Here is a 576,716-nt window from a genome sequence, read left to right as displayed (position 1 = left end):
GTGTGTATGAGTGCAGTGTGTGTGCATGAGTGCAGTGTGTGTGTATGAGTGCAGTGTGTGTATATGAGTGCAGTGTGTATGAGTGCAGTGTGTATGAGTGCAGTGTGTATGAGTGCAGTGTGTGTATGAGTGCAGTGTGTGTGTATGAGTGCAGTGTGTGTGAGTGCAGTGTGTGTGTGTGAGTGCAGTGTGTGCAGTGTGTGTGAGTGCAGTGTGTGTGTGTGTGTGCAGTGTGTTGCAGAGCCTTGGTGGGGGGTGGGCATTTTTATTATTTTTTTTAATTATTATAATGGTAATATTTTTTTGTTAGATTCATTTTTTTTATTATTTTTATTTATTTTATTATTATTTATTATAATTTATTATTATTATTTTTAAAATATAATTTTTTATTTTATTATTATAATATTTTTTTTCGTCCCCCCTCCCTGCTTGATACATGACAGGGAGGGGGGCTCTCCTTCCCTGGTGGTCCAGTGTCATTGGTAGTTCAGTGGGGGGGAGAGGGGGCTGTCAGAGCTGTAACTTACCTTCACAGCAGCTCCTGTCAGCTCCCTTCTCCTCCGCTCCGTCCATTCAGCTCTTCTGTCAGCTCACAGTGTAAGTCTCTCGCGAGACTTACACTGGGAGCTGACCGAGGTGCTGAACGGACGGCGCGGAGGAGGAGAGAGCTGACAGGAGCTGCTGTGAAGGTAAGTTACAGCTCTGACAGCCCCCCTCTCCCCCAGTCTGTATTATGGCAATGCAAATTGCCATAATACAGACATTGACTCGAGTATAAGCCGAGTTGGGGTTTTTCAGCACAAAAAATGTGCTGAAAAACTCAGCTTATACTCGAGTATATACGGTATATATTATTAAGTGTTCTTGCATAGCAAGACCACTTACTGTTATCTCACATATATATTATTAAGTGTTCTTGCATAGCAAGACCACTTACTGTTATCTCACATATATATTATTATTATTATTAAGTGTTCTTGCATAGCAAGACCACTTACTGTTATCTCACATATATATTATTATTATTATTATTATTATTATTATAGCCAAATTTGCCACCCTAACTCCTCCCACAGTTTTTACACTACATAGAAAAAAATATACCAAAACGTGCAGATTGTTCCCGATCGGATTGCTATTACTTTGTGGAACGTTTCGCCAAATGGTTCACGGAATATCGTCGTTCTTGTGGTGAAATTTGTCCCATAGGAATGAATGCCAAAGTTAGAGTGGGAGCTGGCAAAAGCTGAAAAATCAGGACATGATTTCTAAACTGCCACCATTCCCTCATTTTCACGCCCACCTACACAAATCTTATATCAAAACGTTCAGCTATCCCTGCTGACACTAAACATGTCCACAGCAAAGCCATAGTGCTGATAATTTTCACAATATGACCATTTGTTTGCAACTCACGCCGTCCATAGACATTCATTGAAACTAAACCGCGACTGTGCCTTAATTTTTAATATTTCAAAAAAATACATTGCATCAAAATGTAGGTCTGGGTCTTGTGATTCTCACAATATAAAGCTCTTCACTGTAGGATTTATAGTTTTTAAAATACGACCATTTGAAGATGGCAACCGCAAAAATACTCTGACCTGTACAAGGCTGCAGCAGCAAGTGATGTCATAGACAGGGCCTTTTGCACCTGCTAATGTTTTTATAACTGTATGTTTTAATGTAGCTGTGAAGCACTTTGGGCAACAACGTTGCAATTAAATGTGCTATTTAAATAATAACAGTTACTCCGCCCACTCCGGTTGTAGACTACTGGTGGAGGCAAGAACACTTCACACAATTTCCCCAGAAATTGTAGCTTTTCTCGTTTTATGTATCTTTCTGTTATTCATTATTTGTTTGTAAGAGCCTCTTTCATGACAGATAGGTTCTATAACATGGTCTCCATATTGTAATGAATAACCCTGTGAATATTCAAATTCACTCTAAACAACCAAGTTGTGACTAGTTACTCTGCCCACATTTTGTCATCAGACTTTAATTTGCTACAAATCAAAATTTAATGATTAAAACTGTTCATGAAGATTTTTTTTTCCTTTTCTATAAATGTTTTTTTTTCTTCATTATAAATAAATAAAGTAAATTAAAAGAAAATATTTTTTTGTTGATCATGTTCTTTCAATGTAAAACAACTCCATGGCCCATATACTACATAATTCAAACACCAAAGCAACTACAACATGGTTATTGTACCCAGGGCCGGATTAGCATAGGGGCTGATGGAGCTGCAGCTCCAGGCCCATGCCTATGGAATTTTCTTTGGCTACTCTTCACATGCTCTTGCTTAAGTATGGAAACTTAAGAGGGATGTAGGTGAACACAACTGTTGTGGAGTGGCTGACAATGAAGTTAGTTGAGTTAAAGCTGAGTTTGCGCACTACTTGCTCCCAGACTGCACAACAAGAGCTTCTATCTGCTAGTAAGAAGGAATGGACCAGCAAGTGCTAGGGGACAGTCCTTAGAAAGCGTAGAGCTAGCGCATCATTAGACGCATTTTTGCCAAGTTAAGTATGCTGTCTGCACAGTATGCCCTTGGTTGGTCATCTTGCATGATTGGCAGTGAGCCTAACATGCATTCACACCAGGCTGTCCATCTAATTCCTCGTGCAGACACGCTTCTTTTGGGGCATGTTTGTCCCTTTGTGCGGTTCTCCTTACATGATTCACATCATGGTGGCACACCCTTTTACCCCGCCCACCAAAATCCTACTTCACTGGACACTGCTGCTAAGGGGTATGGATTTACTTGAAAGATGAAAGTGAGAGATTAGCATAGGGTTTGTGTTTTCTGATAGCTATATCCTGTGAGTTTCCCTCCAGCACCACCTCCACTAGATACATGACGTATGGGAGGTATAACTGTTTTAGTGTTTTCTGCTGATAATATTCTGTAATTCGGCCCATCATAATTGACAACACCAGGCCCAATGAGCTCTTAATCTGGCCCTGGCTAAGGGTGTTTGTTTGCCTGTATTTGACAGTGTGTGTTTTTGTGTGTTTGACAGAATACACCGGATTGTGTGTGACAAAGTCTATGCGTCTGACGGTGTGACTCTTTGTGTGGGACTTTTTGCATCTGACTGCGTAACGGTGTGTATGTGACTGTGTACATCTGAATGTGTGGCTGTGTATCTGTGTGCTTTTGACTGCATATGTGACTGAGCATGTTATTACATCTGACATGGTGCATGCGTGACTATGTATGTGACTTTTTGCGTGTGTAACTGTGTGTGACTGACAGTAAGAGGTTTGAGCAATGCATAAGAAGCAATGTTCTAAAAGAGACACAAACAAGGGTGAAAAGAGTTAAGAAACAAAGAAGTTTGAAAGGGGTGAGTAATTAGTTTCCAGTGGCCTACTCACACAGGGCTGAAGAGTGAGACACAAAAGGCCAAAATGGGTGTTTGCCAACATTCATAACAGCCCCAGGTGCCAAGGAACTTAGGTACTCCTGTGGATATATATGGTAATTTTTCAGTTGCATTGAAAACTTGCTCATAGGATCTAAAATAACAAAAGGATCCCGAAGTAGGTATACAGCAAAAACGATGACTAATAAAACTAAACTACGTTAACTTACAAATACTCTTATTGAAAATATATAGTGTGACAGAGCTCCTGTACTCCAACCGAGTACCTCTGCCAAGTCTGCTTCCTAGCCGCTTTTAGGGACCGGGAATGCTTCAGCCCCAGTCTTCTTCCACCCTGGGCCATGCTGCAGCTCTCTCCTTCCAGACAGCTATTGTCCCCTCTGCCTTTGCATCTTCAGCTCCTCTCCCAGGCAGGTATCAACACCTCTGCCTACACTATGTCCAGCTACTGCCTTTAGGAAGGCACCTGTGGCTCTCAAGCCCAGCTCATTTTAACTTGTCCCGGGATCCAGGGGACCAAGCACACAGTCAACAGGTCCGAGGACTCTGTTACTGGAAATCCCTGAATAAACAATTAATAACCAACACAAAATATCTCCCCTGCCTTTAGAAATTATAATATGCAAATCTACCTCAATATGCAAAAGAATGGGCCTTGCTTTATATATATATATATATATATATATATATATATATATATATATATATATAGTGCATATAGCTGTTAAGAGCACCAGTAGGACAGGAGAACACACAAAACATTCAACAGCTACATCATACACACCCTGCACCTATAATGGACCCTGAGTGACTAAAACATAAGAATAAATCAGGGACTTACTAAAGTGTCCATATTCCGCTCCCAGTGATGGTGACTACAGTCAAATATATATTGTCATTAGTTATATTCCGTAACTTGATTAGAATAATCTGATCTCCTATAAACAAAAACAAACAAACAAGCAATAAAATGTACTTTTATTCCGTCACTGAGACAGCTTCCTCACTGAGGCCCAATCTTCTTATAGTGAAGTCATCAATCATGGTCAATCACCAATCATGTTGACTTTTATGAACTTAGATGCATTTCATGGAGAGGAATTTCAGTGGTTGTATGTATATTTCAGAGCTGACTTTTGCATGTGCCATTAAGTTATGGGCCCATTTATAAGAAATTATAGGTTACTGCTACATGGAACAATTCGAATCAGTGATATATTAATTTAAAATGTATAGCATATTTAATTATAATGGAATCTAGTCACTTTTGGAAATCAGTTTCATTAGAATATAGAATTTTGACATTGTTGAAAACATACATTAAAACCTTAAAACCTTGAATCCTCTATGTAAATCAATGTCTATAGAACTCTTGTTTGTCAAAGTTAGAACTTTATAGTACATTGTCCTCTGACCTGTCTTGTTCAAAGGAGTACCTAAGCTGGAGCTGGTCGAGTTCTGCTCGCGGAACTCCTATTGCTAACGCTAGGGTTTTGGAAATGTTATTTTTGTAATACGATACTGTTCTGTATTCCTCCAAGCAACAGCGTTTACACCGATTTCTAATTGACCATTATACAACAGAAACAATGCAGTTATGTATAAATAATTGTTCGACTACCAACAATAAGCATGATTTGTTTGGTCATATTGCTACCAGTATGTCTGTGCAATATGTATAAATATACTGAAATGGGCTTTTTTCATCAGAAGGACACTGGGCACATTTGTAACTTTTTATTCTGAAATTATGCATAAAAATAGAAGTAAAAGATTTTAGATCACTTTAATAAACTAAAGCTCTCCACTGCCCTCTATTTGGCATTATCTATGCTGTAAGATAAAGCAAATGTGAGAAAGAATAGATGTTCTAAAGTAAATTAAACATTTATCTCAAATGTTCTTTCTTTTCAGGCTATCATTTTAGCATAATGTATATATGAGTGTTTGATAATGTTATATAGTGCAAGTGCATTCATGGTCTTATTAACTCTTTTCAGTGAAATGGTTGCTAAAGACAACTCCAGTATGCTATTTAACACGGTGGAATTTTGAGCTGTTGGCACTGAGCCAAGTAGACATTGAAAAAAAAAAAGGAAACGTATCTTCACTCTGAAACCTCACGGAACGACACGTAAAAAAAGGAAAATCCATTTCTAAAATCCTTCTTTAGGTGAAAGGAAAACTTGAGCCTAAGCATGTATAAAGATTTGGGTGGCCGAAAGCAGAACTTAAAACTGGTAAAATGTTATAGAACTTACTGATCTATAACAGCTTGGGGTTCACCCAGAGATATTATTGTCTAAGTGATTTAAAGAAGCACTCCAGGCACTATAACCACTACAGTTCGTCATAATGGCTAGAGTACCAGACTGCAGCTGTGTACATACCACTGTCGCAGGGGTCGCAGCTGCGACCGGGCCCGTCACTCCAGGGGGCCCGGACGCCCTGCGGACCCCTGCGACCGGGTACCAGCTACCACCATCTTTTGTGGCCCCGGCCCGCGCGGCAAACCGCCAGGGCTGCATGTTAAGGGGTCCATCAGGTGGCCCATGCTGTCAGGGCCACCCTATGGAGACGGATTTCAAGGGGTCCGGACAGCTCTGGGCGCTTTAACAGCGCGCCTAGTGCTGACCGGTCCCCCTGTGATGATGTCAGACAGAGGTGGGAGGAAGTGACTGCTTGTCACTCCTCCCAGCTATCTTACAGAGTTGCGCGGGAGGAAGGAGGAGGGAGCCTGACTCCCATCAGGCTGAGCCCACACTGGACCACGGGGAAGTCACCCTCCTGCAAAAGGTAGGAAACAGGAGGGTGACTTAAACATTTTGTATGTGTATTTCTGTATGTATGTGTCTGTGTGTCTGTCTGTTTGTGTCTGTATGTGTATGTGTGTGTATGTATGTGTCTGTGTGTATGTGTATGTGTCTGTGTGTATGTCTGTCAGGGGTGTGTGTGTATGTGTGTGTCTGTCTGTATGTGTATGTATGTATGTGTCTGTCGGCAGGGCCGGATTAACATAGGGGCTGATGGAGCTGCAGCTCCAGGCCCAAGCCCATGGAATAGGCCCATTAATTAAAAAAAAAAAAAACCTCAGGTAAGTGTGGGATGGGGGGAAAGACTGCAGGGAGACATGGGGACACAGGCACTAGGGGACACTGAGACACATGGGAACACAGTGAGACATGGGGACAGTGAGACACTAGGGGGCACCGGGAGACCTGGGGACACAGACACTAGGGGAAACTGTGAGAGACATAGGGTAACTTGGTGACACTGAGACACTAGGGGGCACTTGGAGACCTGAGGACACTGTGGTACTAGGGGAAACATTAAGACATTAGGACACTAAGAGACATGGGGACACCTCATGTATCTGTGTCCCCAGGTCTCCCAGTGTTCCCTAGTATCTCAGTGTCCCCATGTATCCCAGTGTCCCAATGTCTCTCAATGTCCTCTAGTGGCATGGGGACACTGGGAGACATGGGGACACAGACACTAGGGGACTGGGAGGCATGGGGACACAGACATGCCCCCATTTTGGGTATGTTTGCCGCTTTCGGCAGTTCTGGTTATGTGATTTGCATCAGTAGCCCACCCATTTACCTCGTCCATAGACGTCCTGCTTTACTGGACACTGCTGTTAGGGGGTATTGATTTACTTAATAGATGAGAGCATGCGATTAGCATGTATTTTCGAATAGCTACATCCAGCACCATCTCCATCAGATACATGACGCTTGGGAGGTAGGACTGTTTTAGTGTGTTCGGTCGTTAAGATTTTGTAATTAGGCCCATCGTAATTGTCAACAACAGGCCCACTGGGCTCTTAATCTGGCCCTGACTATAGATGATTATGTTTGGTTTATGTTTGTATAGTTAAAGCTATTTGTCTTTGAATACGTAAAGCAGTGTTCCTCTGCCAAACCATTTCAAACAATTAGAGTAATTTTGATTAAATTGTCACTGAAAAATAAAAGTAAAATCATATAATTTAAACATTTAAAAAAACAATATTGTACAGACTTATTTTTATATACAATTTATAGTCATAGACAACTATTAATGATAAATTATTATTATTATTATTATTGCCATTTATATAGCACCAACAGATTCTGTAGCGCTTTACAATATTTTGAGAGGGGGGATGTAACAATAAATAGGACAATTACAAGAAAACTGCTCAAACGAGCTTACAGACTATAGGAGGTGGGGTATTAGAAACATTAGGAGAGAGCAGGAGACAGGTATGTAAGGTAGAGATTACTCTGGGAGGCCATAAGCTTTCCTGAAGAGATGGGTTTTAAGGCCCTTCTTAAATGATTGAAGACTAGAGGAGAGTCTCATGGCAGTAGGCAAGCTATTCCATAGGAGAGGAGCCACCCGCGAGAAGTCCTGCAAGCGCGAGTTGGCCGTACGGGTGCGAGCAGCGGTCAGGAGGTGGTCACGGGCAGAGCGGAGGGTACGAGGAGGGGCATACCTATGATTCAGTGAAGAGATGTAAGAGGGGCTAGAATTGTTCAGTGCTCTAAATGTATGGGTTAGCACTTTGAATTGACTCATAGCATACAGGGAGCCAATGTAAGGACTGGCAGAGGGGTGAGGTGTGAGAGGACTGACTAGAGAGGAAAATCAATCTAGCTGCAGCATGTATTACAGACTGTAGCAGGGCAATACGGCTTTTGGGGAGACCAATCAGGAGAGGGTTACAGTAATCCATAAATAAGCCTAAGACATTTGATGTGCCTATTTACTTTATAAGGATACCACTAGGCAGTGATGTCATCATGCATCATAATAATCTGAGAGTATCTAACAAGAGTTTGAACAATCTGAAGCCAGTCAGTGTGGAGCTGGGACTACAGGGTAAACAGGAACTCGTCAGAACAAACCAAAACCTTCTGGATAATCTGCTGCATGGACCTAAACAGGATCTGAAGAGGATGGCAATGTATGGGGTGAATAATTCATATGAAATACACTGAATACAGATCCAGGGACAGACCTGTAACCGATCGCCTTAATATGGGGTCAGGAAGGAATTTTTTACTTGGATATTTTACCCATTGTATGTCCAAGTTTTTTCGCCTTCCTCTGGATTACTAATTCGATAAATATTGAATTGTAGCAAATGTATCTGACCAGTTTATTCACTAAACACCAATATAGTGTCATGTCCCTATAGTAGGGATAATAATAATAATAAGTCCATTCTGACCACATCTCATCACATTTTAAACCACAGTTTTGCACTATATATTTTTTTATGATAAAACATGGCAGCATTTACTCATGAGTTAGCTCCTCCCCTCACAGCAGAAAGGGCAGGAAATAGAACTCTGACATTGGTATAAATAGATCAATCCCCTCCCCAACAGGCAGAATTTTTTTCCTGTCCTTCACAGCAGTTTGGAAGGAGTCTGCTTAAGCAGGCCTAGATTTTTCTCACCAGGCCAGTATTTTTGTGTCCCTGCCAGGGTTTAGCCTCTAAGCCCTGAAGACCCAGCAACAGCACATCTCTATGAGTTGCTAACCTGGGTACCTCCTTTCGTGACCGGGGGTCAGACCCAATTCCCTCCTTCAGAGGAGGAAAGTGATCCATACATGAAGCCATGCCAGGGTTCAGCCTCTTATCCCTGAAGACCCAGCAACAGCATATCTCTATGAGTCGCTAGCCTGGGTAACCCCTTTAGTGACTGGGGGTCTGACCTAACTCTCTCCCTCAGGGCATGAATGTGGTCCACGGTATACCGGAGGCCCAGCCAGGGTTCAGCCTCTTATCCCTGAAGACCGATCTCTGAGTCGCCAGCCTGGGTACCCACTTTCATGACCGGCGGTCAGATCCAATCGCTCCATCAGGGGATTAAAGCAGTTCATTGCATACATGCCAGGGTTCAGCCTCTTATCCCTGAATACCCATCTCTCTGAGCTGCCAGCCTGTGTACCCCCTTTAGTGAACGGGGCTCTGACCCAACTCTCTCTCTCACGGGATGACAGTGTTCCGCTGCAAACATGAGGTCATATCAGGGTTCAGCCTCTTATCCCTGATGACCCAATAAACAGCACTTCTATAAGGTGACTACCTGGGTATGCCGTAGGTTTTGTTTAAAACCTTCCTACACTGTTGATGACAAATAGCATGTTATTTCTAACAAATAGGTGATATTTAGGAGGTTTCTGTGGTGAGCATTTAGGAAAGTTTATACATGCAAAGATGCAATTTACAAAAGAGCACTGATAATGCAACAATGCATTTACAAAAAGAGTGCTGATAATGCAATGACGCATTTTACAAAAGAGTGCTAATAATGCAATTTACAAAAGAGCACTGATAATGCAATGACGCATTTTACAAAAGAGTGCTAATAATGCAATTTACAAAAGAGCACTGATAATGCAATGATGCATTTTGCTAAAAAGTGCTAATAATGCAATAATGCAATTTACAAAAGAGTGCTGATAATGCAATGATGCATTTTACAAAAGAGTGCTAATAATGCAATTTACAAAAGAGCACTGATAATGCAATGATGCATTTTGCTAAAAAGTGCTAATAATGCAATGATGCATTTTACAAAAGAGTGCTAATAATGCAATTTACAAAAGAGTGCTGATAATGCAATGATGCATTTTACAAAAGAGTGCCTATAATGCAATTTACAAAAGAGTGCTGATAATGGATATCCTGGCTGGCAGAGAAGAGGCCAATCAAATACTTGGGTATGATGTTAGACCCCAATCTATCTTTTGGCCTGCACATAGAAAAGCTTGCATCTAAACTTTATCCAAAACTAGGTGCCCTGTACAGAAACAAATCCTGCCTAAGCCCTTCAGTAAAGGAAAAGATTGTACAGCAAATGCTGATGCCAATCATTGATTATGGGGATGGAGTATATGCATCTGCATCGCAATCCCACATTAATAAACTCAACTCATTGTATAACTCGTTCTGCCGATTTGTGCTACAATGTAATTACAGGACCCACCATTGTGACATGCTAAAAGAAATAAACTGGCTGTCGCTGGAATCCAGACGCACCCTTCATCTTTCCAGCCTTGTGTTTAAGAGCTTTTCTGGGAAACTCCAACCCTACCTGAACGCAATGCTTTCCCCGGCTGTTCCCACTTCCTATAACCTCCGATCCAGTAGCAACACTTTACTTAGTCTACCTCAATACAAAAAGAAAGCAGCCCGATCCTCCTTCTCCTACAGAGCACCGCATTTGTGGAATGACCTCCCGCACAAATTAAAATCTTCCCTAAGCTTAAAGTCCTTTAAGAGATCCCTCTCTACATACCTCAAAACAGAATGCACCTGTCATGGTTGATTATATATTTCCTACCTGTTCTATGTTAAATTTTGTATATATTGTATATTAATAATGTTTTTGTATTTTATTGTACACTAACTGTAACAATGAAATGATTTGAGGACCCAGGACATACTTGAAAACGAGAAAAATCTCAATGTATCTGTCCTGGTAAAATATTTTATAAATAAATAATGCCCTCGGTAATAGAAAGCTTCCCTGGGTGACTGAGCCAATTGGACCTGTGCATATCAAGGGTGAGTGATTGAGTAGTGATAATATATACTTACCAGCAAGCGCTCCACTCATTTACTGATGTTGGAGTCGATATCAGGTCACACATTATAAGATTTTTTTTACAGTTCTGGTGTGGTGTAAGGAACGGACCAATCCAAGTGTTGTAGCAGCTTATTAAGTGTTCTTGCATAGCAAGACCACTTAATGTTATCTCACATATATATTATTAAGTGTTCTTGCATAACAAGACCACTTAATGTTATATCACATATATATTATTATTCTTATTCTTATTATAGCCAATTTTCCACCCTAACTCCTCCCACAGTTTTTACACCACATATACAGAAATATACCGAAACGTGCGGATTGTCCCGATTGGATTGCTATTACTTTGTGGAACGTTTTGCCCCGAATGGTTCACGGAATATCGTCTTTCTTGTGGCGGAATTGGTCTACGGGTCTACGGCTAAGCCATAGTCCTGATAGTTTTCACAATATGACCATTTGTTTGCAACTCACGCCGTCCATTGACATTCATTGAAACTCCACACTAGCCAGCTCAAATTTGAAGAGCAATTTCTAAACTGCGACTGTGCATTCATTTGTAATATTTCAGAGACATACTATGCATCTATGCATAGGTCTGGGTCTTGTGATTCTCGCAATATAAAGCTCTTCGCTGTAGGATTTATAGTTTGTAAAATACAATCGTTTGAAGATGGCAAACGCCAACATACTCTGACCTGTGCCAAGCTGGAGCAGCAAGTGATGTCATAGACAGGGCCTTTTGTACACCTGCTAATGTTTTTATAAATGTATGTTTTAATGTAACTGTGAAGCACTTTGGGCAACAACGTTGCAATTAAATATGCTATATAAATAAATAATAACAGTTACTCCGCCCACTCCAGTTGTAGACTACTGGTGGAGGCAAGAACACTTCACACAATTTTCCCAGAAATTGTAGCTTTTCTAGTTATTAAGTGTTCTTGCATAGCAAGACCACTTAATGTTATCTCACATATATATTTAAGTGTTCTTGCATAGCAAGACCACTTACTGTTACCTCACATATATATTATTATTATTAAGTGTTCTTGCATAGCAAGACCACTTAATGTTATCTCACATACCGTATATACTCGAGTATAAGCCGACCCGAATATAAGCCGAGGCCCCTAATTTTACCCCAAAAAACTGGGAAAACTTATTGACTCGAGTATAAGACTAGGGTGGGAAATGCAGCAGCTACTGGTAAATTTCTAAATAAAATTAGATCCTAAAAAAATTATATTAATTGAATATTTATTTACAGTGTGTGTATATAATGAATGCAGTGTGTGTGTGTGAGTGCAGTGTGTATGAGTGCAGTGTGTGTGTATGAATGCAGTGTGTGTGTATGAGTGCAGTGTATGAGTGCAGTGTGTGTGTGTGAGTGCAGGGTGTATGAGTGCAGTGTGTATGAGTGCAGTGTGTGTGAGTCCGTGCAGTGTGTGTGTGTGTGTGAGTGCAGTGTGTGTGTGTGAGTGCAGTGTATGAATGCAGTGAGTGTGTGTGAGTGCAGTGTGTGTGTATGAGTGCAGTGTGTGTGAGTGCAGTGTGTGTATGAATGCAGTGTGTGTGTGTATGAGTGCAGTGTGTGTGCATGAGTGCAGTGTGTGTGTATGAGTGCAGTGTGTGTATATGAGTGCAGTGTGTATGAGTGCAGTGTGTATGAGTGCAGTGTGTATGAGTGCAGTGTGTGTATGAGTGCAGTGTGTGTGTATGAGTGCAGTGTGTGTGAGTGCAGTGTGTGTGTGTGAGTGCAGTGTGTGCAGTGTGTGTGAGTGCAGTGTGTGTGTGTGTGTGCAGTGTGTTGCAGAGCCTTGGTGGGGGGTGGGCATTTTTATTATTTTTTTTAATTATTATAATGGTAATATTTTTTTGTTAGATTCATTTTTTTTATTATTTTTATTTATTTTATTATTATTTATTATAATTTATTATTATTATTTTTAAAATATAATTTTTTATTTTATTATTATAATATTTTTTTTCGTCCCCCCTCCCTGCTTGATACATGACAGGGAGGGGGGCTCTCCTTCCCTGGTGGTCCAGTGTCATTGGTAGTTCAGTGGGGGGGAGAGGGGGCTGTCAGAGCTGTAACTTACCTTCACAGCAGCTCCTGTCAGCTCCCTTCTCCTCCGCTCCGTCCATTCAGCTCTTCTGTCAGCTCACAGTGTAAGTCTCTCGCGAGACTTACACTGGGAGCTGACCGAGGTGCTGAACGGACGGCGCGGAGGAGGAGAGAGCTGACAGGAGCTGCTGTGAAGGTAAGTTACAGCTCTGACAGCCCCCCTCTCCCCCAGTCTGTATTATGGCAATGCAAATTGCCATAATACAGACATTGACTCGAGTATAAGCCGAGTTGGGGTTTTTCAGCACAAAAAATGTGCTGAAAAACTCAGCTTATACTCGAGTATATACGGTATATATTATTAAGTGTTCTTGCATAGCAAGACCACTTACTGTTATCTCACATATATATTATTAAGTGTTCTTGCATAGCAAGACCACTTACTGTTATCTCACATATATATTATTATTATTATTAAGTGTTCTTGCATAGCAAGACCACTTACTGTTATCTCACATATATATTATTATTATTATTATTATTATTATTATAGCCAAATTTGCCACCCTAACTCCTCCCACAGTTTTTACACTACATAGAAAAAAATATACCAAAACGTGCAGATTGTTCCCGATCGGATTGCTATTACTTTGTGGAACGTTTCGCCAAATGGTTCACGGAATATCGTCGTTCTTGTGGTGTAATTTGTCCCATAGGAATGAATGCCAAAGTTAGAGTGGGAGCTGGCAAAAGCTGAAAAATCAGGACATGATTTCTAAACTGCCACCATTCCCTCATTTTCACGCCCACCTACACAAATCTTATATCAAAACGTTCAGCTATCCCTGCTGACACTAAACATGTCCACAGCAAAGCCATAGTGCTGATAATTTTCACAATATGACCATTTGTTTGCAACTCACGCCGTCCATAGACATTCATTGAAACTAAACCGCGACTGTGCCTTAATTTTTAATATTTCAAAAAATGTAGGTCTGGGTCTTGTGATTCTCACAATATAAAGCTCTTCACTGTAGGATTTATAGTTTTTAAAATACGACCATTTGAAGATGGCAACCGCAAAAATACTCTGACCTGTACAAGGCTGCAGCAGCAAGTGATGTCATAGACAGGGCCTTTTGCACCTGCTAATGTTTTTATAACTGTATGTTTTAATGTAGCTGTGAAGCACTTTGGGCAACAACGTTGCAATTAAATGTGCTATTTAAATAATAACAGTTACTCCGCCCACTCCGGTTGTAGACTACTGGTGGAGGCAAGAACACTTCACACAATTTCCCCAGAAATTGTAGCTTTTCTCGTTTTATGTATCTTTCTGTTATTCATTATTTGTTTGTAAGAGCCTCTTTCATGACAGATAGGTTCTATAACATGGTCTCCATATTGTAATGAATAACCCTGTGAATATTCAAATTCACTCTAAACAACCAAGTTGTGACTAGTTACTCTGCCCACATTTTGTCATCAGACTTTAATTTGCTACAAATCAAAATTTAATGATTAAAACTGTTCATGAAGATTTTTTTTTCCTTTTCTATAAATGTTTTTTTTTCTTCATTATAAATAAATAAAGTAAATTAAAAGAAAATATTTTTTTGTTGATCATGTTCTTTCAATGTAAAACAACTCCATGGCCCATATACTACATAATTCAAACACCAAAGCAACTACAACATGGTTATTGTACCCAGGGCCGGATTAGCATAGGGGCTGATGGAGCTGCAGCTCCAGGCCCATGCCTATGGAATTTTCTTTGGCTACTCTTCACATGCTCTTGCTTAAGTATGGAAACTTAAGAGGGATGTAGGTGAACACAACTGTTGTGGAGTGGCTGACAATGAAGTTAGTTGAGTTAAAGCTGAGTTTGCGCACTACTTGCTCCCAGACTGCACAACAAGAGCTTCTATCTGCTAGTAAGAAGGAATGGACCAGCAAGTGCTAGGGGACAGTCCTTAGAAAGCGTAGAGCTAGCGCATCATTAGACGCATTTTTGCCAAGTTAAGTATGCTGTCTGCACAGTATGCCCTTGGTTGGTCATCTTGCATGATTGGCAGTGAGCCTAACATGCATTCACGCCAGGCTGTCCATCTAATTCCTCGTGCAGACACGCTTCTTTTGGGGCATGTTTGTCCCTTTGTGCGGTTCTCCTTACATGATTCACATCATGGTGGCACACCCTTTTACCCCGCCCATCAAAATCCTACTTCACTGGACACTGCTGCTAAGGGGTATGGATTTACTTGAAAGATGAAAGTGAGAGATTAGCATAGGGTTTGTGTTTTCTGATAGCTATATCCTGTGAGTTTCCCTCCAGCACCACCTCCACTAGATACATGACGTATGGGAGGTATAACTGTTTTAGTGTTTTCTGCTGATAATATTCTGTAATTCGGCCCATCATAATTGACAACACCAGGCCCAATGAGCTCTTAATCTGGCCCTGGCTAAGGGTGTTTGTTTGCCTGTATTTGACATTGTGTGTTTTTGTGTGTTTGACAGAATACACCGGATTGTGTGTGACAAAGTCTATGCGTCTGACGGTGTGACTCTTTGTGTGGGACTTTTTGCATCTGACTGCGTAACGGTGTGTATGTGACTGTGTACATCTGAATGTGTGGCTGTGTATCTGTGTGCTTTTGACTGCATATGTGACTGAGCATGTTATTACATCTGACATGGTGCATGCGTGACTATGTATGTGACTTTTTGCGTGTGTAACTGTGTGTGACTGACAGTAAGAGGTTTGAGCAATGCATAAGAAGCAATGTTCTAAAAGAGACACAAACAAGGGTGAAAAGAGTTAAGAAACAAAGAAGTTTGAAAGGGGTGAGTAATTAGTTTCCAGTGGCCTACTCACACAGGGCTGAAGAGTGAGACACAAAAGGCCAAAATGGGTGTTTGCCAACATTCATAACAGCCCCAGGTGCCAAGGAACTTAGGTACTCCTGTGGATATATATGGTAATTTTTCAGTTGCATTGAAAACTTGCTCATAGGATCTAAAATAACAAAAGGATCCCGAAGTAGGTATACAGCAAAAACGATGACTAATAAAACTAAACTACGTTAACTTACAAATACTCTTATTGAAAATATATAGTGTGACAGAGCTCCTGTACTCCAACCGAGTACCTCTGCCAAGTCTGCTTCCTAGCCGCTTTTAGGGACCGGGAATGCTTCAGCCCCAGTCTTCTTCCACCCTGGGCCATGCTGCAGCTCTCTCCTTCCAGACAGCTATTGTCCCCTCTGCCTTTGCATCTTCAGCTCCTCTCCCAGGCAGGTATCAACACCTCTGCCTACACTATGTCCAGCTACTGCCTTTAGGAAGGCACCTGTGGCTCTCAAGCCCAGCTCATTTTAACTTGTCCCGGGATCCAGGGGACCAAGCACACAGTCAACAGGTCCGAGGACTCTGTTACTGGAAATCCCTGAATAAACAATTAATAACCAACACAAAATATCTCCCCTGCCTTTAGAAATTATAATATGCAAATCTACCTCAATATGCAAAAGAATGGGCCTTGCTTTATATATATATATATATATATATATATATATATATATATATATATATATATATATATATTGTAGCCCCATGTAGCCAAAGCGCAGCTTAAGCGGAACAGGGCCTTGACAGGGGTTAGGAGGCGGGCCCAGGAGGAACAGACAGGACAGGTGGGTTATGGGATATGTGGGTTTGGCTATTTAAGGGAGGAGCCATTTTGTAAGGTTCACTTCTAATTTCCTACCCGGTTCAGTTTGTGTGCATCCCGGTGCTCTCTATACTTTCTGGGTAGGGTTTCTCTTTTGTCTCCTCTGCAGGGCCATGGATATCGTGGAGAAGCTTCTGGAGGGGATCAGGACAGCGGCGCGGCAACAAGGAGCGGATTGGGTGCAGGCCCAGCTGGGCCCGGTCCTTGCTGCGGCGGCAGGACAGGAGGCCGGAGACTCACGCCCGGCGAGGGCCAGGAGGCCCCCGAGGCGTTTGAGCCCGGGAGGAGAACCGGAGGTCGGTGGCACGGGAGTGCAGGAGACAGCCAGTGGAAGTCGTAGCAGGCCCAGGAGCTGCCTGGTTGAGGCTCTGCCTCCCAGTGTGCGGCCGGGGCTTCGGCGTGGTGAGTCGAGACGGGCGGCTGCCCTGGACATCGATGCACCAACCCCTAACACGGATGGGGCCGTGCGCGGAGCAGGATCCAAGATGGCGGCTGGACGGCCTAGTGCGGGGCCTGGCGGGGCGGGGTCTCGGCCCAGGAGGGCACCCCCATCGGTCTTGGCGGTGGACTGCAGCACGCGGACTGGGACGGTCCACGACGGGCCCAACGTACAGCAGGCAAGTGCAGGGGCCCCTTCCGGGGGTCCCCTTGGCGTGGTGGGCAGGCGGGGAGTGAGGCCCGATTCCAGGGAGCGGGCGGACGGGGGGGCGGGTAGGCGAGCGGCCCAAGGGGAGCAGGGGTCGGGCGGAAGGCCCCTGGGGGGGGTGCGGGATGCTGCGAAGGGGTCCCGCGGAGTGCAGACTGGGCGGGCTTCCGTGGGAGAGGATGGGGGGTCCCTCGGTAGTTCTCTTGCGGGGCGGAAGGTAGTGCCTGCGGGTTCGATGGATGTTAGGAGGGTGGTAGAGGGTAAGGGGAAAGGAAAGGCTCCGAGGTCCGGTCGGTCGGGGATAACTGTCTCGGGGAGCGGGGTGTCACCATCCGCGTCCGTGGAGGGCCCCGGGGGAGGTGCCCCTGGTCCGGGTTCCGTAGGTGTAGTGGTAGGTAGGGCTGCAGCGGGGTTGGGGCGCGGGGCGGGAAGCGGGGAGGGTGGGCCTAGTTCGGAGTCGGGTAGTGCTAGCCCCTCGCCGGTTAGGGCCCCCAGGACACGCAGACGGAGGCCCCGGCGCAGGCGCGCAATGTCAGGGAGTTCGGCAGGGTCCGGGTCCCCCAGGTTGCCTCAACGGGGGTTGGCAGCCAAAGGCGATGGTAGGAGTCGTAGTCCACGTGGCAGGGCTCTCAGGGCCTTTGGGGCGCGACGGCGGGAGGATACCCGGCGGGAGGCTTTGGCGGTTAGCAGGCGCTCCCCGGTTCGGGACGGGAAGGTGGTGGGGGAACAGTACGCCTTGCCCAGGACTTCTTCTCCTCTTTCCAGGTCCCGGAGTCGCTCCTCATCTGAATTTTCCAGGCACCGGGTGGGATCCCTGGTTGGCGGGACATCGGCGGATGGCGTTCATCCTGGACGAGCAGTGACGGACTGCGCAGCCCCGGGTGTCATCGGCCCCAGGGGCTTGGCCGGTGAGTCTATTGAATCGCTACAGTCCAGTGCACTAGTACAAACACTGCAGTCACTACTCCACTCACTGGGGGCGGGGGGTGGCACACAAGGTAGCGTAGGGCAGGTGTGGACGCAAGGGGGAGGGGAGGCGGGGTCCGGTCTAGGGACCCCGGCGGCAGTTGCGGGCGGGGAAGCTGTGTCGGCTTCCAGCGTGGGTGAGGCGGGAAGCGAACGGGCGGAGTTGACGGGGGGGGTGACGGAAGCAGCGAGGCAACATGCGTATGTGTCCTTCGCGGGCCCGCTGGGGGTGCACCTCAAGCAGGAGGTGAAAGATAAAATCTGGAAGGGGGAATTTTGCGAGATCTTCTCGCTTCTTCCCTTGGAGGACTTTCTTGACCTCAAGAAGGAGGACAAAAAGGACGAAAAGAAAGAGGAGGAGGAGAAACGGCGGAGGTATCGCAAGATACCGAAGTCTTTTGGTAACTGGCTAAGGGCATTCTGTATCCTAGCCAGCGTGATCGGGGAAAAATCGCCGGGCTCCTGCTCGTCCCTGTTTTGCTACTTGGACGGCATATGGGAGGCATACCGCACCTATGGCGGATTGGCATGGTGGCGGTATGATGAGCAGTTCCGGCAGCGGCTGGCGGCGAATCCGGGCATGCGGTGGGACCAGATGGACCTGCCTCTCTGGATGAAGCTCATGATGGCGCAGAAGGCGCAGCCCTTTCAGCACGCGGCTGGCGCTAAGGGTCAGTCCTCCTCGTCGGCCGCCTCGCAGAAGGGCTTATGCTGGCTCTTTAATGAGGGCCAGTGCAAGTGGGGCGCAGCCTGCCGCTTCAAGCACGAGTGCTCGGGCTGCGGTGGGGCTCATGGGCTCCAACGTTGTTTCAAGAAAGGGAAGTCCGGGGGGACGGGAGCCTCTGCCGCGGTTGGCGGCGGAGGGTCTCCCACTACCTCGGGGGCTAACCCCAGTGAAATTAGACGCGATGGAGCCCTGGCTAAACCGCTACGGTAACAGGGCAGACGCGGAGCTGCTTAGAGCGGGGTTTGGGCAAGGGTTTGTCATTCCGTTTCGGGAGAGGGGTGGCACCGCTTGCCCTCATAATCTCAAGTCCGTGGTGGAGTTCCCAGAGGTGGTTCGGGAGAAGTTGGACAAGGAGGTGCGGTTGGGTAGGATGGCGGGGCCTTTTGTGGCCCCGCCACTGGAGGGCCTTCGGGTCTCTCCCCTCGGGGTGGTCCCCAAGAAAGAAACAGGGAAGTTTCGGCTCATTCACCATCTTTCCTATCCTAAAGGGGAGTCGGTGAACGACGACATTGACAGGGACCTATGCTCGGTCTCTTACGCATCATTTGACCAGGCGGTCGAGCTGGTGAAGAGAGCCGGGCGTGGTGCGTTGATGGCCAAGGTGGACATCGAGGCTGCTTTTAGGTTGCTTCCGGTGCACCCGGCGTGTCACCACCTGTTAGGATGCTTCTTTGAGGGGGGCTACTTTGTGGATTTGTGCCTTCCCATGGGGTGCTCCATTTCGTGCTCTTACTTTGAGAAGTTTAGTTCATTTCTCGAGTGGGTGGTGCGGACGGAAGCGGGAGATAAAGCGGTGGTGCACTATCTGGATGATTTCCTGTGTGTGGGGCCGGCCGGATCTCCCGCGTGCCAGCACTTGTTAGGTACCATTCAATGGGTGGCGGGCTGCTTTGGGGTGCCGCTGGCGGCGGATAAAACTGAGGGCCCGACTGAGTGCCTTAGTTTCCTGGGTCTGGAGATAGATTCAGTGCGGGGGGAATGTCGGCTGCCGCTGGCAAAGCTGGAAGGTTTGCGCGGCGTGGTGGCAGAGGTGCGTCGGGCACGGAAAGTGACCCTGCGCCGACTGCAGTCATTGGTCGGAATGCTCAATTTCGCCTGTAGGGTGATACCCATGGGTAGGGTGTTTAGCCGCAGCTTATCGTCGGCTACCGCGGGGATTAGGTCCCCTCACCATTTCATCCGGGTATCTTCGTCCATGCGGGCGGACTTGGGGGTGTGGGATACCTTCCTCAGGGACTTTAACGGGACGGTGTTCTTTCGGCAAGGGGGCGTGTCGACAGCTGAGCTGGAGCTGTACACCGACGCGTCGGGTAGCGTGGGTTTTGGGGCCTACTTCAGCGGGAGCTGGTGTGCAGAAAAATGGCCGGAGGCATGGGGGCAGAGCCCCCTCATGCGTAACCTGGCGTTTCTGGAGCTGTTCCCACTGGTGGTGGCGCTGGCACTGTGGGGGGACCGGTTGAGGGACAGGAAAGTGGTTTTCTTCTCGGACAACATGTCCGTGGTGCACGCGGTTAATAATCAGTCTGCAGTATCGAGGCCGGTGGTAACTCTGCTGCGGCGCTTTGTTTTGTTGTGCATGTCCCTGAATGTGGTTTTTCGTGCGCGCCATGTGCCTGGGTACTTGAACGAGGTGGCTGACGCTCTGTCTCGTTTTCAGTGGTCCCGGTTTCGAACGATGGCCCCGGGGGCCCAGGACAGGGGTCAGCCGTGCCCGATCGAGATGTGGCAGCTAGGAGCGTCCTGCTTGGCGGACTCGTGAAGGCTTCGCTGGCACCGGCCACATGGGCCGCATACAGTAAGGTCTGGAGTTCATGGGAACGTTCCTGGGGCGGGCTGGGCCGAGGGGTACGAGGGGAGCCGCCCCTGGATGCCTTCTTGTGGTTTACCTTTCAATTACTGGCGGGGGGCGCCTCCCCGGCGGTGATTGACAGGAACATGGCTGCAATGGCGTTCTGGTTCAAGCTCCATGGTGGAGCGGATTTTACCAAGGCGTTTATTGTCCGGCAAGCACTCAAAGGGTATCGGAGGGCTCGGAGGGCCCCCGACGCTAGGCGCCCGGTGTCGGTGCATGTGCTGGAAGGGCTTGTTCAGGCGCTGCCCTCCATTTGTTTCAATGCATTTGAGGTGTCGCTATTCCGTGTGGCATTTCTTTTGGCCTTCTTTGGGGCGTTCCGCGTCGGGGAGTTGGTGAGCAACACCCGGGCGGCCACGGGGGGCCTACAGGTGTCTGGGGTACGTATACTGGATGGGAAGCTGGTGGTACACTTGGCTAGGTCCAAGACGGATGTGGAAGGTAAGGGCCGAGACGTTACGCTGGGGGCCCTGCCGGGCTCGGCATTGTGCCCAGTAGCTGCGGTGTCGGAGTATTTGGGTCAGAGGCCCGCGGTTGGCGGGTCCCTGTTGGTCCATGCGGATGGCTCGTCGCTCTCTCGCTTCCAATTTCAGAAAGTTTTCAGTCTAGGTCTGGGTCGGATGGGACTGGATGCCGGCACATACGGCACCCACTCCTTTCGTATCGGGGCGGCCACAGAGGCCACACGTCTAGGTTTGGGGGATGAGGTAGTCAAGCGGATTGGGAGATGGGAATCTGTTAGGTTCCGCTCATATGTACGCTTGGGTTTGTTGGAACACTAAGGGACATTGGGGCGGCCTGGGGGGTACGGGTGGTTTTATCCTGTGTTTTTTCTTTCTTCCCCAGGCCGGGTCGCTTGGATCGTGGGTCATTCCTTCATTTTCTGGGCCGGACGGAGGGCTGCAGCTCGAGCTCAAGGCCAGCAGCTGGGCTTTCCGGAGGACCAGCTCGTAGTGCGCTGGTGGGGGTATCGGGGCTTCTGCTGGGGGGACGTCTGCAGGGCAATATTTGGTATGGTCGCAGGCGGGGCGCGGCCGGATATGCTAGTTTTACATGCAGGCGGTAATGACCTGGGCCTCACCCCGCAGCGGAGGCTGGTAAAATGGATGAAGCAGGATCTTAACCGGTTGGTTGATCTGCTTCCCGGGGTGATGCTGGTATGGTCGGAGATTGTTCCGAGGCAGCGGTGGCGTTACGCCCGGGACCCGGTAGCCATTGATAGATGCAGGGGTAAGGTGAACAGCCTGATGGCAAGTTTTGTCAGGAAACTGGGGGGAGTGGTGGTAAGGCACCAGGAACTGGAGGAGGGGTTGGATGGGTATTACCGCTCGGACGGTGTACACCTTTCGGCAGTGGGTTACGACCTGCTGAACTTGGGTCTGCAGGAAGGGATGCGGAGGGCGTTCCTTCTTCGGGGTGGCGGAGCTCAGACAGCTTAAGGGGTCAAGGTCTGAGCTTGTGGCGGGATAGGGAGCTGAGAGAGAGGACATAGGCTCCCTATGAGGAACGTGAGGAACATGGAAAAAAGTGGAATTATGGTCAATGGTGGTTTCGAGTCCTGGAGGTGGCTCAGAACCTGGTGGGGCAGGGGTATCCGGGTATACCCCTGCCATGGTTACTTATGGTTGGCACTTGTTCGGTTCAAGTTGGCGAGGTTGAAAAATGTCGTTACATATTTGGATTTGTTATGTTGGGGGTCATTGCCCTCTATTAAAAAGAAGGATACGGATGAGAGGGGCGGAAGGTGGGGGCAATGACCCATGTTTATATGTTAACTTATTTAAAGCAATATTATCGTTATATATATTATAAATTATTTAATAAAGCTGTGGACAAATTTTCCCATATACCAGGTGTCAGTGTGTTATTGGGTTAGGTATGTGGGGGGTTTTTTGTCCAAGGTTCCGCCAGCCCATATGGCAACTATACACCGGTCATGTAGCCCCATGTAGCCAAAGCGCAGCTTAAGCGGAACAGGGCCTTGACAGGGGTTAGGAGGCGGGCCCAGGAGGAACAGACAGGACAGGTGGGTTATGGGATATGTGGGTTTGGCTATTTAAGGGAGGAGCCATTTTGTAAGGTTCACTTCTAATTTCCTACCCGGTTCAGTTTGTCCCGCCCACCCTCCCTATATATTTATGTTTAGATATGGGTTTCCCGTTTTTTCACAGCGGCGGGATAGGGAGCTGAGAGAGAGGACATAGGCTCCCTATGAGGAACGTGAGGAACATGGAAAAAAGTGGAATTATGGTCAATGGTGGTTTCGAGTCCTGGAGGTGGCTCAGAACCTGGTGGGGCAGGGGTATCCGGGTATACCCCTGCCATGGTTACTTATGGTTGGCACTTGTTCGGTTCAAGTTGGCGAGGTTGAAAAATGTCGTTACATATTTGGATTTGTTATGTTGGGGGTCATTGCCCTCTATTAAAAAGAAGGATACGGATGAGAGGGGCGGAAGGTGGGGGCAATGACCCATGTTTATATGTTAACTTATTTAAAGCAATATTATCGTTATATATATTATAAATTATTTAATAAAGCTGTGGACAAATTTTCCCATATACCAGGTGTCAGTGTGTTATTGGGTTAGGTATGTGGGGGGTTTTTTGTCCAAGGTTCCGCCAGCCCATATGGCAACTATACACCGGTCAATATATATAGTGCATATAGCTGTTAAGAGCACCAGTAGGACAGGAGAACACACAAAACATTCAACAGCTACATCATACACACCCTGCACCTATAATGGACCCTGAGTGACTAAAACATAAGAATAAATCAGGGACTTACTAAAGTGTCCATATTCCGCTCCCAGTGATGGTGACTACAGTCAAATATATATTGTCATTAGTTATATTCCGTAACTTGATTAGAATAATCTGATCTCCTATAAACAAAAACAAACAAACAAGCAATAAAATGTACTTTTATTCCGTCACTGAGACAGCTTCCTCACTGAGGCCCAATCTTCTTATAGTGAAGTCATCAATCATGGTCAATCACCAATCATGTTGACTTTTATGAACTTAGATGCATTTCATGGAGAGGAATTTCAGTGGTTGTATGTATATTTCAGAGCTGACTTTTGCATGTGCCATTAAGTTATGGGCCCATTTATAAGAAATTATAGGTTACTGCTACATGGAACAATTCGAATCAGTGATATATTAATTTAAAATGTATAGCATATTTAATTATAATGGAATCTAGTCACTTTTGGAAATCAGTTTCATTAGAATATAGAATTTTGACATTGTTGAAAACATACATTAAAACCTTAAAACCTTGAATCCTCTATGTAAATCAATGTCTATAGAACTCTTGTTTGTCAAAGTTAGAACTTTATAGTACATTGTCCTCTGACCTGTCTTGTTACATCTGACCTCTGGCTTCATTCCGACTGGCCATTTGTCTCACATGACCCCAGTGAGGACAGACAAGCCCTTCCTCGGGCTGTTATGCTCACATGCTCCAGGTCCTTGGCTAGCTGTTGCTTACCTAGCTTTTTCACACAGTAAAGGAAGTCCAGAAGCAGAATGTCTAAAGTCCAGACATAATACAACATTCATCTATTTAACTTAGTCACATCTCTCCACATTTCTAACACACAGATATAAGATGATACACAAATGCTAGATTTGCCCTCTCACACACTCTGTGCACATTGGTGTTTTTCTAAAAAACTTAAATGGCAGGATTTGGCGACTGGACATGAGGGGTGAGAGAGAGATTGTAGTCAAATAGAACTACCAGGCAGCAAGCCATTAGTACTGGTAGTGCCATTGACTTGAAGCCAGACAGAGTGGAAACACTTGAGGGAGGAAAGACAAGAAGTTCCGTTTTGGACAGTTTAAGTTTAAGGAAGTAAGCAGCCATGCAGTTAGAAATAGCAGAGAAGTAGCCAGAGGCACGAGCCAAGATGGATGGTGAAAGATCAGGAGAGGACAGATGAGGGGCAGAGGAAGAAAAGGATACAGAGTGTGGATTTGATATGAGGGAATGAGATTTAGGGAACAGGTGGAGCAAAGCAGGAACTTCTTCTGGCATAGAGGATGCTAGTGAGCATAGAACAGCGTCATATTACACCGGAAATGTCCCCCTCTTAAAAGGGTATAGCAACACTTTAAACTTTGAGTACACAACTAAACTCCTTAAGTACAGGTGGTTGTACAAACATCATTTGACCTTGGTGCATTCTATTCTATTTACTTGTGTAAAAGATTGTCATTATATTTTTCCAGGTGAATAAAATGCCATATGTGGCTCCATTGCGCAAGCATAGTCCTTACTCATAAACTTCAGTTATTAGGGTTTATTAACTATGTGCTGTACATTTCAGGCTAGACTTTTCACTACTGTTTTAGAAATGAAAGACAATGGAGCAGATGAGTGGAGCAAGAGTTTTTTTGTTTAGTTTTTGCATAAAACATGCATTTGGCTTTGTAAAAAAAATGGCATAAATCCATGTGAGGGGTATGAGAGAGATACCTTCATTAAAATGGTTTGATAACTTCTCAAATCTGGAATACGTGGTCGTGGAAGAAATTATGTTTCCTTCAAATACATTGAATTATTTGGTACCTATGCAAAAGCATAGCACAATAACATAATTTCAGGAGATCCTTACTTAAAGTAACACTATAGTCACCAAAACAACTTTAGCTGAATGAAGCAGTTGTTGTGTATGGATCATTTACCTGAAGTCTCACTGCTCAATGTGCTGCCACGTTGGAGTTAAATCACTTTTGTTTCTATGTATGCAGCCTTAGCCACACCTCCCCTGACTGTGACTCACACAGCCTACAGGAAAACAAAATGGTTTCATTTTCAATCAGATGTTACTTACTCTAAAGGTTTTTATCTCGTGCTCTCTGAATTGAACTTTAATCACAAAAGAAGGCTCCTGCAGAGCCTAGTAAGCAAATAACAGAGCAGGAGATATGACATTCTAAATAAAACATAATTTGCAATAATGGATTTTAAACATTAGATGTCTATTTACAGGAATTGTTTAGTAACGTAATAAGTCACATGCACGGGGTGTGGCTAGGGTTGCATAAACCGACATATGTCCAAAATTCAGTCTGATTTTTTAAAATTATCTAATCATCTTAGTATATAATATGCAATGATATAATCAAGAAACAAAGTTTTGAATAGTAAACAAACATTGAGCAGAAGTCCCTCAACTAGCAATTATTATTTTCTGTTAAATGCATGTAGACCAAAGAGAATGGTGTCCAGAGAGAGAAGAATGGACAACTCAAATGGGATTTTTTATTCTTGGCATTTGTTCAAGGGACACTACAGACCCCTAAAGCACTTCAGTTTGCTAAAGTGCTTTGGTGTGAAGAGTATCTTCTCTTTTCATTTTATCAAAAAGTGCAGATTTCAAAAGAAATTGGCACTTTTAATAATTAATCTTGTTGCACACCCTTTGTTGTCAATCACACAAGCATGCATGTTTTCACTGGGGGTACATCTACAAAACAGTGATTTTTATTTACTTAATTAACCCCTTAAGACCGCAGGACGTACTATGCCGTCCTTATTTGGGCGGCTCTAAACGCCGCAGGATGGCATAGTACGTCCTGGGCGGTCTTACCCCCCACGTGGCCGGCGGCACATGGCCGCTGCAGATCGCGGTCGGGGGGCATGCCTGGACCCCCAGGCAGCCCCCCTGTGCCTGGGGACCGCGGTCTGCAGCTTCCGATTGCAGTGACAGGCTGTCACTGCGATCGGTATTTACCATGTGTCAGCCGATTTTAAAATCGGCTGACACATGGAGCCGCGGCATTTTTAATCTGCAGATCGCGGTCGGGGGACAGCCTGGCCCCCCAGGCAGTCCCGCTGCGGTCGGTGACCGCGATCTGCAGAGTATGATCGCAGTGAGAGGCTGTCTCTGTGATCTGAATGCAGAGACAGCCTCTCCCTGCGATCTGATCGCAGTGACAGCCTGTCACTGCGATCAGAGTTACTATGTGTCAGCCTATTGGCTGACCCATAGTAACTCCAGGCAGGATCCCTCTGCAGATCACGGTGGGGGGCATGCCTGGCCACCCAGGCACTCCCCCTGTGGCCAATTACCGTGATCTGCAGGAGGTGATCACAGTGACAGCCTGTCACTGTGATCACTGATCCTGTGTGTCAGCCAGTGATGTAAAATCACTGGCTGACACTGTCTCTGCCCCTCTCCTGTAATAAAAATAAAATATTAGTTAAAAAAATAAATAAATTACGGTTACACATCAAATATACTTAGATCATTTATATATATGTAACCCTGTGAAGTTACACAGACTGCATTATCTGAAATGCCCAGTAGATGGCACATGGCCCCAGTATGTTGTTAATAAAACATTGAGCATTGATCACATGACTTGCTGAAATCAGTGGGAGGAGTGTGGCATCATCAGTTCCTGGGAGGTTTTCCTGCACAGCTCTGGGGAAGGAGGGCCAAAAAGGATTCTAGAAGGATGACATGCTGAGCTGAAATGGAGGACATGTGAGAGACTGTAAAAAGAGATGCAACCTGGCAGAGAGAACTTGTTTCACCCAAGATCACACCAGATGAGAGAGGGACCTGCTGGCAAAGACAAGCATTGAGCCCAGACGTTTGGTGAATCCAGTGAGAGGAGACTGCTACTGACTACCTGGTTAATTGTGTTGTGAGGGTAAGCCAAACCTCTCCCTGTATCACCACAGGGCACCTGTCTTCTCACTCACAGTAAAGACTCTGAGGTCCCGTACAGACATTACACATCTGAGGCTGTGTCAGTGACTCTGTGGAGCAGGACTTATTAGGGCCCCAACTCTCCTATGTGCACCAACGGCCGCTAGGGCGAAGATCAGGGGGTGGGACACAGGTGTGCTGGTGGGTGAGTGGGGAAAATCCACATTTGCATTGTTATCTGTTACGCCATTGTATTTTCCTATGTGTGTCGGTTCAATTGCTATTTACCATATAAAGTTAGTTCCAGTTAGGCTGTGTCAGTCTTATTGCACCAAGTATGTTCCCAGTGGGACCCCACATCCCTACCCCGGATGTTCCACTGGGTGGAGGCGCTGCCGCAGACATGTACCCCAGCTCCCAGATAGCGGAGGCTCAGGATCCGCCTGTCAGGCATAGTGAATTAACTAGGTTTAAGGACCCCAAAGACACTAGGGGGCATCCCCAAAACCCCGTTACATATGGAGGCGCTGCTGAGATGAATTGGGGTACAACCAGTGAGAATAGGCTAAGTCCTCAGGCCACTCCCTCCTTTGCAAAAGAGTGGGCCCAGAAAAGAAATGTACCATTACAGCAAGCTGTGATGTTATGCAAAGTCCCATCCTGCTGTGAGATGAATCACGTCATCTTGTGTATAGAAATTCGACTGGGAATAGAAATGGCAACCGTCAGGGATATCCTGCAGGATTCTGAAGGCCAAACTTACATGTTAATATATTGTCATACGGACTTGGGAGACCACGAGATGCCTACCAACATTCATTTATATGGAGCCCCGGATGAAGGATGCTCCTTAGTGTACGCTCTCCTTGATAAGAAAGAAAGGGCCTCACTGCAACAACCCTTTAAATTAGAACGGAAAGATTATGTCACAGAAAATTATTCTAAGCTCCTGACCCCCATCTCCGGAAAGGCCGGAGCCATTCCTAAACAAGCTGCCCATCCTCCTAGAGGACAGGGGATGATTACTCCTAAAGTAGAATCTCATCCACCTACAGCATTACTGAAACCAGACAACCCTGAAGTACACACCCTGCCTACAGGAGGTAGTGATGTATCGGACATACTACAGAAACTCTCAGAAGCCATAGTGACGGCAAACCACACCCATAGTTACCGCAAACTAAAGGTGTTTTCTGGGAATCAGCCTGTTCCTGCAGGAGAAGAACCTTTTGAGGTCTGGAAGGATAATGCTATGCAGTTGTTGGAGGAATGGTCTTGTACGAATACCATAAAGAAACAGCGGTTGGTGGAGAGTCTTCGTTTTCCCGCTACAGACATGATAAGACTGTACAAGGGAGTAAATGGGCAAGCTACTGTGCACGACTATCTACAAGTTTTACAGGATGCTTATGGGAAATCAGAAGATTTGGATGATCTGTTGGTTAAGTTCCTAGCCACTAAGCAGAAGGAGCATGAAAAGGCCACTGACTATATCAACCGGTTACAACTATCGCTTGGAAAGTTATTCCATAAAGGAGCAGTCACTGCCCCTGAGTTGGATGCTCGGCTATCTAAGCAAATTCAGAGAGGTGGTTTGACCAATAATCCAGTTATGATTCTGCTGAGAGCCAAATTGGATGATAAAGTTCTGCCTTATTCCACATTAATAAATACAGCTAGGAGAATGGAAGACCAGACGTGTCCACCCCTACAGAAGGAGAAAGAGGATACAGAACTGTCAGCTCTTAGGAAGAAGGTGGCTGAATTGGAGCTCTTATGCAAATCACCACCAAAGAGAGCAGTTTTTCCCCCTGGAAGTGGGGGGCAACACAGGAAGACTCAGAAAAAGCTGTTTCCTGAGGATTCACCCCGCCGAGGGGACTGCTTTAAATGTGGAAAGTCAGGGCATTTTCAGCGGGAGTGCCCTGCGAATTCCATGGAGGTGGATGTGGAGGTGCTGGCAACCGAGCTCGAGGAGACTCAAATGACCAGGTCTTACAAGCGAAGGAAGACCCGGCCTACACATAGTCTATCTGTAGGGGCCAAGATTGGGCCTAAATCTTTGATACACGTACAAGTGGAAGGAATTCATGCTTCAGCATTGCTAGATACAGGTTCTCAAGTCACCATTATCTACAGAGACTTCTATGAACGTCATTTGAAACACATTCCTATGGAACCTGCAGGAGAGTTTCAGCTATGGGGCGTTGGGTCGCAAGCTCAACCTGTGGAGGGATGCATAAAAGTGACCATAACTATTCCCCAGTTAAATACCGGGATGATATGTCCTATGGAGCTGGAAGCTTTGATATGCCCTGCAGCCAAGAAAGTGTGTGCCCCAATAATATTGGGTACTAATGCAAAGATGGTACAAGATGTATTCAGGGCCTATCTGACAGAAGTGGGAGATGTCTCCCTAGACCGACTGATGGAGGTCAGCCCTGTCCTAGGAAAAGAGTGTCGACGACTAGCCCTTGAAACAAAACCAGGGTTGTGCCACTATTCAGGAACAGAACCTGCATTTGTGAAGCCTGGTGAGACTAAAACCTTACGAGCCATAGCCTCAATGCACCATGAAATGTTGGGGGGAACTGGACAATACCTTATTGAGTCTCTGCCTGAAGAGGATCAGAAGAAGGGGTGGACTCTCATACCTGAGATAAAAGATTGGCGAAAAAGGTGGTGTCGGAGCTTTCCTGTGATGGTACAGAATTTAACCCCCACGGAAATCCGGATTGATCGTCATCAAACGATTGGTGCAATACACCTTTTAGATCAAGTTTCGTCCATCATGTCTGTGAGTGCAGAACAGAAGGATTATGTGAAAGCACCTTTAGATTTTGATCTAGAAGATTCTCCCCTACCACAGCAGTGGAAAGACAGCCTTCGTTCAAAACTGGCCACCCGAGAGGGAGTGTTCTCCAGAGCAGAGATGGACGTGGGGTGTTCTAAAAGTGCCACCCATGCTATAAGACTTGCTGATCCTACTCCCTTCAGAGAAAGGTCAAGAAGAATACCCCCTCGAGATGTGGAAGATGTCCGGGACATACTCCAACAGATGGAAGGAGCAGGCATCATCACAGAGTCCCGGAGCCCCTATGCCTCACCTATTGTGGTAGTGAGGAAAAAGAATGGTTCAGTTCGGCTATGTGTGGACTACCGTACTCTGAACAAGAGAACTGTGCCAGATCAGTACACTTTGCCCCGAATAGAGGATCTTCTGAACGCCCTATCTGGCAGCCAGTGGTTCAGTGTGCTTGACTTGAGGTCTGGATATTATCAGGTACCTATGAAGAAGGAGGATCAGGAAAAGACAGCTTTCATCTGCCCCTTGGGGTTCTTCCAGTTTACCAGAATGCCACAGGGAATCACAGGAGCTCCTGCTACTTTTCAGAGGCTGATGGAGAAAACTGTGGGGGATATGAATCCCAAAGAGTGTTTAGTGTATCTAGATGACCTAATTGTTTTCGGGAAGACACCAGAGGAGCATGAACAAAGATTGCTAAAGGTGTTGGATCGACTGCAAGCTGAAGGCCTGAAGCTATCAGTGGACAAATGCCGATTTGCCCAGAACTCTGTCACTTATGTGGGGCACATAGTCTCCGCTGAAGGAGTAGCCACAGATCCTGCTAAAATTGAAGCAGTGTTGAATTGGCCAAGACCAAATAACATCAGTGAGTTGCGGTCCTTTCTCGGATTCTGTGGTTACTACCGAAGGTTCGTGAAAGACTACTCAAAGATTGCTCGAGAGTTACATGACCTGCTGAAGATTACCTCTGACGTAAAGGGTGTTAAGGCACCATATCCTAAAGACCCCTTTGGAGAGAAATGGACTTCAGGATGTGAAGATGCCTTTCTGACACTGAAGAATAGACTTACAGAAGCTCCTGTCTTAGCCTATGCAGACCCTGAGAAACCATATATCCTCCATGTGGATGCCAGCATGGAAGGCCTAGGGGGTGTACTGCACCAAAGTTATCCAGAAGGATTGAGGCCGGTGGCTTACATAAGTAGAAGTCTTACAGGTGCTGAGAAAAACTATCCAGTCCATAAATTGGAATTTCTGGCACTCAAGTGGGCCATCGTGGATAAGCTGCATGACTATTTGTATGGAGCAACATTCGAAGTAAGGACTGACAACAATCCACTTACCTACATCCAGACTACAGCTAAGCTGGATGCCACAGGACATAGGTGGTTGGCTGCCTTGTCAAGCTACAGTTTCCGCCTGAAGTACAAGCCTGGGCCCAAGAATATCAGCGCAGATGCCCTGTCCCGCAGACCTAGACTCCCTCCTCACCAAGAAGAAGAGGAGTGGGAAGAGATCCCTGGGCCGGGGGTAGGAGCCTTTTGTCAGATGTATGTGGTGGCCGAGAGTCAAGAAGAATTTGCCGAGCTAAGGGGGATAGACTCCATTAGCCACTCTCCAGAAGCTGTGCCTGAGGTGTTCCATGCTCCAGTCATGCTTCAACAGTGGCCCAGTATAACCACAGAAGACAAGAGGAAGGCTCAAGCGCAGGACTGGTATATTGGGATAGTTATCAGAGCAATAAAGACTGAGAATCCTAAATTGCTGACTTCTCTACCTGTGAGTCAAAGAGAATTATACCGAAGAGAATGGAGCCGACTACATCTCGAAGATGGAGTACTCTATAGGGTCGTGAAGTATCATGATCACCCCGATAGAAAACAATTGGTACTACCGCACAGATACCGTGGCATGGTCCTGAGAGCTCTCCACGATCAACATGGGCATCTCGGGGTGGACAAGACCTATGGCCTAGTACAAGATCGGTTCTATTGGCCTCGCATGAGGGAACATGTCGAGCAACACGTAAAGACATGCAGGAGGTGTATCCAGAGGAAGACCCTGCCTGTGAGAGCTGCCCCTATGGGTCATCTGAAAAGTGCGGGACCCATGGATCTTGTGTGCATGGACTATCTCTGCATTGAGAACGATACAGCGGGAATTGGAAATGTGCTGGTGGTAACGGACCATTTCACCAGATATGCTCAAGCCTTCCCCACTAAAGATCAAAAGGCTGTGACTGTAGCCAAAGTCCTTTGGCAGAAGTATTTTATTCACTATGGATTACCCAATCGGATACACTCTGATCAAGGTAGAGACTTTGAGAGTAAGTTGATCAAGGAGCTGTTGGGCATGTTGCAGGTGCAGAAGTCCAGAACCACACCTTATCATCCGGAGGGTGATGCACAGCCAGAACGGTTCAATAGGACCCTCCTAGATATGCTAGGGACTCTCAAGCAAGTCGAGAAGCGGTCTTGGAGTAAACATGTGGAAGCCATGGTCCACGCATACAACTGTACAAGGCATGAATCTACAGGGTTCTCACCCTATTTCCTAATGTTCGGAAGAGAAGCTCGATTGCCGATAGATGTCCGTTTGGGAGTGTCTCCTGATGGAACAGATTCAACTTCACACTTTCAATATGTGAGGAACCTCAAACAAAACCTTCATCGGGCCTATGAGTTGGCCACCCAAGCAGCAGCAAAAATGGAAGAACGGAACAAAAGAAGATATGATGCTAAGGTGAGATATCGGGAGATTCAAGCAGGGGATAAAGTTCTTCTCCGGAATCTAGGTGTGCCTGGAAAACACAAACTGGCTGACAGATGGAAGGATACCCTGTTTGAGGTTGTGTCCAAACTGGACGGACTACCAGTGTACAACATTAGGGGCCCGGAGGGCCGAATAAAGGCTTGGCATAGAAACCATCTGCTTCCAGTTGTGTATGCTGATGAAGAGGAAGAGAGTAGTGAAGAACTGGAGGAAAACCCAACAGAGAGTCCTAGAAATGGGGCAGAGGAGACCTCGGGGACTCCCAGTGCAGAGGATCAGTGGTGGTCATCACCGGCTGAAGAAACACAGCAATTGCCTCCTTTAACTCCTGTGGTTTCACAAAGTCCCGGAACCTCTCCTGGGTCACTAAGTTCTCCAAGGTTGAATCCAGAAAGTCCATGTTTTGTGCCTGGAACTTCCCTTAGAGACTCTACTTCGAGGGCAGGAGTCGAAGTTCCACAGTTGATGTCCCAAGATCCTCTCCCCCAGCGAGAACTGAGACACAGCACCAGAGTGCGGCAACCCCCTAGGACCCTAGTTTATGACAATATAGGAGAGCCCAGTTATGCCCCGCTGACACAAGCCGCATCTAAAATGGCCATTTTCCTACATGCACTAGCTGAAGTGGTAAATGTTAGTGACTCTTTACCCTAAATAACTAGCTAGCTAGGATGTTACTGCGCTAACTGTACTGTAGGTATGCTAAACCTTTCTCTGTTGAATTTTTGTTAAGCTCCCTGGCTAGGACTTGCCAGTGGAAGGCAAGTATTTTCAAGGGGGAGCATGTAACCCTGTGAAGTTACACAGACTGCATTATCTGAAATGCCCAGTAGATGGCACATGGCCCCAGTATGTTGTTAATAAAACATTGAGCATTGATCACATGACTTGCTGAAATCAGTGGGAGGAGTGTGGCATCATCAGTTCCTGGGAGGTTTTCCTGCACAGCTCTGGGGAAGGAGGGCCAAAAAGGATTCTAGAAGGATGACATGCTGAGCTGAAATGGAGGACATGTGAGAGACTGTAAAAAGAGATGCAACCTGGCAGAGAGAACTTGTTTCACCCAAGATCACACCAGATGAGAGAGGGACCTGCTGGCAAAGACAAGCATTGAGCCCAGACGTTTGGTGAATCCAGTGAGAGGAGACTGCTACTGACTACCTGGTTAATTGTGTTGTGAGGGTAAGCCAAACCTCTCCCTGTATCACCACAGGGCACCTGTCTTCTCACTCACAGTAAAGACTCTGAGGTCCCGTACAGACATTACACATCTGAGGCTGTGTCAGTGACTCTGTGGAGCAGGACTTATTAGGGCCCCAACTCTCCTATGTGCACCAACGGCCGCTAGGGCGAAGATCAGGGGGTGGGACACAGGTGTGCTGGTGGGTGAGTGGGGAAAATCCACATTTGCATTGTTATCTGTTACGCCATTGTATTTTCCTATGTGTGTCGGTTCAATTGCTATTTACCATATAAAGTTAGTTCCAGTTAGGCTGTGTCAGTCTTATTGCACCAAGTATGTTCCCAGTGGGACCCCACATCCCTACCCCGGATGTTCCACTGGGTGGAGGCGCTGCCGCAGACATGTACCCCAGCTCCCAGATAGCGGAGGCTCAGGATCCGCCTGTCAGGCATAGTGAATTAACTAGGTTTAAGGACCCCAAAGACACTAGGGGGCATCCCCAAAACCCCGTTACATATATATTATATATATGATCTAAGTATATATATATATATATATATATTAAATCACTTTTGTTTCTATGTATGCAGCCTTAGCCACACCTCCCCTGACTGTGACTCACACAGCCTACAGGAAAACAAAATGGTTTCATTTTCAATCAGATGTTACTTACTCTAAAGGTTTTTATCTCGTGCTCTCTGAATTGAACTTTAATCACAAAAGAAGGCTCCTGCAGAGCCTAGTAAGCAAATAACAGAGCAGGAGATATGACATTCTGACTTTGTTTATATATATATATATATATACACACACACTAAGTATTTTAATATTTATATATATATAATTATATATATATATTAATATCAAAATAAATTACGGTTACACATCAAATATACTTAGATCATTTATATATATATTATATATATGATCTAAGTATATATATATATATATATATATATATATATATATATACACACACACACTAAGTATTTTAATATTTATATATATATAATTATATATATATTAATATCAAAATACACGTAGAAGGATATTGATTAAATATATACATAATTATAATTATATATATATATTTTATAATAAAAAAAATATAAATACGTTAAAAAAAATAAATAAAAAAATAAAAAAAAAATAATTAAAAATATATATATGTGTGTAATTTCGTTCTAACTGTATTTTGAAATTAATATATATATATTGATATCAAAATACACGTAGAACAAAATAATATATATATGTATATACCTAAGTATATACGTATACATCACTATATGAATACCTATATATAAATAAAAATAATTGTAAAAAAATTATATACATATATATATATATATATACATATATATATCCACACACGTGGATATATAATAATTTTACATATATATTTATGTAATAATTTTACATAATTAGGTATCCTAATTAATTACAATTAGCGGGACCTGCCTAACAACCCAGGCCGAAAGTATAGGGAATTTAATTTGCTAGCACTATATTTAACCCTATAACTTTCCAAGACACTATAAAACCTGTACATGGGGGGTACTGTTTTACTCGGGAGACATCGCTGAACACAAATATTTGTGTTTCAAACCCGTAAAATGTATTACAACAATGATATCGTCAGGGAAAGCAAAATTTATTGCATTTTTCGCACACAAACGGCACTTACACTGACGATATTTTTGCTGTAATACTTTTTACTGTTTTGAAACACAAATATTTGTGTTCAGCAAAGTCTCCTGAGTATAACATTACCCCTCATGTACAGGTTTTAGGGTGTTTTCAAAAGTTACACATAAGGCTTGCGTTTCAGTTTTTTCACAATGAAATTCGCCAGATTGGTTACGTTGGCTTTGAGACCGTTTAGTAGCCCAGAAATAAGAATTACCTCCATAATGGCATGCCATTTGCAAAAGTAGACAACCCAAGGTATTGGAAATGGGGTATGTTCAGTCTTTTTTAGTAGCCACTTAGTCACAAACACTGGCCAAAATTGGCTTTCAAATTCGTTTTTTGCATTTTTCACACACAAACAAATATTAACGTTAACTTTGGCTAGTGTTTGTGACCAAGTGGCTACTAAAAAAGACTGGACATACCCCATTTGCAATACCTTGGGTTGTCTACTTTTGCAAATGGTATGCCATCATGGGGGTAATTCTCATTCCTGGGCTACCATACAGTCTCAAAGGCAACGTAACCAAACTGGCAAATTTCAATGTGAAAAAACTGAAAAGTGTAACATGCTTTATTTGACCCTGTAACTTCCCAAAACACCATAAAACCTGTACATAGGGGGTACTGTTTTACACGTGAGACATCGCTGAATACAAATATGTGTATTTTATTGCAGTAAAAGCAAACAGTATTATGACATTCACAGTTAGAATGTCACATAGAACTAAGAAAATGTAAAAAAAATCTTATTTTCTTTCATTTTTTTATATTGTATTCATATTAAGTTATGTTCCATACCTAAATATTTGATGTTAAATGAAAGCCCTGTTTCCCCTGAATAAAATGATATATAATAAGTGTGGGTGCATTTAATATGAAAGAGGTGAATTACGGTTGGACAGACATATAGCGCAAATGCCAGGTTTTGCTTACGTTTTTTTGGATCACAACTTGTACATTTGGCTGCGGTCTTAAGGGGTTAAAAACATGCATGTTTTCATTGTGGGTATACAGCTAAGCAGTGATATTTATGTATTTACTGTATTTGGGCAGGGGAGCGTCCCTTCCAAAACCAATTGTTCCAACATATATATTGATTACTAGCTATTATCGTATATCCATGTATAAGACACCCCCATGTATAAGACACCCCCTATTTTCTGAGTCCAAAATTAAGAAATACATATTTTAAACATCTATAGCACTGAAGTCCCCACCGGTCCCTGGCCCCTTCACATTTCGGTAGGTCGCTCCCAGAGGTCCAGACACTGGTTCCTTGGATAGCCGTTCTGCTTCTGGCGGCAACGATGCCTTCTGCCCGCAGTACCCTGTGGGGGATGTCTGGGCTAGGCCTCACCCTGTCGCATCTATCTGTAGAAGAGGGTTGTGAGGTCTTGGAGTGTTCCAGAGTGATACGAGGAAGCACGCGGTTGCGCAAAGTCTACTAGACCTACGCACACAATCGATCAAATTCACGGAGAAGCACCTCCTCTGCTTCAAGTATGTCAGTAGGTCGCAGTGGTGTACTGTACAACACAAGCTATGCCTGAAGGAACCTGGCAGTAGCGATCTCAACAGTCAGCTGAGTGTTCTGTCAGCGAGTAGCCAAGTTTTATGCCTAAACTGCTCTGAGTAAGTACCATAAGTATTTGGCTTATTAATTCGATTTTTGAAGCGACCTGCTTGGATGGCTGTCAGGCCCTGTGCACACAGTGCTTGTTTTTTTTTGTTTTTTTACTTCTGCAGTGACATTCCGTATATGAGACGACCCCCAATTTGACACTAACATTTTTTAGAAAAAAAAACAAAAGACAGTCTTATACATGTAAAAATACGGTATATAAAATTATGAAAATGTACTGCTTACTTATTTCAGCCATGTCCAACTCTTTTTTATTTTTTTTATCTCCAAGTGCTTCCCAAATACCTTCCTTCAATCTATTCTCCTCTAACACCTACAGAACATTAATCATGCTGTGCATATTATGTGGGTCAGACATTGCTCTAGAGTGCAAATTATTTTACCTTGCCCTTTCATTATTTTCAGCCCTCGTCAACCATTTTCATATAATGTGCTATTTGCAATGCAAAAGGTTACTTTTTCATGATTAATAGAGTGCTATTAAATCAGAAACTCTATCCGTCCTTTCCCTCCAGTGTGAAAGCCATTTTTAGTGCATAAGCTAGAATCTGACTGGGTGTCATTGTAGGCCTCAAGATAGGAGCCAATATTGTAAGTTCCTCACAAAGTTGTGCTCCATCCAGATCAGCATCTTCTGATTTATCATAAGTCAAAAGATTCTGCAAGTCGATACAGTACTCCATAACTGCTTCCCTTGGTACATCTTTACGTTTTTGTATATTATAAAGAAACTGGAAGTGCTTGCTGTGGTGCTTAATTTGCTCAAATCTCTCATCAAGAGAATAATTCACATTTCCAAAATGCTGTAAAAGCACTCAATTTAAAATTTGTTTGCAGGATCACAAAATTGGATCATCCGATGCTTCATAACAAAACATCCTCTGTTTTTAAATTTGTCGCACAAAAGGAGGAAACACAGGATCTATTTCCATTTCTTTCTTTTTTTTTTTTATAGTTTTTTATTGAAAATTTTTCTTTTTGTAGTACAAGAAAATTCAAAATGCATACATACAACATACATAGTACAGTCGATTGGTACAGATAAAACATCTTCGTAGATAGAATAACTTCATATATATATCACAGTCGAGTGTATATAAAAAAATAAAAATAATAAAAAAAATTATTAAGAGCCGGAAAGTCCTAGTAATATCACAAACATAGGTCTGTAGCAAAAAAAGAAAATAGAAAAGGATGTATCAGTAGAAGTAGACACAAATTTAATTACATACTGTCCCTGAGTTATTTTCGACTATCCAGAGAGAATTATAAATTCTATGCTTCCAGTTAATCTACTTAATTAAATTTATAGATTACCATATAGTAGAGAACAATTTTGAAGCCAAGTTGAGTACCAGTCTTTTTTTTTTTTTTGAGACCACTAAACAATTTTTGGTAATATCTTTTTCCATTGTCAATTGGAATTTAATTTGGTTAATCAAGGAGGTTTTCTGAAAGGGGTTAGAAGATTTCCACTGTCTAGCGATGATAATTTTAACTGCAACAAAACAGTGAATAGCTAAACAGATGTGTTTACGTGATTTAAAGGGCCAATTCAGATGTAGGAGGGCAGAGGCTGGATTTTTATTTATTTCATTAAAAGATGCCTCGTTGGGGGGCGGGGCTTGGACGCCATCCTGGATGGTTGCAGGAAGACTGAGCTCCAGCCAAAAATCTACAAAAAACGACTTAAAAGCGTCTTAAGGGGGGCGGAGCTTAACCAGCGACCAGAGAAGACGTACACTCCACGAGCTCCGGCAGAACAGGCACTAAAACGACGATCAAAAAGAGCAAAAATGCCACTAACCTCCTGCAAGGGGGCCCATCGGTCTGAGAAGACCGTCCCGAATCGACTGATACCGAACCCGACCCCCGGGACCACCGGACACAGCAAAGGCAGCGTGGGGCCTACCGCGGGAGGCGGCAGAGAAAGGAGGCCACCCTCCAGTAAGTTACACACAGTCGCCTGCGAGCATGGCACACTCCCCCCCCCCATGGACCGGCGGGGGACATCCCGGTCCCTGCCAACAGCGGAGCCCTACGCCCAGCACCCTCCGACCATACCCGCGTCCAATCCAAGCAAGGCGGGCGGTGAGGCCTCCAAAATGGCGGTAGCATATGGCGCAGCACCACCAGACACTTGCAAGCCTGCTGGGCAAACGACCCCAGTTGCCCAACCAGCGGAGGCACGAGCCTGCAGGGGCTCACCCACGACGACCGCTCAGCAGGAACCACAGAGAGGGAACACTGGCACCCATCTCCAATCACACTCCCTGGCAGCCCTTGACCTGCTCTGCTCGAGCTTCCACACGGCACTGTGTGACAGGGGAATGTCCTACCTCCAAGCGGCCCAAACGGTGGCATCATGGCTCCGGCCGGTGACCCGCCGACGCCTTTACGGATCCCCACTGCAGACCTTCAGGGCGGTAATCCGGCAACGCACGAACAGAAAACCGCAAAAGCGGGAAACCTCGGGAGCCGGCACCCACGCTTCCGCACACCAAAGCGGGACCCGCCAACGGGTACAATCTGCTCCACACACGACAGCATCCGACCAACAAAGCGTACCTAGGCAGAGGAGAAATGGGGGTGCCTGCCGCGATGACCACCGAGTTGCAGCTCAGATGGCTGCCAACGAGCAAAAAATCAGAAGCCAGCACAACACGTCTCCACCCTCTACGGCCAAGGCAGCAACAAGTGCCACAACAAGGAGGTCTACCCTGTTGCTCAGTGCTGGAGCTACATCCCAGTCACGGTACGCCATGGCAGGGGAGCGACACAAAGCACGGACGGAGAGCTGGAGGGTGAGCCTGGAGAAGCCTGGGCCCAACGACTGGGAGGCCAGGACCCGTGAGAAAACCCCCATCGGAGTAAGCAGGGGTAACAGGAACTGCCCCTCTATGGGCATCGGCTGATAGACTTATGAACTTTACTTGCTGTACCACAGAGCCCACAGAGCAAGTAGCTTAAAGTGCCATCCACTTTATTTCCATGGTTCCTAAATTGTTGTTCCTACATTGTTGCCCCACTGTTCTTTTGCACACACTGTAGCTCTGCCTAGATTGCCTACCCACAGTAATCACAGACTCTACCTTCTCTTTCATACTTTTGTTGAAGCCAATACTGATAGCCTGTTGAATATACACCTGTATGTATGTCTAATGTAACTACACATTATGCTTAACACCCATCCTATCCCCATATCAAAATGTGCTGGATTTGATAGGCTGACAGATTCCACTGAAGCTGTAAAGCCTGATGTTTTAACGCTCGCACTCTAAAACTGTGCTGTTACACCTGTCTCACTTTCATAGCTTAATGTGTAGCTAACATTTACTGTTCACTAAGGTTACTGATAGGCCTAAACAGACAGAGATAATTTTGATAAAGGAACCATGGTAGTTTACTGTACCTCCAACTCATTTCTAACCATGTTCTGCTCTCCCCATGGCATGAACCATGAGGGGCACAGATTAACCCTGATGAGAGCGATCTAAAGCTCAAAGTATGTAACTTAATGTGGATAGAGAAGTAGCCTGCCTGCCTGTGCCTCCTCGTTTGTACTCAAGCCTAGTGGATGTTGACTCCTCTTAATAGTTTGCTAACACAGTATAATTGTTGACCTTATTCTTTTTATCTTTATTTTTTTTTACCTGCTATTCGCCACGTCTAGTTTAAACGCTTTACTTTCGTTCCTGTGTACAACCATAAGACGTGTATGTATTACTCGACTAACTATATACAAAAAATGTGCTAAACCTAAATGTCATAACTGTTAAATGCTGTAATAATACCAACCTTGCATATGCTATTGTGGTATTGTGAGATGCTTATGTTCAATCAAGCACTCAAAAATAAAGAAAAAAAAAAGCGTCTTAAAAGGGGGAAAAACACCCTAATCTTCACACGACAAACCCTCTCCAGCACCACCGGAGAAACCTAGCAGTGGACTAAACACCCACCACGCTTGTCAACCGGCAGCGGCAGCCTACATGCAAAAGAGGCCTGGTGTTGCCCTGGCGGGAGAAACGGACGATCTCCGTGCCGGGGGTGACGCGGGCTTTAATCTCCGTGAATAGTCTGAGCCTCGTACTCCCCCCCTCTGGGCCAGCAGGGGTCATCCCGGCCTCCAACAAGCGAGAACGAACCACTAGGCGAGAACTAACCCCAAGAAAATTCCTGGGCGACACTAGTGCAGGCAGCCTACACGTGGTCCCCCAAAATGGCCGCTGGCAATAGTACACAAACCTGGGAAACTGAATTCCAACAGAGATTCAACGCTATATGCCAGCGGCACTGGAGCGCCTGGGAGAATCGACAAAAGCCACCAGAAATGCCTGCACCCGCGGCTCAACCTCCGGAGAGAGCTCCGGCGCGATGCCTCACTCCTGAGCAGAAGGCCCAGAAGGCCCAAGGCAACACCCACAACCCACGCTCCAGAAAGCGCCGTCGCCACCCGAGATCCCGCAACCGTCTACCAAAATCAGTGAAAGCAGCTCATAGATATGAGAACCTGGGACCGGGCAAAATCCGAGGCCGTAATGATGCGGCACGACACGGCAATGAACAAGATCTCCCAACATGGCAGCGGTTCCGGCACCGTCAGGACACCCTCTCACAAAGCCGCCCCAGCGCTTCCCCCAGTGGGATCTCTGCCTGAAACGTAGACCATCCGGGGCCCCAGGACCTGCCGGGGGGCTGTGTGCCGACCAGAACAGGAGTGGGCTGACCGGGACTCTCAGCACAGGCATGCTCCCATAATATGTGAGAAACTGCCACTGACTATGAACTCATATCCCATTAAAGCCACAACTCTGCAGCCCCAGTATTTTTGACATGGCATTCGTTTTTGCATCTGTTATATTGCCTGTTACCATTTTTGCCCTAACTACTAAATCGATTAATGGAGGCACCTTATTGTTGGTCTCTCTAGCAATATCAACCTACCTAGCCTACCTAAGCTAATCTCTGCTGGACTCTCCTAGCCTGTGAAACCCAGATACTGGCATGTGAAGCTTATACTGCCAATACCAGAGGCATCCAGTGGCAATAGTACTACTAAGCCTACTAGCATTGCCTAACATGTTTATTCTAATGATCCTCAAATGATTGCCTAAGCCTGAACCTAGCTAGCTACACTGTACAACAGGCAGGGTAGGCCAGTTTAAATGTCTATGCCTAATCTAGATGAATACATACATGTCAATGTGCATGGCTGTGACATAATTGTAGATTATGCTAGCTTTAGTGTACCTATAATCTTAATTTTATTAATGACAGGAGGCGAGTATTTGCTTAAGTCTCTCTTTACTAGAACTCCACAGCAGCACAGAAAACAACCAATCAGAAAAAAGTTAGGTACTATAAAACTCCCCTCCCCATGCATCATTTCCTCTTTCAAGCTGCGACAAAAACAAAATGAAAGGCAGAGAACATCATGGGGAAGAAACGAAGTCCTAGATACGATGAATATAACGATGTCCACCATCCAAATGTAACCGTCAAACTAGATAGTGTAGATGGACTGTAAACTGAAACGAGAGAAAAACAGAATCGAACAGGTTGATTATCCAATGAAATGTACTCTGAATAAACATGTAGGTACCCAATGTAGCAACCAAATTAACCTAATATGTAAATATCCCAACCCTACTTATGGAAAAAAACACAGACATAAGGAACAAGCGACAGGTAGCAGAGACAACGAACAGAGTTGCATACTTACCTGATAATCTAAACTATAACCTTAAACAAGGGAGGGACAAGAATGGGTGGGAAATACTCGCCTCCTGTCATTAATAAAATTAAGATTATAGGTACACTAAAGCTAGCATAATCTACAATTTTATAACATGACAGGAGGCTTCGTATTTGCTGTTTCAACGCTCAGTTCACCAATCCAACGCTGTTTGTGTCGCTGGTAATTATTCCAGGAAATATCAGAGTAATCCTAATTGGACATACCAAGTATGATAAATGACAGCAGATGGATCAAAGAAGATGTCAGTCGACGAAGCATCTCAAATACGGAACAAAGCACCATCCGCTGTTAAATCCATTGTACGTGATGTTGCAACCTGTTTCCTAGCAGACGATCCATGAGCTGGCAAGCTGACCCATCATCCAGTCGCCTGTAGTTGTAAAATACCGAAGGTCAATATCGGACTTAGTGACCGGTTCTCTCTGTGAGAAAAGGCCCTCCCAACCTGTCCTCTGTATCCAGCCCAGTATCTGGTTGAGGACGAGTGAGGGCTGAGCCCCCTAACGACAAATCAGTATCCGGTTCTGTATGAGAGGGTTCGTTCTCCGTTCCTGAAAAACGATATACTCAGATCGAGGTGATGGAGGGCCGCACCCTCCTGTGGTGCCAACTAGAGTCCCTAGAGATTAGTGGGGGGGACCAAAATGTAGGGCGCACCAATATAATGTCAGCGTAAGGCTGAGGGCACAACTTCTGGAACAACGATGGAAAACTATCAACCGACTATCCGGATCCCGTGCGCGCGCGCGGGGTCCAGGTAGACCGTTGGTAGTCTGAGGAAAGCTGGAGACGTTCTCCGCAATCCACGAGTGCCCGGGAGGGCGGAGGAGGTCAAGTCTGGCCTCACGACAACCCGAGCGAAAAGGAAAAGGAAGTCATGAAAAAACTAAAAAAGCAACAATTAATGTAGAAAAGAGAAAAATACCAATTCTACCTCGGATAGAAGGCAAACAGCAGGCCGGAAGGTAAGAAAAGTAAGTCCCACTGGGCAGGGCCAGGAGCCAAACTAACGCAGGAAAAACTACCGGACCTATAAGGATTCCGGGAGGCAGCTACGGAGTAGCTGGTAAGGGCAAGGAAAAACACAGCTTTCTCCCGTAGGTGTACCGGTCCTTGCCTGTGCGAAGTTCTCCTCGGAGATGTGCCATCACCGGTTGGAGGAAAAACGTGGATGTGTCCGGGGTCTTCATAAGAAACTTAAACCTCCAGGCCTGAGGTTTAGGGCCTTCACCCTTCCCACCATATTCAGATGGCCGTATACTTGTGTCCTCTTGAACACTATGGCAACGGTGTTTGTCTGGACACCTGCCTATCTCCATGTCACTGGTGGGCTTAGGGTTATCCTCCGTGATATTACCCCAGGCCGGTGGCCAAAAGGGGATCGGTACCAATAGTGTAGGCCCGTCAGTAGGGCACAGGCCCAGCAGACCAAACGAATGGACACAGAAAGGTAGCCAAGCAAAAGTCACCTACATAGCAGGCCATTGAAGTAGGCATGGACATAGCAGGCTATTCGATGGGGCACAGGCATAGCAGGCCATTTAATGGACACTGACATAACAGGCCCTTCTTATGGGCATAGACATAGCAGGCCATTCTTATGGCACAGACATAGCAGGCCATTCTTATGGGCACAGACATAGCAGGCCATTCTTATGGGCACAGACATAGCAGGCCATTCTTATGGGCAAAGACATAGCAGGCCATTCTTATGGGCACAGACATAGCAGGCCATTCTTATGGGCACAGACATAGCAGGCCATTCTTATGGGCACAGACATAGCAGGCCATTCTTATGAGCACCGACATAGCAGGCCATTCTTATGGGCACAGACATAGCAGGCCATTCTTATGGGCACAGACATAGCAGGCCATTCTTATGGACACAGACCTAGCAGGCCATTCTCATGGACACAGACATAGCAGGCCATTCTCATGGACACAGACATAGCAGGCCATTCTCATGGGCACAGACATAGCAGGTCAATCTTATGGGCACAGACAAAGCAGGCCAATCTTATGGGCACAGACAAATCCGGCCAATCTTATGGGCACAGACAAAGCAGGCCAATCTAATGGGCACAGACATAGCAGGCCAATCTTATGGGCACAGACATAGCAGGCCAATCTTATGGGCACAGACATAGCAGGCCAATCTTATGGGCACAGACATAGCAGGCCAATCTTATGGGCACAGACATAGCAGGCCAATCTTATGGGCACAGACATAGCAGGCCAATCTTATGGGCACAGACATAGCAGGCCAATCTTATGGGCACAGACATAGCAGGCCAATCAATGGGTTGTGTGATACCATAATATTATTAATAACATGTATTTATATAGCGCCTTCCAATTCCGTAGCGCTTTACAGTGGGTATCGAATGAGTAACGAGGACCTCTGAGTTCGGGTAGAGGTCCCTAAAATTGTAGAACCACAGGGCATCTTGTGATATAGGATCCTTAGACAATCGACCCCTTTTTGACAGCGTAATGCTGCGTGAGTAACTTGAACCGGGACTGGCAGTCCCTAAATGCCCAGCAGGCAAATAGTGGTATTCCATCTGTATTGGGTACAAGGGGGAGTTGTTCCAGTGACTATCACGTCCATGAATGTAAGATACTCTGAGCGATACTGTCCTTGAACTGTGAATAGGTATGCACATGTTCACACAGATCTGTTAGAACTTTCGCAGCGTTATATAGATACCATCATCATATCGCCTGAAGGGTTTTGGAACCACGGACTCTTCCAGGAGTAGGGTTAAACCATAGCCCTCAATGAATTCCCCCAATGACCCGATAAAATTGCACGGTATCAGCGCAGACTGGTCTCTCATACCAGTTATAGTCAGAGCCAGGTCTGTAGCTTATATATACGCCATGGACAGATAATGCCTCCCAGGTGAGTCCCATAGCAGGAGCAGAAAAAATATATATACTGAGAAGGATGTGAAGCCTAGAGATAACTGACACAGTATACACCCTGTACAGAGCCTATATAACTGAGATCATATAAACCTGTAACCCACAGAAATCTGTGGTATACCCTGATAGAGAAAGCACAGTAGACAGCAATATGCACTGTCCGTAAAACTCTCAGCAAAACTCACGTCAGTAAATCTCACAGCAGTCTGTGGTATACACTGTCAGGGAAACTAAATCTCGAAGCACACTGGCAGTAAAACCAAAGCTGTGATAAACACTGTCAGAAGAGCACACAGCAAAACTGTAAACTAAATCTGATGTACACTGACAGAAAAAACAGCAATCTGTGATACACCCACAGTACACCCACAGTAATCTGTGATACACCCTAGTCAGCAAGACACACTGCAGTCTAGATGAAGTCTGCCATCTAAAAGGCAAAGGGATGAGCTATATATATTGACCACACAAAGCATATAGAATATGTGGACTATTAGAAACTAAAAGATAAGAATACAAGTCATAATGTGGAATGGCAGTCACAGTAAACGTCTCCCATCATAACTAAGAATGCCTCGTGTGGTTAGCAGACTCTGTCAGATAGGGGGAGACTATGTAAGCTGATCTGAGTTCAAATCAGCATTGACACGGGCAGATGTTGCATGGGATAGTCAGTGCAACCTGTATGCTTACTGTGCCAAACCACAGTCCACTCAATACATAGAAATAAAAAACCATATTCATATTAGAGCAAGCGAAGGCAAACCTGATAGCAATCCGCCGGCCAGCAGGGCGACAGACCCGAGAACCGACCACCATGGAACGGAGGAGGGGCCGCGGTAGGTGCACTCTCCTTCACCCGGTCGGCTTCCCGCGGCTCTGAGAAGGAGCTGAGTGCGGCGGCGGCCACGTGGGAGAGCGGAGCGGTCGCCGGGTACTCGCGTCCGACCGCGAGTACCTCGGCTGCCGGAAGGTAGAAAGGGGTTCGGGGAAAATCAGGAGACAGCCAGAGGCTTAGGCTAGTCTCCTGAAACACCGACACAGTGCAAGCAGCCCGCGGGTAGTAAAGGCGGGAAAAAGATAGTGGGGTAGCGAGGGGAGAGGGTGGAAGGACATAGGAAGGAATCCCCAAGAAAACCCCTCAAACCCCCTAAAGAAAAGGGAAAGGACTCCCCAAAGAGACAGGGGGAGCAACAATTCAAAGGAAGGATTGTAAACATCATCGAAATATCTAAGTACAATACACATAAACTACATTAGCATGAAGAAGGAAGTATATATCACAAATATATGACTAAACACAAAAAATATATAACCTGAATATATAGAAGAAGAAAACACATGAAGCCAAATATTAACTAAGAACAACTAAGTAAGTATATAAAGATACAAAAAATAAATCCCAATAAATCAAGATAAAACCCAAAGCCACCAACATAAGCAGGAGGCAGTGGTACTCTGACCTGTACTGATGCGGAGCAGCAAAGAAAGAGGAAATGATGCATGGGGAGGGGAGTTTTATAGTACCTAACTTTTTTCTGATTGGTTGTTTTCTGTGCTGCTGTGGAGTTCTAGTAAAGAGAGACTTAAGCAAATACGAAGCCTCCTGTCATGTTATAAAATTGTTACTCATGTTAATCTCACTCACCCCGCTGTCGGTTTGACCAGCCTATATATGTTCAAGCTCCATGTTACCGACACAATAGTCTGCGCTTTCCTACACTACTGTGCCCATATTTTGAGCCACTACTATTGTTTTACTCAAATACTGACATCTACTATAATGTTACAGTTCCTCGCCTGTGATTCTAAACGTGCTCACACTATACTGACTTTAGCATAGATTAACTAGCAAGGTTACGCGTCTAACATCTTTATTTTATCCTACTCTTACAAACTAACCGTTTAGTTAAGCATGCAAAATATAAAAATGTTTGAATCATCATGCCACTGTTTATCTTTTATTACGCTTGTAATACGCTGTTGTGGCGTCCGTGGAAATCTTGTAACCATTTGCACAATCAAAAAATAAAGAATTAAAAAAAAAAAGATGCCTCGTTAAGAGATACTTCAGAAAAAATATTAAATGCCCATGGCCAGAGTGACTTAACTGCTGGGCAAGCCCACCATATATGGATATATGTACCAGAATAGGTACCACACCTCCAGCAAGTGGATCTTGAGTATTATATATTTTGGCTAAACTTGTCGGAGTGTTGGATCTATTTCCATTTCTAATGATAGGTCTTTCGCCTCTTCCTGTAAATCTCCAAACTCTTTATCAGAATGATAATTTTTCAAAAAAGTGGTTGTGGATTCCAGAATAACTATTACATCTGGAAGTTACATACTTCTACTTTGGAGAAGTTTGCTAACAAAGTTTATTCTATTTAGGATGTTGTACCACAACACAATTAGACACAGAAATGTAAAGTTATTCAGTTCTTTTGAAAGAGATTCAGCATCAGACTGTGCCATTGCCGTGTGAGAGTTATCTCTTGAAATTTCAGAGAGAGCATCCAAAATGTTTCCAACCTGGAACCTAAAGAAGCGAATAGCATCTATTCTTGAAGACCATCTGGTGTCAGACAAAGGTTTTACCGTAGGTCTACCAATGTGCTTCTTCAATACATTCCATCAAACTGTGGATCCTGACAAAAACACATACCGTATATATAAATTATTTATTTGACAGTGCCTTGACCCCTCGAGGCACTCAGTACAGGCAGAGCATCGGAAGCCTGCCTGATGGCTTCCGATGCTCTGCCTCACTGCCGAGCTCCACGTGGAGCAACCCAGAAGTAATCGCTCTGGGGGGAGCAATCATCCGGTGTTCTCCAGCGGCCCGGCAGTGAGGGGAGTATTGCAGCGATGCCTCGACATGGAGGAATCGCTGCAATACCATTAGATCTGCTGGAAGCGATCATGATCGCTTCCAGTGCTCTAATTCCCTGCGGACGTATCAGGTCTTAAGGACCGTTTTTTGGCGGATGTACCTGATATGTCCTTGGTCGCGATGGGGTTAAAACCACCTGCCTAATATCATGTACGTCCCCCTCGTGCTGCAAAAATAGCTTTGATGAATTGAGGCATGGACTCTACAAGACCTCTGAACATGTCCTGTGGTATCTGGCACCAAGACATTAGCAGCAGATCCTTTAAGTCCTGGAAGTTGTGAGCTTTGGCCTCCATGGATCAGATTTGTTGTTCTAGCACATCCCACAGTTGCTCAATTGGATTGAGATCTGGCAAAAAAAAGGAACCAAATATAGTGTTACAATTTTTGCAAATAGAGTGTATTAAAAAGTTTAATTGATTCACTCACATGGAGCAGAACCTTTCGGAGAAAGGTAGATGTGTGCTAAGGTGACCCTCTTTTGTCCTCCAGTCAGATAAACCCAAGGAGGAATCAAAATATAAAAGCAGAGGCTTCTAGAGTAATAAGATAATATGGATGTGAAATAAACAAGCACATGACTGCTCATCTTAAAAAGGAGCTGATTTAACCTGGCTCTAGGTAATATAATCTGTGTGCCAGCACAGGTGGGGGGCCCACAAATACTTATTTAGAGCTGGAAAAGATGATGTTTGGTATTTACAGGACAAATTGGTAAGGTGTAAATTGCTCAAAGTGTGACACTTCACACTCTCTCTACATTTCTCCCCCTGCTTGTTCATTCCCAGGCAGTAAGTCCCTTCTTCCCTCCTCACTCTCCCAAATCCTACCTTAATCCTTTTGATGCAGTTAGTAGTGAAAAAGATGTACATGTAGCCCAGCCTCCACACAGGCTCCAGAATGTGTCAGGCCTCTTGAGATTTCCCGCCCTTTCACTCAGATTCCTGCTGCCCCAAGGAAGGCTGCCTTTCTGCGAAGAGCTATATACATATATATATATATATATATATATATATATATATATATATATTGTCTGCTGAGGAAATACTGCTATCTCCTCAAGTGCAAAGTGTTACAGGGCCTTTCTGTGCTCAGGACTCAGTGGGGTGCTGCCTGTATGTCCTGAAGACCACCCTGAATAGTCCAGACATGGGGGCTTGTGGGATGGACAGTGATCTTTAAATTGAGGCACTACCTGATGGCCTTACTAGCAACTGTCGAGTGGTGGTATGGACGAGTTATAAGACCTCTCTTGTACTAATGCGAGGGTTATATAGACCCACACAGGCTTTTTGTCAATGAATTATTATTTTTTTTGTCAGTTATTTTTTTTTATTGGTTATTATAGTGGAAAATAAAAACAGCATATTACATTTATTAGATTTGAAAATTGTGCTAGAAATAACCAAATATGTTCACCCTGTGCAAGTTAATTTTGCTGCACAAGTGAACTCTACACTGGCAGGTCTTTTTGGGGGGGAAAGGGGTATTCCATGTGGTGGTGTTTGTGCTGATGGTCACCACTTATTCATCCACCTCATTAAAAAAAAATCGAAAATACAATTAATTTTTTTCATTGTGGTTCTGCCCATCTTGACTGAATTTTGAAGTGCCTGTTACCTCTGCCAACACGCTTGGTATACGCTGATAATGCACTGTTGTTTTTGTTTTTTTACACTGAAGGACAGTACTTGACTTTGCTGACTGGATGTGTGGGAAGTTTTGTTCTTGTCTGGGTAGAAGTGGGTAGTGGGTGGTCAAGTGCCAATTGACTTATTACTTTCATTTTTGTAAAAATCTCCTTTATTCAACCAAAAATTACTAATGCTCATCATTTTTCATTAATAAAAGACATCAAAAGGAACAAGTTATTTCACCTTTTTTAATCCAGATATATAATAATCTTATTTTACCAACTCAGAATTAGCATTGCAAAATGTCTGACATTGCGCAGCCATTAGGTCAGGCAATTCTGTAGCCATTTTTGCACGCCGCCAACTCATAGTCACTATTTTCCTGCTGATCTAAATCTGGCTGTCCTAAAAAAAAAATTCTTTGGGTGTTTTTTGTTCTGCCAAAGTGGCTTTCACTTCCATGTTTTAATTGTTTTCACTTCTATTCTAAAACTGCTTTCATTTCTCTTCTATAACTACTTTCATTTCCATTCTAAACCTGCTTTCCCTTCGATATTTTTACTGCTTCCACTTCCATTCTAAACCTGCTTTCCCTTCGATATTTTTACTGCATTCACTTCCATTCTAAACCTGCTTTCCCTTCGATATTATTACTGCTTTCACTTCCATTCTAAACCTGCTTTCCCTTCGATATTTTTACTGCTTTCACTTCCATTCTAAACCTGCTTTCCCTTCGATATTTTTACTGCTTCCACTTCCATTCTAAACCTGCTTTCCCTTCGATATTTTTACTGCTTTCACTTCCATTCTAAACCTGCTTTCCCTTCGATATTTTTACTGCTTTCACTTCCATTCTAAACCTGCTTTCCCTTCGATATTTTTACTGCTTTCACTTCCATTCTCAACCTGCTTTCCCTTCGATATTATTACTGCTTTCACTTCCATTTTGTAAATGTTTTCACTTACAGGCCATAGCCTTCGCATCTACTTTGTTGCTGCTTTTGCTTCCATTCTTACCTTTGTTTATTTGCTCTGTAATTGAACTATTTTCTCATCCACCTTGTAAGAACTTTAACTATTGTATTGTAAAAATCTTTTATCCATAGTGATAAAGAAATGTATAGATCACACTAAGATAAAGAAATATCATTATAGGTTGGGATCCTTTTTCACTGTCCACTGTCCAGCAATAGATAAAAAAACAATGTTAGTCATTTCCTGAAAGCTGCATTTTGCAGAATACAAGGAAGTGTCATAAATCCACTCAATATTTCCAGAAATCAGAGGTAGAACTTAATTTCTATTAAGGAGCTTTGCCTCCATTTTTATTTAAAAAAAAAGAAGTCATGTACTATATTTTTCCAAGGTTGTTGTACACAAAAAGAAATTAGCAAAGCTTTTCAAAATCCGAGATGAATACTGTATACTGTATAAAATAGTTTTAGATTCACTAAATAGTGAAAACAGCTAATATTCATAAGATGAGTAATAAAACAGTCTGCTCTTTTTACCCGGTGATCCATCTGTAGATTTAGGTAGAACAGAGGGAGAATGTCCAGAGTGTTGTTACAGGGTAAGCCAGAAATAGAAAATACCTTGTCCGAGAGGGAGAATGCAAAAAACGTAGTCCTATTAAAGAATCTGATTTGTTTCCAGGAAATCAGTCAGGTCCGAGCGAGGTACAGTGGGGGCAGTGCTAGAGACACAATCCATGATTAAATCCAGGCCCTCAAATAAGCCAAAGGGTGATTTTCAGGTGAGGATGTTATTGTGAGGTCAATGGGAAGGAAACAGAGCAGATTAAGAACGTGGTTTGAGCAGGGACGGATTTACCCTCCTTGCTTCCCCAACACCAATCCTCCATGCACCCCCATATAGAGATATATTAGACATACATATCTGCAAAACTTTGGGTACACGTTTGGATGCGTTAATGCAAGGTTTGTGTAATGCAAGGAAGGGAAACCTCGATAGGCTCCTTAGGAGAAGAGAGTGTTTTTGGATTTACCGCCTGAGCACTCTATCACCGAGGGGGCTAAACGAAGGGTTTTCCTACTCCCCATTTATCAGTGATCTCTGACTTTTAATACCATCTATACAATACATACGATCTTTATTGAGAATTTCTCTACAAACTCTATTAATGACTTCTTTGAATTCCCTATATGTTCACGACTTCACCTCAATATTTAATTTAATTTAATCTATTCATATACCTCTTGCATTTCCAAGATGGACTGATACCCTCATTTCTGTATTTTAGACCATTTTTGTCACCCCCTCTCTGATACCTGATAGTTGAGAAACTTTGTTGCTGTGAGTGTGTCTCTTGGATACTAGAATGAATTTAAAGACTTCATAATTAATTGTAACATACGAGACATACCCACAGCTTTATCTCACCAATTCAGATATAAGCATGATATGCCCCAACTTCCCACACTCATAATATGTATCACCAAGGCAATTGTTCCCGAGTGATAACTTGATGAATTATAGATCCCTAAAACCATAGAAATATTAGGGACATCTATACTATTTTATCCCCTTACCGGGATCCACAATTTGCTATACTTTCTTTGAGTAAGATGACTATAAAGGGTCAGTAGTTGGGGACCTTTGTTAATATCTATAAGTTTTACTTTAAATCATTCACTATATAATGCTGCCCTTATTTTTGGAAAGGCAGCCTTTTAGTGCTAATTTTACCCTGGGATCTTTTCAAACATTTAGTTTGTACCTACCCAGTTCACACTATATACCATTTAGGCATTAACCCCTCCAAATGATTTAAATGACACCATTATTCTTTATGACCGAGAACTGACTAACTATACAAGCAGTCAGTTCTCGATGAGCCGTTCTGAGCTGTCACTCACGGCTTAATCTCCGCCCAGTATATGCCCCTCTGCATTCCGAGTGGACGGAGGACCAGAGGGGAGGAGCCTTTCTCCGCTCTCTCGGTGTTCCTCCTCCCCACCTCCGGATTCGCCCTCACACACACACGTGGGGCTGGATTTTTGCAGAGCCGTCATGGATGCAGAGCGATGATTGGGGGGAAAGCTATTCGGCTTCCTCCGACCATGCCAGGTCCCCTACACTCACCTGTCGATAGATCAGGTAATTTCGGGGCAAATGCTTATTTTGGCGGCAAATAGAGGGTATAAAAAGACGTCCTCCTGGACGAGGTATTGTTAGCCCCTGACGAAGGTGCATTAGAACGCACCGAAACGCGCGTCGGGTCCTTTTATTTTATTTATTATTTTGTTCACGCAGCACTATGGGAACACTAGGTGTTTAATTTATTTGTTTTGAGTCACCTAAGTTTTTTGCCTAGACAGCACTACTTAGATTAAGAATTGGAATGCCATAGCATTTGGAGTAGCTATGTCCCTGTTTTTCTTGGAGCTCCTAGGATCAGCATAGAACACCCTTGAAGGTGTTTCCTTAGGAGTTATAGGGATATATATTACTGCTCCTTTGCACTTTCCCTTCTCTGTTATAGCTGGCACTGTTTGATGCTAACTAGAGGTTTTGATCACCTAAGATAACTGGATTAGTACGATCTCTCCTTCTTTTCACTTTCAGGGAAAGTATAGAACACCCTTGAAGGTGTTTTCTAGGAGTTGCAGGGACAATTGCATCTTTGATTACTTTTAGTTGGTCTCTACCTCTAGGATTTCTCAGATCTTATATTGATTAGCCTCATATATTTTGGAGGCGCTTTATCCAAGATACCTATGATTATGCTTTCATTTGCATCAATTGCAGTATACCAATTTTATCTTGGGGGATTCTCTATTCCAATCACTGTTTAGAGAATCCACCACTATCTCTATAGCCTGTGCATTCCAGTTCTTATTATATCGTATCTCTCCTTGTTGGCACTCCTCAGAGGCATTATGTGTTCTTATGGATTTCTGTTCTGTCAAAGAACACTATAAAGTATTTTTATTAGAACCTATGCCCTATATTTGGAGCCACACATCAGGATAATATAGATACTATACAGTGCGTCTGGTTGAGTCATTTGTATATATGTTAAGTCATTAAGTATTTATTGTTAAAAAACCAGCTCATGAGCCTCACTTCGGTGAGTCTCTACATTGTTTATTTACCTTCTGTTGTGGAGATGCTCTCTGAGGTTTTTTGTGTGTGGTGTGGCTGCTTTTTGTGTTGCATTTGTGAGAGTATGCTGCTTTTTTCTGGGGATTCTGCTTGTGGGGGTTTTTGTATGTGAGGGGATGCTGCCTGTGGGGTTGTGTATGTAGGGGAAGCTGCTTGTAGGGTTGTGTGCGTGGGGAAGATGCTGCTTGTGTGGTTGCGGTTTGTGTGTGGATGGGGATATTTGCAGTGTAGCATATATATATGGGCATGGAAATAGGGGCATGTTTGTGGGTAGGGGCTGTAGTGTGTATATTTGGGAGGATATAGCCTTTTAATTTTTTTTTGGATAGTGGCTGTATATGGGCTAAAGTGTGTGTTTTAGGGAGAAAATGGGTCCGTAGAGTGTGTGTGGGGGAAAATTAAGGCTGTTGTGTGTGCGCGCGGGATTGTAGAGAATGCATGGGGGATCAGGTCAGTAGTGTATGTGTGCAGGGAATAGGGGCTGTAGTGTGCATTTAGGGTGATAAGGACTAAACAATAGGGTGTGTGTTTGGGGAGACAGTGGCTGTTATGCATATTTTGAGAGGGGAATGGAAAAAGTGATATAGGTGCTGTAGTGTGGAGATAGTGGCTGTAGTGGAGGAAAGGGATAGTGATGGGATGACAAGGGCTATGGTGGGTGGAACAGGGGCTGTGGTGGTGAGATAGTGGATGTGGTGGGACAACAGGGGGCGTTGTGGTCTGCACGCCAGTGGGTCCAGCCCTGCCAGCTTGGCTCCATGACAGGAGAATTGGCCGGCCAGCGAAGGAGATCTCCCCCACCGGCCGTGCCACCCCTCACTTGCCTGCCACCCCGAGGTTGTGGCCTCTGTGACCTTATGGCTAGATCCAGTGGTGAAACTAATGGAGAGCAAATTGAGCAAATAGTAAAGACTCAATATTCGGGAAAGAATCAATAATCGAGCCATGAATAATAACAATGAACCTGTTTATGTAGGAAATGACGCATTGACTGTTAAAGTGACAGTATATGTACTTTCAATAAAGACATCGATTACAATAATATAACAATAACATATACACAGCAATATGACACATACTAATAGAAACATGACAAGGTGGGTTTCACCTGGTGTTTATGCTATTTATATGCTTTCCTTGTTCTTAAGTTTGAACAAACAGCAGCTTAACCTCTTCACTGTGTCAGTATACATTATATATTGACTTCCAGCAACATGAATAAGTGTAAGAAGTATAATACACCAGTTCAGCCGGCGGATGGAGTCAAACTAATGAGAAATCAGTACATTTATGAAAGCTGAAGGGCAATTCTCTAGAGCTAGGGTAGCCAAGGTTGATTTCCAGTGTTTACGAAACTGAGACTCACAAAATACTCAGCCACTCAAAGGCTATGTACGGAAGTTCTACAAAATCTAAAGGTCTGTTTATTGACTGTTATAGTTCTAACTGATTAAATCATATGTCACTTGGAGTTATTCACAAAACTCTGAATTTATTTATTTATTGCAAAGTTAGTGAAAAATGATCTGAGAAATTTACAGAAGTTACATTTTCAAAATTACAGAATAAAGATATTTACCTAATTTATTTTTCACTGAATCTGAAAAACTTGCTTCTGAATTATTCTCTATGAGGTCAAAACAGGGCCAGATTAAAAGCCCATTGGGCCTGGTACTGACAATTATGATGGGCCTAATTACAGAATATTATCGGCAGAAAACACTAAAACAGTTATACCTCCCAAACGTCATGTATCTGGTGGAGGTGGTGCTGGAGGGAAACTCACAGGATATAGCTATTAGAAAACGCAAACCCTATGCTAATCTCTCACTTTCATCTTTCAAGTAAATCCATAACCCCTAACAGCAGTGTCCAGTGAAGTAGGATTTTGGTGGGCGGGGTAAAAGGGTGTGCCACTGATGTGAATCATGTAAGGAGAACCGCACAAAGGGACAAACATGCCCCAAAAGAAGCGTGTCGGCACGAGGAATTAGATGGACAGCCTGGTGTGAATGCACGACAGGCTCCCTGCCAATCATGCAAGATGACCAACCAAGAGCATACCTCGCAGACAGAATACTTAGCTTGGCATAAATGTATCTAATGATGCGCTAGCTCTACGCTTTCTAAGGACTGTCCACTAGCACTTGCTGGTCCATTCCTCTACTAAGCTTCTTACTAGCAGGCAGAAGCTCTTGTTGTGCAGTCTGGGAGCAAGTAGTGCGCAAACTCAGCTTTAACTCAACTAACTTCATTGTCAGCCACTCCACACCAGTTGTGTTCACCTACATCCCTCTTAAGTTTCCCTACTTAAGCAAGAGCATGTGAAGAGAAGCCAAAGAAAATTCCATAGGCATGGGCCTTGAGCTGCAGCTCCATCAACCCCTATGCTAATCTGGCCCTGGGTACAAAGACCATGCTGTAGTGGCTCTGGTGTTTGAATTATGTAGTATATGGGCCATGAAGTTGTTTTACATTGAAAGAACATGATCGACAAAAAAATATTTTCTGTTAATTTAATTTATTTATATAGAAAAGGAAAAATATCTTCATGAACAGTTTTAATCATTCAATTTTGATTTGTAGCAAATTAAAGTCTGATGGCAAAATGTGGGCAGAGTAACTAGTCACAACTTGGCTGTTTTGAGTGAATTTGAATATTCACAGGGTTATTCATTACAGTATGGAGACCATGTTATAGAACCTATATGTGATAAAAGAGGCTCTTACAAACAAATAATGAATAATAGAAAGATACATAGAATAAGCTGCTACAACACTTGGATTGGTTCGTTCCTTACACCACACCAGAACTGTACAAAAAAGATCTTATACTGTGTGACCTGATAACGACTCCAACATCAGTAAATGAGTGGAGCGCTTGCTGGTAAGTATATATTATCACTACGCAATCACTCACCCTTGATGTGCACTTGGTGTACAGGTACGATTGACTCAGTCACCTAGGGACGTTTTCTATTAGCGAGGGTATTGGCCTCTTCTCTGCCAACCAGGATATCCATTATCAGCAGTCTTTTGTAAATTGCATTATTAGCACTCTTTTGTAAAATGCAACATTGCATTATTAGCACTCTTTAGTAAAATGCATCATTGCATTATCAGTGCTCTTTTGTAAATTGCATTATTAGCACTCTTTTGTAAAATGCGTCACTGCATTATCAGTGCTCTTTTGTAAATTGCATTATTGGCATTCTTTTGTAAAATGCATCATTGCATTATCAGCACTCTTTTTGTAAATGCATTGTTGCATTATCAGCGCTCTTTTGTAAATTGCATCTTTGCATGTATAAACTTTCCTAAATGCTCAACACAGAAACCTCCTAAATATCACCTATTTGTTAGAAATAACATGCTATTCGTCACCACCAGTGGGGGAAGGTTTTAAACAAACCTACGGCATACCCAGGTAGTTACCTTAAAGAAGTGCTGTTTATTGGGTCGTCAGGGATAAAAGGCTGAACCCTGATTTGACCTCATGTTTGCAGTGGACCACTGTCATCCCGTGAGAGAGAGAGAGTTGGGTCAGAGCCCTGTTCACTAAAGGGGGTACACAGGCTGGCGACTCAGAGAGATGGGTCTTCAGAGATAAGAGGCTGAACCCTGGCATGTATGCAATGAACTGCTTTAATCCCCTGAGGGAGCTATTGGATCTGACCCCTGGTCACAAAAGTCGGTACCTAGGCTGGCAACTCATAAAGATTGGTCTTCAGGGACAAGAGGCTGAACCCTGGCTGGGCCTCAGGTATACCGTGGACCACATTCATCCCCTGAGGGAGAGAGTCAGATCAGACCGTCAGTCACTAAAGGGGTTACCCAGGCTAGCGACTCAGAGATATGCTGTTGCTGGGTCTTCAGGGATAAGAGGCTGAACCCTGGCGTGGCTTCATGTATGGATCGCTTTCCTCCTCTGAAGGAGGGAATTGGGTCTGACCCCCCGGTCACGAAAGGAGGTACCCAGGTTATCAATTCATAGAGATGTGCTGTTGCTGGGTCTTCAGGGACAAGAGGCTGAACCCTGGCATGTATAGAGTTGACCGCTTTCATCCCCTGAGGAAGAGAGTGGGTCTGACCCCTGGTCAGTAAAGGAGGTACCCAGGTTGGTATAGAGATGTGCTGTTGCTGGGTCTTCAGGGCTTAGAGGCTAAACCCTGGCAGGGACACAAAAATACTGGCCTGGTGAGCATAGAAGAAAAATCTAGGCCTGTTTGAGCAGACTCCTTCCAAACTGATGTGAAGGACAGGAAAAAAAGACTGCCTGTTAGTGTCAGGGTACCTGAAGCCTCTACCTCTAAGAGAGGTAGAGACTTAGAAGTTTATCCGTCCGGACGGCATGTCCCCTCGGTTCCTCGCGGTTCACCCGGTCTTGCAAACGCCGGCCGCGAGGGAGCTACTTCCTTTTATAGCAGGAAGCCCACAGGCCGACGTCATGACGCCAACCCGGAACGCCCTGTCACTCAAATCTGTGGAGACCAATCAGGACTCGCCGGAGGCGTGTCTTCTCTCCCTAACCAGCATACTTAACAGTGGCTATCTCATTTACTCATTGCCCTGTCGTGGTTCCAGTCTGCCTAGTCATACAGTGCTCTGATATTATCTTGCCTTTTGGTTCTGACCCGGTTTTGGTATTTACTCTCCTGTCCTTCTGTTATCCTTGACCCGGCTTGTCTCTCGCTTACCTGTCTTCTCGTTCCCTCGACCTCGGCTTGTCTCTGACCATTCTATTGTAGTTTTACGTTAAGTCCGGCCATTCTAAGGACCGGTATACGTATCTGCTACTCTTTGTACTCTGCGTGTTGGATCCCTGACCCGATCCTGACATTACGACAGGGCCATGGATCCTGCAGGTACAAATTGTCAGCTTGGTTCTCCTGATCCTAGGTTTGACGCCATGGATCATAGGATGGATCAGATGGCTCTAGCACTACAGGCGCTACTATCACGTCCTATTAATCCACCTGAGGAGATGCGTAATACGTCTGCTTCTTCTGTGGGTTCAGGACTAGAGGTAACTAATGTAGGTGCTTCTTCCCGAGTTACTCCACCTGTACGTTATGCTGGTTCTCCTGAGAGGTGTCGGGGGTTTTTGAACCAGATCAGTATCCATTTCGAGCTACAGCCCCGCTCCTACCCTACTGATAGGGCAAAAGTGGGATTTATTATTACCTTACTCATTGAGAAAGCTCTGAGATGGGCTAATCCGTTGTGGGAGAATGATAATCCATTAGTCTATAACTATAATGCCTTTCTAGCTGCTTTTAAAAGAACTTTTGATCCCCCTGGCAGGAGGGTCAATGCAGCCAGATTACTGTTGCGCCTTAGACAAGACAACCAAACACTTGTGGATTACGCACTAGAGTTCAGGTCTTTGGCGGCAGAGGTAAAATGGAATGAACAGGCTTATATAGACGTATTTTTAAATGGATTATCCGATGTAATACTTGATGAGGTAGCGACAAGAGAGCTTCCCGAGAACCTGGAAGACTTAATTTCCTTTATCTCTCGTATTGACGAACGTCTAAGGGAGAGGCAGAATACTCGAGATAGAACCGGTAAATCTTCCTTTAGACTAGCACCATCATGTCAAATTTCTGAAACCCAGACTTCACAGGTTTCAGAACCTATGCAGTTAGGCCTTACTCGTCTGTCAGAGGAGGAGAGACAGTACAGGAGAAGGGAGGGACTATGTATGTATTGTGGAGTCAGAGGTCATGTACGTTTGAGCTGTCCCAGTCGTCCGGGAAACGCTCGCACCTAAGTTTCTCTAGAGGACAGACCTTGGGTGTTTCGATTTTGTCCTCTACTCATAACTACAAAGAACATAGACTCCTATTACCGGTCTCTTTAACTTGGGAGAAGGGAACCTTAGAGACTATGGCATTGATAGATTCCGGCGCTGCTGAGAATTTTATCGACCAAAAGTTTCTCACCAAACACGCTATCCCATCCCAGTTAAGGAAGACACCCTTGGCTGTTGAGGCCATTGATGGTAGACCTTTAGTTGAGCCTGTGATCTTCCGGGAGACCACACCTCTTAACTTAACTACTGGTATTCTACACAAGGAGGAAATATCACTACTACTCATTTCATCTCCTTCTGTTCCCATAGTCCTGGGATACTCCTGGCTTAAGAGACATAACCCCTTCATAGATTGGAGATCAGGGGAAATAGTTTCGTGGGGTCAGGATTGTCAAGAGAATTGTTTAAAGAAAGTGTCACCTCTCTGTAGTGTCAACGCACTTAATAATGCTACCGACTCTACCAAAGTACAGATACCGTCCTTGTATCAAGATTTAAAGGCAGTATTTGACAAAGGAAAGGCTGATACCTTACCGCCACATAGGCCTTTTGATTGCAAAATTAATTTACTTTCTGGTACTATGCCCCCCAGGGGTCATGTATACCCTTTGTCTACGAATGAGAACTTAGTTCTAGAGGAGTATATTCGTGAAAACCTAGACAAGGGCTTCATTAGAAGATCCTCCTCTCCTGCTGGGGCTGGATTTTTTTTTGTTAAAAAGAAGGATAGTTCTTTAAGACCTTGCATTGACTACCGAGGGCTTAACAAGATAACCATTAGAAACGTATATCCCATTCCCTTGATCACCGAGCTTTTTGATCGATTGAAAAATTCTAAGATTTTCACTAAGTTAGACCTTAGAGGTGCTTATAATTTGGTGAGAATTCACGACGGAGACGAGTGGAAAACTGCATTCAATACTCGATATGGGCACTATGAGTATACTGTAATGCCTTTTGGTCTCTGCAATGCCCCGGCGGTATTTCAGGACCTTATTAATGAGGTTCTTAGGGAGTTTCAAGATGACTGTGTGATTGTATACCTTGATGATATACTTATACATTCCAGGGATATTGAAACTCACCACGGACAAGTCAGAAGGGTTTTACACAAACTTCTTCAGCATGGCTTGTACTGCAAATTAGAGAAATGCAGCTTTGACCAATCCCAAACTACCTTTCTTGGTTACGTGATTTCTGGAGAGGGGTTTGAAATGGATCCGGAGAAGCTCCAATCCATATTAGATTGGCCTTTACCCAAGGGTCTCAAGGCTATCCAGAGATTTATTGGTTTCTCCAATTACTACAGACGTTTTATTAAGGGATACTCCTCTATCATTGCTCCCATCACCAATATGACCAAACAAGGGGCTGATACTAAGAATTGGTCTACTGAAGCACTTCTGGCTTTTAAGACGCTCAAGGAGCTGTTTGCTTCCGCACCAATTTTAGTTCACCCTGATACTACACTACCTTTCCTACTCGAAGTTGACGCTTCTGAGACAGGTATAGGTGCCGTCCTGTCCCAACGGTTGGGTGTAGATAAACCATTACACCCTTGTGGATACTTTTCCAAAAAATTGTCGGGTACTGAAAGCAGATATGACATTGGTGACAGGGAACTACTAGCGGTTATAATGGCCTTAAAGGAGTGGAGACATTTATTGGAGGGTGCTTTGCATCCTGTTACTATTTTGACAGATCATAAAAACTTATCCTATATTGGAGAGGCTAAACGACTATCATCTAGACAGGCGCGTTGGTCCATATTCCTCACTCACTTCAACTACGTACTCACATATAGGCCAGGTTCTAAGAATTCTAAAGCCGATGCCTTGTCCCGCCAATATGAACCTGCTGCCGTGTCTGAGCCGGTTTTGTCCTCTATAGTACCTAAGTGTAACATTATTGCTAACACTACTCTCAAAGTCCATTCTCCGCTACTTGATCAGATAAGGAGCTTGCAGCATCTGGCACCTAGACTGACTCCGGCTTCCAAACATTTCGTTCCTCCTGAACTCCAATTGGAGCTCTTACAGTGTCTTCACGAGAGTAAGGTGGCTGGTCATCCGGGGGTTCGCAAGACGTATTCTTTGATCTCCAAGGATTTCTGGTGGCCTTCGTTACGGAAGGATATTAAGGATTTTATCGGAGTTTGTGAGGTCTGTACTAGAACTAAACTACCGCATTCACTTCCTTGTGGTCTTCTACAACCTCTGGAAATTCCTGACAAACCTTGGTCCTGTGTGGCAATGGACTTTATTGTGGATTTGCCTGTTTCTAAAAGGCACACTGTTATCCTCACCGTAGTCGATAGGTTTACCAAGATGGCACATTTCGTACCTTTGCCTAAACTCCCGACTTCTCCTGAATTGGCGGAGATCTTTGCTAAGGAGATTTTTCGTTTGCATGGGATTCCTTCGGAGATCACTTCTGATAGAGGCTCCCAATTTGTTTCACGTTTTTGGAGATCATTCTGTTCTCAATTAGGCATCAAATTGAATTTTTCGTCCGCCTATCATCCTCAGTCTAACGGAGCTGCCGAGCGTACCAACCAGAAGATTGAGCAATACCTACGTTGTTTTGTTTCCGAACACCAGGACGATTGGGTCGGTTTGATTCCTTGGGCGGAGTTTGCGCACAACAATCTCGTTTGTGACTCTACGCATTCAAGCCCCTTCTTCATGAACTATGGCTTTCATCCATCTATTCTTCCCTCGGTTTCTCCTTCCCAAGGAGTGCCGTCGGTTGATGTCCATGTGGCCAATTTGAGGAAGTTGTGGGATCAGACTCGACAGATTCTTCTACACAATTCTATGCTGGTTAAGAAACATGCTGACAAACGTAGAAGGGCGGCTCCGAATTTTGTTCCAGGCGATAGAGTTTGGTTGAGTACTAGGAATATTCGCCTTAAAGTTCCTTCCATGAAATTCGCTCCTCGTTATATTGGTCCCTACAGGATCTTGACTCGAATTAATCCAGTGGCGTATCGTCTAGCTCTCCCAGCCGCTTTACGCATCCCGAACTCCTTTCACGTGTCATTGCTGAAACCTCTAATCTGTAACAAATTCTCCTCCACAATCGCCCCTCCGCGCCCTGTTCAGGTGGAGGGTCAGGAGGAGTATGAGGTTAACTCCATTATTGATTCTCGTGTCTCCCGGGGGAGAGTACAATATTTGGTTAACTGGAAGGGTTATGGTCCTGAGGAGAGGAGTTGGGTACCACAAGAGGATGTTCATGCTCCTCGCCTTCGCAGGGCATTTCACTCCCGCTTTCCATCTCGCCCTGGCTCCTTCCGCCCGGTGGGCGTATCTGAGAGGGGGGGTACTGTCAGGGTACCTGAAGCCTCTACCTCTAAGAGAGGTAGAGACTTAGAAGTTTATCCGTCCGGACGGCATGTCCCCTCGGTTCCTCGCGGTTCACCCGGTCTTGCAAACGCCGGCCGCGAGGGAGCTACTTCCTTTTATAGCAGGAAGCCCACAGGCCGACGTCATGACGCCAACCCGGAACGCCCTGTCACTCAAATCTGTGGAGACGAATCAGGACTCGCCGGAGGCGTGTCTTCTCTCCCTAACCAGCATACTTAACAGTGGCTATCTCATTTACTCATTGCCCTGTCGTGGTTCTAGTCTGCCTAGTCATACAGTGCTCTGATATTCTCTTGCCTTTTGGTTCTGACCCGGTTTTGGTATTTACTCTCCTGTCCTTCTGTTATCCTTGACCCGGCTTGTCTCTCGCTTACCTGTCTTCTCGTTCCCTCGACCTCGGCTTGTCTCTGACCATTCTATTGTAGTTTTACGTTAAGTCCGGCCATTCTAAGGACCGGTATACGTATCTGCTACTCTTTGTACTCTGCGTGTTGGATCCCTGACCCGATCCTGACAGTTAGGGAGGGGATTGATCTATTTATACTAATGTCAGAGTTCTATTTCCTGCCCTTTCTGCTGTGAGGGGAGGAGCTAACTCATGAGTAAATGCTGCCATGTTTGATCATAAAAAAATATATAGTGCAAAACTGTGGTTTAAAATGTGATGAGATGTGGTCAGAATGGACTTATTATTATTATTAGAAATCATAATATGCTTTTTCCCTACTATTGGGGCATGACACTATATTTGTGACTGCATATTTACATAAGCATGAGGATAGTATTTCTCAGAAGTATTTCTCAGGTATTTGAGGCTACTATTTGATAGATGAAAGCATGCGATTAGCATAGGGTATGTATTTTCGAATAGCTACATCCAGCACCATCTCCATCAGATACATGACGCTTGGGAGGTAGGACACAGACACTTGAGGTGTCCCCATGTCTCTTAGTGTCCTAATGTCTCAATGTTTCCCCTAGTACCTCAGTGTCCTCAGGTCTACAAGTGCCCCCTTGTGTCTCAGTGTCACCAAGTTTCCCTATGTCTCTCCCAGTTTCCCCTAGTGTCTGTGTCCCCAGGTCTCCCAGTGCCCCCTAGTGTCTCAGTGTTCCCATGTCTCACTGTGTCCCCATGTGTCTCAGTGTCCCCTAGTGTCTCCAAGTGTCCCCTAGTGCCTGTGTCCCCATGTCTCCCTGCAGCCTCCCCCCCATCCCACACTTACCTGAGTTGTTCACTGTCTCTGCAGGCTCAGAGCTGCTGTCTGGACTCTCTGTGCAGAGCTGCTCCCCGCGGATCAGTGAGTAGAGCAGGGAGGGAGATGCTGTAACTTCTTATCCCTTCCTCTCTCCGCACACACAGCTACCCCTACTGGCTGATGCTGGTATTGCAGAATAATCTCTGTTTATACTGAGACTGACAATTGTATTACCGGTATTACTGAAATACCGGCACCGGCTAGGCAGCCTCAAATACCTGAGAAATACTTCTGAGAAATACTTGGCAACCCTAAGAAACACCTGAGAAATACCTGGCAACCCTAAAAGTAGTGTGTAAAAAAAAAGTTTGGGGGCCTATTCCATGGGCTTGGGCCTGGAGGTGCAGCTCCATCAGCCCCTATGTTAATCCGGCCCTGGGTCAAAATCGACAACAACTCACATTAGTTAGAAATTATCCTCCGTGCCTCTGAAATCTCCCCTGAATGTGGCTGACAATCTCAGAGATTGCTTTGAATGACCCAACAAATTTACAAGAAAAACCCAAGACATTTATTCCCACCTGATCACTCCCCGTGGCCATACTAAGAATGGGTCTTGTGATTGTAGTCACCATCATCTGGACCTTCAGACAGACTATTTATGTAGGTTACTGGACTTTTCTTATGTTTTAGTCACCCTGTACTTGTTATAGGTGCAGGATGTGTGTAATGTAATTATTTATAATGTGAGTGTTTATACTGTTAAATGTTTTGCCTGCTCTCCTGTACTGCTGAGGATTGCTACCAACTAGGTGGATTTGGCTACGGAGCCTGTGTAGTGCCCTCGGTTGGTAGCAACATCAATATGCACTACCTGAATAGCAAGGCTGGTTAATTTGCATATTCAGTTAATTTGCATATTGCTAATTCTGCAGGCAGGAGGGATATTTTCTGTTAATTATCGTCTTCCTTACCCTTTCTAAATATGTCATTTTGTTATAATAGGTTGCTGTATGTTGTCTGCTATGATTTGACTGTTTGTATTTTTATTGAGTTGTGACAGCAATCTTTATGTAATTATCATATGGGCTAGTCCCAAGAAAAATAAAGTTTTGGATGTCAGTTCCTTTTGGAACTTGTGTCCTGTGTAGATTTGTAGGGATTCTAGTGACAGAGACTTTGGACCTGTTTGCTTATTGCAGGATCCCTGTAGCCCTGGGATAAAGCAAGAGAGCTAGGCCTGAGAGCCACAGGTGTCTTGTTAAAGACAATAGCTATATCATTACAGGTGGATGTGGATACCTGCTTGGAAGAAGGGCTGTAGCGGAAGAGGCAGAGGGGAATATACCTGCCTAGAAGCAGGGTTGCAGTGTATGAGGCAGAGGGGACGATACCTTCCTGGAAGGAGAGCTGTAGCCTGGTGGGGTGGAAAAGCTCCAGAAGGACCTCAGTCAAGCTTTGGCGACTGGGGTGAACTGTTCCAGGGTAACTAGGAAGCGGACTTGGCGGAGGTACTCGGTCAGAGTACAGGAGCTCCGTCACAGGTCTTTTTAACAGAATGTAGGAACCCAATCAACCAGAGGTAAGGGACTGCTCAATCCCCTCACCCAAAATGCGGTGGGTGAGATGCCAAGTAATTAGTCTCTGCATTAACTCTCATTACAAGGAAAGTGACTTGGGTCTGACTAAAGACCAACAAATAATGGGCTAGCTGATTTAGTAATTTTCCATCTCTACATTATTATTTTTATTTCAATTTATATAGTGCCAACAGATTCAGTAGCGCTTTACAATAATTGCAGAAGTAAAACTCCCATTATTTCTTGGGATAAGGAAACTAACTTACTCTGACGCATCCGCATCAATCCAATCACAGGGATCTTTGGTGCATCCACTTGAATTCAAAGTCCTTTTCCACAGTCCAATTTTCATGCTCCCGAGTCAGCTCTACCAGGGTGCCAGGGTCCTGGCTGCGATTTAGATGCAGTCACTTGAATTCAGAAAGCATGGTTGTATTGGTTTGAACACAGCATCATTGCCATTATGTCACACCATTCTCTACAAACTAAAATAAATCATGTGAGCCTCAACTTTCGTGTCTTTTTATATTTGTCTTCATTATCGGCATCCTGTTTGATGTACTGCGCATGCATTATTGTCACCAAACTGACTCAAGGGCCTATTTAACTCATGTAATCTATGGTCCAGTGTCCTGTCATGGTTTCTATATCCCTTAAACGAGTTTGGTACAATTCCTGAATTCTGTTACGAATATTAATTTAGATTTGTTCTAGTTCTGTTTCCCATATTCCTGACCCAACTGCGTATTAACCATGAGTATTGATGTCCTGTCTTTGTGTTCCAAACCTGGTTACATCATTGACCACAAGTTTTTTCCTGTATCCAGTTACCAGACCCAGAGCTATCTTAGAACTTGAATTTGCTTATTGATTTCTATTATGTTGTATTTTATGTACTTCTCCTGGTCTGATGTTGAACAGGTTAAGCGCTAATACTTCCTATTTTTGTCTAGTGTTAAGTCTGGCTCTAAGTTCCGGTAATATACATGTCTATCCTATCTCTCTGTGACTTTTAGTAGGATTGCTAACTTTTATCTTGCTGAGGATCCTCTCGTATCCTGACATTTGGTTAACTTAAACTCTGTCAAAACATCATGGAAAATGTTATCCTATTTTATACCCTCCCCAATTCAGCAGAGAATAGAAGCCCAATCCTTCTCCATAAAAATCACGATGGAGTGAAGTTCTTGTTGGACTGTTGTATGTAAACGTGTGTAGAGAGGATGAGTGTGTCTTTGTAGGAGGTTGATAGCTGAATGTACGGAGGTCTGAGTGTTGTGTGAATCACCTGCTTACTTTCCCTGGTTGTCAGGTGGTGACTATTCTTTGAATGGTAGTACAATAAGTAAGGAGATAAAGGTTGCGCCAAAAAAATGTCTACTATTATATACGTGCTAAGACACAAAATGTATAAAAAGAGCCAGTAAAATGACCAAAAGGCTTATGGGTGACAATAGATAGCAATGGGTGATGGTCAACAATAAAAAATCTGCAAAAAGAGTCCCTGTGCAAACTTGCTAGAGGAACAACCAACAATCTGTAAGAAGGAGTATTCTATGAGGGAGCTGGGTCGGAGGATGGTATTCTATAGTTCTTGGAATACGTATGTGGAGACAAAGAAAAGATGATGGTGCAATAAATCCTACTAAAAGATGATATCCATAAATAAAAGAGTCTGATGTAGTCCTACTCACGTGTAATAGAGCTTAAAACCAGCTCTAGTATGAATGGCGTACAGCGGTACAATCCCCCCTTATAGGATACGTGAAGAGGTGTGAATGTCACAGCAATGTAAAGACCATAAAAAATTTAATAAGAAACAAATAATAGTGCTCACTGTATAAAATATGGTAGGTGTATAAATAGAAAGGTGTTTACATTTGATTGAACAGGAGAACTACTCAATGGTTCAGGAGTAAGTGGTATAATCCCCACTATAGATTTCTTTGGAATAATACTCGACTGGAACAATAAAATTGGGGTACCAGGCAGTACTAGAGATAAAAGAAATAAAATAGTAGCAAAAAAGCAATAAAAAAGTAAAATGGCGCAATCACTGAATAAAAGTATCCAAAATGATTTATTAATTTATACACAATATTAAAATATCCACAATGCGTTTCACCTTATGAGGCTCAAGTGGAGATTAAAAAAAATGTACCGCTTCTTCTGGAGAACGTTTGAATCAACACCCGAACTGCGATCTATAATCACTCAGCCTCTAGCAGTTCGGGAGGAAACAAACGAACGGGTATCTGAAATACCAGCGTTCGTTACACACTCCTTTAGGGGGTATAATACCAGGTAACAAATCTATAGAGCAATCATATACAGGGCCGTCTGTAATATCGATTGTACCCTGGGCAAGCATTTGCTTGGGCCCCCTGCACCCTGCTCCCCCCCCCCCAACCCCCAGCTCTGTGGCATGCAATCACGGCCTCCACCCCAGGCTACTGATGGAACTAATGTAGAGAGGGCTGTGGTACAAGAATGTTTTTAGGGTCTCCCCTATAGCACAAAAGTGGAGAAGAGATGGATACCCATCTGTCGTACAAATCTTACGATGCTATGCCAGCTGGGGATCTACCATTTGGCCATTCTTGTAGGGATGTATTTGTGAGCACTGTTTGTGAATTTGAATGTAATCATGTTTTTGTATAGAGTATATGCGTGTGCATGTAGAAGTGTATTTGTATGTACTGTTACCATTGGAATGCAGCGGTGTACTTGTGTGTAGTGTTTGCGTTTGAATGCAGGAGTGTGTGTTTGTACGTAGTGTTGGCTTTTAAATGCAATTGTGCTTTTGTGTATTGAGTTGGTGTTTGTATATAATTTTAGAGTTTTAATAAAGGGGTGTGTTTGTATGCAACATTTGTAATTGCATGCAGGGGTGTGCTTGGATGTAGTGTCTTTTAAATGTATAGTATCGGTGTGAGTGAAGGGTGTGTTTGTATACAATTTTGGAGTTTGTATTCAGGGGTGTGTCTGTATGTAATGATTGTGTTTGCAGCGGTGTGTTTGATTGCCTGGATGTATGCACATACATAATAACACAGATATACATACATATTGACACAGAGATACACACTAGCACATGCACACACTCAGATACACACATTTTGATACATACTCTGGTACAGACACAGATACACACACTGTCACATCCACACACAGAGATACACACTGTCACAGATATGTGTACACACTCCAATACACACACACACAGGTTTACATGCAGGGTTGTATTTGTGTGCAGAGTTAGTGTTGGAATGCTGGTATGTATGCATTGTCACAAACACTGAGATACACACAGGAACACATACAACCATGCAGTGGTGTATTTGTGTGCAATGTTGTTGGAATGCAGGGGTGTATTTGTGTGCAGTGTTAGCGTATGTGTGTGCAGTGTTGGCATTGGGATGAATGCATTGCTACACGCATAGATACACACACACATACATATACATACACACATGCTCAGAAACACACACATGCATGTACGCATACACTTTGACACACAAGTACACATACACAGGTATACATTCATACAGATACACAGACACATATAGCCAGATACACACACTGACACAAGCACATACAGAAACACACCACAGCCAGATACACACAGACAGATATACACACACATAGCCAGATACATACACACATACAGCCAAATACACACACTGACATACACACAGTCAGATACACATATACACAGCCAGATACACACACACACACACACACACACACACACACACACACACAGTCAGATAAACACAGAAATCCAGATGCACTGACTCAGACCCAGGAACACACATATCAATTTACATCATATTTTAGCCACCCTCTTGTTTCCTTACCTTTTGGGTACAGAAGGGGGGCTTCCCTGGGGTCTGGTGGGAGCTGGATGGCCAAGGCTGATGGAAGTCTGACTTCCTCAGTCCATTTCCATCTCCAGTATATGCCTCCTCCACCTCCCCAGCGGCACTCTTATTTGGGAGGAAGTGATCTCACCTCACTTCCTCCCAGCAGGCAACATGAAAGGGGCCCAGGCAGGGCTGAGGGCCCCTGATTACATCAGGTGCTGCAGCCCACAGGGTTTGGATGCTGACAGGGGTCCCACAGGGCAGCTACTTTGGGCCCCCCAGGAGTAACTGGGCCCGGGGCAGCTGCCCCTTTTCCCCCCCTTTAAAGACGGCCCTGATCATATAGATATGTGAGGAGGTAAAGTATCAGTATGAACCTGTCACGGGTGGCGGTACGGAGACCGGGACCCCTGAGTGCCTGATGTTGTTGGGAGTCTCAGCGTGGAAGTGGACTATCAGGGCCTGGTGCAGGGCAACCACACGCCCGCTGGTGTTGAGCACCAGCATTTGTGCGGCCACATACCAGAACCCTGATGCAGCTTCAGCGGATCCCAGGAACTAGGAGCTAGAAGTAAGCAGACCTCCCAGGAGATGAATAGGGAGGCTCTGCAGCAGGGATGTATCCAGTACTAGAAACAAGACAAGACTAGAACAGGCACCAAACATGAAAACAAGACAGAACTAGTAGAACCCTGAACCAGAGAAGGATAGGAAGCTAAACCCAGAACATATACACAATACATAAGGGAACATTAACTAAACAGGGGCAAGACAGGACAGGACCGTACATGGACTGGGATTACAAAATACAACAAGACAAGATATAAGGCAAAACAAGAGGAGACATAACTAAGCACTATATATGAAAAGTATGGGGATTTAGTTACATTATATGATCATACATTGCTTAAGCCTGCCACAACGCCAATGTAACCCATATTCGGCAGGTCCTACTCTGCCTAATGTATACTAAAAGAACCATAAGAAACACATATACAGCACTTACCTGCAAGAAAGGGCAGAGACTTGAAACACTGCTGCAGGTCCAGAATTAAACAAAAGGAAAATGGAAAACAAACGGGTGTGGCAACACAAAACAAACATTTAAAGCAAACCTGGACACTGGGAATTCCAGGGATGGATTATAGGAATGAACCCAGAAAAACCCAGCATAAAGAAAACCAGACATAGAATAGAAAACCAGAAAAACTAAAAAAGAAATATAAAAAGAGTACTGGATACCAGAAGCCAAAGCCAGACATCTCCGCAGAACATGGCATGATGTGACAGAACCTTATTAAATACTTCTTTAACCTCCATATAATGTACAGGAATCTCAGTAGAAAGAGGAGTAGTAGTAGGCAGATTAACGGTATCCAATCTCCTTGTTACGGGTACCATACACTTTTCTCTACATTCCTTACCCCATACCAGTATTGCCCCTTTGACCCAATCAAGATGAGGATTGTGCTTCATAAGCCATGGGAAACCAAGGATAGTAGGACAAGAAGGGGAAGAAATTATCTGGAAGGTGATGCATTCTTTGTGCAAAGCCCCTATCATAACACTGAAGAAAATGTATCATGAGTAATAAAAGGTTGATAAAGTGGTCTACCATCTATGACCTCAATGGCCAAAGGTGTGGATTTCTCTTTGAGAAGTAAGAGGTGTTTGCTAGCGAACTGTACATCGTTAAAGTTTTCTGCAGCACCTGAACCAATCAAGGCATCACAAGTAAAACTTATTTTATTATACTGAGCAGTAAGACAAAGGAGAAATCTACTTTGAGGCATACCAGGGGACATGTACATCACACTTAAAGCTGGTCCCCGGACGGTTCTTAGGTGTGCAAGTTTTCCGGACCTATTGGACAAGTTTTCCTTAGGTGTCCCTTCTAACCACAGTATAAGCAGAGGCCCTCATTTCTCCTAAATTGTTTCTCTGCCTCAGATAATTTCATAACCCCTAATTGCATTGGTTCAGGTTCAGAAGGCAAAGAAGGGCTAGGCAAAACAGGAGATGAGAAGCGAGGTGCAAGTGACATGTTAAAATGCCTGGTTCCGGACCTATTAAACAAGTTTTCCGTAGGTGTCCCTTCTAACCACAGTATAAGCAGAGGCCCTCATTTCTCCTAAATTGTTTCTCTGCCTCAGATAATTTCATAACCCCTAATTGCATAGGTTCAGGTTCAGAAGGCAAAGAAGGGGTAGGCAAAACAGGAGTTGAGAAGCGAGGTGCAAGTGACATGTTAAAATGCCTGGTTCTGTTTCTAGTTCTCTCCCTGTTAATATGCATCATACAAGTGATTTAATCATTTAACTGTTCAGGTAATTCTTTATCTGCAGTTTCATCAAGAATAGCATTGGATAACCCTTCCGAAAATGCAGTGATTAACCCACTATTAGTCCAGTCTACCTCAGAAGCCAGAGTATGGAATTCAATAGGGTAATCTCTTGATTATATATTTCCTACCTGTTCTGTTAAATTTTGTATATATTGTGTATTAATATTTTTTTTGTATTGCACCCTAATGTATCAATGCAATATTTTGTGGACCCAGGACATACTTGAGAGAAATCTCAATGTATCTTTCTTGGTAAAATATTTAATAAATAAATAAATAATAACAACAGAGCGGTTACCTTGCTTAATATGCATTAGGGCTTTGGCAGCATTCTTTTCTTTCCCTAATGGTTCAAATGTTAATTTAAATTTAGTAAGGAATTCCCTGTAATCATAGGAAATAGATTTGTTACTCTCCCATAATGGATTGGTCCAAGTTAAGGCTTTACCCGTTAACTGATTCATCAAGTAACCACTTTTAGCTCTATCAGAGGGGAAAGACCCAGGTGAGGCCTCAAAATGATATTCCATTTGATTAAGAAATCCCCTACATTCTTGTGCATCACCTCCAAAATGAGGAGGTGGTGATAGGGAGATAGAAGGCGCCTTATATACAATAGGTATAGTCGCCATAGGAGGGGGAGGCCCTGATGGTGGATCTTCAGGCTGAAGATGAGCTGTACGGACTAGGAGCATTTGGAAAGCCTGGGTAAGTTGATCCATGTGGTGATCATTGTCCTCTAGCCTCCTCTCGCAGACCAACATGTGTTAACATAATTCTGCAGGGTCCATGACCCTGTCGTAATGTCACAATTACTATATGACCCAACACGCAGAACTATGTAAAACACAATGAACAAGGATAACGTATACCGGGCCTTAGAATGGCCGGACTTAACGTAAATAAGGAATGGTCAAAATACTAGCCAAGGTCAGGGACACAGAAAGAGACACAACGAGGAAACAAGCCAAACGTCAAGGATACCAGAAATACGGGAAAGTCAAAATACAAGTCAAAGTATTTTTTATTTGAGTGGAATAAAGTTGTTATATCTTTATTCTTGGCCGTCCATCTAATCTATTAAGGAAGTTATTCCTGGGTGCACTGACATACAGTGAATAACCGCAAATAGCCAGAGCAGTCTCTTTACCTGCTCTTTTTTTTGTGAGTGATAATCTACCTCTTTTTAACTATATATAATTGTGTTTGCAATATTATACTATTTTGCTTTTATGTATTTTTTTCATATGGAAAAATCTACTCTCTACGAACAAAATTTGTGAGTGAAATAGCAAATTCATCTTGCACATTGGTTTTAAGTATTGACTTACACAAAGTTTATAATGCACTTTTAATATTTATGAATTTAAAAAAAAAATGTATTTAATATTTTTGCAGTGCATAAGGTGAGTAAATACAGGCCTGAGGTACCCCAACGGCAATCCTCTGGCTTCTTAGCTCACGTAACAATCCGGGTATTAGATTTAACATGCACTATTTTATATTATAAGTATCACGCTTGAAGTTGTATAGTGTTAAAAACTTAACATGAGTAGGTCAGGTAAGGTAGCTAAAACATGGATGAACTGCTTGAATATTAATTAGATGCTGAGTTACATGCTAGATAAGACACGCTTGCAATTGCTTGTGTAGTTACTGCTCGACTGCCTGTTAAGCATATCACAGTGGGCATAGTTTAATTACCAGCTGTGTGGTTGCATGCTAGATAAACCAGCTTATTGTGTAAACCACTGGGGTAGAGCCCGCCGATACACAACTAATTCAAATGCATAGCTAAGCCAAATAGGAGGCATTTAAAACAAAATAAGTGGGCAACAAGCCTAAAAAAAAGCTTAACTGGTGGCATATCGGGTATTGTGGGGAAGTTGCCATCTAGGCCGGTTGCAGGATGTCAGGGTACCTGAAGCCTCTACCTCCGAAAGAGGTAGAGACTTAGTAGTTTACTCCTCCAGCAGGTCGGCTTCCTCCATCCCTCGCGGCTCTCCTAGAGACTCTCACGCCGGCCGCGAGGGATCCGTCTCATTTTATGACGTCACGCACGCTGCCCGACGTCATGACGTCAGTCCGGACCGATCTGTCACTCAAGTGACTGGAAGCCACTCAGGACTCGTCGGAGGCGGGTATACTCACTGTAACCAGGGTATTTAAACCTGTTTCTCCCATTCACTCATTGCCCTGTCGTGGTTCTAGCCTGTCTAGTCACACAGTGCTCTGGCGATTTCAGTTATTCCTTTGGTTCCGACCCGGCTAGTTTGACTTACTCTGTTTCCCTCTGGTATCCTTGACCCGGCTTGTTCCTCGCTCACCTGTCCTCTCGTTCCCTCGACCTCGGCTTGTTTCTGACCATTCTCTTTACTCTCCGTACATTAGTCCGGCCATTCTAAGGTCCGGTATACGTACCCTGTCCTGTTTGTACTTTGCGTGTTGGATCCCTGTCCCGATCCTGACATTACGACAGGGCCAATGGATCCTGCAGGTACAAACAGTCAGGTTGGTCCCTCTGATTCCAGGTTTGACGCCATGGAACACAGAATGGACCAGATGGCACTAGCACTACAGGCGCTATTATCTCGTGCCAATAACCCACCTGAGGAGATCCGTACTACTTCCATCTCTCCTGTAAGTTCTGGTCTAGAGGTAGCCACTGTAGGTGCCTCTTCCCGTATTACCCCACCTGTACGTTATGGTGGTTCACCGGAGAAGTGTCGTGGTTTTTTGAACCAGATTAGTATCCACTTCGAACTACAACCTCGCTCCTATCCCACAGATAGGGCGAAAGTTGGATTTATTATCACCCTACTCATTGAGAAAGCTCTGAGATGGGCCAACCCACTATGGGAGAATGATAACCCATTGGTATATAATTATAATGCCTTTGTAGCTGCATTTAGAAGAACTTTTGACCCTCCTGGTAGGAAGGTTAATGCAGCCAGATTACTGTTGCGCCTGAGACAGGAGAACCGAACACTTGTGGATTATGCACTAGAGTTCAGGTCTCTGGCGGCAGAAGTCAAGTGGAATGAGCAGGCTTATATAGATGTATTTTTGAATGGGCTATCAGATATTATCCTTGATGAGGTTGCTACTAGGGAGCTTCCTGAGAATTTAGAGGACTTAATTTCGTTCATTTCTCGTATTGATGAGCGTTTAAGAGAGAGACAGAATACTAGAGAGAGGAACTTCAGACCTGCCTTTAAATTAGCCCCTACATTTCAAAGTCCTGAGTCCAATACCTCACTGTATCCTGAACCTATGCAGATAGGCAATACTCGCCTCTCTGAAGAGGAGAGGCAGTACAGGAGAAGGGAGGGTTTATGTATGTATTGTGGAGCCAGAGGTCATTTGCGTCTGAATTGTCCTACTCGCTCGGGAAACGCCCGCACCTAAGTTTCTCTAGAGGACAGGCCTTGGGTGTTTCTATTTTGTCCTCTACGCATAATTATAATTATAAAGATCACAGGCTTCTGCTACCAATTTCTTTAACGTGGGAGAAGGGAATGCTAAAGACCATGGCCTTGATAGATTCCGGAGCTGCTGAGAATTTTATCGACCAAGTCTTTGCTACTAAACACACTATCCCATCCCAGTTAAGGGATACACCCTTGGCCGTTGAGGCCATAGATGGTAGACCTTTACTTGAGCCTGTTATCTCTCGTGAGACTATACCCATTAACTTAACTATTGGTATCTTACACGAGGAGAACTTATCACTTATGCTCATTTCATCTCCTTCTGTTCCCATAGTCCTGGGCTACCCATGGTTAAAGAGACATAACCCTATTATCGATTGGGAATTAGGGGAGATAATCTCATGGGGCCAGGGTTGTCAGGAGAGGTGTTTACGCAGGGTGTCTCCATTGGCTATGATTAACACACCAGATAGTTCTACCCAGTCTACAGGGAGACAGATACCTCCTCTGTACATAGACTTGAAAGCAGTGTTCGATAAGAAGAACGCTGATACACTACCCCCACACAGGACCTTTGATTGTAAAATTAATATTTTGCCCGGCACCATGCCCCCCAGGGGTAATGTATATCCACTATCCATTAAAGAGAATTCTGTTTTAGAGGAATATATTCAGGAGAATTTAGACAAGGGATCCATTAGGAGATCCTCTTCTCCCGCCGGGGGTGGATTTTTTTTTGTTAAAAAGAAGGATGGCTCACTCAGACCATGTATTGATTACCGAGGTTTGAATAAAATAACCATTAGGAATGCCTATCCGATCCCCTTGATTACCGAGCTCTTTGATCGGCTAAAAGGTTCTAAGATTTTCACCAAGTTGGACCTCAGAGGGGCATATAACTTGGTGAGAATTCAACAAGGTCACGAGTGGAAGACGGCGTTTAATACCCGCTACGGGCATTATGAGTACACGGTCATGCCTTTTGGCCTTTGTAACGCACCGGCAGTATTCCAGGATCTAATTAACGAAGTTCTTAGGGAATTTCAACAGGATTGTGTTATTGAATACCTGGATGACATTCTCATACACTCTAGAGAGATTGAGACCCACCATAGACAAGTCAGAAAGGTATTACACAAACTTCTACAACACGGCTTATACTGCAAATTGGAGAAATGCAGCTTTGACCAGACCCAGATAGATTTTCTTGGATACGTGATTTCTGGGGAAGGCTTTAAGATGGATCCTGACAAACTCCAGTCTATTCTAGATTGGCCATTTCCTAAGGGACTCAAGGCTATCCAGAGGTTTATTGGGTTCTCCAATTATTATAGGCGCTTCATTAAGGGTTACTCTTCTATTATTGCACCTATTACCAATATGACCAAACAAGGGGCTGATACTAAGACTTGGTCTACTGAAGCTCTCGTTGCTTTCAAAAATCTCAAAGAACTTTTTGCTTCTGCTCCAATATTAGTCCATCCTGATACATCCTTGCCGTTCCTACTTGAGGTCGATGCCTCTGAGACAGGAGTAGGTGCCGTTCTCTCACAAAGGTTGGGGGTGGATAAACCGTTACATCCTTGTGGTTTTTTTTCCAAGAAACTTTCTGGGCCTGAGAGCAGGTATGACATCGGAGACAGGGAATTGTTAGCAGTCATTAAAGCCTTGAAAGAGTGGAGACATCTATTGGAGGGCACCTTACATCCGGTTACTATTTTGACGGACCACAAGAACTTGTCCTATATTGGGGAGGCTAAGCGTTTGTCCTCTAGGCAAGCTCGTTGGTCCTTATTCCTGACTCATTTCAATTATGTACTTACTTACAGACCTGGCTCTAAGAACTCTAAGGTCGATGCTTTGTCTCGACAATATGAACCTTTCACTGTATCTGAACCGATTCTTTCTTCTATAGTTCCTAAATGCAAGATTGTTGCTAATACGAATCTCAGGATTCATTCCCCGTTACTGGCCGAGATCATTAAGCTGCAACATCTAGCACCTAAACAGACTCCTGAGGGTCGACATTTCGTTCCTCCTACTCTTCAACTGGAGCTGTTGCAATGTTTCCATAACAGCAAGATGGCGGGACATCCTGGTATCCGCAAGACGTATGCTTTGATTTCTAAAGACTTCTGGTGGCCTGCTTTACGTAAAGATACTAAAGATTTCATCGCTGCGTGTGAAGTGTGTACTAAGACCAAACAACCTCATACGCTCCCAAGTGGATTCCTGCATCCCTTAGAGGTACCAGAGAAACCATGGTCTTGTTTGGCCATGGACTTTATTGTCGATCTACCTATCTCTAAAAAACAGACTGTTATCCTCACCGTGGTTGACAGATTCACCAAGATGGCCCACTTCATTCCCTTGCCTAAACTTCCATCCTCCCAAGAGTTGGCAGAGATATTCGCGAGGGAGATTTTTCGCTTACATGGGATACCTTCCCAAATCGTATCTGACAGAGGGTCCCAATTTGTTTCCCGTTTTTGGAGATCCTTTTGTTCTCAACTAGGTATTAAATTAAATTTCTCTTCTGCCTATCATCCCCAGTCTAACGGAGCTGCTGAACGTACTAACCAAAAGATTGAGCAATATCTACGTTGTTTTGTTTCCGAACACCAGGACGATTGGGTCGGTTTGATTCCTTGGGCGGAGTTTGTGCACAACAATCTCGTTTGTGACTCTACTCATTCAAGCCCCTTCTTCATGAACTATGGCTTTCATCCATCTATTCTTCCCTCGGTTTCTCCTTCCCAAGGTGTACCGTCGGTTGATGTACATGTTGCCAATTTGAGGAAGTTGTGGTATCAGACTCGACAAATTCTTCTACACAATTCTATGCTGGTTAAGAGACACGCCGATAAACGTAGAAGGGCGGCTCTGATTTTCGTTCCAGGCGATAGAGTATGGTTAAGCACTAGGAATATTCGGCTTAAAGTTCCTTCCATGAAATTCGCTCCTCGATATATTGGCCCTTACAGGATCTTGACTCGAATTAACCCAGTGGCGTATCGTCTAGCTCTCCCAGCTGCCTTACGCATCCCTAACTCCTTTCACGTTTCATTGTTGAAACCCCTAGTTTGTAACAGATTCTCCTCCACGATCGCCCCTCCTCGCTCTGTTCAGGTGGAGGGTCAGGAGGAGTATGAGGTTAACTCCATCATTGATTCTCGTATCTCTCGGGGGAGAGTACAATATTTGGTCGACTGGAAGGGATATGGTCATGAGGAGAGAAGTTGGGTACCACAAGAGAATGTTCATGCTCCTCGCCTTCGCAGGGCGTTTCACTCACGCTTTCCGTCTCGTCCCGGTTCCTTCCGCCCGGTGGGCGTATCTGAGAGGGGGGTACTGTCAGGGTACCTGAAGCCTCTACCTCCGAAAGAGGTAGAGACTTAGTAGTTTACTCCTCCAGCAGGTCGGCTTCCTCCATCCCTCGCGGCTCTCCTAGAGACTCTCACGCCGGCCGCGAGGGATCCGTCTCATTTTATGACGTCACGCACGCTGCCCGACGTCATGACGTCAGTCCGGACCGATCTGTCACTCAAGTGACTGGAAGCCACTCAGGACTCGTCGGAGGCGGGTATACTCACTGTAACCAGGGTATTTAAACCTGTTTCTCCCATTCACTCATTGCCCTGTCGTGGTTCTAGCCTGTCTAGTCACACAGTGCTCTGGCGATTTCAGTTATTCCTTTGGTTCCGACCCGGCTAGTTTGACTTACTCTGTTTCCCTCTGGTATCCTTGACCCGGCTTGTTCCTCGCTCACCTGTCCTCTCGTTCCCTCGACCTCGGCTTGTTTCTGACCATTCTCTTTACTCTCCGTACGTTAGTCCGGCCATTCTAAGGTCCGGTATACGTACCCTGTCCTGTTTGTACTTTGCGTGTTGGATCCCTGTCCCGATCCTGACACAGGATGGTCGTGTGCTTGGCCTATGTGGAGCAGTCCGTCTCCTTGGCAAGATTTTCATCCGATTCCTCAGCTGGTCATTGCTTGTAGAGTGTAATTGAGTCCATCAAAGGTGGTCCGGCAACGAGCCTCATGCGGGGTGCGCCCTCGGTCTGGGCCCTGTGTGCGGCCAGCTGCGCTTGTTACAGGACAGGATACAGAGGTGGTGGTTCATCAAGGGCAAGGTGAGTCCTCCCTCCAGCCCCAGGCCGGTATGAAGGCCGACATCCTTAAACCACGGACCCGGTCTCCTCTATGGACCGAGTCCTTCCCATGGCGGGAGTAATGGGGGGACATGATGGTCTGCCGCCATCTGTGGTGGTTGTATCTCCGTCCGTGCGGATGATGTCTTCGAGTCAAGCCCTTGGTGGCCCTCGGCCCAGGTGGGATAGTGATATGAGGTGCAAGCTTGTCTGGTTGCGTTAGGCCCGAGGGGGTCCTCTGTTCCCTCCGTTTCTCGCTGCTTTGTTTTCTTAATCGTGGTTGGAGCAGTTTTAATGATTGGTGGTTCTCCACGGCTACCCAGAACTGTTGGAAGTGCTCATTCAGCCGCTGTAGTATGCGGTCCACAGAGCAAAGGGCTGGTGCACGCTGCTTGTGTGCCGTATCTTCAGGCCATGTCTCAGACGCCATCTTGAGTCGGCTCTCCTTGCTTGGTTAGCCCCGTTCTGGGTCTGTATGCCGGTGCCGTGTCGCTTGATTTGGGCAGTCGAGTAGGGACCGGGATGACGCCCGCTGGTCCAGGGGGGTTAGGGGGTGGGTAGGAGAGTGCGTGGTCTCGGGAGTTACCGGTAAGCGGGAAGATCGGCCGCCTCTCTCCAGCTCCAATGTAGTAGGCCGCAACGGTGTCTCTCCGGTCTCCAGTGACCAATCGGATTGGCAAGGTCTTGGGATTTGTCGCTGGGTCCCCTCTGGGCTCTGTACCGCCCGTCATTTGCCTTTTCAGCAGGAGCTCGGGACACACACGTCTGCGCCTTTTGACGGCTAGGCTCCGCCCCCATATTTATACATTATAATGTGGAATGGTGCAATAATATTTGCACATATATCTTGCAGCGTGTTTGCACAGAAATATTGCAAAAAATACTGTTTTCCTGCACGAGGAACTATAATTTTATTGTGAGCACAAGCACTCTGTTGCATTGAATTGTTTTTCTTGATGGGGTTGATTGCAATACACAATATGTTTTTGTGAGCACAATCTTTAAAGGCACAGCTTACTTTATATTTGTTTGTTTTTTTAGAATTGAGTGTTGGAGAGCTAATACACTAATAGGGTGCTGCTAATACTAAAGGTTTTTATAATAAGGTGAAAAAATGTATTTATTTAGCGACATCTATAGTTTGCTTCATTGTTTTTTTTAATTCTAGATATCAGACTAAGGAACATTTGAAAATATCACCCTGTGGGCTTGAAGGCTAGTATGGTACTGCCACATATAAGGTGGGTGTTACATTATATGTTTAAAATACATTTTTCCCTTTTATTAATCAATGTTTTAAAAAACTAACTTTAAATATTTATATTAGTTTGTGTGTAGATTATCATTAGTTTAGTCACCCAAATAGAAATGTGATTGTTACATTGGAATAAAAAAATAATGTTTCCCCCTTTTGCAATGCATTTTTAAAAAACTTAAAGGAATAGTCATGTATATATGTTTTAACTAGCTGTGCAGGTTTTATTTTGTGCTGTTTAATACTGTAGTATCTTACATCCTTTACCAAGATTCTGTAAAACAATAGGAATGCGTAAAAAGGAAAAGTCTCCATCTTTTGAATTTACTGTGGTTAATGAAATACCCAGAATCAAGTGACATATTCCATGTCTAAATTCAACATGATATATTTGATTTTCACATTTAACATATGTTAATATCTCATTTTATTCTAATGATCAACAAGTTTATGACATCACAATGCGCTCATGACATAACACAAGTACTATATACACAAAGATTCCATACACTGCTCAGAGAATTTTAACTCTTGGTACGTGCTAGTGTGTATTTCACAAACTCTGTACGTATCATGTTTCCAAAAGCTGTTGTGGTTATAGCCTTTGGGCTAGCATTTGCCGGATGGCAATATTTGAAAAAACGTAGAAAGGAAAGAGAGGATGAGGAAAAGAAAGAATCCACTCCAGATGTTAAGGAGATGGAAAAAATAAGTATTCTGGATAGAAAGATTAAAAGAGGATATAAAGAAGTCGATCAGAGCCTGAAATTGAGCAAGAAAGAGAAAAATGAGACAAAAAGACCAAAAAAAGAAAGGTCGCCGAAGAAAAAAGCCAAGGCTCGAAGAAAAGATAAACAAAGACAAAAAAATAGAGGAAAATGGGAAGAGGAAAGGATAGGCGGTAAGGAGATAGAAAATTTATTAAAACGGCCTATTACTATTTGTCTGTCACCAACTTTATCTTTCTACTCCTCTCACTTAGCATTTACTGGTCAATGACTATGAGGCATATAGAAATGAATATGGACATGTAAATGTGGGTGTTAATAATATTTGTCTTTATCTCATAGGTGGAATCCATGAGAAGTTATCTGGCAGAGAGTTGTCTCTGACACCATTGGACTTTAGTTTCCCTCATGAACTAGGGAGTAGTAGTCTGTCCCTGAAAGTGTCCGACTTCGAGTTCCACCGTGAGCTGGGAAGAGGAGGCTTTGGAAAGGTGAGACATGTGTCTTCTTCTGATGGAAACACCTCTTTATATTATTTGGGATTAGAAAACCTGATACAATACGTGATGTATAAGAAAGTCCATTGGCTTCATAGCCCAATTTATATCTCACAGATTTTTTGTTATTTGTTTTTTTAATGTGAAAACATGCACAATGAACTTTTACCTATGTATGGCTTCTTGATTGCTTTAAAATCCATTGCAGGAGATTTAACTGATTTGTGGCTTTCGCTGATGCCATATATTCTTTGCACTTTAATTAATTAGGGTTATTCCATACACCTGAAATTCAGACTAAGATAGCTCAGCTAGAAAATCTCTCTGTTTTAGCTATTTGGCTAATTTGTTCTGAAAGTTTGAATTTTCTGGTGAATGCTTGACAATTGCCAGTTAAGTAAATAACTTTCTAAGAATATAATGAAATTCAGTATCAGTTTATCAGAAAGACAGATACGCATATTTTTGTTTCCTACACGTTATTTGACATGTTATTCTACAAAACACTGAAAAGGTGGTGATCTGGAGAAAACCTTTAAAAAACATGACTCCCTCTTTGACAAATGGTAAATAGAGTCACCATCTAGTCATATGGCTGCATTCACTGATATAAATTGTACTAAATAGAAATGATAGACCTCGAATCATAGTGTGGTCCATTTGGCATTCATGTAGTAGACACTTTAACGATATCTCCCTCCCTGTCTCTCTCAGGTCATGCTAGCCTCATGCAAAAGAACGCAACATCTTGTGGCCATGAAGGTTATGAATAAAAGTCCTGCATTGACCACCTGCATTCTCACAGAGCGGCGCACGCTTGAACTTGCCGGAGGTTGCCCGTTCCTCTGTGAGGGCCTTGCTGCCTTTCAGACCCAGGTACAGAATGGTTTGTCTTTATTTCTACAACCTTATCAAATCTTCAAGCATGCCTACCGCCTGTATTGTAAGCCATGTTTACTTGTCATATCTTTTTGCAGTTCTAACTGTATTAGTATATTAGTATTTTTAATACTTTGTTCTGGTGTTTTTTCCAAACAGATGCATGTGTTCTTTGTCATGGAATACATGCGTGGTGGCAGTCTGTATTACTATTTGGAGAAGAGATCATGTCTGGAAACGTACGAGGCTGTGTGAGTAAAGGGGGGAAAGAAAGATTAGAGCCAGGGCCGGCCTTAGGCATTTAGACGCCCTGTGCGAAAAATCTTCACAGCGCCCCCCCCCCGTCATCCATGTATGCTGTAATGTTTGTGTTGTCTGTGTATGTGATAGTAGGTGTGATGACTGTGTGTGATATGTATGCTATGTGTGATATTTGTAATGGGTGTATTAACAGTGTGTGATATGCGTGTATTGGTTGTATGTGACACACACACACACACACACAGAGGCAGACGGCCATACACACACACAGGAAGACATCCACATACACACAGACACACAAAGGCAGACAGTCTCTCACACACACACACACACACAGACACACACAGGCAGACAGTCAGTCATACACACAGACACAGACAGTAATACACACACACAGAGGCAGACAGTCATACACACACACACACACGCAGACAGTCATACACACAGACACACACAGGCAGACAGCCATACACACAGAGGCAGACAGCCATACACACAGAGGCAGTCATACACACAGAAGCAGTCATACACACAATCACACACACAGAGGCAGACAGTAATACACACAGAGGCAGACAGTAATACACACAGACACACACATGCAGATAGTCATACACACAGACACACAGAGGCAGACAGTCATACACACAGAGGCAGACAGTCATACACACAGACACACACACAGAGGCAGACAGTAATACACACACAGACACACAGTGGCAGACAGTCATACACACACACAGACACACACAGGCAGACAGTCAGTCATACACACAGACACAGACAGTAATACACACAGACACACACAGAGGCAGACAGTAATACACACAGACACACACAGTCATACACACAAACACACACACAGGCAGACAGTCATACACACAGACACACAGAGGCAGACAGTCATACACACACAGACAGTAATACACACAGGCAGAGAGTCACACTCACCTGACAATCCCACAGTTACCTGTGGAGGCAGTGCAGCTCCTGGTGACTGTTTGGTGGGGAAGCAGGGACTACTTCCTGCTTCCCCTGCAGCAGTTTTCCGGCGCTTTTAGCTCCGCCCCTGCCGCACGGTAAGCTCCGCCCCCGCTGCAAATTTGAAAAAAAAAAAATATATATATATATTTTTTTTTAAATCCCGGCCGGCTGTGCGGCCGCACGGCGCCCCCTGCTACATGGCGCCCTGTGCGGCCACACAGCTCACACACCCCTAAGGCCGGCCCTGATTAGAGCTGGGAGAAATAGCAGGGAAAATATGATCGGTGTAAGAGGCACTCCTACAGCCTATTAATTCCAGCGCCCTAGTGGATTTATTTTATAAAGGAACTGTGGAAAATTGACAAGGCAATTACACATTTTAGGATAAAATAGCCAAATTGAAAAACAAATTATACGTTCGCAAAAAAGTTAGAATTCCCTTTGAATTTGATAGTTTGTTAAATAAACTTTATTGGTCCTCATGTGATTTTATTAATTAAGATAGATTTATTTAGGCTCTTTTTTTTCCAATTTTATCAGGTTTTATTCAGCAGAAATTGTCTGTGGCCTTCAGTTCCTGCATAGCCGTGGAATTGTTCATCGGTGAGTCCATGAGAGATTCCTTTTCTGTTCTTTCTGATATTGATCCACTCTATCATTCTTTCTGTGCTATGAGTCACTCACTGTAGTGCTTCTCTCTGTATCTGTGTATATTAGCTGTATTCCCACAACTCTCTGCTCTGCCTTCTTCCTCTCTGTGTACACCATGACTGCTGACTAGGTGGAATGTCCCCAACCCGTTGCCCCAATAACACACATAAGACCTCGTTAAGTTGGGTAAGGGCAGCGTCCACAGCTTTATTAATTATACATGCCAGCAAGTCTGTACTGTCAGCTGTTGGGATGATTCACCCAACAGACAGGTCTATCCCATCAAACCATGAGTCCAGTGCAGCCTGCCTCCGCCATCAGCTCCCAGCAGGCTGCGACTCCCCAAGCCTCCTCGGCACCTTCTTCCACTTGTGCCTGTGCTGGCCAGGACTCCCACATGCTGTGTCAAAACAAGAAACAGAAACCAACAACAAGCACCAAAAACAGACCAACAATTCCATATTTACCAGAAACGTCTTACGGAGAGAGGGAGGGAAAGTCAGGATCCCTGCACTTTCTCAACGCTGACTGGTAAGTCCCCTCCCCTCACTGTCCTTATAACCTGCAGTCCATTTTGCAACTTTGTATCCCTTTATTGCCGACTAGAGATGTCACGAACATAAAATTTTCCGTTCGCGAACGGCGAACGCGAACCTCCGCAAATGTTCGCGAACGGGCGAACCGGGCGAACCGCCATAGACTTCAATAGGCAGGCAAATTTTAAAACCCACAGGGACTCTTTCTGGCCACAATAGTGATGGAAAAGTTGTTTCAAGGGGACTAACACCTGGACTGTGGCAAAACTCCCATGGAAAATTACATAGTCGATGCAGAGTCTGGTTTTAATCCATAAAGGGCATAAATCACCGAACATTCCTAAATTGTTTGGAATAACGTGCTTTAAAACATCAGGTATGTGTAAGGGTTACGCCCGCTTCACAGTGACAGACCAAACTCCCCGTTTAACGCACCGCAAACAACCGCAAACAGTCCATTTGCACAACCGCAAACTCCCCATTTGCACAAGGTTGGATACCAAGCTAGCCATGTCCCGTTCCTTGTCCTCACTGATGTCATTGAAGGTCTATTTCTCCACCCAGCCACGTACAACACCTAGGGTCCCCGAAAGGTGACAACAAGCCCCCTGTATTTTTTTTTAATGTACACTACTGTTACACCAGGTATGAGTTGCACTGGTGTGACACTGTGCCCTGGCAGGCCCTGAAACGCACACGTGTGAAGGAAACTGACTGCTATTATATTACAGTCAAAATGTTTTTATTTTTTTTAAATGCAAGCTATTGTGACACCAGATATGAGTGGTGGCACTGGGCAAGTGGGCACAGTATACGCTGTGAGCCTGACACACACGCTGGCAGGCAGGCAACTGCAATTAGATTACACAGAAAAAAAAAAAAGCAGACTGATGTTCTAGCCATAAAAAGGGCTTTTTAGGGTGCTGTCCTTACAGCAGAGATCAGATGAGTCCTTCAGGACTGTAGTGGACACTGAATACACTAGCCTAGCTATCGATTTCCCTATTAAATCAGCAGCAGCTACACTGTCCCTCCTCTCACTAAGAATGCAGCTTCCGGGGGGCGGGGCCTAGCTGTCATGGAGGAAAGACGCACTTCGTGTGAGCTCCCTCAATATCCACTTTAAGCAGCTATTAACATGTGAATTTTGCCCCAGAAGGGGATGACCCAGCAATGTTGCTCCTACCTGACCGACCCGACATGCTTAATAGCGGTCAGCAACTCGACAGAGTCTTACTTACCTCCGCGTGGCAAGTGTGGCCTGGTGCTCACCGGGCGGGAGAGACGGCCGATCTCCCGATCCTGGGAGGCCCAGGAGCAGCTACTTGTGGCAAACCTAGCCACTGTGGAACTATAATCTGGGAAGGTTGTCTGGAGGCTGTATTATGTGCCATGTATATTTGCTGTGTATGTGTTATGTTAGGGCGATTCGCATGCTGGCAGCCGTAAGCTACCAGCATACAAAGACTTCGTTCGACGAACAGCGGTGACTTAAGCCGTTCGCCGAACGAATAAGGGCTCCCCTGATAGACCACACACTTAGGGTCGTGTGGCAATTGTTAACCGATTGCAACAATGTTGCAATCGGTAATTATAGACTATTCTGGGTGGCCGTCGTTCGACTACCGACCATGCGGCGGTCGGCCATCTTGGATTCGTCTATTTGGCAGCGGTGCTTGGTCGTCGAGTGCCTGGAACCAAAAACGGCTACTCGATGATGCGAGCACCGCTGCACTTCCAAGCCATTCGGGAGCCCGGTTTTTCGGTAGAATCGTTCCCCTGGATATGTTCGACAGATTGAGGGGAACTTCTATGTAAAGTTATATTTGTGCGGCGTTCGGTCAATTCCGCCGGGATCTGAGCGGTATTCTCACGAAAGGTGCGCTCAGACCCCAGCTACCTGCCGAACGTTCGGTCATTTAAATCTACCGAATAAAATGTGAAAACCGTATTTTAATATAGATTGTCAGTTCTGCTGCACGAGGGGATAATCCACTTAATCGTCCATTTTAGTGGGTGTATCCTTCTCGTGCAGCACAGCCTGTTGGGAAAGTTACAATGTATGATGGGAGAAATCCCCTGGATTTACTGTCTGGAAACCCCTTGCATGGGGAACTGTATAAATATGCCAGCTGTGAATAAAACGAGTTAGTTGACTCCCAGACTGTGTTTCGTCCAGTTATTGGGAGGATTTGGGGATTTGTCTTACCCTTCAGCGCTGACTGTGGATGTACTCGTGGAACCAGCGGAGATTGTGGTCTTTAATACCTGCCCTCCGCTACAATTGGTGGCAAGCGACGGGATCCGACCTTACAGCCGAAAGAGCGCAATTCGTGCAAATCGTAACTGCTGAAGGAGGAAAAGGGAATGGCAAGCAGAACCCAACGAAAGAACCGACTACCGAAGTGAATGGAGACGGATTATTCTAAATTAAAGAAACAGACACTAAAAGATCTACTGGAAGCCAGGGGTAAAGTAGCCAGCAGCAAACCTAAGGCTGTACTAATTGCCGAGCTAATGGAGGGAGACCAAGCCCGCAGCGCTACACCCCCAGTAGTCATGGAAGAAACGCTCTATGAGAGAGAAATGAGGACCAGGCTGGCATTTTTACCACAGCCTATATCAGCGGACATGATGAACCTAGTAATGGCGAATGTGCAGGAGTACGTGATGGCACACAGCCCACAGTATGCAACCCCTCGGACCGGGACCACGACCGAGTCATCACACAGCCAGGTACCACCCAAAGTTCCTTATCAAGCATTTAAAGTATTTTGCGAGGAGAAGGAGGAAATCGATGGGTTTTTACAAGATTTTGAGAGGCTGTGTGATTTACATGACTTGGCACGACCCACATGGGTCCCCCTGCTGGCAAGCAGACTAGCAGGGCGGGCAGCCGATGCATACCGCGCTGTACCCAGCGAGGACAGCAAGGACTATGAGAAAGTAAAACGAGCGATACTAGACCGGTACGCCATCACCCCAGAAGCCTACCGGCGAAAATTTAGAGACCTAAAGAAACCAGAGAAAGACTCACATGCCGAGTGGGCACACAAGTTAGACCAAGCATCCAAAGGGTGGATACAAGCGAGCCAAGCCACGACCATGGAAGGATTGCGGCAGTTACTACTGCTGGAGCAATTTTTTGATGGACTAGCTCCAATGACCCAAGAATGGGTAAGAGACAGGAAACCTCTCACCCTAACCGAGGCGGCACAATTGGCCGACCAGCATTTTGACGCAAGGAGACATCAGGTAACCCTCTCCAAGGGCTACCCACGACCCACGGGGTCACCCAGCACTCCCATTACCCCAAGTCCCACTACAACCCCTTTTCGCACGGCCCCAGGGAATGTACCACCGGCTTCCCGGTACAACGGCCGTGCCAATATCCAGTGCCACTCTTGCAAACAGTGGGGGCATATAGCCCGGGAATGCACCCAAAACCGGGGCAGACCCACCTGGAACCAAGCCCGACCAAACCCAGCCCCAAGGGCTGCAGCCCACTATTATCAGCGGGAACCAGCGGCCCAAGAACTGTGGAGTGTACAACCGGAGGAACCACTAGGAGTATTACATGAGGTGATGTCGGTCAGAGCTACTGACAACAGACAACATCATCGGCAGCTGGTAACGCTGGAGGGGAAAGAGTTACAGGGGCTTCGCGATTCCGGAGCCACCCTCACTTTGATTGCACCCCACCTAGTTTCCGGGACCGCTCACACTGGGGGATCAGTGGCCGTGAGGGTAGCAGGGGGAGCAGTGTACCGTTTGCCCACTGCTAAAGTACATTTGAATTGGGGTGTGGGGGAGGGAGTTGTAGAAGTAGGTCTCATGCAAAACCTACCTGCGGATGTGGTACTGGGGAATGACCTAGGACAGATGACCTCTGCTTTTGTTCCCCAAGCTCCCTACCAAGAGGCACAACCAGTCACCACCCGGCAACAAGCCCGCACCACGGCTCCACCTACACACTCTGAGGCTCAGGTAAGAGACCAAGACCCTCACCCGATACGTATGTCCTGGGATACCCCAGCTAAGTTTGAAGCCGAGGTAAAAGCAGATCCCACATTACAGGTGTATAGGGACAGGGTACGCAATGACCAAGCGGGGACAGAGGGGGAGCGGTATACGTGGGAAAAAGGGCTACTATATCGCATTGCAGAACGAGGAGTGGGGGGGTCCGCCACAGTGTCTACCAAACAGTTAGTGGTTCCCCAAAAGTACCGGCCCGAGCTACTTAAGATTGCGCACGATATACCCTTATCCGGACATCTAGGGGTGACTCGCACCCGATATAGATTGACACATGCATTTTTCTGGCCAGGGATTTCTAAAGATGTGAGACACTACTGCACGTCCTGTGATATATGTCAGCGAGTAGGCAAAAGAGGTGACCGCCACAAAGCGAAATTATGTCCCCTCCCGATCATTTCCGAACCGTTCAGTAGAGTGGCCGTAGACATAGTGGGGCCACTATCCAAACCCAGTCCCTCCGGTAAAAAGTATATCTTGACGGTAGTGGACTATGCCACCCGATACCCCGAGGCCGTAGCTATCTCAAATATCCATGCCGAGACAGTAGCCGAGGCATTGATGAAAATATTCTCCCGGGTAGGGTTTCCCCAAGAAATAATATCTGATAGGGGCACCCAATTCACCGCCGAGGTCACTCAGCAACTATGGAAAATATGTGGCATTAAGCCCATAATAAATTCCGCATACCATCCCCAGTCCAATGGTTTATGCGAAAGATTTAATGGTACGTTAAAGCAAATGCTCCGTACGTTTGGGGAGGCACACCGAGACTGGGAACGTTTTCTACCCCATTTACTTTTCGCCTATAGAGAGGTACCCCAAGAGTCCACCGGATTTTCCCCGTTTGAATTGTTATTCGGGAGGAGGGTGCGGGGACCATTAGATCTCATTAGAGAGCATTGGGAGGGAGAGAGTAGCCCAGATGGAACCCCTATCGTATCCTACGTGCTGGAGTTCAGGGACCGTCTGGAGGCGCTGACTCAGGAGGTGCGCACCAACCTTCAGGCGGCCCAGCAACGCCAGCGCCGTTGGTACGATAAGGGAGCCAGGGACCGCAGCTTTCAGGTGGGACAGAAGGTTTTGATTTTAAAACCTGTCCGCACAGACAAGCTGCAGGCCATCTGGCAAGGCCCATACCAGGTGGTGGAACAGAAGTGTGACACCACCTACGTGATTGGCCCCTGCTCAGGGGTAGGGAAGAGACGCATGCTCCATGTGAACATGCTCAAACCCTACCATGAGAGGATAGAGGACGTGGCGGCGATATGCGCCTCAGCCTCGGAGGATCAGGAGAATTTACCCCTACCCGACCTATTGGAACCGGAGGAGCAGACCGAGCCCTCCAAGGGGGTTCAGCTGGGGGAGCGGCTAAGCCCACAGGAGCGTGCCCAGGTACAAGAGTTGATCGTAGCGAAAGGAGCTACCTTCTCCAATTTACCAGGGTACACTCAGCTGGCCACCCACCGAGTTGAAACCCCAGGACAGCTACCCATGCGGCAGACTCCGTACCGCGTTCCTGAAGCCGTCAGGGCTCACATGGAAAAGGAAATAGCGGAAATGTTACAGCTAGGGGTGATCGAGCATTCAGATAGCCCCTGGGCATCGCCGGTAGTGTTGGTACCCAAAAAGGACGGCACGACACGTTTCTGTGTCGACTACCGGAGGCTAAATGACAAAACGGTGTCTGATGCCTACCCGATGCCCCGGATAGACGAGCTGCTGGATAAGATGGCACGGGGTCAGTATCTCACTACCATAGATCTATGCAAAGGATACTGGCAGATTCCACTAGCCGAGGATGCCATCCCTAAGTCGGCGTTTGTCACCCCGTTTGGCTTGTATCAATTTAGGGTCATGCCATTCGGGATGAAAAACGCTCCGGCAACCTTCCAGCGGATGGTAGATCGGCTACTGGATGGATTCCAGGAATACGCCTGTGCCTATTTAGACGATATAGCTATATTCAGTCAGACCTGGGCCGAACATCTACAACACATAGGGGCCATACTCGATCGCATTGGAGAGGCAGGATTGACGCTGAAACCCAGTAAATGCCATATAGGGATGGCAGAGGTGCAGTACTTGGGCCACAGGGTGGGAAGCGGGCGACAGAAACCCGAACCTGCTAAAGTAGAAGCGGTAGCTAAATGGCCAACCCCTAGAACGAAAACCCAGGTGTTAGCATTTCTAGGTACCGCCGGGTACTATAGGAAGTTTGTACCCAATTATAGCGCCCTGGCCAAACCCCTGACTGACTTGACCCGTAAAAATCTTCCTCGACAGGTTATCTGGGCCCCAGAGTGTGACCAGGCCTTCCAACAACTAAAAACGGCACTAATCAATGCTCCAGTACTGAATGCTCCTGATCCAACTAAACGATTTCTTGTCCACACAGACGCTTCAATGTTTGGATTGGGGGCAGTGCTGAGCCAAGTTGGACCTGATGGCGGAGAACACCCCGTAGCATACTTGAGCCGAAAGCTATTACCACGCGAAGTAAGCTACGCCGCCATTGAGAAGGAGTGCCTGGCCGTGGTGTGGGCCCTTAAGAAATTACAGCCCTATTTGTACGGACAACCTTTCTCCCTACTCACAGATCACAACCCGTTGGTGTGGCTTAACCGTGTAGCAGGAGACAACGGCCGGCTGCTGCGCTGGAGTTTGGCGCTGCAGCCCTTTGACTTTACGATACACTATCGCCCAGGGAAGCAAAACGGTAACGCCGACGGGTTATCTAGACAAACTGAACTTGAAAAGTGATCTGTGAGTATTTTCCCGGACCTCCCCAAGCCGATCCGTTGGGATCAGACTGTGTATGCCGGCTTGATTTTGGGGGAGCATTGTGGCAAACCTAGCCACTGTGGAACTATAATCTGGGAAGGTTGTCTGGAGGCTGTATTATGTGCCATGTATATTTGCTGTGTATGTGTTATGTTAGGGCGATTCGCATGCTGGCAGCCGTAAGCTACCAGCATACAAAGACTTCGTTCGACGAACAGCGGTGACTTAAGCCGTTCGCCGAACGAATAAGGGCTCCCCTGATAGACCACACACTTAGGGTCGTGTGGCAATTGTTAACCGATTGCAACAATGTTGCAATCGGTAATTATAGACTATTCTGGGTGGCCGTCGTTCGACTACCGACCATGCGGCGGTCGGCCATCTTGGATTCGTCTATTTGGCAGCGGTGCTTGGTCGTCGAGTGCCTGGAACCAAAAACGGCTACTCGATGATGCGAGCACCGCTGCACTTCCAAGCCATTCGGGAGCCCGGTTTTTCGGTAGAATCGTTCCCCTGGATATGTTCGACAGATTGAGGGGAACTTCTATGTAAAGTTATATTTGTGCGGCGTTCGGTCAATTCCGCCGGGATCTGAGCGGTATTCTCACGAAAGGTGCGCTCAGACCCCAGCTACCTGCCGAACGTTCGGTCATTTAAATCTACCGAATAAAATGTGAAAACCGTATTTTAATATAGATTGTCAGTTCTGCTGCACGAGGGGATAATCCACTTAATCGTCCATTTTAGTGGGTGTATCCTTCTCGTGCAGCACAGCCTGTTGGGAAAGTTACAATGTATGATGGGAGAAATCCCCTGGATTTACTGTCTGGAAACCCCTTGCATGGGGAACTGTATAAATATGCCAGCTGTGAATAAAACGAGTTAGTTGACTCCCAGACTGTGTTTCGTCCGGTTATTGGGAGGATTTGGGGATTTGTCTTACCCTTCAGCGCTGACTGTGGATGTACTCGTGGAACCAGCGGAGATTGTGGTCTTTAATACCTGCCCTCCGCTACACTACTTCCCGGCAGGAGCTCTGTTACTCCCCCCCTCGGACCGGTGGGGGTTATCCCGGTCCACCCCTGAGAGGCTGTCTGGAGCTAATGGACGCACAGAGCACAGCCGCCCAGGCTGACATACTCATCTGCGACTCTCCCAATATGGCGGCAGCCGCGTGTCCTCCTGGTACCAGCAAAGCATGGCAGGATATTGAGCCTAAGCTGGACAGACTCTTTAATCAATTTTGGAAGCAAATAACAAGCAGGAAGCCCCAACAAGCTCCACCACAGCCCCAATAAGCTCCACCACAGCTAAGCGAAGCAGTCCCCATTAAAATCCACCAACGCAAAAGGCGTCGAAGACGGGACCGGAGGCACAAACAGAAATTTCGCCTCCACCTTAAGCCACCACAATCCTGCACCGGACGTGAAGCACCACCGGCACAGATCCGACCACCCAACAAAACAAGCTTCCACCACCTCAAGTCGCGAACCCGGCACTCAGCCAGAGACTTGCCTTTGTTGTTCCAGGTATCAGGGACTCCCAGGGTCTGCACCTGGCGCCCAGAAGGGATCGGATGAGCACAAGCAGTAAACAGCAGCCTGCCAAGCATGTCCCACTATAGCCGATCCTCCACACCATGCCTTTGATCACATGAACTGCTCTCTGCACATTAACTAATCGTAAAGTAGCAAGTGTTTAAACATGTCATTATTTCACCTCCTAAAGAGTTTATTGTCGTAGTTCCTTACATGCCTTTACCTTAACCGTTCATGTATTATGTTATTCACTAGTCTCATCTCATAGGGCGACTCACACTTGATTTATAACTAGTGGTGGAGTTGCTGATATAAATACACAGTTGATAACGTGCAAGCTACACCCTAAACATGACAGCCATCTTTCACAACAATGTACTGCTATATGCTCATACCCTCAGTGCAACTAGCCATGATATACGCATGTTCAGCCTAGCATGCTCAAATATAACACACTTCTGTCTAAAAAAAATAATAAATAATACAAAAGAAAAAAATAATAAAAAAAAAAGAAAAAAGAATGCAGCTTCCGAATGAATCTAAAATGGATGCTGTCCAGGAGGTGGGAGGGTCTGGGAGGGAGGGTCTGCTGCTGATTGGCTGGAATGTGTCTGCTGACTGTGAGGTACAGGGTCAAAGTTTACTCAATGATGACGAATAGAGGGTGGACCGAACATCGCATATGTTTGCCATCCGAGGCGAACGCGAACAAGCTATGTTCGCCTGTAACTATTTGCCAGCGAACCGTTCGGGACATCTCTATTGCCGACCCCTCAGCTTAGCATCAGTCATGACCTCTTAGCTTCGCATCAGTCATATCCCCTTCCTTGTCAGTCCAGGGAGGGTCTTTCTCTTTGTCTCTGGCTTTTGTTGCCCTTCTCACTTTTTAACTCAATCTCTTCCCTCTACCTATCACTCTGTGTGGTGTTCAACCCTGGGAGTTTTCCACCCGTTTTGCCACACTATAAACGTTCAATTCACAAACAATTTTCTTTACTTTAGTGATCTGAAGCCAGATAACATATTACTAGATGGAGATGGTCACGCAAGGATAGCAGATTTTGGCTTGGTGGAAGAAAACATGTACAAGGGCAAAAAAGCCATTGGCAAGGCCGGGACCACTATTTACATGGCCCCTGAGGTAGGTTAATCACCGATATGTTTATTTCCTTTATTTTACTGTGATTTGTAAAGCTTGAGATCTGCTGTAAAGAATGTCTGATATTCTGAACTAGCTCCTCTGTATTGTCCGATGTTTTGTATTTATTATAGTTTGCTAAATGGACATTCCAGGGCAGATTTTAGTACAACGTTTTGGTTAAAATTAGCTGAGATGGAAAGATAGCTGACTTGAAGATTTCTCCAATTCAATTGTTTTGAATTTAAAATGAGCAATTTCTGATATCTTACATATTAGTAAATAAACCTGTCTACTGTTAATTTCTTAATGTTAATTTCTAACGGGCATCCGTACACTGAATCAAAAGGGAACAGATTTCCCAACCAGAAGCAAGCCAAAAAAAAAAGGCTTCCATAAACTTGCAAAATTGCTGTCCATGCATTTCTTTCCAGTGCATGTGTGGCATTGTGTTGTGTATGTGTCATGATCTTGTGCAGGTCAGGTAAAAGACTTATGACAGGGTTAACATTTGACTGTTTATTGGAGTCTTTAGACATATTTACAAACAATAAGTATAGGATAGGATCCTGACAATATGTTATAAGCATCTTTCCTTACAATGAAATGTTGTATACCTACATTAAATAGGCAAACTACAATAAAAGTGACACTGTGTCTGATATTAATACATGTTCCTTTTACAGTTACTAGCAGATAAAGAATTTGATGCTGCAGTGGATTGGTGGTCACTCGGCATAATTATCTGCGAGATGCTGGTCGGTGAACACCCTTATGACAGATTACTGTCGTCAAACCAATTCCGGTATTCTGTCATCATGCGGAAGCCTCAATACCCAGACTGGGTCACCACCAATACAAAAGGCATTGTGTCTAAGGTGAGTATCTACATCTCCTATCAGGTTTAAAGATCCACAGAAAGAGGACAGGTGAACTTAGTGCATAGTGAAAAACATCAGGGAATGACACTCAAGGATGTTGAGTCGGGGAGTAAGTGTACATGGATGCAGTTATGGGTCAGGGTGCTCAGGACTTGATGACAGAAATGAATTCCTCTCCAACAAAAACATATACGCTATTAAAACTGTTAAAGTGAACAGAATGTGCAATAACATTTTGAGATGTTATTATTCATGGTTAGTTGTCCAAATGCTAATCTTATTTAATGCATTTGTATTTCCAGCTCCTCATGAAAAACCCCAAATTCCGCCTTGGGGTATATGGAGACATTAGGCGCCACCCATTTTATGGAGACTTATGCTGGGAGGAATTGGAGGATAAGAAGATTTCACCTCCATATAAGCCATCGGTGGTAAGTATTCGTATGAATGTTAGCCCACATATAACCAATACATTTTATGTAACAACCTATAGTTGATTCTCTTAAAAGGCCAAAATGAATTTTATGTGTTCATTAAAAAGGAATTTAGGGTAGATAAAGAAACCAGATATAGTAAAAAAAATAACATATGCTCAATGTTTAAAAATAAACAAACAGCTAACTACTACCTGTCCGTGAATATTCTTCTGAAAAAAAAAACGAAATATATTTAAGAGTTCTAGAGAAAAAAAATTGTGACTGCTCATTCTTACCAGTGCTTTTTCACCGTGATCGGAAGAAACTGTATGTGCACTGCATTCATTTGGTGACTAATGGTTCACTTCTAAAGTTAGAGACTATTGATTTCTAACATACACAGAATTTACACAGCAATAGCAACAGCCTGTGTACTGACATTGTTTATATCAGATACTTATAAAGCTGCCATTAACAATGGTCGGCATTTACAAATAGCAATTCTGGTACATAGTTCTAAATATGGAGGAAACATCATGGAAACCAACAGATTGTTACTTTTGGGTACTCCACTTATTGAGCTTTGTCTTAAAAGATTATACATAGCACATTATGGCATGTATTCTTCTGAAAGGTCAGAATTAGAGTAATTATAATCATGGTAATTATTTGTGGGAATGGGAAACTAAAATCAGTAACTTTTTAAAGTAAGTACTACGTTTTATCATTTTTATTTCAAAAGTGAATTAAATTCATGCATCACGCTATGTCATTTTTGTAATATGAGATCTTTTGTTCTTCCAACAGCAGCCAACTTTGGATTTCCGAAAACAACCACAGAAGAAGCCTCTCTCATTTCTGGAGGCCCTGATGAATAACACCTCTTCAGGATACAGACGAGACCTGGTTGGCCTGTCTTTCAGCAGCCCCGGATGGAGGGTCTAGAATTTAACCAAATCTTCTCTGTTAGGAACCTAGTTGGATGTCAGCCACCAGTCCAACTTAACACCTTCTCCTGCTTCATACACCAGTGAAGCATCACCCTGTGCTACCACCAAATAGCACAGCATGTTCTCTAGCTTTCAATCAGCCAACCCAACATCTTCTGAAGCAGCATTCCATCAAACAGACCATCATATCCTGCTTCATTCCATCAAATAATTATGCACTCGATAAAAAATCAAAATCTAGATATTTATTTGAAAATAAAACTTGTAAATATATATAAAGACTAAAAACCTGCTCTCTTAGTATTCCTTACATTTCTATCTTAGTTCCTCTCTATGTTAGAAAACGTATATTTTGTCTGGCAGTCTAGAGTGGCCATTAGGTTAACTGGGAAAATGCTCAATGAACAGTGATGAACAGCATTAGTGTTATAAGTGTAGCATGCCTGAGTACGCTGTACCAGAGGTATACTTAGGTTACTTGGCACCAGGGCCGTCTATAATATGAATAGGACCCTGGGCAAAGAATTTTGTTGGACCCCCTCGGCCCTGCGACCCTCTCAATCCACCAACCCCCCAATTACGCCCAACCCCCAATCACACTGACATATTGACACATACACACACAGACAGACATATTAAAACATTCACAGATACATACTGACACACACATACACTGACACACAAATATATACTGGCAGACATATTGACACACATTCAGACATACTGACACACACACAGACGCACATACATACACACACAGACACATACACTGACAGATATAATGACACACATACAGACACATACACTGACAGACGTATTGACACACACACAGACATGCTGACACACAAAGGCATACTGAAAGGTTAAAGGATCTTAACATGTATAGCATGGAGGAAAGACGAGACAGGGGGGATATGATAGAAACATTCAAATACATAAAGGGAATCAACACAGTAAAGGAGGAGACTATATTTAAAAGAAGAAAAACTACCACAACAAGAGGGCATAGTCTTAAATTAGAGGGACAAAGGTTTAAAAATAATATCAGGAAGTATTACTTTACTGAGAGGGTAGTGGATGCATGGAATAGCCTTCCAGCTGAAGTGGTAGAGGTTAACACAGTAAAGGAGTTTAAGCATGCGTGGGATAGGCATAAGGCTATCCTAACTATAAGATAAGGCCAGGGACTAATGAAAGTATTTAGAAAACTGGGCAGACTAGATGGGCCGAATGGTTCTTATCTGCCGTCACATTCTATGTTTCTATGTTTCTATACACACAGACATACTGACACACAGACATACACACACACAGACACATACACTGACAGATGTACTGACACACACACAGACACATACACTGACAAAAATACTGACACACACACACTGACAGAAGTATTGACACACACACAGACATGCTGACACACACAGGCATACTGATATACACACAGACACACGGAAACACAGACAGACGTACTGACACACACACAGACAGACGTACTGACACACACACAGACAGACATACTGACACACACAGAAATACTGACACACACACTGACAGAAGTATTGACACACACAGAAATACTGACACACACAGAAATACTGACACACACACACTGACAGAAGTATTGACACACACACACAGACATGCTGACACACACAGGCATACTGATATACACACACAGACACACTGAAACACAGACAGACATACTGACACACACACAGACAGAAATACTGACACACACACACAGACATAAACACACAAACATACTAACATACATTTAGCCACCCTCCAACCACCCTTACCTTTTCTGGAGGGTGGTTTCCCTGGAGTCCAGTGGCAGGCTGAGGCAGTTGGGAGTTCCACTCTGAAACTCCCCTCCTCCCTGCCTTTCTCCTCCTGTGCGGCTCTAATCTCCGGTGGGAGGAAGTGACGCGCGGCACTTCCTCCCAGCCGGCTGCCGAACAGGAAGGGACCCGGTCGCGCTGTTTAAGCGTAACAGCGCCCGACTGGGCCCCTGCTGGCACATGCCCACCGGGTGGCCCTTTGTGCATGGGCCACCCGGGGGCCCTCTTTAGCATGCGGGATTGTGCGGCTCTGTGCAGCCGCACTGCCGGGTCCAAGGGGGGCTGCGCAAATCGCGGGGCCCACGGAGCAGCTGCTCTGGGGCCCCCCAGGAGCAACTGGGCCCGGGGCAGCTGCCCCGTTTGCCCCGCGCTAAAGACGGCCCTGCTTGACACCTGCGTCAAAACTGTATGTTGGCACAACCAATCCTTGGAATCCTTTTGTGTGTTGACTCTTGAAACTTCTGTGTGTTGCTCAGCAGCACTCTTCATCAGTGTGTACCTCGATCTGTTCGATGTAAAAAAAACTGTCAGCGCTGTACAATAGTCCCCAAAGAGTATATACAGAGGGGGAGTACTTAGTAATAGAATTATTCTTATTGTGCAGAGTTTGCTTTCCACCTCCACAGCATCAGATACAGGAGATCAGGGGTGGTCTTTTTGTTTGCTGTGTTGTATCTCAATATGGATTGTAATTTGTATCCAATACCAATAATTACGTTCATGTTCCTTAAAAGGATACAGAGAAACAAATATAGTGTAACACAGTTTATTAACATAGAATAAAACCCCAATTTGTAATGCCCGTATTGTGTCTTTTATGCCCCATCCTTTTGCCACCTTATCTATCTTATGCCCTCTTGTGTCTCTTTTTGTACTCTTATCCCCTTTTTTGCGTCCTAATCCCCTATTTGTGACTTATGTCTCCTTGTGTCTTTTATGCATCTCTTTTGTCTCATACTCCCCCTGCATCTATTACACTATCTTTTGTCTCATACCCTCCTTTTGTACCTCCTACAGCACTCACTTTTGTATCTTTCGTTCTCTCTACCGATTCTCCTAACTTTCTGTATTGTGGCCTTGGTGCCCTGGTGTTATTTCCGGTGTGTCACTATGCCTATCATACATTAATATTACCACCATATTTATGCACATTCACAAAATGCCCCTAAGTGTCTTCCCATCTAAGTTCTGGAGGAGGAGATACTTACATGCAGATCTGCTGTTTTTTTCTGTAAATCCAGAGCATACATAGAAACATAGAATGTGACGGCAGATAAGAACCATTCAGCCCATCTAGTCTGTGACACAAAAAACAGAAGAAGGGCTGCGCCAAGAGTTAGGTATTAATAATAAAAGTAGTAATAATAGTATATACAATAGTCCTAAGACAATATAATAAGTATAGTCTCACTAACTCAGTGGGACTAAAGTTCTTAAAGTTCTAATAAAATCACCAAAAAGATTAAATAAAAGCCAAAAACACATCAGGGAGGTATTGGATCTGTACTTCAGTACAAACCAGGTACCGGGAACAAAGCTAGACCCCCTCTGGCTGGCCCACAAAGCCTACATTAGAGGGGTTTTAATTAAACACGCTAGCTATGCTAAGGTCCAACGGCTTAAAACGTATTTGACCCTTACCAAAATATTGACGGAAATAACCGCGTTAAACAAAGCTGACCCATCCCCCCAACAAGCGAAGGAGCTTAAACATGTACAACGCCAACTAGAAGAAATAGAATTGGCTAAAACAAACTTCATACTCGGCAGATTTAAACAGCGCTTCTTTGAGCAGGGAAATAGAGCAGGAGCCCTTCTAGCTTCACAACTGAAGAAAAAGGCACTATCTACTAAGATTGCATATATACACACAGCGAAAGGAGACAAAATATTAAACCCAGACGCGATCGTACAAGAATTCGCCAAATATTACAGCTCACTGTATAATCTAGGAGATGACCCCTCGACCCATGCTCCAACCCAAGCTGAGATAAATATGTTCCTAGACAAGTCCCACCTGTCCAGACTACAAGAAGCAGATACGCAGACACTCCTCATGCCTATTACGCTCGAGGAACTACAGACCCACATAAGAGCCCTACCCACGGCAAAGAGCCCAGGACCAGATGGCCTTCCGGCCACCTACTACAAGACGTTCCTTAACCAATTAGGTCCTCCTCTACTGGCCCTGCTAAATGACAGTTTCCAAAACGGCTCCCTTCATAGGGAAATGCTCCTAGCCCATATTTACTCTACCAAAGCCGGGCAAAAAAACGACTGCATGTCCGAATTTCAGGCCAATTTCACTCCTCAACATAGATACAAAACTATATGCCAAAATCATAGCAAGTAGAATTAGCTCAATCCTGCCTAAACTCATACACTACAACCAATCAGGCTTCATCAAAGGGAAACAGGGGTCGGACAACTCCAGACATCTCCTGAATGTGTACATCACATTGGGGAGACATCTAGCGAGGGCCTTCTCTTAGCGCTGGACGCGGAGAAGGCCTTCGATAGACTTAACTGGCTGTACATGAAGGAGGTGATGGGGCGGTTCGGACTCCCTCCTCCGCTTATCACTGCCATAATGGCATTATATACAAGCCCCACAGCGAGTGTTTCCAATGCGGGCTTCATCTCCCCCCTTTTACCATCACCAATAGGACTAGACAAGGGTTCCTCCTGTCCCCCCTGTCCCCCCTTCTGTTTATTTTATGTCTGGAGCCTCTAGCTCAAATCATTATGGAATCACAAAACATTACAGGCGTCTTAATCGGGGACCAAGCACACAATCTTTCGCTCTTTGCGGATGACATCATCCTCACACTTTCTCGTCCAGAAAGATCCCTTCCCCAACTAATAGAATTATTAAACAGCTTTGGACAAGTGTCCTACTACAAACTTAATGTGGGCAAAACACAGGCGCTGCCTATCAATATACCAAAAAATAAACAGGAGACCCTCGCTACTCTCTTCCAATTTGACTGGAGAGATGATTATGTAACCTACCTAGGAGTGAAATTAACCAAATCAATAACGACTTTGATGCAATACAACCATATCCCAATGTTGGCAACCCTACGACAAGAGCTGGAGGGGTGGAGAGATGTCAGAATCTCGTGGCTGGGCCGCATAAATGCACTTAAAATTATGTCTCTGCCTAAGCTACTGTACATTTTTAGGATGCTCCCCATACAGATTCCAAAAAGGTACTGTACGAAGGTACAAAAACTGTTTATGGATTTTATTTGGTTCAGAGGCAGGGCCCGAGTAGCAAAGGAAGTGTTACAGAGATCATTCCGGGAGGGGGGAATGGGGGTACCTCAGGTATGGGATTATAGCAGAGCGGCTTTATTAGCCCAAGCAATCAACCTCCACGCACCACACGGACTACTAAGCTGGGTAGACATGGAACGAAAGCAAATGCCTGGAGACTCTTTGTTAGCACATATGTGGACCCCCCCCCCCCTCTGAGACACCCACACCCTCGCTTATACCCAACCACAAGAGCAGCGCTGGATGCATGGTCTACCTTTCACACAATACACTCACACTCTAAATTTCACAGAATGGCACATTTGGCAGCCCTAAAAGTTATATCTCCATGGCTCTCAAGGAGAGGATAGACTGTTGAGAATTATCGTACTTTGAACGTTGGTATAAATAACACAATGGTCATGTATCATGTACGACAAATGATTGTGCTGTGACATATTGTGGACGTATACATTGAAATGAAATCAATAAACTTCAATTAAAAAAAAAAAAAGCCAAAAACAAAGTCTCACACAGAGGTAAATGCCTTTATGGAGTGCTGGTTTTTGGGTGTAGTCCTCAATTGCTTAAGTTGTTCAGCCTCCTTGTTCGTATGTAAAACAAGAATGGAAAAAGTGCAACATGTACTGACAAGTGAAGATAAAATAAAGGGATAAGTAAGCTCAACTCACATTTAAAAGAGTTATATCCAGCTCGGGTGTGATGAGCATACAGCGGTATAATCCCTGCTTAAAGGATGTGTGATAGGAGTCCTCCAGAGCGGTGATGTCCAACACTCCAACACTCAGGAGAGGAAAAAAATAAAAGACAGTTAATACTGCTCTCAGTAAAAGAAAAATACAATAAACATAAGTAAAATTGTACTCACAAGTAAAGTGCAGGCAAACTGTACTATGGTATCAGCGTGGGTGGTATGATCCCCACCTCAGGATATACTTACAGTCACACTAAGATAAAAGCAGATAAAAGCAGGCCAGGCAAAAAATTCCAAATATAAAATTGTGTAATTCAAAAGATGATTGGCAGGGGCGGGGCCTGACCTGCAAACGGAGCGGTCGCATGGCAGAGGAGCTCCCGCTACACAAGCTACCTCTAAGGAGAAAACTTACAGCTACTAAGCCTGACATGATGCCGGGGCATGCTACCCAAGCTGGGGGCAACCTTGCGAACCTACCGACACCAGACCCAAGTTCCTCCCGCGATCCTGCACCAAGAGAGGCGGGCTGCGGCCTACGGCGGACGGAGTTTAGGAGAGACGGCCGTTCTCTGCTGGGGGTACCGAGCTACTGCCTACCCGCTCCCCCCCCTCCGGACCGATGGGGGTGATCTTGGTCCATTTCCCTCAAGCAACAGGACTACTCCAAACACAGACAGCGGAACCCCACAAGATGCCCGCTACAGCATAGACCCATAAAATAGCGGACGCCACGTGTGAACAAAACAGCCACACAGTAAGGCACCACACTCTGGCTAAACCTGAGGCCATAATCAACGCCTTTTGGGCGAGCTTGGTTAATAGACAGCGGCAGACCAACGATCTGGCAACCCCACCTGACAGCAAACTAAAGGGCCTCTGCCACAGCCGCGCTAACAAGCACCCGACAACATCTCAAAGATGGTGCCGCAGACGGAGGCCTCTCCAGCATGCACACAGCACACGGCTGTGAACCACGACGCAACCTCCAGCCAGCGGGCCAGCCTCACAGCACCGAGCACAAAAAGTGCCCCAGTGACCCAGACAAAGAGACCACCCACCGTCAACATCGGCACAGATATTTATGGCGACAGGCGACTGAGAACACCAACGGCATCCACACTGTTCCACCTTGCTCGATCCCAGCAGGACTCTCAAGCGCCCGCAAAGTCCTCTCCCAAGCGGGGTATAAGCTGACAGGGCACCCATACTCCTGTAAGGTGCAGAAGCACCTGAATAGAGCCTCTGCTGCTCAGGACGCTACCCAGACCCTACAACAGCCTCCACAACCGAGCTGGACTTGACACTTGAGTAACCCTCACTGCCTGAATATGTTTTATATCCTATGCTTCTCCCTTCAATGCTTTACTTTTGTTTTTACACTAATAATCTCCTTATTGTACCATATTATGTTCACCACACGAGGCCATGTCCCCATGAGGCCTGTTGCCTGCCACTCATATATTGCTAAACCTTTTGCCAGACACTTTCTTAAGTTCCTCTACCATTCTTATTCTCTTGTCTCATACTAACTACTCATAGCATACTAACTAACTCATTGAAGATGTGTACAGAAACTTATTTTTTCGTTAATAAAAAAAATGTGCTGACGCAGCAAAATGAAACAAAGTATTAATCCTAGCAGACCCATGCCTTACGTAACCTGTTTCATTGTAATGTTTGCATGTTCTTGCACTCGTTGTTGTGACGATGCAGGAGAATTTGTTCACTGACGCACAATAAAAATAAAGAATTAAAAAAAAAAAAGATGATTGGCACAATCTTGTAACCAAAAAAACTTTTATTAAGAAAATTACACAATTAAAATAACCATAACGCGTTTCGCCACTAGGGCTTTTTCAAATGGGATAAAATTTCAAACCTGGCTATTCTGAGTATATATAGGGATCTAATTGCTTAAAATTGGTGCCAAAAATTAAACCACAGAGTTCTGCAGCCAATAGGATACAAGAATATACATACATAGTTAAAACATGAAAGAAAGGCATACTGAAGGGATTCTGAGTGATTTCAACACTAATGAAAATTTAAAAAAACAAAGCTTCTATGTCTAGTAATGATTAAGTTATTTATTTATTTTTTTATTTAAAACACAGAAATACACAAACAATTTGCATTGCATCTTGGGAAATGTAGTCCTGCTATTGACGTTTTTTTTAACATAAAGAACACAAATCATTTTCTTTGCATCATGGGTGCTGTAGTCCTGCTATTAAAACATTTTTGAACACATAAATCAAAAGAACACCTACCTGGATATAACTGATGTAGGGGGAGGACAAATAGAAATATGGGGACATTTTGCAAATGACACATCAATATTAAGGAGGATGATAGGTATCAATAACAAAAAAATCTAAGAAGTACATCCAGGTGGTATGTAGAAATTAGTGGTGTGTTAAGTCAAATGAATGACACACAGTTACACATAAATAAAATACTGAGAAACAAAATGAATAATCTTCAGAGAATAAAAAATTTAAATAATTAAAACCAATGACATAGAACCCATAAAAATATAAAAAGGACAGTAAAAAAGGGGAAAAATCACAAGAAATTATGTACCGTATATACTCGAGTATAAGCCGACCCGAATATAAGCCGAGGCCCCTAATTTTATCCCAAAAAACTGGGAAAACTTATTGACTCGAGTATAAGACTAGGGTGGGAAATGCAGCAGCTACTGGTAAATTTCTAAATAAAATTAGATCCTAAAAAAAATATATTAATTGAATATTTATTTACAGTGTGTGTATAATGAATGCAGTGTGTGCGTATGTGTGTGTGTATGAGTGCAGCGTGTGTGTATGAGTGCAGCGTGTGTGTATGAGTGCAGTGTGTGTGTGCATGAATGCAGTGTGTGTGTGCATGAATGCAGTGTGTGTGTGCATGAATGCAGTGTGTGTGTGTATGAATGCAGTGTGTGAATGCAGTGTGTGCAGGGCCGGTGCAAGGATATTTGCCGCCGTAGGCAAAAAAAAATTTGCCGCCCCCTCCCCCCCCCATATGTCCTGACTTCCCCTCCTCCTCCCTCAGTGGTCCTTACCTCCCCACCCCCGTGTTCCTTCACCCCCCCCCCCAGTGGTCCTGACTCACCCCTCCCCTAGTGGTCCTTACCCTTCCCTCCCCTAGTGGTCCTTACTTCCCCCTCCCCTCCCATAGTGGTCCTTATCCCACCCCCTCCCTCTCATAGTGGTCCTTATCCCCCTTCTCCCTCCCATAGTGTTCCTTATCCCCCCCATCCCTCCCAATGTGGTCCTTATACCCCCATCCCTCCCATAGTGGTCCTTATCCCACCCCCTCCCATAGTGGTCCTTATACCCCCCCTCCCTCCCATAGTGGTCCTTATACCCCCCTCCCTCCAATAGTGGTCCTTATCCCCCCCCTCCCTCCCATAGTGGTCCTTATCCCCCCCCCTCCCATAGTGGTCCTTATACCCCCCTCCCTCCAATAGTGGTCCTTATCCCCCCCCTCCCTCCCATAGTGGTCCTTATCCCCCCCCCCCTCCCATAGTGGTCCTTATACCCCCCTCCCTCCAATAGTGGTCCTTATCCCCCCCCTCCCTCCCATAGTGGTCCTTATCCCCCCCTCCCTCCCATAGTGGTCCTTATACCCCCCTCCCTCCAATAGTGGTCCTCATCCCCCCCTCCCTCCCATAGTGGTCCTTATACCCCCCTCCCTCCCAAAGTCGTCCTTATACCCCCCTCCCTCCCATAGTGGTCCTTATACCCCCCCCTCCCCTCCCATAGTGGTCCTTATACCCCTTTTTTTTTGTTATTAATTTTTTTTTATTATTTATTATTTTTTTATTATTATTTCTTTTCTTTTATTTTTTTTTTTTCGTCCCCCCTCCCTGCTTGATATATGGCAGGGAGGGGGGCTCTCCTTCCCTGGTGGTCCAGTGGCAGTTCAGTGGGGGGGAGAGGGGGGCTGGCAGAGCTGTAACTTACCTTTCCTGCAGCTCCTGTCAGCTCTCTCCTCCTCTGCGCCGTCCGGTCAGCTCTTCTGTCAGCTCACACTGTAAGTCTCGCGAGAGCCGCGGCTCTCGCGAGATTTACACTGGGAGCTGACCGAGGTGCTGACCGGACGGCGCAGAGGAGGAGAGAGCTGACAGGAGCTGCAGGAAAGGTAAGTTACAGCTCTGCCAGCCCCCCTCTCCCCCGGTCTGTATTATGGCAATGCAAATTGCCATAATACAGACTATGACTCGAGTATAAGCCGAGTTGGGGTTTTTCAGCCCCAAAAATGGGCTGAAAAACTCGGCTTATACTCGAGTATATACGGTAAGTCAAAATCAACATTTAGGCCGTGGTCTGTAAATTAAAAACTCACTCAATTTCCAGTTTACCTAAAATGTTCTTAAAGGGACACTATAGTCACCAGTGCAACTACATGTATTCCTGACCCTATAGTGTTAACACCACCATCTAGCCACCCTGGGCCCCTCATGCCTCCATAAATACAGTAAAAATCTTACTGTATTCAAGCCTGAAGCTGTAACTCTGCATGCTGTTAGACTCAGAAAAACAAGCAGTCTGCTGACATGTGGTAGCCTGATCCAATCACAATGCTTCCCCATAGGATTGGCTGACACTGACAAGGAAGCAGATCAGGGGCAGAGCCAGCATGATTCAAACACAGCCCTGGCCAATCAGCATCTCCTCATAGAGATGCATTGAATCAATGAATCTCTATGAGGAAAGTTCAGTGTCTACATGCAGAGGGAGGAGATACTGAATCACATGATGCTGTGCACAGTGCCGCCCTGTGCTCTGCTGGCAGCAGATCTGAGTGGATGGAGGCATATTATGCCTCCATCAACTTGGAAGTCCCTCTGGTTCACTCTGAGTGACTGCAACTGGAGGTGTTCCTAGCTTTCAATGTAAACACTGTATTTTCTCAGAAAATACAGTGTTTACATGAGAAAGGCTGCAGGGAGCTATAGTTCTCACCTGAACACCCTCTTTAAGCTGAAGTTGTTCAGGTGACTATAGTGTCCCTTTAATATTTCTGCCTCTCCACGGTATCTTACATTTGTTTGTTCCTATGCTTTTAAGGAGTTTGGGATCTTTATTATGATTAATAAAGTGCTTGGATACAGAGTGGATCAGAAATCCATTTTTGATATTTCTACAATGTTCTCTTAGTCTCGTTTTGAGGCATTTCGTGGTCATACCTACATACTGGAGGCCGCATTGGCACTCCAGTAAGTAAATCACATTGTTGGTATAGCACCCAATAAAATATTTAATATTATAACTTTTGTTGGTTCTATTTGATTTAAAATGGGTGACTTTGGACTGGGTAGAAGGATCAGTGATTTACATACAATGCATCTTTTGCATTTATAAAATCATTTTATTCCCTCTAAGAACGTACGGTGAGTGATGGTTTTTTTTCTTTAGTATAATTATTAGTTAGAATAGTTTTAAATTTGGTGCACCTCTAAAAACAATATTAGCTTTCTAAGGTAAGATTCCTTTAAGGAGATCATCTTGCATTAAAAGATGCCAGTGTTTTTTGACTACTCTTTTTAGAAAACCACTTTTGTTATTATAATTGAAGATAATAGGGAGGGAGGGGAGATCTGATGATTTTTTTTTTCTTTGTAGGTTAAAAGATTATCCCTTTGTTGATTTTTAATATCCTCTATAGTGTTATTTAGTTTAGTAGGAGAGTATTTTTTTTCAATAAATCGATTCTTTAAAATGAGAGCTTGATCATTAAAATCATCTTTCAAGCCACGGTTTGTAGTAACAGCTTGTTTGATCAATGGCTGTGTTTGTGCATACTTGCTTAAAAAATGTTTTTGTTTGAATTGTCCCATTTTTTTATAAAAATACATAAATCTAAAAGGTTGATAGACTCCTTGCTGTGCTTACAGGATAAAATGATACCTCTATTATTGGTATTTACATGTGTAATAAAAGAGTTGAGGGAGTCCTCAGAGCCTTTCCATACAATAAACAAATCATCAATGTATCTAAAATAGGAGACCAGGTTTGTCTCCCAGGAATGCCCGCCCCAAACAGCACGGGACTCCCGGTCTGCCACAAAGAGGTTGGCATAGCGGGGGGCAAACCTGGTTCCCATAGCAATACACCTCTTTTGAAGATGAAAAGAGTTAAAAAAAAGAAAAGTTATTTTTTTTTAAATCATATTAATTCCTTCCAAAATAAAATCTATTTGGGTGTCAGGAATTCTTTTCTCATGAGTTAAAATAATAGTCTTAATAGCTTGGCAACTTGTATTGTGAGGGATAATAGTGTATAGAGAGGTGACATCACATGTCACTAGAATAAAATCTGGTTGCCACTTGCCAGTTAAAATTGTTTAAAAATCTCAATAGTGACATGGAGTCTTTTAAGTAGGATCTCATTAACTTTACCAATGGTTGGAGTAAAATGTCGATCTATTGGGATAACATAGAGGGGAATTTATTCCTGACACGATTGGTCTACCTGGAGGAGATTTTATGTTCTTGTGCATCTTAGGTAAAAAATAAATAATGGGGATTTTTGGATCTTTAATATTTAAAAAGTTAAATTCATGTTTATTTAACATTTGTAATTCTAACCCTTTTTTGAGAAGAGAGGATAATTTTTCTTGTATTTTGGGAGTGGGGTCTGCTGTTATTTTTTCATAGACTTCAGAATCATTCAGTTGTCTATTGGCTTCCTCTATGTACATGATACCAGATTGTATCACCAGACCCCCTCCTTTATCAGCTGGTTTGATGACAATATCTTTGTCATTTTGTAGCTGTTTTACTGCAATTTTTGGGGAATTAGTCAGATTATTAAAATTGTATTTATTATAGCTACTTTTGTTGACAGACTAAGTGGTTTTAGCAAGGAGGCTGAACAACTTTATTGAGGACACTACACCCAAAAACCAGCACTCCATAAAGACATTTACCTCTGTGTGCGACTTTGTTTTTGGCTTTTATTTTATTTTTTGGTTATCTCATCTTTTGGTGATTTTATTAGAACGTTTGTGCCACTGAGTTAGTGAGACTATAACTATTATATTGTCTTAGGACTATTATATATACTAATATTACTACTTTTATTATTAATACCTACCTCTTGGCGCAGCCCTTCTTCTGTTTTTTGTGTCACATGTTTTATCTTCAGAGGGTTTGAGGGTTACCCTTTGTTGGGCCGCTGCTTACATTCTATTTATATTAGCGCTGACCCTTCTCCCACTCTTTTTATTATGGCCCATCTAGTCTGCCCAATTTTCTAAATACTTCCATAAGTCCCTGGCCTTATTTTATAGTTAGGATAGCCTTATGTCTATACCATGCATGCTTAAACTCCTTTACTGTTTTAACATCTACGACTTCAGCTGGAAGGCTATTCCATGCATCCACTACCCTCTCAGTAAAGTAATACTTCCTAAAATGTTTATACCTTTGCCCCTCTAATTTAAGACTATGTCCTCTTGTTGTGGTAGTTTTTCTTCTTTTAAAGGATCACTATAGTGTCAAACAAAGCGGTTTTCCTGACACTATAGTGCCCTAAGGGTGCCCCCACCCTCAGGGCCCCCCTCCCGTAGCACTGAATGGGTTAAAACCCCTTCAGCAGCTTACCTTTATCCAGTGCTGGGCTCCCTTGGTGCTGGTAACCTCTCCGCCCCCTCCTTCGTCAGCTCCCGAGTGGAGCGGAATGCGCATGCGCGGCAAGTGCAGCACGCGCATTCAAACTTTCTATAGGAAAGCATTTCTCAATGCTTTCCCATGGACGTTCTGCACGCTAAATGCAAATTTTGCATCCAGTGTTGCCGATGCGCCTCTAGTGGCTGTCAGGAAGACAGCCACTAGAGGCTGGATTCAACCTGCTATGTAAACATAGCAGTTTCTCTGAAAACCGCTCTCCTAAAACCTGAGGGACCTGGCACCCAGACCACTTAATTGAGCTGAAGTGGTCTGGGTGACTATAGTGTCCCTTTAAATATAATCTCCTCCTTTACTGTGTTGATTCCCTTTATGTATTTAAATGTTTCTATCATATCCCCCCGGTCTTGCCTTCTCCAAGCTATACATGTTACGTTCCTTTAACCTTTCCTTGTAAGTTTTATACATTGTGCATTTGTGCTTACTAGACTTGGGAATGTGTTTCAATATGAACTGCAATTTAGACAAATTTGGGCCTATTGGTTGATCGGGCAAAATTCTGATTTCCGAGCTGCCATGTGCCACAATCTTAAGCAAGCCCGAACATCGGTTCAGTTCTTGATTCGTAGTGCGGATCCTGGCACCAGAGAAGAAGGGATGGAGTGATGAAATGTCTGTTTTCTTTCTTTTCTTATGGGGTAAATAAGCAGCTTAGTTTGCCTTTATGGGCTAAAAGGTCTACCCAATCATGTGGGATGGATCTCCTGTCCAATCAAGAGAAAAGATGACATATGGTTAAGAAACAGTCACTAAATAAGGATTTTATTCACAGATCAAAAGACAACTGACCAACAAAGAGACAAAAAGTTCAAACTTGTATGAGACCTGAGTGGGGACTAACCAAAGGGAGTGCTACCTGCTTTACTGACAGTTTTCAAAACTCTGTTTTAGCTTGTGCTCAAAGAAAACATTTCATTTAAAAGAGCTGCAAGTAATCTGTGTATGATGGTGTTTGACTGTGCTTTTGTCAAAATGTTCACACAGGGATTATTAACAGTTTGTACTTCAAACTAAGGACAATGTAAATAATCATGTCATTTATGCAAACTGACCCCTTTAATGGCAAGAAACTCAATCCTTTTTTTTTTTTTTTTTTTTTATTCCAGACAAACTTCTTCAAATGTATGGTGTTGGTGCAGGACACCCATTCCATAAATTCCATTCTGGAATCAACATGCAGAATGATTTTATTGGAATAACTGAAAATACCAAAATGCCAAAAGATATTGTTGTTCTTCAACACTCTTTGGTCAAGACCAACATACAGCTGTCTCCACTTTTAAGATCAGTTACTTCCTATCAGCTGGTACTATAGAAGCTACATAAATTACTGACGTTTACACAGACCCGCTCTTGTGTAGACAAAACATCAATCATTTCAACAATCAATGCTCTTATGTTCATGAGACTTTCCAAAGATTATCTAGTAATCTTGAAAGACTAAACCCAAATATTCTCATGGATTGTAAAACACCAAATGGAAAAATCATGATAGGTACCGAAATTTCTGTTTACGTGTCTGTGCCAGCGATCATCCAAGAGGTGTCTTGCAAGAGCTATATCATGAGTGCCCCCTTGCCCTATTATTTTCCTGTATGTTATATGTTTCTATACAGTATATGTATATAGATATGTATTTATTTTAATGCATTTTTAATTACAATTTGATTTGAGAATGTCAATTTAAAAATGTGATAGGGTTAATTAAGATGGTTTCATGACCTTCTCCTGTCCGCCGCTCACAACCGTACTACCAACTCATGTTTGCAGGACTTCTCGCCGGCGGCTCCCTTCCTATGGAATAGCCTGCCTACCACCATCAGACTCTCCCCTAGTCTTCAATCGTTTAAAAAGTGCCTTAAAACCCATCACTTCAGGAAAGCGTATGGACTCCCAAAGTAACCTCTACCTCATATACTCTTGCTCTCTCCTAAAGGGCAGCATTCTACTCTCTCACCCAGCTCTGCCTCACTCCCACCTTGTTTGATTGCTACCGCCTGTCCTGTTGGGTTTTACGCCCCACCTCCTATAGACTGTAAGCTTGTTTGAGCAGGATCCTCTTTATCCTATTGTTCCTGTAAGTTTTTGTAATTGTCTTATTTATTGTTAAATCTCCCCCTCTAATAATATTGTAAACGCTACAGAATTTGTCGGCGCTATATAAATGCAAATAATAATAATAATAATAATAATAATAATAATAATAATGCTATTTCTTTGCAGTAGTGTATTTTTGTGGTAAGGTATTATCCTTTAAAATGAAGATATCCGTATGCCTGTGGTTTGTGACTACCCTTAAAGTCACAGCGTACAAGATACTAGAGCTGGTAAACTAGCCCTGTTAGATGTGAGTTGCCAGCGAGATCATTATTATTTACTTTCTGCAAATTTAAATATTTAATATTTGAAAGAATCTGCATTATTATTCTGTATTTATATGCTCTCTTTTTTGTACAGTTCTATGGTCTTGAAGAGTTCTCCCAGTGATTTCTAAGAATATTCATAAGTATTTATTACCAATGTGGTGGTGTGAGCACTGATGAGAAATTGTGTTTAAATGAAAAGGGCTCCACTTTTTATCTTGTTTGTTTACATTTAACCCTAAACTTAACCCTAAAATGTATAGCTCCCGGTACTGTAATGCACCACCTAAACCCTAAATCTCCCTATAACCCTTAAGTTACTTACCTTAAAAGACCTGATCAAGCAGCGTCCTCAACCAGCATGTACTAAGGTTGGTGAGGAATCAGGTAGGCATAAAGCTCTGTTAGCTTTGGTACCCAGACTTGGGCACTATATGTACATATACATGCAACAAAATCCTCCTGTTTTGCCTCTAAAAGTGTTTTTTTGTTGTTGTTTTGTTTTTAAGACTGCAGGCTTGTAAACCTTGTAAAATAATTATGTGTTTCATATATTTTTCAACTATGACCAATACAATAATATCATAGTCACATATAAAACTCTATAGAATATAGATAAGTATATTAACTGGAATATATATATATATTAAATCAAATGTTGCACACTGTAATAAATAGTTATATTTAAAGGGATTATAGAAAAGCTCCTTTGGTTTGACTTTAAACGCTGAATCTAATGTGTTATGGGCTTTATTCAAGAACTGTTCTACAACTACATTAAACATTATATTAGAGGATGCTTAAAGGATATCAATAAATGTTCACGGCTTAGCTACAAGAAAAAGAATATGATTTTCAGTTATTGCCATTTTCTGTATTAAGGTAGAAAATGATATAGTCTTGAATGTTTGTGTAATGGGAGCAGTTAATTCACTTGGGGTATAAATGGGATAATTCCTGTTGCTTTCAAACGGTTCTGGATAATGAGTGGCTCAGTGTAACTATCTATCACCATGAAGTACAATCAAGCTGGAAGACTGGGATAACGAGTAATTGCTTTTTCTTTTATGTTTCATCGAACACCCTGTTGTGTTTGGATAGCAAGCGTGTGTATTAAACGTGCAAGCGGTAGAATTTTACTATAGGAATCTAAAAATTGAATCTGACGACTCCCATTGCTAGAAATTTAAAGGAAAATTGTAACTGCTATTTATTATTATTTAAAATAAAAATGACATGTAATCTAGCCTCTGTGTGTATTATTTTGTAATTAATCAGTCTAAGTAAATACCTCTTTTCGCTGCATCTCCTTGCTCTATGGGGCAGCCATTCCATAGTTGAATGTACTGCTTACGCGCCAAAAGCCCACATTACAGTCTCTTGTTTCAGTCTGTGCTTGGAAAAATGGGGAGGGCTTGCAAAGGCTGCAGACAGCAGATCTGAAGCTTTAACTTTCCTTTTTTGTCAACCGTGGTAAATCTACTAAATTGTTAAAATATTTTTGTTCCAGTGGTATGTTCCTTAAATGAGAAAAATGTGCCTTCAAGGAATTTTTGTCTTACCAGATGAAGGATACAGACAGACAGGTCACTTGACCATGGTAGGAGGTGATAGGGTTTGACCTGATATATTTCATATGCAATTTGACATTGCAGTGTGTGTGTCTCTGTAAGCTACCTCTAAATTGACATTTCAGGTATTGTACACATGTGTAACTGTTGTGTTCTCCATGTTGCTATATAATATTGTAATTATACTGCTTATTTGTCCTTCAATCTGTGTGGTTGATTAATGAGGAATCGTTAACACTGCTTGCACAAGTCACCTTAAGCCATAAGACATATTTGTGTTGGTTGTTCTGCTTATGCATTATGTGTTTATGGAGTGGTTTGTTAGATTAGCCTTTTTTTTTTTAATTCACAGATATGGTAATAGGCGGTAAATGACATAGGTATGCACATAACAGAGAGGAACAAAACATATATTTCTATACAGATAAATCATCAGAGAAAATAGGCTATGGACTGAGTTTTATGATATTGTAGATAACCAAGAACCCCCCACCAAATATGTCAAGTTGAACCGGATGAGTTATGACTGTTATGCAAACATAAAAGGTGGGGCATTTCATGAAAATAAGAGTGCAAGTGTGAAATGGTTGGGTAAAGCTGATTTAACTACATCCCTTCAGATAGACGAGGAACATGAAATAAATACAACAATTACCAATGAGCTAAGGGTGGGGGGAGGTATACTTGTTTTGCATGCTTGTTAATTGTCGACATCGATAACATTTTCCCTTGTTTCTTTCTTCTTTTTTTTTGCCTGTTTTTCCTTATTTAAAAACAGGTGCAAAAGGTAATCGAAGAAAACGCCCCAAAAAACAACAAAGCAAAACACATCTTCTAGTAGTACAAGATATACTTACATCCATGATGGAGCGCTAAAGTGAAAAATTAAAGGGGAAATTACTCCACATATATGTTGGTATGTACAGAAGTATATATCCAGTACATAAAAAACAGCAGAGGACAGACTATAGTGCAGATAGTAATTGTATATAAGCAATATATATTTTTGAGGTCAGGTCACTAACATGTAATGGAGCCTATATATATTGGCTCCAAATATATGGCATGTATGCTCTTAGGCCAGCATCACACCACTCCTTCATTAAGATGTTCCCTCCATTATAATTAAAAGAGAGAAAGTGTGGACAGTATTTTATGCTTTTAATTTAAATGTTATTATTTTTTTGTTAATACATTTACTAGTATTTAAAGAGTCCTCTGAAGCTTTTTGGAATCTTTATTCGGGAAGTACCATCCCTTCTATAGAAGCACTATAGCTGTATACCTAAGAACTGGGAATTTAGGCTCTGTAAAAGGTGAGCCCAATATCTATGTTATACTGTTATTGGTTTTATATTGGATATCCTACACATTGGAGGCTTTTCTTTCTTTTATTTCTACCGGAAGGAACATCTTAATGAAGGAGTGGTTGTGATGCTGGCCTAAGAGCATGACAGCCATATATAAGTAGCCAATATATATAGGCTCCATTACATGTGAGTTACCTGACCTCAAAAATATATATTGCTTATATATATAAGTACCATCTGCACTACAGTGTGTTCTTTTTTGTGCTAGATATAAACTTCTGTACATAGCAACATATACATAGGCTAAGTTACCCCTTTAAACTTGTACCACTAGAAGCTGTGTGTTTATGGTGGTGTGGAGAAAAGGGTATCCCACAGAAGTGTGTAGAGCTGCTATATAGATTATTTCACACTTTAAGCACTTTTGGAGTAACACACTTCCTCCTCAAAGGAGGTTGTTTTTTTGGTTTTATTACTGTAAAACAATACTTGTTAGTTCCAGAACTAATTTTAAAGGAATTTGAACTGCCCTGACTGCTCCCTCATGCTGTGGGAATAGGTAAATACATCGGCCAACATTACATAACAAAGTAAAGGAAAAATAAAACATACAGTGGCCAGGGAAAAAGATAGGAGAAAGCAACAAGCGATGCATATTTGTAGCCGAGCTCCCCAGGCTATTAAAGTAGTGAGGTTTAAATCACAACTATATAATGCTCCTCAGCCCATAGGGAGGCAGGAGACGTGAATATTGGACAGCATATGCAAGAGACACAGTAAAAAATTATGACAAACATAAAAGGTTTAAATATATATAAAAAAATAACGACTATGTAATAAGCAGGTCTGTCACTGCCGGCTGAGATTAAAGGGTCAAGTAGTGACAGCAGCATTATGCATTCAATGTGGGCCCTTGGGGAAGAAAATCACAGTAGCCGGATTCCAACATTGTGGAGCACCAGCTGTCAGGGTACCTGTTGTCTCTACCTCAGAGGAGGTGAGACACTTAGAATTCCGCCCTCTCAGAGGGGCTGACTCGCTCATTCCTCGCAGTCCTCTCGGCCGTTTACACGCCGGACGCCTCTGATCCGCCTCCTTTTATGACGCGGCTCTAGTAGCCGACGTCATGACGACTATCCGTTCCAACCTGTCAATCAAGTCCTGAGCACGAATCAGGACTCGTCGGGGGCGTGATCATCTATTTAGAACCAGGGTATAAAATAAGGTTTTGTGTATTGGTTCATTGCCCTGTCGTGGTTCTAGCTAGTCTAGTCACTCAGCGCTCTTATTTCTATTTGTCTCTTTGGTTCTGACCCGGCTCGTATTATTTCTACCCTGCTTACCTCTATTACCTTTTTGACCCGGCTTGTCTCTCGTTTACCTGCTCTCTCGTTCCCTCGACCTCGGCTTGTCTCTAGACCATTCTTTGCTTACTCCTTACGTTAGTCCGGCCATTCTAAGGTCCGGTTTACGTAACTTCTCCTGTTTGTACTCTGCGTGTTGGATCCCTGTCCCGATCCTGACATTACGACAGGGCCAATGGATCCTGCAGGTACAAACACTCAGGTCGGTTCTCCTGACTCTAGATTTGAGGCCATGGATCATAGAATGGACCAGATGGCTCTAGCATTGCAAGCCTTACTATCTCGTTCTAGTAACCAATCAGAAGAGATGCGTACTGCATCCATCTCTCCTGTAAGTTCAGGCCTAGAGGTAGCCACAGTAGGTGCTTCATCCCGTATAACTCCCCCTGTACGTTATGGTGGCTCTCCGGATACGTGTCGAGGTTTTTTAAACCAGATAGGTATTCATTTCGAATTACAACCCCGCTCCTACCCTACAGATAGGGCGAAGGTTGGATTCATAATCACACTACTCATTGATAAAGCTTTGATATGGGCTAATCCTTTGTGGGAGAATGATAATCCGTTAGTCTATAATTATAATGCCTTTGTCACTGCTTTTAGAAGGACTTTTGATCCTCCAGGTAGAAAGGTTAATGCTGCTAGACTACTGTTACGTCTTAGACAACATAACCGAACCCTTGTTGATTATGCCTTAGAGTTCAGATCCTTGGCAGCAGAAGTCAAGTGGAATGAACAGGCTTATATGGACGTATTTCTAAACGGACTATCAGACGAAATTCTAGATGAGGTTGCCACAAGAGAGCTTCCTGAAAGTTTGGAGGATTTAATTTCTTTTATTTCTCGAATTGATGAACGTTTGAGACAGAGACAGAACACTCGAGATAGAACCCGTAGACCTTCCTTTAGACTAGCTCCCTCATTCCAAAGTCCTGAATCTACAACTTTAGCGCTTCCAGAACCTATGCAGATAGGCAATACTCATCTTTCAGAAGAGGAGAGACAGTACAGGAGAAGGGAGGGGTTGTGCATGTATTGTGGAGCAAGAGGTCACCTACGCCTAAACTGTCCTAACCGCCCGGGAAACGCTCGCACCTAAGTTCCTCTAGAGGACAGGCCTTGGGTGTTTCTATCTTGTCCTCTATACATGACTATAAAGATCATAGGCTTCTACTACCTGTTTCTTTAGCTTGGGAGAAGGGAGTATTAAATACTATGGCGTTGATAGATTCCGGAGCTACTGAAAGCTTTATTGACCAAGTCTTCATCACTAAACACTCTATCCCATCCCAGCTAAGGGATACACCCTTGGCCGCAGGGCTGCCATCAGAAATTGTGGGGCCCCTAACACAGCTCAAGGTCTGGGCCCCCGTGTGCCCGCCTCCAAGCCCCGCCTCCAAATCGCGCCCACAGGAATACACACACACAGACACAAAAGGACACAGACACAGAAAGATAAACACATACTAACAGACACACACACATATTGATACATACACAGATACACACACACACACACACACACACACTGATATACAGACACACACTGACGTACATACATACTCACATACTGACACACACACATACATACATACTGACAAACAGACATACATACAAACTGACATACAGACATACACATAAATACATAACGGCATACATACACATACATACACACACACACACACACAGATAGATATATACATACACAGATACATACATACACACACATACACAGATAGATATATACATACACAGATAGATACATACATACACACACACACAGACATACACACTAACATACACACACACTGACACACAGACAGACATACACACACAGACATAAACACACACACTGACATACAGACATACACACACACACACACAGACATACACACACACACAGACATACACACACACAGACATACACACACACTGACATACACACACACTGACATACACACAGAGAGACATACACACAGACATACACACTGACATACACCCAGACAGACATACACCCAGACAGACACAAACAGACAGACACACACAGACATACACACACACTGACATACACACACACAGACATACACACTGACACACACTCATACACACTAACATACAGACATACACACTGACATACACACACACACACACACACACACACAGACATACAGACTGACATACACACAGACATACACACACACACACACACACTGACATACAGACATAAACACAGACAGACATACACACAGACATACATACACCTCATTTATCAGCCACCCTCCTCTTACCTTTAAGTTGCAGGAGGGTGGCTGGGGGTGATGGGAGTGAGCAGATGCCTCTCCTTTTTCCTCTCCTCTGCTCTCCCTCCGCTCTCCTCCCGCGCGCAGTAAGCTGGGAGGAAGTGACCGGACGTCACTTCCTCCCAGCAGCCCTTGCGGTGCTGCCGCAATTTTTTAATTTTATTTTTAAAGGGGCCTGGTCGCGCAATTACCCGGTCGCAGCGCTGACCGGGCCCTGAAGATATAGGGCCCATCGGGTGGCCCTAAATGCTTGGGCCACCTGATGGGCCGTGGTGCAGATGCACCTGCGGCAGTTTTGCCGCTCCACGTGGGGCCCGGGCGGCCGGGCCCCCCAGGGCCGCCGGGCCCGTGACAACCATCATGGTTGTCACCCCCTGATGGCGGCCCTGCTTGGCCGTTGAGGCCATAGATGGTAGACCATTATCTGAACCTGTTATTTTTCATGAGACCATACCTGTTAACTTAACTGTTGGTATCTTACACGAGGAAGGTATATCTTTTATGCTTATTTCATCTCCTTCTGTTCCAATAGTCTTGGGGTATCCTTGGCTTAAGAAACATAACCCCATTATCGATTGGGAATTGGGTGAAATAGTCTCTTGGGGTCAAGGTTGCCAAAGCAGGTGCTTACAGAAGGTCTCACTGGTTTGCGTAGCTGACACACTGGTTAATTCTACCCAATCTACAAACTTACAAATACCACCCCTATACCTGGATTTAAAGGCAGTCTTTGACAAGAAGAATGCTGACACTCTACCTTCACACAGGTCCTTTGACTGCAAGATCAGACTCTTGCCCGGTACCATGCCTCCGAGGGGCACGGTATATCCTTTATCTACTAAGGAGAACCTAGTCTTAGAGGAGTATATTCGTGAGAACCTGGACAAGGGATTCATTAGGAGATCCTCCTCCCCTGCCGGGGCCGGGTTCTTTTTTGTGAATAAGAAGGATGGTACATTAAGGCCTTGTATTGATTATCGGGGATTGAATAAAATAACTATTAGAAATGCCTACCCGATTCCTTTGATTACTGAGCTCTTTGATCGTTTAAAAGGCTCCAAAATTTTCACCAAGTTAGATCTCAGAGGGGCGTATAACTTGGTGAGAATTCAACAGGGAGACGAATGGAAAACAGCTTTCAATACCCGTTACGGGCACTATGAGTACACGGTAATGCCTTTTGGTCTCTGTAATGCACCAGCAGTATTTCAGGACCTGATTAATGAAGTTCTTAGGGAATTTCAACATGATTGCGTTATTGTATATCTGGATGATATACTTATACACTCTAGTGAGATTGAGACTCACCACAGACAAGTCAGAAGGGTATTGCGCAAACTTCTACAACATGGATTGTACTGCAAATTGGAGAAATGTAGTTTTGACCAGTCTCAGATAAACTTTCTTGGGTACGTTATTTCTGGGGACGGGTTTAAGATGGATCCGGTTAAACTCCAATCTATTTTAGATTGGCCATTGCCCAGGGGACTCAAGGCCATTCAGAGGTTTATTGGATTCTCCAATTATTATAGGCGCTTCATTAAAGGATACTCGTCTATTATTGCGCCTATTACCAATATGACTAGACAGGGGGCTGACACTAAGACTTGGTCTACTGAAGCTCTCGTTGCTTTCAAAACACTCAAGGATCTTTTTGCTTCAGCACCAATTTTAGTTCATCCTGATACGTCTTTGCCTTTTCTACTCGAGGTAGACGCCTCGGAGACAGGTATAGGTGCTATCTTGTCTCAAAGATTAGGTGTGGATAAACCGTTACATCCATGTGGTTTTTTTTCCAAGAAATTGTCTGGGCCTGAAAGCAGATATGACATTGGTGACAGGGAACTATTAGCGGTTATTATGGCTTTAACCCCTTAAGGACCAAACTTCTGGAATAAAAGGGACTCATGACATGTCACACATGTCATGTGTCCTTAAGGGGTTAAAGGAGTGGAGACATTTATTGGAAGGGACCTTGCACCCTGTCACTATTTTGACAGATCACAAGAACTTGTCCTATATTGGGGAGGCCAAGCGCTTGTCCGCCAGGCAAGCTCGTTGGTCCTTATTCCTCACTCATTTCAATTATGTGCTCACTTATAGACCTGGTTCTAAGAACTCTAAGGCCGATGCTTTGTCTCGCCAACATGAACCCTCTACTATATCTGATGCGGTTTTGTCCTCTGTAGTTCCCAAGTGCAATATTATCGCCAACACGAATCTCAGGATACACTCCCCGTTGCTTGCCGAGATCATGAAGGTACAGCATCTGGCTCCCAGACAGGCTCCCGGGGCACGGCACTTCGTTCCTCCTGAACTCCAAATGGAACTGTTGCAGTGCTTTCACAACAGCAAGGTGGCTGGGCATCCTGGCATACGCAAGACGTGTTCCTTGATTTCTAAAGATTTCTGGTGGCCTTCATTACGTAAGGATATTAAGGATTTCGTCGGGGCATGTGAGGTCTGTATGAAGACTAAGCAACCTCATACGCTTCCTTGTGGGCTCTTGCACCCCTTGGAAATTCCCGAGAGACCATGGTCCTGTTTGGCTATGGATTTCATTGTCGATTTGCCTATTTCTAAAAGACAGACTGTTATTCTCACGGTGGTTGACAGGTTTACTAAGATGGCTCATTTTGTGCCCTTACCTAAACTTCCGTCTTCCCCCGAATTGGCTGAGATATTCGCGAGAGAGATTTTTCGTTTACATGGTATACCCTCCGAAATTGTCTCTGATAGAGGTCCCCAATTTGTTTCCCGTTTTTGGAAATCCTTTTGTTCTCAATTGGGTATCAAATTGAATTTCTCTTCTGCATATCATCCCCAGTCTAACGGAGCTGCTGAACGCACCAACCAAAAGATTGAACAATATTTGCGTTGTTTTGTTTCCGAACACCAGGACGATTGGGTCGGTCTGATTCCTTGGGCGGAGTTTGCACACAACAATCTCGTTTGCGATTCGACTCATTCTAGCCCCTTTTTCATGAATTATGGCTTTCATCCTCCTATTCTTCCCTCGGTTTCCCATTCCCAAGGGGTACTGTCGGTTGATATCCATGTTGTCAATTTGAGGAAGTTGTGGGATCAGACTCGATAAATTCTCCTTCATAATTCCACGTTGTTCAAACAACACGCAGACAAGCGTAGAAGGGCGGCTCCGGTTTTTGTTCCAGGGGATAGGGTATGGTTGAGTACCAGAAACATTCGCTTGAAGGTTCCCTCTATGAAATTTGCGCCTCGTTACATTGGTCCTTACAAGGTTCTGACTCGGATTAATCCTGTTGCGTATCGCCTTGCTCTTCCACCTGGCTTGCGCATTCCTAACTCCTTTCATGTTTCCTTGTTGAAGCCTCTAGTTTGTAACAGGTTTTCCTCCGCTGCACTCTCCCCTCGCTCTGTTCAGGTTGAGGGCCAGGAAGAGTATGAGATCAACTCCATCCTTGATTCTCGAATTTCTCGGGGGAGGTTACAATATCTTGTGGACTGGAAAGGATATGGTCCTGAGGAGAGGTCTTGGGTGGTCCAGGAGGAGGTGCATGCTCCTCGCCTCCGCAGGGCTTTTCATTCCCGGTTTCCGTCTCGTCCCGGTTCCTTCCGCCCGGTGGGCGTTTCTGAGAGGGGGGTACTGTCAGGGTACCTGTTGTCTCTACCTCAGAGGAGGTGAGACACTTAGAATTCCGCCCTCTCAGAGGGGCTGACTCGCTCGTTCCTCGCAGTCCTCTCGGCCGTTTACACGCCGGACGCCTCTGATCCGCCTCCTTTTATGACGCGGCTCTAGTAGCCGACGTCATGACGACTATCCGTTCCGACCTGTCAATCAAGTCCTGAGCACGAATCAGGACTCGTCGGGGGCGTGATCATCTATTTAGAACCAGGGTATAAAATAAGGTTTTCTGTATTGGTTCATTGCCCTGTCGTGGTTCTAGCTAGTCTAGTCACTCAGCGCTCTTATTTCTATTTGTCTCTTTGGTTCTGACCCGGCTCGTATTATTTCTACCCTGCTTACCTCTATTACCTTTTTGACCCGGCTTGTCTCTCGTTTACCTGCTCTCTCGTTCCCTCGACCTCGGCTTGTCTCTAGACCATTCTTTGCTTACTCCTTACGTTAGTCCGGCCATTCTAAGGTCCGGTATACGTAACTTCTCCTGTTTGTACTCTGCGTGTTGGATCCCTGTCCCGATCCTGACACCAGCAGTGCATGGGACATCCTCCACCGGTAATTGATGTTATGCAAGCTGAGGAGGGACACGATGAGATCGTCACCATGCCAAGGTATTCCTTGATAGAGAGACTCGGCATTGCAGAAAAGGTCATTTGTTAATTTTTTTTTTCAGTTTTACATGTGGGGAGACCTAATTGATAAGGGGCATCAGGGCTGTAGCGATAGGAGTACAGATATATATTCCTAATGCTACAGTGTTACTTTAACTTTGAACTTTGCTACAATGGAATTTTCTATGATTAGCTTGTTACCATATCAGCTAATAATACCATACAATGTTGCATTTTATTTCAAAATACGAAATACAACTGTTATCAGTGTTGAATAATTTACGTATGCATTAAGTATACTTAGATGGGATTTCTAAGAAACTTGCCTTAGTTGCGCCCCCTATTGGGATAAGATGTTCACTAATTCACTTTACCTGTGGGTATACTTTCTGACACCTGGGTCACTTTAAAGATTGCTGTTCTCCTAGTGTACATCCATCTTCCCATTGAAATGTAGATGAGCCAAAAAAAAAAAATCTAATTTATTTCAAATAAAAATTATCTACATGATCTACATTTTTAAAATATCACAGAAGTAGCTCCAGAAAGGCCATTTTTAGAAAAGGCTTCTCTATGGTCTGGGAAATGTAAATTGTGAACAATATCACTTTTCCTTCTAAACAAATCTGTCATAAAGCAGACATCCCTTAGTTTATGGTTTGCATTCCCCAAGCAGGGGAAATTAGCATTAACGGAAAAGGGTTCAGATTCCTAAATCGTAAGGTATGACAAAAGCAGGACTGGCTGTCATGTTTCTTCACACTAGGGCCAAAAGGCCTACACTAATGGGACATGTAAAGTAAATCGGTTACAAGTGATTAAGAACAGACAAAAGAAGAACCGCACAGATGGCTGGCCTTGTTGAAAGCCAAATATGCTCTTTCTTGAAAAAGTTTCAGAAAACCATAAGCTTGCTGTCTGTGAAAACAAGAAATGCTGCTAAGGTCAACCTTAAGGAACTTTCATTCTGTGTGAAATCACCAGCATTGGTTTTGTTATGTTATGGTTATGTTGCAACATAATTTTCCGATATAACAGAGAGCCAGTATCTATTTGTCCCCTGTATAGGACAAGTTTAGTTCCATTTAGTTCAATTTATGAGACCACCAGAAACATTTTTCTCAGAAGAACAAAATAATCGAATTTCTACAGTTGGATAGATCACAGGACTCATTTTCTGACACACAAAATTTATGAGAATACCAGAACCCCATTCTCCTGGTTTATGAGAATACCAGAACCCAATTTCCCCAGTTTAGAAGAGTATGAGGATACATTTTCTAAAGTTTTAAATTATAACAGAACCCCTCCTTCTCTTCCCTTCACCATTTAGGAGAACACGACCCCACCCTTATTTTACTTCAATTTAATTATGTGCCACCTTTCATCTATCAAATAATACCAAATGGAACATGGAACATGGATTCCAGTCAACCTTTAATCAGTTTCCAGCACATATCTGTTTCACCAACACATTTAACAGACTCAAAATGGCTTCCACAGAAACTCGGACCATCCAGGGGGCGTGTCCAGCTGTTATTATAGCTGCAGTACAGTCTATGTATTTTGTGTGTGTAATATGTAATATAAAAAGCTACAATATTCTCAGCATTAAGTACATCATTTGTATAACTTGTATCTAATAACATAAACCACAAATAGTTCTTGCTAACAGTAAGAATGCTCAGAATGTACTTAAGAAAATCCCAAAAGACATATAGATAAAATCACTCATAATGGGCAGACAAGATGGCTCTACAGCAAGCATGTCAAACTCAAAGTCTGGCACGGGCCACATAAACAAGGTTTAAGTTTATGTGGGCTGCAAAAAAAATAAAAATTACATTTTAATAGAAATGTAGGTTTATTTTAAAAAGTACAGTTTAAAAAAAAAAACCAGCATCCCCCTCTACTAATCCACAGCAACCCGCTCTACCACGCTGTTCCAAATCTGATCCTCCCGCTGTTACACACACACACTGACACACACACACACACACACACATACTCACTGACAGATAGACACACATACTCACTGGCAGACACACATACACACACACACACACACACACATACTCACTGCCAGACACACACAAACAGACACACACATACACACTGACAGACAGACACACACATACACACATACTCACTGCCAGTCACACACAAACAGACACACACATACACACTGACAGACATACACACACATACACACACACACTGACAGACACACACACATACTCACTGACACACACACACACACACACACACACACACTCACAGACAGACACACACATACTCACAGACACACTGACAGACACACACACTGACAGACACAGACACACACACACACTTACACATTCTTGCACACACATACTTTATTTTATTGCTCCATACCTTTTGGTTTAGTGATGCCGGGTGCCGGAATATGACGTCATATTCCAGCGCCTGGCTTCACTACAGTCGGCATGTGCGAGGGAGCAGTGAGGAGCAGGAACACTGAGCTCCCTCGCTGGCCTTCCTCCTCGGCTGGGTAAGTTTTAGCAGAGTAGGCACCTGCAATGTGGGGAAAGCAGGTGCCTACTCTGCTATAACACCAGCATGTACTTGCGGCTCGCCGGGCCACAAAGATGGTCCTTGTGGGCTGCATGCGGCCCGCAGGCAGCAAGTTTGACATGCTTGCGCTACAGCTTTTATTTCCTGTAACATTCTATGTTGATATGTAAATGCTATGTAAATATGGCACTTAGTATAGAATGTAGAGCTTTCAGTGTATGGAAATGAGAAATGCAAGAAGTTACATGGTCATTGAGAGATGTATGGAAAGAGAATGTATGGGCATTGAGAGAAGTATGTGAAGTGGTTATATGGTCATTGAGTGACACATGGGAAGAGAATATATGGGCATTGAGAGATGTATGGAAAGAGTCTATACGGGCAGTGAGAGAAGTATGGAAAGAGGTTATATGGGCATTCAGATGTGTATGTGAAGAGGTTATATGGGCCTTGGGAGAAATATGGAAATAAGTTATATAGGAAATGAGGGAAATAAGGAAAAAAAATGCTGGGCAGAGGGAAACATGTAAGGAGGTTATATGGGCAACAGCCTCAGCCAGCTGACTGGACCCCAGGGAAGCCACCTCCTTCTTTCAAAAGGTAGGAAACAAAGTGGCTTAAAAGTGTATATTTTTCATGTGTGTCTATACGTGTGTCAGTGTATTAGTCTGTGTATCTATCAGTGTGTCTATCTATGTATCTGTGGGTGTATCTGTTTTTCTGTATGTGTATCTGTCTGTGTGTTTATATGTGTATCTGTTTACCTATCTGCTTGTATGTGTATCTGTGTATCTATCTGTTTGTCTGTATGTGTATCTCTGTGTATCTCTCTATTTGTATGTGTGTCAGTGTTTGTATCTGTATGAGTGTCATTTTGTGTATCTGCATGTGTGTTGCATCTATCATCACTTCCAGACCTGTCAGACGGGCAGTCAGAATTCCACATTTTTAACTGCCTGATAACAATTTGGTCCAAATTGTACATGCTACACACGCAACTTCAATTGATCTGTCTCTCTTCTACACCCAGCGGTGGAGTCCCTTCTTTGTAAGGGATGGCTCTGCCCAAAGCTGCACGCGGATTCTCAGAGTTGTGCAGTTTTAAGTTCTTGGAAGGTAAAGTTATTTATTTTATTTTAATATGGCTTCATTTCATTTATTTAGTTGTCATTTTAATTCTAGACTTGTGAAAAATGGAAATAATATTTTGGTGGACCACCTTATTTAAAAATATAATTCTAGACGGCCGAAATAGCTCAGTGGGCTAATGCATCAGCAGAATCTGTTCTAACCCTTGGGTTGCAGGTTCAAATCCTGGCAGGGTTGACTCAGCTCTTCATCCTTCCGAGGTAGATAAAATGAGTACCATTAAATTGGGTTATAGTGACAACCCCTGGATGTTGGGCACCAGAGTAATCTTTCCTATTTAAATATTTTGTTATTATTAATTCTGTGCATGTGGGGGTTCAACGCATCAGCATTTTGTTGCCTGAAAAAGAATGAGGAAAAAGTATCAGTTGAAGGAAGTGTGTATTGCAAAATATGTACACAATATAAATATAATTATAGGAAGAGCTCAACTGAAACTGGGTAGTAAGTAGTGTGGTATTTCCTTTCTCCTGCTCTTGGTCAGTATACCTTTTTAATGGGTGCTTGCATTTAGCACTTTATTATTACTGTGGTTTTGGTACTATAAATTGATTATGCACTATACTGTGCACTTTCTGTCAAGATATTATGATGTACTCTTTATGCATATGAATAAATGCTTTTCTTATGTGCAAAACCTTGGTGTGCCTTTGCAGTACACTCGGTTCATCTAATGCTTTTGTTTTGGTGGACACAATTCTGATGAGTTGAACCACCATATGCACAAAATACTGAGAGAAAGAGTAACCAACGGGAAAATGTTACTGCTCCTTTGGCTACTTCAAACTTGATCTGTGAGCAACATTTAGTGGCTGTCCCCTAGCCATTAATACTGTTTTTTTGTTCTGTCAATCATCCATTTTTTTTGGTGTGAATTGCGTAACTGAATCACAAATCAAATCAACCTTCTAAAACATTGCGCAAGTCATTTGTTTTTCGTGATTAGTCTATATGGCATTTGGAATTTGGCAGTTTGAACAGTCACCTCACTGTTCAAAATCTGTTTGTAACAAAATGAATCATCAAGCTTTTTAAAATGTATTTTTTTTATTTAATAGTCAGACAGAGAATTGTTTGACTAGTATTGATTCAATCATCACCTCATGGAGACAGCCTTGTGTAATAAAGAACTACCCAAGTGTCAATCAATCGTTTCAGTGCTAGAAGTTTGCCACTGGTTTGTAACATGCTGGCACGTAAAAAGGTTAAACAGCACTAGCTAGTTATTAAGTGGACATGAAGTCTTTACATACACTTACACAATATACCACGACCAGTTTCAATTAGTGTGGCATCTCCTTTACAGATTCATGTTATACATGTCTTACATATATACAAATATCCTGGGATGGTTTACCCATTAGACAGATTATAGGCGTCTGTCTAAAAGTACATGCCTTGTGGGGGAGCTGCAGGTACTTACCTACCTGTTAAAAGCCTCCTGCACTGCTTCCACAGTGTTTGCTAAAAGAATTGAGCAGTGAGACTGTAGGTGCATGACTTATTCAATAAAAACAGCATTAATGAAGCTAAAGTTGTTTTGCTGCTATGAATATCTCCATTATCTAAGAAATTTTTCAAAAGCACTATAGTAATTAGAAAGAGAAAGTAAATTCTTTAAATACATTGTATAGATCAATAGTTCGTACAGGAGAACTGCCACTTTCATGGACGTTGCAGTAAATAGCAGAAAATTAGAAGCACAAACCATATTTAACTTTGTCGGAGCCAAAAGCAACTAGGTACCTATAGGTTGAGCAAAACCCGCAGTAGTGTCATGTTCCCCACGCGTTTTCCTTGGATCTCTAATGGCTAAGACAAATACATCAAACTTTATTTCTCAGTCCCCATGTAATCCAAAACAAAATGCACTGGTTAAATCAACTGCTATTGTGAGACAAAGGAGACCTAACTGACAATGGAAAATGAAGGTGTTTTGTTAAATTGTTTTTGTTATATACAGTTAAACAGTCGGTTACTGAGGTAATTGTAAAATGGAAGAATGGGTTATACAGCTAATACCATGTAAGTCTATTGGATCCCTGTTATAAAAACAAGCAAACACACGTTTACACAGAAATTAGATAAGAACAATAAAGACACTCTTTGATCATTCATCGGCAACAGTGTAAGCTTCAAAGGAACACTATATAGTCACCTAGACAACTTTAGCTTAATGAATCAGTTGTTGTGTGTAGATCATGCTTCTAAGGTTTCACTGCTCAATTCACTGCCATTTAGGAGTTAAATCACTTTTTTTTCTGTTTATGCAGCCCTTGTCACACCTGATCAGATGTAATTTACCTTAAACAAAGTATCTCTTTCTCTATAAATTGAACTTTATTAACATACAGGAAGCTCTTGCAGGGTCTACCAAGCTATTAACATAGCAGGTGATAAGAAAATCTAAATTAAACAGAACTTGCAATAAAGGAAGCATAAACTGTAGATGACTCTTTACAGGAAGTGTTTATGGAAGGCTGTGCAAGTCACATGCAGGGAGGTGTGACTAGGGTTCATAAACAAAGGGATTTAACTGCTAAATTGCAGAGGATTGAGTAGTGAGACTGCAGGAGCATGATCTATACCAAAACTGCTTCATTAAGCTCAAGTTGTTTTGGTGACTATAGTGTCCCTTTAAATGTTCTTGTGTACTCAGATTGAATAGATGTAAAAACCTAAATTATGGATTAGTGGATTAGTCCACAATATATATATATTGTGTATCTGTAACAATTTACACCAACATTTAATGTGTTAAACTGGTATATTCATACTACGCCCATATTTTTGCCATCTCTGAACACAGAGCAGCCCTATTGAATGAGTATGTTTAAAGTCATTGACACGTGTGCACAGTTTGATGGAAATGTTCTTTCAACAGGTATATCTGGGTATTGGATCTTCTGGAATTAAAACCTTCTTTGCATAAAATATCCATATTGTAAGTTCATTGGTCAGAGCCCTCTTCACCTATTGTTTATGTTACACGTGTTTTATCACAATGAATTGCTTGTCTTGGTTTATCTATTGTACAGTGCTGCGAAATATGTTGGTGATATGTAAATAATTGTAATTGTACTCCAATTTTCTCCTGCTCCTCTACAGTTAAAAACGTGTCACATTTTGACTCTGTACACTTTGTACAGAGTCAACGTACATTAAGAGATGGCTGAACATCTTTACACCATGGAAGCATCTAAAAGGGGGGATGTCATACATTATCATTAATTGAAGAGATATTTCCCGTGGTATCAACAATCTCCAAAAGAGTAAATTTTCACTTTAAGATTCTACCTTGTAAATTGTTCGTATTCTAAGATGTCATGATTCAGGTCTCACCAGAAACAAATTTGCATTTATAAATGATGCGTTTTTCAGGTTTAAGTAAGCGTTCAAGAATTGTGTACACATGATGTTCCAAAACAATTTAAGAAACAAGTTGAGTTGTTTATTTAAATGCACATTATTGATTATTCCAATTCAGCAAAACACAGCATCATTACATGGAGTTAATCTTTCCCCGTTGTATACAATTCTTTTTTTCTCTACTCTTGTACCACGCAGTGTATACACCAATACACGACAGGGCTTTCAGCATTGTCCAGCGTTTAGATTCTAATTTTAAATATGGCCTGACAGTATACCACAATTATTTCTATATACAGCATGTTCCTTTTAAGTCGAAATTGATCAGCTCACGCTGGGCACATTGTCTGACATCAATGTCAACTGCAAACCACACGTGAATGCTTTGTATTGAGTCCAAAAGACAAATCTTAAATGTGACGCTTGTCCATCAGTCTAAGGATAAATATAATGCCAAACTGGCCAAATTATAGCATGTGGAATAGCTAAAACTATGCAATGTTTTTTTTTTTTTAATTGTACTGAAGCTAAAATAAGAAGAAATATAAAGACTTGTATCATGGCTCCAGACCTCCTTGTGGCAAATTGTTATATTTGTGGTCATTTTGCAATAATTATTCTACAACATCATTGCTGGCAAAGTTTGAAATATTTCTAGCCAAGCAGAAGCTTAAAAAAGAAATTCACTGACTGTTGTAGTATTTGAAGCACACACAGCTGCTGGGAGGTCTTAAGCGAACCTTTGCATGTAATTCTTAAAATATATTTTCCTCTAAAGTATTGCATTCAAATATAAAGGGCCAGTTTCTAGACCCAATCTATTCAAAAATGTAATGTGCTGGATATTACTCGAGACTACAATATCTTAACCCCTTAAGGACACATGACATGTGTGACATGTCATCATTCCCTTTTATTCCAGAGGTTTGGTCCTTAAGGGGTTAAATAACCTTTTATGTCCGAAGTGTGGGTTACGGAAAACTATCCCTCCCGACAGCAAAGACACACACAGAAGGAGACCCTGATTAAAATTGACAATTTCCATTTCAGAGACAGGTTTTAATATTTAAAATTGCCAGTAAGGGATCCGAATACTAAATTTATAAAATAGGGCGTATGAAATGCAGGGTTCTCAAGATTCAAAACAAGGAAAATTAAGATAACCCTGCTACTTGACATTAAAACGCTTACAGGTATCACTCTCATGAAGAAAGCAGGTTGAAAAATCTGAAGACGATAACATGATATTTTGTTCCAAAACACAGATGTCTTTCTTTACACAAAACAGGATGTGGAGTTAAATAAATGAGGCGTTCTGATTGGTCGACGTCTGACTGCTGTTGTCAACTAATAAGCATGTCTATAAAATGAGACATTTGTTGTTATTGTAAGACACAACTAAATCACATCAAGATTCAAATTTTATCCATATACAATAATTACATTAAATGCAAAGGCATCTGCAAAGGCAACTGATCGACATCTCCTGCTCCAAACTGTACATGAAGCTTAATTCTTTTGGATTAAGCCATCTATAATGGTTTCTCATAATCTTTAAATTGTCATGGTACAGTTAACCTAGTAGGTTAAAATCTAAGAATCTACTACCGCCATTTTTCTACATTCCCAATGTAATCAGCAGTTGAATTATCTATTTCTGCTTTGTGGTTTGCATGTTTAGCTCGGAGAATTTTGCGTTGCTCCTGACGCTTCCGTCTTGCTTCCTGGTGTTCTTTTTGTCTCATAAATTGATATCTTTGTAAGAAAAGGTCTTTTGCATATTCATACAATTCCATGTCTAAAAAATTCAGTGTTTCAATGTGCTTCTGCGTCTGGTCATCAATCTCTACACTGGATGCCCTTGTGCTGTTGAACTGAGTAAATGGTGAGATAAAGTTCATGTTGAAAGTCTTCTCAAAGAGATACTGCGTCTTCCTTTGGAATTCTGTAAGCCCAAAGAAAGCCATACGTTTAAGGTTTTCTTTAGCACTGTCTAGGAGAACCTTGTTCCTCTGATCCTCTGGCATCACTGATAAATTATAACAACCAACCAGGCTGAGGTCAGACAGCATACGGACTTGTCTGTTGTTGGCCAAGTTATAAGGACAATCCATGAATTCCTTCAGGGAGCAGCCAGACCAGTCATCTCCAGTATAACAACTAGGAAGCTCATCAGAGGTTGGAGATCTTCCATCACAAACATGTAGAGAGGCTTTCCAGGTCGCACCTCTTTGGACATGTCTCCACTCACTCAAGTATCGAGATACAGGATCACGGAGGATGGTGATATAGTAAAAATTCCTGAAAAATATAACAAAAACAAGTTTTAGTTTCTATGCTTCTGATGGAAATTATTTTTTTTACTTAATGATAATTAAAATATCATCCGCAGAATATATATTTTAAATACACTTCCTAACAGTTCATGAAAATTACATTGCACCTAAGAAAGCTATGCATTGCATGTGTACTTGTACATCACTTATCCATAAAGTGATGTACAAGTACACATACAGTGTAATTAAAAACTGTCATTATGTATCTACGAGCACTTAATCCATACTAATAAAAATTTAGTTTTCAATGTTCCACTCTGAGAAGCCTCTCCTAGAGACATTAACAAAACTCGATATCTTATTATTATGACTTCTAAAAGTAACTTCTATTTTACAAATATGTCTCTTGCTCTCTCCTAAAGGTCCATACTCCACTCTCACTTCCAGTCCTGATACTTTCCCACCTTACTTGGTTGTTGTCCCCCTTAATGCCCTTTCTATTGTATTTTTATACCCCACCTCCTCTAAACTGTAAGCTTGTTTGAGCAGGGTTCTTATCAACCTATTGTTCCTGTAACATTTTGTAGTTCTCATTTATTGTAAAATCTTCACCTTTTTCAATATTGTTAAGGGTTATGGAATACGTTGGTGCTATATAAATACCAATATTAATAATGCAAACAGTGCTAAGACTTAGTTTTCATAATTAACATTTATTGTTTATTGTAGGACACAATGCTTGTCGTTACATCCTATAAGCAATTATTCAAAATCATTTCTTATGCATCGCCATAATATTAATTAGGCAATTTATAGTTAATGTGTACTGAGCCAACAATGCAACATACAGCACATCACAAGGATAAAACTAGTAATAATTAATAAATACTGACAGTACAAATGGATAACGTTGTGTCGCAAAGCCCACATCTCGTTTTCTAAACAATCTTATACAGATCATTAAAGCTCCCATCAAGGAATGAACAATTCTTAGGCTAACACATCATTTCTAATTCTGTTAAAAATAGACTTTAACTACACCAAATATACTTAATGTGTAGGTGATAAACCCAACCCAAAAAATCAAATGACACTTACCCCTTTTATACACCTGGGTATCATACATATATGTAAAACAAAAAGCAAAGCAGAGAACAGTGCAGTATTGAATGGAATAGCTATGTGAATATGTAATGCAATGATGGTGAGTTATGAACATTCACATTTGGGGGGAGCTTTTAATGGAGATAGGCTATAAACAAAAGGACCTTTGCCTGTGCTTTTAAAGCGTCATCCCAACCTTCCTGAACAGCTGTTTGAAATATATACCTCCAGCGATACGTGAGACAAGAGATACAAAAATGGAGAGCAGACCTTGTGCAATATTATAGACCCAATATGTTATATATCAGGGGCGTCCAAAAGGTAGTTCCCCAGATGTTTTAAAACTACAATTTTCATGATGCCTTGCCATTCTAAAAGCATGCAAAGCATCATGGGAGTAGTAGTTCTACAACATCTGGGGATCGACCTTTTAGGTACCCCTGTTATATATAATATGCCGAAAGTGTGTGCTCACCTTTAATAGGAGCCCATAAATTACAGGTATATTTCAATATCAGTGTCTGCAGTGCTAAATGCATCCAATGAGAATTAGTTTTTTTCAAAGTTGTTAATTGCAAAATGGATTATGATGTGCTAAAAACATCCTCTGTTTGCAGGAGTATTCACATTTCACTATGCATACATCTGCTAATGGCAGTATTATTTAAGGGTGACTGCAGTCAGCTAACTTAACTCACATAGGTATCTGACTTTTGACCACTAGATGTCAACATTGAGCTTTGATTATGTATTAAATTTACATTCCATTCATCTACGCAGCACATATTGAGTGGTTCTTTGTGCACCATAAGCACATTCAGTTTTTATTAGAAATGCTAGATAGGTTTAGTGAGATATAACTGGAACACCACAGTGTGCAATGTCTAAATGCATTAGGAAGGTTCCGTGCATCATTAATCTTTAACCATGCGGCCCAGCCCAATGTCATCCAAGGTATACCCTGTGTATGAACGCATTATATATTGCAATGGCTGACCACAAATAAAAAATCATATATCAAAGCTGCCGGTAAAACACAAAGGCAGCAGTAGGAAATGAGGTGCATTTATGGAATTACAAGAAGGATTATGGGAGTTGTTATTTAAAAAGAACCTCTGGTCTAACTGACCTATATTAAAAAAACAAAACGATTTTGGGCTCCTGTCCTGATTCAGTTCCACGATGTCCCAGCATCTGGAGACACCAGGGGATCATCATCAGACAGAACAGTGCGAGCAGTGCTCCTTACATGGTCCTGGCCAAACAGCTTTTTAGCGGGCAGGCCCACCCCTTTAGACATCGCTATTGCCATGGGGATCGTCATTGGTGATGTCATTCCACCCACCCTTTTCTGATTATCCTGGCACAATTGTTGGAAGGCGTACAGTAGGCTCGAGGTGCACTATGCACCATTATGCACACAATAATGCCCCCTCCCAGTCCTCCATGTGTCTCATTCCACCCCCTCCAGCCTTACATTCCCACCCCTCCATGTTTCTCAATTCGTCCCCGCAGTCCTCAATGTGTGTCAATCCATTCCCCCAGCCCTCCATGTGTCTCATTACACCCTCCTTTCCCTTTATGTGTCCCTATTGTGATGGTGCTTATTTTGACACTTTAGTTCACTGCAGACTTGAAAAATGCTACAGTGGTCTGCGATTTAGATTGGTTAGAAAAATAACACTGCATGTTTGGGACTTCTACAATTTAAAATCAGGTAAGGTATACCTTAACTTAAAGGGTTACTGCAACTTCCGTGACCATCTCTGCTTTTAGAAGGGGTCATGGTGGTATGAATCTGGATGTGCAGCAAGGGGAGCTTAGCTTATGCTTATTTTACAGGCTTATATGGGAAAGGAGAGGGGTGGGACGACTTATTACCAACGCCCTATTTAAAAAAAAAATTATGTAAAAAGGGTAGTATAGCAAGATTTCCTAGTTAATTGCTGATTTGATTAACCCCTTAAGGACCAAACGTCTGGAATAAAAGGGAATCATGACATGTCACACGTCATGTGTCCTTAAGGGGTTAAAATCTGTGCGCTTGCTCTAAAGTGCTTGTATTTCCCTTGTTACATTCAAATCACACATCTCTTGACTCAAAATATTCCTATCACAATGTTCTGTAGTAAAACTACAAATGACTGATTAGCTGTTATAATATGTGGGAAAAATATTAACACTGTAATGGTTGTCTTTAATTCCAATCCTAAAAATATTTGCTGCAGCTCTAAGACTGCCTCTGAAAGCTGTCAATCAGGCCTTAGATCTGGCTTCCTATTATCAATTTTGTCCAATTGTTCATTCGGCAAAACTTGCGATGCGCTCTTTCTCTGCTCATTAGAAAGAGAGTCAAGCTGCTGAATGTAGCTCGGCTGCTCAGTGCACACAGGCCAGCTCACTAAACTGTGAATTGGACAATGTGTAAACTAAGAGAACCTGTGCTACACCTGCTGTCAGTTTGTAGAACAGCTATGAGTAGAATTCATCATTAGGACAACTCTTTAGGACCACCTCGTCCTGATGAAGGTAGAGGGTATAGCTGTAGGAAAATAAGTATATCTGCAGGGAACTATAAAGGTAAGTATTAATTTAAACAGTTTTTATTTATTTCATGTTCACATTATATGGTATGCATCATTTCCCCCTTATAGTTTCCCTTTAGAAGAACGTATTAAAAAGAACAAACGTGATTGATAAAATGATGTGGTCTTAAAACCATGATGCATTCAGCTTCACTTACTGTCAACAATATTATAAAATTGCCTGCATCAAATTTAAGTATTGTTTTGTCAATCACTATGAAAATTAAGAATTCTCAATCCACTGTCTATAAAACCCTAGATAAGTGCAATAATGCCATAATAATGATTTGTTTGTGCTGCAACGTGATCTGTCTTTATAAAATCTCCAGTAGATGCCATTGCTCTGCTGGAAATCCTGCACACATAGTTCATTATATTAATATTTTCTTGCAGTATGGCGTGTGTTTGTGCGGTTTCCCAGTACTGAATCGCAGCGTGCAATATCCATTAACCTATGGCACAATGGCATAATTGTGTATACATTACTCAACAGCTGAAAGAAGAATTTCTCGTCATTCACTTACTCAGCTGGTACGGCTTGTTCCTAATAACCAGGGAGAAATCACTCTTGGCCTGTGTGTCATGATCATGTCATTGCATAATTACAGAAACAAAGTAATCTTTGTTTTTATAGTTTGTGTGTGGAGTTTTGTACAAATTGTTGTCTTTGGGATATTTAACCATTAGAGGGACAGAGAAATATGCAAATCTTTGCAGCACAACGTTTAGGTCAACATTCTGGAATGCCGAGAATCACTGGAATGTCGTCACTCAGTGGCGAAAGGCAGCCGACTGGTATTTGGGGGTCCAAATTTGACAGTTTACTATGCGAAACCTATTCAGCTATTCACAGAAGCTAGATCTCTTTATTTGCACTTTCTATCAGTTGCCATTCAGTTAGCTGATAAAACCAGACAATTTGTAAAGGTTTGCTAATTAGGTTATTCTCAAACAGCCAGGCTGTAACTGAATTTCTGGCATCAAGAAGGTATTGTTTTCCTAGTTGGTTGCAAAATTGGAAGTTCTTCAAACTGGGTTTTGTTTTGCTTAATTTTGGATCAACAGCAAAAAACAAATGTGAGAAAGGCTGAGCTTGATGGACACATGTCTATGTAGCTTAAGTAACTATGATACAGAGCTGCCCTATTGCCCCCTATTGGGTACCAGTTTGCATCTCCAGCCTTCAATAAAGGGGAGAATGAAAACAGGAGATATAATCATGACAGATACATGGTTTTTCAACACCACCTTATCAGTAGTTTATACAATGCCAATAGATTTCATATATTATTTTTTTTTTGCCACAAAAACTGGGGGGAGAGATCGTCGCACCACCTACTCTTAAAGACCAGTCTGATTATAGCCCAAGTCTAAAACATCCCTTACCCTACCTTTTGGTTGTTCACTCAGACCGGTGCTAGGATTTGTAGCTACACAGGCGAAGATGCATTTTGGTGCCCCCTACACCCCTTAAAAAAAAATAATGCATCTTCACCTGTGTGTCTTGTTGTAATTCCCCCCCACCCCCTTTTGAATTTCTTTATCCTTTTTTTGCTCTAGTGTATTTTATTCCCCCTTTAGTGTGTCTTACCCCAGCCCCTTTATGTGTCTACTACCCCAATCCCTTTTTGTGTCTCATTCTTACCCCAGCCCCTTTCTGTTTCTTATTCTTACCCCAGCCTCTTTCTTTGTCTGTACAGAGGGACTGTGGTGGAGAAGGAGACAAAGAAAGGGGTTGGGGTAAGAAAGAGACACAGAAAGGCGCTAGGGGTAAGCCCCTAGCCCATTTCTATGTCTCTTTCTTACCGCAACCCCTTTCTTTGTCTCCTTCTCCACCACAGTCCCTCTATGTGTCCCTTAGTCCATTTTGTGTTTCCCTACCCTCCAGATCCCTTTGTATGTCTTTCCTCCCAAGCCACAGGGACACGGGCATACAGAGACACAGAAACATATATACAAGACATACAGGCATACAGACACATAAATACATACAGCGACATACATACATACATGCATACAGAGACATACATACATGAATACAGAGACACACATACAAACATACAGAGACATACATACATGCACACAGAGACATACATGCTTACAGAGACATACATACATGGTACAGAGACATACATACATACATAAAGAGACATACATACATACAGATACATACAGAGACATACATACATAAACACAGAGACATACATACATACAGAGACATACACATACATGCATACAGAGACATACATAAATACATACAAAGACATTCACAATTACATATTTACATCTGTTCAATCTGGTCCCTGGGGTACATGCTGTCCGGCTCTGTGGAGTCCCTTCCTGCAGCCCAGCCTCATCACTGTGCGCCAGCTGCACTGTGTGGTACACAGGGAGCAGGGATAAGATGTCATTCATATCCCCGCCCCTCCACACAGCCTGCGGCAGACACCAGGGTAGGAGGCTGGGCTCCCTGGGCGGAAAGCTCTAGGCTGCGCTCGGCCACGCTTCAAGTAGTAACCGGCTGGAGGGGAGTGCAGTGCGCTTTCGTCCAGCCGGACAACCTGACGTTGCACCCTCAGGGCTGGTGCGCCCTAAGGAGGCCGCCTGATGGTAGCGCTGACCCTGTGTTTACTTACAACTGTGTCGGTATTTGGTTGTAATTCAACTAAATAATTTTCAAATGACTTTACTGTAGAGCAATGAGACTTATTTGGAAATAGTAAAGGGACCTATTTGGTTAATTGCTGCACTAGTTTGATGTAGTTAATATATGGTTAACCTCAGAGGAATTGTATCAGCTGAATTCATGACGAGTGAACTGAATTTTTCTGTATTTAGTGAATAAACTAAACTCTGGCGGCCCAGGACTTGCCAGAATTGTGGTGTAGCCATGTGGAGTGAATATGCTTAAGACAAGCACTCCTACCTCCTGTTTCTAGAGATTAATGCCCCGCCTCTGAGGTCCATAATAAACTGACATACCGCCCCTTTAACTACCTACATTTAGCTGTATTGCAAAAGAGCTAAAGATTTCATAGAATCATTTTCTCTTTCAATACAGTAGCTTCAGTTTTCAGAAACCATCTATCTTTTCTATGATACAAAATGGCTACTGTTTATCACTGAGAAACATACTATGAATGGCTCTGAAAGACATCGTATGCGTTTGTAAGGTTCACAGATCAAAATGGCTGTTGGAAGTTGTCACTATGGCCATTTTAATACTTCCCCACAGTGTACATTTTACGTAAATGTCCTTGTTATAAGCGAGATTTGTCTACCCTACTTTACTGATACTTGAAATGTTTGCCATTATGAGATATATGGCAGGCATGAACTATTTTACAGGAGTTCTGAGCCACTTGCTGAGTACAAGTTAGAAGTATAACAGTGATTTAAACATCTACTATATCTTTTCAGCACAAGGAAAACTTAAGACTTCAAAGAAATTTACTGAGATGGAGTGTAAATTCCTTAACAGTTAGATTTTCATGGTAGATGATTTTGGCAGAAAACTACGCAGCATTTTGTGCACACTGGTGCAAAGTTGTAATTGACAGTAAATTGAAGATTATTCCAGCTTTAGTGTGCTAATAATCTTAATTTTAGTAATGACAGGAGGTGAGTATTTTCCCTCCCTGCTTCGTTAGCTCATCCTTTCTGTTCATATTCTTTTAAGGCGTCACTAGTCTAAGGTAGGTTGGGCTCTTATTGTTTTTTGTTTACATTGATGATTTTATTTCCATTGGAAAGGAATTGTCATTGGAGTTACATAACAGTTATTAAGTTATCCTAATAACTAAGAGGTCCCTAACAGCCTGCGATAGTCCGCCGATCTGCCAAAACCCCCAGAAAGAGCACAGGCCACCAGGGTCAGCCGACCCTCCAGGAATAGAAGATGTGCGTTCCCTTCGAGTCCGTGAGAATAGTAGGATCTGAATGTAGGAGGAGGAGATCCTCGCCAGTCAGTCCCGTAAGGTCTGGGAAACAAGGTTGACTCTGTCACAGTCGGACGGCCAAGGAGATGTTATCCAAACAACGAGATGATGGAGAATTTTCGCAATCATTGCAAAGGAGGGAAAAGCATACGTCCCACGGGGAGGCCCAGTTGGCTGGATTGCGAACACCATTGTGCCCCATCGTGGCAATTGAAGAACACCGCATTCTGGCGGTTCCTCTGATATGTGTCTCCCCCGGGAGATAGGCCGACCTTGGGGTTCTGCAAGGAAGGCAGGAATCGAAGATGCCTTTTTATGATGTCTGATAGAAGATGGGAGTTAGTTCAGTCCAGGTGATTGATATATATGACTGTCGACGCTCTGTCCATCTGTAGTAGGGTGCAATAGATGGAGTACTCCTTTATCAGTCTGCGGATAGTGAAGTACTGCATGAAGAATTCTAGGTCCGCAATGTGAAGAAGAATTCCTGAGTTGTGTACCCGTTTTCGTGGGTGTGCTCTCGCAGGTTGTCCTCACAGCCCCACAAGCTGGTATGCGACTCCTGAACAAAGTCCGGTTGATTGTAGGAGTCTGTCTGAGTGAACCTTACCAGGCCTCACTGCATGTTCTGTTAATGTAGCGAGTCTGGGAAGATAGCCCTGATGGAGGAGGGCAGTATCCCATGATCCCACAGTGTTGCAGTAGAGGACCGTGTGAATAATTCTTGAGGATAGAGGAGACCTATGAAGGGGAAAGCTTCCGTATGCAAGGCGCGGAGTCGCTTACGAATCCTAAGAAGCGGATCATCCACTACGAAACATGACGATTCCAGCTGGACTATGGAGAATCTAGAGTGTAGACACAGTCTTGAGTTCCCTGAATCGACCCACAGGAGATTGTCCAGGAAGATAATGACACATCATCCACATACGTAATTGATCTCTTGTTTCGATAGTTTCATGAAGCCCCCCAATCCGAGCTGAGGGGTCAGGTGAAGAGCCGAGGTTGATTGTGTCACAGGAGACCTAGATAACATCGTTAAGAGGGAAGGAAAAAGATCACCATGACGTGTCTTTATATCCAGTTTTGCCAGGCCAGTCGTCCAATGCGAAAAAGTTCCTTATTAAGTTTGAATGCCTTATGCATAGATACGATGGAAACTCCTGTGGCCGTAGTAGAAAATACAGTCAATGGTACCCTAGAGGCGCTAACCTGAGGAAAACAGTATCTAGCGCATCTGCGCATTCTGTGTTCTCTGTCCGATCATCTGGAGCACCAGAAGGTTGTATCTCACCCTCTTTGGGTAAAGAGTTTGTGATAGCGAGGTAGAGGGGTCAGATGGCCCAAAGTGGTTGGCGACATGGCCCCGCTGTCAACCAGCCTTGTAGAACACCCCCTAGGGAGGTTACTACATAACACCTTCCTTATGGAGGTTTGGGTCTTGATAAGGGAAGCGAGACCATAATAAGTGTGTAATAAGATCCCTCAGGAAAAAGCGTGCCTTATGCCCCAATGTTTTGGCGCCCTAATCCGCTAACTATCCGTCAATACTGAGGAGTGCTGCTATGCGCTTCTGATAGAAGAGACAAACATTGGTGTTTCTAACGAAACAGGAACATCTCTGAGCCCATTCATGAATATCGTGAGCCCACTTCCGGATAGTGCTGGCACTATCATGGTATTTTACCCTTGAGAGAGGGTTAATAGAGTCCAGCAATTTGTCTTGGGTGTCTCTGAAACCTCCCCTGACTCCCTTGCGGGGTCGTAGCCACCCAGAGCCACAAAGATTATCATCCGCTGATCAAACACAGGCATCTGTGCCACTCTGCATGGTAGGGAAGGGCATGGGCAGTCCGACTGCAAGCGGTTATAGACATCTTTACCTAGAGGCTCGCAAAGCCACAGGTGCATAAAGTTGGCCAGGTGTTTGAGAGGGGACCTGTCTCTCGAATGTAGGTAATGGATGTTGAAGGTTACACAGCCATTGACCAGTAGGATCCAGGATTGCTTTCATGTCTTCTTGGTCAGTAGCTTGTGAGGCATCGTCACTCTCAGCTACATGGGGCTCTCCTAGAAAAACCTGTACACGAATGCGGGGCCATAACCCCAGTCGTCAGACCCCACTGTCTACACGTGCCTTTGTTCCATGATGGACAGATAATGTTGCAGTCCTCAGTTGCAGAGAAATCTAACCGTGGGGTCAGGGCAGGTGCCAGAGTTGGCATACTGCATTTGGCGGGGGCTTTGTCCTTAGATCGTAGAGGTCTAGTGTCTTCGCCATTCCAGAGGGGCTTGCTATGATGGGGAGACCCCTAAGCGGAGACATCCCAGGCATCAGAGTCCACCTCATAGTGGCCGATACCAGTGAGGGGACCAGCCCTCCAGTCAGTACATTTGAGTGTTTTCTCCACGAATGCAGCCACAGTTGTGTGTATCACCCAAAAAAGTAGACAGGTAGATTTATCATGATATGGGATACCCCTGTAAAAGGCACAAATTAGTAGGCAATTTCAGGATTCAAGGCAAACAGATCAGACTACCATAGTAGTAGGCAATGCTCAAAGAAACCCCTGCAGGGTTGTAATCTTAACAGTGGCTAAATAAAATAGACTGGGGCTCACCCAATAAAAAGAGGCTGCAACAGCATGCCTCCACTCAGCAGCACAGTGCAGTACACATATGGTAGGGGCCTCACCCCAGGTGCATAGGGGACAAACCATTAAGTGCTGGCCATGGCACTGACAGAGAGCACTAATCTCTGCTCAAATGGTTAATTCAAGGTTATGGGAGATATTCCTTTAAGCAGTATGTCCTGGAAATCCTGTACAGCAGTTAACAAAGGCTTTAGCAGCATGTCTCTACACAGCAGCACAGTGTAATATAAATATATAGAAGGGGGGTTCACCCCAGGTGCACAGGGTATGCCCTAGAGAGCATTAATCTGTGCTCAAACAGTTAATTCATGGTTATGGGAGAATGGGAGATAGTCCTTAAGCAGTATGTCCTGGAAATCCTGTCCAGCAGTTAGCAGAGGCTGTAACAGCATGTCTCCACTCAGTAGCACGGTGCAGTAAAAATATAGTAGGGGACTCACCTCTTGAGTGCAGGCCACAGTCCTGACATAGAGCACTAATCCATGCTCTAATAGTTAATACAAGGTTATGGGTGAAATCCCTTTAAACAGCTTATATAAATGGCCTAATTCAACATTAACATCCAACCCCACTAAGACCCAAAAGCCCCTGAAGCTCCAGAGAAGTGAGAGCAAGGAGGGGAGAGGGCAGAAACCAAGAATAAGGTAGAAAGACAATAAATAACATAGAAAAAACACAGCTGCACATAGGACAGAAGCACAGCAAGAACAAACAGCAAAGTATATCAGAAAATAATACAGACACAACCTCAAAAAGGCAATAGAAATATAAATTAATGGAGAAGATGAATACTCTGATCTGTCTGTTTGATGGAGCAGCAAAGAAAGAGGAAGTCATTAGGTCACTGATACCTCATGTACATCCTACTCTCTTGTGATTCTTTTTTTCTATGTGTTTCTTTGCTGCTGTCTGGAGTTATTAAAGACAGATTATGCAAAATATGAAGCCTCCTGTCATGTTGTAAAATTATATAAATCTCCAAATTTTTAAATGGCCAAATAATTACAGTTGTTTAACAGCAAGGTAAGACTAAGTACATTGCCAACTATTTTTGTAGCTAGGTAAGTCAGTTCCAATAAAACAGAACATTTTATTTGCATAAAATTACTAGTTATAACTTTTTGGCCTACACTGCAATCTGGCATAAGATAGCAATCGATAATTCATTTTTTTTTGCTTTTAGCCGGTATTGCACATCAATTATCAAATCTATCACAATCTTGATTTCACAAATGATTCTGCGCCACTAAAATGGCCAAAGTCATAAAATGTCATTGTTTTTAAGCAGAAAGGAAAAAGTCTCAGGCACTCACTGTGATATGTTCAAGGCAGTTTTATTGGATCTGATAAAGACCTGGGTACAGGTCGAAACGTTGCAGATCCAATAAAACTGCCTTGAACATATCACAGTGAGTGCCTGAGACTTTTTCCTTTATGTAGATTTTATGGGGTATGCTGACCCATGCTCAGTGCACCCTGTGTTGATTTTTGTGATTGAGTGTGACCCTCCTTTTTTTGCTCTTAATTGTTTTTAAACAGGGCCTAGACTGTGATGTCATTGTTAATCGTGCAATATCAAGCTCGGATATCGCAAGGTAACTCACAAAACACATTATCACAGAATATAGGTTCTAGAAAGGTTACACAAAGTGTATTAATGATGCTAATTGGAAACAGGTGTGACATTAACCTGTTATGTTCCATATCAACATTGTTGTGAGGTTTTTTTTTTACGGCACCTCTTAACTGATTTTTCAGGAATTATGCACATGTATATTTGTTACGTTATGTTATATTTTATGTGCAGTGCTTATATGCCTTTAATTGGTATAATCGCTCAAGAAATTGAGGAATGAAGAATCATTAGTGAGTGTTGCTTGCTCAGACCATTAAGTAAGGCCAGGTGTTCGTTCTGATCACAAGTAAACACTAACAGGGGTTTTCACTTAAGTAAGAATTCAAAGAGAATTTCAAATATAGGGTAAACATATCCGAATAGGAAATATTCTCTAAGTCAGCTACTTGGATCTTCAAGAAAAACTGTCATCTCAACGGTATCTTTCTCACTTTTAATATATTGATCCTTTCATCAAGTATTCAAAGGTAATAGATTATTTGTTCAATGAAGTTTACGTATAAAATATTGAAAAAAAACCCTAATTCATACCTTTAGTAAATGACAGGATCCTTCAGCCATACACATAGACCTTGGGTCAGACAGTGTTTTAAACCAACAGTTAGTCAGTTTGATGGTATCACTACACCTTGAGCATCTGCCCTTTACATTTTAAATTCACTTTGAATTTACTTTGATTTTTCATTTTAGTTAATAACTGCGTAAATATTTAGGTGCTACTTAACGGTTAGGGCAGTCTCCTTTTATGCGTTGAATTTGCGAAGTTGATAAAACTTCTTCAGCTGGTTGATGATTGTCAACACTTGAGTGTTTAACGTCAGCATAAAGCCCATTTTCATCAATACCATAATGGCGAAATTGGTGACAGAAAGTATCAGAATGGTTGGATTGTGATCATTTCAACATTGAATCATTATCAGATGTTAGTGGGTCAATAGATAATGAATATTGGATTGTGATTTCTCTATCTGTAGTTGTCTGAGATAATAACAAAAAAACTGTATCATCTGTGTACCTCAAGGGCTGGGTTGTCTAAACACTCATCACATTGGGTTTTATCAGTATGGATCCATCCAACAACACTCCCACACAAACCTTGAATAATAGTGAGTTGAAAGCCGGCCTTAGGCATTTGGGCACCCTGTGTGAAAAAATCTTCACAGCGCCCCCCCTTCCCGTCCCCCCTCCCCCACTTCTTCCCCCTTCCCACACACCCTGTCACACACACACACACACAGGCAGACAGCCATACACACACACACACAAACACACTCAGGCAGTCATACACAGACAGCCACACACAAACACACACACACACACACAGACATAGAATGTGACGGCAGATAAGAACCATTCGGCCCATCTAGTCTGCCCAGACAGTCACACATAGGCAGTCACACACACAAACACACACACACACAGGCAGACAGCCACAGACACAGGCTGGCAGTCACACACAGACAGCCACACACAAACACACAGGCAGACAGCCAAACACACAGAGGCAAACAGCCACACACACACACACACACACACAGTCACACACACACACAGACAGTCACACACACAGACAAACAGTCAAACACACACTGGCAGACAGCCACACACACACACACAGGCAGACAGCCACACACAGACAGTCACACACACACAGACAGACAGACACACACACACACACTGGCAGTCAGTCACACACACACACACACACACACACACTGGCAGACAGTCACACACACACACACACACACACACAGACAGTCACACACACACACACACACACACATAGGCAAACAGTCACACACACACAGGCAGACAGCCACACACACACAGTCAGACACACACACACTCGCTAACAGACACACACACTAACAGACACACACTAACAGACACAGACACACACTAACAGACACACACTAACAGACACACACACATTCACCCACATTAACAGACACACACACACTAACAGACACAGACACACACTAACAGACACACACACACTCACCCACATTAACAAATTTTTTAAAATTTATTTAAACACCCCTCCCCCCTCGCCTCCTTACCTTTGGGAATGCTGGAGGGGGGGTGTCTCTTCCTCCCTGGTGGTCCAGTGGCTGCTGGGTGAGCGGCACTGGCTGGCGGGCGGGCGGCTGGCGAGGGAGCACTTCCTCTGAGCTGTCTGCTCAGCTCCCTCGCGCGCCTCAGACTGATATGACGTCATATTCCGGCTCCCAGCCCCACTCTGCGGCGTGCGAGGGAGCTGAGCAGACAGCTCAGAGGAAGTGCTCCCTCGCCAGCCGCCCAGCAGCGCCGCCCGACCGCCCAGCAGCCCAGCATGTCTGTTAGCCGCAAGGCTAACAAGACATTTGCCTTGGGCATTTGGGGGCGGCTTTTTTTGCCGCCCAAGGCAAATGTCTTGTTTGCCTCGCGGCTAATACGCCCCTGCCGTGTGAGCTATGCGGCCGCAGGGCGCCCCCTGCTCCATGGCGCCCTGTGCGGCCGCACAGCTCGCACACCCCTAAGGCCGGCCCTGGTGAGTTGTATTCATATGGAGCTCTGTTACACACTGTTATAATGTGTTGCTGTGGAGGTTGGTTTTAAACTTAAAGATATTGCTTATAACTAAGTTTTTAGCTTCTATTAAAGCAGAGCTTTGTGATTCTGTAACACAAACACAAACTTCTCCAGGAAAAGGACACCAGAGTAGGAAAGAGAGTAGGAAAGTGGTTGTAGCAACAAACAGCAACTGACTGCACTTCGAAATGAAAGACATGTGGCTTATATTCACTTCTCTACATCCACGTGGAATTAAAATGACACATATATGCTTTTTAAAGTACCGTATTCAAAGCAATCTGTATAACAGATTACAGAAGCACCCAAAAGTGGAACTAAAATAAATTACGATACAATACAAATGGATTATTTAATTGCATTCAGATAATACAAACGTGGGTTGTGTTTCAAGAATCAATACAGGGTGTTGCCTTGCACATAGAAGCATCACTTACTGTACACATATAAATAACAATTCAAACATGCAATTTACCAAGACCACTCACAAAACGATTTGCAGCTCTTCTAGATTTACATATAAAAACACAGATTTAATCCTTTAAGGACGAGTGGTGTGCCCAACGCAGCATATTACTGACACTCAGTCTCAGAGGGTGAATCAGAGCTGCTCTGGTGCCAAATGGCAATTATTTATTCAGTGTGTTCCGACACAGTTCTAGAACAGAATACAAAGGCTATCAAATGAGGTCTCTGTGTCAAGAGGTCACTGCTTGTCTTGACCAAAATGTACCTGTTATGTCTGGTGATACTTGTTAAACCTTAAATCAGGGGGTCTTAATAAACCGCCATTAAATAAAATCCTAGTAATGACATAAATAATTTAAGAAAACAAGCAAAAAAGTACCAAATTATGTTTTCTTGCGTTAAATATAAACATCAGACAGGGTTATTAATTAAACTCCAAAAAATGACAATGAATGAACATCAAAATGGAAAATATGAGCATACTGTATTCCAATCAACATGTCTTCAACCAAACAACTTCACAGCACTGAAACTGTAAAAAAAGTAAATTATTTTTTTTTTGCACACATTCTTAGCAGTTCCCATTGATTACCATTTGTGCAGTGTGTGGTGGAAAAAAAAAGACCTCTTTCTTATCTGCTTCAATTCTGTACCACTCAAAAATAAAGTTCTTATAGGCAACCAAATCCATAAAATAATTAAGGAACAGAGTAACCAACATACATCTAGTCTGAAGTCTAGCACCAACAATAGACATCTAAACTGTCTCTGCACAGATGGAGTGATAAAAATATTAAGTAAATCATTCAAACATCAACTTATCAACCTGCCGTAAGAGACCATGTATATCAGCATTTTATTCAAATAGTGTATACTAGAAGCAGCACAAGAGATTTATGAATATCTGGTTATGGAAGGCATCTGATCAGACTAAAGTTGACTGGGTTTTGTCCATTACTCTTCAAGCTTGTCCATTATCTGATGTCAACCAGAAGACTCCACTTTAAGAGAAATTTATGACAATCTCAATTCGAATAATTTTACTGTCAGATAGAAATGGTTTGCAAGCCATAAGCAGATAGACCGCAGCTTTCAAATTGACTTGGAGGAAGATGTGTTATAATGAGACAAGAATTTATTTTACATGTAGACTTTATCAGAATGGTACTAAAATAAATTCACAGGAATGTGTATTCGTAAATGACTACCTGTCACCTAAACTGTTTATAGACTGTCAGTTACACACCGGAACACTCAGGAAACCAAAGGACACGAGACAAATTTACAAACACTTATTGGGTACGTTCACCAAATAATTACTGGACTTCAGGCAATGCAATGTAAACAAACACATTTAAAAAATTTTTTATCTGTATTTATTATTAAGAGTGTTCTATATGGCATTAGTAAATTGAAACTCATACCCTTTATGACTTTAATTTTTTCTATACCTGTTTAAGCCTAGTTTAGTGCTGGTTGGGTACAGAGAGGATAATACGCAATTCTTGTCCCACTGCGTATATTAGAATGGGACTCTTCACCCATGCAATCAATGTCAAAAATAAATTTGGAAGAATGGCCAACATGTACACAAACAATGTCAGAATTAATTTGGCCAATTGGTGTGACATTTTAACAAATGTGTCATATTGTTCATCAATTTTCCCACTGAATATGCATATACATGAATGAGCAATGTTTCAAATAAATGTTTTACTGTTATTTGTAAGTAATTGTAATGGGGATACATTAATCAGTAGTGCACAGAAAACTGTCTGTTAATTGTGTTATCGTGCCTAAAATTGTTGTGTTAATGTTAATGCTTGGCATTATTCTGTGGGTATATTGAATACTCAGTTTAACCACCACATATTTCTTGATTTGTGTACCAGTTATTAAATACGTAGCAGGCATTCCGTGAGATAAATATCGATCACGTAAGGAAGACACAAGTTTATGAGGACACAGGTTCTATCCATGACACAACAGATGCTTTTACAACTCCATTAAAAATGTTCTAATTAAGACAGGACATGTATACACCTAGTAATGGTTGTTTATCGTATTTTCAAAAGATAGACTTGTGCATTTGGTTTAAAATAAAATGCAATTCCTCCAAATTTTGAGCGATTTGTCCCCATTCTGTAACTCTGAAGTTTCACAGAATCATGAAACAGATGAAATGGACAATGGATGAATAGTTTTGTTTGATTCATGATTTGGTATTCTGCCTGTGGTGGCAAAAAAAGATGCTTAATGAGATAAAAGATGATTGATGGTTAGGGGACAGCCACTAAATGCCAGTTTTATTTACAGCTTAAGTGAGAAGTGACAAACACAGGGAAAAAAACAGGAGAAGTGAATTTTTTTTAAATATATATTTATGGTATATTTAATCAATATATAAATATAGATTTTTGTTTATGGTTCCTACTTTCCCCCCCTCTATTAGTTACGTCTTACCTGATCTGTGAATTAAATAGGAAGAAAATGTGCCTATCAGTGTTATATTATCTATATATACTGCACTACACTAATTAGCACATTTTTATGCCCTTTTGGTTTGTCCAAACTGTTTTCCAAAAATGATTCAATGGGCAAATTTGAGCCAAAACATGGAAGATTCTCAATCCACGTGAACAAAAAACATTCTCAGACAATTTTGTTATGGCTATTTTGGCCTTAAAGGAACACTATAGGGTCAGGAGTACAAATGTATGTGCCTGACCCTATAGTGTTTAGAACAATATTTAAGTTCCCAGCCCTCCTTATCCCCCTTAAATAAGTTGGAATCTTACCGACTGGTCCTGCCCCCAATCCACTTCCTTTGCTGACATCATCAGAATTTATGATCTCAGTCAATCCAAATGGACAACCCAACATCTGAATGTAACTATATGTTCATTTTATAAGCTTTCTTAACCATCACTTGCAGATATTAGTAGTCAAAATCAAATTAAGGGCTTATGAAGAAAGTTGAGTGGAGCAGCTGAGGGTTAAACAACGCATCAGCTGATGTCAGAGTGGAAGGTGTTGGACTGAATGGATACTAATTTCTCCATAAGAATTTAAACGAGCTTAAAAGATACACTATAGGCACCAAAACAACTTAACAAAATAGCTTGATGAGGCAGTTGTGGTGTGAGGATCATGCCCCTGCAGTCTCACTGCTAAATTCTCGGTCATTTAGCACTTAAATCACTTTGTTTATGCAGCCCTAGTCACACCTTCATGCATGTAACTAGCACAGCCTTCCTAAACACTTCCTGTAAAGAGAGATCTGATGTTTACACTCCCTTTATTGCAAAGTTTAATTTAGAATTTCTAAACTCCTGTTAATATCCTGTTAGAGCCTGAAGGAGCCTCCTGTGTGTGATTAACATTCAATTAACAGAGCAGGAGATAAAAACCTCTAAAGCAAGTTAACATCTAAATGAATATGATTTTTTTTTTCATGCAGGCTGTGTGAGTCAAGGCCAGGGGAGGTGTGACTAGGGCTGCATGGACAGAAACAAAAGTGATTTGACTCCTAAATGGCAGAAAATTGAGCAGTGAGACTGCAGGGCATGATCTATACTGAATCTATACTCATTAAGCTGAAGTTATTTTGATGTCTATGGTATCATTAAGTTTCTTTGGGGGTTGGAGTGTACCTTTAACTTGTTTGGAAATAAATAACATGTGCTGCCCCCAAGAAAAACCCTTATTCTCTGACAAACTATGCCCCTACTCTTATACCAAAAACACATTCCAGTAATAGTGAAGGGTTAATGTTAAATTCCCTTTATAAATAAAATAAAAAGTGTATTTTTGACATATTTCCAGCAGTTCATTAAATGCCATTGAAAGGCCACCTTTGATGGACGAATGCCAAAACTCAGCTACATGGTCAAGGCCAGCGAATCCTTACAATCTAAGGTCAAAACACCAATCAATACAGAGTTAATGTAAGAAGGGAAACAAATGCCTTTGCCAAAATCAATAGTGCATATATTTTATCACAGCTTGCTGGAGTATTTAAAGAGTTATCACAGCCCATGAATGAGGAAAGTCAGATAAAAAGAGTCCAGTGCAGTTTTGCTCAATGAAAATCTTGATCATTAGAGGGGCTAAGAAGACACGGGGGGATCTATTCACTAAATAACAAAATTGGTAAGCTGACTACTGTATTGATGAAAATCTATGACTATGCTAGTTTTGGCTTGATTTTTCCTTTATTCACTAACCAGAAATTCAGAAATGAGGAGGGAACTGCAAATTTTAGATCATAACAGGCAAGCAGTAAAATACGATTTTTTTTACAGCTTTGCTATTCGGTTTTAAAATTTTCAGCCCCCTTCTCAGTTTTCCAGAATTCACCATTTAGTGAACAAAATAGTAGGCAAAGCTCACTTTATAGTGAATAAACCACATGCTTAGTGTTTGGGTAGTTTTGGAAAAGGGCTTGACATCAGCTGTGCTTTCTTGCATTTTATCTACACCAGCACACTTGTCAAGGCTGCTGTACTTGATAGATAACTTCCATGTCTTTCAATACATTGAATGGACAAATAGAAACATGGGACAGTATTTTCATAGATATTTTTTTGGGAGTATTTGTAAATGATCTAATGACTAATTCCAGGGCACATTTAGCTGTTGTTGATTAAAGACAGATAGACAGACAGACTACTCCATATGATGTCAATACTGTATAAAGCTGGTTCCGTTATAAAAGAACACTATGCGCAACCAACACAACTTATGCTCATCCTGTGTATATTCTTCTTCTTCTATTCTCTTCTTAGCGACGGCACGTCATGTAAAAGGACATGTAGAATCATGTTAACATTTTAGATAAATGCTGTGTGTCATGGTAGACATGATAAAAAAAATTATTTTTCTAATTCTTTAATTTTGTAGTGCATGTGATAACAAACAAGTTTGCGATACCACCAGGGCCGGTGCAAGGATTTTTGGCTACACAGTCAAAGATGCATTTTGCCACCCCATTCCCTTCTCCCCCAAAAATACATCTTTACCGGTGTCTCGTAAACACCTTTTTAAATTTCCCCTTTAGTGTATTGTATCCCTCGTTATGGGGGACAGGGGCAGTACAATGGAGGAAGGGGCTGTAGAGGGGGTAGAGGGGCTGCATAATGGAGGCAGGGGCTGCTTTAAAAAAAATGGCAAAAAACAAAAACGTTCTGATTATTAAAAAAACAACAACAATCTAAAAGGTATCCCCACCTCTTTGAGGCTTACCTTGGGCCAGAGAGGGGGGGGGGGGGTCTTACTCCTAATGGTCAGGTGGGACGGGCCAGACAGGAGCTGGAGGCAGGGGATCCACTGAAGACCGTTGGGGAGTCTGGGAGCAGTGGAAGTCCCGCCCCCTCCTCTGACATTATCAGAGGAGGCCGGCTGACTTCACTACCAGGCTCCTGTGTGCTGGCTGCAGGGAGAGCGAGGTGAGTTGAAAATTCCAAGTAGGGGATTTTTGCGCCCCCCTGCTCTGGCACCCTAAGGTGGCCGCCTGTGCCGCCTTATGGACGTGCCGGCCCTGGATACCACAATAGTAGTAGCAAGGGATTCAAAAACAGATGTAAGAAAACATTGGTATGGTATCAGAAATATTGGCACATTTTTGTGTGGATACCTGAACACATTAGGAATAGTGGTTAATGTCATGAAAGAAAAAAACATGATAAAACAATAGCATGGCATCAGTTAGTGTACATTTTCAGTAAAGAGACCATCAAAGGACATTTTCTTAGCCTGCGCTGGTGGTAGTAGTGAGGTGACCAGTCGTCTTGTATAGTGTGGGAGGTCTTCCATAGCTATGGGTTCGGGTATGCACCTTATCTTTAAGTTGTTGCATCTAGTCCGGTCGTCTAACCCTGCTAGTTGCTTGGTAAATGCAAGGTGGGCATTTTGGATAGCTTGATAGCTTTAGATTAATAATATTCTTATTCTTAAAGTTCCTGCCAAGAATATCTTCAGATCTATTAACCGTAGAACAATTTCTGATGTGTGATGTAGAGATCCAACAATGGTGAAAGGTGGGCGATAAAAATCAACATTATTTGTAAACCACCTCCTCACGAGTAGACTCTAGAAGTAACTAGCACTGGAGTCTGTTTTACAACAGAAAAGATATGAACACAATGACATTCTAGAGTCTAAAAATCCAAGATCCTGATCATAGCACATCCTATTCAATTCTAAAATAAGGGGGGTGTGGCACCCCAATACACTGTAGTGCTTATTCCTTCAACACCAAATTGTAGTTGATATACAACTGAATTAAAAAATCTAGAGCAGCATAAAGACCCTATTGCCAAAAATTCACATACCCTAAGGGTAGGCAACCTTTGGCACTCCAGAAGTTGTAGACTACATCTCCCCTGATGCATTATGGATGTAAGAATTATGGGCGATATTTATCTCACAACATCTGGAGTGCCAAAGTTTGTGTACCCTTGACTTACGCTCTAAAAGTAAAACAATCAATTAACGCCAAGATCCAATGTTTACTGAATAGCCTACTGTGGTTGCCAACTCCAGAGAATCATGCACAGTCCCTGGGATCACTCCATCTAAAAGCTTTGTTGATTTCAATATAATGTACTATAGGAGCTGTCCTTGGTTCTAAGTACTTCCAGCCTTTACACTGTTGAACAAGTCCTAACAGCAAAACTACTAAAAAAAAATTGTGTTGTTATCTTCTTCAATAAAAAAAACAAAACACTCTTTTGGGATATTCTATATAGTTGGTATTTAACTCCTGGCAAGTGAGAATGCAAACATACTGCAGCAAAAAATAAAAAGCGAGAATTTTGCTTTAAGGGGAAGATTTTTCATTGAAGGCAATATTTTTGATTAAAAATAAAGAAAGACACATTAGAAACTGAAGTTCCCACTGGTTTCAGCTGGCAATTTATGCATTATATAAAAATAATGATTTTTATAGTGACAGCATAATATAAGGTCAATGACAAACAAAATATTGTCAACATAGACACAAGGCAAAGAGGACTCTGTTCAAATAATCTTACAGACTGAGATTATTATTATTTATATTGCACCAACAAATTCCGTAGCGCTGTACAATGGGTGGACTAACAAACATGTAATTGTAACCAGACAAGTTGGACGCACAGGAACAGAGGGGTTAAGGGCCCTGCTCAATGAGCTTACATGTTAGAGGGAGTAGGGTAAAGTGACACAAAAGGTGTGGGAAGTATTAGGGAAGTAGATCGGTAGAATAGTATTCACTGAAGACTTAGCGTGTTTTTTTAATGACATTTGCAGGAGAGGAATCAGTTAGGAGCTAATAACACACAGATAAGCATAAGATTATAAGTTTCTGTGCTATTATACCCCTGATAATATTATATATTCAAAAAAATCTTTCTATGCTCTGTATATTGAAATTGGTACTCTACAAACTATTCCCTCCCATTTCATTATTTAGCAAACACATTTCTGGTGTTTTGCGAGAGCCTTATAAGACATCTTTAAATGTTTGTATGATAGAGAGTCTTGGCAATGACTGCTTGGCAGTATTAGCAGAAGACAGCACAAACATGTCCGTATGAAGCCAATGGACCTATTTAGAAGGACAGCTGTTTCATTAAAGACCAGATTAATTATTTTTGTGTTTTTTTTACTCACTGGCTTGTGTTCCTGAAAAAAAAACTATTTCACCTTTTCATCTCAATCAAACGTATGATCCGTGATTGAAGCTATGGGATTTCAATGTGCCGTACGTAGTTAAAAAAAAGTGATGATGTGTTGTGATGGCGTGAAAACTAGACCACCATCTGGCTTAGTCTTAAAATGGGCAAACTTGGCTCGATATTCTCTTGTAAATGAACAGTGTAAATAGGGAACACATTGTGTGGCCATCAAGCCTTGGTTGTGAAGACTACGGTGATGTCACCCCTGTAGATTGACAAATCTTAAAGATAAAACCAAGATTCTATAAAAATATGTGCCCTGTAAAACTGCAAGGACTTTAAGAAACAAATTGTATATCAAAAGCCATTCTAAGACAAATGTATAATGGCTTTTCATGAAACATTATTTTAACATTTAAAAAATAAAAAAACAAGGCTACGATTTTTTTCATCATGCATGAGCTTGTCATGAGAGTAGTGTGCGGTGAATGGATTTAAGTATTGCAGGCACTTGTTCACGTTAATAGAAGAGATGTCTGATAGGTATTCTAGGGTTGGTGCCAGAGATTATATAGTACAATTAGCACCGTGCAGCCCAATGAAAATCATGTACATGATTCCTAAATATAGTTTGATTTATGTATTTATGGAAAATATTATATATATTCTCTAAGATGGGCAAATTCATGCAATGGGTTAAAATATTAAATATAAACAAATATTTAAAAAAAGAAAATTCAGCTCAGCCGAACAATACTTACCAAAAATAGAATCATTTTAGGGACATCTGCATTTTAATAAAAATGATTTGGGAACAGAATCAGATGATCCAAAAGAGCTAAAAAGTGGGCCAATCAGTATACTACAAAATATATACATATATAATATTATGTATTGTGATAAGGCCACTGCAGGAACAGCCACTCCAATGCTTCAGTGGTTCACAAATAAAGTAAGAAAAAGTAACCAAGACAGGGATAAAGAGGAGGAACAATAAAAAAATATATATATTTAGATTTGATGTATTTATTAAATATAAAAATATAGTTCTTTTAATGCTCTGCCTTTTTCCCTATATTGCTCATTTGTCACTTGATCTGTTAATAAAATCTGTATTTTTGGCTGATGAATTAAACAGTTCACCCAGTATGCCCAAATTCAGATGAATTGCAGTTCGAAAGGAAAACAAATCTGTAAGTCCAATATATACCGGCAGTATTACTTACTAAAGTGAGAGTTCGTAGTGAATTCAAAGTAAATTTTAAAGGCTCTCCTTGCAACCAAACCAACTCAATATCCTACCCATTCCACACCTTTGTGTAATGTTTAAGATTAAAAGCCACCAGGCCAAGCACAAAAGATTTGAACATTAACCCATACAATACCGAGAAGAAAAAGCTAAGACACAATTCCTGCCTGTCTTTTCTCTCTCAGGTTTCAACATACAACTCCTGTATGTTTGTGGTCAGGAGGGCTTTTGCCCCCTTGCCACCCTTGCCACCCTTGCCAGCCCTCCCCTGTATATACACATATATATTTGTCCCAGCTGCGTGTGCTGCAATCTATTTTATATACAGATAATAAAATGCAGATAATGCTGATATTCAAATTAGAGAAATAATGCCTAACATTACATGGGAGTATACATTCCCACTTATTTTTGTACATTTTATTATTTAATACAGTACAAGTCCTAGGGGAAATCAGCTGGTAGAATTTGCAGATTTTATATGAATAATTATTAGTAATAAAATTGCACAGCCTACGGAAAAAAAGGTAGAGTTTTATATTTATAATAATGGGGGCGAGGTTTCAGCAGACAGTAAGATATTATCTACTTGGCGTCTTTGTACCCTGTGGCATCATCACATTGTGCTTTACTAATGCTGAAATATATATAAATGAAGCCACGTGAGATTGTCATAAGATAAGCAGGTTCTTTAAACAATGGCTATATATATATAGTGGAATCTCAGAACTTGAACTAAATGCATTCCAGAAGGCTGTTCGCGTTCCGATTTGTTCGAGAATTGAATCAACATTTCCCATAGGAATTAATGTAAATTTGTTTAATTCGTTCCAGATCCCCAAAATTACATGGATTGGGATAGGTAACTGTTCTGGCATTACATACAAAAGCATATAAAATGGCTCTATCAGGTTCAAAATATCTAATACCCCTCTTTCCTCTGCTTGTATCCTTATGTCCATAGTAACTCTTCCCTTACTCGTGTACCTTTGTCCTCTGGTATCCTTCTCCTCATATTTTCCTCTTTCTCCTTGCATAATAATTCTGTCCATACCCCTTTACCCTTTACTTGTGTCCCTCTACCTTCTGGTTTTCATCTCCGTATATTCCCTCTATCCTTTTATGTAGTCCATCTGCCTATATTTCCTCATCTCACACTTGTATCCCATGCTTCCCCACACTTGTGTCCCTCTAAAGTATGCTGCGTGATTAAGTATGTGTTCGGGTACCGAGGATCGTTCGTGTACCGAGAATTTTTTTACGAAAAATTTTAGTTCGACTTCGGAATTGTTCGAGAACAGGAAGATTTGAGTTCCGAGGTTCCACTGTATATATATATATATATGGATTTAAGTATTGCAGGCACTTGTTCACGTTAATAGAAGAGATGTCTGATAGGTATTCTAGGGTTGGTGCCAGAGATTATATAGTACAATTAGCACCATGCAGCCCAATGAAAATCATGTACATGATTCCTAAATATAGTTTGATTTATGTATTTATGGAAAATATTATATATATTCTCTAAGATGGGCAAATTCATGCAATGGGTTAAAATATTAAATATAAACAAATATTTAAAAAAAGAAAATTCAGCTCAGCCGAACAATACTTACCAAAAATAGAATCATTTTAGGGACATCTGCATTTTAATAAAAATGATTTGGGAACAGAATCAGATGATCCAAAAGAGCTAAAAAGTGGGCCAATCAGTATACTACAAAATATATACATATATAATATTATGTATTGTGATAAGGCCACTGCAGGAACAGCCACTCCAATGCTTCAGTGGTTCACAAATAAAGTAAGAAAAAGTAACCAAGACAGGGATAAAGAGGAGGAACAATAAAAAAATATATATATTTAGATTTGATGTATTTATTAAATATAAAAATATAGTTCTTTTAATGCTCTGCCTTTTTCCCTATATTGCTCATTTGTCACTTGATCTGTTAATAAAATCTGTATTTTTGGCTGATGAATTCAACAGTTCACCCAGTATGCCCAAATTCAGATGAATTGCAGTTCGAAAGGAAAACAAATCTGTAAATCCAATATATACCGGCAGTATTACTTACTAAAGTGAGAGTTCGTAGTGAATTCAAAGTAAATTTTAAAGGCTCTCCTTGCAACCAAACCAACTCAATATCCTACCCATTCCACACCTTTGTGTAATGTTTAAGATTAAAAGCCACCAGGCCAAGCACAAAAGATTTGAACATTAACCCATACAATACCGAGAAGAAAAAGCTAAGACACAATTCCTGCCTGTCTTTTCTCTCTATATATATATATGATAAAAAGAAAAATACCTCTTGCACTCACGCTTTAAAGTCCCTTAATGACCGGGTGCTAGCATACCATGGCTAGTAGTATCCATCCATGAAAGCAGGTATCAGCACTCTTGGATATTTAAAAGTCCAAAATGTATTAATTCAAGGTTTAAAAACGATCAACGTTTCAGTCCTACATAGAGGACTTTCATCAGGATCAAAATACCAAAAGTCCTCTATGTAGGACTGAAACGTTGATCATTTTTAAACCTTGAATTAATACATTTTGGAATTTTAAATATCCGAGAGTGCTGATACCTGCTTTCATGGATATATATATATATATATATATATATATATATATATATATATATATAAACATGTTTAGTGAGTGAGTACACTAGATTTTGAGTACACTAGATTATATATAACATACAAAATCCAGTGCATTTACTCACTAAACATATATATATATATATATTGCCATTGTTTAAATTAACTGCTTATTACAGTTTGTGTGACTGAACTTTATATAGTGTGAAATACAAACAACATTTGTCGGTAGACCTATTGTCACAGGTGATGACAATGTGGTTTCATATAAAAATATAATATGCAATACTAATATGGTGTACCTATACGGATAATGAGCTTCTGCTATGCAACCAGAAATAGTGACGTGCATTTGCAAAAAGTACCTGTAATTATATTCATAATGCAAAAAGATGACTTTGCATTTTTAAAAAGATAGATATAGAATGCATTCCCTAATAAAACAGAGCATCTTCAGGGCATGATTTCTCTGTTAAACTGTGTGGCTTCTTATTTTTCTATCTACATGCTAGCTTTAACATCTACTATATTGGACCTTTCATTCACTCACCTCTTTCCAGTGCCAATGTCCATTGACTGGGTAGCGCTCCTCCTTCAGAGATGTCAGTCTATGGTGGGACCTAATGCACATACACCGCGAGCCCCACTCACGCATTAAACCTTCCCCTTAGGAAAGCATTGAATTACTATCGGGTTTTGCTTTAAGCTGGATGACCTCATACAAAGCGCAGGGATGTCCAGAGAAACTACAGGAAGCACCTCTAGTGGCTGTCTGGTTCACAGCCACTAGAGGCAGTATTAACACTGCAATGTAAGCATTACAGTTTTTACATTAAGGGCAAAGGAGGACAGGGACATTGCAGCCAAATCACTTGATGGAGATAACGTGGTCCGGGTGCCTACAGTCAGTGGCGTAGCATGGGTTGTCAGCACCCGGGGCATGGCAAGTAATTGGCGCCCCCTAACCCGTGGATTTTTAGACACACACACACACTAACAGACAAACACACACACACACTAACAGACACACACACTAACAGACACACACACACTAACAGACACACACACACACTAACAGACACACACTAACACACACACACACACACACACACACTAACAGACACACACACACACACTAACAGACAGACAGACAGTGTGTGTGTGTGTGTGTGTGTGTCTGTTGGTGTGTGTGTGTGTGTGTCTGTTGGTGTGTGTGTGTGTCTGTTGGTGTGTGTGTGTGTGTCTGTTGGTGTGTGTGTGTGTCTGTTGGTGTGTGTGTGTGTGTGTTGGTGTGTGTGTGTCTGTTGGTGTGTGTGTGTGTGTGTGTGTCTGTTGGTGTGTGTATGTGTGTCTGTTGATGTGTGTGTGTCTGTTGGTGTGTGTGTGTCTGTTGGTGTGTGTGTGTGTGTGTGTGTCTGTTAGTGTGTGTGTGTGTGTGTGTGTCTGTCTAACACTCACATTTTTAACACATATTTTTTTTTATATTTAACCCCCCCAGCATCCTTACCTTTGGAAATGCTGGGGGGGGAGGGGGGAGGGGGGCGGGCGGCAGGCTGGCGAGGGAGCACTTCCTCTGAGCTGTCTGCTCAGCTCCCTCGCGCGTCGCAGAGTGAGGCTGGGAGCCGGAAGATGACGTCATATTCCGGCTCCCAGCCTCACTCTGCGGCGCGCGAGGGAGCTGAGCAGACAGCTCAGAGGAAGTGCTCCCTCGCCGGCCGTCCACCAATGCCGCCCGCCCAGCCTAGCAGCCCGCCGGCATGTCTGTTAGCCGCAAGGCTAACAAGACATTTGCCTTGGGCATTTGGGGGCAGCTTTTTTTGCCGCCCCCTGGAAAATGCCGCCCAAGGCAAATGCCTTGTTTGCCTCGCGGCTAATACGCCCCTTGCGCCCCCCCAGATGTTGCGCCCGGGGGGCCGGCCCCCCCTGCACCCCCCACGCTACGCCTCTGCCTACAGTGTCCCTTTAATAACCAGCCTGGTTTTATGTAACAGGCAAAGCAAGTAAATTAAAGGGTTGCTATAGTTTCCTACTAAATCTTGTCTACAGTGATCCTCAATGCCGCTGGTGGGATTACCATTTGATGACACAACGTAGAATCACCATTTAGAAGGAAAGGCAAGCAATATGTGGAAAAGTGTCTGTTCATTCAAACTAGCTCATAGATCTGGGATATGTAGGTAGGGAAGTGAACGTGTTCAACTTGCCATTTTGAGAGGGGGTGTCACATTATAACTACAACATTCTAAATGAATTTACTAAACCTTTCTTGGGCTTTCAGTCCGTAGACAATGCAGTATAATGCCTGGCTTTTCCTTTTCTTACTAACTGCTCACATCACAGCTGCATACACTCACGCAATGAGCTAAGAAACTGCAGCCATTATTTGCAAAAGAACCATTTTAACGTTGCATTAATTTCAGCTTAGCAAAATGACTCTGTCCAGCCTAAACTGCTTGGAGCTTAATGCGAATCTGTGGAGAATACACTGAAGAAGAAACAAATCCAGAAACATCAGCTAAGACCGTTCTCCGCTGAGCTTCAGTATCTCATAATAATTAATATGCTCCTGCCTAATAACACCATTTGTTAATATACCCAGAGGAAAATTTCAGTGTCAAGATGAACTTGATCACTTTACTGCTGCTCTGCAAGGTCAAGCAGCCATATTCTGATGGAACGGAGAAAAAATTACACACAATAGTATTACATGAAGAATCTCATATACATAATTTCAGTAAATCTCCGATTAGCTGGGGAAAGCTTATGGAAAATGTATACTGCGAGGCTAGTGGCCTGATTCATGCACTCATCATAACCTCGCATAATTAAAGGTCCCCACACATATCTTTGACCTTTTCTTTATTCTAATTGATGGATGTGTTCTGTTTTCAATTAGGCTTATTAGAAAACACTAGGGGAGAAAAAAAAACTACAGACTGCATACGCATAGTACTCTAGATTCAAAAATCTGACTTAAAGGGACTTTTTTTTTAAGTCAATGAAAATTACTGTTTAGTAGACCTACCCACAATGAAAACATGCATGCATCCAATAATGCATTTTTTCAATGGGGGTATACTTAAAACCAGCTTGCAAAACCTGCAGATATCTTGTCTGAAGCCTTTTCAAGCCCTCCCCTTCTAACCCCGCCCAGACTTTCTGTGGCTGTCCAATCACAGATTTCCCAACACAGCTCAGTGAGATGTCTGAGCTGAGCAACTCTCTGTCTTTAGAGTGTAACTGAGCTAAACATCCAGGAAGTAACAGTACCTGTTGTCTGATTGATAGCCAGAGAGGTGTAATAAGGTTAATTTATAAAAGTGACAATTTCTATGGAAATCTGCACGTTTTGTAAAATTAAAAAAAGAGGACACACTCTTCACACAAAGCTTTTCAGCGAGCTAAAGTACTTTAGGAGGCCGGGGTGTCAATTTTAAGAAACACTTCAAGCCCCACAACTACTACAGCATGCCCCCACAATTAAAGTAGTCAAACCATTTGATAACTGTTGGCGTCCAGTGGATCTGCCCAACACCTCTCTGGAAGCTCTCTGCCTGAGATCAGGTCATTGGTGCAGGTCTGATGCCCTGAGTCAATGAGATAGCCCTGCACAGCAGGGATTTGTGCAAGGGAGCCAATGGAAGCTCAGAAACAGGAGCTTCTAGCTTTTCTTCTGTTAAATGGGAGGTATAGAGCCCCACAAACCCAAGGTAAGAAGTCAGATCACTACTAAACTAATTAACTTGGGGGTGCCAGGGCACTCCTGGGACCATAACCACTACAGCACACCTTTAATGTTGTTTGCAAGTAAGGTAGAAAAGCTTTTCCAGGACAAGTGCATCTAAAATCAAGCTAATCTCAAAACTCTTGATAATGCCTTGTAAAATTCAAGCTAAAAATAACCAATTTGTGACTGTTAATACATATTTGATTATCACAGGAGATACAGTCAAACACATCTGCAGGCGCAAGTTAGTGACAGAGAAATGCAGTCCACAAACCATACCCTCCAAAAATAGGAGGTATTCAATCGGGGGGGGGGGGGGGGGGGAGAAGGGAGGGACCTAACAAGGGTGTCAATCACAGCCAAAAAGGGGAAAAAAACAAAATCTGTATTTAGATGTCACTGGGTTATCTTTCCTGGGTTATAACCCTTTCAATGCCAGAGCGAGCACCATGATCCTCATTCCTCATGCCCATCTTACAGAAATAGTTAAAAGAAAGTATAATGTGCTGCAATGGGCTTCTAAAGCTATTCACATAAAGTACACAAAATCCTGTAAAGTGCACTGTCAGTAATCAGCCAAATGGGTTTATGAAGCTGCAGGCTGGGCAGATTTCTTGGCACTGGAAGAAAGTTGGTACATATTCCAGCTGCCTGATAAACAGAAAACATTGGCTTGTGTACCAAAACAGCTCAGAAAACTGCCGAAGATAATTTATTTAAGAAATGCTCTTCCATGAACTATTTAGCATTTAATATATTGCTTGGCAATCGTGACACAGGTCATTTAGTAAATGACGAAGAAGGCTTGTTTCTAGGTCCTTGGAATACATTTAAAAAAAAAAAGTTTCATAAAAATAACAATTTTTTAATTTGCCATTTCAAAGAAACTTTTTTTGTCTTAACGGCTTACTCCAAGCACCATTGCCACTTTATTGATTTGAAGTGGTCATGGTGTCTGGAGTCTGTATGTGCATCGTTTTGCTTTGAAACTGGAGGGGTAACATTATAGGGGTAACAACCTGAGGGGTGCATCATTGAGTGACATTAGTTCCAGGATGGCGATGGTCAATTCTTTGAATTTTTGGCTCCAGCCTGCTATACTGTGAACCAAATACACCACCCTTCTTTGTGCCACCTATGTGTTCCCCTCAGCTCACCCATCCTGATATAATTCCCATCCAAGCGAGGTTGTGGGATGTCAGTGGAGAAGAGGTGGGTTGCCAGGAGAATGTGGCCTCTGCACTGGAACAAAGGTAAGTTTTAGCTATATTCTTTGTTTTTTTGGGTAGGTGGGGGTACCAGTATAGAAAGGATTACTCTGACCAAATAAAGTTGTTTCTTAAAACACAGTTTTTTTTAGTTGAAGTAGCTCTTTAACCTTGGCGTGGTCCACAGACTGAATACAGAAAGCCGAGATCTCAAACCCAAATTGGCAAAAACATTGGAGACATTGATTACAGCACGAAGGATTCAACTAATTAATGCAAGCACAGTCTGTGCATTCTTTATCTTTGTCAGATTCACTAATTCTCTAAATAACTTTATCCTAAAGACTACTACATGGACAGGCAGCCTGTGCTTCTCCGACTGCTACACTGTAACTCCTATGATGCTGGGCCATTTAGCAAGTATTCTATCAATGATTTTTCACTTCTTTTCAGCATACCATAAACAGACAATCTGTGATATATATATATATCTCAAGTTGTCCTCAAATATCTTGTCAGCCTGTAACTTTTGTCTTCCAGTTCTGCCGCCCGGTGCTGACCATGAGGGGGTGGAGCCTTAACAGAGGGGCAGGATCTAATGTAAGGGGTGGAGCCTAGTGCTGCACACCCTGCTAAACGCGCCTCTCTCTACAGAGTGCCTGGGCGCTCTGCACCCACCCAGGATTGGCTCTGCATGAAGAGTACTGTTATACTTGTGACACATCACTGAACACAAATATGCGTGTTTTATTGCAGTAAAAGCTAACAGTATTATGACATTCACAGCTAAAATGCCATGCAGAACTTTCTTAATTTCTCAAATCTTTTTAAGGTTTTATTCATATTAAGTTATGTTTTATATATAAATGTCTGATGTAAAATGAAAGCCCTATTTCTCCTGAACAAAATTACATATAATAAGCATGGGTGCACTTAATATGGAAGAGGTAAATAATGGTTCAATAGACATATAGTCAAATTCCAGGTTTTGTTTTGGTTCAGAATTTGTATCTCGTTACAATTAAAGCAAATAACAAGCATATCTACAAGGAACAAATATTTCTGTAATGTTTAGATTTTGCTAATATTTTAGCTGTGTGCATAAGCACTGCAATTCCCAGTTTGAGAGAAATCAAATAGAATTTGAAATGTTATATGCACCTGTTGGAGAACTGCAACACCCATTAAGCTTTGGCAGCCCCAAGTAGGGGTCATAATTTTAGGAGTTCAAGTTATACAACATTGGAGGTAAAAGGGGAGTCTACATTTTTATCCACCTTTATTTACCCCCTCCACATGCACACACATGTTATAATCCTGTCTGCTATCTCTATTTATGCTTTTAGAATTCTTTGCAATGCAATAAAATATCTGCAATTTTCTTTTCCAGGAATGATTTTGACTTGCTATTAATGAAGACAGTGAACAGCAGTGCTTTGGTCTGTGACTGATTTACTGCAATATTTATGTCACTGCATCGTGGTTTAACAGTACGTGGCGCCTTTATGTCACATGCACGCATAGATTTGAGGGACCGAGCTCCATAACCGAGGGTCTACGGAGGTGGAACCATGGCAGTTTTTCATTTTCTAAAATCCACTCACCCTGTTCCAGGAATCTCAATGCCTCATTGACTTATAATACAGTACATGAGATTTTTATTTTTCTGCACACAGTGATATATTAAGGAGACAATGCATTTTGTCAGAAAAAATGTTTGACTAACAAAAAAAGAAAAGAAAAATAATAAACATATATAGCAGTTTCAGCCCCACTTCTTAACGTGGAAAGTGCACAGTTTTCAGTAAGTTAGGTTTCTATCAGTGTAATTTAAGTTATTAGAATGTCATACTTAAAGAAACCCCCACAATGACACAATAACACAAATGCACAGACACATAACAATGAAAGATACAAATTAACAGATGTATCAACAGACAACTGCACACGGTAAGTCATACACATTCACAATGACACAGCCATGCACACTGACAGATACACAGGCTGACAGAGTGGCACTAACACACAATGCATACTCAGTGATAAAGACACATGTTCAATAAAAAAAGCCATGCAGTTAAAGATTGACATACACATATACATTAACAAAGTCACACAAAGATAGTAACTTGCCATGCACACTATTAAATACACAGACCGGCATCTACACCCACCAGAATGAAGCATAAACCCATACACATATACATTAACAAAGTCACACAAAGATAGTAACTTGCCATGCACACTATTAAATACACAGACCGGCATCTACACCCACCAGAATGAAGCATAAACCCACACGTTAAGCAGCATGTAAAACATTTGCTCCATTAGTGCCCACAGAATCAAAGATTGAGAAATTATAGTATCATCTGTATCATGTTGCATAGTCAGGCTCTGCTAGACTTTGTGCTACCCAGTTACTTGACAATGGTCCACACCTTTTGCTACAATGCCATTTTAGGATTGTTTAGGTGTGTAGAATCTGTAGATGGCATGCACACATCAGTGTGCAAACCGACATTTACAACCTCACTGCTTAGTAAATATACTACCAGAGGGAAAAAATGTATGTATTTTTTTTTCTATATGTGTTCTTTGAGGGTACAGGAATCTGCAGCCTTTGCAAACCCTTGCTTTTATCCTCGTCACAAACTTTCAGTGTAAACTGGAAGATTGACCAATCAGGGGCCTCTCATTGAGATATCTCTGTGCTGGAGCTGGTAGCACATGCAAACACATGCGTCCGCATGATCATGACTTCCCAATGCTTCTCAATGAGCTGTAAAACAGATCACTGAGAAGTTGTGAAGGGAGGCCCGCTCTTGGGAAGCGACCACTTCCATTAGCTCTGTGGACTACTTCCTTATAATTGTGGAACAGATGTATGATGTATATTAATGGTCGCTCTGTAAAGATGCATACTGTAGATGGTGATACAGTAAGCATGTGATCACAAAAAACTGTGTGTGTGCTGCAACAAGCAAATAGTAAGGTTAGAATGTATCATAAACCAAAATAATTCAACCTGCTTTGTGTTTACTGTACATGCTACTGGTGGTGTAAATGTGTAGGCAGACTTTCAGGTAGAGATGCTATTGAACCTGAGTGAGAAAACAAAGTCCAAGTTCTTCTCTGGGTATGACTTCAGGCAGACAGGACACATAATGACACAAGTATGACAAGGAAGCAGAGACCTCAAAGTAGTCAACTACCTTCTTAAAGTAGTCAACTTGGAATTAGTGACAGAAAACAAACACAGCAAGTTAGGGCAGAAGACAAGGGAATGACCAATGGACAGCTAGGTTGGGGAATGATTGAATGCAAGTGCTACACAACACACCATGATTGAGCATCCAGTAAAATGGCTAATATCCCTATTGAGGGGAACTGACATCAAACCATTGCCCGGATACAATCACGCAAAAACATGCAAGGAACACAACTTCTAGTAAAGGAGAATAATGTATTCAAAGCAAGTTGCTGCAAAATGGAAGACCAGACCAGAGCTGGGAACACCCAAGACACACCCAAAAGCAGATAAGCAACATGGTAAAAGTGACATCAACATAAAAAAATTAGATTAACAAGAAGAACACATGGCCCAATCTGCACATGTATTAATGTTCAACGAATACAGTTACAAGAGAGAGTCTTCATGTATGTGCTCGACACAAGGATGCAAGATATTGTTATGTTCTTCCCCTGGTTTGTCACCAACAATTGCTAATAAAATTTAAAAGAAAGTGGTGGTATACTGACTCCTTTCTGCTGGATATTTCTGTTGAATATGGTAAGATGTTTTTGCAGTAATGCAATGAACATTGTAAAGTTTCATAATATACTTTATATAACATAAAATGACCTCTTTAGTTTAATTATTCGTAGAGTATCCCACCTCATTTTGGCTATAATTGTATTCTTCTTATTTATATAATTTACAATGTGCATTGGGATTGTACATACTATACACTGTCCACATGGCCAAATATGGCTGCCAATGAAAACATGAGAAGACTACGAAGGAGATAAGATTAAAGGACTTCTGTACAGTGACAGAATGACCTGGAGCACGCAATATGTAAAATGAAATGACCCATTATAATTTTATTAGTTAGCCTTTAATAATTTGATAGTGAACGGATCCACGAAAAGCAGCTTTTATGCCATGGCTCAAAGATTACAATTTCCACAAGATATATTCTGTTAGAATCTTGACTAAATCCTATTGATCTTTTCCTTCAGGTCTCCGTTCCATTCTATAATTACTAACATTAGTCACATATGTTCAAAGTGGAATTAGTCTATAACAAGGCTGCACATTATAGCACAAGCTGCACACAGGCAAACGCATGTTAATGGCTTAGATAATAATTTATCTAGAATATCCACTTATTTCTAAACTAGCAGTTAGTCAATTACATTTAAATAATAAATGAAAGGGGACACTTTAGTTCCACTTAAAAAGAAAAACTGCGTGCCTGCTGTCTTTTTTCAAAATTGGTCTGTGTCGAACGCTTCTGAACAAACATCAAAGACAAAAAAAATTATGAAAAAAATAAACTTCTTCACATTCTGAATTTTAATAACATTTTCTAACAAGTGCATATTTTTAACACATGTTCAAAATATGCGTTTTTCTATACAAAGACAACACAGAGCATTATACCAAAACTCCTTCTTACCCCACTGAGGTCATTTTTTTGCTTTTGATAGACAAATCATTTACATGCCAAACTAAAAGTCACGTAACAATTAATTAAAGTCTATTTTTTTTACATACAAAACTACGTATTGATATTAGTTCTTTGCGATTTGAATAGCTATTGTTATTTATTAGATAGTTAAAAGCAAGAAGATTACTGTTGTGAAATCTAAATTATTGGGGTCGTTTCTGATGACTTTTTATGCAAATTAACTTTCTGTCTTACAACTGCTCTGGCTTGAAAGGAAGTTATTTTGCATGAAAAGTCTTCTTACACATATTCCATGTCTAGTAACTTAAATGCAGTTATATGTTCAGATTTATTTTTTAACACAGCCTATAACATTTTTGTAAATATCTACAGCGTGCTGTCAAAAGAGGGCAACCATTGTAGGGAAGGGAAAAGTTGCCAGCAACCTTGAACCCTACTGAAAGAAGGTCTCCTGGTACTCAAAGTGTTCAAGCCGTAGGCAGATTTATAGGTTAAAAAAACGTGATAGAGCAGCAACGTTTCGACCTGCTACAAGGTCTTTGTCAGGCAGGTTGAAGCAGGTTGAAACATTGCTGCTTTATCACATTTTTTGAGCCAATAAATCTGCCTACGGCTTGAACACCTTGAGTGCCTGGAGACCTTCTTTCTGTTTGCCTGATCATTGTGGGACTGCTGGTCTTGCTCTATGGCACCTGGTGTTTACTGGAATTAAGTGTGGCTCCTCTCTTCACTTTTGTAGCAACCTTCAGCCCTGTCTTATCTCACCCATGCGGACAGTGCACACCATACATACTCATAATAATTTGGCAGCCTGGTTGTCCCTCCATTGTCCCAGGAAATATCACAGTAGACCATTGCTGGCCAGAAGAGCATGAGTCAATGGCCCAAGCCCAATTTCACGCAGTGCTGGGCTATAAAAAGCTCTACACATTTGACTATTGCTGGCATACAGGGTGATTTACAAAAACTGTATGCTAGTGGCCTTGTGGGGATCTCTCCTGCCACCATTGCTAGCCCTGCCCAGTTGTGATAACACTGTAAGTGTGTTATCCCTCCAGTGGAAATCCGTTCAAGATATTTTATCTATAACGAGGTACTTCCTCACATCAGCCATCATCATTATTACATACCTCAAAAAAATTAAATCATAGGTGTTTGCTGTAGATATTCTTTTTATTTAAAGTGCTTTCTTCCTCAACTTCGATGCACTTTCTACAAATGCTGATCGAAATATAGATACGATAGAAGGAATGGATGGTCCTAAAGTTTTTGTAGGTGAAGATTTACCTAGCGATAGTGTTAATAGAATCAGATTACAATCTCTTGCTTTGGCATTTGAGGATTAGGAAAATAAGAAACAAAGTCCAAGGTCAGATGGTAAGTGAGATCACAGTTTTTTTGTATCTAAAAATAGCCTGTAACGTCTCAGCTGCACCTAATAAAATCTGCTGTAGAACTGATTTTCCCTTCCATGGTGGATCTGATTAAAGCCAACATTTTCCGTTATCCCAATTATTAAACATTAGCACATAATTTATTTATTTTTTGACCTCTTGTGTGGCAAGAGAGTAAAATAATAGGTGTTCCAGACTTCTAGAAAACTAGAAAAAATTTCTGACGAAAGTAGAAATGTCAGGTAAAAAATACCATAAAATACACTTTAATCATTAAGGCAAAGGAAATTGTCTGCGTGATACAATTTAAAACAAAGCAGTTGTTAAAGATGAGCTGGCTTTTGGGCATTAACCCCTTAAGGACCAAACTTCTGGAATAAAAGGGAATCATGTGTCCTTAAGGGGTTAAAGAGAATTAAAATAATGTCTAGAAAAACAAATACTTAACATTAGTCTTAAATATTTCTTGTTTTACCCTATATGGTAACCGTATTAACTTCTTTGGATTCCAATATCACTTGTATGCTGACCACATTCTTATCAACCTCTCCTCCTCAGATCCTTCTCAAACCAGCTTGGAATGTGCCATCAAATGCAGTTCTAAATGGATGTCTTCTCCTTTTATAAAAGTTAATATTTCTAAAGTTGAACTTCTTATTTTTCCTCCTTTAACCCCTTAAGGACACATGACATGTGTGACATGTCATGATTCCCTTTTATTCCAGAAGTTTGGTCCTTAAGGGGTTAAATACCTTTCCTCCTTAGTCCACCTATTACCCCAACCCCCAAGCGCGCTGTCTTGGTGTCACTTTCAACTCTGGCCACACCTCTATCCTCTCATACCCAATCTGTATCCAAATCATGTAACTTCTATTTTAAAAACATTCATTAAGCCTTCAATTCTTTAAAAAAAAAATTTAAATGCACGTCTTTAGGAACACTTACCATCTTCCAGGGTATTCTTGTAAAGTCCTTCCATCCCCCACTCATAACTTACGCTTTCACTGTCCACTCAACTCTTTCTCTCCTTCCACTCCACAATACCCCCACTCACTACTTTCACACGTTTAACTAAACACAGATCTCATATCCATCATCCTCGTGTCCGCTCTGACACATTATTTGTATCCTCTAGTGTTCGTCTTTCACTTCTTCTTAGATCGTTCGTAAGCTCATTCGAGCAGGGCCCTTTTCCCCTCTTGCCTCTGTCTTCACTACTTTGTTTGGAAATGTTTGTTTTACATCCCTAAAATATTAACGTAAAATGCTCTATACCACGCTAGCACTATATAAATGCAAATAATAATGATAGATTTGTAGAGTTGTTTTTGTTTTCATTGGCACAGCAGATGCAAAATATTTAAATTAGCTTCCTGCTACCTTACAACCTTTTCCTATTCTCTTCCTTGTTTAGAAAGAAATAAAACCATGACCACACACAAACGATGTATGCACAGATACTGGATGATTTCCTTTTAGCCTTCTACAATGTTCTGTCAATAGGGGTGCGGGTATACTTATTTGAATCACTGCAGCTATAGATTTATTGCATTTTCTACTCTGTGCATCCTCTTATTTGTGGAAAAGCAACCATCCAATAAAAAGGTACAATACATATTCATGTATTTTGCTTTTTTTTGTTAAAGAAGGACCACCTAGAGGCTAATCTAAAAAAACGCTGCTGGGAGCATATGAGGAGCCACTCAGAACCTCTTTTCTTTTTTTCGGTTGAAATGATTAGCTTCTAACATTTCACAAAGCTGGGGCAATGATTGTTCCAAAAAACTTCTATAGGATACTGAATGCTCTCCATGCACAAAGGGAAGATGGAGATATTTTATACAACTTAAATTAAAATAAACCTATTGCATAGACTAAACATATAATCACAGGACATAGATGCCTTTTTACAGTACAGTGCTCGATTGTGATGTAAAAAACATTTCAATTGACAGAATCACCTTAAGAGGCTTTTCAAGCACTAAAAGAGAAATTAATTTCATATTTATAAGTCTGTATCACAGAACATACAAGTTGCTGTTTAGGCAGGGTCACAGGAGACTCTCCGTATATTTGGTAGGGCCAGTAAATCAAAGGTGAAAACATCATTCAAATCAAGAGCTGTTGCTTTAAGCACAAGGTGAACTAAAGACTACTCAAGGTCATCACATTTTGATTACCTCAGTGCTCATAGTTCTTTAATTTATTGCTTTTTATTTCACTTGGAAAAATCAATGAATATATATCGGAAAATACACAGTTTACTGCTGGTGGCATTAATCTCCTTAAAGGGGTAATACACACCATTTTCTAGGGCTCAATGAAGTAAATCGTACACACTTAATGCCTTTCACACCTACACCACACACAAACTTCCTCACACATAGACATAACCCCACGCTCTGGCACGTAAAGGGGCCTTTGAAATTTGGTAGGTAAACCCTGAGGTAGTAGTCTCACTTAGTAGCAGGGATATTAAAATATTAAGTTTTAACTCTCAAATAAATCAGTTTCATTAAAAGTAGCAAAAAAAAAACAAAACAATACAGTAAATCCATTTCCCACCTTTTTTCATTAAAAATAGCCAACATTTCTTTATTATTATAATGCAAATAGTGTTTTAAATTAATTAAATTTCAACTATCTGATAAAGAACTCTTCAGACTGCGACAAAACACAAATGAGATATGAATCGCATTATCTGAGGATTGTTAAAATCTGAATTACAAAATTGAGTGATTTTACTCTATAAAATTAATTATATAAAAAGCAATAATAATAATAATATTAACATTAAGAACACAGTTTAGATATATATATTTTTAGATCTATTTAATTAACAAAAAATGCCACTTGCATACACAATACTTCATATTTTTTAAAAAAAAATGTTTGTATTTTTAAATCCACAGTCTCATTAGACAGGGTTTGTTCATCTGATCTGTACAAAGAATAGTAAATTCTACTTTGTATTATACCTTTAAAAACTTAATATTTAATAATTAGTGGAATTTCTGTCTGAACAACAACAATTATATTAAGGCACTTGAAACCTTTATCCTTAGTATAACATTGAGTATTACAAGAATAAAATCACTGCTAATAACTAAAGTTTGCCATTAAACAATGAACCTACAACAGCTCCCTTGTGTTCATCTAAATTACTTAGTTCCATAAAAGGCTAGATCATTAAGTCAATTATTGTTCTCTTATAGTGATTCCTCATGGCCAATCCTCGAGCCATTCTCAATAGAACGGACATGACCCTTTCAGGCCATTTAAAATCTTGGCCTAAATGTATGAATTTAGTGATAAATGTTCGAATTCCCAAGTATAATTATGTCAACATAGTTACATATCAGTGATATATGGACAGGAGAATCTATACAAAGTGAATCTGTCATCCACAGATCTTATGGATGACAAATTCACATTCCAATAGAGAGCATATTTGTGTTGGTGATTAAAAGGGACACCCTAAGCATCGTACTTATTACAGTACATTGTAATGGTTGTAGCTCCATCCTACAGTAATTTGTCAAACCCTCTGTCTTTCACATTTACTTTACTTTTCGGGTTCTGTCTGGCCTTCCTGTCTAAGTTGATAAAGTGAAAGTTCTAAACTTTGTCAGAACAATTCAGTCCAGAACAATTGCCTCTTGGCCCCTTGCAGTCTTTAAAGGAACACTATAGGGTCAGGAACACAAACATGTATTCCTGACCCTATAGTGTTAACACCACCATCTAGACCCCCTGGGCCCCTCATGCCTCCATAAATCTAGTAAAAATCTTACTGTATTCAAGCCAGAAGCTGTAACTCTGCATGCAGTTTGCCTAAAAAACAAAAAACAGTCTGCTGACATCATCAGAAGTTGTAGACTGATCCAATCACAATGCTTCCCCATAGGATTGGCTGAGACTAACAAAGAGGCAGATCAGGGGCAGAGCCAGAATGATTCAAACACAGCCCTGGCCAATCAGCATCTCCTCATAGAGATGAATTGAATCAATGAATCTCTATGAGGAAAGTTCAGTGTCTGCATGCAGAGGGAGGAGACACAGTGCTGCCCTGTGCTCTGCTGACAGCAGATCTGAGTGGATTGAGGAGTTTTATGCCTCAATCAACTCAGAAGTCCCTCTTCTGAGTGACTGCAACTGGAGGTGTTCCTAGCTTTCAATGTAAACCCTGTATTTTCTGAGAAAATACAGGGTTTACATGAGAAAGGCTATAGTTCTCACCTGAACAACCTCATTAAGCTGAAGTTTTTCAGGTGACTATAGTGTCCCTTTAAGGCTCCATTGATGACACAACAATATAGCTCAAGAAGGTCAAAATTATTGTGTATATTTAAAACTTTTTATACTCTTTAAATGGTGTCACTCTATGGTGTCACTCATGGTGTCACTCTATGGTGTTAAACTATTTTCGAATTGTAAAATTTAAATGCACATCACATGTGTAATAAATATGGCATATTATTTCATCTCATGACACAAAGAAGAATAATTTTAGCTCCTGTATTTAATTTAGTGGGATAACATAATCACAGAGTGAGTCTCCAAAGATCACTGCATGACAAGCCTTGCTCACTAATCTAAACTAAATAATGAACAGGGGATTCTAATTTACGTGAACTAGATATACAACATACATTAGCTATGGAAAGTTAATCAGGACAATAGCATTGAAACGGAGCATGGTGACATATCAAATTAATTTAGACACATGCTAATACTTTGGAGACTTATTTAGGAAGTTGTGTTGAAATAGAAGATGGCTTGTAAAACCGACAACCACAAAAACGGTAAAGTAAATTGCAAAATGATGGTCACAGTAGATTAACTGGAATTTTTTATTACCTCAATATTGCAATTGTCTACTCACCAAAACTCACTAGTGACTGCATCACTAAGAGCTTTAGAGGAAATCAATCCAAAGGGGAATAATAGTATGTCTACAAACATAGGTTATACAGCAATAGGTATAAAAGGTTAAAAAGAAGTAAAATGCTGCAATCACCTAGTGTAGGTCACCCAAACCACACAAAATACAGTGAATAAAATAAAAAATAAAAAATTGGTGAGAGCTAAAATTGGTTATATACACTAAACATGTATATAAAATTACACACACATGCAATTTTACCATAAATAGGATGAAAACTAAACAAAACAGAGATTAATAGACCATAGCTGTATATGCATATTTAAAACAGATTAAAACAAATTCGTCTCACTTACATATTGCTGAGCCTATTATAGTGAGCTCAGACTTTCAGCGTCTTGGAATAAATATGGTCCTGAGATCAAGTACTGGAACTAGATATATGTATTTTTTTTTTTGAATTCTTTATTTTTGTTGTGCAGATAATTACAATGTATTAACGGTCGCCACAACAGCGTATTTCAGGATACAAAACAGTTTGACAGTGGCTTGAGAATTCGCACAGTTTTATGTTTTTTAGGTATGCTTAAAGGACCACTCTAGGCACCCAGACCACTTCAGCTTAATGAAGTGGTCTGGGTGCAAGGTCCAGCTAGGGTTAACCCAATTTTTTTATAAACATAGCAGTTTCAGAGAAACTGTTATGTTTATAAATGGGTTAATCCAGCCTCCAAATCCTCTAGTGGCTGTCTCACTGACAGCCGCTAGAGGCGCTTGCGTGATTCTCACTGTGAAAATCACAGTGAGAGCACGCAAGCGTCCATAGGGAAGCATTGATAATGCTTTCCTGTGAGACCGGCTGAATGCGCACGCAGCTCTTGCCGCGCGTGCGCATTCAGCCGAATGGGAGGAGAGGAGGAGGATCGGAGGAGGAGAGCTCCCCGCCCGGCGCTGGAATAAAGTTAAGTTTTAACCCTTTACTCTCCATCCAGCCCGGCGGGAGGGGGTCCCTGAGGGTGGGGGCACCCTCAGGGCACTATAGTGCTAGGAAAACGAGTATGTTTTCCTGGCACTATAGTGGTCCTTTAACTAGACAGATTGGTAAAATAAAATTATATAACATTCAATGAGATAAACTGACGTTTAGTTATCAGTTCTAATTTTGCTATGTTATCGTAGTCATAATGCATAAGCATGGTTTGCAGTGTAGCAGTAGCTAAGTGAAATAATACATATAAAAGGTAAACTATGTGTATACAAGCCGGGAGACGTCATATAGCAGTTAAACATTGCTAAAGTTAGCCTACGTTGTGTATTCACATTTCTTTATATTTTTTTTTTGGAACATAAGCTAGGCAGATATGTCTAAACGTTACCAATCTGTTCGAGAACAAACATGCTTGCCGCATCACAACATCGTTGGCGCACAGAATATAGACATGTGGAATAAACAGCGGCATGGTATAAACATTTGCACCGTTCGGCAATGCCGTAACGTGATAACTAATGTGGTTGACATTAGGACGGGGTTGATATGCGAGATTTTGCTTAGAAGGTAATCAGAAAAAAACTTTTATTAAACTATAAAAAATATATAGATAAAATGAACACACTAACACATTCACTAACAGATACACACATACTAACACATTCACTAACAGAAACACACACACAGTAACACACTCACTAACAGACACACACACACTAAGACTCACTAACAAACACACACAGTCACTAACAGACACACAGTCACTAACAGACACACACATTCACTAACAGACACGCATACACTCTCACTAACAGACACGCATACACACTCACTAACAGACATTCCTAACACTCACTAACAGACATTCCTACACACTAACAGGCACACACACTAACACATTCTCTAACAGACACACAAACACTAACACACTCTCTAACACGTGCGCACCCACACACACACACACACACTAACACACTCACTAACAGACACACAGATACTAACACATTCACTAACAGATACACACACACACTCACTAACAGACACACGCACACACACATACACACACACACACTAACAGACACATACATAGTAACACACTCCCTAACAGACACATACACTAACAGACACACACACACACACACTCACTAACAGACACACAAACACAAATACACTCACATTTAAAAATAATTTTATTTTTAATTCAGTCCCCCCAGCCTCCCTACCTTTGGGAATGCTGGGGTGGATTATCACTTTCCCTCGGGGTCCAGTGGGGCTGGAGTGACGTCATATTCCAGCTCCGGCATCACTGCGGTGCGCGTGAGGAAGCTGAACAGGAAGATCAGTGCTCCCTCACCGCCCGCCCGGAAAGTGCCACCACTGCCAGCCTTGGGAGCCCTGTGAGGTCACTACCTCACAGCATTCACTGAGCGCCACGCGGGAGGAGAAGAAGGAGAGGAGGGATTGAGAGCTCCCACTCATCAGCCTGAGGCAGCCACTGGACCCCAGGGGAGTCACCCTCCTGCACCTAAAAGGTAAGATGCAGAAGGGTGACTACAACATTTACATTTTGCATGTTTGTATATGTATCTGTTTTTCTGTGTCTGTGTATCTTTTTGCATGTGTGTCTGTATGTGTATCTGCATGTGTATCTGTGTGTCTGTGTTTGTGTGTCCATTTGTGTATCTGTATGTCTTTCTGTGTGTCCGTATGTGGATCTGTGTATCTGTATGCCTGTGTGTCTGCATGTCTGTATGTGTATCTGTGTCTGTATGTGAATCTGTGTTTCTGTATGCATATGTGTATCTGTATCTGTTTGTATGTGTGTAATTGTCTGTCTGTTTGCGTATCTGTTTGTCTGTTTGTTTATCTGTGTGTGTATTTGTCTGTATTTGTATCTGTGTGTTTGCATGTGTATCTGTGCATGTAAATGTGTTTCTGTATGTGTGTCAGTGTGTGTATCTAAATGTGTATCATTCTGTGTGTCTGTGTATCTGCATGTGTTAGTGTGTGTCCGTGTATCTGTATGTGTGTTAGTGTGTGTCAGTGTGTGTATCTGTGCATCTGTATATGTGTTATTGTGTGTCTGTGTATTTGCATGTGGGTCCGTGTATGTATCTGTATGTATCTGTGTTATTTGTGCTAGTGTGTCTGTTTACCTGCGTGTCTGTCAGTGAGTGCATCTGTGAATTTGTGTGCATGTGTATCTGTGTGTGCACATGTGTGTATGTGTATCTGCCTTTATAAATCTGTACCTGTGTATGTGTGTATATCTATGTATGTCAGTGTCTGCATCTGTATGTGTTAGTGTGTGTATTTTGTCTCAGTAAAAATGAGTGTGGCTAGGTGTGTGTTTATTTGTTTGGTATTTTTGTGGGGATTTGTTTTGTGTGGGGGTGGAGTGCGTGATTGCATGCTAGGCCAAGGGGACCCAAGCAAATGCCTGCCCAGGGTCCAATCAGTATTAAAGATGGCCCTGCATCCAGAGACATATGGAATGTGTCCCCAGACAGCACAGAGTGCGCAAACCAAAAGATACAATCGTTCCATGAAATAGACACTACGACCATGCAGAAACCCCTTCAGCAGCGCTCTCTGCATGGGTTTATGTGTTGGGGGCCGGCCAGAGCGGCTGTTGTCAGCATGTCGTGATTTACGCCAGACTAACACACCCCTTCAGTGGGAGGACCCACCCTCTTTCTGGGTGACACAATTTGCCCCACTGACAATTCCCCCTTCATTGCCCTTCTACTTTTCCCCATTCCATACCAATATTGGGAGGTACAATGTTGTGTTTTGTTTAATTTTTGATTCAATTGTGAATGCAGTTAGGGTCCCTGATAAAGTCCTGATACAGTGTATATTAATGGTTTTACCTCACTTCTAGCAGTTTTATAGTAGGACCTATGATGCTGCAGATTTAACCAAACCCACAGTACTAGTAGTCGCACCCTACTACGAGCTATAAGCTATTGTGAGCAAGCCACCATATTAGTTGTATTAGCTACCATATTAATTAGCAGAATATATTGCTAGTTTATAATTAAACTTTTCAGAAAGTGTAATATTATCACATACAGGACAAAAATAAAATCGAATTTTAATTGATTTTTAATTGATTTTGATCTTTTTTAATAGTCTACAACAATGATGGCTAACCTTTTTGAGACCGAGTGCCCAAAACGCAATACATGCCAACTTTTTTCCTCAAAGTGCCAGCACGGCATTTAACCTGAATACTGAGGTTTAAGTTTAGAAAAAAAAACTCATGCAGTTTTCCGAACAAATTCTCCTCTTCTCTCCCCCAGCATCTTCCTTTCTCTACCCACAGCATTTCCCCCTCTCCCCCCAGCATCTGCTCCTCCTCTGCCCTTCTCCCCCAGCTTTGCCTCATCCTCCTCTCCCCTTCTCCCCCTAGCATCTCCTCCTCTCCCCTTCTCCCTACAGCATCTCCTCCTCCTCTCCCCCAGATTTTCCTCCTCCTCTTCCGCAGATTCTCCTCTTCTCTCCCCCAGATTCTCCTCTTCTCTCCCTCCAGCATCTCTCTTTCTCTCCCCAGCATCTCCTCCTTCTCCTCTCTCTGTCACATCCTGTTCTGTTCTGCGGAGATGTCTGGCCTTGGCTTCTGGTATCTAGTACTCTTTTTACAATTCTTGTTTAGTTTTTCTTGGTTTTGCTGGTTTTCTATTCTGTGTCTGGTTTCTTTATGCTGGGTTTTCTGGGTTCATTCCTTTATTCTGTTCCTGGAATTCACAGTCTCCTGGATTCCTTTATATGTTTGTTTTATGTTGCTACACCCTTTCCTTTTCCATTAATCCTTTTGTTTCAGTTAGTTCCTGCAGGCAGTGGCTTCATGTCCTCTGCCCCTTTCTTTGCAGGTAAGTACTGTGTGTGATTTATTGTTTATTTAGTCATGTATATCTAGGCAGTTAGGACCCACCGTGCTTTGAATACTTTGGCACAGTGGTGGGCTGCATAAATCATGGCCATTTATGTATGTCTAAATCTCCAATGTTTTACATATATAGTACTTAGTTATGTCTCCTCTTGTTTTGCTTTGCATCTCTGGTCTTGTTTTATTTTGTCTTGTATTCCCAGTTCATGTACAGCCCTGTCCTGCCCTGTTCATGTTTCCCTCATGTCTTGTGTACATGTTCTGGGTTCTGCTTTCTGTCCTGCTCCAGATCTGTGTTCTTCTAGTCTTGTCTTGTTTTCTTGTTAAGTGCCTGTTCTAGTCTTGCCTTGTTTCTAGTACTGGATACAGGTCTGCTGCAGAGCCCCCCTATCCAGTTCCTGGGAGGTCTGCATAGCATCAAGCTCCTAGCTCTTGGGATCTGCAGAAGCTGCAACAGGGTCCTGGTATGTGACCGCACAGACGCTGGTGCTCAACACCAGAGGGCGTGTGGTTACCCTGCACCAGGCCCTGATAGTCCATTTCCACGCTGAAACTCCCTTCATCGTCATCAGGCACTCAGGGGTCCCGGTCTCCGTACCGCCACCCATGACACTCCCCAGCATCTCCTCTTCCTTGCCCCTTCTCTCCCCAGCATCTCCTCCTCCTCTCCTCCCAGCATCTCCTCCTCCACTCTCCCAGATGTTCCTCTTCTCTCTCCCAGCATCTCCTCTTCTCTCCCCCTGAATCACCAGGAAATAATCCAGACCAAGAATAAATTCTCTGCAAGTTTAAACAGAGCTATAACAACATTTAATAATACTTAAATAAATCTGTATTTTACATGATTTATGTGTAAATAGGTAGTGGATAACACAATCTATGACATTGTGCATTACATTTTCAGGTCATTATTTATTAAACTGTTGCCCCTGCACTTTGTGTTACAGCATAGAACTACTTGTCAGGATAAAATGGAACTCAGTGTCAAGTACCAGTTTTTCTCGACATTTTAATTTTTTTTTTTTGTAATTCTTTATTGAGATAAAGATATCAATTGGGTACAACTGGTAGTGATACAATTACAGTTATAGATTCAAATTTACCATGAGCAGACATACAATGTTTCTGAACCATAAATGCGTGGATAACCACAGTTACAGTTTAATTTTCAACTTGTGCGCTTGTTTTTTTTTTTTTTTTTCCTTTCACCTCGTGTTTTCTCATTTATACATACATGAAGAAGAATTTGTGGGTGATTGTATCACAATGAATGGCATTGCCAAATGTTTAGAGGTAAGGGTGTAGCACATGGTCGGCAGTGAATATTAAACTGATCGTACCTGCTAGTGCAATTAAGAATAATTCCATAATGCAAATGTAGGACATAGCATAGGGGGGGGGGGGGGGGGGGTCCACTAGGTGTTCTATAGTCAACAATTGGAGTGGACCAGGTATCTGAGACAATTAGCCAGGTATTACTCACTAGGTTCGAGCTATAGTAATTGAGTTCATGAGACTGGCCTTATCCTGGGTCTCGCATATCTCAGCCAAACCGCCCTTCATAGGAGCAGCAGTTATCGTTACCCCTAGCCTAACGGAGGGAAGCGGGAATATCCCTTCTGTCTTAAGTCAGTGACCGGGTCTGGTCCGCTTGTTTGTGCCCTCACCAGAAGTGTTTCTGTCTTGGGTCTGTCGGTGCTCGAATATGGAGGGTCGTGGGTTGTGGATGCAATCAGTCGTATTGTGAGATATAAATTCGTCGGAGTATCAGTCCACTGTGCCCTAGTCCCCCTAGCCTGAGGTCCTGTATGGAATAATGGGGTATAGAATGTGTTAATGAAGTGAACAATACCTTCCCATCTACTGCTTAATTGTGTCATGAGTAATATGAAGGTCGTGATGGAGAAAGCCATGTAAAGTTCGCCATGGTGCAGGTAGTTCAAGAGTATAAGCTGTAGTGCATGCGCTTGGGTCATTTAGTGGGGAAGGGGGGGGGAGGGGAGGGGGGGGGGGAGGGGAGGGGGGGGGGAAGGGGGGGAAGGGGAGGGGGTGGGCGGGGTTAAAGGGGTGTAGGGGCCGTGGCCAGACAAGGTAGTACTATAAGTCACTGTATGTAGTGTAGCGGTCAGTGTGCATCTTAAGTTTTTAGAGATGAGGTGTTGGAGGTGATTAACAGTGGCCCAAGGCCTCGTGCGCTGTGAGGTAGGGATTGGTAGTGTATAACGTCGTGCAGGTGTTCCACCACCGTCCCTTCTGCTCCTGTCCACCCCAAGTCTGGCACCTCGCAGGTGAGTCATGCGAAGTAGGGGTTGGAAGAAGGGTAAAACGAGAAGGCAGGATAGGAGGGGGGGGGGGGGGTATGGTTGGTCACGGTCCATTATGTGGGACCCATCTCCGTAGACATGCCCTCCGATGCCCCGGCACCACCAGTGTCTCGGCGGCAACGCGATATATATTGGAACCACGGGAACCACATCTCTGCGTGTTTAGTACCACGGTCCATCAGGGAGGCGTGTGCCGCTTCAGCTGTCTGTATGTCCTCAACTCGTTGTATCCAGTCCTCCTTAGTGGGTATTCTGGTTGTTTTCCAGTGAACCGGTATGGAAGCTTTAGCTGCGTTCAGGAGGTGCCTGAGTATCGACTTCCTATATGCCGGGATTGGCTGCGTCGAGATATGGAGTAGCGCTAGGCCTGCGTTCCAGTCTGTGATGTCTCCCAGGATAGATGTTATCTCCTCTTTTATCATTACCCAATATGTGGAGATGTCTCCGCACGACCACCAAATGTGGGCCATAGTGCCCCTGTCCGAATTGCATCGCCAGCAATTAGGAGAGATGGATGGGAAGATCTGGTGTAGTCTTACCGGTGTTCTGTACCATGATGAGATCAACTTATAATTTACCTCTTGGTAATGTGAGCTCATGGAGCTCTTCTGTTGCCAGATGAGTGCCTTATCCCATTGAGAGGTTGAGAAGGTCATTCCCAGTTGTTCTTCCCATTGTCGTTGGAATGTTCCGGTGGCAGGTATGTCGGCTGTTATGAGATTCTGGTAAAGTACCGAGATAGCATGATCCAGGGGTTCACCTCCGTAGCAAAGATTCTCGAACCAAGATAGATTCCGGTGTATGCGATCTTTGTGAGGCATGGTGTTATAGTAGTGTGTCAGTTGTATATATCTCAAGACGGCGATGGGGGTCTTAGGCGCACCTTCCAGCAGAGAGTCCAGAGTGCGAAGCTTCCCGGCCTCTAGTGCTCTGTATATCGGGATATATGTCCCATAGGTTGTGATAGGCCATGCGCTGGGAGGGAGCCCACCACCCACCGATTTGTTATACGTCAAGGGGGTCATCGGGCTAGGAGCGGGAGAGATGTGAGTTTGGCCTCTCATGGTCCTCCATCCCTGGATCGTCTGCAGGACTGTCCCTTCTTCTCGGAGTTGTGAGACCGTGTGCCCATCGCCTCCCCAGATCTTAGCCTCAATCGTAGGGCCTATAAGGCCTCTGTCCAGCTCCACCCATTGTTTCCAAGTAGCCGTCACGTGCCAGTCCTGGATACGTTGTAGCACTGTGGCTTGGTAGTACTTCTTGAAGTCCGGCAGTGCTAGGCCTCCCCGCTGTCTGGGGCGAGTTAGTATATCATATCGCAGCCTGGATCTTTCGCCTCGCCACACATATCTGATAACTGCCGATTTCAGGGGGGAGAAGAAGGTTGTTGGTAGAGCAACTGGGATGGTCTGCATTAGGTAGAGGAGTCTCGGGAGTATGTTCATTTTCAGAACTGCAATACGACCATGCCAGGAGATGTGTGGATGTGACCATTTGGTGAGGTCAGCGACTATCTTTTGTGACATGGGTTGAAAGTTGAACCTGTATATGTCCGACGGGTCTGTGGGTATCCAGATGCCGAGGTACTTCATTTTGTCATGACACCATCGGAACGCGAAGTGAGGTTTCAGCGAGTTGTAGTCTGAGGGGGGTAATGTGAGATTCAAGGCTTCGCATTTCGCAAGATTGAGCTTGAACCCTGATAGTTTCCCATATTTTTCAATTTCAGAGAGGAGACACGGTATGGTGGTTCTGGGGTTGCGTATAAAGAAAAGCAGGTCATCTGCGTACGCCGCTACTTTATGACATTTCTCCTTCCAGTCGTATCCCTGGATGTCGGGGTTCAAGCGGATCGACTGAAGTAGCGGTTCCAGCGTTATTGCGAACAGCAGGGGTGACAACGGGCATCCCTGACGGGTGCCGTTATTGATTGCGAAGTCGGTTGTCGTGGCTCCGTTAACTCTGATCGTGGCCCTGGGTTTGCTATACAGTGCTGCTATCCAGGTGAGTAACCGTTGCCCGTATCCCATCTGTTGGAGCGTTGCTAACATATAGTTCCAATTAACGCGATCAAACGCTTTTTCAGCGTCCGTAGATAACAGCATTAGGGGGGTTTTTGTCCGCCTGACGTGGTGCTGAATGGAGAAGAGTCGAAGAGTGCTATCTCTAGCCTCCCTGCCCGGGATGAAACCGGTTTGGTCAACGTGTATCAATTCTGGAAGGAGTTGTTTCAATCTAGTAGCCAGAACTTTGGTAAACAGTTTAGCGTCCACATTGAGCAGGGAGATCGGGCGGTAACTGGCACAGGCCAGCGGGTCTTTCCCTGGTTTTAATAGTACCGTGATGGTGGCCGCCAGAGATTCCAGTCCGAAGTTTCCCCCTTCCCCAACCTCGTTAATTGCCTTTGTCAGCCAGGGAATCAGGGTATTGGAGAACTTTTTGTAATACCCGACCGAAAAGCCATCCGGTCCCGGGGCCTTGCCGGGTTTGGAGGATTTAAGAGCTGCCGTGAGTTCTTCAGTGCTAATCGGGGAGTCCAGTATCAGGGCCTCGTCCCGGGTAATTGTGTTCGCGATGGTGTCACGTAGGTATTTCTGGATCCGCATAGATTGTCGCGTCGGAGACTCTCTGTCTACTGGTGAGGGCAGGTTGTACAGGTTTTGGTAATATATCCTAAACTCCTCCGCGATTTTTTGCGGAATGGGCGACACTTCTCCTGTCGCGAGCCGTATTTTGTGTATCTGTCTGTGGGGCGAGGGGCCCTTGAGAATTCTCGCCAGGTATTTGCCCCCTTTATTCGCGTGGGCGTAGTAGAAGCTTTTCGAGCGCCGCACCGTCCTGAGGTGTCTTTTCAGAATGAGGTCTCTAAGGTTCCTTCTTTTTTCCATCAATTCGCTGTATACTGCGTTAAGATGTGTTCTTTTATGCTGGCGTTCTAGGTGCGCTATAGATTGGTAGAGGTCGGTCATTTCCCGCATCGCTTCTCGTCTCTTGATCGTGGCAGTGCGTATGAGTACACCTCGGATGACACTTTTATGGGCCTCCCAGATTGTGATGGGGGACATCCCGGGAGTGTCATTGTCCCTGAAGAATTGTTCCAGCTCTTGAGTGATTAGTGTTCTGGTTCCCGGGTCCGATAGGAGAGTTTCGTTAAGTCGCCATGTCCACCTAGACGGTCGGAATAGAGGGGATTCTAATTCCATTATAACTGAGCTATGGTCTGACCATGCAGCAGGCTCAATGTCGGCCCTACGTAACCTAGATAAGCCTTCCTGTGTAATGAAGAGGAAATCAATGCGGGAGTGTCGGTCGTGTAAGGCAGAGTAATACGTATAGTCCTTAGCCGTGGGGTTTAGGGTTCTCCAACAGTCGACTAGTCTCATAGAGCTCAGAGAGTCTCGGATGCTTTTGATGTGGCGTTGTGACAGGCAGCTATGCCCCGATGAGGAGTCTAGTGTTGGATCTAAAGGAGCGTTGAAATCGCCTCCCACCAGAAGGATCCCGTCCGTAAAATCCTCCAGTTTGTGTAAGACATTACGTAAAAAGGGAGCCTGTTTCTTATTGGGGGCGTATATCGTAGCCAACGTGTAAATTTTGTTGGTTATAACGCCCTTTAAAAAAAGGTATCGCCCTTGTGGGTCAGTTTCTCGTTCTAGTTCCCTAAACGACAACTCGGCCGCCACGATAATAGCCACTCCTGCCCTGTGGGCCGATGGGTGGTTGCAGAAGTAGGTGTCAGGGTAATGCCTATTGTGCAGTCTGGGCGCTGAGCCTTCCTTGAAGTGGGTTTCCTGGAGCATGGCAATCGAAACCTGTTGTTTCTGTAGTGTTCTGAGTAAATGCGACCTGCGTTCCGGGGCATTTAAGCCCCTGCAGTTTTGTGTGAGTACCCTCAGTGGTGTGCAGCGGTACGCCATGGCCAAATCGCGATCTATGCAGTGTGAGCGTCAATCCGGACCAGGGCCCACTAGACAGATCCGTGACAGGAAATGGAAGAATGGGAAGGGAAATAGGGGAGAGATGGGTTAGCTTGCGAGGCACCAGAGGGGGGGGGGGGGGGGCACCTCAGGAGTTCGAGCCGGCTGGGAAAGAGTCAGTCACTATGTGCAACGTTCTCGACATTTTAATGTGTAAATCTAGACATTCATGGGCAGCAGAGGTAGAAGGACACTCACTCAGATACTCAGACTTACCTGCTGTTCCAGCACTGCTCCCTCCGCTAATGCCGCTGGGAGACAGGAAATGACATCATTCAGATGGCACCGACGGCATCAGCAGAGGGCGCGGAGGGTGCAGTGCTGGAATAGCACGTAAGTCAGTGCTTCCTCGCAGCCCTCCATCCCACTCACCCACCAACGATACAAAGCAGAGTAGGCGCCTGCCATTTTGGGTAGGCAGGTGCCTACTCTGCATTGCTGCCTGGGGGGGGGGCTAAGGCTGCTGACCAGTGCCAGCAGTGCCCCCATAAGGTGTGCTGGCCCTGAGTAGCGATCCAGCGAATGCCCACAGAGAGGGCTCGGCGTGCCATAGCTTCGCCATCGCTGGTCTACAAAAACCCTCTATACTTTACTTGTTAAAGAGACACCTCCTCCGATTTCATACATGGGACACTAACGAGCGAGTATTATATTGCTCCTTTAAGTGACCTTTATAAGTGACCTTGTATGTCATTCACTGAGTACCTCGATATGTAAACCGTATCATAGCCTTCGTCTGTTCTCCAAACCATTGCATTTACTGATGTATTCTTACAAACAAATAATTTCAGCTGCAAGGCATGTGGCATTAAAGGAAACTGCATAATATTCTCATGTCTGATTATCTTTATAATGTAAACAACTCTGATCCAATCTTACTAGTAAGGATTATTCCGGTTAAAAATGTGCGTGACATTTTAATTATCACATTGAAGTCTTGCTGCAAGCAGTGAGACAGATGGTGTCCTGAATTTTATAGCCTTGCTAGCATTTCCGAGGCAAAATTTACTGTTTACTCATCAGTAAGCTTTCAGGTCTCATTGCGCACTTATTTTGCTTTTTTTCAATCCTTAATTTATTTATTTTAGGTGACTGAATTGTAGCAGTAGACACATATAATCAACACCAATAATAACACCCATCTATTAAAGCCTGTTACCTATGTTCTAGAGTCAAATCTTTTGATTTAGAAGGAAATCCATGATTCATATTTCTTAATTTGCTAAACAACTCATATTAAAGGAAGATTTAGCATTATAAAGGATCTAATGAAGTGACCAATTGCCACGATCCCTGTCATTCAATCATGGATTGTGGATTAGAAGACGTGATCATAACTATTTCTCTATACATGCAAGGGACTCAATGATGGGCTGCTTAATTCAATGACCAATATCGGCTTTTCCCAGTCTGCCATTCTAGACATTTCTGAGTTATAGTTCCCATAATGACCAGTCACCTTTAGGGTAGTTGAGCATTATGGGAAATTCATAGTTTCCAAACATCTGGGGTGCCTTGGTTAGTGCTCGATGTACAGGACCAGCTGTAAGGCTGTCAACAGAATGACAAATTTGTTTATTCACTAAACACCAAAGTCTAATAAAATAAAAACTGAATTGTAAAAAAACAGCTGAGCTGTGACAGTAGCAGTTGGAGAGTTTTTCCAGACCAGCTATTTTGTTTAACCCCTTAAGGACCAAACTTCTGGAATAAAAGGGAATCATGACATGTCACACATGTCACGTGTCCTCAAGGGGTTAAAGGACCACTATAGGCACCCAGACCACTTCAGCTCAATGAAGTGGTCTGGGTGCCAGGTCCCCCAGGTTTTAACCCTGCAGCTGTAAACATAGCAGTTTCAGATAAACTCACATTGAGCACGCAAAACGTCCATAGGAAAGCATTCAGTAATGCATACCTATGGGCAGTTTGAATGCGCGCGTGGCTCTTGCCGCGCATGCGCACTCGGCTCCACTCGGAAGCCCGGCGCTGGATTAAGGTAAGTGGCTGAAGCGGTTTTAACCCCTTCAGCCCAGCGGGAGGGGGGCGCTGAGGATGGGGGGGTGGTCCATAGGACTATATAGTGCCAGGAAAACGAGTTTGTTATCCTGGCACTATAGTGGTCCTTTAAGGAACACTATACTGTCAGGAACACAAAAGTGAATTCCTAACTATAGTGCTGGAGGTGCTGTTAGGGTCCCTGGCCCCCCTCAGATCACATTTAAAAGGTGATTTTACTTAGCTTTTCTCCCTCCCTGTGTCAGTCTTGCCCTGCCTTCATGGCTGAGATCATCAATCCTGATGATCTTAGCCAATCCAATACTTTCCTAATGTACATGTGCAAAAAAACGCCAGGCTACACCATTCAACATCTCCATGTAGAACACTGAATGTATGCAACAAGTAATGCCTTCATGGTCCTTACAAATACCTATAAGTAAGGTATTGACCGTTTTTATTTACCAATTTTTGTCACATCTACTGTATGTGAAAAAAATTTAATTTTCGATTTTATCCTAACATTTCATACCCTGCGAGAAACATTGCAAGATAAAGGACACCCTATACTGTCTAAAGATGTTAATGTCCCAAATATTTACAAAACTGAAATAAGTAAACGAAAAATAAAAATTGTGCAAGTTTGCATAATTTTAAGTTTGAAGATTGTCTGCAAAACTATCTATATGCAAAACTTCTGTGATATGATATGATTCCATGCTAGCTATGCGTCCCTTGCTTCATCTAAGTGTCAGGCTAATCATTTTTAATCAAAATGTGCACGGTAGTGAAGGGGTTAATACTTTGCTTATGCCAATACTGACCACCATATTTTAGCTATAGCCTAATTCAATATATCATTTTTGAACACACCCGGCTGGCACAATGGCAATTGCCTGGGATATTGACATGATAGTAGAATAGAAATCAGTTTTAGCAGCTAACAGTCATAGTGAATTCAATTTAAACCTACAGTTACAGTCCAGTTACTACCGCAAGACACTGAAAAATGACACTTCAAAATCCACGCTTGAATTGACAATTACAAAGTGCAATAAGGTGTTTATAACTGTGTGTTCTTTATACAATGCAGCAGGGGGAACTGCAAAGTCACTGCAATGGTATGAATCCGCTAATAAAAAAATAATAGTCGGGAAAAACTAAATTACAGAACTTAGCAGGAAAGCTTGAGTTCAGTTAACGCTCTTCCCCACATCTGCGCCACGCAAAGCAATTATATGCCTAAAACACAATGTAAATTGTCTCTGCAAAATGTATATATATGCAAATTTCCCATAACTGGGACAATTAAACCTGGGGTTTGCGCATTAGATAAAACTTAATCTGGTGTTGTGTCATATTTCTAAACACACTCCTCGCGAATACTTTACATTCTGCAGACGACAGAAACTTGTTTTTATCCCAGGAATGTCTGTAAAATCATTTAGGTGAGTGAATAAATGGGTCATGAAAGAAGCTTTTATCTAATTATGTAGATCCAAGTGTTACAGGGATGTCATTGATGCGGCTGCGTGATACAGAGCACTGTGTATCAAGGGAAAAATGTATACAGATGGTTGAAGTTTTACATACTGCGTGATGTAAAACATGAGAGTTTCAGTGGATCAGAACTACAAAAAAGTGCATCCTTCAATCACATCAAAGCATCTTGCTTAGGTACAAACCTTTCTGTATAATAAAAACATGTTTTATTTAAAGGAATACAATCAATCTGTATGGACACATTGAGGATAATCAACATTTTCCACACCTACCAAGTGTCCCTATTTAGGAGGGACAGTTCCTTTTTTGGGTAAAAATCTGTCTGTCACTCTTTTTCACCAGAATGTCCCTCTTTTCTAGGAGATCCATATTGCTGGTGTGTATAACAGAGCTCCACAGCAATAATACTCACAGTAATGTGTCTTTAAACTGCAATAAATGCATTTTGAAATAAGTCTGTGTAAGTAAGATACATTGTTCTTGTTCTAAATTACATTTAAGTTGCATTAATGATTAGAAAGTCACCTAAAATTTCTCAGTACAGCCTGGCTATGGCCACACTCCAACTCCAACACCTCTAAAATGAAAGTGTCCATCTTTGTCCATTTTAATTTTTTTTTTTTTTGGTGGGGGGTGGGGGGGTAAGGGAGGGGGATTTTCTTATTGGAACTATAGATTGATCAGGCCCTTCAGAAATTGTACAATTTAGCTCTCCATTGGCTACATGGATGGGGTATGCTTGTGGTAAATTTTCAGTTTTAAGCAAAGGTGAGTTAAAGGGACACTATAGTCACCCTTAACAACTTTAGCTTAATGAAGCAGTTTTGGTGTATAGAACATGCCCCTGCAGCCTCACTGCTCAATCCTCTGCCATTTAGGAGATAAGTCCCCCCCTCACTCTATGGGGGTCAATATGACCCCCATAATAGCACAAGGGTAAAAAAAAAAAAAGGTAATAAGTGGGGGGGGGGGGGGGGGGAGGGGGAGCCAATGTCCTACCCCCCCGCCCCCACCCCTGCGCGGTGGGTGGGGGCCCTAATAAAACAATAAGGGGGGGGGACCTACTGTCCTCCCCCCCCTGGCCCCCACCCCTGAGCGGTGGGTGGGGGCCCTAATAAAACAATAAGGGGGGGACCAATTGTCCTCCCCCTGGCCCCCACCCCTGCGCGGTGGGTGGGGGCCCTAATAAAACAATAAGGGGGGGGACCTACTGTCCTCCCCCCCTGGCCCCCACCCCTGAGCGGTGGGTGGGGGCCCTAATAAAACAATAAGGGGGGGAACTATTGTCCTCCCCCCCTGGCCCCCACCCCTGCGCGGTGGGTGAGGGCCCTAATAAAACAATAAGGGGGGGGGACTTTCATGGCTGAAAGACCGCGGCAGCCGCGGCAATGAATAGGATCGGAGTTTCATTCATTAGAATGAAATTCCGATACAAACAAAGTACCGAATTGCATCCTAACACCAATGGAGAAACTCTTCTCATTCTGTTAGGATGCAATTCGGCAGTTTTGCCGGCGTTCTGTCTAAGTGACAGGACGTTCGGCAATACTGACAGGAAGCATTGTGGGAACAGGGAGGAAAGCTAGGGATCATGGGAAAATTGCTCTGACCAGCGGAAATGAAGCACACTTTGCTCCTCCGCTGGTCTGAGCTGGTCAAGCGGAGGAATCCCATAAGACAAAGAGTCCCTACTTTGTCTTATGATTTTAAAGAAAACTAAAGAAGACAGGAAGAAAAGAATAACAGATCCTGAGAGAGGGGGAGAAGAGGAAGAGATTGAGGAAAGGTAAGTTCGGCATGACAGTGCCGCTTTAATGCTTCATAAACGCTGCTGTACATATTATCATAAGTTTGGTTTCTAGAAATTGTAGTTTAGCTGTTTGCTCTAGTAGAAAGCAGACACATAAACTACAACTCCCAGAAACCCTTGTTGAGCTTGAGAAACTTTCCAATTCAGCTATTCTGGATACATTGAGGCCTGTTCATCAAGTGTTACATTGCATTCAGTTGTTCAAATGCTGTTTCAACAGAAAGTTTGTTGTGAAGCAAATTTAGTTACGTGGTCCTATTTTGCACTTCTATATTTGTCTACCATTTAGTTCAATGTTAAAATCAGCCAAATCTCTATAGGCATGTGTTAATTTAGCTATTAACAAATCTTCACTCACAGTATCATTGTCTGGCATCGTGATACACATAATATAAAACTTCCCAGGTTCTGGCACATATATGCTTAATTTTCAGGAGATGCTGTTTGCAGTGAAAATTAACAGCCCTTTAATATTCCCTAATTATATCCCAAATTGACTACTGTAACCTTCTCACTGGTAAGCCTCTAACCAACAAGAAAATGCCTGTCTTAGTCACACTACCAAGGTGCCAAAGTCATAACCTAGTTTGTTGGCAGCTGATCCATCTGTGCATCATGTAAACAATAGCCAACTAAAACGCCATGCAGTTTGTTTTATTGTAGTTAATCTACAACACATACCTGTATAATTAAGAACATGTTACACATTCTTACTTCACAGCAGTAACTGGGAATCTACGCCTCACTAATTGCTTTGACAATGGCGGAAAGGTGTCTGTTTTTTTCATATGTTATTTTTTCATATTTTTTTTTTTTCATATTTTTTTTTCATAATTTTTTTTCCCTTTAATTGCAAATCAAATACCCAAAATATATATATATATTTTTTTTGTGTGGGGATAAAACTTTATAATTTAAAGCATTTGCAATTATGCAATCTGTTTTGTTCATCTTTGTTTTATAATGCTACATGTTTTATGAGATCTAAAATTATTATGGGAGTGACTGGGGACCTTTAAAAACAAATAAAAAAATACTTGTATTTGCTTTTCGTGGACATATGTAAATTTCATGCTGTAATAAATACGTGTATTCTCATGATAAACGTTAAAATATGTGGTAAGAGTACTCTATCAAATCCTTCTCGTTGAATTGAATCCATTGCATCTCTGTTTGGAGCTTTGATGAAATCCAGAATCATTATGTCATTTCAAAGGTCTTAAAGGACCACTATAGTCACCTGAGCAACACCAGCTTACTGTAGTTTTTCTTGTGTGTATAGTATGCCCCTTTTAGGCTTTTTAATGGAAACACTGCCATATCAGAGAAAAGGCAGTGTTTACATTACTGCCTAGTAACACCTTTAGTAGCTGTCATTCAGACGGCCACTAGAGGTACTTCTTGGGGCAGTGCTACACAATGTGCAGCAGTGACATTCAGCATCTACACTCTCGGCATGGAGGCACTAAACATTCTTCATAGAGATGCATTGATTCAATGCTTCTCTATGAGGAGATGCAGCGCATGCACAACAACCTCCCAATGTTTTTCTAAAAGGGTTTTAGTCTATGCACCAAAACCACTTCATCTTTATAAAATGGTTTTGGTACATAGAGTATCCCTTTAATTCACAGCCTATTCTGATAACAGACATCGATCCTGAGTCAATGTGCATGCATGAGCACCACTGCTTGTTGTCAATGTGTTTCTCATTATGCTAAGAGGGTTAACAGGTTTTCATGGACACTAGTTTATCCTCTAAATTTAGTTAATTTATGCTTTAAATTCACATACCTACATACCTGTTAGATTTCCTGCTTATCTATCAGTCTGGTAAAGAGGAGTGTGAATGAGAATATTTCAAAGAATGCATTCCTGGTACTTTCTATTCCCAGGGTTCCGTTGCCAGATTTTGGGTTATGAAGCTAAACTCTAACTCTTGGAAAGCCTTGCTGTGCTTCTTGATGACATATAGAAATGTGTTACTGGACACTGCAGGTTATGAGGGAGGGACAGAAAGAGATATATGCTATACTTGTGCTTTCGGTTTCAAGTTAATGCAGCAAGTCATCTTAATTCTATAACTCCCAATCACCATACACCTGAATCACAAAACAAACAAAAGGAGGGATGAACAAGTAGTTTTGTTTGTTTCATGATTCAGAGTCCAAAAAAATTAAAATGATTGAAAAAAAAAAAAAGAATCATGGTTAGGGGACTGCCACTAAATTTGATTTTATTCACAGATCAAGTGAGAGGTAACCAGATAAGAGGGGAAAAAATGAGGAGTAAAAAAAGTAAATTGTGACACTAGCTTCCTTTTGACAGCGGAGAAGCCAGAAAGGAAGTGGAAAGTGAATTCAGTAGGAGTCCCAGTTGTGATGTGAGCACTCGGGGCTGTGACTCCCAAGTTGCGAGAGTAGCTTCAACAGATTCCAGGTGGGAAATCTGAGATCGCTGTCCAGATGAGTGGAGTTCTAGGAACAGCTAAGAACAGTACCCTCAGACACGAGAGTGAGAAATACACAAACACATTTTTAAAAATTAAAAACTACAATGATAACATATATTATATATTTTGTACTGTTCCTCCCTCTCTATTGATTTTGTCTTCTCACCTGATCTGTGAATAAACGCAAAATATTTGCCTATCAGTGTACTGCAAAATATATGCATAATATTACAGTTTCAAGTAACTTTGGTTTACCTGAATTGTTGTCCCTGAATCAGATGAAATGTGTAGAAACCAAAACTCCATGTGGATGAAACCCGAATTGCCCAAAATGAACAAATCAATTTGCATAAACCATATTTTTTGCCATACACAAGTCTTAACTGTATAAATCCTACAGTAAGGAATAATCTTAGAAAGTAGGTAATAGGAGTAGGTGATGTGTAGAGTCCCACAAGGGGAAACCAACATCAGGAGAGCTCCACTGTATAAAAAATGAGGAAGGGAGGCCCTACCTTTAATCAATCTAAGGATAAAAAGGGATATGCAAACAACAAGTATAACTTGAAAAAAAGGCTCCTGACGACGGCCTTTTGAACACGCCGAAACGTGCGTCGAGCGTTTTCTTTTTCTTTAATCTCTGCACTTGGTAGCACTTTTTTATTTTTGTTACCACTATGGTTATTGATTTTTAGGTGTTTATTTATTTATTTATAACTTTAGTAGGGAGAGCTGGTTCAGGTAGACAGTCACTAGTGGTTAGACCACGGTGTCGAGGTAATTTTTAGGGTGAATTGAGAGATTTATTTATTTATTTTAATTTTATTTTATTTTTCATTTTTTGTGTGAGGCTTTTCATCTGTGTTTAGACCTGATTACCCGGTCCCTTGTTCTCTAGGGACCCTGTGCCTCTTCTCTCTCCCTAACCTCATTTACACTACCTTCCTGTCAGTCGGACACTAGGGGAACTGGAACTTAGATGCTAGCTAGTACTCCATACAATTGATCCCCTGGGCACCGTTTAGTAGATCTCCCTTTTTTCAAGTTATACTTTTTGTTTGCATATCCCTTTTTATCCTTAGATTGATTAAAGGTAGGGCCTCCCTTCCTCATTTTGTATACAGTGGAGCTCTCCTGATGTTGGTTTCCCCTTGTGGGACTCTACACATCACCTACTCCTATTACCTACATATTTTGGAGGGTTACCCCCTCAATGGAGCTCCCTATTAGGTGGTTACAGTGGTGCAGATCATGAGTCCTTGACTTGTATCCGGACTCCTGACCTGCACTCTGTTTACTTTATTTCTCCATTTAGAATCTTAGAATGTAGCAGGTGGAACAGAAGAGGTAGGAGTAAGATGCGGAATACTACAAAGCATTATATAAAAAGAAGTAGGCAAATATAACTTGCAAAAAAACATCGAATTATTTAGGCCAAAAGCAATAAAAAAAGGTTGTTTCAGTGTCTGGAGTGGATTCATAAATTCTTTAAAAATAACACTAGTCTTTAATTAAGGACACCTTTAAGAACACAAGCTATTTGAGAATTCAAACATCGTTTAATATGTTGTCGTATTTTACAATATTGTGTGCAAATAATATTGTACAGTAATGTTCTAGTTGTTTTCTAGATAAGAATGTGACCTGCATCTTCTTCTTCTTCTGAGCAAATCAGCTTGACCCCAACAAGCTAACATGCAATCACATGAAAAAGGACTAATGGTCACGAGGATAAACCATGTTTTTCTGCTGATCTATATTACAGATTAGGCATAGCTTCCCATTGTTTACAGACTTTCAGTTAGATAAAAATGTAATAGTCTTTCTAAGCAGGGCGAATAAGATAAAAAGACAAACAGTAGCAATTTGTAAAAGATAACAACAATTAACAAGTTAAAATGTTATCCAAACTGGAAAGTCTGTTTATCTAAAACTATTTTACTGCATTCAAGGCTATGTTTAGAGCTGAACATGATAATAGCACAATTGTGATGATCTGCTGGGATTCACAATTCAAATTTCAATCAAAATGCCTGTCAGGCACTCAAGATTGTTAAGGAATTCAACCAATTCTGCTTTCTGGGTTTCTACAAACACAGCTCGGAGACAGGTCATGCTCTCTATCAGCATTGTGCAACCACACAGTAATACTGCCACATGTCCTATTACGGTGGTGTCTTCGGAGATTGGCTCTGTAGCCCGAGCTGTATGCACCTAATAGAATTACATAATGGCTGGTATGTCATCTAAATCTGAAACAAATTGGATTCACTTGTCAAGTGACATAGAGTCAAAACGATGCAGAATATCAAATATGTTATCAATAGCAAACTAAAAATGGCATGTTTAGCATTTACGGTTGCCTTTCAAAGGCAGATAAACACGTTATTGTACATATTGAACTGCCAAGCCGTCAGGATGTATATACGGCACTTATAATATCAACGAAACGCAAAATCCCTAAGCTGCAGATGCAATCTGTATTGTTCTGAAAGTAAGTCAATAATGCACTCATGAATTAAAGACTTTATCCAACAAGCAGAGCAGTAAAATGTACTTTGAAACCTACTTTTTGACATACTGGAGAATTATTATTTTTTTTCTGTTCCTAAAAGTTCATATTGAAGAATGTCACTCAAGCTCGCCATCTTTCAGTTTGCTTTCACAAATTAAATTGTTTTATTATCTTTCAACTCTAAGCCTGTACGCCAAACCATAAACAACACAACTTCAAATACCTTATGAAGGACTGCGAGGAGGCCTATGTTGTGGTCAGATTTGGGGCAAGAAAGGAAATGTGATGATTTTATGATGATCGATAAAACAGTTTTTAACGAAGAACTGCCTATATGCCGTTTTGTGCCCAAAGCATGAAGGGTGCGTGTTCGGTTCCACTGTAAAAATGGGGTAAAGATAAAGAGTTAAATGAAGATGAAGGGGTTGAGAGGTCGTTCAGAAACAGTAAACATGGTGCATGATTGAATATTTGCTTGCTGACCTCTAGTCATGCTGTAGGTAAAGTGATATATAATGAGGTTCTTCTAAATACATTGATGGATCATGTATAATGACCTAAGGGAAGCTGAAGGATTATAGTGAAGAGTTCATAATTCAACCCACTGTACAAATAGAGCTGTCAGAAAAGGATGAAAGATAAGGGTGCAGATAGGGACCATTTTTTATTTCTTTATTAGGATTTCACCCTTCACCACCTCCTACACCTTTAATTCAGTCACAATGCTGATTTGCTCAGTCCATTCATCAATTTGCTGATAAGTCTGTATAGGTACACACTGACCTATGGTTAGCTCTTGGTATGTCACAAATGTGAGAGATGTTTATTTAAGAAAGGGATCCTACAGCTCACTCTACAAGCGAGCACTCAACAGACGTAACATACAGAGCATGCAGGCGATACGGAACTGCATGACTAAAAGTACTTTTTTTCTTTGGAAAAGTCCTCATAGAATCATAGTGAATACATTTCTGCATGATTAAGTTTTGTTAGCGCAGGAAATTTTATTTTTTTTCCCCTGAAGTTACTCCTGTTCTCATATTGCGACTTTTCTTGCATTAGATTAAAAGGTGTTAATTTAAAATGTAAATTTAAACGGTGAACATTATCTGCTGGATCAAGTATTACAGAAACTTTTTACGTGCATTAAATGTCTTTTTATTTATATACGTTATGGTTTTTATGATTTATGTATTTTATTTATATATGTTATGGTTTTTATGATTTATGTATTTTATTTATATATGTTATGTTTTTTATGATTTATGCATTTTTCAGACACTTTTTCCCAACAAAATGAACCGAAATAGTCTGGCACAACGTAAAATGCTTGTATTGATGAGAACGTTCAATGAGAACTCTTCTAGTATCACCAAAGGTAGACAACAGAGACGTCCACAGATGATGGGGCAAAGGGCTTATATCAGGACTGTTCAACTACTTTCTTTAAGAACAGAGGCAGTTAAAGGGAAGTTGCATTTTAACTACATCTGGTAAGCCAAGGTTTGTTACTCTTAATGAAGAAGAGCTTTATACAGAGCTTTTTCCCACCAGCAGCAGATGTTACTGTGTTTCACACCTATATGGAAACCTGTACTTAAAAACTATTTTCATCTGGATCCTTCCATGGACACCCACTGCCCAATATTCACTTTGTATTTGCAACAGGCAATAAAATATCACTTTTTAATATCACAAATCACGGACACCCTTAGTCGTAGCACTGTGACATAGGGCAATTTTCATCCTAAGGTAAACGCGTAGGACAAAACATCTGCTTGGTAACACTACAAAACAGCTTGGAAAATCGATAAACTGTCACAAGCCTTTGATAAGGTCAATATATTGTGTACAACATGCACCATATTAAGTACAATATTGAAAAGATACACCCACCTCCCATTCTCTCTTCCTACAGAAGGCCAATAAGCAACTTGCTAGAGTATACAGCCACAATGTATCCCTCGACAAAACAATAAGCCAGAATAAAGAAAAAAAAAGAAAAAAATCACTTTTATAGAAAAGTGGGACCAGAGCACAAGTTCTCTGGCATTTGTTTTGAAACCTTTTGTCTTCATCCATCTGCCCCTTTCAATTACGGTGACAGCTGACTTTTTCTGAGCAGTGACAATGCCAGCTGACCTTTAAAAGCCTTGGAGAGATATCATCAGTATTTTTATTGTTTTGATTAGCATAGGAAGGCCACACTTTCAAAAGAGACTTTCTATGGCTGCACAATAGCATTGTAAGTAATTTAATGCTTTCCTTTGCAAATCGAGGCCAGGGACATATTTATTTACAGTCTTATTTGGATTTCACTGCTGGCTGTGATCATTTTCACTTGACCATACAACGAACAGACACAGAAAATAAACACATTCTTACAAACACAACGGTAATTCCAGAATTGTTATTTTTTACTTTTCAATGCATTTGTTTCTGCCATGAATCAGGACATCCAGCTAAACAACAACCGGTTCGAATTTGACAAGAGTAAAAGTACGACTTATTTAGTTAAACTTTAAATAAAATATCTAATATTTAAAGTTTATCGACTTAAGTGAGCTGTTTTGCAAAATGTAAGTTGACTCAAACTAAAAGGAGGAAATAAAAACTACAACTTTGCCAATTAAGGGATTTATCCTGAAACTAGGACCTACATTCTCAAGCTCCACTCAACTCCACTCACTATATAGTAAAACTCCAATGTTCCTATACTGACAGACAGATCTAAAGAAAGTCTAAGCTCATGGGCACTTTGTTGGCGCTGTTGCAAGACATGGGACTGAAGCCTACATGCTGGATACTTAGTATCAGTATTTCTGATTATACATCCCTCTGTCTGTGAACACACCGATCTCTTTTATTCAATTTGTAAAGAGCTCTGGGTAAGAGTGATAAATGAGAACTGTACAATAGATAAATAAATCAATAAAATGAAAAAAAAAAAAAGAATTAAAGGGACGATAGAGTCACCAGAACAACTACAGCTTAATGTAGTGATTTTGGTGTCTATCGTCTGTTCCGGCAGGCTTTTCAGTGTAAACACTGCCTTTTCAGAGATCTGTGAGAAGCGTTTTATGAAACCATGGAAAACGTCATTGTGACGAACAACTGGGCGGCTCAGGCAGCGTATCTCAGTGCTGGAAGGGAGGTAATTTTTAAGTCAGTGTGGGGGATCCTTGAATCTAAAAGAGAAGAACACATGGACACCTGAAACACAGTTTTTATTAAGTTGAATATTGTGTTCCTTTAATACCAAACATTGTTAAAGGGAAACTCCAGTGCCAGGAAAACGATCACTCCTCCCGCCCACCGTTTAGTATGCTGGGCCGGAATGACATCATATTCCGGCTCACGGCATCACAGAGGGCCCACCTTCTCCTTCCCCCCTCTCCTCCAGTCACCGGGATTTTATGGCAGAGCAGGCACCTGTCATCAAGGTAAGAAGGTGCCTGCTCTGCCATACTGTGACAGGGCTCTTCTGGGCGCCCCCACCTTCGAGTGCCTGGAGGAGCGGCCCGGTGCTGAGGGGGGGGCGGCTCTAGAGCTGCAAGCCCAACGCTGCGGCCCAAGACGGGGTGAGCCCACCAGGAAATTCCCGGTGGGCGTCCCCCAGCAGGCCGGCGCCCTAGGCGAATGCCTAGTTCACCTAACGGTGGTGCCAGCCCTGTCTGTGTGTGTGTGTGCCGGCTAGTGAGTGAGCTTGTCTGTGTGTGCGTCTGTTAGTGAGAGAGCTTGTGTGTGTGTGTGAGCCTGCTAGTGAGAGAGCTTGTGTGTGTGTGTGTCTGCTAGTGAGTGAGCTTGTCTGTGTGTATATGCCTGCTAGTAAGAGAGCTTGTGTGTGTGTGTGTGCCTGCTAGTGAGTGAGCTTGTCTGTGTGTGTGTCTGCTAGTGAGAGAGCTTGTGTGTGTGTGTGTGCCTGCTAGTGAGAGAGCTTATGTGTGTGTGTGCCTGCTAGTGAGTGAGCTTGTCTGTGTGTATATGCCTGCTAGTGAGAGAGCTTGTGTGTGTGCCTGCTAGTGAGTGAGCTTGTGTGTGTGTGTGCATTCCAGTGAGTGAGCTTGTGTGTGTGTGTGTGAGAGCTTGTCTTTAGTAAGCTTGTGCGTGTCAGAGCTTGTCTGTAGTAATCTTGTGCGTGTCAGAATTTGTCTGTACTACATTTGTGTGTGTGTATGCCAATAAGCTTGTCTGTGCAGGTCAGTGAGATTGTCTGTCAGTGAGCCTATTTGTGTGCATATGTAAACTTGTGTATTTACGTCAATGAGCTTATATATATATATCAGTGAGTTTGTTTGTCTATTACGCTGTGTATCAATGAGCTTGCATATGTCAGTGAGATTGTCTGTGTCATGTGAGTATGCTTATAATTAAATGTTTGACTCTGAAAGGAATGTTTTATATTACAAAAAACAAATATATATATTGACCAATAATATGTAAGGGGCTATGTCTTGCCACCCCAGATGATTGTGTCATATATAAATACATATTATTGGTAAATATATATATATTTGGTTTTTCTAATATAAAATATTCCTTTCAGAGTCAAACATTTAATTATAGAGTAAGCATACTCACATGCAGACACCGACAATTGTCACGGACATACGCAAGCTCATTGATACACAGCGTCATAGACAAACAATCTCACTGATATATATACGTTCATTGACATAAATACACAAGTTTACAGATGCACACAAATAGGCTCACTGACAGACAATCTCACTGACATGCACAGACACGCTTATTGGCATACACACACACACAAATGTAGTACAGACAAACTCTGACACGCACAAGCTTACTACAGACAAGCTCACACACACACACACAAGCTCACTCACTAGAATGCACACACGCACACACACACATATAATTATGTATTTATATATGACTCAATCATCTAGGGTGGCAAGACATAGCCGTACGTATTACATGTGACAATACGTGGCGCAATGACTTATTTTTTCCAGGGCTTCTTTGTATCCCCAGTCCGGCCCTGCTATAGTGTTCCTTTAAGTTTTCGCATTGCTAAAAACAAGATTCCATAAAATGCCGGGGCTCTGCAGTTAGTTATTTCACAAGGTTCTTTTTAGGCATGTGTTAAACTTTTCTTTCCCAGGCTTCAGAAAATTGTAGACCCATTAAATTAGGTTTACAGCATGCAGAATTAGTGTGTGGATACTGGGAGATTTGAAATGTTGCAATCAAGTCATAATGACTCGGATTTGATTTGTTACACTGAAGAAGATAATATGCTTCCCAGATCAGACCCAAATCTATTGACATTTCCGCTTTACGTAGTTATTTTAACGAATTGTGGTTTGCTCGGCTCAGTGGGACAAATATTCTTAGGCAAAAGAAAACCTTTCCCTGAGATATTGCCCTGGGATTGCTTTTCATATCTTGTGCTATGAGTCTGGCTTCCTAAAGACAGCAGGCAATCATCAATCCTACATTTTCACACACATAATGCAGAATGTATAAGTCATTCCTGACCGTGTTGGGTTTGTGTGCAGAATACAAAAAGCAATGATGTGAAGCACACCCATGCCCACTACATCACCTCAAGTATCCCATAAATTAGGGCTGGTAAAACTGCAGATCTCCAGCAGTAGTTAAACTAAAACATCTGCTGGTAAGAGAGAGGAGGTATGAAAAAAAAGAACGATTAAAAAATATTAGGCCACAATAGATGTGCTGGAAAAAATAGAGTTGTAAAAATATAAATTTTGCCTAAATTAGGGTTCCCTTTTCTATTCTTCACTTTTTAAAGTGAACCTGTCATCCATTTCTGTAGGGATGTATTCAATCTATGCATTAACCGGACAATATCACCAGCAAGAGTATTGCTATCAGATACACTTATTTAATGTTTGGTCCCTCCACACACAGCATGGCCTCCTGGAGTATACATAGTGGCGGTAATAAGCATTCGGCAGTTCCTTGACTGCAGGTGGTGATCAGCATCCCACAATTCTTTGAATGCAAGTGCGAGCTAGGAGGTATGGTAGCAGGGTGGGGCGGAATGGTTGAACGTCCAGCCAGTCTGGATCCCCAAGTGCATGGTCTATACTGTTATGTCTACAGCACAGCAGAATATTTCAAGAAGGTCAGATTAATGTACAGTTTCATCCAGAAGTCCTAAAAAATACATTTGCCAACTTGCAAAGATTACCTGCCCCACTGCAACCCCTCAACCAAATTACTAACATGGGTGTTCTATCAGTACATAAGTATCCCTCCTGATATTTGCCAAGCATGGAGTCTCAATACAGCCAAGCAGTGTGCGCACAGTACAGGCAGGGTTAGGCTAAGTATTTCTGGTGTATTAGACAAACTACCACTTCAACTGCTGATAGATTACAGAGGTACTTCAAGAATTCCAGCCACATTAGATACAAACAGGGTCATTTATTATTGTGAGAATTCAAAGTTCATTTTACGTCTAAGACCCTAAATAGCCAAACGCGAAAAATTCTTGAACTCAGTTATGTTTCCAATTTGACAATGTTGGACTTAAAGGGACACTATAGGCACCCAGCCCATTTCAGCCCATTGAAGATGCCCAGCGTCACCCTAAACCCCATAAAAATCTTTGTATAATGCTTTCCAATGGGGAAAGTTGTAATGTCAACTTGGCCATAGCCGCATATGCGCATTAGGTCTCCATCGCTGGCTGACGTCGGTTGGGGAGGAACGGAGGTGGAGCCCAAGCCAGTGCTGAGGAACATCAGTGCTTGACTCAGGTAAGTTACAGAAAGGGTTTTTAACCTTTTCTGCACCACGGGAAGGGCATAGGGCATTATAGGGAGCTATAGTGCCAGGAAAACAAATTTCTTTGCCTGGCGCTATAGTTTCCCTTTACATTTGAAATCTACTTTGAATTCTCACTTCAGTGAATAACCTTGTTAATATTTTAATGATTGTAGGATGGGGAGTGTAATCAAAGTATAATGACATTTAGTGCCCTCAGGGTCAAACCAACAGAAGCCAGACATTTGGCTGTAAAATGAAGATGGCTTTGCCTCTTTTTACTCAAACTAAAGCCATTTACAGCGGTTATAAAGAGCTAGGCATAGCAATAATAGCATCAACTTTACACGCATGTCTATATGTAATTTATTTTCTGACACTTAAGCCTAAATTTATTGACATGCCTTTTTTAACCAGCCGACGTTCTTACAATAACCCCTTTTATTATATAATAAACCGTAATGTATGTGTGGGCAAAAGAATTATTTTCAATCAACTCTGCTATAACACAGAACCTTGATTTCTTATGAAAAGACTATTTTGGGTCTGGAAGCCTCTTGATTTGTGTCAATTACATGACAGAGTAAGCGTTTGATTAATTAACTGCAATTACTGCCATGCCTTGCAATTGTTAATTTATCAACTGACAGTAATTGAGCAGAAAACTATGATATATCCTGCCCAGCATGCATACATATTTGTAGTCTTTAGAGCACATTAAGGTAAAAAAATAAAATAAAGTATTTTTCCCAGACAATGCAAGAGAACTTTTCTGCTTTGAATTGTAATATGAAAAGATGCCTCCGAGCTGCATTTTGCACAATTCACTTAATTGATAATAACTCATTCTATATTTCAATGAGAACTCTATGAAGCATTTCTTTGAAGGAACATTCTTGCTTAAGAATATAAATACGTCTTTTTAAAGAAAAACAACCTCTTTTTAACAAACAGTTTTTTTAAATGTAGCATTTTTGAAGACCATCTGCCAATGCTCCAAAATTCACTGTTTAGTGAATAGTTCTCACATTTCAAACAGTGCACGGATGTCACGGTCACTAATACTGACATTAAGATAACCTGTACAAACAGCTTCAAAGCGACACGCCACTGCCCACATAAATAAGTGACTGTTTGGTAGACATACCCCCAACGAATCATGCATGCATTTTATTATAGATAGAATATGTATTGGGGGCATATCTAGAAACAGTTTGCAAAAGCTGCAGATTAGATCTCTTGTCTGCAGCATTTACCAGCCCTCCCCTTCTAAACCTGCCCAGACTTTGTGGCTGCCTATCAAGAACTCCGCACCCCATTAGGGTGTCTCTCACGAGCCGCTAGAACTTGCCTCTTCTTATATGCTTCTGAATTGCTGATTCGCATAATTTCTGACATGGGATTTTTGACGTCATTTTCAGTCTCAAACACAGCCTATATAAATTTGTGTGCTGTTAGTTTGTAGTCCTTGTCTGGTTGTCAGTGCTTGTGATTCTTTGGTGCTCCTGTTCTAAGTGTCTGTGTTTGACCCGGCTTGTTCATATCTCTCCCTGTTTTCTGCACACCCTTCACCTTTGCTGGTCTGGTAATGTGCTTTCTGGTTCCCTGATTTTGTCTAATTTTCTAATTTCTTCTGCTCTTACACCTTATGGTGTTGCTTTGAAGTTAAGCCAAGCCACTCTAAGGCCTGGTAATACTTCTTCCTATCACTGTTCTACTCCGTGATAAGGGTCCCTATCTTCTAATATCCTTTCTCTGTCCAATCACAGACTTCCCAAAGCAGCTCAATGAGAAGTCATTGCAAGGCAGGTGCTCTGAGCAATTGCTGCCTCTTGGATTTAGCTCAATTGAGCTAACCAAGCCAGGAAGTAAAAGGATTGCTTGATTGATAGCCAGGGGGGTGTAACACATTTCATTTCTAAAAGTGCTCTATTAAAATCTGCACTTTTTGTAAACTAAAAAAGTGACACTCTTCACACATAAAGCTCTTCAACAAGCTGACATGTCCTATGTGTGTGGAGTGGTCCTTTAAATTTGCTCTGCCAGTTTCTCAAGTGGATGCCGCTAGTACCACCTTACTAGGGGCATCCACTTAAAGTCAATTCAAAGTAATTTAATATTTAAGACCAGAGCAGTTGAACTGAAAGCGTAGATGACCTAATGTTTCTGTTTTGGATATTTTGACCTTAAATTTGAAATTCACTTTAGTAAATAAATCCATATGTTAAACCCTACAACACTTCAGCAAGATGATGTACTTTAGGGGTGTGTTTCTTTAATTATGACTCTATTTGCGCCCTAGCTGGAGTGCTAATTTTGACAGATATTCACCCTACAGTGTTAAAAACACTATCTAGCCCCCACCTGACCCATCTTGCCTCCTTAAAAATAGAGTAAAATCTTACCTTTATTAAATGGGATATATCTAAAATCGTCTTGCAAAAGTTGCAGTACTCTTGTCTGCAGCCTTTGCACGTCCTTCCCTTCTAACTCCAGACAGACTTTCTGTGGCTGTCCAATCACAGACTTCCCAATGCAGCTGAATGAGAAGTATTTTCAAGGCAGGAACCCTAGGTAACTGTCTGCCGCTTGAGCTTAGCTCCACTGAGCTAAACAGTCAGCAAGTAGCAGGACTGGTTGTCTGTTTGACTGCTAAGGGGGTGTAACAAGGTTAATTTATACAAGTTACAATTTCTATTGAAATCTGACATTTTTCCTAAAATGCTCTTCACACATAATGCATTTTGGCAAGCTGAAGTGCTTTAGGGGTGTGGAGTGTTCATGTAACATTTGACCCTTGTAATTTATACACTAATTACAGAATTTAAATTTGGTTCACAACTTTGAGGGTGAGTTTGGTAGGGGAGAAGAAGTAGGTGATGCACACAATGTCTAAAAAGTGAGATATAAAGCTGACTATCAACAAAACTGTGACACTGTTTGAAAATTATCAAAATTTTAAAAAAAATAAGACAAAAATCTCAAGGTGGCAGATCGAATTAATGTTGCAAAGGGCTAAACACCAAATGGTTTTCCTCTGTTAGATTATATATTTTCTTTTTTTTTTATAATTACATTCATGTGTTATTGATGAAATAGCAATATAATATGTTGTAATAAATAAAACAGACTGTATATCTGAAAGAGGTTGCCATCTACAAAGCCTGTGGATGACAGGTATTTGATCGATAAACCGGATTGGTGAACAGACACAATGTATAGTTTAAAAGATATACTTATAATGACTGTCAGCAAAAATAATCTGTGCTCCATCGTAGAACAGCTAAAAGCTGTCAATACCTTGTGTTCATTTAAAAAAAAAAAATATTTTCGACATTTTTTTTTTTAATATATAAAAATTCCAGCATAACCATACAGTGAGGGTAAACAGTATTTGATCCCCTGCTGATTTTGAACGTTTTCCCACTGACAGTCTGTTATTTTAATGGTAGGTGTATTTTAACAGTGAGATACAAAATAACAAAACAAAAAAAATCCAGAAAAACGCATGTCAAAAAAGTTATACATTTATTTGCATGTCAATGAGTGAAATAAGTATTTAACCCCTTTGACTTGGTGGCAAAACCCTTGTTGGCTATCACAGAAGTCAGATGTTTCTTGTAGTTGGCCACCCGGTTTGCACACATCTCAGGAGGGATTTTGTCCCACTCCTCTTTGCAGATCCTCTCCAAGTCATGAAGGTTTCGAGGCTGACAGCTGGCAACTCGAATCTTCAGCTCCCTCCACAGATTTGGGCCACTCCAGGACCTTAATGTGCTTCTTCTTGAGCCACTCCCTTGTTGCCTTGGCCCTGTGTTTTGAGTCAATGTCATGCTGACGTACCAATCCTCAACCCATTTTCAATGACCTGGCTGAGGAAAGGAGGTTCTCACCCAAGATTTGATGGTACATGGCCCCGTCCATTGTCCCTATGATGCGGTGCACCTGTCCAGTCCCCTTAGCCAAAAAACACCCCCAAAACATAATGTTTTCACCTCCATGTTTGACGATGGGGATGGTGTTCTTGGGGTCATAGGCAACATTCCTTATCCTCCAAACATGGCGAGTTGAGTAGATGCAAAAGAGCTTGATTTTGGTCTCATCTGACCAGAACATTTTCACCCAGTTCATCATTCAGATGTTCATTGGCAAACTTCAGACGTTTCTGTACATGTGCTTTCTTGAGCAGGGGGACCTTGCGGGCGCTTCAAGATTTCAGTCCATTACGGCGTAGTGTGTTACCAATTGTTTTCTTGGTGACTATGGCCCCAGCTGCCTTGAGATCCTTAACAAGATCCTCCCATGTAGTTCTGGGCTGATTTGTCACACTACTTATAATCATTGAAACTCCACGAGATGAGATCTTGCATGGAGCAACAGACCGAGGGAGACTGACAGTTAATTTGTGTTTCTTCCATTTGCGAATAATTGCACCAACTGTTGTCACCTTTTCACCAAGCTGCTTGGTGATGGTCTTGTAGCCCATTCCAACATTGTGTAGGTCTACAATCCTGTCCCTGACTTCCTTGGACAGCTCTTTGGTCTTGGCCCTGGTGGAGAGTTTGGAATCTGATTGATTGATTGATTGCTTCTGTGGACAGGTGTCTTTATACAGGTAACAAACTAGGATTAGGAGCACCCCCTTTAAGAGAGTGCTCCTAATCTCAGCTCGTTACCTGTATAAAAGACACCTGGGAGCAAGAAATCTTGCTGATTGATAAGGGATCAAATACTTATTTCACTCATTGACATGCAAATCAATTTATAACTTTTTTTGACATGCATTTTTTGGGAAAATGTTTTGTTATTCTGTCTCTCACTGTTAAAATACACCTATCATTAATTAATAAATTAATTATAGACTTATCATTTCTTTCTCAGTGGGCAAACGTTCAAAATCAACAGGGGATCAAATACTTTTTCTCCTCACTGTAAGCATTTTAGGGCAAAGCATCATAGGAGAGTTCAATTATATATTTCCTGTTTCTCAGATTTTCAAAAAAGGGACAACCATAACATGGTCTGTGGTGTACCTCGTAAGGAGAGGACATTGTTGGATTCTATTCTACAATATCTTCCAAGAAAAAAAACAAACTGTAAATTTCCAGGTATTTACGCTACCATATAACAACAAACATGATAATAATATCTAAATATAAAACTATATTAGGAAGGACAAGAAAACAAAGGAAAAAGATTAGAGTACCTTACATTACGGGATTGATGGGACTAGTCATTTTTTTCCCCCAAGGAATTCATATTTTAAGAGTGTGATAATGTTTGGTGAATTGTTATATCCCTGCCCGGTGATTCATTTTATTGACTTGTCTACATGCAATCTGGGGACATCCCAAAGGTCCCATAACTGGATAATGCTGCTGATTGCCATCTTGCCATTAACTCACACTATTTTTTGTCTTCTACCAGCCATAAGAGTTCTTTCAAATTATCCAACCTTTGGATTTCCAATGTAGGGATAATCATGGTGGCCACTATATTGATGGGGTAGCAAAGTTATTTACCATTTATTGGATAGATCTTAAAATGAGCAAGCTGAAGTTCTAGCTCTGAAACACGTTATAAACACTTCACAAGAAAGCACTGCCACCATTTAACTTATGCACCATGGTGCCCATTCCATCATAACCCATACAGGAGGCCAAGCAGTAGCTCTGAACGGTGACTGCCAGCATAAATAGAACTAAATTCCATATAACTTTTATATGTTCATTACGCCCTTTCAAGCTAGTAGGGAATATCTGGGTTCATGCCCCTTTGCCCTGCCCTTGTTTATATTTAAATATACTTCTTTTCCCACCTTTTCTTAAGTAGGGAGTACCACATTGATAACATGAGGGGCTATAAACACAGTATTTCTTACATGATGTGAGGATCAGTAGTCTCCTAACCATTCCTATAGTTAGCAAATAATAATCTAATAATTGAAATGTTTTTGAAATGCTTACATTTCTTCAAATAACTGATGCATGTGTGGACACAGTCTTAAAGGGAAGCTTTCACTGGACCTAATAAAGTAGAAATATATGTGTTTTTTTATTGCAAACGTAATTCAGTGTCAACATTTCAGTCTCATACACAGGCTTTTTTCAAGACAATTGTCTTCATGCAATAAAGAGCACATATAGTTCTTCTTAATTAAAGGGACACTACAGACTCTCAAACAACGTTAGCTTAATAAAACAGTTTGAGTGTATAGATCATGTCCCTGCAGTCTCACCATTCACTTTTCTGGCATTTACAAGTTAAATCACCCTTGTTTCTGTCCATGCAGCCCTGGCCACACCTCCCTTGACTGTGACTCACACTGTGACTGCATAAAAAAAGATGGTTTGATTTTCAATCAGATCTTAACTTGCTTTAGAAGTTTTTATCTCATGATCTGTAAATTGAACTTTAATCACACTCAGGAGGCTCGTGCAGGGTCTAGAAGGCTATTAACAGAGCAGGAGATTAGAAATTCTAAATTAAATTGAATGCACAATAAAGGAAGTTTAAACATTAGATATCTCTTTACAGCAAGTGTTGTGCATGACTAGGGCTGTATAAACAAAATGATTTAACTCCTAAATGGCAGAAAAGTGAGAAGTGAGACTGCAGGGGCATGATCTATCAAAACTGCTTCATTCAGCTAAAGTTGTTTTGGTGCCTATAGTGTCCCTTTAAGGTCAATGAGTGCTTCCCTGTAGGATTGAAGTATTCGAGTGCAGGACATCTCGGATGATTTATATATAGTGAAAGTTGGTATAAAGCAATGTCCCCAGAGAAGCTGCTCAGAAAACAGACTTTGGTGACACAGCCTCCCACATTTGCCCAAATTCTCACTGATAAAACTATAGACAAGATAGCTGCATGCATTTTTTGTATTAATAACTTTCAAAGTTTTGAAAATTTTGATGTTATTGCAAGATAGCCGTCTGCCCATAAAACTAATAAAAAAAAGAGAAAAAAAAATTAATAACAATCAATAATGTATTATTGATGCCTGTGTAAGCAATATGACTCGGTGTCATTGTAAAGGGAATAAAATAGAATTTTTCTGTAATAGTGGGCTCTATTTCTTATAAATGCTATAAAAATAACAATGTGTTAATTTCCAATACATTACATAGTACCTCAGCTAGTTTCCATCTGAGCTACAGTTCTTATCTTGTAATGCTAGAAGAGAGAATATCAGCGCTCAGTAGAAAGAGCTGTGAGTGACAGAGCAGTCACCTAAAGTACGAGACATAAAACCCGCATCTCCATTAGGCAATGGGTTTGTGACATGCTGGGCAATGGTATCCTTCATGGCATCCGGTTTAATGTAACTGGGAATTTAGAATTCTGGCAATTTTATTACTGTGAAACGTGCAGCCAATTCTCTCCCGAAGCTGCCTTCAATTCAGTTTCAAGGTCATGTTAAAAGCATCTGTAAAGGTGGGTATGTGATCAGTTAGGAGTAGGAGAGCTCTCTGGGGATGGATTCAAATTGGTGAGCTATTAACAACCTTTCAACTCAAATAAATTCCTCTACAGGGCCTGTAAACATGAGAATATAAGGACAAGGGGACTGAGAATAGCAATCGAGCTCCAGTGGGCTAGGAAGGCATTTGGAAATTGCTTTCATTTGAACTTATTCCAGTGCTGACAGCACACTGGAGAGGCTGAACATCATGTGGATCGGAATTCTATCAAACAGAACAGGAGATCTGTAACAAATTGCAAATTAATCTGCTCGCTTTCCGGTTTTTAGCTGCAAAATATCACTAGAAGGACATAGGAGTCTATTACATGTGCTTATTGCTGTGCTGGTGTTGACTTTCTAAAGATTAAAAAAGGCTCGAAATCAGATTATGTGCATAACATTGATAAGGTTACAATTCTCAATTCTTCATCGTGAAGGAGGAAGAGTCACCATTTTGTTTATGACAGATCTTTTACTAGCCCCCGTAAACGCTCTTAAAAGGGATTAACGAGTATATGCACAGGTAAGTCAATAAAAAAAAAAAAACTAGCCCCATTTCAAGTTGTAGGTGACTAGCACCACTGTTTTCCCAACATGCTCTATATACACATGAGCTAAACATTATTTCACTCTGATTCCCCTGCACACGTATATGTTCATGTGTAACACACCAGGAACCACGGAACATTTTACATATTCCAAAGAACTCTTTTAGATTCCTGTGGTGGCAGAGCTGTCTTTACTGCTGGAAAAATAGGGAATCATCTGCTCTCTGCTAAAAATTCTGTCTGGGTCCTGAGCAACTGCCTTTTGGGCTTGCTACACAGCAGCTATATTGTGCTCTTTTACTTATTATTACTAAGTACTGTAATCCTTCTTAGACTCTCTGACCACCGACTTGAGTAGTGGGCCCAGCAAACATTACTGTTGGGTCCCTTTTGTAACTTTGCTGACAAAACTTTGTGCTGCTACATATACAAAGTCACTTACTTTTATCCCTGCACATGAAAACATTGCTGTTCTGCTCTAACAGACATATTTATAATGTAGGGTAAACCTGCCTCTAGTGGCTAGCAGTATGACAACCGCTAAAGGAACTCAGGAGACCATCTGAATAGCCCAGCGCCTTGTTTTAACGTGCAGGCGCGCTAGCCTCCCAATGCATCCATTGATAATCTCAGCCAAAGAGGCAGAGCTACAACGAGTAGACCGGTGAGGCAAGGGAAAAAAGTAAAAGAAATGTAATCCTGACAGCACTGACTCGGTCAACCTAAATGGTAACTAGGGCACTATTGCATTAGGAATCCATATTTGTATTCCTTAAACTATGGTGTTCCTTTAAAACGCTACATGTACCCTGGATTTTTTTTTTTCACAGACAAGATGGTAAAGATGTAAGCTAACAAAAGATACAATGCAAGCAATATCATTAATTGCAATAGTAATACATTGTAGATAAGTGTTGCTCAAATAAAATTAAATATTGAAGAAGTGATAAAACAAAAATGTATAACAAAAACAACATGAAACACTTAACCCTGTCACAAAAAAAAGAAGTAAAACTTTTTTTTCTAAATAGACTTTGGTCTCTGTTTTGGACAAGCTGTTATCTACAGAAAGTGTAATGTAATGTAAACAGCCTTTAGATCTTGAAATTCCACCAATTGCTTCACGTTCAATAGCAAGAAGACAGACACACTATTAACAGTGAAAGCAATTTTGTTTAGTAAACAATACATCATTTCCATCATGTTATTATTTTAACAAGAAACGGGCAAAAGAAGTGTTCCTTCATCTAAAACATTACACTTAGATTGCATATAATTGTTAATTTTTTTGAGACTTATGACATTTTTATGTGAAAACCATATTATTGAGCTTAACCCGACCTATCAATACACACACAGACACACACACACACACACAAATGAAACAAAAAATACTCTGTGAATTAAATATACATTTTCTGGAGATCAGCAATATTTAGACTGAAAGCATTAACTACAAATCTCTTTCCCATGTTCATTGCCAAACTAGCAATACTGAAAATATTTTTAGATGATTAAAATGGTAAAAAAAAAAAAAAAAAACATTTTCAACAGCCTAATTTCACAAGGATTAAGTGTCTCTATTTCTCTGCATCAGACAGGTCAGTCGATCAGGAAATAATGTAGACATTTATCTTTCATAGGTTTCCTTGTCCTGTGGATTTGGCAATTACTGCAAATAACGCAGGATGGAGCTCAGTAGCAGGTGAGTGAAAAATTAGATCTGACAGCACTAATTGAGCCCAAAGTCCCATTTACTGAAAATGATCTGGTGTAATTAAAAATTCACAACTGGGGACTAGTTGTGGTGAACACTATACATTAAGGGATCCCTGAAATACTCCGGCAAGAGACTTTCTGAATTCTACGTTCACAGACAAAACACTTTGCTCTTGAATGACAGACTGACTCCTCTTTGAGTGTCACTTCACAGCGAGTATTGACTTTAAATGTTTCAATAACTAAATGCATCTATTCTATTTTAAAACAAGCATCAGGACAACGCAACCTGCTGCCCTTGAAAAATACTTGACGCTAGCCTGTGATTAACTGGCCAGTTGCATTTCCCAACGATAATTTACTCATTCTGTATTACGGTATACTATGGTACACAAGGATGAACTGGGTAAACATGATTTGGAATAAAATAAGATTAATGCAGTCCTAAGAGAATCGTCAGGCCTTGCCATACAGGTGATTGATCTGTAGAGGGCGCTGTATTCATAACAGCCTTGCCATGTGCAAGTGACTCTTAAAATAAAGACACCAGTAATGTTTCATGGACATTAGACAAAGAAGCTCATTCAGAGAGAAATCTAAATTTATATATTTTAATACCTTGTCATTATGATACTAAGTGGCAGCTCGCTAATTATGGTAACTGACTGGGTATAATATTGGTAACTGGGTAAGTTGTGATCATGTTTTCTACAAAACGCAGAGATAAAAAACATTTTTTATTTATTTTTTAACAATAAACCCTCATACCTTCTAACTTTGGGAAGTTAGAAAGACAGACGGGATTGGCACGGTACTGTGCTAACATCAACAGCAGACATTGCAAACAAAGGACATTTCAGACGCATGCACGCTGCACAGACATTCAGCCTTGCCGGCTGCCCAACCAGATCTGCGCATGTGCAAAGTACTGCAGAAATGGTCTTGTATGAGAATAAATGATCAACATGCTTGTGAAATGTGAAGCATCTTCCTTTGCATCTACCACAAACACATTTAATGATCTGCACATACTGTGCTTTCTGGGGCCTTTCTGGGTTGTCCCCAGGATAGCACAGATAAAACCTTAGATGGCAGTACACCACCTCCGAATTAAGACTGCACTGCCAGATCAACGTCTGCTAATGGGTTATTAATATGTGCCCACACAGTCCTGGTGTTAAAGGACACTGTAACAAGTTACGTTCATAGCATCAGTTGTGGTGTACAGAGTTGCCCTCACAATACCGTTTCAAAATGCAGCAATTCACAATAAAAAGTACATAAGGTTACTTCCTGGCTGTAGTACCTCTGGAAGGAAAGAAAATGATTGCTGCTACAGTGTGTATTCAGTAGAAATTAATTCACTAGTCAAGGTCTCACGGCAATCAATGCAAAGCAAAGCTGCATTCCTCCCAACATTCCTTATTTTGGCAAGACAGTCCTGATTTTTGGTCCATTCGATGCACTTGCACTATGCTAAGTGTACTAGGACCCTGCAGGGACTGCTTCAACAATGCTCCCTGCATGGTCTGCCCTCAGTTGGACAGTCTGGATGATTGGCTGGCAGCCTGGCGTGCATTCACACAAACCTGACTTGTCGCTAATTTGGGTGGACCCCTCCATAACAACATCACTGACTAGCCCCTTTTACCTCCCTCTTACCAGTGTCCCACTTCTCTGGTTGACGATGTTGGGGGCATGCAGCTGTATTAAATGCAGTTGTGACAGAGTTCTATTTTATTATGCTAATACATTTTTTCTACATTGTGCTAGCCAAAGGTCTGGCAAATGTATAGCTATCCAGACACGTTGAAAACAAAATTACTGTAGCACCCAGTTTTCTGTATACTCTTTCCAAAATACAGTGCATACTATGTCAGATTGCAGAGGATGCTGGACGTTGGAACAAGAAAGTTAGTAATACTTTCATTTTTATTTTATCTTAAATAATATACATATTGTAATATAGGAAATACACCTGCCTTCCTCCAATACTCCAGTACAATTCCTGAAAGAAAAAAAATCCTATAAGATTAAAAACAGAAGTCAACTTATTTCCACACTTAGCTCCTTAAGTACTCATGGGTGAATACTGTCAGGCTCCAGGATTTCTGGTCTCCAGTCTCTGGTCAGTATACTTCAGGCAACATACTCGGTTTATGATTTTGCTTGTATATATGTGTCTATGCTATAGCCTTTTTTTCAACATATATAGTGATATTTGTATACTTGCACTTTATTTGTGCAACTTTTTGTTATGTGATGTATAAATAAAATCCTCTTTTGCATTACAATTATGGCGTGATATGGGTTTCTTTTTCTTGTATATTGGTTTTCCTAGTTAGGTAACAGGATTTTACAGTTGTGAATAGTTCGTTCACAACAATAGCTTAGTAGTAGAGCACAACATAGAATATTTTCATTGCACAGTAATCAAACACTATTGTTCCTCTCTTTGTCATTGGTCTGTATTTAAATTGCCACTCAGATTCAGATAATACTATATATTGAATGAAATTTTAATATCTATATATATTTAATCTCTTGTGTATCGCACTCAAGTGCTCCCAGTCTTGTCCATGCCTCGGTGCAACCTCCGGCTAATTATATAAAAATACCTTGGTAGAGAGCACTCGTAGGACTTGTCGTGGTAAAAAAGATGCTTTTATTCAGCAATCAAAAATCACAGTATGTCAGTGTCGAAGTTTCAGTCCATCCGGTCTTGATAAAAGTCCGGATGTACTGAAACGTCGACACTGACATACTGTGATTTTTGATTGCTGAATAAAAGCATCTTTTTTACCACGACAAGTCCTACGAGTGCTCTCTACCAAGGTATTTTTATATATATATATATATATATATATATAAACTAAATTTGCATTCAATGTGTAGTATAATGTGAATCGGATTGGCAATTTAAATAGAGACATATATATATAAATATCAGAAGAGTAAAGAGCAAAATTAAAATTCATAATTATTTTATTTTTTTCACTGAAGGACTCCACAAATGGTATGTGAAATGATACAATGGTGACAAAAAAAAAACTCTGTAACTTCATCTGGTGCTGAAATTCAATTCTCAAGATCCTCTTTCAGCCTAGGGAGATCCTTTTTGTGGTAAGAATTGAGATTAGTTCCCTAAACACCGAAGAGTTTATTCACCAATAGTGAAAGTACAAAGCATAAGCGAAACTACCTGATTTGAATAAATTCACTTCAGCTATAGTCACAGGCTCATCATTTTGCACAAATTCAGTTTTCAATTCACTGAAAATTTGCCAATCCAGCAATGGCATAATGTGTGTCAAGTTAAATGGACACTATAAGCACCACAGCCACTGCAGCTTCATGTAGTGGCTCTGGTGCTTAGAGCCTCTCCCTGCAGGGTAACAATTTTAAACTCTGTCTTCTATGATAAAAGGCAGTGTTTACAATTATGCCCAAGGCCACCTCTTGTAGCTGTCACCCGACCACATCATAGTCACATAGTTAGAGTAGAAAAAACAACAGTGGGTATGTTTTTGTACTTGTCTATGTATCTAAGGGACCACTCATGACCAGGGCCGGACTGGCCCACTGGGATACCGTGAAATATCCTGGTGTGCCGCGGCACATGGGGCTGGCAGGCAGTTCAAATGTGCTCTGCAGGGCCGGACTTACAGTTGTGCAAGTAGAGTGTTGGCAGCACAAGGCGCCGGGGGCAGCCGACACAGCTCGCAGATCCTCAGTGCAAAGTGGGGCCTTGGCTGTAATGTATGAGCAGAGCCTCTGTCAGGTGATAGAACGCAGTCACATGGACATGCATGCAGGCTGCCTGATGTACTGCTCAGGACAGTTCCGTGCGTCTCATTCCGGGGGAAGTAACATCATGAGTCAAAGTGCAGCACGAGCCGCACGGAGCTGCCATAATAAGCAGTACAGGCAGCACACTGATTTCATGAGGCTCCCAATCAGGTACAGAGGAAGTCCTCATTATCACTGGCTGGGATTGGGCTGGAGTGGGGGAAATTAGGAGAATATGTACCTCTCTAAAGGAGAGAGTTTAGAGGAGATTGGGGTACTATCTATGGGGGAGGGATTGGGGCACTATATATGAGGAGGGGGATTGGGGCACTATATAAGGGGAGGGGGATTGGGGTACTATTAATGAGGAGATAAATTGGGGTACTATTTATGGGGAGGGGGATTGAGGTACAATCTATGGGGAGGGGGATTGGGGTACTATTCATGAGGAGAGGGATTGGGGTACTATCTATGGGAAGGAGGCATGGGTAATCTTTATGGGGGATTGGGTTACAATTTATGAGGAGGGGGATTGGGGTACTTTCTATGGGGAGTGGGATTGGGGTACCCTCTATGAGGAGGGGGATTTGGGGTACTATCTATAGGGAGTGGGATTGGGGTACTATCTATGTGGAGGGAGATATGGGTACTATCTATGGTAGAAGGATTGGGGTAGTCTCTATGGAGAAGTATTCTGGTACTCTCTATGGGGGAGGGGTTGGGGTACTCTATATGGGGGAATAGGACTTGGGTACTATCTAAGGGGGAGAGGAATAGGATTGTGGTACTATCTATGGGGAGGTGGACTAGGGTGCTATCTATGGGGCAATGGGGTACTATCTATGGGGGGAGAATGGGGTGAGGAGGAAAATTGAGTACTAGGAAGATAATTTAGTACTATATATGGGGGGGAGTAGCAGGGGATAGGTAACTTTTAGGGGGGGTACTATCTATGGGGGTAGAAGAGGGGAATGGACTACTAACTACAGAGTGCAGAGAATATGCAATCCATTCTACTCCCCTATTCCACCTATGGGGAATAGGGGAGTAGAATGAACTGCAAGCTAGGGGGCAGCAATGGGCTACTAGCTATTGGAGTTCGGAATGGGCTATAGACAGTGAGGGCTAGAAATTCACCACTTTATTCATACAGACAGTGCCCACCATACACAAAGACCCCTGCATTCACAAACACACATTGACCCACTACACATGTAAGCCCCTTTACGCACATTACCCTCCACACACATCTCTGCATTCACATACACACACATATGTCACTACATTCAAACACACTACATTGACCTGCCCCAAATATATGCACCTGTATTCACACAAACTACATACAAATATGGCCCTGTATTTACACACACATAAAACTATCAACATAAAAATGCTTCTGCATACACACAAACTGAAGTTGTGTACATATTTCACTAAATAAAATAAAAAAAAAATAAAAAAAGCAAACACTGTGCACAAGCATTTGAGGTGGTTCGTAAAGTTTCACACGTGGCTGGTAACTCAAGGCGCAAATTTTTAAACCCCTTACTCAACATCCCAACATTCCCCTGCACTCTACTATCCTGCTCCACTTACTAATTTGCCATATTAGTCCAGTAGACAAGATGCCAAAATACTATTGTAGTATGTAAAAATACCTTTTTCATTGGACTAAAATTTTCTTTAAAGACAAGCTTTTGAGAGTTTACCTCTCTTCCGCAGGTCTAAAACAATATTGACCAATATGATAAAAGGTTGACACTTAAAGGGACATTGTAGGCACCTAGATCACTTCAGCTCATAGAAGTTGTCTGAGTGCAATGTTCTATATCCCTAAACCCTACAGTGGTAATTATTGCAGTTTCAGAGAAACTGCAATAATTACTTTGCAGAGTTAACTCCTCCTCTAGTGGCTGTCTCCCTGACAGCCACTAGAGGGACTTTCGGAATGGAAACAGACCTTTGGTCCGTTGTCTGACACTGAATGTCCTCACGTTCTGCATGAGGACCTCCAGTGCCAGATTATTCCCCATAGGAAAGCATTGAATAATTAGGTCTCCTCGCCGGCTGACGGAGACACACACACTTACTACATGGCACAATTACTTATGGGGCTGGTATACAATTTTTCCAGGACTGCTTTGTATCACCAGTCCAGCCCTGCTCATGACGCATAATGACTTCATATTAACAAAGTTGTTATGGGGTCTGAAGGTCTTTGGCATCTCCTCTAGGCCCCTCTGACTTCTCCACCTCAGCAGATTTTCCCTTGGTTGACAGTGTTAAATTTAGTGATTATGGAGTCTGAAGTGGTTCTTTAACAAATTTGTTCTGTTGGTTTGATATGAGAATAACGTTTACTGGTACTATGTGGCCTAGTGCAATGTGATGTGTATATGAAGTAAAGTGACCTATCTGGAGTAACATCTAGTTACAGATTCCAATATGAATGCAATGTCTATTACCAGGAACTAAAGTGAATGAGCACAATCATATTGCATAGCATATCACATCATTATGGTGTTATTGTAATCTTGGTTAGGTAAGTGGATGATCTGCTGAGCTCTGTTTACGCAGCACCAACAAAGAAACTATTCAATCACCTCTGACTCACAAAGTAATTGAAAATGTCATTGCAGAGACATTCCGTCTCATTGTTGTAAGTCTAGATTGCAAGCTTACTTCCAGTGATGTGAATACAACTGGACACATTTCAGGTAACCAGTGATAGACAGCTGTGAAGGACAGAGAAACATAGATTTTGACAGCAGATAGAGATCGCTTGACTAGGCCTGACTGCCCAATTTCCTAAATGGTATATTTTCTGAAATATTTTAGTTTGCCCTTGGCTAGGTTTTTCCAGGATAGTCAAGTGTTTAGGACGACTGTGCAAGTTACATGCACGGGGGTGTGACTAAGGCTGCATAAACAATAGTAATTTAACTCCTAAATGACAGTGAATTGAACAGCGAGACTGCAGGGGCGTAATCTATACACCAAAACTGATTCATTAAGCTTAAGTTGTTTTGGTCTATAGTGTCCCTTTAAGCTTCTCGGCTTGTATAGACTATACATAGCTTAGTGGTAAGTATTCCAGCTACTATGATAATAATAATAATAATAATAATAATAATAATAATAATAATTGCATTATTATAATTGTAACATGTACTGTACTAAAAATATACTTGAAATCTTGGAAAACTGCTTGTTCTGGTTAAATAATGTGATTATTATATATATATGCCTGGGAAGAGATGCTGTTTCATTAGGGGTAGGTGGTACTAGTAAAAAAAATTACAGATGTGATGGCTTAGAAACTGCAGTATTACTGGAGCTTACTCTCTTCGTAAAAATATAATACTGTATATTATTTGTACAAAATTATATATTAATAATGTATTAATATGGCATGGGGGGCATCTAAAGTGTTCTACAATAAGTCATATAACATTGACATTATCTGAATAAGTTCATGCTGAGTGCAGTTGTCGGTAAGACACAGAACTCTAAAGTGGGTGCACTAACCTACTGATCTCTCCTGCCGGCTCCTCAATCACTGAGATAACTTCCCAGCCCTACAATCACATTAGATGCAGTAACTAATTGACTTATATGTGTTACACATTCACAGGTACATGAATACTTTTCTTAGGATGAGCTCTGGTGTCCCAGCTATCTAAGCCATAAGCCGTTCTAAAACCCATGGTATGATGTCTGTTGCAACAAAACAAGGGCCTTTCTATATTAAATAATTCCAGTACATGAATGTAGCCCTGGCTTCTAACCAGATCCATGTTTTGGGTTTTTTTGGCAGAAAATGCTCTTTGACGTTCAATTTCCCCTGCAAATAGAAAATCTCACTACCCTCGTAGAAGGGTTTGTTAATGGTACATAAAGGGTTAAGAATTTGAGGCAAATGAGAGTGATTTCCTTTTGATCTTTCCAGGGGAGCTTGTGTGCTGTTTCTATATTATAAAGATTTGCCTTTTGCATAGTGGCAGATTTACTGGGCAGAGTTGTTCTCATGCGTGTCGAAGTTGTATTTCTCATCCAAAGGGTGATGCTTTGCTGTACAGCCGTGCCGAGTTAGCATTCTGTCGATTTAATGCTCCATCGATATTGAGTTGGTCTGCCATGTTCCACTTCACACAGAACACAGGCTGGAAAGTAGTGGATAAGAATTTGCACTACCTCTACGTCACATCCACGGGGAACATTTATTTTACGTGTTTAGAAACCAAAGCATATTGGCTTGTATATTGAGGCATGTCCAAATTGCAATATTGGAATGAACTTATCTAAAAACCCAATATAATTTTGAAACAATGGCATGCCCTTAGAATGTAAGCTTCTCTGGACAGAGTCCTCAGTAGTTTTTGTCCTCATACGTCTGACTTGTCTTGTTACAAAAACATGTTTGCCAGTCCACTTATTGTACAGCGCTGCATTATATGTTGGTGCTTTACAAAACAAAAAAACATAAAAACAATACAAATAATAAAAAGGATAAACCAGAGATGGCTAACTTTCCCAACTACAATATGGCTTCCAGGGTATCACAGGAAATGTAGTCAACATCAACAGCAGAGCCAAGCACTGACTTGAACAGTAAAGGCTCAAAACAACTAAACGGTAGTCTCCTCAGAGGCAAACCGAAAATATGGCTGAGAATGACTAGTATTAATGTCAACTTCTAGAGAAATTCCACTTGTGGTGATGGGTCAAAAAAATTGGCACCACCTCCCTAGTGGAAAAGCACCTTGGTGGACAATCCAGGAGTGTCCTGGGGCTTAACCCCTTTATGTCAAAAGAAAAAAATGATGATAATACTCAAAAAGCTGGAGTGATCCAGACTGGCTGAGTATAGTCCTGGAGAAAAAATCGATGGATCGATAGATAAATAAATAGATAGACAAAAGGATAAATAAATAAATAAATTAATCAATAAATTGATAGCTGTATAATGTGGATACCGTGTAGAGTAGGATAAGTGAATTAAGCCAAAATACAGTGATAACAAGCCCTAATGGCTTACCTCCATATATTACCAGAGATACCTAATAGCCTATTCACTCAGAAAATCACACCTGGATACTGACTTTAATCGGCAATTGGCATGGTCAAGTCCAGTGGATTAGAGTGTAAAACATAGGTAAATGTCAGATAGCTGACCCAGGTATCCGAGAAAGGTCACTAAAGAGTCTGTCATATAGGTGAATGCCGAAAGGCTATTTATTGTCACCAGTACATATAGAGCCCATATTGTACGGCTGTGGATAGCTGGTTAGAACAAAAAATTGCCTAAACTCGGCATAGGGGATAGCATGCAACTACACCTATAGCTAATTGCTATTGCACTATAGTGCTAACCTATATATGGTTACCATAGCTAGACAGGAGATGAGTTCAGCATGTTTGCAAGGGGTTACCCCATAACACCCAGAGGGATTCCCTCTATAGACTCCAATGTAAAATAGTGACCCAACAGCAAAAGGAGGTATAAGAAAAATTAATTAAAGTGCCTCCATGTGCAGAACCATACTTAGAATGTTGGTTGCCTGCACATGGTGATAGATAGCTTAAAGAGAGAAAAAAATGTGTGAGAAAAAGAGCCCAAAGAGCCCGACGCGCGTTTCGGTGCTTACTTAGATGCACCTTCGTCAGGGGCTGACTGAAGCTAGTCCATAGTCTCCTTTTATATGTAGTCAGTTACTTGAGCCTCTAAGTTGTGTCCAATCAAAAGGCCGGTAGTCCGTTCATTCCGGCGCCAAAACCCCACGTGGTGGTATGCAAATGAGCTGCCTATCGTCATCCAATCCTGTATCAGTATTAGTCTATCTCGGTTCTAGCCAGCATTAACCCCATCAGTGCCGGGTAAGGTCCCAGACACACCGGTCTTTATGAGAGGGGCGGTGCTGTTTTAGCTGTCAAACATAGCTACAGTGAATATTGAAACTCACACATCCTATTGCTGGGATAAAAAACGGCTCCGTTGTTTCAGTATATGTCGTGATGAAACACATATGTATCATTTATATTGTTGCTGAAAGTATCAGCCGACGGTAACATTGATATTTGCCGATTTTATATGAATAGGACATAGAGATTCGTCGTATAGCCTCAGTGACGAACGGAGGAAATAATGGGTTATAAAGGATATAAAATAACCCAGCAAGTCCCATTACATGCTTATGATGATGGTGATTCACCTCCCTTCGGGTATCTGTTAGCAAGATACTATTAATTGCTCAATCGGGATAGGGGTTATTGTGAGCCTTACTAAGTTTGTAGAACCATCTGGGTGCCGAGTGGGTTCCCAGGTCTCCAGAGGTATACGAGGGGTCAAAGAGGCTTCAGTCATTCTCAGAGTTCCAGAGCACATCTCTATTTGCTACGAGATGTGATGTGAGTTGTGACATGGCCTAATTGACCAATGATCAACCGGGATGAGAATAAAGGTCGTTAGGGATAGTGGTATTATTGTATCAATGGTGCACTTCCTTTGAAGTGTCAGAGATAGGCATCATAATGAGTTCATGCATACAGAGGTCTGAGTAGCTCGGCGATTACAGCTGCTACCACTGTGGCAATATGCTCATCAACCTTTTAGTCATGTTTATACTAGCCCTCGTATTTACAATGCCATTTTAAAGCATATGTGGGGATTGGGTGGTGTGAAGGATAGACGTTAATGCAGAGGAGGGGTTTGTTGTAATTCTATTTCTATGGACACGCCAATAGTGGGTCTTAGAGGTACAGTGGTTATGGTAGAACGTATTTACATATTTACAAAATTTACACTATATACAGATTGTGTCTACTATTAGTCTATAATGTTGAGGCTTGCTCACAAGGATAGACATAGGCGATAGATTAGAGATTACATGGTTTTCACAGATCAAATAAAAGGGGTATAAGAGAAGCCTTCGTTGAGGCCATTGGGAGAGAGGGTTTTGAGTGTAAAAATCCAAAAGCTCTCACGTTGTAATAGTTTTACATCTATATCTCCCTTTCTAGGTCCCAGTTTGATTCTTTCAATGCCATTGAAACGTAGGCCCTGTGCTGAGCCATCGTGTCTTAGTTTGAGGTGTCGAGAGATGACCGTATCGACTTGTCTAGAGGGGTTTACAGAGTTTACATGTTCCAGAATTCTTTTCTTAAAAGGTCTAAAGGTCTTGCCCACATATTTTAGATTGCAACTGCAGGTTAGGAGATAGATCAATCCTGTTGTTTGACAATTAAAGAAGGTATTGTCAACTTCAACAGCTGTCGTGCCAAGCCGTAGACATTGCAAACCCATATCTACAACATGTAAAAATGTAACAAAAATAAATCATAATGTAGTCACTGAATCTCAAGAAAGTTAAAAAAAATCCTGATTCCGGAAAACAATATGTAATCAGCAAACTGCTGGGCCTACTGAACTTGCAGTCAAAACAAAGCCGTGTATAAAGTCCTTTGTGTGTCTATTAGAGAGCCTGACCTGACCTTTATTAACTCAGCAATTTGCTGATTGCACATCACAAACAGACCAATTTCAAGGCCAATGCACTGGACATTGTGAACATGTCTAACATGAAAATTCACATTAGGAGAGAAAAATAGGTAGCAAGAGAGGTGAGAATGGGCAACAGCTCAAACTACCTGCCCTTCGGTGGGTCCCCGCTCAGATCTCAAGCTGGTTTTAGCTCAAGGGTAATCCAGACGTGGACCCCTTGCTCACGGTGCCTAGAGAGATATCAGCTACGCCTCACTGATGATGCCTAACAAGGCTGAAACGATCGTCTGGGGTTGCTGTGTCTCTCGTGCAGAGGGAACTTGCTGGCATTTCGGATCTGGACTGCCCGTATGGGTGGGACCGGTCTGGGACCCACCGAAGGGCAGGCTATTTCAGCTACTGTCCGTTCTCAGTATACTCTTGCGCCCTGTTTTTTTTGAAAATTCACATTACCTTTGTAACCCCTTCGTAATCAGCAAAAAAATTAGTTAGCTCACTCAATATCCCCAGGAAGATTGTACCTGGCCATTATATGGGCTACATGTGTTATTTACAAAAATGAGAATTATAGGGCAATTAAATTGAATTTAAAGTGAATTTCAAATTTAAGGTAAAAATAGCTGAATTGGAAAAAATATCCAAGTCAATGCTTCCAGGTCTTCTATTTTGGCCTAAAATGTGAAATTCACTTTGAATTCTCAACAATTCCCACTTTAGTAAATTACACTGTAAATGGGCATGTTTCTACTTTTTAAATAAATGTTGATATAACTTTTAACCCCTTAAGGACCGAGGACGATTCAGGACCGTCATCGGCATTTTTGCATTGCCGACCGGTGACGGTCCTGAACCGTCCTAACGGTCTTAGTTACTTACCCGATTGCCGTCGTTCCCCCGGCGGCGATCGGCGGTGCTCCCGGTGTGGGGAGACTGTCTGCAGCCCAGACAGTCTCCCCATGGCGGATTTGGACCCCTGGGGCCATGTGATCGCTCAACAGAGCGACCACATGGTCACAATAGCGACCACATGGTCCTGTGCTGACAGGCAGTCTCACTGCTGGTGTAAAATCATTAACAAAAATAAAGGTACATGTTAATTAAAAATAAATAATAATTATATATGTGTGTGTATATATATATATATATATATATATATATATATATATATATATATATATAGATAGGTAATGAAGGGAGCACACTAGGTCTTGAAAATCGTGCAAAAGTATTTATTGCATTCAAAAAGAATACAACGCTGTGGTACAACAAATCAACGTTTCGACCCTGCTGGGTCTTTATCAAGATCACAGTGCAAATTGAAAATTACTGACAATTTATACATAAACATGTGTTAAGCTTACCATTAGGATGATCGGACAGCCTGTGGACTGAAATCCCGGAAGTGGAGACCACCACGTGATAGCGTGCGTGTGACGTATTGCGTATTGCGTGAATAGCGTAGTTACTAAGTAACTACGTCAAAGGAGTGAAAACATATTATATGTTACGTAGATAGCGTAGTCGCTAAGTAACTACGTCCGAGAAATAAAAACAAATGCCCGAAAAGGGCAAACTGAAAACACAGAGGCTATATCAGCCTACCAGCTTGTATACATAAAGCCCTTAAGCCCATATCCTACAGGTCCACATGTGTGCATCTATGTGTGTGATAGAGTTGAGTGCCGTGAATAAGTGACAAAAAATCAAAGTGCAAAACTTACAGTGTGCGGACAGTGTACATATACTCACACATGAGGTTAGGGATAGGGCTGGATCATATATCAAAGATAAGTTACTAAGTCATGTTATAGTATCTACCAATGCAAGATATATGAGCATTCTAATATATATCCCACAAGAGGTGTATGGATTGGTCTTAGTTACTGTACCAAACTGTAGGCATTGAGCTGGAGGCATGATATCTAGATAGACATTAGTCTTACCATATACATAAAGGAATATCTAGTTCTATCCCCCTATAGATCTATTCTGTGACGATCTAAACCCGCCCCCTAAGTTAGGGGCTCTTTTGCCAATTCACATTTAAATCTATTCATATATATAACCGATGAGGATCGAATTACAGTAACTAGTATGCTTATAGCAGAATAGATTGTGTGGGATATTTTCTTTGTAGACTAGTAAATAATTCTATCATGTAAAGAGTGGGAATTACAGCTTATTTATCAAGTATAATAAGCAATGTGCTATGGGGCTGCAGCAATGGATTTTTAACGTACTAGATGATGCGTTATATAAACATACTTAAATTTATGACTATAGAAATCCTATTTTAAAGAAACATGGACAATACAAGATGTTCATTAAGTCCATTCGGAGTCACTGTGTTGAGATGATGAATCCAGTAGGCCTCACGTTGTAGAAGTAGCTTGGATCTGTCACCTCCTCTCGGTTGTACCGGGACATGGTCAATTGCAATGAACCGTAGTAAAGGTAAATGATGGTTGTTGGCCAAGAAATGTTTCGCAACGGGTTTTTCGGTCCGTTTATCTCTGAACGCCGTCATTATTCCGGACCGGTGTCCCCTAATCCGTACGAGAGTCCACAGGGGCACGTGATCATGTATATGACATGTGTGGTCATACACGTAATGTAGTGTTTAATTGCCATTCTTTTGCCACTGTGGGGATGAGCGAATGTTGATCCTGTAAGCATATGGCTGCAGGTAACACATCCGCTACATTTAAAGCAGCCTTTTTTGTGAATAAGAGGTGGTTTAGCATAGCAGTGCCGAGGGTCGTTCCGAACCAATAGGTCCCTCAGATTACGGCCCCGTCTGTAGCTGATCATAGGACTCTGTTTAAATTTTTTAGGGAGGTTTGGATCCGCTTGGAATATACTCCAGTTTTTATATATGGATTTTTTAAGTGACAGAGTTGCCGTGTTGTATGTCAGAGGAAGGAAAAGTTTGTCCTTTGTATTGGACTTAGTAGTTTTGACTTGTTCAAATTTACTCCGAGCTTTATCCTGTGCGATGTCTAATGTCCTGGGATGAAATCCCCTTGCTAGGAAGCGGTCGCGGACTTCCTGTAGTTGCTCTTCGCATTTACTTAAGTTACTGTTGAATCTTAGCACTCTTAAAAACTGTGATATAGGTAAGGAGTCCTTGATATGTTGAGGATGGAAGCTGGTAGCTGATAATAGAGTATTGCGGTCGGTCACCTTTCTGTATAGGGTGAACCCCAGCCGACTCTCTTCCTTGAAAATAGAAACATCTAAGAATTCAATGTTAGTATTATGCCAACTCAGTGTAAGCGTTACTGGTATTGGTAAACTGTTGATATTTTCCACCATCTCCTCAAGTGTGGTGGTGGTCCCTTTCCAGATTATGAAGATATCGTCCACATATCTCAGGTATTTAATTATCTGGTGTTGGTATTTAGGGAGAATGTACGTGTTTTCGAACCAGTACATAAATCCATTGGCATATGCCGGTGCCATGGCCGCCCCCATGGCGGTACCGGAGGTCTGCAGATAGAAGTGCTCCTCGAATTTAAAGTAGTTGCAAGTTAGAGCAATGTCAAGCCATTCCATTAAATATGGAATCGGAGGACCTTGGTATGCTTCGTCTTGTTGTAAGATTTCACTGATGGCTTCCATACCTTCCTTCTTTGGTATTATAGTATAAAGACTCTTAACGTCCATAGTAGCTAAAATGATTTCTGTATTAGTTAGCTTTATATTTTCTATCTGACTGATGAAGTGCTGAGTGTCAAGTAAACACGTTGGTAATTTCCTTATACTGCTGTTGATATAGAAGTCGATGAATTGAGCAATAGGCTCTATTAACCCTTCTTTTGCCGACACAATCGGCCGTCCCGGTGGATGGTCAGCATCCTTATGTATTTTTGGTAGGGTGTACATCACCGGATGTTTAGGATGTTTCACATATAGAAACTCAGCAGTGTGTTCATCCAGATAGCGATGTGCCAATCCTTCCTCAATCAGTAATGTAATCCTCTTCTGGAATTTCGAAACTGGATCAAATGTGAGTTTTTGATATGTTGACTCCTCTTGTAATTGTTGTAGAATTTCGTTTCTGTAGTCCTCATAAGCTTGAATTACCACGGCACCGCCCTTGTCCGCAGGTCTAATTATTATTTTGGGATCTTGCATTAGGTCTTTAAGTGCTGTATGTTCTTCTGGTGACAGATTATCCCGATGGACAGATGGTATGGTGCATGGCATTGTAGTTTCATGACGTATCGTTTGCATGAAAGTTTTAATTGAAAGATTAGGTGTATATATGTCTTTTTTGTTTCGTGTAGGGAACCCGTATGTTTTGATTGTAGGCTTCTCTTTCATAATCTCATTGCTATAGAGAGTTCTTTGAAGTTTATACAAATCAATTGCCGTCTCGAATGGTTTCGGATGAGTAACTGGTATAAATGTGAGTCCTTTCTGTAGAACCGAGAGGTGGTTATGGTCCAATGTTTTCTGGGATAGATTAAATATCGGTATTACCTCCGTTGTCTGGGAGGTTTTCCCGTGTTGCCTGTATTTCTTGTGACCCTTTTGTCCACGTCTGGGGTGTCTCTTGCGTCTCTTCCTTCCCGTCTGTTGGTATTGTATACCCGTGGTGGATCGTTTGAGTGTTCTCCCGTTTTTAAAAAAGTAACCTGTTTCACAGATTGTTGATCGGTACGAGTGTCACCATCAGAGGCAGATTCCCCTGAGCTGACATCTACCGTTTGTAATGAAGGCTTTCTTATGCGTGTGCGAAATCGTGGAGGCGGATTGCGCATATTTGAGTCTGAACCGCTAAGCCAGCGGTAGACCTGGTGGAACTTATAATCATGATTTACCTTTTCTAGTTTTACCTTCTTAAAGCGGATCAACTCATCCTGGTATCTTTGTATATCGTCCTGGAGTTTTAGTACAAAATCTGTAGACGGTATGGATTGTAAGGCGCTTACATGTGTAAGTTCAAAGTCCTGTATCGATTTTTTGACTTGCACAAGTTCTGTACCAACTTCTTCAATAACAATCACTAGCCAATCTAAGGAACATTTATTAGAGATGTTCATCCACTTTTTGCAGAATTCAGGGTTTTGTCTCCCTATAGTGGGAGCATTTTTGATGCGAAAGCCCCTAGGGATCCGTTTGGATCTGTAATAGTCCGACAGGAACACACCATGCAGGTCAAGGTCCACCTCTCGTTTTTTAAGTCTAGATAGGTCGTTGTAGAGGTCTTTAGCTGTATGTCTGTGTGGTAAATCCTGTGAGCTGCGTGGCCATAGTACAGATTGAGCCTTTTTGTCTGTAATGGATAATGTTTCCGCTACCTCTGTTAAAGCCCCAGCTCTTTGTAGAAAATCCTCCATGTTGAAAATACAGTTAGAATAAAATTTCATATATATATATATATATATATATATATATATGATATTTAGACATATATTATACCTATATAATATATGTCTATATATATATATATATATATATGATGTTTAGACATATATTATACCTATATAATATACGTCATATATATAATGTCATGCTAAGTGTATTTTTATATTAATATGTACATATATTAATATAAAAATACACTTATAATTAAATTACACACGTATATTTATCATATATATAATATTGTGTATATATATATATATATTATAAAATACAAATAATAAGTAATTTAAATAAAATTAAAAAATGTAAAAATAATAATAAAAATGTAAAATATATATATATATATATATATATATGAAATTTTATTCTAACTGTATTTTGATATTAATATATATATATATATATATTTGTATCAAAATACACTTAGAATGAAATTGTATATATATCTATGTATATATAAATAAATAAAAAGAATACAAAATATATATATATGTCCATATACAAAATTACATAAATAATTATATAAATATACATGTAGACTTCAAATATATAAATATGCATATATATTTAAATTCTACGTGTGTATTTATGTAATATTTTTACATAATTTAGTAGTTTTATTGATTGCAATTTGAGGGACCTGCCTGCAAACCCAGGTCGTTCTACGACACCCTAAAACCTGTTCATGGGGGGTACTGTTTTACTCGGGAGACTTTGCTGAATACAAATATTAGTGATTCAAAACAGTAAAACATATCACAGCGATGATATTGTCAGTGAAAGTGACTTTTTTTTGCATTTTTCACACACAAACAGCACTTTTACTGATGATATAATTGTTGTGATACATTTTCCAGTTTTTAAACACTAATATTTGTGTTCAGCAAAGTCTCCTGAGTATAACAGTACCCCTCATGTACAGGTTTTATAGCGTTTTTGAAAGTTACAGGGTCAAATAGATGGGTCAAATATTTTTACATTGAAAATGGCCAGGTTGGTTATGTTGCCTTTGAGAGCGTATGGTAGCCCAGGAATGAAAATTACCCCCATGATGGCATACCATTTGCAAAAGATGACAACACAAGGTATTGCAAATGGGGTAAGTCCAGTCTTTTTTAGTAACCACTTAGTCACAAACACTGGCCAAAATTAGCGTTCAATTTAGTTTTTTACTTTTTTCACACACAAACAAATATGAACGCTAACTTTGGCCAGTGTTTGCGACTAAGTGGCTACTAAAAAAGTCTGGACATACCCCATATTGAATACCCTGGGTTGTCTACTTTAAAAAAAAATATGTACATGTGGGGTGTTATTCAGAGATTTATGACAGATAATAATGTTACAATGTCACTATTGATACATTTTAAAAATGTATGTTTTGAAACCGCAATATCCTACTTGTACTTATAGCCCATGCAAAAAAATAGCAAAAAGCATTTTTTTTTAAATAAATTACATGAGATTATATAAATAATGGTATGTAAAGAAAGCCCCTTTTGTCCTGAAAAAAAAATATATAATTTGAATGGGAACAGTAAATGAGAGAGCGGAAAATTACAGCTAAACACAAACACCACAAAAGTGTAAAAAGATGCCTGGTCGCAAATGTACAACATCGCAAAAACAGTCCGGTCCTTAAGGGGTTAATATTGCTACATGGTAGTTGTATTTCCTTTTATTTGCTAAAGATAAGAGTAAGAGATCTACTTCCTGAATTCTTTCATGTGCCATACAAATCCTCTTAAGTAGGGTTTACAACATCCAGCTTCCGCAATGCTCCAAAAGCCACACGTCAATCTTGCTGCTCATTCATTGGCTGAAAGCATCACCTGTCCACTCTCAGCCAATGAATGAGCGTCTCTGCTTTTAAATTTGCACAGAATTGACATTAGCCAGTTCGGAATGCTTGTTTCTGACTTGCTGATGATGCCCCATGATGCCTCTGGAGGTGGAGTTACACCTCCAGAAGCAAAGAGGTTAAACTTTGTACGTAAAGCGATTAACTGTGAAATGCGGCAAATACAGACTCCAGGTACCATGACCACTTTAAATCACTGAAGTAATCATGGTGCCTGGAATAACCCTTTAATTGTAAAGTATTTAATTGTGTAATAAAGTGTATAGTTTAGTATTCCCCCCTGTTTCTTCTATTTGGTGTTAATAAACTGCAAATATCAGGACTGGAGGTCCAGGTCCAAGTTTCCTTTCTAAAAGAACTTTAAGCTCGTTTGAGCAGGGTCCTCTTCTATCGTTCCTGTAAGTTTTCTTGTAATTCTCCTATTTATAGTTAAATCCCCGCCCATAATATTATAAAGCGCTACGTTATCATTTGCGTTTGGATTTTTAGGCCTCAACACAATTGTTAAGAAGATGTAATGGTAAAATCATGTTTCCATTTTGTGTACATCGTCATCTATTTATTTGCTTGTTTCCTATTTTAGTTTGTAAGTTATTTGATGTGTTTTAAGATGACAACAGATAAAAGTGACAGAAAGCCGTTTTATCAAATCCTGTTAAGTGCAACTGAAATAGGTTAATTAAAATGTTAATTTATTTGAATCTGCAGGATCATTGCCAGCGGAAGGTGATGTCTAATCTAAGAATTTATCACCGTAATGCAAATTGAAAGGGGACCGGGACATGATTCTGTGTTCTTAGATGCAATGTTGTTGGGATAATACCAAAAACAGAAAGAATTCTTCCCTAGAAAAAGTGCGATGAGCAGAAATGAAACATTTCCTATTCTGCAGAACTGTACAAAAGCCACACAGTTCCACTAGCAGTGAAAAGGTTACATCCAATTTCATTTAACAAGATACCATTAATTGGAATATAATGCCTCGTTTCCACTTAGTGGTATGGTTCGGGTTAGTACAGTTCGGAAGGGTTAGAATGGTCCAGCCTATTCAGGCGAGCGTTTCCACTGCAAGTTGGACTGTCAGGGGGTATGCGGGGTTCAGACCCAATGCCTTTGTCGTGAGCATTGGCATGTCCGCCAATCAATGGATTGTATAGTGTGACACCAGTACCTCTGCCCTAACCGTACCGTACCATTTCCTATAGACCTACATCTGAAGGGGGCCAGGAATGGTGCAGTTTGGTTCGGTTGTATGGGCCACTTTCATAATGGAAACACTCAAAATAACGTACCAGACCGTACTGACCCGAACCGTACCGCTCAGTGGAAACGAGCATTAATGTGTACATTTGCAAAAAATAGCCATTCCAGTTATCAGATAAGAAAAGTAATTCTCCCTCTCTAGCATGAGAACAGCTTCCAAATTGATCAAGTACTTTATAATTCTAGAGCTGGCCATCTTCCAATATTTGCCTAGACTTTTTTTGTATGTTAATTAACGACTTATCAGAGACACAGTTTAAAAAAAAAAAAAAAAGCTTTACGGATAACAACACCAGGGATAATAACTAATGAGTTCTAAAGATGAAATATGAATTTAAAAAAGTTCAGCCTACCTCTTAACCAACAGAAATTCCCAACGCACCTCTTTTTATTTCCAGACATTGCAGAGTGAAAAAAGATTAATATGTTTCAGATAAGTGAACTCATGTAAAGGCTCGCATTGGATTTCATGTTAACCCATTCACTACAAGCGGTTTACAGAAAAACCACCCCCAGAATCCGAGTAATTTGGGTGTCCCGGAAAGTAATGTTTGAATGGATTTTTTTTTCAGTATGCCTAGATAGCATATTATTTAATGGGGCAAAAAGCGACAATTTTGTCTGGATAGGAAAACTTAAACAAAAAATTAATTTGCCAATTAACGAGGCTACATAATGGAAAACAGAGTTGTAACTAAACATTCCTTTATGTGTTTTAGACTTTAATCCTCTCACCTATATATTGTCCAATGTGCACTCAGTTCTCAATTGTGTGTGTATAGATACATATATATACACACACACACACACACACAAAATTTGACGCCCTGCGACTTCTGGCTTTTCCCAAAACTAAAATCACCTTTAGAAAGAGAGAAATGTCAGATCATACATACATACACACACACACACACACACACACACAGACACACCCACGTTATTCAACAAAGAAGGAAGTGCACTCATGAGATTTGCTGTAGTAAATCTTCACTGCTTTATTTCATGAAAAGCAGGCTATAGCATACCTTTTCCTTCTTTTCATGAAATAAAGCAGTGAACATTTTCTACAACAATCCCGTGAGTGCACTTCCTTCTTTGTTGAGTGTGTTAGCCGGCTGGAAGTTGCACCAGGGTAAGAAACATCATTTATTAACAAGTGTGTTCGGTTTCTCTGCATTTTATATATATATGACCTTACCCATACCGTATCATCCTCACATTGCAGCCATGTAGGCACTTTAGACACGCACACAAATACACGCGCACACGTACACACACACACCGATACACACATGCATATATACACTTTGATACACGCATACACATACACCCTGTAATACATGCACATACACCCACAAACAAACTGATGGAGAGAGATACACAATAACACACAGATACAAACACATAAATTGACAGATAAATTCACACAATAACAGTGTGTGTCTGACCTGTGTATTGTGCCTGAGAGTGTGTGTCTGGCGCTGAGTATCCTTGTGCACCTGTGAATGCATATCTGTGTGTATGTGTATCCATGACAGTTCCTTCAATGCATATTGCTGTCTGTGTATCTCTGTGTCTGTGAGCATATGTGTGGAGGGAGCTGCTTGCAGTGTGTTGTGTGTATGGAGGGGGCTGCTTTTGGTCTTGCTGTGTGCATTGTGTTTGTTGTGCTTTTGTTGTATGTGTGAGTTATGATTATGTGAGTATGAGGGGTGGTGTCTGTGTGTTTATTAGGGTGACTGCGGCAGGGTGTTTGTGACAGACTGACTACAACAGAGTGAGTGTGACGTGACATGGTGACTGTGTGTGTAGGAGGTTTTGATGTGACAGGGTTTCTGTATGTGTGTGTGTGTGTGAGGGGTGATGTGAGAGGCTGAATTTGTGAGGGATTTGCAGGTATGTGGGCAGTGAGGGGGATTCAAATCCTTATTTCCTGGTGGCACGGTGGATCCGGTTTTCCTGGAGGTCCGGTGAGCTGCCAGCTAAATCTGCCAGCTAGCTGAGAGCAGACCCCTCCAAAGGCTCTCTTCCAGTTAGTAACTGGAAGGGAGCAATCGCCGAGCACTGCTTTCAGGCAGAGGGCAGCTTTCACAGTGATCAGCGAATCTCTATATCTCCCTGCTGACCCGTGCTGTGCAAGGGGGTTGTGGGGGAGCTTAGCAAAGTCACCTCTTGAAAGGTAGGGCCGGCTATGCTATCAACAAAATCATTTCAAATTACATTTGTTTGCAATGAACAAATTTAATTTGCAGTGATTCTATTCATGTATACACGATTCTATTTCGTCTATACATGAATGCTGATGTGAAGTAGTTAACAGTTTTAACATAATTTACTACAGAAATCTTAAGAGTCTTTTCACCCCTTTACTATCAACAAACTGGAAAGGGACATAAAATATACTGCCATAAATCAACCTAGATAATGATTCACATTGATCCAATAACGGTCCTCACCCAGCTTCAAAACAAATTTCTAAGAGCAATTTAAGTAAGTTCCTCTGCACAGAGGAAGTGTTTTTATATAATTCTCTCGCTACTCTAAAGGTAATGTTACAGATTAGTATGTGTTGTCCCTAAATCGCATTCAGAGGGGTAACAGAGATTTTCAGCACATATTAGGAGATTTTCAGCACACATTAGGGCTTTGTGCAGGCTGTGTGAGTAGCCTGTAATGCCTTTTGAAATAACGTTTTCTGATATTAGCCAGGCAACGGTATTTACTGTTTGTAGGTATAATATCCACTACAGTAATGTTTACATTTTGTATAGAATTTTGAGAATTTGCATTCCCAAAAATGCTAGCAAATTCCTTACAAACACCCATATCACCCACATGAAAGGTCTTTGACTATGTTTATACATGTAGTGTACATTTATTGAATGTTACAAATATGGTATTTGCCTCCTTATGCCTAGTTTATATTCTTTTTTACATATAATACATGTTACAAACTGATATTTGCCATTCTATGGCTATTTTCAGGATTAGAATCAACTACATAATATTGAAAGACAAGAAAATATATGTCCCATAATACAATATACTCAGCTATTACCCTACTACTACATTTTTATTAGCTTTGTTTATTCAAACATTTTTTTTTTATTAACCAGCATTTAATTTGAACTTTGCTTCATTAATAAAGAGTCCTATATACACAGTTGCAGCACAGGTATATTTTTAAATGACAGACAATTTGATTTAATTACGCATCTTACATAAAATATCACATTATGTATTATCTGCGCCTGGGCAATATAATTAAGAAGCATAATTATGATGGCTACAATTTTTCTACTTACAGCGTTTGATCAAGGAAGATGGCCACTTTTTTTTTCTTCTTTTTTTTTTTTTACATTCCCAGAATACAGATTTTTTTTTGTCATTTATTTAAGATAGGTTGCAATTCTTGCTTGACCTTTCTCCTCTCATTTACATTGAAGGTTCCTGTCATCTCAGTACAAGCACCGAATACTTATTATTCCTAATCTAATTTATTGCAATTAAGTGTTTAGCTATCTGGGACAATCTCCGCAACGGTAGATTGGGTTCTGTAAAAGAGCTAAAAGCAGGAAACTTAAAGTAACATGAAATCAGACAACAGCAAAATCCTCCCTCTGGCTGTTTTCTGATCCATTTACTGTACACTCGGCAAGTTAAAATCTTAACACTTTTAAATGCCTCTTGTAGAACATATTGAATTCAGTTTCAAGCAGTTATTATAAGATGTAGCTCTGGACTGTTCTAAGTAAAATTAGAATTGGAACAATGTCATCTGCAACTTTAAATCTGGCTATGCATGGCAATGTGTTTTTAGATCACATATTAATTGTTCTATTATGTAAACGCACACATCTCCATGCTCACAGATAGGCCAGATAAAAACACACTATAGGGTCAGGAACACAAACATTTGTTCCTGACTATATAGTGTTAAAAACCATGTTAGCCCCACTGGCCCCACCTCGCCCCCCCTTGAATATGATAAAAACATTTATTTTTTCAAGCACCATGTGGGTTCACCCCCGATCAACCTCCTTGGCTGACATAAATAGAATTGATCATCTCAGCCAGCCAACAGGGAAGCACTGGATTGGCTGAGATGCTCATTTCTGATGACCTCAGCCATAGGATGCATCTCTGTGGGGAAAGCTCAGCGTTTCCAAGCAGAGAGTGGAGACGCTGAACGTCAGTGCTGCACATTGTGCATTACTAACCAAGGAAGGACCTCTAGTAGCAATCTGAGTGAATGCCACTTGAGGTGTCCCTAGGCAGTAATGTAAACACTGCCTTTTCTCTGAAAGGCTAATGGTACATCAGTGAACAATAGGACAGGTAAAAAAGGTAGTGGAGTCTCATTAAAACAAGGCAGGGATTGGAAAGAGGAAAACATCTTTCTCCTGTAGGGCAAAACCGGTGTGTAGTAAATGGTGCTAATAATAACTAAAATTGCAGCTAAAATACATTGTGGGATTAATCACGTCAAACCCACCAATAATCAAGAACAAACAATACAGGATAGTGTACAGCGCATAAATCAGTATGGAGTATATTATAAGTCCATACCCTTAACCATATAGTGCAACACAGTGGCTCAAATGTGTATATAAAAAGATGTTTATACAAATATTCTGTAGTAGGTATCACTGCATGGATAAAACACGTCTTTATGTAAGCTAGGTTCAAGTTCTAGTACATAAATGTGAATTCTAGAGTCTATGAGACTGGCCTGTAGCACTCCCAGGATGAGTACAGATTGCAGAATAGAGCATGCTAGTGCTGTACATAATTGCAGATTCACGCAAATCTTAACATTTAAAGCTTAATTTGACCCTAAGTAACCAGGATACATCACCCTAATTGACTTTCACTCTTAATCCCTTGGCTGCAGAAAGCTTGCCTGACAGTCCCGTCCCATTTCGCCTTATAGTGACTTCTGTGCTTCAGTACTTTTTGACAATATTTATTTTTATTTTTTTTCAGCCATTATCACAAGGTTACAGAATAAAAGGAAGAACAAGTAATAATATTGTACAGACCAACGTTACCCAGTAGTGATGTCCCGAACAGTTCGCCGGGAACCGTTCGCTGGCGAACATAGCTTGTTCGTGGCGAACGCGGCAGGCAAACATATGAAATGGTCGGTCCGCCCCCTATTCGTCATCATTGAGTAAACTTTGACCCTGTACCTCACAGTCAGCAGACACATTCCAGCCAATCAGCAGCAGACCCTCCCTCCCAGACCCTCCCACCTCCATGACGAATAGGAGGCAGACCGACCATCGCATATGTTCGTCCGCCGTGTTCGCCACGAACAAGCTATGTTCGCCGGCGAACGGTTCCTGGCGAACTGTTCAGGATATCACTATTACCCAGTAATCACTACAAAATGTCCACAATCAGGGATTTAAAAGCACCATTATGTCTTAATTCCAAAGTTCTCGTACTGACGGCTAACTATTAATGTGCAAAAACAAGTGTACACAAAAACACTGCATGACTAGGCCTTATATCGCAATTGGTTCTCCCCAGCTGTTTAGATCTCCTATAACCTCCGATCCAGTACCAGTAATATATATATTCTTACCAGTTCTGTGTTAAATTTATATATGCCTATTTTAATATTATTTTGTAATTTTAATATTTTATTGTACCCTGTTGTAACAATGGAATGTTTCAGGGCCCAGGACTTGAAAACGAGACATATATTAATGTATCGTTCCTGGTAAAATATTTTATAAATTCTGAGTGATAACACAACGTCCCTTTCGTATATCTCTACTAGGTGTGAAAAGAAAAAAAGATAATTTAGGAGGGATAAGGAAAAAGAGCGAAAGAAAGAGGATAAAAAAAGAGGGTAGCGAAAAAAAATATATATTTGAAAGGATACCACATATATATTTGAAAGGTCCACCAAAAAAGTGCAAATTGTCTTCAGTGTGGCTCAGTAGGAGTTAAAAGTCCACAATTTTGGACCTTCTGTAAAGCAAATGCCCAGATTTCAATAAGAAAACCGAGAAATCTGTGTATCGTGTTATCACAGCTCTGCACCCCTGACATAATGAAGGATTTTTACATCCTGGGCCGTACAGATAGCGCTTCTTCTTCCTTTAATCATTAATATTTTGATGATCTTTATCTCGGGGATTCTATGTCTTTTTATCTATAATGTCAAACCTTTTTCTTCAAAACCAACATTTTTTAATAGTGCAACATTGTACATTCATATGTCTCTTCCTGATAAAAATCCAATTAATAATTAGCATAATTAATAGTCATGCTTTCTCTACCACCACAATTACACAAGCAAAATTACAAGAACCAGTTGTCTGAATACATTTGTTGTTGTGTATATACACACATGTAATGACATTGGTTCTAGTAAATGGGGTTTAATCAGTAAAGGCAGAATTGTAGTAAAATAAAAGCCGAATTACAAAATGTAGAAAAAAAAATGCTTATTTGGAAAAATTATCCAATTCCACTATAGTCACAGTTTGGCTATTTTAGCCAAAATGTATATATATATATATAAAATCCGTTGGTACCCTGCACACTCACTTTCAAATATTACTATAATGCCGGGTGCATCAAAGCCATAGCCAAAAAATGATAGAATATGCAGAAGGAAGGCTTGCACTCACGGTCTGTATGTTGATAAAATTTCTTCTTTATTCCAAAATTCTTAAAACATGATACATCACATCAACGTTTCAGCCATCCATTGTGGCTTTCATCAGGATCAGTGTGCTAAACTGATCCTGATGAAAGCCACAATGGATGGCTGAAACGTTGATGTGATGTATCATGTTTTAAGAATTTTGGAATAAAGAAGACATTTTATCAACATACAGACCGTGAGTGCAAGCCTTCCTTCTGCATATTCTATATATATATATATATAGATGATGAAGTTATGGTAAGGGTTACCCAGCTTATAAATACACAGGCCACCCCTTCCTCTGCGTCGATACTGCCTGGTTTAGCCCACCGACTGCTCTCTTTATCAAGCCATTCAATATTTTACCCGAACGTTGGTTTCAGAACACCACAACCGACTTACACCACCACTGCTATAACTTGGCCGCAAATATAAAAATCTATTTATCTATTTATCTGTCTATCTGTCTGTCTATCTATATACAGGTAGGAGCTGTAGGAGCACAATTAAATTGTAAAAATTTTAGAGAACAATATCCTACTCAAAATATGCATGTAAATTAAAGGGTAATCAGGAAGCCTGTGTCTGACCATTTTTATGGCTCTTCTCCCTCTCCGTTAAATCACAGTGTAGAAGAACATGTTTGTCCTTTTAACAAAGGTTTTCTTCAAGTGTAGAATATAAACCTACTTTTTCAGTTTGTAATTACACTTTGCAAGACGGGCTAATCAAGCACTACTATCAACTCTGGTGGAAAATAACTCAAATTAAAAATACCAGTGAGTGGGTGTTTGCAACTTTTTTTTTTTTTTTTTTTTACAAAATTGTTAAAAGATTTGAGACATATTATATTATAGTAAATATAAAACGTTACTGTCACGCTTTAACAAAGGGTTAAAAGGAGCTCGTAAAAAGAGAGAAGTCATTTTGCATGATCAGACGTTGATTAGGTAAGCAGTAATAATACATAGTTATATGTGTATATTATAATGAGAGTTATATATGGAACTGAAACAAAGCTTGTTTCATTTGTTGATTGATTTGTTCACTAAATGCTTAATTTTAGTGACTAGAAAACCACACGGCACAATTTAGGCTGTGATAGCTAAGCATTTACTAGGTGAGTTCTAAAACCAGTCTGGCCTGCTGGTGGGGCAATGGGAAAACTTGATTTGCACACTGTTTTTTTTTAATGAAAAACACATGAGCATTTTTCCAGATATTAACCTACCAATCAGCCTGCTATACATAAGCAGCCGTGTGTGACTTCTGTACTCGCTATTGTTTACCTTTATATTTAAGTGACTGATTGTGCTGTGTGTCTATGTATGGGACTTTTTGTGTCTTTTAATGTATCTGCTTCCAGTTTGACTGTTCTGTCATCCACATTGAAATCCACTATGAATTCCTGACAATTCTCACTTTTGTAAATAACCTGGTATGTTCAGGGGTCAAGTCCTGGGGAATAAAGTGTGGGAACTCACTCGAGTTCCACCCCCACCCCACCACCAAAAAAACCCAAAAAACTTGTATGCATGTATAAACACGTACACACACACTCAGGTGCCCACATACACTTACAGACACACACGTACACTCACAGACACACAAACACACACACAAACACACACAAATTCACAGAGACACACACACTCCCAGACACATACACACACACACATACATACACTCACAGACACACACACACACACACAAATACACATAGATACACTCACAGACACACACACAAATACACATAGATACACTCACAGACACACACACTCACTCCCAGACACATACACACACACTCCCAGACACATACACACACACTCCCAGACACACACACACTCCCAGACACATACACATACACACACCAACACACACATACACTCCCAGACACACTCACTCACAGACACACAACACACACACATATACACAAAAATTATTTTATATATATATATTTTTTTTTTTTAATTAAAAATGTCCACCCATGTTCCAGCTGTATGTTCTTAGCTTCCAAATAATTTCCAAAAATGGAAACATTACAGATAATTGTCATTAAGCAAAGTTAACAGAATTTGCATTTCTAGAATTCATGGTGAACACCAAGATTTTCATGTAAAATTCTTGATCATTTTCCAGAAAAGTTTAATGAGTGCTTAGTATATGCAAACTCTTTCTTACTTTCTAAGAAAAAACCTGACGTGTGCAGTTCGCTCACCAGGGTTACGTCTCTTATCAAAGTATTCAAATGGATCTCTAACAGTTATTGAATGCTAAATTATTATTATTATTCAGGTTTTATGTCACTGTTGTATTTATGAAGGGTAAGCATGCAAGTCAATGTTGTTAAACTAATGTTGTTAATATTTTTAAGTGTTAAACAGCTCCTGAGGAGTTTGTGCAATAAAAGTGAAAATAATGAAGAAAAAAAAAAATGTCCACCCAGCCTCCCTACCTGGAGAGCTGGTGTGGACCTGTCCCTGGGGTCCAGTGGGGCTTCAGTGCGGCCGGCTCTTGTCTCTCTCTGTCAGACGCGGCGAGGGAGCTGTGTTCTCCCTGGTCCCTCTCACCGCGCGGGCTGTCTGCTGATGCCGGGAGCCGGAAATGACGTCATATTCCGGCTCCCAGCATCAGCAAACGGCGCGCGGCGAGAGGGAGCAGGGAGAACACAGCTCACTCGCCGCGTCTGACAGAGAGAGACAAGAGCCGGCCGGGGAGGTCCATCAGGTGGCCATTAGGCCACCTCTTGGGCCCCCCATGACAGGGGGAACACAGGGGCATTTGGGGGCGGCATTTTTTGCCGCCCCCTGAGTGCCTGCAGGACCACGCGTTCCTGCAGGACTCGAGCCCTGGGTATGTTTGTATGTGACTGTGTATGTTGGTATATGCATATGTATGTGACAGTGTGTGTCTGTGTATGTATGTGAATGTGGCAATGTCTATGTATGTATGAGATATGATCTGTGGATTTATATGTATGTGTATTATTGTGTATACTGGGTGCATACATCACTGTACATATACAGCAAACAAAATAAGGAAAACTATTTTACAGAAGAAGCTATGCATTAAAAATAATTTTTACAAATTAGTTCATAGAGATAATTGTTTAAGAGGGCGTCACCAAGTCTAGAGCGGCTGCTGCACAAAGGGGAAGTAGGAAGGAATACCTGCCTCCCCAACACTAGACACTAGGGACCCTGGCCTCCTCTCCTCCTCCCAGTGCTCATGAGAGCAAGGGCTGTGTATATGTGTCACTAAGAAACTGTTGTTACTTTTATTGTGTAAGTATGTGACTGGCTGTGTGTGTTTGTGAATGTGACCAATACAGTGTCCATATGATAGTGTGAATGTGTGTGTGGATTGTATTGTGTGTGACTGTCTAGGTATGCATGGGGCAGTGTGTGTGTGCAATTGTGTGATTATGTATGTTGTGATTTAGAGCTGGACTTCTTTGTTTTGTGTACAACGTATATCTGGAGATGTCGTCGGTTCCTTGGAAAACCACATTTTGTGTTGTTTTTGTTTTGCCTTTTATATCATTAAAAAAAAAACAACGGAATTCTGTGACTGGAGTACAATCCCTTTTATTCAATATTAATGAGTTTATTTTGTGATTTTAGTTATGTCCATATGTATATCTAATGGCATGTCTAAGCATCTATGCATTTATGTGGGGTGCAAAAAAGGGTTTAAAAGGAATTAAGAAACACACAAGAAGTAACAGTGGGTTAAGAAACAAGACTGTAAAAGGAAATAAGAGACACACAAGGTGGGAGTAAGGGGTTAGGAGAGACGTTAATGAAGAATCAGTAAAAATGTACAGGGGTTTAGGATGTATGAAGTAACATACAAACGTTTATTCTAATCTATTGGCATTGTAAGGACTGAAGTATTCCAAAACAGCTGAAATGGAAAAAAATATCCAATTCATTTCTTTTCAGATCGGCTATTTTGTCCAAGATATACTGTTTTGGCTTAGATGTTAAAATACCTTTAGTTAGGGCAAGGAAAAGGGCCAGGCAAGGGTGCTGTGTGAGGATTTTTCGCACAGGGCGCCTAATGGCCTAAGGCCGGCTCTGTCTGTCAGTGTGTGTGTGTCTACCAGTGAACATTTTTAAATCAATGAGAGTGTGTGTCTGTCATTGAGAGTGTCTGTCAGTGTGTGTGCGTATCTGTAAGCATTTATGTCTGTCAGTGAGTGTTTCAAATCAGTGAGATTGTGTATCTGTCATTGAGAGTGTGTGTCTGAGTATGTTTCTGTCAGTGTGTGTCAAATCAGTGAGTGTGAGAGTGTGTGACTGCCAGTGATTGTGTGTCGTTGCAAAGAGGAGGAGTTAGTGAAGATGACTATGCCCACCTGTGGGGCGCCAAAAAAATGTCTGCACCCAGGCGTCTGTGACCCTAGGATCGGCCTGGGTGCAACGTTTCCAGCCAAACAACGAACTTACAGATTTCTACAACCGTGACCTCTTCTAAAAGCAGAAGCGATCATGGAGTTTGTAGTAACCCTTTAATTTTAAGTAAGAATTAAAAGAAAATAATAATAATATTTTAACATGTGATATTAGAACCATGTAAATACAGATGCTATTTTATGACTTGTCTTAAGGGGGTATGTCATCCACACTTACTACTAAATGACAAAGACACTTTAATATTTATTTCTACTGCAGTCCTCTAATCCACACAACAGGGTAATGATTACATTTCCTACGTAGTGGAAAATATTACCTCAGAATTAACGAGCCAGTTAGAACACTGCACTGAAACAGGATTCTGTGTAAATCTATATAAATAAAAAAAATATATATATATACATATATATATATTTTTTTTTTACTGTATTTTTCTTTTAACTGTACTTTTTTGAACCAAACAAAAGAATTATCTCTTTAAACAAGCAATCATCACGGAAGATGATCTATTTCCAACCAAAATGAAAAATGATCTATTTCTACCGAGTAATCACTAAAATCTCCCAGCAGCAGCTCTTTCTAACGTTCACAATTAAATTAACAACTAAGCACGTTTGAGTAATAATAAATTATTTTATTCCCGCCAGTCAGGTTATTAATCCATGAAAAGCCAATGAGAATTTGATTATTAATAAGTAATTAAAATCTGAACTTATGACCAACTCACTAACTTAATTTGCTAATGTGTTCAACATAATTTCTTTTTTTCTCTCCCCAGAATGCTTACTAGATCATAAAGACTTTTTTGCCTTCAGCAAATCAATACCAACAGTGTTATTAAACAGCATGTGTAGCAAAAATTGCTCACTACCACTCAGGTAAACGTTAAGTCACACCAAAGGGCACATAATTGAATCTTGCACCTAATTACTTTTCAATCTATAGAGCTACATCTGGAGTCATGACTCGCTTATAAGAACGCAGAGATAATGCAGCACTCAGACAAGGAACACATTTTGAGCCTGCTGGTTATTTTTTTAAGCAGTAGCGTTAAGTAATCCATTTTCACACAAGCACAACAATTTCACAAGTTTCTGAAAAAAATAAATAAATTATATGCTCAGAACAGTAAGAATGGTAATATACAGCTGAAATAAAGGAACTAGAAATGGGGTGTGTTGTTCAGAGTAATAATAAGAATATATATTTTACTAATTCATAATAACAGTAACTAGTGGCATAGAACTGAATGTGAGACTCTGCGAATCACAGCCGTACAATCTCACACAAATGATAACTGGATATACTCACATGCGATGATAAAAAGTGCCTCGCCTCCAAGAGCTTACAATCTAGAAGACATTTTACTTGCTTGCGTGCTATAATAGATGTACGAGTGACAAACAGCAGTTCCTAATTGCTGGCTGACTGCTTACCATAAGTATATCATAACAGTAGGTTTTCTCCATAGTGGATGGACTAGCAAGGCTTTATGGGTGAGGAGGCAGGACCACAGGGTGTAGTGGAGGCTGGTCCACCTTCCAGTTTTTGTTGAAACAAAAAAAAAAGAATCAAATCTATTAATAACCAATAATAAGTGTGTTGCAGAACAGATCATGTTGAAGGGGACCATGCAATTTTTTTTTTTAAATGCCACGCTGGACATTTTACTTAGTTGGAGCCATTGAGTATCTTAAAATACCGTCCAAGTTTCATAGTCCCTGTTTGATACCCCACTGTTTTCCTTAACTAGGAGATCGGAATGTTCAGTGTATAAGAGAAAATCACAAAACTCCACAGCAACAAAACAGAGCAATCTGCCATTAACTAGCACTAAATGCCTGTAGAAAGTAGTTTGTAAAATGGAGATACATTGGTCTAAATTACGTTTTCCAGTTACATGAAAAGGTTAATAGTTATATCTTATATCTTTGTGGTTTCAATCACATTGGACAGCAGTTGCATTCATATTGTTCGAGGAACCCCTGAATGCTGGTCTACACATCCCAGATGCCCTGCAAAAGCTGCAAAACCCGAGGATCTGAAGGAAAACACAACAATGTGTCTCTTTTCCTTTTTTTACATTTTTGAACAGGTATTTTTTCAATGTATATTTCGGGGTGTTTAGTGCGGTAAAGCACTCTGAGACTTGTGGTTCTACAAAATTTGACGGTCTATTTTTTGTCCTGACGCAAACTAAGGGTTTTCCAAAACACCTAAGATCGTTATACATCTGTTCTAAAAATAAAAGGATTAACCAAACAAAACTGACACGAAATAATAAAATAAACATTCAAATGCCACCTGTTTTCCTATCATTTTCCATGTAATGGGTTCTAGGTTTTTTTTCTTTCTATCTCTCGATTACAGGCTCACACTAATGCCTACCTACTCTGTAATTTCCCTGTACTTAACATGCATTAAAATGTACTTTGAAAGTACAAGGACTGTATAACATGCTAAGAATTATTCCTGTGTTCAGCAAATCAAAGGCAATGCACAATGTTAGGCCATAGCCTGTAGCCAGAGTTTCTTTCTATCTGCCACGCTTAGTTCTGATGAATCAGTACTGCATGATAATGAACTCGCGTATACAGGCTCCCTGGTAAAGGATTGCATTACATTAGGGTGCTAACATGGGCTGTTTTGTAGGAATCATTTATTTAAAGCTCTCGGTGATGGCTATCAGAGAAAGATTTATAATCCTGCTGCCTCTTTGCATGCTTGGCTGGCACAGAAGGGCCGAATCAGCAAAAATGGATGTCCTGTGCGATAGGTGAGTTCTCTGACTTATCTTTGGGTAGATCATACACAGCAGGGATAACAGCTGGAAAATCTTGAGTGCAAATAATCCAACAAAGAAACCCAAAATTGCTTTGTTTCACTACTATAAACTTAGCTCAGTTTATTTGCGTATTAACTAACCCTTAACATATTAACATACTTGCCGAAAGTCTCAAATTAAGTCAAACAGTCCAAATTTTCAGACCCTCAAAGGAAATGTCCAATCAAGTGCAGTGTGAGAACGTGTTTAAATGTCCCGGCTGATTTGCTAAGGCATTATTGCTTTGGTTGATTGCCTTGATGAGCTTACCATCTTGACATCTAGCACATTAATTTGACACACACGCTCTGTTGTCTGAGCATATTCCCAGTGATGCATATTGTGTCAGTACCAAGCCCTATCCCATCCCAGTATTGGCAAGCATCCTTATCCCCACTCTATAATTGTAATTGAATATGATAGCACTATATAAATTATAATAATAATACACAGATATACAAGAATGATATAACTGTGGTGACTGTAAGTACTGTATACTGTTTGCAAAAGTAGCAATTATATTGACTTCATGTGGTACTAGTGCATTTAATAAGGTTCCCCACTATTATCTGATTACTTTTCTTGGGTGTCTCCAAAAGGAGCACAACAAAGCTGTGACAGACCACCCGGTCACCTTCTCCCAAAAGGACTTATTCCTCCTTCAACTCAGCGCTCCTATCAAGCGGCCCAGAGGACCTCGGAGGCCGGAGGGGAACGCGCAGAGGCTTGGCGCGTCTGAATATGAGCAACCCACAATCTTCCTGAAACTTCAGATGGGAATGTTACATCGCTCTCGGTCCCAGAACCACTAAACAGAGTGCTTTTTGTAGGGATGTTAGAGGGGGCGGTGAGGCATCGAATAACACCAAGGACTTAAGGGAGCTCCATGTACCAACTTAGAGCGCAGTCATCGAAAGTGACTGGGACTTTCCACCCAGTGCTATGGAACTCTGCACCAGATAGGACGAAGCTCACTGCCCAGTCAAAATTCCTCATCCGGAACTATTCAGGCTAGGCACCTCCAATCCGATCGCTTTTTGAATTGAACATCTCTCTAGGGGATCGCTATCTGGGGGTGGCACCAACTTAGGGATGTGGGTATGAGAACTTATGTTTTTGAGGTGTATTACTGTTCGATGCCGAAGTGTCTGGCTGTTAATATAGTTAACTCGTCAGGTTCAGACACCAAGGTGCCAGGCATTGTGAAATCCTATTGTTCTCCTGATGACCCCGTTGGGGGACCAAGGTATAAAAAAGCAACAGTCACTCCAATAAAGTGTACTTGGTTTACCCTTACATTAAGCCTCGCATAAACTAGGGATTGGCTATAATTACTCAGGAGCTATTCACCAAAGAGTCCTTGATGGCGGCACTCTGGTCACATAGGACTGGTTCGTCATAACAGCAAACTCTCAAATTGGAAGGACAAGGGTGTAAAATCAGGACTGTTCATCAGATCTGTGACAGTTGGGATGTATGCCTCCCTAATTCATCTTATAAAATTGTTTTGATCCTATAAAATAGTTTCATAGTATTAGTAACAAACAGAAATATTTCAATCACTTTTTTTTAGCCGAAACGTATATAAGTCTAAATGTATATAACACATGTTCCTGCTCACAATGAGCCATCAATTTTATATACAAAGCAGTAGAAAGCGATATGGCTTTATAAATGTTTCTTAGCAATGAAGAATCGTAATTGCCAACAATTGCTCACAGAGTAAAGTATTAAAGTGAATGCAGTTACTGTTGCTGTCAGTTTTAGATCTGTGTCTGCAATAAGGGATTAGATCATACCTTAAATTTATTTTATTAATCATTTTAATTCTTCAGCAGTGCTGCATCAGTCACACAGAGTTATAAATGTGTTAAAAATGAAGTTTTACTCCATTCTTTACTGTTCATGATCTTTCTTTTTGTTGCCTTCGTAAAACCTGATTTATTGAATGTTCAACAACATTAAACAAACTTAGAAACCAAATGTCTCTAGGGAGCAAATCAGTCTTGCTTCAGATCGATGCAATTTTTCACTGGCAGGTAAGAAAAACAGGTTTCTAATGACTATTATACATCTATGAGATGTTTTTATTTTTTTCTGATGTGTGAAAATAATAATGTATACAAACCTTTACATGCATCTCCACTCATATTCTGCATTCGATTTTTTTTTCTGGGAGACCTCAGTGACATATTCTTCATAAGGCAGGCAGTAGATCACTAGTTGCAGCTGCCCAACTGTGTTTAAAAGGCTATACACTGACAAGTTGACCCAGTGTTGTTCTGCAAACAGAGAATAAAACCTGCAGAACATAGGTGCTAAGGTCAAAGTATTGGTATTTAGCTTTTTTTTTTATCCTGGGTTTGACAGAACAGTCCCAAGTTCGATGATATGACCCCGTCCCAGTTTTGCTATTTGCCTACACCATATTAAAGTCACAGTTAGAATTGTGCACAGATGAACCATTTTGTCTAAAAAATAAATTTTGTTTGGGACATCCAACACTTGTTCAATCAACGGTTTGGCTCGTCAGAATATGGTCCACCAATAAAAATCAGGGTTGACCAAAAAGGGTACAAAAGTGGGCCAATCAGTGTACAAAAAAAATGGATATATAATATAAATATGTTGTGTATATTTTGCATTATACTGACAGGTGCATTTTCTTGTCATTTGGTATATAGATCAAGGGAGAAAAAGTAACCCATAGAGTAAAATAAATAAGGAGCAGTGAAAACAAAAATCTATATTTATTTCCTACATATATTTATAAAATGTCTAATATATAAATATAGATAAAAAAAAAAAAATTACTGCTGCTTCTTTTCTCCCCCTCTATTGATCACTTCTCACGTGATCTGCAAAGAAAAACTTTTTTTTTATGGCTGTCCACTAGCACTCAACCATCACTTTTTCTTGCCATGGTCGGAACTCCGATTACTGGATCACATGTTCAGCCATCACTCTTCGTTGCTCGGTTATACATGGAGATTTCGAATTACGTTATTTGGCAGAACAGCCAATCAGCTAAATTCAGACAAATTTAAATTGGCCAAAACTGAATGCACGAGGTTAGTCCACATGAAGCACAGTGCAAATGTGTAGCCATGTTCACAAGGGCATTCAGCCCATGTGCAGAGCGCGTTGGCAGCACATATACCTAAGTGGGGTTAATTAGCGAGACGTGTGGTACCTCATAGGCCTAGCATACAGCTTAAACAACCAATATATAATGGTGGCTTGCGCATGGTGCATGGACATGCTAAAAAATAAGGAAAGAAACAAGGTTGCTCACCAATATCCTAAATGGTGATTGGATGCTTTCCATGGCAGTCACAGTCAGGTAAGTACCTGTATAGATATTATACTGTGCCCTCATGTGGTTCTGTGCCCCTAAGATAGTCAGGCACTCCAATGGAATTAACTGAAAAGAGCTACACATGCGAAATGCGTTGACCAAAAGGACACATTGTGTGCATGCACCTTTTCATATTTGTGCATGTGTAGCTAGTATCTGATTTTTTTTAACTGAATGAATCAAGCATACATGTGAATGGAAGGGCATTATGAAATTATAGTTCATCTTACATCGAACCAGCAAGATAACTCAATACCATTTATTTAATAAGGACAATAAAAGCCATTACTCACACAATAATTAAAATATATCATTAATCTTGATAACTTACTAATTCCAATGCAGTGTTTTAGCATTGTCATGGTATTGTGACCCATTTTTGATTTAGGGTTCTATTCTCATGATTTGCCACTGAAAAAAAATCCTCTTTAATAAAAATTGTATTCCCTCTCTGTAAATCCAACCTTTTAAAGATGCCAACTGCATCTTGTCCCATCGCTGTGCCACGCCATGATGAAGATGTACAATCCTCCCCATTTTGTTATTTCTTGCTTGTGTTAATTAATTATAAAGCAAGTGCTTAAATTACAAGATAATGAATGTTTGTGATACAGCTTCTTCTGGATGTCAAATGACTTTTCGACAGACATCAAACAAGCATATTGTCTGGGATTCCCATGACATCAGGGTAGAAATACAACATGAGCTGAATTGCTCAAGCTTGAAATTATTATTTTAATGGGTTGCGAGTGTGCACAAGTTCATGTACAAACAAGCGTGTTAAAAAGGATTTGAAGGCAATCACCTTGCTCTGTGTTCACAGGAAGTCCTTGAAAGATAACCCACAATTATCTTTAGACAAACAATTGTTTTTTCTTACAATTTTTGTACTGTTGACTTAATGAGTATGGTGTTAATTAAAATCCAATTGAAGGGAATTTATAGCATAAAACAGGTTTGTGATGCTCCAAAGAAGTCATTAAGAAATGCTATTTAGGATATATATATATATATATATATATATGTATATATATATATATATATATATATATATATATATATATATATATATATATATATATATATATATATATATATATATAAAGAAATGATGAACCAGAGCACTCCAAAGGACTTGGTGAAAAAAATATTTATCTGTGTACAGGAGGATCGACGTTTCGACCCGCAGGTCTTTATCAAGACCTGCGGGTCGAAACGTCGATCCTCCTGTACACAGATAAATAATTTTTTCACCAAATCCTTTGGAGTGCTCTGGTTCATCATTTCTTTGTATATCCACGCTCTGCAGCACCGAGGCATTTTTTGAGGAATTAACCGTCAAGGTAGAGTGCCAGATTTCGAATTTGTTTATATATATATATATATATATATATATATATATATATATATATATATATTTTAATAATTACAAGAATTACTATGTTATATATGTTAAATATGATATTAGACCAAAGAACAAGAATGTTAAATTAAGCACTATTGCTGCAAAACAGAATCCCTTGTTCATGTTTCTATCGAACAGAAACCATCCAATGTCAGTTCTCCTTCAGGTCAGTGCTGTTATCATCAACTTACCCTGCAGCATCCCAGGCTCGGTACGCTTTTGACTTTGATTGCTCTTTTTTCACATGCAGCCAATCTCCAAATCCTGCTGCATTCTGCTTAAAAAACAGAGCTCAAGTGCATCCCTCTCTAACACAAACAAGATGGGGACAGACTCAGAGCACTAACTTGGGAGCAGAACGGCTAGATTTTGGGGCAGCATACTGGATTGAAAAATGTTGTATAGAACTGTAGTTGTTTTGGAGCTCTGTCATACACACTATACATTATTGTAAGTCATTGCTCTGAAGCTCTGTGATACACTCATATAAATTGCACATTACTAGAATTTTTTTCTTGTAGTGGAACTCTGTGATTCACTCAAACACATTGTACATTATTCTGCGTTTTACTGCTGTGGAGCTCTGCTGCAGTCATATCCATTGTACATTCCATTTATCTTCTCCACACCCTTCATCATTCCATGGTTCTACATCCCCACAGTTTACTCCTTACCTATATTTCACTCCATCTACACCACTCATTCTATGCCCCCAGATCCCATCTCCATTTCTCATGTATGCTCACTCCTACTGCTCCATTCCATCTACCTTTAAACTTTTCTTTTTATCAATCCCTCCTCTCATTACACATTCCGTGTTCCGCTTCTATTCAGAGAGTTCCTGAGTCAGGAGATCTGAAATATTTATATTTATTTCAATCTAGCTTCCTTGTGGTTACATAGTTACATAGGCTGAAAACAGACACGTGTCCATCAAGCTCAGCCTTACTCACATCTGTTTTTTTTTTTGCTGGTTTGGCCAAACGCATACCTGATCTAAAGAATTGATGACTGACCTTTATAGTTGTAGTACTCAAACCGATATAATGCCAATGTTAGCCATCATTGATTAAGAGATTCTTATTTAGGGCTATTTAAATGTCAATATCTGTTGATCATCTCTGCAGAGAAGTGAAAAAGGTTCTCTTGAGTGCAAGAAAACTAAACCATGTTGTCCCAACAAATGAGACATCCTAAAGCGTTAAATTAATATTTAACGGAACACTCCCACACCCAAAACAGTTTAAGCATAAGTTAAATAGCTTGTTATAGGGGTAGGGTGCCCTGTGTAACCTTCAGGGGTTATACCATTTGGTAATTGTTATACCATTTTGGTGGGGCTCTAGCACACCTGTCTGCCATCATCGAGGTCCTCTGTGGTCTGCAATACTAGGAAGGCATAGTTGGGCTGCCGCTTATTTATCAATAATCTTATTTTTCCAATAATCTCCTCCAGGACAGCTATTTATGGGATAATATCTTTCCCTTACGGATTATAATCAGTTGCTCCTGATTGGAGTATCTCATATTGGTGTGCGAGAGCGGCTAAGTTGCTGGTCCATGCCACTGTCTTCTGTCGCCTTGACCACTGCAATCCACTTCTCAGTGGTCCTACGTGTTCCCAAGTGAAATAATAGATACAACCTAAATGAATGTAAGCTAATGGGTTAAGGTGTTGCCACTTTGGGATACAGTGTATTAACGCACTGTAAACATATTACCAAGTCTTGCTTCGAAATCAGTACATTGGGATTATATCTATTTATAAAGGTGACTTCCCTTTTCCCATAATATAAATCATGTGAAGATGGGAATAAAGAATGAAAAAAAACACCTGCGGGAAAATGAAAAGAAACAAACTGATTGGCGGCAGGGATGGAAATTCCCCAGAACACACCGGAGAAAATCAGGAACACACCACATTTAAGGAAAGGGTTTAAGGAATAAGTAGATTTGATTTATTGTTACTGAGATTATTTTACTATTGTAACTGTATGGAGAGTGGTTCCTGAGGAAGTTTCTACGGAAACAAAACGCGTAGGACCGGTGAGCTACCACTATATGTAATAAATCTATTTTTGTACCTACCTATCCGATTCCTGATTTTTGATCTGGAGAGCAGCATGCCATCGGAGAATCCATACCTCCCTTGAAAGGGAAGGCGCTTTTATCATTTGGAGTCTGTGAGTTCTACTATTAGTGGGGGGTACTGCTAGCAATAAGCAATATTATATAGTGTTGCACTATTATTTGTTATCTTTCATTTTAGGACAGCCTATGTGCAGAGCTCTGCTGAAACAGACATCTATAGACAAAAATGCAAAGCCTGGCACATAGATTTATGGAGCAAGAAACTCATACCACCCAACTGGGCCGGTCTAAAGGAGGAATGCCAATGACACAATTGATGTCACTGATAATGCCCAAAATAGATAATCCAGTACAGAAACGGTACTGTTTAAGAGCTTTTGAAGCTTTCTCTGAATGTTTTTTTGCCCTCAGCACCTCACATTTCTGTCTAATGATGCACTTATGTTGTGCTGGTCGGGGAAGCTTGCAGGTTGCCAAGGAACAAAAAACTGCCTTTCTCCAACCTAAATCAGGACTGTCAGGGAGTTTAGTAACCAAGAACAGCACAACCCATAAACAGGACTATCTCGCCAGATTCAGGGCAAGCAGAAAGTATGGTTGAGAGGTATGTGTTGCTGTTCCTATGAAAGATCTGGTCATGCTACTTCCACATATTCCTATTTTGAAACACTGAACCAGCACTAAAGACTTTTTTTTTAATATAATTATGCTTCCCTAACATGTACTCATGAATGATAACGGAATTCTAGCATTTTGGAAATTATATTGGTCAGGTTTAGTCGTGGAATTGTTTTGTAATAAATGCTTGACAACACAGATCTAAAAGCAAACGAAAAATTGAAAGAAAAACAGGTTATATTCATTTGAAACATCTGTCGCGCTTAGTGGTTCATCATAGCAGTGCTCAATAGCTGTGTACCAATTATTGTGCTTCCTGCCTTGAGAAATCAGTTACTTACATGATTTGTGCAAAAGGTTATTGACAAGCTGGCCCATCTACTTATTATAATTGGAAAATCAGACCAATACCAGCTAATAGATTATAGCTCTGAAGCCTGCACGATGTCTTTGGCTTTTGTAAACTAATAAGGTTAAGAAAAGAATAGTATTTTTGGCAATACTTTGAGTGTCATGCTGAGATGAAACAGTAGCTCATGAGTCTCATTACGATCCAACTGCAGTAGTGACCTTCAGCTTGCTGTAAAGGAAACTCAGGATTTACAGCTCACGTCAACAGCGTAATGAAAGAACTCAGGGGAAGGCCAAGCTTTTCGTTAACTTTTTCCCAGTTTACTAGTTAACATACCTAGAGCAGTCAGTATACACCAATCTGGCACTATAGAGGCTACCTACTAAACTCAACAACTAAAAAGAAAAAGATATATCAAAACCATAATGTATGTCTGGAGAGATTTTGCAAAAGTGAGCATTCTAAAAGCGGAACAGTCACCGTAGAATGCTCCCGCTTATTTATCAACTACTAAATACTTCCCACAATCCAAAGTGAATTTTAATTTTCAGGCCTATATATTCTCCAAATCAGCAATATTTTCATATGACCTATTTTGCCCTAAAATTTTAAATTCATCTTGACGCTTTTATTGCCTCCTAAAGTAACTATCTCACCTTTGTTTTTTTTAAAGGTAACATACATTTACCATTGCCGTGTTTGTCTTTTGCACAATTTGCAAATGTTACACCTGAAAAATTCTGAATTTGTATTTTGTACGAAAAAAATACAACCGCAAATACCATGTACAAATAAAATAATTGCAAAAGGCCTGCAATTGCAATGGGTTGTGGATATTTGTCTAATTGACTTTTTAAAACTATTAATATTGGAAAATATGAAAAATACATTTGATATAAATTTAGATAAGATAAAATAAGATTTGTAATTAATTTTTTTGTAGTGTCTTATTTTTGTTTACGACACGGCTCACTATTTTTGCAGAAGACACTAGACAGAAAACCAGTTATGGAAAATTATAAAGATTATTTTAAAATCGAGAAAAGTAGTGGAGTCACAGGTAATTGCAATACCAAAAGGATTGAAAATATGAACAGTTTCTCCTGAGCTGCAGCTCCTCCCACTGTAGTTCCAGTAATGTAAACCAAATAAACATAGAAAAAATGAGGTCTGCGCTTCCAGAGTAGTGTGTACCAATGTGCTACCAAGTATTTATTTAAAGGACATAAAAGACAGGCAAACGTTTCGGGCCTTTTTCCATGCAAATGGACATTTTTTGAATTTACTCATCCCTTAATGTGGCGGAACCCGCCTCACCACTGGGCATTGGAGAGGCCTGGCTGCCCACCTCCTTCCTGCTGACTATGGCCCCTGGTAAAGTTGTACTTTTTAATGCAATATTTGGGAATATTGTATTTTATTGTGCGGCTACTGGCCCTTTAAGCACAGTAAATGGACTTTTATTGTACTGTGCTGGCCTTTTATAAACAGTGTATGGACATACTAAAACTTTTTGGACACTTCCTTTTCCCCTCCCCCGTGTCCATTGTTCTCCAGCAGGGTGTTGTCCCAGGGACACTGCCAGACCAGTGGGAACTGGCCTGGGCAGGAAAAGCCATGCTTGCAAGTGAAAACAAAGGACTTCGACCTAACCGTTAAACCCCTGAACTTATTCAAGTGAATTTTGGATATGTTTGTCCCCAAGTTATACTGGTTAAAATAATATAAGCTTTATGTATGAACGATGTTAACTCACAAAGTTATAAAAATTTATAAAAAGTGTAACTTTTCAGCTTGGAGATAATTGAGTAGATACAGTAATTGACTCAATTATCTCCTAAGCAGAGGGGAGGAATATGCTGGGTGTGTTTCTATTGTCCCATTGTGTCTGATTGGCTGCTGTACTTGCATTGTATGTGTTGTAATGTGTTTATTGGTTGTTCTGCAAAACCCTGTGGGCCGTACTATGTTTTGTGGATTGTGAATAAAAGAGGCTGTATGTGCCAGTACAGTCAGTTCCTGCTTAAGCTTCAAAGTGAAGTGTCGTCTCATTATTGGGGGAGGATTTATTGTATGCTGTTCCAGTTTGACTGCTAGGAGTATAAACCTATTCGCATGGTTTGTCCTATTCGGCTGTATACAGCATTCATATGCTTGAGAGAATTTATATGTTTCTCCGGTTCGGTGGTTGTGGTGTCCGCTGTAGTGCTTGGAGTCCTCAGGAAGCGCTAGGAGCATCCTTCAACGGAGGTACCCATCGATCCGTTACACTTAATAATGTGTCCGCCACCTAAATTAAAGTATACTTACAGGGACACTGCATGAATTATAAGTGCTGTAGCTTATTGTGGGGATTTTGAGAACAATGGGCTGCTTCACAGCTCAGAGAGCTAAGCATCTAGCCTTGGAGATAACTACTGTATATCTTAAGCACACTGGTGAATAGTATATCTTATCAGCTCTAATTCTCTATTAAAAAATGAAGACATAATTAACCATTATTATATTGCTATAACTTAGTTCAAATGAGATTGAAATATATATCCACATAGCATTACAATAATAATAACAACCTACACATTCAGATAGTAACTACAGAACATAAATACGAACGGGTAAATTACTCTTCGCATTATTACCTGAAAAAAAAAAATAATAATTATTCATGCAGAATAAAACTCCTTTAAGAAAAATCCCTTTATACTGATGTTTATTTTTACTTTAACCCCTTAAGGACACATGACATGTGTGACATGTCATGATTCCCTTTTATTCCAGAAGTTTAGTCATTAAGGGGTTAAGGTTTATCTTTTTTTTTTTTTTTAAAGGTATTATTTCTTTATTTTCTAACTTTATTTTCATAATTTTTCTTTTCATTTTGGAAGATGTATCTTGCATTCCTAAATTTTGTTAAATGCTTGCCTTACACTTTCAAGCATTACATCTATTTAAACTAATTTATGCTACACATGTTTCTTTCTTAAATCTGCAGGTCTTGTACAAGACAATAACGTATCAAAATTCAAAAATATAATTAATCTTTTGCATAGTATAACAAAGGTGTTAGACATTCAAATCCAATGAGCTCAGAAATAATCCTCATATTGAAACAACACTTCCAAACAAAGATAAACTGGATGGATGATAGATAGATAGATGGACATTATTATTATTATTATGCCCATGGTATGCCAAGAATACAAGGGCCATGCAGAAAGTACTTCCCCAACAGCACAATTTGCCGGGACAAGGGTCTGGCCAGGACAGTCATTCTAGTTCTACTTTCCTCATTGTTTATCCTGGCATGTGTTCATGCTAGGATAACTGAATACTTTCTTGGGGTGGTCTCACTCTTCTTTCAAGGTGTGACCACCTTTTTTGGACATCACCAGTGATACAAGTGACATCACTGGCTTTCCCCTTTAAGCCCTCCCATCCCCTGTCCTGATTTCATACCTCTCAAAGTTGGGAGTTATATTTAATCATATCTTGACCTGAAAGTTCTATTCAATTATTTCCTCTTTTTGTCTTTTCCTGCCTAGATTTAAGTAGCAAGTCCCCTTTGGTATTTTCAAAAGCTATTTAATAGGTTTTATGTATCATTAATAATCAGGATGAAACAAATACAAATGTCAAATCTTCTGGTTCTTTCAAAATCAAAGCATCAGAGGAAATGATTCTTCTACATTCTACATTATGCTGTCTCATTGGTATATTTCTATTAAATGCGGAGTACGCAACTAATCGCCATCTTAAAGTATTCCAGGAATGTGGTTTTTTTACATATTAAAGTCGTTATTTTACTTTCTTCAGGCCCTACTGCCACTTTTGGAGTACAATCCAAAGAATAAACATTACTGTTTCGTAACTAAATAATAATATTGTACCTGTTGTCTCAATTGTCATTTTATCATGAGAACATCTATAAAACTTTTGTACAATATTGTTTGATAATCTTATATTCATCCCTAAATATGTGGGACTCCAAGGTCCTACATAATATACTATTTATCATACTAGATTAGATATAGTTGCAACGGGATGTTCATTATTCAAATGTTGTCTCTGTCTCTATCTGGAGTTCTTAGTTTTAATAAGGAAGCCTTGAACTGATGATGTCAACTAATGCTCTCCAACTGGCTTGCCATTGAAAAAACGGTGTTGGAAAACTATGTACCTTTCTCTTGCATTTTTCTCAATTAGAAGTTAAGGATAGACTAAGAGTATCAGCAGACTCCATCACGAGTGCCCTGTAGGAGGCTTCCTCATTAAAAACAAGGACTTCCCCAGAAGAAGAGAGGCCAACCTGATGGAAGTCATCTATCCAACTATGGAGTTCAACCATTCATAAGTGGTTTAACCCCTTAAGGTAAGATGGCGCCCAGGACTTTCAGGCACCATAACAACTGATTGACACAAAGTTGTCATGGTACCCAGAGTGTCCCTTAATAAATAAGTATTAGCGTGGTGTGAAAGACAATATTATTTAAATTATTAGATTAATAATTAAATACACACTTCTTGATCCGGCAGCTGGGCACCTCCCTCTTAGCTCCCTATCAATAATTAATATAAGCTCCATCCTTAGCACTTGGCAATCATCAATGAGAAAGCATACGGATAAAAAGAGAACTGAAAAAATGTTGCCATGTCTCCTGCTTATTTGCTAATTATTTAATATGAATTTGAAAGAAAACTGAGCATCATATAAAAAAAACCCACAAGTTATAGGTGATTTTCAATGTTTTATTCCATTGACTGTTCCCTTTTTAAATTCTAAAAGCTTGACAGGGGACAATTTATTGATTTTGTAGATTCTTTCACGCACTAGTTAAAATATATCTAATATAACCTCATGCCTCCACAGTTTGCAAACTGACACAGCAGCCAGAAGGGCTGTATTAATTTTAGAACAGAAAAAGGGAAAATGCTTTCTGATTTTCTTTTCTACTCAAAAAGTCACAAAATAAACAGCAATCTGTTAATGAACAGATGGCTCTCACCCAGAGGCAAAAAACTGTCCAATACGGTCAAATAAAATACACAGCAGAATTATTATGTTTTTAACAGTATTTACTTTAACCTAATTGATCTGCAGCTATAGTGATATAATAAAGGTTCAATATACCGGTAAGTTTGTCTAATCATTATGAGCAGCTACAATAGAGATTGGTAAAATACATCTATTACATAACTGAATCCCAAGGTAAGCAGCTTTAGTGAGAGCCAGGTGTACTTTATTTGTGTAATTGTTTATTTTATTTTATCTGAGCAAATAAAAACAAATTTCAAAATCTTCTCTTGGGTCTGTATTACACTGATCTTAATTATGATGGGGAGGCAATGTGTACAATTAAGAAATTAAGTAGATTCTTATTTGTATATCACATTTGCATGATCTTAAAAAAACTTAAAACGTAAACTGCTGATAACATGGCAATCTAAATACAATTTAATTAAATTTAAAGGTCTAGATAAAAAATCTACCCAGGCACCATAACTACCATAGGCCCCTGTAGCGGTTATGGTCCCATGGGCAGCCTGGTGCTATCTTAAAGTAACCAAATCATTTAAGAATGGTATAATAACTTACCTGTGTACTGCTGGCCCAAAGTCGCATCCTTGCTTACAGATTCTCCTGCAAGGAGAATTCGGTTAGCTCCACTAAACAGGTCTTTGCTGGATATCTTTCAAAGGCCGAGAGAGTCTAAGACAATGAGCACAGTCCTGTGTTAGACTATGCTTAGCTCATTTCAAATATCCAGCTTCTCTTGCAGGAGAAGCCATATACAGGGCAGGTGCTCAAGGGATCTACATAATCCGGCTAAACATTCTTAAACGGTTTGACTACTTACTCTGAGAGACTGCCAGGACACTTCTGGCCCCATAACCACTACAGCAGGCTGTTGTGTGGTGCCTGGAGTGTCTCTTTGAACACTAAGAATCGATTGATAGTTTATGCAGTAAGTGCAGGACTTTAACGCTTGTTGATGGCATAAACCATCATGGGTTAAAAGAGCCTACAGGGTAAAATCCCTGCTGGTACTAAGGAGCCCCAGGTATCATTGTATCCCTGACCATGCCCTCTGTTAGCATGCCTATACATTGCATGAAAGGCTATCAGGAGCTCATGCCATCAATAGCCTTGCTCCCTGCCACCGTACTCGGCCTAAAATCATGATTTACTAAAGTTTGAATGAAAGGAATTTCAAAGTTAATTGAAACTGAGTTTTATTGTGGCCAAACTAGAAGCATAGGTGACTTGAAGAATTTTTCTGGTTCGGCTATTTTGGCGTTAAATTTGAAACTCACTTTGAATTCCTGACAATTTTCACTTTAGTAAATAACTTTGATAGCGTTCTTCTTTGGCCATTTGCAATATTGAAAGATGTGGCATCTACCATGATCTTCTCATTGAGTCTTTACTACACTTCCGGTTCTTGTGGGTATTGGACAGGAGCCATCTTGACTTCATAAAATGAAGCTGACGGACACAGATTAAAACGAAAAATCACAGACCAACTATGGAATTAACAAAAAACAAAAAAACTGAAGCAAAAACAGTTCATTGCTTTAGACGTTCTTCTATGTTCACGTCTGATCCACAAAAACTAAAAGAAGCTGCCAACATTGTCTCATACATTACATTGCAAGCCACAAATATTTTTGTTTCCTCAAAACAATGTTTGTTCCTTCTTAATTACTCTGGCTAAAAGAGAGGAGGGGGAGAGAAGAAAGGATTGCCTAAAAATGCACCTCTTGTTTCTTACCATTGCCAGCCTACGGAAAACGAAAAAAAAAAAAAAAGTGTTAAATAAAGAACTAGCTTATTTACCGTGAAGGGGGAATGCGGCAATAGAGCTTATCAAACAGAAACAGTTTGATGTAAACCCAGAAATTAATTTTGCAGCCAAAACTGTTTAAGGAGAGCAATGCATTTTCTTTTGTATGGTGCTTTCCAGACGAGCTTGCCTACAGCATTAAAACAAAAATATATGAAGTCGTCTTTTACTGTAAGAGAATTTTCCTGTGAGTGCCATTTTACAATCCTTCTCTAGAATAACTTAAACAGAACATTACATCACTGACTAGCACAATTTATAGTTTGCACTCAACTTGTAATAAATGTGAACAATTGGAAGTGTTGCGATGCCTTTTTTAATATTCGCATAAAATCCGTAAATTAGGTTTATGCTGCTTCTAGCTTCTAGCTGTAAAAATGAGATTTTTGTGTTCGTTAATACTTTAAAATTATCTTATTCTGCGGCTCTATATTTCTTTAAAAAAAAAAAATGAATAAATGGAGTAGCGCTGATTCCCAAGGAATTTTAATGTTTAAAAATAAAATGTTATTCATTTTTGTATGGAATGAAATATCTCAAACTTTAGGGCGAGGTTTAGCTTTTAGTAAACAATTAAATTCATTACCCTTTTTAAAAATAATTATTCAAATAATGCATTGAATGGTAGAGATTTAAAATTGCTGCAAAAGTCTAGGCTCGGCAGCTTCTGCAATAAAATATTTACAGGGTTATTCGCAAAGTGAGAATTCAAAGTGAATTCAAGAAGCTGAGAAAAATCTCTAATTCAGGTATGTATTTAGTTGGGCTGCTCTGGCCTTATATCTGAAATTCACTTTGAGTTCACTTTAAATTCTTACTTTAGTGAACAGTCCTGATAGTTCCATTGTCTGCTGCAGATATGCAACTTTGATTTTGGCTAAGAAGAGGCTAAGAACTCTCGAAGGTTTCTTCAATGGTATGGGTGTTGAGCAAATCTCATAGATCACTATTGTGCAGAGGTTTATGGGATATAAAATCTCGGTCTCGATTAAAAGGACTGACTCATTTGAGAGTAGTTTCCTTAATAAAAAATAAAGCTATTTGTAAGTTAATAAGAATATTTTCAATGCAGCTTGATTTTGTTGTCTACACTCTATTGGTACACAAACACTTTACAACAATTTAAAAATCACAACATGAACATATCCAGGTCACCAAAAGCAAACAGTAAACAGTAAAGGGAATCAACACAGTAAAGGAGGAGACTATATTTAAAAGAAATAAAACTACCACAACAAGAGGACATAGTCTTAAATTAGAGGGGCAAAGGTTTAAAAATAATATCAGGAAGTATTAGTTTACTGAGAGGGTAGTGAATGCATGGAATAGCCTTCCAGCTGAAGTGGTAGAGGTTAACACAGTAAAGGAGTTTAAGCATGCGTGGGATAGGCATAAGGCAATCCTAACTATAAGATAAGGCTAGGGACTAATGAAAGTATTTAGAAAATTGTGCAGACTAGATGGGCCGAATGGTTCTTATCTGCCGTCACATTCTATGTTTCTATGTTTTTATGTAACAAAAACAAATGTACAATATTTAACACCAAAACAGCTGACTTGGAACATTTTTTTAACAAAATTTACAAAACACCCAGTTCTAAATATTTTCACCTGTGAAATGGTGTTTCTAGTTACATAATTCTATTGTGCATTTTACAGAAAAAAATCCGATGTTCTAGTTTGTGCACAGCTTTGGAAATGCTGGATTGCCTGAGCCGGACATGATCAATAATAACCAACAGGAGTCATTGTCAATCCCCTCCCCCGTTGTTTTAACTATGTTAATGGCTGTTTGGAAAAGTCAATTAGGTTTAGTCACTTTAATTACTCACTGAAGTCAATCATGTTTCCTTACACGCCAAACAAAAATCATCGTTCCATTTCTTTATGCTGCTACAATTATTATTGTGTTTTTTTGTTATTGAGCAATTATTTTTACTGCAATCTAAAATGTCATCTTTTTTTATTTACCAGTTGACTTTCAACATTTCCTGCTGAATGACACGAAAATATAAATACAACATTTATTTTCTGATGATATACTTAAAGGTATTTTGTATCAGTGGTTATAAGCTTTTACCTGGAATTAAAACTGTTGTTGCAGAGGAAATTCTATAAAACAAAGTCATCCCACCTTGGCCATTAATATGTTTGATGTTTTTTAGAATGTGCTAAATGGAAAGCCAGGAATAGACAGTAAAAAAATTAAACTTAAACTTAAAAATTAAACTTAAAATCGACATCGACTTAAAAAAATTAAATGTATTGACATATTTTCCTATAAATACAGTTCTACCTCTCCCACTACCAGGAGACAAAGTATTCATACGATACTCAAGCCCTTTTTTAAATCGGCCCTCCATCACACAACTAGGGGATACAAAAAAGGAGCGAGGGCATTGCACAACATTTATTGATCTACCAATGCCAATTAGGACAGTAATATGTTAGTTTTACTTTGTTTTAGGTTCAAACTCAGCAAATATTTGGAAATTTGGTGAATGTAACAAAATTGCCAATTTACCCTACTTGCTAATGACATTATATAAGATTAGGCAAATGTCATAAAAGATTTCATATACCCCGATTTTCTCAATTATGTCACCAATTGCAAATCTCTGAAAGATGAATTTTGGGGATTTATTAATGCAATATTTGAATTACTGATCAATAGGAATTCATTCGTAGGCCCAAACAAGGATGAAACATATGTCCTTGCCATTTCTCCATGAACATATTCAGCAGAATATTTGTTTCTTCCTGCAGTGTTCCACAGAGATAAAATAGATATCACCCTTGGTTGAGTATCTATCACATTACAGAGGTTTATAAATTCACCAAAGTAAGATTTTATGGGAATTCTAAGTGAATTCATATTAGTCAAACTGAGAAAAATCCTCAAGTTATCTATGCTTCTAGTTTGGCTACTTTGGCCTCAAATTGTAAATTCACTTTGAATTCCAAAGAATAAAAAAAAAAAAAAATGAAAATGCAAAGAATGAAAATCCTGAATGCTGATGCTATAAATTGTCTGAATAGCAGAAAGATGGATGGATGGATGAACAGACGGATAGACAGATATATAGATAGATAGATAGACAGAGACATAGACAGATAGACAGATAGACAGATATACAGGGAGTGCAGAATTATTAGGCAAATGAGTATTTTGACCACATCATCCTCTTTATGCATGTTGTCTTACTCCAAGCTGTATAGGCTCGAAAGCCTACTACCAATTAAGCATATTAGGTGATGTGCATCTCTGTAATGAGAAGGGGTGTGGTGTAATGACATCAACACCCTATATCAGGTGTGCATAATTATTAGGCAACTTCCTTTCCTTTGGCAAAATGGGTCAAAAGAAGGACTTGACAGGCTCAGAAAAGACAAAAATAGTGAGATATCTTGCAGAGGGATGCAGCACTCTTAAAATTGCAAAGCTTCTGAAGCGTGATCATCGAACAATCAAGAGTTTTATTCAAAATAGTCAACAGGGTCTCAAGAAGCGTGTGGAAAAATCAAGGCGCAAAATAACTGCCCATGAACTGAGAAAAGTCAAGCGTGCAGCTGCCAAGATGCCACTTGCCACCAGTTTGGCCATATTTCAGAGCTGCAACATCACTGGAGTGCCCAAAAGCACAAGGCGTGCAATACTCAGAGACATGGCCATGTTAAGAAAGGCTGAAAGACGACCACCACTGAACAAGACACACAAGCTGAAACGTCAAGACTGGGCCAAGAAATATCTCAAGACTGATTTTTCTAAGGTTTTATGGACTGATGAAATGAGAGTGAGTCTTGATGGGCCAGATGGATGGGCCCATGGCTGGATTGGTAAAGGGCAGAGAGCTCCAGTCCGACTCAGACGCCAGCAAGGTGGAGGTGGAGTACTGGTTTGGGCTGGTATCATCAAAGATGAGCTTGTGGGGCCTTTTCGGGTTGAGGATGGAGTCAAGCTCAACTCCCAGTCCTACTGCCAGTTTCTGGAAGACACCTTCTTCAAGCAGTGGTACAGGAAGAAGTCTGCATCCTTCAAGAAAAACATGATTTTCATGCAGGACAATGCTCCATCACATGCGTCCAAGTACTCCACAGCGTGGCTGGCAAGAAAGGGTATAAAAGAAGAAAATCTAATGACATGGCCTCCTTGTTCACCTGATCTGAACCCCATTGAGAACCTGTGGTCCATCTTCAAATGTGAGATTTACAAGGAGGGAAAACAGTACACCTCTCTGAACAGTGTCTGGGAGGCTGTGGTTGCTGCTGCACGCAATGCTGATGGTGAACAGATCAAAACACTGACAGAATCCATGGATGGCATGCTTTTGATTCTCCTTGCAAAGAAAGGTGGCTATATTGGTCACTGATTTGTTTTTGTTTTGTTTTTGAATGTCAGAAATGTATATTTGTGAATGTTGAGATGTTATATTAGTTTCACTGGTAAAAATAAATAATTGAAATGGCTATATATTTGTTTTTTGTTAAGTTGCCTTATAATTATCCACAGTAATAGTCACCTGCACACACAGATATCCCCCTAAAATAGCTAAAACTAAAAACAAACTACAAACTACTTCCAAAAATATTCAGCTTTGATATTAATGAGTTTTTTGGGTTCATTGAGAACATGGTTGTTGTTCAATAATAAAATTAATCCTCAAAAACACAACTTGCCTAATAATTATCCACTCCCTGTATAGATAGATAGATAGATAGACAGATAGACAGATAGACAGAGATATAGATAGATAGATAGATAGATAGATAGAAAGAGATATAGATAGATAGATAGATAGATAGAGATATAGATAGAAAGATAGATAGATAGATAGATAGATAGATATACACTGCTCAAAAAAATAAATGGAACACTTAAACAACACAATGTAACTCCAAGTCAATCACACTTCTGTTAAATCAAACTGTCCACTTAGGAAGCAACACTGAGTGACAATCAATTTCACATGCTGTTGTGCAAATGGTATAGACCAGGGATAGGCAACCTTCGGCTCTCCAGATGTTTTGGACTACACCTCCCATGAGGCTTTGCCAGCATTATGTGTGTAAGAGCATTATGGGGGATGTAGTCCACAACAACTGGAGAGCCAAAGGTTGCCTATCCCTGGTATAGACAACAGGTGGAAATTATAGGCAATTAGCAAGACATCCCCAATAAAGGAGTGGTTCTGCAGGTGATGACCACAGACCACTTCTCAGTTCCTATGCTTCCTGGCTGATGTTTTGGTCACTTTTGAATGCTGGCGGTGCTTTCACTCTAGTGGTAGCATGAGACGGAGTCTACAACCCACACAAGTGGCTCAGGTAGTGCAGCTCATCCAGGATGGCACATCAATGCGAGCTGTGGCAAGAAGGTTTGCTGTGTCTGTCAGCGTAGTGTCCAGAGCATGGAGGCGCTACCAGAAGAATGTCCAGTACATCAGGAGACATGGAGGAGGCAGTAGGAGGGCAACAATCCAGCAGCAGGAACGCTACCTCCGCCTTTGTGCAAGGAGGAACAGGAGGAGCACTACCAGAGCCCTGCAAAATGACCTCTAGCAGGCCACAAATGTGCATGTGTCTGCTCAAACGGTCAGAAACATACTCCATGAGGGTGGTATGAGGGCCCGACGTCCACAGGTAGGGGTTGTGCTTACAGCCCAACACCGTGCGGGACGTTTGGCATTTGCCAGAAAACACTAAGATTAGCAAATTCGCCACTGGCGCCCTGTGCTCTTCACAGATGAAAGCAGGTTCACACTGAGCACATGTGACAGATGTGACGCAGTGGAGAACGTTCTGCTGCCTGCAACATCCTCCAGCATGACCGGTTTGGCAGGGGGTCAGTAATGGTGTGGGGTGGCATTTCTTTGGGGGGCCGCACAGCCCTCCATGTGCTCACCAGAGGAAGCCTGACTGCCATTAGGTGCCGAGATATGATCCTCAGACCCCTTGTGCTGGTGCTGTTGGCCCTGGGTTCCTCCTAATGCAAGACAATGCTAGACCTCATGTGGCTGGAGTGTGTCAGCAGTTCCTGCAAGACGAAGGCATTGATGCTATTGAGCACATCTGGGACATCATGTCTCGCTCCATCCAACAACGTCACGTTGCACCACAGACTGTCCAGGAGTTGGCAGATGCTTTAGTCCAGGTCTGGGAGGAGATCCCTCAGAAGACCATCCGCCACCTCATCAGGAGCATGCACAGGCATTGTAGGGAAGTCATACAGGCACGTGGAGACTACACACACTACTGACCCTCATTTTGACTTGTTTTAAGGACATTACATCAAAGTTGGATCAGCCTGTAGTGTGGTTTTCCACTTTAATTTCGAGTGTGACTCCAAATCCAGACCTCCATGGGTTGAAAAATTTGATTTCCATTTTTTCTATTTTTGTGTGATTTTGTTGTTAGCACATTCGACTATGTAAAGAACAAAGTATTTCAGAAAAATATTTAATTCATCTAGGATGTGTTATTTTTGTGTTCCCTTTATTTTTTTGAGCAGTGTAGATAGATAGATAGATAGATAGAAAGACAGAGATATAGATAGATAGATAGACAGACAGACAGAGAGAGATAGATAGACAGACAGACAGACGGAGAGATAGATAGATTGACAGACATACAGACAGACAGACAGAGAGATAGACAGACAGACAGAGAGAGATAGATAGACAGACAGACAGACGGAGAGATAGATAGATAGATAGATAGATAGATTGACAGACAGACAGACAGACAGACAGAGAGATAGATAGACAGACAAACAGACAGAGAGATAGATGGACAGACAGACAGACAGACAGAGATAGATAAATAGATAGATAGCCCAATCACAAATGGCTCATCCTTTGATATAACAGTACATCATGTTTAAAGTCTCATTGTAGGCCCTTCAAAATATTCTAACAAGGAAGACAGTCTAGGTCAGTAAGACATATACTTGAAATGTGTCAGATCAATAGATCTATTAGGGACTAACTAACATTACATTGCAGTTAAAATACACTTTAAAAAAAAGAAAAAAAAAACTGTTAGATTTGAGCAAGCCCTTTAATGACCCGATGTCCTTGTTGGCAGGGTTACAAAAGGTGACATGTTACTTCTGACATTTTCTGTTATTCTAGACTTGGCCTTTTCTATTGAGACTTCAAATGACTCTAATCTGATATGAACTCTGACAAAGATAAAAGAGCCCAATATCTTTCATATCACGTCTTCTGCTATAAGCACAAGGAAGCATGGTTTAATTCACAAACAAGAGCAGGGCTATATATGTAATGAGTTCTGTCACTTGCTGAAAGCTTTTATTTTATTTTTTTCCAGGTTGATCCTCCGATTATCAACCTATTTTTAGGAGCCTTTGGGCAAAATATTTTCATCGTAGAATCAAATGTTCAACAATAGCAGCAAATTGTCCAGTAACCTTTGCATTGTCAGAATGATAATATGAAAGAGGGTCATTTAAAGATCACCGCATTGTCATAGTACTAAGCAGAATGAAGTATTATGGGTACTCACGGTTCACCAGACTGTTTAATAGCAGGCTGATGCTTCTGTCTTCATCTGAACCTCTTTCAAGAAAGGTCACAGGAAGCACCTACTTTTTGACCTTCGATTTAATAATTTTCAGAACAGCTATTGCTGCTAATACTTTTTCCAGCTATATCCTGGCTTCCAGCCATCAAGCCGGCATCTTAAATGTTAATTCTCTGCAGTGCCTCCAGATTTAGACACTCACCCACATGAAAAAGGGTGACAGGTTGGCTGAACTAAGATATTTCTTTTGAGGAAGGCTGCAATAGACTCAAATATTAAAGACTAGTAAATGGAATGTATTTTATATTGTTAATAAATAAATAAATAAAATGCAATATTAAGTCATGGCCATATGCATCATTGTCTAACATAGCATAGTATGTGGTTCTGTCACTTTCTTTAATGTAGTACCTTTGATAGGGTAACCACGTTCAGGGCTAAATCTAACTACCATGGAGATAGCACACAATGTGTGCCTCTATCTATACTAATTCTCCGACATTTGGTTATTCCGTTTATGAGTTTATTATAAATGCTATAAAGTTAAGGTTCGATGCCGGAAAATGTTTCAAATTGGCTCCTAATTGGTAGATACCTAAATTGTGTTGGTTTATTATAAACATGTAATAAAAAAAATATAATATAGAAAAATAACCTCATACATATGTACATAAGTGAATCTGGAAAAAATATTCAGATTTTAACGGTAAAGCAACATTTATATATGCCAATATATTTAGGACAACAAGATGAATAGAAGCCTGTGCATCTGGATGGCTATAATTATGGATGACTATGCTATTGACTTGCTTCCAAATTATCTACAAAATACCGAGCACCATCCACATGCCCAGGTCATCTCTACAAAAAGATGATAAGGCATCCAGAATGTCTACAAACGTATGATTTGAAATCTGCTTAAATAACATGAATACAGAATGGCCATCACCATATCTTGTGTCTCTTGTGAACAGTGATTTTGTTTATTTGTGATTAGTTAGCTGCTATTAATTAAAAAGACGTGTTACAGCATCAACATTTTGGAACATTCCTATTTATTTACTTTCCTCATCCAACAGCGGAAAAAAGATAAATTCAGACAGCTTAATAAATCATTCATGATATGGATAGGAACCGCTGTTCTGAGCCAAAAACTCCATGATAATTAAAATATTAAACATTTATACAATTGTACAAATAAATTGTCAGTAAACCTGTTATGCTTGGGTTGCTCTTCCCTCAAACTATCCCAGAGAGAACATTTTTACTAAATCAGCATATTTGTCAGAAAGAAATTTGAAGAGGTTGTAAAATGAACCAACATTTGTCAAAAACATATGAAAACATGGCAACTTAGAGTAATCTGGGTATATTTAAATTGTATTTATATATTTTAAATTCTAAATGTAACAATGAAGACCTCTGGTTTCTTTCCAACCTAATGTGTACATCAAAAGTTTCTTACACATACATTTTTTTTTAAAAAGGTGTGCTGTGCCTTTAAGACTATACTAAACAATTATAAAAAGTATTTATATTATGTTATACGCAATAAAGTTCAACTAAAGTGCATATATCTTATATACTTATGTGCTTAAAGCTCTTGTGTAATAGTGCCAAAACACATATACATGTATATATAAATTTTAAAGTACTACAGTAATTTGTGCAAAATTGTAGTGTAAAGTGCCACTCTTTACCTACATATTAATAAAATCAAAGATGTTTAAAATATTAGTTGACTCCAAGTTGGGAAAAACATTGAAGAAAAAAAAAGAGATAACACATAGGGCAATATTGCAAAATATAATAAAGATATGGCTATATAAAGGGAAGCCTGGTCTAACTGTCTAGCTCCAAGAAGTACCACTGTGGAATTGTTTACTATAGTCTTAAAGGCACAGCACACCTTTTGTTAGTTTTTTTATTGTATTGATTTTTAAATTTTTTTGGCTTGTACACTGTGTGAGGTGCAGCTAATTTTTACCGATAAGTTCCTTAGTCTGTTCATAGCGCCAGTATTACTTGAATTTGTCTTTTTTAGTTTCTTACACAGGTTAATTGGGCCTCCCTAAGTCTAAAGTGTAATCAAGAAGTGTACCCTATGGTCACTGGTATTAGAGAGATTTTAGTTGCACCTCACTCACTTGCTCTTGTGGGATCAGTCTAATATTTGAGAGATGAGACTTGAACCGAGCAGGGACTACCCTAGCTCAAGCTATTACACTTTTGTCTGTTTTTTTTTTTTTTTTCATGGGCTTTCTGAGAAAGGCAGAGCTAGATTGGTCCCTAAAGTAACACTATAGGCCAGGGGCATAACTAGCCCCCTTGTCACTCCACCATGAGCATATTCTCACTCCTCGTCACTCCCCACTAAGCAATACATATGGTTGAGATGTGTGTGATGCTGCTGCAGGCCGGAACAGGGCTTTCTGGGGGTCTTAGGTTTGCTGGGCTTGCTCTAAAGTCCCTTGTGCAGTGTGAGTGATTTGGGCATCCTGGAAAATGAGGGAGGGTCCCTGCAGGCAGGGTAGGAGGCAGCTCTGCCAGAACTCTGCCCAGGAAGAGGTGAGGGGAAGGCATTGAGTTCCAGCAAGTGTGCTAGCTGTGCCTCCGCGGCACACACAAACAATGAAGACAGCGGGACCATCCAACTGCACCCCACTCTGCCCCTTAGTGAGATTACTGGCCGATCAGTGAGGTAGGATAATTGCTATTTAGTATATTGCCGAATTGGCAATATACTAAATGGCAGTATTGCAAGGGGAGCCAGTTCTGTCAGCCAGGGTCGACAGAGCAGCTGGGCCCCCTGGAGTGACCGCTATAATTCCACCACTGCTATAGGCACTGTAACCAATTAATCTCACTGAATATATTATAGTGTCCCACCATTCAAGGAAAAAAACACTTTGAGCAGTTTAATACCAAATAGGGTCTCTGGCCAGTAACAGCCCAGCTCCCAGACATCCAGGAACTCCAGGCATCGAGATGCAATGGTTACAGTGCTTAGAGCCTCACTTTAAGGTCAACCTGGGAAGAACATTCTTCACTGTTATGAACCATGATTATGGTAAAGTATTAAGTCAAATTGGCATGATTTTACTCCATACCTCATGCTCACTCGTACATGCAACTCTTTTTTTTCTTTCTAGAAAGGAATGTGTTTTATGGCGACACCATAGGCATTGCTGGGGGGAGTTTTGGGAACTGACATCCCAAATATAGGAATCTTTAGCCCCCCCCATCCCCATCTTTTACAGTTGGTTGAAGAGAAATGAGGATATTAGTGCATTTATTTTTAATTTTATATCAGACAACTGTATCTCCAGCCACCTATTATAAAAATAATGATCATTACTATTGTGCTCTGCAAAGCTACTTAGGGGGAGGAAGGCACCACTGTTGTAGGGCAGTACTGAGGAACATGCTTTTGTTTGCTGAACCCCCGTTTCTGTTATATAGGTAGTATGGTGAAATAGCATTGAATACCTGGCAATTCTTTAACCGAGTATCAGCAGCACGCTGCACATGGATAGACAGGATGTATCATAATACGGAAAGATGGGGAACTGTCATGACATATCCCCACCTCTCTGTAGTGTAGAAGTTATTGATTTGTCCTTTGGGCTCAAGCCCAGGTGTTTCTGTAACCTAGCAACACCACTTGGGAACACCACCAAAAGATGGCTCCCTGACTGTAAATGGAGGGAAAGTGAGAAATGAAAGAGTAAGTATTCCCCTTTAACAAATTATGCTAATCAAACAGATTGTGAATTTCTTACACGAAAGACACTTTCCATGTAAAATAAATGTAAGAAGCTGTATTATTTTATATTTGCATTGCTGCTGTGTGCTATTTTCCTCAATCACTTATGCGAATAGCTTTTTGGCATTATGATAAAATTGCAAAGAACACATGACATTCCTATTGATGTAAAGTAAGGCAGACATCTCACAGCCTCAGCAGGATATAATGTCTTGGATCTTACAATCCATTAACAAAATGTGCAGCTGAAGCTAACAAGGTAAATAGAAAAAAAAAAAAAGGATAAAATATTGTATTCAGAAGGCCAGCGGTGTTTCACGCATAACTCCTGAATATCTTGATTCTGATAAGGCTGTCCCAGTTTGGTACGCAAGTCTCACTGTATTATTAGTCCTCTGGGTTTTAGATCCTGGAGCCCTGTGGGATACTTGGCATCTGGAGCATGGAAATGCTTATTTTTGCATAATAACACTACCGTCAAAGGACTGGAATGGAACATTTTCCCGGAATGGGAAAAACAGATAAAAACAACAGTAGCATAGTCTAGAACCATTCAATGGGTTAGAGGCATGACGTGTAGTCTCGTGGTCAGATCTAGGTTGAGGAAGGTAGAACAATCACTTAGTAGGTCAGAGCAGGCCTGTGATTCTAACACAAGAGAACTAGACAACACCAGAAATCACTGTGGGTGGCTTCTAGGAAGGTAAGTAACGCTTCCACACAAGAAGACTGTGGCACTAGCAAACACTAAAAAAAATTACTGAGAAAAGGTAAAGTACTCAAAACAAAATACGCTATACAACACTGCCAAATGAGACCTTCGGGAATATTGGCATGTCAGTGCGACCTTTAAAACCCTGTGTCCACATTCCACAAAGGAATAAGGATTGGACTGCTGAGGCTGCATGAGAACAGATTGGAGGACCACTGTTTTAGATAAGAGATATTCCGATGCTTTATTTTGAGAAAGCCAGAAAGAGAACAAAATTAGATTGCATATTTCTGTCCTTATAATTAGAAATTTTACTGTTAATCAATTCAACATCCACTTTTTTTTTTTTTTTGTCAATCTTTCTTTTATTTAGGCATATGCAATGGGGTACAAAATAAAGAGAGGGAAATGCACGAGTGGTATACAGTACAGGGTTAATACATCGCTAACAATGACGGATTACATTTCCTGAATAGCAATGCCTAATTTTTATTTTTTGTCGGTTAACGAAAACATACTATAAACATGAGCAACTGCTTTGCATTATAATAGGGAGCGTAAGTATGCTGTTTAGGGTGAGGGCTGGTTAGGGTGAGAGGCTACTCTGTGTGTGTGGCTCGTCATGAAACGAAAAATATAACATATAAACATAACAGAGAGCGTAACAGTACATACTGAAATGTCATAACGAGTGATGGCGTTAGGGTCGGTGTGTGTCCTCGTGAATTACTAGGGCTATGTGTTAGCGCTTTTTGTCGATATTTTCTAGGTACATCTATTTCAACCCTGTATAGTGTGGAGCATAGAGGTACATGCCGCTAAGCTGCTATAGCATTAGTCGCGGCATGGAATGGTTTATCTAATGGTGGCTCTCTGTGTGTTTGTCCCCATATCCCAGGGGTGGGGGGGGGGGGGGGGATTATCACCGTAGCAGTTGTGGTCAACCCTGTAAGGGTGTTGCCTCCGCCTATGGCAGTTTCTAAAGCATAGTGAAATTGAACATAGACTTGTGAAACAAAATTAAGAGAGAAAATTTTTTGTATGGTCTGAATTAGACCAGCGGGTCGTACAGGTGATGCTGAGCAGGTGACAAAGTTCATGTCTGTGGAGTTCCCGTCGCTCTGGATAGAAAAACTGTCTCTTTGTCCGCTGACTTCGGTTGAGGGCGAGGATGTGGAGCTGTAGCGTCGTTTTGACTTAAGAGTCCCAGTATGCCCAGTATAGCGTTGCCGTCTTGGGGGGTCATAGCCTTGTGTTGTTCTCCGTTGACAGTCACCCATAAGGTTCTGGGGGTTGCCCATTTGTATGGTATTCCAGCTGCGTGAAGCGGTTTGGTAACCGATTGCATGTCCCTGCGCCACAGAAGTGTGGACCTACTTAAGTCCTGGAAAAATGAGAGTCGGCAAGACTCAAATTCCAACGGGGTCTTCCCCCGAAGTGCTGCCAGCAGCCCGAGCTTGTCTGACATTGTTTGACATCTGAGGATAATGTCTCTTGGGGCTGCGCTGGGGGCCTGCGGTGATTTGGATATTCTGTATACCCCATCAAATATAAAAGATTTAGCTTGTCTAGTCGGCAATACCTCTGACACCAGGCGTCGGATGTAGTGGGGTAGTTCCTCCAGTGGTACGGTCTCTAGTACCCCTCTGATTTTTATATTTTTACGTCGGCTCCTGTCGTCCAGTAAGTGGACTTGGTTGGAGAGATTTTCTTGGGCAGTGTGCAGTTGTCGGATCCTGTTGTCCATTGCGTGTATACTGTGTTTTAAGTCTGTTATGTCCCCCTCTGTTGCTTGAGTGCGTGCTGTCACTGCTTGCACTTGCGAGGTGAGCGCCGCTAAGTCTGCTTCCCACATTTGTTTAAGATTACGTTGGAGGCCTGACAGCATATTCTGAATGTCCCCTTTTGTGGCTGGGGTGCTGTCCTCTGGTACCAGTGAGGGTTCTGCTCTATAGGGGCCTGGTGGGGGACTGTCTTGGATTGATTCTTCGTCCGAGGGTGCAGGAGAGGCCTCACGGGGAATGGGCGTTTGTCTCACCCTGGGCGTTTGGAGCATTTGGCCAATGTCCTGCCGTGGTTTAGTGGCGACTGGGGTCGGTTTTGGGGTTTTCCGTCCCATCTCACCTGCGGTTTGCTGGCTGGTCTGTTGGTCCGCTGTGGAAGGTAAGTGCCATGGCCAGTCCCACTCCACCCTGTCTCCGTGCTGTCCGCCCGCGCGGTAGGCCTTAACGCCGCGTTTTCGGGTTTTTGCTCCGGGTGTCACAAAAAATGGCATCAGCCTAGTCGGTGAGCCTGCCCGTGTGCTGCGGTGTCGTTCGAGACCACGGGTGTCGCTTTGTGGTCACGATGTCGGCGGATTGCTGTATTTTTTCTCGGAGCTCCGGGAAATGGCGTCTGCTCCCGTGCGGTGTCAGGCTCCGCCCCCCTCAACATCCACTTTTTAAACCCAAAGACAAGCATACAAGCATTCAGTATAATAGTAAAAGTATTGTCAAAATGCACAATTTTGTTTATGAAATCTTTGTTTTCACACCGAATCACAGTGGGAAGCACTGTCAGCTATTTTGATTAAAGCAGAAGTAGAGAATAAAAAGATGTATTTATACTCCTTCCGTGAAATAATTTTTACAGGCAGATTTGTATAGTTCATGTTATTATTTTTATATCATTTCCCAACTTCTGTCAGAACTAAGAAGATAATGCGTCAGGTTTGCTCTGGCTCAGAGACTTTCTGCAGAGAGATTTTGGTCGTGAAGTCAAACTCCCTTGAGTGCCTCACTTATCTGTGCTGGACTCTAGATCATGTCTGACAGCTTGAGCTGACATATTTAAGGTTGAGCACCCCAAAGCTCCCAACTCAGATAAAATGAAAAGCACAGCATTGGCTTTTTAATGAGGGGACAGTTTCTGCGACGACACCATTGGGGACGGGACTTGTGCCAGGGTAAAGTACAATACAGTCAAAAGAGAGTAAAGCAGTAAAAAGCTGCAGATGTAGACAATCATAAAACATAAAACAAAGCATAGTGAGCCAAAAAAAAAACAACTTAAAACAATTTTAATATCATGGGGCCCGTAGGGTTGCCACTTACAATCTCTTTGAAACTACCATCCTTCCGTAAACTGTTATAATTTCCCCATGTCCATCACTAAATACTATGGTCTAAAACTGGAAAATTGCAGACTAGTTTTTTTTTACTCGCAAATTCCTATTCTGGTAGTCAATAAAAAATGCACAATTAGTTGTATGCATTCAAGCATCATCTGGGGAGATTCTGACATCTAAAATCATCTGCTAACTGTGAACAGTTACAAAACCATAGAACATAAAAAAATGTTAGCGAAATTGAATGTCTAAAAACATTGTGAAACTATAGGATTTAAATTAGCTCATTCTTAAAAAAAAATAAAGTATAGAATAAAAAATGTGGCAGATTTTAATGTTGCTTAAATATTCCCGGCCATTAAATCTGGTTGTAAAGTCGCTGCTACCATTACAGAGCTACTGTACATATATTTAACAAAATGTCTTATCACCAAGGACTGCTACTGGATGGGAATAAAGTCCAGAAGAAAAGAACTTAAAATGTAATGTGACACTCTCGCAAGCCATAAGAAGTGCACTAGATGGGTCACAGATTGAAAATGATGGATGTTGCTCACTCTCAATATAATTAAATTTCCTTTCTCAAAGAAGAACCATGTTCAGATGAAAGAAAAAAAATTAAAAGAAAAATGCTGCATCATGAAAATACAGAATACTAACTGTAGAAAGAAAAGAGGATACAGCCAGTGTGTGCGTTTCTCTCTCTTTTGCTGTAAAACCAGATAATGGGAAATAGAGTCAGCTTAATCTGAGAATACAAGGCTAATCCAGAAGGTGAAATTATTCTGTAATTCCAGAGATATTCTTATGGGTATCGCCAATATTTTGTACACTAAATTGGAATAATTACTTTTATATCACAGACAAATCCATCCTCAGCCATTCCATACAGAGGAATTGGTGGGGTGGATTTGAATTTTAAAAAAGAAGTATCTCTTTAAACGAGGTACACTTGGCAGTGAAGTCTACAATATTAAATTAAATGAATTAAAGACAAAACTGTATAAAACCATTAGAAAACAAACAAAATACAAATATAAGAAACTTGGATAAATCCTGTGTCAAATTAACATTGTAAAGGAATGGACACTTTTCTAGACACAAATATGGTTTAGGTGAAATCTCAAGTATTCTCAGTTGCAGTGATATGTATGACAGATATATTTACAACCAAAAAATACATTTTACAGTTTTCATCAATCTACAAACTTGTGTGTATCAGTGACTTGCTATGATGTGTTTTGCTCATAATATTAGAGATAAAAGTGTGAATAGTTTGGAAATTAGAGTGAATTACAAGTGAATCGAGAAGCCAATATAGCCAAACTGGAAACATTTCTGACATTTAAAAACCCTTAATTATCCCAAAGTGGAACGCATAAACTGGAAATCATGCGTTCCAGTGACGTCTATCGTGCATCCTATTGACACACAATACGCGACGCGGAAGTGGAGCGCATGTAACCGTCGGTGGAACGCATCATGCCGGAAACCCGGAAGTGAAATAAGGAGGAGACATAAATGGACGCCGAGGAAGCCCCCCCAGAAGATATCGACTGACACCAACTGAGGAAGCCGCCACCATAGGGCAAAACGCGTTTTGGAACAGACTGTATACAGAGGACTTTTTATTATCAATTCTATTGGAACTTTCCTATTTTTGCTATTTGCATTTTTATTCATTTTACCAATAAAGTTATTTCTTCTTGGAATAACACTTGATCATTTCATCTTTACCAAGTAATTATCCAGACAAATTTAAGGAGCAACAAGAAGAAGGATGGGGACATCCTACTAAGAGTCCCGCTACGCTTCCCATGAGAGCCATATGTTAATTTGGCTCTGGGCTTGTGAGTACTATTGCTCTATTTTTTTTATAATACATTTTTTATACAGTATTATACTATGTCACTCTGTTTTATTTTCTAGAATCATCAGATGTGTGTTCCACCAAATTTTATGTATTTATAAGTATTTCTGTGTAAGTGGTATAAGGGGTTTCCACTTAGGTGGTTTGTAGCTATTCTTGCTACCACACATATTTTACTACTGTATATTCACCGTCTTATCATTTTAAAATGTAAAGTAGTTGAACTAGAAACATAGCTGACTTTGGAGATTTGTTTTTCAATTCTATCATAAACATGAAATTCATTTTGAATTCCCAAAGATTCTCACTTGAGTAAATAACCACGTAGATATGAGTAATTTTTAATACAAGACTTGTGTGTGGTATAAATGGTTATTTGAAATGTTAGTGCCACATCATCTATTATTCCCATATCATCCATAGTAATGATGTAAGGCAGAGCATCAGTTTGTGTCCACTTACCTTTAGAAACAGAAACCGTATCCACGATGGAGATTCGAAACGCAATGCAAGAGAGAAGAGAAGAAAAAAAAAACAACCTGTGAGTTGCTAAAACCACTTATTTACACAATAAAAACTTACTTTTAATCATTAATGGTTCCCTTGAAACACAGAAAGAGTCAAGTAGCTATACCAGGTACTATAAAATATAATTTACATTGACATCACAGCAGGTACATGAAAATGCATTGCTTCTGTGTATATTGTGAAATAAAATCCATTAGAAGAAAGAAAACATAAATAGGACATACAGCGAATAATGATCAGGTAGTGACTAGAGATTATGTGTATAATTACAGGATAAATGTTATATCTTCAGCAATTTCTCCTTTTAAAACCTTATTGTTTGTGATTACAACGGCAATCAATGGATTATTACATTTTAGATGTCCAATTAAGAGTCAATATAATACAAAATACGCACACAACTTTGAAGCTTTCTAAGTGTGAATTGTAACGCACATACCTACATATATACAGTAAATACCGATATATATATATATATATACATAAATATTTATATATATTTATATAAATGTATATATATATATATCACATAAAATGTGACAAAGGTAGAGCACATTATACAATGATAAAATAAAATAATGCATAGCAGTATTCGTTGCACTGGGATAGAACACATAGAATCCCATTATAAATATTATATACAAAGCATGTAACTGCAATTACAGTGTTAATTGTAATCTCAAAAAAGTGAGCACATAAAAGTTTTGTGCAACTGATACCCCAAAAATATCCCTACTCAAAAGGGAGAACCATTAAAAAATAAAGGGTGGAAATGCCTACAGGGATTGTTATCATATCTCGATAATTAATTATCAGACGTTTAATAGAAATGTACATACCTTCTTTATAGGTTTAGATAGAAATAGGACTTTGAGTGAATCATTGTGACTTTTTTTTGGCTAATTCTGACTGTGTTTATGTTTTGATAACCATTTGGGAACACTGAGACACTAGGGACACAGAGTCCCCATGTCTCCCAGTGTCTTGATTTCTCTGTGTCCCCTATTCTCCCAGTGTCCCCATATCTCCAAGTTTCCCTAGTGTCTCAGTGTCCCCATGTCTCTCAGTGTCCCCAAGTGCCCCATGTCTCCAAATGTCTCAGTGTCCCCATGTCTCTAGTATTTCCAGGTCTCCCAGTATCCCCATGTCTCTAAGAGTCCCATATTGTCCATGTTCTTCTTGTCCACGTTCCACACTCTCAGTGTCCCCAAGTGCCCCCATGTCTGCAAGCGTCTCAGTGTCCCCATGTCTCTCAGTGTTTCCAGGTCTCCCAGTGTCCCCATGTCTCTAAGAGTCCCCTATTGTCCTAGTGACATGAGGACACTGGGCAACATGGGGACACTAAGACACTAGGGGACACTGGGCGACATGGGAACACTGAGACACTAGGGGACACTGGGTGACATAGGGACACTAAGACAATGATATAAAGGGGACAATGGGAGACCTGGGGACACCGACACTAGGTGGTATGGGGACACTGGGCGACATGGAGACACGAGAGGACACTGGGAGACATGGGGACACAGAAACGAGGGGACTCTGGGCGACATGGGGACCCTGAGACACTAGGGGACACTGGGCAACATGGAGACAGGAGGGGACAATGGGAGACATGGGGCACTGAGACACTGTGATACATAGGGACACTGGAAGACCTGGGGACAGAGACACTAGGGGACACTGGGTGACATGGGAACACTGGAAGATCTGGGGACACTGAGAGACTAAGGGACACGGGGAGACTAAGGGACACTGGGAGATTAGCAGACAATGAGACACTGGGCGACATGGGGACATTGGGCAACATGGGAACACAGACACTGTGATACATAGGGACACTGGGAAACAGGGAGACACTGGGACCAATCCATCTATACAGCAGAATCCAACTGTAACTAGTTTTTTGTTGATTTTACAGAATTTTGTATTTAATGTTATTTCTTGTGATGTCACACATACATAATTACCGTATATACTCGAGTATAAGCCGACCCGAATATAAGCCGAGGCCCCTAATTTTACCCCAAAAAACTGGGAAAACGTATTGACTCGAGTATAAGACTAGGGTGGGAAATGCAGCAGCTACTGGTAAATTTCTAAATAAAATTAGATCCTAAAAAAATTATATTAAATTGAATTCACCACAGAAAAGGGGAGCGGTCTATAAACTTCTAAATGAAAACGATATTGACATTGCTTTTATTCAGGAGACACACTGGATTAATCCCCCAGAGAGACTCTGGAAGTTTAAGAAATTCCCGTTGATATTTTCTTCTAATATGGAGGGAAAAAAAAAAAAAAGAGGCACGGCTATCATAATCTCTAGCAGAACTAATTTTGAAATGATACATCTAACTGGGGATTCAATGGGAAGATACGTAATACTTATTGCAAAAATTAATGGTACTATATATACTTTGGTTAATATTTACGCACCAAATTCGTGCCCAGGGGACTTTTTGGATAAACTTATGGAAAAGGTTGATGAACTAGCATGTGGTAACATCATAATTGGGGGAGACTTCAATTGTGTATTGGACCCAGCACGGGATAAAAGCCATAAAAATTTTAGAGATTATAAATCTGTAAATACCTATGTTTCAGATCTTTCTAAATTTCTAGATAGGAACTCTCTATTTGACTGTTGGAGGACTTTGAATCCTAGTGAGAGAGACTATACCTTTTTTTCGAATGTCCATCAGACCTATTCTCGAATTGATATGTTTCTGGTGAAAGCCGGGTTTCTAAGTTCTATTATTAAATCCAATATTGGATCCATAGTTGTATCAGATCATGCACCAGTATTCATTAAGGTTAAGCTAAAAGGTGGTCTTAGACCAAGGACAAGGTGGAGACTTAACGAAAGCCTCCTGAAATCAGAGTGCAACATTGACCTTTTGTCATCCGAAATTGAAAACTTTTTGATTACCAACGATAATGGGGAAGTTTCTACGGCTATGGTATGGTGTACCCTTAAAAGCTATATAAGGGGACTATTGATTAAACTTGGCTCTGAATCTAAAAGGAAGAAGGCAGAATCTCTGCAAGAGTTAAGAATAAAATTGGCAAATCAGGAACGTTTAAATAAAGATATGATGAATAAAGACTTAATCAAAGAAATAGCTAAATTAAGGGAAACTATTAAAGAGAGAATTTATGATATGGTCAATAAAAATATACTATTCCTTAAACAAAGATGGTACCATAACAATAACAAAATAAACAAAGACCTTTCTAATAAAATTAAAAATAACCTCAAAGATAAATCTATAAAAAAAATTGTCTTAGGTGATAAACATTTAGTGTCACCAAAGGATATTGTAAATGCATTTGCGGAATTTTACAAATCCTTATATAACCTGGAGGAGGTAGGGAAGAGCAGAGAGGAAATGGACACATTTCTGAGTAGTCTTAGATTACCAAAAATTAACCATAGAAAGTTGGAAATGCTGAATGCCCCATTTTCACTATCAGAAATAAACGAAGCAATAGGTAAGTTAAAATTGAACAAGGCCCCAGGCCCAGATGGCTTTTCAACAATGTTTTATAAAACCTTTTCTAGACTCATTTCCCCTATTCTTTTAGAGATGTTCACGAAGGTGTCTGCGGATACCCCCTTCCCAAATGAGATGTTATTGGCTTCAATTATTCCAATACCCAAAGAAGGGAAAGACCCAACACTTATTACTAACTATAGACCTATATCTCTTATTAATTTGGATATAAAGTTATTCTCTCAAATCTTGTCCAATCGATTTAAAGAGGTAATTGGAGAACTGATTGATGTTGATCAGTCTGGATTTGTGCGAGGGAGAGGTACTACAGATAATACACGTAGAATATTTAATTTAATACATAGAATAAATGAGCATAAATGGGGATCTGTCATTATGGCCCTCGATGCTGAGAAGGCCTTTGACAGAGTCAATTGGAGATTCCTCGACTCTGTCATGGGCCAATTCGGCTTAGAGGGTCAGTTTAGACAAAAAACTATGTTGTTATATAGGAGCTCTACAGCTAAAATAATTAATTCTTTCGTTGAGTCGGACCATTTTGAGGTCAAAAATGGTACTAGACAGGGTTGCCCTTTGGCTCCCCTGCTATATATTCTTACAATTGAACCCTTGGCCACCTTGATCAGACAGGATAATAATATAAGGGGGGTTAAGTCTCTTAATGGGGAAACCAAGGTTTCCCTTTTTGCAGATGATGTACTCCTTACCTTGACGGATCCGATGGTCTCAATTCCATCGGTATTGGGTGTTATATCCATCTATAGTAGTTTCTCAAACTATAAGGTCAATATGAAAAAAACTCAAATCTTAGCCTCTTTTTTATCTGAGGCTCAGAAAGATCATCTGACTGCACATTTCCAAATCCTATGGGCAAAAGACACTATTGGTTATTTGGGGATTAAAATATCTTTTGATATAGAGAGGACGATACAAACAAATTACGATAAATTACTAAAAGACTTGCAACAATTGGTAGACAAATGGAGGAAGATTGAGTCCTCATGGATAGGAAGATTAAATATGATCAAGGCATTCCTGATACCTAAACTTGTTTATTATCTTAGGGCAATTCCTTATAGACTGGGGAAAGGTATCCTTAATCGTTTTCAAATCATGATTTCCAAATGTATTTGGGCAAATAAACCACCTAGGATAGCTTTTGACACTCTTCGAAGGAGCTATCAGAAGGGAGGAATAGCATTTCCAGATGTAGATAAAATCCATGAAGCATGTATGGCGACTCATCTTTTACAGTGGCTAGACATGGAACAGGGATATAAATCGTGGCTTACTTTAGAACAGGAGGATAGCCCTAGATATAAACTGTTTGTTCTCTTTTGGATGGGTATGTTGAATTTGGGTGATCTGGATACCAAGTATCTTTCGAATCGTATATTGGTAGATATGATCAATACCTCCAAAATCCTAAATAAAAAATTGAAGCTAGAAGATAAATTATTATATAGGGTTCCATTAGTGGTCCTACAATATACAATGGATAATATAAATGTCCAATCTTGGACACACCTAGGTATAGTGAAGATCTCGGATTTGTGGGATGGACTTAAACCCATCCCATTTACACAATTGCAAGAAAAGTATAATCTTCCCCCTAGAGATCTCTTTCAATATCTAAGGATTAAGAATTTTCTATTATCTAGGACCATACTTAAGGACCACAATGTTAATCCCCTTATTGTATTATATAAAAAGAAGGGAGGGATCTCTAGATTTACTAAATTGCTAGAATCAATGGAACAAGATTCTCATGCTACCTCTTTTGTTAAATGGGAACAAGATATTGGGGAATCCTTTCCACTTTTGGAATGGACCAATGCTACACTCCTAGTTAAGCGTTGTATACATAGCGTCTCTCTCTATGAAACACACTTAAAGATAATATATAGGTGGTACATGGTACCGGCTAGATTATATAAAATATCATCTGTATATTCTAGGAACTGTTGGAGATGTGGAAACGAGGAGGGTACTATATATCACATATGGTGGGAGTGTCGGGGTCTTAATAATATAAAAATTCAAATGCTCGGCTTTATTAATTCTATTTTTAGGGAGATAAAAGAAATTAGCCCTCAACTCTTTCTCTTTAATATTGGTTTCCCTTCGCAAGATAAATATCAAAAATACCTTTTGACCCATATATTTTTTGCCATTAAAATATGTATAGCTAGGGCCTGGAAATCCTCTATCCCATTAATATGGCATAATATTATGGAGCAAATAGATTATCAGTACAGGATGGAATCAAACCCCTTTTTTGGTACTAGAGATGTGGCCAAACTATGGTCACCCTGGACAAATAAACAGAATATATGATAACGGGTTGTGCTTCCCCCATATCGAGTCTCAGAGAACGTAATATATTTGTAGTCTAAATTATTATTATTTTTTTTTTTTTTTTTTTCTTTTTTTTTTTATGTTTATCAATATAACAGCTATACCATGGAAATTCTTGGTGCGAATTCCATCAGATAGCGGTTGGCAGTGGACAAATGTAGCGCGATTGCAATATACATATGTGTATGATGGTTTTCAATGGAATACTGCACTTTCTTTGTGGAAACCTTCGGTGTTTAATTCTACATAGTGTCTATATTGCAATATATTGCCAGCATATGTATGCCTTCAATAGTCATGGTGTGTTTTTTTTTTTGGTTATAAATTTTTTTTTTTTTTTTCATTTTTTTTTTATTTTTTCTTTTTGCTTGTTTAATTTGTCGTGTTTTAACATATATCGTTGTGTCTGGCTGTTTCAATGTGCTGGAGGATTGCCTTTGGGGTACCTCACATGCAATTGTTAAAACTTTTATACAATAAAAAGAAAAGAAATAAAAAAAAAAAAAAAAAAAAAAAAATTATATTAATTGAATATTTATTTACAGTGTGTGTATATAATGAATGCAGTGTGTGTGTATGAATGCAGTGTGTGTGTATGAGTGCAGTGTGTGTGCATAAATGCAGTGTGTGTATGAGTGCGCAGTGTGTGTATGAGTGCAGTGTGTGTGTATGAGTGCAGTGTGTGTATGAATGCAGTGTGTGTGTATGAGTGCAGTGTGTGTGTGTATGAGTGCAGTGTGTATATGAGTGCAGTGTGTGTGTATGAGTGCAGTGTGTGTGTATGAGTGCAGTGTGTGTGTGTGATGCAGTGTGTGTGTGTGTGATGCAGTGTGTGTTTGTGTTGCAGAGCCTTGGTGGGGGGTGGGCATTTTTATTATTTATTTTTTTTAAATATTATTTTACATTTTTTTTGTTATATTATTATTATTTTTTTATTATTATTATTTTTATTTTATTTTATTATTATTATTTTTTTTTCGTCCCCCCTCCCTGCCTGATACATTCCCTGGTGGTCCAGTGGCATTGGCAGTTCAGTGGAGGGGAGCTGGTAGCGAGCGCTTACCTCTCCTGCAGCTCCTGTCAGCGCCCTTCTCCTCCGCGCCGGTCCGGTCAGCACCTCTGTCAGCTCCCAGTGTAAGTCTCGCGATAGCCGCACTATGACCCCGCGGCTCTTGCGAGACTTACACTGGGAGCTGACAGAGGTGCTGAACGGACCGGCGCGGAGGTGGAGGGAGCTGACAGGAGCTGCAGGAGAGGTAAGCGCTCGCTGCCAGCCCCATTGTCTGTATTATGGCAATGTAAATTGCCATAATACAGACACTGACTCGAGTATAAGCCGAGTTGGGTTTTTTCAGCACAAAAAATGTGCTGAAAAACTCGGCTTATACTCGAGTATATACGGTAATTCAGCAAATTAGTAAGGACAGTATTTTTTTCCAAGAAAGGTGTCAAACCAAACTACTCTTCACATACTCTTGCTTAAGTATGGAAACTTAATATGGATGTATGGGAACAAAACTTGTGTGGACTGGCTGACAATGAAATTTGGTCTGTCTAACACCGTGGCATGTCCCCTTTCTTCTACACTCACTACATCCACCTTTTCTCTGTCCCAGACTGTATACCAGGAGCTTCTGCCTGTTAGTAAGAAGGTAAGGAGACAAGTGAACATGTGAGTGCTAGGGGACAGTCCTTAGAAAGCGTGGAGCGAGTGCATCATTAGATGCAGTTATGCCAAGCGCAGGGTGCTTAGTTTGTCAACCTGCATGACTGGCAGGCAGCCTGACATGCATTCATGCCAGACTGGCCTTCCAATTCTTTGGGCAGACATGCTCCCTTTTTGGGCATGTTAGCCCCTTTTGACAGTTCTGGTTACGTAATCACGTCAGTAGCCCACCCTTTTACTCTGAGAACTTCCTGCCTCACGGGACACTGCTGTTAGGGGGTATAGATTTACTTGAAAGATGAAAGCATACATTAAAGAGAGATTAGCATAAGGTGTGTGTTTTCTTATAGCTGCGTCAGATCAGTTTCCCTCCAGCACCAACTCCATCAGATACTGTTTTAGTATTTTTGGTCGATTAGATCCTATAATTAGGCCCATCATAATTGTTTGCACCAGACCCACTGGGCTCTTAATCTGGCCCTGAGGTTAGATACATAATTGTTTAATTATTAAAAATTATGCTCGTAGTGGTTGAGTTTTCTATAAATATTCTCTTTTTATAAAAAAAAAAAAAAAAAAAAAAGCACCATGCAAATGATATACAGGCACCATGCAAATCCTTAAAATCCTTTGTTCTTGTGTTTACACGAATTATGCTATTTTCCCCTGTAGCCTAGTGGTCACGAGCCTGTTTTTTTATGCCACTGTACAGGTTTGAAAGCTAGTTATCGGTATAAAATATTTTCTCTTTCTTTATTTTACATTATTGTTAAATTATTGTTTAATCGGATGAAAATGAACTTTGCTTGAGATATTAAATGCAGTGAATGTATAATTAAATTGATCAATGAAAATGAAAACACTTGCTGGATTTCCTCTGCAAAAAATCCAATGTATTAGGCAAACATAAATCCACATTTCGACCCTGCTGGGTCTTTATCAAGAGTTTTTATGGATTGACACATAAGATAGAAAACCTATTTACACTTGCATGTTCCCTCTACAGAAACTCAATAAGTGAAATAAATGTAGTTTGTACAAATTTCAATAAGGATATTAGCTAAATATATTAAGATAATATAGATTTAATAACTATATTACACTTGTGGAAATCTGATAAGCAGGAATTAAATTCACAATCCTTACATTATAAGCTTAGGGCACTACCTTCAAGCTACTTTGCATGTAATGGCTTTCAGTGAGATTTTAAGACTTTTGAGGTATTGTACATTGGGTACTCAATTCAGGCACCCTGCTCGATATTTTAAAAGTCACCTCTATGGAATTCTGAGCATGTCTCGGGTGCTCTCTGATTGGGCAGATTTGAAAAATGACCTAACTTCTACACATGCACAGTTGCCTTCAAAGCTTATGCTCACAGCATTCATTCATGCTTGGTGAGTCCGTTTGTGCCGTAGTAGGAATGCAGTGCTGTATGGTACATGTTTATCATTTATAATAGACATTGAAATGTATCCCCTTTGGAAAGGGCAGTAGTTCACTCTTTAACCACTGACAATAGATTTATTTTTCATTTATTATGACAATCCTTACCTGGTGTTCTGTCCTAAGTGCCCCTATGGATGAGCCTTCAATGTACAGATGACTGTTGAATTTTACTAAATCATAAGGGTCATTTTAATTTTACTTCTGAGTAGAACAAAGACAATCACTTATTTAAGATTTTCCTTAATGAGTACTAAAAATCTATGCAAGAGTAAAAAGAAGAAAATCATTTTGTCTAGATTTAGGATAATTTGCAATTGATGTTATTTAACGGTAAGATACAGGAAACAGACGTTTCCTTATTAGCACTGAATACCTCAATAACACATGCAAATGCTAATAAGTAACAGTATGTCAGGCAAAAAGCTGAGAACATTTAGGAGGTAAACATATGGAATTAAAAGCAAATTAATAAGACGTCACATTTCAATGTGTCATATAGCCGATAATGTGAAAATAGAACATGGCAATTTATGTTCATTTTAGGTTTAATTTGATGGACTACTTAGAATATTTCATTTAAAGAAAAATGGCATAATAGATGTTTTAATGATTAAATAAAAGATGTTGAGACACTTATTAAGGTATGCCCCTGGGAAATATATAAATGTTCCATTCGGTATGTATTATTTTCATGTATAAGTAACAATTTCCTAATCATCCTGCTTACTCGTGATAGCAGTAGCACTTTAATTACAATGTTAAAACTAGAAAAGTGCAAATGGCTCTTCTGTGTAATATTGAGGGTGAAGCAAAAGGAAAATAGGAAAAGGACAACGCAACATAAGAAAATATTGATTGCTGCAATGTTCAAATAGCTAAACCTCTGTTTGGAACCCATTAAATTAGCAAAGAAAGTGTATGTAAAATTATATTCTGATAATCTTTTTATTGGCAATGAACACTCCTTAAAATGTGCAGAGGCAGATTCAAAGTCCAAGTACAAGAAGGGGGGCTGTCAATTCTTGAGGAGGTACAGATGATAAAAAAAAATGTGTTAATAGGTATAGTATATGCACGAACAGACACGTGCGTACTCCATCATTTATGAACACACTCACTGCACACATTCTACCCACATATGCATACCTCTCAACATTGGGAGGTATGAGATCGAGACTCTAGGGGACGGGCCCTAGAAATGTTGCCATCGACACATCTCGTGCCAATTTCAACATCTACAATGGACGGACCCCCCACTGAAGGGGCATGTCAGCCTGGTGTCATGCTCGGGTTGGGTAGTCTAGGGACAGTTCCCTGGTGTCCTCGATGTGGGAAACCAGGGAACTAAATTGGGACAGCAGGACATGATCTTCAAAAATAAACAATCCTGACAAAACTGGGACAGCTGTGAGGCCTGCATATTTATACTATTCTCATATTTTTAATTTCCATGTTTTTCTCCACAGCCACATATCTCTTTTTTTCTTCTTCTCTCTATCTCCCAGCCATATCTCCTTATCTCTGTCTTCATCTTCCAGGCCAGTCGCACATCTCCTCTCCATCTCCTCTCCATCTCCAGACAGCTCTGTACTCCCTTTCCCACTCCAATCACAGCCCCATATCTCTTTATTTATCTCATACTCCTGCCACATATCTCTCTCTATCCAAAACCCCATCCTATATCATCCTCGCCCATTCCCACTCCATGCCCACATTGCCCACCCCAGGCAAATATTTTTTCCTCTCAGTGTTCTGAGCAGAAGCATTCTGACACTCTGCGGGTGGCACCATAGCGAGAGAATCTGGTGTCTGGATCAGCAGGGAGCAGCGAGCAGGCAGAGGAGCAGGGTGAGTGCTTGCTAATATTGTATTTTGTTTAAAAGTGCTTTTCGTGCAGAGATCTTGTAGAGTGGGGGAGGGGGCATTTTTTTTGTAAATGGGGGGTGCAGGGGTTTTTGTGAATGGAGTAGGGGGATTGTAGGGGCAGGGGTCTAGTAGAGGTGCTGGGCAGGGGTATTGTAGAGGGGGGTGCCGGGGTTTTTGTAGAGAGGGGGCAGGAGGTTTGTAGGAGGGCAGTGGTCTTATATTGGGGTGGGCAGGGTTTTTTGTTGGGGCACAGGGTTTTTGTAAATGGGAAAAGGTTTTTGGGAATGGGAATTCGGGGGGGGTGGTTGTAGAGGGTGTAAAGGTTTTTGTCGAGAGGTGCTGGGCTTTTTGTAGAGGGGGAAGGGGTTTTTGTAGAGGGGGCGCAGAGTTTTTCTTGATGGGGCAAGGGATTTGTAATAGGGGAACTAGGCATAGGTTTTGTAGAAGGGGGGGGGGTTGTAGAAGAGGGACTGGGCAGGAGTTATTGTAGAGTGGCAGGTATTTTTGTAGATGCAGGACTGGGCAGGGGGGGAAATGCCAAACATAAGACAAAATGCTCTAGATAAGGCCCCTGGGAGCATGCATACATAAAGGAAGACTACAAGAGCTATAACAACTTGCAAAGGCTGTGGTGCAATAAGGCATCCTGTCTCTGTATGTAGTTTGCAGCAATTTTGAAAAATGACTTCATATATAAACACCCCACACTAAAATATGTCATAGGGGGGAGTTATTCCATCTGCCCATAATGCTTATACTATTTGCATAGCCTTCTGTTCACAGCTGACTTCAATGAGTTGTAGTACAGCTGTCAGCTTTCTACTTGTGTCCACAAAACCCTGCAGTGTATGGATTTATTGAATAAACTCAGCACTACAACAGAAAGTTACTATTGTGCACTAGCTGAATGACTTTCTGCTTTGCATACCTCCCAAGTGTCCCTTTATATAAGGGGCAGTCCCTATTTTGGGCCCAAATCCCTGTATCCCTGTTTTCTACTCAAAAGTCCCTTTTTCTTGGGTTTCACTGTAATATGTCTTCACTGTACTATGTCTTTATACGACACTAACTGTGTCTAGAAAATGGCTTGTGTAAATAAGACACATTGATTTTTAATTACATTTTTAATTGCAGGAATTCTTATTCGTAAGCTCCCTAAAATCTCACCAAAAACAGACACCCTTGGCCACTCACAACCCTAAAATTGAAATGCCCCTATTTGTCCACTTGAAACACTGGGAAGTATGGGTTTTAACAAAGAACACATGATACATTCTAAAGCCTGGGGGTTTACAGCAAATGCAGACACTACATATTTATTTTTAATTATTTTAATTAATTAATTAATTGTTTTACATATATTTAATTTATCAATGAATTAAAAAAAAATGTTGAACACCAGAATGGAGTGTTGCTTTAAGACTGCGTTTATTATTGTGGATATATGTTTGGTCCTATGTATAATCCTTCCTGCTGTCTAATAAATTATAGGATCATTCAAAGAACAACTGCTCTTTTTGGTTAATCTACAGTAAAAGCTCACAGGGAAAGAGATATAGTATGCAAAATTTCCTTTATGATCCCCATCACCCAGGAATGGGAAGGTGTGTAAAAGACTTTACTGTTAAAGGACCACTCTAGGCACCCAGATGACTTCAGCTTAATGAAGTGGTCTGGGTGCCAGGTACCTCTAGGATTAACCCTTTTTTTTATAAACATAGCAGTTTCAGAGAAACTGCTATGTTTATAATGAGGGTTAATCCAGCCTCCAAATCCTCTAGTGGCTGTCTCATTGACAGCCGCTAGAGGCGCTTGCGTGCTTCTCACTGTGAAAATCACAGTGAGAGCACGCAAGCGTCCATAGGAAAGCATTGTAAATGCTTTCCTATGCGACCGGCTGAATGCGAGCGCGGCTCCTGCCGCGCATGCGCATTCAGCCGATGACGTCGCGATCAAGATGGAGAGGAGGAGGAAAGCTCCCCGCCCGGCGCTGGAAAAAGAGGTAAGTTTAACCCCTTCCTCTCTCCAGAGCCCGGCAGGAGGGGGTCCCTGAGGGTGGGGGCACCCTCAGGGTACTCTAGTGCCAGGAAAACGAGTATGTTTTCCTGGCACTAGAGTGGTCCTTTAAGACAAGCTTTTTTTTTTTTTTTTTTACTGTTTTTAAAAAATAGGAAGGAAATAAACACACTTGGATTTTGTTAAATAGAAGCTGCGCTGCAAGTCATCAGCTATTCCCCTTGATACCGATAACGGTCGCGTAGAATTAAATCAAGGAGAGCTTGAATGATTGTGTTTGCTCTAATGATACCGGAGACGAAATTGAAGACTGGGTAGGTTATATTATGCAATTCATATAAGAACATTCCCAGAAGACTTTCTTAACATCTACTGACAAAGCTTAGACAAATCCACACTCTTATTTCATTATAATCTCTGTTTTGGGATTGAAAGGTCATGTTTTTTTTTTATGAATTTACCCAGTGCTAGGTAATCTCTACCAATCAGGCTGCTGCTTTGAACCGTGGGCTCATGGGATTTGTGGTCCCTGATTAAAGGCTTAGTAATTAAAAAAAAAGCAGACACATTAAGGAAGATGAGTGTTGCACAGGAAATGTAAATTCTCAAAAATATGAATATGTTAAAAACTCAAATTTCTTATTTCTTAAATTAAAGATATGTGCAATGTTGGGATATCATAGGAGATAGGTGGCTGAGCAAGGGTGGGCACGACGTGCCATGGCCATAATGATCTTTGGGTCAAAGTTTGTTAATGTCAATCTAGAAGTCTGTATCCATAAAATGTATCCATGTCAGATGCACGAAGATGTGCTTTTTTGTCACTGGACCTAGCAAAGGTAATGTTAGGTGATCACAATGTTGATAAATACCTACCATACAGCATGCCTACCATCCACTCCGATTTTGGGTGTGTTCACCCTAAGCTGACCTAACAGTTTTTCAAGTGAACTCACCCCCGTTCCCTTTGGGTGAAGCCAGTGATGCAATCGAATCATAACCCAGCCCATTATCCCCCTCCCATCGGCATCCCATTTCTTGCGACACCAATGTTGGGGTTATGATACAGGCTTATTCACTAAACTTTGAATTTTAAGAATTTTTATCAGGAGATGTTTTAAAAATTATAGCTAAAGCTAGTATAGCCTCAATTTCCCATTTTTATATTTAATTTGCAAACATTCTGGATTTAGTGAATGTTAGGGTCATATCCCTCATCTATGTCAGTTGATAAAAGCCACTGTTATGTCACACAGGTAAAAGAAAAACAACACAGAAACCTGTGTTTTCATTTCCAATGACTTACACAATTCTTCCATCCTCTGTTTAACCTCCCCTTCCACCTCCCAAATTGGACAGATTCTAAACACGTTTAGCTGAGACCAAATGCACCAAAATATAATTAGTGATGACACCGCTATAACCCTGCCATGTTTCCTTCAGGCAAAATACACATATTTAAAGACAGTACTGTTAGCTATGCTTATTCCTAGAAATATTCCAGAAAATAATAATTTTATGGTGAGTATGCAGTATTGTATTTTTTAAGCCGGAGTATACTTTGCAAGCATTGCAATAAAACCATAACACAGATCTTTTTTCTATGGTTCCCTCTGCTAGCATTTGGCTCTAAAATCTGTCCCTTGAATAATTACAAAGACAAAACATGGCTCGCTTCTTTGTCATTCCCGAACAACCGCAAGCCTTAAATATGCTCCGAGGATTGTGGCATGTCTTGGATAACTGCATAATTTGTGTGTGGTTCTTATACTCCTATTAAAACTGTGCGTACAGACTTGTTTATCACATACTTGTCTCCGTGCGCTGCTCTGGGAAGAATTAGTGTAATTGCAAGCTACTAATATTAGGACAAGGCAGAAGGCATCACAACATATTTTAGCATTAATAAATTACATTATATGCTAAATAGAGCAAAAGAGTAAATCTAACAATGAAACTCCTCACCGAGAGTCTGCAACGCATGAGGACGATGCACTAAATCTTAGAAGATAATGTATGAAAAGGGATGAGGCTATAGGTATGTAGGTGGAAAGCAAAAAAAGTGAGCTTTATCCACTATAAATTGTGTCATCGAAAAAAATTCAAAGCACTTGCATTGTTTTTTTATTTTTTTTAGCAATTAACCGTTTTACTCTAGGTTTTGCTTGTGGTTGCATCTGGCTGAGCCTTGAGGAAAACACAGACCATAATACCTGGAATCCTAAGATTAGCAATCATTGGCATGGTAACGTAAATCAAGGGATGCTTGAGCTACCTAGCTAAGCTGTCATTGTGCATGACATGGGCTCAGAAGGGTCCCTAAAGGTAAAGATACCCAAGGGGTGGCCATCAGGACCTTCAAATTAATTGTTTTATTTTTATTTTAAGAAAATCCCTCCCAGGTTTACTCATTGTTAAAAAACAAATTAATAAAAAATAAATTAAAGCAAATTAAAAATCATGATACACAGAATATTGGGGATTGTATCTGTGTATTGTGGTTATTTCACAAGGGGGCGGGGTATTCTGGGATATATACCCTGGAGAAGCTGTACCTCAAATATATCTGAAAGAAACGTGTTTTTCTATCCACACCCAACACTTAGGGTGGGGTTGTGGGTTGTTTTGTGTATAAATTAAAAATCAACTGGAACACTTGTTTAAGAGCAGCTTTAGCAGATAGTGACAGAGAGAGTGGATCAGCTGTAACCATTCTGCTTAACACACAATAGGACAGATCTGTGTCATGCCCTCTAAATCCACACCTGGGAGCTCCGGCAGAGACATATCAGCACATGCACACAGAGCTGATAGTGAGCACTATAAACAGGCATTAATGTGCACACTCGGCAGTATCACCACGTTTCTTTACCGAGCCATGCATGCATGGCGACGCATTTGATAACCTTTTTCAGCATTTTCCTGGGTACCTCGGAGAATAGGGGCAAAGGAAAAGCAACTGAGAAATAACATCGATTTTTGTGGCTTTCTCAGCAATGAAACAGTTGAAAAAAAGTTGTTCAAGAAATGTTTCTTAACTGTTTCAGTGCTGTACTGCTCATTAAATGTTTATAGGGAACACCACTGTCAAGATGGCAGCATGCAGGCGCCAAATGAAAGCACTTCTGCCAACACTAGGAAAATGATAGGTTAAAGGGACACTCAAGGCACCCAGACCACTTCTGTCAATTGGAGTGGTCTGGGTGCCAACTACCACTACCCTTAACCCTGCAAGTGTAATTATTGCAGTTTTCATAAACTCCAATATTTACCTTGAAGGGCTAAGTCCTCCTCTAGTGGCTGTCAACTAGACTAGACAGCCACTAGAGGACACTTCCGTGTTCATAGAACACGGAAAGTGTGTTATAACGATGCTGGACGTCCTCAGGCTATGTGAGGACCTCCAGTGTCGCCAAAATCTCCAAAGAAAAGCATTGAAAGCATTATTCAATGCTTTCCTATGGAGAGGTCTAATGCGTGTGCGCGGCATTGCCGCACATGCTCATTAGGTCTCCCCCTCTGCCGGCCGTTTGGTTTTCCTGGCACTGGAGAGTCCCTTTAATGAAGGATTGAACCCATAGAAAAATTAATTTGTGGAGAAGCTAGAAGATAGTAAGTAGGACCTGAGTCTGAAAGCACGATATTCGCCACATTTGGGAAAGTTGGAAGCTAAGAAACATATCATTCATTAAATTTAGAACCACTTTATTGGTTTGTTTATAGTTTTTATGTTTTATTTTATCTTTGCTTTTTGTTCAGTTTAGCTGTAGATTCTTGACATTATCTATTAGTTTTACTTCATAGACTGGTGTTAATTTTTATATATGGTTAAATAATGATGGTTAAAAATAAAGTAGTAGGTAAAGTGGCAATACAAACACCTGCATACATGTTAAGAACTAGCTAGTAAATCTATGGGGTAGCATTATCATTACATGAAACATTCAGTACAAAAAAATACAACATTTGAAGATTTTGGAACAGCTGTATGTTGTGTATATTTCTATCCATCTACCTACGTATTTACCTACGTATCTACCTACCTACCTACCTATCTACCCATCTATCCATCCATCTATCCATCCATCCATCCAATCACCTAAATGTCGAAATGTTTATTATTATTACATTAATTTCTATTTTACAGTTTAGCATTGGACAATCATAGATAACATCTGGTGTTGTAGCTGCTACTGCTGACTATAACTCCCATGTGGCCCAGCCAGCTCATTACTCTCAGCTAGCCAAGAGGCACTTACATGTTGACTATCTGTCCATATTCCTATGCTTAGTCATTTCCTTTAGAAGACGTGCTAACAATGTATTACTTAGGAAAGGGGGCTAACAGTATTTAGAGGATAAATAAAATCATGCCAAAGTATTGTTTTAAAGCATCAATCATGAAGATTTTGATGGCGTTCTATGTCATATCCATTTGTTCAGTTTGTTCCTGTGTGGCTCTATACCTTTAATGGTGACAGTAACAACTTAACGAGATTAATGGGCTTTTTAATCGAAGATGCACCTTATTTGGTGGGTATGCTAGTCGGAGCCTGCAAATTTGTTTAGTCTCTTAGGGACTTAATATAATTAGTGCGAAAAGACTGCAAAGACAAACACGGAAAGAAGGAACATGATAATAATAATAAAGACCTTGTTCTATTCCACTTTTTGCTGTTCGTTACGGGAATTATTATCTAAACAGTCACTTAAGCTACATTGACGAGGATATGGCAACAATTTAAGTTGAAAACACTACATCTGAAAACCATATCCATCAAATGAGTTATTAGGAAAGACTATTGTTTTCAGCTTATGAAAACTCCCTGTTTAGTGAAGATTGATTGATTGATTGATCAAAATAAGATGTTTTATTTGCACAGATAGTTCCTTTATCTTTAACTGGTTTTCTTACCATATTCTTTTATTTTTATTTGACGTTTTGAAAAAAATGTAAGCTCATAGGCTGGGTCCCCCTCCCCTACAGTAATCCATTTTTCTCTGTAAAATAGAATTTTGCAAATATGCTATATTAATCAAAGTAGTATCCTTTTACACCACCAAAAAAAACGATCAATGCATAATAATTAAAAAACATAATTCTAAAACAGTAATTAATATGTGTGAGTGGGTCATTATGACTAACCAATAATTGATATTGTAATGATCATTGAACTATTGAAAATGTTGCTTAAATAATTCAGTCTTGCGGAGGTGCGTTGGCCACAAGGTCATACATTTTCATTGATATTGTTTCCTTATAACCCAGACTAATGTCAAACATAACAAAGAAGAATTCAGTATCTGTGAAATGCATCCAATAACACTGTCACCTTTACCAAACTTCCTTAGAATGTCATGAAAATGTATATAATATTGGGTTGTTACAGATGAACCACACCGTGAAAAATTTATTGAAGAAAATGTTTTTTTCTCCTGCTAGTGATTCTGATTTAATAGCACGATAAAACATTTTGGATCCTGGTTTCAATAGTCTCTAGACTTTGTATTTCCGTTAATATAGTGCATGGATTATCCCTTTAAGGCAAAGAAGCAGTTGGAAGTCCTACTTGGAGCTCACATTCACATTAACTAGAGAGGACTCTCCATCACGTCCTTCAGTTAATTGTGTTTCAAGTCACATGACCAAAAGTAGATATTTTCTGTTTTATTTGTGTCAATATGTTCTACTTAAGTTGACTAATCAATTTAATTTCTTAGATCTAATTCTGAAGGGCTATTTATCTTTATCCCTTCCACTTACAGCACCTTCAGGTCATTTCAAATACAGCAGCTGCAATTCAATTAAAAGTGCATTAAAGTAAACTAAATAAAATAAAAAAAAGACTGAAAAAAAAAGTCTCCTTGTATTTATAAAAAAAAGTCTCCTTGTATTTATACATTTCGTTTGCTGCACTTAAAATAAAGCTATGTTTAACTGGGGATCTGAAGCTGATGCTCTACTGTTGTTTTTATATAGATAGAGATGGTATCTTTCCGTGTTGCATTATTTATATCATAATTATGTCTTAAGTATTTTATGTTTGGCACATCTGCTCTGCTCATAAAAAAGAAATATTGTTGTCATAGATAATAACAGATTGCAGTTTTGAGAAAGTCCGGAGCCGTTAAAAGTTGAATTAGCATTAGTCCACTTCTGAGACAAATTCACGTGCTTAAGTGTTATATATAGCTAGAAGTCAGATAGCAGGAACATTAAAAAAAGATATATTACAGGGTGGTGAATATCGGAATACTTAATAAACAAAAAACAAAACCAATTAGAAAGAGTTCTCTTTGACTAAACCAGACACTCTACTTACAAAATGTATAAGAGAGCTCTTAAATCTTAGCTCCACCCATTGTCTTCCTCTTCCAACAGGAAGAGATTGACAAGCTAGGGGAATATGGACAAATGTACATTTCCCATGACTGGAGCTCCATTAATTGTAAAAGAATAAAAAGAAGTTTAAGAATATTTAAAGAACCATAAATATGTATGTAAGAGATGTAAAACATCAGTAACCATACCTCTGTGGCTTTCACAATTTATCCAGAGCATATCTCTTGATCAAAATGCTATCCTTCACAAATAATATATACGCCTTTCATAAATAAGAATTCATCACCTTATGTAATTTTCCAGAAGTAATTTTCCAGAAGTCCTGCCTAACATGACCATCACCTACCAGAGAAAGACAAAATATATATATCTGTAAGAGTATTGTTACTCAAATTTAGGAGGCTCATCTTCCTGTCCGCCCGCACCTCCCATGCCTCACCCTTCTGTCGGTCCCTACATTGGCTTCCTATAAAATATAGAGCTCAATTTAAAATTCTGGTTCTTGCTTTCAAATCTCTACATAATGCTGCTCCCACCTATCTATCCTCCCTTAAACACAAGTATGTCCCGTCTAGGCCCATACGATCTGCTCAAGACTTACGTCTATCTTCTGTCCGTACTCCCACCTCTGATGCTCGCCTTCAAGATTTCTCAAGGGCTGCACCGTTCCTGTGGAACTCGCTTCCCTCCTCCATTAGATGCTCACCCAGTCTCCACTCCTTCAAAAAATCGTTAAAAACCCACTTCTTCATAAAAGTGTATTAATTAAACTGTTAATAGCTCCCAACTGAGTCCTCTTCTGCAACTGTCACTAGTCTAATACTATCCTTATCTTTTTGTGTCATTTTACCCCACTCCCTCTAGCATGTAAGCTCATTGAGCAGGGCCCTCAACCCCTCTGTTCCTGTGTGTCCAACTTGCCTGGTTACAACTACATGTCTGTTCGTCCACCCATTGTAAAGCGCTGCGGAATTTGACGGCGCTCTATAAATATCATAATAATAATAATAATAATAATAATCTTAGTTAGCTCAGGCAGGCTAAGGATTACACAACTTTTATTTCATCAATATCCACAGGGCCACAACTGGACATCTCTGACCTATTTAGTAAACTGCATTATTATTTACAAGAATATACAGCACAACTATGCCACAACGTACTGTTAGCTATTAGACATATCCCAGACTACAAAAGACTGTCTGAAAAACAAGATTAAAGACCCTGAGAAGGCAGGCCAAGGGCTAGCCAGAAAAAGGGACAAGTGTGATTAGGGGGAGTGTAGATTCAGGGCAAGAGAGGTTTTGAGTAAGCAATAGAGGTGAAGCCCTGGATAAGGGGTGGGTATCATATATATATAGGTGGCCATTTTCTGTAAGGGGTTTACCCATCTTAATAATCTCAGATTGGAACAGCTTCCCTCCCTCCCTTTGATTTTTGGTTAATGGTTTTGTGTTTCTAATTTGTGTTTCTTGTCACAGCATACGGCAGAAAAGGTACCATAGACAATCAGGGTTGGACCAGTGGTCCAGTGGAAAGCATGATCGGTGCTGAGCCCTCCCCTAACCTCGGTTATGATTATGGGTAATGTATGTGCCAGAGGCTGGCCAGTGGTTAGCATGGAGTTAATGTTAGGCCAGTTGTGAGGCCGGTTTGTGCATAGGACAAGGGAGGAGGGCAGGTGCCCAGGATCAGCAGGAATGGTTGGCAAGAGTGTTGAATTGGAATTTTTTTTTGGTTACATTATGTTAATGTATGATGTTTAATAAAATTATGATTATTTATTGATATTAATAAAACTGTGGCCTGTTTGTCACCATCAACGTCTTGCATCTGTTTATTAAGGTAAGCTAAAAGGGGTAGTCACATCTACTTGGTCCCCACTACCTTCACACAAGCTCTTCCCCAAAATGTTCTATTTGTGCCCATTTTCTCCCTGGCTTGTTACAATATTAGTGCTGAAAAGTATTATATATATATAATATAATATATATATTATAGTATGTCTCTTATCAGGCTCTCTCTGTTTATAGACCCGCTCACTTTTCTCCCATATCTCCAAGTCTTAGAAGCAAAGATTGCCTATTTTTGCTTGAAAAAATAAATATAAAGCAAAATAGATATTATTTTGTATTACTATCAAAGACTGAAATTGGAATCCACGGTTCCATAATAATCTGTGGATAAACATTTGCTTTCCTTATTTTAGCATCAGATAACACAGAGCGTGACAATAAAAAAGGCCAATTCGCCCTCAGAGGCATTGCAGATTATTCTAAGGAGCATTTTATTCCCAAGGACATTTTGGTGTTGGAGAAAATCACATTGCTTAGCAGAACAACTGCCACCCTTATTCCTACATATTTACCACAAAAAAACAAATAAACATCAGAATACTGTGTTTTTTTTCTTTTATCCAAGATAAAAGCTTAGCAAATTTATGACAAGGGTTTAAAGGTGTTTCTATCACCTAAACAATGTGTTTTTTCGACCATATTCCAACAAATACCACTAGTTAAATATTCTTACAAAATTAGTTACCACAAAAGGTGCAATGTATACTCCATGACCCTAACCATTATATACTGCATTGAACACGCCCTAAAACAGTATGAAACGATAACATAATATTACCTACACATTTCTGTCAGTTTTAGAACCTTTTTTTTTTTTATAATTAAACTAATGATATAGGGGACCCAAATGGCTGGCATTTATTCAGTAACACTGGGTAATTGATCTTGAGAGATCTTGCTGGATCATCCTCCATTTTAGATTGATTATCTGGCAAAACAGGAGAAAATCAATCTCTAAAGGCGGACGAGCCACCCTTGTAGTCTGATAATTTATCGTTTCATCAGATAATCAATTTCAAAAGGAAGATGATCTACCTTTAGAGAGTGATTTTCCCTCAAAACGGAAGATTACGCATTAACGAGAGTCAGCAGGATGGCAGAGTGACGATCAGAAGATAAACCCTGATCTCCTTAATTATTATGTAGTATTATATCCATAAAACTATTTTTAATTAGCAAACAATATCACTATTAGGTCTTCATATCAAACAGTGTTTATGGCAGTGTTTCGAACGGTCTTGTACTATATTTCAGTCGAAGTTGATCTCAGTTTTTTTTTTTGCGTGGTCATTTTGGCCTGACTTTGCCAAGTCGAGTCTCAAGGCACCACGGATTGGTGGTTAGTCGGTTTTCATTTCTCCATGAAGTTGTTCAGATAAAGGCTCGCTGCACAAATACAACGATTAGGCCTTTATCATGTTGTCAATTCCACCTGTTTTAAAGATCTAACTGAGCTAATTTATGGACAGCAAGAAAAGTTTCAAAGTTGTGGAATATTGAGGATAAGGTATTGACACATTTAAGCAGAGTAAACATTTTCATCTGTATGTTGTATTTGCTTAATTGCTTAATTAACAGGTATTGTATTACAAGCATTTTAGCATGTATTTATATGCTTCAACTGAATCAATTCTCAAACTACCCCTCAAACAAACGGTTCACATTTTGTCATTATCCCAATTGAAATACAATTGGGAGATGCCTAAATCCTGAAAAGCTGGTGCATTGTAAAGTTTACTTTATGTGAAAATAGGTTGCATCACGGATATTGGGGGTTCATAAATTAGCTGCCATTATGCTGAACTAACCGATATATAGGTTGAAAAGACCAGCAAAACATAGTTCCCTGTGCCAAGACTTCAATGACTAGATCAGGACACTTGACAAGTATTCATTATATAGATTAGAATTTATTCTAATGTTATATGGACATAATTATGGTCTTACGGTATGATCTGACATGTGTTAATACCTGTGCCATATCACTGTGCAGTAGCTATTTCAACTATATATCAATGTGCATTGTCGAAACACATAAGACCCAGGCTATTTCTTAGTAACAAATGGGAATCTATCAGTTTAAATCTCCTGCTGGAGGCTGCATGTAACAGTCTGGATTACAAAGGCTGAAAAGGACCAAAGAGGGAAAGCTCATAAATGACCATAAGAATACAGAAGAATTATGGGGACTGTGAAACAGCTCAAAGAGAAGGAAACAATAAAATACATTTATACACATCAACCAAGTTAAAAGGATCCTATAGTGCCAGGAAAACGGGTTTGATTTCCTGGCACTATAGGCTCCTGGAGTGCCCCCCTCCCTCAGGGGCCACCCTCCCGCGGGGCTGAAGGGGTTTAAACCCCTTCAGCCACTTACCTAAATCAAGTGACAATGTCCCTCGGCATTGGGTCAGGCTCTGCCCATGCTCCTCCCACGCCGACATCAGACGGTGGGAGAGACCTAATGCGCATGTGTGGCAAAGGCCACGCGCGCATTAGACCTCCCCATAGGAAAGCATTATTCAATGCTTTCCTATGGGGAAAAGAGGACGCTGGAGATCCGTGAGGACGTCCAGCGTCAGATAACGGACCAAAAGTCCGTTTGGGTTCCGGAAACGCCCCCAGTTCTCTGGAACTACAATGTTTTAGAATGCAGCACTAAGTGCAAAAGGGTCACAGCACCCAGGCTACTTCAATTAGCTAAAGTGGTCTGGGTGCCTACAGTGTCCCTTTAATCAGTTTTACTGGCAATGTAAGAATACCCTCCTTTAAAAGGAAAGAAATGCTGACACTGAAAAGATTTAAAAAACAAAACAAAAAAACATAAATATTCCATATACAACATACAAAATGTAAAAAAAATGTAAACAGAAACATGGACATAGAGAAGTAGACAGCTAAAAGGACATGATTTCCCAACCAGGTCCATTATCTATGTGATACAAATCTGTTGGCGCTTTATAAACACCAGTAATAAATAAATAAATAAATAAAAATACAAAGTGTCTGCTACTGGTGCTGTGGGCACTGGTTATTATCTAGAATGCAAAGGTGATTTTTTAAAGATACTGTCAAGTTTGTGTTTTATTGCAGAATAATGTATTCATCCCTGTAAACACTATTTATGTATATATATATATATCTCAGATAACAAGCAGAAACACTCAATAAATCATCTTATTTTGCCAATTGAACAAGACATTTAGCATCATAAATTTATAAGTTGTTTTTCCGACACACAAATTATTTTACACACACAATATTAAGCTCCAGTCCTTTAAAGTCTCTTAAACCAATCTCCTTAGGAAATCCTGCTTCTTCTGATTATTTCTGCGTTTTCTATTTTTCAAGGTTATTCGAAGAACCATGACTACTTTATTGATTTGAAGTGGTCATGGTGCTTGGAGTCTGTGCGTGCAGTATTTCACTATAAAACGCATCACATAGAGAGAAAGAGAACTTAGCTGTCCCCGATACAGTGTCATTAGCAGTCCTGAATGAAAGTTCCGGGCTGCTAATGTCAGATCTGTGCATAAATAGCATGCCGTTGACAGATGACAAATGGCAACACGGATCTCTACTCTGTGCTGCTCAAGTCCTCCCACACAACGGCCTTGGGAACATCCCACCCTCTGTTGCGAGAGAGAGTGACGTTTCAAGGGTTAGGGTGGACTGAAATGCAGTGAGAACTTGGCATGGGGTCGCACGCAAATTTTGTTTTATTTATTTAATTTTACAGTGGGACCATGACAGGAGAGGTTTCTTCAACCAATATACTGTATGTGTTCAAACTCCAAATGGCTACGTCACTACTTACTCTGGAAGGAAACCAGGGCACTCCTGGAACCATAAACACTACAAAGCTCTTGTACGAAGGACCCTCTTCATTTCCTCTGTCTGACAACTTGATTTTGTTTGCTACTAACTTGATGTTATGTATAAGTAACACCCTGCCGAATATGCTGACACCATAAATGCTAATGGTAACACTACAATTGGAGAGGAAGTATTAGTCCTGAGCTTGTAATACTTAATGATTATGCTTTGATTTGTTTGTTGAGCTGTTGATCTGTTTATGTATTCGTGACTGCATGTAAATATTTTCATTGTGTATAACGTATTCTTAAAACCCTATTCAGTTTAAAAAATGCTGTTCCCTAATTTCCTTCCTAAAATATAACAGAATTTCTACACCAGGATGCAGTTTTCTTCCACGAAAACGATTTCTCTTAGCAGAGCATTCCATGTGTTCTGCAGATATACGGCTGATTTATCATATACGCATGTCCAATAAAAATGACACCTGAGGTTGCAGTAATTCACAATAGCTCAATAAACAGCTGTGCCAACAGGAAGCTCCGAGCTTTGCCTGGGCAGAATAAACATGTACTTAGAATTGGCCTGAGATTATTGTAGTCCCTAAATAAAGCAATGAGACTGTCAGGTTGACCATAATGCTTGATTCATGTGTTGTAAACATTAATACTCCCTGTACTAACACCACAATGTATCCCGGGCCAGTTCTGGCCATTTGCTTCAACTCAGATAAATGGCTGTATTGTAAAAATCACTGTGGTATCTGCACTGCCCTTTTGACTTCCAAAGCTATCTAGCACTGAAATGGTTAAAGGGCTAGTTAAACCACTATGACCACTTCTGATTTTAGGATGATAGGAGTCTAGATACATCTGGAGTTATTTGAAATTGTGAGTCAGGGGATAGTTACAAGCCCAGCACACGTGACTTTAATAGCCCAAAACGTCCGGGCTACCTAATGTCAATTTTGTGCATATTTTACATCTGTTGTCAGTGTGCACAGCCTGTAAGGGAAAGTGTTTCTCCCTCCCTTCCTTTCTTAACTGCAGCCTCCTTCCTCCCTATCCCCTCCACTTTTTTTCTCCTACCTTCCCTCCTCCTTCTTTTCCTCCCTACTCCCCCTGTTTGTTGGTTCAAAGCGCGCATGCACTCAAATGTCCAATGGTCCAATCAAAGGCTTCCTTAGGAGAAGTCTTTGATTGGACCTCCCACAACTTCACAAGGGGGCGTGCTGAGTAGCACCAGAAGTTTTGTCCTGGATTAAGATAAATAAAACTTATTTTAAAACTCTTTTCAGCCTCTTTTAGGGGTTACCTAACAAATAATGCACAATAGGGCATTAATTAAAGAAGAAAAAGGGTTGGAATAACCATTTAAAGAAGGCAAAACACACACTCCATAGCATGCATAGAAAGGTACTCATATAAAATTTTTAAAGGGTAGTAAAAGTAATAAATATTCTTTGCTTCAGTACTCATCTGTGAAATATATCATAGAAACCTTGGTCCATGACAGAGGGCCTGACACCGGGATGGGGGCCTGCCCTCTATGTCGCCAGGTGTGGGGTCCCTCCACTCAGCCTGCCCTGGGGCAGCGAGAGTTCTGCCATGAGCCACAGCAATTCTCTGACACTTCAAGTGCCGGAGCTTGTGAGACACCTACCAATGGTCTGTCTGCACCTGGCTGAGCTGCAGACTGGATTGCAAGGACACCGGACCATCAGGGAATTACTTTAAAAAAAGGTATTTCAGTGTGGGGAGGTTGGTCACTAGAACACTGGCTACAACACACATTCACCACGCACACTGTCACCACCTACACATGCACTATCAACCTCCCACACACAATGTCACCCCCCCACACGGTGTGTGTGTCTCTGTACTTCAGTGTGTTGGTGTGTGTATGCATGTGCTTGTATCACAGTGTGTATATGCGTTTGTGTATTAGTGTGTATATTTATATTATATAAAAATACACACATAAATATATTATTTATATTTGTATTTAAAAGCTTTTTTGCTCAACCAGGGGTTATGTTGCCTTAGTCTGTATGTAGTCCTTGCCCAGTTCTGAAACTACAATTGTATTATCCTCGCACTTCTGACATTTCCCACTTCTTTCTAGCAACAACTAAAGCAGGTAAAAAAATTGGTCTGACGGACTTGAGATTTTTTTTATCCTATCAAAGGGGGAGACAGGTGATGGACACGAGTCTATTGCTGATTTGTTCACGGTCCCATTAGAAAAATAATAACCTTTCCTTTAGCTGTTTGTTTGCTTTTCTGTCACCTTAAAGGGAACACAGCAGCTAGTTGAAGTTAATGTAAGCATTCCTATGCAAATGCGGGCCACCCTCTCACAAATTGTTCCTTTTCTGACTATTCAGACCTGAACTGATCTCTGGCCTTTTATATTCTAAATCGCCTTTAGCGTATGCCAAGTTCTTTAGAATTTATAAGTTCAAACCAACTCTGCTGGATGACTAATCCATGAATCTGTTAACCTTTCGGGGATGGTGCTTGTATGAAATGGAGTTGGTTGCAAAACTGAAACCCTACACGGTGCTGACGTAGTAAAATGAAGAGTTAAAAAATGTATATATTTTATGAGTTGACAAAATGAAACATCACAGAATACATTTTCTGTAAAGCTGATACTGTAATCCCAACCATTCCATTTCCAGGTCCTGTTGATTTAGTTTGTTGGTGTCCTGTATTTGGCGACACCAGTGAACTGTCATCAACAAGCATACTGCGAGCGTATCTTTAGACGTGTTTGTGGTATGTTCAGGGCCCTAGGACACTGCAGAGAACAGTGAAACAGAGCACCTGGCATGATTTTCCCTGAGTGGGCTGGCATTTGATCATAGGCAAGCAGCCTCATGTGCGTTCATGCCAGGCTGACCTGCAAGTAATTCACTGGCCCGCCACCCCCTTTACCCCACATGCATTGGCGTGCCACTTCTATGAACGTTGAACTTGGGAGGTATGTTATAGTCCTCAAAGGCTTAAAGTATCCCCCTCTCATTCTACCACTGGATCTTTAAAAATAAAATATACACATTAAAAAAGGCATGGATTTATTTGACATAATAAAGCCTTTCTACAGTCACAGTACATTTTAAACATCTCCATTATTAAGGACGGGAAGATCGAACCATCAGAGTAAATGATAATAACACAGGCAGGGTTTTTCACTAAAGTGAGAATTCAAAGTGAATTTCAAATTTAAGCAGGGCTCGAGTCCTGCAGGAACGCATGGGAATGGCGTTCCTGCACTTTTTCCAAACCAGGAACGCAGTTCCCGCTAGTGATCCTGCAGGCCCTGCCCTGTTACCTGCACACAGAGGCCATCACACGCTGTGTTCCCTCTCCAGCTCTAACTCTCGCGAGACCCGCGGCTGTCAGAATGTTGCCAGGGTTACCATGGCAACGCTCCGCACAGGCGGGTCTCGCGAGAGTTAGAGCTGGAGAGGGAATACAGTGTGTGATGGCCCCTGTGTGAAGCGGCTGCCTCTCTTCACCGGACCACCAGGCTATCTCCCCCCTCCCTGACAAGGTAAGAAGCAGGGAGGGGGGAATAAAGTAAAAAAATATAAACACATAAAGTTAAAAAAAATGCTTCACCCTCCTATCATCCAGCACATACACACATCACCCATCACACACACACACACATCACCCAACACACACACACACACACACATCATCCAACACACAAACACACACACACATCATCCAGCACACACACACACACCATCCAGCACACACACACACCATCCAGCACACACACACACACACCATCCAGCACACGCATCATCCAGCACACACACACACACACACACACATCATCCAGCACACACACATCATCCAGCATAAACACACACATCATCCAGCATACACACACATCATCCAGCACACACACACACATCATCCAGCACACACACACACACACACACACACATCATCCAGCATACACACACATCATCCAGCGCACACACACACACACACATCATCCAGCACCCACACATCATCCAGCATACACACACACACACACACACACACATCTTCCAGTACACACACACATCATCCAGCATACACACATCATCCAGCACCCACACATCATCCAGCATACACACACACACACATCATCCAGTACACACACACATCATCCAGCACACACACACATCATCCAGCACACACACATCATCCAGCATACACACACATCATCCAGAGCACGCACACACACACACACACACACATCATCCAGCACACACACACACATCATCCAGCATACACACACATCATCCAGCACACACACACACACACACATCATCCAGCACCCACACATCATCCAGCATACACACACACACACATCATCCAGTACACACACACACATCATCCAGCATACACAAATCATCCAGCATACACACACATCATCCAGCACACCCACACCCACACACACACACACATCATCCAGCACCCACACATCATCCAGCATACACACACACACACACATCATCCAGTACACACACACACATCATCCAGCATACACACATCATCCAGCATACACACACATCATCCAGCACACCCACACACACACACATCATCCAGCACACACACACACACATCATCCAGCACACACACACACACACACACTGCATTCATTATACACAATCTGCACTTACTACAAACACACTAGATTCATTATACACACTCTGCACTCATTACAAACACACTACATTCTCTATACGCACTCTGCATTCATTATACACACTCTGCACTCACTACTAACACACTACATTCACTACACACACTGCATTCATTATACACACTCTGCACTCACTACAAACACACTAAATTCACTATACACACTGCACTCAATACACACACTACATTCACTATAAACACTCTGCATTCACTGCAAACACACGACATACACTGCATTCATTATACACACTGCATTCATTATACACACTCTGCACTCACTACACACTACATTCACTATACACACTCTGCATTCACTACAAACACACTGCATACACTGCATTCATTATACACACTCTGCACTCACTACAAACACACTACATTCACTATACACACTACATTCACTATACACACTCTGCACTCACTACAAACACACTACATTCACTATACACACTTTGCACTCACTACAAACACACTACATTCACTATACACACTGCACTCACTACACACACTGCATTCACTATACACACTCTGCACTCACTACAAACACACTACATTCATTATACACACTGCACTCACTACACACACTACATTCATTACACACATTCTGCACTCACTACAGACGCACTACATTTATTATACACACTGCACTCACTACAAACACTTCATTATACACACTCTGCACTCACCACAAACACACTACATTCATTATACACACTGCACTCACTACAAACACACTACATTCATTATTCATACTCTGCATCCACTACAAACACACTACATTCATTATACACACCCTGCAGTGCACTATATGCATAGGAGTGTAATTTATTTTAAGGGGGGGGGGGGAAGCAATCATGGGTGAGTTCCCACACTTTTCCCCCCAGGACTTGACCCCTGAATATAAGGTCAAAATACAGAATCTGGGAACATTCTTTAAGTCAGGTATGCTTTCAGTTCTGGTTCTCTGGTCTTGAATTTGAAATAACATTTTAATTCACTTTGAACTCCCACTCAACCTTTAAGAAATGAAAACAGGTGGATTTCCTTATGGGTTTTTTTTTCCGTCAATTGTTTTGTAAAATGTTGTTAAAAGGACAGAAAAAAAAATCTAACAGCAAGGCAGAGTAGCATATGTATAAATTAAAAGCAAACAAGTGAACTAGAACAGTCCAGCTTTTCTGATATTACATTTAGAAAATATTTGAATAGAGATTGGCTCTTTTCCTTCAATAAGAACATTTCAGGATCTAAACATAGAAAATGTTAAACTTCCTGACACATATACAGGATTCCAAATGATACGCAGGATACATATATAGGATTAGTTATCAGTAAATATTTGCTGCCTATAAAAAATACTACATATCTCCCTCTGCCTCTTCATATTAGAAGTAGTAGTGGCAACAGCAAGCAAAAACGGTAAGTTTAGGTTCTCGGTACGTGGAGGTGGTTCAAAACAGTAAAGGCCAGCATTTGGAAAAAAAGTTTGAGGACAGTGTAGATTAGATGGGGGGGGGGGGGGGGGGGGAGAGTGGGGTAATTGACCTATCTAATTCCAGACAGCAGAGTCCAAGCAGTTAGTCATCATATTTGGAACTTCTCTCTAAATCTGTAAGAGAATAGAAATAACCCAAAGTACTTTATTCACTTATATCTTGGTGAACAAGTGGTAATTTCATGTACTTTCAGAAAAGAACGTTCATCCATTTGGAGTTTTTCTACAGCTTTGATTGTGCCCTGGTAGGTCCTCTAAGTTTATAAAATCATTGGAGACCTGTGAGTTTCTGAAAAAGAGCCTTTCCCAGAATGGTGACCTAGGTTAAACCAAGCACAGTCAAGGTGCACTGTGATCGATCCAATTTCCAAGAATACGTTATCCAACTTAAGGTTTACTGCAACCTGTCGTGTCTCCAAATTTCCCTCAGGCCTCCCGATCATTTCACAGACCGACTCTATAAGTGAGGGAAAGTGCACACAGGGTGCCTATGTAATTGCACTCACGGTGCACTTGGAGTTATTGTCATGGCATTTTAGCTGTGCTCGATGTATGGGCAGTCCTGACTGGCTGAATGACAGGCAGCCATTTTATGCCCGCCCACATGCCCTTTGTGGACATGGACATTTTCTGTGCAGTCGATCATGTCACACTCACAGCCACCCGTGTATCTTAGCAACATCCGCCCACCACTCACACTCCCACCCAGAAAATATAAGAACTGTCAAAGTTGGCGGGAAAATACCTCAGCTGATGCAAAACCATACCAGAGATTCTAGAGATCCAATGAGAGTCATCTTACCATATAAAAACACACGGTTTGTTCCTAGATTCCCCTGTTACCAAGCAGAGATTCCTTGGAAAAGAAACTGTGACGCTGGCTTCTGAAGACAGTTTAAAAACCAACGATGTAGATAATACTCAGTACATCAATGTAGCAACACTTCTTAATGAAGAACGGTTTCATTAAATTGCACCATGGTGCTCTCACACAGCCTTGTTAACCGCTTAGTAACAGCAAGGAGCTTCAATGCAGTAAAAGCAAGGTTAAGGCTTTCCAATCAGTAAAAAGAAAGAATGAAAAAAAAATCAATTCTAAAACCTATACCACTTACATATACCTCATTGCGGTTAAAGTGTTCTTTGATATTTTTTTCCACCAGCTTGATTGCTTTTTAAAGTCAATTGTAAGCACTTTTACAGCATCTGGAACTCAATGATTTTTAGTGCTAAAAGAGAGATGCTTTGTTCGGCATGTGAGCACTTCTTTTAGTAAAGCACATCATTAAACTGTTAAGCATCTTCACATCAAATATAACCACTCTCCCTGGCATACAGGGGGGAAAATGGTGCACTCTTACAACTCATTCAATAATACCCCATTGAGATCTGCCCCTGTTCTCTCACAACTTTCAGTTACTTAAAAGTTATATGGGCCAGACTTTGTAAATACAAATCAACACCTATCTATGTAAACATTGAGAAATTGTTGGACCATTATAGAAACTTGACTTTCCTGATTATTAAAACTGGGTCAAGTTCTCTTAACCATATTATTTTGTTATTTTGTTTTAAATTGTGTCTATTTTAGTGCTTTCCCACTTTTATAATACTATTAGCAAACTTAAGTCTTGTTGGTGGGCCATAACGTTACTTAGTTGAGTAAGTGCTTCCCTTTCTCTACTTTTTGCCATTGGCAAATCTGATAGGTAAATGAAAAGGCTATAGACAGAGAATATCAGTACAGTTTGAATGGGAAATAACGTAATAGCTTGCCCAAAGGTTAGGTCCCGCTCAGGTCTCAAACTGTTTTCACCCACACGTGTCATTACAAAGAGAAAATTGACCTGCACATATCCTACTTATCTCAGACTGATCTCACCCACTAAGGTGGTCCATATATGAAATGTCTGCAGCCTCTCTATTCACAGGGGATACAACAACCCCACTTGAACATTGTGGCCTTCTCTGGACCTCAACAGTAAACGTTGGTGAGACCCATCTAGGCTCAGTGAGCACTTTAGACAAACCCTATGCAAACATAAAAAAGCTAAAACAAACCAAGAGGGGCATCATCTACACCTCACTGATGAGGACGAATAAAGGCTGAAACTATTTTTTCGGGTAGTTGTATGTATCATGCACAGGGAACCTGCCAGCATTTTGGATCTGGACAGCCCTTGTAGGAAGGATCATTCTGATAATGTACAGGCTATGTTTCTTCTGTAATGGCACAAATGAGCTAAAACTTGTATGACACCTGAGAAGAGATCCACTGAAGAACAACTTACTTAAGCTGTTTTTCGTTCTCAGTGTTCTCAAAACCTCTTGTTTTTTACTAAAAAAAAAAGGTTATAGCACTTGTAATAAGACTCCTTCCATAGTGGTCTATCCCTGCCATCGTGGTAATGTTGGAGGGCTACATACAGCTATTTTATATGGACCTCACAGATCCATAGGTTGCTGGTTTCCATCTCCATCACACCCTCATCAGTGTCGAATATCTTCATTCCAAGGTGTTACATATGAGGCTACAAGCAAATTTGCCCTTACAATGCTACCTACTCAGTCAAATTACCAGAATTATGTCTACAAAACAAACAAAAAATCTTTCATTCCTCTTAGTCATTTTGCCATTTCACTAGAGTGGGAATAAACTCATTGACACGTAGGTCAATAATGATCTAATTAGAACATTTAACCGTAAAGGAAAAAAAGCTTCCCTGATTGCAGCATTCTTCAAAGTTCACTTTCAGTTTTTCATCTTGAAAGCTCATCCTGTTAAAATAAATGGCTCAGTGAAGGTTCCAGAAATAAATGAGCATTTATAATAGACTTTAGGACATGAAAGGCTCAGTGATGATGAGAAAACAGATTGATAATGGCTCTGTGGGCTCCTCAGGTGTCAATAGGGCTTGTGAGAAACCGTTGCTCTCATATCCATTGCAAAGGCATTTTGATCTCTGTGGTAGACTTTATTTGGTCTTGAATGGTAAATGAATTCTAACTGGGAATCCATCTTAATGCTCGCCTATGAACACTGGAACAGGCAGCGTGCATTCCTCAATTCATCACAACATTAGCACTTGGCAGGTTTTGCTTATTTTTTTTATTTTATTTTATTTTGTTTTAACCATATGCCATTTGGGAAAGAAAATAAATGTTAGCACTTCACTGTTTACTGGAATCTGAATGTTATTAATGGCAAAAATATGAAAATGATTATGTCTGACATATACCTTTTAGCCTTTTGAATATTTACAAACAGGAGGAAAACATTACAAGCGATAAATGATGGCATTTCTTTTCTGAAATACAAATTCACTGTGGATTGGAGCGGAGCACATATTGGCCAACCTGCAGTTAGGTTCTTAAGTAGTTCTTTAACTATAACTCTTAATCCTATATCTGGTGAAGTGTACCAGGATGCTTATGACTGTGTGTGGATAATGTGAATTATAGTTTTTCCAAATATAGAGAGACACTTGCCTGTGGTGTGGAGCTGAAGCGTTCTGAAATATAAGTATAATGGAACAGTCATGTCTTGGACACTGAGCAGCACACTATGGTCTTAAATTAAGGCTGATATAAGTCTAAACCAAGGGTGTCCAAAAGGTAGATCCCCAGATCCTGTAGCATTACAAGCCTCATGATAACCTGTTAGCTTTCAGAATGGCAAATAATCATGAAATGTATAATTCTAAAACACAAGTGGACCTACATTTTTTGCCAGATAAGTCCTAAGACTTGTACTTTAAAGGAACACTCTAGGCACTGTAAGTGGGCAGGAGTCCCACTGGCACTGCCCTTTCATAGAGCATTAATGCTTTTAGAGCATAGAGCATTTTTAATGTTTTAATCAGAGGCATAACTAGAAATCACGGGGGGGGCGGAGCCAGCTACTGAACCGACAGGTCGCATTCTCAGAGAGCTCCCGGCGAAATCGACTTTAAAACCCTAAATATTGAAAAATCACCCCCCAAACAAAGTCACCCTACCTACCCACGTAGGAAGCAAACATGGGTAGGAAAAGTAAGAAGCCTAAGCCTGACCTACCTCGGCCAGGCGCCAGCATAGGAGACTTGTGGAGGCGAGCACATGGCGCACACGAACCTGAAATGGCCGCCTACATGGAGGGCATCGAGGACTCCGACGACTTACTCTCTGAGCCAGAGGAGCTATACCAGCCCATGACAAGGGCACCGGAGAAACCCGATCCGAAACCTGCCACACCACTTGACTCGGCCCCAGTCACCAAAGCTGAAATGAGGGAGCTGCTGGCGGAGCTCCGCCAGAATATCCAGGAGGACGTGGCAGGCATGAGGAGGGACATAAAGGGCCTCACTGACCGCATGGAAATAGCGGAGCAGACCACCAACACGCACACTGGGCAAATGGCCGCACTCCGACAGGAGATGAATATATTACACCAGAAACAAGTGAAAATGGAGCAGGCCATGGCTGCTATGGAGGACTCCCGACGCGCCCAGAATCTTAAGGTTAGGGGCATCGTCGACTCCGTCCCGGACTCTGAGCTCCCTCACCTTGTGCGGCGCCTATTAACTACGATACTGCCGCCAAAACAGGCCAAAGGGATAGGCCTTGACGGCGTGTTTAGGCTCCCTAAGCCACCAACGGCCCCACCATCAGCAACCAGGGACCTGATAATAAGATTCCAGAAACGACAAGACAAAGAAACAGTAATGGCCGCAAGCAGGGGTACCGCATCATATAGCTTTGAGGACATGTCATTATCATTCTTTTCAGACTTTTCCAAGGGGACTATGGCCTGGCGCTCCACTTTGAGGCCTTTTACCGCCTTGCTCCGCGAACGGGATGTTAAATATAGGTGGCGCTCACCGCACAAATTGCAAATATACCACGGAGACGCCACTTACCTCATAGCGGACCTACAGGAAGCGGAGACCCACCTCCCTGCCTTGGGATTACCGACGGATGCCATACAGCGACGCCACACAACCTACAAGCCACACAGATGGAATCCGGCTACCTCCAAGCCCTTCGTTCCGGGGGGACCCGCCAGCGCTGCACAGACTGTAGCCACCACTTGAGAGCTCCCAGAGGACTGCTAGGCCGTACTGGCCACTAACTCAATTTCATTACTTTTCCTTCACACAGGTCTATGGCAATCGTTCAGCTTTTGTTTTTTATATGTAGTTCTACATGATTTATTTTTACTTTCATTCTTGCCTATAAATGCCTAAGTATGTGCAGATTGCTTTAACTGAGCAGGCTTTTATAAATCGGGCACACCAAACAATGTCTTAGCATGCCTGAGCACTAACAGCCAGATCCTATCTGCCTTAGTGACCCCTTCTCACGGGCCCACTACCTAGGCCTGAACTCTCCTCACTATAAACAAACCCATACTGTATTTCTTGGTAGGGAAGATGCCCAGTAGAGGTAACGAGATTACACACACGACGCTTAGCTTATTTAAATAAAAATTTTACTAGCAGATGTTTACTCAGAATAACGTTACCGAGTTATCTTATCGCTATGATAAACGACAGGGGGTACCCGGACATTAGCATGCACGCGCCCGCTAAGTATATGCTTAATTGTCTCAATTTATTTTTATTGTTAACTCTTTGCATGACTACGCTCGCAAACCGTACTACTGGATCTTACCATAACGAAGCTTAATGTGTATAGCCTCACTAGCATGTACCCACTCACCTTAACCTAGCAACAGTCAACTTTTATTGTATTACCTTCTTAAAGAAAGAGTGCATACCAGACAGGAAAGCCCTTAAGTGTTATGTCAATATGTTATCTATGTTTTATCTCAACAAAAACTAAAATTTGTGCCGTATTTTCCTATGCCATGTTTGCATCATTGTATGTTAACGCTTACGACTGCTGTTGTGGCTAAGTAAGCCTGATGTATTACCTTGCACAACAAAAATAAAGAATTAAAAAAAAAAAAAAAAGAAATCACGGGGCCCCGGTCCGAAAATTGCCCTCGGGCCCCCCCCATACATCTACCTCCTACCCCACACGTCCCCGCCCCCCCATACATGCAGACGAACAGATACACATGCAGACACATACATACAGACACATACATACACACAGAGACCCATACATACAGACATACATTAAGACACATGTAGACACACACATACATTCATATACACACACTCAGACATATACACATATACACTCACACACACACTCACAGACACACACACACACATACATACACTTGCAGACACACAAACATACACTCAGACACACACACTCACAGACAAACACATACACACACATACACATTCAGACACACACATACACTTACAGACACACACATACACACATACACTTACAGACACACACAAATTATTAATATTAAATGTCAACCCAGCATCCCTACCTGCAGAGCTGGCATGGATCTGTTCCTGGGGTCCAGTGGAGCTTCAGTGCGGCGGGCGGCAGAGTTCCTGTCAGACGCATTGAGGGAGCTGTGTTCTCTCTGCTCTGCTCCCTTGCGGGCTGTCTACTGATGCCGTGAGCTGGAATATGATGTCATATTCCAGCTCCCTGCATCAGCAAATGGCGTGCGAGAGAGCAGAGAGAACACAGCTCCCTCGCCACGTTTGACAGGAACTTTGCCACCTCCTGGAGGGGGGGGGGGGTTTGGCATCTAGGTGGCCCACGGTCGCAGGGGTCGTGGCTGCGGCCAGGACCCCTGCAGTGAGGGGCCCGGTCGCATCTGCTACCCCTGCGACCGTGGTAGGTTAATGCTAGATAAGAGTCCCCAGCAGCACATTCCCTCTGTGTTGCTTCAACTAATGAGGAAGCATTGACTTTAACAGTAACAGTTGTGATTGGCTGAAAGTGTCAGCTGACCAGTTTCATAGTTTATAAATCATATGACTAGAGGGAAGTGTATAATCTCTGCCTTAAACATCCTCCAGTGAGGGCGGCACTGTGGGAAGCCAGGGGCCATCATTCAGTGTTAAACTGCTCGAAAATGGCTAAACATTGAATGGTGGTGCAGTGCCAGGGGACTCAAGGCACCATAACTACTTTAATATGATGAAATGGTTTAGCGCTTAAAGTGTCCCTTTAAGGCTGCTACCAATGCCAAGGTCCAAACCTTTAATCAAGGACATCTCAGCCTCAGGTATATGAAGTGAACAGAGAACAAAGGCAATTAACAAGCATTAGCCCAGGGTGTGTGTTCCCATTATAGTGCATAATATCTCTATGGAAATTCTTCCCTCGATGGATGATATATCACATCTGACAAACTTTTATGTGTGTTATGTATGTAGCTCAACTCAAGCACAGGGAATAAAAACCCTTCCCGGTATATGCACAGTGCAAAAAAAATCTTGCAAATCAAGCATTTTCAGCACCCAGAGAAATTAAATAAATCAATTTTATTTATGTTGTAATGATATAATTTATTTGACATACAAGAGGTGGCCAGCTGAGGTTTTATTCTGACAATTAATTAATAAGGTTTGTCCCCGCAAGTATTTAAATTGTATGAAAAATGCATGACTTAGTTACGTTCATTATTCCAGGATTGCAACTTCATGTTAAGGCACGTCATATGGAAGACAAGGATGTGGCTGGTTGATTTCAGCCAGTTCATGTTTTGTTTCAAAATACCGTAAGTAGATTTAGAAAAACTGCATAGGAAGAAAATTCTTTTTTATTTTATTTATTATTATTTTTTTTTAACAAATATTGGCAGTATTCGGAATGTCTGGAATGTCTCTTTAAGGAAACATTGTCTATACCTATTTTACTATTAAACTACCCAACAACCTGATACAAACTGAGAACCGCTTATCGTATGCTTGAAGGACACTTATCGAAGAGTAAAATATTCAAACTCATTTTGTCAAATATTTTGGGATTTTAAGTATGATTTCTGCTAATAATGCTATTTGTTTGTAATAAATATACAGTCATATAAAAAAAAATACAATGTATTTAGAGGGCCGTCTTTACAGTGTACGAGAATCTTCAGCAAGCCTGATTTTCTGATGCTCGAAAACTGAGCTTACTAAGGGACACATCAGCTATGCAACGCACATGGCTTTACACCGCATGAGTCGAGCTAATAAGAATCAGCTAGTTACAGCTAATTGCTGGGAGCTGGGGAAAGTGAGCAAGGGGGAGAGAAACTGCAGCACCTGAGCGCAATTTCCAAACGAATGGGAGATTATGTTACCCGGCAAATTGTCATCCATCAGAAACAAGAAAGAGAGCTCACCCAAAGGAGTAAAATCAATATCTATTCACTTTAATAGCAGCAGATACATTTTCTCCAAAACAGGTCTTAATCAGGACGAACACTGCAGTATTGTGTTTATGTGGAATGTGAATCTTAGCCAGGCCTTGTGTTATCTGAAATGTCAAATTTGATTTCGCTGAGCAAAAATCCACAGATAGAAAAGTATTAAACCCATCTGTATTCCGCACAGAATTTAATTAGGCGCACATGCCGTCATAATATTTCCTAAGCGTAGGAAAGAAATGCACTAATGAGAGAAAGAACGGATATCTAGGTCCAGGCTCGCCTAAGTGTTTTGCGCTGGACGCGTTGACTATAATTTATTGATGTCGCTGAGCGACTTATGGAACTTGCGCATCGATAATTGTACCAAGTTTTCTGTAGCAAACAGCGCCAACACATCACGAGAAGGCGGTAAAGAGTACTGCGCGCAAAATTAGCTTCTATTGTTTTTATTGACATGTAATACGTTTTGAAAGCGACACAGAGGAATTTATTTTCTTTAAGGTCATTAAGCTTCCAAGAGATGAGCTAAGCAACGTGATGTATGTAGTTGACTCCTACACTATGTTACTAATACATATTTCTCTTTAATAAGCATTATGTGGATTGCGATAAATATCATAAAACAGGAGACAGATCAAATGGTAAGCTTAACAGCTGGCTGAAAAGCAAATAGAATTCTGTAAATTGGCACTAGAAGTTGTTACGTTGTTATGGTGACTACTAACTCAATATACTCCTGATAACATTAACTGAAACTTCAGGTAGAGTCATTTGAATTAGGTGCATGCGGCCGCCAATAAAATGAATAATAATAATAAATTGGAGATTTTGTTTCACACGTCATCCCTTACATTAAGAAGTCCGATACATGGAATGAAAAGGTTACCAGTCTCATTACAATTGAAACGATTTACAAGAACATTGCTCATTTGCGAATTTCTTTTTTTAATTTCGTCCAAATTAACTCATCGAAAACCCAGAGCCATCACTTACTGATTTATTTATTTATGATCTCAAGAAAAGAAATGGACGCATATCACCCAGTTTACAACATATAATGTGGCATTAACAAAGACGTCTTATGTCCAGAGTATCAATGGAAGTGCGGTTACACCGAAAACCAAGATGGGATCCAGGGATGTCAATAATAAAAATAATGGTCTTTTAATGGAATTCTGAAGCATGGTTTGGAACAAATATAATGGTGGTGAGATAGTAGGCTGTGCAACAACTCTTCTTGAACTGCTAATTGCCACAAACGTACTCTGCGTGTTAGTAAGAAACACTGCGAGTACGTAGGACAATCAGCCTTTTGACACTACTGCCTGAGCAATCAGTTAAGTTATTGCTGCATTACAGTCAAACTCAAGTCAAACTTATGTCATAAATATTGAAAGATACATGCTGGAGATCCTTTGAGACTTGCATCTCGACGCAGAAAGAAAATTAGTTTCCAAAATAGAACTGGTCACTTATGGATCAACACCTCATTTCGACCGTTTCATTGATTCAGTCTAGAAAGAAATTCAGTGCCCTTATAGGAACACTTACAGTCATACAATATTAATAGATACTGTGCTAAGATAAATTAGTATACAAACAGAAAGCTCTCTCACTTATAAAAGGAATAAAATATCCGAAAACCTAAATCTAATATTGGTATTTAAAATCTTTAAATATATTTAAAGTTCATTTTTTTGATCAAATAGGACTTGAAAAAATAATTGTAAACAAAGAATAACAATTATATTGAATATAAATGGGATATATGAGAAAATAATACAAAAACAATAATAAATACAAAACAATGCTCCCGGAATATGTTGCAAGCACATGTCTAGATAGAGTGAGGGTAGAACTCCATACTCTACGTGTATCCAACGTGAGTCTTCTTACTCGGGATGTTGCAGCTCTTTGATTTTCCAACTGAATAAAATGTGACAGGCTGAAACAAGAACTAGTTGTATCATGTTTTGTCCTTGTCACACGGGACAAAACTCAAAGGCAGAGGATACTATTTTACTATTTTTCTTGATATTTAATTTACAGTAATTACACACACTATATCCACTGAAGTTGAAGACCCAAATTAGCTTGCAAGTGCTAAATTCACTAAACTTTGTATTTTTGGCCAAATAACATTTGAATGACCATAACTTTGCTATTTTTCCATTCAGAATTGATTTGTGAAAATTCAGACTTTAGTGAATAATCCTGTATATCTCACTACATCAAATGCAGCCATCATGTACCTCCTACATTTAGTAACCCCCATAGCACAAGGTTTCCCAGCCTACGGACTTTGCAAAGAACATGGTGTGCCTTTACATGGCACATAAAACAAGGCGTTTATCGTAGAGGCCAGTGGAGTTTGAAAAAAAACATTTTTTTTCTCAGTTTTTTATGCAATCATTCCTACACATCAAGTGTAAGTAAATACAATTAACTTAAAATAGATTCACCAATTAGTCCTGATTGGATTTCAATTATTTTTTTAAGGTTATAAAATAAAGAGTGAATTAAATTTTTAAGCTAAAACTTTGCAAAATTTGTAATGCTAAAATAACAATTTTAAAATAGTCACAGAATCCAAAACTTCTACATAGATGTATAGTTTGTCTAAAAGCACACCCACCAAGCTATGTAACTAAGAGCATGTTGACACTTTTTGTTAAACCATTTTATCAAAAACCTTGAAATTAGTGAAATTAGTTTTTTGTTTCTGTTTTTTCCCCATACATTTTATTTTAGGGAAATTCACATACCACGAGTGTCCCACTAAAGCAAACACTGCATATTTGTATTCTACTACTGTTCTCAATGATACCCCACATTTGTGTTTTTCACTAATCCTGCCCCTAATCCAACCCCTAATCCAACCTTTAATCCTATTCATGACCCTACCTATAATCTGATGCGAACCCAACCCATAATTGAACCCACAATGTCTGATTGCATCATGAGAGGGAGACGTCACTCATGATGCTGATGCAGTACACAGACATTGGTGCTGGGCAGTTGGCAGAGCCCAGCACCGATCCTGCTACACGGGGCAAGCAGGAAGACTCCCCATGGTCTTTTCAGACCGTGGAGGTGTCCCTGACACTGGTGGGACACTGTGTTCAGCTGGGGGAAGACATTCATTTCTAAAATTGCAGCAGCAGGGCAATCACGCTATTATGTCAGTTAAAGGAGTTTAAAGAAGGCGACCCGAAAGATACCTAGGGGTCCCCTTTTTTAAACTGGGGCTCAGCTGCGGTATTAAAAAGGGCTATAAGGGCTATGAGCAGCACTCACTTTGAGCGATGCTCATAGCTCATCTGTCAGTCTGGGGCCACTAACTGTGGTTTCAGCTAACAGAGGGCACCTCAGGAATTGAGAGATACCTGGGGGCTCCACGGTACCAGCAGCACCTTTACTACATGACGGTCTATGCTGTCACTGGGCACTAAAGTCCTGCACTGCAAATGGCATAGACTGTCATGTGGTCCTTAAGCGGTTCATGGCCAAAAAGGCACATCATAAGTGCCGTGAATAGGTGCCCCCTACAGGACAGGAGTCAATAGGCAGCTGTCTACTCTGCCTAATGGAAAAATGGGCCCTTGCGCAACACCCAGACATAACACAAGCAGATTTCTTCAACATAAATAAATAAATAAAACTTTAAAAAAATAGGTTCGGCACCCTAAGCGACTCTAAAGTTTTTTGTTTGTCACTGAGCTACCAAAAGGTTTCCTACCCCTGACCTAACATGTACCTAACAAAGAACGATTCAGAATTAAAGCACAACAAGCGATAGAGAATGATAAATGTCTACACTAGATCACGTGCAGTTTTGTGAACGTATCATGTAACTGACAATACAAACTATAATGCTGTGTATGATGCATATATCATTGTATCAGTTGTGAATATTATATCAATATAATATGCAGCCATTCTTTGTGTAGTTACAACGTAACACGTAGTGACAATAAAACATTTTAATTGAATTTCAATGCATCTGATATACTGTATATTAAAAACAATATGGCTTCCATATTGAGCTTGGGTGTCCCTTTCTGAGAGTCATACAGGGCCTACCCATCCCTCCCTAAACATTTCTGATATTCCCTTTAGCAGGCTGCAATGCTTGGAAGGTTGCCCTCTTTCTAAACAGCCCCTGTATTCGCTTAGTAATCAGCTACTAAATATTTCCTAAATTTATAGTCAATGGCTGGGTGGACTAACCACATGTGAATCATTTTTTATTTTTTTTTAAATAGATAAAGATTTACCATCCATAAAAAAAAGATATTTTAAAGTGGAATAAAAATGTCATAGTTAAATAAAAGCAGAGGCAATTTATTACAAAATAAAACCTTGTTAAATGCAAGTATAACACCGATGCACTTGATGCAATAGATGCTTCTCCCATAGTGTGCATTACTTGTAGACCTATCTTGAAGCAAAGCGAGGACAGGCTATGAACCACACTCACAGCAGAGGTTTCAGAGTTAATTGAACAGGTGCACCTGAAACTCCTGCAATGCCCAGAAGTATTAAAGCACGTCATTTGGAGCGTAACTCAGGGATTAAGTGGTGAATAAACAGTAAATCAAATCAGGGTGCAGAAACAACACCGATTTAAAATTCTCTTTCTGGTTTTGCCTTCTCTGTGGTATTTCTACTAATTATCCTCACTAATAAAGAGAGGCAACTATCGCTGACCCTCAAATATGTGCACATCTATGCTAAGACTAAAGAGATATGGTTTATAAGCCCATTACTTTATTTTGTTCACTCTCCATTTTGTAAGCTTTAATGCAATGTGATTCAATGCCCTGTTCATTTTAAATAGATCCGTCGTTATGTTGCTCTTTAAATCACATAGAGTCCCTTTCACTGAAATGTGACCATGTTTTAAAGGGGCTTTCCAACCATCATTACTATTTAAGCTGTTTCCAATAGATAGGGTTCTATTTTGTAACACAGAATTCACTAAAATGAATAAATAACCATACCGTTACTTTGTAACACCTTATGGAGAGTACAGTTTTTTCTAAACCCATACAAGATGTTGTATGGTCATCTCATAAGCCACTTGTACAGGCTATCTTTATTAATAAGCTTGTACATCAGCTGAGCACATGGCAGACATAAGTAGTTTTATACATAAAAAAACATGAATTAAGGTAATTGACATGTTTATGGAAGCATTAAAGGGACATGCTAACATTAAAATGAAACATGTATAAAATAATGTTTGAGTGTTTCTTGGTCTATTTAAATAAGTTACTGAAGTAAAAAAAACAAACAAACAAAAAAAAAGTCTCTCTAAAACCTCTATGCCAGCAATGGTTCCATGTGTTCAGAGTTCTCCTGTTGAAGTGAAGTCATAATTGTATATGGCTTCTGTTCAATCCAGTGCTTGTGATTGAGAAGGACTGGGGATCTACAGCACATGACGTGCAATTGCCGTGTTCCACCAAACACAAGCTTTATAGGACAAGCATTAACATCGTATGGTGTTATCATGCCTTAGCACTTTCGATTTTTTAAACTGTTAATAAGGAAATGCTTGACAGCCATTAAAGGTGGGTTATTATTATTATAATTATTATTATTGCTATTTATATAGCGCCAACAGATTCCATAGGTTCCCCTACAAAGGATTATATATTTATTTAGAGAACATGAATAATCTTTTACTTGGGCTTCATATAATTAATATATAGAAAAAGATCAATCCACGAATCTCTTCTACAAGGATTATTTTTCGTGCCAAGTATTACATGTGCAATCAAGTGTAAGACATAATTTATATCCCCTGTTCTAATGAGAAACACACATTTTCTTTACGTTTTATTTATTTATTTATTTATTATTGCCATTTATATAGCGCCAACAGATTCCGTAGCGCTTTACAATATTATGAGAGGGGGATTTAACTATAAATAGGACAATTACAAATAAACTTACAGGAACAATAGGTTGAAGAGGACCCTGCTCAAACGAGCTTAGTTTTGTCATGAAAGATTTAATAAAAATGGTTTATCTTTAAGTATGTGACCTAATAAGTGGTCTGAAGCACCTGAAGCCCTGGAACGTGGTAAGTATATAGTGAATTCCAATGACATGTGTTCAAGACAACAAAGAGAGGGGGAAGGAGCAAGAAAGGTGACGATGGTCGATTAAAGGTGATACCACAATGGACAACCCAGACTGATCCCAGGATTCAAAGCAATCTGCAATCAACAAACTAACCCTACAAGTATATCACTATCTTGTCCGTAAAATATAAAGAAGAATCCTTCCAGGGTTATATTTTTTTAGCCATGGGTCCGAATCTCCTGCCCGTGCCCCACCAATCCTTGTGTCTTGTAGCTTTTTCCACCAGAAAAACTAACAAAATATATGTTTAGAATTTTATAGCGTAAAATGTGAACTAAACACTGTAGTCTATATTTTAATCACTATACCTATAAGTATGATTTTTATAACTGATTAAAATGACAAAAATGTTGGGAGGATGCATTCAATTTCCCACCTCTCTGCTCCCTTGTTCCTTTCTCTTTGTAACGTCTTGTACTTCGTATCTGTCACTGATTTATTTTTCCTATTTTTCTATCTGTTTTAAAAGTATAACTGGTTCTTTGTTATACATTGGATTTGTTGTATTTTCGTTTTATTGGAATTTATTGTTTCAACCAAAGAACAAGATCTTCACCTGTATAGCTTGGAGGAAAGACGAGACAGGGGGATATGATAGAAACATTTAAACACATAAAGGGAATCAACACAGTAAAGGAGGAGAGTGCAATTAAAAAAAGAAAAACTACCACAACAAGAGGACATAGTCTTAAATTAGAGGGGCAAAGGTTTAAAAATAATATGGATGCATGGAATAACCTTTCCAGGTGAAGTGGTAGAGGTTAACACAGTGAAGGAGTTTATGCATGTGTGGGATATGCATAAGGCTATCCTAACTATAAGATAAGGCCAGGGACTCATTAAAGTATTTAGAAAATTGGTCAGACTAGATGGGCCGAATGGTTCTTATCTGCCGTCACATTCTATTTTTCAAAGCATTGTATCTCTTTCTTCTGTTACACATACAACTGCACTTTGATCAAATTCTCTTTCATAAAACTAAAATAAAAAAAATAATTACAAAAAAATGGTTAGATAGCAACCCATTTATGTTCAGGTGTCAAAGCTACTTATCATCTGCATAGCTTATGAAATTCACAAAAATACTTCACATCAAAATATATTTAAATAATACTATGGAGAGTATTTTTTAAAGTCTATCTAAGTCATATTTACTCAGTATATCTGAAAACAAATCTAGATATAGCACAGCTACTGAACTCTGTGTCCCAGTACACCTTCTAAGCTCTAAGCCAAGTCCTTCTGTTTACTAAAAATATATTTTATTAAGTTTACTATCATAGTTTGTAATGTAGATAGGAAAATAATGCAATATGGTAAATGTCTGCGATCAACAGGTGTATAGCTACGATCAAGGACAGATTTTGCAGTCACTTATTAAAAATTAACACAAATGTTGCAATAAACAATTCTCAGTATCTGCGTTGGTGTTAATTTGCAATCCAACTTTTGCTACAGACAGAAACAATCTTACAATTTGAAATCCACCTGGAGAGGATTGCATCAATGATTTCTTTTAGAAATATGTGGACAGATATGCCGATGATGTGCAACCCTTCACACTGAAAACAATTGTATTGTGCTCTTGGTTAATTAAGTCCCTGTGGAACCCATGGTGTGTTTTCTGCAGGGATACCATTTTCGACGTAGAGGACTCAAAAAACATCCTGTAAACATCCTCAGTGATAAAACCATCAGGGACTGAAGCTGGCTATATGCAAAAGTATACAAACATATTAGGGGGGAAACAGATTCCGAAAGCAATACCTTTCAGGAGTATTTCATCATTATTATTACTTTATTGTATCAGGTATCATTATATTTGAGATCATGGGGCAAATTTGACCCTAGCCTCAATTTTGCACATGGGTTAAATTTTTTTAATTTTGTCACCAAAAGTAAGAAAAGCGTTTCCCTAAAAAATAAAATACATATATTACAAATTGTTGCATAGTATTTAAAATACCATTGTGGCAACATTATTTTAAAATAATTATTAAATTAAGTACTGTATGATTATTTTTTAAATAATAGTAATAGTATTTTTTAAATAGTAACGTAGTATTTATTTTTAATATACTAGAACATTCAAGAAAATACTTGATACCAAGAAAGCATTTGATCTCCAAGAGACGATGCGTATACCATTAGGCTGAACAATGATCCTACACCAGATAATGAACACAGCAAGCTTAAATATGTATAGCCCGCTTTATGAAACGTTGTATTCTTCTTTGGGTCAGGCACTTAGCAGACCAGTTTTGATGTTAGTTGAATAGCGAAGTCTAATTTAGAGTGTTTATGTGACATAGTTAAAAGTAACTTAATTTGGGTTTGATGTAGTATGTATAATTCATGATAAGCACCCCTATGCTCAATTTGTCATGTCAAGATTGTACAGTTAGGACAGGCTTCTCTTGTAAACACAGAAGGCTGGGAATCTCAGGGAAAATAGAATGATTATCAGGTTCACGCGGAATACAGCTGTCTCTTTTGTGTTCTACACTGAATTGCACTGTAGTACAAGGTAGAACCTTGGCTTGCTGTAATAGGCGAGTCCACATCTAGAATTATCACCATAGAATTTCTATGGTGATCTAACATTTATTATTTAAAAGAGCCTTAGTGTGCTAAATAGTCTCATAATAAAATAATAATAATAATAATAAAAAATATATCTATCTATCTATCTGTATATCTATCTAATGTATTTTTTAACACACCTACAGTGTTGCCCTTCAACTCTCTTTCCCGAATCTGGTGACCCCACACAATTCCATACCTTAGCGAGCTCCACATAGGCAATAATAATGACATAGACACAGGCTGCGTGAATCCTTTGGAAGTACAGTTGTTACACGCTAAGGTACCAAGAAGTATTTTATAAACACAAGTTATTAGTATGGGCCCTCACTGGACCTCTGGTGTTTAGCTGATGAAACTGGGAATAAGTGTTGAAGCGTGAAATTGCTTTGAAACGATGAAATGAAGATCTTTTTCTTTTTTTTTTTGGAAGATCAAATCTTTTCAGAAAATACTGACAGCAGGCCTATAAAACGCTGCTTGGGAATCCTGACTGCTGGCGATGTTTTCCTAACATTACTGTCCGTTGTACAGTTCATGCTTGTGTTAAAGCATACACGCTTTTTATTTATTTATTTCTTCATATTGCTTCTAAATTATAACCTGCCTCGTTGCAGTACTATAACTCTTACCATGCTAAGATAGCACAAAACTGCATTAGCAAGTTAGAAGTCGGAGTTATGATCAGTGGTGTATATAGTTCTATGCTGCCCTAGGCAAGCCCAGATTTACGCACCTCCATACCCCCCTTTATATCACATATAAACACATTTAAGACTCTGCTATCCTGCTGTGAGTTCCCAAGTTCAATGGTTGTGAAAATCCGAAACTGTTAGAAAATGTGTTATATTAACTGTTATGTAATTAATATAATGAATATAATATTAATATGCAATTAATATCTGGCTTATAATTCTTATAACTGCAGCGGTTTATTCACTAAAGTAGTCATCGTAGAGAACTAAGAAACGATAAGGGGGTTGTAAATGTAAGGCAAAACTTATTTAGAAAAAGAGCTGAATTGGAGAGTATTCCTAATTCCGCTAATCTGGGGTAAAATGTGCAATTCTGTTGACAATGTTCTACAATTTCCAGCTTAGTATGAGCATCCCTACAACCTCCGTCCCAAACATTTCTTTGATAATGATGTTGTAAAGAGGGGTGCAGGGGAAACCTCTGCATTTGTCTGACTTCTTGAACACAAATGGGGAGATTCTTTAAGTGTTTTGTTATTATTATTTTATTATTTATATAGCGCCGTCAGATTCCGTAGCGCTGTACAATGGGTGTATAAAGGTTTTCTAAAATACTACAAGTGGGGAAATCAGCAAAGAGTCAAGAAGAACAGAACGCCTTGATAAATATCCCCCAAATTGTCAAAACTGGAATAACTGCTGCTGTGGCCTCCTTGAAATATAACCACTAAGGTAAATAGTGATTAAGGTGCTTGGATTGTTGATCTTTCCTGACCTTATATAACAACATCATAATGGTGGCAAGTGGTCCTGCTGCATTATTTATACGAACGCTAAAGCGTTAGGAATATACACCTGTCTTCCTAATGCTTTAGTATCCCTTTCTCTAGTTATATAGTCCCCCCAGTGTGTAAATAAATATGATAAAATAAAGATTTTTACTCATCTTTTTCCATCACACCTCTCCAACTTCCGCAATATCATGGATGAGCATGGCCATTGGGGACATAATGCACATGCACTGTGAGCGCTGTGCATGTATACAAGCTTCCCTACAGGAAAGCACTGATTCAATGTTCACTAAATTATTAAAAGAGACACCATAGTCACTAAAACAACTTTAGCTTAACCCCTTAAGGACACATGACATGTGTGACATGTCATGATTCCCTTTTATTCCAGAAGTTTGGTCCTTAAGGGGTTAATGAAGCAGTTTTAGTGGATAGATCATCCCTCTGAAGTTTCACTGCTCAATTCACTGCCATTTAAGAGTTAAATCACTTTTGTTTCAGTTTATGCAGCCCTAGCCATGCCTCCCCTGGCTGTGACTGACAGTCTGCATGAAAACAAAATGGTTTCACTTTCAATCAGATGTAACTTACCTAAAAAAGTTTTTATCTCCTGCACTGCAAATTTAACTTTAATTACATACATGAGGTTCCTGCAGGATCTAGCAAGCTATTCACAGAGCAAGAGATAAGAAATGTTAAATTAAACAGAATTTCTAATAAAGGAAGTGTAAACATTAGATTACTTTTTTACAGGAAGTCTTTAGGAAGGCTGTGTAAGTCACATGGAGGGAGGTGTGCCTAGGGCTGCATAAACTAAGTGATTTAACTCTTACTGGCAGAAAAATGAGCAGTGTGACTGAAGAAGCATGATCTATATACCAAAACAGCTTAATTAAGCTAAAGTTGTTTTGGTGACTAGAGTGTCCGTTTAATCTCTCCCTCTCCTCTGGCACATTTCCTTCATGCTTAAGCATGCAACCATAACCCAAATGCTAAAAAAGCCCAATCTTGACCATAACTCCCCATCCAATTACTATCATATCTACCTATTACTGTTTGCATCCAAGATCCTTGAAACAGTTGTGCACGCTAGATTGACCTACTTCCTTGAATCCAACTCTCTGCTTGACCCACTTCAGTCTGGATTCCACACTCATCACTCTGTCAAAACAGCCCTGACCAAAGTATCCAATCATTTAATTGCTGTTAAAGCCAGTAGTCACTATTCTCTTCTACATTTCCTTGATCTTTCTGCTGCTTTCAACACTGTTGATCATTAACTTCTCATCCTCTCTAATTTTGGTCTATGAGATTCTGCACTTGGTCCACCTGGTTCTTCTCCAATCTCTCCCAGCATTCTTTCAGTGTTTCTTTTTGTGGCTCTTTCTCTTCTGCGAAACCCCTCTCTGTTGGTGTTCCCCAGGGTTCTATACTTGGTCCCCTACTAATCTCTATCTATAGTGCCTCCCTTGGTAAACTCATCCCCTCCTTTGGTTTCCAATATCACTTCTATGAAATCAAAGACAATTCAGACTGCAAGTGTTACTCACTGTAAATTATGAAATTCACAAGGTATAATGGAAAAAGTATAAATTAGGATACATTTGCATCAAATGCTTTAAAGCGTTTTTGACAGCATGTTTTAATTAACTGAAGTTAATTGTTTTTTAAAATGGTGTTTCTGGTGAAAAAAAAAATAAAGGAAAAAATAAAACAAAGTTATAGTTAATTTTTAACATTGGGTCCAAAAATTACCAAATCTTAAACAAAGCAGTTTCTTTTTACTTATTTATTTTTTTAAACTTCCACGGTACTTCCTCTTTGATTAGTGCCCAAGTGCAAAAATGTAAAAAAAGATTAATGTAATGGTTCTGTTTAAATCTCACTCGCATGCACAAAAAAACATATTCAAATGAGTGCACATGTATCTAGAAACTGGAAAACAAGCTACACATAATTAATTTAGGTCTTGTTAATATTTATATTTGTTTTATAGAAAAACATGAAGTAAATCGGAAGGCAGCGTAAGATAAGAAACAAACATCACTTTTTAATTAATTACCATGTCAATGAAACAAATTGAAATGCTTCTTGAATACAGCCCCTAGCACCAGACTGTAATATTAAAGGCTACATGTTTTTTTTTGCAGTTATCTGATTAATCTCATCTCAATTCTATTTATACATGTGTAAGTTCTACAGACAACGCACGTTACATTAGCACATCTATCTTTCTTTGCACATATACGTAGAATCACATGCTAATATGCTACATCAAACACAATTCAATTGTTGTCGAGTGTGCATTATCTACAAAAAACTAAATAAAATACATTAATAAAAAAATATATTAACAAAAGTGAAGTTAGTTTTTTTGCAAAATAATGACATGGGGGACTCTGGAAAATACAAATTACGCCACAGTAGCAATTGTTGAGTTATGCATCTTGTTTTTTAATTTTACTATTGTGTATCATTTACAATACATAATTATTTTTCTTTTATTTATAATTTTTTTATATATATTTTATTTATTTTTTTAAATTTTGTTCACAGAATCTAAAGTATATTCCGATAATCATTACAGATCAATTTTTAAAAAAAAATGTAATACAGAATTTTTTTTACCAGAATTGTTAATTAAATTCTCAGGATCTATGATGTTGAGGACAAGGGAGGCAAAAGTACTTTGTGAAAGAAGGCTTTAATTACCCCAATTACTGAGGTCAACCCATGTGAATTTCTGCTGAACCAGATTCCACTTACCTAGTTCGGCATGTGAAGTGTGCTACTTAGCTGAAAATACATATCTTGCTCACAAGCCAATATTTTTTATAAAATAATCATACCTTGAATAGTGTTTACTAAAATTATAAACGTATTGTTTATTATCTATGATGTTTTTTTCGCATGACCGATAATGAAAGAAGGATGATGAACAATGAAGAAGAATTGAACGAGCGTACAAGCTTTCGCACTGAATTACAATTATCCAACATTAAACTGTCATGTATGTAATATGTATTCAAAAAACTTTAATTGAAACAATAATTCAGAGGGCTCCTTGGTTAGCACAGAAATGATAATTGCAATGTGAGATTATGATGGTGTTCATAGGAATTAATGGCGTTAGGAAATAAGATATGGGCTGGATAATGGATCATCGGAGCAGTTAATTAACCAGCCTGTAGCAGTGTCTAAATCAAAGAAGGATGCAGACAATGAAGAAAGGGTGACAATTTGGAGTAAACTGTGGCAGCACAGGGAAAATATTGTTTTGTCAAAATTACAGGCAGATAGGTTGGCGAAAATTGAAGATAATAATAAAAAAAAAAAAAAAAAAATAGCACATTAGAAATGTGTTTGATTAAATCTTAATGGACTCATATAACTATGTGCCAAAGGCAGAGGAACTAAACTGATTTTTAGATCAAGTTAGAAGATAATAATAAAGATTTTTTTAAACATTTTAAATTCAGTTTGCAATTACGTTCTATTCACTGTTTAAGTTAAAATCATTGTAGGGTAAATCAGGGGTGCCCAAAGGGTAGAGCCCCAAATGTTTTAAAACTACAGCTTCCATGATGCTTTGTCATTCTAAAGGCATGCAAAGCATCATGGGAGTTGTAGTTCTACAGCTGTGGGGATCTACCTTTTGGGCAGCCCTGGGATAGATGGTGTGCAGTATGAACTCACATAGCACAATTTCCCTAAAAAACAAAACAAACTTGCATATGTCCAACATCTTATTACAAGAAATTAAATTGATCAAAAGTACTTTTTTTCTAGTAAAACTATCGTAATGAAGGAAAATGTGACTGTATTATTGATTGTGTTTATTAAACATGGCATTAGCACTTGCTCATTGAACTGAACAGAAGTATAATTTGTGTTGTGTTTATTTTTCTCTTAGAGGAGTATATGTGGATTACTTTAATGATCGCTTGGAGGGGAATTTCCATTTGCCTCAAGAGCCCATTTTGTTTTCTTTTAGTGCAACTGCTTTTTAAAACATTACGAAAAGAGATCTATTTTTACATTAACAACAATTCTAACATTGCTTTCAAAAGCAAAAATTGCAAAAATGCAACATATTTGCTCACATTGGCAGATGTGAAAGTTACAAGTTTTCTCATGTAACACAGTTTTAGTCACATAGCTCAGTGGTACACAAACATTGAATATCCAAAATAAACAAAAAAGAAAAACAAACACACAACAGTTAAACGCACCAGTGAGAACATTATAGGGGTAAAAATAAAGTCAATTTACCCTTTTTCACCTAGTTGTAGATAAAGTTGTAGATATTAAAAAGGCTCATCTATGTCTTCGATGAATTATAAAAATGTACACTTTATCTACAATAAAAAGTACCAGGATAGTGTAATACAATCAAAACACCATATTAAAACATATGTTCTATTTCATTCACAAACATAAGTTGATTGCAGGCAGTAAAGTAAATGTAGTATGGACCTTCTTACTTCCAATTCCCAGCTTAATATTACATGCAAGGAAAGGAAAAAAGCAGACACATAGTGCAGAGGTGTATTATTAAAAAACACACTTTTATTATGTATTGCACCCACAAAATTGCAGCAAACCAAAGGCAGATCAGAATAATGCTGAAACGTTGTCTTCCATAAAAGTCTCTTAGGACCACACCACACCAATACAGCAGTTGTTATGTACCAAAGAAGAAAAAGTTTAAATAAATTAAGTTAAAATCCTCACCCTACGTGTTTCGTCCATAACGGACTTCCACAGGGGAATCCACGTTGGAACGGAATGTAACATGCTTACAGTACTTTTTCTAACGTTTAGATGATTAAGGAAAACCAGATAACTTCCTCTAGAGCAGTGGTTCCCAAACTTTTTAGGTTCAAGGCGCCCTTAATGTTTCAATATTTTTCCAAGGCACCCCAAGTCAAAATAATTTTCTAGGTTGTATATATGTACAGCGCTGCGGCATATACTGGGCCCTTAAGCTTGGGAGTGGCACTGGTAGATTATTTAAAGAAACAATCCAGGCAGTAGTGGTTATGGTGCCAGTAGTGCAGTAGTGCCCTCCCAGTGTAAGTAGCCAAACTGTAGCTGACTACTGCTGGTATAAGGGCTGTAGTGTGTGTTAGGTGTGCAAAATGTCTGTGTGCGAGGGGTGCAGTACGCATGTGTGTGTGTGTGTACAGGGGTGCTGTGTGTGTGTGTGTGTGTGTGTGTTGGAGGGATGCAGTGTGTGTGTATAGAGGTTCATTGTGTTTGTGAAGGATGTAGTGTGTGTGTGTGTGTGTGTGTAAGGGTTACACTGTGTGTGTGGGGGGCAGGTTGTGTGAGGTGTACAGTGTGTGTGGGGGTGCAGTGTGTGTGGGGGTACAGTGTGCATGAGGAGTACAGTATGTGTGAGGGATACAGTGTGTATGAGAGGGGCAGGTTGTGTGAGGGGTGTAGTGTGTGTGTATGGGGGTAGTGTGTATGGGGGTAGTGTGTGTGTATGGGGGCAGTGTGTGTATGAGGAGAGCAGTGTGAGTGTATGGAGGCAGTGTGTATGTGTGTGTGTGGGGTAATTGTGTGTATGGGGGCAGGGTGTGTGTATGGGGAAGTGTGTATGTATGGGGGGCTGTGTATGTATGGGGGGTAGTGTATGTAGGGAGGGTAGTGTGTGTATGGGGGGCAGTGTGTGTATGGATGGGTAATTGTGTATGGAGGGCAGTGTGTGTATGGGGGTAGTGTGTGTATGGATGGGTAATTGTGTGTAGGGAGGGCAGTGTGTGTATGGGGGCAGTGTGTGTATGGGGGCAGTGTAGGTGTATGGGATAGAGTGTGTATGGGGGGTAATTGTGTTCATGGGGGGCAGTGTTTGTGTATTGGGGGTAGTGCTCTGAGCTTGCAAGAGGAGAACCTGGCGAAACTGCAGGTTAGATCTCCCCCGTGTCCTCTCTCCCTCTCCCTCCCCTGCCGGCTGTCAGCAAAGTGCTAGCAGGCCAGAGAAGGAGATCTCTGATGTTCCCTCCGGTCCTGCAGACCCGGCAGGGGAGTGTACAGTTCCAGGTGATATGATCATAGAACCGGGAAAATAACTTGAGGCTCCCCTGTGTGCCCGTCACACAGTTTGGGAACCGCTGCTCTAGAATGTAAGTTTGTTTGAGCTGGGCCCTCAACCCCATGTGCGTCCAACTCGTCTAGTTACAAATACTTGACTGTTAGTCCACTTGTTGTACAGCGCGGCGTAATTTGTTGGCATTTTATAAATATTAACAATAATAATTTTTGAAGAATGACAAAATATCAGAGCTTTGATTCTTGGATCAGTGATCTCAGCCTTTCATCCTTTCGAGATTAATACAATAGATTAGGTAAAATAATACTTAAAGCTCAGGATATACTTGAAAGCTAAATGTTGGAAAAATATTTTCATATTACTCTATGCTTTATTTTATAGTTAGAAAAAAAACCATAATACATCTCCCAGCAGCTCAAGTGATGGTATTAATTAATTTTCTGATGATTCCCCCTTAAATTTAGTCTCTTCAGATACTTTGAGACCCATCAAAAAGCTGAGCTGTCAAGTTAGCACTTGCATAAAACATAAAGACTTAGTGATAATTACAGTCAAGTTAATTACTTGTTAATTAGTGAAATTTAGAGTATCTGCTTTAAGCAACCACAAAAGCTTTTTTTTTTTTTTTTTTTAAGAAGAAAAATAAATTGGTTTATTTAACATGGATTCCCCAGTGTTATTTACGATTAAGTGTTTGGAATATTGGTTAGGGCATTAAAAAGGGGCTTTCATTTTACGGCTAGTCCACTGAGGGTAGACCACACCATACACTATTACCACTATCCAAAAATAGTAACATTTTGTCCTTCGCTGATACATTTCAGAAATGGGTCACTTCCCTCCTTTTGCGTGCTTTATTAAAACACACAAAAAAATAATGTTCTTCTGCATTCTATCACATTTAAGTTTTGATTCCTTTAGAATACAAAGTATTCCATTAGGAAAAAGCGCTGAAGTTCAATTAATCAGAAATTTGTATAATTGACTGTTAAAATATCGTTAAGCAGTTGTGCGCACCACAGAATAAGGAACTGATTCGGGTAGCTATATTAAATCTAATGGTCTACTGCACAAAAGATTCCCAAAGTCATCTTTCTCCACCTCTCTGCATAAATATTGAAGGGCATTGAGTGCTTCTACAAGAGCTCTTAGTTGGCTAGTTTCGTTGGATGCTGCTCTGCAGACAGCCAAGGAGTTTCAAAACGTAAAGTCATAAAATATTTTTTTTTTTTTTTAAAGAATAATATACGGGTTGGCAATTTAGATAAAATACAAGGTATATAGTGCTAAAAGAAAATCTCATTACAAAATTCAAATAGGAAGTGGTTTGTCTTAGGACAGAAATTTATATCCCGAGTACTGCAATTATTCATTGATGTATCTTCAAGAAAATTCAGACAAGGTTGCCAGATGTCATAAAATGTGCTGATCTTCCCTCAAACTTTACACATTACCTATTCCTCTAGGAATCAAGATACTAAATCAGACGTCTAACCTCATGCAATCAGCGAACTATCATCTTTCCGAAGTATGGGGAAACGCAGTGCACTTAAACTTATATTAACTAAGTAAAACATCACTATAATGATCAATCAAACTGTGCAGTACTGTGGTTTTCAAGCTATCTGAGCCTTTTGAACCTTATGTGTGTCAAGGCACATTTAAAGAAAATGTAATATATTTGGTTCTAGTATACTCAAAAAGATCCTGCACTCTTACATACAATCCAGATGTTCCAGGACTGGGTTGGCAAATCCCAATTTAGCAGATATGATGAAAGTCACATGCAGATACTCAGGATATTGCTAAAAGCAGATTTATTTATAACAAAGTAGCAACGTTTTGGCCTGCAGAACTGCACCTACCCATATATACCACTCTACGCTGTTAAAACCAGGGCTGGCCTTAGCACTGGTAAATGTGAGTAGGACTTAAATTGTTATTTACTCAGTCAAATCTATTGAAACGTACTGTACCATTGGGACCTTTCTTCTTTTCTCTTATATGTACAAACGGATTCCAAGCCTTCCCTGACCCGGAATTCCCCATAAGAGAACTACCATTATCAAGACTTGGCTTTTCCCTTACAAGTGGTATTTTATTTTGATCAGATTTTTATTGTGGACTTTGTTATTGCGGACTTTTTTTTCTATTTTCATTTTATATTTTAGAATACTTTCAATTTTGATATTTTATATATTCAGTTTAATACACTTAATATTACGGCGCTACCTTGCTTCTTTTCTCTTTTTGTTTTCAGAACTTTTTTTAGGGTTTGTGAGGTAAACCATTAGGTGTGCTGCCTTTGCTTGTCCTTTGTGGTGTGTTAGCGATGAGCCTTTGTTCTGTTGCGTCTTAGTCCTGCAATGTCGACATTGCAGTTTCTCTAAAACTGCAATGTTTTACATTGTAGGACTAAGAGGGATAGGAGGACCACTTCTGTGAGCTGGATTGGTCTGGAGGCCTATAGTGTCCCTTTAATGTGGGAACTGATTAACTTGACTCCACCTGCTAATATGAATTCTGCAGCTGGGATTCCCCATATATGCTAAGCAACCAATACAGAAATCAAGAATCCAGGTGTAATAACACAGGCAGATGGTACGAATGACGTACCTGTCAAACTGCCATATTTTCTATAGCACTCTGTTGTGTGTGCAATTTAATAGTGCTAACAGAGTTAGACAGCGTGTACTTCCTCTACTCTTTAAAACTTGGATGTTCAGGTAAGAAAAGCAAGGTCTGCTTCTTACACTTGTAACAAAGCTCTGGAGTATTAGACATTCGTGCAGCTGGTGTGAAAAATAAATTGGGTAAACACAGGTTTTAAACTACAGTGTAAATTGATCATGAAATTCAGTAATGCAAAGCCAGCATGTATCGCGAAGCATGGATTTAGGTAATTAGAGAGTAGAAATAAATTCTAAAATAATTCCCAAAATATCAGATCAGACCCTTGGGGGAAAAAATGAAAAAATAATGTATAGGACGGGCACATGATGATCTAAAAGAAATTATCAAAGCTTATCAAAAGAATATAGTGTAGAGGAAACAAAAACCAACACTGACTATATTTTAAATCGTTGGTGTGCAAATACAGTTCTTCATTTGTTGTTTGGCTTTAACAGACACAGGGGTCGTCTATCCAAAAGGATTGACTGGAAGTCATGTGACAAATGCATCTGGTACTTGTGCTATTCTGACCTGAACCAGCCTTAAAGAGGAACTGTCACTCTCTGGAATTTACAACATCAAATGAAACATTTAAAATTACCTATAACTTGTGCTAACCTTTATTCATGAGATACTCCAGTTTATTTTACATTTTAATTAAAGTTTTAGCAAATTACATCATAACTCAGTTCTGACAAGGCCAAGTCAGGCTAAACTTGGCAAACCAGAAGAAATTAAAACATTGTTTAATTTATTCTAGTGTCTGTATGCTTTCTCTGGGCAGACTGCTAGATGGAAAGGAAAGCGTTTTTAAGAATGATTGACAGGGATCTAAAATGGAGGCACCCATTTACAGTATAAAGAGGTATTGATTTCTATATTTAATGTTAATGTTTAATTTCTCACACCTCACCGATAGATATTTGTTACATATAGGGATACATACACATAATTAAAAAAATTCTAGGAAGTATCCATTCCCCTTTAAAAGCTTTTAGCGTAAACAACCTTGACAGGACCTAGATGGTCCTATTTATCCTATTAAGCTGGTTTCAGGATTATGTCAGTAGATGCTTATGGCAGACTATGACACAGCAATGCAGGGGTTAATGTTAACTCAAATCCCTTTAAGCTGATAGCAGCACAAAGGCCAGCATAGGAGCAGAGTTAGTGAACCAGAGGACCAGATAGCTGAGGCTCTGATTTGGATATTATATTATATATGTCAATTCACCCAGAATGTTAAAACATGGTGCATCTTAATAGTTGACTTCTAAAATTCTATTAGCTGGTAACACTGGGACCATGCATGTTTCTTTTTTTTCATGTCCCAACCATCACTCGCATTGTTGGAGAATCAGTTATTGTTTAATGTCTGGAACACCTATTTGTTATAATGAATTGTTATTTAATGTCTGAAAGCTACATTTGCACTAGCATTATCCAATTTAGCTGCACATTTTGTGCAAATTTATCTTTAGCGGATTATGGATCATAAATGGTATCCAATAACTGCACCTTATGTCTTCAGTGAATGTATATATATTTACATGTAACCCTGCAGCCATCACCGAACTAATCCTATCAATGATGACTGGTAGTGATGAGAATTCTATTTCTCATTATAGATGAATGCTGCAAAACATTCTTCCGTTAAAGAGTAAAGTTCGTAAAAAAAATCCAGTGTACTCTGTCTACTCCTTGGGTAGTACTATTGATACATATTAATACAAATGATGTACGATTTCATGACAAGTCCTTTATGCTAAGCAACATCATCATAAACAAAACGCCAAGCCAATTCTAGGAAGAGATTTAAGGATCGAGCTGTAATGCCAGTTCTTAGATTGGAAATCGAGAGTACCATTTGCGGGGATTCTGCATGTGATGTGACATGTGTAAGCTTGGTCTAGTCTCACTAGAAATCCGATGTGAAATGTCAAATAGTTCCAGAGCTAGTGTTGCTAATATGATAAAACAGAACTAATGCAATAATACCATGAAGTGTACTAGCTACTTCCCTTCTTTGCAATTATTGACCCTCAGTTTGGAACCTTACTTGATATAAACAATGCTTTCTCACTCTAATGATATTTTGCGGTTTGTAACGGGCAATTATCACCATTACAGGTCCATGGGATTGGACACAAAGAGGCACTCTGTACACAGTGTGAGACAGCGTTCCCTAATCTCATATTTGAATAACAAAGGCACTGGGAAGGTGGGGGGGGGGGATCTACTCCAAAGTCACATATTCTACGATCTCATAGCAGAGTCTCCTTAATTCATGGAATACTTAAATACAGAGAGATATACTGCCTTCTCAAATTTTATTTTAAAATAAATAAAAAAAAATAAGATTTATTACCATACAGAGTGCTGTACAAATGAGTTAAATCATTTATAATTTAGTAGCCAGACCTACAGAATATAAGATACCATTGGGTAGGTTTGCACTTGCAATATTCACTCCATAAACATAGAAAAATAAATTGAAAATGAGCCCCATAGGGCCGAGAAGCCAGTAACATGCTGTAAATTGGATGGCACAAAGTATACATATTAATGAACCTATGAATCAGCTTAAATCATTTTGTGAGGAATATAGTCTATCCAGAACTTTAAATACATACAATACAAAGCAAATAACATCTTATAATAAACTAAACCAGCCCCAAAGGAGATACTCAACTCAATAAACAGAGACAACTCCTTTGTGGAGGGCATGGTCAGAACATTTACTTTAGCAATATTTAATACAGGCAATCAGTAAATCCTCTACTCAAACGTGTACTTATGGGTCATTAACAGCACCACTACAGCTTATAGTAATAGTAAAACTAATAGGGACTAGCCCTTGCTAACCTACCATTTGAATACTTGTTGTTTACTTATTGTTTACCTAAACCACTGCTGTCTATACACCACTCCCCTCTCAATCACTAATATCATATAGTTAAATATTTCTTGTCTATTCAACCATACAAGTATTTGTATGCTGTGAGTTCACTCTGCCTGCTCACCCTGTGCATACTAGCTTCCTTCATATACAAGACCCGAGGTGAGTGTGTGCATGCGTACAGAAATATTCCCTGCCTGGTTAGGAAAGCAGCTTACACGGAATACACACTTTGTGTCCTTAATTAGGCATAATTATGTTTTGCTCTATGGGTGCCTGACAAACAGTAATGTATTGACAAGTTGACAGGGCCTGGAAAGTCAAGTATAAAATCACATATACTTATACTAATATATCAGTCATCTTACTACACATTTATCATTAAGAGGGATTGGTAAAGCATGGAGGAAAGTGTTTTTCTGCTCCATAAAGATTAGCACATTGTAACAATAATCCTTTAAGGACTTTAAGGCATTGCATACCAATGTAACAGTAGTGGTCAACACTGTTAGGATATCATGGAACATCCTAATATTTTGTTGTTAGCAGGTTGAAATCCATTCTCAGACCAGGGAGACACAACTATCAATCAATACTTGGACCGCCACTCTGACAGCCAGGCCCCAGACTGACATGTGAGCTGTATGCGGCACTCAAAGTGAGCTGCTGTGATTCTGTGCCTGTCTCCAATGAGAGAGTGTCTATTATAGGGTCTTCTTGCATGGTTGCTCTACTGACAGTGACCTGTGCTAGGCTTTGCCATCTGCCTTGCACCAATCACAACATGTACAGCATGCCTGAGTTGCAGCAAGAGAGGAAGATCTCCCTCTCATGTTGCAATCACCCAGTCAGTGGTGTATCTTGGTTTTTTGCTGCCCTAGGCGAGACTAAACTCGGCACCCCCTTAATCAGTTAAAATCAACAGACGTAGCGTCAGTGAAAATCAACAGACGTAGCGTGAGTGAAAATCAACAGACGTAGCGTCAGTGAAAATCAACAGACGTAGCGTCAGTGAAAATCAACAGACGTAGCGTCAGTGAAAATCAACAGACGTAGCGTCAGTGAAAATCAACAGACGTAGCGTCAGTGAAAATCAACAGACGTAGCGTCAGTGAATATCAGCCAACAGGCGTAACGTCAGTGAAAATCAACAGACGTAGCGTCAATGAAAATCAACAGACGTAGCGTCAATGAAAATCAACAGACGTAGCGTCAGTGAAAATCAACAGACGTAGCGTCAGTGAAAATCAGCCAACAGGTGTAGCGTCAGTGAAAATCAACCAACATGCATAGCATCAGTGAAAATCAACAGATATAGCGACAGTGAAAATCAACAGACATAGCATGTCTGGATGTCCTGACTAAATTTGTGCAGGACAGGGGGGTGCATATGGGGACAATCAGGCGAGAACCTATTGTGACTTTTGAGGACAGTCAATTTACCTTTTAAAAAAAAAAAAAGTAGTAATAATAAAAAAATAATAATAAAATAAATGATATAATAATTATAAATTACATTTTATTATAATTAAATAATAAAATTAATAATAATAAGGAAAAAAAATTGCATTACTACAAAAGACTTATAAAATACAATAGGAATAAGGGGTTTGTTCTTTAAACAGTGCCAAAAAAACAATATGGGGGATTTATTGCTGTTAAAATAAAAAAATAAAAAAAGACATTCATATGTTAAATTTAAATTACTCACCCACTCTGCAGAGTCCAAAAAAAAAAAAACCCACAGACTGCAGCTTTTCCCGGTTTCTCCCTGTCACAGCTCAGCGGAGCTTAACTATTCAGACAGCATGTCTGCACTCCTCCTCCACGGACCGCATGTGCTGCCCGGCTAGAATAGAAGGAGACTCTGAAGGGTGCATGCTGCTTCTTGTGGGAGGTCGGCTTGCTCTCTGCTCTCCATGGCAACAGACATTAATCAGGAAGCAGGGACAGAGCAGAGCAGAGCAGAGAGAGTGGCAAGTGCGAGGGGGCGTCGGATTGATCGTTTTTTTTTTTTTTTCTTCTTACAGCTTTTATCTAAAGCTGAAATATGTATCTCTCACTAGGCAAACAAGGCATTTTGCCGCCCCATTGACAAGTGCCGCCCAAGGCAAATGCCTTGTTTGCCTCGTGATGGATACACCCCTGCACCCAGTAGATGGTGCTCACAGACCACTGTCTACTGTTTTAGATGGAAAATCACTCTGGTAATCTCAGCAGAAGGAATCCCTCTGTGTTAGCTTTAGGGATTAGGAATAGGGATAGTGTTAGTGGTAAGATTATGATGGGTTTAGGGTTAGTGTTATGTTAAGGTAAGGGTTAATGCTATTTTTTAAGTTGGGTTAGTGTAGGGTTAAGTCAGGCATAGGTTAGGATAGGTGTACAGTTATGATGAGCCTGTCTTCGGCGAAACGCACGTCGGGGCTCGACATCTGGTCCGGTGTAACTCACCTCGTGTTGAGTTTCGTGCTACCTTTCACATGATATTGCAGTTATCTCTGCTACACTTAGGACCTTTGGACTTTCACAATTAGTTCTATTACATTAGGCTAACAGATTTTAGATTCTATTCAGCACGCCAGTACGCTAATTATTATCTTTATCGCTAGGTGCCCACGAAGGCACAGATCAGGATAGCTGCTAGCAAGTGTACAGCTTTGTTACCATTACAGCTAGGTGCCCACGAAGGCACAGATTAGCTAGTAATTTCATGGCTTTGTTATCAGCTATGGGTATTGTTTAGACCGTTAACATTCCCACTCTTTATTAGCAGTGTGCTGATTATTGGCTATATCATCCGGTATACCTATTGGGACCCTGTCGTATTCTATTCTTTACGTAGGGCTATTCCCTAGGGGGATATTAGCTTGTGTATATTTCTTTCTGGGCATATTACCTATTTAGTAGTTCCCATCTCGTATTTTTCACCAGGACCCAGTTGGTTACTTCAACTCTTTAATCTGCAGGGATATATATGGTACATTGTAGCCATTTTTCGCGTACCTTTATCATTGATTTTTGATACATGGTATCACTACCTTATTATTGAGTTAACTCTGGGCAACTGCAGCACGGTTATCGTGTAGTGATCACTGTGGGGACGTATCTACTAAACCACTTTTTGCGTTTTTTTGCCCTATTATCTGTTTGTTCACCGTCTTCTCGTTTGTATATATTCCTCAATTAGTATGTGCAGTTGCAATCACCTTTTCTGCCCTAGTTATCCACTATTGGGGCAGCAGTGACTAGCAACTCTGTCAGTCTTTCTGTGTGTTTTTAGTTCGATTTATTAAAGTATTTTCTGAGATTCTTTTCATTACTGAGGGACAGTCCTCTTTTCTCTTTTCTTACAGTTAGAGTTAGTTTAATCATAAGTTAGGGGCAGTGTTGGCATAGTTATGGGGCTTTCGGTATAGGGTTAACATTAACTGATAAAAAAATAAGTTACATTCTAGATGTGATGAAGAGTGTCCTCTTTTTCAGTTTGCAAAAAGTGCACATATGTGTAGAAATTGGCATATTTATTAACTAACATTCTTACACCCCACCCCTTCGACTGACAATCAGACAGTCCTTATTACTTCCTAGTAACTCAAGGCAGACAATTGCCCAGAGCACCTGCCTGTCAAAAACGTATCATTGAGCTACATTGGGATCTCTGTGATTAGACAGCCACAAAAAATGTGCTGTTGAAAAAGACAAGGGATTACAAAGGCTACAAGTTGCATAGCCCCAATGAAAAATTCAGGGATTAATGCATGCATGCTTTCATTGGGGTTTATCTACTAAAGTGCTAATATATATATACATACATATTGTTAATTGCTAAACACAAATACTCACATCAGTCAAGAAATAAGACTTGCTTTTCCCAGAAAAATCTCACTTTAACAGTGCTCTCACTACTGCAAGGGATTCTGGGTAGGCGTATGCAAATGATATCAACAAAAAACCACATTGTTTCCTGATTCCTTGGAGTATGTGTCTGCTGTATAAAACAGCTTTGAAACACAACTCAGGAAGAGATACAAAGCCAGTGAACCACTCATGGACAGCCATTTCATTGTTAATGCAACTCATCAGCATGAGGTTGGTTACTGGCTTGCTATAACCAACCTCATGCTTATCATGAGGTTGGTTACTGGCTTGCTATAGCAAGCCAGTAACCAACCTCATGCTTATGATTTGCATTAACAATGAAAGGGCTGTTCGTGAGTGGTTCACTGGCTTCGTACCTGTTCCTGAGTTGTGTTTCAAAGCTGTTGTATACAGCAGACCCATACTCCAAGGAATCCATGTATAAAGTGGAATTATAAGGAAACAATGTGGTTCTTTGTTGATCTCATTTGCATATGCCTACCCAGAATCCCTTGCAGTAGTGAGAGCACTGTTAAAGTGAGATTTCTGTGGGAAAAGCAAGTCTTACGGCTTGACTGGTGTGTGTATTTGTGTTTAGCAATGTATTAACTATCCACTTACTTCAGGTGGAAGAATATATAAAATTCCATAGGAATGTCCCTTTATGGAGTTAAACCTATAAAGAGTTAAATGCTAAATGAAAGCTTGAAATTTAAATATGGCATACATCAAGTAATATATTACTTCAGAGCTATGCCCTTACAAATGTTGCCATGCACATTTTATTTTTCACAAACCTTTGTGCACTGTCACTGTGAATAGATGGAGCCACAGGAAACTTTTTGTGGCCATTTTCCAGCGTCTCATCTATCGAAGCATGCTGAGAGGCTTACCAGATCCTTTGTCACCTCAATAACAGACAGTGAAAGCACTGCCAGACAGTCCACACAACACTGAACCGATAAGTCACTTAATTAAATAGGTAAAGTGTAGCATGAAGAATTCTGAAACATTATTGACAGACAAGCAGAAGTAAACCTGGATTGTTTTTTTTGTTTTTTTCCTTCCTGTTTTAAGAGTCGTTCTCATTGATTTCGAAAGTAAAATGCCTCCCAGGTGGCCGAGACATTTTAAAATATATAAAATAGATGCGGCATTTATAACAGAGAATTTTTTCGTAGTGCCTCCATCATTCAGCCGTCAAAACCTGACAGCCTTGAACAAGTGCATTTCAATGTCTCTCCTGGTAGCAGTCGCTGAGCATGTACTCTGGGAGACTGGATCAGCAAGTAACAAGCTGGGTATATATCACTGCAGACATTGAGTCATTCTGGGAATAAACAACAGCAACAAATAAAAGAATCAAAATGTTTTTCAGAATGTGGAACAGAAGAATGATCTGGCATAGGAAGTAAGAGAATGTAATTACAAAGTGGGGCAATTTTAAGTGAATATATTTTGTTTTGGTAAATATAATAGTAAGACGGACATATGACCCATATAGGCAGAGACCTGGGAATGGAAAAAAAACTACAACTTCAATCTATATCTAATTGTTGAATCATGAATTTTGATGCAATCATAATGTAATAAACATATAGCAATAAACACTGGTATTGTAGCTGCTATGAAATTAAACTCCCATGATTATTTTTGTATATATAAGAAAAAATAGGAACAAGTAGGAACTACCTTTTCTTACATAAAGCATGAACTTTGACAATCTTTGGCAATGTATGTTAAAGGGACATTTTACTGCCCAGAAACGAAAAAAATAACTAAAAATCACTGTTTAGTATATATGCCTCCAATAAAAACATGCATGCATTTAATTATTCATTTTTAATTGGGTAATATTTAAATTCAGATGGCAAAAGCTGCAGATCTCATGTCTGCAGCTTTTGCAAGCACTCCCATTCTAACCCATCCCAGATTTTCACTGGCTGTCCAATCACAAACTTTCCAATCCAGCTCAATGAAAAGTCATGCAAGACAGGTGCTCTTGAGTTCAGCTCTACTAAGCGAAACAACCAGGAACTAATAAGACCGGTTGTCTGATTGACAGCAAAGGGGGTGTAACAAAGTTAATTTATAAAAGTGCCAAATTCTATTGAATTTCTTTTTGTAAAATGAAAAAAAGAGAATCCTTGTTCACACATGAAGGACTTAAAAGCCAAACTAAAATGCTTTAGAGGCCTGGAGTATCCCTTTAAGTTAGGTTAACTTCAGTTGTCAAGGTTATTTACCCACAATCCATTAGTAAATGTTTTCCAAAGAAGGGCAAACATCTTAGACAGAGGAGAATGAAACAGAGGTGTCTAGATGTTAAGAAAAAAAAGGATAATAAGTATAAATAAATGCAAGTGGCAAAGAGGTAGTGTGATTAATATGCATTAATAAATATTAATATGCAAGGGGCATAAGGAGAGGAAATCTGCAAGAAAAAAATGACATGGTTGCTTTAAATAAAACAATCAAACCGAAGATAATTTATTTTTACTTTTGCAATGTCCCCTATTTATTTGCCTTTGTAATTTGTATTTGCTTATTTTTCAAAGTAGGAAATCTGTTGTGAGAAGAAAATGTAGTAGTATTTTTTCTCCATGATGCGATAAATAATTAGGGTAGAAGTGCTCTACATGCCCAAAGCCAGAGGCATAAGGGAATCAGTAGGGGGTAACCCACCTCTGCTTAAAAAACGCGATTCCCATCCTTGAACTGTCTGCAGAAGCCTCGAGTCAGGGGGATATTTTTTTTTTCCTAAAAGAATGTATTATGCATTATTTATTGGTCAGTGCTTCAAAAAGAAAATCGAAATATTTCGTGCCCTTCACAAAATCCTTTGCCCACATCTTCATACCTTTAAGTCACAAGAAACAGGTCCTTTGTTGTAGCTGAGAGATGATCGACAGAGAAAAGGCCTTTTTGTCTTGTTGAAAGCAGGTATATTTTTACCTACTTTCTTTGATGTTTTTTTATCGGCTATAGATCTTCACCACAAAGTTGTAAGGTTGTTATAACTATATCTTAAAGGGACACACAGCAATGTTTTTACTAATTCAGGGATCTTACTGGAATACTCAGTGTTACAGATATAAGTGTAAGTGATTCTAAACCACGACAGAATGGAGATATTTTAATATAGTTGCGTTTTTCCGCTTGTTTGCACAACTATATTAAAATATCTCTTCTTTGTCAATATAGCAGCCTTATTTGAAGATAGGCATTTTACAGTTATATATTATGTACAAATATACAGGTATAATAAAATGATTTAACCCCCATTGAAAATCAGTATTGTCATTATTGACTTGAAGAAGTCATTATAAGTTGCATTTTCAGTTGAATGTGGGGGAACCACATTTGTTGTGTTGAGCTATTTCAATTGCTTCTGTTTGATTTGTTCAACGCAAATAGATGAAGGTCTGTAAATTTTGACAATAAACCTGATTTTCAATGGGGGTTGAATAATTCTGATTACAACTGCACATGTGGAAAAGCCATTTATTTAGGACACATCAACAGAGCATGTCTAGGAGAGAATGAAAAACAAGAACCTAGCTTTATCACCCAATAACAACAATGGTCCTGCAGCCCCACCAGCCATGTAAGACCCTGTAGGTAGGTTAGTTTATACTGTATGTGGACCAACCAGCAAATACTGATTATAGTTTAATAGGTTGGGTGCCTTTCACACTATGTCTAAAGGGCTGTATCTTACATACTGTACCTTAAAGGGACACAAACACTTCCTGTGGTTTTATACAATCTAATAGCTTACCGAAAGTAGTTTTGGCAGTATGTAAGTGTTCATGCAATTTTTATGCTTATATCTGTTGTACCCATCACCCCTCTAAATGTGTCTGATCCTGTTACTATTAAAAAAGTGGCAATTCACCTTTAATATATGTAAACGATAATGTGCTAAGTACAACGGTTAATGCAATACAAATAATAAGCTTGTTTACAAACCTAGATGTGAGTGAGAATAACTATCTCTGTAAACATATTAATATTGCATTTTCAGGTTAAAAAAAAAAAACAAGCAAACAATGTTTTATTATAGAAACGTCAAGGGTGATTCATCAACGCAAAAACGGGTGCTATTTTGGGGCAAGCCCTAAATAAGTCACCATGGAATCCAATGGAATATTTATGACTTCTCACCCAGAATAGCCTTTATTCCGCCTTGATAAATCTCCCGCAATATCTTCTAATAATGAGCCAACATCTTATCACTTGTTTCTAAATTATGAATTAGTATTTTGAATTTTTATTTCTCCTTTTTAAACTTCTGCAGTTATTCAGTAGTCTACCACAATATTTTTTTTTTTTATTACTTATGTATGACTTTTTTTTTATATATTATCTTTATGTGTGAAGTGCAGAGACAGACTTACCCAGAAATTGAAGCTGAAAGAAGAGATTTGTTGACTGGGATTATTTGGTAGTTGTGTTTATTTATAATTCAAGAGATCAGTTATTTACAGTGTAATATAGATTGGTAAATAATTTACTATTTGCACAATACTTGCTACTAGATTTTATTTTACTGATGGAATAACCAAGGCTTAGATTGAGGGAGTTTTATCTGTTATGCAGTAATGATTGTTTTTCTTTATCGGAATGTTATTTTTTACATAAAAGAAACAGGTAAATATCTCAACTGCTTTCTTTGACACCTTGCTCCAGTATAGGTATGGTAGTTACATTTTCTCTCTTATCACTGATTATTATTATTATTATTATGTTATTTATATAGCGCCATCAAATTCTGCAGCGCTTTACAATGGGTGGACGAACAGACATGTAGTTGTAACCAGACAAGTTGGACACACAGGAACAGAGGGGTTGAGGGCCCTGCTTAATGAGCTTACAGGCTAGAGGGAGTGGGGTAAAATTACACAAAAAGGTAAGGATAGTATTAGACTAGTGACAGTTGCAGAAGAGGAATCAGTCAGGAGCTATTAACAGTTTAAGTGATACGCTTTTATGAAGAAGTGGGTTTCAAAACGATTTTTTGAAGGAGTGGAGACTGGGTGAGCATCTAACGGAGGATTGAAGCGAGTTCCACAGGAACAATGCAGCCCTCGAGAAATCTTGAAGGCGAGCATCAGAGGTGGGAGTACGGACAGAAGATAGACATAATAATGATATGTAAAGATGTTGACGACTTATTAGAGATGACCACCTCTTTCATTACCCTCCTGCTTGGTCACTTTTTCCTCTCCTTTTTTAGTTAAAGAATTTTCCCATCTGCTGTTTTTTATGTTGTAAATATATTTAATTTATTATTATTATTTATTTTTCTTTTATTCTTTCTTTGTAATTTCTGGTGTCAAGAACCAGAACATTATATAGTACAAAAAACAAACAAAAAAACACCTTTGCTATCTGGTTCCATATTATCTCAACACAACGGGCTAACCTTTAATTCTTTGTAATAAAAACTTCAAAATAAACGTATTATAGTACATTAGCCTGTTTTTAATTCTTTGAAGATTTGTAATAATGTGCTCCAGGTTGAGAAGATCATCTATATAACTGATCATCTAAAATATGTGTTTATATGTTTGCGTCCTAGTTGTGTTTTCAGTTATTTAAATATATGCTTTTCCTATTTGTTACTACAAAATACATTCTAAACTTAAATTAAAGAAGCAGAAATATTTTCTGGCATAAATAAAGAAAAATGACTGCTTAGAACCTGACATAGCTCCATAAAAGCATAGCTAATCTTTTGTGATCCAGCTAATAGAAACAAGCCTGAAAAACAAGGGCAAACGGAACAATTGCTTGTTAGTGGCTGTCACCCCAGTAATGCAAGTAGAACTCTCTTTAAGTTGACTCGTTCTCTATTTGTGCCTCTATTGATACGGCCTCCTTTATTGTAATACTAGAGCGTTTGGTGGTTTTAAATCCTTCCCATTTGTATTGATCCTTGTTTTGAATGCTTGTCAACGCAACTTAACAGCATACTACAAAGCGTCTATAGCCCCAAGCTAAACTGTCAGCGGCGTAAAAGGTAGCCTTGGGCCAAGGTAGACTTAAAGGGACGAATTTGTTCACAATGCAATCATCCACCTGCCAGGCAATTCCTTGGGAATCTTAACGAGTATGAAACACTCATACTGGGTACCAAAGGCAAGTAGGACATCTGCTGCCAGACTTAAAGCGACCAACAGTGATTTGTCAGCGACAATGAAAGATCCACGCTTCCCACTTTCACTGAAAAGACAAACTATATTTCCCAATAAAACTTGCATTCTAAATGTTTAACAAATTAGGGGGTGGGGTGGCACTTCCATGTGTCAAGTACAGCTATTACATATTAAATGGTACCAAGAGACACCACTTACTGTCTAAATATGTTAATGGAGGGCCGGAAATTACATTAGGAGTGCCTGTAGGCACAGAATTCTCAAGTGCCCCTCCCCCTCATATCCCTCTTTCAAACTAATACAAAACTCTGGTCTCGGCATGCTAAACGGCGCGCTGGAGGAGTGAGAGGCTGCCCCACACTGGACCCCAGGGAGGTGAGTGCTAGAGTGTCTGTCAGTGAGTGTTTGTCAATGAGTGTCTATGTGTCTGTGTGAGTGTATGTCTGTCAGTGTTTGTCTATGTGAGTGTTTGACTGTCAGTGAGTGAGTGTATGTCTGTCAGTAAGTGTCTGTGTGTTTGTCTTTCATTGAGTGGTGAGTGTATGTGTGTCAGTGAGTGTCTGTGTGAGTATGTGTGTGTCAGTGAGTGAATGTCTGTCAGTGAGTGTGTGTGTCATTGAGTTAGTGTATGTATGTCAGTGAGTGAGTGTGTATGTCTGTCAGTGAGTGTCTGTATGTGTGTGTGAGTGTGTGTCAGTGAGTGAGTGTATGTGTGTCAGCGTGTGTGTGTCTGTCAGTGAGTGAGTGACATGAAGGGGCAGCAAAATGGATGTTTGCCTAGGGCGGCAAAAAAACATGCACCGCCCTCAGTGACCTTGCTCAATTGCCTACAGTATCCCTTTAATAATCAGCCAACTATTAAATAAAATGGAACATGATGAGGTAGGGAATGGGATCGCCACTAAAAAAAAAACCCTATTCATATTGAGAGCTTAGTCTAATAATTAAGACAACTCTTGAATGTACTGAAATAGAATGTGTCTGCCACAGGGATCAATTCCAATAAAAATATCCTAGTTATTTCCTCTATTCTTGGTTTCATACACTTTTTGAATATAATTTATTTAAATATAATTTATAGATTAAGAAATCAATATATAAGTACTAGGGGTATATTATCTAAGTGGTGATTTCCTTCCTCCTCGTTTTCCTTTTTGTTTATAATTTGGATGACAAGTTGCAGTATGTGCAGCAGTGTGTGTGAACAGCAGTGTGTGTAACAGTGTGTGTACATTTGATTTCTGAATTGTCCAAGCTTCCTCCCTTCCCTTGGCCAGTCCTTTCCCCTCTGCTGTGTTCAGTCTGCAGGGCCGGGGCCAGCCAAAGATCAGGCTCCTCAGACTGAATGCGGTCCTAGAGTCCAGCAGCCAGCAGACAGGCAGACAAAGCAGGGGGATTTTAACTACTTGACAGGTCGCTGTAGGCAGGTGTCTATTCTAACTAATAGGAAATCTGGATCTGGCTGATCTAGCAACGTGTGAATAATAACGATACCTACATCTATATTAAAACATGCCGAACATGCTGTAGGCAGGTGTACCTTTCATAGCATAGATTATGCTTAAATTTAAAGAGAAGAAAACGGAACATGCGATTTCTCTGGAATAGACAGAAATGCGCTCTATAATTTAGAAAGGAAAAAAGAATACTAAATCCGACAGGGTTGATAAAAAAAAATACTTGGGATAAAACTAGCAATTTTCTTTGAAGAATGCGAAAACAATCTATTTCTTATTCTCAAACACATAATCACATATATCTGATTTTAGCATTTTTAAATTTCACTGAATTTGTCCACTTTGCTTATCCTGTAGATCCTGATGTTCCGTGTGTGGCATTAATGCATTGAAGGAGGGGCAGTTTTTATAGAAGAAAAGTTTATGTGTTCCGTCCCTGGAGTCTGACAGGGACACAGAGTCTGAAAGGTGTTATCCTGAGTTTCTCCTTTAGAGGACTATAATTACATAACGCAAAAGTGAGAGCAATTGCCAGTTTCGGAAGCACACAAACGTGGTGGTGATTGCCCCCTCTGCGGACAGGTGGAAGGGGTGAGAGGGTGAAAAGGTGGTGGGACACTAAGGGAAACATACAAAAGGGTAAGAGGCAAAGGGAGACCTGATATGAACTGAGAAAAAAAGGTGAGGAAGGTAGTAGAGACGCAAACAATGGCTAATTGGACTATGGAAGGACAAACAAGTGGGTAAGGAGACACACAAAAGGTGGTATGGAGTATGTCGGTACATGCCAGGGATTACTGAGGTATGGAGAGACACCTTCAACACCTGTACCCATTTCACTCACTCGTCTAACTCTATTTCATTAGCTAGCGCTACCAAAGTGATGTAGCGAACAGGATTTCTCGCTCTTGTTGGGTGTGGGTAGGCAGGTGGAGAAACCCAGACCAGAGTCTCTTCTTTCCGGTTGTGAGTGGATATTGTACAGAATGGTAGAGGGAAGGAGCGCCTTATAGATGTCAAGTTTAGATCCAAACAAATTGATATGAAAGATGAGAAAAACAAACGGAATATAGTGCAGTACGTACAACACTATATTCTGTTTTTTTGTCCTTTTGTCTTTCATATCGATTTGTTTGGATATGAAAGACAAGAGCACAATATTGTCTATAAAACACTATTCCGCTCTTGTCCTCTTGTCTTTCATATTGATTTGTTTGGATCTAAACTGAGGACATCCATAAGGAGCTGCTTCCCTCAACCATTCTGTACAATAACCTTTACGCTCTGCATTAATTATAGAGCCTCATCAGTAAAAAGTACCCATGCTGCCACTGCATTATTTTCACCCCACAGAAAACTCTTAGTACATAACAGTGGATGCCAACTTGTATTGAACCAAGGGACATTTTACTGGGCGCAAAATTTATTTTTATTAAATTCATACTCTGCTTTCAAATGTCACATTTACTTGCAACCTTACTAGAGCCGTACAACATATATAGTGCTTACTTCTAGTTAAACAGACTTACTAGTTTTAATTGGATTGGGATTACAATTTTAGGGTGACATATTTGGAAACGTATGCATAAGACCTGCATTCAACCAATTATAGCCATAAAGTCTGTGCGTTCATGGCATATTTAGAATTTTCATACAGAGTGTGCCATGGTAAGCATAACCAAAATATCAGTGGTATCAATAAGATGTTTTGAGATTTACAGCCCTTTGCCTTTAAGTCTATTCTATAGCTGTACATATGGGCCTCCTGCTGACAATACAGTAAAAATTCAAGTTTTCGTAACCCCATGGTGATGTCTCACATAATCTACCCATTTCCAAGTTCGATTCGGCTGGGCAGCCAGTTCCTATAGCTGGCTGGATTAAATTAATTTAACAACTATCTGTCACACTTTGGCTACTGTGAAGGTACAGTGGTCTTTGTGAAATTAAGTGAGTCCCGTAGACACAAACCACCCTGCATATCCAGGCAGTCTTACTTGAATTCACACAGAATGTTCTGGACTCCTAAAAGGATTTGGAAAATCTTTATACACCATCTAACACTCTTCCCATGTAATAATTGATGAACTGGGATTCAAAGATTTACTGGTAGAATGAATCGCCTGGACCATAAAGTTTTGGGGGGATCTGTCCCTCCTCATCCCCCATTAAAGTTATCTAAAGTTATTTATTTCTCTCCAGGTTAATTTGTTCATACCCTCAACTTTAGCTACATCTCTCATAATCCTCAGTCTTCTTTTGACAGTCACTAACTGTTGTGGTAGTTACTATTTTAACCAGTCTCTTTCTATGGCCAAGATAAAAGCATCTTTAAAAATGTCTGCATCGACATTATTTTCAATTGCTACAATAACAATAAAGCTCAGATACCTTACTGTAGTGCTTAGTCCAATGGCGCAGGTGGGAAGCTGGCCAATGTCTCAGCGGATCACTCAATCATCGCCCAGGGCAGCCTACAGGCCTAACTTTGTCCTAGGTTGTGGACACTCCATGCAGGTGGGATTTTAAGAATGCTATTTATTTAAGAACAGAAGGCAACACGTTAGCTTTCTCTATGACAATGCAGTTGACTGTGCTGTCGTAGTGCAGGCTTCAGTGAATCATGTTCGGCTATGTGTAATCACCACATATTTCTCCCGTGCTTTGCTGACTTAGTGTACGGCATTTTTTGCATGGTTCAGTACACCCAATGCTGTACAGGATGCTGCGCACTGCAGGGAACATTTTCAGCAGCAGTGAGAATCCATTCTCCTATTGTAATCTTATCAAAATGCTAAAATAAGATGATCACATTTTATGAAAGAAATCAGAATGAATTTATTTTTTGTTTTTAGGTGGTCAGATGTAAAAATAGTGATTATGACCACATATAATATCAATCATCGAAAAATGTATATACACATTTTTAGATCAGCTCGACTTTCAAAAGCCAGGATATGATGCATCAATGGAGATCAATATAAAACAGTACTATCTGTAAACGTTATAGAGTACATGCCTCCCAACCACCCCGACAGTCCTAATTTCCAGGTCCTGTCTTGCCGCCCTGACTTCATCAGTGTGGCTCCCTTAAACAGTGCTCTCTACAAGTCCTACCCTTGGTGGGCTGGTATGCTTGATTGCCCTTAGTGGGTTGGTCTGACCCAGCCCCTTTGCAGGTGCATCTGCCCCCTTTGGAAGGAGCCAGTGATGCGCTCATGTCAGTGGCTTTACCTTCTTTTGGATCAACAGCAAAAAACAAATGTGAGGAAGGCTAAACTTGATGGACGCAAGTCTCTTTTCAGCTATGTAACTATGTAACTTCCCTCTTACTGGTGTCCCGCTTTTTAGAACACCAATGTTGGGGTTCTGTGAGTATAATAAAAGTGTGAATGTCTCCGAATCCTCTGGCTTAGGTTGAAGGTTCCATGTATGATAGGAAATTAACATACAATTAGCATATTCTCTCAAAGTGAGTGGAACTCCACCAACTCTCAGGTCATTGCTATTCACAGTGACAAGAACTTATCCTTTTTCATCCATCAGGAAGGATTCTGTTTTGGAACAGACACAGCTACATCAATTGAGAGTGGACAAAAGAATAAATCTTTGCCTTAAGGAGACAGTAGCGCATTCAGGGTGTCTGTTTCAGATGATTTCCATCATACTTGCGCCAGTACAAAGAAAACCTATAGCGTTAACACATTAGTAGTCTGGTTACACCAACAAAGAAAGTTCAGAACTAAAGTCCCATGATGGTTCTGAGTCCCTGTCTTGCACTCTCTCTTTTCAAGTATGTCCAGAGGGGACTATAGTTTCCACATGATAAATATGGCCAAAGGTTTGGGCAACAGCTGCCAAGCAACTGTGAGCGAGGACAGAGACACAGCGGAATGCCCGCCCATCTTGCTACAGTTGAGTGTTTCTTTCACTTATGGTTTTTCTTTTTCTAGTCAAAATACTCCCTATCTTCCAGTGTAGACACAAACCTATTATAGCACATTTATGCATAACTTTACTTTTGGCTGATCTCAGCTATTAATTGATTTAAGAATTGGTTACATGGATGACCAATTAACATTCTGAAATATCTCTCAGGAAAAGGTACCCATAAAAAAAGCAAAAAAAAAAAATTCAAAATGCCTACGTTTAAACACTAATGTCTCTAAAATAGGACAATTTAAAAGTAAGACACCCAGATACAATATATATTATGAAACTGAATCAGTTATCAACTGTACTTATTAATACCAACTACTATGCCGAGGACATTTTATTTCATTTATAAAGAATATTTTATGCCAGCATGAAAGGTTTAAGTGAGAATGGGGTGAATTTACTAACTATAATGAATAGTTATAGAACAACACCCATTTTATTCTGGAGAGCCTATTACAGTAATGAAATGAATGCATCATTTGACCTCCTAACTGATTTCTCCCAGTGTATCTTATTTCTGTTTAACAAGGTAGGAACTATAATGTGATATTTTTATATATAGTCCCCTAATGCCATATCTTTTAATAAACCACAGTATTTTTTTTTTTTTTTTACTTTGCTAGAATTGTATTTGAAACAATCTTTTAATATTTTCTATTGTCCCCTCATTATACAGCATAACAGACATAGTTAAAGAATTTAAGTGACTGACGTGGTCATGGCTAAAAAGCAGCTTTATTTTAATATAATATATTCATCATTCTTTGTCTGACAGTACGCAGATTGCCACAGTGGCCTTTGACACGTCACCTGATGTTACCATGGTGATAGCAAGCAGAATGTCTTCAGCTTCTCAAATGCTTACTGAACTAATCAAAACACTAGGTGAGAAAACATTTAATTAGAGTTTTATTCACTAAACAGTCAGTTGGGATGACTTTACAGCTAACTTGCAAAGTGAAAGTCAAAATAGCCAAATTCAAAAAATATCTCTAATTCTGCTTAATTTGAGTCTATAACCAAAATAGCTATTTTGGCATAATTTTGCAACTACCTAGAGTTTAAAGCAGCACTGTCACCATCTGGGAACTTTGCAGAATTTTCAAAGACTCCGGAAGGTGACATTGCAACTGGGGGTCTGGTGGTGGGAGGCATGAGCGAGAGTACACCATTGAGGTCTATGGAAGATCCCTTAAGACCATGGATCATCCATAGATAAAGTCAATACCCTGCAGCCTTCATTGGTAACAATGGGAGGGTTGACACTTCTAGACGGCTATAGTTCCACCCAGTGTCTAGAAGTTTCAGGCATAGGAAAAATAATGAGACAAAATAGTTCCTACTTTGGCTCATTATAACTCTTCACTGGGTTGCAATTTCAGGTAAATTAAAGCACATTCAGTTTGTGTATTTCATAAAGATTCTATTGCTTTAAAACTGAGGTTTAAATGCAGGACAGAGGGTGAATAGGGACCCTAAGGGTAAGTGCCATTGTGCAACTTTGGTGGCATTGCAGGCATGCAGGTCTGTGGTCGACCCGTTCAAAAGGGGGTGTCAGTGTGGCATGTATGCACCATCAGTCCCAATTTTTCCAGAACAGTCCTGAATTTTGGACTCCCGTGTATGCAAAAATAGGTACTGGAATCGTTCCCTCATTCCTAAATCTGGCCAGCAATTTAACCTGTCAGGTAGTTTTCGGGCAGAAGGACCATGCACAGCATGATTCAGCTGCACAGTCTACCTTGAGGGGTAATGCTGTCAGTCACCGTGGGCAAACAGTTTATGGGCAGAGCAGCCCTTTTCACGGACTGACTCACCACTTTCATGGTTAGTTCTGCCTCTCTGGGCAGTCTGCTCTATTTCCTGCCCACCTCTGTTCCAGAGCTGGGCAAGCAATATTTATTAGAAATCTTTAATTTAAATTTTACTTTATTTTAGGGTCTAAACTTTCAACTTTAAATTTAACACATGATAACTTAACTCAACACAGCAGCTAATTCCGTGAGATACAACAAGAGGTTGACAGTACATATGGCTGAACAATTTGCCATAACTGCTTGATCCATTTAAGTAGGCATAAACCAAAATCCATAAGTAGTGCTTTGATCATCAAGATAACCAACAATATGAGACATTCCAGCTTTAAATATTATTACCTCATAAAATAATTGAAGAATGTGTTTGTGTGTATATTTGCATATATACAATCACATACACAAACTTCTGATAAACTGCTGAACACAAAATGGCATCAAACACAAGCTGTGGTATTTAAGATGGCTAACAAAATGCCAAAGAGCTTCTAACATTAAGGTGCGAATTTGTTGTTGGGTGTAACGTATATAAGTCTTTTCATGGAACGTTGTGTGAATGCTCCGCCAGCAGTATCCTTGTCACTCACTGGATAACCTTGTCAGAGGAAAAGAATGGTGGAAAGCGATAGTTTTGACGTCCTGTCAGATGCCTGGTCCTTTGCTATTCTCATCTGATCGCTATCAAACACTAAACCTCTGTTTCTCCACACAGGAGTGTAACTGGATGCAGACAAACCTCAGTCAGGAGAGATAGCAAATTGGTTGCAATGCCAAGTGGTTTGTTCTTTTTCTTTCCTGCATGTTCTAGAATTTCCAGTTTAACCCTCCTGCATTACAGATAAGGTTTAGACAATGAAAGAAGACAGAATAAGTAATATGAATTTTGTGGTTGAACGATACAGGAAATAAATTAGATGAGCATTACTAGGATTTGCTGTGTGCACAAGGTTCAACAATAATGATTTATTTGAAAGACAGACAAAGGTACAGCAAATGTTCCGGGGTTCAACCCATCATCAGTGCAAATGTCCTTATAAGACGAAGTAAATTCATGAAATAATTAGACAAAAAGTGCTCAAAACCACCTCCCCTTTGGAAAAAAAAAGTAAAAAATTCACAGAGAAAAAAAACACAGCTGTCATATGAGCACAGTCTTCTCAAACCGAAAGCACACATTTTTTACAGAGACTAAGTATGTGCATCTAAAATGGAAACCTGGTGAATGAGGCAGGTTCCTCCTGGTAGATGTTTGCACAATGATAGGCACTCTTCAAAATGGTGGAAGAGAATTTGCAGTAAGTCATGGAATTCTACTTCTAATCAGGCCTGCGTCTACATTTCAATCAGATTGCACCAATGAAACAAGTAGAAAAATGGAGCTATGCCCAGTCAGTCAGGCAAGAAATTGTGATGCATATGCAGGAATCCAGTACGTAATATTTACTGCTAATTTGAGGTTAGGGGAAATGGGGGATAAATTATTAAGAAAAGGATCAAGACAGATGAATGAACAATTATGCACAATTTGCAGCATAAGGTACAAGAGCTCTACAGAGGATAAAATGTCCCTAAATAACATGCTAATACCGCTAAAGTTATTATAAAACACAACAAATAGGCAGTTTCTAAAGGCAAATATGATGAGACTAAATATCTGCCTTACTGGACCAAAAGCTATGCATTTATAATAAGATAAATTACAAATCTGAACATAGAAAATGTTGCTCAGTGCATTATCATTCATATCTAAAGCCTCAATCCCTCTAACATATATAAAATATTTTTTTTTTGCACTAAGGGATATAATGTTGATACAATTAATTGTGTAAAATATATAGATCAACACATTGCAAATTAAATGAAAAATTATACATAATAAAAATAAATTCCTACAGCTCGCGTCATCCCCGGCAGCATTAGTAATGAAGTGTTATAAATTTATTTCAGAAAAATACACAGTAGAATTCATTTGAATTGCAAAACTGAGAGATCTGGCTAACACCAGTGGTGGTGAGACAATCAAGAAGTCAATAAAGTGACGGACTGTGGTCAAGAAGCCCAAGGTAGTTCTTGCAGACAACCTCAGTGCCCCGTTATTTTAAGGTCAAACTGGACTGTGTTCTGAGGGTTTGAAAAACTTTAATATATGGGAAACTCACATGGTAATCAAGGGACCCTCTGTTATTTTGTTAAGCCACTTGAACATGGTTTGTCTGAAACCAAGGGGACCAAACCCATAGCCCCTTTGTACCATCACCCCTACAGTACACCGTAGTGATCAGGAATGTTTAAAATGTTAAAACATATAGATGACCAGAACACAGTCCAGAATAAATACAAATTTTATGGAAACAATGTAACAATGAAATCACCAACAAATACAGCTTGCTAGCTTTGTCTCTTCCCCGACGACTGCTTTCTTTTGATAATAATTGCAATACACAGGGGTATTGTAATTACGTTCTATTTTGTTTGTTTGCACTACTTGCTATAATGTTTGTACTGTTTTTAAGAAACCTTTGCTAAACATTATTTGTGGTTGGTAACTAAAAAGCTGTGTAATAACTTATTAATGGAACAAGTCGGTAGTGGTGTGCCGAAACTGACATAAAGGTAGGCCTGTAATAAAAGAGGGCCCCCGTGGTAGAATGATTTTAATGTAAAATGGTGAGGTGGGTGGGATGAATTGAACGGTACGGCAAAGGTATTTATATTGGGAACGCTAACTCCTCCCACAAATACGGGCCTTTGGCATTTAAACATATAACAAAAATATACTGACTTAAAAATTATGCCTAAGTTCTTAAAACCTGCTCTAATAGATGTGAGTATTTCTGCCCCAAATGTGTCATCCTTCATTTCCTAATTGAGCAGGTGGTGGCATGTGCCCATCTTTAGAGCCCATCCACTGCAGGCATGCTAAGTGGTTAGGCTGAGGTAGCACACTGTAACACGTATTATTTGTCGTGACATGGTCCCTTTAAGAATGATCTATTAGGAGTGAAAAAACAGCAGAAATATCTTTATACAAAGAGTAGGTGACAAGTTTTGCAATTACCAGTCAGCATTACTTAAATAGTCTTTTAACTTACAATGTTGCACTTCCCCGTCATTACACTTTGATGTGACAACACACTCGAGACTGCCATGTGCCTCAGACCCCCTGAGGACACCTATCTTATTTGTTCATGTAAAAAAACATGAGTGGGTGTTGGGAAGAACGCATAATCAAGTACTGACAAAAAGTTAACAATAGCATTACGTCTATCCTTAACCCATAGCGAGATTGCTAGTTGTAGTGATGAGGGGCCACTCTACTTATAATTGTTACATTTTGTGTGATCCCACCTTTACATCTTAATATTATTTGATATAGAATTTTTTCAACCAATTGACCTGATATTTACAGTGTACTTCTTTTCTTATGAGTCATGAACATTTCCATCTTTTTCGAGACTCCTGTTTTTTCCCGCTGTTACTGTTATGCAGGCAATAAAATCTTGTAATATATAATGCTGTATCGCCATGAAGATTACCTGCTTTAACAAGTTGTTGATAGTTATACCCTAAAATGAACAAAACTTAAGTACCGTTGGACTATTCCACACTATACTGGATAGATTACGGACCATCTAACCTGTCACATACAGAGTTCAAAAACTAAAAATTAAATTAAATATCAAATTTGTTAAATTAAATAAAAAAATTAAATTCAGACTGTTTCCCTAAGCGTTCTTTAACCTTTTAAAGACTGATACGAGCTGGAAACGTGACTTTAGTGCTTTGAACTTTTTGAACAAAACCACAGTAGAAATTTAGTTTACTTACACGTACCTACATGCATTATCCAAGTTTAAACTCCTTAACAAAAACGTATAATAAAAAGTCAAGTGTGGTTACAAATTAGGGCAATGTTTTGCACCCTAAACTGTTTTTTTCCATGATGGTCAGTGAGCCTAAAATGTTTTCCATCCTTTGGGATCAAAAGTCTTGCAAATTGTATTACCCACTAAGAAGTTAAGAAGATTATTTGACAAGATACAAAGAGACAAGTTTAATAACGTTGCCAAAGCTCAAGCAAATGTTAAAAAAATTGCAAAAACCAAACAAACAAAAACACTTATTTAACTGCTTCAGCACCATGGAGAGGTATAAACAGTTTTTTTGTTTTGTTTTGTTTTGTTAGTTGTTTCTCTGATCTAGTAATGTAATGTTCAAATTACAGTTTAGATTATCTATATAGCTCCCACATATTCCACTAAATTCCAACAAAACACCATTGACATACTAGAACCATAGGTGAAGATGGCCCTGCACCAAATGAGCTCACAATCTAAAAGCTATTTGTTATTTTATATATACATCAGGACTATGAAATAAGAATCTTCCTAGGTGTTGTTGGATGCCAAATCTCATCAGGCAGATATATTGCAGATGTTTCAGTCTAATGTCAAGCCTGATACTGTATTATACCTGCCTGCACCCAATTTTGGATGACAGGTTCACTTTAAACATTTTCTCTAACCGGCAGTTTTCAATGGCCCCTTGAAAACGCAATCATTGCATGGAATTCTTCCAATAAAAAAAATAATGAAACATCGATCCATAGTATATATGCAATGAATAAAATGACACATCTCCTAGGCATCTAGCCATAGATTTAGTTACCTACCAGATGACATGCCACCTCCGGTTTTAATTAGCACACGCGTCTTTTCTAGTATGAAACTTTAAACCACATAGACCAATCTGTTCTTCTACAGTAGTTGGTTACAGTGTATCAGCTTAATCTCTCTGCGGACTAGAATGATAGGATTTGTCCCACAACAACTGCAGACTCGCTGGTGGTTAGTCAACAACGATTACCAAAGCAAGAATTAACATAATATAAAACAATAAAATCACCAAAATATTTTTTTTTCTTACCGTATATCTGTTTTAGTAAAATTAAACTGTGATCTCTGTGAGATATATTTATGTTACATTTTGATTTTTGTTGCAAATAGCCAACATCCATAATTCAGCTTTGCATTGATAATAGTAAATATTTTTAAGAATTAAATAAAATTATAACGGCTGGAGATTAATTTTCCCAGTATTTTATGTAAAACTCAAACAGTGTAAGGCAGACGGATCAGGGCCTCTTTTCCACCAGAATATGTTCAGAACATATCTACGTGTTGCAGAATTGGTTTCTACTTCATGCATGAAATAAATCAAAAAACAAGAAAATTCTAATTATAAATGCACATTTTACTGGACTTTCTCTACATCTGTGAAGTTATACAGATTAGTATATGATCAGTATTTGTAGGTCACATTAGGTGTATGAGTGTATATATTATATGGCTATATGTCTGCTTGACCGCCGTTGTTTTTGACTGCGAACATATTTAAAAACATGTGGTTTCATTCTTTAACACTCTTGTTTATTTAATTCTTCGACAAAATATCCAATTAGGTCTTTCTTAGCAATCGTTGTCATATTAAACGGATTAGAATCACCAACAGAACCAAACTATTGGACGTCTGGATGTATGTTGCGGCTTTTGCATGTGCCCGGTAATTGTGATTTATTATCTTAATTAGCAAAGTCCATCTTAGGCCAAAGTAATGTCCTATGTGCATAACCTCTTCCATTTATTTAGACCTGAAGCGTCTGGGATCATTGGAGGGCATAAGTGGATTTAGCTCGGTCACAAACTATTTATATTTCATCTTAAACCCTTTCCGTGCTATACAACATTACTTTTTAAAATGAGTCGCTCACTTACTGACAATCGCTGAGATCTCAAAAAAATTTAAACTGATCTTGAGCCCATTTTAAAATTATATGCCACTGTTGAATTTCGACACCATAAAGTTGTTTTTGCTAGAGGAGGCATGCACGGTCATGACAACACTGCTATATTATCAGAGGCAGCCATCAAGGGAACATTGAGCGCTAGGCTACTGGCTACTCCCAACTGAGCCTGTTAAACCAAATCCAAGTTGCACCACTCACCATCCATGACACCTTTTAATGATTACCCTGTTTACCATTGTACAGCATTCAATTAAGTCACTAGGGAATGTGGGCCCAGCAAAACAAACATGTAGTATGGGGCAAGGTAAAAAATACAATGGACTGCAGAGAAAAATGCCTTTCTATCAATTTGGGTCAATATTAGGGACATTACATTCAATACAAGTGTATTGTATTGTATTTCATTATTTAATATATTTTATGTAGTTTTATAAAAGTTTTGTTGGAATTTCAGTATTTACCTACCTCTGTTGAAGATATCAGCACTAAGTTCAAATCACAGTGACTTCAAATTAAAGATATCAATGAGATCTCCGAATAACATCACTGCTAACACAGGTAATTTGTCCTAAAATATATTTAGAGTGTTCATTGGTACCCTATGTGTTTTTATTACACAATGAAAGTGACTTGGATAGGACAGTAAAATAATGTACACGGGTTAATGCTTTAAAAATCTAAATAAAATGTAAACTATTGACTCATACATTTATACGATAAGGCTACATTGCTGGGTAGAGTGTTATCTCAAGCTTTTAGCAATCTACAATTCCAAGCAAGAACCTTCAGTGGTCAACTGCTGTGGTTTTGACCAAGAGATATTTATAAGACTAGTATTTAGGAAACATCTGGAGTTGTCATCTTAGACTTGTCATCTTACTGCAAGCTTGTCTCTCAAGTAACTACTTCCACTACCAGATAGAACACTACATTGGGCATGGACATTGAGGTCAATGATTATTCATGGAGATACTGGTGGATCGGTGGCCCTGTGCCCTTCCCATTCCTCGTTTCTGTTCTGGTGATGGAGGGAATAAAGTAGAGGGAGGAAACCGAATATATAATATTTTTTAATTGATGTAGTTATTGCATTGCATAGTGCCATGTGATAGAGATATGCTCCCTTAGTAATTCTGGGGTTTGAAAAGGTTGCAATGGCCTTTCAAAATATCACACACTGTGAATGCTAGAACATTGCTAATAACTTTTAGGATGCACCGGTGCCTTCTACTACATCTTAACCTTTAATATTAAAAAAAAAACTTGCCCTTCATTGTCTCGCTTCAGTAAGCAGTTTGTTCACCTTTTATAATTTGTGTCTTACAAAGAGCACCCTTGTTAAAAACACATATAACAAATACACGCTAGTTATGGATCAAATTACAACACATTTTATTTTTGCATTATGCTGACCAAACATAAATCTACCAAAAATAAATAAATATTCCTTGTATGTAATAAAATGAAGGATGAAACGTGGATTGAAGACCCTGTCGTGTTGATACAGCCCTACTGGAACAGAGTATGTTAATATGCAGTCATGGGTTTTGAACCAGTGCAATGTGAGCATTGAAGACTAAACATGCCAAAAATGGCAGCTTGCTATAGCATCCTGTCTGTAAGATTGAATGTACTGAACACTCTCTCAGCCGTCGGCTACAAAGCCTTACCAAAAGTATAGAAAACTAGTATGCTTTACATAACACAATCTATGAGAGATACAAAAATAATGGGGCTTTATTGATAATAAACAAACTTTTTTTTATTTATTTATTGAACTTTAAAAAGAAAATGTTTCAGCGGCACTATCTCAGTCAGAAAGTTGCAAAGTTGAAACAGTTGTTGTTCTTGATACATGGTGCTAGATACTCATGTTGGAAGTATTCTATACTCTGTTTTAGCATTATCCCCTTAAGGACATATGACAGAAATATTCCGTCATGATTCCCTTTTGTTCCATAAGTTGTGTCCTTAAGGGGTTAACTTAAAGGAACACTATAGTCACCTAAATTACTTTAGCTAAATAAAGCAGTTTTAGTGTATAGATCATTCCCCTGCAATTTCACTGCTCAATTCACTGTCATTTAGGAGTTAAATCACTTTGTTTCTGTTTATACAGCCCTAGGCACACCTCCCCTGGCTATGATTGACAGCCTGCATGAAAAAAAAACTGGTTTCACTTTCAAACAGATGTAATTTACCTTAAATAATTGTATCTCAATCTCTAAATTGAACTTTAATCACATACAGGAGGCTCTTGCAGGGTATAGCAAGCTATTAACATAGCAGAGGATAAGAAAATCTTAATTAAACAGAACTTGCAATAAAGAAAGCCTAAATAGGGCTCTCTTTACAGGAAGTGTTTATGGAAGGCTGTGCAAGCCACATGCAGGGAGGTGTGACTATGGCTCATAAACAAAGGGATTTAACTCCCAAATGGCAGAGGATTGAGCAGTGAGGCTGCAGGGGCATGTTCTATACAACAAAACTGCGTCATTAACCTAAAATTGTTCAGGTGACTATAGTGTCCCTTTAAACATAAAATACTTTTTAAAACCTGAAATGCAGGTAAGTTTTCAATATGGTATTTGTATTTATTTGGAAAAACACAACTTTTCTCCTGTTTTACAATATTAATTTTATCATATTTATTACAGTTATTCTCTCAGCTGCAGAAATGCTAAATACCACCTTGGACAGAGATTCTACAAGGGACCTACTGAACGCTGGAGGCACTAACAGTAACAACAAACCTTAGCTTAGCGCAGGTTCAGTATGGGTTTACATATATCTGTGGGGGCTGTGAGTGCAGGTGGTTATATGTTATATGAGTTATGTGAGAATGTTAAAAAGGCAAAGCTGTGGATTATCCTGCCATTACCCTACCCTCTCTCCGAAAATTACTCCCCTTTTATGGAGAAATAATGTTTTTTATCACTTGAATGGTTAGCTCATTAGGATTTCCCTGCACTTAGCCACCTCTTTCGATATACCTAATATACTTACGTAACCATCTTGCGAAAGATTGCAGTACATGCCGGAACAATATAAATAATTGATAGTTATAGAAATTCCATCAGTTAATTATTCTATTTTTCCTATCATCCTCTTTATTTGAATCGATTTGCATTTTAAGAGTCCCACTTACCCAGTTACTGCTTGTTCTATAAACCCCCTTCAACAATCCTATTTCCAGGTATTTTATCCTTTGAAACACAATGATTTCCCAAGAGAGCTGCAGGTCGCCCATCACAGATCAGTGATTATTGCTTTGCAGACTGTACCTGTCCCCAGACCTCTTCTGTAAATGAACCTTAAATTGGACCTGTCACCAGACTGAACCTTATGTTAATCAACAGAGCATACAAATAATCTTCTATGCACTATTCTGAGGGTTTCTAGACATTTTTTTCAATTATGTTTTTTTATTGAGAATGTATCACATGAGAATTAAACATCATGTCTTTGGTACATTATCTTCAAATGTCATCATTACTGTAGTATGTACAGATAGTTTGGTTAAACAACACTCTCCTTAGTTTATAAACTATTGTGGAGGGGAAAATGTGGGGGGGAGACTGAGAGGGAGGAAATTAAATAGTGCAATAGTTTTGGGAGGATTGGTTACAGTGACAAAAGATCCACCCAGCGGGAGAGGAGCTATCCGTCCCACCAAGAACGAAACCACAGACTCTGGGAACTACATATTGGCCATGTCAATCGAAAATCCTGGAAGGTAGATTTTCTCGTCAACACATTGAAGGTTGAATCCATTACTGAGATTGATATGGGTGTGCGGCCCTCTACCACTTCAGAAGAATACCAGCATGTGCATTCTAATGTAGTGCGTATTGCGTTTTGTAATTTGGATTCTAGTGTTAATATGTATTTTTTTCAAGTTAGAAGAATAGATTTTGCCATGACCTCTTTATTAGTTAGGGAAGGTATAGGCAATCTTGGGCACTCGAGATGTTGTGGACTACATCCCCCATAACGCCCTTACAGTCATAATGCTGACAAAGCACCAGGGGGAGGTTAGTAATTTTTTTTTCTGAAAGTTATTCTGTGTGCATTTGAAAGATTCCATTGCAGCAATGTGCATTATCTTCCTTTCAATTGGCATACAGCAGAGATCATGAAGCAGTCTCATCGTGCATGCTGATATACCTTGATAACTTTATGCTCTACCGACCACAATCACAAAGTGTGACCAGTATAGGTTGAGCTGTACATGTTGTGCTACCTAGGTAACTCTATGCTTCGTCGATTTGAATTATGCTGCATACTGAACACAGCCTGATTGAATTCACTACTGTTCTTCCATTGTCTGTGATTTGCAAGGTACTTTTCAAACAACTATATTTCCTGTTTGTGCACATAGTTTAAAATATATCTATATAAAATATATGTAAAATGTATGTTTTAAAATCCTGTAGTGTGTGATGTCAATGATGTTCTGTAAAAAATGCCATTAACATAGTGGCTGTAAATATAGTACAGGGGTGTCAGACAGCCACACAGCAGACAGCCCCTGTCCCAAAATTAACACAGTTTAAAAAATATGAAATTATGCTCAGATTTTATCTCTGTATCTATCTATGTGCATCAGAGCCACTCTCACCTTATAATATGCAAGTAGCAGGGCACACAGATACACACAAACTGAGAATTTAAAATGTCAAGTCCTAATCTATTAGCCAGGTCTTAAAGCGGCACTGTCATCACCTGGGGACTTTGCAGAATGTGCAAAGACCCCCAATGATGACATCACTGCTGCGGGTCTGGTGGCCAGGGGCATGTAAAGATGAGATTTACTTACCTGTATCTGTCCTCTGCAGGTGCCACCATCTTCCTCCAGCGGGTCCTTTACAGCATGCATGAAAGTACAGCATTGAGGTCTGTGGAGGATCCTGCAGACAGCGCCTCCATAGACAGAGCCAATTCCCTGCACTGGTGACATTTGTTGGGATTGACACTGTAGCTCCGCCCAGAGTCTAAGAATGTCAGGCGGAGGAAATACACAGAGACTAAGTAGTCCCTGCTTTGTCTCAGTGTATCTGTTGACTGGCTTTGAATTTCAGTGACATTCCAACACAATCCGAATTAGTATTTCATATAAATTCTATCTTCATGAAATACCCATTTTTCGGGAAGTGGGGGGTGACACTGCCGCTTTAAAAGATCCTTGCCACTTCAAGCCAGGAGATCCATGACAAATTCACCAGGTGAGAATTTCTGATATGTGATAGGGCTAATTTTCACTCATCAATAGCTAGTGTACCGTAAAAATATTGCTTACCTAGATTTCAGTAAGGCTTTTGACACAGTTGCACATAGAAGGCTTATCAATAAACTGCAATTTTTAAGTTTGGATTCCAATATTGTTGAATGGGTAAGGCAGTGGCTGAGTGACAGGCAACAGAGGGTTCTAGTCAATGGAGTATATTCGAAGCAACGTCTAGTTACCAGTGGGGTATCTCAGGGATCTGTACTTGGACCCATTCTCTTTAATATTTTTATTAGTGATATTGCAGAAGGTCTTGATGGTAAGGTGTGTCTTTTTGCGGATGATACTAAGATATGTAACAGGGTTGATGTTCCAGGAGGGATAAGCCAAATGGCAAATGATTTAGGTAAACTAGAACATTGGTCAGAGTTGTGGCAGCTGACATTTAATGTGGATAAGTGCAAGATAATGCATCTTGGATGTAAAAACCCAAGGGCAGAGTACAGAATATTTGATAGAGTCCTAACCTCAACATCTGAGGAAAGGGATTTAGGGGTAATTATTATTTACTTAAAGGTAGGCAGACAATGTAATAGAGCAGCAGGAAATGTGAGCAGAATGCTTGGTTGTATAGGGAGAGGTATTAGCAATAGAACGAGGGAAGTGCTCATGCCATTGTACAGAACACTGGGGAGACCTCACTTGGAGTATTGTACGCAGTACTGGAGACCATATTTCCAGAAGGATATTGATATTTGGAGATAGTTCAGAGAAGGGCTACTAAACTGGTTCATGGGTTGCAGGATAAAACTTACAATGAAAGGTTAAAGGAACTTAACATGTATAGCTTGGAGGAAAGACGAGACAGGGGGGATACGATAGAAACATTTAAATACATAAAGGGAATCAACACAGTAAAGGAGGAGACTATATTTAAAAGAAGAAAAACTACCACAACAAGAGGAAATAGTCTTAAATTAGAGGGGCAAAGGTTTAAAAATAATATCAGGAAGTATTACTTTACTGAGAGAGTAGTGGATGCATGGAATAGCCTTCCAGCTGAAGTGGTAGAGGTTAACACAGTAAAGGAGGAGACTATATTTAAAATAAGAAAAACTACCACAACGTCACATTCTATGTTTCTGTGTCTCTATGAAACATTGGGCCCTAATGTACTATTAAAGTGGATAAGGTCAGTAACAAATGTACAGTTTAAATGTTTCAAACAAATGTTATAGTTAACTTTTCCCCACAAAATAATTTAACTCTCAAAGGGTTAACGTCTGAGTCAGTCTGTTTGCCAACCTTTTACACAATTATTTTGCATAAGAAATCTTATTTAATATAATTGATATACAGGGGTGGAGGGCTCATCAGGAATATATATATATTTTTTGCCTGACTTCTAAATGGTCCCATAATGGTCATATATACAGTATCGGCAAAACCTCTTTATATGTCTGATATTACACAGGAGATTCCTGGTTTATTATTTTCATTTTTCCATTCTTTAGTTAAAAATAAAATTACATTTACAATCCCTCAGCTTCAATTTCACTACTAAATATGCAGCAGATTCTCGGTTTTCAAAAATCAATAATAAATCAGCTGTGATTAATCTTATTTGACTTTTTTTTATATCAATCACTTTCACAAGTTTCAAACGATCTGCAAAATCTATACTCATAAATGCAAAGTAGGTAACATTTCTTCCACATACAAAACAAAATGAAATCCCGAAACTGAAGGGAGACGTCTAGCTGAAAAGTGTATTTTGTTTCTTATTTTATACGTTAATGCAGATATGTCGTAAAGAATATCACTACATGATTATATAACACTATAAAACCTGCCAATACTGCCGCCTACTAATGATTAAATATGCTCAGCTGTTTATTTATTTTTATATTAAAACTGAAATGCAAGCTACCCAATTAAAGGTCAACTTTTTGCACCACAACCACTGCAGCTCTGTAACCTGTATAGCACTTCTAGCTAACCAGCACCTGGTACTCTCAATGGTCACTGTCAAGATTGTTCAAAATTTAGGGGGAAAGCTACGGGTTTGGTTCTTAAACCAATGCCAATTTATTAATAGCATGGGATGGCACCTTTTCTCTATTGTATCTTTGCACCATATCCACTACAGTGAGTTGCCATTTCCGTTGACACTTTCTGTATCTGATTGTCGTCCTTCAGCTAATGTGATCAACTCAATAAAGCCCAGTGTATGATTGGTTGCTGGCAGTACATGCGTTAAAATACCTTATTTTCTAAGAATTATTAAAAGAAACTAAGGGGAAATATTGTTTAAAATATGCCACATCTCCATGACGAATGTCACTTTAATATCTCAAAATATTCCTTTCGGGATTTGTACAGCACAGCAATCCATAACTACCAAATAGCAATAGACAATGCGTATAATATTGGTGATAGACACACAGACAGGTATAATTACATTGATTTTGTCTTGCTTATGTCACTCTCATCATAGGTAACAAAGGCTATTTGATTCTTCAATGTGATGTTACTGTTACAGGACTTTGTGCATTTCCCAGTCATGTCTCTCAGTCAGGAGCCTTTTATCAAAAGCGAAAAAAAAGAACAAAAAACAACAAATCAGAAAGGCCCAGAATAAATGATATTTACTTAGCGAACTGTGTTTATGCATTGCAGAATTAGCAATACATCGCTGAGCTTGTCTCCTATAGAGACTACATCTGCTATATCACTTACTTAGAAAATACTGAACATATTCTGAAATCTCCTAATGGGTTTAAAATTAAAGCAATATCCGTGCATCTATATTTCTATAAGTACATCCAGAGTATGTGACACAGTAAATCACTGGGATTTATTTACTGGTTTAGACAATGTGATGGGTTGATAATGGACTTACAGAACTTAAGCCAAAATAGCTAAGAATGAAAAACAACAATAATGCAAGAATACTTTTTTTCCTATCAAGTTATTACGGCTTAAATTACCACAACTGACTGCATAGTAAATAAACAAATCAGTTTGGCTTTAGAGCAGACAATGGCTGCCATGTTCTTCAGTCAGCTCACTGTTGCTAATGGTGGCTTCCATTATTCCATGAGAGTTGTAGTCAACAGTAACCATAGAGCTTGCCAGTTCTTAGTCATACCATCTTCTCCTCAAATTTGACATTTTGTCCCTTTGCCCTTAAAATAATAATAATAAACTATAGATACACCACTCTGTTCTGTGAGGCACTAATATTATATTTGCAAACGTATTCACTAAAGTGAAAATTCAAAGTGAGGCTCAAATGTAAGGCCATAAAAGATTAACTGGACAAATGATCTAAATCAGCGAGGCTTTGAGTTAGAGTAGACAACGTTGACCTTACATTTTAAATTCACTGTGGAATTGGGGGGCAGTGCTGCTTCAAGGTCAAAATAATTATCCAAAATGGAAACATTATCAAGTCAGCAATGCTTTCAGTTCAGCTAATTTGGCCTTAAATTTTAAATCCACTTTGCATTCTCACTTTAGTACATAAACCTAACAGTGTTGGCCCTCATTCATATCGATTTTAAATTCATGTTTTCCTAACAAAAAAGGAACTTCACATCAATGGGTCCGTCTAATGGGTGGCTGAGCATTGTGAGAGAGTTTACAGACATCGTGGAATCCAAGGTTTGCCATCATTTATTTAGAGAGATTTCCATCAAGAAACCATGTCAGTTATATAACATATATTTACTATTAGCATTTATACAACACCAACAGCACTTTACAATTATAGAGAGGGGATCTTTGTAGTGGGCCCTGCTGGAATGAGCTCCCATCTTAGCAAGCAGATATCATTAGCAGGGTTTCTTACTAAAGTGAGAATTTAGGGTGATTTTCAAACTTAAGGCCAGAATAGCCAAACTGAAAACAGAGCTGAGAATTGTTCAAGTTCAGCTATTTTGACCTTTAATTTAAATTTTCTTTAAATTCTCACTTCAGTGAATAACCCTGTATGTTTCTTGCCCAAAGACACTTACTGGTATGGTAAGTCTGGCTCGGACTTCACACTTGGTTAACCAGTTTTCAGGCAAGCGATATTACCACTTCTAGAATGTAGGGGTGTATATTAAAAAAAATACCCCCCTCTGTCTCGTTAGAGATATCTTTGCCAGAAGCTCAAGGAAGCAAGGTGAAAGGTTAATGTAGGATGCACCTGAGAGGTTTGCTTTGACATGGCAGATCGGCTAAACTCTCTCTCTGAGAAACAAAATAACCTCCATTTGTTTAAATATACATAAGGATTTGGAAAGCGCGCAGGTAACATTTTTCTTTGTTTTTTACTGTATGTATTGGGCCTGATGTGTACTATGGTCGTTGCTGCCGCCCATGATTGACGGGAGTTTGAGCACAGGACTTGGTTTTTTTTTGTATTTGTATTTACTTCTGTAAACAGCCAACATACACAAAATATTTATAGTGCTTTATATTTTAGGATACCTTATCATGTCACCTTATTTAAACCTAGGGTACCGTGCTCCAACTGATGCATGCAACTACCAGGATCCTTACTAGCAGGACTCACTGTTTCTCATTTATACTGCATTACAACTCAGAGCTATGTCTCAAAGAATAAAAATACATCTCCCCCAGGCATTGCATACCTATACTAACTTACTGGAGAGACCAGTATAATATATCCAATTGTATAAATATTATAAATATTTTATACTGTCTCTTTAACTCTAGTGTCGCCAAAATAAAATGCAATGTATTTCATTCTCCGTGGCAAAGAAATCATACAATTATGGTTAAATGGATTACATAAATGTCATAGAAGCTCACAGCAGAATCACTCCAAGCACTTTTATATTCTGTTTATTTATTATAACCATTAAAAGGACACCCAGACCAACCATTGTCATTGATGATGTCTGGGTACAGTGCCACTATCCCCTTAACCCTGCAATCTTAATTATTGCTGCTTCTTAGAAGCTACAATATTTATATTTCAAAGTTAACTCCTCCTATAGTGGCTTTTCAAGACAGCCACTAGATGGCTTCCTGGCGCTTCACAGAGTTTTACTCTGTGACATGATGCTGGACTTTCTCATTCTTTGCATAAGGACAGCTAGCGTCTTGAAAAACCCCATAAGAAAGCATTGATTGGGGGGCGGGGGGGGGGAATTAGGGGTGGATGCTGCAGAGGCATATGGACACTATAGTGTTAGGAATGTAGTTTTGTATTCCTAACACTATAGTGTTCCTTTAATTAGGTATTAAATAGCGAACAATAGATAAACACTACAAACAAATTATGACAGGCAGTTTAAGCCTTTAGAGAGTCTGGAACAAAATGAGGGGAAGGCCCTTGAGATATCACATTCTGCGCTTGTTATGTTTTGCTTAGATGCTATGTATTATTTGGTGAAATAGTGGGTACTAACCTCTAAAGAGCAATTATGATCTAATTGCGAATCAATCAGTGAGAACACTCCATTGGTTTCCATAGTGACTTCTCCACGTTGTTCAACACTGTCCCAGAATTGTTCTCTATAGATCAGGGCTGCCCAACAGGTAGATCTCCAGATGTTGTAGAACTACAACTCCCATGATGCTTTGCATGCCTTTAGAATGCATTTAGAACGACAAAGAATCATGGGAGTTGTAGATCTACAACACCTGGGGATCTACCTGTTGGGCAGCCCTGCTATAGATAAATTCCTAAATTCTTCTACGTTAAAATGCATTCTAGATTTATTCTTTAAGACCATGGTAAGGCCGTATCTGTGGCACCAATAATAAGCTCTGCCAAACCATTGCTGACAATATTTGTAAAGTTTTGGCAATCGTATGAAGCTATATTAATCAGATTTTAAAAAAAAATCTACGGCCGGTATTCAGGCTTTGTTTGATATGGCATGATTTATGAACATCATTAGTCTAGGCTGTTTGTAAATACAAGGAAAATCCCTATTGTTTACCAAACCTAGACGATTTATGGCTCATTATTGATGATTAATGATTGCATTTTAAAAATCCCTCCCACTCAATGGTAGCAGGATTTTACATAAATAATTCAAAATCCGTGAAAAAAATGAGTTGCCATCAATATTAAAGTGATATCTTTTATTCAATGTTTAATTCAAAATATTTAGTATGTAGCTTTAGACACAGAGAAAAGCTTTACTGTCCAAGAGAAGAAAGAGGGCCAGAAAGGTTTATTATGCTGTATCGGTATTATATTGGTAACCTGTCAATCATCTGGCACACCACAGTATTTAAAATTGCAAAAATCTAAGGGCTCATTCATTAAACAATGAAACTTGGCCAACAGAAGAGTAGCGTACCTACCACGGTCGAAGGGATCGCAGCTGTGACCAAACCCGTCACTCCAGGGGGCCCGGTCGCAGCTGTGACCCCTGTGACTGTGGGCCGCCGGCATCACTTCATGGCCGGGGCCCGGGGCCTGTGGATGCCGGGCTACCAGCAGGAGGGGAGAGCTGTGCTGCTCCCCTCCTGCCTTTGTGTGCAGCATGGCTCGGCAAGGTGAACAAGTACACAACGGGAGTGGGAGAGGGGGTGGGGAGAATGACACACATAGAGGGGCCAGTGGGTGGATTAAGACACATGGAAGGGCTAAGGGGAAATGAGACACATGGAGGGGCTGGTGTGTTTGGAATGACACACACAAGAGTAATGTGATACATGGAGGGGTTAGGGAGGAATGAGACACATGGAGCGGCTGTGAGGGAGGGAATGAGACGCAAGGGAGAGGGAGTGAGGGCTGAGACACATGGGGGGAAAGGGGGGGGGGGATTTTGTTGCACCGGGGCCTTGTGATTTCTAGTTACGCCTTTGCAACTGAACAACCATATAGTAAATTAGTCCAACATCATCCTGTTTGTTAAGTCTCTGTTTTGTGTATACGAAGCTTTGAAACATAGAATTTGACTGCATGGAGCTGCACTGCCCATTTAGTTGACCTATTTTGTTGCTTGGTTCAAACCCCAATTTCAGTCTTTTAATCAAAGTTAAAGTGGTCCATGGCAATTGAGATGCCAGAAACAGTCTGTGCCTCCTCAAAGAGAGCATCTCGACATATGAACCCGCCCACAAACATTTATTCGTCACGGATTCCAACAACCGGAGACATGAATATTATTTATGAAAATAATGTTTTAATGAAAAAATTGATGTACAGTTTTTTGTTTTTTTTCCTTGGCACTGATAAGAAAGTTAAGATGAGATTAACATTGGATAACGGCACAGCAAATTAATAGTGATAATTTTTTTCGCGTTCTTCATTTTTTTTTTCTTTCTTCTTCATTATAAACCTGCTGGTTGGACGCAGCACGACGGCACATCAAAAGAAGAAACAAAGGGATGAAGAAAATCTCGTCTACATGCATTCCTTTTAGAGCACAATATGTAATACATTTCATATAAAGATTTATGATTGCAAAAGAAGAAAGAGGGAGAAAAAAAAAAGGATTTGTATGCTATTCCCTTAGGCGAAGAAGCGTATCAGCCCTTCTCTAAATGCATTAGCAATGAAAGAACATTATAAAAATCCTGCTTACAAAGAAAACAAAGAATTTTACTACAAAGCGTCTCCCTGACAGTGCATGCAGGAGCAACATGAATGAATTCCTGTTATTTTGCATAATTTCCAGTGTCATTAGAAAAGCCCCATTTGACTGCGCCAGCAAATGCCCGGCTATTGTAATATGCAAGTGGAATATTGTACAGCAAGGGTGTAAAATGATAGATAGCAGATGTGAAACGTGCAGGTAGTCATTAATGTCCGATGACTCAACAACTATTCACACTTACATCCTTGCATTTCAACCCTGATACTGAGTTATGCAGATGAAGACTCTGGTCGTTCTAAAGACACATTTACTAAACACCAAACTGCCGTGAACCTAAATCTTGCACAGAAAATTAAATCAAAGTTATGACCATAGCTGAGCTAGAGAAATTTTTAAAATAAGTTACTTTGGACTTAAAGGAACACTATAGGGTCAGGAACACAAACATGTATTCCTGACCCTATGGTACAAAACCCACCATTAAGGTGGCTTGCCCCCCTTCCCCTTGCCCCCATTAAAAACATGAAAAACTCACCTTATTTGCGGGTCCACCGGCATAGGCCCCGCCCCCTTGGTGATATCATCAGAATTGCAGATTTTTAGCCAATCCAATGCTTTCCCATGGGGAAAGCATTGGAAGAATTGGACTGTCTAAAATCCACAAGGGGGCGGGGCCAAGTGCTGTTTTGGCCAATCAGCACCTCCTTATAGAGATGCATTAAGTCAATGCATCTCTATGAGGAAATCAGCCTCCCCATGCACAGTGTAGAGACGCTGAACGGCAGTGCTGCATACTGTGCAGCATTGAGCCAGGAAGCACCTCCAGTGGTCATCTGAGGAGTGGCCACTCGGAGATGTCCCTAGGCTGTAATGTAAACACTGCCTTTTCTCTGAAAAGGCAGTGTTTGCATGAAAATGCCTGAAGGCAATATTATACTCACCAGAACAACTACATTAAGCTGTAGTTGTTCTGGTGACTATAGTGTCCTTTTAAAGGGACACTATAGTCACCAAAACAACTTTAGCTTAATGAAGCAGTTTTGGTGTATAGATCATGTCTATGAAGTTTCACTTCTCAATTCTCTGCCATTTAGGAATTAAATCACTTTTATTTCTGTTTATGCTGCCCTAGCCACACCTCCCCTGGCTGTGATGTAACACAGCCTGCATGAAAGCAAAATGCTTTCATTTTTTAATTAGATGTAACTTACTTTAAAAGTTTTTATCTCATTGTAGTGGAATATATGCTCTAGCTACACTTTTATTCCCTTTTGTTCGGCTGTCTGTATACCCCGTGTTCGTTTACCAAACCAATTATGTGTGGGTCCACAGATTTGTTTAGTATTTTGGTCACCCTGTGCCCATTGTTAGTGCAGGATATGTTACATGTATTGCTTGTCTGTGCCTCTCCCCCTCCCCCTTTTTCCTGTCCTATTGTTTCCCTAGCAGGGCTTTTTCCTGTCCTATTGTTTCCCTATCCAGGGACACTGCCAGACCAGTTTGAACTAGCTGTCCTGTCCCTCCCCAATCTCCCTTCAGCCCTTGCTATTGTCTGATCCCACCCTTCCTTGTACTATAGTGCTCTTATCAATCTATTGTATGTAAATGAGGCTGTTGGGGATTTTAATCTATGTGTGCTATGTCTAGTAAAGTCAGTTGACTACCAAAACTGTGTGTCGTCCAGTTACTGGGAGAAAGTGTCTTGGGATATTTTACTGCTTATTTCAGCTATGAGGACTAAACAGCGGAGATACCTATGCTAGGTATTGGAGCTCCGCTACACTCATGATCTGTACATTTTTATTTAATTGCACAGATGAGACACCTGCAGGGTCTAGCAAACTATTAACAGAACAGGAGATAAGAAATTCTAAATTAAACACAATTTGCAATAAAGCAAGTGTGAACATTAGATGACTCTTTACTGGAAGTGTTTAGGAGGGCTGTGCAAGTCACATACAGGGCTGTGACTAGGGCGGCATAAACAAATTGATTTAACTCCTAAATGGCATTGAATTGAACAGTGAGAATGCATGATCTATACACCATAACTGCTTCATTAAGCTAAAGTTGTTTTAATGACTATAGTGTCCCTTTAATTTTGCAATTCAGTCTTTGATTCACTATAATTTGCTGATTATTCAATAATCACTGCATTCTCGCTACATTACAGGACATCAGTATATAAGTAGTGGATAGCAGCTGTCTAAAATTAAGCACAGTCAAGTAATCTCCATTAACAAACAATGACAGTAGAGTCCAATGTCTTACAAAGAAGTATTGTTCAAGTATGTAAAACCTGCCAATTTCTTAGTAAACTCTAAATTGTGATGTGGAAATGCGTCATGTCGAAATAACTACACTGAACCACAAGGCGAAGCACGTGAGGCCCAATTCATTGGGAGCATCATGAAAGGTGTTACCATGACTGAACTGCTGCAGGGAACCTATTACCGGCATACACAGTGGTAAAAATTGACTGTTAAGGTGTAAGTTATTGGCAGAAATGTTCTCTTAAATGATATATCATGTTTCATTATTTGACAGTCTGACAGAAAACTCTGTGCTTGACAGATGCGAGAAGATTTCTAGCCGCCTGACTGCACAGTACTAACTGTAACGTTAGGCGGAAGAGGGATACAGATCTGGGGCCGTTACTCATGGTTTTAGTTCACTGAAGTGGTCTGGGTGCAGTGTTCCTGCCCCCCTTAGTACTGAATGTAAATAATTGCAGTTTTAGAGAAACTGATATAATTACATTGCAGGACTAAGACCGCCTCCAGTGGCTTTCAATCAGACAGCCAATAGAGGCATTTCCTGGTGGTTAGGTGACAGAGAGGACAGTTAGTGTCAACTAAATTCCCATAGCAATGCTTTCCTATGGGGAGAGCCTAATGCGCTCACGGCGCTTGCCACGCATATGCATGAGACCCCCCCTCTGGTCACATCGGAGGAGTAAGTGTTAAAAGGTGTTTTTACCCTTTCCATGCTGGGGAGAGGGGTGGGGGATTTGTATTCCTTACACTATATAATCCCTTTAAATCCAGTGGAGAGACACTTATTGCTTCAGAATTATAGTTGGGTAAACATATATTTATAACAATTCAGACTATTATTCAGGATTTTTATAGGTGGTTTTTAATTTATATAATTTTTATACGTATGGGGAAGGCTTTGTACTGTGTATCACTTCACTACGTTATCAGTCCTGTGTATTTCAGAATGCAGAATTTGTTGGAGTTATATATACGTAAATGATAATAATAAAAAACGAGACTTAGCATACTTTGTTTTACCTTATAATCTTTTTCTCTGAGCCAAACTGGATGTAAAATGTGAGAATTGAATGTAACAACCTACCATTGAAGATTAAAATAAATGGAGCTTAAAACATCTGTCTGTATGTTATGTTAAAGGAAAACTATAGTCACCTAAATTACTTTAGCTAAATAAAGCAGTTTTAGTGTATAGATCATTCCCCTGCAATTTCACTGCTCAATTCACTGTCATTTAGGAGTTAAATCACTTTGTTTCTGTTTATGCAGCCCTAGCCACACCTCCCCTGGCTATGATTGACAGAGCCTGCATGAAAAAAAAACTGGTTTCACTTTCAAACAGATGTAATTTACCTTAACCCCTTAAGGACACATGACATGTGTGACATGTCATGATTCCCTTTTATTCCAGAAGTTTGGTCCTTAAGGGGTTAAATAATTGTATCTCAATCTCTAAATTGAACTTTAATCACATACAAGAGGCTCTTGCAGGGTCTAGCAAGCTATTAACATAGCAGGGGATAAGAAAATCTTAATTAAACAGAACTTGCAATAAGGAAAGCATAAATAGGGCTCTCTTTACAGGAAGTGTTTATGGAAGGCTGTGCAAGTCACATGCGGGGAGGTGTGACTAGGGTTCATAAACAAAGGTGTTTAACTCATAAATGGCAGAGGATTGAGCAGTGAGGCTGCAGGGGCATGTTCTATACACCAAAACTGCTTTATGAAGCTAAAGTTGTTCAGGTGACTATAGTGTCCCTTTAAGCATTTTAAGAGCTTATGAAATACCACATTTTCACTTACTTGTGTATAGTGTACTATGGAATGTATTCACTAAATTGGGAGCTGAAAAAATAAGAACAGTTTTAGGCTCTGCTGGGCAATAGCAGAGTCAATTGAGTCAGCTATTCAGCTTACTGAATATTTAGCCAGTGTTCATTAATGATGTTTAGAACACAAGAGATCATCTTGAGATAATTTGAGCAGTAATGTTAATAACGGTATTGATTAGTAGTAAAACTGGTTTTAAGTTTAATAGTGCCTTTCTCTTAGTGGTGTCAAAAAAACATCACGGTGCAAGCAATTGAAATGCTAAGTCAATTTTGAGCACGTCAATCAAAGAGTGAACGGGCTTCCACATTTAAAATCCAATTTACTTATGAATTTGGAAGTAATTCTGTCAATACAATGTAAATTTAGAAAGCTCAGTGCTGTAAGGATCTCTAATTCTCCATATTTTGATAAAGTCTGTATAAGTACAGCACTTACAGTGGATCTGAACACTTACAGCCTTCGACAACTGAGATGTATAAAATTACCTAAAACCTGAGCTTTTTCTTTAAAAATCCCCTTAGAGTGTTATGCGATTTAAATGGTAGAGACTATGTTATCTCGGCAGAACAGGTATTGAGTGGATTGTAGTGAAACCTCTGCATGGAACAATTCCTTTTATTTCCAATATATTTAATTCTAAATCAAAGCAAAATGTGATCCACTGTGTATAAAAATACCCATGATTGTTCAAAGCTCTTCAAATAATTATATATTTGAGAATAACAATAATTAAAGGGACACTTTAGGAACCAGAACTACTATAACTTAATTTAGTAGTTGTTGGGCAAAGGGCCTATCCTACATACTCAGCAATGCAAACATTGCAGTCACTCAGACAACCACTAGAGGGACTTTCTGGATTTGGTCATGCAAAAAGGATGTTGATGCTGAACACTCATCTAATAGATGCATTGAGTCAATGCAGCTCTATGAGGCAATGCTGATTTACATATAGGAAAGCATTGCATTGGCTTAGAACATCATTATTGATATTCACAGCCAGTAAAGGTGAGTTGACAGCAGTAAAGCCTGCAAGCCAAATTAAATAAACCGAGTAAATCCTTTAATTTTCTTAATAAAAGGGGTTCCAATTATCTTAAATGGACACAGTAGGCACCCACAAACTGCAATGTTTACATTACAGCACTAAGACTGCCTCAAGTGGCTGTCTACCAAACAACTACTGGGAGATTACCGGACACTAGATCGCCTAAATGACACTGGATGTCCTCACGCTCAGCATGAGGACATCCAACATCAGTAAAATCCTCATAGTAAAGCATTGAGTTAATGTTTTCCTATGAAGAGGGCCTAATGTGCTAGCGGCACTCAGGCGCATCAGATCCCCCCGTCGAATAACGTCAGAGGAGGCGAAGCACAAACCCAGCGCAGAGACATTTTTGTATTCCTAACACTATAGAATTCCTTTAATATTCATAACGATACACTAGCATTAAGAATACATGTTTGTATACCTACCTTCTTTAATAACAAACACCATAGAGCAACTGTTGTATTATTTTAAAATAATGTTCATAAGTGAGTCCAACATTCTAACTGCCCAACTGTCTAACCGCCTTAACCCTACAATAGAATTTAAAAAATACCACCCAATGTAAAAGACTCTAAAGTAAATCTAATTGTTTCTTCATTCTTAGGTCAAGATCTATTATGGCTTAATGTTATTTTTTTGTTTTTATGCAAATACAAAAACTAGGTGGAAAACATGATTTCAACATTATTCTATTTAAAATATAATTGTTTATTTGTACGTTTCTCAATCACTCTGCAGGTCAAGGAGATATGTGTAGCCAACACTGTGAAGAGACACTGTAGAACCTTAAATTTCATGAAAGGGAGTATAACTAGGACCAATAGGATTAAGGGGATTTGTCAAATCCCAAATACATATCTTACTGTTGGAATCTATCTGGGCCAGTCAGACTATTTGCGCCTATTTAATGAATGTCAACCGTTTTATGAGCATTGACATGCTAGAGCATACTTGGGAGGGTTATTGAATAGAAAGAAATATGTTTATGACATGTGGACAAACGATGAAGTGTAATTTTTAAGAACGCACAAAAAAGATCAAAGTAGTTATGAACCAACAACTTCATTTTTCTCCAAAATATAGGACAATACTTTAAATAAAGTCAATTAATGTATAAATGCTAATTTAATTGCATAGTAATCTCAAAACCTGCTTGTCACTTGTCGGGTTCTAATATTTTTACAAAGCCCCATGGTGACACCTAGGTGGAGAAGAAGTGGGGCCTAAATGCTTATTGACATTCTCCTTGCTTAGGTACATCTTCTTCTCTTCAACTCGTAGCAGAGATCCCCAAGAATGTGGAAAAAAAAGACATTCTTCAGAAAGAAAAATTAACCTAATCTCACAATTAACATACAAGTGTTCTATTTTCTTACTCTTTCATTTCTTGGTGTCTATTACATTGTTGACAAGCCAACAATTGACCTTGCACCTCTGCCAACGACGACCTTGTCCTTAGCACCCTGTTTATTGCTTATTGACCGTTTCAGAAAATCAGAGCATTTAATTATATGTCTACAGTACGGAAAATGTATCTGCGTGCTTCATTGGAAAATGAAGCTAGCACTGCGTTCTAATTTGCTGCTGACATGATGAACACAGGTCATGCAGCAAATTAATAAAATTCTCTAGATTAAATAAAGGATGCTTTTCTTCTTTTAGACCATAACAATTGCATTGATCTTACACATAGCATTAACATATCTATCGAGAAACATATAATTAGCATTTTGTATAAATATGGAAGGTTCCTTGAGCAAAAAAAAAAAAAAAAAAAGATTTTTTTTTTAGCAGCTGTTTTAGATCCCCAAAAAAATCAATATTTGCAACAAAAAAAGCTTCTTTGGAAAAAAAAAATTCTTATAATTCTTATAATACTTTTCCTTTAAGAACACATTTGTGTTAATGAATTGTGATGTTGCTACCACACGTCAATGCAGTTCAACTCTCTGTGTGTAACCATGCACTAATAACAATATAAGCAGATAGTGGTATAAAGGTGGAGCGCTATTAATAAATAAATAAATTAAAAAATTAAGGTTATAAAATATGAAACAACATTTATATTTTTATGTAATTTCTGTTGCATATTTTCCTCCAAAAATCATGGAAAGTGCATGTAAAAGACAAAGAATCATAGAATATAGAGTCCAGATAGTATTTGTAAATCACAGGAATTAATGTATAAGCTAAGGTAGTTATACACACTTATATTTCCTAGAGCTCATAAACCAGCTCTATTAAATAAAGCATTAGTGACTCACATGGGTGGTCACCATCCTCTTAGACATGTACTCACTACAATATTTAGTAGTAGATAAAGAGAACTTTTATTTAATATCTATTTAAAAACATAAACAAACGCCTTACAGACACAGCTGTGCGTAAAATGCAGCAATTTGCTGCTACTCACAAATCGCTTATTTAAAGGAACACTATAGTCACTAAAACAATTTTAGGTTATTGAAGCAATTTTGGTGTATAGAACATGCCCCTCCAGCCTCGCTGCTCAATTCTCTGCCATTAAATCGCTTTGTTTATGAACCCTAGTCACACCTCCCTGCATGTGACTTGCACAGCCTTCCTAAACACTTCATGTAATGAGTTATCTAAAGTTTATCCTTCCTTTATTGCAAGTTCTGTTTAATTTAGATTGTCTTATCCCTTGCTATGTGAATAGCTTGCTAGACCCTGAAAGAGCCTCCTGTATCTGATTGAAGTTCAATTTACAGAGCAAGAGATAAAATAGTTTAAGGTAAATTACATCTGATTGAAAGTGAAATCTGTTTTTTTTTTCAATGCAGGCTGTGTCAATCAGAGCCAGGGGAGGTGTGGCAAGTGCTGCATAAACAGAAACAAAGTGATTTAACTCCTAAATGGCAGTGAATTGAGCAGTGAAACCTGAGGAGCATGATCTACACACAAAAACAGCTTCATTAAGTTGTTAAGTTGTTTAGGTGACTGTGGTGTCCTTTAAAATGTATCAGTCATTGTATTATTTGAATCTTGTAGCACCCTGGTACGGCCCACTGTTGTGACGCCGTTTGTCCATGTCTATGCATTTCGCACGTATGCTTCCTCAGGACATAGTTGATTCCTTTAACCCCTTAAGGACACATGACATGTGTGACATGTCATGATTCCCTTTTATTCCAGAAGTTTGGTCCTTAAGGGGTTAAATACTAGAGCTGGTTTATCAGCTCCAGTAAAAGTGAATATGTATAATTCTTAGCTTATACATTAATTCCCGTGATTTATAAATGCCATCTGCACTGTATATGTTATATGTGTCTTTTTCTTTTACATGCACTTTCCGTGATATTTGGAGGAAAATCTGCAACAGAATTTACTTGAAAATATAAACATTGCTTCATTTTTTATACCCGTCATCCTTTTATTTATTTATTAATAGTGCTCCAGCTTTATACCACAATCTACTTATATTGTTTTAGATCACAATTTTAGATGGAAAATTGATAAATGTGTACAGAACTCAAGAGACGAATAAATATATTTATGATCTAAACTCATCTCAGTGTGGAAGGTGGAGAACAGATGTACAAGCAGAGTCGTTTATAAAATACAGAAAAAAAAGTTATTTTCACAAAAAATCAGCTTGCAAATTTACATCTCTGATAGAAAGTCAGATTTACCAGAGGAGTTTCAAGACTGCTGTTTAAATCAATTCGGCCAAAAAAACTATTCACAAAAGGCTAAGTATGAAAAAATGTGCCATCCTGATTTTGCCAAGAGAACACTTTTCTATTCTGATTTGCTCTATAGTGTTGCTCTTTAACAGCCATAATGTCAAAGTATAATGCCAAGGAACAGCATGACCTTATACCACACAAGAAATTAGAAAATGCGCTGTTTAAAATTCTTTATTTATAAGATTTTGGGGTTAGGGTACAGAATGTAACGAGGGGACAAGTTGATTGTTACAGAGTTCATATATCTTGTACATGCATTTTATGACAGTCTTGCACTTGTTTTTGAATAACAAGATTATTTTGGTTCCAGTGTCTGTCAGTTGCTTGTATGGTAGAGCTCTTCACTTTAGATATATTGCTATTCTAGGTCTAAGGGTGGGGGAAGGGTACAGAACGCAAAAAGGAGGGAATCGGAGTGCCCTGGGGGGATTTTCCCCACCTACTCTTTAGGATATTGGGTTTATGGTTCCCTTTATTTTATGTAGTTCAGTATGAGGGATGTGGGTAGCCTAAAGAAGGGTACGTAGGGGCAGGGGAAGGTTATGCACAGTTAGACAGGTTCCATTCTCTGTCCGTTTTTCATGTTTTTGCGGTCACTCGTTTACCTTTTACATGTGTGGTGGTCTCTAGGGGTACTGTCAGTTGTCGAGTGCACTTTGTTATTGGAATTTAGTTTGACCGTGTCCCAGGGCCAGATGGTGGCCTGGCTTGTGATCCTTCGTCATTATAGGGTTTTGTGTGTTTCGGGATGTGTGAGAAAATGCACTTTTAAGGTGATATTAGAAAAAAAAAATTAAGTCTGCTGAAAACACAGAGCTGTAGTGTGGGTCAATAGTTTAAGGTACACTCCAATAGTTTAGGGTACACTCCAATTACTATAAACAATACTACATGCTCATGTGGTAATAGTGCCAGAAAAGCCCTGGTAACCCCCAGTGAAAGTAATCAAACCAATTGCTAATGTGGCTTAGCTCATTGGTTGAGAGTGCTATAAATTAGATCAGACACAGAGAGACAGACAGACACACAGATATATAGACAGATAGATAGATACACACCTACATAGATTTCTGTGCAACATCGGTTATTTTCAGCTACCACCATTTTAATCTAGCCCTTGACCAATGATTAAGTGACGGAAATGAAGCAAGGATAAGAGAAATAGCAACTATAACCATAACTGCAGGCCTAAATTTAACCATAAATTAAAAATAAAATAAAAGCTAGTGTGAGTATAAGAAGATAATGCCATTCTGGTGCTTTATAAATAAAATAATAACTACACCTGCATGATCATCATTCGCAAAGCATGTTTCCTACCACAAGCCCTCATATCTTTCCCAAACGGCTCCTTTTGTTCTCTTTCTCTGTACTAAATCTATCTGTAGTGTTGCATCTTCAGTTATTGTATTTTATCTAAGCACCTTGAGAGCAGCTGCAAAATTAGCCAAGTTAATTTCAGCAGAATAATCACTGGCCTCGGTGAATGGAAAACCTTGAAAACGAGACCTTGTTTGTTCAGCCAAAGTGCCTCTTCTAATTTGTTTTAAAAAGAATAATTAGAAAAAACAAGTTAATTATAATCATATTAGGCTTCACAAGCCATCGTTTTTTATCAAATTCTTGTTCTGTTATTGGCCATATGTCTATGCTGTAGACAACAAGCTTTGCAACAAATCTGTGAAAAGAGAGAACTAGATAGTCAAACGGTACAATGCTATTTTCCATTTATAACCTAAAAAAGAATAACAGTAACCATAAATGTATGTCTCTGCCTACTAACACAGAAACAGGTTTGACCCCCAGGTATCTGGACCTTCCACTAAATGCCTGCCCACTAGGTTGAGGCCAATTTTTCTTGCTGAAGCAGAGTACAACAATGTTAAACCTCTACCTATCAAGTACTTTGATTCATTTTTTTTCATTAATGAAGCTACTAGCAATCGATGAACTAGATATTCCGTTAAGACAGCTGGGTACTTCAGCTTCGGTAAGCCTCTCCATAACAGAGGCTTGTGGTGAGGATCTAATGGTTTGTGTAATATGGTTGAGAGTGAGACGATAGGTGTGCACAGATGTTTCATTAAAGGGACACTGTAGTCACTATAACCTACGGTGTCCCTTTAAGTTGTGCATTGGGATCTTATTTTAACAAGCAAGAATCTTTATTAAAAACTATTTATCAAACCAGCTAGGAATAAGCTAAACTAATTTTCATATATAACCAACTGCACACTTACGATATAAAAGTTAAATAAGTAAGCATACACCATTTTCACAACATAATGAGCTATTGCAAACTGGTATGTAGGTGCAGTGGAGGCTTAAATGTGGACAGCGTCAAAAAGTGAGATCTGCTTTAAAGGGACACTATAGTCACCAGAACAACTACAGCTTATTGCATTTGTTCTGGTGAGTAGAATCAGTCCCTTTAGGCTTTGTGCAGTAAACACTGCCTTTTCAAAGAAAAGGCAGTGTTTACATTACAGCCTAGAGATAAATTCACTGGCCACTCCTCAGATGGTTGCTAGAGGTGCTTCCTGGGGCAGTGTTGCACAGGGAGCAGCATTGCCATTCAGTGTTTCCACCCTCTGCATGCAGACACTGAACTTTCCTCATAGAGATGCATTGATTCAATTCATCTCTATGAGGAGATGCTGAAAGGCCAGGGCTGTGTTTGGCTTGCGTAGGCTCTGCCCCTGATCTGTCTCCTTGACAGTCTCAGCCAATCCAATCCTTTCCAATGGAAAAGTATTGTGATTGGCTCAGATCACCACTTCTGGTGATGTCAGCCAAGGAGACAGTTCAGGAATAAATGTACCAGCAGACTGGAATAAAAGTAATATTTTACTATATTTAGGAGGGCAAGGGGGGCAGGAATTCATGTCTGTGTTCCTTTAATGTTGGCACAACTTGTGCCAAACAAACCTTGCACATACGTATGGTTGAGACAAATAAATGATGTGAAAGGTTTCTGAGAACTTAATGGTTGATTACGGAGATAAGCAAGGCTGAATTCTGAACTGACACTATAATTGGAGTGTTGATTCCTTGAAAACATTACGGTTAGATGAATATTTGAATGAAAGTGGCAAACATTTGTGTGATTTGGTAATTAAACATTCTCATCTCACCGGTGTTATTAGGGATTACAATTTCTTGCATTTGTAAATGTAGGTCTTACCAAATTATTTTTACACTAGACCCCTCCAAGGCTTTTCTGACCACTAGGTCAATAAAATATTAACATGGTCACCAAAAACACAAACTAACAAGGTTTTAATATCAGAGTAAAGTGAAGCATTTTATGCCTGAATTCTAACGGAACGCATGTTAAAAAAACTCAGTACTACCTTAGGGAAATCAAATGTTGAAAATAGCATTAAGTTATACAAGGGAGAAATGAGCATCTGTTTGAAATGTCATCGAAAGGATAACGCATTGAGCTTGTTACATATTGGGCAGGTAAAGATGGAATCTATCCATTTATCTGAACGTGAGCTTGAACTGATGTATTGAAAACAGAAGGGTAATGTCTTTCATGTTCTCTTGTGTTTACAAAAAGATGCATATAGATATATATTTTCTTATATATCACAAAGCTGAACAACATCATTTAACAGCTTAACTACAATACAATGCTACCTGCGAGGAACAATACATAGATTGTATCTGTGATGTAATATTTATTTCAAATACATATACTGATCAGTCACACGTTTAAAACCACAAGCTTATAAAGGGAGTGCAGAATTATTAGGCAAATGAGTATTTTGACCACATCATCCTCTTTATGCATGTTGTCTTACTCCAAGCTGTATAGGCTCGAAAGCCTACTACCAATTAAGCATATTAGGTGATGTGCATCTCTGTAATGAGAAGGGGTGTGGTCTAATGACATCAACACCCTATATCAGGTGTGCATAATTATTAGGCAACTTCCTTTCCTTTGGCAAAATGGGTCAAAAGAAGGACTTGACAGGCTCAGAAAAGTCAAAAATAGTGAGATATCTTGCAGAGGGATGCAGCACTCTTAAAATTGCAAAGCTTCTGAAGCGTGATCATCGAACAATCAAGCGTTTCATTCAAAATAGTCAACAGGGTCACAAGAAGCGTGTGGAGAAACCAAGGCGCAAAATAACTGCCCATGAACTGAGAAAAGTCAAGCGTGCAGCTGCCAAGATGCCACTTGCCACCAGTTTGGCCATATTTCAGAGCTGCAACATCACTGGAGTGCCCAAAAGCACAAGGTGTGCAATACTCAGAGACATGGCCAAGGTAAGAAAGGCTGAAAGACGACCACCACTGAACAAGACACACAAGCTGAAACGTCAAGACTGGGCCAAGAAATATCTCAAGACTGATTTTTCTAAGGTTTTATGGACTGATGAAATGAGAGTGAGTCTTGATGGGCCAGATGGATGGATTGGTAAAGGGCAGAGAGCTCCAGTCCGACTCAGACGCCAGCAAGGTGGAGGTGGAGTACTGGTTTGGGCTGGTATCATCAAAGATGAGCTTGTGGGGCCTTTTCGGGTTGAGGATGGAGTCAAGCTCAACTCCCAGTCCTACTGCCAGTTTCTGGAAGACACCTTCTTCAAGCAGTGGTACAGGAAGAAGTCTGCATCCTTCAAGAAAAACATGATTTTCATGCAGGACAATGCTCCATCACACGCGTCCAAGTACTCCACAGCGTGGCTGGCAAGAAAGGGTATAAAAGAAGAAAATCTAATGACATGGCCTCCTTGTTCACCTGATCTGAACCCCATTGAGAACCTGTGGTCCATCATCAAATGTGAGATTTACAAGGAGGGAAAACAGTACACCTCTCTGAACAGTGTCTGGGAGGCTGTGGTTGCTGCTGCACGCAATGTTGATGGTGAACAGATCAAAACACTGACAGAATCCATGGATGGCAGGCTTTTGAGTGTCCTTGCAAAGAAAGGTGGCTATATTGGTCACTGATTTGTTTTTGTTATGTTTTTGAATGTCAGAAATGTATATTTGTGAATGTTGAGATGTTATATTGGTTTCACTGGTAAAAATAAATAATTGAAATGCCTATATATTTGTTTTTTGTTAAGTTGCCTAATAATTATGCACAGTAATAGTCACCTGCACACACAGATATCCCCCTAAAATAGCTATAACTAAAAACAAACTAAAAACTACCAAAAATATTCAGCTTTGATATTAATGAGTTTTTTGGGTTCATTGAGAACATGGTTGTTGTTCAATAATAAAATTAATCCTCAAAAATACAACTTGCCTAATAATTCTGCACTCCCTGTATTTGGTATGTCCCCCATTGCGCTGCCAAACAGCTCTGATGTATTGAGGCAAGGACTCCACAAGACCTCTGAACGTGTCCTGTGATATTTGGCACCAAAACAGCAGCAGATCCTTTAATTCCTGCAAGTTGCGAGGTGGGGCTGCCATGAATCAGATTTGTTGTTCCAGCACATCCCACAGATGATGAATCAGACTGAGATCTGGGGAATTTGGAGCTTCCAACACTTGAAATTAAGAACTGACTGTTCACTTGCTGCCCGATATATGCATCCCTTGACAGGTGCCATTGTAACATATGATCAATGTTATTCATTTCACCTTATTAGTGGTTTTAATGTTGTGGCTGAGCAATATTGGTAAACTGCATATTGCTGTGCATCACCTGCATATCTCCAGTTGGACTTTGGAAAGACCTCCTTGGGCAAAAAAACACTAGAAATCATGTGCCAAGAGTTCCCAGTACAAATGAGCACAGACAGGACTTCATACTACATTTCTACAGGTGTCAGTTGGCATCATTTTTGTTTGGACACCGACATATAAAAATTCTACATATGCATGCCTCCCCCAACAGTTTCGAATTTGGCAGCACAGTTATGATTTTCAGGTCATGTCCCATCGTCCAGCCTTAGTTCACTGATTTCCCACTTTTGGGTACAACAGAGAAATGTCCCCACCAATAATAGCACAATCACATCAATAGATACGTTTGTGCTATGATTAGGGCACTAGGACCCCGCAGAGAGCATTGAAACAGTGCTCACTGCATGTCCTGCCCTCAGTGGGACAATTTGCATGATTGGCAAGCAGCCTGGCATGCATTCACCTGCCAGGCTGTCCTGCCTTTAAGAGCTCCTTTGGGGCAGAGCTATTGACATGCTCACATTACTAATCCGCCCCTTTACCTCCCTCCCACCGGCGACCTGACTAGCAGGACTCAGGAGTTGGTTGGTATTTATATGTGATATATAGCAGGAATCTATTGAGTTCTCTGTTCGCACTGACGTTTACATTTCAGTTTAGTGTACCGTTTTCCTGAGACCAATTAGATTTTCTCCTAATAGTTCCCCCACCTTGATGTCAGGGGAACAAAAAAAAAAAAAAAAAAAAGATTTCATCAGGCAACAAGCTTTTACAGCTCTGTTATCTGCAAAAATATTTGTAATGAATTGACTTTGGGAAATGTTCACTAAACAGTGAGATGCGATAGGCTACAAAACCCAAACATTTAAGCAAGAGGTACCAACCTAGATGTCCTTTCTTTTACAAAATTCACAGATTTTTTTTATTACTCCAATATTTTGACCTCAAAGTTAAAAGTCCAAAGGATGTCTCATCGATGATCCTTTAATATCGTTGGTGGTAGCATTGACAAATTGCCCACGCTTGCATTTTTTTATCCTGCTTCTTAAATTGTGTCCTGAGGATTTTTTCATTAAACTCCAATCTGTAGAGAGTTTAAAACCAAATTGCTAAGTTTAGGCAAAATGTGCTGATTTGGTAAAACTCTTCAACTTTACTCTGTAACTCTGACTATGTTGGCCTAAATGTTGGAAGTAAGTTTTCAATTCACTATACTTTGGTCTTTGACTCCACTCCAATAGTATGGGAAAGGTGTTTCACTCACTTTTTTTCCCAACGCCGCACCATGATGATCTCAGCCAATCCAATGCTGTCCCCTAGAAAAACATTGAGAGGTTCTAGTGCATGCAGTGCAAAACGCTGTGCTGCACCATTGAATCAATGCATCTCTATGGTGAATGTTCAGCGCCTCCATGCAGAGCGTGGAGACGCTGAATACCAGTGCTGCACATTGTGAAGCACTGAGACAGGAAGCAACTCTAGTGGCCGTCTGAGCGACAATCACTAGAAGTATTACCAGGCAGGAATGTAAACACTGCCACTGTTTACAAAACTTAGCCTGAAGGGACTGAGTATAAACACCAGGACCACTATATTAATCTGTAGCGATTCTGATAACTATAGTTTTCCTTTAATTCAAACACACTGGCAGCCGCAAACTATTTCTAATTTATTGCTCACTTAAAAATGCCAACGCTGCAATCCAAAAAACAGTCTGGAAACCTGCTGCTAATTGAAACTTCAATGAAATTAAAGAAAAGGTGAAGATAATTTATTCTAAAACTGTAATTTATGTAATTAGTTTGGACTGTGAATCAATTTTCTTTGGCAAGAAAAGGTATTTGAACAGTGGCTCAATAGTTCAGAATCTGTACTACCATACATCTCATGCACAATGTCTAAAGACCAATGAAATCACAGAAAGTACATTTGTAAATTTAAAGTTGTGGTTTGTTTTGTTTGTTTTTATATATATATATATTTTTTTTTCAATTTACACATTTACATCATAATTACCTTCAAAAAAGTAGAATTCTAAAATACCCCTCCAAAGAGTAAACAGTGATTGGATCACATCATTAAGCCTAATTACATTTTATACTTCACAGTATCAATAGCAAGTAAAGCCAGAAAATATATTCCATTATTTAATGCTTTTCTTTTAATGTTGTTATCTTTCTATTGGACAATCAATATTCTACTGATTACAAACAACGCAAACTGGCTTTATCAAATTATTATTATTTTATTATTTATATAGCGCCAGCAAATTCTGTAGCGCTTTACAATGGGTGGATTAACAGACACGTAATTGTAACCAGAAAAGTGGACGTACAGGAACAGAGGGGGTTGAGGGCCCGGCTCGATGAGCTTACATGCTAGAGGGAGTGGGGTATAGTGACACAAAGGGTATAATTAGGGGTAACGAAGTAGGTTGCTAGAGAAGTATTTACTGAGGGTGAGAGGAGTCATGTGGGGGGGGATTTGACTGATAAATAACTGATTTGTTAGCAATTAATTTATTGTTGTTGTTGCAGGTAAATATTATAATTGACTCTTGAGAGATTCGTCATGAGTAATTTTATGAAGGGACACTGAATTAGCCAGAGAAAACATAAAATTTATTCATCAGCGCATCATGTCTGAAGAATCTAATTTTTCATGTAAATGGCTTGTCAATAAGGAAAACTGTCATTTCTGGGGTACAGAAAAAACACAGATAATTCATCAGCGCCAATTTCACTGTCTGGTGCTGGGTTGCCTTGCAGGAAGTTATCGGGTAGAAATTCGAGCACTAGAGCCTCAAATCTTACATAATGTTAGGAACAATGCAATCGAAAGAGAAAATGGGGCTAATTTAAATGACGTCATCTTCCATACCAAGTCAAACGAATCATTGTATGTAACAGCATCGAAACTTATTCAATAATAATTTAAAAAAAAAAAGCTTATTGACTCCTCAAACCCTACTCTGAATATTGATCCACCCTGTATTACAATTGAATATTCAAAACGATGTGACTACTGTTTATAATCACATCTATACCCAGAATTCCCTTGTACAAAGAAAGTTGTGTATGTTGAGTGATTATGTCGTAAGCCACAAATGAATGTAGACTATCTTTACTAGCAGTCAAATAAAGGCTCCGTGAATTATGCTCTAAGTGGTGATAAAACTCTACTCATGATTGAAACCTCTTCACTCCTTCTGTTATTTTAAGAAGCAGGCTGTAAGACTGAGCTATTTTGATGGGGAGAATGTTATTACCTTTAAATAAATCTTCCCCAAAGGTTCAAATTTACAAAACCTATAACAAATCTAAACTAAATTATACCTTAAAGATACTTATTTTTATTGGTTCTGTTTTACAATCTGCCCATAATAACGTTCTGTGTTTCTCTGTTGAAACTCAGCCAGTGCTAATGTGTAGAAATGCAGTGTATCTGTGTATAACTACCTTATTGTATTTACAAGTAGAGCTCTAATCTTATATCTAAAATAAACAGCTGAAAGGTCTGACTGTAAGGGGATAAATACATACACATAAAGCTTTTATTTAAGAGAAGCTCTTGGCCTGACTTTTGAAAGATGGGTTAGATAAATATTGTGACACCCCCCAAAAAAGATTATGCTCAATAATTCTATTGTTTTTCCTAATTCTATTGAAAATGAATAAAAATTAGAATACCGAAAACTATGATCTTAATAATTTAGAAGCCTCGAAATAAAAGATTAAACATGCACATTTTATATGTGATGTAAAAACAAAAATAACAAAATAACAGACATTAGCTTTTGGGCTTCCTGGTTTTGTTTTGTTTGTTTTCTAATTTGGGATTCTATGTTGATGTAACCATGGTAAGACTATTGTTTAATCTTAAACTTCACACTTATATCCTTAATATGACATATTGTAGAACAGAGAATGTTACAATTTATGGAGTTAAATCAATTGAGTACTTCCTATTTATGTGTTTGTGCTTATATAAATGCAACAAAATAATATTTATACGTAAAGTGCATCTTTTATGCGCAGGGTTTATTGTCCCTTGAAGATAATTTTTTTACAACTGGAGATAATTGCTTGCGTTCTCCAATTCTAACCAATGCTCTAAAACAATTTTGTTTCGCTAGCTGAGTTGTGGTGCCTAGCACCAAGCATAGATTTGTGTTGAGGGATTTGGAACATAAAAGTACTTCTGGCAAGTAAACATGGGTGCCTTTTAAAAACAAAATATATGCATTGAATTAGGTATGACTTGAATGCCATACCACTAGAAAATCATGGTAAATCCAAAATCATTTAACGGTTAAAGGCTGGCCACCATGATGTATAGATTGGCAACTTTACATGCATGGTATCAATTTCTGCCAACAAAAACCAACAACTTTTTCTCACTATGATAGTGGCAAGCGTCTCTAAGTGTACTGAAAAATATAAACATCACATTTATATTAACCCCTTCAGGACGGAGTCAATAGTGCACGTTCTGATCAAAACAAAACGGAAACAAAAACTGGAATTTGCGCTATATGTCTGTTCAACCGTAATTCCGCGCTGTCACATTAAGTGCACCCACACTTATTATATATCATTTTGTTCAGGAGAAACAGGGCTTTAATTTATCAATAACTATTCATATATGGAACATAATTTATTATGAATAAAATGTAAAAAAATGTGAGAAAATAAGATTTTTTTTAAAATTTGTATTTCCGTCTGCCATTTTAGCTGTGAATGTCATAATACTGTCATATAATGTCATACAAAAAAAATGCACATATTTGTAATCAGCGATGTCTCACGAGTACAACAGTACCCCCCATTAACAGGTTTTATGGTGTTTTGGAAAGTTACAGGGTCAAATATAGAACGTTCCATTTTCAAATTGAAATTTGCCAGATTAGTAATGTTACCTTTGAGACGGTGTGGTAGCCCAGGAATGAGAATTACCCCCATAATGGCATACCATTTGAAAAAGAAGACAAGCCAAGGTGTTGTAAGTGGGGTATGTTTAGTCTTTTTTAGTAGCCACTTAGTCACAAACACTGGCCGAAGTTAGCGTTCATATTTGTTTTTGTGTGAAAAAAGCAAAAAACGAATATTTGCCCAGTGTTTGTGACTAAGTGGCTACTAAGAAAGACTGGACATACCCCACTTGCAATACCTCGGGTTGTCTACTTTTGCAAATGGTATGCCATCATGGGGGTAATTCTCATGGGCTACCATACGCTCTCAAAGGCAATCTGGCAAATTTCAATGTGAAAAAAATGAAATGCAAGCCTTATATGTGACTCTCTAACTTTCCAAAACACCATAAAACCTGTACATGGGGGGTACTGTTATTCTCGGGAGACTTCACTAAACACAAATATTAGTGTTTTAAAACAGTAAAACATATTACAACAATAATATAGTCCATAAAAGTGCAGTTCGTTTGTAAAAAATGCAAAACACAACACTTTTACTTAAAATATCATCATTGTAATACAATTTACCAGTTTGAAACACTAATATTTGAGTTCAGCGAAGTCTCCTGAGTAAAACAGTACCCCCTATGTACAGGTTTTATGGTGTCTTGGAGAGTTACAGGGTCAAATATAGTGCTTGCAAATTAAATTTTCTGCACTTTCTCCCTGTGTTGTCAGGCATGTCAATCAAATTTTAATTAATCAAATCACAGAATTATGTTAAAAGATTACTTAAATATACATGTAGAATTTTAATATATATACATATATATGTATTTAAATTCTACGTGTATACTAATGTAATCTTTTATGTAATTATATGTATATATATATATATTTGCGGTTATTTGTATTTTATATATAGATAGATATATATAGAATGTAATTCTAAGTGTATTTTGTTACCAATATATATATATATTAATAACAAAATACAGTTAGAATGAAATTACATATGGATATATAATTTATATTAAATTTTGTTTCAATATTTTATTTATTTATTTTATTTATTTATTATTTTAATTATACGTATATATATATATATATATATATACATATATATAATATATATATGTAGATCTATTATATATATAATATATATATACACATTATATATATGTAACGTCATTCTAAGTGTATTTTAATACTAATACCTATATTAGTATTAAAATACACTTTGTATGACGTTACATATATATAATATGTATATATATATATTATATATATAATATATATATATATATATATATATATATATTATATATATATATAAAAATACTTTTAATTTATTTTTACACATGTTTAATTTAGTTTTTTTTTATTCTTCCTACCAGCAGTGGGACTGTCTGATATTTTAGACAGTCCCCCTGCTGGCAGATCCATAGCTAGCTATAGGGAGCCATGTGATCGCTCTTTGAGAGCGATCACATGGCCCCCGGGGGCCTCATTTGCCGTGGGAGGGCTGCCTAGGCTGTCAGGCAGCCCTCCAGAAGAGGATCGTGGCGGAGGTGAGTACCTCCTGGCTCCTGGGGCAGAAAGCCGTTACGGCGTTCCATGCCGCCGCAACGGCTTTAACCCCTTAAGGACCAGACTTCTGGAATAAAAGGGAATAATGACATGTCACACATGTCATGTGTCCATAAGGGGTTAAAGCCCATTTAAAGCGCGACGGCATGGAACGCCGTAACGGCGTTAAGGGGTTAAGCCAAAAATGGGGTACATTGATACTGTGGCAGGTTAATGCAATGTATGATAATACCCTGTAACTAAATCCCCCTTATTTTTGCCAGAGTCAGGTGTTTTTAAAAAAAATATTACATTTTGTGAGCTGTGAAATTGGTGTTTAGTGAGTTTGTGTATTGGATTCTCTATGTAATATTTATAAAATGTATATTTATGCAGTACACTGATTCGCTTATTTTTACACCCTTTTCATTTGCCTGATTTGTTTCCCGAGTCAGTTTTTCATTACCAAAATTTTACAGGGCCGAACCGACATACGGGCTAAATTCGCAATCCTAAAATTTTTTTCATTTTCTGAAAAAATGATTCAGCTGAACTGAATTTTCTTTCAATGCACAAGTCTATCAACCAGTCCAAGATTACACTGTTATTGTATCCAAACTATACTCCTACCAATGCACACATCCTGCCTGTTTCATGCCCTCCCGGCAAAACATTTTTTAATATTTCTGCAAGGAGCGAGTGGGACACGTCTGCCCAGATTCTCTTGGATGATAAATCCTACCCTGACAGCATACATTATTAAAAATGTACATAAAAATGTAAATATAGTCTTTACTGTGAAGGGTTTATGGCAGGTTAATGTTTAATTGCTTTAATTATGTTACATTTAAGCAAAATGAATCCCACACTCACCCATGTGAAGCATTCATTAATTGGAAGAGAAAACAGCACAATTCAATTTACCTTTTCATTCTGGTTTCACGGTGCTGTTAATGATCAGCATCTGTTACATGCCCTTTGACCTTCAGGTAACGCTGCATTCTGACACCTAAGGATGGCGCCACTCTAGTATTTTAATAGCATTGAGAGGGGATACAGAGTAAGAAGTAAAAGAGTGTCAGCCCTCATCAAGAAAGTATTTGGAATTAGGGATATGGTGCAATACTTTTTTTTAATTCAGTCCTTTGAAGCAGCCTTATTTTTTATAATTGCCAAACAAAACATATTTGCATCCATTTCTGCTTCCAAGAAATGCTTCTGCAATATAGTTGATTAAAACTGAATGAAACAGATTTCTTATCCCTTTAATAAATAGTAGCTAGCAAAATAGTAACTGCAGAGTAAAGCATAATGGAATGATGTTCAATAGCTCTCTTTCCTTTGACTCCGGAGTATTAGAATCTATAGCAAGCAATTTTTCAGACTTGTTTAATCAAATCTGAAAACAGATGTAATTCTGCACATAAAGGGCAAATGGTTAAATATAGTTGTACAGCGCTACGGAATTTGTTGGCGCTATATAAATAATAAAATAATAATAATAAGTTAAAATAATGATCAGTGATTTAGAGCTAAGTAACTGAAAAGGCTGCCCGAGAATAATGGGAGTTTTGGGTAACCGTTTGATATGTCTTGCATTAAAAGATGACATACACGTATTCTACCCTGATGACACTTCATGCAATCTGAATATTTATGCAAAAAATAAATGGTGATTCTTAATAGGCAAAAAAAATTAAGTAAAACTCTGAAGCCGGTAAGTTAAGGTAAATATATAATTTAATATAGAAGTTTATTAATAAAGCCCCCTGTACAAACACTATGCCCCAATACACACACTATATGTGACCAGGGAGAGGCGCTATGAAGATTTTTCCCACAGGGCGCTTAAAGGCCTAAGGCCGATACTAAATGTCACTGGCCTGCCTCCTCTTATACTTTATGGGACGCCAATGTTAGGGGTATGTCTAAATGTATTTCGCAAAATCTGATGGCTAAAAATAGTGTGCTGTGCTTGTAACCTTTCTAGACCTTCATACAGATACAATAAATATTTATCTTGTCTTATGACACAACTATACCCAAGCAGCAATTCATTCTCATCTACACGCAAATATACATGTATTGTATCCATTAGTACAGGGCTGCCCAATATGTAGATCCCCAGATGTGGTAGAACTACAACTCCCATGATGCTTTCCCACAATGCTTGTCATTCTAAAGGCATGCAAAGCATCACATGAGTTGTAGTGCTACCACATCTGGGGATCCCTATTGGATACCTATTGGGAAGCCTTGCTCTACTACAAAAAAATTAACAAGACATATAAAAAAAAAATTCTAATAAAATAAAAATTGTTGTTGAACGTGGGTGTCAAGCTGCCAATTGGATTTATTAATCATTTAGAAAGCAAAGTTAACCAGGGTTATTTACTAATGAGAATTCAAAGTAAATTCAAAATTAATTTCATATTTAAGGCCACAGTATCTGAACTGGAAGCAGTTTTGGCTATTTTAACCATAAATTTTAAATTCTCTTTGAATTCTCACTTTAGTGATTACGCCTGACAGAGTTGCAGGGGTGTAAAATATTTTAAAGCCTTTAATAAAAGACATTGATAAATACCCAGTGAGGGTTGAAACTTTGATCTGATCTGTTAGGATGTAACACTGTTTGTTACATTAATTAAATCATGATTTCCTTAGCCCACTAAATGTAACCCTTGTCTGTTTGTTTGCTACATATATGCACAAATATTTCTAATGTTGATTAGTTTATTTATCTATTTTAATCAGAGTGTTTCTTTAATTATTACCGCCATTTTATAAGCCAGGATGTATTTAGATGTTTAGATGTGTATCCTTGCATTTGGGGACTACAATTACTGAATTGTAGGTGCTGACTTTGTAGCATGGTTAGAACACATCCTGCACAATTAAGATTAATATATGTGTTACCTTCTTCTCTATTTTTCTCATCTGTAGGCAAATCCTCTTCTAACACTACCTTTAAATAAAACAACCCAGAGATCAGAACTCCTGGGATCCAGAACAACTTGTTACAAAGCTACACAATTATAACTTGCTATCTACTTGTTCTTTCCGAAGAATTCAGCATCTTCGCCATCCAGAGAACTCCAAGGAATATTCACAAAGGTGATTGGTCCATGGAGCAGACCTAATTAACCCTGACACATAAAACCTGCTACTTTTAGTTATTACAATTATCACAAGTATGTATAATTAAAATTAAGATAGATCTAGCACTGTTTTAAAGATAATCGATGTCAATGGAGTTGAGTGATTTAGTACGTTTCCCTATCAAATAGTTTGCCACTTTGGCAAATATTCTAATCCCAAAGCTTTGTGATGTGTTGCTGGAACTTAAAGGGATACTCTAGTGCTAGGAATTCAAATATGTATTCCTAGCACTATGCTTCCCTCTGCCCCGCCCTCTTCCTAATGCCCCCCTCCCCGCCCACACTGTAAGGGTTAAAAAACCTTTACTGTACTGATTCCAGCACCGGCCTCCATTGGCGCTGGGTTGGTGCTCCGCCCTCTCTCATGTCACCCGAAGGAGGGGCGCTAATGTATGGGCGGCGAGCGCTGCAAGCAAATTAGGCCTCTTATAGGAAAGCATTATTTTTTTGATGCTGGATGTCCTCATGCAGAGCGTGATGACTTCCAAATTTAGTTAGTCGACCAAAAGTTCCCTAGCAAGATGAAAGCTCCTCTAGTGGCTGTCTAATTGACAGCCACTAGAGACAGTATTAATCCTGTAATGTAATTATTGCAGTTTCTCAGAAACTGTAATAATTAACATTGCAGGGTTAAGGGGACAGAGTTACTGCCCCCAGACCACATCAATGAGATGAAGTGGTCTGGGTGCCTATAGTGTCCCTTTAAACCTGGCCACATTAGTCAGGATGACAAAGTAGGTCCGTGTAGGTAAATTACATGATTTTGCTATTTCATGACGAAAAGTCATGATTTTATAAAAGACACGGAGGCGAGTATTGCTTAACCCTTTCTTTACTGTCCACCAATAGCAGCAAAGTATATTAACAGTAAGAAAAAACAGTAACCATAGAGATAGGACACTCCCATATCCAGTCCCAGTATAATAGGCAGCACCTCCTCCTCCAATTCCTCTTTCTTTGGAGATGCTACCCGCCAACAGTAACCGGAAGTCAGGAAACAGTCCAGCACTAGAAGGGCCACGGCCCAGAGTCCTTGTTGATACAGGAACAGCGGATGCCCTCGAACATAGGCAAAACCGGGAACGAATGGTGAAACTTTAACCATAGGGAGTCCATCTCTTTGTCAACTCTTGAACTTCAGCTAACTTGTGGAAGTCCTGAGCATAGAGACGTACTTCATGCGATGCGCTTAGAAGTGGATCAACCTGTGAAGACATAATGACAGGAGCCCAAAGGTTAAATCGGTACTAACACTATTTGCCCATGTCAAGATACGATACATTGGAAACCAAGCCACCCGTTAGTGTACCCCCATTCGTACCTGAGTCAAGTGTCCCCATGTATGTGAAGTGTCATGAGTCAGATGTACATATAAGTCATACATTCATGGAAGGCAATGTTATACTTACCGCCCGAAGCGAGAAATGACAGGGGGGGAAATTATATAAATAAGTAATAGGGAGGGGCAATACTCGCCTCCGTGTCTTTTATAAAATCATGACTTTTCGTCATGAAATAGCAAAATCATGTAATTTTATGTCAAGACACGGAGGCTCATATTGCTAGTTTAAAGCTGAGCAATAACCGACGAGAAAACGCGTGGCTGAGGTCGGAAGTAGAATTCCCTGAAGGTGGATTCTCTGGACCAGTCCGCCATCCTCATAAGGTCTTTCAGGCGTGCCCCCGAAGAGGCCATGGACATGGCTGACGCCCCACGTGTGGAGTGGGCGCTAAAGATGGATGTATCCGCCCCCGCTTGCGACATAATCCACTTCACCCAACGAGCCAGAGTCGTGCTGGATACAGGGGTGAATGGTCGACGGGTAGCGAGGAAAAGTTGAGGCGTTGGGTCCGACCTATGGGCCTTCGTTCGAAGTTCGTATTCCTTCAAACAGGTCACTGGGCACAACAGTGGGTTAGACGGAAAACTCGGGTACGAGACTGAGCATTTGGCCGTCTTCATCCTTCTGGAGATATTGAATGTCACCCTCATCCGGGGTGAAGGATCTCGCAGCATGGTCCAGGGCACGTACCTCCGAGACTTGTTTACATGAAATGAGGCAGAACAGGCATACCAATTTGGCAGAGAGTTGTTGCAAGGTGAGGTCCGAGTAGTATCGCCGTCACAGGAGCCGCCACGGGATCCAGGTCCCTAGCCAGGCACCAACCAGCCCAAGCTCTCCAAGCGGTCCCATATGAGCGTCTTGTGCTGGGAGCCCATGCGTCAGCCAAGAGGCGTCGAGTTGTGTCCGAAACTCCTGGGACTTCCCAGGGTCCCCTGAAATTCTCCATGCCAGTAACCGTAATGATCCGTCCAGTAGGAGGGGGTGTTGTTGGCCCATCGGGTTCAGCAGAAGGTCCCGGTTGGGTGGCAGAAGAGCGGGAACGTCTATTGCCAGTTCCAGGAGTTGAGGGAACCACGACTGGGTACCCCAGAATGGGGTTAGCAGGACCATATCCGCCATCTGGTGCCGTACCTGGAGTAGCACTTGGTGGAGAATGGCAAATGGCGGGAAAGCGTAAAGGCGTGAGTCGGGCCATTCCTGTAGGAACGCGTCCACTGCCTCCGCGGCCGGGTCCGGGCGCCAGCTGTAGAACCTCGGTAGTTGGGCGTTGAGTCTGGAAGCGAAGAGGTCTATAGAGAAAGGCCCCCAAAGGGACGAGATAGTGGAGAACACCTCTGTATCCAATTTCCAATCGCTGGTGTCTGCGAGATAGCGTGAGCTCCAATCCGCATGGGTATTGTGAAGGCCAGGAAGGTATTCCGCCTGGACCGTCAGGTTCCTGGCTAGACAATAGGTCCAGAAATCTTTCGCTAAGCTGGCCAACATCGCTGAGCGTGTGCCGCCCAGGTGGTTGACATACCGGACCGCTGAGATGTTGTCCATACGCAGTCTGATGCATGCACTGGCCGTGCCGTTCGCAAAGCTCTTGATCGCGAAGGAACCAGCCAATAGCATTGATGTGGAGTCGGGACTCTGCGTCTGTCCCTCGACCACCAGTGGTCACCCCGTTGCAGTGTGCGCCCCAGCCGTGGAGACTCGCATCTGAGTCCACCGTGAACTGTGGCTGAGAGCCGAAGATGGCCTTGCCATTCCAGGCGGATAGGTTGTGGATCCACCAGGTCATCTCGTCTCGGGATTCCGAGTCCAGGGGGACCAAATCTGCATACGAGGCCCCTTTGCGAAGGTGTGCTATCTTCAGGCGTTGAAGAGCTCGGTAGTGGAGCGGAGCCGGGAACACCGCCTGGATGGACGAGGTCAGTAGTCCAATGAGTCATGCCAGGTGTCGCAACGACAGCTGGTGTCTCGTGAGGGCACGTCGTAGTTCCTTGTGGATTAAGCGTATTTTGGTTGGAGGGAGACTGAGAGACTCCACTTCCGAGTCGACCGTGAACCCCAGGAACTCCATGTGTCGGGTCAGGGATAGGCAGGACTTCTCCCCGTTGAGCAAGAAACCTAGGCGACTATCGGCCTTACCCCGCGACTGCGCAGCCAAGCCATGGCCGGTCGCATCAATTTGGTGAAGCACCACGGAGCAGACGAGAGTCCGAACGGGAGGCATGTGAATCGCCATGTTCCGCCTTTCCAGAGGAACCTCAGTAGGTCCCTGGATGACTCGGTCACCGGGACCGTTAGGTAGGCATCTTTGAGGTCTAACTTTGCCATCCAGTCTCCACGTAGGAGTAAGTCCCGAAGGAGGTGGATTCCCTCTATTTTGAAGTGTCGGTAGCGCACTATGGAGTTTAGGGCCCGAAGGTTTATAACTGGGCGCATCTGGCCGCCTTTCTTTTCCACCAGGAAAATGTTGCTGATAACCCCAGCATGGTTCAGTGGTGCCCGTTCTATCGCTCCTTTCATGTGGAGTGACAATAGTTCCTTGTCTATTAAGGCGTGGTTTGCCTTTGACATTACCATAGGGTGAGGGGGAGGAATGCGACCCGGGGAGTCTACCAATTCTATGTGGAACCCCTTTACCGTGTTCACAACCCAGGCATTTGAGGTGATCTCTAACCAGGCATGTAAAAAATGACGGAGTCTGCCCCCTACACAGATATTGGAAAAAGCATGAATTAGGTGTGGTCTTACCGTAAGGGCGTCTGGAACCGGGGTTCCCTCTGAAGCTTCTGGAGCGCCATGGTCTTCCACGAGATGGGAAGAAAGGAGACTGGTGTCTCGTGTCCTGATAAGGTGGCCTCTGGTTATAAGAGCCTCGTCCCGATCCTCGGGAGTTAAAATTAGATCAGCCGGACAGATGGCTCCTGAATCTGCCGGCCCTGGAAGAGACTCGTCCCTGAAATACTCTCCTCATGGAGGACTGGGCCTTGTCTAAGGCTGTGAAAGCACCTACAAAGCGCCCCAGATCCTTGATAAAGGAGTCTCCGAACAGCTGGCCCTGAGCGTCTTTGCCCGCCTCACTGAGGGCGAGGTTGGCCAGTTTGGGCTTGATTTTAAAGAAGATGGCTTTACGCCGTTCTATAGACAGGGAAGTGTTCACACTACCGGCTATGCAGATTGCCCTCTGCACCCAACCACGGAGTTCTTCCGGGTCAACCTGTCTGTTCTCAGTTCTGGCCATCTCGGCCAGGTCAAATAATTTTGCTAAGGGACCAAAAATGTCCAGGTGTTTGTCCTGGCATGACTTTAATGCAGATTCCAGACCCTTACGGGGATTCCAACCCATCTTTGCAAGAAACTGCGTCATTTTAGGGTCTACAATAGGTGCCTCGCAGACTTTATTAGGGATAAGGGGTCTAGGGCATTCTGCCCTGAGCTTGTTGCGCGCCGTCTTGCTAAGAGGGCGCCTAACCCAGTTCTCAAGATATTTTGCTACATGGTCGGCTGGGAGCCATTCTGCCGACCTCGGGTGATGGAGAGCATCCGGGTCAAACATAGGTTCTCCAGCCGGGTCCATGAGAGTCGAACCCGCGGTAGCGGGAGAGTCACTGCGAGAGTCACTAATTACCCATCCTGGTAGGGTAGGGGCAAATGGGTCAGTGTCCTGCCCGTCCGACTCGTTCTTAGAGTCATCCCTGGACTCATCAATAGCCTCCTCACAAGACCCGATTTCTGAGTCGGAGTCGCTCTCTGTAAGTGCTCTGGCACATTTCCAGTGCCGCGCCCATTCTGCCTGGCGCGGAAAGGCTCTTTTGCGTGACACAGGCACGCTATCTTGGGTGGCTATTTTCACACCAGTCTTGGTGGTTCTGGAGGCGGGAGGGATCAGGTGTTTAGATTTGGCCTTAGCCTTTCTAGAGTCGCCCCCTGGGAGGTTTACAGAGGGATGCGCTAAGCGTGTAGGTATGGCAGACGCTTCTGCGGGTACAGGTTGTGCCAATAAAGCCTGAGAAATAGTCTGAGACAGGGTTGCGGACATTGAGCCCATGGCGGCCATAATGGCGTCTGTGACTGAACGTTGCAGTGCTAAGGCCTGGGCATCATCCGGCACCGACATAGGGTCGCCCGCAGAAGAAGGGGGGCCAGAGCTGGCAGAGATAGGGTCAGCCAGCGCTTGGGGTATATCCCTATCCTCAGGGGAAAGAGGGGAGACAGGCCCTTTAGGTTTAGGCATAATAATATTAACTGAGGCTAAGGTCAGGTCCAAATAAAATATATATATATATATATATATATATATATATATATATATATATATATGCAGGGAATATGCAGTATAATATGCAGTATAATATATAGGGAGACAACCAAAATATATACTGAGTAGTGTATAGAAAATAGAGCTGCTAAATATGTGGAGGATGCAACTAGCAGGAGTTAATCACCCCAGGCTAGGCAGTGTAAACAGAGGAAAAAGGAGGGAGCTCACCAGGGACCAGACCGGCAGATAAGGAGAACGGAGGGAAAAAGAGCGCCAAAGTGACTGATAGAAAATGGCCGCCGGGGGGAACACATAAAACAGGTGAATCCAGCATTCGAATGAAAAATTTGAATGCAGCAATAGGAGAATAGGCAGGCAGACTGGTTCACATCAAACAGGTGAATCCAGCATTCGAATGAAAAATTTGAATGCAGCAATAGGAGAATAGGCAGGCAGACCGGTTCACATCAAACAGGTGAATCCAGCATTCGAATGAAAAATTTGAATGCAGCAATAGGAGAATAGGCAGGCAGACTGGTTCACATCAAACAGGTGAATCCAGCATTCGCATAGAAAATTCGAATGCAGCAATAGGAGAGAAGACAGGCAGACCGGCAGAGTAATGGAGGGAAAGTTTAGAGCGATACCAAGGGAATCAGAGAAGGTAGAGCAGGATAAAGCCGGACAGGGAAGGTCTGGGACCCTGGGCTCAAACAAGGTATACAACAGAAGGTCAAATAAATACCATATACCATCATACATTAACCAGTGAATGGTACAAAATGTCAGCAGAGAAAAATAATTTGTGAGGTACTTATCTGTCTGGTAGCAGCAAAGAAAGAGGAATTGGAGGAGGAGGTGCTGCCTATTATACTGGGACTGGATATGGGAGTGTCCTATCTCTATGGTTACTATTTTTTCTTACTGTTAATATACTTTGCTGCTATTGGTGGACAGTAAAGAAAGGGTTAAGCAATATGAGCCTCCGTGTCTTGACATAAAATTATGGATTTTTGCTTGTACACTATGGAATTAATTTTTTTCCCCCTATATCTTAAATTAGGCCCAGCTTTGTGTTCCTACAGAACATGGCATTCTAAAATGCTTGTGGCGAAGCACTGTTCATTGTCCCGCATTGCATTGTGGGAATATTTGTGCATCCACAGCATTCCTTATGGTGGTAGCAATAACTCTGTGTGCCGAGTTCATATTTGCTTGACAGGTGCATTTTTAGTATTTCCAATTATAACACTGCCAACATTTCATTCAGTACGAGGCAAAAGGGATAATTTGGATCATTCACGTTGGTTGCCCAGTAATTGCAAATATCTTACAATTATATGAAAACACAAATTACTTCTTAATGTGAATGTTGCGGAATTAAAAATAGTAAGTAGCAAACAGCAGGATTTATATTTTTTTATAGCTTCTGAAACAGGAACGGCAAAGTCAAGAAGTTAACTGGGGAAAAAAACTCAATATTTACACATTACAGTCTTGGAAAAACCCGTTAGGAATATTGATTCTTGCATTAGTCCAAAGAAGATGAGAGAAATAACATGAATATAGCTTAGATTAAAGCGGCACACACAATTCATTAAGTAAGCTTCTTAAAGGGACACTCCACTGCCCCCCCCCCCAAAAAAAAAAAAAAAAACACCATTATTAGTTATACCACCTCTAAATATTATCCATTATCTGTGCTCTGACACGTTATAAAAAGTTGTAACGGCTTTCCCTACAGTCTGTTAGTGAACAGAGAGAGTAGGGGCCACAATGAAGAAAATTACTAGAAACGAGAGTAAACTATTTTATTTTTCGAACCAATTTCTCTCCACCGTCAACTGAAAAGTTACAACTTTATGTAAAACATTATCAGTGAGGCCACTTGTTTAGATTTTACGAGTAAATTCATGAGATTATTATTTCATATTTGTATGAATTTACCTATAACATGGAGGAAACAAATGATTAAAAATGAAAAAAAAATCATATAATTGATTCCATTGAAATATGATTGCCCCCACCCAGTGAAATATTTACCCATAATTGTGTACTGCCTTTGCCAGAAGCTCTTAAGTGTAATGTTCATGTTAACTACTCCCAGGCCATGACGCGATTTGTTCTGAATTACCAATATGAAAATGGCAGTTACCCTTTTTTCCGACAGGGGACTTTGATTTACAATAACTTCAGAGCAGAGGAACTCCCAACATTGGGGTTTAAAGCATTTCTGTCACCTGAAACATAATCGTCCTTTGATTCCTCTTGATCCCTATCTCGCAATCTGTGTTGTTTTTTTTACCTTAATTTCTTTTTTTTTCTTTTTTTTATTAAAATGCCTAATTAAAATAGGGACTACTTTTTCTTTTTTATTCCCAACTTGATACAACTTGACATGGGCGGAGCTAGCTCCACTTGTCATGTCAACTGAACATTTCCCAAAATGTTTAAATGTCCTCCACATCCCCCAACATCAAATATTGCGAGTCTGAGCATGCTCCACCCTGCAGTCCACCCTGTGACAATTCGAGGAGGAGGGTGGACTGAGAATGCACGAGATATGAAATGCTGAATGTTGAAAGGCAGAGAGCCTATGTCACTGCCTGATTTTAGAAGATGGCTGAAAGCATAATCAAGATCTGGAGGTGCCCAATAATACATGTAAAAAGGGGGGGCTGGAGAGAAACAAAATACATTGCATGGCGGGGGAGAATAAAAACGGTCACAGATGGTGGCAGCGCCTCTTTAAGAGGACTCTTTCAGCACCATAAACACTACAGTTTATTGCAGGTTTTCCTTTGCAAAGAAGCTTTAATTTACAGTCCCTATATGTTTTTCAAATTATTCCCTTTATAATATAGTGGTTATGTTACTTACAGACTTTCTTTAAAGGGACACTGTTGGCACTGTAACTACTTCATCTCATTGAAGTGGTTATAGTGTCTGGAGTCAACTGATGCCATCCTTCCATTTAGCGTTTAACTGTTTTTAATGTTTTGATGCTAAATTAAAGTACCCAGCAGCCCATCCCCTCTGCGCCGTTTGGGCTAAAGAGGAAGCAACACCCAGAGCAGTAGTGGGTAGCTGAGAGTGTCAGCTGACCACTTTCAACCTATCACAGTGCCTGTTGCCGGTATTAATTAGTATGGCTATGAGGAAGTGTGTAATCCCTGCCATAGACATACCATTAGTAGAGCTTGGGCTGTATGTAACAAAGGACCCTCATGCAGTGTTTAACTGCTTGAAAATGATTTAACACTGAAAGGTGTCCCAGTGCCAGGGGACTCCAGGTGTTATAATCAATATGGTTATAGCCCTTACAGTGTCATGTGTGTATTTCAACTCTAATAAAGATAATTCGTGTGTATTTGACACTATATAAGCCTTTGATTACTGTGGAGTCTTTGCATAGTACTTGTGGGCTCTGTTGGTGTGGAAACATTTTCCCTGTACCCAGCTCGGTATCTAGCGCGAGGCTGACAAAGGCATTTGCCTTGGGTGGCACTTTCAAATGCCCCGGCAGATGCCTTGTCAGCCTCTTCCCCTGGGGGGCCGAAGAGTCACTCTAGGTCCAGCATCACTGAGAGGCACGCGAGGGAGCTGAGCAGGGAAATCAGGGCTCTCTCGGTGTCTAAATTGACTGCACGGCTGTCCATCTAGCAGTTAAAGGATCCCCGCGTGTGTGTGTGTCTGCTGGTGAGTGTGTTAGTGTGTCTGTGTCTTTTAGTAAGAGTGTGTGTGTCTGTTAGTGAGTGTGTTAGTGTGTGAGTGTGTTTGTGTGTCGGTGTCTGTTAGTAAGAGGGTGTGTGTCTGTTAGTGAGAGTGTGTGTTAGTATGTGTGTGTGTCTGTTGGTGAGTGTGTTAGTGCTTCTGTGTCTGTCAGTGAGAGTGTGTGTCAGTAAATGTGTGTGTCTGTCAGTGTGTGTATGTGTCTGTCTTTGTGTGTATGCATGTCTGTCATTGAGAGTGTGTATCTGTCAGTCAATGTGTATATCTGTTAGTGAATGTGTGTGTCTGACACTGAGTGTATATGTGTCTGTCAGTGAGTGTGTATTTGTGTCTGTCAGTCAATATATGTGTGTCACACTGTGTGTGTCTGACACTGAGTGAGTTTGTGCCTGTCAGTGAGTGTGTATATGTCTTGTCAGTGAGTGTGTATGTGTGTCTGTCAGTGAATGCATGTCTGTCAGTTAATGTGTATGTGTGTCTATCGGTGCATGTGTATGTGTGTCTGTCAGTGAGTGTGCATGTGTGTCTTGTCAGTGAATGCATTGCTGTCAGTTAGTGTGTATGTGTGTCTGTGTGTGTCGGTGAATGTGAGTGTGTGTAACTGTGAGTGAGTGTAACTGTGAATGAGTGAGTGAGTGAGTGTGCATGTCTGTCAGTGTGTATGTTTCAGTAAAAATATGTGTTGGTTAAACAGTGTATGTAACAATGACTGTGTATCTGTCAGTGAGTGCATGTCCGTGTATGCATCAGTGAAGGTGTGTGTGTGTGTGTGTGTGTCAGGCAAAGAACATGTTGGTTTTGAATAGAAAGTGAAATTTAGAAGGGGAGGTGGGGGTGCCTGAGTGTTTTCATGCCTAGGGCAGCACAAAACCAGAATACACCACTGCGTGTACCTGACAATTTATAATTGAACAGCCCTGTCTGATCCCCTGCTTGGATTCAAAACACTCTATGCTCATTATATTGCTTGTTTATCTGAATTATCATTGAGATACATGACCATGATAACTGCAAACTGTGGTGAAGCTAGTAGCCGCATCGGCCTCTGATCACTATAACTCAACGTATTATGTAGACCGTACCTGTAAGAGTTTCAGTTTCACTATTTTTTGCACAACTGTTTAGCAGGACTGGGAAACTAATGTGAATTCAAATTGCTCTTATACAATTATTTGCCATTAACCCTTTCACCTTTACATAATATAGAAGAAAAAAAAATGCTATATTTTATAGACTGCGGTTACCATTAATACATTTAAAAAATGACATTAATGAATTAAAACCTATTTTAAGGTCAGCAAGTAGAATCATTTTTAATTAGTTCTGTAGAATATGTATTGCACGCTCTGACAGTATTTCTAACTAATCAAAATTCTTAGCAATTAATCAGATTTTAACCTAGATGTTTTTCAGCCAATAGAACACTGCAGGTACAAAATGTCAGTCAGTACTAGTTCGTCTTTGGATATGAGGAAATAAAATACCATCTTTCCAATTATGTTTATATATCAGATGTACTTCAGTGACATATTCAGTGAACAAAAGATGTTTGCAACAGAACTAAAAAAAGACTCTAAGTACCATAACCACTACACCACGCAGGAGTGGCTATAGTCACAGGAGTCCCTGAACGCCACCTGCCGGCAATCTGTCAAGTATATCAAAAGTAAGGACTTATTTGTTTTACGGTCAATTGCAAGGCTGACAATAAAAGGTGCAGCGTCCGTTAACTTTTGTCAGTTCACGGATTTAATGCCAGCATTGTGTAAGTTGGGCTACGGAGAATGCCGCAGTCTCAAGGGATTCCCCATAGATAGCATTGGCAAAGCGCCAAGACCTGAATAAAAAAAATAGGTGCGCACATAAGGAAGAACTAAGATGCCATTTTATGAGTGGAGCATTAAAAGTCCAGTTCTCAAAGGACATCATCAATTCTGGTTTTGGTAGTATTCCCATCGGGATAGAACTATTGAGGACTGAGTTGGGATCCACTGCTATAGAGTAAAGTTCATTAGAAGTGCAATGCTATTACAGACAAGAATTCAAATTAAACCTCAGTGACTGACTAAACTATCACACATCTCACTCACTCTGTTTCTATAATCATTAGTGGCTTAAGCTGCAGCTTTTAATTTCTTTACATAAAAAATTACCATCAGCGTAATTTTAGATTTTGTTCTGGTTTTTTTTTTATCAATACCACAATAATCCACCAGAGTTAATTTGAGCAGATATGGCGTCTTCATCATTAGAGTCGCTGCAGAAAGTAAATTAATGCAAGGGATTGCACACTGAGGTCTAATCCATCTGATGTAAATCAATGCATTGCACATTTAAATTGCTCTGCTTTCCTTCGAAAAAGTACATTGAAGTGATTCATTAGCCACTGAACTGCTCACAAGAAATAGACCAATTCTCTTAGGCATGCCACTGCATCTCTGCTAGTCAAATTTAAACAGCCATCAGATCTACTAATAAGTCCTTTTTGCTGGCATTTACATCAGTGGAGAACATGATTCTTGACAATTCCGATTAAATTAATGAGGGACAAATTCATAAGGGGTAATATCGTACAGAAGTTATTGAGAAAATCCTATTGCAGTAACCCAGTCCCATTACTGAAACACTTAACTAGTATTTGGCAATGCAGCAGCTCAAACTTAACATGCACCCGGCTCAGTGAACATACACATCAAAAGACTAAAAATTGGAGTCAAGAAATCCATTAATAGAAAAATCACTAAACGTAATATGAATTGTGTTCTTTTGTAAATGTTAGGTCACTCATCCCTGTTGAATTTCTGAATGCTATGTCCAGATGTAAATTCAGCCATTCAAGTAGACAACGTACATTGCAAAAAAGTATTTTATTTTTTTATTTTTTTTTAGATCTAGTGCATTGGTGCATAATTTTGCGATACTTTACAAAAAAAAAAGTATACAAAAAAAAGTATAAATATTAAATTCCTGACCAGCAATTGAATGTTCCCTCTCCACTTGAATGCTCACCATAGACTGCAGTGCTTCGGGGAGAGATAGGTAGATACAGTACTGATGTCTAGCAAGAAATAAGCTGTCTCTGCAGGCTCAATAGCATAAACAGCTTCAGGGCTTCCTTTACACAACTGCACAGAATCCCAATGCATAACACAAGTATGATCTGATGTCAGAGCATTAGAAAGATCTGTGCCATGGAGTCCTTAAAATGTCTCTGTAGCAGGTACATACAGAGACTCTGGAGCCTGTAAGAGTGCTTAAGAAGATCTTTTGATCCCCCCTAATTGGCAAGGATTGTAAATGTGTAATTGCCATATCTGTGGCAACATGACAAACTGGAATGAAGGAGTTGTTGAGACTTGGAATAAATGAAGAAGTGCGTGCACGTTTATTGTTATACGGTAAACGCTTCAAAACGTGTAGAAATATCACACAGGTAATAGTTCTAACTGCATTTTATTAGTTTAATATGATACATGACACTGCAATGTGCAAAATATGTTGTGTCTCTAGAGATATTAAATAATAAGACACTACTTCACTAAAAGGAAAGATTGCCACTTAACGGGGCTTATAAAAAGTCCCTCCAGAGTAGACGTGATCTTATATTTTTAATACATTATATAGATACTATGCAAAAACAATAAATTAAAAATAATAATAAGATACATTTTAAGTCCCACATTTACTCTAAATTCCAGGGTCCTCTGCCTCGGTCTGTATCCAGACCAAAAGGTGACTCAGCCATGATGTCCACTAACCTTTCAATAGGCTTGTTCAACATATATCATACATTGCTACCCCACCAAGACTTATTGCCACTGCAGGGGATTTCTGTGTGTTGTAATAAGAAAGTCAGTTTTCTAATATAGATCATGATGAAAATGAGTTATTTTGTGTGGGCTTTTTTTTAAATATTTCAATAGGAATAAGAACTGACTTTTTCATAAAATGAATATCAAATATGATTATTAAAAAATGTACTTCATTTAATCTAAACCGTTCACATAAAACTCTTTCAATTTTAATTCAAAAGCAAGTTACAGATTTCTAGTTTTACCTCACTTACTGAAATAATCCTTTTTTGTTCCTAATTGGCAGATATCTCAGAGATCAGTTCGCTGTTATTAATAATGCCCACTGTATGAAACATATAATGAATAGCACAAATTGTACAGATAGTTGATTTTATATTGTTAGTCTTACAAAGTTTTTGAGAAACTGCAATAATTGCATTGCAGAACTAAGACTGCCTCTGGTATCTGTCCATCAGATAGCCACTAGAGGCACTTCCTGCTTGCTAAACTGACTTTTTGCTCATGCTCTGCATGAGGACATCTAACATTAGTACAATCCCCATAGGAAAGCATTGCAGCGATGCTTCCTAAAAGGAGGGCTTGCCGCGCATTAGCCCTACCCTAGTCAAGTGAAGTCTAAATTGACTCCACAATGGCGCATTAGGTAGAGACTATACTTCCCTCGTATTAAAAAAACCTGAGAACACATATTATAAACGTATCTATGAAGCCACTGTTATTTACAGATGTTCTGAGTGCATAACAGTTTTTGTTTTTTGTTTTTTTAATGCATCCTTTTCTACTTCTTTACTTATTTTATATCAATGTGTCTAGCAATATATATATATATATAGTGTCATCTATCTATCTACCTACCTACCTATCTACCTATCTATCCATCTATCAATCCATCTATCAATCCATCTATCAATCCATCTATCAATCCATCTATCAATCTATCAATCCATCTATCAATCCATCTATCAATCCATCCATCCATCCATCCATCCATCTAGCCATCCATCCATCCATCCATCTAGCCATCCATCTATCCATCCATCCATCCAGCCATCCATCCAGCCATCCACTATCTATCTATCTATCTATCTATCTATCTATCTATCTATCCATGTATGTATCGTTAGACACACTGATACAACTGATACAAACCCTGTGTTCTTATTGTTTAATTAGTTAAGTGGATAAGAGTGCTGTATAAAAGTGCAAAAAAAAAAAATCAAATTGTAATATATTTGCGACTATTTTCTTGCATTGTTCATATATAAAACTCAATAAAAGTGCTTGTAAATAAGAGCACACAATACGGAGCAATGAATACATGACAATTTTAAGGAAGAGTAAATTAAATTGTCAGAGACTTAAAAGGTTTGAAAGTGCGTGACCATGTTGATATATGTACCAATGACCTGTTACTGTTAATAATGCATGAGTGGCCATCCGTTTCAGTGAAATGTTAATTGTATTTCACCCTTGTTCATGCGTCTAGTGAACAGAAGGTGGGTGTGTTAGAGGAACAAAGGCAATGATTCCATTAGTATTGCAAACATGACTAATCTATGAAGTCAATAATATTTACCCCAATACAATAAAGCCAGTATGATAATATAATATGCTCCTGATACTGTTGCTTTAAAAGGAACCCACCCAAGCATAACAAAAATTCATACTAATACACGAAAAACATCTTATTTTTGGTTAAATATCCTAGTCTAGACTGTAAGCGCGTTTGAGCAGGATCCTCATCTACCTATTGTTCCTGTATAATTTTGTAAATGTCTCATTATAGAGTTTATTATAACGCTACATTATAACATACACGTCTAAATGTTATAATGTTGCGTTAAAATGTGATACACACATTACTAATCTTCACTCAATGCACCATGAGAACATCAATAGATTCTTCAATTACCATGTATTTGCAATTGTCTGTATTTTCTGCAATATTAAAAAAAAAAAATAAAAAAAAAATATATATATATATATATATATATATATATATATATATTTTTAAAACACAGAATTCACATCTGCTTAATGTGAAATGTCACATGTCACCAATATTGGGGACACCCAGTCTGTCCCACGTTTAACACTTATGTAAGCACTGAAGGATTTTGTCCTCTACATTTACTCACACATTCCCTGATATCTCCAATTAATAACAGTCCAAATGCTGCTGCGTCTTACAGTTGCAACCTTAATTTATTTAAAAATACCATAATACCAACTCCGTGCAGTAGGACTAAAATAAAGTGCACTACTACTGCGTGGAGTTCTTTTCTTTACACAAACAACCCAAAATGTAGAGAGCGCTTTAAGATATATATATATATAAAAAAATATATATATATATTGTAATGAACTTGAGCAGCAATCACCTAAAGTGACAAATAACATAAAAAACAAACAAACACATGTTGCGCTTAAATCATACTTAACATCGAATTTGTAGTAAATTCTGAAAAAATATAACAAATACACTGTAGTGCAGATTATCCTTAAAATTAAATATTATATAATTACATATGTGCAGGGCCCCTATCAACTCTGGCTCTGGGTGAGAAAGACTCTTCTTCGAGAGGGAATAACTCCCACACCGCTCAGGCAGACAGACTGTGAATTCCAATAGTGGCAATCTAAATGAGACAGGAGCTGGAGCCAGCCTTCAGAGTGGGAGCTTGTTCCTCCGCACATATGTGATTTACATTATATTATTTAATTATAAGGATAATCTGCACTACAGGGTATTTGTTATATTTTTTTTCAGAATTTACTACAAATTCGATGTTGAGTACGATTTAAGCGCAACACTTGTTTTTTTGGAGTTCTTTTCTTTGCCTACATTTATGGGAGATGTTATCCCTTATGTAACAGAGCAATCTGTACCAGGAGCCAGACGGTTTAGGCTCTCCAGTTACTTAATGCACCATTTACTTTTACAGGGTTATTTATTAAAGTGAGAATTTCACAGTGAGCTTCAAATTTAAGGTCAGACTAGCTAAGCTGAAAGCGAAGCTGACGTAGAGATATTTTTTCCAGTTTGGCTATTTTGACTTTCACCTTGAATTCACCTTGAATTGTCACTTTAGTGAATACCTCTGTTAATGTGTCTTACTTACCACTAATATGTAAATATAAACCGCCCCGGTTATTTTTGTATTTTCTTACAATGTCTATCTTGTTGGCCATTTGATTAGAAGGTGCGGTGGAACCTTAATAAAGACACTGAATGCAGTTTGTCTTGAGACGGTTTAAAACGGCTCCACAGAATGTGACTTAGCATTTAAAGCTATATACACTAAATATACTACTGTCACAATTTGACATTATGTTTGTTTTAGGGGGTAAATAATTTGAAGCACAAATTTACAGAGTAAAGAAAAAAACAATATATCAGAGTAACTTTGTTACGTGAATTTGAACTGTGTCTCACGGTTCAGGGGGTGTATAGCTGAGCATCAAGGGAAATGTAGTCCAGAGACAATTTATGTTGTCAAGGTTACCCATCACTGTTATATAGTGTACATTTAATGTTAACTACTTTTAAACTTTAGAAGGGGCCCAGAGCCTAAGTTTGCCAAGGGGCCCAGATTGCTGTCAATTTGTTCCAGCTCATATGCTTTAATACCAAATTTACACCCACTATAATGTAAAAACATCAGCTCACAGCTTCTGTATCGAAACAGCATCAGAGATAACAGATACAAATCTTCCTCTAATTCTTTCTTCCTGTTTTATATTACAAATTGCTACTTCTTTTTTACAGTACATTCACTCATAAGGTCTCATTTTTGCATGGGAGGTCACTTGGTTCCTTTTATTATTTGACCCGCATTGTAAGGACACAGTTCCCCTATTTCTGTTTTTGCACATCAGAGATTTTATTGCTACAAATCCTTACTGTTCTTTACTGTACCCCAAATCTTCAATTCTTATGATTGTGGAAGGGCCCACTTGGTTCATTTTATCGTACAACCTATATTTCAAAGACAGAGGTTCCTTATTTCTGTTACTGCACCAACAATGTTTACTGATCTTTGCTTCACATAAACCATAATTATGTGGGAAGCCAGGTATCCCCTAACATTGAAAACCTACATACAGTATGTTCAAAATACAGATTTCCTAATTATATTATTGCACTAAATATCTCGTACTTCATGTATTATTAGACATTCACTTCAATCTGAAAAGTGGATCAATTTGCAGTCTTTATTGAGTCCCACTGGGACTATGACATTCATCTTATATTTCCAGTTCCCATCCATGACCATTCCATCTTAGTGATGTCTAACTTCCTCTCAAATTCCCCACCTCTCCTTCTCGACTCTAACAGTCCCACGGAACTTCAGATAACCGGTGTCTTTGGCACATGACTGCATGCTCCTGAAACTTGTTTTTTTAAACTTTTTTTTCCTTGTATTTGATTTAGAAGGACAGTATCTTATAATATTTCCGTTACTGCAGAATTTACATGTAGGACATACCCGAAACCTATTGAAAGCTTTTGTGTAAAGGTTTTGGTTCAGATTCTTTCAGGGTTATTTACTAAATTGGGAAATCAAAGTGAATTTTGCTGGGCAGACACAATAGCCTTCCAGTGCTTTTCTGTGGGAAAGTATTGGATTGGCTGAGATAATCAAGATTGATGATCTCAGACATGGAGGCGGGGCCAGTAGGGCCAGCCATGGAGACACTGGCACAGCATGGGAGAACAGGTGAGTAAAAAAAAACACTTTTCCCATTTGATCGGAGATTGGCCGGTCACCTAAATAGTTACGGACTATGTTTGTATTCCTGACACTATAGTGTTCCTCTAAGTCAGCTGTGCTTCCAGTTTGTCTACTCTGGTCTTAAATTTTAAATTCAATATAAATTAACACTGAATTCTCATTTGAGTGAATAACTCTCCTGGAGTCAAATACGACTTTCAGGATTATTTACTAAAGTGAGAATTGTGTGAAATTCACATTAATTCAAAAGAAATTTAAAATGTTACACCAAAATTGCTGAACTGGAAGCAGAGCTGACATGAAGAATTTTCCAATACAGCTTTTTGGCCTTAAATTTGAAATTCACTTTGATTTCTCAAAATTCTCACTTTAGTAAAATACCCTGTATATGTTGCATATCTTAGGATCTTTTGGGAAAAATGAATGTAGTGTTTTATCCTCTCTTAAAATTAGCCACCTTTTCCCTATAATTTTCTTAATGTCTTGTGTTAGGCTTAAAGGGACACTCTAAGCCAGGCATAGGCAATCTTTGACACTCCAGATGTTTTGGACTACACCTGCCATGAGGCTTTTCCAGCATTATGGGTGTAATAGCATTATGGGGGATGTAGTCTACCACATCTGGAGTGCCGAAGGTTGCCTATCCCTACTCTAGGCACTTCATCTAATTGAAGTAGTCTGGGTGCAGTGCCCCTGTCCCCACGGTTAAGCCTTCTTGCTGTCTACCAGGCAGCCACTAGAGGTGCTTCCTGCTTTTTCACTGAATTTGACTCTGTGAAATGACTCTGGACATACTTACGCTTTGCATGAGGACATCCAGTGTGTTTAATAACCCCATAGGGAAGCATTAAACCAATACAGCTTTGTATCCCACACACTAAACATCTTCTTTCTTTTTATATTGATAATCAAACGCTGGGCCAAGCAATTTTTCTTCTCATGAAGTTATATGGGAATTGCTTATAGCCATTAGGAGTCAGCAGTGAATATTTTAAGATGTAATATTTTAAAGCCATGCAGTGTCATTCACTGAGACTTGCTAAACCTGCTTTTGTTGGTCACCAAAAAAAAATAAATTACGTCTTTGAACAATTTTTCTTATAATTAAAGGATAATCGTCCTCCATAATCTCCCCTCCCCAGCCCATGTACAGGGATATGTGAGCTTAGTTCTTGCCCTGTGCTCTTAGTCATATATAAAGGTTACATCGCCACAGTCCGATAAAGATATAGTTATCCATTCATGGCAAGTATCAGGGAAATAAGTCAAAGAAAATTTTCTGATTTAAGGCCAGAATTTCTAAACTGAAGCATAGCTGACTTAGAAATGTTTTTTTCAGTTTGGGTATTTTTGACCTTAAATTTGAAATTTGCTTTGAATTCTCACGTTAGTGAATCACCCTGTATCTATAAAGACACATGTCCATTTCCCAGCTCTTGAGTGACAATAATTATTATTATTGTTATTATTATTTATAAAGCGCCAACAAATTCCACAGCGTTGTACAATAGTTGGACTAACAAACAATTATGATGAGTCATTAACAACAGCCCCAGGCTTCCAGTTCTTTCAGATGAGAACGTAGCCTAACATCAAGCAGGTGAGCTTCAGGCTACCCACCTGCATTGCACACCTGCAGCAAGCATTTCTGTGGCACAGAATAGTGGGAAGCATGGTAGGGATCGAGCTGTGATATATTGCATTCTGAATATGTTCATAGCTATTCTAGACATCTGGATGGGTGAAATGTTTTATCCACAAAAAGGATATTCAAACGGTTATTTTATAAAGTGAGAATTCTAAGAGAATTCAGGGTGAACTTAAAATGTAAGGTAAAGATAGCAGAGCCGGAAAAATTCTCTAAGTCAGCTGGGCTTTCAGTTCAACTACTCTGGCCTTACATTGGAAATTCACTTTGAATTTCACAAATAACTCTGCAAATGTTTAAATGTTGGATTTTGCACGAATGAAGTCCCTTTAACTCTGAAATCTCAAGAACTAACACATAGAGAGCCCAAGAGAAACGAAGTCAAGTAACTCGTAAACTGCTGGATTTTAAATTTGTCACGAGTGTGCAATCACAGTAATATGGACTAAAATAAGTTAAGATTAACATAACAAAGCTAGAAATAAATGGCGGTGTTGAGAAATTTAGTGTTTTCGCTATTTTGGCCTAAACTTTGCAATACTCCTTACCCCTCCAAAATACAGACACAGTGTAATGAATAAAACCCAATAAATTCAGTCAACCAGAGGTTATTACAATTTTTGTTAGAATCCCCCTGTATCCATGTGGAGATCTTAGTGGCACAAAAAAAGAAATCTTGTCTGTCTTACTGCGCCTTTAAAACAGCGGACAGGTTCTAATCTTACAGTATAATAAAAATCAACTTTATAAACACAAACCCTCTGCGCAGCAGCTGTGTAGTCTAGTTCCATAAAGCACGAAGCACAGGGTAATTTATATGCTGCGGATGGTGCTCACTTGATCGGATATATATTTTATTATCTCCTACTTGTAAATATCAAATATGTTGACCTGCTTTGGATCTGGCTTGTTATAAATGTAGAAACAAATCATCTAAATGAATAAATTATACATGTCATTGTGTGAGCCTCCAAGATAAGATATATATATATATATATGTAAAAAAAAACAAAAAAAAAAAACTTAAAACAAATAAGCTCAATCAAGAAACAGTAGCACTAAAACAAACAAAAAATACCAAGTCTTATGCACAGACAAATGTACAAGAGGTAGAAATCACCCTGAGTTATAGGCTGGGATTTTAACACGCCCCCTGGTGACTTTCTTTGACAGTACCACTTCCCTTGGCATTGATGTTCGTGTAATTGGGGTTCTGTGTCACTCTGCCGAACTCCTAAATTATGCTAGTCACGTACTGCAGTTAATGCAAAGGACTGATCCTCTAGGAAAGAGTGTGTGCTAAGTGCAGTAAAATGAAGGCACTTAATTACATGTAGACAAATATGCACACTGCTGTGCCAATGTTAAGACAGCCGAGTTCTCCCTGGCAATATTGAAAATAATGAAATGCAGAAGGATGGGCTCAAGAATTTGTTGGCCTAATTTGAACTCAATGTAAGGTGTAAGCAAACTATTAAAGCTGTTAATTAAACTCGCTGCCAGATGGCCTTGTGACACAATACTATTCAATCCGATTACGCCCCACTGGCAATCGAAAGGTTAACTGAAAACAAGCAGGCAAATATTTTGTTTGAATGATAATCCTATTGTTCATACAGGACACACGCATGGAAATTAGCTAGGCTGACCTTTCTTTCACAAAATGCTTTGTAAGACTATCGTAAGACTCTTACATCGTCTAGATCTGATTTTTGAAGAGCTACTAATAGAATCAATAAATTGCAACTTGTATTGGGATGGACTGACATGCCCTATTATTGGTACAATACATTTTATTCCATGCATAGAATTCTCAGTGTTTCTCCTGTTTGATGAGTGGTGCTTACTGCTACCTGAACCAGGGGGTACATGTTTTATAAGAAATTGATACAGGGGACACAATCTAGGTTCTATAACCACTTTCCTATAAAAACACATTCTTCTCAATAACGTAGAAGTATATTGTCACGATAGCTACTACTGACTGACTTGTCTTGCACAATGAGGCTGTCAGCACAGACATAAGACTGATCACCTGTCAATCGGGCGTTGGTAAAATGGCATGTACCTACAAATGTATCTGTCTATTTCGCACTGCTTGAGCAGTGGTGTTATTTTAAAGGGACACACTAATCACTATAACCACCACAGCCCATTGTAATTTTTATGATGCAATGTCCCTTTGGCTTCTGTCCCCCTATTATTCTTTTTAAGAAACTTTTTAAAGTTTGGACAAAAATGAACACCAGTCTTGGATGGCAATAATGGGCTAAAAGCATTGGGAAAACCCACCCGATCACATGCGGCCTGTCACTGATATGCAGTACTGGAAGGTCAATGTTAAGGTTCACTTTCAGATGCTGTCAAACTACTCTCAACCAGTAAGACACAAACTGGAGGGATGGGATGAAGTACTCAATGACACGGTACTTACAATGAGCTGTAGTGGTCATGGTCCATAGAGGGCCCATCTAATACTTCAGTTCATTAAAGAAGGAAATAGTAAAATTAAAAGTTACTATAACCACTATGTACGTGCTATTGCTAAAGTAAGAGAGATAAAAAAACAAATTGTTAAACAGATCCCTTAGGTGGGAACTAATGCATACTGTTTTCTTACATTTAGCACCTCCGTGCCACACGCTAGCTAAGCTGACGTTCTCTAAATATGCATAACCATAATGTACAACTCACAGTTTAGTGAATAAGCCCTTCCATGCATCACTGACATTACTGGGGTCTGATTTAGGCTTAACCAGAAGGTCTTGTTAATTATGTACACATTTCTAAAAAAAAATAGGAATTTTAAACGTTATGTAATAAAAGTGTTTAACTTGCTGACCTGCACTATTAATGACTTTTTCTTTCTTCCCTGTTTTAAATATACGCTATTGACGCAATACCCTTTTCTTGCAAAGCATATCATATCACCTATGACCCCAGGTGCTTCTGGTTATCAGAGCAGATTAATGCTAGTGTATAATAAAAAATAAATAAACAGGTTTTGAGTCCAATATAAAAGTAGCAATATCATTGAGTAATTTTCTACATCCACCAAATTTAAATGAGTTTGCTACTATGTATTTATTTCTCACTTTGATAAGGAATATTTCAGGAACAAAATATTTGCACTGTACTTACAACTCGTATTGTATGTTTAAAAATCTTGTACTATATACTATTGCTAAAAAAATATACACATATATACACAAACAGATGCACAAATACAATATATTTACACATCCCATGTTAACGTGAAAACCATTTTAACATGAAAATAAATGACTGGATATTTCTTTGAATCAAGGTGTAGGCCATCTAGCTACCAAGATTACCAGTTTACGATGATACTAAGAGGCTCAAAATGAGGATTTGTCTAATCTTAACAATGTATCCTGTAAGCATCGTACAAAACATGTTTGCAGTAATTGTGTTATTAAGTCGTATAATATTTTTTTACAATATTCAGATGAAACTAAATAAAGATGGTTTCCTAAAACATCCCGAAAACTCCAAACCATATATTTGTTTGTACTTACAAGTCGGTTAATGTTTATATTTTTCTACTTGCAAATTATTCATATATTTTTGCGTCATATAAAGTACTTACAAGCATACACAAACATTTTTAAAACAGTGGTGCTCAAACCTTTGCTCCCGCCATATGCTTAATGTGTCCCTTACTATATTTTTACTATGTACAAAGCTATATACTAAAGCGTGAACTGTCTGCAGTTCAAAGTGAGTCCACAGTGAATTAAAAATATTAGGTCAAAAATAGTAAAAAAATGAATATATCGCTTAATTGGCAAATTTTTCTAGTTTGCCTCCTTCGGCCTAAAATTTTAAATTAACTTTAAATGTGTATTTATAAATATAATATATTTTTAAATCACAGCAGACACCATAGGAGAGTTCCCAAGACATTGTCTCCAGTGTAGAGAAGTGTGGTTACCTATATTTTCCTAAGGAATCAATATTGGATTTTTTTTGGGAGGTGGGGGGACTGAACGTGCACAAAAGCAAATGTTCGCTTTGTAAACATTCTGTCCACACACACAAGTTTAAACGTATACAAAGACATTCACAGTGAGGGCTTTCCTTATTATCAACACGTTTGTTCCTAGCATCTAAAGTATTCTGTAGGTGAATATGTGCATTGGAGGAATGCAGAGACAGAATACTGAAGATGATCGTATACACCTGCACTCCAAGCCAGCCTTAATCTGCAGAGTCTGCTGTGCTAGGGTTTAATATTCCACTCACACAAATACATTTTACAGAGAAAGATGAAATGTTTATTACTGTTGATGTTAATTAGCTCAACCTAAGATCATACTGAAAAATACGCTCCTACAGAGGTTATATAATTGGATTTTTAAAGCAGATGTATAGCAGACTATATAAAAATCACATGATAGAAGCAAATTGCATCTACCTTTGTTTGTAAAAGGAAATTAAATATAAATTTAGATAATGAGCGTAGTCCCCCTCCCATAAAAAAAAAATATCTTGACATTTATATTTTGAAATTGTTTATATGATCAAGTCTGTACAAATTAACATTTTCAGAAAATGTGTTTTTGTCCAATTGTATTGTGATGAGAATTTTTTTTTTTTTTTAAATTCACAGAATGGGGGTGTGATGACCACAATGCAAATCTTCGGTGCCAAAGGGGTTAATTTGTTAATTTGTCATCCATCTGCTAAAAACTAGAGTATGTAAAACTGGGATTTAGATATTAAAATACATTATAAAAGTACGCAGGGGTGCAGATCCTAAACCATGCTGGGATAATCTACTATTGTGAAAATGATTTATTAACCGGGAAAAATAGGCAAGCCATTATCATTAGGGCATGTGGAGCAGAGTTAAACACTTAATATCAAAATCCATCAAAGATTTTACGTCATATCGAATGCATGTTGCGTCATTGAAATGGAGGAAATTGCACACTTGGGGGGCTTTAAAAGCTGCAGCATTTATTAACACACAAAATTTTGCACATTCATTTTCCATAAATGTACTCTAATTATTATACTGATTTATTTAAATAAAACTTTTTGGCAGAAAAGTGATGTTCAAACCTAGCAGGAAATTAGTATAAAAATACTTTCGACTTGTAACCATTCGATTTTGTTTTTGTTTGAGAGAATTACAAACAAAATTAGCTCTTTTATGTTTCTTAGTTTGTGCTCAATGTTGTGCCCCTATTTGGTTGGCAGGGAAGGCCCAACAAATTGGTTAGTACATTATCTAAAAATTGAAATGGTGAAATAAAAAACGTGTCATCTTTTACTGGCTGGAAGCATTACTACATATGTACTAATGCAACCTGTCACAGTGTACCAGTAAAGTGTCACTGTTACCCTGCCTTTTATTACTGTTAATATCTAAAACTAGAGACATTTTACTAAATAAGAAGGTGAAACGGTGGAATTAGTGTGCCAATATCAGACCAACTAACAGGCAGAACATCCTAACTCTTATACATGAATTAAGGTCTTTCTTCCAATATAAGCTTGGTTTAATGGTGTCAGTGAAAATCGTATCCACATAGCACACACTAAGGGAAAAGTGCATGGTATTTCAATACCACATGCTGGTGGGTTAAATATTTTATACAGCAATCTAAAACCTTTACTGGAGCACAAAGGCTAGATCTCTTTAACAGATGATTATGTTTACCTTTTGAAGAATAGGCTGACATGTAGCACCCTCCCTAGATTGCAAGCTCGTTGGGTCAAAAACTGTCTCTAGTCTATTGGGTGTGTAATATATCTGTATGTAGGAGTGGATTAAATATTTGATATATCTATCCGAAACATTTACTAGTGCAAGAGATCACTTTAGAAGATTGTATTAACCCATTCTATAAAAATACTGATAGTCAGTACCCCCACTAGATTGTAAGCTCTGTGAGTCAGAAACTGGTTTAGGAGGTGTGTAATAAATACCCAGGCTGTTTCCATATTTAGTTAGCAATTTAAACGCTAGCCTGCAGATCGTGCAATTATCATTTTGAATAAAATACTGGTAACCACTGCCCCCTGTAAGCTCTTGGGGTCATGCACTGGTTTCTAATATACCTTTTAAATATTTAACAATCTACAATCTTTACTAGTGCGACAGACCCCACGCACACACAACTGTAAGCTCTTTTGGTCAGAAGCTGATCTCTATGGATGTATTTACAGTGTGCTTATTCTGCCAGATGTATTTTATGTTACAAAGTAAATTATACAGCACTGAGTACATTACTGCAGCTTATAAATAAATATACTGACACGGTGCAGTTTTATTGTGTGATATCTCTCTGGCACTCAAATGGTAAAATCCTCAGCATAAGAACATAATCAATCCAATTGTGAAAAGAGCCCACAATTCACCCAGCTGCAGTACAGGGCACATAGTACTACATAGAAAGAGGAGGCTGAGAGATTGACTCACCTTAGGGGTCTCAGCTTGATCTCCTTCTTGTTGTCGACCACTGCGGGGACACAGTTGGTCAGCTCTGTCCAGTCTGCATGCAGCCCACAACTCCATCCAGTAGAGAACCTAGAGAACAGCCAGGTCTCCTTCTTGCCTGGTCTGTGACAAGTGCACTTCTTCTGACCAGCTTTGCACTCACAAGGCTGCTCCAGCTGGATGTTCCTGACCAGGTGGCGTCCAAAAGTGGTCCCCCCAGTCTTCTGGATGTGGAGGAAGACAATCAGATCATCCCCCTTGATGTTAAAATCTACCTTTCTCAGCAAGTCGTCCAGGGTGAAATTGAATTTGGGGATGAATTTGGCCGGGCTCTCATCTTCAGCCCTGTAGGGGTCCACCAGTGAGGAGCTGAAGGCTTGCAACCTTAGCAGCTGGCATTCAGTGCCTGGGCACACATACTGCAAGACAATCACTGCAAAGAGAAATACCATCACCAGGGCCAGCAGCAATTTGTTGGATTTGTCATCCATGTTCAGGGTGCCACTTGAGATCCAAGATCATTACGACAGAGCCTGGTTACACTGAGGGGGGTTTCAAAGATGCCAAGAGGGTCTGCTTCATGGCTCCATAGACACAGACTGATTCCTGTTTTCCTTTCTTCCCAGCAGCCCAAGCGTTCAGTCCTCTACAATAATACACACACACACACACAAGGCTGGAGAGGCTGCAAAGATACACACCCCCAGTCTCTCCCACCTCCCTCCAAACACAAGCCTCTCCCCTTACATAGAATGCTACATTGTTATTCCTTGTGGCTGGTGAAATCCCCTCCCCAGTGCCACCTCTATATCCTCACACTGCCAACCCACTGCTCATGGTTTGAAAGGAAAAACCCACAGAGGTGGAATGCAGTGTATCTCCCTTTCATTAACATTTAAACAAAATAGCTAGAGAGCCTGTAACATTTCACTGCAGCACACAGCAACATATTGGGAATAAAACATTTGGTGTGAATGTACGTGTACAATTATCACCTTTTTTTTTTTTTAAATGTATATTCTTTCTAAAAAAATAAATAAAAACATTAAAAAAATGACAGAATTAAGTACACAGTGAAACGTTGTCATAACATATTAATGCTATACCCGATTCAATACAAACAGAGAGAATGGTTATAAATGGAGAATCTGTAATAACTGTTTCAGTGTTAGATAACAATCATTAATTATGTGTCAATGTTTTCTACAACACACATACACACACACATACACACATAACATACACACATAACATACACACATACAAAATTCAGTTCATTATCGCTTGAAACTAAAGATTGTGAAAATTGCATAAATTTAAAGTTATTGCTACTTTAAAAATTAGCATTTCTTGCCATATTTTTTAATTTTGTAATTTTTACAAAGTTTATGAAGGTAGGTTAAAAGTAAGTTACATACACTTCCATTATAGTTTCTTGGATACAAATATCTATAGCAAATGCATTACAATTACAAATATATTTCAATTCACATATATATATATATATTTATGGTTAGATATGTAATAAAGGTTTGCATTTTGTTAGAAATAATCCAGGATGCACACATTTTTTTAAATTTCTTTACAGAAGGCTAGTGCCTACATTTAAAAATATAATAAACAATCCACGCCCAAAAGACCCATAGTATTAAACAAAGGAGGGGAAGTAGTCTCAGCAATGACAGTTGAATTGTATACATTATACAGCACAAGGTCACAGATACCCCACATGCAAATGCATCCCTTAATAAGATGACATTAAGGTGCCTTGAATCAGAAGGCACTTCAAGGCAGTAAATCTTTCCTACTGGTCACAAAACAGACTTTAATAAAAAAGAAAGAAAACTGAACTGAATAAAAATATACAAAATAGGAAATAAAAAACACTCGAAACAAGATACATAATACCAGTAACCACACAAGCCCAAAAACGTTTCAGTATAATCCTTCCATTGTGACCATAATTTGTGAGACCTTCCTAATGAGTTATGGACCAGGCCTATAATTTGTTCATTAAGGGTATACTACCTTTTTTTTTTTTTTTTTTAATTCTTTATTTTTGCAGTGCTTAAAATGGTTACAGGCTTGCATATGGTACCCCAACGGCATTCCATACGTTGATTGCTAAACATTTGTTACAGAGGGCATTAGGTAGACAAAGCACTTTTTTTTTTTTTTTTTGATATTACATGGTAAACAGGCTTAAACGTAGATTGAGATTACAATAGAAATACAGAAGAAACATTCTAGAGTTTTGCTTTTAACACATATGAATAGGTCTAAATGACTAGGAGACATGTTATTACATGTAGTTGACAGGCTATGGATCTGCAGTGGTTAATCTTTAGGTATGAGCATGCTAGGCTAGATATTCACGCTACTTTAGTACGCTTAAACGTTATGAGAGTTAAGCTAGGGCTAGGGCTCATTATAGGGTATACATAGAAAGAAGATAAGGTTAAATAAAATTTTGCACAACATTATACCCCACAAGTATCCAGGCTGTTTTATGCGATTCGGCTTATTCCCATGCGGGTCCCACAGCCAAAAAGTCCCAGTGAGTATGTGAATATTGCAAAATGTCACAGTGGGCCAACAAGTCTTCAACGGAGAGATATGTGCATACATATATAGGCTAGTAGTGGCCTGAGATGAGTGACCCGATCAGCCGACTCCCTCCATTGGTATAGAGCTGCCCCATCTGGAAGCCCTCAGGGTTCCCCTTTCTGTGTTAGGCTGCAGTGGGGTACCTCGGTCACAGTCTCTGTGTCTTGCGGCGTCCTCTGTTCCCTTTTCAGTCTGCTTGGGGGTCCGTTTCTGGATAATGTGAGTTTGAGCCTCCGATGGGGTGGGGGTCTTCTTCCTCCACGGTCCTTGGGAGTCTCGCGCTGCCTTGTACTGGTTTCGAGTAATCGGTTTTCGTTGGCGTATCTTAGGCAGCGCGGCAGTTTGTTTTGTCTGCTTTGTCTTCGGGCGCCTCGTGGGTTGCTTGACTGTAGGCCAGCTTGGGTCTGCGACTGGTTGTGTGTCACCTTGAGTTATGTTTGCTTTAGTATACTGCTTTGCACCCCGCTGGGTCAGTTCCCGGAATTTTTCCCAGAATGTGTCGAATGCTTGTGCGATGTTGTCGTGCATGGCTCCCTTCCTGGGAGTTTGGGTGAAGCTGGGTCTCGGTGCGGCGGCCATCTTGGCTCGCGCCACATGGGATTCCGATTCTGCAGAGCCTCGCCAGTGGATGCTGGACGGGTATGTCTGCCCTTTGGGGGGGACCGGGATGACCCCCGCCGGTCCATAGGGGGGGGGGTTGGAGCGCTTTTGGTCTCCGTAGTCGACCTTGGTGCAGGAAGAGCGGCCGTCTCTCCCCGCCTCGGTCACCAACAGGCCGCATGGCTGCTTCGTCCTGGAGCCGCAGGCTACCGGCAGAATCGCCACAGGTAACATGGTCCCGGGTTGTTCACGGGTGTCCAGCAGAAGTATTAGGCGGTATTTTGTAGGTTTTGGCACGTTAATTAGTCGATTGATAGGTCTCAGGCCCGGAGCTCGGGCAGCCTGCGACCATCTGCTTCAGCAGTCAGGCTCCGCCCCCAAGGGTATACTACCTTTTAACGTAAACATTGCCTTTTCAGAGAAAAGACAGTGTTTAAATTACAGCCTAGGGACCTCCCCAATGGTGACTCCTTGGAGGGCCAGTAAAGGTGCTTCCTGGGTCAGTGCTGCACGAAATGTAGCACTGACATTCAGTGTCTCCACGCTCTGCATGGAGGCTCTAAACTTTAGAGAACTTTAGAGATGATTGGTCAGGGTGGCATTTGGCTCCGCTCCTGCCCTGAGTCCTTGGCTGACATCATCAGAATTGACAATCTCAGCTAATCCAATAATGCAAAATGTTTGCAAACAGAGAAAGCATTGTGATTGACTGAGATCATCAATCCTGATGATATCAAACAAGGAGGAGGAGTGGGGGGCAGGGCCACATATAAGGAGTCCCGTACGGCGCTGGAAAAAGGAGTAAATCACCTTTCTAGCCAGAAGTTAGGGGGAGCGATCACCTAAATGGTCGTTTTAGATCTGTAGTGTTAGGAATACACCTTTGTTGTCCTGACACTATAGTACCCCTTTAAGCAGCTCTCCTATATTTTAGCTTTCACTTCTTGCATTGTGTATGGAAACCACATCCCTAAAAAATATCTGCACACCCCAATTAACGCTGTTGTGGTTGGACATTTATTTAAAAATGCTCACAGTGGCCATAAGCTTTATTGTGGAGGTGTTTTTTTTTCCCAATTGACGCTCTATATTATTCAAATCTGTTACAAAATGGTAAATATAAAAATATATTGGATATAATGATCTTATATGGAAACATTATTATCTTGCAGTGTATGGGAATCTAGCCGTTAAAACTTAAATCAGCTTTTTTTTTTTTTTTTTTTTTACAATTGTGTTTTATTACTTGTGAAGGAAGAGCTGTAGATAAAACTTTATACTGATTCATAACTGTAGCAAATTGTATAGAGCTGCAGATTATTACATTGTTGCAATTTAATAAAAATGTCACCAACAAACCTGTTTGTAGTTTAGCTTCATTGTTTGAAACTTTTTATATATTATGTTAATGACTTTGTGATCTCCTACTGTCTTATTCATTCTCACCTTTCCCTTTTATCCCCGCACTAGTTTTGTTTATCATGTTGTACTTGCAAATTAACTGATCTCCTTTAAGACCTCTCTACAACTCCCAATATGTGTATATAATTACTTGTTTAGGCTCGCGTGAAGCTATGACCCACCAATATCAAGTCTCCAAACCTATGAAAAAACCTACTATGATTACTCCTCTATCTCTAAATTTATAAACAAAATCCTGAAGAGAGTATGCGTCATACATATTGTGATCTGACCAGTATTTTAATTGGAAGATCGTGTTTTCTAATCCCTTAGTGCACAATTTGTGACATCATTATTACTCTTACAAAAGCATGTCTTCATTGATACAGAGGGCCCTAATCTTTAAAACAGCACTGACATCATTTTAGGAGTTACACCAATATAATGTTCCTTTACAAACACAATTCCCCTCCTAAAAGCTACCACACACACAGCATTCCCACTCTGAGCCACCACAAATACAACAACCCCACTTATATCCACTTTAAACACTGCAACCCTATTCACGGTCATCCCACACACAACCTCCACACACAGACTCTCCATGTACAGCCACCAAACACTGCAACCCTATCCAGTTATCCCACACACAACCTCCACACACACAGACTCCCCATTTACAGCCACCAAACACTCAACACACACAGACAACCCCGCCACATACACACACAATTCACACACAGAATCTTCATACCCACAACAGGACAAGCAAGAGTAGTGCAGCTGTGGCCACCAAAATGAGTTTAACTGCTAAGAATCACTGTTATAATTGTTGCAAGTGCCTTAAAGCAGCTTTGTTACTTCTAATCATCACAGAAAGATAACATATCATACTCATATTGACTGCACGGTTATGTCATTGAAATCCCAACACAATCAAAATAAATCACAAGACAAAGTAGGGACTACTTTGTTTTATAAATAAAACTGAGGCTGACATAACATTGAAAAAGTTGGTCCTTCCAAGGTCTACATATGTAATTTCCCAGTTGGTGTCTCTAGTGAAGATTCCACCAACTCACAGATCTTTCAAAGGTCTCTGCTTTGTACTCTCTGTATGTACAAGAGAAACACGCTGACATGACTCATTGTGTGTGAAAGTACTGAAAAGTGAGAGCTTCTCTTTCGTGTGGCATGCCACCTTGCGGGAGTTCTGGCTCACTCTATGAACATTGTGAAAGTGAGTCACTTTAAGGATGACCCTGAAGCAATATAACTTTGCATCATTGCGAAGGTTGGGGTGCAGAACGTAGTCAATCTCCCTGCTGAGAGTGATTTATAACTGCAACACCTAATAATAATCGCTGCAGCTATAAGCTATAAGTCTCCCCTGGCTCTGACACAACAAAATGAATAATTTTCACTTTCTCCCGTGTTGTGCTAATTAAATACAACATGTGTGTGCACCATGCACAACACGCACACATGCAAATAGAAAACATCTATCTCTCCTTACTCAAGAAAGGGCCAAACTACAGCCAAACAACTATGATCCAGGATGTGAACAAACTGATAGCAGTGCAATATGGCTGCTAACAGTGTATTGATCAGCACCAATCATTGCATGTGATAAAGGGAGCTGTGGGTGGGGATAACCTACTTATCTCATTAACCAAAATGAGAGTCAGCAATGGACCTGCAAACAGCCTACTTTATATAATGCTTTAAAGCAGGCCTGCAAAATCTGCATCCCCCCCAGATGTTTTTGTACTACGCCCATGATTCTTTGAATAAAACAGATAGCCAATGCATGTGATTCATTTAATGAAACAGATAGCCAACACCCATTGAAGTTGTCTGGGCCCTTTTGCACTTAGTGTTTCAATATTTACATTGCTGCTCTACATCTGCCCTGAGTGGCTGTCTACCAGACAGCCAATAGAGAGCTTCCGGAATCCAAACGGACCCTTGGTCCGTTATCTGATGCAGGACATCCTCACGCTATGCATGAGGACCTCCAGTGTCAGATTTTTCCCCATAGGAAAGCATTGATTAACGTATTTGGTGGGGGAGGAGCATGGGCGTAGCTGGAGCTGGATTCGGGTAAGTGACTGGACCCCTTCAGCGCCGCAGGGGGGGGGGCGCGAGGGAGGGGGTCAATGTAGGGCCAGTAAAATGGCTTTGTTTTCCTGGCACTATGGGATCTCTTTAATGAAACAGATTAGCCAAGGGATCATGGGAGTTGCAGTTCAAAACATCTGGGAGGCCGCAGGTTGTGCAGGCCTGTTTTTAAAACAGGGGTACATTTTTAACTTTTCATTCTCATCAAGCGTGCTAGAAACCGTCCATAAAATGAAAGTATGCATTTTCAAGTTTATATTTATTTCAATGCAAGAATGACAATATGCACAATAAAAAAATAGCAACATAATAAAGTACAAGGGAATAAAATAAAGCAGAGGGGCAGCAGACTGGCGTAAGTATGGTGCTGAAAAACAAATATTGAAGCATTGTGCATGTACACAATGGGGATTGAAAAAGAACTACTGGCTACAGCTTAACAAGTTGCAACCAAACAAAAAGAAAAACAAGAAACTAAGAACAGAGTAGATGTTCAAGGTATGGTCCCATGGGGTGTGTAAGAGTGGCGTAATTGGTTAGTAAATTGAGAAAGGAAATAGCAGGTAAAGTTGTTTGTGAATATTTGTTTAGGACACATGGGCAAAACACACTGTGTAGATATAATGTAGAACCTATAATCACTCAAGTAGGTATAAAGCAAGGTAAAGTATAAGAAATGTGTATGAAGTGGGGCATATCTACAATAGATAACCCAGTCGAGATAACAGAAAATGTAAACATGATTGTGTGCATTTGTGTAAGTGTGTTAGGTTCTGATCAACAAAATCATAAGTGCAATAAATCAAATAAATACATCCTAATCAGACTTGTGCTGGGCGAAACAATTTTTTAGTTTAGATCATTTCATCAAAAAGAACATTTAGTTTGGTTGGTCTGAATTTTTTTCATGTGGCATTTCATCTACACAATTATTTCAGGAAAAACAAATATGACAAACACATAAACACACAGGGTGTGAAAATGGGCCAATCAGTGTACTGCAAAAATAGATTCACAGATTAAGTGATCGAACTGAAAAGTTTGGGTTCGTACCGAAAATTAGGTTTTTTGGACCCCGGACCCGAACACGGACATTTCACTGTATGTTTGGGTTGGAGTTCGGTGTTCTGAGATTTAATGTCGAAATTCAAAGGCTGCAGGGCAGCAAATCAACAAGCGTTTGACTCGTGTGCCCTTAGAAGCCATCACAGCCATGCCTGCTAATGGCATGGCTGTGATTGGCCAGTGCAGCATGTGACCCAGCCTCTATATATAAGCTGGAGTTGCGTAGCGCCGCACGCACATGCGGTCTTATTAGTGTAGGGAGAGGATGCTGCCGCTGATAGGGACAGCTTAGGAAAGAATTCTGCAAACTAGTACATTAGTGGGGTGGGGTGCACTTCATATCTGAGAGTCAAATAGAAGCTTCAAATACTGCTGTCACATTGCAGTTTTAAAACTTAAAATGTTTTGGGAGCTAAAAAGTACATTAGTGGGGTGCACTTCATATCTGAGAGTCAAATAGAAGCGTCTAAAAGTGCACTAAACATTCTAATTGTTTTGCTGCTAAACTGCTACGTAGTACATTTTGGGGCCTGTCCTTCATATCTGAGAGTCAAATAGAAGCGTCTAATAATGTGCTTTCTGCGCAGTTGTAAACATTCTAATTGTGTTGCTGCTAATCTGCTAAATATTACATTTCGGGGCCTGTTCTTCATATGTGAGAGTCAAATCGAAGCGTCTAATAGTGTGTTTTCTGCGCACTTGTAAACATTCTAATTGTTTTGCTGCGAATCTGCTAAATAGTACATTTTGGGGCATGCACTTCATATCTTAGAGTCAAATAGAAGCGTCTAATACTGCGGTTACAGCGCAATAGTAATCATTCTAATTGTTTGGCTGCTAAACTGCTGAATAGTACATTTTGGGGCCTGTTCTTCATATGTGAGAGTCAAATCGAAGCATCTAATAGTGTGCTTACTGCTTACATTGGAGTTTTAAAAAGTAATTTTTTTCTTGGCGCTAAATAGTATATTTGGGGTGTTCACTTCATATCTGTCAAACTGAAGCGCAACTTTGATTCAAATTTACCACATCGGTCACTTGTAATATTGTTTCACACTTACAACACTTGTTACACAGATCTAAGTGATAGAAAACAGATTGATATTTTCTACACTAGAAACTACCAGATAGCCAGCTGCTATATTTAAACCAATAGCCAAGAGGTACTTCAACAATACCCTCACAAGTCAAACTGAGAGGTCAGTTTATAGAGAAAAGTGTTGCCTGGAAGAAATTCGAAAAAATTTCCATATGTCGTTTGCAGACTTTACATGCTGGAAAAACCCAGGTGCCAACTGCTGTGGCTTTCTGCAGTGTGCATACCGGCAAGGAGGGCATGGTTGAGGAGTGGGTGGAAGATGATGTGGAGGATGATGAGGTCCTAGACCCCACATGGAATCAAGGTCATGCGAGTGACGTGTGCAGTTTGGAGGCGCTGGTCGCACAGAGGCACCAGCACAGCATAAGAAGGAGCAGGGTGCAAAAGTGGAGCGGCCGTCCACTAGAGCTCGTCGGCATGTATTAGCTCGAGAATCACCATGGTAGGCACAGAAACTGGCATCGAAAGTTGATATGGATGACATCCGCATGCAAAGTCGCCGCCACGGGGATGTGCGATTTGCCTGAGGTTCTCTAGAGTGAACAAAGTTCCTGCGCAACTATAATGTCAACAGCTACTCTGCGGAACAGAGTTGTCTTTTTTTTTATGTCCCAATATTTTGGGGGCTACCCCAATTAAAAAAAAAATATATATATATATATATATATATAAAACAGTGTTGGCTACCTCATCCTCCTCCTCCACCGCCACAGTCACCTCCCCCTAGGTCACTTAGTATAAACTAGGTACACATTAGCAGAGGCTTGTGAAGGCTTTTTCTCCATGCATCAGGAGTTGAGCATTTCTCCATACATCAGGACTGCAATGCACCGCAGGCCGCAAATGTTCATTTATTTGTATGTCCCAATATTTTGTGGGCTACCACAATAAAAAAAAAAAAAAACATAAAATACAGTGTTGGCTACCTCATCCTCCTCCTCCACCACGGTCACCGCCTCCTCAACCTATGGGTCACTTAGTATAAACTATGTACACATTAGCAGAGGCTTGTGAAGGCCTTTTCTCCATGCATCAGGAATTGATCATTTCTCCATGCATCAGGACTGCAAGAAATGCACCGCAGGCCGCAATAGTTTCTTTTTTTATATGTCCCAATATTTTGGTGGCTACCCCAATTAAAATAAAAAATATATATAAAAAACAGTGTTGGCTACCTCCTCCTCCACCGCCGATTCCACCTCCTCAACCTATGGATCACCTGGTATAAACTATGTACACAATAGCAGAGGCTTGTGAAGGCATTTTCTCCATGCATCAGGAGTTGAGCTCAGTTTGAACAATGAAAGAGAATACCCTGCACTCCAACCCTCTCTCAAATGGATAATTCTGGTGATCCTCCTGACAGCCATGCTTTGGATTTTGATTTATATTCTTCCAAAGCTAAAATCAAACATTCAATCTAGTGCTATTTTATGGCTCAGCTGCATTTAAAATTTTTATGTTATTTTAAGTGATTTCCCTATCCACATTTGTTTGCAGGGCACTTGTCCTACTCTTACCCCCATTCTACTTGCTTTTGCAGCTCTCTAGCTATTTCAAGGAGTTTTTTAGAGGGATTTTTGTGGCCAAAGGTTCGGGTTCCCATTGACTTCAATGGGGTTCGGGTTCAGGGTCAAGTTCAGGGTCAAGTTTGAGCCTGAACCCAGACTTTTTTTCAAAGTTCGGCAGAACCCGCCAGACTCGAACATCCAGGTGTCCGCTCAACTCTAAAAATAACCAATAGAGGAAAAAAAGAGGAGGAGCAGTAAAATAATAATAATAGTAAAAAAAATGTATACATTTTATATACAGTATCTCACAAAAGTGAGTACACCCCTCACATTTTTGTAAATATTTTATTATATCTTTTCATGTGACAACACTGAAGAAATGACACTCTTCTATAATGTAACGTAGTAAGTGTACAGCCTGTATAACAGTGTGAATTTGCTGTCCCCTCAAAATAACTCAACACACAGCCATTAATGTCTAAACCATCAGCAACAAAAGTGAGTACACCCCTAAGTGGAAATGTACAAATTGGGCCCAATTAGCCATTTTCCCTCCCCGGTGTCATGTGACTCGTTAGTGTTACAAGGTCTCAGGTGTGAATGGGGAGCAGGTGTCCCAGGGCGTATAATGCCAACAAAGTTATTTGCGTTCCAGGCTGAGCAGCAAACGCATGCGCAGTGGGTCAGGTAGGAGCGTCTTGACGTTATGTCTGTTTCCCATGGTCTGCGCATGCACACGCTGTCAAAGAGCTGCGCAATTTAACATATTTAAGAACGCCGTATTAGAAGAGGACACTAAGCTCTTGAGAAAGTCTTAACAGACAAAACGCGTTGAGCAAGCAGTTACTGTATTATCCCAAAGACTGAAGCTGATACCTGGAATTCCAACAAAGACCTTACAACCATCTAAGGGCTGATGATCTGAAATTTGATGTTATCACTCTCACACTCTCTCATACTGGTCACTGGATGTTCAACATGGCACCCTTGTGGCACAGAACTCTCTGAGGATCTGAAAAAAAGAATTGCTGCTCTAGATAAAAATGGCCTAGGCTATAAGAAGATTGCCAAGACCCTGAAACTGAGCTGCAGCATGGTGGTCAAGACCATACAGCGATTTCACAGGGCAGGTTCCACTCAGAACAGGCCTCGCCATGGTTGACCAAAGAAGTTGAGTGCACGTGCTCAGCATCATATCCAGAGGTTGTCTTTGGAAAATGAGTGCAGCCAGCATTGCTGCAGAGGTTGAAGGATTGGGGGGTCAGCCTGTCAGTGCTCAGACCATATGCCGCACACTGCATCAAATTGGTCTGCATGGATGTCGTCCCAGAAGGAAGCCTCTTCTAAGATGATGCACAAGAAAGCCCGCAAACAGTTTGCTGAAGACAAGCAGACTAAGAACAAGGATTACTGGAACCATATCCTGTGGTCTGATAAGATCAAGATAAAATTATTTGGTTCAGATGGTGTCAAGCGTGTGTGGCGGCAACCAGGTGAGGAGTACAGACAAGTGTGTCTTGTCTACAGTCAAGCATTGTCATGGGAGTGTCATGGTCTGGGCCTGCATGAGTGCTGCCGGCACTGGGGAGCTACAGTTCATTGAGGGAACCATGAATGCCAACATGTACTGTGACATACTGAAGCAGAGCACGATCCCCTCCCTTCAGAAACTGGGCCGCAGGGCAGTATTCCAACATGATAACGACCCCAAACACACCTCCAAGATGATTACTGCCTTGCTAGAGAAGATGAAGGTAAAGGTGATGGACTGCCCAAACATGTCTCCAGACCTAAACCCTATTGAGCATCTGTGGGGCATCCTCAAACGGAGGGTGCGGGAGTGCAAGATCTCTAACATCCACCAGCTCTATGATGTCGTCATGGAGGAGTGGAAAAGGCCTCCAGTAGCAATCTGGTGAACTCCATGCCCATGAGGGTTAAGGCAGTGCTGGAAAATAATGGTGGCCACACAAAATGTTGACACATTGGGCCCAATTTGGAAATTTCAACTTAGGGGTGTATTCACTTTTTTTGTCAATAGTTTAGACATTAATGGCTGTGTGTTGAGTTTTGAGGGGACAGCAAATTTACACTGTTATACAGGCTGTACACTTACTACTTTACATTGTAGCAGAGTGTCATTTCTTCAGAGTTTTACAGACTGCTGAATACACACAAACTGCTGAATACACACACAGGCTGCTGAATACACATACACACACACACACACTCAGACTGCTGTACTTACTTACAGTAACGGTAGAAACATAGAAACATAGAATGTGACGGCAGATAAGAACCATTCGGCCCATCTAGTCTGCCCAATTTTCTAAATACTTTCATTAGTCCCTGGCCTTATCTTATAGTTAGGATAGCCTTATGCCTATCCCACGCATGCTTAAACTCCTTTACTGTGTTAGAGGACCCTGCTCAAACGAGGTTACAGTCTATAGAAGGTGGGGAGTAAAACACAATAGGACAGGGAATAGCAATCAAAATAGGTGGGAGAGAAGCAGAGCTGGAGGATAGAATAGTGTGCTGCCCTTTAAGAGAGAGTAAGAGACAGGTATGTGAGGTGGAGGTTACTCTGGGAGGCCATAAGCTTTCCTAAAAAGATGGGTTTTAAGGTACTTCTTAAACGATTGAAGACTAGGGGAGAGTCTGACGGCAGTAGGCAGGCTGTTCCATAGGAAGCGAACCGCCTGCGAGAAGTTTTGCAAGCGTGAGTTGGCTGTACGGGTGAGAGTAGCGGATAGGAGAAGGTCACGGGCAGAGCGGAGAGACCGAGAAGGGGCATACCTTTGGATTTGTGAAGAGATATAAGAGGGCTAGAATTGGTCAATGCTTTATAGGTATGGGTTAGCATTTTGAATTGACTCCTATAGGATACAGGAAGCCAATGTAAGGACTGACAAAGGGGTGAGGTGTGAGAGGGCCGACTAGAGAGGAAAATCAGTCTGGCGGCAGCATGCATTACAGACTGTAGCGGGGAAGACCAATAAGGAGAGGGTTACAATAATCCATACGGTAAATTACTAGAGCATGGACAAGCTCTTTGGTACTATCTTGCGTAAGAAAGGGCTATAGACATGCTTGATGTGGGGCTCAAAGGTGAGACTAGAATCAAATATGTCACCAAGACAGAGCGCTTGCAAGGATGGACTGATGTGGATACCACTGACTTGAAGGGACAGTGAAAGAAGAGGATCAGTATTAGGAGGAGGAAAGACAAGGAGTTCAGTTTTAGAGAGATTTAGTTTTAGAAAGCGGGAGGACATCCAGTCATAGATGGAGGAAAGGCAAGCAGTGACACGTTGCAGGACGGCAGGGGAGAGGTCTGGGGAGGAGAGATATAGCTGGATGTCATCAGTGTACAGGTGGTAGTGGAATCCAAATGAGTTTGCCAAGAGAGGCAGTATAAAAAGAAAATAGAAGGGGACCAAAGACAGAGCCTTGGGGGACTCCAAGAGAGACAGGATGAATGGAGGAGGTATCATTAGAAAAGGAGACATTGATTGAGCATTGAGAGAGATAGGATGAAAACCAAGAGGGACAGTGTCACAGAGATTGAGTGATTGAAGAGTTTGAAGAAGGAGAGCATGTCAAAGGCAGCAGAGAGGTCAAGAAGTATTAGTATGGAGTAGTGGCCTTTGGGTTTAGCTGCGATTAGGTCATTAGAAAATTTGATAAAAGAAAAAGAACATTGATACATTGTATCGAACATACAGCAAGTGTTACAGTAAATAAAACAGTTATCAGAACATTGAAAAAAAAAAAAAACTTTGATAAGAGCAGTCTTCGTAGAGTGGAGGGGTGGAAGCCAGATTGAAGAGGGTCAAGTTGAGAGTTGGAATTGAGCAAGTGAGACATACGGGTAAAGACAAGTCTTTCCAGAAGCTTTGAAGAACAAGGGAGCAGATATGGGACGATAGTTAAATGGGGTGGATGTGTCCAGGAATGTTTTTTCAGGATTGGTAGTAGCATGTTTAAGGTCAGCATGGACAACACCAGAAGAGAGAGTGCAGTTGAAAATGTGTGTTAAGGAAGGCACAAGACAAAGGGAGAGAGATGTGATAAGGTGAAATGGGAAAGGATCAAGCGGGCAAGTGTTGGGGCGAGAGGAAAGGAGAAGCGCAGCCACCTCTTGTACAGTAGCCTGGGTGAAAGTCCAAAGGGCAGCAAAAGTATGATATACCTGTGGTTAAGAAAGAGAAAGGCAGGATGGGGAGAATTCTTTCCTTAGCTGTTCCTTAGCTGTTCAATCTTGTTGGTAAAGTAGCATGCAAAGCTCTTGGCTGTAAGGTCAGTTTGAGGGGTGGCCACAGCAGGGTGAAGAAGACAGTTAAAGGTGTCAAAAAGACGCCTGGGATTGTGGGAGCATGAACTAATGAGAGAGGAAAAGTATGACTGTTTGGCAAGGGCTGCGCTGTATGAACACAATATGAATCTATAATGGAAAAAGTCTGACTGGGTGCGAGACTTCCTCCAAGAGCGTTAAGCACACCGGGAGCATCTTTGCAGGTAGCGTGTTACATAGTTACATATTTACATAGCTGAAAAGAGACTTGCGTCCATAAAGTTCAGCCTTCCTCACATTGTATTTTTGCTGTTGATCCAAAAGAAGGCAAAAAAAAAAAAACAGTTTGAAGCACTTCCAATTTTGCAACAAGCTAGGAAAAAAATCCTTCTTGACTCCAGAATGGCAGTCAGATTTATCCTTGGATCAAGCAGTTTATTACTCTACATTGAAAGATTACATAGTTACATAGCTGAAAAGATTATATCCTTGAATATTCTGTTTTTGCAAGTATGCATCTAGTAGCTGTTTGAACATCTGACTGGACTATGATAAAACCACTTCTTCAGGCAGAGAATTCCACATCCTTATTGTTCTTACAGTAAAAAAAAAAAACCTTTTTCTTTGTCTTAGACTAAATCTTCTTTCTTCCAGTCTAAACGCATGACCTCGTGTCCTATGTAAAGTCCAGTTTGTGAATAAATTCCACACAATAGTTTGTATTGGCCCCGAATATATTTGTATAATGTTATCATATCCCCTCTCAGGCAATGTTTTTCTAAACTAAATAGGTTTAAATTTGTTAATCTTTCTTCATAGCTGATGTGTTCCATTCCTTTTATTAATTTTGTAGTCCGCCTCTGCACTTTTTCTAGTGCCATAATATCCTTCTTTAGAACAGGTGGCCAAAATTGCACAGCATATTCAATATGTGATCTTACCAGTGATTTATAAAGAGGCACAATTATATTGTTGTCTCGAGAATGAATGCCCATTTTCATGTATGACAATACCTTACTGGCCTTGGCCACTGCTGATTGACATTGAACATTGTTGCATAGTTTGTTGTCTATAAAAATTTCCAAGTCCTTTTCGTGTGTTGTTATCCCTAATTCACTTCCATTAAGGGTATACGTTGCTTGTGTATTCTTTACGCCGAAGTGCATAACTTTGCATTTTTCAACATTAAATTTCATCTGCCATTTGAGTGCCCAGTCCCCCAGTCTATCTAAATCCCTCTGCAGCAAAGTAATATCTTGCTCACATTGTATTAATTTACAGTTTTGTGTCATCTGCAAACACTGAAACATGACTTTTAATGCATTCTTCAAGATCATTTATAAACATGTTACATAGAAGGGGTCCCAGAACAGACCCCTGAGGGACACCACTTGCCACCTCTGTCCAGCTTGAAAATTTACCATTAACGACAACTCTTTGTACTCTATTTTTAAGCCAATGATCTACCCAAGAACAAGTCATCTAGACCGATTTCCTTGAGTTTGAACACTAATCTGTTGTGTGGAACTGTATCAAATGCCTTGGCAAAATCCAAATAGATCACATCCACTGCAACACCCTGATCTATACTTCTACTTACTTCTTCACAGAACGCAATCAAGTTAGTTTGACGTGACCTGTGCTTCATAAAACCATGCTGATTTTTTCTGATAACCATATTCTTCTCAAGGAATTCTTGAATTTTATCCCTCAATAGCCTTTCAAATATTTTCCCAGCCTCAGAAGTTAAGCTCACATGTCTATAATTTCCAGGCAAGGATTTTGAACCCTTTTTGAATATAGGAACCACATCTGTCTTCCTCCAATCCTCTGGAACACTTCCTGAAAGAAAAGAATCTTGAAAGTGTTGATTTAGTATGCCACGGTTGGGGGCATACTAACCGTATGTCACTTATATTTTTATTAAATAATGAAATATATAATATACAGATATATAAATAAAATATATATTTTTTTTACTTCTCTTCCTTTTTTTTCTCTATTGGTTATTCCTCACTTGATCTATGAATAAAATCAACATTTAGTGGCTGTCCGTTGACCATCAATCATCTTTTTTCCCATCAATCATCTCCACTATGGATGTAACTCCTAATCACAAATTAAATGAATGGCTCTTTAATTGTCCGTTTTATTTGTTTTGTGATTTGGTCATATGGTGATTCAGAATTATGGATGACACAACAAATTCTCAAAATTCAGATGAATCACAGGTGGAAACTAAATTCGTGAACAACTGATCTTAAGTTCAGTTATGCTGAATTTTTTTTTCCAAAATGTTTATTTTGTTCAAGATGACTGATGCGCATTCATTTGGACGATTATTATCCTTTAAAAATATTTGACAAAACATTTGGACAAAACCAAAAAGGGTGCGAAAATGGGCCAATCAGTGTACTGCATACATAAAATCTATGTATATATTTTGCTGTACACCTTCTGCACATTGCCACCTTCTCCCCCTCCCCCCATTTGGTTCACAGATCATTTAAAAAAAGTAACCAATAATGTGAAAAAGAGGAGGAGCAATAAAAACCAATCTATATTTCTACATTATACATATATATACAGTTGTAATCAAAAGTATTCAAACTCCATTGACAATCAGGTTTATTTACAAAATAGTTACAGACTTTCCTTGTGTTTTATTGCCAACTATAATTTATAGATATGTGTCTTGCAGAGATATAAATCCTGTGCATATGAAAACAGATGCATTCTGGGATGACTCTCTGGGCACAAATGGGCAGATACATGCTCACCCGTTGATAGCCACTGTACTTGTAAACACATCTTTCAATCTATATACTGCATTTATTGGTTATTTCACGAGCAGGATGTATACATTACATTTCAAAGCCAACTTGAAGCTGACCTTGTCATTCACAATGTTTGAATAAAAGGTTCTTTTTAAAGATTACAGTCAAATGCATAAGAACATAATGCTCATGCATGCACACAAGTGTCGATGTGTTTTATCTTCCTTACCGGTATTTTATATTGGTTCTTTTTATTTCACACGCTGGCTGATTTAAATGCGGTTACAGAACATGACTCAAGGTAGGAATGCATACATCAAAAAATGTCATCTTTGTACAGTCTCTTTCAGTCTGGGCAGCTTTTATCCATGTAGCATGTGAATCATAATATTATTTTGCGGAGACAGTAGGACAATGACACAACCAGCACTAACCTCTGCAGGAAGGATAATTAGCCTTGTATGAATACACACATACCTGTATTGCAGTTTTTAAAATATTTCTAAGAACAGTTTAAATGTAAACATTTTACACACCTGCAACTTCCAACTTTTAAATGCATGTTGTGATGATTCTGCATTGCCATACACATACACGCACATACACCCACTGATACTACATACACATTAACACTGATACACTGTGTGAATGTGAGTCTGTTTTATTTTATCTTCTTACACTACTTCTTGTGACATGGAAAAACACTAGAATTGTACGAAGTGAAGTGAATACGACACAAGTGCAAATGTAAAGGATAATATTCAAAGGAATAAATGGCCCTTTGCAAAAATCTTTATTATTATTTTTTTTACTATATTTTGGATTTAAGATTATGGTTTTTAGCACTGATAGTACATGTTAGTTAAGAAATGATCAAGATTTTCCACTAACTCCAAGTATTAACTGGTATTCACAGCAAAAAAGCTGCTTATAAATAAATAGCAATAGCATCAGATGGCTGTTTAAAATGAGCTTTAGTAATATTATTTAATGAACTCACCCACGCCATGCTTTATGTACTATATACAATAAATTGTACATGTTATGCACATAAGCCAAAACAGTATGTAAGAGAACACAGAAAACGGGCATATCCAGTTAGCCTGCCCTCAGGTTAGTCTCCTCTAAGGTCTAAAACAAATACAAGCACATTTAGGTGTAAGTATAGCGCAAGTGCGTCTAATGATGCACTTGCGTTACACTTTTTGTAGACAGTTTCCTGGTGTCCCCTAAAGTAGGAAAATCAAAACTGATCCTTTGAAATCGGGTATGTAGTGAGGAATGTCAAACTGATCTCATGCATATTCGCAAGTAATAACCAAAATGCTTGCAGATTGACACTTCATGGAATATAACCCTAGATTATAATTTCAATGAGAAAAAGGTCCACATCTGGTTTACTTGTTTAACTTTTGGAGACCCTAGCCATATGTAGGTAACAACCAAAGAAAAAAAAGTTACCTGAACTCTCTCCTTAATCCCTATGTATATTTAAACAAATGGAGGTCATTTAGCTACTCCAATGGCCACTGGAGGGAATGCCCGCCTGCCAACATCAAGGCAGACCTCCCTAGACGGGTCCTACTCTGACCCTTTACCTTGCTTCTTTGAGCTTCTGGAAAAGATATCTCAAATGAGACAGAAAGGGATATTTTTTATTTACACACACAGGTAGGCCTTAACAGGTTGTAAGAGAACATTGGGATCTGACAAAAACTCAACTAGCTTGCTGCACCTCACGTGCAGGGAAAACCTGATGGCATTTCAGCTCATCCCTTTGTGCGTGGGATTTTGTGCTCTCCCTCCTGCAATTCACTCAGTGTAGCATGGCCGGGCGGCGCGGACCGCGGTACAGGAGTGTCTGTTTCCTGTACTCGGACGGACTCTCTCAGTGAGCACTTCCTGTCAGTCCAGCCGGATACAGGGAGGGGAGAGCACTAGGGGACAGGAGGGAAGGGGAGAGTCTAAGGAACAGGAGGGGAGATCACTAATGGACAGTGGGGAGGGGAGATCACTAAGGGATGGAAGAGCACTAAGGGACAGGAGGTGATGCGAGAACACTAAGGGACAGTATGGGATGGGAGAACACTAAGGAACAGGAGCGGATAGGAGAGCACTAAGGGACGGGAGGGGAGAGCAGTAAGGGACAGGAGGGGAAGGGAGAGTCTAAGGAACAGGAGGGGAGACCACTAAGGGACAAATGGGGGTAGGGGAGAGGAGAGACTACTAAAGGTGAAAAGGGGGGAGGAGAGACCACTAAGGGGCAGATGGGAGGGGGGAGGAGAGACCACTAAGGGAAAGATTGGGAAGGTAGGAGAGATACACTAAGGGAAAGATGGGGGAGGGGGGGAACTCTAAGGATCAAGGGGGAGGCAGGGGAGAGCTCTAATGGTCAGGGGGAGCATTATGGGGCAGAGGAGAGCATTAAGAGTTAGGGGGCCGGGGACATCACTAAAGGACAGGGGTGCAAGGGAGATCCCTAAGGGGAGATCACTAAGGGACAGGAGGGCAGTGGAGAGCACTAAGGCACAGGGGGACAGGGGAGATCACTAAGGGGGAGGGGAGATCACTAAGGAACAGGAGCTGATGGGAGATTACTAATGGATGGAAGGGGAGAGGACTAAGGGACAGGAGGGGAGGGGGGAGTTTAATTAAGGAACACAAGGGGAGACCTCTAATGGACAGGGGGAGAAGAGGAGATGAGACCACTAAGGACGGCGGAAGTGAAAGAGATCATTAAGTGACGGAGGTTGTGTAAGACACACAGAGAGGCCAAGGAAGGGGTGAAAGAGAAGCATAGAAGGGCTGGTAGGGGAGACAGAGACACACAGAGGGGCTCAGAAGAGAGACACACAGAGTCGCTTGTGAGGGAGACACACAGAGAGACCTGGGGGAAAAAGAGACACATCAAGGATATGGGAAGAGTAAGACGCAAAGTGGTTGGGTGGATATAGGAGACATACAAAGAGGGGGGGGGGGGTCAGAGATACACTAAACTTAAAGAAAAAATATTAAAAAAAAATTATATTGACAAAATAAATATAATAATAAAAATAAAGAGCTGCTCCCCTCTCAGCCCCTATCCTACCCCACCCTCTCTTTCACACTACACACATACACAATGCATCCTTACACATAGACAAAAACACACAATGCATCCCAACGCACACACACATGCACAGAAATATACAATGCCTCCCTACTCACACACAGACCCACGGAAACATACAATGCATCCTACACACACACACACACACACACAGAAGCACACAATGCATCCCTTACACACACATGCATATCTTACACACACTCAGTACACCCCTTACAGACACACACTGCATTACATTACATACACAGAAACACACAATGCATTCCTTACACACAAACACACACTGCATCCCCTATACCCCCCCCCCCACACACATACACTACATTCCATAAGAACACACACACATTATATCCTCTACAATAACACACAACACATCCCCTACACACATACACTCCACTCCCTGTGAGCAAACTCATTTGTGTGCCTTGTAGGCATACTCACGGTCAGACCCTTGGGACCCAGACCTTGAGCTGTGTAAGGGGCCCAAAAAATGGAGCTTCTTTTTGTGAGCACTGCCTCCAGAGATCCTGTTTTAACACCAGACTAGTGGAGCCAGACTGCAGCCTGAGCCCATCATCATCTCATGTCCTCATCTGGTGGTAAGTAGTCAATCCAGTATATTATTAGTGGCACTAATCTCTAATTTACCTCACATTAAAGGGCCACTTTAGTCATCAGAACCACTACAGCTTAATGTAGTGGTTCTGGTGTCTATAGCCTGTCCCTTCAGGCTTTTTAATATAAACACACTGTCTTTTCAGAGAAATGACACTGTGTGTCGCACTGGCGTTGGCTCATATGGCAGATCATATGGGTGAGGCATCGTGATGTCACATGGAGGGCGGCAAATTTTTGTTTTCCTAGGGTGGCAAAAATCCTTGCACCGGCCCTGTTCTCAGTGTTCTCATAAATTCTATTTTGGCTTGTATAGTTCTTAGACATGGATTCTTTATGTGCAGAGTACCTAGTCTGAAATATGTATAAATAAATCATTGACCTGGCATTACAAATAGACCAAAAATAAATACAAATAAAGCAACTGTGTGATTGACAAGCGGCTATGCCCTTTTAGCCACAGAGATATAATATTGTAAAAAAAAACTTACATACAGCGGCACTGCTGGAAATCTTTATTGGGAAAGAAAGGCTTATAAAAGACATCAATCCTTCAGAGAAAGAAGAATTGTATTACCCCTTTTAAAGGCTTCTGCATTCTGTAACATATATGATTATTTATTCATTCAATAAAAGTCATGCAAAAAAAAAAAATCCCCTCTAAATATTGACAGCCGTTACAAGAACTCACCAGAATAAATACACCAAGTCATATAAGTGAACGGTGCTGTAAGCAAGGTCTCGCTTCCATCGAGCACGATATTTTCAAGACATTGATTTAAGTTGAAGAAGTTCACGACCAGGGTCATCCAGTGAGCCAAACTGTCAAATGTCTCAGTAAGCAACCTTAGTGGGAAGAGGGGTGGTCGCTCTATATGGATCTGTTACATCCAAGGTCAACAGAATGTTAAATAGACTCACACAAGCGATGTGTTTTGCATTTGAACTAAATATCTTGACAAATAAAATAGTGATTGCTAAGGACAGATAAGTGTGCATTGTTTATCTATTGCTGATCTATTTGACACTGAAAGGGTTTAATATAATTTTCTAGATTTCTAATGTTTACTGCAGGGGTAGGGGACTTTAGACACTCCAGATGTTGTGGACTACGTTTCCCACAATGACATCATTCAGGCAAAGCATCAAGGGAGATGTAGTAAACGGAATCTGGAGTGCTGAAGGTTGCCTATCCCTGGTCTAGTGCAATATAAACAGAAATTTCCCAGCATTTTTATCCCCTTTCTTATTTTGTGTATTCTTGATTATGTCCTCTAGCCTTCCCCTCCTTTTCTCAGCTGTTTTGCTCCTTTTCTGCATAATTTTTATATTCACAGCAATTTTTCCTGTTTCTGTTTCCTCTCCAGCTTTTTCTAATTGATTTTACAATCTTTCTTCTATCAATATTCTCTTTAGCTTTTTATATTTTCTTCCCCAGACAAAAGGCACACACACATGTGTTAGAGCTTTGTCCAGTGCATATTATAGATAGGATGTTTTCATTATGAGTTTTGGCTTTTTAAAAAATCTTTTTCAATAACGTGTTCATTTTTATTCAGTTTTATGGTCTCTAGGTATCACTTAAGCTATGGATTGTGGGGTATTTGCTACAGTTTGTGGAATTGGACCTACTGGTAGATTAATCCCAAAATACTGTCCTGTGTACTCTAAGTATACATGATTTCAGGTGCAGTACAAATAAAGACAAATGTAATGATAATGTGGCAGAAATGCCTCTGCCATGTGCTCTTGGAGGGGCCTGCTGGCCAGCCTCTTGCCTCAGGACTATGGCCACTGTGATGGACCTTGACCAATGTACTTTAAAAAGGCTCTGTTCCTGCCTTTTGACTTAGCTGGTTCGGTATCTGGGATTCACCGAACAAATTATGCTTATTTGGTTCGTATACCGAATTAACTAACTAACAAACAGCCAGACCACCCAGGAGAGGCGTGTGCTGCTTGTTGACTCTTTTGACCCTTGGTAACACCTTAATCGCAACATTCTAAGCGGTCGGCTGGGTGGTCGTTGTTTGTATGTGCGAACACATGGCGGTGGCCATTTTTAGCCACGAACATGTACAGTGGTGTTTGGTCATCAAGTGCATGGAACTATAATCGGACACTCGACGGTGCGAACACTGCTGGGACTTCCATCTCATTTGGCTGGATTCACATGAGAAGAGCGGTGTTCGGTGGGAACAAGCTGCAAACGAGGGACACAGATTGAGAGCACATACAAACAGTTTCATTTATATATATTGTTGTATTGTGAACTCCTGAAAGAGACCGACCACACAGCCTGATTTCATGTAACGCTTTTGGGCAGGAGCCTCGTGTGCGGTCGGTCAAATTGTGAACTCCATGAAAACCCCAAACCCCTGAACCAATCTGGGTGATTTATGGATATATTGGTCCCCCAGATCGGGGCTATCAGGGGATGTGACTTTTGTGGGATTTTCATGTGTTTTGGGGGTACTTTCGGGAGGTTGTTAAAATGTGTGTTTTCTGTGCCTGGTATAATTGAGTTTAGTACAGTTCCTGACTCAATTATCTCTCAGGAACAGAGGAGGGATTACCCTGTTTTGTGTGGGAGTATCTTGGACCTGAGAGCCAATGTAAGTAAAGTATGTACTTTGTCATAGTCCCCTCTCAGGTCTAGAGGGGAATGCCCCTGGAATATGTTAGAGTAAACCCCTTGCATGGGGACCTGCACATAAGGCCAGTTGTGGCTGCCATTAAAATAATTCCTCTTCACCCTCAACATAGAGCCTTGTCTTATGTGTAGAGGAGACATTCACTCTGGGGATTACTAAAGTCACTATACTCCCTTGGATTACATCACTTGCTCTTGTAAGAGCAGCCTGCTTTACTCTCTGTACTAGGAGACGTCTACCCACTGGATGCTGGATCCTGGTTTTGTGTCCAGGGTGGGTGGAGGACCGCGAGACCCCAACCAAGCTGTAACGCTGGCTGTGGTGTTTACGGTGGTTATGGGGTCCGGTGCTTATGGTACTCAAGGATTACTAGGAAGCAGTGATTGGTGGGGGCACCCGACCGGGGAGCCAGGCGGTCCGCCACAGATGATATCAGTTGAAATTTTTAGAAATAGTATCTAGAAACCCAACAGTTTTTCATGGCTACCTGAGCACCAAATGCCAAAAACCACAGTATGGGAATTGGTACATACACATAATAAATGTTGACTCTTGTACAGAAATCCTGCTGGGTAAAATATGTAAAGTGAGATATTTGGACCACTTGATTTTATATTGTTTTGTTTATTGTTTTATTTGATATATTCTATATCTGTCATAAAGTTAAATCCCTTATACATTATACTACTCTTACATTTAAATATGTATATATTTCTGTCCGGCTTCCTGCCTGCTGTACATCCCAGGTCGGGATTATACTATCAAGGCTTTCTTGCTCTAAAAATTGTAAGTAGAAAATCTTTACAATAGGTTACATTGATCTTTACATATTGCACTATTGGATCTTCCTCCATTTTGTCTTAATATACCATATGGCTACTGTCTATTATCTTGGATCTACATATATATCCTGAGACGGGGATTGTACCGTCTATGAGAAATACATTACGTTCTTGGAAGCTCTCTAAAGTGTGAGCTAGCCCTATGCACACTTTTTGCACTTTTCATATTGAATTAACGTTGTGACAAAAGTACTCCTTTCCCTTGGTACCTTGTCCTGGGATTGGGATGTTACACACAGTCTTTTCAGGCTTTAGAGACACTTCACATGCTGGATGAGGTAAAAGGACTTGCTCTTTTATTGTGGCTCCAAAATAAATGCACAGTACGGTATAAAGGTAACAAAAATATACAAAACAAAAGGTTTGCTCTTCTGAGCACTAACTAGACAAAATAATCAGCTAACTGGGTTGGATGGCTTGTCCATTTCCCAACATAAACAACCTTACTGTTTCAGGTTTTCAGCTCTCTGTTTCCACTCACAGGAACCAAACACAATCTCCCCCCTTCCTTGGCAGGGGAGTACTTAATAGCACTGGTAATTGACAATCCTTTTCAGGTGAGTTAAATTAGGATTCAAACTCTGGAACTGGACTTCTCACCTGTAGGTTACAAGCAACTTCCAAAATGTGGAGTGGAGCACTGGCCCACCCTACTCTCCAAGTACTCCACCCCAGGGCCCAAATATACACATATTTAAAGTGCAACATTCATTATAACATAACACATTTCCCTGGGGCTAATTACACAAAGTAGGATCCTTGCAAAATTTCGGTCACAACGTATATCACCATTTTTTGTCCATGTCTTTTTCTTTGAGGTCGTGAGAGTTTCCCTATTATCCCATTTGGTTATAAGGATTATAGCTGTGAAATAATAATTCTAGATATAGTGCACAGCTTATTTTTAAATATTTCTTTTACCATTTCTTTTGGCGAGGTTTATCATTTTCTGTTTTGGTATTTTCACAATTTCAACAAGGGTAGACTAAAACTATAGCATTAACAATCTATGTTAGTATTCCTTACAATATAGCGTGAGTTTAACAAAGTTCTTCTCTTCCTTCATTTCAGTTTCCATGTAACTCAATTGTACATAATATTTTAAGCCAGTTGATTTATTTGTAAAAAATATAATGCTTAATGTCCAATGAAAGAAAAAAATAAAACGAGCGGTGCTTTATGTTATCCATGTAAAAAAAAAAATGAAAATACTATTTTGTTATTCAGTTCACTGACAAAATAAAAAACACTAATAATGCAAGCCTTTCATTGGGACTGCCCTTCTTTCCACTTGTATTGATTGTCTTTTACATTTCCCTCTGCAAGCCAATAGAAATATAAGTGTTTGCATTGTAGTGGTATTTTGATGTCTGGATTGAATAGTCTGAATTCTTTGAATACAAAATACCATTGTAGCATTTCTGAATCACTAATAAAAAATATATAAAATTTGAATTGTAACATGCCGCACACTTTTTATGCCACACTGATTAATGTAAATTCCTCCTAAGTAACATAAATGTAGGATTTAACAGAACATGATTATAAAGAGTGCACACTAAAGATACAAGGAGCGCAATACAGCAGAAACATTAAGAAAATTAAAAATCAGCTAAATGTATTGAAAATATTGTAAATACAAGGTTATATATATTCCACATACCATAGAAAAGAAATGCCCAAATCAAAAAATTGTATTAGAAGATCATTTAAACATTCAAGGGACCCTGCAGACCCCTAAAGCTATAATTAAATAATTAAAGGGACACTGCACTGTCCACTACAGATAAACATAAAATCATTGTTTAGTAGATATACACCAAATGAAAATGTGCATTCATTTAATTATGTATTTTGTCAATGGAGTATATCTAGAACCATCTTAGAAATGCTGCAGTTCTCTTGTCTGCTGCCTTTGCTGGCCCTCACCTTCTGACCCCGCCCAGACTTTCTGGGGCTGTCCAATCACAGACTTCAAAATGCAGCTCAATGAGAAGTCTTTGGAAGGTAGATTTTCTTGACAATTGCTGCCTCTTGAATATCAGGAAGTGTCAGGACCAGTTTTTTGATTAAATGTCTTGGTGGCAGTATGTTCACTGGATCATTGGCTGAGATGATCAAAATTGACAATGTCAGCCAATCCAAGCATTGGCTTGGTTGAGATCATCAATTCTGATGATCTCAGCTAAAGAGGCAGAGCCAAATGCCCCACTGCACCAATCTGCATCTCTTCATAGAGATGCATTGAATCGGCATGGAGACACTGAATGTCAGTGCTGCACAACAGGAAGCACCTCAAGTGGCCGTCTGAGTGACTGCCACTGGAGGTGTTTCTAGGGAGCAATGTCAACGCATGTTTACAGCAAAAAGCATGCAGGGACATGCTATACTCAGCAGAACAACTACAGAAAGTTGTAATTGTTCTGATGACTATAGAGTCCTTTTAAATTAGCCAACCTGGATAGCCAACATTTCTTCAGTTTAGCTATTTTTTTACCTTGAATTTGAAATTAACCCTGAATTCACTTTGACTTCTCACTTTAGCGAATAACCCTGATAATATAAAGAAACAAAGGGCTAATTATAAGGCCAATTGCAGACAGAATTTTTCTTTGGACTGCAAATTTTGGTTGCAGAGCTGGAACGCAACTGCGGTAATCCATTGCACCCTTGCCTTTCAATGTTTCCAAAGAAGACCTGTTGATATGAACAGTCTGTGTGGATGTGGTAACAGTGGGGATAGCATAAACAAAAAGCTGTAATGAGATAGCCTGATCTGAGGATCCATAAGCAACACAGGCCAAGTTGTCAATTCTGTAAAGGAGCAAATTGGCTGTAATTCAGTCAAAAACGGCCGTAGAAGTTTGTACTTCAGAAATCAACCAGTGTCAGAAATAAGACAAGCGCAGTGCAAGGAGCAAAAATCAAGGAATGGATGAAGAAACCAAAAGAGAAACAAGTAAAAGTGTTGGGGTTTGGTACTAGGCAGAAGAATATCTAAGCACTAGGTGTAGCATACTCGGTGGTGTATACGCAATTTCAGACAGATGTTAATGTGGGATGTAACAAGTAATGTTGGCATAGTTTTGACAAACACATGGTGTGTCTGACTTTTGACTGACGCAGATATCACAATGTGTCATGATCGAATCCCAAACATGCCTGGACACTGCAAAGATACAGATAAACAAGTAAAGAATGAAAGATGGCAACTTGCCACAATGACAAAACCCTCTCCTCCACCGACACATACAAAATATTGGCTTTATTTTTAGTTTCAAAAGCCGAACAATCATGACTGGGAGGGAGGGAATCTCGCCCATCTCTCGCTCCTGACTAAATTTGCCTACCAGGATTGTCCCCATCATGCCCCCCACTTCCTTAATTCATTGTCGTCAGTTAAAGTGAAACTGTCACATTCATCTTCTGTTGCAGTCATTAAAAAGTTATAGAAATTTAAAGCTTTATTAAACCAAAAACAAATATAGTGTTTCCAACATTTTAGGATAACGTTATATAATTGTGTATATTTTGTATTTTGTTAATTGTGTTCGTTTAATGTATTCATTGTTTCCATACAGCCTGTATCAATAGAATTCTACTACCTACTGGAGTTCTCTGGCTGGAACACATCAGGAGATGCAAATCTTTCTCATGCTTTGCATATTACAGAAAGTCTTCCCACTCAGCATCCTGAAGCAGCTCTGTGAAAAGACAAAGCATCAGCAGCAGCAATGGTCCACAGAATACTGCAACACATTAGCTCCAGGCAAAGAAGCAGATCTTATAAGGACGGCATCAAACAGAAGATCTGTGTTCGGCATGCAGCTCAAGATTTAAACAAACAAATATATAAAGGGTTTGCCTTGAAACTGTCCACAGTATAGGAAGCGAGTTAGACATCTTAATAACATGCATCGTTTATAGAGCGCAAATGTGGATTTGAATTGTATACATTTATTTTTAACATAATTTAGCACTCATGTTGACCACCTATATTAAAAGAACACTATAGCATGAGGAATACAACAAGCCTTTGCTATAGACCTCAAGATCTAGATGGTTGAATTCATCCTCTGCCTCTGAATTACCCCTGTTGGGAAGACAGGCCCGCATTTCAGTTTAATCTTGAGACTGTGATTTTTTTTCTTTTAGATTACATTTTGTATACATTTGCAGGTTTTATTTAATTTACTTTATACGATTTGGCATGTGTTTTCTTTTTTTTTTATTAATTGTTTATTTTTTTAAATCAATTTTCCATATAAAAACTTTAGTGTGTGTGTTTTCTATTGTATTTACAGTTTTCAATTTTTGTTATACACTATTGTATAGTTATTGTGGGTTATATATTTTTAGGTGTTGGTGAGACATTTTTTAGGAGACTTTATTTTATTTCATTTAAAGAATAGTAGTGTTTTGTTTTTCATGTAAAATGGACTGGGTGCCTATTGTGTCCATTTAATGGCCCCTATGAATCAATTATTTAATTAGGAGTTCTAAAAAAAACCTAGCTGTTTATTCACTAAACACTGCTATTGAAAATGCAGTTGTACAATTTTAACAAAAATTGACAATTTTGAAAAAAAAATATATTCTTATTTGGCTATCCAATAGATTATTTATTTTATTTTTTATTTTTTGCTTATTGACCCACTCACTTTCTACACTGCTTGAACGCTTAACTGTTCTAAAAAGCACCATACTAACAGATTTTTTTTTTATTTTTTTTTGCTAAAGTGAGAATTGTTGTGATTTCACAGTTCAAGGGCTAACTCTAAATCAGAATAAATAACAAATAATCAGTGTATCAATTCTTTATGTACTAGTTCATCATTTCAACATATAAGTTAGTAAAAACAAATCACAATTTTTAGAAGCACAAGGTTTGTTTGGTTGCGATGTCCCTTTAAGATGCTTTTGCTTGGAGTGAAGCATTTACCATTGAATATCTGTGATTGGATGATTACACCTAACTGTTATAGGATGATTTATTTATTATATCAGGGTTCAATGTGCACCTACAGGCTGGCAAGGGCACGAGAGCTTGATAGTGTGGAGAAGCAAAGTAATTAACAGAAGTGTTGGTGGTAGAATGTGATGAACATTTAGTAGTGTTCACTAAAATACTGCCATCAGTGCAGCTCTAATAAATTAGACATGTGCACCACTGAAATTTTTGTTTCGTACAAATGATTTTGTACTGAATAAAAATGTAAGCTGTCAATTCCCGAATTTCATACGTAAACAAAATTAGTAAAAAAATATCACTGCGCATGCGCAATAAAAAACTGCAGCGCTACCATCTTCCTAATAAACCATTCCACCCCCCCCACCCCGCATTAAAACATATATTAATAAAAGGGAGGTTAAATACCCTCGCATGTCGCCTAAACAAATGTAAAACTACTAGTGACTGGGCAGCTATTGCTGCCTAGTCACAAGTGCAATAAGGGGGGACCTGGCACAGGTTAAATCCTCACGCATGCCCCTACCTGTGCCATGTTACCCCATGTAGTAGGTGCATGTCGCCTAAAAAGCGAGTGGCTGCTTGCTGTCATTTAAAACTGGATATAAAAATCTGTATTTTATAGAAGTGATAGAGAGCTACGGTAAGAGTACATGTAACCAAAAGTTATAGCAAAAACTATAACAATGTTGCAATTTGAAAAAGTAGCTATTTAGATCTAAATAGCTACTTTTCACACGTACTCTTACAGTAGCAGCCAGTGGCTGCTCGCTGTCATTTAAAACTAAATAGAAATCAGTATTGGGGTCACTATGACCACCATATTAATAAAAGGGAGGTTAAATTCTCCCGCATGCCTTGCCGCGAGTATGGGCATGTCACCTAAACAAATTTAAAAGTACTAGTGGCTTAGCAGCTATTAGTAGGGAACACATGGTGGGGAACACAAATAACAAAAAATGGGGGGATATAGTGCCCCCCACACCCCCACCCGTGAACAACCCCACCAGCCGCTCATGGGTGAGGACCGGATGGGGATAATAGGTCCACCCCATTAATTATGGTCCCGACCAGTGGCTTATGGATAGGGACCTGGGGGTCCATAGGTCCCCCCTATTATTTATTTAATTAAGGACCCCACCCGACGGTTATGGGTATGGTTCTAGGGGACATTATTTTATCAATAGTCCCCACCACGGGACTATTTTAGTTATTTGTGTTCCCCACCATGGGGGAATGAGGAGAACTGTGCCAGGTCCCCCCTTATTGCACTAGCAACTGGGCAGCAATAGCAAGTAGTGGCATGCGGGAGGATTTAACCTCCCTTTTATCAATGTGGGGGTCATGGTGACCGCCATACTGATTTATATTTAGTTTTAAATGTCAGTGAGCAGTCACTGGCTGCTCGCTGTTTAGGCAACATGCCGCTACTTGCGGCATGCCGCGAGTAGGGGCATGCGGGAAGTTTTAACCTCCCTTTTCTTAACATGGGTGTCATAGTGGCCCCCATAGGTTTTAATGGGGAGGAGGGGGAGGTCGGAATAAATATTATTACAAGGAGGGAGCTGATAGCGCTGCCGGCTCCCTCCTGGTTTGTTGTTTTTTTTCTGCGCATGCGCAGTGTTATTTTCTCTGTGCTGTGGGGGGAGTCTATTAAAAGAATAAAACTAAAAGATAATGCATTTGGCATTTGCCCTTTTGTTTAGTTTATATTTCGTAGGTGGTGCTTTCATTTAGGTTTTAGTAAACAAATCCGAAAACGAATGCACATGACTAGCTCTAATCTTAGACGGCACTTGTTAAATTGTAACAAGAATGATGGTATCCTTTACGCGCGACCGTAGGGCTCTTTGTTGGTGAGCATTTTTTATTTATATTTTTCAAGCAATGAAGACCCAGTAGAGAGCACTACAGAATGTAATTACCTGGTATACCTCTGTTATGTATACCACCATGTACGGGCTCTGTTTTAAACATTCCCCAATGGTGATGATGAATGACTTGTTCCAACATGGTGTCTAGAAGTTATGCCTTTGAAAAGGTTCTGAATTAAAAGTGCCATCCATTGAGTATTTCCTCTATATTGGAGAAGGACATTAACTTCTGTTTTTGTTAAAATATGTCTATAATTTCTAAACACTGTCTTTGTTTTAAGGAGGTTCTCCTCTTATCTGTTTTATTATTCTCCGGAGCAAGACAGATGCTAGATGGGTGTCTCATTTCTTACACTATTTTGTCTTGTATTAGTCTAGCCTGGTTTCTTTTATAGGTTTGGCACTATAATTCTCCAGAATTTACCCTATATTTTAATACCAGGGGGTTGCTGATCAGCTGCCTCTGGGGTACAATAACTTGTCTGAGCAGATATTATGACAATATCCTATTGATTACTTGTTTGACTTTTGATAAGGCTTGTTAGGTTTGCGCAGCTAAATAGTGTTTTGTATAACTATTAGCTGTATTTAAACTCTGTCCCTCCCAATATATATCCTGCCTGAGTATTTCCCACTTTTAAATGCTTCCTTGTTTGATCAGAAATAAGGGAAACATTTTCATACTTACCTTAATTTATTTTCCTGAATTTTTCCATTTTGGCTACTTATGTTTTGCATTTAAAATTCCAAGTCTTAAGTAGTTGAAATGGAAATATTGTCTAAGTCAGGTATGCTTCCAGTTTGGCTACTGTGGCCTTACATTTAAAATTCACTTTGAATTCTCATTTAGTGAATATCACTGCTAGTATTCTCTCCATCATTACAGGATAAGTCGAATGTTAATTGGATTTATGTCTAATGAAAATGTTCCAGTAAATATTGTTTATTTAACAAAAGATGAACTCTGAGTCACATCAAAACAAATGTGCAGTTGAATACAGAGCTTTTGACGTAATTTAATGTGTCAAAGTATCAAGCAAAGTGCACCAACATGAATAATTTAGAATGAACCACAGTTATTCTAAGATGAGAGATCTCAAAAACGTTGTGGGGTGTGAAGGCAGAGGAATAAAAAAAATAGCAATGGCATGATCTCATATTGATTACTACTCGCTTGGATAAATAATCATCATAGTGGCATGATGCGGCCTAAACAGTCTCAAGCTCAAACAGTTAATGCAGATCAAGTTGAGCGAAAACCATGCAGAGACAAGATATACTCCATGGCCAATAAGTCCCAAGTGAAGGACCATGTTTTAGTGTTTGACTATTCACATATATTAAGGTGTATAAATGTTGGGAGTCTATGGACTCTATATGGGCAATATTTATAATTATAAATAGTCTAGTGCTGTAATATTCAGTCCCATTCATATCTGATACATTTACAATCACTCCACGTACATAAGTATGTTGCCTTTTGAACTGCAATTAGCAAAGCATAGCATTCTACACCATAATTTTGATGGTGCAGTAGGATATAATTACCATTGTAATAGGACTTTCCAAATAGTTTTTTTTTACAGATATACACATGGATACATTTTCGGAGGGTTTGGTTATCTGTTCCCATTCCTATCCATCTACAGCAGTGGTAGTCAACCTGGCCCCTACTGCCTACTTTTGGGTGATTCAAGCCTTCTTTGTTGAGTGGTGGGATTTATCCACAACCCTTGGTTCTCTAGCTCAACCACATGCTCCGCGCAGGCGTGTGCCTCCCTCTAGTCATCGAGAGAGACCTCACAAAAATGCCCAACACACATTTCGTGAATTACTTCTGTTTGATAAATCTCTCTCGATGGCTTAAAGGAAGTGCACGCGTCTGCACTCCTGATCGGGACAGGTGGGGGCATGATGATGTAACACTCCGGAAGAGGAGTGGAGCTGACTCACCCGATGTGAAAGCAGGGACAGTTAGAAGTGTGGCATTTAGAGTGGCTGTTTTTGAACTTTGGCAAGCTAAGTTCTGTTATTTTCTGTTTATTTGGTTTACTTAACATAAAAGAAATAATGAAAAGTAAAAGAAGCAAAGGAAGGAGAGGGAGAGACTAAAGAGAAAGGAAAAAGATACCCCTGATATATAGATATTCCTTTTTTCTTTTTTTTTTTGTTATTGGCTAATAATAACATCAGGAGTCTTAAACCCTTAAACAACATCTTGCAGACACCTAGGGATGTGGTATGGGATGCAATGTATTTGTAGGAAATGTAATAAGCGTGTAGAGAATGTAGTTTGTGTACATTTGGGGGTTGGGATAGGGGTTGTGTCTTGTGGGAGGTGAAGGGGGAGAAGATTATTTTTTTTAATTTCTGCTGTCTCAATCTATTCTCACAAGCCCATTATGTAGCATGTTCTGACAGCCAGGGCCTGTGGGAGGTAACGGCAGCTGGGACCCCCTTTTGCCATACACGCATGGAATGGTCAGGGATCCCCAACATTTTATATATATATATGTATATTAAGAGTGATACTCATTATATATCTATACAGTTGCATTGTGGGCCTGCGTCTGCCGGCCCCCATGGGTGGCCTGTGCCCCTTGCAGTTGTATGGCCTGTAACTCCCTGATGGTGGCCCTGATAAACAGTGATGGCTAGTTTTATTATTAAATGCAGGAAATACACTTTATTTTTATAATGCTGGTCCAGAACACTTTAAGCAGCATAACCAGTGGCAATTACAGCTCACTGCAGTGATTATGGTGCCAGGAGTGCTTCTGGCAGTGGCGTACACACAATCAATGGGGCCCTGGTGTGAAACTGATGTGTGGGCCTCTCCCTCTCCAGACACACACACAAACAGATACATACAGACACAAACACACACACACACACATCTACCCCCGACAGACACATACATACATACATGATGTCATCACAGGGCGACCGGGCCCCCTGGAAATCCATACCCATCGGGTGACCATAATAGTCACCCGATGGGCCCCTTGAACGGCGGCCCTGGCGCTTTGCCGTGTGGGCCGGGGCGGCAAACTATGACGCCGGGTACCCGGTTGCAGGGGACCACTGGCCTCTGGTAAGAACAGTTTGACTGTTTACAATAGAGAACTCCTAGAGCCATAACCGCTGTAGTGGTTATGGTGCTTGGGCTATTTCTTTAAGGTTTACCGGAACAGAAATTCCCTTATACAGCATATACACAAATTAATATAAATTATTCACAGGTATACTTGTTATTTGTCAGTGTAATAAGATTGTGATCACAGCAAATCTTATTATGAATGTATCATTCATTATGTTTACTTTGGAAGCATGCAGCAGTGTTAGAACCTCTCAGAACTGTACTGTGATTATAGCTTGTTCTCTGTTAGCAACTCCATTCAACACAACATTGTTTTTCAATATCTTCAGAGTGTTAAAAGATATTTACTGCCCGAGCACTGTCTGTGCCTGGCAGTTAATGAGAACTGCCTCAAGTCATTGAAGCAGCAAAACTAGCAAAAAAATGCAGCCCTTGTGGGACCTTGTAGCCCAAGGTGATAAACTATTTCTGTTCATCGTTAGCCATTTCATGTAGCTTTTCTTGTTGTTTGTTTACTTCGCACATGCCCTCTCTTTTCCTACTATTGCTACTTCCTCTAGGGCCACACAATGGACTTTTCCATGTCAGTGACTGCAGAAAAAGCACTGATCTCATTTTGAATTGATGTTGAGAGGTCAGCAAGTAATATTCATGGCGGTACAACGTGGTCATCACAAGAAAATGAGGATTTTTTTCCTTCTTCTAAATTTAGTCTCTTAGTTTTTTTTTTTTTGCTTATTCTTTTAGTTATATTGCAATATTACAGATATCTGTGTCTCAAATATATATATATTTTAAAGAATACAGTTTCAAATAATTCAGATTTATCAAGGCAAAACAGGTGGTATTTTGGAGGAAATTGCTCAAATGTTGAGGGACATTCCACTGGTCTCCACAGTGATTGCTCCTTACTTAGCAGAGTGCTCCACAATAGTACCTGTTTTTGCCTTGATAAAGCTCCCTGAAGGTATTTGATGTTTGACATTAAATAAAAAAACAACTGTATTATTTGCACAACAATAAGAAAATTTGCAAGACACGTATTAGTGGTGCCTATGGCAATATATTGCTTGTGAGGCTCCATTGAAAACTAGTGTCCACATTAAGTCTCTTTCCCAGTTGCAGACAAGTCTCCTTCTCCCTACAAGCACAGTGTATTCCTAACACTATAGTGCCCTCTGGTCCCCCCTTATGCTCCCCTTGCAGCACATAATGGGTTAGAAAATCTACCCTTTTCAGGTACTAGGTTACATGGCATCAGGTTTACCTACCAGATTTCAGCGCCGATGTCCCTTGGCACTGGTCAGTGCTCTGCCTCCTCCTCCAACATCCAACAGGAGGACCTATTGCGCATGCTCAATGTTTTCCTATGGAGATTTCACTGACACTGCATGTCTTCATGTCCAGAGGTAGTTACGAGTCTGTTAAACTACCTGTAGACAGTCACTAGAGGCTGTCTTAGTGCTGCAATGTAAACTGCGGTCTCTCCAAAAACTGCAATGTTTTACATCGGAGGACTACGGGGGACATGGGCACTGCACACCCAGACCACTTTAATGAGCTGCAGTTGTCTGTGTGATTATAATGTTCCTTTCACAATAGCATTACAATTACAGTCCACACCTACAACATAGTTCTCATATTCAAAAACAGTACAGTCTTCTGGCAACACAAATCAATCTCTGACATCATAGATTCTTAAAACAGTACAGCCCATTCTGTGGAATTCTCAAGTAGCACTGTGCCCATGTCACTGCAGCACCGTTCTTCCTCAGTAAAGGTTTTTTTTAAATGTTTTAAATACCTAGGTAAAGGTTTTCCCTGGCTACCTACCTGCATGAGCCATATTACTATCTCCTGATTTTTGTAGCTAAGCTCATGTCATGAAGAGAGCTTAACGCGGAGGCGTACCTAGGTTTCATGGCACCTGGAGCAGAAAAGTATGACACCACCTCCTCTCTCTGTGCCACCACAACCACTTTTGTTAGGGAAATTACACGCACAAACTGACATTCATATTTACACATAATTAAATGAATGTACGCACTTATATTTATATACACATGCATAGACACAGACTCATAAACAAACTGACACGAACATGGAAACGCACATACAGACTCACATATACACACACACTGACTCATCTACACACACACACACACACACACACACACACACACACACAGGTTCTTGCACAAAAATAGACATTCATATCAACCCTCATAATTACACTGAAAACACACACTTAATTTTTATTTTAATAAATAATAAAGCCTATCAGCAGCATAATGAGCCATCAATAAAAAGGTGGGGATGGCAACTGCATTTTATTTTTTTAACACATATTTATCATTAGTCATTACATCAGCAGTAGATTTGATTTCTTTTTTATTTAAAACAAAAACTAAGAAGGCACCATCCTACTGACCCCTATGGACCTGCCTCTATTGCCAAATTGCCAATACATAAGTGTGCCATAAAGGGATCGTCCATGTGGGATCTGAGCAGTTTCCCTTTTTATGCTCCAATAAAGGACACATGAAAGCAGTACTAAACCTAGATATCATGGGGCATAGACATCAAAAAGCTGGTTAAGTAGGTCAGTTAAAATGGGACCTGTCACTGCTCTGGCAATTACACCATCAAATAAAACTACTAGGTTAATAAATAGTGAGTCTATACATCAAGAGCACCAAAGCACACAATCCGATAGTAAGCAGCCAACTAATTTTCACATGGTTTGACATTTACTTGATTCCCCCATGCATTTCTGGTCAGACCCCCTCTTCTCGGAAATTTTGAAAGTGGAAGTTTCCTTTTTCTACAATAGATATCACTTTTATGGATATACAATGGATTGTATTGACTTTGAATATATTTGATAGCATCATACAAATATATTTGGGGCCAATACAAACCATTGTTTAGAAATCTATTCATAAACAGGTCTGGACATAGGACACAAGGCCATGCATTTAGACTGGAAGAAAGGAGATTTAGTCTAAGGCAAAATAAAGTTTTTTTTACATTAAGAACAATAACGATGTGGAATTATCTGCCTAAAGAGGTGGTTTTATCAGAGTCTGTACAGATGTTTAAAAGCTATTGAATACATACTTGCAAATACATGATATTCAGGTATATAATTTTTTAATTGTTGGGTAATAATTTCTTGATCCATGCAGATATCTGACGGCCACTGTTTTTTTTTTTTGTCCTATTTTGGATCAACTGCAAGAACAAAAGTGAGAATCTGAACTTGATGTTTTTTTTTTTCAGATATGTAACTATGTAGTGGAATTCATTAACTGAGAGTATTATCTGTCTATCACAGAAATAGTGTCCGCAGCTGCTTATTGGCTGCCTCTCTTGTGGTGCTCAGGCTAAAGTGTCAGCATAAGCTCCAGCAGCAAAGAAGTGGCAGTGATGGCCATCATTGGTCACCCATCAAATGTAAAAAAATGCACATTTTTTAAATTACAACAACACAAAAGTGATAATTAAAAGGCGCTCTAATACAAAATATGTGCAGAGAACAATGTGACCAAAACAATGTGAACGGCAAAAACACTCCAAAAATGAATCTTTCCCCTTCCACCAGAGAAAAATAATGGAGAAAAATAATAAATATAATTTAGGAAAAATTTAATAAACAAACTTTCTCCGTGATACCCGGTGTTCCAGTTTGAGAACATTCCATACGTTTGGTGTAGTGGTGGGACATCCTCCATATTTTCATGCTGGTCCATGTATTGAACGCTGCAATTTGAGCTGGGTTAAGGCTCTCCATCCAGTAAGTGATCTGCAGTATAAAATGCGGGGAAGCTTGAGATCAATATATATTTTCTACATACATTGTTTTATTTATTTGTTACACATCACTGTTTAGATTTTCAATGCATATCACATACTTATACGTATATTGATTTTCATATTACACATTGTAATTTTAAACTACTAGTTCACATCACATTCTCTTAATGTGATTTATAGATTTCAGCTGTACATTTTGTAGATATGTGATATATTTATATACATATTGCACTATTTTTGGTTTATGTTTTTCTTTTACGTGTGACATTTTTTGTGAGATCTAGACAGAAGTTTTGGTAAGTATTAATTCACAAGCGCATTTCCTGTTTGTTTATTTACATTTTGTAACTGTACTCAAGATGGGAGTCCAGAGACAGACTGAAACGTTTGGCCTATCCCTGCTGCCCCTTCAAGCTAATGGTTCCATCAGGGGACTTCAGGCACCATAACCATGTCATGCAGTTCAAGTGGTTATGGTATCTTCAGTTACATAGTTACATAGTTACATAGCTGAAAAGAGACTTGTGTCCATCAAGTTCAGCCTTCCTCACATATGTTTTGCTGTTGATCCAAAAGAAGGCAAAAAACCCAGTCTGAAGCACTTCCAATTTTGCAACAAACTAGGAAAAAATTCCTTCTTGACCCCAAAATAGCAGTCAGATGTCCCTTTGGACCAGGCAGCTATTACCCCATATATTATCCCTGTATGTTATGTTTTTGCAAGTATTTATCCAATTGCAGTTTAAACATCTGTATAGACTCTGACAAAACCACCTCTTCAGGCAAATAATTCCATAACTTATTGCTCTTACTGTAAAAAAAACCTTTTATTTGCCTTAGATGAACTCTCCTTTCTTCCAGCCTAAATGTGTGGCCTCGTGTCCTATGTATAGCCCTGTTTATGAATAGATTTCCAGATAATGGTTTGCACTGGCTCCGAATATATTTGTCTAATGTTATCATATCCCCTCTCAGGCGCAGTGTTCCATTAAATGACAGAAAAACACATAGCCTGTAACTATGATTGACAGGGAGACAAGAAATAGGAATTTAGTTCCAGGACAGACACAGGTAGTTAGAGTGGTGTGGATTTCTATTATTTATTTATTTGTTTAAAATAAAATAGATATGAAGACATATTAGTTAAAATTCTCAGATATGACCGTTTTCCTTTAAGAAGATAAATTCATTTGTTTTAGACTTGGTTGCATTTAGGTTCCAGTCCTTATTTCTACTAATTTCACATCTAGTCTCAGGCAGGACAACAAGATACAATGTGGCTTTATAAAGAGTGCATGTTTTAAACGCATCTCAGTAAGGCAATCAGGTGCCTCTGTGCAAAACTGCTTACTGAATTATGAACAATTTTCATCTGAACAATAACCAAATGTGGAGCTGTAAAGATGCAATCCTTTGCCAAAGTACAATTCCATCCAAAAAGCACATTGCTTTAGGTAAACAAGTCCTGGTATTTCAGGATTCTGTAGGTGGGGTCTATGGGCTCATGTTTTTCTTCTCTTCTGACATAATGCAATTCCTCAGTACAAGTTATTTAGTTTAGCTTGATCTCAGATAATCATTTTAACTTTGTTTAGTTTATCCGAATACTCCAAGAAAAGTTAAAAGGTTAGCTTTAGATAGGGACCCTCCTGCTTATGGCCTAGATCACCAATCAGAATAAAGTGTTTCAGTAGCTACTGTTGCTGTCATATAGGTGGAATTGAAAAAAAAAGTGTTAAAATTCCCCTTTAAGGGACACTATAGTCACCTGAACACCTACAGCTAATGTAGTTGTTCTAGTATCTATATCCTGTCCCTGCAGGCTTTTTAATGTTAACACTGCCTTTTCAGAGAGAAGGCAGTGTTTACATTGCTCCCTATGGTCACTTCCAGTGGCAGTCACTCAGGCAGCCACTAGAGGTGCTTCCTGGGTCAGTGCTGCACAACGTGCATCACTGATGTTCAGCATCTCTATGCTCTGTATAGAGGCGCTGAACTTTCCCCATAGAGATGCATTGATTCAATTCTCTAGGATGAGATGCTGATTGGCACAGCACAGAGTTTTGCCGGGCGATCATCAATTCTGCCCCGCGCGGAACTGGAATAAATTAGTTTTTTTAGCATTTTAATGGCGGCAGAGGGGCTGGTCACCTAAATAGTGTTTTTAACACTATAGGGTGAGGAATAGAGACCTTTAACTTTGGCTGTTCTTGAACTGGAAACCTGGACCTCGCTAGAAAATATGCTTGAGCTACTGATAAATCCTTTTCAAAATAGTACCCAATAAATATCATGTTCTTTATTCTATAAAGAGTACATAACATATGCATAGTCGCCTTTCCAGCATATGCGTGATAAACTCAAAACTCCCTCCCCACAAATACTCAGACACCTTTATTTGCGAAAGTATCACAGCTTTATTAACATAAAAATAATTTTAAATAATTTAAGGACATTGTTATATTAACATAACATATCCTCCCAACTCTTTTAACAATACTACGCCAGACAATGACCCACAACACAATAATAAAAACCACATTATAACATAATTTAACACGTAAACATAATCATTGTCACGAATGGCATGACATAACCAAGTGCCACGAGGGCATGGTTACCAGCTTTCTTCCATGTAGGGGCATACCGAGATACACCCTTACACACCTGCAAGCTCGAACCTACCAATACTTTTCCCAACCAAACTGTTCTTAGTGAACCAAACTAATTTCCCTCAGGACAAACAACCTACACCCCAACTTCTCTATCCATCCCCCGCTGCCGTGACCAAACGGGAGCTAGAGACCAAATAAAGGGAGGGAGGGTGGACAAAACAGGTAAGTGTGGATGAATTAAGATGGCCACTGATCTAAAATGGCCACTATATATACTCCTCTAACACAAAACCCCTCCACCAGTTATGCTAGCCAGTCCCCATACCTTAACCCCACCTATGCCTGTCTCCTAGCGCTGTCAAGGCCAATTCCCCTTAGCTGTTCCATGGCCTACATTCTTTCTTCCTTTCCAGTACTTATATACAAAACCACACAATAGACAGCCATTCCGTACTACAACTCTCTGAAGACTGGTATGATGAAATGGGATCTTTATTCTTATTTACACGTTAGTTATTGCTGTTTCGTAATATATATAATATTTGTCACTTAAACCTCCACTTTAATCAAAACTGCAGAAACATTTCAAAATAATAGATGCATGTAAGTGAATTTCCACCATATTCAATTTTAACCAATGTACTACACTATTATCTCCATCGTCCCATTTTTCTCGCTCCACATAACATCTGAGAATACATCAAGGTGCTATTCACACTAATCCCTACAAACATCTTTGATTTTACTGCAAAATGTAACTGGATGTATGTCACCAAACCAACAAGGGCCTCAGACCCCAGGTAACAGGGCCAAAGTACTCTCTGGAGAAAAATAAAGTATTCCAAAATGTGGTGGTTCGGTATGGAAATGAGGGAGCAATGCCTTGTATATAGTGATTCCAGGAGATGGTCAGTGTATATGTGGAGAGAAAAGAACCAAGAGAAAACAATATAGTGTATCTTCTGACAGTTGGTAAAAGGAGTATATAAACACAATAATCAAGAGCTATAGAACAGCTCCAGATGGTCGCGCCTGGGCGGCACAATCCCCGCCTATGGATGTGGTGGTCTTGTAGGGCCTTGGCAGATATCTGGATCTGATTGCAGAAGAATTTGTGTCTATCTATACACTTGAAAGGAGTGGGTCACCATTGTAGATATGTATGGAAAAGATAAAACAGCAAATAGTGCTCACTGGTATAAAATCAAACATAAAAATAAATAAAATGAGAGGTACTCACAAAAAGGGGAGCAAAAAAAGTTTTTTTGCTCAATCACAATCACATAGGTGGTATAATCCCCAACAAGCATATAGCTGGATGTTTCCTCTTGATAAAATCATCTTTGAAAACTTCCAGGAGGTTCCAGAAAGGGATTAAAACTTTTATTATAAATACAAATATTTAAATACACTTAAATGTAGTGGTGCTGGGGGTAATTCCCTTGTTCACCCACCACATAAAAATATTTTTAAAAAATTAAATTACTTTACTCCTGCTACAACTGATTTTTTAAAATTCCTTTCATTGTAGTGGTTTGGCCCTGCCTGACTGTTAAATTAACATTACAGGGTCAGGAACACAAACATGTATTCCTGACCCTATCATGCTTAATCCATCATTTAGGTGGCTTGCCCCCCCCTCCCCCCCTTAGCCCCTTAAAAAATGTGAAAACTCACCTCGCCCCCACCCAGCCTCCTTGGTGACATCATCAGAATTGCAGATGTTCCCATAGTGATAGCATTGGATTGGCTGAAATCAGCAAAGAGGCAGGATGGGGGCGGGGCCAAACATAGTTGAATCAATGCATCTCTATGGGGAAAAGCAGCATCTCCATGCAGAGCGTGGAGACGCTGAACGGCAGTGCTGCCTACTGTACTGAGCCAGGAAGCACCTCCAGTGGCCATTAGAGTAGTGGTCACTTGGAGATGTCCCTAGGGGCAATGTAAACACTGCCTTTTCTATGAAAAGACAGTGTTTGCATGAAAATGCCTGAAGGCAATGATTATACTCACCAGTACAAATATATTAAGCTGTAGTTGTTCTGGTGACTATACTTTCCCTTTAAAACAGTCAGTATAAGCTGATAGGACACTATTTTTTCCGCAAACAAGGATGGTCAACTGATGCTATAGGCTGGATGTGTCAGAATGCTTGTGTCAGGATGGAAGGGGTGAGTGAGTGGTCACAGACTATTATGCACGTTTTGTTTTTTTTATTCCCATTCCAACATAGCAAATGGAAAAAAGATTACTATCAATCAATTATAAAAGAAAATTCTTTCACTTTTTTAAATCCAGATTTATGATGATCTAATCTTACCAATTCAGAATTGCTATTGCAAAAAATGTCCAATATTACATAGCCATTAGACCAGGCAATATTGTGGCTGTTTTTGCATGTCATTGTCATTACCATTTTGCCTTCTGTTTTGGCTGGCCGAATTGCCTTCCAGAATTAATTTTTTTGTTAATAAAATCCGGCCGAGATAAACAGTAGCATGAACTAAATTCTGCCATCCTATGAATTTTTTTTTTCAGCCAAAGTACTTCAGAAGAATCACCCTGCACAAGTCCACCCTATACCAAATGCCATGATATATGAGGCAAGCATAATCACATTATTTATATAACACAAGTCTGACAGGTTCCACTCAACATGACTTTGTACATATCCATAGAATGTAGAACATTAATGGACGTATTAACTGAGCCAAGTTTGCATGTAGTCCAAAGCAGAAACCCGGTGACACCTGCTACTTATTTGATTAAAACTAGCGAGCTCCAGGTCTCAGTGGCCAGCTGCTGTGTCTGTGGCCCGATTACTAGTCTCTTTTGTGATTTGTTTCATAGATTGCATTCGAGCTAATCCATCCCTTTGTCTGCCTTTAGATTGTGACCTCATCTTGCCTGAACTCAGCCTGATGCTGACTTTGAAACAGCTCCATGTTACTTGCAGATAACTTTTTATTAGGAGGGTAGGAGTGCTTAGAGTCATTGGATAGTTGTTTTCAGGGCATACCCTTTAATCAGATGAATTCTACTACTATGAGTGGTGCCTTCATGTGTTACATTGTTACTACGGTGAATCTTGAAGCATGAATCTTGAAGCATGAAAAAAAAATTCACCTCACAGCTTGGGTTTTTTGTCACAATCCACTGTTTGATATATGATTAGGAGAAGGGGGATTTAACTAAAGAGAGTAAAGTGCTGCTCTTTAGGAGAGAGACAAAGGCAGGTAAGTGAGCTAGAGGTTACTCTGGGAGGCCATAAGCTTTCCTAAAGAGATGGGTTTTAAGGAACTTCTTAAACAATTGAAGACTAGGGGAGATTCTGATGGCAGTAGACAGGCTATTCCATAGGAAGGGAGCCACCTGCGAGAAGTCCTGCAAGTGTGAGTTGGCCGTATAGGTGCGAGCATCGGATAGGAGAAGGTCACGGGCAGAGCGGAGAGCCCGAGAAGGGGCATGCCTATGGATCTGTGAAGAGATTTAAGAGGGGCTAGAATTGTTCAGTGCTTTATAGGTATAGGTTAGCACTTTTAATTGGCTCCTATAGGATTCAGGAAACCAATGTAAGGACTGACAGAGGGGTGAGGTGAGAGATGACCGACTAGAGAGGAAAATCAGTCTGGCGGCAGCATTCATTACAGACTGTAGTTGGGCAATGGGGCTTTTGGGAAGACCAATCAGGAGAGGATTACAATAATCCATGCAGGAAATTACGAGAGCATGGACAAGCTTCTTGGTAGCATCTTGTGTAAGAAAGAAGCAGATGCGGGCTAGGTTTTTAAAATGGAATCTACAGGATTTGGCAACATACTGGATGTGAGGCTCAAAGGTGAGGCCAGAATCAAGTATGACGCCAAGACAGTTCGCTTGCAAGGATGGACTTATGTGGATACCACTTGAAGGGAGAGAGAAAGAGGAGGATCAGTGTGACAGATCCATCTGTACAGTCTAGTAATGCTGGTTTGTCTGTTTGCCTTTATTTTCGACGGCCACCCAGGAGAGGAGTGTGCTGCTAGTTAACCTCTTGGCCCCAATTAGAACGTTGTGGTTAACCGCAGACACCTCTCCATTCCATCCGTACGGGTGGTCGTCGTTCGTATGCCGACCACGAGGCGGCGGCCATTTTGGGACACGAGGAAGATCAGCGGTGTTTGGTGTCGATCCTATTGAACTAAAAATGGACACTTTATCTACCGAACACCGCTGGAAGCTGCCGCCCGCCTTCTATTTCGTCGAGGCTTATGAACAACGGTCAGTTCGGGAGTTTTGTAACATATGTATGGACTTCACCAGGATAGCTGTCCAATGGAGTCATTCGTATACCGAAGGACTGGTGAGAGACTTTGACTCCATGGCGATTGAACTATGTACATCGGATCTGAGCGCTATTCGGTAGAAGTATGCCCCCAGATCCAGGCTATCTGGGGATACGTTACACGAACCATATTTATTCAGTATTTCTTCATTTATGTATTTTGATGTATTTTTCCTACTGTACTTAAAATGGCGATTTGTCTCTATCCTTGGAGATAACAAAACCTCAATATCTTACATTGCAGGGTTAAAATTACCAGCACAATTCATTAACATTTAAAGGTCTAGGTATATTTAGTGGTCCTTTAACCATTAAAAATTGACTTCTAGGTAAATCCTTGAGTAGGCTAGTGAAGTGTACACTATCAAACCATATTAGCGAGTTTCTATCAACATAGTTCGGAATACAGATGCCTAGATAACTTGCTACCAATGATACCAAAGTATGCAAAAATTCTAATTTACCCTGATTACTATTATTATTACATTAATATGGTGCCAACAATTTCCACAGCACGGAACAAAAAGAAAGAGACAGTACAATACACAAAGACCAATATAAAATGTAGGTTCTTCCCATGAGCTGAGATCTAGCCATTGAAGCTCTTTTATACAAAGAGGGGATTTGGAAGTGATAGCTAGAGAGAATTAAAGGATAATTGCAGTTTTTCTTCCTCCAACATAGGCATCAGAATACTTACATATGTGCTTACCATATTCAAGCTTGTGACCATTCCAGGAATTTGCATATAGAACTTGTTCCCAAATTTGGAATAATTTCTCTTCAACAGAATAGCTAAAATATCAGTAAAAATAAATAAATCTGTTTTTGGTCAGCCCATACTCTGTAAGATCTCTAACATAGCTTGCAATTCTTCCTTTTCTCCTCATTACTAATGCAGGTATATAAACTTACAACATCAAAGGAAACTAACGCTGAGTCCCTTGAAATGTTTGTTTCTCTTGATTTTATTTAAGAAATCAATTGCATCAAGTAAATGTGATTTAATATTCCTTAAATGGGTTTGGAAAAATTGATCCAGGAACGCTGACAATGGAGAAAGCACAGAATCCATCCGACTATGATAGGTCTTCCTGGAGGGCTATCCATTGATTTATGAATTTTCTGTAAAATATACATCGTTGGAATAATTGTGTGTTTTGTTTTTTTTGTCATGAAAATGTTTAACTCTTTATCAATATAATCCCTGTTTCAAATGGTTTCTCAATTCTCTATTTAATTTCCACAGCCTCCTCTGTAGGATATTTATTTAATACTTTATATGAGCCTGTAACTGATAATTGATGTAATGCTTCCCTTACATAAGCTTCCATATTTGAAACAACCAATGCTTCTCCCTTGATAGCCGGCTTAAAAATAACTTTGTTCTTTACTCAAATCAATCAACACTCTATGTTCATCAGCTGTCAAGTTAGGGGAGCATCTTGTGTAATGACGATTGCACTTAAAGACTTCTTCCATCTCCCTAGACACTAATGCAATATATGTTTCAAATGCATGATTTGTATAATTTGACGAGAGTTTACTCTTATTTCTGAACAATATCTTTAAGGCATAATCTTTTCTCCAAATTCATTAATAACTGTTGCCAATTCCTGAATTTTCTGATTTTTTTTTTTTTAAATTGCGTAACCTCCAAAAGAAATTAAAAAAAGATAAAATATCTAGATACATTTATTTTTTTTAATTTTCTCAACAGGACAAAATGATAAACCTTTCGAATATATTTTTACCTCAGAGTCTGTAAAATTTTTATCTGAGAGGATAACAATTAAAGGGACACTCCACTGCCCAAATACAAAATAAATAAAAAACACTGTTTACTAGATATACCTCAAATGAAAACGTGCATGCATTTATCTATGCGTTTTTCTCATTTCATTCATTGGAGTTATATCTAGAAACAGCTTGAAAAAACTGCAGATCTCTTTGCTGTTGCCTTGGCAAGCCATCCTCTTCTAAATCCACCTAGACTTTCTGTGACTGTCCAATCACAGACTTCCCAATGCAGCTCAACGAGAAGTCTTTGCAAGGCAGTGCTCTGGACAATTGCTGCCTCTTGAGTTCAGTGAAAAAAAGCTAACCAAACCAGGAAGTAACCTATTGTCTGTTTGAAAAGCCACGGGGTGTAGCCAGTATAATTTATAAAAGTGTCTATTTCAATTGGAATTTGCACTATTTCACACATAAAGCTTTTCAGCAATCTAAAGTGCTTTAGGGACCTGGAGTGTGCCTTTACTCACTCTTTTACTTTGACTGTGCTGTCCTTTGTGGGTTTTCATGTTTAGAGAAGTTCTCTGTCCTCCGTCTATGCCTCCCACCACCACTTCTCAATCTTTTTACAACCTGGGAATCTTGACTCAAGCTCAAAAAAGAGGAAGACATGGAGGAAATGTTGTGTGAAGGCTGTTGCTTCCATGATTAATTAGTATTATTATGTTTTTTATAGGTTGTTGGTGTCTTCTCTGGGGCAATAGTAGGCAATGTCTGGCACTTCAGATGTTGTTGAGTACATTTCCAAAAATGCTCTTATAGTTATAATTCTGGCAAAGCATAACATCTGCAAAAGGATGCCTACACCTGCTCGTAGGCATGGTTGGAGACAAATTCTGCCATTATATCTTCTTCCAAATGCCTTCGGCACTCTGTACTACATCTCCCCTGCTACTTTGCCAGCATTAAGACTGTAAGTGCATTATGGCAGATGTATGTCAAAGGTTGCCTACCCCTGCATTAAGTGTTTATATTAAGATGTATCGTACATTTAATCTTTTTTTTTTAGTATAGATAATGGCACTTTATATCATGGAGAGTAACCATGTGGATATAATGAGTTAACTGCCTTTAAAGTTTTTTTCACTTATTGATTTGAATAAGGTTGCACAGGGCACTATGGCCCCTGTAGAGCCCTGGGCTCTATTTGTTTAAGAGTTGAGTGTGTGGTGGCTGAGTGTTGTATGTGTTTCAGAGTGTATGTAGTGGCTAAATGTTGTGTGGGTATGCAAAGGATACTAAGAGCTATATGAATAGAGAGGCTGAATGTGCCTGTGTGTGTGGCTCTGTGTTATGTGTGTGTTTTGTCTGAGTGTGTGTTTTCCACCCTCCTGCTTACCTTACCCTGGGGGTCCATTGGAGAGCATTCTATGGTGGTCCATTTGGGGAGCAATATCAGGTGCAGACTACTTTAGGAGCTCATTCATGGTCCGGTGCCCTGTCAATTACGCTGTGCAGTGGTTGTGGTGCTCTGAGCTGCGAGAACTACCGTAGGACAATGAGGGAGCTCACTAGCTCCCTGAAAAAGGTGAGGGAGCAAGGATATATTTTCAATCTCCTGCTGGTTCACAAAGGGCACCCTCATAGCCAGAACCAGAGATTGAGGCCCATCTAAGCCTGTACCCTAAGGAGCTGCCTAGACTGCCTAATTGGCAATCCAAGTCTGATGTGAAAACTGCATTGTTATTGGTTTTTACTTTTTATATTCACCTATATAAGATAATGTGCAATAAACATTAATTTACAGCTTGATAAAGACACCTTGAGTATCGAAACATTGCCTTGTCATGTTTAATAGCGGAATAAATCACCATTATACCAGATTGCTAAGTGCTGAGGTTCCTTTTTATGCTTATCATTGAGAAATGACATAATACATGTTGGTGATCTCCTGATGCTGTTCATCACATGTCATTGCTATAAGTATTGAACTCTGTTTTCAAGTTGTTTGTGATTTGGTTCCAGTTTAGGAGTTTCTGGGCTTAGCCTGAAGAAAAGAAACAGAACATTTGGGGATATTTATCAAAGTGTTCTGTTCTAAAAAGTGCTTTAAAGTAGTAAACATGGGGCAATCACCATGGAAACAAGTGGAGCCAGCATACACATTCGATTGGTGACTCCTACTGTCACGCCAAGGGAACATAATTCATTGTTGCACAATAGAATATTGCCATTTAATGTTATTTGTGTAGTGCATATATGAATTGGCCACTTGGTAGAGATCAGATAACAGAAGGGATAATGTAAATTGACCCACAGATTAATAATTAAGCCTCATTTTTATTATATTTAGAAAGGAACAAGCACAATCTTCTAATCAAGCTCAAACATGATTAGCGTAACTTAACCATAGCGGAAGGGATTGTGATGACCGGTATATTGGGTCGCAAGGAAAGAGTATGACATATCTACGGAATTGGAAAATGGTAACAAATTAATAGATGTAATTAGTATTTTTGTGGCAAGTACATGAGAAAATATAGAACCAAATGTTTCCATTTGGATTGATGTTGGTCTGGAACACAAGGGGGTGGTAACTGATAGTTACTATAGGTACGCCTTATCTCCACCTCTGGGTGAGGCTTGGTTATCCACTGGGTATATATCTAATAATACTAAAGTGTGTATTGTACTTGCTCGGAGGCCAGAATCTAATTCTAAGTGAGTCACCGCCTTTCTTACCAGAGACCACCTGGGTAGAAGTTTTACCTTGAAAACCTGAGTAAGTGATTAGGACTTCTGTTATTTTATCCCTTTTGTTTTTATTTGTTGTTGGTGTAACTAATTTGTTTGTCATCTATATTTTTGTATGCACTGTGACTATTTTTTGCTCATACTAAATATTCCTTTATTAAGTTCTGCCTTTGTCTGGTAAAGAATCACGTTACCTGAAGATATTAATTAGTGTTTTTCAATCGCTTAGATTTTGTGCTAAGTTGTATTTGCTGGGTTTTTCTTACTTGGAGGACCAAGGCCTGGAGGATCAAGGCACCCCAGTTATAAATTGTCTTGGTAGTGGCAGCGTTAAAATAGTAATTTTTATATTATTATGGTTAGGTTTGGGTGGGGTTAAGTGGGATTTTATCATTATTTCCCGTCTAGTGCAGACAAATAGTGAACTTTAACCCATTCACTACCACAACTACGTCACACCTCCCCTTTCACATTTTGCACTACATTTTTAGAGCAGAACACTCTGATAAATAACTCCCAATGAGCAACAAAACTAAAACCAATATGGTATGAAATAAAACAGAAACTGTATGTAAAGGAGCTCCCTGTACCCCTGACTGGATATCTCTGTCACGGACTGCTTTCTAGCTGGAACAGGGGACAAACTGCAGCACTCCTGTCTAAAGTCACCATGACTTGACTGGGGTCCGGGAACCTGCTTTAGACACCCCCAAACACTGGACGACACTCAGTCCTAGGAGCTCTAGTCCTTACAAGGACTTTCCCCATTGAATCCTCCACACTGGAACAGTGATTAAAGAAAAGCCCTTTCCCCTCCCAGTAACCAGACGACACAAAGTTCTGGGAGTACAAGCTGGAATACGTTTATTGGCAGTCACAACTGGCCTTATATGCAGGTCCCCAGACAAGGGGCACTCCCCTTGGACCTGAAAGTGGACTACAGTAAAAACATACACACGATTACATTGGCTCTCAGGTCCAGGACACTCCCATACAAAACAAGATAATCCCTCCCCTGTGCCTGGGAGATAATTGAGTCAAGCACTGTATTAAACTCAATTATCTGGAGGCACAAAAACCACACATTTCCCAAACACCCCAAAGGTACCTTAAAAATACATAAAACCCCCACAAAAGTTACATCCCCTGATAGCCCCAATCTGGGTGACCAACATGTCCAAAAATTGCCCAGATCGGTTAAGGGGTTCAGGAATTTCCTGGAAGTCATAATTTGACCGACCACACGCATGGACCCATGCCCAAAACAGTTCCAGAGAATCCTGACTTGCGGTCGGTCTAGTTCGGTAGTTTAAAAACTGAGCAAACTACCGAACATAGTCAATGTTCTCACCCTGGAGCTTGTTTCCCTTGTTCGCATTGTAGAACAGAACACAGGTGATCATGGAAGTCCAGCGGTGTTCTGGAGTTTCAGTGTCCGAAAATAGTTCCAGGAACTTGACGACCAAACACCTCTGCCTGTGTTTATGCAAACAAGATGGCCGCCACCTCATGGTCGTCCATAGGAAATGCGGCCACCCAGACGAACACTTAGAACACTGTGGTGGAAATTACTACAAAGTATCAATTAGGCTTAACAAGCTCCAGGGTGGTCTCCGGTTTGTGCGGCTGTTCGGTTCCCGAACCATATAGTCCAAATACATGAACGGAGACTTTTACATTACATTTTACAGGGTCCATAGTTTGTGGGCAGGAGGCTGGCAAGCAGGTTCCTCCAGGAGCTCATGGCAAACTCACTTGGAAAGGAGAGTTTGTTACACTGTATACCCTACATAAGGAATAAACAGAATTCCATCTATCCAGTTATAGATAACTATACATTTGCACTGAATGTTTTTGTCTGAATTATTAGTCTATAGATCTTTTCTTTAATTGTAAATTACCGCAACAACCAATGAATAATAAACATATGAATAATGATAATATAAAGTCTGAAAAACACCTTTTAAAGTCTCTTCCCAATGGCGTAGGAGTCTGAACAGCACTGTGAAGGCAGTGTCACAACAGTTATATTTAGTGTTGAGGTCAATCATGTCAAGCTTGAAGAATTTATTATACCTGTTACAAACATTGAAGAAACCCGCAAACAAAATGGGGACCTATTGTTTGTTTCTGATCCATGGATAAAGAGGGAAAAGTCCCTGGCATCACAGTTCCAGCACATCTAACGTGCAGAGGACACTAGGACCATTCAGGGAGCACTGCAGAGTCCTGGGGGGAAGCCAGGCAGCCTACCAGTGGGTAGACCTGACCATTATGGGCATTGCTAATGACACAGCTCAAGTCATTGGCAATTAACTCTAAGGGCCTTGCACACCTCATCCCGATTCCCGTGTCCAGATTGTTGGGAGGTATTATATTATATTATATTGTTACACATATAGAGATATATACAGTGCAATTAATCATACATTGATATACACATAAAGGACATGTAGAATCCAAATATAAGTTAACTGTAAACAGGTAGATGGGTACAGATGTTTTCAGGGACTTTAGACTGAGAGTCCCTTTGATTGTGTCTGTCAAGATGACTTATCAGAGTCCACATCAGGAGCTTAGGAATGCCACATACATCACCATCAGGATTATTCGCTAACACATACAGTAAGAAGCATCAGCATTGAGTTAAAAAAGATGACCCAAATGTGTTTCCTAGAGTGTAATCCAACTGAAATTTGATTATTTCATCCAAAAGAGTGCATCACTTTTGAAACCTTCATGTTTATGCTTGGAAAAAAAAATGATAATTATATTGTTATAGTTTTTTAAGTAAATATTATCAATAAACTTATTTGAATCTTTTTTTTTGCACTACATTTTTGCATAATGTATATACCGTATATACTCGAGTATAAGCCGACCCGAATATAAGCCGAGGCCCCTAATTTTACCCCAAAAAACTGGGAAAACTTATTGACTCGAGTATAAGACTAGGGTGGGAAATGCAGCAGCTACTGGTAAATTTCTAAATAAAATTAGATCCTAAAAAAATTATATTAATTGAATATTTATTTACAGTGTGTGTATGAGTGCAGCGTGTGTGTATGAGTGCAGCGTGTGTGTATGAGTCCAGCATGTGTGTATGAGTGCAGCGTATGTATGAGTGCAGCGTGTGTATGTATGAGTGCAGCGTGTGTATGTATGAGTGCAGCGTGTGTATGTATGAGTGCAGTGTGTGTGTATGTATGTGTGTGCGTGTGTGCGTGTGTGTATGAGTGCAGTGTGTGTATGAGTGCAGTGTGTGTGTGTATGAGTGCAGTGTGTGTGTGTATGAGTATGTGTGCAGTGTGTATGTGTGTATGAGTATGTGTGCAGTGTGTGTGTGTGTGTGTGTGCGTGTGTTGCAGAGCCTTGGTGGGGAGTGGGCAATTTTTTTTTTTTTTATTATTTTAATATTTTTTTATGATTCATTTTTATTATTTTATTTAATTATTTTTTATTATTTTAATATTAATTTTTTATTATTTTATTTGTAATATTTATTATTATTTTTTTTTCCGTCCCCCCTCCCTGCTTTATACATAGCAGGGAGGGGGGCTCCTTCCCTGGTGGTCTAGTGGCATTGGTAGTTCAGTGGGGGGGAGAGGGGGGCTGGCAGAGCTGTACTTACCTCTCCTGAAGCTCCTGTCAGCTCTCTCCTCCTCTGCGCCGGTCCGTGCAACACCTCTATCAGCTCACACTGTAAGTCTCGCGAGAGCCGCGGCTCTCGCGAGACTTACACTGGGAGCTGACCGAGGTGCTGAACGGACGGCGCGGAGGAGGAGAGAGCTGACAGGAGCTGCAGGAGAGGTAAGTAAACTCTCTGACAGCCCCCCTCTCCCCCGGTCTGTATTATGGCAATGCAAATTGCCATAATACAGACACTGACTCGAGTATAAGCCGAGTTGGGGTTTTTCAGCACAAAAAATGTGCTGAAAAACTCGGCTTATACTCGAGTATATACGGTAATTATATTATATATAAAATATAAAAAAATGCTATGATATCTCAGGACATAACACTATATTTTCAGCTATCCATTTCTGCATTTCTCAAAAGAAAGAAAAAGAAAACAAAGTGAAAATGAGACATTGGTCATTTTTATTCACTGTATTAAGAAATGAAGTAATGCATCTAATTTAAAAAACAATGCACTCTCTTCTTGCTAGACGACGTCCCAGTGGCTCTATCTGACAGATGGCCGCGTTTGTGTGGGTTCTGGGATCCTTTTTGCTAATGCAATTTTCTATTATGCATTTCCATGGCCTAATAAATATCACCTAAGTTTGGCGCTCTCTTAGGGTAATGAGATGAAAGTCTCTGTTTCTGCTTTGGGTATTGTGATGAATGAGAAAAGTAAGTTATGCCCTTTCAGGAGGTTGAAAAATATGATGCACTGTGTACGTGGGTAAGTAGTCTGACCTCTACCTACAGGAAATAAAAGTAGACTTTCAGCTTAAGGAATGAAATGCTTTCACCGTAAATATTCCCGGTAATGTAACATTGAAGCTAACATCCAAAAAACACCATAATGCAAAGCACTAAACCTCGAGGCATTAATGGAGTAATACATTGCTCAGCACACACGTTTATGCCGTTTAATAACAAAAATAAGTTTTCACACCAAACTTCCAGTTTAAAGGAACACTCTTGTGCCAGGAGTACCTTGGTGCCCTCCCAGTGTAAAAACTCAAATCATTTACAAACAATTTGGCCTGGGCTCCAAGTCATTGCATCCTCTGTCCAGTTTACATTCATTAGTATTTCTACGTGTTGGGAGTTGAATATTATAGGATACAGAAAGGGAACAAAATATCACACACATGCTTATAGTAAGTGTGTGTATATGTTGTGTATGAATAATAGGGTCCTTTTTTATATGAGGAACAAACAAAAAAATACCGGATATTTGACTATTTATAAGCCAAACTGCCAAGCTGCATACACTTGGCATATGGGTGATCCCTCTGGGATGATGTGAAATTGGAAAACCTTTACATAGTGGGAAGCAAAGAGGTACAAGTATACATTTCAAATAAAAATAATTATTATAAGGTAACTCAATTCAGGTATCAAAGAAGACATCTTGGTCTCACTCCTCACATCATTCATGGTCTGTCTTCAAAAGAAGACGTGAAGACTAAAGACCTGGATGACATAATTAATTATAATGTACAGAAGGATTGTGAATCATAGCTGCTTTTTGTAGATCTAAACCATGTCACAAACAGACACAATAAAACTGATACTATATAAGTGCTTCAGGGGAGTAGATATAAAACAGCTCTGTTACTTCCTCTCCCTCTCCCCCCCAATAAAACAAAAAATTAAGCACTTCATTAAGATAAAATATTTATGATATGATCATAAAGATTGAGTTGGAAATCTATTAAAATTTTATATTAAAATCATATTATATATTACAAAAGTATGATATGATTTTCTCTTATATTAAAATCATATGAAATATATCTCTAACTTGACAAAATATAGAGCTACCACTGTCAAGATTTGTGCAGATGTAGAGCCAAGGGCTGATGATCAAAGATAATCATCAAAGATATACCTCACCTCTACTGCACCTCTGGGCCACCACAGACCAATCGGTGATGTCACCATCAGAGATTGGTGCAAAATATGTAAAACTCCCTGAAAGTGACATCGCCACTTTAACAGTGGATTCAACATACTCTGAACATAATTATAAATGCAACACTTTTGGTTTTGCCCCCATTATTCATGAGCTGAACTCAATACTTAATACTTGTTCTATGTATACAAAAGGCCTATTTATCTCAAATATTGTTCATAAATCTGCCTAATCCTGTGTTAGTGAGCACTACTTATTTGCCAAGATACCTCCAAGATGGGGCATATCATGATGCTGATTAGACAGCATGATTATTGCAGGGTGTGCCTTAGGCTGGCCGCAATAAAAGGTCACTCTAAAATGTGAAGTTTTACTGTATGGGGGGTGGGGTGAGAGAGGCGATAACCAGTCAGTATCTGGTGTGACCACCATTTGCCTCATGCAGTGCAACACATCTCCTTCGCATAGAGTTGATTGAGTTGTTGATTGTGGCCTGAGGAATGTTGGTCCACTCCTCTGCAATGGCTGTGCAAAGTTGCTGAATAATGGCAGGACCTGGATCACGCTGTCGTATACGCAGATCCAGTGCATCCCAAACATGCTCAATGGGTGACATGTCCAATGAGTATGCTGGCCATGCAAAAACTGGGATGTTTTTAGCTTCCATGAATTGTGTACATATCCTTGCAACATGGGGCGGTGCATTATCATGCTGCAACATGAGGTGATGGTAGTGGAAGAATGGCACAACAATGGGCCTCAGGATTTCGTCACAGTATCTCTGTGCATTCAAAATGCCATCAATAAAATGCTTCTGTGTTCATTGTCCATAACATATGCCTGCCCATACCATAACTCCACTGTCACCATGGGCCACTCGATCCACAACGTTAACATCAGCAAACCACTCACCCTCACAATGCTTAACACGCTGTCTGCCATCTGCCCTGTACAGTGAAAACCGGGATTCATCCATGAAGAGAAAATCTCTCCAAAGTGCCAGATGCCATTGAATGTGAGCATTTGCCCACTCAAGTCGGTTACGACAACGAACTGCAGTCAGGTCGAGACCCCGATGAGGATGACGAGCATGCAGATTTGTGCAGTAATTCTTTGGTTATACAAACCGATTGTTGCAGCAGCTATCTGGGTGGCTGGTCTCAGACAATCTTGGAGGTGAAGATGCTGGATGGGTAGGTCCTGGGCTGGCGTGGCTACATGTGTTCTGCATTTGTGAGGCTACTAAGATGTACCGCCAAATTCTCTGAAACGCCTTTGGAGACAGCTTATGGTAGAGAAACATTCAATTCTCAGGCAACATTCCTGCAGTCAGCATGGCAACTGCACGCTCCCTAAAAACTTGCAACATCTCTGCTGTGTGATAAAACTGCACATTTTAGAGTGGCCTTTTATTGTGACCAGCTTAATGCACATCTGTGCGATAATCATGCTGTCTAATCAGCATCTTGATATGCCACACCGGTGAGGTGGATAGATTATTTTAGCAAAGAAGAAGTGCTAACTAACACAGATTTAGACGGATTTGTGAACAATAGTTGAGAAAAATAGGCCTTTTGTGTACATAGAAATATTCTTAGATCTTTGAGTTCAGCTCATGAAAAATGGGGGCAAAAACAAAAGTATTGCGTTTATAAATTTGTTCAGTGTAAATTATACCATGAAGCAAATAGCACATGGTAGCATTGAGCAAGGAGTGGTGGGACAGCTATCTCACAATAGCATACCCAAGTTTATTAATTTAAACTTCAATTTGTAGTGGATTAAAATCTGAAATAATAAAAATTTGGATAAATCCTTCAGTTCGACTATAATTATAGCTTGGACATCTTAGCCTAAATTTCGCAGTTTAGTGTAAAACACTGGGATTAGAGAATTCCAGGTTATATAAAGCAATAACACAAGACATAACGTTCTTCAATGATTGGCCTTTCTCTACCCGACAGCATTCATCGACAAAACAAAGAAAAAATGTTTCATACGACCTGGCTTTGGAAGGTGAAAAAAATCGTACTACCAGCATCATTTCCATTTGAAACAATATAAGATGATCAGCAGCCCCCATTAATGTCAGACTCTAATGAAAATGCCTGCAACCAGCACAGACTCCGTCAGGATACATTTTTCATAAATGTCATGCAGTAAAAGGAAGCTTTGATCATCTTACCAATGATTAATGAAGTTTGAGGTTTTAAAGTGGATTTGAAAAAAGGGGCAAAAGAGATGGCCAACTGGGTTTTATCTGCCATCAAAGTCTTTGTTTCTATTATTATACAAAATGATGGGCTGTGACTCGTAATTCCAGATTTCTGTCTCGAACTTGTGGAAACTAATATCACAGTGCTATACATTCCAACGGTTTCATTGTATCGGTACTAAAAACAGATAAAAGGATATTACAGCTCTACAGCTTTAGACACAGATGTCTGCAAATCCATTAATAAAACATTGTCCAGAGGGATGAAAAAATCAATAAATAGTCAGATCGTGGATTTATTCACTAAACAGTGAATTGTAGTGAAAAGGAGAACAAATTGCAAAATTTACACCAAAGTAGCTGAGTTAGAACAATTCTCCAAGTAATTAACTCCATAAATGTTATCTCTTGCAAGAATTATGGAGTTTCAACCTTCACTTATTGTTGTACAAAATTTCACAGGTTACAAAATTTCACAGTTTCACAGCAGAAATGCTCAACAACCTCATTTTTGAAAAAGGTAACGTTGAAGAGCAACCAGTGGCATATGTTCATTGCATATGAATATTGAATTGGTAAAAAGCTGTCCTCCGTAAATGGTCAAAATCATCTTGAGTTCAAAAAGGATCTCAGATACTGAGCCTCAAAGAAAAATGTGCCAAATAATTAAAACAATTAAATAATTAAAACAGATAATTAACGATGTTGTAAAATAGAAATCATTTCTTACACACTTACACATATGAAACTTTGATAAACACAGGCATAATAACCGTAGCATTAAATATGGCTAGTTTCAAGAAACATGGCAAAAGTGTGGCACCTGAACAAAAAAAAAGCGGAATAAAAACTGATAGTTAAAGACTGTAAACCAGTTTGGCATGGTCAGTGTAAACTGTGGGACTTACAGATTGTGAGAGGGCGGTCATAAATACTGAACCTTGCTAAGTCAGTCAATATTCAGTTCATTAGTTTGTTTCAGATGTTTTACCCTCCAAGATGTGTGGTCGAGTCCCATCAGCCCAGTTACTATAAAGCCCAATATTGGCGATTGCCTTTAGCAACTACTAACTATCCATCAGGTATGAATATGTGTCGGGATAAGTGAGGATCCTCAGCAAAATATGATTTAGTAACCTACAGAAAGGCAAAGTGGAAAAGGATAAAAAGGACTTTTACTGGTCCTTAGAGTGGCCAAGCCATAGAATGCATGTAGTTCTTTTACATCTGATTTCTATTCTAACTCTGACCCGTGGAAGCATACAAAAATCAATATATAATTCAATAGGCTAAACTCAAGATCCATGACAGAGCCCTGTATGGAGACCGGGCAGGGTAATAAAAAATATATAAAAAGGTGCAAAGGTGTGGCCTGTGTCATTTACAGTTTTGTTGACACGCGTCCTAATGACACGATTGCAAACTTATGAATATCGCGCTGCACTCAAACTGGTGTAAGCGTGGTTTTCGAATTGACATGGCTGCATCAGAATTGGCATGAGGATCTTGTGATTGTGGCTGAATTGACGTGAATGTGTCACAATTGGTTTGTAGAAGAGGAGCAGGACATGAGTTTTGTAGAAGGAACTGACAAGGATTTTACAAAGTTTACAAATTTAAAAGAAAACAAGTAAAAAAAATTCAGGTGTTTTTTTTTTTTTTACATTTGTTTGGAGGAGGGGAGACGGGGAGGTGCCAAACACAGGACCCACCCTAGGTGCCAAATGCTGTAGATACACCCCTGAGCCCAAGGTAACTGCCTTAATTAGTTAACTGATTTTCCCTTCTTTTTTTCCAAAGGGATGCTCAGCTATGAACCATAGCTTTTCCCATAAAGCAGTTTTGTGTGTCAATAGTGCTTTATTACTTAAGTGAAAATCACTGTCTGGATTGACAAGAAAGATTGTATGTTGCAAACAGATGTATCTCAGTGACAAGTTTATTTAAATGCACTCTAAAGGGATATACACAAATATAGATAATGTGTTTTACTTAGAATTGAGGGAGAAATATTTACCCTTTTTAAAATTTTACGAATGCCATCACACGCTTGGAAAGAAGACAAAATGTAAAAATAGTTGGAAAACGTGCATGTCAAAATAAAAAAGGAGTCATAGTTTGCATAAAGGTAATTAAAGCAAGATCCCTGCTGGCAATGTGTTAGTATATATGCAAAGCAACACTCATTCTGTGTTACTTATTCAGTTGTCATTTGCGGCTGAATTAAGAAGTTGGCTTCATGGCAGATTGTTTCTTGTACGAAGATGGACTTTATTTCAGGGTGTTTTTCTTTTTTTTTTTTGTTTCTGGGTGGTTTGTTTGAGATCCATCCTTCATGTTAATTGCTTTCCTTTCCATTGCAAATAAATGGTAGAGAAACACTTTTTATTTGATGCCCATCAATATTTATATTAAATGTAAGGAATCCATGGTGAGCCTTGCAACTCTAATCCCCATTACAAACCCCTGGAGTCTCATGTATTCTATGTCTGTATTTGTAGTATGTTATGGGTGTTGAAGTTTAACAGCATTGGATAACCTATTCTTAGCTACTGTTGCTCTAAATTGTTAGGAGTAGATATTGCAGGACTGATGATTTCTGTATTCTGTAGGTCAACTGCTAAAGCACAGCTTGGCAGAACACAGAATTCATGAGTTTCTGGTGAGAAGACTTTTAGATTCAGATAATGTTTCCAAATCAATTTTTTCCTTCACGTTTCAATCCACTACAATCTGGGAACCCTAGTACAGAGAGTCATGTAAACCTTTTGGCTTGGTGAAGTTTAGACACATTGTGTTAATATGATTGAAGGCAACAGAAAATTGCATTAGGCTTGTCAGTAAAAGAAAAAAATGTAAGAAACCACTGTGCTACTCCGCAGATGTGGCCAAAATGGTAAAAAACTAAAAGTTAGCGTTTATTAATTGTATAAAAAAAGACTAGTCAGAAAGAGGCTAGGCAAGTTATAAGAGCTTCCAAATCACACACAGAAGAGAAAATAACACAGTCTGTAAAAAAAGGGGACAACACATTTTTTAGATACATAAATGCGAAAAGGAAAGTAATACAAGGATTAGTTAGATTAAAAACGAAAGAAGGAAGGTATGTAGAAGAGGATAAAGGTCTAGCTGACTGCCTCAATTAATATTTTTGTTCAGTATTTACAGATGAAAATGAAGGAAAGGGACCTCAGTTAGGAAAAAGGACAAATTAGTAATTTATTACACGTGAGTTTACAGAGGAAGAGTTTCTATTTCAACTGTCAAAAGTAAAGACAAATAAGTCAATGGGACCTGATGGAATACACCCAAAGTTATTAAAAGAGCTTAGTGTTAACAGATTCATTTAACCAATCATTGTTAACAGCAGTAGTCCTAGTAGATTGGAAGTTAGTGAATGTTGTGCCCATTCACAAGAAAGGTAGTAGGGAGGATTCGGGCAACTATAAGCCAGTAAGCCTTACTTCAGTAGTGGGGAAAGTAATTGGAACCAGCTTAAAGGATAGGATTGTTGAACATCTGAAATCACATGGATTTCAAGATCAGAGACAACATGGGTTTACTTCAGGGCGATCATGCCAAATTAATCTTATTGATTTTTTTGATTGGGTAACTAAAATAATAGATCAGGGTGGTGCAGAAGACATTGCTTACCTAGATTTTAGTAGGCTTTTGACACTGTTGCACATAGAAGGCTTATCAATAAACTGCAATCTTTAATGGAGTATATACTCAATGGAGTATATTCAAAGCATGGTCTTGTCACCAGTGGGGTACCTCAGGGATCTGTACTTTGACTCATTATCTTTAATATTTTTATGAGTATATTGCAAAAGGTCTTGATGGGAAAGTATGTATTTTTGCTGGTGATACTAAGATATGTAACAGGGTTGATGTTCCAGGAGGGATAAGCCAAATGGCAAATGATTTAGGTAAACTAGAACAATGGTCAGAGTTGTGGCAACTGACATTTAATGTGGATAAGTGCAAGATAATGCATCTTGGACGTAAAAACCCAAGGGCAGAGTACAGAATATTTGATACAGTCCTAACCTCAACATCTGAGGAAAAGGATTTAGGGGTAATTATTTCAGATGACTTAAAGGTAGGCAGACAATGTAATAGATCGGCAGGAAATGCTAGCAGAAGGCTTGGTTGTATAGGGAGAGGTATTAGCAGTAGAAAGAGGGAAGTGCTCATGCTATTGTACAGAACACTGGGGAGACCTCACTTGGAGTTTTGTACGCAGTACTGGAGACCGTTTCTTCCGAAGGATATTGATACTTTAGATAGAGTTCAGAGAAGGGCTAATAAACTGGTTCATGGATTGCAGGATAAAACTTACCAGGGAAGGTTAAAAGGATCTTAACATGTATTGCTTGGAGGAAAGACTAGACGGGGGGATGGTGGGGACGGGGGACGGACATGATAGAAACATTTAAATACATAAATGGAAACACAGTAAAGGAGGAGACTATATTTAAAAGAAGAAAAACTTCCACAACAAGAGGACATAGTCTTAAATAAGAGGGGCAAAGGTTTAAAAATAATATCCTGAAGTATTACTTTACTGAGAGGGTAGTGGATGCATGGAAAAGGCTTCCAGCTGAAGCGGTAGACCACCCTCCAAACTAACCTTACTGCTGATACCTTTGCATGCTACTGTACCGACAAGTTTGAACAGCGTAGGAAAGAACTCTCACCATCTTGCCCCTCTCTTTCTCAACCACACCTGGATCATGCCTTTCCTACCCTTCAGACTTTCTCCCAGGCTACTGAACAAGAGGTGGATGCGCTTCTCCTTTCCTCTTGCCCCACCAGTATCGTCCCATATCCCTGCTCCCTTTTTCCTCAAAGCTTCTGGAAAGACTTGCCTTTACCCATCTGACTTGTTTCCTGAATTTCAACTCTCTCCTTGACCCTCTTCAGTCTGGCTTCCGCCCCCTCCACTCTACTGAGACTGTTCTTATTAAAGTCACTAATGAGCTAATCACAGCTAAAACCAAAGGGCACTACTCTATACTAATTCTTCTTGACCTCTCTGCTGCCTTTGACTATGTTGACCATGTTCTCGTTCTCCAAACTCTGCAATCACTCGGTCTCTGTGACACTGTCCTCTCTTGGTTTTCCTCATATCTCTCCCACCGCACACCATTCAGTATCTCCTTTTCTAATATTACCTCCTCCCTTTGTCCTGTCTCTGTTGGAGTCCCCCAAGGCTCTGTACTTGGTCCCCTTCTATTTTAATGATACCTCCTCCCTTTGTCCTGTCTCTGTTGGAGTCCCCCTTCTGCCTCTCCTTGGCAAACTTATAACCTCATTTGGATTCCAATACCACCTGTACGCTGATGACACTCAGATATATCTCTCCTCCCCGGACCTCTCCCCTGCCGTCCTGCAATGTGTCACTGTTTCCCTTTCTTCCATCTCTCACTGGATGTCCTCCCGCTTTTTGAAACTCAATCTCTCTAAAACTGAACTCCTTGTCTTTTCTCGTCCTACTACTGATCCTGCTCTTTCACTCTCCCATCAAGTGAGTGGTAGCCATATCAGTCCATCCTTGCAAGCGCGCTGTCTGGGCATCATACTTGATTCTGGCCTCACATTTGAGCCTCACATCCAGTCTGTTACCAAATCCTGTAGAGTTCACCTTAAAAACATAGTCCGCATCTGCCCCTTTCTTATGCAAGATGCTACTAAGGGGCTTGTCCATGCTCTGGATTATTGTAACTCTCTCCTAATAGGTCTTCCCACAAGTCGTATTGCCCCGCTACAGTCTGTAATGAATGCTGCAGCTAGACTGATTTTCCTCTCCTGTCGCTCCTCTCACACCTCACCCCTCTGTCAGTCCTTACATTGGCTTACTGTATCCTATAGAAGTCAATTAAAGGTACTTAGCCACACCTATTAAGCACTGACCAATTCTAGCCCCTTCTATATTTCTTCACTGATTCGCAGGTATGCCCCTTCTCGGTCTCTCCGCTCTGCCCGTGACCTTCTCCTGTCTGCTGCTCGCACCCGTACGGCCAACTCACTTCGCTTGCAGGACTTCTCGCGGATGGAATAGCCTGCCTACGACCATCAAGCTCTCCCCTAATCTTCAGTCATTTAAAAGTGCCTTAAAACCCATCTCTTTAGAAAAGCTTACAGCCTCCCAGAGTAACCTCTACCTCACATTCCTGTACCTTGCTCTCTTTCAAAGGGCAGTACTCTATTCTCTCCTCCAGCTCTGCTTTACTTGATTGCTACCTCCTGTCCTGTAGTGTTTTATACCCCACCTCCTATAGACTGTAAGCTCGTTTTAGCAGGGCCCTCTTCAACCTATTGTTCCTGTAAGTTTTTGTAATTGTCTCATTTATTGTAAAATCTCCCCTTTTGATAATATTGTAAAATGCTACGGAATATGCTGGCGCTATATAAATACCAGTGATAATAATAATATGTAGCATTGACATGCTGTAGATTTTATCTGATCAATGAAATTATTTCTTACCTGCAGAATTTGACTTCTCAATGGCAACCTTTCAAATACTGCCCATCTATCTGTGTTGTTATATTTGTCCAGGAAATCATAATAGATATGGCAACCCTTGACATACTACTCTGCTTTTAAAAAAGTCACATAAGCCACCTAAACATGTCCATCCTTTAAGTTTTATTTGTCTTACCAAAAATATTGTCCTTTTATTTTGTAAGCTTAAAAGAACACACACCGATACAACCTTAAAGCATTTCATAGGTTTTGGTCTCACATAGAGTGTCCCTTTAGTGCAGCAATGAAATTACATTCAGTGGACAATGATTTTCTTTAAACATTTTTAAAGATACATTGAGGATTATGTATAAAAAGTGTCTGTTCTAAAAAGTGGTACAAACATGAAGAGGGGGCGAAGTCACCAATAAAGTGTGCATGCTGGTTTTACTGGTTACCATAGTGACTGATCCACTTTTAGTACTTTAGACCACCGTTAAGAACACAACACGTTTCATTCAAAACCCCCGTTATGCGGGAAGAAGGTAGTTCATTGTAAACGTACAGTGCAAATGGTATGCTTTCTTTTATCAAATAAATGGGAAATCCGTCTCCCTACATTAATGGGATACATCATGCACATCTTTCTCTCAGTCTACTATGGATTTTATTATTTTTGCACAAGTGTGAAGAAAATGTCCTTATTTCGAGGACACATGGGTCACTGAGCAAGACCTTAAAGTGAATCTAGAATGTGGCCATACTGTATAGACTTACTGAATTTACCATTCCAAAGAGGACAGTGGTGAACATTTTTGACTAGTTGATTGCATTTACAGTATTTCACCAAAGTTAGTACACCCCTCACATTTTTGTAAATATTTTATTATATCTTTAAATGTGACAACACTGAAGAAATGACACTATGCTACAATGTAAAGTAGTAAGTGTACAGCCTGTATAACGGCGTAAATTTGCTGTCCCCTCAAAATAACTCAACACACAGCCATTAATGTCTAAACCGTTGGCAACAAAAGTGAGTACTGTATTTCTTCACTGATTCATTGGTATGCCCCTTCTTGGTCTCTGTGCTCTGCCGGTGACCTTCTCCTGTCTCCTGCTCAAACCCTTACTGCTAATTTGCACTTGTTGGACTTCTCGCTTAACTTTAGAACAGCCTACCTATCCTATCATTTAAGAAGTCCCTCAAAACCCATATTTTCGGAAATGCTTATGGCCTCCTAGAGTAACTTCTATTTCACAAATCTGTCTCTTGCTCTCTCCTAACGGGCCACACTCCACTCCCACCTCCAGTTCTGCTTCTTCCCACCTTGCTGTTTGCTGACCCCCTTGATGCCATTCTTATTCTGTCTTTATACCCCAATTCTCTAGATCAATGGTTCCCAACCCAGTCCTCAAGTACCCCCTACCAGTCCAGGATTTAGGGATTACCCTGTTGTGTCTAAAGTGTTTTCTTTCTTTTTTCTGAAAACACCTTAGACACAACTGGGTAATCCCTAAATCCTAGACTGAGGACTGGATTGGGAACCCCTGCTCTAGAATATAAGTTCTTTGAGAAGGGTCCTCATCTACCTGTTGTTCCTGTAATATTTTATGATTGTCTCATTTATTGGTAAAATTCCCCCTTTAATAATATTGTAAAGCACTGTGGAATAAGTGCTATATAAATACCAATAATAATAAGAATCAGCATAACACACCTACGTGCATTTTCAGCAAATATCTCATTTTGTAGAAAGCTTAAAACTATATGTACTGTAGATTTATAATTTAAATACACTACCCAGGCTGCTATTCAAACAGAAGACAGAGACAATGCATTGTACAGACAACCTTTGACTAATCTGAAGCCACAATAGGCATGTTTGTACATTTGCTAAGATAAAGGGATCTGATCTACTGAAAGTTACACCAGTCAATAACATATATGTATGTATCCAAGGATGGGTATCTAAAGTGCAAGAGACACACTCTTTCCCCACACAGAACAAACACACTGCATAAAGATTCCTCTACATTTGTCCTCACTTTAATTTATAAAGTCGTTCTTCTTAATCTGAATTAAATCAACTAATAATAATTGCTGTAACTCTCCCATTGCCCATTGTTATTTTCCCCTTGCTACCTTTTGTTTCACTATATATTTCTCATTAGATTGTAAGCTCATGTGTCAGCCTTATGTCACACTTTGTATAATAGTACTACACGGTTTAGTCCAAATTCCACAGTCATAGTTCTACTACTCTGTGCCAGTGTGTCTAATTATTTTTTCCTTTGTACCTGTGATCTAGGGTCAAGTTTTTGTAATGTGCTCTGAATAAAGGCATTATATAAAACCTGTTAAATAAAATAAATATCTAAATAAATATATATGTTTTAAATAGTCTACAGAGATTGCATCTATAGTCTGATCCTACAATGAGCAGTGGCAAAAAATTCTGTGGTGGCATAATTAATAATAATAATTTTTTTAATAGATATTTTGCTAAGTACATACAAACATTGTACATTAATAAGTGTTTTATCACTCTATGACATTGTGGCACAGACATATGCACCACTCAGTTTTATAGCCACCAATTCTGTGAGGCACCCACAAACACTGCACTATGGCTTTGTGACACGCACACACACATACACACTGAGCTGCAAATATATTCCAAAATTCTTCTTCTATTTATATCATTCATAATAAATTATTGTGTGTGTGTGGAGAAGCTGTAGATCCTACTTAAAGGAGCACTTTAAGCTACCCCTAGGTGTTGTTGCTTGATTTAGTACGAAATTATTTATAGGTAATGGTGGACAGGGCCGCCACCAGAAATTTTGGGGCCCCTAACTCAGATCAGGGTCTGGGACCCCTGGGGCCTCCAAATACCGCCCACTGGGTCCACACACAGACACAAACGCACACACTGATACAAAAGGACACAGATACATACTAACAGACACACATACTGAAACAGACACACAGGCATACATAGTGACAGACAGACACATACTAACATACATACAGACACACATGCAAGAGGACATAAAGACACATACATACAGACACCGACATACATACATACATACACACACACACACACACACACATTCATACAGACACTGACATCCATACACACATACATTCATAATGGCAAACAGACATACACAGACATACATTCATAATGGCATACAGACATACATACATACATACATACATACATACAGACTGACATACATGCATATATACAGACATACTGACAGACATACATGCATACAGACATCCATACACACATACACACAGACCTACGTTCATAATGATATGCAGACATACATTCATACTGACATACAGACATACATATATAATGACATACAGACATACATATATACATACATAGACATACATACAGACAGACATACATGCATACATGCAGAACATTACTTTAGGCATGAGGGGGATTTGAAAAATTATGCAACTATCAGTGTCACAGTGTCTTCTATTAGTGTCACACACATCATGGAGACGAGACAGCTAGGGAAGGCGGAGTGAGGCTATCTAGGTGCCCTTTACCAGCGTACCGGTATGATATCATTTAGTAGACATACATGTATGCATACAGACATACACAAATATACATAGACAGACATACATACGTAGACATACATGCATGCAGTCAGACAGACATAGACATACACACAGACATACATACAGACATACATACAGACATGCATCCAGACATACATACATAGACATACATGCATACAGACTGTGGATCTCAAACAGTTCTGATCTTAAAACAGCAGACTGCACCAGGGCACTCTAAGAAGCTTAACCACTACAATGAGTTATACTGGTTTTGCAGAGTGCTCCTTTAAACACAGGTATTTTTTTGGATATTTTTCATGCCTTATACCTGCAAGTCTAGTAAGGTCTGTTAGCTCTGGATTACACCCTCTTTAAATTACATAGCCCTAGCTTTACATTAATCACATAATAATCCCTTGCTCTGTTGTGCTCTTTTTTTTGTATCAGGGTCAGGTTTACCATAAGGGGAATATTAAAGAGACTCAAATGTGGGGGACACTGGGCAGAGAAAGACACACAAGTGGGAGATATTGAGGAGAGAGGCATGTACAAAAGAAGACACAGAGGTGTTGGGCGGAGCGGGGGGGGAAGGTGGGGGTGACCAACACAGGTGGAAGGCACTGCAAAAAGGGACACAGGGGTAGGTGTGGGGGGTGAGCCACACGAGTGGAGGGCACTGGTGAGAGAGAGACTCAAACTATTTGTTGGACACCGAAGGGAGAAATGGGGACACTGGAGAGAGTGAGAGAGATAATAGTGGGGGCACTGGGGAGAGAGATAGGCACAGGGGGTATTGGTGGACATGGGGTAGCAGATAGAAAGAGAGATACAATGGGGTCAGGTGGAGTGAAATAGATGTCTTTGGAAATACAATAGTGATAAAGTAAGAAGATGAGGAAGTCAAAAAAGAACATAAATACAAACATGCATTTACATATATACACACACAATGCCTCCTCACAACACTTACATCCATACGAATATGGACACTCAGCACATATACACCTTATGATAGTCTATTCCTGACATTAATATTCATAGGCACTTTACACTGATACTGCCAAGAATTAACACCACACACTCTCTCAATGATCTACAATAATATCCCACGTAGGTAAATCAAGAACAGTAACCAGCAAGCCACCTGCACACAATTGCCACTGAAGCTGGGTTAGAGTGGAGTGGAAAAATGTGTTATTGCCCAGTGTGGCAAAAATCCTTGCACCTCCCTGGCAACATACAATCTGGATTAGAAATGTATTTATTGCACCTACTGTACACCAGAACGTACAGTGCACTTTCTAATGATACTTCGTAAAAACGAAATGTATTGGTTTCCATAGTTTAAAACTTTGCAGAGATTCATTCATCTGTAAAGCTTTCTGAAGCATGAAGAACACCACTCATAGAGATCTAATAATGTAATAATAATAATAATAATAATAATAATAATAATAATAATACGATCAAAACAGAACCTTATTGTCTGCTTCACAAATGCTTTAAATAGAAGGGCGATGATACACTTATATTCACTAGATTGACTTTGCAAATATGGTGCAACATGAGAAGTGACAGATGAGACTTTTTTATTTTGATACTTGTTAAACTCTAATATTATTATATAAAAAAAAACTTCACGAGGAATACCAAACAATGACAAACTGTAACTTTTACTGTATAACTAAAAGTGTTCTTTTATATCAACTGAACTTTAGTTGAAACATTATGTTCTCAGTTAAAAAAAAAATAAAAAAAATCAGAAATAGTATTAACAAATTTGGAAATATACTTCAGTTTGCCCTCTTTATGACTTGCGGGGAATCCCATCATTGTCCATCATGAAAGTTAATGTTCTAGAGCATCTTTGCCTTCTGGCTGGTTGCCTTCTCTAATGTATGCTTCTGATACATGTATAATGCCACCAGCCTTAGATCCACAAGACACATTTTTGATAGCCCTTAAGTATACCCTGTGGGTTCATTTTAAAAATGGATACCCACTAAAGTAGCAAGAGAACAGCACTAGGAGTCTCTGCAGAGCCATATATGTGGAATATTAAAGGGAATCCATCAAAATTAAAAGGATTGTGTTTCCTAGCTTAGTCATAAAGTTCAACAAAACAACAAATTTAAAAGTCATCGTGATTATTTTTGTTGATTTATAATACTTACGTGAAGTGAATCACTTTGTTTCTCAAGCAGATATAATTGTGCTGAACATAATTTAAACCCCAAGGTTCTAGGTCTATGGGGCATTTTCTGAGACACAATCTTAAATATTTATCATAATAATAGCTAAATGCATCACACTTCTAGTCTTCGAGTAAAACTCTTATCCAGCATACTGAGTATATAAGAACTGTACACTCCAACACCTTATAGAATGTTAAAGGGGATTAATCAGTGTATGTGGTCTCTAAATACCGCTTTCTTGGGGGTGCTTGATGAACCGGTTTAGTACCGTTATAGTAAGGTGCTACAACAAGGGGGCACTATGCTTATCTTACATAAGAAAGAAGTTACAAAGGGGTAGATAGAAAGCTGTTATCTGGGCATACAAAGTGAAACATGGAAATGTATTAACTCGTTCAGTGCTCTATGCATGGCACATGGGCAAATGAGGTACTGTTGGAGAAAATGTCAAATGCACTTGAACTCAATTTCTCTGTAAAGGCAACGTTTCAGCCTGTGCACTAAAATGAGGCTGCAGGCTGGGGGGCACCCCATTGGGTGGCCCATACACTAAGGGACAGCCAACGGGCATTGCTGAACAAGGGCCTACTTGGGTGCGGCCCTTTAACAGCATGACTGGGCTCCTGTTATATCGGCAGACATTGTACTGTTGGGAGGAAGTGATTGCCTGTCAGATATCAGAGCATTGCGCGGGAGAAAGGAGGCAGTGGTAGCGGCGGTGGCACAGACAGGAGTGGGATAGCAAAGAGGGACCCAGCTCCAGCCAGCACCCATACTTTTATCAAACTCAGCTAGCAGCAGGACCCCAGGATAGCCAACCTACTGCACATAAAAGGTATGTTAGCAGGAGGGTGGTTAAAAATGTTAAAAAAATGTGCATGTATGTGTATGTGTGTATATTTGTGTCAGTGTGTATGTGTGTTAGTGTGTGTATCTGTCAGAGTGTGTGTATGTGCCAGCGTGTGTATCTATGCGTCAAGGTGTGTGTATGTGTCAGTGTGTGTATTTGTGTGTCAGGGTGTGTTTATGTGTCAGTGTTTGTATTTGTGTTTTAGGGAGTGTGTATGGCTCAGTTTGTGTATCTGTAGGGCAGGATGTGTGTGTGTGTGTGTCAGTGTGTGTATATACATCTGTGTATCTCTGTAAACAAACATAGCCTTTCATTCACTCACAAACTCTAACAGTAGCAAAGATCAACTGCTAGAATCAGAGATTATGCTTTTTGGGCAGTGGGATGTATATTCAGACCTCCACCCATTTGCCCATCAAGATCCTGTTGGTTTGGTTGAAGATGTGGGCACTGCCCTAAAGAGATAGGACAAAAGACTAAGAAATAGTGAGCCAAAGGTAAGGACTGTGCAGCCTCTGTGACTTAACCATCTAAGGAAAGACACTGGTCCTGAGGAACAAGATTTTTCCTATATTGCAGTATAGTGGCATAGGTGTCACGGTGCTCGTTCTGCGTCACCGCTTTGTGACCACAACCAATTGGTGCAGTCACATAGAGAGGAGGGAGAGGGACCTTGCCTGAATCACACCACACTCCACAATACCTCTGCAACGCCCGGCCAGTCCATTAGCAATAAAGACATTTAGTCTGGTATCCTTGACATTTTGGTTTTGTCTATTCGTTTATGCTTCTGTCCATGTCCCTGACCTTAGGTTGTTACTGACTATGCTTTGTACATTAAAAATCCGGCCATTCTAAGGCTCGGTAATTTATCTATATTTATCTATATTGGTATTTTCTCTGTGTTTTTCTTAATTCTGCATGTTGGGCCACTGTATCTTCCTGACAGTGTTTTTTTCAGCGCCTGGTGCAGGGCAAGCATTGCATCCCCTTACCAGTGGACCGTTCATAATGCCCAAGACCCTTAACAGCTGCTTAGATAGCCTCGCTCCTCCTTTCCTAGCTGCCTTGTCTCCATGCTGTATGTCATACTGATAGTTGCGTAATTTTTAAAAAAAAATCCCTCACGCCTAATGTAATGTGTATAGCCACATTACTTTAGGCATGAGGAGGATTTGAAAAAAATATGCAACTATCAGTGTCACAGTGTCATCTATTAGTAACACACACATCATGGAGACGAGACAGCTAGGGAAGGCGGAGTGAGGCTATCTAGGTGCCCTTTACCAGCATACCGGTATGATATCATTTAATAGACATTACATAATGTCTTTTAAAGATTTGGAATTCATGGGTGCATCAGAGTATGTGTGATTGTTAGTCTCTATTACTACCCATGTAGAGTGACTGGTAGAGGCTAATGACTGTGACTTTATTGCTTTAAGAATGTTTGATATTGCTGAAATGTTTTGACTGTATGAACGTTTGTATGGAATAAGGATTGTTTTTCAATCAAAAAAAGGGGCATCAAGGGGTTATAATCAAAACGCCACATATAGGTGGACCATTGTACTCACACATATAAATTGATAATAGGCAGAACACAATCACTGTGAACTGAATCATCTGATATAGTGTCTGTTCTTTCTTCCCTGCATGTTCCATGTTGGGATTTAAGAACAGAAGGCTCTGTTCACAGTGATTGTGCTCTATCTACTATCAATTTATGTGTGAGTACGATAGTCCACCAATACAGCTATGGTATTTTGATTACACTACACTATTCTGCAACATTTTGTGTATTGTAGATGTATTGTTTTTACTCATGGAGTTACATTTTTACACTACTTATATCAGTCACAACAGACTTCAATGTCAAGTCATCTTTGGCAAGCTCTCTAGAACATGAATAGAATTCTAAGATAAGATTTAACTGAATACATTGTGGACTTTTCTCACAAAACTGAAACAACTTTCAGCAACAAAAAGATCCATGGGAAAAAGTAAATTTGCATAAAAAACTGTAAAGTCTTGGTATTCTTATTAAAAATGAAAAAAAAACTTATATTTGCTAAATGACAAAAAACAAAAACAACTTTGGAGTTTATACTATGATGAATGCTCTAATTTTTTTTTTAAAGGAACACTATAGTCACCTAAATTACTTTAGCTAAATAAAGCAGTTTTAGTGTATAGATCATTCCCTGCAATTTCACTGCTCAATTCATTGTCATTTAGGAGTTAAATCACGTTGTTTCTGTTTATGCAGCCCTAGCCACACCTCCCCTGGCTATGATTGACAGAGCCTGCATGAAAAAAAAATGGTTTCACTTTCAAAGAGATGTAATTTACCTTAAATAATTGTATCTCAATCTCTAAATTGAACTTTAATCACATACAGGAGGCTCTTGCAGGGTCTAGCAAGCTATTAACATAGCAGGGAGTAAGAAAATCTTAATTAAACAGAACTTGCAATAAAGAAAGCCTAAATAGGGCTCTCTTTACAGGAAGTGTTTATGGAAGGCTGTGCAAGTCACATGCAGGAAGGTGTGACTAGGGTTCATAAACAAAGGGATTTAACTCCTAAATGGCAGAGGATTGAGCAGTGAGGCTGCAGGGGCATGTTCTATACACCAAAACTGCTTCATTAAGCTAAAGTTGTTCAGGAGACTAAAGTGTCCCTTTAAATATATAGATGTTAAAGAGTTTCTCTTTAAGTCGTCAGTCATCTACAATTAACCCTGAAGCACAAGAGCACTGTTTGTGTTTGTGCTATGTCTCTTTTAACTAGCGATAAAATTCTACATAAAGCTGTTTCTATAACAAAGTGGATTTGGATCCTTTGTTAATTACTGCTACAACAATTGGCTTAGGTTTCTTGTCTGTGACTGATTTTGGGAACATGGTAATTTGTAATGAACTTTTCTCGTCAAGCATTTCCTCAATCCTTTTCAATCCTATTTGCTGCTGAAGATATTTCAAGTGAAAGTTGATTCAGTCAAATTTTCAAGACTTAAAAGCTTATTTTTGTAATTACTTTAAAGATTATGTTTAATAAATAAATCTGATAATATGAATACTTGGCATATCAAGCTTCATTACAGAAAAACAATAAACAGTGCAGTTTTATGTACAAGTTGGAGGATTTTATTTTCAATTATTAAGAGAACGATTAGACAAATATCTTTTTCTACTCAAGCTGGGTGACCAGATCTCAACTGAAAATTGTCATGTACATCTATATATATATATATATATATATATATATAAAATATATATAAAATATATATATTGTACCTTGCACACAAGCTAACCTTTTTAGTGAATCAAAAACCGGGTGCATTACCAGGGCAAAAAGTCCATAAATTCAAAGTAGATGGCTGCACTCACGGAAATTTCGGTTAAAACATAACTTTTATTCCAATTCCATAAAAATCGACGTTTCAGTCCCTCTTGTGGACTTTCATCAGGATTAAAACATCATTGAACAACATTTCAAATATATAGGCATACAATTATTGAAATAAATATGAATAACTCACCCCAGGTGTAGGTATGGTGAATTCCGGCGTTCTAGCCGTTGGACTGCGCCTGTGCGGTATAGTGCCCGCCCCCTTACGTGACGTCATTACGTCGTGGCGCTATCGTTGCTACAATAACACGGAAGTGTGTTAGACCGTCACCATGGCAACGTTTTTGCCAACAGCACACCCGATAATAGTGTGACTAGGATGATAATAGGGAATTGATGTATGATATAAATACAAATAATCAGTGCAAAATCGCTAAATTCTAATCTAATGATCATAAATATGTGAAGCAGTAGATTAACTGCTGACAATAATATTTAAAGTGGCAATATACATATATAGCCATATTGCTCCTCAGAGACAATATGGTCTGAAGGTGCCTTCATATAAAGAAAGTGCAAGTGCTTAAAGTGAAAAACTTTATAATAAAAGTGTTTAAACCTTTAACCCCTTAAGGACACATGACATGTGTGACATGTCATGATTCCCTTTTATTCCAGAAGTTTGGTCCTTAAGGGGTTAAAGTGACCGAAGTGTCTGTGATTGAAAAAGTGCATAAATGAAGTGACACCTATGTATAATCTTAAAGTGCTATTAGTGTAAAGTGGTATTGTAAAGCCATATATGCATATAAGAATTAACACATAAAACTATTATGTTGGAAATAATAAATAGTAAATTAATATTACTGGTCACACATATAAATAGCCCAATAATGGAGGGGAGCATCTATCTATCTATATATAGTGAGATGCTATTCACATTTAGACTATGCGGCAAACCATTATTTTAATTTTTATAGATCTCTTTACTTTCCATTTACTTGTCTCCATTTGGCAACTATGTGTGTGTCCAGAGTTATAAAAATCAGAGCATATATAATATACATCATATATTAATATTCATACATTATGTGAGCAGGGGCTAACGCAATAATATATTTCACAGAAACAAATGTAATGATAATGACTCATTAAGTCCCTTGGGAGAGACAGTATCCAACTCGTGTATCCAGTATGCTTCCCTATTCAAAAGCACCTTGCCCCTGTCGCCCCCTCTTCTTGATAGTGGAACGTGGTCGATTGCCACAAATTTGAGTGCGGCCAACGGGTGTCCAAATTCTAAAAAATGTTTGGCCACTGGCTTATCAGATTGGCCATCCCTGTAGGCCAGCCGTATACTGGACCTGTGTCCCCTGATGCGCTCACATACAGCCGTTTCGGTTTTTCCTACATAGCAAAGACCACATGGGCAATTCAACTTATATATCACGTGTGTTGTCTTACACGTTATTGTGAATTTGATGGTATAAACTTTGTTGTTATGTGGATTGTTAAATTTCTTTGCCGGGATCATATGGCTGCACGTGACGCATCCTAGGCATCTAACCGATCCTCTTATTTGTTCTTTGGATGTGGCTCGGTAGCTTCTGACAGGATCTGTATGAACTACAAGGTCTTTTAAATTTCTATTCCTTTTGAAGCAGATCATCGGTGCTTGTTTGAATACTTTTGGGAGTGTTTTGTCACTCATGAGTATCTTCCAATTCTTTTTGACCGATGCTGCTACCTGTGGGGATGCTGGTTGGTATAACATGGGAAAAGCGAGTCCAGTAGATCCATTCTTATTTTCTGTTGCGCGTGCACTCTGTGCCTCTTGGAGCGCTTTGTCCAGAATCTGGCTATCATAGCCTCTTTGTAAGAACTTGGTTCGCATCTCTGTGATCTGTTTTTCCATAGTTACCCTCTCCGAGTTGTTTCTAATAACTCTTAGGAATTGTGCCTTTGGTAATGAGTCTCTCAATGCTTTGGGGTGTGCACTGTTGTAGTGTAACATTGTGTTTCTGTCGGTGGACTTGGTATATAATGAGTAATGAAGATGAGTTTCTCCCACCACTATTCGTAGATCCAAGTAATGTACCTCTTCTGTACTGATTTCTGCTGTGAATCTAACCGGTGATGGTAGTCGGTTAAGCTCACGGATCATCTTCTGTGCCTCCTCAGTTGATTCATTCCATATAATGAGCAGATCGTCGATGAACCTGTAGTATGATACAATTTTGTTGTTATATTGTTCCAGTATCTGTTTCTCTTCATAGATAAACATGTATGCGTTGGCGTACATGGGCGCCATTGCTGACCCCATGGACGTGCCGGCTATCTGAAGGTACCACGTTTCTTCGAATCTAAAATAGTTATTTTGAAGAATACGCATGAGCAGTTCCAATACGACCTTTATACGCTGTGGATCTTAATAATACTTGCCGCATAGCTTCAACGCCATCTTCATGCGGTATTATTGTATACAAACTTTGTACATCCATGGTTATTAATACAGGTTTATGCTCTTTATATTGTATTTCATTGATGCTAGAGATGAGAGTCGGCGTATCTTTGATACAGGTATGTAGCTCTCTCACTGGATCTTGAAAGAGGTGGTCCAACCACTTAGCTATAGGCTCTAGGACGCCTCCAATTGCCGAAACTATTGGGCGTCCTGGTGGTCGATTAGCATCCTTGTGGATCTTAGGGATGGTATATATTATGGGAGTACGTGGATGTTGTTTAGCAAGGAATTGTTGCAGTTTTAAATCTATGTGGCCTGCCATCAGGCCCATAGTGAGGATATCATCAATTTTATTCTGAATGTCCCTCGTGGGGTCCCTTAGTGGTATGTAGGTATTACGGTCAGATAGTTGTAATTTCAATTCTGTGGCATAGTAGGTATAATCCATTATCACTATGCCACCCCCCTTGTCTGCTGACCTTATTATGATTGTGGGGTCTTCAGCTAGACTTTTGATGACTTTCCTTTGTTGTTTCGTTATATTCTGTTTCTTTTTATAATCTTGCTGCATATATCCCAATGCATCCTTGTTCATTACTGTTAGAAATGATTTGATGGAAGCCTTATGTGACGGGGGATCAAAAATGGATTTCACACGGAAGGGCTCTACTATCTTGCCAGTATTGTCTCCGTTAGTTTCGGTTGAATTGGTAAAGAAGTCCTTAAGTCTCATAGTCCTCCCAAATTTGTGCAATTCAATTTTCCATTTGAAGGGATCTGGTCTTGATGTTGGCACAAACGATAGACCCCTACTAAGGAGGTCTATTTCTGCTGCATCTAGAGACCTATGTGACAAATTGAATATGGGGATTATCTCCTGCGTGGCGGTTTCCCCTGTATGTATTTTCTTCCCTTTGTGTCCCCTCCGTGTCCTTGATCTGTGTTTCCTCTGTCTCGGCTTCTCGTCACCGCTCCGCTCTCCCCAGCATCTAAAAAAGGCGTTGCATTACCTTGACTCGAATTTTGGTTGTCAGTGTCTGAGGCGGACTCACCCGAGGTGATATCAATAGTGGGTATTGGAGGACGTTGTATTCTCTTACGCTGTCTCCTGGGTCTTTGGATGTTAGATCTCCCTGTCAGCCATCCATATACTCTGTGATCAAGGTAATCCTGAGTCACTTTTTCAAATTTTTGTTTTTTAAAATGTATCAATTCTGTTTTGTACTTTAAACTCTCTTCCTCCAACTTTTGTACTGCCTTCATACCTTCTGGCGTTGTCAGCAGCATAGCATGTTCTGTTTCCAGTGAAGTAATTTTCTGATTGGTTTCCAATAGATCTGTTTTGACATCCTTGATAATAATGAGCATCAGGTCAAACGACGCTTTATTGAGGACGTGGGTCCAATCTCTGCAGACCATTGCCTTCGCCCGTCCAATTGTGGGGATGTTATGTATTCTGAACCCTCTTGGGATTCTCTTTGATTTAAAGTAATCGGACAAAAAAGTGCCATGCAGGTCTAAATCTATTTGTTTCCTATATAACCGTAGGAGTTTGAAGTAAACATCTTTTACTGACAGATTATGGGGGAGATCTGTGCTGGTCTGTTGCCACAATATAGTTTCAGCTTCCTCCTTGTTTTGATTATTTGTATTTATATCATACATCAATTCCCTATTATCATCCTAGTCACACTATTATCGGGTGTGCTGTTGGCAAAACGTTGCCATGGTGACGGTCTAACACACTTCCGTGTTATTGTAGCAATGATAGCGCCACGACGTAATGACGTCACGTAAGGGGGCGGGCACTATACCGCACAGGCGCAGTCCAACGGCTAGAACGCCGGAATTCACCATACCTACACCTGGGGTGAGTTATTCATATTTATTTCAATAATTGTATGCCTATATATTTGAAATGTTGTTCAATGATGTTTTAATCCTGATGAAAGTCCACAAGAGGGACTGAAACGTCGATTTTTATGGAATTGGAATAAAAGTTATGTTTTAACCGAAATTTCCGTGAGTGCAGCCATCTACTTTGAATTTATATATATATATATATATATATATATATATATATATATATATATAAATAGGCATAATTTAGCTTCAAATGGTATACAGCTAATTAGGTCAAAGCAAACCAACTACAAGTAAGATCTACCAATCTACCATTATTTTGGCTACAAAATACAGATTAAGGAACAGTACACACAGAAAAAATACAATTTTAAATCTTATCTTAACAAATATGGGAATTTAATTACACCATATGGCCATAAGTCCACCACTATGTCACAGTACCTCAATATTGGTGGGTCCTAAACATGCCAACTGCAATACTTACTACTTAAAGGTTCACTATAGTCACACAGAACACTTCAGCTTATTGAATTGATCTGGGTGTAGTGTCCCTGTCTCTCTTAGTTCTGCAATGTAAAACATTGCAGTTTTGGAGAACCTCAGACAGCCATGATAGGCATTTCCTGGATGTTACCAGACTCTAGATCACCTAACTGATGCTGGACATCCTTACACTTGCTGCGCATTAGTCCCCCACCCCTCAGATGACATTGTGGAAGGAGAAGTGCTAACCCATTGCTGAGGGATATTGGTGCTGGAATCGGGTAGGTGACTAAAGGTTTTTTTGACCCTTTACATGCTGGGGAGGGTGGGCAAGACGGGGGAGGACCTGAGGGTACTATTGTGTTAGGAATACAACTTTGTATTCCTAACAATATGGAATCCATTTAAACTGCTTCCAGAGACTCTTCTTAAATTTATGTTTTCCTTTGATCACTTCCAAGGGGGCACCTGCAGTGGATCCAATTATGGGTCTGTTGGGGTAGACTGAGTCAATGCAGCCAATGTATTGCACTAAAATTAGGCAGAGGAGAGAAGTTGCAAACTGCAGGCAATAAAGTAAACTATATTTCCCTAGTCTCCTCTTGGTTAGCGAAGAAGTGTGATACTTTTTTGTTGACTCAATTACATTTTGGTCCCTAAAACTGCTGATATAAATCATATTCACTAGAAAAGGCAACGTAGGCATATTTAATTAATTCCTAAACTTGTAGATAGACAAGGAATGGTTGAGCTGGTGGGATGTTGGGGGGACTCTTGTGGGAGAATTGAGATGCTAGGGAATAGTTTGAGACATAAGGGAATAGATTAAGACATGGAAGGCAGGAACTGAGGAGGTGTTAGAGACACTGACGAGGGGTCAGAGACTCTAAACCTGTGCTAGATTGAAAAAGTTTGGCAATAACTGATGTGGATGAATATAAAAAATGAATCCATAATTAAGAGAAAATAGAACGTGAAGCCTTGGGAGAGATTGATGAATTGGGTGAAAGGACTGCTTTAAGAGTAAATCTGGAAGAGACTAAGAGGAAAAGAGAACAATTATCTGGAAGAGACTAAGAGGAAAAGAGAACAATTAATAAAATAGAGAACATATAAAAAACACAAATAAGCTAAATTAGGGAGAATGGATCTAGAAATGTGATTGATAGGTATACTGTGTTTCTCTCTGAATCTGTATAATTTTTACGTGAAGTCAAAAAAGGACATGCAAGTGCTGCCCAGCAGTACATAAAATTCACAGTGCTTTCAAAGCTCAAATCAATTGATCAATTGACATATCGATCTGGTAGCCCTACCTTGAGGAATGTAGAAAAGGACTTAAAATATATATATTTATAATTGCACAAACACTTCTGCATAATTAGCATTTTTTTATTGCATTGCCCATAGTCATATCATGAAATTCTGCAGACTTTTCATATATAATTATGATATAGAACAGAGTCCAACTAGGTCGTTGCTATTGACCAAAAAAAACCAATACAATTCAAACTACTAATGTTTTTAACCCCTTAAGGACCACACTTCTGGAATAAAAGGGAATCATGACATGTCACACATGTCATGTGTCCTTTAAGGGGTTAAAGTATTAAGTGTTTCAGTCGCATAAATAAAAAAAAAATTAAAAAAAAGAAATTGGACTCAGAGGCACGCAGAAATTGCAAATGACTTTCAAAGAAGGGCATATCAGCCCTGTAAGTTTATTAATAGTGAGATTTTCAAACAGTAATATTTTTTTTTTTTACAATAGTAGAACTTGTGACTCATTTTAATGCAGGATACAAGCATAAATAAATATATAAATAAATATATAAACCTACCCATCTGTCACATTCATCTGTACAAGTTCCACTGGTTGATTTTTGCTCATTAAGATGAACCATAAGCAGTATTATTTTTACCTTCAGGGCTTTTGCTGAAATATTATTTCTTTAGCGTTCAATTTTGACAGATCGGGCAAAAAAAATATGTTTCTGTTATAATATTCCTTTGAGTATGGACTTAAGCTGACCTTACATTCTTGTTTAAAAGGACAATATCAATAAACAATCTGTTTAGTTTTCAAGATTTTATATCTTTCTGTACTAGAAAAATATTGACTTGTACATAATCAATTCATTAAATGACCATTTGAGCTCCATGAGATATGGATATTTCTATGGGTATATTGCACTGTGTTCAGCTTCCCACAGTGGAACAGTAATTCTATCTATTATACATGAAACAGTAATTCTATACAGTGCTTCTGGAGTTCTGCATTAACTCCTTAAAATGCTACTTATAGCATACGATTCAGAAAAAAATGCATGTATTAAAGCACAGGCTGACTGTTTACGAAGTAAGTGTATTTAATTTGAGATATTTGGCGCTTTATTATAATACTCTTAATCCTGTTGGATTACCGAAACAGGGCTTTAGAACTTGAATAGACAACTAGCTTCTCTGATATAATGATAGTTCCACCCAGGCCCAGGCTAGCCATGGGGAAAAACGGATTTCTGTCCCACTCATGGGTCAATGAGAGACTAGGGAACCTTCTGGGAACTTCAATGCTGGGGAAAGTGAGCCAGGCAGCCTTCGTCTGTCTTCTCGCTACCTCAGATTTTATCAGAGTGTTGCAGTTGTAGCCTGTGGCAACGCTCTGAACCATAGGAGCTCACGAGAGGGAGAGACTTGGTCTGTACCCTACCAAAGTACGGAGCAAATAACCAGCCCACTGGATTACCAGGAATCAGTTTTTTTATTTTTTTATTATTTTATTATAAATTATTTAAGCACCTATCTGACCTCCCTAAATTATTTAAGCCCATACACACTACACCCCTGCACTCAAACACAAGCACACTACACACACTCCTCCTATGTGCACACTAGGGATCAACCGATTATCGGTCTGGCCTATGTTATCGGCAGATATTCTGTATTTTCAGCAATATCGGTATTGGCCAATATTGATACCGATATTGCCGATAACGCAGACCAGGGCCACCATCAGGGTCCTGGAAGACCAGCGACGGTCCTGGGGGGCCCAGCAAGCGCTTACTTACCTTTCCCAGCAGCTTCCCTGTCGAACTCTCGCGAGTCCCGCGACCATCAGAGCATTGCTCAGCATTGCTCAGCTCAGCGTGTGTAATGCCTTAACTATGGTATCCTCTTACTTCCTGGTTCCACGGAGCCTAGCCACACCCCTGTATGACACGGTCTGCCTATTTAATCTGACTGCACCAGCTGATCAAGGCTGGATTATTGAACTACGTTCCTTACTCACAACCCGGCTACAACTTCGTTGTGAAAGCCTCTGCTACCAGACCGGACTGAAAGACTCTGCAAAGTTCCCTTTCACCTCTCCTCATCCACGACTAAAGATTAAACACTCTTCATACGCCTCTGAGGAGATCTCGGGAACCAGTGTTCTATATGCCGGAAGCTAAGTAAAACCAATGTGATAAGAGTTGCATCTAAAAGCTGTTATTACCTGTCTCCAAAAGTCCTTCGGTAAAAACAATCCCGTTACAGCTAACTTCAACTCATACTTCATATCAGTTATCTGCATCTGTCTTGCTTCAGTTAAAGTATGGAACAGCTATTGTAATTACTTATCACCTAAACCGTTAACTCTACTAAGAGACTCTTTATTGATTCAGTGTCTGCAATTTACTATCGTTTACTCCTTAAAGCTACAGTGCCTGTAATTGTGGACTTCAGTTATCATTTACTACTTAAAGCTACAGTGCCTGTAATTGTGGACTTCAGTTATCATTTACTACTTAAAGCTACAGTGCCTGTAATTGTGGACTTCAGTTATCATTTACTACTTAAAGCTACAGTGCCTGTAATTGTGGACTTCAGTTATCATTTACTACTTAAAGCTACAGTGCTTATAATTGTGGACTTCAGTTATCGTTTATTACTTAAAACTACAGTACCTGTAAATTGGAATTAAAGTCAATACCTTTTACTTTTTATAATAAATATTCAAACTATACGAAATCTGCAGTTGTGTTCCTTCATAACAAATGTTTAGACGTGACAGCGTGGCACACAGGCCGCGAGAGTTAGACAGGGGAGCTGAAGGGAGCTGCTGGGAAGGTAAGTAAGCGCTTGCTGGGCCCCCCCAGGGAATGCCATATCCCCCCTCCCTGGCCATGTAAGAAGAAGGGAGGCGGGACTAAAAACTCCTGCCTCACCCATGGATATTGGGTCGGGGCTTCCATTCAAAGAATGGGTAGTGGACAGATCACTGTCCACCTGCACAGTTGGGCTAATAATTAAATAAATTAAGCGGTTGAGACACTTCTCCATCTGTGGCAAGCAGATGTTGCTATAATTAAAATAAACATAAAAAAATGTAATATTTAAAAAAAGTAAAAAAAAATAAAAATGCCCCCCCCCCTATTTTACACACTTAACATACCTACACAAACACACACACACTACTTTCATTATATACACACTGCACGCACACTCTGCATTCATTATATACACACACACTACACAAACACTCATTGCACAAACACACACACTGCTTCATTATATACACACACTACACAAACACTTGTTGTGGATCAGAATGTTGATCTTTGCTATATTCAGAGGAAACCCAAATTGTTGTTACAAGTGCACTTGGAGAAGCGAGAATTAGACACCAGACACCTGTTGGTATTCAAAATAAGCCTCTGACGTTTTATTCATCAGCTGGGTTTTATACATAAAAAGTAAGTGCTTGCGTGCAAATACTCTTAGAACAGTAATAGTAAGGGAGTACAGATAAGACATAGGGATGAGCGCCATGTACACATAACAAATAAGTTTCAAGGTAAGAGAGAACAAAAAGATTAGAGTAGAGACATCTTAGGGGGGGGGCTCTCTGCTCCCGGAACTTAGACATATATGGTCTTAAGTGTTGTTTAAGCATCAAGCATTTCCTAAATCCAAGTTAGCCAATTTTAATATAGGATATCATTATATGACACCTAGCTTGAGACACAAGCTTGAGCCTTGGAATCAAGATAAAATCTATCACACACTCATGAATTCACTATACACACTACACACACACTGCATTCACTATATACACATTACACAAGCACACACTGCATTCACTACACACACACACTACACAAACACACACTCTGCATTCACTACACAAACATACACTGCATCCACTACACAAACACACACACTGCATTTAATAATCAAATACTCTCACTGCATCCACTACACACTACACATTTCTTGAAAACATTGAAAATTCGGACTGACGTATATTTTGTGCATTTACCTTAATAAAAAAAAGATTTGCAAAATAAATAAACATGTTCAGTTAATAGTAGATTTGTGTAGAATTTGTTTTACATTTTTTTTTTTTAGAATGGTAAATGTACAGAATATCAGTAAGTTATCGGCTATCGGCCTTAAAGTTCACAGATTATCAGTATCGGTATTGGCTCTAAAAAAAATCTATATCGGTCGATCCCTAGTGCACACTATACCCCTATACACACACTGCACTTCCTATGCATTCACTATACCGCTATACACACAGTACACCCCCTATGCACACACAGTACACACCCTATACATACATAAACACACATGCACACTAAACCTATACATTTGCTGTATATACACACCTGTGCACCACAACACCACAACTATACGCATATATATATACATGTCACATATTCTAGATACACAAACAATACCACCATATGCAGCCCCTAGATAAACACAACAACCCCCAGGCACACACACACACACACTCTACACACACGCACACACATACTTTACAGCCAGGAAATGCACACACTCTACAGCACTAAGTCACACACAGTACGCTACAAACAGATCCCTTTACATACACATTACAACACAAACAATCTCCTCTATACACATGCAATCCTACAAGCATGTACACATGCACACCACAGGGAGCATTCCCATACATACACAACACACTTTAACAGCCCTGTTTCACTTTTGTCCTCTGGTATCGCACTATTGGGGACACCAGAGACAAGTCACAAGCAATCACAGAACCTGCTTGCATTGTGCAGAAACAAAAGTAGGATTTTTTCTCTATCCAAGAGCACTGGATGGGGGAGCATGCTTGACTACATAGCACGCCTCCTTTATGTCCATGTCCCTCCTAGTGGGCTGCTCTGCCTTTACCTGTCTGGGCTGAATTTGTGTCCTAGTCCAGCCCTGGTTCCTCCTCTGATTGTAGCGAGTATTTAATAGTATACAATTCCTTCCTAAACTCTTACTCGTGGGCTGTCTGCCTTCAACCCTTTTCCTCATGCTATCTTGCCTCCTATAGGCAACTAATCTCCCCCAGCAGCCATACTTTTGGTTACACATCAAGAAATGTATTCCTTAAACAATATCTAACATTGACACTACAAATGTCTGTTGACTGCATTTCCATGATACTCAGCCATGATACAAGCCGTTCCTCCCACTCCTCAGTTACATATCACTGTATTTTTCCACCTCCCACTTGTATACCTCTATCACCCCTTCACTTGGCCATTTACCTTTTATGAGGGACTAGTCAAGCAGAGGGTTGCTGTATAGTCCTAGGGTGTTGGTCAGCACAATTGAATTCATAGTTGCTACTTCTAGCATTGTGGGCTAGTAATTAACCAATATTATAAAGATGTGTTTATTGATTGTCTATGTATTCAACATTAACATGTTAGTGCTAGATTATCAAGCAACCACTAACACTCACAAAGTAACTGGTTTATAATGAAAACATAGCTGTATCTGAAACTGGAAAACATGGAAGTATGCTTTGCATAGTTCACCTACATGTCCTCAAAGCCATCCAAACATCCTTTGCATCACAGTAAAGCCAATACTGGTCTAGTCATGCTCTGCTGCAGAGAAATTAAGGTTCGCAGACGACTACAATTTGCAGATGGGGACAAATACAGGTGGATATATTGAATCCGGTTGAATACTAGAAGAAATAAATATTGTTAAATTCTCATGAGGGGGTATTATTACCAACAAGATGACCACACACACTATTGTTGGTTGGTCGTCTGGTCTAGTTGTGACAGTACATATGATATATTTAGAATTCATGCTACATTTGTGGGCATTTAAGCCATTATAGTAGATGACAAAGAATATGTACTTCCCTAAGTAAATACTTTCCATTGTGTTATGAAAAAAAGTTCTCTTTTTATACAGGCAACCAATGTCTAGTGCAAGGGTAGGCAACCTTCGACACTCCAGAGGTTGTGTACTACATCTCCCATAATGCTTTTATAGCTATAATTCTGGCAAAGCATTAGGAGACATCATCTGAAGTGCCAAAGGTTGCCTACCCTGGGTCTAGTGTATGATTGGTGCTCTTACTAATGATGGTGTTGTACAATGTAATAAGTAATGACAAGTACATGCATTCCTAAAGCCAAGGCATGATATCACCTTTTGTTTCTTCAATTTTAATTTCCATTTGTCTTTTGTATGATTAGGTTTCTGACTCAAAGCTCCCAAGTGCTGTTTTCAATCACTGTGCTTTGACTTTGAGCCATGACCTTGAAGAACTCTGTCTGCTTGGACGTTTGGTGAGAACCTTTTGTTATGACATTGTTCTAGTTTCCTTGACATCTGCTAGTGACTCCACTTTGATTCCCTTCTGACTATCCCTGTCTTTGACACAATCTCTTATGAGACTGTAGTCAGGGAGAGCATGAAATGTATTTTAAGTGACTTGGCAATGCTCATTTTTTTCCCCTTTGACAAATGTGAGAAACATTTTTTTTGGAAAGGAGTAGTACTTACATTGACTTCATCCCACATGGGAAAAAATTTATAGTTTTTGCTTCACATTCGAATTCCATCCTGCACTTTGACCTGAGATTAAAGGTTTATAGTTCCTGCAAGACAATGATGTGTAAAGTGTCACAATATTGTAGACAATGCATGTTCTACTACAGCTTCCATGACAACTTCCCTGGAACTGGCCGCTGCTTCGGAGGCAGAAAACCCCATCATCTTTATCACTCAACTTTCACTTCTTTTAATATCTACATAGATCATGCTTGCAACAGAATACATAATCAAATAAAATAAATGTATACTCTGCAATACCTGGTTGAATTTTGCTCATGCCTGCTTTGTGGACTAATAGTAACCCAATGAGATGCCACTCCACTAACCAGGTTTATTGGCTGTTAACTCATCATGAGCCGATGTTTGTGAATGCATTGAAATGTAAATGCTATGTCATTACCTTATGGCATTTTGCTCTTTGTTTTTTTTTTGTTTTGTTTTTTGTGTGTGTTTGAAATCTTGTTCAGATTCAAAGGAATCTACCATCATGGAAAAATCCAAAAGAGACATACATTTATTTTGCTGCCACTTATGGGTCCACTTTTTGGTGCCAAGTTTATCATACATAGCACGCACTTGATTCAGTTCAACAGTATAATTCAGTATTACTTTCGTGCCAGGGTTTAATCAGACAATTGCTACCAAAGAGCAGATATTATTCACTAACAGGGTTATTTACTAAAGTGAGAAATGGAAATCCAAGGTAAATATTAAGTGAATTTAAAATTTAAGGCCAAAATTCTAGAAAATTAATAATTCTCCAAATCAGCTATGGTTCCAGTTAGCTTAGGAACTGCTAACTCTCAAGCATTACTAGTATAGGTGGAGAGCGGAACCCAGCAAAGTCAGCAGTCAGACTGTTGGAAACCAGTTTGACTACTTACAATGGGGAGGAAGAGGTAACAAAGGCATTCCTGGGGTCATAACCACTATAGTGTGATGTAGTAGTTATGGTACGTGGAGTGCTCCTGTTACCAATCAATACATCTCCCCATCCATCTAGTCTATTCTTTTATTTGTCAACTTTTGCTTCTTCTCATCAGCAGAATATATAATGTGGAATATTCACATTATGGAAAATGTGTCTGATACCATTTCCATAAACTAAACTGCTGACAACATTCAGGAATGAATTCACTATAGCAGATAAATTGTGGAGAACAGACTACAGAGATGGAAAATTTCAGCCACGACAGATAGTAGATTTATTTAGGATTCTGCCTCGTTTCACTCATGCATTTACATAACATATAAGGGTCAAAGAATTGACCTCTAAAAAGCTACTAGCGTCCCAGTCATAATAGCTCACTTTTAGGCATGACCCTGCTGATCAAAAGACTAGCTGAGAGTCATGGAACATGTAGTCATTTAGCAGCTAGAGTACCAAAGTTTAGCCATTAGGGCTCGCAGAGTGTCCAGTTTCATATTTTATTTTATTTTCACCTACCTTCCAAAAGGGTCAAGTCAGAATGCAGCAATGAAGTTACCTTTAGATCTCTGGGTTCTTTTATAATCTTCTGATTGTACTTATGCAGGGAGAGAACATACACAGCCTACGGTGATGCTAGAATATTATGAATATCATCAGATGTTACAACAACAAACAACAAAAAGAATCTATCTGATTTTTAAAGCCAGTGCAATCAATATATATGAATGATCGTTATGCTAGTCCAAATGAAACGAAATCTCAGCCTGCAACAAATCTAAATGTAAATGAAAATTTCATTTATATTCTAAATATAATATCATTCTCTAAACCTGTTTATGTAGTAGGAGCAGCAGATGTCTGCCTAACAAGGACATTGCCTGTTTGTAGGCTTGTCATATAAAATATTAACTGATTTATGAACGTAATTTCTTCCACCCCTTAATATTAGACTCCATGGATTTATAGAACAAGTTACAAGCATGAAATCGATTGCCATTTTAGTGCTTCTCCTTCAGAGCCTTATTCAGAACAAAAAAAGCTGACAATACTTTGTAATTGGTACCTAGAATTGGCATATGAAAAATGAAAATGCTTTTTAAATTATAGCACTTGCTGTCTGGTTTGCTACCATTACACTTTTCTATCAAATCCACATGAAACAATTCTATGGCTCATAATGAATTTTAACAGACAATGGAAAAAATGACTATTCAATCTTTTTTGTTCCCGTTATGTATGCTTTAGACTGCAAAGTCCCTGATTAGTTAAATGTCATACAATTTTGTTGGATGGTAACACTGCAGTCTAAAAATAGCCCAGTCATAGGACTTAAACACACAAGGTAAGGTGCAGTATTGTGTATTGTGTATGGTACATTGTATCCACTCACATGGGATAGAATGAAATGAATAACCATATATATGGACTACAGTGGCAAACCAGAGCCATAGGCACATTCACAGCCATCTTGCCGTAGACAAGCACAATTGTAGACATTCTAGAATGGGTTGTTAGTGTGAGCAACACATTTGTTTGTATATTCCACTTTCACTTAGCTGTATCCAAGCCCCTGACCCACCTCCTTGGCAGCGTCAATGATCTCAGCCAAGCCAATGCTTCCCCATAGAGAAGCATTGAGAAGCTTGTGCGCATGCTCGGGACATCGCCACTCTTGGTCAATCAGCATCTCCTCATATAGATACATGGAATCAATGTATCCTCCTGGGAAGGATTCAGTGTGTCCGTCCAAAGCATGGAAACACTAGACAACAGTACTGCAATCTTTGCATGATCGAACCCAGGAAGTGACAGCCACTAGAGGTGAATTTAGGCAGCAGTGTAAATTCTGTCATCTCCCAGAAAAGGCAGTGTTTACACTACTGACCCTGCAGGGACATACTATATGCCCAGAAACACTACTTTAAGCTGTAGTGGTTCTGGTAACTATAATATACCATTAATGCTTAGCAGTTAGAACATATAATGGAAGCTGAGGCTCTAACAAAAATTTTTTTATTATGGGCATGTTTATTTTATATATATAGATATGTTTTCTCCTAATGTTCAAAATTATGTATTGTCATTTATACATATGTATACATTTCTATAGAAGATGCCTTTTAAATAATAAATACATCAATCAATAGACCATCTAAATTGATGGATTGGAATATACCGATCCATCATAAATGTGATGTCTGTTTTAAATTAATTTGAAATTAGATTTAGTCCTTATGCAAGTCATTTGTACAATTCAATCAGTACTGGATCTGGAACCCAAGTTCTCTCTGTTACTCAGACCTCAGTAGTGCAACAAAGTTGCACAAATAGCTATGGGGCTCACCCATTGTTTGTTTCTGCCTTTCCCCAGCCCTCAACAGAGAGTTTCATTGTTTGGAATTCAAGTGCAAATTGTAACAGAATTTATTTTCATTTTCTGTTAAAAAAGGAAAATTTGTCAAGCCTTTATTAAAACTGCTTTCTCTTACATGAGATCACCAATGAAGCACCTGATGGGGAAACCATCTTTCCCCATTTGCGTTTCACTTACACTTGATAGAGAGTAGAGACCCAATATCAGCAAATGACAAATGCCTTGCCCCTCAGGGCTCATTAGCGACTCCCTTACACACATGTCAGAGCCTTGGTTCTCAGAACTAATCTGGGTCTTACCTCCACTTAAAGCCATCACAGCACAACTTTCTGCTCCGTGTACGAACCTCAGCTTATCCTCTATGGTCGACAAGGATCTACAACGTATGGTTTTTTTGGAACGTGTAATGAATAATTTTCCTGAACTTTGTTCTTATTTCTGTATTTCCTTGAAAATATTGAAACTTTTAAAATAAAAAAAAGAATAATAATAATAAAAAAAAAAAAAGATAAAAAGTTATTCTTAAGAGTTGTTCTTCGTTTTTCTCCACTCCTTGGGGGGGTTGTCAAAGCATTTTATAATGTGTCCTGCTGAAAATGCCACCTGTTAAGAATTAACATTTAAGTCATGGATAATAAACTGATTCACTTCAAAATTATTTCTTCAGGGTGATATATTAACTGATCTGTACCAGGAACGTTCATAATGAAATGGACTCTGTCAAGTGCACAGGTGAAAAAGGCACACAGTCCAAAGATGAAATAATTGCAGTGCTAGTAAAGAGAACTTGGGGGAGATGTTTTTCTTTTCATATTTTTTTTTTCATTAATGTTTCTACAGGTCATTATTGTTATAGTCATTAATGACACTGACTTGCCTGCTTTGTTAAGCTTTTTATATTTCCTCTGTCTGTAATCAACCCTTGACCTTTGGTACTTCATTCAGAGCACAGGAGTTAGATGCTCACTTCTTCTAGTCCAGTGCCTGTTTAAAGGGCACAAAACACATCTTTTTTTACACTTAGAGATGATTTGCAAGGGTTCACATTCTGCAGAGATACATTACAGGCAACTGTCACTTCTATCATTTTTACAGCATTGAGTAAAACATTGACAATCACCTATAACTTGTGTCAACCTTTTTCATTAGATACTCCATTTCATTTCAAATTCATTTAATTAGGAAATGGCATCATGACCAAGTTCAGACAAGGCAAAGCCAGGACAAACGTTGCAAATTAAGAGTAAATATAAAAATACTTATTTTTAATTTCTCATCTTCTCTGTATGCTTAATCTACGCTAGCCACCATAAGCAAGGACAGAATTTATAACAATGATTGACAGGGAGCTAAAGGAAAGGTGCCCAGTTACAAGATAAAGAGGTGTGGATTTCTACATGTCAGTTTATTTCTCACACTTCAGAAATACATATTTGTTAAATATAGGGATTATTAAACATAATATTACAAATCCTGGTAAGTGACTGTTCCCCTTTAAAAACATGTGTTGCTTGACAGCCCTAGTCATATGTTTACAGGGGAAAAGATAAGTACAAATTCTGATGGGGAAGTTTTAAGATAGTGGGATGCTGGACTCCACACATGGAGTTTAACTCCAATTCTTTGCTCTATAAACCTCACCTTGTGACCTATTGTACTGATATGAAATATCAAAATGGCTGTCCGGTTGGAAGAATATTATTTTATATGATCTGTTTAATCCTTTAAGTGCAGAAGATATGACCAGCACATAACCGACACTAAAAAAAAAGGTTAAAACATTGCAAATAATAAATGTATACAATATTACCTCAGGCTTTGAGTATAGTCCAGCCTTTAAATAAATCGAAGAACAAAACACAGCGCATTGACTGATATATAAATGAACATTCAATCAGTTTCGCTCACATGATGCCGTGCCAGGTTTAGCAGGCTCAGACTATCTGGGCTCCAAATGAAAATAACTAGTGAATAGCTAGCTGGTTTTCCAGTAGCAGAATATTGAAGAATCTCCTTTAGACTCAAATATTGGTTAGATAAATAAGTAAAGAGCAGAAGGTTTCACCATACATTTATTACAAATAAAATTAAATTAAAACAAGGTCAAATACAAACAGATTCCAAGGCAGGAAGTCTGTATTCATTTTATTTTATATGTAATAAAATCATAATATAATGTATTTTCCTCTAGAGTTTCCAGGCTAAGTGTTCGGTCTTTCATCCTGCCTTCTCTGGTTCAGATCCTTTGATGAAAATTGCAAGTTAACCCTACCCTCAGGGAAACAATAAAAATAGTTTATTAATTTTTATTATTTCAACAAATAACTGGTGGGATCTTGCCCAAATGCCCTTATAGATAATGCAACAATGGATTTCCAAATGTATGAGACTGTTTATGCTTTTAGTAACCCACCATTCTGAGCAATAATAAAACTCTGACCATTTCAGAACTAAAATTGAGTACATACACTGAGCAGCCACAACATTAAAACCACTTGCCTAATATCATGGAGGTTCCCCTCGTACTAAAGAAACAGCTGTGATGCATCGAGTAAATTACTCCACAATATCTCTGAATGTATTCTGTGGTATCTGTCACCAATACATAAGCAATAGATCCTTTAAGTACTGCAAGTTTTGAGATGTTGCCTCCATGGATTGTATTTGTTGTTGCAGCACATTGCACAGATACTCAATTGGATTTAGATCTGGGGAATTGTGAGGCCAAGGCAACACCTTGAACTCTTTGTCATGTTCCTCAAACCATTCCTGAACAATATTTGCAGTGTGGTAGGATGCATTATCCTGTTTAAAGAAGCCACTGCCATCTGGGAATACATTTCCATGAAGGGGTGTACATGGTCTGCACCAAAATCTAGGTAGGTGGTGCATGTCAAAAGTAACATCCACATGAATGTAAAGTCTCAAAGTATCCCAGCAGAACATTACCCAGGACATAACACTGCCTCCACTGGCCTGCCTTCTTCTCATACTATATCCTGCTGCAATCTCTTCCCAAGGTAAATGACACACACGCACCCGGCCATCCACCTGATCTAAAAGAAAACATGATTCATCAGACCAGGCAACCTTCTTCCATTCCAGTGATGGCACTATTGTTCCCACTAAAAACACTTTCGACTGTGGACATCATTGGTCATTATGAGAACTCTGTCCGGTCTGTGGCTATTTAGCCCCATATGCAGCAAACTGCGATGTACTGTGTGTAATGACACCTTTCAATCATGCCAGCATTAAGTTTTTCAGCAATTTGATCTTCAATAGCTCTTGTGTCCGATTGCACCAGACAGGTTAGCCTTTGCATCAATGAGCCTTGGGTGCCCATGATCCTGACACCGGTTCACCGGTTGTCCTTCATTGCATCACTTTTAGTAGATACTAACTACTGCATAGTGGGAACAGCCCACAAGCCTTGCCAATTTGGAGATGCTCTGACTCAGTGGTCTAGTCATCACTAGTTTACCTTTGCCAAAGTCACTTAGATGAATACAGTTGCCCATGTTTCCTGCTTAAAACACATGAAATTCAAGAACTGAATGTTTAATTGCTGCCTAATATATCCCACTTCTTGACAAGTGCCATTAAAAATATATTGAATGCTTTTTTCTTCTTAATGTTGTGGCTTCAAAGAGTAATGTATTTCTTGGTACTTTATTGCAGCAGGGCTCTGAAGATACCTAGTAGCAGAACTAACCTGGTTACTATTTTACTCTAGTTTGAGGAAACATGGTAAGCTCTCCCTCTCCTCATACTTCATGGTGAAGAAGTTAAAGTCTGATGTTGTATCTGATGTTGCCCACTTTGTTTTGTATTATTAATTTAACATGAGGAAACATGTCACAACCCATCAGAACTCTGTTTACTATACAGTAATGGTGTACAAGCAGGGACGTTTTAGCCGTGAAGCAAACAAGGCATTTGCCCCGGGGCGGCATTTTCCAGGGGGCGGCAAAAAACACCGCCCCCAAATGCCCAGGGCAAATGCCTTGTTAGCCTTGCAGCTAACTGACATTCTGGGCTGGTTGCTGGGCGGGCGGCGCTGGCCAGGGCCGCCACCAGAAATTTTGGGGCGGATCCAGAGCCTGATCTCGGGAGGGGCACTTGTAGATTATTTAACTAATTAATCCAGACACAATAACCACTACAGCTCAGTGTAGTGGTTATGGTGCCAATAGTGCCGGGACCCCCTCCCAGAGTAAATAGTCAAACCGTTTAAGAACAGTTTGACAACTTACCTGAGGTCTGCTGGGAAATGGGGCAGTCATAGGGCATAGGAGCAGTTGTGTGTGTGAGTGGTGCAATGTGTGAGGGGTGCAGTGTGTGTGTGTGAGGGGGACAGTGTGTGAAGGTTGCAGTGTGTGAGTGAGGGCGGCAGTGTATGTCAGGGGTGCAGTGTGTGTGTTAGGGGAGCAGTGTATGTGTGTGTCAGTATGTGTGTGTGACAGTTGCAGTGTATGTGTGTATGGGGGGCAATGTGTGTATGGGGGGCAGTGTATGTGTGTCTGGGGCAGTGTGTGTGTATGGGGGCAGTGTATGTGTGTATGGGGGGGCAGTGTGTGTATAGGGGCAGTGTGCGTGTCTATGGGGGGCAGTGTGTGTGTATGGGGGGCAGTGTGTGTGTATGGGGGCAGTATGTGTGTATAGGGGGCAGTATGTGTGTTTAGGGGGCAGTGTATGTGTATGGGGGCAGTGTATGTGTATGGGGGCAGTATGTGTGTATAGGGGGCAGTGTATGTGTATGGGGGGCAGTGTGTGTGAATGGGGGGGGCAGTGTGTGTGTGAATGGAAGGGCAGTATATGTGTGGGAGGGGCAATGTGTGTGTAGGGTGTGAGAGTGTGTTATAATGCATGGGGGGCTTTTTTATAATATGCTTTTTTTTTACATTTATTGAATTAAAATAAATATTAATTATGTCCCCCCTCCCTTCTTACCTTTACTGGGAGGAGGGGGTACATTTCTTGATCCGTAGCTCCAGGACTAGAGTTCACTCTCGCGAGATTTGGAGCGTTGCCGTGGTAACTGCGGCAACGCTCCAAGCTCGCAAGAGGAGGACCCGGAGGAGCTGCAGGCTGAGCTCCCAGGTCCTCTCTCCCTCCCCCCGCCGGCTGCCAGCATAGTGCCTGCGGACCAGGGAGAGAGATCTCTGATCTCCCCTCCGGTCCGCAGGCATATTGTAGGGCTAGCACCTGCATGTGCTGGCAGGGGAGAGGGAGACCGTTGGTTTTCTCGGGGGGGGCCCGTTGCCCCCCCTCCTGAATCCGCTACTGCACTGGGTCCGCCTCCAAATACCGCCCACAGGAATACACACACAGACACAAACACACACACTGATACAAAAGGACACAGATACATACTAACAGACACACATACTGAAACAGACATACACACATACAGGCATACATACTGACACACACATACTGAGACATACACACAGGCATACATAGTGACAGACAGACACATACTAGCATACATACACACACATGCATGAGGACATAAAGACACATACATACAGACACCGACATACATACATATACACACACATACATTCATACATGCAGACATACTGACAGACATACAGACACTGACATCCATACACACATACATTCATAATGGCATACAGACATACACAGACATACATTCATAATGGCATTCAGACTGACATACATGCATATATACAGACATACTGACAGACATACATGCATACAGACATCCATATACACATACACACAGACATACGTTCATAATAATATGCAGACATACATTCATACTGACTTACAGACATACATATATACATATATAATGACATACAGACATACATATATACATCCATAGACACATACACACACAGACATACATACAGACAGACATACATACACACACAGACATACATAGACACACAGACATACATACAGACAGACATACATACACACACAGGCATACATACAGACAGACATACATACACACACAGGCATACATACAGACAGACATACATACACACACAGGCATAAATACAGACAGACATACATACACACACAGACATACATACAGACAGACAGACATACATACACACACAGACATACATACAGACAGACAGCTCATTTTCCAGCCACCCTCCTGTCTGTTACCTTTTCTTTGCAGGAGGGTGGCTGGGGATGATGGGAGTCGGCGCGGCTGCCTCTTCACTGCCTGGCTCTCCCTCTTCAAAGGCACGCGTGCGCTCCTCCCGCGCGGAGTGTGCTGGGAGGAAGTGACTACTTCCTCCCAGCAGCTCTTGCGGCTGCTTTTTTTTTTTTTTTAAAGAGGCCTGGTCGCGCTATACAACGGCCACAGCGCTGACCGGGCCCCTGAAGATATAGGGCCCATTGGGTGGCCCTAAATGTGTGGGCCACCCAATGGGCCCCACACGTGGGGCCCGGGTGGCCGGGCCCCCCAGGGCCACCGGGCCCGTGACAACCATTATGGTTGTCACCCCCTGATGGTGGCCCTGTTGCTGGCGAAGGAGCACTTCCTCTGAGCTGTCTGCTCATCTCCCTTGCGCGCCGCAGAGTGAGGCTGGGAGCCGGAATATGACGTCATATTCCGACTCCCAGCCTCAGTCTGAGCAGAGTGCTCAGGGGAAGTGCTCCCTCGCCAGCTGCCCGCCTGCCAGTGCCGCCCGCCCAGCAGCCACTGGACCACCAGGGCTGCCCACCACCCAAAGGTAAGGAGGCTGGGGGGGAGGTTAAATTTAAAAAAATGTGTTAATGTGAGTGTGTGTGTGTCTGTTAGTGTGTGTGTGTGTGTGTGTGTGTGTGTGTCTCTGACTGTGTGTGTGTTTGCCTGTTAGTGTGAGTGTGTGTGTCTGTTAGTGAGTGTGTGTGTGTGTCTGTTAGTGTGTGTCTCTGACTATGTGTGTGTTTGCCTGTTAGTGTGAGTGTGTGTGTCTGTTAGTGTGAGTGTGTGTGTGTGTGACTGTGTGTGTGTCTGTTAGTGTGAGTGTGTGTCTGTTAGTGAGTGTGTGTTTCTGTTAGCTAGTGTATGTGTATCTGTCAGTGAATGTGTGTTTGTGTGTGTGTTGTATTTAGAAGGTAGGGGTGGCGCGGGGGGAGGGGGGCGCCTGAGTTTTGTCCTGCCTAGGGCATCACAAAACCAGGATACACCACTGTGTACAGTGATGAACTGACGGAAAAGAAATATGCAGCAGACGAATGCCTTAGGAAGCATTATTTTGTTACCATGTTGACCGTTGTCTTCAGCAGATACAGTGTCAAATGTGTCCTGTCCCTGGAAGGCAAAGAGGTCATCACATAAAGGGAGGATTGGCAATTCACAAAGGCTTCAGAGTCTTCAGACAAATCATTAAATCTTTTATATATTCTGGCAAGCTACTTTGGGACAACACCGGAACAATTACATCAGTGATTTTCATGACAACCAGCATCTAATTAATGGGCTCTTCCATGACAAATATATACATGTACACCTGTTTCTGTCCTTTTAAAGAATAGTGATTTTTGTTTCTGTGATGGATTCCCTATCCCTGGATTAAAAAGCTTTCTGTCCCATTTGCCTGTTTGTTTGGCTTTTTAAACTACCGAACTAGATGACTTCTAGGAAATTCCTGAACCTCTGAACCGATCTGGGTGATTTTTGGATATGTTGGTCACCCAGATCTGGGCTATCAGGGGATGTAACTTTTGTGGGGTTTCCATGGGTTTTGGGGGTACTTCCGGGGTACTGTTAAAAAGTATGATTTTTTTCTGTGCTTGGGGGTACTTCCGGGGTACTGTTAAAAAGTATGATTTTTTTCTGTGCTTGGAGATGATTGGATTAGATTAGTACAGTTCCTGATCCAATTATCTCACGGGCACAGGGGAGGAATTATCTTATTATGTATGGGAGTATCCTGGTTCTGAGAGCCAATGTGATTTTGTATATGTTTATACTGTAGTTTACTCTCAGGTCCAGAGGGGAGTGCCCCTTGCATGGGGATTGTCATAAAAGTCCAGTGTGGCTACCAATAAATGAGTTTCTGCTTACCCCTTGTGTAAGTATCAAACGGGACAGTAATTGCCTTAGACCACACCAGCAGGGAGTGTGGTGTTCAAGGATACTGCTGCCCCCACCAAAATGGTCAATATATTAAATTTAAAAAATGATTCAATGGTAGTTCGTTGGAGGAGAGCATGTTCTGCATTTCCAGCCTTTTGCAGACCATATAAATTACTCCCTTGCTGTTTCAACACTCAGTGACGGAGTCAGTTCAGTTGCCAGGATCCCAGTGTGAGCTCTGATTTCCTCACTGAGGAATTTGTCATGGGGATTGTCAGGGAGTGTGGTGTACAAGGATACTGCTGCCCCCACCAAAATGGTCAATATAATAAATTTAAAAAATGATTCAATGGTGGTTCGTTGGAGGAGAGCATGTTCTGCATTTCCAGCCTTTTGCAGACCATATAAATCACTCCCTTGCTGTTTCAACACTCAGTGACGGAGTCAGTTCAGTGAGTGAGCCAGATCAGAAGAAGTAATTCAGATGGTCTGCAGCAGGTGGAGGAGAGGTCTGTGGGATACCTAATTTATTATACATTTAAGGTGGGGGTAGACAGATATTTTGCAAGGGTCTACTAATCTGTTGGTACTCGCAACTTGCAAGCACCCAATATGCCACATTGTAGTCGATTTAGCCGTGTGCTATTTGACAATTATCCACATTAAACTCTACATCTAATACGTTTTTACGTCTGCCATTTCACCCTCTTTTCACTGTTTTCATCCTCCATACACCATTTTTATCTGTTATATAGTATTGTTATCCAGTCTTCATATGTCATGTCCATGTTATTTATGCCATATTTGACATTTCAATTGCCTCTTATTTCATTACTGTCTGAAAAATATGGGGTAAAGGAACTATAAGAAGATGATATGAGAGTATTACTAGTGTGTATATGGTATTTTAGCACACCACCAATCGACATGTGACATGTGAAGTACTTCATTCAAAAGAACTGGAAGTGGCCTACAAATTTAATAGATTCTTCTTGAAGCATGTTGGAAAGACTACGAGAATTCTACAGGATATCCTATGTAATGGACAATCAATAGCTAAGAACATACTATGAGTGCTCTGACATTTGATTCATAAGTTCCCTCCTAAAGGACTACCTGGAGGGTTATTTCAATGACATATTTTTGTATATTGGTTTGTAACTCATTAAGAAACTTTATTATTGGAGATGGAGCCTGGCAGCCAAGATGGCCAGATGAGCCCTAATGTAGTTCCCGAAAAGCTGGGAACAAAGTAATCTTTTTCAGCAGACATATCTGCAAACTGAACATCTGAGCTATTGGCAGATGAATATCAAGTCAAGTGCATCATGTTTGTTCCAGTTCAGGGTCCTCCGGGAAGGTTTACACCAGTCTGAGTCTGAGGCCTTCTATGACAAGCGCTCCAGCTGATCCCCTGGCACTGGACATGCATTGATCTGTGGCAGCCCCGTCGACATTGATCAGTGACAGCCCGTTTCCCCATCCTCTGGGTCGGAGGTGGTTATCCCAGTCCCCACCGCTACATCAAGTGTTACTTGCCTCACTCGTGAACAAGCTTAAGTCTTGAAGTTGTGCATGTGATACCAAACCTCAAGATGGTGGCGGACTGCACTAGAGCACAGACCATGGAGAAAGACTAGATTCAGGACTGGAGGGAGGCCTTTCTGGGCACTTTCGATCATGTATGTGCTCAGTTCTGGCATGCTGTCCAAACATGGGCACTCAATGAAGCTTCGTTCTCCAAAAGTACCGATCCATTGGGCACTCCAGCCTGTTTCCTACATTCTGGGCTAGGAGCAAGAAGGGGCCTCTACCCAGACATCGTCCACACCTGGAGAATATCTCATCAGTGGGGCTCTCTCGGGCTACCAGTCTATGGACCCTGTGTGCAACGGTCCAAAGACACCGTGTCTCAAGGTGACCCAGAGCTGGAGGAATTGGCTTCAGGAGCACTACAAAACAACTGGGATGCTCTTATGGCCTGACACAGACCCTAGCTGAGGCATAGGATGAAACCACTTCCTATGTATCTTTCTCACAGATATGCCTGTGTACCTACAGATATTCTCTACTAGCTTTTTTTATTATGACATGTTCAGCAAAATATATATTTTGCTTCTGTCAGAGGTATTGTTTCTTCTGTGTGTTATTTAAATATATATATATATATATATATATATATATATATATATATATATACAAAAAGATATGATTTAGGCACTCACCCTTACAAAGCTTTCACGTTGTTCTTGCCTTTGGTGCTACCAACGTCCAAACATATAATCATAGATTAATAGGAGCACTCAAAAGGACTTCTTTTCTGTGTTTTTTAATGTGGCAAAAAGTTTACAACAAAGTGTAAGGCATCAAATCGACGTTTCGACCCCTAAGGGTCTTTTTTCTTGAACTTCCTATCCCTGCCTGTCTCCACACACAGTGAACCCTACTGGCCAGTGCTGGTATTGCATAGTAATCTCTTGTTTATACTGAGAAAAATACCAGCATTTGTATTGCAAGTATCACTGCAATATTGGCACCAGCCAGGCAGCCTCAAATATTGGCTGTGCCAATAAAATAAAAGCCAGGTGGAATCCCTAAGAGTAGTGTGTGAAAAAAAAAATGTAAAAAATTGTTGTTTTTTTTTTTAAATCAGTGGGCCTATTCCATGGGCCTGGGCCTGGAGCTGCAGCTCCATCAGCCCCTATGTGAATCCGGCCCTGAGTGCAACTCATATCTGGTGTAACAGTAGTGTACATAAAAAAAAAAAACTAGAAATTTGACTGTGAAATAATAGCAGTCAGTTTCCTTCACGTGTGTGCGTTTCAGGGCCTGCCAGGGCACAGTGTCACACCAGTGCAACTCATATCTGGTGTAACAGTAGTGCACATTTAAAAAAAAATAGAAATTTGACTGTGAAATAATAGCAGTCAGTTTCCTTCACACGTGTGCGTTTCAGGGCCTGCCAGGGCACAGTGTCACACCAGTCTAATTTCTGGTGTAACAGTAGTGTACATTTAAAAAAATACAATTTTGACTGTAATAGATTGAATAGCAGTTAGTTGTCTGCAAGCGTGTGTGTCAGGCCTACAGCGTCTACTCTGCCAACTTCTGCCAGTGCACAGTGCCACTCATATCTGTTGTCACAGTAGCTTGCACGCATAGTACCACTAATCGAAAAAAAAATGACAGGCAGAGGCAGGCCACCCCACAGGGGCCATCGTGGTCGTGGTGCTGTGATTCCCTTTGGCCCTAGAATAATGCCCAGTGTTCAGAGGCCACGTACTATGAACTCTAAAAGTTCTGAGGACATAGTTGACTGGCTAACACAGGACACCCAATCTTCTACAGCTTCCACTCGGAACCTTGACGCACCATCCTCCTCCAGCCTGCCACCAGCTAGCCTGCCTGCCACCACCACCAACACTAGCACCACAGCTGCTTCACTTGATCTGTCAGAGGAGTTATTTACACAACAGTTGGAAGAAATTAGTGATGCGCAACCATTATTGCCAGAGGATGTAGATAACAGGGATATGTCTCAGTCAGGCAGCATTACACACATGGACGTACGGTGTGATGATGATGATGTTGTACCCACTGCTGCTTCCTTTGCTGAGTTGTCAGATACAAGTGAAGCGGTTGATGGTGACGATGCGTCCGTGGATGTCACGTGGGTGCCCACTAGAAGAGAAGAAGAACAGGGGGAAAGTTCAGATGGGGAGACAGAGAGGAGGAGGAGACGAGTTGTAAGCAGGGGTAGGTCGTCGCAAGGAGCTAGTGGCACAGTCAGACAGCATGCATCGGCACCCGGGGTCAGCCAGACAGCACGTCAATCAACGCATGCTGTTGCCACCACCAGAATGCCGTCATTGCAGAGCTCAGCAGTGTGGCACTTTTTTTGTGTGTCTGCCTCTGACAACAGCGATGCCATTTGCAACCTGTGCCAAAAGAAACTGAGTCGTGGGAGGTCCAACACCCACCTAGGTACAACTGTTTTGCGAAGGCACATGATCGCACATCACAAACACCAATGGGATCAACACATGAGTACAAGCAGCACACAAACTCAAAGCCGCCATCCTCCTCCTGGTCCAGCATCTTCAGCCACCTCAACCACTGCTGTCCTCCTTGCCCCCTCTCAACCATCCGCCACTCCGTCTCTCGCCTTGAGCAGTTCCTGCTCATCTGCCCACAGGTGTCTGTCAAGGACATGTTTGAGCGTAAGAAGCCAATGTCATAAAGTCACCCCCTTGCCCGGCATCTGACAGCTGGCTTGTCTGAACTCTTAGCCAGCCAGCTTTTACCATACAAGCTGGTGGAATCTGAGGCGTTCCAAAAATTTGTAGCTATTGGGACACCGCAGTGGAAGGTACCCGGCCAAAATTTCTTTGCACAAAAGGCAAACCCAAACTGTACTCGATTGTGCAAAAGGAAGTAATGGCATGTCTGGCACACAGTGTTGGGGCAAGGGTCCATCTGACCACTTATACCTGGTCTGCAAAGCATGGTCAGGGCAGGTATATCACCTACACTGCGCATTGGGTAAGCCTGCTGACGGCTGCCACGCATGGAGGGGTTGGTGACACTGCCACGACTTGCAGGCAGGCCTGCTGCCACCTCCTCTACTCCTCCTACTCCATCCTCTTCCATAACCTCCTCGGCTGAGTCCTCTTCTGCTGCTGTGTCTTGCTCCACATCAACGGCACCCCCCCCAGCTCCCCAGGTACTATTCCACATCCCGGATACGGCAGTGTTACGCCGTCTTGGGGTTGACTTGCCTGAAAGCAGAGAGTCACACCGGACCAGCACTCCTGTCCGCCCTGAACGCACAGGTGGATCAGTGGCTGACTCCGCAGCAACTGGAGATCGGCAAAGTGGTTTGTGACAACGGAAGAAATTTGTTGGCGGCATTGAATTTGGGCAAGTTGACACATGTGCCGTGCATGGCACATGTGTGTAATCTGATCGTACAACGCTTTATGCATAAGTACCCAGGCTTACAGGACGTCCTGAAGCAGGCCAGGAAGGTGTGTGGCCATTTCAGGCGTTCCTACACGGCCATGGCGCACTTTTCAGATATCCAGCGGCTTTTCAGATTTGCGATAGCCCGACACGTTGGAATTCAACACTCCTAATGTTCGACCGCCTGCTCCAACAAGAAAAAGCCGTTAATGACTATTTGTATGACCGGGGTGCTAGGACAGCCTCTGCGGAGCTGGGAATTTTTTTGCCACGTTACTGGATGCTCATGAGCAATGCCTGTAGGCTCATGCGTCCATTTGAGGAGGTGACAAACCTAGTCAGTCGCACCGAAGGCACCATCAGCGACATCATACCATTTGTTTTCTTCCTGGAGCGTGCCCTGCGAAGAGTGCTGGATCAGGCCATAGATGAGCGTGAAGAGGAAGAGGAAGAGTTGTGGTCACCATCACCACCAGAAACAGCCTTATCAGCATCGCTTGCTGGACCTGCGGCAACGCTGGAAGAGGATTGTGAGGAAGAGGAGTCAGAGGAGGAATGTGGCTTTGAGGAGGAGGAGGAAGACCAACCACAACAGGCATCCCAGGGTGCTCGTTGTCACCTATCTGGTACCCGTGGTGTTGTACGTGGCTGGGGGGAAAAACATACCTTCAGTGAGATCACTGAGGACGAGGAATGGGTCATGAGTAGCTCGGCATCCAACCTTGTGCAAATGGGGTCTTTCATGCTGTCGTGCCTGTTGAGGGACCCTCGTATAAAAAGGCTGAAGGAGAACGACCTGTACTGGGTGTCCACGCTACTAGACCCCCGGTATAAGCAGAAAGTGCCTGAAATGTTACCGAATTACCGCAAGTCGGAAAGGATGCAGCAGTTCCAAAATAAATTAAAAAGTATGCTTTGCACAGCGTATAAGGGTGATGTGACAGCACAATGGGAATCTAACAGGGGAAGAGGTGAAAGTAATCCTCCTCCTCCCACGACCACGCCGGCAAGGACAGGACACTTTACAGACGTGTTGTGGATGGAGGACATGCAGAGCTTTTAAAGTCCTACTAATCGCCACAGCCCTTCGGGGTCCACCCTCAGAGAACGACTCGAATGACAGGTAGCAGACTACCTTGCCTTAACTGCAGATATCGACACTCTGAGGAGCGATGAACCCCTTGACTACTGGGTGTGCTGGCTTGACCTGTGGCCTGAGCTATCCCAATTTGCGATAGAACTTCTGGCCTGCCCCGCTTCAAGTGTCCTGTCAGAAAGGACCTTCAGTGCAGCAGGAGGTATTGTCACTGAGAAGAGAAGTCGCCTAGGTCAAAAAAGTCTAGATTACCTCACCTTTATTAAGATGAATGAGGGATGGATCCGAAGGGACTGACAGTGGGCGATACATTCGACTAAAAAAGGCCTGATGAGGGGGACGTAACAGGGATTAAACTGATAAGAATAGTACTACTTAACACACCACTCCTATCTGTGGCACATTAGATTGCACGCACAGTGCCCCAAATTTGAAGTAGGAGGGCCGACCAAGCATCTTTTTCCATCTCCCGTTCCTAAAATCGATGCCATATATACGTCCCCTGATAGAGGACGTAACAGGGATTAAACTGATAAGAATAGTACTACTTAACACACTACTACTATCTGGTGGCACATTAGATTACACGCGCAGTGCCCCAAATTTGAAGTAGGAGGACCAACCATGCATCTTTTTCCATCTCCCGGATCCTAAAATCGATGCCATATACACGTCCCCTAATAGAGGACGTAACAAGGATTAAACTGATAAGAATAGTACTACTTAACACACCACTCCTATCTGGTAGCACATTAGATTACACGCGCAGTGCCCCAAATTTGAAGTAGGAGGACCGACCAAGCATCTTTTTCCATCTCCCGGTTCCTAAAATCGATGCCATATACACGTCCCCTGATAGGGGACGTAACAGGGATTAAACTGATAGGAATAGTACTACTTAACACACCTTATAATAACACAGAGAGAGGCAATGCAGAGAGAGGAGTCTGAAGAAGAGGAGTCAGAAGAGGAAGGTGGCTTTGAGGAGGTGGAAGGCCAAACACAGCAGGCGTCCCAGGGGGCTCGTTGTCACCTATCTGGTACCTGTGGTGTTGTACGTGGCTGGGGGAAAAAACATACCTTCAGTGAGATCACTGAGGACGAGGAATGGGACATGAGTAGCTCGGCATCCAACCTTGTGCAAATGGGGTCTTTCATGCTGTCGTGCCTGTTGAGGGACCCTCGTATAAAAAGGCTGAAGGAGAACGACCTGTACTGGGTGTCCACGCTACTAGACCCCGGTATAAGCAGAAAGTGCCTGAAATGTTACCGAATTACCGCAAGTCGGAAAGGATGCAGCAGTTCCAAAATAAATTAAAAAGTATGCTTTACACAGCGTATAAGGGTGATGTGACAGCACAATGGGAATCTAACAGGGGAAGAGGTGAAAGTAATCCTCCTCCTCCCACGACCAGGCCGGCAAGGACAGGACGCTTTACAGACATGTTGTGGATGGAGGACATGAAGAGCTTTTTAAGTCCTACTCATCGCCACAGCCCTTCGGGGTCCACCCTTAGAGAACGACTCGACCGACAGGTAGCAGACTACCTTGCCTTAACTGCAGATATCGACACTCTGAGGAGCGATGAACCCCTTGACTACTGGGTGTGCAGGCTTGACCTGTGGCCTGAGCTATCCCAATTTGCGATAGAACTTCTGGCCTGCCCCGTTTCAAGTGTCCTGCCAGAAAGGACCTTCAGTGCAGCAGGAGGTATTGTCACTGAGAAGAGAAGTCGCCTAGGTCAAAAAAGTCTAGATTACCTCACCTTTATTAAGATGAATGAGGGATGGATCCGAAGGGACTGACAGTGGGCGATACATTCGACTAAAAAAGGCCTGATGAGGGGGACATAACAGGGATTAAACTGATAAGAATAGTACTACTTAACACACCACTCCTATCTTTGGCACATTAGATTGCACGCACAGTGCCCCAAATTTGAAGTAGGAGGGCCGACCAAGCATCTTTTTCCATCTCCCGGTTCCTAAAATCGATGCCATATATACGTCCCCTGATAGAGGACGTAACAGGGATTAAACTGATAAGAATAGTAATACTTAACACACCACTCCTATCTGGTGGCACATTAGATTACACGCGCAGTGCCCCAAATTTGAAGTAGGAGGACCAACCAAGCATCTTTTTCCATCTCCCGGTTCCTAAAATCGATGCCATATACACGTCCCCTGATAGGGGACGTAACAAGGATTAAACTGATAAGAATAGTACTACTTAACACACCACTCCTATCTGGTGGCACATTAGATTACACGCGCAGTGCCCCAAATTTGAAGTAGGAGGACCGACCAAGCATCTTTTTCCATCTCCCGGTTCCTAAAATCGATGCCATATACACGTCCCCTGATAGGGGACGTAACAGGGATTAAACTGATAGGAATAGTACTACTTAACACACCTTATAATAACACAGAGAGAGGCAATGCAGAGAGAGTAGTCTGAAGAAGAGGAGTCAGAGGAGGAAGGTGGCTTTGAGGAGGTGGAAGACCAAACACAGCAGGCGTCCCAGGGGGCTCGTTGTCACCTTTCGGGGACCCTTAGTGTTGTTCGTGGCTTGGTGGAGGAAGAGACCTTCAATGACATCAGTGAGGACAAGGAACGGGACATGGCTAGCTTGGTATCCAACCTTGTGCAAATGGGGAGTTTGCGGTTGTGCAAATGGACTGTTTGCGGTTGTTTGCGGTGCGTTAAACGGGGAGTTTATGGCATTGAAGTCTATGGCGGTTCGCCCGTTCGCGAACATTTGCGGAAATTCGCGTTCACCGTTCTCGAACGGAAAATTTTATGTTCGCAACATCTCTAGTCTAGTGCTATGCAAAGAATTCCATGTGCAAAACAAACAATGGCACATATTAATGACATCCCAACTATCAGACATATATCTACATATCTACATAATTTATAAATCTATATAAATCTCAAAATCAAAACAAATAATACGTACTTAAAATCAAAACCGCTTTATTTAATAATCTAATAAAAAAGAAAATAAGAGATTGAAAAAATGAGTCACTAATTGATGACATCCTCAAAAAGAGTGCATGTAACCCCATTATTATGGCCCAGTTCAGTTTTGGTTTTTTTACATACTAGTATCCAACGGTGACCCAGGATAATAATCTATTTTTATCTATGTATATTTTTCCTATTTCATGCTATTACAGTTAATTATATTAACTTGTGTTAGCTAGCAATAAAATATTTACTATGTCACTATTTTGTGCAATGTTTAATTTATGATCATATTTATTTCATTGTGTATTATCTTCTGTTTTCCTTATTTATATTTATGTGGGTTAGAGTAAGAAGTATTAGATTACTGTGGAAGCAAGGTGTCCAGGAGGATATGTTCCCACTGGGTTTCTGTGACAGAATGCAATATAAATCATGCTCTGTTACAGAATGGAACTCACCAGCAGTTGAAGTTTCTTCTGGAATCTTTCTACCTTAGTTTTTTTTTTTTTTACTGGAGCATCTCTCTAGATCCATTTAAATGTATGCTTGAGCTTGACAAGTTCCGCACAGAGTAGCTATCCTATAGCTAATCATCATAAAATGGATCATGCCTTCTTATCACTGTTGTTTCCTGACTGACGTAGTATCCATGAGATCACATGAGATCTTGAGACTGTGGACCCAAGAAAGAAAGAGAGATGGAAAAATCCAAGGATGCAATGTGATTTCTTACCATTGAAGACAATGAGTGATAACATTCACTAGTTTCTGTTGGAGATGGAATCTTAAGGAGTTCTTTCTAACTCTGACACTCTTTTCATCCATTTTACTCTTACTCTCTTTAATTTTTATCCTCTCTACTAAATTCTCTTGAATATACCAAATACTTTTTCACCCGAGCTCCCAGCATCCATGCATCATCACCTGCACCAAATATAAAAGGACTTCTGCATTTACAGCTGTTCTATTGGACTCGGAACTTATACCCAGAGATGAGTAAGCCAACATAGGAGATACTTTGTATAACCAAACCTTGACACAAGTGAGTCTCATCGTGTGGAGATGGTCCTTAATGTGGCCTCCAGTATATAACCTGCTACACATTACCTAGAGCAGTTTTTTTTACCATCTGAATAGTCTATGTTCATTTACAAAAACAGGACTAGCAGTTTAAATCATATTTTGACATATTGACCCCAGTACCTATTCCCATTAACCATTTCTCCCTTCAAGCTGTCTCTAATATACAGCCTAAGGTAATTCATTTTCCATTACCTGTGCATCACTGTTAATGCTTCAGACATGCAATTTTTCCATCAGTCACAACAACAGCCCTTTTCTAGCCCTGAGGGAGTATTCACGGATAATTGTCAGAAAGGTGAAGAGAAAATGAACCAAAAAAAAAAAAATCAGAAGCTTGTTAAAAAGAGTTCTGAAAAGCCGTGGAGAGGATAATCACCATCTTCAGCAAAAGGGGATAATAGCTGATTCATGGAAAGCTCAGTCCCAGACTACTCTACAATGTCTGAAAATGCCTGACTTCCTCTCAAAGAATTATTCCTCTACGTGCGAATCCTTCAAGGACTCACATATTTTCACAGGATGGATCCTATTTTACACGTGGGATCGATGACAAAACAATAATTTATGTGAACTTTCTATAGACTTTCAATAATGCGGATTCCATTCTTCTTTTGCAACAGAAAGAAGGCCTGTGAATTCTGTGACAGAAGCCGTTTGAGTGTTTACAGAGCCGATACGTTTGCAATGTCAAGGATTCTCAAGACAATGCGCATCAGTGTTTAAGATTTTTTTGTGTAGGTTCTTAATTTGTCATTTTGTTTCAAGTTACCTGTGGACTCCAGTTTTCGTTCAATAACCTCAGCTCATTAATTTTAATATGTACTGCAGCTATGATAAAGCTAATTGTTCTTCATGGTTTTCCTGAGAACTGGTTAAAGGGACACTGTGGGCGCTATAGCCGCTCCAATTAATTAAATTGGTTATGGGGCAGGTGTCGGTGGACCCTATCTCCTTCATCCATGTCAAACCAATATCTTGTGTTTCGCAGCAATGAAGGGTTCATCTGTGCGTTTTCAGAGTTGGATGGTGAATATTAAATATTATAATTATAATTATTATAATCTACAAAATGGAGATAGGACAGAAAGGAGATGGGCTTTAGAACAGTATAAGGAGGGTGGAGACGGGGGGAGGGGCAAGCTCAGAACAGAGAAGCTATGTAATGTTGGTAATTCACAAAATAAACAAGAGACGCATGATATTAAATGTATGCTTACTAATGCAAGGAGCCTAAATAACAAAATGGGGGAACTAGAGGCATTAGCATACACTAAACAATATGATATAATAGGCATAACTGAAACATGGTGGGATGAGACACATGACTGGGCAGTTAACTTAAATGGGTACACATTATTTAGGAAGGATAGGAAAAACAAGAAGGGTGGTGGGGTATGTTTGTATGTCAACCATGATTTAAAGCCAAATCTTAAGCAAATTGAATGCGATGAGGAAAATGTGGAAGCTTTATGGGTAAATATCTGCTTGGGGGAAAAGAAGGGAAACCAACTATTGGTTGGGATATGTTATAAACCACCTAATGTTAATATTGACGAGGAACAACAGCTGTTTGAGCAAATTGAGAAAGCTGCAAATCTTGGTAACACTTTAATTATTGGAGATTTTAATTACCCAGACATAAATTGGGACATAGGGACTAGTAGCTCAGCAAAGGGAATTAGGTTTTTAAACTTGTTAAATGACAACTTCATGTCACAACTTGTACAAGCACCAACTAGAATGGACGCTTGTCTGGACCTGGTTTTAACAAACAACGTTGATCTTTTGACCAACATTCAAGTAGGTGAGCACTTGGGAAATAGTGATCACAATATAGTGTCCTTTGAAATAAACTCAAAAAAACAAAAGCACATGGGGTATACTAAAACATATAATTTTAAAAAGGCCAATTTCAATAAGATAAGGGAAGCTTTACAATATATTGACTGGCATAAACTCTTTAGTGAAAAGAACACTGAGGATAAATGGATCATCTTCCAACAAATATTAGAAAGGTACATTTCTCAGTATGTACCATTGGGAAATAAGTATAAAAGAAACAAATTAAAACCAATGTGGCTTAGTAGAGAAGTAAAACAAGAGATTAAAAATAAGAAAAGGGCATTTAAAGCATTTAAATCAGACAAATCAGATGCATCTTATAAAAGATATAAGAAAGCAAATAATGCGTGCAAAAAGGCAATTAAACTTGCTAAACTTCAAAATGAAAAAATGATAGCTAAAGAGAGCAAAACCAACCCCAAAGCATTTTTTAAGTACATAAATTCCAAAAAACCCAAAAATGAAAGTATAGGTACACTTAAAACTGAAACGGGGGTGATGGTTAATGAAGACCAAGAAAAGGCAGGAATTCTAAATAACTATTTCTCCTCCGTATATATTAAAGAAGAACCCATGGCAATAGATGTGCAAATGATTGCTACTAAAAACTTGCAGAATAATTGTAATTGGTTAACTCAAGACAATGTGCTGCAGCAACTAAGGAAAGTTAATATAAACAAAGCTCCAGGGCCTGACGGTATCCATCCACGTGTACTTAAGGAACTAAGTGTAGAAATAAGTGAACCTCTGTTTTTAATCTTTCAAGATTCTTTTCTTTCAGGAAGTGTTCCGGAGGATTGGAGGAAGGCAGATGTGGTTCCTATATTCAAAAAGGGTTCAAAATCCTTGCCTGGAAATTATAGACCTGTGAGCTTAACTTCTGTGGCTGGTAAAATATTTGAAAGGTTATTAAGGGATAATATTCAAGAATTCCTTGAGAAGAATATGGTTATCAGCAAAAATCAGCACGGTTTTATGAAGCACAGGTCATGTCAAACTAACTTGATTGCTTTCTACGAAGAAGTAAGTAGAAGTATAGATCAGGGTGTTGCAGTGGATGTGATCTATTTGGATTTTGCCAAGGCATTTGATACAGTTCCACACAAAAGATTAGTGTTCAAACTCAAGGAAATCGGTCTCGATGAAAATGCTTGTTCTTGGGTAGAACATTGGCTTAAAAACAGAATACAAAGAGTTGTCGTTAATGGTAAATTTTCAAGCTGGACAGAGGTGGCAAGTGGTGTCCCTCAGGGGTCTGTTCTGGGACCCCTTCTATTTAACATTTTTATAAATGATCTTGAAGACAGCATTGAAAGTCATGTTTCAGTGTTTGCAGATGACACAAAACTTTGTAAAATAATACAATGTGAGCAAGATATTACTTTGCTGCAGAAGGATTTAGATAGACTGGGGGACTGGGCACTCAAATGGCAGATGAAATTTAATGTTGAAAAATGCAAAGTTATGCACTTCGGCGTAAAGAATACACAAGCAACGTATACCCTTAATGGAAGCGAATTAGGGATAACAACACACGAAAAGGACTTGGGAATTGTTATAGACAACAAACTATGCAACAATGTGCAATGTCAATCAGCAGTGGCCAAGGCCAGTAAGGTATTGTCATGCATGAAAAAGGGCATTCATTCTCGGGACGAGAATATCATTTTGCCTCTCTATAAATCACTGGTAAGACCACATATTGAATATGCTGTGCAATTTTGGGCACCTGTTCTAAAGAAGGATATCATGGCACTAGAAAAAGTGCAGAGGCGGGCTACAAAATTAATAAAAGGAATGGAACATATCAGCTATGAAGAAAGGTTAACAAATTTAAACCTATTTAGTTTAGAAAAACGTCGCCTGAGAGGGGATATGATAACATTATACAAATATATTCGGGGCCAATACAAACCATTGTGTGGAAATCTATTCACAAACCGGACTTTACATAGGACACGAGGCCATGCGTTTAGACTGGAAGAAAGAAGATTTCGTCTAAGGCAAAGGAAAGGTTTTTTTACTGTAAGAACAATCAGGATGTGGAATTCTCTGCCTGAAGAAGTGGTTTTATCAGAGTCCATACAGATGTTCAAACAGCTACTAGATGCATACTTGCAAAGACAGAATATTCAAGGATATAATCTTTCAATGTAGGGTAATAACTGCTTGATTCAAGGATAAATCTGACTGCCATTCTGGGGTCAAGAAGGAATTTTTTGTCCTAGCTTGTTGCAAAATTGTGCTTCAAACTGGGTTTTTTTCTTTTCTTTTGGATCAACAGCAAAAAACAGGTGTGAGGAAGGCTGAACTTGATGGACGCAAGTCTCTTTTCAGCTATCTAACTATGTAACTATGTAACTATATAATGCCAAGGTGGATTTAATAAGATCCTGTATTATAACCACAGCATTGAATACCTAAAATCTGGGGTAATTTCAATTTATAGCACTGTAGTATTTGATGTAGAATAGTTTAACTTAAGTCCAGAAGGTAGGTGGTTTGTTCTCCAACTACTGAAAAATGCATAGTGAATACAGTATAACTGTCACTGTAAACACAAATCACAGGGATAGAAACTTGATTTGCCATCCTCATTGCTAATTACGAGGTTAGTATTATCATAAAACCCCACTAAATTAGTCGCTACCCTTCCCACTGCAGAGACGCAGATACATTGCTTGTCATTGTATATCTAGAAGCGGAACTTTGACTTGTAGTTCTTATATAATCAGATCTTCCTTGAACTCTCCACTTGTCCTCTCTGCCCCTCCAGTTAAAGGTTCTGTGCGTGCTTTAGAGCTCTGTACTTGATTTAGGTACTATTAAAAATCCGTATTACTCAAAACGTGTTCATGTAAAATGCCTTGCGACTTAATTATTTTCCATTTCTAGACATTTGGCTGTAATGAGTTTCAACCGCTGGAAATCATTACAGGCTCACTGTCAGGAAGCAGTTGAGATAACGGAAATGTTACCCTTTTATTGTGAAGGGAGCTTTATTTTTCTGCATGCACTATTTCCTAGTTATAAAAAAAAAAATAAAAAAGATTCCAGCAAGGCTGAATATTCATGATAGCAATTCCTAGCTGGCTGATGCTTTGAATTCATGACATCGAGCTGGACTTTACTGGATATAGTCCAGAACCAAGATAAATTCAATATTACACAGAAAAAAATGGGAATTGAGGGCACAACCAGAGCATGCATTTCTAAGTTGTGGTGCTGCCGTAAAGACCAAAATCTATATAAAATACAGTTAAAGGAACAGAGCGCACACAAAAACAAAAATAGTGTGGGACCAGTGGCGTACCTACCATGGACGCAGGGGTCGCAGCTGCGGCCAGGCCCATCACTCCCGACCGTGGGTCAGTCGGGAGGTACAGCCACTTGTAAGAAGATTGGGGGGGTATGAGACGCATGGGGGGCTGTTGGAGTATAAGATGCATGGAAGGGTTGGGCTTGTATGAGACGCATGGGGAGCTGGGAGGGTATGAGACGCATGGGGAGCTGGGAGGGTATGAGACGCATGGGGCGTCGGGGGGAAAGGGGGAGCAGGGCAATTTTTGTACCGGGGCCAGTCATTTCTAGTTACTCATCTGTGTGGGACCCATCAATATTGGTGTACGGTGATGTAGTGGTTGGCTTAACACAATCTGGCCTTACGGTGGAACGGATTCCACATATTTGTTATTTTAAGTAGCCTTGTAAAATTTAAAACCGTATTTTTGTTTGTGTTTCACTGTTCCTTTAACTGTATTTTGTATAGATTTTGGTCTCTACGGCTGCACCACTGCTTAGAAATGCATGTTCTGAGTGTGCTCACAATTCCCATTATTTCTATGAAGACTTAGAATCCAGGCCAGGTTGTATTGGGCTGAGCAGCCCATCCATTATGGGTGCCCCTTTGATGGTGACCACAGGAAAGCATAAATTGAGGAGTCTTCGGATGCAAATTAAGCTGTAATCAATGCAAGCCATATGATGGAACCGAATCCAAATACTTGTTTGCTAAGATAGGTGATTTTAAGTTGCCATGTAAAATTTAAAACTGTATCTTTGTTTTTGTGTGCACACTGTTCCTTTAACTGTATTTTGTATAAATTCAATACTACAGGCATCCTGGGCCCCTATCTTACCCTTCACACAGCCGATGGTGGGAAGGATGAGGCAGGAGCCAGTTGTCGGTACCCTACCTGGTATTTGTGGGGTCCCAGGGACTCAATACTCTTTATTTAATTTTATATTTTCTGTACCTTTCAATACCACAATGGGGTGCAATCTTGAAAGGGTTGACTTTGTCCTAGTTGTTTCCATAGTCAACATAGTCACAGAGGTAATCACTTTGTGGTGATCGCTGTCAGTTGCGATACTAGCAGTGAAGAAATAGCGACGATTTTAGAACTTTTCTGCCATTTGTGGCTGCTAATATCTAGTGTCTGTTAACTGCAAAAGTTTATGACAGACCTTTAGTAAAACAATGGCAAAGAGACCGTGGTTTGCATTTCCAGCTACGTTATTACAGAAACAAAATATTGCAGACATATTTTGCAAAGAAAATTAACTATATAATTTGTATGTTTCTGGCACATTAGTTGTCTCATAAATATGCACACTGAGCAGTAGCTTCATCCGGATTTAAAGGTGAACACATTAGTATTGGCATTATTAAGAGAATAAGTGGGCCTGTGACATCGGGAAGCACAGGCTTAGATAGTGGCATTGACTGTAAGTGGATTCTGACTTCATCAACACAAAAGTACACTGTGACCGTGACTATCAGCCAAACATAATAATTTTTGCTTTTCTAAACAATTCACAATTTCCCTCATTGTGTTTGAATGTGTATGTGTCTCAGCGCATACGTATGTTTAGTTACTGCTTTCATTTATATTGCTGTTGCTATTTGTAATTTTTAATACCAGGAGGTCCCTGAGGAAGTCCTAATAGGACGAAACGCGTAGGACCTGGTACGATAGGAGCTTATGCTTTTATTTTTATATTTATTTTAAAATAATGCAGAATTTTTTTATTCTGCTATCCTGAGTCTGACTCCATCAACTGTGAAAATAGGAGGAGTGGTTTTGACCCTCCATCTACTTCAGGGGAGGCACCGTTATTTCTCTCGATATTTTCTCATCCTTCTTGTGAGTGTTATTCTACATAGCACTTTTACACTTATATAACAGTGTTACACTATTATTAGTTTTTTATCCATGTTGTAGATCTGCAGCTGTATCCTCCCTTGTTTGTATGCATAGGTATGTTTATGATTGGCCTTCTTTGAGCTTCATCAGTGCAATTGGGCAGGGTGTGGAAGGTGTTTAGCAAACAAACATTTTTTTTTTTGTTCCTCGAAAATTAGTCCACATATTGTGCAGTGCTGCCTAATTTCTTTGCACTTTCTAAATCATAATAAAAATAACAATAATAACACCAATACCAATATATTTAGCTTTCTATAACTGTACACAATCCAGAGCTGGTATTTGATCAACTATATTTTTGAAGCTTGATTGGAATTGCATGTGTATTCAACATGATCACAGTACAAAAATTGTACAAATCCTTTAATGCCAGTAACACAATTAAAATTGTTATCCACTTAAAACCTTAAAATCACTTGTCATTGTTAATCACATCATCACTACCTTTATACTGCAAGATTGGACAAGATTAAAGGTGATCTGTCACTTCTCTTGAATTTACAATACGGAAAAGGACAATGCAAAATCACCCCTTTAACTCCTGTTAGCCTTTTTTTCATAAGATGATTCATTTTCTTTTAAATGTATGTTAAAGATTTGGCAAACAACACCATAATCCAGCACAGACAAGACAAAGCCAGGACAAACATTGCAGAAGAAGAAGACGAATAGAAACAATGTCTCATTTCTCCCCTTCTCTTTCGTTTTCTCTTCCACATGCAATATACAGAGCTTATAACAATAATTGACAGTGCTAAGGTGGAGGCGCCCAGTTTCAGGATAAAGGGAGGTATATTCCTGCATTTTCTTAACTTTTACACACCTCACAAATACATATTTGTTAAATATAGGAAATTGTAAACATAATCTGAAAAATCGTGGAAAGTGACAATTCCCCTTTAACAAACAAATGAATCATCTTGTAAAGAACTGACCTGCCTGTTTGACCCCTTTTATAGTGCATCAGGTGACATAGCTGATAATAACAGACAAAGAGGATAACAGCTGACATGCGTGTCATTAAAATGCTGTGTTCCAAACTGACAATAATATGCTTGCATGTTTCTCCAAGTATGTTCAAATCACAGATTTTGGGTATAGTGTTGATGTGTACAGATTTTATTATATTCTAATAATGTAATTTGTGATTTGCTTAATCACCAAGAACGGTTTGTTTGTTTGTTTGTTTGTTTGTGTGACATTGCTACTTCTTGTCATCAACATAGAGGAGGTATGTGGGGTATTTTTTCTTCTTAAGCACAAACCATTTGCTAATTTTCAAGGTGTTGTTTAATTAGTTTAAAAATGTTTCAGTGAAATTTTAAGCCTTTCAGGCTGTTAAATGTGATAAGTCACAAATAAATGGCTCCATTAATTAGTCAATAAATCTTGTCCAGAGTGATTCTGAACACATATGCACTGGGTGCTTAATGTAACATATAGAATCTTTTTTTATTATTTTCAACAAAATTGGAAAAAGCATTGTTGAAAAATATTGGAATAACGGAATTGTGATTTGATCAACATTGTTGACGTCTCATTCACAGTTATTAACATATTAATTATTATCTGTCAGGATTACTAAGTGATCCAGCATGCAGAAAAATATCACACCTAGGACTAAGGATAACGTATAACCGGACCTTAGAATGGCCGGACTTAACATATCCAAGAATAGTCAGAATACTTACCAAGGTCAGGGAAACAGAACGAGACACAACGATGAGGGAAAGCCAAAAGTCAAGGATACCAGAAAAAAGGAAAGTCAAAATGAAGCCAAAGTCAAATACCAGAAATATAATGATCAGGAACACACTCTTGGATAACCAGCTTAGTGAAACCACAACAGGGAACTGACCAAATGCTATTTTGAGTTTAAATATCCCTCCTTAGGCTGTAATTGGCTGTGTCTGACCTCTGACCCCAAAACATCGGCACCATCTTTGATGTGGGCAAAGGTAGGTTTCCTGTAAAAGCCAGGTCCACAGCAGCCAGCGCTCACAGGAGCGTCGCACCCGGTGAGGACCGGAAAGGAGGGAGACCAGACAATACATTAGAGCCACTTATCTCAGTGCATACTTTAATCGTATCTTTACCCATTTCCAAATGTGACATTTCCATTGACTCTTTTGTCATTCAACTTGCCATAACCAAAATAGAGGTAAGGTAATGTCTGTCCTTGGGACATTCTGATTGACTTCATCCTTATTCCTGTTTCTATAGAATGTAGAACACTGTTTTCTTACATACAATGTCATTTTCAATAATTATTTTTTTCTTTTTTTTTCTGTTTTGATTATGGACATTAGATAAATCTCTCTTTCAATATTTGTCAGTTTTTGCATCTTTAAAAGAGTTGTTCAGACAATATCCAGTTTTCTGGTGAGATAGAGTATAAACTGTAGCGTGACAACTTGTAAATACAACATGGATTTCAGACCATTCATAAACTAAGGTCCCCAGACTTCACATCCACTCAGCTGAAAATAACTCACCATGCTTTCTAACCCCATATATTCCCACAGGCTGCAATGATGGCTTGTTGGCATTGTCTTACCAAAACATGAAATATCTCAACAAATACTCACACATACCCACATACACACAGAAAAAAAAATAACCCCTTGAAAGTGCATATTTACATTTATTTAATCCCTCCCAGGGTCAACTGTTCAGCCGGACCATGATTTTACTGCCAGCCAGTAAAATACGTGTTTAAATTTATGAAAACAAAAACACACAAAAAAATAAAAGGAGGAGAGTGGCTTCCAAGGCAAAAGCCCAACTAAATACATTTTAGGTAAAGTTTCTATTTTGCATTTCCTTACGATGCATTATATGTGCTTTGTATTCTTTATATTGGAAATGGATTTCAATGTGTATTTTGTCTTGTGCTCCATTTACCTTTTCAATATATATATATATATATATATATATATATATAGCTAGATAGCTAGATAGCTAGATAGATAGATAGAGATATTTTTAATACATACTTTTTTATTGTCCCTTTTGTGATTAGAAAGAACCAATTAACAATTAAATTAACTTTTTTTATATTTTTGGAAACAAAATATATTGCTTTGTATTGCTCACCTGTGTTAGTGGAAACATGAATGAATGGAACCATATATTTTTAAAACTAATGAGAGACTATCTGTATTAGTATTGCATACATAGAAATGTCAATCGTAAGAGAGAACATCATTTTTGTACATTTTCAAGATTTAACTGGAGCCTAAACTTGATCATTGTCTAGGAGCATTCAATATATTCTCATAAACTCTTTGGACTTATTTACATATTGCTAGGGTCTCTCTTAGTCTAAAATGTAATCTAGACATGGACACATTGCTCACTGTGCCTAGGTGGGGTATCAGCTACACCTCAATGATGAGGTCCAATAAAAGCTTAAATCAATTATCTTATGTTCCGGAATTACAGATCTTGACCACCTTTTGCTCTAGAAGTGACTAGAAAGGGAGCATATGAAGCAGCTTTAACAATTTTGGTGAGGATATTAGATTTTTATACTTTCTTTCATATCCTTGTTTGTACTACGATGTAGATATGGCTTATCTCATTTAGAAGATTATCATGTTGTATGATTTCACGTAATTTATCCAATGTGAAACATTTGCAGAATTATCATAGCTACCGTTTAATGCTTTATAGAGAAAAAAAAAACATTTAGAAATGAAAGTTAAAAAAAGCACAAACTGGAGTTATTTTTACATTTTAATTACTCTTAAATGCACGTCTAGTGACACGTTTTCTACTCTGCTGTGCTTTTACAAACTCAGATTATGTATGGGTTTTTTTTGTTTGTTTTTTTAAAGGCGAAATAAAATGTTACTATGGTTATGATCACTAAATATAAATGATGCTTATCTTCACGCTTCTGGGTAGCTTATTATTGAGTTCCCTCTGCTCTCTGTATGTCACAAAAGACGTTTTTTCTATCAAGCAGGAAAAAACCTCAGCACTACATTGATGCATGCTAATTCTGTTTGACTTGTCTTTCGAGGAATGTAGGTTATACTGATATTGCTCTGGCATTGGCCTGCCATTTTCGAAGGAATAATAGGCTCACTTAGGGATTTCTTGATTCACACTGATAATTGCATACCTGCCAACTAACTTTAGGTCAAGAGTGTTTTATTGATCTGTCCTTTCTGAAATTATCCTTTTCTTCCGAGCTCGTAACGTAAAACCAACACCAGATCATTAATATGGGCGGGACCTAGGATTTATGGAAGGAATGAAAATGAAAGCAGACATTCTGTTTTCACTTAATGTAATTCAATAAGTTGAACAAATGGTTTGGAATTTGTATATTTATATTTAGCTTAACTGCTTTAAAAAACAAACTTTTTTTTTTCCATAGTTAAATTTACTTTTCACCCTTTCAGTATATTAGATTACATTACTATCTGAAAACTATAGTGCACTTGGGCAAGCTGACACTGCATTTATAAATACAATAGTATTTATTTATGATGACACAGTACCAATTAATGCTGTTCTCACAAATACATCCATTATTTCACAAGGACACAACACCTACAAATACATGTACATTTGGGGAGTTTGCCTAAACTGCAATATCAGTTTGATGCAAACTGGTATCTAAAGGGTTAAAAAAATATCTGTATGTGAGTCCAGGACATCCCCTTAACCCAAGAGACTTGCTCAAATACCCTACTTTTCCCCTTCACGTACGCAGCAAGTGATTGGTTAATAATTCGTTTGAGGGCATATTCAGACTCCCTGTTTGTCAGATGTGCAGAAAATAGTGACTTAAACAGTGAGGATCATCAGCCCTTATACCTATGTGGGAGTACTTGCTTAGCAATCTCCTATTCCATCATCCAATGTGCAGTGGGTAAAGAATAAAAATATTATAACTCATCTGTCTGTCAATCAATCATCAATGTAATAAATATATCGATCACCTATCTAATAAATCTGTCTATCCATCCATCCATCCATCCATCCATCTACAGTTGTGCTCAAAAGTTTGCATACCCTGTCAGAAATTGTGAGATTTTGGCATTGATTTTGAAAATATGATCGATCATGCAAAACAAATGTCTTTTAATGAAGCATAGTGATCATATAAAGCTATTTATTATGTCATAGTTGTTTGGCTTCTTTTTAAATCATAATGATAGCAGAAATCACGCAAAATGCCTCTTATTAAAAGTTTACATAGGCCTCTGAATGTTTGGCTTTGTTACAGACACACGAGGTGACACATACAGGTTAAATGGCAATTAAAGGTTAATTTCCCACATCTGTGGCTTTTTCAATTGCAATTAGTGTCTGTGTATTAATAGTCAATGAGTATGTTAACTCTCACGTGGATGCACTGAGTAGGCTTGATACTGAGCCATGGGGAGCAGAAAAGAACTGCTTATCAAAGTAATGGAACTTTATAAAGATGGAAAAGCATATAAAAAGATATCCAAAGCTTTACAAATGCCAGTCAGTGCTGTTCAATCTCTTATTAAGCAGTGTAAAATATGGAGTTCTCTTGATACCAAGCCAAGGACAGGTAGACCAAGAAGATTTCAGCCACAACTGCCATAAACATTGTTCGGGATACAAAGAAAAACCCACAGGTAACCTCAGGAGAAATACAGGCTGCTCTGGAAAAAGACGGTGTGGTTGTTTCAAGGAGTTCAATACAACAATACTTGAACAAAAATGAGCTGCATGGTCGAGTTGCCAGAAAGATGCTTTTACTGTACAAATGCCACAAAAAAGCCTGCTTACAATATGCCCGACAACACCTTGACACACCTCACAGCTTTTGGCACCAGTGGCGTACATACCAGGCTCGCAGGGGTTGCGGCTGCGACCGGGCCCGGCCCACCAGGGGGCCCGGCCGCCCTGCGACCCAGGTATGTACCCACAGGGCCAGCCTCTTCTGCTGGGGGCCCAGGAGCTGAAAAGGGAGCACTCAGGGGACAGTGCTCCCTCGCGCGCCCGCCAGCCGGATGACAGGAGGGCCAGCAATATCACTGGACCCCAGGGAATCCCCCCAGCTCTCCCACAGGTAAGGAGGCTGGGGGGATTAAATTTAAAACAAAAAAAAACGTGTGAGTGTGTTAGTGTTAGTGTGTTAGTGTCAGTGTGTTAGTGTGTTTGTTAGTGTTTGTGTGTGTTAGTGAGTGTGTTAGTGTTAGTGTGTGTGTTAGTTTTAGTGTGTGTGTGTTAGTGTGTGTTAGTTTTTGTGTGTGTGTGTGTGTTAGTGAGTGTGTTAGTGTGTGTGTGTTAGTGTGTGTGTGTGTGTTAGTATGTGTGTTAGTGTGTGTGTTAGTGTGTGTGTGTTAGTGTGTGTGTGTTAGTGTGTGTGTGTTAGTGAGTGTGTGTGTGTTAGTGAGTGTGTGTGTGTGTGTTAGTGGATGTGTGTTAGTGTGTGTGGTAGTGTGTGTGGTAGTGAGTGTGTTAGTGTGAGTGTGTGTTAGAGTGTGTGTGTGTTTGAGTGTGTTAGTGTTAGAGTGTGTGTGTGTTAGTGTGTGTGTCTGTTACTGAGTATGTTTGTGTGCGTCTGTCACTGAGTGTGTGTCTGTCAGTAAATGTGTGCGTCTGTTCATGAGAGTGTGTGTGTGTGTGTCTCTTAAGCACTTACCTTTCTCCAGTGCCGGACTCCCTTGGCGCTGGGGATCTCTCTGTCCCGATCTGCCTCTCAGCTCCGAATGCACATGCGTGGCAAGAGCCACGCGCGGATTCAAACCGCCCATAGGAAAGCATTGCTCAATGCTTTCCTATGGACGTTCAGCGTCTTCTCACTGTGATTTTCACAGTGAGAATCGCAGAAAATCCTCTAGCGGCTGTCAATGAGACAGCCACTAGAGGCTGGATTAACCCTCAGTGAAACATAGCAGTTTCTCTGAATCTGCTATGTTTTCAGCTGCAGGGTTAAAACTAGAGAGACCTGGCACCCAGACCACTTCATTGAGCTGATTTGATCTGGGTGTCTGTAGTGGTCCTTTAAGTGTATGTGTTTATGCATGCACTGGTGTACATACCGCGGTCGCACGGGTCGCAGCCCTGCGACCAGTTGCCCGCCGCCATGTGTTGCGGCCCCAGCCCGCGCAGAGAAAGCGCGGGGGGGGGGCCCACGGATCAGTTTTCGCACCGGGGCCCCATGGGTTGTGTGTACGCCACTGTTTGGCACACTGTAATAATAGAGCTTTATGGTCACAATAATAAGCACTATGTTTGGAGAGAGGTCAATAAGGCCTATAGTGAAAATAATTCCATCCCCACTATGAAGCATTTTGGTGGCTCACTGATGTTTTTTGGGGGGAGATGTGAGCTCTAAATGCATGGGGAATCTTGTGAAAATTGATGACAAGATGAATGCAGCATGTTATCAGAAAATACTGGCAGACAATCTGCATTCTTGTGCACGAAGGCTTCGCATGGGATGCTCTTGGACTTTCCAGCATGAGGAAGATAAGCACAAGCCCAAGTTGACCCTCCCCTGTCTCCTGACCTTAATATCAGCAAGCCACAATCATGTGGTTCATGCAAGATGGCCAAAGACTTTGCATGACCTGAAGACATTTAGCCAAGACGAATGGGAAGCTATACCACCTGCAAGAATTAGGGGCCTCATAGACAACTATTACCAAAGACCGCATGCTGTCATTGATGCTTAAGGGGGCAGTATTAAAAACTGAGTGTATGCAGACTTTTAAACAGGGGTCATTTTCTTTTTTTTCTTTGTTGTCATGTTTTGTTTTTTGATTGTGCCATTCTGTTATAACCTACAGTTGAATATGAATCCCATAAGAAATAAAATAAATGTGTTTTGCCTGTTCACTCATGTTTTCTTTAAAAATTGTACATATATGACCAATTCTCCAGGGGTATGCAAACTTTTGAGCACAACTCAACTATTTGTCTGTCCGTCCATCTGTTCATCCATCTTGGGCAGAAACAGAAGGCAGTACATTTATGCACTTGGAGACTATATATAAAAACAGAACACTGATACAAAACATAGAGAAGTAAAGAAACACAAAGAAGGTGATGGAAATTAAAATTTTGCGTTGATGAGAGGATGTTCCAGAATTGTGCAGTAAGCACCAATGGGGATAAACCTCTTCTTTTCACCTGTTTTAAATCTCTTGACCTGGATACATGTAGTTGTTGAGGTATTAAAATGATGAAATGAAACATTAATACATATCTTGTAGATATTCCGGTCCACTGTGGTACAGAGGTCTTTGAACTATGATGAAGAGGTTGATGGATATACTTTGTATTCATGGGATCCAATTTCTTGAGTTTATAAAAAATGTGTTCATGAGTGCATTTCCCTGTAATTAATACTTATGCAGAATCTTATATGGCTTGTTAGGGTGAGAAAAGGTTATCTGGAGCACTTATGTACAAAACAAAAACATTATGAGTGATTTTGTGACTGTTTTATGGTCCGGGAAGTCTATTACATGTACTATTCTATATATTCTCCCATGTGTCCACTTTAGGATCAGTTCTATTTCCTTTGCAGATCTGATATTTTTTCTGTGGCTATGTGTATCAAAGAATGCATAAAAGTTTATTAGTATGAGAGTGACATCTTCACCTTTTTCAGACAAGTGTAATTTGACAATTTTACTTTTATTTTGTTGCCACATTTGGGCCTGAAGTTGGATTATAAAGTGTCTAGGAGTTGGGATATTTTCTCAATGTGTTGCTAAGGCTGATTTGTTACATCTTTTTTTTACATTTGAAGGAGGGTTGAGACAAGTCTTACGTTGATAATGCTATCTGGATTTAGCAGTAGCATTGTCAGTGGGCCCTTGGTTTAGTGGGTATTGAGCCTGATTGCTGCATGATAGAGGGTAGCTTAGTGATAAAGGTTTTACTGTAGTGATTATGTAGTACAGTTCTTCAAGTGAAGGGGTGGTGAACATTGGCAGCAGTTCTTCTACTTTGGACCACAGAAAGTTCACTTTGGCTACATTTTCAAGTGAAGGGATTTTGGCAGGAAAGGAGTGTTAACAATATCGAACACCATCTCCCACAAAACCCAATGTGAAGTGAAAACCAGAAATAGGAAAACGAACTTAGTTTAGTAAAAAAAAATACAGCTTCGTTCCAGATGTAAACCCTCAAGGAACCATAAAAACAGACAAAACATCATGAGATACATCTGTTACATCGAAAAGGAAAATAAATAATACATAGTGTAATCTGTCAAAACAAATGTGCAATGACACTGGTAACACTCACAATAGTAGCTCTAGCAATAAGCATGCACTTATTGTAGCACTCACAATAACATGGAATAAATGTAGCCTTAAGGGTGCCTCCTACGATAGTGATGGGGGGCTAATACCTCCTCTCCCTTTGTCGATATCACTCTGCAGGAGCCAGAATTCATTAGGAACTACATTCGGGTAAACGAAGAAGGATTATAAATTGCTTTTGTTATGGCAATTAGTTTAAAAAAATAAACATATAAAAACTGGCAAAATAGCAATGGTATAAAACCAGTCCTACACATTTCGTTCTAAACGTAGAACTTGAATTATTGTGAGTCGGACCAGTAAGAGTGTCATTGCACGTTTGTTTTAACAGATTACACTATGTGTTATTTATTTACCTTTTTCGATGTAACAGATGTATCTCATATTGTTTTGTCTGTATCTAAGGAAAGGAGTGTTACCTGAAAGATAATAAGGGTTACCAAAACAGTCTTTCTGTAATTTATCAATTGATTAGAGCAGTGGCTTAGAACTGGGAAACCAATTTTAAAATCCTCACCAGTAAGTGTCTTTGGGCAAGACACTTAATGATATACATGCATCGCCTACCATAGGTTGTTAGTCTGTTTCAGCAGGGCCTTCCTTACCCATTTCTCTAATTGTAAAGAACTGCAAATATGTTGGTGCTATATTAATCAAAACGATTATTGAAACAATCTGTTATTTTTTTTTTTTTGTATGTAAGAGGGACCTACCGGTAACTTTTTGTTACATCCAGGGTTGTCAGATGACATATTTGATGTATTCTTTCCTATAAACCCATAATCAAGAGTCAGAACTTGTTGTCTGAAAGCCTGTAATTAACTGACTCTTCATGCATATTTGTAGAAATATTTGTTTTCATATTTCTGGTTTGTCTGGCTTAAAATTATTATTTTGCTAATCTGATTGTAGTATTACAAATCCCATCCTCTTTCTGTATTATTTCAATTATGTTAATGTCCCTGCTAACATTTAAATGGCCTTTTCTTTCAAATTTAATTAATTATATTTCCACCAGGATGCCCTGATTTTAATTTGTTCTTTTTACATTAGATTTCTGAAGAGTGCTAACAATATATTTTATTTCCATTGTTTAGTAGACAGTACCTACGGTTCTCTTCTGCCTGTGTTTTTCCCCTCAAAATGAATACCCCCTCAGCTAAACCTTGAGCAGTAAAGTTGCACTAGTAATGCAGGAATATTTATTGTGACGGACCGCCTGGCACTCCAACTGGGTACCTCTTCCTAGTGCTTGCGAGTACCATAAGCACCGCACTGGAACACCATAACCACCTTAAACCCCACGAACCGCCGCAACTTGGTTGGGGTCCCGCTGTCCTCCACCCACCCTGGACCCAAGACCAGGATCCAGTTTCCAGTGGGTAGACCTCTCCTAGTCCAGAGAGCAGGAACAGCTCTTATGAGAGCTAGTGATTATACTCAGGGGAGTATTGTGATATAGCAATCCCCAGAGTGAATGTAGTTCTCCAATCCCCCAAACATGAGCCAAGACTTCATGAAGGGGTAAACAAATCTCAGTTTCATGGGAGCCATATTTGGCCTTATATAACAATTCCCATGCAAGGGGTACGCCCACATAGACCTGATGGTAGACTGATTTCCAACTTCACAGACCAATAACAATAAGGTAACAAGGCACAACACTCCCACGCACAGCACACAATCCCTCCCTTCTGCCTGGGAGACAATTGGATCAGTAACTGTACTAATTCTAATCCAATTATCTCCAAGCACAGAAAAAACATACTTTTTAGGGCCCCCACCTGCCGCTCAGGGGTGGGGGGCGGAGGGAGGAGAGTAGGTCCCCCCCCCTTATTCTCATTTAGGGCCCCCACCCACCGCTCCGGGGTGGGGGGCGGGGTAGGACAATAGGTCCCCCCTTTTATTTTACTTCAGGGCCCCCACCTGCCACTCAGGGTGGGGGCCAGGGGGGAGGACAAAAGGCCCCCCCTTCCCCCTTTTATTTTACTTCAGGGCCCCCACCCGCCACTCAGGGTGGGGGCCAGGGGGGAGGACAATAGGTCCCCCCCTTTGAAGTAGTTTAGGGCCCACACCTAATGTCCTCCCCCCAGCCCCCACCCCTGAGCGGCGGGTGGGGGCCCTAAATTAGAATAAGGGGGTGACCTATTGTCCTTCCCCCTGGCCCCCACACCTGAGCAGCGGGTGGGGGCCCTAAATACCAATAAGGGGAGGACATATTGTCCTCCCCTGTCCCCCCCCCCAGCGTGGGAAAGTTCTTTGGAATATTCCCAAGTTGTGTAATTTGACTCAGAACTCTCTGATTGGTTACTTTCAATCAACCAATCACATTGTTGTTGTGAGTCAAATTACACAGCGTGGGAAAATTCCAAAGAAATTTCACATGCTGTGTAAAATGACACAGAGCACTATGATTGGCTGGATTTCAAGCTAACCAATCAGATTGTTATGACAGGTAAATGTAGAGACTTACCTGGCAGTCTATTCATTTACCTGTCAGAGCACTCTGATTGGATGGCTTAAACCAACCAATCAGAATGTGCAATGTTTTTTCCTAGCTGTTATGGCAGAGCGTGCTGTTTGTGAATATCCCTGCACAATAAAAATAAAGAATAAACAAAACAAAACAAAAAAAACAATCAGAGTACTCTAAACCTAATTGCAGGGCGGGGCAAGGCTTTATAAGCCTTGCCCCGCCCTGCAGAGCTCAGTCTGCATGGTACCCTCCATGGGTGAAGATGGATTACTTTTTTTGCGCTCTGGTTTTTTGTTTTTTTTTCTCCAAAGTGCGACGGTTATTATGGATTTTTATTTGGCCTTTAGAAAAAAGAAGACATCAAATGGTATTATTGGTCCCCCTCACTATTTTTAGGGTGAGGGGGTTAGGTAGGGGTTATTTAATTTTATTTGGAGGGGGATGACTAGGGATTGGGGATCCCTAGTCATCTGGGGGGTTCAATTTTTATTTAGGGCCCCCACCCACCGCTCTAGGGTGGGGGCCGAGGGGGAGGACAATAGCTCCCCCCTCTTATTGATATTTAGGGTCCCCACCCACCGCTCAGGGGTGGGGGCAAGGGGGGAGGACAATAGGTCCCCCCTTATTCTAATTTAGGGTTCCCACCCACCGCTCAGGGTGGGGGCCAGGGGGGAGGACAATAGGTCCCCCCTTATGTGTATTTAGGCCCCTCACCCACTGCTCAGGGGTGGGGGCAGGGGGGAGGACAGTAGGCCCCCCCTTATTCTAATTTAGGGCCCCCACCCACCGCTCAGGGGTGGGGACTGGGGGAGGAGGTCAATAGGTCCCCCCCTTATTCTAATTTAGGGCCCCCACCCACCGCTCAGGGGTGGTGGCTTGGGGGGAGGACAATAGGTCCCCCCTTTAGGTTAGAAGCCCCCACTCACGTGGCACAGGTGAGGGCTCGGGATGGGGGACACGTATTTTGTGGGTTTTTTTTTTGTTTTTTTACAGTGAGCAGCCACAGGCTGCTCACTGTTCACTAGATATGCCCCTACTCGCGGTATAGCGAATAGGGGCATAATTTACTAATACTAAGAAATCTTTACTTAGTATTAGTAAATTTGGCTGAAAGACCAATTTAGGTATTTTAGCCTTTTGGTAGATAGCTCCCTGATACCATGGGAATTAGGGAGTTATCTACTTATTCATTAGTGTCATTCCATTGACTGGCAAAGTAACTTACATTTTATATGAATGTGTGTTACTTGATTGTTGTAAGTGTTGCAAATGCTTACAACTGAATCCTGGCTATGTTTGTATACTTTTTATTTCAACTTGTATACAGTGTAACATTCTTCATTCTTCCACTGGGTAGGTATGTTAGTACTTCAGCAATACTGTGCTTCGGAACTTCGGCACTTCGACACTTCGGCACTTTGGAAATTCGGCACTTCGGAACGTCGACTCTTCGAAATTTCAACACTTCGGAAATTTCGGAACTTCGGCAATTCGGGACTTCGGCAATTCTGCAATTCAGCTATTCGGACATTTGGAAGTATCTGAATGTCCGAATTGCCCGAAATTAGTCCGAATTGACATTTGAAAAGAAACGAATTGCACATCTCTTCCACAAATGTTACATACCCTGATAGCCCTGATCTGGGTGACCAACTTATCCAAAAATCACCCAGATCAGTTCAGGGGTTTAGGAATTTCCTGGAAGACCTACTGTATAGATGGCCCTATGCTCAGTTCCAGAGAATTAGGGCTACAAAAGTACATACTTCACATGAACAGAGCCTTTTAAAGTGCACTGGGCAAGGTATATTGCAGGGCTCATAGTCCTGAGGCAAAAGGCTGGCCAGCAGGCCCCTCCAAGAACCCGTGACGAGGTTCAGTCCGTCACATTTCTTAAATAGAACCTGTTGTCTGCTAGATATGTGGATGCCACATTAAAGTAACACTATAGTGTTAAGAATACAAACCTGTATTTATAACACTATAGCTAATACGAGCTTTATACTCGTACAGGGCGAAAAATTTTGGTTCTTCTAAAACACTTCATTTTATTCATTTATTGCGATGACAATCCTGAGTTGACACAATTAAATTATTATATGCCTGGATTAAAAAAACAAAAACTATTTTTATAATGGGGAGCAGGAATAATTTTATGTTGAAAAAAAAAAAGAGGATATATCCAAAAATGAAAGGAAGAGTTGGTGGGCAATTGACCACATACTCAACCCTTCAACAATGACAAGAACAAAGCTTTCCCACGCATTTGTTTTGTAGCATCACTGACTGTCCATCAGTGTGGAAAAAACAGAGTGCCCTATCAGCTTTTCCAAACTGCTTCTGTAAAGTGACCAGGCACTGCAAGAGTCAAAAGCTAGGTTAAAGCATATTTTTCTAACACAGTGAGGGGATGCAGTGAGGGCGAGTCACATCACCAGAGGAGGACCAGACTGCAGGAAAAACTTGGACTAACTTTGGAGATACGAGAGATGGGGGAAGCGTGCATTTGAAGATGGAGAAAAAGCTCAGTAACTGTAACTCAGTAATTGTAGAAATACACAATATAGTATTAATACATCTAAATACATTACGTGAACACACAATGTCAGACCCCCAAAAGACACACAGCTCTGTATGTCTAACTCATGACTGTATTCACAGACACACTGACATGCCTTTCACATTGGCTCCTACATTTATACACACACACTATCCACCCAAATACACCCAAATGTTCACACAAACATAGAAACTCTGCCTTTGCAAACATAAATATACCCAGCATTAACATAAACACAATCACTACAAAATAGCACTGCAATTATACAAATAGCCAATGTACACCATCATTCAGAGACACACATACACATGTATTCACAAACATGTGTCTATTTAATTATTAATAAAGTTTCCATGAAATTTGAACGTTTTAAATAATGAATTTGGCAACTGGAGAAGGTCCATAGAAAAGGTACTATTGGAAAATCTGTCTTTAGTTTTGTTACAAATATTGAGAAAGAAATCTACCAGTTGGAAGTTTTCCAACAACAGGGACACTCTAAGCACCATAACCCATACTATTCATGGAGTGCCCCTTTATTCCCAAATTATTTGAACCATCACATCCAACATTCTGTCCCTAACCTTGATAATTATTATTTTTGCCGTTTGCATACTTTCAAAGTTAATTTTTTTTATTTTTTAATATAAATATTCTCTGTTAACTACTTAAAGAAGCAATGCCGCCCTTCCCCTTCAGGACTACTTTGTATTATGCATTTTTCCTATAGTTGACAAAACCTGACTTCCCCCATGATCACTTCCTAGCTGGAACCGGGGAAAACCTCTGCGCTTCTGCCCTATTTGCCGTTCCTTGACATGGGTCTTCCTGGAGCCTCTCCGTCCTGGAACAGGATAGGGGACTAGCTCTATTCCCTCCCAGGGACTAGATAACACACATTCCTGGGAGCTAGAGTCCTTACAAGGACTTTCCCTGCTGAATCCTCCACGAGCTGGACCAAGCTGCTGAGCAGTGATTAGTCCTTTCCCCTCCCAGTAACTTGACGACACATAGTTCTGGGAGTACAACTGATTGTTTTTTTGTTTTTTTTGTCAATCTTTCTTTTATTGAAGCATATTGAATGGGGTACAGAAACAAAGAGAGGGAAATGCAATAACAGTTTACAGTAAAGGGTTAGTATATCGATAGCTTTGGACAATTACATTTCCTGAGTAATGATGCCTCATTTTTTTTTTTAAGTAGCGTTAACTTGTCGTGGAACAAAAGCATGATGTAGCTAGTAGCTATGCCTATCCTGACAGACTATCAAAAAGTGACAGTAGACTATGCAATAACTTAGGCACGCAGTTAATAAATAGTATGAGATGCCATAGCAGATAAAACCAAGTGTAGTATCAGTAGGGTACTTGCTAACAATCCTTGTTCTGTGTCGTTAAACTTTTTGTAGTATGGGTAAACAAGCTAGTCAAACATTTAGTCTTGTGTACAGTGTTAACAATAGTAATCAACATTTGCTAGTGTAGGCTGCTTAGAGAAATTTTGCAAGCATTCCTTTTAACAATTTAGGCAGATTCAAATAATCCAGTATACATTTGTGAGAGTTCAAATGGGGCACAGAGGGTTGTGTGACAGAGGGTACTATGCCTGGCTTTGAGTCCTATTCCGTCTGGAGGTCAGCCGATGCCTTGTTGGGGCTGTGGTAGTCGGTGCAGCTGGTGTATTCTCCTTGGTGTGAAGGAGCTGACATCTCCTGGGCTATGCAGAGTTGCTGAGGGTACTGGGTGTAGCTCCAACCAAGCTGTGTGTCGGGTAAGGTTTGCCTGTCTTGGGCTGGGGTAGCTCTGCATGTATCTTCCCGTCGAGGTCTTATGCTCAGCTTTGGTGGCCTCCTCTGTAGGGAGATCGCCTCTGGGGTTTTTTGCCCCTGCTGTGGGTGTCTGGAGCTCCGTGGTTGAGGTGGGTAGTAGCGTCCATATTGCTGGCCTGGTTGGCGGAGTGTTGTTCGCCCCTGTGGTTTCTTGCGCTTTTTCCATTTGTTAGTTGTGCGGGGGTGGTTATGCTTGCCGCTTCGTGTAGTAGAATATCTCCCTGGAACTGCTTGGTTTCCTGCAGGTAGGTAGGATAACTCGTTGGGTTGATCTCCCTCTGGAGATTGATTAGGTGTCGCTGCAATTAAAGCCTCCAATTTAGCCCAGAAGGCAGCAAAGGTGGCATCCAGTCGCTCCAACACATATTCTGCAGCATCTCCTCGTGTCTCCATGGGCTGCAGTAGGCCCTGCTGGTAATGCAGAGGCCCGGCCGCCATCTTAGGTGAGTCAGCCGCGATCGTGCGTCGGGAGGTGGGAGCTGTGCAGGGTTGATGGGGGCACCAGCCAGTGAATACCGGGATAACCCCCGCCGGTCCAGAGGGGGGGGAAGGAGCATAGCTTCGGTCACCAGGGTCATTCAGGCAACGAAGGAGCCTGGAGAGCGGCCGTCTCTCCAGAGCTCAGGCTTTCGTAGGCCGCAGACTGCTATCAGGACGTACCGGGGTCGGATCAGCTCGAGACGAGTATCCTCCTGTGTACCGCGACTCCCTTGGTAAGATAAGTGCCTAAAACGGTCTGCTAGGTGAGTGACCTGGGTGTAATCTCGCTTTATTGGGGCCAGATGCAGGAGCTCTTGCCGAGCACGTCTGGTTCCCTTGGCAGTCAGGCTCCGCCCCCCTACAACTGATTTTAATAAGCCAATCTCTGCCTTTTATGCACAGACCCCAGCAGGGGTTTTCCATTGTATTCAACACAAGCCCCTCCCAGGAATCCCTGGGCCTGGGAGATAATTGTGTTAAATGCCGGTAAGCTAATTATCTCCCAGGAACAGAGAGGCATACACAAAAACATAAAACATAAAAATTCCCCAAAACATCATAAAAATATACAATAGCCCTGATGTGAGCACAAAAGTTTTCCAAATAGTGCTCAGATCCATGCTGTGTAGGGAAAACACCACCATGTTAAAGTTCTGACCGGCCGCACACGTGGTCCTATGCCCGAAATAGTTCCAGGGCATTTGGTGCTTTTACCGGTCAGCTTTCAGAAGCTCCTGTGTCTGAAATAATGGGGTGCTCCACCTGGCTTTTAGGTAGCGTTTGTTCTCTTAGTCTCAGGCACCTTCCCTCCAAAAATTGGTTCAAAACCCCGGACCAAGTTGTCCTGTAACTGCACAGTCAACTCATGCCGAAAACAGTTCCATAATATTCACGGCTAAGTACCGTTGAGGTGACCGGGAACCCACAAAGTCCTCATACCAAAATTAGTTCCATAGCGGCCGATGCTAAGTACCACTGAGGACCATTCATGGGTTTGGTTCATGCGAGCGGCCGCCATGGAGCTAGCGTTCGGTTCCATTCGAATGAAGGGAAAGTGCCGAACCAGGGGCACCCGAGGAAAGCTACTAATGGTGGCTGGGCAGGGTAACTCCCAAACGGTGTCTCAGACCTGGACCATAGTCGGTGGACAGGATGCCGGCTTCCACACTCCCCCAGGAGTGTCCATAGCAAACATTTGTGGGAAGGTGCATTTGTCGAATTACTGTCATGCTCCTGCTCTTGATGGTCATAGCGGCCGCCACGAGGGACAGCTCAGGTCACTGATTGCGGCAAGTCACCATCAATGGTCTTTGCAGAATATGCCACAACCCTGAAGGTGATAGAGCCACTTTAACGAGAGAACTGTCACAATGGAGATTTTTGCCACAGAATAGCTAACTAAAAGAATTAATTTACTAAAGTGAGAATTCGAGATGAATTAATACTAAATTTAAAATTGTATGTAAAAATAGCTGAACGGGAAAAATTCTCTAATAGGGATGTGCATGATCCAAAAATTCGGGTAAGAAAACAAATTCGGCACTTCGGGACTTCGGCAATTCGGAAACTCTGTAGGGCTCCCTAACCCTAACCCTACCCTACCCTACTCTCCCCCTAACCTAACCCTACTCTAACCCTAACCACACCCCTAACCCAACCCTAACCTACCCCTAACCCAACCCTAAAAAAACACAAGTGCTCTGTGAATATATAGGTGCTTAGGTACAGTTATAAAAATATAACAAGTTCACACCCTACTACACTCAGGTGGATATCCCCCTATTCCACCCCACACGTGATAGCAAACAATAAAAAATAGGAAGGTGCACAATACACCAACCCAAAAAGTGGAGCGTGTAAGGCGTACTATAGGATACACCTACCCTGTGTAACCAAAAATCCTTGCACCGGCTCTGGACGGTTTTTGTAAGAGATTTCATGTCATTTAGAATGTGTGTTGTACAGTAATTGAAATGAAGGCATTGACATGTCTTCAAATTTCCAAATGCTTACATATAGATTTTTTTTTATAAGTATATATGGCCTGAGAGAGTCACTGTCAAGTAGCGCTATGCCCAGGGTGAGACGTGTGGTAAATGAATCTATCCTGCTTATAGCTAACAGGAGCTGGCTGGAGATTCTGAGTCATTCCTCACTTTTTTCTTTTCATCATAACAAAAGAAAATCTTTAGAATTCAAAGTCCTTTATCTGTAGTTGCTTTAAATGTTTAATGCTCCATGTCAGCCCACCGCTTTCTCTATGCTAATACTGTAATTTCAGCAGTAGTTGGAACTGTTATGAGCTTCAAAATGTGTTTAAAGAACTTACTGTCTGATAAAAGCAATTGACACTCCGACCAGAACATACATTGATAAAAGACTTACTTTGAGTCTGCAATAGCATAGAATGACCCAATACCACATTTAGAAAGTGCAGGCAAAAATGTAACACATTAAAGTTGCACCTAAATATAGTGATTCGTTCTTGAAACTTTGCTTAGAATGTTTGTGGCAGCCAAGTATCCAAACAATGAAACAATATATATATATAAATATTTATGTATAGCATTGATCCATAACGGCAAAACTGTCTAATGGTGTATAGCAAATAATAGTATACTCACGTGTTTAGCTCAAGTAAATGAACAATAGCAACTTTAACCCCACCCGAGATCAAGAAGTAAATTTGAATGCAGTAGATTTGTGGAGAGAAAAAGATAAAGGGATTTCAATTGTGTTGCAGCTCATATAATTAAAATCAATAAATAGATAATCAGAATATGTTCAGGATGATGAGTCTTTAACTGTGCTCACAGATGGTAAAGATTTTGGTGGTATTATCCCCACCAATGGATACTCCTGGTGCCACCTGCTGAAATTGACAGGAACTGGTAATATTGAATAATATCTTCTTAATATCTGAATAAAGTTGCAAAAACACAAATGTTATAAAAACACTAACATGGGGGGAGGGGACCTGACTGACGCTTGGGATAGTCGCGTGATGCAGGAGCTCCTCCAGGAAAGTCACTTATACAATAATGATCAGGACATTACTCCTAATCTTTTTGGCTGAATACCTACCCAGATGCTTGGAAATTACTCTGCTGCTAGATAAGCATCGCTATACTTGCTACCGGTGGCCCCACCTCATGTTTGATCTCCCTGCGGCCTGTGAATCTGCTCGAGGATGGAGAAGTGGACGATTTTCTGCCTTGCAGTAGGGCCTGCTAACTCTGACCGGTGGGAGATATCCCGGTCCCCACTAAGAGCTGTGGTGGTCACTGCGACAAACTCGTGAACTTACCGGTACTTTGGAGAGGCTCAGGCCTGGTGGTCAAGATGGCCGCTCTGCAGTCACCTACGCCTGCTGAGCCACTACTTCTGGCTTTTGACCACATCTGCAAGGAATTTTTGGCAAAACTTGAGGCCTGAAGCCTTAACTCTACCCCTTATAAAGAAACAGTATGCATTCGTGTCATAGGTTAAGGTGCATACTAGGTGTATTAATATTAATAACTGGTGCAAAACAGTGATTGTGACCAAACAGATATAATGAGTAAATATACTTGCAACAGTAATCACTCTGATATCTATATAGGAAAACCTTATCCTCTTTGCGCCATCCTATTTATAGTCGTTTTTACTGTTAACTCTACCCCTGTAATCCAAGTTGTGACTCCATGGAGCTGGCCTGTTACAGGACACAGAGCATCTGAGCAACTAATGCTTGTCCCCAGAGGTACATTGCGGAATAGACCAACAAGCAGCCGACACGGAGGACAAATACTCCCCGCCACTCTGGTCTCCACAACTCACCCAGTTGTCGGAAAAACAAGCTCCTTTGGTCCCAACGCAACCTGCCTGACCTGGAGAACTCCAAATCATACAGCACAGTGTGCAAAACTGAAAAGCCACAACAATGTGTCCCGGTTGAAATCCTGGGGGGGGGGGGAAATGGCTGGACTGTCTGATGTCCTGGGCGCGGTGGAAAGTCCTCCTCGAGGTTGCTGATAATGGTGGAAGCTAGGACTCCCCAGCCCTGGGTATTGGATGAGTGATGCACAGATTAACCTGCAGCCTAGTAGTGTTCGTTATTCATTCTGAGCACACTATTTGCCATAACCTAACTACTCTACTTGATTAGCATGCCAAGTCCGATAATATGTAACTATCAGATTTAGATATCCAGTGGTATTTGCTTCTTGGACTCACTTATGATACTAATCTTTTACATCTCATTGACTCTCTTTACTTAATCTTGTCTTCTCTATATTTAAAAACAGTGCAGTATCCTCTACATTTCATGTTCATACTACATACATGTCTTGTACTACATACTCATGTGGAATGTTACAACAAGCTTCTATGTTATACCCAGCACTGCTAAAATAAAGAATTATACATATATATAAAAAAAAAACGTATTTTGCGCTTCAATGCTTTATTATAGTGCAAGTAGCATCTCTCTGTTATGGGAACTTTAAATAGTCTTTTAATAGTCTCACTTTTGATTTAAAGTCTGTGCTATTTTCCTGGACATCAGTACTTTTCTTTCTTTTTCAAAAAAACAGTAAGATTTAGCAAAAATTATAACTCTTAAATCATAAATAAATACATGTTACGTATAAACATTACAGCCTGTATGTGCAACCAAAAAGGTTTCCATATAGCAAGGCAAACGCGTTGCCATATTTACCAGCAAACATATTTGAATACATTCCAAACTTGTAAAAAAAAAAATAATAATCTTACACTTTTTGCATCACTTTATACATATGTTATACATCCAAAGAAAAAGCAACATTTAGCTCCACTGTATAGCAGTAGTTATGGTCTGAATTTGACGGTGATACTTTAGTTAATGGGATGCATAACAATTGTATTTACTAAAGGGTACAAAGAAGTCATTAGGTGCAGGTCATGGGAACTTAAAGATTTAATGATTTTACCAAAGATAATAGTGGAGCAGGATTTAAAGGAAGACTACAGAGGAAACAATTAATAAAATGTACATATATTCACTGTATGTAGTTATTTGTTCTAGTAACTCAAGAGCACACAAAATATATTAGTGTTTCCATAGTATGGCTACTATTCATCAAAAAGCGGTTTGTGTATAAACAGATTAAAAGAACTTTACTTTAGCCTCAGAGTGATATGCAGCTATCTCTGATTAACCTTGAACTAAGCAAGTAGCTCAGAAGTACGTGAGTGTCATTTTATTTTTTTCTATACACCATTATAAAGAGTTGCTGTTATGGATTTATGATATACATATTTTGTTTAATTTTTGGGTACCTGGCTGCCAAAAACACTATTGTGAAAGAACTTACCTCAATATTTGGGTGCAAACTTAATGTTTTCCTTTTTTTTTTTGTCTACATTTGCAGCCTAATCGTATGGTTTGTTAGACTCCCACAGCAAAGAAATGTTTTATCCTTTTAAAGTGACACTCTAAGCGCCATAACCTCTACAGCTCATAGACACCATCACTTTGGTTTATGTCAAACCATTTTGAAGGTTAAATTACCTTTACATATTATCAATGTGAATTTATGCAACCTTGGATGGCAATGATAGTTGAGAGTTTTGGGATTGGGTTAGCCTATAGACTCATACCACCATTGCCATTATAATGAGCTTTGGTGGTTTAGATTGAGTGTCCTTTTTAAAGTCACCGTTGTAATGTAATAATTGAAACTCACAGTCTTTGAGATTAAGCTTAAATTGAGCTTAGATATTACTCAGGCAAGAGATTGGCGTTTTGCCTAAAATTGCTGTATTTTTATTTGCTGTTTTTAATTTAAAAGTATTAATACATTTCTTATACATGTAAGTCTGTTCCTGGTCCTCTTGATCTGCTCTAAGAAGGGTGGTGTCTTATATACAGACACCTAAGCTATTCAACCCAGAGCCAGGTACTTAGGCTCTGGACAAGGTGAGCAATCACTTCGAGTTATATATTACTCGCCATATATCTATACATACTACACTAGATTGTCCTCTGCTGTGTTGTTTTTGTTTCCCTATATTGAGGAAAAGTATCGTGATCTAAAGGGGAAAGTGCCACCAGATGGTAGTAAAGCGGAAGAGATTTGAGCTTGTCCTATTCTAGGCTCTTTCACATGTGAGTTGACACTTTATACAATTATCTCACAATATTGGTCAACCACAAAGATTTATACTATGTGTTTCCTTTTGTGTTTTCTTTCACACATGTATTGAGACTAACTGGACAAAAGTATCAGTGTTATTGTAAAGAAAAGACCAGACAACCCTTATTTAGGGTAGGTGTCCAATCTATAACTTTATCTCTCCACTCTTAAGGTGAATTGCTTTTTGGCTTTTTTCCATTTTCTCTTTGTCTGAATAGTAGCAAGATGGCTGAGAACAAGGCAATGTCAGTTTCCACATAGTCCTTAGTGCTTCCATTAGTTGCTGGATTTTCACCACAATACTGTGTGCAACACTTCAATTGTTGAAAGGGTTATTACAGAACTTGCGGCTTTAGACAGCACTTTCCCGATACTTGCATGCAAAGTTTATGTCATCATAAGTAACCATCTCAGTCATAGATAATATACTCCCGAAGACACAAGTTCCGATCAGAACATATGAATCTACGGAACACAGTGCATAAGCGGAGTAATTGGAAAATACAACGATACATCATGCTACAAACAATAATAATGTGTATACAGTTTCTTATTGAAAATATAATGTAAAAATATATTGAAATATTGCTAAATTAATGTGTCATGTGTGTTAAAGATTGTTTGTGGAAATCAAAAGAGCATGTAACAATGTAAAATACAATATGCAACAAGTCAGCAAATTAAATAAAAAATGTCACTATAGTCAAAGTATTAATATAGATGGGAATTAAAAACCTTAAGAAAACAAAGAATATTATAAAAAAGATACGTAGAATATCATGTAGAGATACTGAGCGTTTCTTTAGACAGTTTGTTAATAGACTATGGGAACAGAGTCCATATATAACATTTTAGATACTGATGAACATGATGATAAAATGAATGCGTATGGGAAAGTAAATGTAGATATTCCTATATTCAATTGGAGAAAAATTAATGAAAAAAATAAAAAATCTAAATAAATGTTTTGATGCAAGGCTTGAAGAAAAAACAAGATCTAACATAATAAATATAATAATCCATAAAAACTAGTAAATCTAAATCTACATTTAAGCCCAGAGGTGAGGTTGTTTTTAATCTATGTATCCATTCGGTTTCTTTCATGGACAATAGTTTTTCTGTATCACCTTCTCTCCATTGTGGGGTTCGATTTCTATACAGATAAAATTCTGAAAATTAAAATCTGTACAGCTGCCATTCATTGAGTTCTACTGAAGCACTTGCACATTGGTTGAAATGCCGTGAAATTTATCACAAGTGCACATTACAAAAGTCCTTGGCAGAGCTACCACGTGGGATTTTCTGCAAGTATACCGATATTTATTAAATCTTTATTAAAATGTAGTCTACATATGTGTGGCTTACTTGGCACAGCTAAATTATTAGAAAGCACAATGGATGAAAATGACTATTATGAGGCCGTTGGTGGTTACAATGTAAATATCGTCAGCATTGGGTGGGGAAACTTGTGTTGTAGCGTGAGGGTCAAAGTTTATAAGATTGGATAGAAGGAAGCATGGTGCTCTGAATCATCCAAAATGGTCCAACCTGCATTTTGCCAAAAAAAAAGAAAAACACACACACCAAACTAGTGGAATTCTAAATGGCAAACATATCAAGAATGTCAGTTAAACACATAAAATATACAGATCATACAAAACTTTTAAGTTAGCCATATACAATGCAAGTGAAAAGCAAAAGTCCCTAATGACACCGAGTGTTTACCTTCTCTGTGTGGTAAATGGAGAAATCGTAAATTGTTTAGCACCCCAACAATTTGGCTTCAATAACCTCTATCAATGGAAAAAAAACTATGTAAAGAAGATGGGTAACTTCAACTGCCAGATGGGTAACTTCAACTGCATTATGTTAAATTAAAATAATGACAAAGGAAAAAGAACTTAAAGGGACACTACAATGCCCGATTAAAACACAAATTACCAATAATTAACAAAACAAATGTATATTGGCACTGAGATTTTATTTTTCTTTACCCCTACTTCATTCCTCCCCTTTTCCTTGTTTCTCCCCTCTTTTTATCTATTTATTTATTTTCCCCTTTCCCTCCTCGGGACCCAAATGGATTTATGATTTAAATATATTCAATATTAGAACTAGATAGTAGTTCAATAAAAAAAAAAATATATTGAATATAAGATAAGTTAAACCTTAAGATAAATATCAAATATACATTATTCTAATTTGAACACTATATAGAGATGATATATATAATATGTTAAAGAAAAAAGTGAATGTATGTAAACTGAACCCCCTCTCTTTCCCTTTTTTCTTTCTGTACCCCTTTTTTGAATTAAAAAAAAATGAATAAAATTCTAATTGCAAAAAAACCCCACAAATCACTGCTATATACCATCAAAGAAAACATGCATGCCTTTAATCATAAAAAGTAGAAAATAGGTTAGCGCTAATAATATAATAAGTAGGCAGCAACCTTACAGAGGGTAACCCTCTTACCCTCTGAAGTGAGAATGTACAGGAAAAAGAGAAAAAGGCTGCGCCAAGATAAAAAAAAAAAATATATAAACCCCAGTGGTGAAACGCGTTAATGGATTTTATTGTGTATTTTAAATAATAAATTAAGCTTGGCTATACTTCTGTGCCATTCATATGATTTTTATTATTTTTACACATATAACATTTTTATTATTTCTTTTCCTGGCATTTTATATATCCTGAGGTGGGGATTATACCGCCCACGCTATATCTCAAGTGCAGTGTGATCTGCACTTCAATTTGTGAGTATATTTCCTTTTCTTTTTATTTATACCACATGTTATCATCAGAGAGCACTATTTGTTGTTCCTATTCTTCCCTTCTCCTGAGAATTGGACAGCACCAGACCCAAAGAGGAAAATAATTCGTAATATCCTACAAGCAGGGATTATTCTGCTGAACACCTGTTACCCCTGAGCTGGTTATAGCTCATGTAAATGTGAGTGTAATACATCTTATTATTTTATTGCCATGTATCTTATACACTCTGCACGATTGGTCCTTTTCCCTTTGTGTTTTCCATATCACGGGAGGATTTGAAGTATCAAAGAAAGAGAGAACACTCTACCAGTGGAACGTGTAAAACAGACATTTTATTTTATTTTTCCTATATATTGGGACTAATTTTATCATTTATATATTTTATTTTGTTTTATCTTGGCGCAGCCTTTTTCTCTTTTTCATGCCTTTAATCATGCATTGTTTCTTTGGGAGTATGCAAAAACATCTTCCAAAAGCTGCAGATCTCATGTCTGTAGCCTTCGCAAGCCCTCCCCAGACTTTCTGCAGCTGTCCAATTACATACTTCCTAATAAAGTTTAATGAGAAGTCTTTGCAAAGGCAGAAGCACTGAGCAATTCTTGGCCTCTTGGGTTTAGCTCCACTGAGCTAAACAATCAGGAAGACACAGGATCAGTTGTCTGATTGACAGAAAGGTGGTGTAACAAGGTTAATTTATAATTTCTACTGAAATCTTCACATTTACAAAAATGTATACATTTATTTACAAATTTACTTACACATAAAGCACTTCAGCTTTAAGGGCTTTAGGGGTCTGGAGTGTTCCTTTAATTAGTATTTTTTGTTAACTTGCATTGTGTATTAATGTAGTTGTTGAACTTAGGGCTTAGCAAGTAGAATCCTATATTTTTCAACGTTTCTTAAATTATATGAGGGCAAACTGAAATTTAAATTGGTTGTGTTGCCAGTGACTACATAATGCAAATAAATTATATAAAAAGGTCTACACATAAAATAAAATATAATAGCTTGCACTATATATTATCTGAGAAGTGTGAAGCTAATACATTTTTGAGCGACTTTACTGAAAGCTCGAGTTAGGAATTAGAATCTACACATTATTTTAGGATAAAACAAAGTGACCTTTCATAGGTAAACACAGAAAACCAATCCAACACAGAGGGAGAGGTGAATGAGTACACGTAGGCAAATTTGTGAAATGGTTATAGCACAGCATAAGCACCTGTATTATTTATAAACCTAAAATAATGCAATACATCGCTACAAAAAGAAATCTGTGAGTGCTTACTCAGAAGCGCCAGCAGTCTATTATCCTTAACTAATTCACAGCTCAGTAGCTTGCAAGAACGGGGTGAGCAGGTCAAGGTGATATGCACAGTGATTGAGTGATATAGAAAGTATTCTTGGGGGTTATGGGTTTCCTATGACCTCATTATTTGTACAATCTGCAGTTAACTCATAACATGCTTTACAATAATATGTTTACCCACCCAGCCCTTAAATTGCTGTATCCCTGCTGGTGCTGACTACTCTGTCTCTCCCAGTTCTGGTCGTACATAGTTAATGAAGCTGAATAGAACAGAAATCTCAGTAAAGCTATTTCAGTTACATCCAAAATGAAACAAATCTACTCAAAATGCAATATCGTATTTCTCTTGGCCTATGCTAATGCGAAAATATGAGGAGCTACTGAAAATGCACACTTTGCTTCAAAGAAACCACCATACCTCTAGTTGCTTTTTTGAGTCATGCTTCCTCCTTTTCTTCACTCGTTTTCAAATTCTGTATTCATAAGGACCATCTACTTTTGCATATCTTACCCCTAGAGGCATAATAGTCTGTGAGTGAGCTTGCTCCCATCACCATGTAGGTTATGTGGTAGAGGGATACAAGATTATACACCAACACTTTTATTTTACGGGGGAAAAAAAATGATCACCAGTGGAGATCCAGGTGCCATGAAGCCTCTGAATGTTCACATCTAGGTGACAGTGAACTTCAATGTCATTCTGGTGAGTCTGTTCAACAGTTTAGACAGTTATAAAGTCCAAGTAGATGGTTCAACTTGTTTATGTAATAATTTAATAGTTGACATAGCATTAGGTCTGAAAGGTATGATCTTTGGGCAGGTCCACCAAGGTCTAAGTGCAGGTGTGCACATTATGGTGCTTGACACAAAAAATATGGAATTTCGTAAAGCCAAAAAGTCCCTGTTTTGCAACTGTGTGCATGCTCTAATTGGGTGCATAAAATGGGTAACACCTCTTTGTCATACAAATCAGAATGGTGTGAATATTTGCCTCACCTAGATGATTAAAATGATAGCTGAGCATTCCAAGGGAAAAAATAATTTAGATCAAAACTATTACCCATTGATCTAGGTTTAAAAAATATGCAACTGTATCAAGTTTTGACACATCTATTAATACTGAAATAAGGCGTAATTACTATTTGAAGTCAATTTTAACTGTGCCACAAAAAAGAAAAATGCATTATAATAGCGTTCCAATTTATCCATGGATCAAAAACCTGTTTCTACACAGGTTGACTATTTTGTTTTGGTTTTCTAAAAAAGCATTAAGATCCTCAACAGAATTGGATAAAACAAAATCTCTCTCGTAACCTTTTTATCTGCATGAAATACATAACCGGTCTCTTTTGGTCTTACCCAGCTTTAAATGATTCTGTGGGATGTTTAGTTAGTTCTTTCTGAGGATGCCAATTACAGTGCCCAGGAAGGCCCCGAATAATCTACTTGACAGTTCTTCTATTGAATCAGCCACACGTGTGAATCACTTCTATGTCATGTGTTAGCCAGGTTCTTTACCACATTGTAAGAAAAGAACAGCTCTTGCATTTTCTCCCACCGATCACATGAATTGTATTTAATTTCTATGCTACAAGCTCTGTACCCTGTACAGGGCCGGTGCAAGGATTCCTGCTGCCCTAGGCAAAGATCCATTTTGCAGCCCCCTTATGAATGCAACTACATTCTCTCAGAGGTTTATTCACTAAACTCTGAATTGCAGTGAATTGAAAACCGAATTGCAAAGTTTAGGCAAAAAAAGCTGAGCTGTGACTGTAGCAGAGTTTTTTTCTAAATAAGCTATTTTGGCCTAAATGTTGCCATTTGGTTTCCAATTATGTCTGATGAGCTCTCCATTTTCTCCACAGTTCTCATTCTTCTCGCTTAGCAATCTGTATTCTCTCTCTCTCATCAGCTTTTATTCCCATCTATAGCACACCTGGTCCTATGTATGGTAGCCCATACTCCCCGGGTTATTTCTCGAACGAGTGTTCCCCCGTTCGTTTGTTGAATGCTCTGTGTTCCCCGGCTCTATATCTTCCTTCTCCTGAACGACATCTAAGTTCATATCACCGAAAACATGTGCCCTGATAGATGGTAGCCGTTTTGTCTCCCAAATGCTGACATCGGTACTTGGTCGTCGAATATGTGGAACTATATTCAGCCACATGACCACGCAGTTCCCGGTCTATTTGTTCCCTACAATTAGAGCTCTCCTGTCATGTCTGCAAGTGAGGGTTTTTGCCTCACTTGCAGACATAACAGGAGAGTGCTAATTGTAGCGAAGGTACTATGGACTGTGGGAAACAATCACTCCCTAAAAGCCAGGGGGAGCACCCATTTCGTCAATCACAGGAACTCCCGATAGTTGACAGGCCCAAACCACTTTTTATCCTGGAACTATTTTGGGCTTCATCCACGTGTGCAGCCAGTCAGAACTTTACCCCGGTGGCAATTCCTCTACACCCGCATGTGGTGCATAATGGGTATGTTTGTGGTCCAGGGCCAGACTGGCCTACAGGGATATCGGGAAATTTCCAAGTAGGCTGCCTGCTGTGGTGCTGCTTTGTGATGTGGTCCTCCTGCAGGCCGCAGCTGATCATGTGCTCCATCATGTGGAGTAATCTTTGGCGGCTGTGCGGTGGTGCTACAGTGCGCAGAGTGGCTGTGAGCAGTGCCAGAGGAACGTGTGGCCTTCTTGAGCAGAGAAGATCATGCAGGGCTAGACTGGAAGACGGCTCAACGTAGGGGAAAAGGGGCTTAGGGGAACCTTCCTGTAGTGCAGTGGTTCCCAACCCAGTCCTCACGTACCTCCTAACAGTCCAGAATTTAGGGATTCTAAGGTGTTTTTAGAAAGAAAGAAAAGAAAAACATAAACACTTTAGACACAACAGGTAATCCCTAAATCCTGGACTGATAGAGGGTACTTGAGAACTGGGTTGGGAACCCCTGCTGTAGTGTATTAAATTTGGGGGACAGTTAGTGGGGGCAATGTATTAAATTGGGTGGTGGGAGGGCAGTGTATTAAATTGGGGGGAGGTGGAGCAATGTATTAGAGTGGTGGGAGGAGGCAGTGTGTTAAACTGGGGGGCGTGGCTGCGGAAGGCTGTGTATAGATTGGGGGTATAGTAAGTAACTTGAAGTGAAAATTTTGAGTAAATTATATGTATGTATCCAGGATTACATATTGCTTGCATGAGAATGATATAAGTAATTTGCGTTGGTCCAGTTCGAACTCTTTTTTTGCAGTCCACATAAACTTAAACCTTGTTTATTTGGCCCGTTTTAGCCTTTGAATTTGACATGCTTACCCTACACTGCATGGATCTGAGCACTATTTTGACAACATGGACGCTCAGATAAGGGCTATTCGGGCATATAGGACATGTGGGGTTCCTGTATGTTTTAACTATGTTTTGGGGTACTTTTATGTTTTTATGTTTGTCTCTCTGTATCTGGGAGATAATTAACTTACTGGTCCTTGACTCCCAGACAGAGAGACACCTGGATGTGGATTGCATTGTATTGTATGGAGACCCATGTTTGGGGTTCCTGCTATAAAAGACCTTGTCTCCAAATATAAAGTTGTTGTACTCTTAGAACTGTGTGTCGTCCAGTTACTGGGAGAGGAAAGAGCTATGCACTACTCAGCGCCTTGTTCCAGTTCAGGAAAGATTTAGCAAAGAAAGTCATTGTAAGGACTAGAACTCTGCTACACCATCTTTTTTTTTTTACATTCATAATTGCTCTGCTCCCTCTATGCTATTGATTCTCTCCAGCCCACCTCTTTTTATTCTTATAGGGTTATTCACTAAAGTGATTATTGTTGGGAATTCAAAGTGAATTTCTAATTCAAGGCTAAAAGACCATGGAAACATTCTCCAGATTTGGCTACTTTGACCTTTCATTTGAAATTAACCTTGACTTAATTTTGAAGGTTTTCATAGGCAGTGGGCAGCCAGGATATCAGATCACGTCCCGACTCCCCCTGCCTGCAGGAAGCATTAAGTACTGCTCGGGCGCTGGGGTTACAGTAAACACCGCTCCCCAAGCAGCTCATCAGCGGCGATATCGAGGCAGAGGGAGCCCAGCAAAGGAAATGGCTGTGCTGGAGGGTTTGCTAGGAAGGCACTCACTCAGCTCTTCAGCCTCAAATAGTAGCAGCCCACCAAAAAAACTTTATGGTGGACGTCCCTGTCAGGTCCGCACCCTGGGTGTATGCCTTATTCCATGACTTTTACAGAATTTTAGATTTTTTTAAAAGTCTTTTATTAAATAAACCTTTCACATTTGTATGTCTCATTAAAGCATGAGATAAACGAAAAATAAAGTCACAATGTCTCCCTATGGCAGTAGTTTCCAAACCAGTCCTCAAGGCACGACTCCTTGGACACAACTGGGTATTCCCTAAATCCTGGACTGGTTGGCATGCCTTGAGGACTAGTTTGGAAACCACTGCCTTATAGGCTCATGTCTGAGTTCCTGCCCAAAATGTCCACTAATGCAGAGTTGTGATGAATCTTATAACCAAATTGCATGGCCAAGAGGTCAGCCCTATAAGACTTTAAAAGTAATCTGTTTCTAATTTACAACTCAGCATCTGCAAACACTTGATAATGTTTTTTACACCAGACTTTTGGCAAGTATTTTGCTGGTTATTAAAGTTCAGCAAATGTAATTAAACTTTTTTTTACTGTTGACGCCACTGCAGTCAGAATATATTATTGACTTAAAATAAGCCTAAACCCTGATTTCATTGTTAATCTTATAATGCAAAATAAATATAAATTGTGCACTAGTTGGGTCTCTGGCTACATCACAGGTTGAAGGTTACAAAGAGCTGGGCCCTAGATATGTTCACAGTAAGAAAATTAGTTTTTTTGTCTGAACCATTTTTCCAAAAATATATTTTTTGGGGGTGGGGGGGCGGGGGGAGGGGGGGGCAGGGATTGCCAAGTTTTAGCCATATATTTGTTTGGCTCAGCAAAACCCCTTTAGAAAATTAATCAGATGAGCATAATTGCAAGAAAGTTGACCAATCAGTGTACTGCCAATTACAGTGAGGAAAAAAAGTAATTGATCCCCTGCTGATTGTGAACGTTTGCCCACTGACAAAGAAATGATCAGTCTATAATGTTAATGGTAGGTGTATTTTAACAGTGAGAGACAGAATAACCAAAAAAATTTCCAGAAAAACGCATGTCAAAAAAGTTAAACATTTATTTGCATGTCAATGAGTGAAAGTATTTGACCCCTTTGACTTAGTACCCTTGTTGGCAATCACAGAGGTCAGGTGTTTCTTGTAGTTGGCCACCAGGTTTGCACACATCTTAGGAGGGATTTTGTGCCACTCCTCTTTGCAGATCCTCTCCAAGTCATTAAGGTTTCGAGGCTGAGGTTTGGTCACTCGAACCTTCAGCTCCCTCTACAGATTTTCTATGGGATTAAGGTCTGGAGACTGGCTGACCCACTCCAGGACCTTAATGTGCTTCTTCTTGAGCCACTCCTTTGTTGCCTTGGCAATCTGTGTTTTGGATCAATGTCATGCTGGAATACCCATCCATGACCCATTTTCAATGCCCAGGCTGAGGGAAGGAGGTTCTCACCCAAGATTTGATGGTACATGGCCCCGTCCATCATCCCTTTGTCCTGTCCCCTTAGCAGAAACCCCCCCCCCCCCAAAGCATTATGTTTCCACCTCCATGTTTGACGGTGGGGATGGTTTTCTTGGGGTTATAGGCAGCATTCCTCCAAACACAGTGAGTTGAGTTGATGCCAAAGAGCTCGATTTTGGTCTTATCTGACCACAACACTTTCACCCAGTTCTCCTCTGAATCATTCAGATGGCAAACTTCAGACTGGCCTGTTCATGTGCTTTCTTATGCAGGGGGGCCTTGCGGGTGCTGCAGGATTTCAGTCCTTCACGGCGCAGTGTTTTTACCAATTGCTTTCTTGGTGATTATGAGATCATTAACAAGATCCTCCCATGTAGTTCTGGGATGATTCCTCACTCAAAATGAACACAGTGTTTAAATGTTTCTTTAAGGTACCTCTAAACTGGCATTTCAAATAATATGCATACCTGTATTTATTAAGTATTCAGTTTTGCTAGTCATATTTTAGTTATGACTCCCTTGTCCTTTAAAGGGATATTGAAGCATCATGACCACAGAAGTGAAGTGGTCATGGTGTTTGGAATCTGTATGTACAGCGGTTCACTTTAAAACACTGCATATTCACAGTTACCAGAACAAGGGTTAGCATTAATTCTGTTCATTAAAGGCATCTCTCGTCAGCATGCAGATCATGGTGACAACAGAAAACAAAATGGTAGCACGACTCCCCCCTCCATGGCGCCCAAGTCCTCCCCTCAGCCAGGTCTTTAGACTGCTCCGAGAAGAGGATCGGGCTGTGGAAATAACTAGTCCTGGGCTGAAGAAAATGTATCCTTTATTTTTTAATTCATTTTCAGGGCCGAAACAAGTCAGTAAGCGTTACCACAAAAACAGTGTATGAATAAAACACTATTTAATTGGCATTATTAATTAAGGAGGAAGTTTTGGTAGTTTTGTTTAAATATCTCATCAATCCAGGGAGCTGCATGTGGTGTTTATTCTG

The 576,716-nt window shown here is 40.3% G+C and overlaps 1 protein-coding gene across 1 annotated transcript; it reads right to left on the bottom strand.

The window, feature by feature from the left end:
* Positions 1-133,112: 133,112 nt before the first annotated feature.
* Positions 133,113-428,568, bottom strand: HS6ST2 (heparan sulfate 6-O-sulfotransferase 2). Its single transcript, XM_063432044.1, has 2 exons — positions 427,869-428,568; positions 133,113-134,466 (listed from the first exon to the last, which is right to left on the bottom strand). Exons 1-2 carry the CDS (start codon positions 428,375-428,377, stop codon positions 133,770-133,772), a joined length of 1,206 nt encoding a protein of 401 aa, XP_063288114.1. The 5' UTR covers positions 428,378-428,568; the 3' UTR covers positions 133,113-133,769.
* Positions 428,569-576,716: the final 148,148 nt, after the last annotated feature.

This window comes from Pelobates fuscus, chromosome 9, assembly GCF_036172605.1.
Source record: "Pelobates fuscus isolate aPelFus1 chromosome 9, aPelFus1.pri, whole genome shotgun sequence".
Lineage (NCBI taxonomy): Eukaryota > Metazoa > Chordata > Amphibia > Anura > Pelobatidae > Pelobates > Pelobates fuscus.
This window is presented reverse-complemented; position numbering and strand designations above follow the sequence as displayed.

What these genes read in the sequence shown, in the direction of transcription:
- HS6ST2 (XM_063432044.1), bottom strand. Translation starts at nt 428,377, where the DNA reads ATGGATGACAAATCCAACAAATTGCTGCTGGCCCTGGTGATGGTATTT. An exon ending in ATCAAGCTGAGACCCCTAAG is followed by an intron (nt 134,467 to 427,868) that starts GTGAGTCAATCT and finishes TATATTTTTCAG; the next exon opens with GAATTTTTACTATATCACCA.